The sequence below is a fragment of the Equus asinus genome, chromosome 1, assembly GCF_041296235.1.
Source record: "Equus asinus isolate D_3611 breed Donkey chromosome 1, EquAss-T2T_v2, whole genome shotgun sequence".
NCBI lineage: Eukaryota > Metazoa > Chordata > Mammalia > Perissodactyla > Equidae > Equus > Equus asinus.
Window position 1 is genome coordinate 183,477,938 of NC_091790.1, and position 488,415 is coordinate 183,966,352.

The 488,415-nt window shown below is 41.1% G+C and overlaps 6 protein-coding genes, 2 long non-coding RNA genes, 1 other non-coding gene and 1 pseudogene across 32 annotated transcripts; 8 read left to right on the forward strand and 2 right to left on the reverse strand.

Annotated features, from left to right (window-relative positions):
* Positions 1 to 1,028: 1,028 nt before the first annotated feature.
* Positions 1,029 to 88,832, reverse strand: TNPO3 (transportin 3). Of its 5 annotated transcripts, none has more exons than XM_014854328.3 (25): positions 88,694 to 88,832; positions 75,999 to 76,159; positions 73,766 to 73,874; positions 55,647 to 55,847; positions 54,599 to 54,672; positions 53,182 to 53,338; positions 45,340 to 45,483; positions 38,920 to 39,095; positions 38,255 to 38,393; positions 36,795 to 36,941; positions 33,621 to 33,728; positions 31,819 to 31,910; positions 29,723 to 29,862; positions 27,073 to 27,264; positions 24,774 to 24,865; positions 23,851 to 23,927; positions 22,321 to 22,381; positions 21,092 to 21,232; positions 18,401 to 18,517; positions 17,402 to 17,496; positions 15,868 to 16,024; positions 14,290 to 14,457; positions 10,920 to 11,032; positions 3,848 to 3,939; positions 1,029 to 2,191 (listed from the first exon to the last, which is right to left on the reverse strand). In XM_014854328.3, the coding sequence occupies exons 4-24, from the start codon at positions 55,767 to 55,769 to the stop codon at positions 3,879 to 3,881; spliced, it is 2,574 nt and encodes an 857-aa protein (XP_014709814.1). In that variant the 5' UTR covers positions 55,770 to 55,847; positions 73,766 to 73,874; positions 75,999 to 76,159; positions 88,694 to 88,832; the 3' UTR covers positions 1,029 to 2,191; positions 3,848 to 3,878. The 5 variants fall into 5 exon arrangements, with proteins under 5 accessions (XP_014709814.1, XP_070369238.1, XP_070369242.1 ...); XM_070513137.1 differs by lacking the exon at positions 73,766 to 73,874 and adding an exon at positions 74,778 to 75,096; XM_070513141.1 differs by lacking the exon at positions 73,766 to 73,874.
* A 396-nt stretch (positions 88,833 to 89,228) lies between these two features.
* LOC139045654 (uncharacterized) lies at positions 89,229 to 91,920 on the forward strand. The gene is made up of 2 exons (XR_011504451.1): positions 89,229 to 89,469; positions 90,629 to 91,920. It is a non-coding gene; the product is annotated as an uncharacterized lncRNA (long non-coding RNA).
* A 22,055-nt stretch (positions 91,921 to 113,975) lies between these two features.
* Positions 113,976 to 114,066, forward strand: TRNAY-AUA (transfer RNA tyrosine (anticodon AUA)). Its single transcript is given in 2 exon segments — positions 113,976 to 114,012; positions 114,031 to 114,066. It is a non-coding gene; the product is annotated as a tRNA-Tyr (tRNA).
* Positions 114,067 to 148,117: 34,051 nt separating this feature from the next.
* Positions 148,118 to 165,262, forward strand: TSPAN33 (tetraspanin 33). Of its 2 annotated transcripts, none has more exons than XM_014854335.3 (8): positions 148,118 to 148,500; positions 158,610 to 158,667; positions 159,323 to 159,450; positions 159,777 to 159,851; positions 160,909 to 161,004; positions 162,382 to 162,510; positions 162,903 to 163,064; positions 163,276 to 165,262. In XM_014854335.3, the coding sequence occupies exons 1-8, from the start codon at positions 148,399 to 148,401 to the stop codon at positions 163,375 to 163,377; spliced, it is 852 nt and encodes a 283-aa protein (XP_014709821.1). In that variant the 5' UTR covers positions 148,118 to 148,398; the 3' UTR covers positions 163,378 to 165,262. The 2 variants fall into 2 exon arrangements, with proteins under 2 accessions (XP_014709821.1, XP_014709822.1); XM_014854336.3 differs by having other exon boundaries at positions 148,261 to 148,500; positions 159,326 to 159,450.
* Positions 165,263 to 178,566: 13,304 nt separating this feature from the next.
* SMO (smoothened, frizzled class receptor) lies at positions 178,567 to 196,171 on the forward strand. 2 transcript variants are annotated; one of them, XM_070513183.1, is made up of 13 exons: positions 178,875 to 179,013; positions 187,039 to 187,155; positions 187,813 to 188,018; positions 188,762 to 188,971; positions 189,232 to 189,404; positions 189,747 to 189,966; positions 190,064 to 190,187; positions 191,490 to 191,582; positions 192,031 to 192,139; positions 192,967 to 193,152; positions 193,606 to 193,754; positions 194,235 to 194,369; positions 194,612 to 196,171. In XM_070513183.1, exons 3-13 carry the CDS (start codon positions 187,872 to 187,874, stop codon positions 195,043 to 195,045), a joined length of 1,980 nt encoding a protein of 659 aa, XP_070369284.1. In that variant the 5' UTR covers positions 178,875 to 179,013; positions 187,039 to 187,155; positions 187,813 to 187,871; the 3' UTR covers positions 195,046 to 196,171. The 2 variants fall into 2 exon arrangements, with proteins under 2 accessions (XP_014709823.2, XP_070369284.1); XM_014854337.3 differs by lacking the exon at positions 187,039 to 187,155 and having other exon boundaries at positions 178,567 to 179,013.
* A 6,987-nt stretch (positions 196,172 to 203,158) lies between these two features.
* AHCYL2 (adenosylhomocysteinase like 2) lies at positions 203,159 to 374,635 on the forward strand. Of its 16 annotated transcripts, none has more exons than XM_014854338.3 (18): positions 203,159 to 203,585; positions 327,723 to 327,834; positions 337,132 to 337,275; positions 338,453 to 338,553; positions 345,212 to 345,314; positions 346,974 to 347,068; positions 349,918 to 350,024; positions 351,140 to 351,256; positions 354,589 to 354,652; positions 355,015 to 355,103; positions 357,747 to 357,817; positions 360,052 to 360,146; positions 360,866 to 361,018; positions 367,063 to 367,161; positions 368,848 to 368,916; positions 369,040 to 369,118; positions 370,811 to 370,931; positions 371,581 to 374,635. In XM_014854338.3, the coding sequence occupies exons 1-18, from the start codon at positions 203,220 to 203,222 to the stop codon at positions 371,585 to 371,587; spliced, it is 1,992 nt and encodes a 663-aa protein (XP_014709824.2). In that variant the 5' UTR covers positions 203,159 to 203,219; the 3' UTR covers positions 371,588 to 374,635. The 16 variants fall into 16 exon arrangements, 15 of the variants coding, with proteins under 15 accessions (XP_014709824.2, XP_014709825.2, XP_014709826.2 ...); XM_014854339.3 differs by having other exon boundaries at positions 327,726 to 327,834; XM_070513259.1 differs by lacking the exons at positions 203,159 to 203,585; positions 360,866 to 361,018 and adding exons at positions 316,932 to 317,338; positions 320,574 to 320,627 and having other exon boundaries at positions 327,726 to 327,834.
* Positions 257,111 to 327,467, reverse strand: LOC139045664 (uncharacterized). 2 transcript variants are annotated; one of them, XR_011504487.1, is made up of 4 exons: positions 327,331 to 327,467; positions 307,054 to 307,227; positions 304,805 to 304,847; positions 257,111 to 257,458 (listed from the first exon to the last, which is right to left on the reverse strand). It is a non-coding gene; the product is annotated as an uncharacterized lncRNA (long non-coding RNA). The 2 variants fall into 2 exon arrangements; XR_011504483.1 differs by lacking the exon at positions 304,805 to 304,847 and having other exon boundaries at positions 257,117 to 257,458.
* On the forward strand, positions 363,100 to 365,570 carry LOC106839559 (ATP synthase subunit g, mitochondrial pseudogene; annotated as a pseudogene).
* A 3,710-nt stretch (positions 374,636 to 378,345) lies between the features above and the next one.
* STRIP2 (striatin interacting protein 2) lies at positions 378,346 to 422,005 on the forward strand. Of its 2 annotated transcripts, XM_070513279.1 has the most exons (22): positions 378,346 to 378,532; positions 383,811 to 383,880; positions 387,176 to 387,250; positions 387,643 to 387,721; positions 388,255 to 388,389; positions 389,993 to 390,113; positions 390,907 to 390,975; positions 391,175 to 391,281; positions 391,963 to 392,090; positions 392,976 to 393,179; positions 394,434 to 394,669; positions 394,930 to 394,995; positions 395,713 to 395,776; positions 396,819 to 396,890; positions 399,702 to 399,776; positions 400,415 to 400,512; positions 400,962 to 401,088; positions 404,330 to 404,430; positions 407,541 to 407,607; positions 416,123 to 416,227; positions 417,090 to 417,294; positions 419,583 to 422,005. In XM_070513279.1, exons 1-22 carry the CDS (start codon positions 378,453 to 378,455, stop codon positions 419,831 to 419,833), a joined length of 2,535 nt encoding a protein of 844 aa, XP_070369380.1. In that variant the 5' UTR covers positions 378,346 to 378,452; the 3' UTR covers positions 419,834 to 422,005. The 2 variants fall into 2 exon arrangements, with proteins under 2 accessions (XP_070369380.1, XP_014709836.3); XM_014854350.3 differs by lacking the exon at positions 387,643 to 387,721.
* A 3,716-nt stretch (positions 422,006 to 425,721) lies between these two features.
* On the forward strand, positions 425,722 to 441,049 carry SMKR1 (small lysine rich protein 1). Its single transcript, XM_044774967.2, has 4 exons — positions 425,722 to 425,803; positions 432,295 to 432,768; positions 433,147 to 433,199; positions 440,366 to 441,049. The coding sequence occupies exons 1-4, from the start codon at positions 425,722 to 425,724 to the stop codon at positions 440,561 to 440,563; spliced, it is 807 nt and encodes a 268-aa protein (XP_044630902.1). The 3' UTR covers positions 440,564 to 441,049.
* Positions 441,050 to 488,415: the final 47,366 nt, after the last annotated feature.

Consider the following 488,415-nt stretch of genomic DNA (forward strand, 5'->3'; position numbering starts at 1 on the left):
TGCATTCCACATGCTATTTTCAGGAGCTGGAAAGAGTTGTAGGAAGCCTTCCACCTGTCAATCTCAGACACAACTTTCTGTGAGAAAAGCCAGATTCCTTCAGCAGAGCCAAGTCAACTAGGTGTTGAAAGGACCTCAGGTTGGACTAGGCTTCAAAATTTTATTGTTTAACTGGAAAATGAGAGGGACAGCTGGGGTAATGTGCTGATCCCCAGAATTTGATAATCTCACTCCAAATGCTGTTTCACATCCAAGTTTTTTTCTCCCCTTCTAATAATGCCCCTTTATGGAGTAAAACTGAGTACCACTGATGTCATGCAGGAAGCTTTGTTTCACTGACTGCAAATACTAGATGCAGCTCTGTAGCCAAGGTTAATTAGCTCAAAGCCCAATTACTATAACATACTGTCTGACCCCATTTATATAAAACTTAAGAAAATGCAAACTAATCTACAGCGACAGCAGATCTGCTGTTGCTTGGGCATAGTGGAGGATGGGAAGAGGCACGAGGAATCTTTTGGGAGTAAAGGATATGTTCACTATCTTGCATGTGTTAATAGTTTCATGGGTGAATTCTATGTCAAAGCTACTCGTATTACCTTAAATATGTGCAGCTTATTGTATGTCAATTATATTTCAATATAGGCTTTTCTTTTTAAAAGACCAAATACTCAGTAGGTTAGGAAACAATCAATCTACTTGAGTGGCCACTGTGGAAAGAATATGCCACATTTGTTTAACACGCCCAAGTGACCAATTCTCTTTCCCATTGAGGCTACATGAAAGGATAAAATGTAGCATGAACAGTTTTAGGGTGAATTAGAAGAACAAGAAGTTTAAGGGTGAACTAGAAGAATGAGCCACTGCCCTGAAATATGAAGGGTCTGTGACATTAAGGGCAGGGGCCTGCCTTTTAAACTCCGTACCTAGACGTCTATTAGATAACAACTAAGACAGCTAACATGGGTGGTCTAGCTGTACTATTTCAGAGCTGTGAGGCAGTGAAAGGAAGTAAAAACAAACACTGATTACATTTTTAAAATTTATTGGTTTTTTTCTTTTCTTTTTTTGTTGCTGTGGATTTGTTCTTGAGATGGCTACAACACCAGACAGAACAGTGCCCTCATAACTAACGCCTGGGCAGGGTTGCAACTCCTTTAAAACAGTAAGATCTGCTTTGGTCTTCCCTCTCCCGCCTCACTCCCCATGGAGTCAAATAATTTCCACATTTCTTAGTAAAATACAGTTAGCCCTGTAAACACTTTCTTCTATATTCCCACTGCCTTTTTTTCTCTCTCATGTCTGTGGGTGAAAAATTAATTAAAAAAGAAAAAAAAATCTTAAAAAAACCTAAAACTTAGAATATACATTTATATCCCACTCACCCCAATTTTGGCTCTTCTCTCCAAGGCTGATGACAACCCAACATGGATTGGAAGTAGATTTAGAGACAGACTAGGGTCAGGGGTGGGATATACATGAATTTTGGCCCTGGCAGGTCCTATTATCACTGATGTGATCATGATAGAAAACAGAGCAGGCTCCTTGCTTACTCCTCCTTGTCTGAACAACTCTAAAGGTGGGAAGAAATAGTTGAGTGGGAGAAATTTCTAATCACTTTCATTAAAAGAGGAGGGAGAAAGGGAAGGGAGGTGGGAGAGAAAAACAGAGGACAAAACAACAGAAAACCTTGAGAGATGATCTCGACCCTTTTCTTTAGCTATTTAACTCATGTGAATTCCCATTTTCCCTAAGTAAATGTTTTTCATTTCACAGAAAGTTTCTTTTACTTTTGTGTGCACATGCATGTTAGCATGTGTGTGTAGGTACATGTATGTATGCGTGTGTGTCGTTTGCTACCAGGCGAACGTTTCAGTTCTGGTTTCAGTTTAGTTTTCCTTTTTTATTTCCTTAAAATTATTTTTCCTTTTCAAAACAAGTTCACCAGGAAACCAGCTCCCCTCCCACCACGCCGGACAGGCCACAGCCATCTTTTTTTTAAACCGCGCTGATTTTCCCTCACACCCCAAACAGGAACTCCTCAGGATGGCCTCGGAAGGCTGGAGTCTCTCCCTGTCTGGCGGGACGCCCTGGTGGCGGTGAAGGCCCCTCTGCCACAATGGAGTTTTCTGATTGTGGGACACAGTCTGGTTTTTGTTTTCTTCCTGTCTTCTAATTTAAAAAGACATTCCTGACAAAAAGAGAAAAGAGAGTCAATAAGTGTGGTCCAGGAGATAGTGAGCATTTTATGAAGTCAACCTCAAGACAGAAGTTTCTATACTTGCACAGGTAGCTCATTCTGGCCTCTGCCACAAGAACTCAGTACAAAAAGGAAGAAGTTGGGTTTTTTATTTGTGATTTCAAGGGAGCTACTGCGTTAATGAAATAATGTCTGCAGTTCTTTTCCAATTCTGAGTGTGCTGTGGGAACCAGGGACGAAACATCAATGGAGAGCCAGCAGGCAGAGGCCACCCACTCCAAACCAACCCGAAAATTTTCACCTCAGTCTGGTTCAGTATTAGAGTTGGAGGTAAGACTTTATTTTGAAGGAAGGCTTTGCCTGCTAACAAAAGTTTAAAAACCACTGATTTAGACTCTATGGAAAGGGTTACTACATGAAAGCATTAAGAAGAAGGGTTAAAAGTGAGGACTGGCACTAGAATGTCTATACTTGAATTGTGGCTCTATCAATTACTGACTGTAACATCTAGCAAATTGTTTAACATCTTGGAATCTCAATTTCCTCATTTGTAAAATAATATTATTTATACTATTAGTATAATTATAATAGTAACTAATAATAATATAATTAACTCAGAATAATAATAGTAACTGACCCAGAGAACTGTATGAGGATTATCTTAGTTAATACATATAAAGCACTTAGAACAGTACCTGACACACAGTAAGGGCTCCACAAATGTTAGCTGTGAACACCCAGAGTTGTCCACAAGCCTGTGTGTGTCAATGTGTATTACAGATACTGCAAAACCTAAGGATCCCAAATATTATCACTACTCACTAAAGAACTAAAGTTTAGAAATAATTTCTGGTGTGGAGAGGCCCTGCTGAACAGCACCTTCACCTACTAATGCGTTTAATCACAGAAACATCAGCGAGAACACTGCACATTCATTGAGAACTGCCTCCTGGGAGAATAAATTCTGCTTACGACGTCAAAAGATGGGCTTAGAGGAGAACTGTCTTTCTTCTTTCAGTCAAAAAACTGGCACCCACATCCCAATCCTTTCTTGCCCCAACAAAGCTTCTGCTTCAGCATCAGGAGACAGGAAGCACATGGAGAAAACTGATAATCAGGAGCTAGACAAAGATGCTAGCTCCTTTTTCTGTATCTCCTGCCTCAGTCAAAACCTGGCATTTCAGTGTTCAAATTGTAAAAGTGCTAAGAATAAGCATCTTTGTTCATTAAATCTGAAAGGCTGGTTTTAGGAGAATGGTGCTATGTATCATGGTCAACTTTAGGTCAGCCTCATTTTCATCATACTAATAGCCAGGTTAAAAAAGACTTGTTTGTTACCATACACACTTACCATCCTAGAAGCGTCTGTAAAGGGAAATGGGGAGGAATTTTTTTTTGAGATAGTCTGCAATAGCAACTTTCTTATGGGGGTAAAAATGGCATCCAAAGGAAGCTGATGATTTTCTGGCTACCTTGGCCCAAGAAAATCGGGGCCTTGCATTTCCGAGCTGTTCAACAGCATTAAACTATTAAGTCCTTCCCTGACTCTAGCTGTAGTACTAGTTTCATGATGGACATTAAAACCTATACCCAGCCCCAGGTACTCACAACAGCCAGGGGAAAAGCTGGGAACTACGTAACACTCACCTGGGTGACAGGCACAGTGCAGGAGTGTGAGCTATCGAAACAACCTGGTGAAGTCTCGCAAGGCCCAGCAAACTTGTTTACATTCCTCAGCACTAGAAAAGACAAGACAGGTTGGACCCTGACTGATAAGAAAGATGCATAATACACTGAGAAGCAGCTGCAACATAGAGGCGCACCCAGAACCGTCCCAGCTCTGCTGGGAGCTCTCTCCATCATCTCTTGACTCTGCTCTGATCTTTCTATAACTCAAGGGTAAATATTAACTATTTACATGAGAATAATTATAAGTTGTGTGGTCCTTAAAGAGTGGGCTCTGGAGAAAAACTACCTAGGTTTGAATCTTGGCTTGTCTGTGTCTTTGGGCAAGTTAACAATCTGTCTCAATGTCCTAATCTATTAACCTACCTCATAAAGTTTTGAGGATTAAATCAGTTCATATACGTAAAGTGCTTCAGATAACAGAGCAGTAAACAAAACAATATTCAACAAATGTAGGCTGCTACAACAATAACAACACTTGGTTGAAGTCCTTGACATAACTACAAGAAAGCCAGAACCCCCAAGTAAAAAAGCAAGCACATTCACCAAAGGCTGACAGTTTTAACTCTACAAGCTAAGCTAACTAGGTGCCCTGGTTTCCTCATTCTCTTCCAAAGGCAAATTCTGTTTACAAAGCCCAGTTCAGCAACTAAGTCTGTATCAGTTATCGATTTTCTAGGTGAACAGGCCTGCTCAAGGTTTCCTCCTGTGGAAGGAGGGAGAGGAGAGAGGAAAGGGTTAAGGCATGTAGAAAGGGAGGAGGAGGAAGCAGGACTTGGTCCTCAGGCAAGCACTGAGATGCCTAGGTCGTATGAATAACCCAATATTCATCTGATCCTATTTTTTCAAAAGGTCTCCTTTGTCCAAAACTGCCACCAAGAAACTAGTTGATGCCAGCTTCATTCTTTTGTGTCAGTCTTCATAACTGTTTTTGGTAACTGAACATGAGGCTAAGCCAAAAACAGTGGAAAAGGAACTACTTCCTAATATGCTCACTCTTCCATGGTCTTCTCTTTGCCTCAGAAAAACTCAAGGACCACAGCCTACAGCTTAGGATTCAATGTTAGAAGAAAGCGCTCTCTCCTTGTAACAGTTAAACACAAGAGGAGGAAACTGCTAATAGTGATCCAACAGAAAAGAAGGTGAAATGAGAGCTATTTCCTTAAGTGCCCACATCTGGATTTCCCCACCTATTATAAGGTCTGAAACATCATTAAGAACTTTGATTTAGACTCCAGGACTTGATTCAACAGGATATTCTAGCAACTTCCTTCTAGTCTCTCTCCATCCTTAAAATATAATAAAAATGAGGAAAGTTGTCTGGTTTTATTGGAATTCTGCCATTTGCTCTTTGTGAATTCAAAATACTTTAATGAAAGCACTACATTTCTCAGTCTATTTCCAAATCAATACTGACTGATAAGGAGGCAGCCCGGGTGATTGAGCCCCTATCACTCATGTTCCCAATGTCACGAAGGAGTAAGACACTAATCCAAGAGAAGCCTCTGTGTGGTATGTTATAAGCAACTAAGACAATAAGAAACAGTTAAACTTAGGATAGTGCTGAAGACTCAAAATTCTTTTGCTATCCTAATGCCTTACATGTTTTATTTATTTATTTTGAGGAAGATAGCCCTGAGCTAACATCTGCTGCCAATCCTCCTCTTTTTGCTGAGAAAGACTGGCCCTTAGCTAACATCCATGCCCATCTTCCTCTACTTTATAGGTGGAACGCCTACCACAGCATGGCTTTTGCCAAGCGGTGCCATGTCTGACCCGGGATTCAAACTGGTGAATCTCGGGCCACCGAGAAGCGGAACGTGCAAACTTAACCGCTGCGCCACCGGGCTGGCCCCCTCCTTACATGTTTTAAATTCTACCCTTCTACCAGAGATCTTGGTTTAATCTGGAAGAGAAATGATAACTCCATCCTTAGCCTCTTTTGAGACCCATGAGAAAACGTACTGAAACCAAAATGCAAGTACAGGAGAACTGTGGTGTGATGGTGAAACGAGGCACAGGCCACAGTGTCTCCAGTCAGCTCAGCTTCTGCTCTCAATCTTGTCAGCAAGTGCTTTGCTGTCAAGAGCTTCAGCCAAATGTTTAATGTAAGTGTCCACAGTGATTAAGCCCAAAGAAATGGATTTTAAAAAAACCTCCTTAAAAGCTATAACTATTTTCTGTTTTCTGTCTCAGTCGCTCTGGCATTTAATATTTCCTGGTTTTTCATGTTATTTATTTATTTATTTTAAACTGCCACTATTTTGCTAGGTTCTATTTTCTGGCTTCAGTCTCACAATCCCAATCCTTTCACCACACTTCTGAAAACTTTTATGGTCACTATCCCTCAAGACCTGTAATCCTAGGAGTGTGCTGAGAAATATGACCATTTTCATCTGGATGTTCTGGTAGATAATGGAGAGTAACCAAGCTCCAACTAATGACTTGAGCAAGAAGACACCCCCATAATAGCCTCTAATTCTGGTGTCAATGCCTCCTATATCGTTCAATATCTTCTGACCTTGAGATCCTTATGCAAGTGATAAGGGTCACAAAATAAACACCAGGATAGAGAAATGGGAAACGAGGGTAGAATTTCTTCTAATCCTAATTAGTAGTGTTTAGAAAGCAAGAATGGTATTTTAGAATGAAAAATCCCAGGTTTCTTCAAGCTGACCAACTAAAATACTAGGGAATTAATTAATTACCAGTACCATTTGAAAAACAGGCTTGGACTTGCTGAAGTGAAACAGAACCAGTTCAACCTCCCTGTTATGATGGCAAACAAAGCAGCATGTTGAGGCAGGAGTTATAGGACCTTAAAACCAAAAGGGAGACTGAGTCATGCACGGAACAGAAAGTTCACGGGCAACATGCATACTAAAGAAAGAGAATTACTAAGAGGAGGTGAGCAATCTCAAGCCCTTTCTCTAGCACCTCAACATTACCTCTTACTTCTGTTCACGTCCCTCCATTATGTCACAGCCTGCTATACAGGAGGAGCTGCAGAACTTGTCTAGCAATGAGAGATCAAGTAGGTCAGGGTGGTAGTGTACTATATTTTCCCATATCACAGGGAAAGATCACAGATATTTCTGTTCACAGCACTACATTATTTGGATTCCTTTTCCTTGACCCAAGATTTTCCTTAAATTAGGGAAAGTCCATGACTTTTAGTTCAGATTTACTCTATTCTACCTGTCATATATCAGCCTGGATGAGGGAATATGGGCTTGTTGGAGACTTATTCCAGAATGTGTGGGTGGTTGCCTTAGAGCTGGCAGGAGACACGCTCCAGCTAGTTTTGCAAGTACATAATGACATTCTGACAGGTTCTTTTCCAACGAGAAAGTTAACATTTACTGATCACCTACTACGTGCCAGATCTTTAGATTTCCACATGGTATCTCATAATAACCCTGAGATAGGTATTATTAACCCTATTTTACAGATGAATAAGCTGAAGTTCAAAGTAACAGTCAGTGAGAGGCAAGATTCAAACCAACATCCTTGACTCTAAGCCCAGTCCTTTGAGGGTTCTCCCTAGCTGCCCATTTTCTCTAAGGAAATTACAGCCAATATGATCCTGCGCTACTACTGACCAACCACTAGATGGAAGAGAGCAAAACAGAAGCAGAGAGAAGTAACTGTTACAATTCTTTCCCCTGAGAGAGCTTGTAGGCGGAACACTACTTCTACTGGGAAGATTCATAGCAAAAAGAAATAATTTTGTAAGGTCATCCCAGTCAATATATGCCTACCTGGTAGAAGGGAAATCCCCTCTTCCAGCAAAACGTGTTACAAAGCCAGTCATATGCTATTCTTCAGTCATGCATGTCACTGATCTACAGCCAAAAGTCAATTACTTCTGGGGCATGAAGTTAAAGCCACTTAGTAAGCTACAAAAGAACAGCACTCAAAGGTATGGGAATTTAACATTAACAAAATTATTACAGATACTCCAAGAGATGAGAAAGTAAATCATTTTGGAAGGTGACATTAAGAAATCAATTTTCAGAGAAGAAGATTAGCTCTTTTACCATTGCCTAAAATTTAATTTCTCTCCCTTTTAAAAACTAGGTCCGGTTTTAATTATAAAAGTATACCACATGCTCATGAAAAAAACGCAAATAGTACAGAAGGTTATGAAATGAAAAGTTAAAGTCTCCCTCTCCTCCCATCCTGGTCCTAGTTGTATACCTTTCTAGAAATTTACTATGCATAAAGTAGCCTGTATATATACAACATATATAATGAAACAGCTTTTAAAAGTGCAAGTTGGTTCTTTTACAATAGCATCAAAAAGAATAAAATATTTAAATTACAAAACATTGCTAAAAGAAATTAAAGACACCAACAAATGGAAAGACATCTCATGCTGATGGGGTGGAAGACTTCATACTAAGATGTCAGTACTATCCACAGTGACCCACAGAGTCAGTGCAATCCTGATCAAAAGTCCCAAAGACATTTTTTGTGGAAAAAGAAAAATCTATCCTAAAATTCATATAGAATCTCAAGGGACCTCAAATAGCCAAAATAACCTTGAAAAAGAACAAAGTTGGAGGTCTCACCACTTCCCAACTTCAAAACTTATTACAAAACCATAGTAATCAAAACAATATGGTACTGACATAAAGACTGACACACAGCCCAACGGAATAGAGAGCTCAGAAACAAATCTCTTGTATACATATGGTCAAATGATTTTCAGTAAGGGTGTCAAGACCATTCAACAGGGAAAAGGACAGTGCTGGGAAAATTGGATATCCACATGCAAAAGAATGAATTTAGACCCTTAACATACACCATATACAAAAATAACTCAAAATGGATCAAAGACCTAAACGTAAAACCTAAAACTATAACACTCTTAGAAGAAACCAGGAGAAAAGCTTCACGATATTAGAATCGGTAATGATTTCTTGGATATGACACCAAAAGCACAGGCAACAAAAGTACAAACAGATATGGAGAAATTAGAATCCTATGTTGGTGGGAAGGTAAAATGGTACAGTTGCTATGGAAAACAGTATGGAGGTTCCTCAAAAAATTAAACATAGAATTGCCAGCAATGCTACTTCCGGGTATATATCCAAAAGAACTGAAAGCAGGGTCTTGAAGAGATATTTGTACACTCATGTTCACAGCAGCATGAGTCACAATAGCCAGGAAGTGGAAGCAACCCAAATGTCCATCAACAAATGAGTAGATAAATAAAAGATGGTATATATATATGATGGAATTCAGCCTTAAAAAGGAAGACAATTCTGATACATGCTACAACATGGATGAACCTTAAGGACATTATGCTAAGCAAGTCACAAAAGAACAAATATAGTAGGATTTCACTTATGTGAGGTATCCAGAGTAGTCAAACTCATAGAAAGTAGAATGATAGTGGCCAGGATCTAGAGGGTAGGGGAATGGGGAGTTGTTTAATACTATAGTTTCAGTTTTGCAAGATGAAAAAGGATCTGGAGATTGCGTGACAATGTTAACGCACTTAGCACTACTGAATAGTACACCTAAAAATGGTGAAGACAATAATTTTGTGTGTTATTTATCACAATTAAAAATAAAAGAGAGCCAGCCCTGATGGCCTAGTGGTTAAAGTTCAGCATGCTCTGCTTTGGCAGGCTGGGTTCAATTCCCAGGCACGGAACCACACCACTCGTCTGTCAGTAGCCATGCTGTGGCGATGGCTCACATACAAGAAATAGAAGGATTTACAACTACAACTATGAACTGGGGCTTTGGGGAGGGGGAAAAAGAGAAAGATTGGCAACAGATGTTAGCTCAGGGAGAATCTTTCCCAGCAAAAAATAAAAAATAAAAAAAATTTAAGTGCAAGTTGGGTTATAAGATACTGTTATTTTTACTTTTATAATATCTTATATATTTTTCTATACCATCACATGCACCTTTTTCCTTCTTCTTTTTTAGTGGATATTTACTAGTATAGACATAATTATTTAACTATTCTCTACTGATGGACAATTATAATATTTCCAGTTTTTTCACTATTACCAACCTTGCTGCAACACTCATAAATCGTTCGACAACTGCATGAATATAATAAGCCATTGCCTAAAATTTAGTCAAAATTCTAAAGACTCTAGATGTAAAAAGGAATATCAGGGAAAGGTAACATCCAGTTACAAAATCCAATTTAAGCTGCTGTTGTTAATACTATCAAGGACCATAAAAGTCTTATAACCTTTGATCCAGTGACTGCATTTTAAGGAAAATAGTCAAGAGAAGGGAAAGGCTGGACTTTTAATATTATCTGTAATACTGAAAAAAATGAATATAATCTAAATGTCTGCTAACAGAGGCACTATAAGAAAATCAAGCAACATTTTTATAGCTATAAAATAGTAATTAGGAAGAGTATTTAGCTATATTTAAAATGTCTCTTATGTTCACAGTAAAAAAACCACTCATGTACACTTAACATTCTAACTAAGCTGTAAGCAACTGGCTCAATGGACCTAATGCATCCCAGAGAGGTTTTTGATTTGGGCTGCATGAAATTAGAATGAGTATCTTTATGCATAGCAAAAATTTTTCAATTCACTGTAGTCTATATTACTCTATAACATTTTACAACCAATGTTTCACCTATTCAGGCACCTGCATTCTTGACCTCTGAATATGGATGGGAACTGAGGACTTCAAAAAGATAAAGACAGATCTCCTGAAGGGTAGTGGGTTGCTCAGTGCACTTCTCTTGTGGAAGAAATAATACTTCCACTTACCCATTAAGATCTTATACTAGTTAATACTATGTACAATAAAACTGACGCACACATATATAGCATAGCAACATGTTCCCCCAGATTGGTTTCCAATGCCAATTTGTACAACTCAAGGCTAAACAGACGCTACACTGCAAATTTACAAAGGCACACAAGAAACGTACTCCTGGGTAGATCTGTAACTAAGATGACATAAGAAACAAAGCTATATTTTTTCTATACACCCCAGTTGCTATTCACACTCCTTTAAAAAAAACCCCAGCATCACTCACCTAGTGACTTGTTTGTGGAAGTCTGTAAGTTGTTTGTGTGTCACTGTGACGGCTCCCACGGTTGTCTCCTTTGGCAAACCTTTCAAAGAATTCTCTAACCAGCGACAAAAAGTCTGTACAGAGAAGAAGAGAGTAAGAGTTTTAGACAGGGCTTACTCAAATGGGACTCTACAGGTAATAACAAAACCCACAAGGTTTTCCATAGTAGCATTAGCTTTCCCAAACTTGGAAGCAAGTAAAGGAATGAACAAAAGTACTATCTTTAGGCCTTCTAACCTTCTGGGGATTGGAATAGTCTACAAAGGCATGCCGAGACTTCCCCTCAAAGGGGCAGCAGTCATCATTTCAGACAGAGCCCTTCTACCATGAAAGTGATGTCTCTTCTGGATGAGGATATTGTTCTGCTCCTGTCATTAAACTTATGTAATATTTTAAAAATTAAACAGCTGCCAGAAAACTCTTGAGTGGAAAGATTGAAGGCAATCCAAAGCAAAGGTTCAGGTACCAGAAAGAGCAGGGACAAAAAGTATAGCAAGTAAACATGTCAAAAAGTATATATGTAATACGAATCCAGAATCTTAAGGATTTTAAGGTCATCTCTCTCAGCAGAAGTCACATCCAGTCAGTTCCTTTGTGATAGCTGCCTGTTGTTTAGGTTAGAAAATTCTTTTGCTGCTTACTCTTGTTGCTATTTAAGAGAATTTGTTTACATCTGAGCATAGTCTCTTTATACCTTTCATACACACAAAACCTGTTTGCCCCCACCCCCTCTTACTTCCTCTTCCTCTTCAAACTAAAAATCAAAATTCCAGAGACTTCCTCTGAGTTCTCTTCAATTGAATTGTTCTTTGAGTCAGCTCTAATTTTTCTTCATGCCTTTCTTAAATAGGATATTTTTCAGCTGTAAAACAACTTTTTCATACCTAAATTTTTTACATTATGTATTTTCCCATTATGTTAATTTATGATCATAATAGACCAGAGCAAAAGTAAATATTCCACTATAATTGCTTAAAAATGTTAATTCTGCAAATGTTACCCCCAAAGAATACAGCACTCCACTCAACACAAAAACCAGCAGGGGCAAAAGATTCAGAAAGCACCCTTAATTGACAAAGTTTTGGCATCCAAAAATGGCCCATGAGTTAACTATAGTATCCCCCAAAACAAAAACAATAAGAAACTAAACTAAAAGGCAGAAACTAATTACCTAGCACATAGTGATCCTTACCTTCCAGTAAAGGTATCTATGAAATTTGGTTGAAAACACTGAATAAATTTGCTACAGATAGGTATCCAACAAAGGGAGGAAACAGAGGAAAGGGTTTTAATTGTTTTACTCAAGTAAAGAGACAAAGCTGCTATGCCATCTTCTGTTGAAGGATTTGTGTGTTGAACTTTGAAAACACTATGATTAAGGAAGTGCTCAAGAGGGGCCGGCCCCATGGCCAAGTGGTTAAGTTCGCGTGTTCTGCTTCGGCGGCCCAGGGTTTCGCCAGTTCAAGTCCTGGGCGCGAACATGGCACCGCTCATCAAGCCATGCTGAGGCGGCATCCCACATGCCACAACTACAATGATCCACAACTGAAAATACACAACTATGTACTGGGGGGCTTTGGGAGAAAAAGGAAAAATAAAAAAAAAATCTTAAAAAAAAAAAAGAAAGTGCTCAAGAATGTGAATTTTCTTTGGACTTATATTCTCACATACAATCTCAATTGGTTTATAGGATATAGACAACCCAAATTTAGGTAAGAGTTCCTTTACAAAAACTCAGTTGTAAGTTGATGTTTATAGAAAACAATCACTTTAAATTACTTGGCAGTGGATATATAGTAAACTCCTAAGAGCACATGGCTACCTGGTTTCTGTTCCTATCCAAACTTGCAGTTTTCATTTTCTTCCTCTGTTAGCACTTAACCGTATGTTGACAAATCAAGAATGCTTTTGTAAAGTTAAATTTACCTAATAAGTCTTTTATTATCTGGGAGCCAAGTGCATTTGTACAAAAGGGAAAGAGTACAGAAATTTTACTTCTCGTTTCAAGAACTTTTGGAATAAACTTGTTGGTCCCCAGGGGCTCAGAGTACTTTCTTTAGGAAAACACAAAAATACTACACTATTAGATTGAAATGGAACACATGTACTGAACAACCAGCAATGGGAACTAGGCACTATTCATTCCTGAAGCACGTGAGCTTATATGGACGAAATATAGAGCTATCTGATGAAACTGTAAGTTACACAGGAGCCTCACAGAGCTTGATAAGTAAGAATTAAAGTTCATGTGGCTGTTTCTGAAGTATAAGCCTAAAGAAAATGTTAGAAATCTATCAAGCATCTGCCCTACATGTGATCATTTTTCATCTGTCTGAGCCAAAGATCCAGTAAAGCATATGCCCACTAAGACAATATACATTAATCACTGAATTTTTGAGATAAACTCAAATCCAAAACTAGGCAGAACTTTTAGCTCAGTAATATTACAGTCTAATGGTAACAGTGTACTCTCACTTGTGAAACTACTGAAATTGAGGCTAAGAACTGCCATCAATGATATAAAGCAGGAGGCAACAGGAAAATGTACATGGACTTAAAAGTTATAAGATACTTATGTGTCTGGATTTCTTTGTGGTTCTAGAAGATAGCTCACTTTAACTAGGTCCAACTGTGCACTTTTCTGAACTGCTTTTATATTAATATTAAAAATTATAAATCCTGTTTTTAAAACAATTTACAGGCTATATTATACCTTACCACTTTGCTCCAAAGTTTCATGCAGAACACGTAACCTGATTTATGATCATGTGGCCCAGTACTGAATTACTTGGACACTATGGATAGACTAAAACAATTTCCATGCTCAAGTGATAAAGGACCTGGATCAAGAACTACAATAGGATGCAAATAAACCCAAACGGGAAACAAATCCAAGTATATCTTATGGGCTAGTTTTATACTTATATGCCTCCCAAAGCTCTGGCTAGATTTATTATCAAGGTACCAAACAGTACTATCTAAGGAGCTTGAAGTGCATGAACACTTCTTGAATAACCTCTAACTATATAACTGATATATGGGCATAAGTGAACAAATTTCTCACTGACCAGCCACACAGCTGAATTCAGTATTTAGTATTCACTTCTGGTAATAAATAAACCCTACTACAGTGACACAAACATGCTTTCAAGCACCCAATAATAAACTACTGGTTTTTAATAGGCCCCTTCATCTAACACTCAAACTTATTAGCAATATGCCTAAATTAGGTTCCAAGAACACAAAAAAAGGCTGGTTTCCAAGTCCTAGTCGGCCTCAAGACCCAAAGTTTAGGACCATGAGAATGGGTTCCTTAAGAAAATAATCTTACCGGTCTGTCAACCTGCATAATCTCCCAGAGCACTTCGGCCACATCTGGTAGGGTATAAGGGGGGAGACAGAAGCAGCATGTGTGGAGCAGCTGGCTTACGAGTTGCTGTCCAAGCTGGTTCATCACCTGTCCAATCAGTTCTTTCCGTAATTCAAAGTCTTCTTCGTGCTATAAAAAACAAGAGCAAGAGATAAGTTCTTAATTTCAACTTTCCAAAGACCAAGTACTCTTTCCTCTTTAGTCTAGCAATTTCTTTTTCCCAGGGAAGAAGTATATCTAACAGCTGGATTCACAAAGTGCACTAAATATTTTGTTGTTAGGAAGAAAATACTGAGTTAGCATCAAGAAAATGGGCATGGGTTTCAGCTGAGATTAACCTTAATCCTTAGATTCTTCATGAATAGAGGACAGAAGAGAACAATGGTTTGGAGCTGGCACTGTGGCCGAATGGTTAAGTTTGTGCACTCAGGTTCGGTGGCCCAGGGTTTCTCTAGTTCAGATCCTGGGCGCAGACATGGCACTGCTCATCAGGCCACGCTGAGGCGGCGTCCCACATGGAACAACCAGAGGCACTTACAACTAGAATATACAACTATATAGCGGGGGGCTTTGGGGAGAAGAAGGAAAAAAAAAAGAAGAAGATTGGCAACAGATGTTAGCTCAGGGCCAATCTCAAAAAAAAAGAGAAACAATGGTTAAAGAATAAGGGTATCAATTTTCTTAACCTTTTTTTGTTTCTGTGAAAAATAATTTAAAATGTCCCTATTTCCTTTTTTAAAACCAACTGAAAAAAGAATTGAAGACTTCTATCAGATATCTAATCTTTTCATCAAAAGATTAAAAGATTTCTTATAGTTTTTGAATACACATAATTTCTAATATCTTGAAACAATAACTTTTTTTAATCTGCTTTTCACTTCTAGTTATTTTTTTTCTCTTTTACCACCAAACTTCCTAAATAATTAGCATATTCACATACTTGCTTACTTCTTCACTGCTCTCCCTTACCTTTACATCTAGCCAAATCTACCTTTGAAAATTTTGTGAACCACTTCACTACTCCAGCCAAACATGTCTCTTAACTGTCTACTAACATGGTTAGTGTTATGCCTGTCTTTCTCTGATCATGATTTATACCCAATTTAGACTATCCTCCCCTCTCCAATCCATCCAAACTCTACCTATATCTATGGCTTTATTGAGGTCCCTCCTCTTTCAGAAAGTTATCCCAACCTATTTCTTTCCAAAGAGCTTTCTCTCTTATAGCAATCATTACTTTTATCACTCATCTGACAATCAAATACTGACTTCTTGTTGTTATTTAACAACTCTCTATACCTGTTTATCTCTTCAACTAGACACCAAATGGAAGAGACAATTTTAGACTGTTTCACACAGCTTACAGCACTTAGGTTGATCTTAAATCTAACAGTTGATATTTTGGTCAGAGAATGATCCTCTATGGTATATGCCTATCAATAAAGATAAAATAAGGAGACACTGGTTTTCCCCTAAAGAATGAGGGAGATGAGAAGACAATGAGCTGCAAAGCAGAAAAGTTACAACGTTTATACTTACATCATTGGCTACCCCTGTGTGGATGAGGTCTCGTAGGAACCTCATAACACTACAATTGGCATCCCGGTGGTCCAGGGTAGTAGAGGCAATAGCCCACTGTAAGATAGGAATGACCACTTGGCTCCTCAACAAGGTAACAGGGCTACGCTGAATAAACCTAGTGTGGAAAGACAGACTGGGTGTAAACGACAGAATTAGGCTATAAAAGCAGCCACGGTAACAGTTAAAACTATGGAGACAGTAAAAAGGCCAGTGATTGGTAGGGGTTAGGTGGGGACAGAGGGATGCATAGATGGAGCACAGGGGATTTTTAGGGCAGTAAAACTATTCTGTATGATACTATAGTGCTGGATTTATGTTATTATACATTTGTCTAAACTCACAAAAGGTACACCACCAAGAGTGAATCCTAATATAAACTATGGACTCCAGGTGATAATGATGTGTCAATGTAGGTTCTTCAATTCTAACAAATGGACCACTCTGGCAGGGGACGTTGATAGTGAGGGAGGCTGTGGAAAGGGGTGTGTGTGTGGGGGGGTGGGGGGCAGGGGGTATATGCAAACTCTCTACACTTTCCACTCAATTTTCTATAAGGTTTCTCAGATCCTTTAATGTACATGGAGAATCTTCTCGAAAAAGATACAATATTTTTCCTAGTTTATTTCACCAAGTAACCATGTGTGCAAAGAGCATCTCTAGGGATTAATTTTTCAAGTAACACACCCTGGGAAAACAGGTTGACAGCTCACCGAATCATTCTCTCACATCAAGTCAAATAAAAGGTTTTCTCTAACTTGTCTAAAAACTAACAAAAAAAGTGTTCAATATTCAATCTGAGATGAAATAATCATGTCAATACCACTTTACATTTGTAAATGATAAAATATATATATTACTTATATAATTATATAACCTAATAATGGTTTACTTTTTAAAAATGCTTTTATGTTCACTAACTGATTTGGTTCTGATTTCTTAGCTGGGACTAAGAAGGAATTCAAAAGGTAGGCAATAATGTCAGTGTTACTGGTCAAGGGAATTTAAGCAATAAGTGGGGTGGCAGGCTAGGGCCAGAGCTGGAAAGTACAGTACAGATAACTTCTAAGGAACCTTAAAATCCTAAGAATTTTTTATTCTGAGATATGATTATATCTAAAGGATGCTAAGCTTCTCAAGGAAAAAGCTGAAGTGAAGCATGACATCATAGAAGCATAAAAAGTTGAAACTACAAGGGATTCTAGAGATTATCTAGTCAAATGTTTTTACCAAGCTTGTTTATTGTCTTGTGCATGTTCCCTCCTTCATGATAGGAACTCAGCTACTTTCACCTGCTCCCTTCCAACTCCTCTTCCTTACTTATGCGGATATTCTGGTTCACAATTTAACTTTTAACTTTGGGTTATGAATCATTAATCTACCTACTCCACTTACCTCATTTTATAGAGAATGAAACAGTAAAGTGTTAGGTGACAAGACTAAGCAGCGATGGGGATGAGCAATAAAAGAAAGGGTTGCTCTTCAGAGGACTGACCTGGTGGCTAGCCTGAACAGGTCATCCACGGTGTCAGGGTGATTCTGAAGCCCATTCTGCTGTTCTAGGAGCTGAAACGTAGGGATGCACAGTGCCTAAAACAGAAATGATTTTAAAATAAATGCTTGTCTACAAATGCCACAGCATTCAGACTTGCTAAATATCACAACATACACAATGGGAACAGATGGGAAGCACAGATGGGAAAAGAGAAAGACTGTGATTCAGAAGCAGATCAAGAAGAGGAAGACAGAAATCATTCTCAGTTGACAGTTTGAAGTATGAAGTCCACATTACAAAAAGTGTTGAGGGTATAGCTTTTAGTTGATGAAACTGGATAGACGTCATCTCAAAGTTTTAGAAGTTTCTGAAAGTAAAGACTGTGTTTATGTACTAGATATGGTACAATCCACTAAGGGAGTAGATGAAATTTTGATAATAATAATAATGAAATGTCAATTTTAAAGGAAAAGACATCTTGGGAAAAGGAGCATCATAATTTAACTCCCTAATATATTTTCCCCTCTGTGACCAGGAGGGGGAAAAAGGTAGTATATCAGGAGCTTTTCCAATATCTACTATTTACCTTAAGACCATGCCTGCTAAGTATATTAGTTTATTGGCTGTTCCAGGCAAGAAATTAAAAACAGAACCATTCTTAAGCTTAGAGATGCTTTATTTGAAATCCATTTGCCCACCTCCCCACTCCCCCAAAAAACTATCATCTCTGGAAACCATACATTAGGCAGTAATATCTATAATGACCATTACATTTGTGTGGTCAGTCTCTCTCTCATTCTCCCAAGCAGACCTGTCTAGAGAACAACCAGGAAGTTTCTATCTCCATTTTTAGGAAATCAACATGTGCGGGGGTGGGGGAAAGGAGGGAGGATCACGACACATAAGGAAGCTACAGATTTAAAGACATAGTGAAGAACATGCTGCCAGGCTTTAGACCCTACAAGCCTGATGCATCTATACTCCCCAAAGAAAACACACCTGGAGCATGTCTAGTAGTCCCTGCCGACAGCCCTCTTCCATGCCATACTCATCCACAAGGATACTGCCAAGGTACAGGAAACAGGAATGCTGATGTATATGGTACACGTTCACCATCTGCAAAGGGAAAAATCAGTTAGCTCAATTCTTCTCTTTTTTTAAACATTTTATTTTTTTATTTTTCCTCTTCTCCCCAAAGCCCCCCAGGACATAATTGTAAATTTTTTAGTTGTGGGTCCTTCTAGTTGTGGCATATGGGACATCGCCTCAGCATGGCTTGATGAGCGGTGCTAGATCCACGCCCAGGATCTGAACTGGTGAAACCCCAGGCCACCGAAGCAGAGTGCATGAGCCCAATCACTTGGCCAAGGGGCTGGCCCCTAGTTCAGTTCTTTAACCTCAAAAAGTATCAACTTAGGAAGCTGTCTAGAGGAAGAAATTCAGAGATACACTGGTTTCTTCTCTTTAAGACAACATAGTAAAGCTTTTGGGCAACATTTTTTGAAATATAGGGCTCAATTCCCCTATAATTTTCAAGTACTCTATTTAGATTTCTTTCAAGTTTTTGACCTTTTATCTTCCAAAAACAATGTCCTAAGAGAGTTGTATAATACTCCAAGTTGGAAGCCATTAAAGAGCTATTATCATCCAAGGCTTGTGTAATATTTGCAAACCCTAGCACAGTATACTTAAAATTCTCCAACACCTAAAGGTTGCTCTTATTTGTATTAAAGATAACTTTTTTTTAATAGCATATATGGCCATAGCAGGGACAAAAATATCAAATGTCCTCATCTCAGAGAAGATTGCAAAAGTAATTGTTTAAATTTTGAGTTGATCCTAAACCCCACTAATCTTTTAAGTAAAAAAAACAGTATTTCTGATCAAGATATCTGAATCACAAAAGACTAAAAATTTTAACATAATACATATATTTAAATTAAACCATTTGCTCAGGATTTTGACTATAATGTCCTCCAAAAATTAAGAGGCGTCTATTTAAAATGCCATCACAACACACATGTATTGATCTTATCACATAAATTCAACTCTATGAGCTTGATGGGGGCTGAAAGATAGAGTGACTCTTATCAGCCTACACCATGGACTGAATATGAAATGGGAGCTACAAATCTGTTCAGTGGTGTATACTCAAAACTATATGTTCTACTTAATGAATGATTAATTCAGGGACTGGTAAACTTTTTCTTAAAGGGCCAGAGAGTAAAAATTTTAGGTTTTGCTGACCATACAATATTATTCAACTTTGCCACAGCAGCACAAAAATGGCCAACAGATAATACTTAAATGAATAAGCATGGCTAGCTCTCAGTGAAATTTATTTATCAAAACAGGTGGCAGGCCTATTGGCTATAGTTTGCTGACTTTTGATTTATGAGATTTTTAAAAGTAATTTTCATTTTAGTCACATGTACTGACTTTAGAACACACTTCCTAAAGTGTGCCACCCTACTCTATTAGGTTAGTCATATACTTAATTAGCAGGAATTAAAAAAATAGTATCAAAGTCATGAGGGTATCCTCTAACAGCAAAGGGGCATTAAATTAAGTTATAAGGGACCTAGAACATATTGCACTGAAGGGGACACTTGACCAGAGGTAGACACAGCCTAAATGCAGACATAAACTGTTGTACTCAGGGGATAGTAAAAGTAGAAAATCACTAAAAATTAAAATTCTGTTAAAAGATTTACCTACGCAACTTTAATCAAATCTACGACTTAAGGAGGCAAGGTCACGCAAGTGCCAACAGACATTGCATTAGCATGACCCTGCCTGAGGGTGAGTGTTTCCTTAAGAGTGAGGTGCCCAGGGTACAGAATTTAAGTGGGTGCAGAATCACTGTGAGGACAGTATTTCCCTCTTTAAAATCTGCACCGTACGTAGGTGCCCTGCCCAGGTGGAGAAGGGCCACTTTAGGCTGGGTAGGTGTGGTCTAGCCTGAAGTCCTACAGTACTTTTCCTCATAGTATGGGTGCAAAACGTAAGAAGGCACTTGCTCAAAGTCCTGCAAATGCAGGATCTGCATTTTCCCTCACCTCCCTCAGTTTTGGGCCAATGGCACCTCACTTGCCTTAATCTAGTTCTGGCCCTGCTGTAGGGTTAACATCAACACAAATTACTTGGTGAACTAAGTCACTAGTCATAGGCGTCTCATACAGAGTAGCTCTAGATGTGAATATGATCTTAGAAAACCTAATATAGTGAGTCACACCCTCATAATTATATATCAATCTCAGTGATTAAAAGAGTCAAATTTATTTCATGACAAATAAGAGACTTACGAGAAGGACTAACTATGGTCAAGATAGAAAAAAATCCCTTTGGGCCAAGAAATAGCCAAGGTTGACTTGCCACATTTTTTAAAAGGAAATTAATATAAAAGTGTTTAACATTGGGTATATAAGAGCTGAGCATTAAAGTCATTCTCTTTTCCTAATGTCACACTGCAATGTGTTGCTATTACACTATCACTATCCAGAACAGATTACAGGCTGTCTCCCTTATATACAACATACCCACTACAGAGACTACTTATCTCTTTCAAATATTTTTTAGTTTGTATTTAATGAATACAAAAGCATTTCATTTCATCAGCAGAGTTTTTGTTCTAAAGGCTCCATTTCAAATTCTGTACACTTTACATTTTCCCTCTCAGGGAGAACTTACCTGTGTGACTAGTGGTTGCAGCAAGGCTGCAGATCCTTTGCCTACACAGCGAACAGCAAAGCGGAGGCACCTGCAACAACGCTCTACAATCCGATTATCAGCCCGGTGCTTATTTAGAGTTTCAGATAAAACTGGCCATATCTGAGTCAAAAATGAAAGAACACAAAAAAGAAAATAATGAACAACTAAGAACTGAAAAAATGTTCCAAGCTGGTAACATCTGATTTGACTTTTACATAATTTGGAAAAAGCTTTCTTTACAGGAACACACATGGCCTGATTCTGGCCAGTGGGTGTGTGTATATGCGCAGAGACTCAATACACTGTCCATCACTAAAACACAACCACTTCTTAAGAGCACAGTGACTCTGTAGAACAGCAAGAGGAGCACGTCTAACTTTACTAAAAGACAAAAGACACATTTTCTTAAACTTTGGACTTCCTAATTTAAGATGCAAAGAGCTAGTATGAGTTATAGAGGAAGAGATGCTTAAAGACTGTTCCAAGAAGCTGGAAGACCTTGAACAAAAGGACTAGAGTTAAGGAGATGACATTATTTGATACCTTTGAACACATAAGGATATTTGGTGTTCCTGCTGAAGTCTGAAAAGTACTTTTCAAAACATACCTTTTGATCCTCGCCTTACCCTCAGTGAAAAAAAGTATGAGGGAAGTATGTTATCAGTGGGGAAACTTAACTCATGCGGCTTAATTGGCTTTGTCAAAAAAAATTTTGCTAGGGACCAGCCTGGTGGTGCAGCAGTTAGGTTCACACGTTCCGCTTCAGCGGCCTGGAGTTCGCTCGTTCGGATCCCAGGTGCAGACCTATGCACCACTTATCAAGCCATGCTGTGGCAGGCGTCCCACATATAAAATAGAGGAAGACGGGTACAGATGTTAGCTCAGGGCCAATGTTCCTCAAAAAAAAAAAATTTTTGCTAGTATTGATCAAGCTCCCTACCAACTCTAGGATTCACACAGTTATCTCTCTCTCTACTTCCTTGGCCTTTCAGTGCATTTCCCCACAGCCTATTTTTTTTTAATCAAATCTAAAATCAAAAATATTTATTTGGATGGTTCTGTTCCTCTTTTCACTGATATTTAAACCATATCAACAAACTGAATCTTCCTATGAACCGAGAAGACAGTACCTTCTCACATTAGTTACCCATAACCTTGTAAGGAAAAAGGAAGAAAGCCCTGTTCCACAGGCATCCATTAGCACTTACTTCCTGTATGACTTTTTGGCACGGATGAGTCTGTCCATTTTCCACAATGGGATTGGTGTGTCTAGAGAAAGACAATGGCCCAAAGTAGTGAAAGAAGAGCAATTTCACCAAGGACCCAGAGCACTGATCCCTGTTAGGTGACTTAGTATCATTCTCACCAAATAAAAATAACATTACTATCTGATTTTCTTTAAGACTCAATATCTTTTCATCCTACACTATTCAAACAAACACAAGTACATAGTTTAAATCATCCTATCATTTTCTGCCACCTTTAAGCCACTTTCAATAGAACATGTAAACTTGATTCCAACTCTGGGTACAGGGGCTGTGGGTGTGCGGCACTACAACTATCTTTTTTATATTTTTTCCTTTATAAACCTGAATATGTAGTCTCTTCCAAATTAATAAAAAATATACACAGGTTGCCTGAATCCACTACAAGAAACCAAGTACTGCTCCATTCCCAGCATTAAAAGGCACAGGCTTTAGGAACTCTAATCTACCAAAGATGCTTCTCATGGTTCTAGTCTGAATCCAACGATATACAATATGGGCCCACCTACAATATGTCAAATCCAACTATTTGTCTAGTTCTAGAATCCACTAATTTGAAGAAATGCAGAAAAAAGAAAAAAAACCTGTATGATTAACTACAAACCTCTTCAAAGGGAAGAAATTCTTTAATTTTAAAAAGCTCAACAGCAACTTAATAAAAATCTAATTTTCTTTAAATCAAGGCATTTCCAACTATTGCAGATTTTCTTTCACTTATTATGAAATAAAGGTTATTATTAACAGATTCTCAGAGAGGCATGTAACAGGGCTCTCCTAATTATACAAAGAAAGCATTGCACCAATGAGAAAAAGGTACCTGTTAACAAGAACTAATAAGCTAAAACAATGCCTCAGTTTTAACTTATTCCACCACAAGCTTTTATGCAACTATTACTCTGAGATTACGGTTATACCTATGGGTCTCATAAATTACAACTGCTTTTTTAATTAGGCTCTTCTTGACTTCAAAGGAGGATTAATTTCACCTGGTCACTGAAGAGGTTTTCATGTTTTTTTGCACCCAAACAGTATACAGCAATGGTTCTGAAAGTACGGTCCTTGGAATAGAAAGCAGCAGCATCAGCATCACCTGGGAACTTATTAAAAATGCAAATTCTTGGGTCCTACCCAAGATCCAATCAATCAGACACTTTGGGGATGGGATCCAGCAATCTGTGTTTTGATAAACCCCACACGTGACTCTGATGCATGTTAAACTTTGAGAATCACTGATCTAGAAACCAGAAGAATTAATAACATTTTAAAGGGTCTTTTGATAAAGGTCTACCAAGAAGAAATTCTTAGAATTTGCTTTGCCCCAAAATTTCAGGTAGCAAGTTTAATTAGTCTCCTGACAGAGGAAATTACAGGAAGTACTTGGAAGTCTGAGAAGAAACACTTGCTTACTTCAATACATAAGGGTCTCATGTGAGATTTTAACCCAAGGCAGGCATATGGAGTTTCCTTTCTTACCTAAATATTACTGCAAGGCGATCTAAGAACACAGTGGGATCTGAGGACAGGCCATTGCTGGGCTCCTGAGACAACAGCTGAAGGGACAGAGACATTAATGTCCAGTTGTTACATATACACCCCTACAGCAAACACTGCGACACACATCCTTTATACATCAACCTCTGTCTCAATCTCAACTTATTTCCTTATAATATATTCCTGAAAGTTATTCAAATGGTGCACACTTTTAACTTCTTGTTGTCAAATTACTTTCCTCCATCTTACTGTATCTTGGCCAAGACAGCATATTACTACATTTTACTACATGATCATTGTAGAGTAGAAAATAGCATCATTTAATTCTTTTCCTTTTACTTCTACTATGATTAAGATATTATATATTATAATATAGGTTATATAATAACATTATAATGTATTTTATATTTATATTTCACTTCATATTATAAAGCTTTAAAATTATTATAGCTTTATAATATATTTTAAGATAAGGCAAGGTGCCTCTTCCTTCCTAAAATTTCTTAGATACGTCCACAAGCATATCATTAGAGATGAACTTTGGAATCATTTTGCCAAGTTCTCCTAAAAATCCCACTGATGTGTTCACTGTTATTCCACTATAAATGTAGTATGTGAAGATCTAACATCTTTACAATATTCAAGGAAATACGGTAAGTTACAGTTTTGGTTGCTGACTTGAACAGTGTTTATCCCAGTATATCTTCGAAACAGTTTTACTGATAGAATGAAAATCGATTGATTTTGGAATACGTATTCGTGTATATAGCTAATTTGATAGACTTACTAATTTTAATAACTTTTCAGCTCATTCTCCTGGCTTTTCTAAGATCACCTGTAAATAAATAATTTTGTCTTTTCCTTTCTAAGATGTAAACATCTTGTATTTGTTTCACTGGACTCACCTTTTTCAATGCCATAACCTGAACAGAACATAGTTCACTAAGACATTCAGTAATTTTATCCAAAGGTAATCTGGCTAGAACAAGTGCTGTCCCTGAAAGACAAAGAAAGATACAAATGAAGAAAATAAAAGCTGAAGTGAGGTAATTCAGCTACTAGAAAAGGCTGACTGGTACCATTTTTTTAAAAAAGATCAGCACTGTTTTTTAAATTACAATATGTTTTGCTATTTATGGTTGATTTTTCTTTATTTGGCTTACAAGACAATACTGGCTTTCACAATGACATTTACAACTGAAGTTAATATTAGATTATTTCTCCTCAGCAGCCTACAGGTTTAACGATATTTAAATACACCTCCCGTTCCAATTCTTCAAAGACTTTTAAAATCTCTTTCACAAAGCCAATGCCAAAGCTGTTTTCATGTACTGTAGTAGAATGGTTTTCAGCCTTCCCAGAGATTCTGATTGAGTGAGTCAAGGAGAAGCTTTATTTTTGATAAGTATTGTAGGCAATTCTTATCATCAGAGAAGTCCGAGGAATATGGAGAAAATTTTTTTGGAAGAAAGGGCCGACATTAGATATTTAATTCTAGTTCTACCATAACAGAATCTGTGAGCTAGGTAAGGCATCCTCTCTGGGTATCAGTTTCTTTATCTGTAAAATGAGTGCTTTGAACAGAAAGGAAATAGTTGAGTTTGCCTTTCTTTTTTAAAAAGTTGTGAAAACCTCCGTACTCCCTGCCCCGACCCAATAAAATCTTCACTTGGAACTCCAATAAAATAGGTTTTGTTTTTGTTTTTTTTAAAAGAGATAGTTAGGTTAAAGTGGGGACAGAAGGCCCAGAACCTTCCTATTCAGTCTCCATCTTGTCACAATCCCCCACTAACTACTGAAGCATCTCCCTCAAAGCCAAAGGATTACATATTAGACTAGGTCCCCTGTAGATCAAAAATCCCTTGACTATGATTTTTCTCATCTCCTGAAATTTCATTCAACAGAAATCAATCCATAAATTTCCAAATTTGAATAAAAAACAATGATTTTTTCTGACAGTCTACAAGTCACAGATGAGTTAGAGTTTTATTTAAAACAAGGGGGAAAATCTAACTTAAATATGATTTTTTCTTTTAGTTCATTCCTACAGAAAAGAATGGTACTAAAAAAAGTTTTCAGTCTAGAAGATACCGCTGTTAACTGGGATGCCACATTCTATTACAGGATAGAAGTAACTTCAGCAAAAAGGTTAAATTTCACTAGAAAATGACAAGATGGCAGCAGTAACCACTAGCAGTAGTTAAGAAGAATATTTGACTCTGATTTAATGCCTATTGTCTACGCCTACGAAGGGAAAGAACAAAAATTCATGCAACAAAAAGAAAATCTGCCTTTGACAATGCAGTTACGCTGGCTGGTAAGGAACCTGGTGGTAGAAGTGAGAAAGAACATAGTTAGTTCACACATCAGGGTCATCCAATCTTGCCAAGGCTAACTACTGGGCACTCACAGAGGCTTAAAATATGCTGCACAGGTCATATTATCCAGTCTTTTATTTGACATACCCTAATCGCCTCTAAATTACCAGCTGTGAAGATTTTACTACCTCACAGGACACCCCAATCTGTTTTTATGAAGTTTGGTTAGAAAGCATTTTCTTTCTAGGAGCCAGTAAATTGTAAAGAGTCGATTATTCATAAAATAAATCTGCTCCCTCTTTTATAAGATAATCTTTCAAATATTTAAAAATAGCCATCATATTTAAAGTCTCATCTAAGTCTTTTTTCCTAGCCATAATATCTCTAAGTTCTTCTATTACTCCGAGATTCCTCACCACTCTGGCTGGCTGCCTTTGGATAGGCAATCACTCAGTGTAGGCTGATCAGCAATAGTTAAAGACCACTAAGAGACCAAGACTCTTGGCTTCTACTTATAGGACTGATCCAGGCACACTACCTTTACATTTCAACTTATTTCTTTGGTATGGGAATGCTTATTTGGTCTCCTTTTTTATTCTTCTCTTAACACAGAAAAGAATTATGTTTAGTTTGAATGTGTTGTCTCCACCCAAAATCTAGGTCTGCGCTACATACCATAAGCAGTTTGAATTAGTTATACAGCCTTAAAATATTCTAAGAAAAGAATGCATGTACACATAAGCAACACCCTATCCCCTGAGTGGAAAAGCCACCTTTCCCGTCACTAAGCAAACTGAAACTGGAAAACCAGGACATGACTGATGTAAGATAAGCCCCAGAAGCAGCTTAGAGGAGACTGTTGCTGGTTAACATCTTAAGTAAATACCTTTTAGCAAGCCCACAGCAGCTTCTGGAGACAACATGAAGGAATCAAGGGAACGGGCAATCTCCAGGAGTCCATTAAAGTGCTGAGCCATGTGGTCTCGGCAGACAGAGCAAATATTGTGAATGGCTTTGGCTGCAGCAGAAGCCAGAGGCTTTTCACACAGGCCTTTCATCAAATAGCCCAACACAGGGTCTAAGGAGAAACACCATATAGTAGAGATTACACATAAGAAACTCAAGGAAAACTTCTAGTTTGTTTTTGCTTTTTTTTTTTAAAGCAAAAGAATCATATGAAATGTGTTCAAACCCCAATATATAAAACATATAAAAGTGGGGTTGACCTCACTGTCATAGTGTCAGGGAGCCCTGAGTCCTATCTATCCATCTTCCATTTCTTCCCTCATGGCAGTCAACTGATGCTTGCTGCTAGGGTTTCACAGAGTAGTTTGAAAACGGCTGTGAATATGACCATCCAAGTATCAACAATAAGGTAATGTAAGAAAAATGAAAAGCTCAGAGAGTTACCATTATACTCAGAGATGAATCACCTAGTAAAAACAGCCTACATTAATCAGGACAATGACAGCTAGCTAAAGCTGACACTTTTATACTTGCTTCTTTATAGTTACAAAAGATCTTAAAAACATGCAGGTGGATCTTTAGCATTTCTAGAAGAATTATGTTTTACTTTTTAGCAAATTTAAGTGTTCCAAGAAAACTGATCATAAAGGTGAATTTCTTTTCTTTTTTTTTTTTTTTTTTGAGGAAGATTAGCCCTCAGCTAACTACTGCCAGTCCTCCTCGTTTTGCTGAGGAAGCCTGGCCCTGAGCTAACATCTGTGCCCATCTTCCTCTACTTTATATGTGGGATGCCTATCACAGCCAAGCGGTGCCATGTCCACACCCGCGATCTGAAGCAGCGAACCCCGGGCCGCCGAGAAGCGGAACGTGCAAACTTAACCGCCGCGCCACCGGGCCGGCCCCAAAGGTGAAATTCTATAAAGCAAATTTAACTTATCTTTTACCTTGCTTTATAAAACTGAGAATGTTTTTCTACGAAAAAAGTCTTCAGAAAAATCATACATGGCTAAAGAGTACTTTATGAGTACTTCCGAGCAACCTCATACCAAACCATAAAGGAAAGAATAATGTCTTAAAGCCCTTTTAAAAGTTATCTCCATTTCTAGTCTAATGACTAATACAATGCACCAACCCAGCACGAGCCCCCCTGCCCCACTCCACAAAAAAAGCATTTAGCCTAGGAATCAGAAGAACGAGAATCCAGAACCTAGTCTCAGCAACTCTACTACTGTAGACTTCAGTGATTCTGAAACTGAGTACTGGGGGTTTTGACTATTCTAGATTAAGTATGAACATGTAGCAATTTGTCTTACTGCTGAGGCACAAATTTGAATGAGATACTCCAAGGTGGTACTGAATGATAGGTTTTAAACAAATAAACAAACACACTTTGTTTCTTTGTAAAAAAAAAAAAAAAAAAAAAAAAATCGTTCAGAAAAGCCAAATGTTGAGGTGGATAATAGATGTGAAGAAATCTAAGAGTTAGAAAACAGGTATTTTGGAAAAAATTTTAAATGGGTATGATGAACTTGAAAAGTGGCTCAGCTATGATGTGAGTATGTCTAACATGTGCACTGTACACAGAAATAAGAAAAAGGGAACACATCACTTTTTAAGCAAGAGTTTCAGTCAATAAAAAAGATGTGTAAATTAAAAAATTAAAATCAAGTTGAAAGATGGTAATAAAGATAAACACAGGAAACATATCAAACTTGAAACAATACTTTTCACAAGTTTGGGGATTCTCAAAATTCTCAGAATATATCATTCTTGAATATCAGGGGGGCTTAATATATATTACCCTGGACAAATTATTTAGTCTCTTTGGATTTCCTTTTCCTTCTCTGCAAAATGAGGGGGTTAGGGGCTGGCCTGGTGGCATAGTGGTTAAGTTCACACGCTCCACTTCAGCAGCCTGGGGTTGGGTCAAGCCACACTGCAGTGGCATCCCACATAAAATAGAGAAAGACTGGCACAGATGTTGGCTCAGTGACAATCTTTCTCAAGCAAAAAAAAAAGGGGGTTAGAAGAAACTATTCATAACTTTACTTTCAATTCTAAAGTTACTTTATATGATCTTTAGTTATTTTTTCAAATCAATAAGGGCAGCCAGAGGTTCTATAACTCAACACTCTTCATTTTAATTTGTACTTCGTTTCAAATGATAATTCTTAGTTTTTAAATGCAGCACGTATTTAACACTGAAAAACCCTCTCCTTTGCTTTAGCCTATCAGTAGCTTCCAGGTTAGAACTACAGGAGAGTCCGATTAGCTCAGGCATATGCCAAACACTATCAAAGACAGAAATGTTCATGCTGAAGCACAGTACTGGTAGCAAACTGCTTCCCTTTCCAGATATGTAATCTTTCAAAGGTCCTTTCTCCAAAGTCTGATCACATTATAAATGCTCTATCAACTAAGCAATAACTTATAATATAGTATTTACTCAGTGTCTAGAAACATCCTACCTATCAATAAAAGAGAAAGCAGGAAAATAAGCAAAAGCAAGAAAGAGAAAGAAGAAAATCAGAAAAATCAGAAGCAGCAGCAGAGGGAGAGTTCACACATACCAAGGAACTGAGGATTTCGATCAACCACCTCGCTCATCTCTCCAACCAATTCAATACTGGTGTATCGCACAGCTGTATGCACAGTCTCTGGGAGACGGACAACTCCTTCTAGGACTTCCACAAGTGTTGGATTGTTCTCCCTGAGTACAGAAGGCAAGCACTCACAGTTACAGATTTCAGAGGTTAGGTTCTGGCCAAATAACAGGCTGCAATGACAGAAATCATTGCTAAGGGGCTTCTTTCTAAATAAATAACCATTTGGATAAAAGTGCTTAACACCTGGGTGAAAGTTCTTTAAATCCTCAAAAAAGGGGAAAAGACAGAAATGAAAGATATTGTTTTCAGAAACATACTGCTCCTTAATCTTTTGAACACCAGTGAAGTGTCTAAAGACACATCCTGCTATCAAAATAAGGCTCTTCAAATTGGAGAGGCAGGCATTTACTTTGGATGAATGTCTTCTTTTAAAGACTCTTATCTTATTTATTCCTATATCTGCAGCACCTAGAACAGTGCCTGGCACATAGTGGGCACTCAATAAATATTGCCAAATGGTCAAATGAATGAATAATTCTCATTGATTACTTTCTATCAGTTGTTATTCTCCAAAAGATTTCTTATAGCTGGATACTGGAAACTCTAAGGACAGGTGAGAATGGGTGGGCCAGCTGACTAAATAAAGGAACAAGAACACAAGCTGCAGGAACAGGTAACGGTGCTCTGACTTGGAACCAAAATTAAAGGGAAAATTAAAGTTAACCAAATACTTTCCACAGCTCCATGAATTTATTTTTTCCCTTTCTTTCTCTTTTTTCACTCCCCAAGAATACTAGCTGAAGTTCTTTAAGCAGAGTGGAGGACGTCCCCAAAATAGCAGAACACAATCCAGAAATGAAAGATGTTTAAAAGTAAATAATATCCTGGATTAGAGCAAGAGTGCTCCCTGCTGATAAACGAGTCTATGAAGCCCTTTATATACACTAAAAAATGTAATCATGCAGTTGGCTTGAAATGTAGATAAACAAAAAAACAAAACAAAATCTTCTCTTATCTATGCCTTATGATTCCTAGGGGCCCTAAGCTAATCACTGAGACTCTCTACCCATCCTTTTTCACACCAGCACATATCGGTTACAATATTAGTGATTTTAATAATCTTCAGACTGTCACTGAATGTTCCAAAACATACCAAAACGGGTTTAAGAGCAAACAGTATGGTGTATAATTCAGAACCAGAACTTCTTAATAAAGAAAAACAAACCTACTCTATTTCCTTGAATATTTACTTGATTAGAAACAAGAAAAGATTTCAATGACTAGGCCCTGAAAGGCAGCTAAGAAAGAAGCTCTGTACTTATATAAATACATGCCTTAACAATCTCTCCAATCAAGGCCTGGATAGAGAGCTCAACTGCAAGTATCCAATCATGATACAAGAAAACGTGATAGATATTAACATCAATTTATAAACTTACAGCACAAAGTAAATTCTGTTTTTAGGGATTCATGTCAAAATAATAAATAGAATTTCTCTGCTAAGCAATTGCAAACCAAATTCTAGTAATTAAACAATTTCCAATGGCAATAACAAAAATAAAAACTGCCCTTTAGATTTTGCTGCTCTTTTAAGTGGAACAGTGCCCATGCCTTGTTCCTCTGAAACTCACAAATGATTCTATGAGACAGAAAAAAAAAACAATATAATTAAATATTTGTAAGGACAACTTACCCGAGATCACAAAAGCAGGTGAGAGCCAAATTAGTGCCTAATCACCTGCTTTTAATCAAGTGCCAACAATGTACCAGTCTAACAATTTTTTGATTATACCAACTTTCACAAAGGAGCCTCGTTTGGAAAAATAAATCAGCATTCTTTTCCTAGCATCAAGAACAAAATAATTTTAACTCTAGGAAACACGGTTAAAACATACATATCAGCAATGCATGCCACTCTGGACTAGACTCTAGAAGTCGGAAGACTAGAGAGTATTATAGAAGTTCTGTGAGTTTCCAACATACACCATATGAGAAAAATTGTGTAATTTTCCTTCCTTTGATATTTAGAGTTCCCAGCAAAAGACTTATTAGACACTCACGGATCAACACTCTTTGCTATAGCAGCCATGATAAAGAGAACCGCTTCTGTCACCTCCCAGGGTGGGTTGCCTTCTTTCAGAGTAGAATATAACTAGAGAAGAAGAGGTGGATTATGGATCCATTAAAAGAAAAACAGAATAGAATTCCAAAACAAACAAAAAATCCTGTTAGTTAAAATAAATCCAGCTCCTTGTTTCGAAATCTAGTTAACTATCTCTCAGAGCCAAGGGAGAATATTATTTTCGTTTTTCACATCTTCACTAACTATAACTACTAATTTAATTTTTGAAATAAACCCATTTAGGTCCCCAAGAGTATATTATGATTATTGTCTGCCCCCACAAAATGAGTATTATGGAAAAAACAAAACATATTACATGAGTGTCTTTTCCTGGTCCTGATAATAGCTGATAAATACATAAACGCACTTAAAATTGAAATACAACATAAATCCTCTATATATGCATTAGCTTTACATTTCTATCGTTTGAACTACTTGTCTGCATCAACACTAGTAGTAGAGACTACATTCCTAAAAAGTAGCTGTTTAGAAGAACCTATCATAATACCATGTGCAAGGCAAGGAAAAAAATAGGAGACCAAGCAGAATACTCAGAGAAGTCCAGAAATTCCCCAGGGTATAACTATCTGTGCTATGACCAGGTGTTAGTCCAAGTAAGATTTCTGTAATCAAAAAACAGATGCTGCCAGGTAAGACAAAATTAAACAATTCTGTTTGTTGCAGGACTTCACAGAGCCTTTAACATACTACTTAAGTCATTTCCCAATTTTACTTGATGACAGAACTTTCATTTTTGCCAAAGAACATCTCATGGGACTGGTGTTCCACAGAGCACATTTTAGACAAAACTGATAATTTATGTAAATTTGTGAACTGAGGTCTGGAGAAGAACAAGTAACTTGCTCAAAGCCACAGAGCCAGTGAGAGAAGAGTTGAAATCTGAGCACGGGTCATCTGCCTGTGACCTGAGGATCTTCCTGACTGAATGTGCTTTCGAAGAATCCCCAACCCTTTGTAATTAGGTCAATAAACACACTTTGCTTAATAGAAAGAAAAAGAGTTAGAATTTTATTAATACTTTCTAGATCAGATTATGCCCCAAAATACACAAAATGACTGGGTTACCAAAAAAAAAAAGGTTAGTTTAGTATTGCTGACAAAGCATCAAAACTGGTATTTCAGATCTCAGAGCATGATCCAGCAAAATGAAAACCACCTGTAATTATGCTAATGTTAAGCGATGTGGAATGGTGATGATTGCAACCTTATGAGGTAAAATGTTACTGACTGTCAGGAAAACCACAGGACTGAATCTTCTACTCTAGTATAGTCACCTCTGGGATGAAACTGCACAGGAATCTAACCATCAGTGTGGACAAGGAAATGCCAAATAACTAAGAGTTGCCAGGAGTTGGAACATAATTATTAAAGAAGAAAAACTTGCCTATTTTTCTTGGCTAGGTCCAAATTCCCTACAAGTATCTTGGGGGCTTTAAGGTTTATCTACGATCTTTCACTCCAACTGGACAAGCAGAACAGCTCTCATTAGTAAGAGTATTAGAGTAAACCATAACTGAACCATCCACAGACTGCAATGGGCTTGTAAGATACTACATAAACATAGCTACTATATGCCAGGCAGTGTGCTAGGCACCTGAATATCTAGTGTCCCACTTAGCCATTGAGACTGAAGAAAAAGATGGAACATTTATAGAAGACACAGAAGTGAACACAATTAAATGATCCATAAAACTGTGAAGAATCGCCAAATGGGCTTACCTGAGCAAAACACTCCATAGACCCAATCAAGAAAATCAAGTCTTTCACCAGGTCTGATACCCTCATCCGAAACTCCCCAAAGTCATCAGTCTCCTCAGGAACCCCCTCCTGAAATTTCAAATCAGACAACAGTTGTCTTAAACTCACTAAGGATTTCACTGACCTTATAAAATCAAGAACAAAGAAGAAAAAGTCATTAAGCAGTCCAGTCCCAACGAATAACAGATAAATTGTCTAAATCACAAGGATATTTTATTTTACTATGGTCTCCCAAACTTTCAGGTATGTCAAGTGTCAATATAATCTATCCTCCACCTTTACTATGAGAAATAATAATTCTTCTTTTTTTGCATTTCCAAGCAACACCTTGCTCTATTGTTAGAAAAATTTGGAGTGGTGGGAGTGGGAAGTGACCTGGAAGAGGTGGTAATTTAAGAGTTTACAAGTCTCTCTAGATAAGGTCTAGCTTTTTAGCACTGAATAAGCCTCTGAAGCTTTATGGTTCAAGATCTACCCAAATCAATCATTATCACAATAACTAGATGTAGAACAGAACTTCAGACTTTAAAAAGAATTTTATATAGGTAGACAGATACATAATAAAATAGGTACAGTAGAATATTAATGATAGAATTTAGGGAGTAGGTATATAAATATTCACTATAAAATTATTTCACCTTTGCTGTATATTTGAAATTTTTCCTTAAAAAATAGAGAGATTGGGGCCGGCCCGGTGGCACAGCGGTTAAGTGCGCATGTTCTGCTTCAGTGGCCCAGGGCTCGCTAGTTCAGATCTGGGGTGCCTTTATGGCACTGCTTGGCAAGCCATGCTGTGGTAAGCGTCCCACATATAAAGTAGAGGAAGACGGACACGGATGTTAGCCCAGGGCCAGTCTTCCTCAGCAAAAAGAGGAGGATTGGCAGCATATGTTAGCTCAGGGCCAATCTTCCTCAACAACAGCAACAAAAAAAACAGAGAGATCATTTATATTTCATGCTTCTTATATTTTTCTTATTCCAAAACACTCCTATGAGAAAACAAAGGCTGACCAATTGTGAGATGGTTAAGGGCATGTATAAGAATCTTGGACCAAGAATATCTGGAAAAAGCCCTTAGTACTATTCAGAGTTGATTTAGTTCATTCTCCTTGCTTCAAGATGAAGAAATTAAAGTCAAGGAATAAGGAGGAAATGATGGCTGTCCCATATGAGACAATGAGTTATAAAGCACTATACAAATTACAAAGTACTATACACCTACAAGCGTAAGGAATTACCTGCAAGGGACATGGTGCCATGCAACTAGCAAAGGGAAGAAGGGGATCAAGCAAGCAGAGCCATTTAAACCAGAGCGGCCCTGCTTTTATTTACATATCAGGCTTTCAAGTAAGATGTAGCTGTAGATAGGATTCCTCATTGAAAAAAAAAAAAACGTATTGGAAACCACTAGACTAGATCATCACTAAGGTTCTGTGGAAAGACAAAATACCATGACTCAAACAACAATACTGACATTAAAATGAAGAGAACAGACAGTTTTCATGTCAGATTTAACTGTAAGCAGTGGGAAAAAACTCACTTCCAGGTCCTACGTTAAAGGACAAGGATTTAACCCACCAACCAACCAAAAGGATGAAATAAATGCTATAAAATTTGAAGAGACTAAACAACGGAGATTAAAGAGTTTTCCAATGGACTATTTTATAATATTTCTAGTATACTTTCTTCTAAGCAAACAGATTATTTCTATATTTTCTTTTAAATTATAATATCAGTACAAATAATATAAAGAAAAATGTGCATGTATGTGGGAGGGGAGGGGGGATCATATTAGTCTCCAAATCCTCACACAAATATTTTACTCTTGTGTTAGTTTTAATCCAACCACATATTTTACACTATTAAAAATACAGGGTAGGGGCCAGCTCATGGCCAAGTGATTGGGTTTGCACACTCTGCTTCAGCGGCCCAGGGTTCACGGGTTTGGATTCTGGGCATGGACCTACGCAGTGCTCATCAAGCCATGCTGAGGCAGCATCCCCCATAGATGAACTAGAGTGACATACAAATAGGATATACAACTACAGACTGGGGCTTTGGGGGTGGAGGGGAGGAATATTGGCAACAGATGTTAGCACAGGGCCAATCTTCCTCATCAAAAAAAAAAAAAAAGAAAGAAAGAAAGAAAGAAAAAAAGTTACAGGGCATATTGGGGCCAGCCCTGTGGCTGTGTGGTTAAATTCCACATGCTCCACTTTGGCAGCCCACGGTTTGCAGGTTCAGATCCTAGGTACGGACCTATTCGAATCATCAGCCATGCTGTGGAGGGATCCCACATACAAAGTAGGAGAAGACTGGCACAGATTAACATCAGGGCAGATCTTCCTCAAGCCAAAAAAAAAAGAGGGCGAGGATTGGCAACAGAGGTAATGGATGTTAGCTCAGGGCAAATCCTCCTCACACAAGTATACAAAACTTAGCGATTAAGTTTGGCATGCTCCACTTCGGTGGCCCAGGTTCGGTTCCCAGGCACGGAACCATACCACTCCTCTGTCAGTAGCCAAGCTCGGTGGCGGCTCACATAGAAGAACCAGAAAAACACACAACTATACGCAACTATGTACTGAGGAGGGGTCGCGGGTGAGGGGAAAGAAAAAAGGAGGAAGACTGGCAACAGATGTTAGCTTAGGGGGAATCTTCAGCTGTCCAAAAAAAAAAATAGAGGGTATAAAATTTTACATTCTGACATTTTTCATTTAGCATACCAACCATCATTATTTCAATAGTTACTTTTAAGTGCTGCACAATGATCCATTAAGTTGCTACATCACAATTCATGTAACTCTTCTTCTATTGCTGTACACGGATTTACCATTTTTTACTTTTATAGATAATGCTTGGTACATAAAATAGCTATTCTTTTCTTCTGCAGAATTATTTGAGGTAAATTCCCAGGAGAAGAATAACTGGCTCGGCAGGACTGACTTCTTTCTATACAGGCCTAATACTCTTCAGTATTATTGGTATTGACTTCTTCAGTTAAGCTATAGAGTAACAAAAAACCTACAGATTCCATTAGTTTTATTCTCTGTCTTTTTGAGTTCCCTTTCAAATTAGCATTGAAAAGAGGAGGAAATTAAGATTTGAAGAAGTAGAGACGGGAACTTAACTTACATGGTCTGGTTCCAGCTGGCAGTGTCGAGCCAAGGCATGAAGCAGCCTTTGAATGTAGGCTTTGAAGATGCCATGAATAACTTCATCATTAGTTTTGTATAGATGCTCTCCTAGTCGGTACCAAAAGTTAAAGGAAATTTCTACTACCTGTTAAATTAAAAGAGAGAAAGAGAAAAGATGGTTTATTTGAATCAGAAAAGAAATGGAATAAGAAGACAGGTTTATTATTGCTAGGGCATATAGGAAAGAAGATAAACTTTTAAATACTAGGAGTAGAGCCAGTTAAGCAGCCACATTTTCTCTAGCAGATTTATTATTATCCTCCCAAATTACCTTCCCATATTAGGCCCAAAACTCCATTTAAAATGACTGGCTTTACCTTCCTGTTTAGCCCTGGGATACCTTCTCCAACAGTATATTAGATTCTGAATTCAGAAAAATAGATACAGACATGGAAGTCTCTTTTGAAGTGTTTTCTCCCCAAATTCTGAAATAATTTCATTTTATGTTTTAGATTAGAAAAGCTCTTACCAGAAAAACCATCTACAAAAACCTGAACATACCAATCTCTTGCCACTTTCATTCACCTGCTCTCTTGAGTGGGACAGTCTGGGACTTTATCCATAGCTTATTTTACATATGGCACTGTTTACAGGAGTGATAATTATTATGTAGTGCTACACTTCCTCCCCAAAAAATTCTGAGTTTCATCCAAATCTAGATATCCTCATGAGATTATGTCAAACAAATAAATATTATCTTTTGTGTGATAACAGAAAAAGGGCTGAGAGTCACAGGACTACTGTGCCCCTCCCAAAGAGGGGCCCTACCATTCTTTTCCCATCAAGGATCCAAAATAGGACTATTTAAAACAATACGCAACTTGAGAATTCTCTCTCACTTCTTCGACTATTAAGAGGAGGTAAAGCTTCTTGAATAAATGGAGAGACTGTTTTTCTAAATCTAGCAAACTTAAAAGAGGTAGGGTGTCGTAGAGATTTTGGAATGAAGGACACTCTTTAAGTTCTTTCAATCTCTTTCTCATTCCCATCCATAATTCGGAGAACAATTTTGGACATTAAGACTTGTGGAGGTACAGTTAAGATTTGGTCTTTCCTTTTTCTTTCTTTCTTTCTTTTTTTTTTTAGCTATAAAGCTCTAAAGAATAACTGGAGCTAGAGAGGGGACTCAGTAGAAAGGTAATAGGCTTCCTTTCTAACTGGTTCCTTGAGATGCCAACACCAGTCAGTCCAGCTAACCAGGTAAGAAAATAGAACAGGATTCAAAGAAGTCCAAATATAATTAAAACAAAGAATCCAATATAGAAGAAAGCCCAATATCACATTAATTAAAAATAAGATTATAATTTCCCACAAATAAAAAGCTGGACAGGAGACAATATAGACAATATGCAACATAAAACTTTAAGAATAATTGCTTTACCACAGTATAAACACTACCTCATATTGAGGATGTCCTGCACAGATAAGAAGCAGTTCCAGAGTTCGTAGGTCTCCAAGACCTTGGCCTGGAGTACAAACAATTTTTTCAAGAAAAGTTTCACATAGTTCAGTGAAAATACGGCAGTAATTCAGAACTCTGTAGATGAAAGACGAATGAGAGCATCAAGTCAGAAATCTGGATATTATATGTACATACTCACAGACACAATTAATCAAATAGAAGGATCCTCAGCCTAAGAGACATATAGTGATTATCTGCTATGCTGTACCACGATCTCCATAACAACCACCTTTTCTTACATCATATACTTTCATACATATAAGCAAACGACTCATAAGTCAGTTCCAATTCTCAATTACTAAAACATCTGAATAAAATTTCCATCAAACCACACTTGATACTTCAAAGTTCATCCCTATTTCTTAGAGCCTTACCCTTCATAAGTACAAAAAATTGCTACTTTCTATGATTACAACTTCTCCTTCTACATCCAATTCGCCACTCTCGGTTCAGATGAGAATAACAGAGCATCTTTAGGGTGCAGTGTATATATTTACAGAGTCACAAAGAATCACAAAGGATAAATAAATAATGAAAAGTGACTTAGAAGAACACCAGACTGCATGTGAACCCAGAACTACTGCCTTAAATAATTACTCACTTGTCTAAATCTTCACGTGCCACAGCCATATGATAGGCAGTCTCCAATGTTAGGACTCCTTGAAAAAGTTGCATGGCTAATGGCAAATTAGTCTCCACATTCTCAATGGCATAGAGAGCTGAGCACACACAGTCTGAAGCAGCTTCGTGTAGGTTGGATGAGGTCTTATCCTGTTGCTAGGAGATAACAGGAATAGGAAAACTTTAAGAAGTATGATTAGGCTGTAATACAAGTAACAGGAAAACAATTATAGCCTGTTTCCTAACATGTACTTTAAATGCCTAACAACCTAACAGTCATGGCCTTTGATGAGACAACATCCATCAACCTTCACAGTCCTATTTCTATTTCCCTATATGCCAAGCAAAACAGCCTTTCTGTACCTCAATTACTGTCACATGACTCCTAAAATCCATTGTTTTTTTCCATCAAGTCCTTCCAAATGCAATGCCATGTGTTTCCTGCCCTACTTTAATCTGTGGAAATCTTTTCCATCTTTTTTCTGACATTCAAGTACCATCTAAAATGAAAGGGTCCAACAAGTATCAAGGATCCATACATAACACATCACCATGATATTTCAGAATACCAAGGTTAAACAGAGATTCTTAAGGCTTCTGGGGAAAAGAGGAGAAGGTAACATAGAAAGGAGCAAAAATCAGACAGTTATCCCGCTTCTCATTAGGAACGATGCCTGCCAGTATACAAGAGAGCAAGGTCTTGGAAATTCTGAAGAGAAGGAATATTAAACCTAAAAGTGGGGGCCAGTCCCATGGCTGAGTGGTTAATTTCATGTGCTCCACTTTGGTGGCCCCACTGTTTCACTGGTTCAGATCCTGGGCACGGACCTAGCATGGCTCATCAAGCCATGCGAAGGCAATGTCCTGCATAGCACAACCAGAAGGACCTACAACTAGAATATACAACTATGTACTAGGGCTTTGGGGAGAAGAAAAAAAAAGGAAGATTGCCAACAGATGTTAGCTCAGGTGCCAATCTTTAAAAAAAAAGAAAAAACCTAAAACTCTATACTTAGTTAAATGATCAATCAAGAGTGAAAGTAAAATAAAAATATTTCTCAGGCACGCAAAAACTCAAAGTTTACTTCCCACATATCCTTCTGGGGAAGGTATTTGAGGAGGTTCAAAAAAGAGTTAATCCAATCCAGAAGCACAGTAAAGAGAAGTCCCAGGATGACAGCTGGGGAGCAGATCTAAAGAGCAATTGATACAAATTAGAGCACATCAGAAAGTTCAAAAAGGGATGCCTCCAGGGTTTCCATTTTGAAGAGTACAGTTGAGAATTTAGTGAAGGCAACTTAGTCTTCTGTGAATAATAAAAAAACAAGGATATTTAGAATCTCCAGGGTCGGGGAGGGAGGAAGCTATATTAAGCAGGGTTGGGAGAGCACAGATACAAATTATTCATTAGGTTATTCTTAGACTGAGTGGTGGATTCAAAAATATTCATTGTATTACTATGTTTTAAAAGTTAAATAAATGTTCAAATTTATTCTTTTGTATATATCAAGTACTATATTTTTAAAAGAATTACAGGAAAAAAGTTATATAAGAAAGTTGTAGTCAAAATATAAAGCAAACTAAAATACGTCATGATTTTGAACTACAGAATGAATATAAGAACAAGAATACACTTGACTCTAGAAACACTAGACTCTAGAAACACTCTTCTTTTAAGTGGCAGAGGGGTCCTGACACTGGATCAGTAGAGAAGATAACATAATCCTGGCACACTACTTAGCTTGTTCCTTATCCCCATCTCTATCCCCAGAAGTCACTACTGTTTTAAGTTTAAAGTGTATTCTAGACTGTTCTCCATTTATATGTAAGCATATTTATAAATTTTTTAAACAAAAGTGGGATTTGAATTTATTTATACTGACTACTCTTCACACAATCTGGTGAGATGAGAATAAAAATTACCATTATTGAGGTAGGGCATCGAGAGACATGGAGACCCAGACAATGACTAGCAAAACAATTATTAACATCCCAACTTTCCTGAGTCTCAGCTTCCGATACAAGAATGACAGAAGAAATACACTGACAACAATGAAATGTCAAAAGTGTTTCCTTAGAGAATGTGCTTTCCTTTTCTTTCTTTAATTCACAGAGATATCAATCTAGTATCATGCTTCTATCTTCTAAAAAATAGTGTACCAGCACACAACTACTGTGCTTAAGATATTGCTATGTTTCTTGTTCTAAAAACTAGCCCCTCTATTCCAAGCACTCACTTACTCCTATCCACCAAAACAGAGGAATGTATTACCAGGCATTACTACTTTCAAAGTTTAAGGAAGAAATGAACAAGTACATAGAAGGACATTAACTCTTTATTCTTTCAATCCCCAAAACCCAAAATCCATCCTAGACATACCCTGATGTTTAAGTAAACTATTTAAGGTACAAAGATAATATTCTGATCTATAATTGCCTCAAAGGCCCAATGACCATTATTAGAAACCACAACTTTATACCTTTTAAAACAAGGAAGAAGAAGGGATTGCTGGGAAGATGTCAGCGTATTCACCTCCTCCCACAGACACAACAAATTTACAACTACCCCAGGAACAATTACCACTGAGAGAGAACTGAAAACTGGATTAAAAAGAACCCCCAAAAGAAGGGACAGTGCTGACTGAGGTGGAAGAGGCAGAAATTCCTTTCTGGAGAGGAAAAACCCACACTCTAGCCATGGTGCCTTATGGCTGGGAGCAATCTCAAGGTACGAAGCATTCCCTAGAGGAGTGGAAGATCTGAGCAGGAGAGCTTTGCTACAATAACCAGCTTCTGTACTCAGCACAACTGAGACAAGTGTCATAATATCTGGCTTTGCTGGCTCTTAACAACAACAGGGAATACCCCCAAAAAAGCTATTGAACATAACGGAAAGAAAAGCCTGCTCTTACAGGGCCCACAGGCAAATTCACTCATGTCAGAAAGCAACATAAAATCACCAGAAAAAAAGGTGTGCAGTCCTTTGGTGAAAAGAGACTCACTTGAAAGGCTCTGGGGGCATCTCAGGAAGAGGCGAGACCTCCCCAGGCTGGGACTACCTCCCCAGGAACTGAAGACATTGGTGTCAGCCATTATTGTGACCTAGTATAGGCATGCTGACACAGACACTGGCAGATGCTATTGGAGTTCTTCCCCTAGCCTGTTTAGCACAAGGGTCTGCCCCACCCGCTAGAGCACTAGAGTTAACCCAGCTCAGCCAAGGCAGGGAGCCTGCCTTAGGGACCGGCCCCAACCAACAGCAAGCCCATGGGCAATTTGTGGGCCTGCATAGGCAGGATACCGCTGCAGCAGGGACAAGTGGGTCCACCTTTGCAGGGCAGGGTGTGCCCAAGGGGCAGGCCTGTGTTGGTGGAGTGTGCAGGGCCTCTGGAGCAGAGTGAGTGGATCTGCTTCAGTGGGTTGGGGTGTGTGCAGGGGGTAGGACTGCACTAACAGGGTGTGTGGGCCTGAAGGCAGTGGGGCTTGTCAGCTGCAGCAGACTTGTGCTTCTCAAAATAGCAATACAGAGGATCAGCCCCACCTTCCAATGCCTGAAAGAACTGTGTGCTGCCATACCTGGGGCTGGCCCCACCCAGCTACACTACTGAGAGAGCTGACAACAGCCTTGCAGGCTGGAGGCCTATAGCAATTATAAGCCCCTGAGCCTAGCAACCAGTCATGCTGGGGAACTAATCACTTAACAGAAAAACTGCAGAAGGAATATGCTATTAGATCTTCCAGCCATCTGTGCTGGGGTTCCCCATGCCCAATAAAGTGACTGAAACGACCATCGTAGCTGTACACAGCTGAGCATTACAACTAGCTGGCCAGTGGGACAGCCTAGACTTTCCATGCACCTGCAGCAAGAGCAACCCTGCCACAACAGAAGGACACACATAGCCCACACAGGGGACACTCCTAGAACACTTGGAACTGGTGACAAGAGGGAAGCACACTGCTGGGCCTCAGAAGGCATCTCTCACATAAGGCCATGTCTCCAAAATTAGGAGACGTAGCTGATCTATCTAATACAGCGATATAGGCAGAGAGAAAGAGGCAAAATAAGGAGACAAAGGCATATGTTCCAAATAAGGGAACAGGACGAATCCTCAGAACAGGAACTAAACAAAACAGAGATAAACAATCTACCTGATAAAGAGTACAGACTAAGAGTCATGTGGATGCTCATTGATCTTGGGAGAAGAATGGATGAATTCAGTGAGAACTTCAACAAAGAACTGGAAAATATAAAAAAGAACCAATCAGAAATGAAGACTACAATAATGGAAATGAAAAATTCACCAGGGAGAGGGCCAACCCGGTGATGCAGCAGTTAAGTTCACACGTTCCGTTTCAGTGGCCCGGAGTTCGCCAGTTTGGATCCTGAGTACGGATCTATGTACTGCTTGGCAAGCCATGCTGTGACAGGCATCTCACATATAAAGCAGAGGAAGATGGGAATGGATGTTAGCTCAGGGCCAGTCTTCCTTAGCAAAAAGAGGAGGATTAGCAGCAGATGTTAGCTCAGAGCTAATCTTCCTCAAATAAAAGAAAGATATCAAGTACCAAATAGAAATTCTAGAAATAAAAAAAAATTATATATAAAAAAAAATTCACTAGAGGGAATCAATAGCAGAGAAGACGATACAGAAGAATGTATCAGCAAGCTGGATGAAAGACTAGAGGAAATCACCCAAGCTGAACAGATAAAAGAAAAAAGAATTAAAAAGAATGAGGACAGTCTAAGGGACCTCCAGGACAATATCAAGCACACTAACATCGTTTTATAGGTGTCCCAGAAGGAGAAGAGAGAGACAAAGGGGCACAGAATCTATTTGAAGAAGTAATAGCTAAAAACTTTCCTAACCTAAGGAAGGAAACAGACTTCCACCTACAGGAAGCACAGAGAGCACCAAACAAGATAAACCCAAAGAGGCCTGCACCAAGACACATTATAATTAAAGTGTCAAGAATTAAAGATAAAGAGAGAATACTAAAAGCTCCAAGAGAAAGCCAACAAGTTACATACAAAGGAAATCCCATGAGGCTATCAGCTGACTTCTCAGCAGAAACCTTACAGGCTAAAAGGGAGTGGCATGACATATTTAAAGTGCTAAAAGGAAAAAACCTACAGCCAAGAATACTCTACCCAGCAAGGCTATCATTCAGAATGCAAGGAGAGATAAAGAGTTTTCCAGAAAAGCAAAAACTAAAAGAGTTTATCACCAATAAACCAGCCTTACAAGAAATGCTACAGGGACTTAAAGTGGAAAAAGAGATCACAAGGGGACGGCCCTGTGGCCCAGTGGTTAAGGTCATGTGCTCTCCTTCGGCAGCCCAGGGTTTTGCTAGTTCAGATCCTAGGCAAGGCCATGCTGAGGCAGCATCCCACATAGCACAACTAGAAGGACCTACGACTAGAATATACAACTATGTATGGGGCAACAGGAGGGTGCTTTGAAGAAGAAGAAAGAAAGGTAAAAAAAGGATTGGCAACAGATGTTAGCTGAGGTGTTAATCTTTAAAAACAAAAAAAAGAAAGAAAAGACCACAAATAAGAACAAGAAAATTACTGGAAAAAAATCAATAAAATCACTGATAAAAGCAAATACACAGTAAAGGTAGCAGATCAACCACCTACGAAGGTCAAAAGACAAAAGTACTAAAATAATCTATTTCCAGGCTAAGAGGGTAACAGATACACATGCACAAAAAAAAGGTTAAATGTGATATCAAAAACATAAAATGTGGGAGGAGGGTAGTAAAAGAGTAGAGCTTTTTAGCAAGAGGTCAAACTTAAAGAGACAATCACTTAACATAGACTGCTATCTACACAGGTTATTACATATGAACCTCATGGTAATCTCAAATCAGAAACCTATAATAAACACACAAAAAATTAAGAGAAAGGAACCCAAACATAATACTAAAGAAAGCCATCAAACCAAAGGGAAGAGAGCAAGAGAAGAAAAAAGGAACAGAGAAGAACTACTAAAACACCCAGAAAAAAAGTAAGAAAATGGCAATAACTACATACTTATCAAGACCTACTTTAAATATCAGTGGACTAAATGCTCCAATCAAGACAAGAAGTGGCTTATTGGATAAACAAGGAAAAAAGAGACCAATGGTTTTTTGTTACTTGGATTTTAATAGGTAAATCATTGATTTACATACAAGACTGTTTTCCTCTTAAACCTAACTAATACATTCTATTCTGGGTATTAAAACTAATGCCTTAATTTGGTACTTGGCAACAAGGAAGGGACACTGCTGTGTTCTTACTATACACCTTCCAATCACTGTGCAGAAATCTGAAAACACTACTATGTCCCAGAAGGATAGTTACTCTAAGTGACTATATGGCAGAAATACTTTGATAAACAAAACCATTACTTACCAAAACCTCAAAAAGGAGTGCTAGTAGCTTATTATTAGCCATGAAGTTACTGTCCAAAACACCTAAGTTAAACCAACTTCCCAAACAGCGAAAGACCTTCATAAGCATTTTCTCATCCGTTCCTGCTTTTTCTACACAGGTCATCTGAAAAGAAAGAAAAAAAGTTAAAACAAATAATGCCAATCTTTATATTTAAACCATATTACAATCACCTTACAGGTGTAATCATGAGAAGGATGACAATAATAACAGCTAACAGTTAAAAGTGCTTTGTAAGTGACAGACACTGTTCTCAACACTCTTAATTCATTTAGTCCCCGCTAAAACTCCATAGGTAGGTACTATTATTACCTCCACGTTCGCAATTGGGAAGGTGATGTACAGAGAGGTTACAGACTTGCCCAAAGATAGATATATTTCACAAATAACTAGGTTTCTTAGATCCCAGTTCCGCATTAATGTAAACTTACCAATAGAATTGTTCTTAAAGTAATTCTCATCTACACCCTTGATTTTATAGGACAGAAATAAGCTAGTCATACTACTGTATATTGTCCCATAAAAAGGCGATATTTCAACTTCAGCATTAAAATACTCTAGAAAATAATGCCATTCCACAAAAAGTGACACTACCATAAATATGACAGTTTATAAAAGAGGTAAAATGAAAAGTCAGACTAAAACTCACCATTGTTTCCCTTTGCAAACTGTTTTTCTGATGTATATTTTTTCCAAAGTAAAGTGTAATGCAACTCTTTCTGGATAAAGAACGTTTAAAAATAACTTTTGCAGGCAACGGGTTAGAAACATAATTGCCATGGGGTTTGGAAGGCATGGGGGTTATGGAATCCATAATGATCTAAATGCTGACATTTGTACTTCCAGTAGCCATGCTTCCCCTATGTTTGCATACTTATTAATTAGTTTTAATTGCACTGAACTGAATTGAAATGAAGTAAGAAAAAAAGAAAGAAATCCAAGTAAGTTCATGGCAAACCACCCCCACCCTATACTTGAATCTTTGAAACTCTCAATGTTAACTCACCACACAATTGCTTGGCCTTTTTGCCTCCTGAATGACATTTCAATTTAATAAGGCATGATGTTTACAAATGGAAGGATTTGACTGTACATTCTAATTACTGAGTCAAACTCAATAACAGAATTTTGGAAAAACCTTACATCTAAAAGTAGTTTCTCTGAAGAGAACAAATTCTGTTAATTAAATCAAATATACAATAAAGCTTCAAAACTAAGAGTTATCTTTAGTCCCTCTTTGAGAACTATATAATTTAAAACACTATCTCTTAAAGTAAGGCCTCAAAAGCTGAAAGATAAATGCCAGAAGACCTGGCCAGTAAAAATACAGCAGAGGTAAATAAAGAATTGCTCTTGGATTAACAAAATGGAGAAAAATATTAGAGGATAGGCTCAGTTCAGCTATAGAGCAAGATGAATAATACTAAAAACTTCAAAAAGTTCAATGCAATATTTAAGAATGGGTCCATTTGAATAGCCCACAAAAGTATCATACTGACAAGAAGATGAGATTGAATAGAAACATTAAAGAGAATGTAAGGGAAATAAATGAAAACGGTTTTAAGAGGCCTTTGGCATTGCTACTACAGCCAAATATCTATTTTTCTTGACAATTCTGGACTAATTTCGTTCTCTGGGTTCTATAACGTGACAAGCTACATGACAAGATTATAGACATTTTTAAGTACCAAAGGGATATATTTTTCAGATTTCATCACAAGTCAGACTGTCACTTGTTGTCAATTATAATGAAGTGCTAAGTCAAGCAAGTGCCTTGGAAGCCCAAGTGGCTGCTACACCAGACCAATGTGGCAGTAATGATGACTGTAAGAACTGTAGTGTTGGCTGGATTCTTTTGAGTTCATTTGAGTGCTGTTACAAAAAGCAAATGACAAGCTCAGCTCCGTTAACTCTTAGCTCAAGTCACAGTCTGAGAACCAGAGAGCTTCCGTAACATCTCTAAAAGTAGCTCTTATTTTTTGTACCTACAGGGCTAGGGTGCTGAAACTTATATATAAAATTTAATTGTGTGGCTTGCTGAATTACAAGTAACAGTTGAATTTACAGTCTCAGTAAGTTTCTCATGTGAAAGTCAGGAAATTGAGTGGTAAAGAATGGGATTCTGAAACTTGGAATGGAGACATCAGGTTGGACCTTAATGAAACTGATAACCTTTTTTTTTAAATGGAAGACATACACTTTATTTTCTTTTTTTTGTAAAGATTGGCACCTGAGCTAACAACTGTTGCCAATCTTCTTTTTTTTTCCTTGCTTTATCTCCCCAGATCCCCCCAGCACACAGTTGTATACCTTAGTTGCAGATCCTTCTAGTTGTGGCATGTGGGACGCTGCCTCAATGTGGCCTGATGAGCAGTGCCATGTCCATGCCCAGGATCTGAACCGGCGAAACCCTGGGCCGGCGCAGCAGAGCGCGTGAACTTAACTGCTCAGCCACGGGGCTGGCCTCGAAACTGATAATCTTGAACCCCTAAGCCACTCTTACCAGTGGAAGTAGCCTGCCTTCCAGTATCTGAGAAGACTAGCCTTCCTCAGCTTGAAAGCCTTGTAATAACCTCATCTGAGACAAAAGCCTTGAAAGGGGAGGCTCACTCTCTTCAAGACCCCCCTTAACCATCTTCTGTGCCACCCATAACTAGGGTCAAATCTCAGCATGTTCCAGGGGCATGGGTACATACAGGAGGAAATACTTTATACACCAAGAGAATCACAAAACTTTGCCAATAGGTATCTGAAGAAACCTGGGAAACATATGTGAGAGCTGATTGACTCTAAGGGTGTCAGACCCAAGCAGGCTGAATATAACACTAAATTGAGCCAAACTCATTGATATGAATGTACTTCCTAGAGATTCTGGATTTAATGAGTATATGGAGTCTCTGGGAAGGGGGAATATCACTGGCAGGAATATCATGATGCAAATATCTAGGATTTTGGAGCAAATCTATGCTGTCTGCTGAAGGTCGCTAGTCTCCTTTTGAGAAGCAGCTTCTGGCTTGCTACTGGGCTTTGGTAGACACTGAACATCTAACCATGGCACACCAGGTGATCACATGGCCTGGGTTTCCCATCACAAACTGAGTATTGCCTGAACTACCTAGCCATAAAGTTGGGCAAGCGTAGCAGCAACTTGTGATCAAATGGAAATGGTACATAAGAGACTGACTTCAGGAAGATCTGCAAGGTACAAGAAAGTTGCATGCACAGACGGCTCAGATTCCTTTGACACCAACTCTTCTTGCATTGATTCATCCCCCTCAATCCATGCCCACGGCCTCCTGGAGTATTCCTTATGACCAGATAACTGAAGAAGAAAAAACTCAAGCCTGGATTACAGATGGATGGGCGCAATATGCTGGTACCACCCGCAGGTAGACAGCTACAGCATTACAGGCCCACTCAGGGGCTGTAGTGAAGGACAGTGGTTTAAAGAAAATCCTCTTAGTGGGCAGAACTTCAAGCAGTATATTTGGTTGTCCGCTACATCTGGAGTGACAGATGACCAGAAATATGGATCTACACTTATTCATGGAAATTTGTCAACAGTTTGGATGAATGATTAGAGATTTGGAAGACTGGTGACAAGGAAGTCTGAGGGAGAGGTATATGAATGGGCACAGACTACGGATATATTTCTGTCCTATGAGAATACTCACAAAAGGGCATCCACTATAGAGGAACTTCTCAACGACAGATGGACAAAATGACAAACTCTAGGATGTCAGCCTCCTTCCCCAGCTACTCAGTGCTGGCTCAATGGGCTCATAAACAAAGTGGACATAGTAGCAGGGATGGAGGCTACACATGAAATCAACATGGGTCTCCACTTACTGAGGCTTAAGTGGTTAACACTACTGATAAATGTCTACTCCGACAACAGCAGAGACCAAAAATGAGTCCCCAGTACAGCACATTCCCTTTGGGGACAAGGTTGATTGATTACATCGGACTTCCATCATGGAGGAAGCAGAGATTTGTGTTTACAGGAATAGACTCATATTCTGGATATAGATTTGCCTTCCCTACTTGTAATGCTTCTGCCAGCACAATCATTCACAGACTAACAGAATCCCGTTATCTAACTACCATGACATCATATCTAATCAAGGAACTTATATCAGAGTAAAGGAGGTACATTAATGGGCAACTTTGGTCTCTGTTGTTATGGAGATCTTGGTCCCCAGGGAAGGAATGCTTCTATCAGGAAACATAAAAGTGATTCCAGTGAATTGGAAGATAAGACCACCATTTAGACAACTGGGCTTCTTATGCCACTGAGCCAACAGGAAAAAAAGGGGTTAATCTACAGGCTGGAGTAATTGATCCCAATTACCAGAAAAATTGTGTTGCTTCTATACAATGGAAGCAAGGAGTTCTTGGTCTGGAAACCAGGGAATTCTCTAGGGAGCCTCTTAGTACTTCCATGCACAATAGTAAAAGTTAAGGGAAAACTACAGAAGCAACAACCAAAGACAGGAGGATGATTTAGAGCTCAAGCCTCTAAACAGCTTTCTTGGGCTTCCTGTAAAGCAGACTTCCAGCAAGTACAAGAAGAGAGATTTTCAGCACGTGTGAGAAAACAGATTTTCGGCAGCACGCAGCACCACACATGGCTATGGCCCCTCCAACAGGGTCTGGATCTCAGCCCTGGGAGAAGGATGAACTCTTCCTTCCTTCCTTGGAAACTCTATCACAGCCTTGGGGTTAAGGACTGCTCCTTGTATCTGTTTTATTTCCATATTCTTTAGAGCATTCTTTACTCATTATTAGGCAATCCCTCATAACTGTAACCTCCTGTTATAGTTAATCATTCTTCATATTAAACGTTCCCACAAATTACTAGGTGGTTTGTCTCTCCTGATTGGACCCAGACTAATACTAAAAGGAACCAAGAATTCTAGATCTGGGGCAAGAAGGTAATAAGATGAGTGTTAGTCATCTTTTTGTGTTAGGAAGCAAAGAAGTGCTCCAGTGGCCAAAGTTATAACATTTTAAGCATCAAAAGAATGATTTTAGTGGAGAGCCTAAATCAGTGAAAATCCATGTATCCATAATACTCCATAAACAGAAAGCCAGAACCCCAGCAACATTTGAGGCAGCTTTAAAACAAATCCTTATTGTGAAAACAGGAAATTAAAAAAGAATTAAGAGGGGCTGGCCCCGTGGCCGAGTGGTTAAGTTCACGCGCTCCGCTGCAGGCGGCCCAGTGTTTCGTTGGTTTGAATCCTGGGCGTGGAGATGGCACTGCTCATTAAACCACGCTGAGGCAGCGTCCCACATGCCACAGCTAGAAGGACCCACAACGAAGAATATACAACTATGTACCGGGAGGCTTTGGGGAGAAAAAGGAAAAAAAATAAAATCTTTAAAAAAAAAAAAAAGAATTAAGATTTATCCTGCCTTTCTAATAGGAACTCAGAAGAATGCAAACTAATATATATGTAGAAGGAATGAGAGAATTAGTAAAACATTATTTTGCAAACCACAATGAAATTATTAAGGCAAGGATTATCAACTAGAATTTAAAACCATTAGGCAAAAGGTTCGTATGGAATTGGACATCTGTAAAATAATAAACTACCATCATATAAATCACATTATATTACAAAGGGGAAAAAAAACTTTATAAACAGAAGAACGAGACTGTCATCATCCTAATCCAGTCAATCCTGGCATCACTAATAGAAGGTCAACCAAAAAGTATTTATCTTCTGATAAAATGCAGCATAAAGTACCTATGATGTATTGGAGTCGAAAAAGTATAACCTTTTAGTACTGATTCATCAAGGCTTTCAGTCTTTCTTAACTAGGGTTCTGGGAAAGAATTAATTCCTGCAGAAAATGATTTGAGTGACTACTTTGTCGATTATCCTATGGATGGTATATAGCTAGACCATTATCAATGCATAGGAGAGAATTCATTACATACAATGGATGTCTTAGGACATTAAGGTTTAATTCTCTTGAGGAATCTCTACTGAGAAAGGCTGCTTTGGATATAACCTCCAATTAGAGGAATTATAGAGAACAGAAAAACAAGCTAAATGAAATAAAAACAAGGCAACCGGAAATTCCAGAAGGTTAAGATATTCTATAAAACAAGTGGCCCAATCTCCTCAACAAATCCAGTGTCATTTTGAAAAATGAAGAGGAAGAGCGACTGTGATTAAGAGTCATAAGAACCTGATACAAGACATGGTTCTAGACTGGATATTAATTTGGAAAAACGCTGCAAAGCACAGTCTGGGACCAACTTGGGAAATGGGGATATGCTCTGGTTATTTATTAGATGATATAAAAATTTACTGAAATGGAAAGATAAAACTGGATAACTGAAAAAGGAAGCTGCAGAAGGGAAGGCAGAGTAAAATCTCAGCTGGATTTAGAAAATCTGTACATATGTTAATAGAGGATATGTACTAAAGGGTTATTTAACAGCATAATCTCCAGATGGTTTGACTATAACTGCTTGTCTATATTTTCTAATTTTCTATACTACCTCTTTAAAATAAACAGTTAATTGAAAAACATTTAACTTAACAGAATAATTTCCCAATGAATTTCTAATACCAAACTGAACACAATTTGAAGCAAAATTTTGTTTTTTCAAATAAAAGTTCTATGATCCTGAAGTATTGAAAAAAAACCCTGAAAAATAATCTACTATAACCACATTATTGAGAAAACTGAGCTGGATTATAAAGACATAAAAATGAGATGTGGGCTAGATAATCAATTTAATATCACAAGTTCAGGAACCAGCAAATATTTTCTGTGAAGGGTCAGACAGTAAATAGTTCAAGCTTTGCAGACCATAAAGTTCCTGTGAAAACTACTCAATTCTGCTGTTAGCCCAAAATTATGGACATGGACAATACGTAGCTGAATGGGCATGACTGTGTTCCAATAACATTTACAAACATAGGTGACCAGCCCAGAGACCATAAATTTACCCTCCTAATCTAGAGCATTAAAATTTCCACTTAACTGAAAAGACGTAATCACATTTAACTCTTTTTTAAAAGATAGTGGAGTATTAGCCAATCTCTAATTGTGATATTGCTCAAAGATCAAGTAAAGTCCTATACACCTCCCCATCAAAATTTCAATCCATTCTTAAGCAAGGATACTCTCTTTAAGTAAATTTACACACACTTCCCTTAGCATGGTCCTTCATCAAAAGCTGACAGCTTGTATCATGAAGTAGTAGAAGAGCAAGGGATATGTAATCAGAAGGCCCAAGTTCAAATTCTGAATTAGCAGTTGTGTAATTCTAAAGCCTTTTTGGGGGGGGAGGAGGGGGTGAGGAAGATTGGTCCTGAGCTAACATCTGTTGCCAGTCTGCTTCCCTTTTTCTTTTTTTTTTCCTCCCCACAGCCCCAGCACATAGTTGTATACCCTAGTTGTAAGTCCTTCTAGTTCTTCTATGTGAGATGCCACCAAAGCATAGCTTGATGAGCAGTGTGTAGGTCAGCGCCCAGGATCCAAACTGATGAACCCCAGGCCACTGAAGTGGAGCATGTGAACTTAACCATTATGCCACCAGGCCAGCCCCCTAAAGCTTGTTTCTTATTCATAAAATGGAAATAACATCAACCTCACATTTACTTAGAAGTTCAAAAAGTATGGTTTCTGAATGTATTTTTGAATTGTGAAGTGTTATATAAATGCCATACTTGTCAAATTTTGCAAAGAAGCTATTTCACAATAGTGCAATTGAATTACAAAATAACCACTATGGCTTTTTGCCCCTAGGCAGCAGCTTAGTATTTCAAATTTACTCACCAATAAAGATACCACTGTACTAGAGTAGAAGGCCAAATCTTCTATAATTTCTGTGCGACGGTTAGCTCCAATCCGTAAGGAACGACTATGTACTTCTTCAGGTAACACTGTAAGGATCTCCAGCAGAAAAGGCAGAGAAGTTACATCATTGCTATATCTGAAAAAGAAAATGTGAGAAATAGATGTTATCTAGAGTCAGAAAATACACAATCACATAAGAAAAACACAACAGCCATCAGAATAACCAATGATAACAAAAGTAGCATTCTTACTACAGTTAAAGGGGAGAAAAAAACAGATGTAATTTTTTGGAAATCAAAATTTCAACCTGCATAATCTTTGATCCAGCAATTCCACTTCCAAGAATTTATCTCTCAGAAAAATCTCACATATACATGCAAAGTATACAAAGGTGCACTGCAGTACTTTTTTATAATAGCAAAAATACTGGGAAAACATAAAGGTGCTCTGTAATTAGTATAAAAAAGGCTAAAGACAGTTGTACAATAGAACATGCACAGCCATTACAGTAAGTGAGATATCTATGTTATAACATGAATAGATGCCCACAGCATACTAAATGACAAAATGAGTGAATACATAGGTATATGTATATTAAAACATACATGCACTTATTTATTTTAAAATGCTTAAAGGAAAGTCTGGAAGGCTATTTAGCCAAGCATTAACAGTGGTGACTTATGAAATATAGGAAAAAGGAGAGAGGAAGGTGTTCTCTTTTTACTTGAATAGCTTCCATACTGTTAGAATTTTTTCAAGGAGCAAGTCTCAATATTCTTAATAAAAATTTTCTTAAAACAAGAAATAAACTATTCACATAAAGGCTTTAATGACACACTATAGTTGCAGGTAAAAAGGACATCCACTTTCTTCAAAATAAGTTTCTCAGCAAATGCTAAAATGCAAGCAAATATCAAGATTATTTGCCAAGACCATGAGGAAATACTTTATTCAAAGTAGCAGTCTCCATATATCTAAAAATAATATTGTCCCTTTGATAGACATGAAAACAAACCCCAACTAGTAAGAACGTATATTCATAATGACTTTCAATTTAATATAACATTAAACATTTTGACAACATTTTTACAGAACTGTGGATACGTCAGTTGGTGGGAGTGATCCACAAAGCAATAAAGGACTTTGCTGCAGTTAATTCAAGGAATGTGTAAGTGTGTGTGTAAATTATGAGGATCTTTTATGTAGTCCCACATGACATATTTCTGTAGTATTTAAATTTTAAATGATTTTCTTCTAATCGAACAAAATTTAATAATAAATAATTCTATGTTAAGGGTTTGGGGAAATGGTCCAAATGTTTAGCTATTGCTAACAAATTTCTCTGTAAGTTAATAGTAATTCCAAATGCTAGCATACAGTCAATACAAGTACTTACTTTTCCACCAATGTTTGTACACATCCCTTCCAGGAAGGCATCTGTAGGGCAAGGTCTGCTATTGCTAAAGCCAGCTGAATAAGAAGAGATTAAATAAATGAATAGAACAGATGAACAGAGTTACCATAATATTAAATGGAAAAAAAAGAAACTAAAGTTCTTCCAAACAACATGACAACTAAGACTGACAACCCCCTCCTCCCCCCACCCCCACAACTATATATATCATGTAAACTCTTCTGGGCTAGCTATAAATTGCTAGGATTTAAAAGTTTAACTTTTAAAAATGAAGAAAAAAACAAAACCAAAAAGTAGTCAGAACAGACTATAGATTTTCCTCAGACTACATCAATACTTACTTTTATTTGGCAATACCATAGAACTTCATGGATAAATTATACTTTGCAATAAGGCCAAAGCTACTGACAAAGTCAGCCCTTTGACTCACTCCTCAAGTAATGGATTGCCATTTCCCTTCTCTTTCCATTTTTCATCTTGAAGCCTTACGCAAAAGCCTCCTTCCTCTTCAAGGGCACTTCTATGCCAGGCAGAGAACATGTGTAAGAATACATTCACTGAAGCTTCCAGTTTCCTTCCCTTTCTAACTTACCTCCCTGTCTAAGGGGGAGATGTCAGATACTCTAGTTCGCCGTTTCATTCATGAGACTTTTACTAGCCAATCGGTCTAGAAAGGATTTTTTAAAAATGCAACTATGTAGACCTCTGACCCAAGACAATGTAGTTTTTTTTTTTATCATCTGCAATTTTAATGTGAGGGGGGCGGGGCAGGGCGGCAACTGCCTATCTGTGTAAACCTACACTCACCTACCTCCCCCACTTCTGGTATTTAGGTTAGTTTGAAATCAAATGAACTTTAAGACTAAGACAAAAGATTTAAATTTTCACTTTCTAGCCACTTAGAAGAATATAGCAATGAGTCTGTAATAAAGTTAACATTACTTCCTGCGGCCAAGCAATGTCAATCAAAATTAACTTCATAAATCCAAATGGTCTTACAAATTTCCCTAAAGCGAAGCACAGGATTTACCTGCGTTACAATGACAGGTGACAAGTCTTTCAAGTTCTGGATATGGGTTAGTAATGAGTCCCGTAAAGAGGCATGAGAGTCTGTGGGGAGCTCATAAAATGAGGTCTGAATCTTCATTTTCATGGTCTGTGCAGCAAAATAGCATGATTCCACATCCTGTCGGATCTGTAACAATTGATCTGAAATCTCCCACGCATGGACCTGAAAGTAGATCAGACAAAAATGTCTTAGAGACGACTTTTCTACATAATTTCAATGCCATACAACCTCAATACATATATAACCATATTTGGGCTGATATATAATAAAACAAAAATATGAGAAGCTAAAACACCCATTAATTCAGCCAATACTTCAACTATATATTTATAGGCCCTGTTCAACAAAAGTATTACCTAAAATCTCCTGATTCATTCTAGGAAGGCATTGAGAGTTATCAACTGCATCAATAGATCTAATCTTGCTGACTAGAATCATTAACAGCGTAGGGGGTAGAGTAAGAAGAAAAGTATTCCAGAAATTTCTACTAAAACTAAAATGTCACTGTGTAACTCCAAACCCCTATCTACAGGTGGATGTTTCCTCTCTTTTCCACTTAAAATAAGCTTTGTTCACTCTGAGAATTGAGTCTGGAAGCTATTTTAATATATCCTATAAATAGGAGACTATATTTCATATTGGTCTCAATAGGCCTACATTTCAATCTGCAGTTCCTGAATAAAACAGCAGGAAAACAATCTTCACATGATTCAATTATTTTCTGATGTATTTATATTTGGCAAAGTGCTATACATGTTACTAAAATAATTTTCACAGGAAAATATATTTATATATGGAAATAATATACAGAACAAAAGCATAGAATTTGGTCTCTAACAGCTAATCAGAGTTATAAAAGGGAGTAGTCCTATTACGAAAGATAACTCTGGGAACAAAATTGTGCAGTACACAGTAGGTAACTAATTAACTGACAAATTCTAATCCAATTCTACTCAAAACTGCCTGTTCACCAGAGAAGGCTAAAATGGGCTGGCAATAATGAACTGAAAAAACTTTTCAATCTCAATTCAGGAACAGAGCCAACTGTGAAGAGAGATCACACAGACTTACTTAGTCAATTTCTTATGAAGATAGAACACTTTGCAAGTTATACATAATAATTCTTCAATATCTTTCCAAAGATAAACAAGAAATCAAGGAAAAGAAAGAGGTAGAATAAATGGTCTGTACAAGTTCCCAAAGTAAACTGAAAATAGAGACCTTAAAATTCACAATGATAGGCTTATTGACATAAAACTTAGCTTTAAATCAAATAATAAATTGGTGGAAAATAAGCATGAAAAACTAGGTTCCCTGCAGATAAAACATATTTTATTAATTTCTTGTACCTTTCACTCCTGGCATATCACAAAACATCTTCCAGGCCACAAAGTTTTTAGCCATTCATTATCTAACCAATAATCTAAATACGTCTATGATTTAATAGGCCATCAAAATTTATTTTGCTCAGTGCCAGCCCCATGCCCAAGTGGTTAAATGCTTTTACTCTGCTTTGGCGGCCTGGAGTTCCCAGGTTCAGATCCTGGGCACAAACGTACACACTGCTCATCGAGCCATACTGAGGTAGCATCCCACATACCAATAAATAGAGGAAGATTGGCACAGATATTATATTAGCTCAGGGGCAATCTTCCTCAAGCAAAAAGAGGAAGACTAGCAACAGATGCTAGCGCAAGACAAATCTTCCTCACAAAAAGAAGAAAAAATATACTTTGCACAAACTGATATTTTTAAAAATAATAGCAGAAAGATTCTATGAAGCCTCAAAATCTGCAGAAAAGCCCTTATAAAAACAGAGGAAGTCAAAACAATAAAAACGATTTCTTTTTGGGGAACTGGTAAACATGGGGCAGGGATGCAAAGGAGATTTATTTTTCAAGGACCTTTAATAATGTCTGAATATTTTTTTAACATGTCCTTTGAAACTGCCTTTAAAAATAAAGACGAAGTGACGTCAGCATCATGGTGGTGTGAGCTCTCCAGGTAATCTCCCCCCTCCACCATACAACGAAAAAGCCATTCATACTCCAACACAGGACATACAAACACAACACGAAAGACATCTGAGACACCCAAGGAGCCATACAATGGAGGGTGGAGACAAGGGAGCCCCCCTCAGAGGAGGTGGAATGGGATAAGAGAAAACTTCACTCCCTGCCCAAAAGACTGGGAGCCGGGACACAGGCAGCGTCTGAGAGGGAATGAACAGGGGGAAGGCACGTTCCTTAACAGGAACATCAAAGATCCCCACCTCGCAGCCTAGGGGAAAGCCCCTACCAAGGTGGAAGCTAATGTGGGGGTGACCTCATCAAGTCAACACCCCAGGAGAGCAGATAGTGAGGGCAAAGCGAGAAAACCCTGAGAGAATGTAGAAGAAAGCACCCCTCCCCGCAACCTGCCCAGGGCTAGCTCCAGTGCCTGGGATCTTGGCGAACACAGAGGGCTCAGAATGCAAAGCTAGTGACATCCACCCAGTGGCAATGGGCATAACTGTAACCAAATAATACCACAATGCCCAAAAACAGAGGCATTCCTTCTAACAGGATCAAAAAATACATTACATCTCCAGCCCAGAAAGAAAATGACAAGGACTCAGAAATCAGTCCTGAGGACACAGAAATATGTAATCTAAATGATAGAGAATTCAAAACAGCTGTCATCAAAAATCTCAATGAGTTAAAAGAGAACATAGAGAAATAATTCAGCAAGTTCAGGAGCTACTTCACAACCGATTGAAACTATAAAGAAGAATCAATCAGAAATAATGGAGATGAAAGACACATGGAAGAGATAAAACAAAATATGGAATCCCTGAATGCTCGAGCAGACAACACAGAAGAGCGAATCAGCATAATCAAGGACAGACATCCTGAAATGCTCTAGATAGAGGAGAAAGAACTAAGACTAAAAAGAAATGAAGAAAGTCTCTGAGAAATGTCCAACTCAGGAAATGCAACTTAAGAATTTTAGGGATTCCACAGGGAGAAGAGAAGGAGAATGGAGCAGAAAGCTTGTTCAAAGAAACAATAGCAGAGAATTTCCCAAACACAGGGAAAGGGATGGAAATCCATGTGGAAAAGGCTACTAGATCTCCTAAATATGTCAATGTAAAAACACCTACTGCAAGGCATATAGTAGTGAAATGGCAAAAGTGAATGACAAAGAAAAAATACTGAGGGCAGCAAAGCAGAAGAAAATAGCCTAGAAAGGAACCCCTATCAGGCTTTCAGTGGATTTTTCTTCAGAAACCTTACAGGCTAGGAGAGACTGGAATGATATATTCAAATATCTGAAGGACAAAAACTTTCAGCCAAGAATATTCTATGAAGCAAAAATATCCTTCAGATATGATGGAAAAATAAAAACTTTCCCAGATAAACAAAAGCTACGGGGGGCTGGCCCCGTGGCCGAGTGGTTAAGTTCGCGCGCTCCGCTGCAGGCGGCCCAGTGTTTCGTTGGTTCGAATCCTGGGCGCGGACATGGCACTGCTCATCAAACCACACTGAGGCAGCGTCCCACATGCCACAACTAGGAGGACCCACAATGAAGAATATACAACTATGTACTGGGGGGCTTTGGGGAGAAAAAGGAAAAAAATAAAAAAAATAAATAAAAAATAAATAAAAAAACAAAAGCTACGGGAGTTCATAGCAATGAGAGCCCCCCTACAAGAAATCCTCAAGAAGGTCCTCATACCTGGGGTGGGGGGGGGTGGAGGGAGAAAAGGTTTAGAAAGCATAGAGTAAGAAGATAAATAGATAGACAAAAATCAGAAAATTGTAGCTATACATCAGAACAGGTTAGCAAATACTCAAGAAAAGTATTAAAGATAAAGGTAAAGGGAAGGAAAACACCAAAAACAGATAATCTTGTCATTTTAACCACAAACTCACAACACATGATGGAATAAGATGTGAGAAAAACAACTTAGGAGGGGAGGAGGAAAAGGAGTGAAGTGGTTTAGTCTAAGGAATAAGAGGCCATCAGAAAATGGACTATCTTATACATGAGATTCTGAATATAAACCTCATGATAACCACTAAACAAAAACGCAGGACAGACAAATAATAAATAAGGAGAAAACAAAGAAACAACATAAAAAACTACATAACTCAACTGGTAGACCAAAATACACAGGACGAGAAACAAACGAAATGCAGGACAACTGGAAAACAAGCGATAAAATGGCAGCATCAAGCCCTCATATATTGATAATCATCCTAAACATAAACGGATTGAATTCTCCAATAAAAATACACAAAGTGGCGGGATGGATTAAAGAGCGAGACCCAACAATATGCTGCCTCCAGGAAACATATCTCAGCTCCAATGACAAACACAGGCTCAGAGTGAAGGGACACAAGAACAATACTCCAAGCTAATGCAAACAAAATAAAGCAGGTGTCACAACACTTCTATCAGACAAAGTAGACTTCAAGATAAGACAGATAAAGAGAGACAAAGGGGGCAGTATATAATGATCAAAGGGACACTCCACCAAGAAGACATAATACTTATAAATATCTATCCACCCAACACAGGAGCACAAAAGCACATAAAGCAACTATTAACAAACCTAAAAGGAGATCTTAATAGCAACACCGTAATAGTAGGGGACCTCAACACTCCACTCACATGAATGGATAGATCATCCAGACAGAAAATCAACAAGGAAACAGAATTAAATGAAAAGCTAGACCAGCTGCACATAAGAGACATATAGACAACACCATATCCAAAAACAGCAGAACATACATTCTTCTCAAGCGCACAAAGAACATTCTCAAGGACAGACCATATGTTGGGAAACAAGGCAAGCCTCAATAAATTTAAGATTGAAATAATAACAAGCATCATTTCCAATCACAATGCTATGAAGCCAGAAATTAAGTACAGAAAAAACACTGAGAAAGAGACAAAGATGTGGAGACTAAACAACATGCTATTGAACAAGAAATAGATCAATGAAGAAATTAAAGGAGTAATCAAAAAATATCTGGAGACAAATGAAAATGAAAACATACCATACCAACTCATATAGGATGCAGCAAAAGCCGTATTAAGAGGGAAATTCATCGCAATACAGGCTCACCTTAACAAACAAGAAAAATCCCAAATAAGTACTCTCAAACGACACCTAATTGAATTAGAAAAAGGAAGAACAAACAAAGCCCAAAGTCAGCAGAAGGAGAGAAATAATAAACATCAGAGCAGAAATAAATGCTATTGGAACAAAAAAGGCTGTAGAAAGGATCAATGAAATGAAGAGCTGGTTCATTGAGAAGATAAACAAAACTGACAAACCCCTAGCCAGGCTTACAAAGAAAAGACAGAAAGCTCAGATAAGTAAAATTAGAAATGAAAGAGGAGAAATAACAATGGATACCAGTGAAGTACAACAGATTATAAGAGAATACTACGAAAAGCTATATGACAACAAAAATTCTTAGACTTTTACAACCTCCCAAAGCTGAATCAAGAAGAAATAGATAATCTGAACAGACCAATCACAAGGAAAGAGATTGAAACTGTAATCAAAAGCATCCCAAATAATAAAAGCCCAGGACCAGATGGCTTCCCTGAAGAATTCTACCAAACTTTCAGAGAGGATTTAATACCTATCCTTCTCAAGCTATTCCAAAAAATTAGGGAAGATGGAATGCTTCCTAATACATTCTACAAGGCCAACATCACTCTGATACCAAAGCCTGACAGGGACAACACAAAAAAGGAAAACTGCATGAACATAGATGCAAAAATCCTCAACAAAATATTGGCAACGCAAATACAGCAATACATCAAAAAGATCATACATCACGATCAAGTGGGATTTATACCAGGGACACAGAGATGACTCAACAGCCGCAAACCAATCGATGTAATACACGACATTAACAAAATGAGGAATAAAAACCAAATGATCATCTCAATAGACGCAGAGAAAGCATTTGACAAGATCCAACAGCCACTTATGATAAAAACTCTTAACAAAATGGGGACAGAAGGAAATTATCTCAACACAATAAAGGCCATATAAGACAAACCCACAGCTAATATCATACTCAATGAGGAAAAACTCAATGCCATCCCTCTGAGAACAGAAACAAGACAAGAATGCCCACTATCAGCACTCTTATTCAACAGAGTACTGTTTGGGAGGTTTGGGCCAGAGCAATTAGGCAAGAGAAAGAAATAAAAGGAATTCAAATAGGAAGCAAAGAAGTGAAACTGTCACTGTTTGCAGACAACATAATCTTATATATAGAAAACCCCAAAGAATCCACGGGAAAACTATTAGAAACAATTAACAGGGGCTGGCCTGTGGCCAAGTGGTTAAGTTCACAGGTTCTGCTTCAGAAGCCCAGGGTTTCGCTGGTTCGGATTCTGGGCACAGACATGGCACTGTTCATCAGGCCACACTGAGGCAGCGTTCCACATAGCACAATCAGAGGTACTCCACATAGCACAACCAGAGGCACTCCACATAGCACAACCAGAGGCACTCATAACTAGAATATCCAACTATGTACTGGGGGGCTTTGAGGAGACAAAGAATTAAAAAAAAGGAAAATTGACAAGAGATGTTGGCTCAGGTGTCAACCTTTTAAAAAAAAAGAAATAATTAACAACTACAGTAAAGTTGCAGGGTACAAAATCAACTTACAAAAATCAGTTGCATTTCTATACTCTAATAACAAACTTATGGAAAGAGAACTCAAGAATACAATTCCATTTACAACAGCAACAAAAAGAGTAAAGTATTTAGGAGTAAATTTAACCAAGGAGGTGAAGGACTTATACAATGAAAACTATTAAGACATCATTGAAACAAATAGATGATGACATAAAGAGATGGAAAGAGATTCCATGAACATGGATTGAATAACATAAGAATAAACATAGTTAAAACGTCCATATTACCCAAAGCAATCTACAGATTCAATGCAATCCCAAACAAAATCCCAATGACATTCTTCACAGAAATAGAGCAAAGAATCTAAAATTTATATGGAACAACGAAAGACTTCAAACAGCACAGCAATCCTGAGAAAAAAGAACCAAGCTGGAGGCATCACAATCCCTGACTTCAAAATATACTACAAAGCTATAGTAATCAAAACAACATGGTACTGGCACAGAAACAAACATACAGATCAGTGCAACAGAACTGAAAGCCCAGAAATAAAACCACACATCTACAGACAGCTAATCTTCAACAAAGGAGCCAAGAACATAAAATGGAGAAAACATAGTCTCTTCGATACATGGTGTTGGGAAAACTGGACAGCCAAAAGAATGAAAGTAGACCATTATCTCACACCATACACAAAAATAAACTCAAAATGGATCAAAGATTTGAAGATAAGTCCTGAAACCATAAAACTCCTGGAAGTTAACAAAGATAGTGGACTCTTTGAAATCGAACTTAAAAGGATCTTTTTGAATACCATGTCTTCTCAGACAAGGGAAACAAAAGAAAAAATGAACAAATGGGACTTCATCAGACTAAAGAGCTTCTGCAAGGCAAAACAAACTTGGAGCAAAACAAAGACAACCCATCAACTGGGAGAAAACATTTGCAAATCATGTATCAGACAAGGGGTTAATCTCCATAATATATAAAGAACTCACACAACTGAACAACAAAGAAACAAACAGCCCAATCAAAAAATGGGCAGAGGATATGAACAGACATTTTTCCACAGAAGATATACAGATGGCCAATAAACACATGAAAAGATGTTCAACATCACAAATCATCACAGAAATGCAAATCAAAATTACATTAAGATACCACCTTATGCCTGTTAAATGGCTATAATCACTAAGACTAGAAATAACAAATTTTGGGGAGGGTGTGAAGAAAAGGGAATCCTCATCCACTGCTGGTGGGAAGGCAAACTGGTGCAGCCACTACGGACAACAGTATGGAGATTCTTCACAAAACTAAAAGTCGAAATACCATATGACTCAGCCATTCCACTACTGGGTATCCAGCCAAACAACTTGAAATCAACAACTCAAAGTAACATATATATGTACCCCTATGTTCACTGTAGCACTATTCTCAATAGCCACGACATGGAAACAATCCAAATGCCCATCGACCAACGATTGGATAAAGAAGATGTGGTGTGTGTATATATATATATATATATATATATACACACATACACAATGGACTACTACTCAGCCATAAAAAAGACACAATCACCCACTGGGAACAACATGGTTGGACCTGGAGGGAATTATGCTAAGTGAAATAAGCCAGACTGAGAAAGACAAACACCAGATGATTTCACTCATATGTGGAAAATGAACAAACACATAGACAAAGAAACCACTTCAGTGGTTACCAGGGGAAGGGGGCTGTGGAGTGGGCAGAGAGGGTAAAGGGGAGCATTTATGTGGTGACAGACAAGAAATAATGTACAACTGAAATTTCACAATGATGTAAACTATTATGAACTCAATAAAAAATTTGTTGAAAAAATAAAGATGGATTTGTATTCTTAATATGGAAAGCTCTCTAAGATAGACAATGAAAAAACAAAGGTGCAGATCTTGTAACAACCTTTTTGTAACAATTTAAATTACAAGCATACCTCATCTTATTGCGCTTTGCTTTACTGCACTCTGCAGATACTGAATTTTTCACAAGATCCTCACCAAGAAAAAGATTAAGATGGGGCCGGCCCTGTGGCCGAGTGGCGAAGTTCACACACTCTGCTTCAAGAGCCCAGGGTTTCGCTGGTTCAGATCCTGGGTGCAGACATGGCACAGCTCATCAAGCCATGCTGAGGCAGCATCCCACATGCCACAACTAGAAGGACTCACAACTAAAAATACACAACCAGGGCCGGCCCGGCCCAGTGGAACAGCGGTTAAGTGTGCACATTCCGCTTCCGTGGCCTGGGGTTCACCAGTTCAGATCCCAGGTGCGGACATGGCACTGCTTGGCAAGCCATGCTGTGGCAGGCATCCCACATATAAAGTAGAGGAAGATGGGCACAGATGTTAGCTCAGGGCCAGTCTTCCTTAGCAAAAAGAGGAGGATTGGCAGTAGTTAGCTCAGGGCTAATCTTCCTCAAAATATAAAAAAATTTAAAAGGAATTTTTAAAAAAAAAAAAGAAAAAATACACAACTATGTACTGGGGGCTTTGGGGAGAAAAAGGAAAAATAAAATCTTAAAACAAAAAAAGATTATGACTTGCTGAAGGCTCAGATGATGGTTAGCAATAAACTATTTTTTAATTAAGACACGTACATTATTTTTTAGACATAAGACTATTGCACACTTAACAGACTACAGTATAGTGTAAACATAACTTTTATATGCACTGAGAAACCAAAATAATTTGTGTGACTCACTTAATTGCAATATTCCCTTTATTGTGGTGGTCTGGAACCAAATCTGCAATATCTCCAAGGTATCCCTGTACACATACTTTTTTAGAAAGTGTAGTGAAGCTTTTTAACACAGAAGAGTTAGTTTTATACTCCATATGCTCCTTAAACAACCTCAAGCTACTGTGCTCATAACATTTATCAGGTGTTTCAACTTTGCATTTATCACACTAGCTGGCATTACACCAATTTTCCAGCCAAAACCAAAGACAAAAGATGAATTAAATACAAAAAAGAACTTCTCTGAAGACACCAAAACTACCAAGATTGTTAGAACATGAGGCCACAGATTCCACAGACAGGGACTGGAAGAGCAGAGAGTTCAACCCATTATTTGGCTCCACTTTTTCCCTCAAGGTACTTGTGTATTTGAATGTGGAAGACAAGAGGCTTAAGAAGCTTAAGAGTTTTGGGCAGTCTCACTAGACTGGGGAGATGAAAACTGGAATTCAGAGCCTGCCAAGGAAGAGGGGGCCTAGTAAATACTCTAGTAACAGGAAATATACCTCAAAAAGACTTCTCCAGGACAGAACAGATGTTAGGCCACAAAACAAGTCTTAATAAACGTAGAAAGACTGAAATCATAGAACATATCTTTTCCAATCACAGTGAAATGAAACTAGAAATACCAGAAGAAAAACTGGAAAATTCATATGGAAAAAAACCTGGAAAATATGTGTAAATTAAATAACATACTCTTAACTGTACACCAACAAGTCAGATAATCTATGTGTCCAGAAATGGACACACTCTTAGAAACATACAATGTACCAAGACTGAATCAAGAATAAATAGAAAATCTGAACAGACAATATTACTATAACTACAGTCATGCAACATTTAACAGCAGGAATACATTCTGAGAAATGCATCGTTAAGTGATTTCGTCATTATGCAAACATCACAGAGTGTACTTACACAAACCGAGACAGTATAGCCTACTACACACCCAGGCTATATGGTACTAATCTTATGGGAAGACCATCATATATGCGATCTGTCATTGACAAAAACATAGTTATGCAGCACATAACTGTAGTAAAGATTGAATGAGTAATCAAAAACCTCCCAACAAAGAAAAGCTCAGCATCAGATGGCTTTACTGGTGAATTCTATCAAACATTTAAAGAAGAATTAACACCAATCCTTCTCAAACTTCCAAAAACTTGAAGAGGCAGAGGGAACATTCCTAATTCATTCTATGAAGCCAGCATTCCTCTGACACCAAAGCCAGACAAAGATACTATGAGAAAAGAAAACTAAAGACCAATAGCCCTTATAGATACTGATACCAAAAAAACCTTAACAAAATAACAGCAAGCTGAATTCAACAGTACAGTAAAGGATTATACACCATAACCAAGAGGGATTTATTCATGGAATGCAAGAGTGGTTCAATATATAAAAACCGAACAATATAATACAGTATATTAACAGAATGAAGAACAAAAACACATAAACAATTGATGCCCAAAAAGCATCTGACAAAATTTAACACCCTTTCATGATAAAGACACTCAACAAACCAGGAAAAGAAGGAAACTATCCCAACGTAATAAAGACCATACATGAAAAACCCATAACAAACATCTTACTCAATGATCAAAGACTGAAAGCTTTTCAAAACTCTAAGATCAGGAACAAGACAAGGATGCCCACTTTTGCCACTTCTATTCAACATAGTTGAACAGTTCTAGCCAGAGCAAGTGGGCAAAACAAATAAAAGGCATCCAAATTGGACAGGAAGAGGTGAAATGATGTCTGCTCCCATATGACAATCTTATATATGGAAAACTCTAAAGATTCCAAAAAAACCTGTTAGAACTAATAAAGGAATTCAACAAAGTTGCAAAATACAAAATCAACATCCAATAATCAGTTGTTTTCATACACTAACAAAGAACATCCTCAAAAGGAAATTAAGAGAACAACTGCATTTACAATAGCATGAAAAATAACAAAATACTCATGAATAAAGCAAGGAGGCAAAAAGACTTGTACATTGAAAACTACAAAACACTGTTGAAAGAAATTAAAGACACCAATAAATGGAAAGACATTCTGTGTTCAAGGATTTGAAGACTTACTATTGTTTCAGTACTAACCAAAGTGATCTACAGATTCAATGCAATCCCTATCAAAATCCCAATGATGGGGCCAGCCCCAGTGTCCTAGTGGTTAAGTTCAGCATGCTCAGCTTTGGCAGTCTGGGTTTGGCTCCCAGGTGCAGACCTATAGTGCTCTGTTAGCAGCCATGCTGTGCTGGTGGCCCACATACTAAAAAATAGAGAAAGATTGGCATGGATGTTAGCTCAGGTGTGGACCTACACCATTGGTCAGCCATGCCGTAGCAGTGACCCACATACAAAATAGAGGAACACTGGGGGCTGGCCCGGTGGCACAGCAGTTAAGTTCACACGTTCCACTTTGGCAGCCCAGGGTTCGCTGGTTCGGATCCCATATGCGGACATACGCACTGCTTACCAAGCCATGCTGTGGCAGGCATCCCACATACAAAATAGAGGAAGATGGGCACAAATGTAAGCTCAGGGCCAGTCTTCCTCAGCAAAATGAGGAGAATTAGCTTAGGGCTAATCTTCCTCAAAAAGGAAAAAAAAAAAAAAGAGGAAGACGGATACAAATGTTAGCTCAGCGCTAAACTTCCACAGCAAAAAAACCCCCACAAAACAAAACACAAAAACCCACTCATACAACTCAAAAACAACAAAAACCAAACAACTGAATTAAAAAATTGGCAAAGGAATTGAATAGACATTTCTCCCAAAAGATATACAAATGGCTAATAAGCACATGAAAAGATGTTCAACATCACTAATCATAGTGAAATGCAAATCAAAACCACAATAAGATACTACCTCACTCTTTAGGATAGCCACTATCAAGAAAAAAAAAAACAAGTGTTGGTGATGATGTGGAGAAACTGGAACTATGTGCATTGTGGGTGGGAATGTAAAATGGTGCAGGCACTATGGAAAACAGTAGGGCAGTTCCTCAAAGAATGAAAAATAAAATTACCATGTGATCCAGCAACTCCACTTCTGGGTATATACCCAAAACAACTGAAAGCAGGGGCTCAGATATTTACACACCAATGATAATAGCAGCATATTTCACAACAGCCAAAAGTTGAAAGCAACTCAAATGTTCATTGATAGATAAATGAATAAACAAAATGTGGCATATACATACAGTGGAATAATATGCAGCCTTAAAAAGGAAGTACTATTACACGCTACAACATGAATGAACCTCGAAGACATTATGGTAAGTGAAATAAGCCAGATGCGAAAGGATACATAGCGTATGATTCCACTTACATGAGGTATCTAGAATAGCCAAATTCACAGTGACAAAGTTAGAATTTTGGTCACCAGGGGTTGAAGGATGGGGATAATGGGGAGAGTTACAATTTAACAGGTACAAAGTTTCAGTTGGAGAAGATGAAAAAATTCTGGAGACAATTGTGGTGAAGGCTGTACAGCAATGTGAATGTACTTAATGTCACTGAATTGTACACTTAAAAATAGTTAAAATAGTAAATTTTATGTTACATATATTTTACCACAAAAAGAAAGAGAAACAGTTTAGAATCTGCTCAATCCCTTCTCAGATTAAAGGGATCTAGTCCCACCAGAAAGACCTGCCAGGGAGCCGGCCCTGTGGCAGAGTGGTTAAGTGTGCATACTCCACTTCAGTGGCCCAGGGTTTCACTGATTCAGATTCTGGGCATGGACATGCCACCACTTGTCAGGCCACATTGAGGTGGCGTCCCACATGCCACAACTAGAAGGACCCACAACTAAAAGGTACAACTATGTACTGGGGGAACTTGGAGAGAAAAAGCAGGAAAAAAAAACCCAGACTGGCAACAATTGTTAGCTCAGGTGCCAATCTTTAAATAAATAAGTAAATAAATAAATAAACAAATAAACAAATAAATAAAAGACCTGCCAGAAGGACAGTCAGAAATAGAAGGGAAGAGAAACATGGGAAATACAGAACAAGCAGAAAACAGGAGATAAAATGGCAGTATTAAGCCCCATATAGCAATAGTTACTCTAAATGTAAATGCATTGAATTCTCCAATCAAAAGACAGAGAGTCAGGGCTGGCCCCATGGCCTAGTGGTTAAATTCCCATGCTCCGCTTTGGCAGCCCAGTGTTTCACCAGTTCAGACCCTGGGCACACACCTAGCACCACTCATCAAGCCATGTTGAGGTAGTGTTCCACAAAGCAGAACCAGAAGGACCAACAACTAGAATATAAAACTAGGTACTAGGGGGATTTGGGGAGAAGAATAAAAAAAAGACACAGAGTGGCGGGATGGATTAAAAAATAAGACCCAATAATTTGCTGCCTCCAGGAAACATCTCTCAGTTCTAAAGACAAACACAGGCTCAGAGTGAAGGGATAGAAGACAATACTCCAAGCAAACGGCAAGCAAAAGAAAGCAGGTGTTGCCATACTGCTATCAAAGCAGACTTCAAGATAAAAAAGACAAAGAAGGGCAGTATATAATGATAAAAGGGACACTGCAACAAGAGGACATAACACTTATGAATATATATGCACTTAAACACAAGAACACCCAAGTATATAAAGCAACTAGTAACAGACCTAAAGGGAGAAATTAACAGCAACACAATAATAGTAGGGGACCTCAACATCCCACTTTTATCAATGGATATCTCATCCAGATAGGAAGTCAACAAGGAAATACAGGACTTAAATGAAAAACTAGAACAGATGGACTTATTAACAGATATATAGTGAACATTCCATCTAAAAACAGCACATTCTTCTCAAGTGCACATGGAACATTCTCAAAGATTAAAAACTCTCAATGAAATCAGTATAGAAGGAAAGCACTTCAACATAATAAAGCCCACATATGACAAACCCACAGCCAACATCATATTCAGTGGTCAAAAACTGAGTCATCCCCCCGAGAACAGGAATAAGACAAGGGTGCCCACTCTCACCACTCCTATTCAACATAGTACTGAAGGTTTTGGCCAGACCAATTATGCAAGAAAAAGAAATAAAAGGAATCCAAACTGGAAAGGAAGAAGTGACTCTTTCACTGTTAGAGGACAACATGATCCTATATACAGAAAACCCTAAAGAATCCACCAGAAAACTACTGGAAATAATCAACAACTACAGCAAAGTTGCAGGGTAAAAAAAAAAATCAACGTACAAAAATTAGTTTCATTTCTACACAATAACAACGAGCTAGCAGAAAGAGAACTCAAGAATACAATCCCATTTACAATCGCAACAAAAAGACTAAAGTATCTAGGAATAAATTTAACGAAGGAAGTGGAAGACTTACACAATAAAAACCAGAAGACATTATTGAAAGAAATTGAAGATGACATAAAGAAATGGAATGACATTCCATGCTCGTGGATTGGAAGAATAAACATAGTTAAAACGCCCATATTACCTAAAGCAATCTATGGATTCAACGCAATCCCAATCAGAATCCCAATGACATTCCTCACAGAAGTAGAACAAAGAATCCTAAAATTTATAAGGAACAACAAAAGCCCTCGAATAGCAAAGCAATCTTGAGAAAAAAGAACCAAGCTGCAGGCATCACAATCACTGACTTCAAAATATACTACAAAGCCATAGTAATCAAAACAACATGGTACTGGCACAAAGACAGACACACCGATCAGTGCAACAGAACTGAGAGCCCAGAAATAAAACCACACATCTTTGGACAGCTAATCTTCGACACAGGAGCCAAGAACATACCATGGAGAAAGGAAAGTCTCTTTAATAAATGGTGTTGCAAAAACTGGACAGCCACATGCAAAAGAATGAAAATAGACCATTATCTTACACCATACACAAAAATTAACTCAAAATGGATTAAAGACTTGAATGTAAGACCTGAAACCATAAAACTCTCAGAAAAAAATACAGGCAATACACTCTTTGACATTGGTCTTAGCATCTTTTTGAATACATGTCTACTCTGGCATGGGAAACAAAAGAAAAAATAAACAAATGGGACTACACCAGACCAGAAAGCTTCTGTTAGGCAAACGAAACAATGAACAAAATGAAAACAACGACCCACCAACTGGGAGAAGATACTTGCAAATCATATATCTGACAAGGGGTTGATTTCTAAAATATATAGAGAACTCATACAATTCAACAACAAAAAAACAAACAACCTGATCAGAAAATGGGCAGAGGATATGAAGAGACATTTTTCCAAAGAAGATATACAGATGGCCAACAGGCACATGAAAACATGTTCAACATCATTAATCATCAGGGAAATACAAATCAAAACTACACTAAGATACCACTTTACACCTGTTAGAATGGCTATAATTACCCAGACAAAAAACAACAAATGTTGGAGAGGATGTGGAGGAAAGGGAACCCACATACACTGCTGGTGGGAATGCAAACTGGTGCAGCCACTATGGAAAACAGCATGGAGATATCTCAAAAGATTAAAAATCAAAATACCATATGACCTAGCTATTCCACTATTGGGTATTTATCCAAAGAACTTGAAATCAACAATTCAAAGACAAATCTAAATAGTTGGGCATATTAAAAACAAAGACAAAATGGGCCTAGATTTGTTTCTTAATGTCACTATCATAAAACAAACAAAAAAAAGTACCCTGGGGAACTAAAGAGACATAACAACTAAAAGCAACGCATTATCCTTGACTGGATCCTGGATTAGGGAAAATAAAATTTTTTAAAAACTAGAAAGCTGTAAGTGACACAATTGTGAAATTTGAATATGGACTGTATGTTAGATAAAACCACAATATCAATCTTAAATTTCTTGAGAGTGATAATGGTTTTAGTTTAGTTTAGAAAAATGTCCTTGTTCTTACAAGCTATATGTCAAAATGTTTAGTGAAACAGCATTATAAGGTCTGTAATTAACTTCCAAAAGGTTAAAAAAAATACACACCCAGAGAAAAGAGAGAGACAGAAAGAAAGCAAATGAGAACTGTCAAATTGAGAAGAGTATATCACTTATGAGTTTTCACCATGCAATTCTTTCAAGTTATGAATTTTTCAAAATAAACAATTTGGGGAAAATCAAATAGCTGATTAATATACTGAAGGAATTAGAAGACAAACTGGAGAATTTCCATTAAGAAATGGAATCTAGGGCCAGACTGGTGGCATAGTGGTTAAGTCTGCACACTACGCTTCAGCAGTCCAGGGTTTGTGGGTTTGGATTCTGGGAGCGGACCTACACACTGCTCGTCAAGTTATGCTGTGACAGCACCCCACATACAAAATAGAGGAAGATTAGCACAGGTGTTAGCTCAGGGACAATATTCCTCAAGCAAAAAGAGGAAGATTGGCAACAGATATTAGCTCAGGGCCAATCTTACTTACCCAAAAAAAAAAAAAAGAAAGAAAGAAAAGAAATGGACTTTATAAAAAAAAGAATCAAATGGAAATTCTAGAATTGAAGAGTACGGTAACCGAAATTAAGAACCAAATGGAAGAGTTAAATAAAAATAGCAAAGCAGACAACTGAAGAAAAGAGTACTACACTAGAAAATAGGCCTATAGAAAATAAGACTGAAGCACAAAGTCAAAAAAGGATAGAAGGTAAAGAATGAGAAGAATGCAAGTGACACATGGGACACAGTGAAAAAGTCTAACATCCATATAACTGAAATCCCAGAAGGAAAAGAAAAAATGAGGCTGAAGCACTATTTAAAGATAATGGCCAAGAAATTTCCAAACTAATAGAAGATACCAAGTCATAGATTTAAGAAGGTCTACAAACCCCAAAGACAGAAAAACCAGACCTAGGCACATCATAACAACACTGCCAAAAAACCAAAGACAAAAAGGAAAATCTTAAAGGCCAGAGACAAAAAGATGCATTATCTTTAAATGAACAACAACTAGACTGACAGATGACTTGTCAACGTAAACAATGGGAACCAAGGGGCTGGCCCAGTTGCACAGCCTGGGGTTTGACAGCTCAGATCCTGGGTACGGACCTATGTGTTGATTGGCAAGCCATGCTGTGGCAGGCATCCTACATATAAAGTAGAGGAAGATGGGCACAGATGTTAGCTGAGGGCCAGTCTTCCTCAGCAAAAAGAAGAGGATTGGCAGCAGATGTTAGCTCAGGGCTAATCTTCCTCAAAAAAAACAAAAAAACAAAAAAACAATGGGAACCAAGTATTTTCAAAGTACTAAAAGAAAATAACTGCCAATTGGTTATTTTATACCCAGCAAAAAATCCTCCCAAAATACAATAAAATTAAGACATTTTAAGACTAAAAAGAGTTCATTACCAAGAGACCCAAAAATAAAAAAATAAAGAATAGCAAATAAACCATAAATTAACTTTTCTTAAATGTATCAGAAAGCTGAGGTTGTAAGGTAACCAAGTAGACTGAAATCTAAAGACAGACCTCTCCAAGGAGACAGGAGGCAAGCATTGGCTCATCTGTAGCAGAACAAAGGTGGAAGAGATGCAGAGCACCAGACAACCAGGTAATAAAAATTCAGCTAAAATTATTAACAAATTGATAAAGGCTGAGTGAGTGTGAGCTAGCAAAACCCCTGGGACTCACAGACACAAGGGGATTTCATAGCCACTTACAGGCTTTTCTCCACAGATCTCCACGACACTCAGGAGAAAGACTGGAGGTAAGGCAGGAGAGCAGAGAAAACCTCCTTTCTTGGTGCAGTCCTGGGAGCAGCAGCCTCATCTGCAGAAAAGGCATAAAAAGCTCTGACTGGACACTTCTCCCCTACTCAAGAAAAGCCTAAGCCATGTGGGAGGGGCAGCAAATCACGTCACCACCAAGACATCAGCTAAGACTCATTGCTGTTGCAATAAGGGTAAAAGAAAAAACCTCTACTCCTAGCAGACAGGGTATAAAACAGTCTTGAGCCCATCATACTCGATGAATACTATCAGAGGTCTACTATCACTGAAGAAAGGGCGAAAAAATTTATCCTGCACAAGGCCCACCAGACGCAAGGCAGAGCACAAATGCCACGGGAGAGGACAGGATCACTGAGAAAGCCCCACCAGGGAGAATAACAGACAGTGGAACTGTTAAAGATTACAGAAGACGAGGGCAACAGAGAACATTCCTGTCCCCTATTCCCACAAACAAACAAACAAATACTAAACACATCGTACTCAAAACTCCTGAAAGCCAGAGATAAAGAAAAAACACTGGAGGCAGAAATCATTTTACCTTACTCCCAAGGTATCCTTGACTCTGTCACAGCTCAGTTGTAGAACTTTATGTTGTAATTACTTGGGCCTTTGTTAATCTTTCCTAATAGACTATAAGCTCTTAAAAAGTAAAGCACAACCTTATTAATTACCTCTGCATCTCTCAAAATCCTTTGGCCATAAGAGGCACTTAAAGTATATATTAAATTGTTAAATATGAAGCAAAATAACAAGATACCATCATCTCATAAATCTATAACATCTCTTTGTTTTCCCAAACATGAAGACCATTCCCTTAGCAGGTAGCTGAGATACCTACTAAATTGGAAATCAGCTACAAGACCAGAATCCAAAATGTTTAGAGAGAGAAAGGGCAACAGAACACAAGCAAATCAGGTCTTTACAGATAAAGAAAACAAAATACCTGAGAGGATGAGACATTTTTCATTCCAAGTCCTTATTTGCAGAACTTCAGCTGCCTTGCCCAGATGGAGCCTTGATTTTGTTTTGTTTTAAATATATATTTTGTTTTAGAAATGGGAAGAAGCTCAAAATTTTCTTAGCTAAAATCTGAAGATTTAAAAATTTCACTCAGGGGCTGGCCCCGTGGCCGAGTGGTTAAGTTCGCGTGCTCCGCTTCGGCGGCCCAGGGTTTCGTCGGTTCAGATCCTGGGCGCGGACATGGCACCGATCAGCAGGCCATGTTGAGGCAGTGTCCCACATGCCACAACCAGGACCTACAACTAAAAAAGTATATACAACAATGTACTGGGGGGGATTTGGGGAAAAAGTAGGGAAAAAAAAAAGATTGGCAACAGTTGTTAGCTCAGGCACCAATCTTTAAAAAAAAAAAGATTCAGTGAAAGGAACCTTAAAGTCTCCCCAAAATAGAAGTCTTTCCTGGAACAAACTTACTTTAAAATATTACCAGTATTTCTGAAATAGGAAAAAAAGGAGAACAGCACTTAGGCCCTGGCAACTAAACCAAATACAAAGCTTGCATGTTCTAATGCTCATTATGTTATTATTTAGTTTTTTATTTTTTAACTAAACTAAAATATAGATGGCAATTATATGAATTTCCTAGGATAATTCCATGAGAAATTGGTCTTAGAAAAATTCCCCAATTGCTCCTTGCACAAATGTATCAAATAGAACCAAAGTGAAAGAAGAGCTCTCTTCTCATTTCAAGCATCATTATTTATCTTGATGCTGCCTCACCCACTGGTCAAATGTGCCTCTCTTTTCAAGTATTTGTCTTTTGTAATAAGAACAAAATACAAGAGTGACCTCTAAAGAAACCTGACAAACTGGAATACCACAAAGCTACTAAGCAAACTGTCAACGAAAAATTACCCAGAACGATACTACCAGTACTATATATTAAGGGGTCATAATTTATCACTTTATTTTGAATGCCAGAGTGTTTAAGAATTGTTGGCATCCAAAACAATCTTACTTTGGTCACTGAATCATAAAGGAAATGCAACCAAATCCTGACACCCTAGACACTATAGCACATTGCTCACTGTTCTTCCCCTCTGCTAAGCTGCAGAAAAAAGGAGAGAAGGAAGGAAGGTAGGAAGGAAAGAAGGAAGGAAGGAAGGAAAAGGGATTCTTTACAAGGAAAGAATAAAGCACTTACACTTCATAGGACTTTCTAGCCACAGATGCCAGGTGCTACCCACTGAAATCCAGGCTTGGACTAAGCTCCACATTTCTGAAAGGACCATCTCAACCGAAGCCTGGGGCTCAGAGTCAGCAGGAGGAAGCTGCAGCTCCCACTAGCAGCACATTTCAAAGAGGCTGCAACAAGAGAACATTATCCATTTAAGCATCTAATTCCAATCTTCCATTCACAAAGCAGTAGCAGAACAGGCCTTTATATCAGTCTTTTCAAAAGATATTTCCATGACTATGTGATGAATATAAAGCAGGCTATGGCCCAGCAATCTTTTCACTAGCATGCTCTAAGTCTTTCATTATACTGCACAGCAGATCCTAAAGTACTTGCCCCCTTTTTGCTTTAATGGTGCATTATTGCTCCAAGACTCACTTCTACACCAACAGTTCTAAAACTGCCGAATCAACCGAAATCACTGAGCAGGCCCTCAACAATGCAGGCATACACCCAGATAGGAGCCTAAGGATTCATTAGCTGCCAAGAATTAGCAGCGGATTAAGGCTGCTAGTTAATCCTACACAAAAATTCCCCAAATTAAGCAGAATTACTTAAAAGACATCACTGAGGACGGAAGAGCTCTGGCAAATAGGAAATGAGGTTCTGGAAATACAAATATTTCAATGAGATTTGAAAAGTAACATAAAAGTGTCAGCTTGCTGTACTTTTTTAAGCATTTCAATTAGTGAATAATACACTTATTAAATAAAGACTTTCAAAGATTTATAGTGTACTGGAGGGAGGGGGAGACCAGGTCAGAGCACAGAGTAAGAAGAACTAAAAAACATAATCAAACAAACGCAACATTTTTGACACCTGCCCTGTAACAACGTTGTATAGAGCTAGGAAATCAGAATTTCCCAAATCAAGAAAAAATTATTTTCATGAGACAGGTAAAGAAAGAAAAACGTTTAATTTATCTGAAACAGAGAAAGCAATTATCACCCAACTATCTTAAGTTTTTGATCTAATCCTTTACGATAACTTTACAAATTTAAGACAAACTGCTAGATCTGTCACAAGTTACTTTCTGATGGTTTGAAAGGGAGAGAAAATGGTGTGAGGGGATATTAAGAAAACTATAAGCTATGGGGCTTAAAAGATAACCATCACTACCTAAAAATGATATTTTCAAAACTCCTTGTTTTGCAAGATGGCCTGAAACACAGAAACTATGATGAAATGAAACTTAGCTAATACCTTCACCGCAGCAGTGATGAGTAAACAACTCCCACCACCAAAAGCAGAGAGCACACAAAAAATAATTATAAAGCCCTTTGCTAGCTCCCAGACGCATAGAATACTCTTGTATGCATAATCTTTTTAAAAGCAAACAAGCTCATTTATAGAGACAAGTTCAGCCAACTTACATTTCACAGCTATTTTCAAAATAAGTGAATAGATAATTAAAAGGGAGACATTATTTCCCTTACGGGAGGGAAGAGATTTCTGGCTAAAAATAATTCTTTAAATATCAGAAGCTATTCAAATTCCAGAAGAAATACTCAAACACTCTTCAAGACAACTTTGCAAGTGCCCACGTGCACTGTTCTATCTTGATCTCAACAAAAGAGATCAGTAAGACCAAGTGACAGCAATGCACACTGTGGTCTTCTCAGTTTCTGATGAAATCCCAGTATTTCTCGGACAAGTGTTTTCAAACAATCCTATGTCGGAATGACCTCTGTCAAATTAATTTTGGCTCAAATCTGTAGCTGTCAGTCATGCATAATGTGGTACTGAAAAATCTTGCCAAAACTTTTTCATGACAAGTGCAAAGAATCCCTATCCCATTTACAAACCCTCAGTCACCTATGCATATGATTAACCTCAAGAATGGCCCTGAAAAAAGGCCCAAATACACTTGGATCTAGAAAACCAACTTGGGTTGGGAGTGACTGAAGCATGCATTCCTTGGTAATCACTCCACAGTGGGCCTTACTAATTATACTGAGCAGCCTTGCTTTAAAAGTAGAAAATGCCAAGCTTGAAACCATTTCATTTGAAGCAAAAGAAGCAGCCCGTGTAAGAGCTTCCTGAAAGCGAAAAATATAGAAAATGTATTTCCTTTAACTACTGGTCTCTATTCCTGTCTATCTGAGCAAATTTCATAATAATTCATATAAAGGAGAATGATGAGATTATCAGATTTATTAAGCATATGTTAATGAGATGCTGAAGTTCCAAGTTTTCATGTTATAGAAATCGGAGATGTCTAGCTTAAAGCATTGTAAAAAACGTATAACAGTGTTAGAAAACTCTGAATGCTTACATAAGAACATGTATATTTTCATGTCTAGTTGCAAGTATATTCTTCTGCTTTGGGGCTATCTGTTTAAATGGTATTAAACTTGGCTGAGACAGAAAATACAAACAAGGAAACAATGAATACAGGGAAAAACAAAAGAACTGTGCTATGGGCTTAAGAAAAAAATAAGTAAAAACCATAAATGTAAACTCTGTTAACAGAAAATTTCTTACCTGCCCCCCCAAATATGTTTCATATTTTCATTTTGGGAACTCTACCAAAAAGAGGAAAATTAAGTCAGTACTTTTAAGGAGTTCTACCTGCCCAACACTACAAAATTATCCCCTTTAGCAATACTGTGAACTTCTAATAAAGAGAAATAACGTTTCTCTCTCGGGCTTCACCTATACAGCAATAAAACACTCTGGTAATATTTCAGTACCAGGGTACAAGCTAGAGAAATACAGCAGAGGGAATCTGAGCAATCTCAACTTACTATGAATTAGTTTTTAAGTTCAACAGAGCTTAAAATTCTATAAAACCTGGAAAACAGTATGGCAGTTCCTCAAAAAAAAAACAAACATAGAATTACCATATGTTCCAGCAATTCTCCTTCTGGATATATACTCAAAAAAATTGAAATTAGGGACTCCAACAAATATTTGTACACCCGTGCTCATAACGGCATTATTCACAATAGCCAAAAGGTAGAAGCAACACAAATGTTCACCGAGAGATGAATGGACAAACAAAATATGGTACATAATTATTCAGCCTTAAAAAGCGATGAAATTCTGACACATGATACACCATGGATGAACCCTGAGGACATTATGCTAAGTAAATAAGCTAGTCACACAAGGACAAACAACTGTATGATTTCACTTATTTGAGGTAGTCAAATTCATAGAAACAGAACACAGAATGGTGTTTGCTTAGGGATGGGGGGGATAAATGGGGAATTAACCATGTTTAATGGGAACAGAATTCCAGTTTTACAAGATTTAAAAAGTTCTGGAGAGAGATGGTAGTGACAGTTGCAAAACAATGTGAATGTACTAAAAGCCACTGAACTGTACACTTACAAACGGTTAAAATTTTCCTTTTAAAAAAAGGAACGAAATTTTGACACATGCTACAACATGGATGAACCTTGAAGAAATTATGCTAACTGAAATAAGCCAGACACAAAAGGACAAATATTGTATGATTCCACTTATATAAGGTACCTGGAATAGTCAAATTCATAGAGACAACATGTAGAATGGTGGTTGCCAAGGGCTGGAGAAAGGAGGGAATAGAAAGTTATTATTTAATAACTACAGAGTTTTAGTCTAGGAAGATGAAAAAGTTCTAAAGATGGGTGGTGGTGATGGTTGCACAACAACATGAGTGTACTTAATGCCACTAAACTATACACCAAAAAATGGTTAAAATAGTTCCATTTTATGTTACAAATATTTTACCACAATAAATAAAATCTATTTTCCATTTCTGTCATAAACATCAGTGCAATCAACATGAAAGAATGCTGAAGAAATATCTGGAAGGCTTTGAAAGAAAACTATGTTATAATTAGAAGATGCAGCAGTGTCCTGATAATTTTATATCCTGAATCAAACCATCAACTCTGGTCCAAGGCCTGGGAAGACAAGAAATAAACTAATCCAAATCCAGATGAATGCCACCATGTAACAGACTACCATGCCAACAGAAATACCATCAAACTCTCATTCATAGGCTCCAATACACCAATAACACAAAATGTCCCTATCTGCACTATCCAAGACTTGGAATGTGTCAGTACAAATAAGGAAGTGATTTTAACTTTTATTTAATTTTAATTTAAATAGCCACAGTAGTCATCTGGCTATTGACTACCATATGAGATGACACAGCCAGATTAGCAAACTCTTTTGGGAGAGAGTTTTTGGTTTTTATCATTTACTTATATACTCCCAGTTTCCAGCAATGCAAGGCATACAGGATTCCTATGTTCACTGAACTAATCAATCCACAGAAGTTGTATAGGAACATTTTCTATTTTGTAGAAGGCTTTCTTTTCAAAAGTATATTATGTTTTAAGGATCACTTAACTGGAGGATGAGAGCATAAGCATTAAAAAATGCGTAGATTTTCAGATACATCAAATCAATGACTGCAATTGCTAGAGAAAAACCAAAGACCCTAGGTTTCAGAACTAGGCTAAAGAATCAAGGAATTCCAAAGAGGAAAATTACTAGGAAAGAAGTTTGAAGCCAGTACTCCACGATCCATGACCTTCCTGATATGATATTTAGAAGAAAAATTCCCAAGGATATGTGATAAACCAAAAATGACAATGCCAACTTAGTCAATCAACGTATGACTTGATTTCACTTGGTTTGTGCTTTTTATGCTTTTCATCAATTCTTTTCAGTGTTCAGATAGAACTATAAAACTTTTAAAGTAACCTCTAACCCACACATTGTCTCTGTAAAAGCAGTCTCCTCCTTATAACCCCAATTACAAAATAGAACAAATGAGTAGCATAATTCATTAGCCCTAGAAAGAGATGGTCTTTCCTTCCATTGCTTTCTAGATTTTCTACTAATTTTGGTTACTGGAGGTGGACAAAAGAAACCACCAAGTGTTCAGAACAGTCCACTGTTACATAGGCTTCCTTTAAGATCTGTTTCAAAATAATTTTATTTTTTTTAAAATACTTTGAAGATATGAGTGATATCTGCCTATTACATAAAACAAAACCATGGCTGTAGGCTATTTCCAAGAATTTTGGCAGGAAAAAAGTTTAGAACAATGAACATAGATTCGTCAGAAAAATGGCTGTTTTATACAAATATTAAAGAGAAAAAAGGCTAACTCATGGCATCAGCTAAATCATACCCAAATTACACCTTTACACCAAATCTATAGTCACCAGGGTCATTATAACTACACTAAATGACTCTAAGATTAGTAAAGCATGGGGCATAAGAGAGTAAGGATAATAGTTTTTCAAAATGTATATTCTTCAAGGTGGTTTTGAAACAAATCAAGCAAATTCTGTTCCTTACCAACTTCAAATTGAAAATTAAAACCCGATGCTTGTTATTACATCAAAATACTTCTGGTTAAATGTATCACTTAGTGACTACTTGGAGAAAGACTTCTTGAGTCAAGAAATTCCTCCCCCTTTCTGTACCCAAGTATTTCAAAGCATAAAAAGAGGTCAATATAAACTCATAATAAAAGTTGTTTAAAAAAAAAGGATGGAAAGATCAAAAACAGAGCATCATAGGAGGTTGAAGAATGCCTATTTTCAATTACCCATGGATATGGCAGAGAGAAGCAGCGAAAAATGAAATTCATAGAAAAAGACAAATCTGAGTTACCCAACTATCCCTTTGGAGGTGCCTACAAGCTACTGATTCAAAAAACATTTTTAAGAACCTATGTTTTGGGGCTGGCCCCATGGCCTAGTGGATAAGTTCGGTGCACTCTGCTTTGGCAGCCTGGGTATGGATCCCAGATACAGACCTATACCACTCCCCAGCCATTCTGTGGCAGCGACCCACACATAAAACAGAAGAAGACTGGCACAGATGTTACCTCAGGGCCAATCTTCCTCAGCAAAAAAAAAAACAACAAAAAACAAAACAAAAAACCACATCAGGCATCTTGATTCCTTCTTAATAACCATGGTTTATTCCTTCAACTATGGGTATCAGATTATATAAACAAATAAAAGGATACGACAGCCTAGCGGGGGAGTCAAACAAATTTTCAAAAAGATGAAAAAAATGATAAATGGAATTAAATAAAGTGCTCTAGGTTTGTAGTGCTGGCAGAAGTGACTTTCAGTTGAAGAGAATCATTTATGACTCTAACTTTGAAAAGATGGGTTAGTTTCTTCACTTGAAAACAGGACTGGGAAAGAGTAATAGCAAAAGCAGAGAGATAAGAAAGAATCAAAGAAATCACAAAACTGGACAAAGGTAGCATCTTCTTCCCCCAAAAAACCATTTGCTTACTATGGGAGATACTACAGCTGTTTGAATGCTGATGGAAAGGACCGAGTAAAGAGGTAGTCTGAGTAAGTGAGACAGAGGATAACCAAAAGATCAAGGTTCCTGAGAATTCAGGAAATGAGATGCAGAGCACCTAGAGCTGACAGAAGCAGGTGGATACATCCATACTGAAGTTTTACCAAATAACACATGAAGGGTTGATGGTATATTTAAGAAAGTGACTAGAAGGGGCCAGCCCCGTGGCCTAGTGGTTAAGTTCAGCATGCTCTACTTGGCCAGCCTGAGTTCGGTTCCTCAGTGCAGACCTACACCACTCCTCAGCAGCCATGCTATGGTGGCAAACCACATGCACAACAGAGGAAGACCGGCACAGAAGTTAGCTCAGGGCTAATCTTCCTCAAGCAAAAAGAGGAAGATTGGCAAGAGATGTTGGCTCAGGGTGACTCTTCCTCAGCAAAAAAAAAAAAAAAAAAAGCGACTAGAATGAGAGATCTTGGAATCCAAATTGGGTAAACAGGAAAATAAAGATAAGACCTAATAAAGAAAAAGTAGGGGCCAGTCAGTGGAAGGTTTTGATAAAACTGAAGATCTAATGCAGGGACTTCTGTTTAACATGATTGAACTAATTGAACACATCTGTTTGCCCTCAGGTCTCCTCCAAAAATCCACTAAAATCAGAGTAAAGATATTTAAAAAAGGGGGGAGGACCCACAAGGACAAAGAGAACGGAAACATGAGTGATATTAACAAACCTGTGGAAACTAGATAGCTAACAGATGAGTTTTAACTGTCAGCAGGTCTAAGAAAGCTAAAATTTGCCTGGGGGCAGGGAGGGAGGATGGGATGAGAATGGAGAAGCCAAGGGGCAAACTGATTCATGTTGCAAAATCCTAATTAAGGCTCAAGAATTAGCAGTACACACCTGAAGGCAGATGCACAGGTGGAAAAGAAAACAAAGGGTTGGGTTCAAAATCTGTATAAGCAGTTAGACTCCTAGATTTTCTCCCTGACTGTGAGTGGCCAGGCTACTATCCTCCCACCCTCAAAGAAGACTCATGGTTTACTTTGGAAAGACCGAAGTAGAGGGACTCTGCACTCTTGAACAACAGACTCACCTAAGGACAGGAATATCCTAAGGAAAATAGGAGATTAAATTAAAGCCTACATACTTAGTGATGAGATCCATCCCCCAGCTCATTCTCCTTCCTGCTACCTGCAGGCTCATTTATAACCACCAGGCAGAAAACTAGAGGAATTCTCTCCAGGTAAAAGTGCTCCAAAAAGGCCAACAGAAAGACAATGAGAGAGAAGGGGTGAAGATTCCCTTCTCAATTATCCATCAAATGAGGGAGTAATCCAAGAAAAGATCATGGGATCCAGGATTCAGCACATCCAAAACAAGAGGTGAAGGGAATTCCCTAGCATAGTGTTAAATAGAGACCTCAGGACAACAGCTGCAACAGATATGCAGAACAACCAGGCCAGACTGGAGCAGGCAGCTCTTGGGAGAAGTTTCCTTCCACCAAAAAAGGGAACAGATTACCAGTTTGAATATACTAAGAAGATATTTACACTTACTGACAGAGTTTGGGGATATATATAAAATAAAGTAAATGTGAAAAATAGAAAAAGGTAAGGATTACCACCAAAAGAAAAATTTTTGACAAAAAAGGAAATATTACCAGGATATACATATGCTAGATGGAGAGAGCCTAAATCCTCATCTTTCATAGGAGAAAGTCTATACGTAACCACTTTTTTTTATCCTAGGCCTTGTAAAACTATTTCCATTTTACAACTTTTTTTAAAAGTATGGTTTAGGGGCTGGCCCCATGGCCGAGTGGTTAAGTTCGCGCGCTCTGCTGCAGGCGGCCCAGTGTTTCGTTGGTTCGAATCCTGGGCACGGACATGGCACTGCTCATCAGACCACGCTGAGGCAGCGTCCCACATGCCACAACTAGAAGAACCCACAACGAAGAATATACAACTATGTACGGGGGGCTTTGGGGAGAAAAAGGAAATAATAAAATCTTTAAAAAAAAAAAAAAAAATTTCTAAAAAAAAAAAGTATGGTTTAAAATTCTTTTAATTTTAAAAATAAAACTTTTTAATTTTGATAAAAATTAAAATTAGAGCCAGCCCTGATGGCCTAGCAGTTACAGTTTGGTGTGTTCGGCTTCAGCAGCCTGGGTTCAGTTCCCAGGCATGGAACCACACCACTCGTCTGTCAGCAGCCATGCTCTGGTGGCGGCTCACATAGAAAGAACTAGAAGGACTTAGAACCAGAATATACAACTATGTACTGGGTCTTTGGGGAGGGGGAAAAAAAAAGAGAGAAAGATTGGCAACAGATGTTAGCCCAGGTGCCAATCCTTAGGGGGAAAAAAAGGAAGACTGGCAACAGTTGTTAGCCCAGGTGCCAATCTTTAAAAAAAAAAAAAACACAGCTAGAGGCATCACAATCCCTGACTTCAAAACATACTACAAAGCTACAGTAATCAAAACACCATGGTACTGGCACAAAAACAGGTACACAGATCAATGGAACAGAATTGAAAGCCCAGAAATAAAACCACACATCTATGGACAGCTAATCTTTGACAAAGGAGCTGAGGGCATACAATGGAGAAAAGAAAGTCTTTTCAACAAATGGTGCTAGGAAAACTGGAAAGCCACATGTAAAAGAACGAAAATTGACCATTCTTTTTCACCATTCACCAAAATAAACTCAAACTGGATCAAAGACCTAAAGCTGAGACCTGAAACCATAAGGCTTTTAGAAGAAAATATAGGCAGTACACTCTTTGACATCAGTATTAAAAGGATCTTTTCGGACACCATGTCTTCTCAGACAAGGGAAACAATAGAAAGAATAAACAAATGGGACTTCATCAGACTAAAGAGCTTCTTCAAGGCAAGGGAAAACAGGATTGAAACAAAAAAACAACCCACTAACTGGGAAAAAATATTTGCAAGTAATACATCCGACAAAGGCTTAATATCCATAATATGTAAAGAACTCACACACTCAACAACAAAAAATTAAACAACCTGATCAAAAAATGAGCAGGAGACATGAACAGACATTTCTCCAAAGAAGATATATGGATGCCCAATGGGGACATGAAAAGATGTTCATCATCGCTGATCATCAGGGAAATGCAAATCAAAACTACACTAAGATATCACCTTACACCCATTAGAATGACAAAAATAACTAAAACAAATAGTAACAAATGTTGGAGAAATTGTGGAGAAAAAGGAACCCTCATACACTGCTGGTGGGAATGCAAACTGGTGCAGCCACTATGGAAAACAGTATGGAGATTCCTCAAAAAATTAAAAATAGAACTACCATACAATCCAGCTATCCCACTACTGGGTATCTATCCAAAGAGCTTCAAGTCAGCAATTCCACAAGTCCCATGCACCCCAATGTTCATTGTAGCATTATTTACAATAGCCAAGACGTGGAAGCAACCTAAGTGCCCATCAACAGATGAATGGATAAAGAAGATGTGGTATATATACAATGGAATACTCCAGAGCAAAATCATCCCATTTGCAACAACATGGATGGACCTTGAGGGAATTATGTTAAGTGAAATAAGCCAGATAGAGAAGGACAATCTCTGTATGACTCCACTCATATGAGGAATTTAAACATGTGGACAAAGAGAACAGACTAGTGGCTACCAGGGGAAGGGGGGGGGGGGTGGGCACAAAGGGTGAAGGGTTGCACCTACAACACAACTGACAGACAATAATGTACAAGTGAAATTTCACAAGATTGTAACCTATCATTAACTCAATAAAAAATTTTTAAAAAATAAAATAAAAAAAATAAGACTTCAAAAAAATAAAAACAATTATATGAGGTTACTTGAGATTGAGCCAAGCAAACTGGAAGAAGAGTGGGATATGATCAGAACAGAATGTCTCAGTTAGTGATAGGGGGAGGGGGGGCCCTGGTGACTTTTTAATAATGACAAGATCCAGGGTACGAATGTGTGAACAGGTGGCCAAGCTAGTGATTGGGTGGGGTGGTGACTTTTTAGTAATGTCAAGATCCAAAATGTGACTGTGCGACCAAGTGATTGAGAAAAAGAAGTAAAGGAATTAAGAGGCCAAAGTGCTGGGTAAATTATCAATCCAGATGCTGAAGTTGCCTAAAAATGATGATGTGTGATTGCGCTGGATATTTTCCAGGTCCACTTGTCCACCCTTCTTTACCATGTTTTCTACCTCAGAGTGCTGACCTGTATGGACTACATCAACGGGTTCCCGTGTCCCCTACCTTCTGGTTGGGTTGTTCAATGGGGAATCCCAGGAGGAGGTTAGGAGAATAAGGTCAGGATATTTATTACTCCAGCTCCCTCCCTGCAAAGTCACCTCATGCTGACTGTATCCCTTCAACTGAAAACTACCACTCAGGGGCCAGCCCCAGAGTGGTTAAGTTCGCACTCCACTTCAGTGGCCCAGGGTTTCGCTGGTTCGAATCCTGGGCGCCGACAGGGCACTGCTCATCAAGCCATGCTGAGGCGGCATGCCATATGCCACAACTAGAAGGAATCACAACTAAAAATACAGAACTATGTACCGGGAAGCTTTAGGGAGAAAAAGGAAAAAATGAAATCTTTTAAAAACTACCACTCATCTCAAAGCAGCCAACTCCATACTTTTCTTGAGAGTTCAAGTAACTACTCCCCCTCCCATCCCTTCCAGCTTAAGGGTGTTAACATTTTGGTTACAGGTTCCTACACTATCTTTTGTGGTACCACATTATACCCACATCTTTATAAATAGTACCAATATCAAATAAACCCTCCACAAATTACCCTATTTCAAGTGTACCATCTGTTCCTGTTGGGACCCTGACTGTAAATAGTGATGAAGATGATGATCTAAGACTGTAACAGAGACTAATGAAAAGTAAGAAAAGTGACTACCATTTAAATAACAATTACTAACATATTTTGAGGTCTAAGTTCCAAGAACTTTGTTAAGCTTTTCATAAGTATTAATTCATTTAATCATCACAAATATCCTATGTAGCAAGCAGAGATTTTTGTCTGGTTCATTTTCATATGCCAACTCCTAACAGTTGCTGGTACATGGTAAGCACTCAAATACTGATTTAAAATACACACAACAATAAGCAGGTTTAGTAGGGAAGAGCTGATTTTCGGTTTGGGGTGGCATTTCTCCTAGTTATACTTTGAAAACTATACAAAGATCAGGGACTTGTGACTCCCAGATGACAAAAACTAGACACTAAATAAGACCATACATGAGTAATTTTCTTCTGTAGCTTACAGTGAGACTTACTCCTTTATCTTGCCGTAAGGACCTGGGTTCCCAATTTTTTTTAAGTGTAATATTCAAAGTTGCAAATTTTTAAATATTTACTATGCACTTGCAGCGTGGGGGCTGATTTAAAAGGACAGAGCACCTTTAAGGACCAGTTATGAGTTTAAAAAAAGAAATGAAAGGAGGGAGGCAAATAAAAAACACGCTTGCAAGTATAAAATGCAAAAACGAAAAAAGGTAAAGTCAGCAAGATCACCAAGTATACATACTTACACAGAATTAAACACAGCAAAGGTAAGTATGAAAATTAGAGAAGGAAGCCTAAGACACGTGAATCAAAGAATGGAGAAATACGATAGGTATGCTAGGTCGCAATTAAACCCCTCACTGGCTGCTCACAGTTATATGGAATAATCAAGGCAGCTATGATACCCATCTTAAAAAGAACCGAAAAGACAAGGTTAGAGAACCAACATGCAGCAAAATGAGAACTGCAAAGATTTTCTGAATCCAGAATTGATATTTTTTCTTTACATTATGTTGCACTCCAAAACGCGGGGAAAATTCACGTGTTTAAGAATCTAGAAACCTGCGAAGTTTCGAGAATAATGTACTCAAACTAGAGTGCAAATCACCAAGGAACAGTGAAGCGTAAAGCTACAACCTGGAAGGAATTGCCACATGCAACATTTGGACACCGAGAGGAGACAGATAAAGCATCCTTAAGTGGAAGATGGAGAAAGCCTGGGACTGGATATGACTGAAGGAAGACAAAACAGAATAGCAGGGCCTAAGAAGCAAATAGCAACGGGGAAACTTACAGAAGATCACCAGGTCGATGCCACAAGCGAGAAGTATCGGACCTACAAATCAGATTCCACGGGGTGGGGAAAGGGCCAGTTCGCGACCGACCAGCTGCGAGTAGTTTCCGAAAAGCGGCATAGATGTAGCTTCGCAGCCCCACCCCGCGGTAGCAGCTCCTCCCCAAGGAGGACCTCGCGAGGCCAACCGCCCGGCTCAGGCTCCAGCTCGAGCCTCCGTCCCACGCGCCCTTGCCCCGCGGCGCAGAACGGCCTCTCTGGGCCCCTCACCGAACGCTGCAGCTCCCCAAGCCAAAACGAGGCGCGCTCCTTTCCGCTGGGATCTGGGTCGTGGTAAAGCGCCTGCACTGCCTGGTACACGAGCTGGAGTGTCGGCTTTGCCCCTTCCATGGTGGTGGCGGTGGTGGTGGCAGCGACGGCTCTGGCTCTTCTCCCGAGGTTTCTCCGGTTGCCCCCGCCTTCGCGCTTCCTCACTGTGTTGGCCACGGCCGCTCCCTGACTGGCGCCATCTCCTCTTTGGCCGTTACCACGGCAGAGGGGTTCCCTGTGGAAGTTGCCCCCTCGGAAACACAGGTGAGATCGTGTTCAAGTTCCTGGCCTTTTTTCCGATTCTCCCACTAGACTCGAGACTTCTGAATCCAGACGCCGGTAGTCCCCTTTTCACCTGCTGACCTGCCCTCAGAAATCTGTCCCGGCACGACAGAAACCATGCAGTGTACCTAAGCCGCGTTTACCCGGACCGGAAGCGGCAGCACCAAGACCTCTGGCATACTTCCGCCTGGTGCAGTGCAAACGGCCTCTTTCCCGGCACGCCTCCTGTTGTCTCCCCGCCCCCTTCCGGAAGTGTCCTTGCAGGGCCTGGAGCCGGCAAGGAGGAGTCGGATGTGGTTCTCTCAGTTTCTTGCGTCCGAGTGGAGCTTTAGGACCGATGTGGATCCCATACCGGAGCGGCACTCCTCTGCTTGGCAATGGATCCTAGGTCTCTCCGCCCGTTTCCGATTTTTCCATCCCTCTCCAGGGAATCCTTTCTGACCCGCGTGTACGAGGTGCGTCAATTGAACCATCCTTGGAGTGTCCACTGTACTGGAAATCCAAAGGTGACTTAAGATAGGGTTTCTGTGCTGACTCCAAAGGAGGAGGCAGACACGTGATCAAATATTGTACCAACCTGAAATACGTGCCACATTGTAGTAAATCCAGAATGCCTAGAATGCCTGTTTAGCCTCCCCTTTTCCACTAGATTGTTACACCCAAAGGGTATTTCATTCTATTGCTCGGGACACTCTGAACTCCAGAGTATTTGCACACATCTTTAGCGTCAGTCTCACATTGAATTGTATTTTTATGTATGCATTTCTTTCCCAATCAAAAATCAGTGGTCTAACAATTCTCAATTAACAAAAGAAAACAGAAATCCTGGAATCTGTACTAAGGAGAGGTTTGGGACAAAAGGTAGCAGTATGTTAAAGGATTTCCCAACAATGCTGCTACTTCTTTGCAATAATAACTGCTACTATTTAGTGAATACTTACAATGTCCAAAGCACTGTTGTTACAAGATCTCATTTAATCCTTTTAACAACTATACCAACTGAATCCTCACTTGAAGGAATAAGAAGTAGGTAATGTAATTTGCCCAAGGTTACACAGTTCTTAAATAAAAGTCAGGATTTGAATCCAATTCAGTTTCTCTCCAAAGCCTGTTAAATTGCAGAGTCCCTATCATCCTGTAGTATGTTAGTTTCTGAAATGTTGTCAAGGGATTTTTAACTGCCAACATCACAATGAAACATGTTATTGTACATAGATGATATAAATTCAGACAAAAGAAAATTATTTTGGTTACCTAATTCACCCATTCATTAAAAGAAAATTTAGTAAGACCACCTTGGTCTCTGCCCTCATGGGGTTTACTGTCTAATTGCAAAGAAAGACAAGCAATTCAATACAGTTAAAAATTTCTATGAATATCCACAAGCAGAAGAATGATTTTAGACATACATTGCACCATATACAAAAAGATAAAGAGGATCATAGAACCTAAATGTAAGAGCTAAAACTAAAAATCTTGGAAGAAGACAGGAGTATATCTTTATGACCTTGCGTTAGGCAATGATTTCTTAGACATCGCACCAAAAACACAATCAGTACAAGGAAAAAATAGATAAATTGGACTTCATCAAAACTAATACCTTTTTTTTTTTAGGAAAATTAGCCCTGAGCTAACTGCTGCCCATCCTCCTCTTTTTGCTGAGGAAGACTGGCCCTGAGCTAACATCGGTGCCCATCTTCCTCTACTTTATACGTGGGACGCCTACCACAGCATGGTGTGCCAAGCGGTGCTATGTCCACACCCGGGATCCAAACCAGTGAACCCCGGGCCGCCGAGAAAAGGAACGTGCAAACTTAACCACTGCGCCACCGGGCTGGCCCCAAAACTAATAACTTTTGTTATTAGTTTAAGAAAGTGAAATGACAACCCGCAAAGGGAGAGAAAATATTTGCAAATCTTATATCTGATAAGAGATTAGTATGCAGAAATTATAAAGAACTCTTACACTTCAACTATGAAAAGACAATTCAGTTTTTAAAATGGGCAAAGGATTTGAATAAATATTTCCCCAAAGAAGACATGCAAATACATATCAAAAGATGCTCAGCATCATTAGGCATCCAGGAAATGCAAATCAAAACCATAATGAGATACCACTTCACACCCACTAGAATGGCTAAAATAAAAAAGATAGACTATAAGTATTGGTGAGGACGTGGAAAAATTGGAGCCCTCACACACTGCTGGTAAGATCGTAAATTGGTGCAGCCACTTTGCAAAACAGTCTGGCAATTCCTCAGAAGGTTCAACACAGAGTTACTATGTGACTCAACAGTACCACTCCCAGGTATATACCCATAAGAAATGAAAACATCAGTCCATACAAACACCTATATGTTATGTTCATAGCAGCTTTATTCATAATAGCCAAAAAGTGGAAACAACCCTATGTCCATCAACTGATGAATGAATAAACAAAATGTGCTATATTTTTACAATGGAATATTAAATGTTAAGGGAATTAAGTACTGATACATGCTACAATGTGGATGAAGCTTGAAAACATTATGCTAGGTGAAAGCAGCCAGACAAAAAAGGCCACCTATTGTATGATTCCACTTACATGAAATGTCCAGAATAGGCAAGTCTCTGGAGACAGAAAGTGAGTTAGCGGTTGCCCGGGTGAGAGGAAGTGGAGAGAGATGAAATGTTCTGGAATTAGATAGGGGTGATGGTTGCACAACTTTGAGAATATACTAAAAACCATTTAATGTATGCTTTAGAAGGATGAATTGTATGGTATGTGAATTATATTTCAATAAAACCTCCCTTTTGGTCAACAGCTTTCCCCCCCAAAAAACACCCCACATCATACCTTACTCATCTTTGTATCCTTAAGCCATTGTGTAGTATATAGTTGGTACATAGTAAATGTTTCAACAGACTGCTCTCTTAGCTCTTTAGTCTTAGAAAAATCATTCTAGCTGCAACACGAAATGGCTTGGGCAGGGTGGGATGGCAAGAATAGAAATAAGAAACTGTTGTAATAATCCTAGTGAGGAGTGATGGTGGCCTAGAGTGAGATGTTCACAGTGAGGATGGAGATCGAGATATTTAAGATGAATTTAGAAAGAAAAATTTTGACGCGGTGATTGTTTGAGCTGTAGGGTATGAGGAGATGGAGAACCCCGGCTTCTGAATAGGGAAGCTTTTACGGCAGTGGGGAGGGGTGCAAGGGTGAAGATGAGTTTAATCTTAGACATGTTGAGTACTGAGGCACTTACGAGCCCCCTAAGGCCAGCGGACTGTTGCCTGTGTGAGACTGAAGCCAGGGACTGGGTTGAAGCTATAGATTTGACAGTCATCAGTGTTTATATAGGTGGTGGGTGAAGAAGAGGAGGTGGTTGAAATGATCCAGGGAGAAGAGGGACCAAGGCAGGGCTCTCCAGAGAAACTTTTCAAGGACTGGCAAAGTAGAGGCTAGGAAGGAGTAGCCGAGGGGAAGGTGGAGAACCAGGAAAATGTACTGTGGAGGGATCGTCTTGAAGCAGCATCAGATGCTCCAGAGAGATCAAGTACTGCTAGAACAATACATTTGAAATAAAATATTAGAAATGTATGAAATATTTGAAATACCAGAACCTCTATAACTTTTATCCTGAGGCACGATCGCTGCACTAGTAATACTGAACTCTGCTGCAAAGTTTGATGTGCCCAACACCACTCCCAGCAAAGAGGGCCCCCACTCCTTCCTCCTACAAGCAAATGAAATATGTTTTCTTTAAGCAAGAAGGTGATTTTCTTTTTTTTTTTTTTTCCAGATTTTATTTTTTTCCTTTTTCTCCCCAAAGCCCCCCGGTACATAGTTGTATATTCTTAGTTGTGGGTCCTTCTAGTTGTGGCATGTGGGATGCCACCTCAGCATGGCTCGATGAGTGGTGCCATGTCTGCGCCGAGGATTCGAACCGATGGAACACTGGGCCTCCTGCAGCAGAGCAGAAGAACTTAACCACTTGGCCACGGGGTCGGCTCCGGAAGGTAATTTTCTGAGGGATAGAAGGAAAGAGAGGGTGAGTGTTTCTTTTACTCACTAATGGTGAGCTTACCCAAAGGTTGACTACCATACTTCAATAAACAAGGTCCTCTCCAGTTCCATATGGGGGCTGCCATTGGGACCTCTATAAAACCTTAAATCTGCCATGGGATGGTGCTTGTGACTTGTAGCAAACTTCAGGTTACACTAAGCATAGATCATGGCCCCACAGTGTCCTCCTTAATTCTCTTCTGTCATCCCCTGACTCCCGCTCGTCCATCTTCCAAACCCCAGGGTGAGGCGAGACACTGCGCTTTGGGGAGAAGTTTCAAAGGCAGCATGGCAGAGGCCAATGGTCTTCTCCTCATGCCTATTCTTTTCTTGTTTGGGTTAGTCCTAGAATTCCTTAAAGGAATGCTCTTTTTTTCCGAACTAATTCAAATTGAGTTTCTGTCACCTGGCATCAAAAGAATTTTGATGAATAATCTGCTGTCTTAGTTCAGGCTGCCATAACAAAACACCATAGACTGGGTGACTTAAATGACAGAAATTTATTTTCTCACAATCTTGAAGTCTGGAAGTTCAGGATCAGGGCACCACCATGGTCAGGTTCTGGTAAGAGCTCTCTTCCTGGCTTGCAGATGACCACATTCTCACTGTGTGCTTATGTGGTAGAGAGAAAGAAAAGTCAGAAGGATCTTTCTCTCTTCCTCTTCTTATAGGGCCACAGTCCTATTGAATAGAGCATGACCCTTATGACCTCATTTTTTTTTTTTTTTTTTGAGGAAGATTAGCCCTGAGCTAACATCTGCTGCCAATCCTCCTCTTTTTGCTGAGGAAGACTGGCCCTGAGCTAACATCGGTGCCCATCTTCCTCTACTTTATATGTGGGACACCTTCCACAGCGTGGCTTGCCAAGTGGTGCCGTGTCCACACCCGGGATCTGAACCGGCGAACCCAGGACCGCCCAAGCAGAATGTGCGCACTTAACTGCTGCGCTACCAGGCCGGCCCCTATGACCTCATTTAACCTTAATTGCCTCCAAAAGACCCTATCTCCAGACACAGTCACATGGTAGGCAGGATATAGGGCTTCAACATATGAATTGGAGGGCATGCAATTCAGTCCATTGCATCTGCCATTACCTCCACTGGCCTTGGAGAGCTAGGAGAAGGCCCTCATCTTCACCCAAAAGAATCAGATAACATCAGACGTCTTTGGCACACAGATGATGGTAAAAGCTCGGACACAGCTGTGCAGACTGCCCCAGGGGCAGAGATGTGCTGTGCTTCACCAGAAGACAATACCCTTGGATTGACTATCACAGCTCCACTGCCACACTGCCAGGAACAAGCAGCCACAATTTTCTCAGGTAGTAAAAGGACACTTGTAGGGTAAAAAGGTGTATGCATAGAAATGTCCATCCCAGGATCATTTGCCCTAGTGAAAAAATGAAAATATCCTCAATTTCCATCAATAAGGAACTGAACTTTAGGGTGTATGCAAACATCAGATACTAGGCAGCCATTGAAAATTGTCAGAACTATTGTTAATTTTTGTTACATATGATAGTGGTCTTTTGGTCATATAGCAAAACGTCCTTATGTATTTAGAGATATATGCTGAAGTATTTAGGAGTGACGTAGTATAATAAAGAATATATCAGGGCTGGCCCCGTGGCCGAGTGGTTAAGTTCGGCGCTCCTCTGCAGGCGGCCCAGTGTTTCATTGGTTCGAATCCTGGGCGCGGACATGGCACTGCTCATCAAACCACACTGAGGCATCGTCCCACATGCCACAACTAGAAGGACCCACAACGAAGAATATACAACTATGTACTGGGGGGCTTTGGGGAGAAAAAGGAAAAAAATAAAATCTTTAAAAAAAAAAAAAAGAATATATCTGGTCTTTGTCCCAGTTCCTGGCACGGTGCTTCAAAAACTCTTAGAATTTCCTAAGTGATAGGAAATTTTCTGTTGTTGTGACTCCTGGTAGGCCACTGATAGCTTCAGGATTGGTGTTGATCACCAGAAAGACCAATCACGTGATTAGAGGGTTGTAACTTTGGGCCATAATGACCTCCTAGGAGGGGAGGGGAGCTGGAGATTGAGTTCAGTCACTTGACCACTGATTTAATCAGTCATGCCTAGGAATGAAACCCAGATCAAAGGTCTGGACATTGAAGCTCAGTGGAGCTTCCTGGTTGATGAACACATTGATGTGCCAGGAGGGTGACGCACCCGGTCTCCACTGAGAGAGGTCATGGGAGCTCTGCCTTCCTCCCCGACCTTGCCCTCTGTCTAGCCTTTATGATAAAACTTTAACCATAAGTACAGCACTTAACTGAGTTCTCTGAGTTGTTCTAATAAATCATCGAATCTGTAGGGGTTGTGGGAAACCCTGAATTTGTAGCCTGTTGGTCAAGAGTGCAGGTGGCCTGCGGACCCCTGAGGTAGGGTTGACATCTGAAGTGAGGGCAGTCTGGTGGGAGACTGAACCTCAAGCCTGTGGAGTCTGATACTAACTCCAGGTAGTTAGTGTCAGAATTGAATTGCACTTCACCCAGTTGGTGTAGAAACGGAACAGTGAGATGTTCATGAAGTCTATGATTTAGTTTAACAGACATGAGCCTCCTCTTCAAAAAACAGATGAAGCACATATGGCGAAAGGTTAACAGTTGTTAAATGTGGGGGATAAGTAAATGTGTTCACTATATCATTCTCTCTACTTTTCTATGTTTGAAATTTTCCAAATTAAAAAATAGTCAAAACTAGGAAAAAAAGATCATGTCAATTTTTATTTATTGACATGAAAATATGTCAGAAAATATTATTGGAAAGAGAAACAGGTGAGAATACCCACTGATGTGAAATTATATCTATGTCTGTAACAGGCAAAGAGAGGTGTCTGGAAGGATACTCAACAAAGTGTTGACAATGGTTATCTCTGTTGATGGGATTTTGAGTGGTTTGTACTTTCTTTTTTGTGTGTCTCTTCATAGTGTTACTCCACAAAACTGGGGTTCTCTTGCCTGATGTGCATTAAAAAAGCCAATTATTATGGCATTAGCTTTTGGGATAAGAAATCAGCTTTATTTTGCAAGATCGATCTGCAAGGAGACAGGGACATATGCTCTCAGATGTGTCGCCCCGATCCAGGGTTGAGGTGCAATTTATAGGCTGAAGGGCAGGGCAGTCTGAAGTGTGGAGATAGATGACTGAAGGTAAGGAGGAGTGAGGTAATTGATAATATGCATAAGCCTCGTCAAGCTTCATGCCTCTTCACAGGATGCATGTTCACAAAATGGTGGTATTACCGTGATCTGAGGGTGGAGTTTTTAGCTCCTTGATGTCAAAAAGGTCACTTATCAAGCATTTGCACAGGCCCAGTTGATGGGTTGGTGGTTTCAACCAACCTGAACTGAACAAGGGGTCTCAGTTCCTGAAAAACCACTCTTAATTACTCTGTTGATAAGATGGGGTCAATTGAACTGGTCCTGGAGGGCCCATGGTTACAATAGCACTTATCACTTGATATAGTCCGTATTTTTTTATTTTTTGGCTAGTCTCCCCATTAACATGCAGCCTCTATGCAGACAGAGACTTTGTGTGGTCTCTATCCTATCCCCAGTGCTTTGAATGGTGCCTGGCATATTGTAGATGCACAAAAATATTTGCTAAATGCATTAATAAAGCTTATATGATTTGAGTTTTTTCTTTATAGTGATTATTTACATTTTTAACAAATATATTTTATAAAAAACAACACAGTTGCTTTTTTCCAGTGAACACTATTCCCATGAAGTCATAACTGTCAGGGGCCAGTGTTGACTGAATCTTGGTAGCTGTTTGCCAAGAAAATGCTGCACAGCACAGACCTCTCCTGGCCCAAATTCTCCTGTGTCAATGCAAATAATCCATAACCAACCTGTAAATGAAAATTTGGGTGAGTTTATTCTGAGCCAAAATGTGAGGACCATAGCCCAGGGCCTTCCTTCTGCAAGGAAGGAAGGGCACCAAAGAAGTGGGGTGTACAGAGTGGTTATATACCCTCAAACAGCATGTTTCACATATGATTGAAATGTCCCTTTTACAATAATCACAAGACTGCTCTGTTGGCACGGCAATTGATGGACACAGCAGGGTGGCAGGTCTGCTGTCTCGAGCTGGGTGGTCACGGGTGAGAGCTGGGTGGTCGCAGTTGAATGCAGCAATCAGTTCCTAGCCTAGGGAAAGATATTTATCCTTAAGGAAATGCCAATGTGGGGGAAGTTGCACCTTCATCTTAAGGCCCTTTGTTCTTGTCTTTGGGACATAGCAAATGCTTAAAGCAGATACACAATGCATGCTCAAGGGCCATGTCAGTCTCTTATGGAAAAACAAAGTCAGGCTGAATCAGGGTTATACTAAATGGCTTCCTCATATACTCCGATATATCCTATTGCTTGCCATTTATTTGTCACCTGGCTACTCAACCCTTGGGGTACATATTCTAGACTAAATTCCTCCAGCTGCACAACCTGAGACAGCCATAAACCAAGCACTGAACAAGTCTCCTTTCCCTCAATTAAGCCCACATTCAGGGCTCGTGTGCTGAGGACAGCATCTGCCTTTGTCTGGTTCTCAGCTCAGAACTGCCTTCAATGTGGGCCAGCTTTTCACCCGATTTCACTTGCAAAGCAAATTCACACTGGTGGGAGGGGCTAGAAGAGGAGGATGGTGAATAGAGATCATGAATTTCTATGGGATAATGAAAGCACAAATTAACTGTCCACAGTCCAAAGGAGCCTTGTTTAAAGATGTTCTGAGGGACAGCAATAACACTGGAGCGGGAGAGCACTGAGTAGGTCTGAATTTTTCTGAACATTAACAAAATGAGATTTATATCAGAAAAGGAATATGGTACAGAGAATCTAGGAGCAATGGAAGAGAAAAAACATACACAGTTCAGTAAATGTCCACCAAGCTACCCCTGCATCCTTCTCCTTTATCCCTCACGAAGTCTTCCCTCCCCTGTTGAGCTCCTTTCTTTGGAAACCTGATATAGAAGAGGGGGAAAAGTAGCTTTCTCCCAACAAGATTAATTTGTGTGTGTGTGTGCGTGTGTGAGGAAGACTAGCCCTGAGACAACATCTGTTGCCAATCTTCCTCTTTTTTTTTTTCCTCCCCAAAGCCCCAGTACATAGTTGTATACCCTAGTTGTAGGTCATTCTAGTTCTCCTATGTGGGATGCCACCACAGCATGGCTTGATGAGCGGTGAGTAGGTCTGCATCCAGGATCTGAACCAGGGGACCCTGGGCCGCCAAAGCGGAGCACATGAACTTAACCATTCAGTCACGGGGCTGCCCTCCCAACAAGATTAATTTTTATGTCATTTTATATCCACAGTTTACTGACACTTAGCCCAGTTTTACTTCTTCAGGATATTAAGCGATGCATTGGGGCTGGTGTGATATGGGCCAGACTGTTGTCAAACCAGGCTGATGGGAGGATGCACTTCCCTCGCAAATGCAAAAGGCTCCACGTGGCTGTAGGGAGAAAAAATAACTCTTTTCTTGTATGACATGGTGGAAAGAGGACTCTCCAAAAAATCAGACCCCCTGGTGCCTGGCCCAGCACCACTTTTTTCTAGCTATGTGACTCTAGCCAGGTAACTACATTCCTAAGCTGGATTCCTCTGCCAAAAGGGGTCATGATGCCTACCCATCCAACACACAAGGAGGACCAAGCAAGATCATGTGAAAGTGCCTGGGATTGGTTCAGTGTAAACAAGTGTAAAGTAGTTAAATACAGTTTTACAAATATATGGAATCAAACAGTCACTTCTGGTCTTATTGATATTCTTAGAAAACACAGGTTTTTACCCCAAACCAACAGGCTTTTCAAATACTGGAGGAGCACTGTATTTAATGAGCTACTCAGGCGGTCAACAAGCCCAAGGCTTGGCCACCCCACCAGCCATACACTCTAACCACAGTCACACCTGTCACGCTGCCTGCATCTCCCTACTTCCCTGGGTCAAAGTGCTCCCCAGCTGGTTCTTACTTTCTGAAGAATTTAGATATTTAGATCCACTTATGACTCTCACCTTCCCTGCCAGTCTGCGTAGGAGGCACTGAGCACGTACCTGCTCTAGTTCCAAGCTGCTGGCTCTAGACTCCAAGGCCTCTTTCCGTGAACAAACCCAAAGCCCTCATCATTGTCCTCCAGTCTTCTAGATCTCTCTATGGCGTCGGACATTCATACTTCCCTCTTCCCCCAGTGCCCATATATTTCACCTTCTAGGACTCCGACTTCTGTGGTTCTTCCCTCTCTGATTGTCACTTTTTTCTCAGTGGGGCCTGCAAACCCAGTTGCACATTAAAATCACCTGGGGGATCTTTAAACAATACCAATGCCTGAGTACCTCCCTAGACCAGTTAAATCAGAAACCCTGGGGCTGGGCCTGGAGGGCCAGTCTAGGTCCTTTAAAGTTTCCAGGTGATTTTAATGCACAGGTAGGTTGCTAGCCATGCCTTCATTTAGTGCAGAGGGGTTGCTCAGTGGGAGAGAAACTGGCATTTGGGGCGGGACAGATCTTCCTTGTGCGGGTCTAACCCAAGCACTGCAGAATGTCACTAGCACATCCCAGTCATGCTGATGACCAAAAATGCAACAAACATCTCCAAATGCCCCCACTTGGGAATCTCACTGACCTGACCCCTTCTCTTCCTTTTGTGCACCCCCCGAAAAGTGAAAGCCCCTCCTTTCCTGCCCCACTTTTCACTTCTCAGGTGGCCAATTGTTCTAGTTTGCTCAGGACCAAGGAGTTTCCCGGGAGTAGAGATTTTCAGTGCTAAAACTAGGAAAGTCCCAGGCAAACCAAGATGCTTAGTCATCCTAGATCTTCTTCTATTGCCTCCCATAAGGGATACCCATTGTTTTTTCTGCCTCCCCCACCTCTTTTCTGGGAACTGGCCCTTCCCAACCCCAACATTCCTCCATTCAAGAGTTATACTGGGAACGACCTTGAGGAGATTGCTGACACAACCTGGGCCACCTGAGCTCCTCCCCCAGAATTTGCAACTGGAACTGGATGCTAGTCTCAATTTGGTTAGTGCTCCAAAAGAGATTTAAATTTGGGAATTATTGGTGGCCATTTTCTACCACGAAGACTACTGTGAGGTGTAGGGGAGGATGGGCAGTACAGAAAGCCTGTCTGTAGCAACAGAGGAAACACAGGCCCAGAAAGAGCAGAAGTGAGATAGAATCTTCCCGGCTTCCCCCTAGTGCTCAAGTGATTCTCAAACTTGGGCCTGCGGCAGCATCCATCACCTAAAGGGTTCCTTAGAACACACACGCTGGACTCCACCCCACCCCCACCCCCAAAGGCTCTGAATCAGTAGGTCTGGGTGTGGCCCAAGGATTGCTTTCTTAAGGAGTTCCCAGGTGGTGTTGATGCTGCAAGTTAAGGACTACTGTGAGGACGGTGCCCTGGGCCAGAGTTCCAGGACCTTGGAGGGACCAGCAGGCCCAGCCCTGCCTTAGGTTACATGACTTTATATCTTTCTAGTAAATAAGTTCCCATTTTTTTCTTTTTTTTAGGTTTTTTGGGGCTTTTTTGAGGAAGATTAGCCCTGAGCTACCATCCATTGCCCATCCACCTCTTTTTGCTCAAGAAGATTAGCCCAGAGCTAACATCCGTGCCCATCTTCCTCTACTTTATATGTGGGATGCCTGCCACAGCATGGCTTGATAAGCAGTGCATATGTCCACAGTGGGGATCTGAACCGGCAAACCCCAGGCCGCCAAAGCAGAGCTCGCAAACTTAATTGCTGCGCCACCAGGCCAGCCCCACATTTTTTTTTTTCCTAAACTGCTTTATAGAGATATAATTCACATACCATATAGTTCACCCATTTAAATGTACAATTCAATGATTTTTAGTAGATTCACAGATAAAGATACGTACAACCTGCACCACAGTTAATTTTAGAACATTTTCATCACCTCAAAAGAAATCTCATACCCTTCAGCAATCACTCCTCTCCCACACCCTCCTCCCCCACCCCAGCCCTAAGCAACCACGGATCTACTTTCTCTACATATAGGTTTCCTTGTTGTGCTCATTTCATATGAATGGAATTATAAAATATGTAGCCCTTTGTGACTGGCTTCTTTCACTCAGCATAATGTTTTCCAGATTCATCCACATCGTAGCATGGATCAGTACTTCATTCCTATTCAGGTCTGTTGCCTATTTTTATTGGATTTTTTTTTTATTGAGTTGTAACAGTTCTTTATGTATTCTAGATACAAGTCCTTTATTAAATATATGATTTGCAAATATTTTCCCCCATTCTGTAGGTTGTCTTTTCACTTTCTTAATGGTGTCTGCTGAATGTGTCCCCTCAAAATTCATATGTTGAAACCCTGATGTCCAATGTGATGATAATAGGATGTGGGACCATTAGGAGGTGCTTGGATTGTAAGAGTGGAGACCTCGTGAATGGGATTATGCTCTTATAGAAGAGATCCCACAGAGCTCCCTAGTTCCTTCTGCCATGTGAGGATACGCTGAGAAGTGTGCAACTCAGAAGAAGGCCCTCACCCGACCATGCTAGCACCCTGATCTCAGACTTCTAGCCTCCAGAACTGTAATAAACAAATTTCTGTCATTTATAAGTTTCCCAGTGTGTGGTATTTTGTTATAGCACCTGGAATGGATTAAGACAACGTCCTTTGAAGCAGAAAAATTTTAAATTTTGATAAAATCCAATTTACCTATTTGTTGTTGCTCGTGCTTTTGGTGTCATATCAAGGAGTCTTTTGCCAAACCCAAGGTCATGAAGATTTACCACTATGTTTTCTTCTAAGAGGTTTATAGTTTTATATCTTACGTCCATTTTGAGTTCATTTTTGTGTATGGTGTGAGAACTTCATTCTTTTGCATGTGGATATCCAGTTTTTCCAGCACCATTTGTTGAAAAGACTAATTTTTCCCCATTAAATGTTCTTGGCACTAGTGTTGAAAATCAGTTGACCATAGCTGTATGGGTTTATTTCTGGACTCTCAGTTCTATTCCATGGATCTATATGTCTATCCTTGTGCCAGTGTCACTCTTTCTTGAATGACATTGCTTTATTATAAGTTTGGAAATTGGGAAGTGTGAGTCCTCTTACTTCTTTCTTCTTTTTTAAGATTATTTTGGTTTTTCTGAGTCCCTTACAATTCAATATAAATTTTAGAATCAGCTTGTTAATTGCTACAAAGAAGTCTTCTGGGACTCTGATAGAGATTACACTGAATCAGTAGATCAGCTTGGGGACTATTGCCATCTTAGCAAAGTCTTCCAATCCATGAACATGGGCTGTTCTTCCAGTTATTTAACTCTTTAATTTCTTTCAACAAGTGTTCGGAAGTTTTCAGAGTATAACTTTTGCACTTTTGTTAAGTTTATTCCTAAGTATTTTATTCTCTCTGATGCAATTGTAAATGGAATTGTTTTCTTAATTTCATTTTTGGATTGTTCATTGAAAGTATATAGAAATACCATTGATTTTGTATATTGATTTTGTTTCCTGCAACCTTGCCAAACTCATTTATTAGGTCTAACAGTTTTTTAGTATATTCTTTAGGATTTTCTGTATACAAGATCTTGTCGTCTGCAAATAGAGATAGTTTTACTTATCCCTTTCCAAGTGGGATGCTTTTATATTTCTTTTTCTGGCTTCTATGCCAATGTAAATGAATGAATGGTAAGGATCTAGGAGAGCCCATTTCCCACCCAGATGAAAGAAGGAAAATATGCAGCACTGGATATATGTATTGTTTAGAAAAAAACAAAAGAGTTTAGTGATAGTACATAAACATTTTATATGGTCCCTTCAAATTTTGTGCTACAATTTAATTCTTCTAGGGAAACTTAGTATTAATGCAGGTACTGAATTTACATTCCTAATCCTTATGAAAGCCTCCTTTTATTCCACTTGTCTTGAAATAGTGATTTTCAGATTTTCCGCCAAAGATGCCCTAAGGGCAGAGAAGAGGAAAAATTTGAGGAGTAGTCCTACACAGCCTATAACAACTTGAAATAATTTTGAAGTGCTATGTTTTATCTTAAAAATTCATGCAAATTTTATCTTCTACTCCAAGATAGAGTTATGTTCATTTTAATATTAAGATAATGATTTTTGTTTTCAAGATAAGAAAGGAAGCCTTTACTACGTGATCCAGCAATTCCATTTCTGGGTTATATCCAAAAGAAGTGAAAGCAGGAACCTGAAAAGTTATTTGTACACCCATGTTCATAGCAGCATTATTCACGATAGTCAAGCAATGGAAGCAACCCAAGAGCCCATTGACAGATGAATGGATAAACAAAATGAGATATATACATACAATGGAATATTATTCAGCCTTAAAGAGGAATGAAATTCTGACACATGCTATAATATGGATGAACCTTGAGAACATTAAGCTAAGTGAATTAAACCAGTCACAAAAGATACATACTGTATGATTCCACTTATATGAGGTATCTTGGGTAATTAAATTCATAAAAACAGAAAGTAGAATGGTGGTTGCTAGGAGCTGGGCAGAATGGGGAGTTATTGTTTAATGGGTATAGAGTTTCAGTTTTGCAAGATGAAAAAGTTCTGGAGATTGGTTGCACAACAATGTGAATATACTGAACAGTGCTGTCTTCTACACTTAAAAATGGTTGAGATGGTAAATTTTGTCATGCATTTTTTACCACAATAAACGAACAATTTGGAAATTTAAAAAAATTTTAAAGAAGGTCTTATGATTTGATCACAAGGAGCAATTACCATCATCCCTCGATATCCCTGGGGGATTGGTTCCGGGACCTCCCACGGATACCAAAATCCATGGATGCTCAAGTCCCTTAAAGGGTCCTCTGTGTCCATGGATATCGCATCCTTGCATATGGAGGGCCAACTGTAGTATCTAGATTCAGCTAGAGCTAAATACACTGCCTTGGTTTAACTTATGGAGATGTTTATATAGTCACCTTTTAATTATCCTGTTAGGGACTTCTTTGCTCAGAGAATCATCCTAGTCCCCTGGCCAATAATAAACAGGAACTGAGACAGAAGGATAGACTATGTGACTCTCGGTGTGTTTCTGTCATGCCATGTGGGCCCTGGGTAATAACCTATAGTGTTCCAGGATTTAGGATGCATTCTAATATGTCACTCAGGGGCCAGCCCGGTGGCACAGCAGTTAAGTTCTCACATTCTGCTTCAGCAGCCGGGGGTTCACCAGTTCGGATCCCAGGTGCTGCGAACCTACACACCACTTGTAAAGCCGTGCTGTGGCAGGCGTCCCACATATAAAGTGGAGGAAGATGACCACAGATGTTCACTCAGGGCCAGTCTTCCTCAAAAAAGAGGAGGATTGGCGGCAGATGTTAGCTCACGGCTAATCTTCCTCAAAACAAAAACTCCTCTAATACGTCACTCAACATAAGTTAAGGATTAGGCTTTACGAGGTAAAAGGAAATCTTACAAGGCTGAGTCAGCAAGCAAAGAGAAAGCAGGAGTCCTGCATGCTTCTATTACCCCACAGAGAGGTGTGCTGGGGTCAGGGTGCTCTCCTGGATCCACAAAATAAGTCTGTGTTCTGCTGAAGGGACATTGCCCCTCTCTGTTCTGCCTGGTTCTCTCAGTGCTGTTAAACATAGCGTTACCATTTGACCCAATAATTCCACTCCTAGGTCTATACCGAAGAGAAATGAAAACGTGTGCACACAAGTTGTACACAAATGTTTACAGCAGCATATTCATAGTAGCCAATATGTGACAACAACCCAAATACCCACCATCTGGTGAATGGATAAACAAAATGTAGTATATCCATACAGTGGAGTATTATTCATCCATAAAAAGGAATAAAGTACTGTTATATGCTACAGCATGGATGAACCTTGACAACATTATGTTAAGTGAAAGAAGCCAGACACACACACACACACAAACACATATTGCATGATTCCATTTTTATATGAAATCTTCTGAATTGGCAAATGTATAGAGACAGAAAGTAGATTATTGGTTGCCTAGGGCTGGGGTTGAGAATTGGGGGGAAACTGAAGGTGACTGCTAAAGAATACAGGGTTTCTTTGTAGGATGCCAGAAATGTTCTCAAATTGATTGTGGCGATGGTTGCACAACTCTGTGAACATAGCAGAAACCATTGACTTATTGCTTTAAATGGGTGAGTTTTATGGTATGTGAATTATATCTCACTAAAGCTGTTACAAAAAATAGTATATTCCTTTTTATTGATGAGTAGTATTCCATTATATGAATATACTGCTGGAAAATATACTTTTTTTGTCCATTCACCTGTTGATGGACATTTGGGTCGTTTACAGTTTTTGGCTATTAAAAATAAAGCTCTAGGGGGCTGGCCCTGTGGCCGAGTGGTTAAGTTTGCATGCTCCGCTGCAAGCGACCCAGTGTTTTGTTGGTTCGAATCCTGGGCGGGGACATGGCACTGCTCATCAAACCATGCTGAGGCAGCATCCCACATGCCACAACTAGAAGGGCCCACAACAAAGAATATACAACTATGTACCGGGGGGCTTTGGGGAGAAAAAGGAAAAAAATTTTAAAAATCTAAAATAAATAAATAAATAAATAAATAAATAAAGCTGTAGGGGCTGGCCCGGTGGTGCAGCAATTAAGCTTGCACATTTCACTTCAGCAGCCCAGGGTTCGCCGGTTCAGATCCCAGGTGCAGAGCCACGTCCTGCTTGTTAAGCCATGCTTTGGCTGGCGTCCCACATATAAGGTAGAGGAAAATGGGCAACGATGTTAGCTCAGGGCCAGTCTTCCTCAGCAAAAAGTGGAGGATTGGCAGCAGATGTTAGCTCAGGGCTAGTCTTCCTCAAAAACAAAACAAAACAAAACATAAATAAATAAAACTCTATGAACATTCATATACAAGTCTTTGTATGGACATATGCTTTCTTTTCTCCTAGGTAAATATGCAGGAGTGGAATGGCTGGATTATATGGTAGATGTGTTTAACTTTTTAAGAAGCTACAAAACTGTTTTCTAAAGTAGTTGTACCATTTTACTTTCCCACCAACAATTTATGGGAGTTCCAGTTCCTCCACATCCTTGTCAATTCTTGGTATGATCAGTCTTTTTAATCAGACATCCTAATAGATATGTAGCAATATCTCACTGTGATTTTAATTTTCATTTCCTTAATGACTAATGATGTTTAGCATCTTTTCATGTGCTTATTTGCCATCTTTTCATTTGCTTATTTGTATATCTTCTTTGAAATATCCGTTCAAATTTTTTGTCCACTGTTTGAAAAATTGAATTGTCTTATCATTGAGTTTTCAAAGTTCCTTATAAATTCTAGACACGAGTCCTTTATCAGATATGTGTTTTGCAAATATTTTCTCCCAGTCTGTGGCTTGTCTTTTCATTCTTCTCACAGTGTCTTTTCAAGAACAGAAGGTTTTAATTTTCGTGAAGTCCAATTTGTCAAATTTTTCTTTTATTGATTGTGCTTTTGGTGTCATATCTATGAAATCTTTGTCTAATCAAAGTTTACAAAGATTTTTCTCCTATGTTTTCTTGTAGTAGTTTTATAGTTTTCAATTTTACATTTAGGTCTGTGTTCTATTTTGACTTGATTTTTGTATATGGTATGAGGTATGGATTGAAGTTCATTTTTTTGCATACAGATATCCAGTTGTTCAGCCTCATTCATTAAAAGAGCTATCCTTTCTCCATTGAATCGTCTATGGATCTTTTTCAAAAATCAATTTTTGTTATATATATATGCATATATATCTGGACTTCCTATTCAGTTTCATTGCCTATCTTTGAGGTCAATAGCACGTTATCTTGGTTCCTTTTGTTTTATAAGAAGTCTTGAAATCCAGTAATGTTGGCCCTCCAACTTTGTTATTCTCTTTCAAAATTGTTTTGGCTATTCTAGGTCTTTTTCATTTTCGTATGAATTTTAGTCAGCTTGTCAATTTCTACAATTTTTTTTCTGTAGAGCAGAGACAGAAATATAGCATATTAATGAAAAACCCAGGGCTCCGATGTTAGTCTGCCTAGGTTCAAGACCCAGCTTTACCTCTTCATTGCTGTTTGACTTTGGGCAAGTTACCTAATTTCTCTGCAACTCCATTTCTCATTCATAAAGCTAAGATAATAATATTAACAATCTCATGGGGTTGTGATGGGGCTTAAGTGAAATAATATGTATGATGCTGAGAGACTGAAAATACAGACAGACGATGGCCAGACCATATATGACAACAGAACTCTGACCACAGCCTCTGCAGCAAACAGTCCACGAAGCCAAACCACAACCTCTGCAGCAATTGGCCCAGAACAGTCAGGACTTGACCAAATCAGTGAGTGCCAACTTACCTACTTTTTGCCCTGGCTGCCAACTCAGGATCAAGCAGAAAAGCCAAATATGCTCCCCAAACCAATCACATAGGATGCCCCATTTCTAGTAAGCTTCCCGCCCCCCCAACCCCCCCCCCCCCCCCCCCCCCGCCCCAGAGCAAAGCTCTGAATAAATGGCTTCACTTCTCACCTGGGTGATGTTCATTTATTTCCACAATGTTTAACACTATGTTCTCAGTTTAATGGGTGCCTAATAAATTTTATACAGAGCAGCAGAATTGTTTTGTCAAGTGAAATTTTACACAGAATCCCAGTATATAAAACAGACCAAAGTGGCTTTTAATAGTTTATTTTATTTGTCAGTCAGTACTAACAGAGGGATTGATACCGAACTTCTTAATCTCAAATTTGTGCGCCAGATGCACAGGAAGCCAAACACTGAGACATCGGTGCTTGGAGATGGAGAAAGATTTATTATAAGTGGCCAAAACGAGTAGGCGGGAGCCTGGGCTCGATCAAATCCACCTCCCCCCAGAACAGAAAGCTGGGGAGTTTCATAGAGCTAAGGGGCTTGGCAGGAGGAGCTTTGGGGAAACAAAGGGGTCCCTCCGATAAGCCCCTAGGCAATCTGACTGCGGGGTGTCAACGCTGCTGAGGGCCGGTCTTTAGGTGATCGCAACCTCACCAAAGGCATTCTCTTTCTTCTGCAAAACAAGCTCACAAATCCTCTAGACCCCTGAGTCACCCCTCAAATTAAACAGCAAAAACAGCAAATTGGTTTAATATCTACAGTGCCCCTCAGCTTCAGGACTTTTGTGGTGACCTCAATAATATTAAATGGGGATGATGAATGACAACTGCAGACTCAGTGTTAAAAAAAATCCCCATTCTTGGGGGCTGGCCTGGTGGTGCAGCGGTTAAGCGCGCACCTGCACTTCGGCAGCCTGGGGTTCGCGGGTTCAGATCCCGGCTGCAGACATGGCAACACTTGGCAAGCCATGCTCTGGTAGGCATCCCACATAGAAAGGAGAGGAAGATGGGCACGGATGTTAGCTCAGGGCCAGTCTTCCTCAGCAAAAAAAGAGGATTGGCAGCACATGTTAGCTCAGGGCTAATCTTCCTCAAAAATAAATTTTTAAAATCCTGATTCACACCACAAAAAGCTACAAATACTAACAGCTTGGTTTTTTTTTCTTTTAAGCGGGTCTCTTTACAATAAAGTATTTGTCAAACCCCCCAAAGCACCTCTTCAAAACTCTAGGGCTCTCAGAAAAATGGAGTAAGAACTAAGGGTATGAGGTCAGAGTTTGTAGTCTTAATTTAAGTCATAGGATGCTGGCTGCCAACCAGCTGCGTAACCCAGGGCAAGTCACTTGAACTTGTCTGAGTGTTGTTTCTTCCTCTGCAAATTGAGGAGGCTGAGCTCAACAAGAACTTCTCAAAATACGTGTGCACCACCACATGTGCATAGTGGAGGGGGCGGCCATGTGTGTGCCTGTTTAGAAATGCAGGTTTCTGGTCCAGCCAGTGGTGCTAACTCACTAAGTCTGGGGTAGGACACTATCTGCATTTTTAACAAGCACCCAACTGATTTTCACGCTGGTCATCCCTGTGTATAATTTGAGAAACACACGAGTAAATGATCTTTTAGGCTCCTTGTGCCTCTGGAGCGTGATTCAGGTGGAGCTGGTGAAGAGAAGTCACAGGGCTGGAGCAGGGGGGAGAGGAAAAGTGAAGGGGAAAATCGCTCAACAGTTAGGAAAATGTTGATGGGGAGTGTTTTAAAAATCCTATTGCATCAATAGTCTCGTTCTGAAAGCCCTCACGACTCCGGTCCAGAGAGACTTGGATTCCTGGCATTGGTCTCCGAGCCCCAGCAAAGGCAATGCACATTTTATTCCCCACTAGCCCACAAAAAATAGCGCTCCCGAACTTCCCAGCCCCCAGATTAGAATACGCCCGAGACGAAATGCAACGTGCAAAATGCCTCGCTGCCTTCCTGCTCCACAGTTCCTCCATGGCTCTCTTGGGGTAGGAGAGGACAAAGGAGGGTTTGGCCAGTCTGGGGTGTAGTCCTCAAAACCGGGTTACACCCAAGCCGCCCCTCCAGCACTCAGGGCAGAATCCTTTCAATTCGGCAGTGAGACCCCAGCTCAGTGTGGCTATACCGCCCTCTTTCGGCGGAGAACGGGACTACACCTGGCGAGAAGAACAAACGCTAGGGGCAGAAACAGCCCGCAAAGACCTACAGTTCTACCGGATCCAAGGGTAGATAAGAGAAGGAGGAAAATAAAGACGCCACCAGAGGGACACTCTTCATTGCCTCTTTCTACTTTACCATTTCTTTCTGCCTCCCAAAGCCAGTCCTCCCACTTATCCTTGCCTTCTATTAATAACTTGTAATGCCTTGCAGTTTACAAAGTGTTTTTCACAAACATCATCTCATGTGATCCTTTCTCACTCTTTCACATCACCTCTCTTCTCTTCCAGAATGAGAAGGGAAAACTGAAAAATAACGACCTATGTAAATGCTTTTCTTGTATTTTGCACAAGGGTGGACCTGACCACACCCTTGTTCTTGGGTTTCGGGATCTTGAAGCTGAGGTCATGACCTTGACCCCTGTAGGATCCCATTAACTTTGTTCTGCTCTGTGGTCACAAATAGAGCCTTGAACATGCCAAGGCTTGGTCACAAGAAGAAAAAGCAAAGCATACGACCAAAGAAGCACAAGCCGAGATAAACAATTATTTTTTGGTTTCATCAACTCAAAAAATTAACCAAATTAAAATAAAAATAGAAAGATGTGCAAATCATAAATGTACAGTTCAGCTAATTTTCACAAAGTGAGCACACCCATGTAACCAGCATCCAGATCAATAAACAGAACATTACCAGCACTCCTTAATGCTGCCCACGTGCCCTCTTCTAGTCACAACTCATCCTCAAGATAACCAATATTCTTTTTTTTTTAAAGATTTTATTTTTTCCTTTTTCTCCCCAAAGCCCCCCGGTACATAGTTGTATATTCTTCGTTGTGGGTCCTTCTAGTTGTGGCATGTGGGACGCTGCCTCAGCGTGGTTTGATGAGCAGTGCCGTGTCCACGCCCAGGATTCGAACCAACGAAACTCTGGGCCGCTTGTAGCGGAGTGCGCGAACTTAACCACTCGGCCACGGGGCCAGCCCCAACCAATATTCTTTTTTCTTTTTTTTTAGGAAGATTAGCCCTGAGCTAACTGCTGCCAATCCTCCTCTTTTTGCTGAGGAAGACTGGCCCTGAGCTAACGTCCCTGCCCATCTTCCCCTACTTTATACGTGGAACACCTACCACAGCATGGCATGCCAAGTGGTGCCATGTCCACACCTGGGATCCGAACTGGCGAACCCCGGGCCACCGAAGCAGAACGTGTGCACTTAATCACTGTGCCACTGCGCCGGCCCCTGCTTTTGAATTTCGTATAAAAGGAATCAAACAATATGTACTCATGTCTATGACTTGCTGAATATTGTGAAATTAATCTGTGTTGTCACATATGGTTCATTCTCATTGCTGTAGTATACCATTGTAGAAATACACCACAGTTTGTCCTTTTTACTGATGGTAGACATTTGGGGTTATTATAAGAATGCTTCTATGAACATTCTTGTGCATAGCTTTTGGGAAATATATGTACGCATTTCAGTTGGCTTCATACTGGATCTTGGGATTGCTTTATTTGATACTGCCAAACAGATTTCCAGTGTTGTACTAGTTTACATTCCTGGCAGCAATGTATGCGAGTTTCCCTTGTAGATTCACATTCTCGACAACGCTGTACATTGTTTTTCATTGTAGTCATCCTGGTGGGTGGGTAATGGTGTTACCTGGTAGTTTTAATTTACATTCCCTGATGGCTCATGAAGTTGAGCACCCTTCAAAGAGCTTATCAGCCATTTGGTTTGGATATCTTCTTTCATCAAGTGCCTATTCAAGGCTTTAAGGCAAACAATTTAAAGCCTACATTTACCCACCAGAATGATAAGAGCATTGTTCAGTATTCACTTTAATCCCAAATAAACACCTTCTATTTATGGGTTATGTTGAGGGATAGTCCTTATACTCGTGTTGTATTTACATGATGCCATTTGGTTAATATAACGAGTATTCTGAAAAGGAGAAGGCGGAAGTTGTGTTTGTTCTATGGAGAAGATGGCAGTCTTGGGGAGATAGTGACATGTTCAAAATAAGTAGCAGAACCCACACCCTCCATCAAGGGTTTTGCTGTGTCTTGGCCAAATGCTCATTTCCAAACCCATTTAATCTCCTCACCTTTTATAACAAATATTTTGTATCACCCCCCCTTTACTACAATGAAATTATAGATAATTTCAAAAGATAATCAATAAGTTGCCCCTATAGTATAAAGGAGAAATAAAAGAATAGTGATTTATAATAAATAATTACTATATTCACAAATAAAATAATCTAATAATAGTATTATTAGAAATAATATAATAAATGCTTGAGCACAATTATACTAGAACATGTAATGAAATAATAGATGCTTGCCCCTAAAAGCAGGCTTACTATAAGCAAATTCAAACAGCCATGAACAAAGACAAATCCCAGGGGTTGTACTGACAACTCTAACCCCACACGCTGCTGTCCCTGACATGACTTTCCAAGTTGGTGAACAACTTTAGGTAAAATTCTGAACAAAACAAAGTGTAGTCATCCCTTAACTTACACAGTAGTTGTATTCCTGAGAAAGTCATTGTATTTTTTTTTTTTAAGGAAGATTAGGCCTGAGCTAACATCTGCTGCCAATTCTTCTCTTTTTTTGCTGAGGAAGACTGGCCCTGAGCTAACATCCGTGTCCATCTTCCTCTACTTTATATGTGGGACACCTACCACAACATGGCTTGCCAAGCGGTGCCATGTCTACACCCGGGATCCGAACTGGTGAACCCCAGGCTGCCAAAGTGGAACATGCAAACTTAACCACTGCGCCACCGGGCCAGCCCCGTCACTGTATTTTTAAACTGTGTAAAACATACTCTGTGCTTACATACAAAAAGGAGTTAGGTTTTAGGCTCAGATAATTATGGACAGTTTGTCACCTACATGACTATCTGAGGACACATTCAAAAAGCAGACAGGATGCAGGACAATTCTTCATTTTGTAGGATTGTCACATTTATTGCAGGACAGAGTAGCAGGCCTGGCCCCTGCCCTCTAAATGGCAATAGCGTCCCCCAATCATTGTGACAACCCAAAACTCCTTGGGGCAGTCCTTCTCCTACTGAGAACACTATAGTACATGCTCTGTACAGCAAAGTCCTGCCTGAAATAGGGGATGCGACCAAAACGCTGGGCTTCAGACTGGGAAAGACCTGAGTTCAGCACTCAACCTAACTTGCTCTGTGAGACCCCAAGCAAGTCACTTAACGTGTCTGAGCCTCAGTGTCTCCAGCTGCGAGGCTGGCCTCCGCATCCCGTAGCAGCAGCGGCAGCAGCGGCAGTTACTATATCTCCTGCACCTGTGGCAGGCTGTATAGCGAGAGCCTCCCGCCTCCTGCTCAGCGGCTCAGCCCTCCAGTCTACCCAGCTCCTGCCCTCCTCATGTTGGCAGCACTTTGCAAGGTTGACTAGTTGCCCCTGCACATAGTGCTTTTGATCTTCCCAGTCCCTGTTGATAATCTGAAAGCAGTTGATGGCATGGAAGACGTCAGCATCAATTGTCAGAAGAGAAGTATCAACTACTCAGCTGTAAAACAGAACAAAATCATCCCATTTGCAATAACATGGATGGACCTTGAGGGAATTATGTTAAGTGAAATAAGCCAGATAGAGAAGGATAATCTGTGTATGACTCATATGAGGAATTTAAAAATGTGGACTAAGAACAGTTTAGTGGATACCAGGGGAAAGGTGGGGTGGTGGGGGGGCCCAAAGGGTGAAGTGGTGCACCTACAACACGAATGACAAACATTAATGTACAACTGAAATTTCACAAGATTGTAACCTATCATTAACTCAATAAAAAAAAATAAAAACAAAAAAACAAAAAAAAAAGAAGAGAAGTATCAAAATACATGTCTGTTGCCTCAGTAGAAAATACTCCTTAAAGCCTTAGCTATGGAAAAAATACGCTAATTGACACATTCCCAAGTCTGAATGAGTTACCGCAGCATGACCCAAACCTTGGAAAATATAGCACCCTCTCATTGGGATTCCAACTGCAGGCCTTGCTAACACATGCCTTGTTTAAATTGGTGATAATTGCTTGAAAAATAGAAATCAAATTAGTGAGTGATATCCTAGTGGATTCAAAAGTATTGATAGAGCTTAAATCAAAGGCAGAGGCGTGCAGAATATGAACATAACATGAATGTGCATGAACTACACTAAAATAAAGGTTTTTTTAAGTTAATAACCTGACCTTATGCAAATACAAAAGTAACATGCAAAGATTTTATTCAACTCATTAATTAATGAAGGAACCAATAAGATGTTAAAAGAAGTTCAAATGAGAACTTGACACACTGGATAATGTATTTTTACGGTTCTATGAACAGAAACTATTTGCATGCACCCTTTGATAGCTCAGCTGGTAGAGCGAAGGACTATATAGTCTGGTCTCTGTAGGAATCCTTAGGTCGCTGGTTCGATTCCGGCTCGAAGGAGTTGCACACGTTCCCCTTTGGAGCCCGCCGGGTGGCGCAGCAGTTAAGTTCGCACGTTCCTCTTCAGCAGCCCAGGTTTCGCCAGTTTGGATCCCGGGTGTGGACATGTCACCGCTTGGCAGGCCGTGTTGTGGTAGGCGTCCCACATATAAAAAGTAGAGGAAGATGGGCACTGATGTTAGCTCATGGCCAGTCTTCCTCAGCAGAAAAAGAGGAGGATTGGCAGCAGATGTTAACTCAGGGCTAATCTTCCTCAAAAAAAGGACAGGGGCCGCCCTGTGGCCAAGTGGTTAAGTTCGCATGCTCTGCTGTGGCGGCCCAGGGTTTCACTGGTTCGGATCCTGGGCCAGGACATGGCACTGCTCATCAAGCCATGCTGAGGTGATGTCCCACATGCCACAACTAGAAGGACCCACAACTAAAAATGTACAGCTATGTACCAGGGGGCTTTGGGGAGACAAAGGAAAAATAAAATCTTAAAAAAAAAAAAAAAAACCCACACAAGAGAAAAAGAAACCATTTGCATTACTATGGGCAAGAGGCATTTGTATTGCTATCAATTTTCTACAATTCAACTTCTACCCCTACAGGTTGTAAAACAAGCTGATATTCATTTCCTATCGCTGCTGTAACAAATTACCACAAATTTGGTGACTTAAAACAATACGCATTTATTATCTTACAGTTCATTTGGAGTGTCTTACAGTTGGAGGTTGGAATTCCAAAATGGGTTTCACTTTGGCTAAAATCGATGTGTCATCGGCAGGGTTGTGTTTCTTCTGGAGGCTCCAGGGGAGAATCATTTCTTTGCTTTTTCTACTTTCCAGTGCTCACTCTCATTCCTTGGCTCATGGTCCCCTTCCTCCATCTTCAAAGCCAGTCGTGGTTGGTGAAGTCTTTTTTACTCTGCATCACCCTGGGTTCTCTGATTTCATTGTTACATCTTCTCTGACTCTGACTCTCCTGTCTCCCTCTTTCACTTATAAGCACTCTTGTGATTATATTAGGCCCACCTGGATAATCCAGGATAATTGCCCCATCTCAAGATCCATCAACGCTGCAAACTCCTGTAAAATCAGATATCCCCCAGAGAGTCCGAGAGACTGCCCCCTGCAACCCACTGAAAGCACACCCAGTGATCTCCTTTGCCCTTTTCCCAGTCTCAGACAATTTTTCCTGATGATGCCAAGGCTCATAACAAGGGTGACTGTGCAAAACACAAGATCAGACAGCCCTGGGACCGCAGTCCCTGAGCAGGGAAGCAGCTGCCCCTTTAATCAGGCCATGGTCGCTGTCACTGCCCAACCAACTTGGCTTGTTTCCTTTGGCCTCTGCTGGCATTTGAATTTTCCAATCCTGGTTACTGATTGATCAAATTCTCTCTCCTCCGCCCTGAATGGGCACAGAGTAGAAACATTTAGTCCATAAACTGGGAAAAAGCTAGGAGACAAAGAGGGAAAACACGTATACAGATAGGGCACAGACAAAGCCAAACCTTAGCTACTTTATGATTTGGTGTCTGCCTGATAGTGTCCTGGGGCTGGGCAGGAAGTGGCGGCAATAGAGCGTAGGGGGGAGATGTCTCCCCACACTGCCCTCCTCCTCCCACCTATTTGGCTCTCATGGAATAAGGGGGAGCCAAGAGTTCCCCTGTCACAAGTCCAAGACAGCATCATGCTATTAACTAAATGGCCACAGTGAAACGGGAAGTAGCTGGCCACTTGATCAATCCAACAATTTTCAAACTACTGCTGCTCAAAGCCTTGTTTAACACCGAGTTTTTGCATTTCTTAGTTACTCATCTCATCTCTCCTAAGTAAACTCTCTTAAGTAAGTGGCAATTAACCACATATTGAGGAGGTGCCTGACAAAGGAGCAAAGGTCACTTCAGTCAAAGCCAAAGTAACTCATTCCGTCCCTGAGCAAACACTGACTGAGCCTCTGCTGAGCGCAAGGCACCTAGTCAGGCTCTGCTGGAAATACGGATAAGTCCTGCCTTCAAGGAGCTTCCAGGCCAGGGGGTAGAGAGGGAAGGGTGAAGTTACATGTTCAAAGCAAAGAGAGGGAAGAAGAGAATTCAGAGTGATGGGACAGCAGCAGAGAAAGCACAAAGATGTGGACACAGAGGATGTGTCCTTGGCTGGGAACTTTAGATAGAAGTTCAGTCTATTAGCTCAAGTTCAGGATGAATGGAACGACGCCATGGGAGATGAAACTGAAGAAGGGGAGGAGGACCAGATTAATACGTATGTGCCTTCAGTCTGGAGTTGAGTCTTTCATTCACTAGGTATACATTTAGCACTTTCTATGCACTCTGTACCAAGTCCAGCACTGCTAACACAAATAAAAATGAATAAAGAAATTGCCCTACCTTCAATAAGCCACAATCTAGGGAGAGGAAAGAGCTATGCAAATAAATACTTTCAACAGAGTGAGATATGTGCAAAACGAGGTGTGCTTACATGCTGAGCAAAGGACCCACGAACTCTGCAGGAATGGGGAAGGCAAGGAAGGCCGCTCAGAAGGCTTTGCAGAGGAGCCATATAATTAGTAACGTATTTCCTGAGTAACAAGTAGAAGGTAAGAAGAATTATGGAATCACAACTCATAGTCTACTCCATGGGTCTATGCTTATAGACACTCTAAAGGCACAAATCTCATCACATCCAGACTGATTGGGTCCTTTATTGTTTGGCTCCCATCGCATTAAGACAATCTAAGGCCAGATTTAAAGAGTGCACAAATTCACTTTTCTACTCCATTCACTTGCCTCCTGCATTACATGCCTTGGACTGGTTTGTCTCTGCCCTGCAGCTCTGCAATTTAGGCCAGGATTTGGTTTCTCCCAGCTTTTGACCTTGGGCTCACTGTCTGGCTGCAGCTCTTTTAAGTTCCTGATTCTACGAAAGGCCTTAGGGTCTTATCAACCACTTCTACCAGTTACTCAGTAACTAACTCGCAAACTCTGAGATTCCCAGTCAGGCGAGAAGGAAGAGTTTACAGGCACTCCGCATTCGCTCTGCTTGGCTAACTTGGCATTGTAAAGAAAGTTTATCTTTTCAGAGGTGAATTCCAGCTTTTAAAGCCAGGGGAGCCAACAGTTCTGAGCCTCTAAGCGCCACTGCCAACCTCCCCCATGGCTGGCCAAGTCCACAGCTTCCCAACTACACCAAAAACATTGCAGTTTCACGGCGTCCTGGTGCGGCTGCATAAGTTTTTGGCCCTCCAGACCTCATGTTTTTTGGGCAAGGAGAATCATAGAGTGATTTCTGTTTTCCTGCCCTACTGGGAAACTCTGAAATGATTTGTGCCCCTCATGTAGCCAGAAGGACCCTGCACAGCATCCACTCTGCTGGATTCCTCATGGGACTATATGGAATAAAGAAGACCCTGGCAGGCATTGGCCAAGGGCCGCTTCAGCTAAAGAAGGGGTTAGTGAGCCTCTCTTTCATGAACTCTGCTCCCTTGCTCTGGATTTGACTGTGTGCAAATTTCCAGGAAGCATTGAACATAATGATTCTATCAATCAGCTTGCATGCTGAAGGAGTTGGCCTTACAGAAATGGTAGCCCTGAGGATGTGACAGAAAGGTAGGCTGGCTAACTGCCTATACCTGCTCACCAGCCTGGCCAAGCCCAGAACCTGGCTGGGGGCTGTCCACAGAATGCAGGCCCATGGGGACGACTATAACTATATGTACATGACTATTTATGCTGTGGATGAGACTTGCTGCATGTTCCTCCCCAAATAACCTGCCAGTGCCAATCGTTTTTATTTTATTTTTTTTTTAATATTTATTTATTTATTTATGTTGAGGAAGGTTAGCCCTGAGCTAACTGCTGCCAATCCTCCTCTTTTTGCTGAGGAAGACTGGCCCTGAGCTAACATCCATGCCCATCTTCCTCTACCTTATATGTGGGGCGCCTACCACAGCATGGTGTGCCAAGCAATGCCATGTCTGCACCTGGAATCCAAACTGGCGAACCCCAGGCAGCCAAAGCGGAACATGCACACTTAACCGCTGTGCCACTGGGCTGGCCCTCCAAACGTTTTTATACATTCCTCTTTTCCTTCATGACTCACTACTTATCTGCAGAAATTTTTCCGTGGTTGGAGCCATAAAAGTATTGAGCCACCATATCAACCAGGGCCAGTCCACTGGGCCCAGATGCCAACACACCCAGACTTCTGCTCTTGGTGAATGTCAGAGCCAGACATGCTCTACTGGGGGTGAGAGGTGTAAAAGGGGTTAGTCCCACATGAGACCCCATGACAGTTGGCCATGGGACTTGTGAAACCTCTGACATTTTTATCACCACTTGTCATGATGATCCTGGCATTTACCTATTTCAAGATGCCAACGTAGTGCCCTGAGACCTCAGGTGGCAGTCACTCCTCAGCTACCTGCTGCTTGTCAGCACGACTCACAGGCCTCACGGTCAGGTGCACGCCCACCTCCCCACTCCTAGTCCCTCCCTACTTCCAGATCCCTCCTTTCATCTGACTCACTCCACCACTAGCCAAACGCAGGAACAGTAAATAACCGCGCATGGGACAGTGGCTGTGCGCATGGGACAGTGGCTGTCCGTGGCATCACCCTTCTGCTGACTGTTGCTCATATTCATATAAAATGTCCAGCACAAGGGAGAGCACTGAGCAGGCTCTTTATAAACGGTATCTATTTTCATTACCGTTATGCTATGTGACGATGCCCGAATATACAGTTTTTAAATTCTAGGACCATCTTTCTTCTAATCATCAGTGGAACATTCCTACTTTGTCTTGCCATGACTTCAAAGTCCACATGATTAAAACTGAACGTATTCCCTCCAAATCAGGTTTTTCCTTCCATCCTCTCTATTTCTGTTACCATACTCTCAGTATTTTAGATTAGAAACCTGACAGTCCTCCCTCCAAATCCTCCCTCACAATCATCTCTCTTATTTTATCAGTTACTTGATACTTTAGATTCTTTTCAAATGCTTCCCTAACCCAGCAGTTCTCAACCCTGGCTATACATTAGAATTACCAGGGCAACAATCTTAAAATACAAACCTGGGTCATGGCCGGGGCCACCCCCTCAGACAGTTGTGCAGATTATTCAGTGCACAAGGGTAAGCGGGTGGTTGATCCAGTTCGTGTTCTGCTTGCTGAGCTGTTGGCCCTGGCGTGGAGCTGCCTTTCATGGGATGAAGCGGAGCCTTTTGAACTCACACAAAGGCATTGCACGGACCAAGAAAGCCCTGCCATCCCTCTGAAATTCTGATTCAGCAGACCCAGGGATTTATATTTTAAATAGTTTCAGTGAAATATTAAAACTTTACTCTTATATAGCTCCATTCCCTTCTCTCTTTTTCATGCTGTTATTGTTAGACATATTACTTCTATGTATGTTATAAATGCAACAATACATTGTTATAGTTATGACTGTTAAAGAAGCTTAGAGGAAGAGAGCAGGTATATATTTGCAGAGTTTTTGTTTTTAAAGATTTTATTTTTCCTTTTTCTCCCAAAGCCCACCAGTACATAGTTGTATTTTTAGTTGTGGGTCCTTCTAGTTGTGGCATGTGGGGCGCTGCCTCAGCATGGCTTGATGAGCGGTGCCATGTCCATGCCCAGGATTCGAACAAGCAAATCCCCGGGCCTCCGCAGTGGAGTGTACAAATCCAACCATTCGGCCACAGGGCTGGCCCCATAGAGTTTTATATTAACCTTCTGATTTACACCTCCCATTTCTTTTCACTTCTTCCTATGGATTTGAGGTACCATCTGGTGTCATTTCCTCATTCCAATACAGGTTTGCTCCCACTTACCTTCTCTGTGCTGTTATTGTCAAATATATCACATTTTTACATGTTATAGACCCAACAATACAATTCTATACATATTATTTTATGCCACTACGTTTTTTTAAACAAGATATTACTCAATACCATAACATTCACCCTTTGATAACTATTGATGACTAGTGCATGTTGGCCATTTGTGTATCTTCTGTAAAGAAATGTCTATTCAGAGCCTTTGCCCATTTTTAAATTGGGTTATCATCTTCTTATTGTCGTGTTATAGTTCTTTAAACATTCTAGGTACAAGTCCTCTATCAGATATATGATTTGCAAGTATTTTCTCCCATTTGGTGGATTATCTTTTCAATTGATTCTTTTCTGATGGTGTCCTTTAAAGCACAAAAGGTTTTGTTGTTTTTTTTTAAGATTGGCACCTGAGCTAACATCTGTTGCCAATCATTTTTCTTTTTTTCTTCTTCTTCTCCCCAAAGCCCCCCAGTACATAGTTGTATATTCTAGTTGCAGGTCTCTCTGGTTGTGCCATGTGGGACGCCCCCTCAGCATGGCCTGATGAGTGGTGCCATGTCTGCGCCCAGGATCCAAACTGGCGAAATCCCTGGCCACTGAAGCAAAGCACGCGAACTTAACCACTCGGCCGTGGGGCTGGCCCCACCCAAAAGTTTTTAATTAAAAAAACTCTTACTTTTTCTTTTCTTTTTTTAAAAGAAAAGCTGTTATTTTTTCTTAAAAGAGTTTTATAGTTCTAGCTCTTGAATTTAGGTCTTTGATCCATTTTGTGTTAATTTTTGTATGTGATGTAAGGTTGAGGTTCAACTTCATTCTTTTTTTTTTTTCCTTGAGAAAGATTAGCCTTGAGCTAACATCTGTTGTCAATCTTCCTCTTTTTTTGGCCCTGAGCTAACATCTATGCCAATCTTCCTCCACTTTATATGTGGGTCGCTGCCATAGCATGGCTGGCAAATGATATAGGTCTGTGCCTGAGACGAACCCATGAACCTGGGCTGTCGATGCGGAGCATGCTGAACTTAACCACTATGCCATGGGGTGGCCGCACAAACTTCATTCGTTTGCATGTGGATATACTGTTGTCTCAGCACCATTTGTTGAAAAGACTATTCTTTCCCCATTGAATGGTCTTGGCACTTGTATTCATTTTCTAGGGCTGCTGTAACAAATTACCAGCACAAACTGAGTGGCTTAAAATAACAGAAATTTTTCTTTCACAGTTCAGGAGGCCAGAAGGCCAACATCATGGTATCAGCAGGGTTGATTCTTTCTGGAGGCTCTGAGGAAGAAACTGTCCCATGCTTCTCTCCTAGCTTCTGGCAGCTGCTGGCAACCTTTGGCATTCCTTGGTTTGTAGATGCATCACTCCAGTCTCTGCCTCCATTGTCACATTGCATTCTCCCTGTGTATCTCTGTTTCTGTGTATCTTTTCCTCTTCTTATCAGGACACTAGCTGTTGGATTTAGGACCCATCCTAATTCAGTATGACCTCATTTTAACTTTAATTACATCTTCAAAGGACTTATTTCCAAATAAGGCCATACTCTGAGAGTCTGGGTGGACATGAATTTTGGGGGTGTCATAAATCCAGTACAGTCTACCCTCTGGTCCCCAAAATTCATATCCATCCCATGTGCAAAATATAATTCACCCCATCCCAAGATGCCCAAAAGCCTTAACCCATTCCAGCATCAATTCTAATTCCCATATTTCATCTAAATATCAACTCAAAAAGTCCCCAAACTTACCATCTAAATTATCTAAGCAAATATGGGTGAGACTCTGGGTATGGTCCATCCTGGGGCAAGGTTCCTCTCAGTCCACAAACCTGTTAAGCATAGAAAATAAGTTATCTGCTTCCAAAAGACAATGGTGGGGCAGGCATAGGATAGACATTTCCATTCTGAAGGGAAGAAAAATGGGAGGCTGTAAGGGTTACAGATCTAAAGCAAGTCTGCAACCTAGCAGGGCAGATCCCATTAGGTTTCAAAACCTAATCCTCTGTGGCTTGATGCTCTGCCCTCTGGGTCCCCTAGGATGACCTCGCCCTCTCTGGCTTCTGCCTCCATAGCTCTCCCTTTAGAGTCTTTCCTCCTCCATTTCTTCCCATCTCTGTCCCTTTCAGTCAAAGCTGGCAGTGTTTCTCCTGGTAGAAAATTCTCAACAACGTTGTTGGTCTTCTGTGATGTCAAGGAGATCCACACCTTTAGACACACCAGTTCTCCAGAGTCTTCCTGGAAAACCCATCTGTATTCCTGGCTTCTAGTGAGATGGTTGATGGGATCCATAAGTCACATGCCTAATCTCTTTAACAAATGGTTCTCCAGAGACCATTAGTGTTCTCTCCAGAGCACATATTCTCATCTTCTGCAATACAGACAGGCTGAGAGTTTTCCAAATCATTAAGCTCTGGTTTCTTTTTGTTTAACAGTTCCTTTTTTCAATTGATCTCTTTCCTCTTTCATTTTACTATATGCAACAAGGAGAAACCAGGTCAGGCCTTGGATGTCTAGATTAGCGCTTTTCATCAAATTTGGGAAGTTTTCAACATTTGTTTCTCTGAATATTTTTTTCTATCTCTTTCTCTCTCTTTCTGGTACTACCATTACGCTTATGTTGGTGCACTTAATGGTGTCACACATTTCTCTGAGCCTCTGTTCATTTTTATTCATTCTTTTTTCTCTTTGTTCTTATGATTGCATAATCTCTATTGTTCTGTCTTCAAGTTCACTGATTCTTACTCTGAGGGATGAAATCTACTGGTGAGCCCCTCTAGTGAATTTTTCATTTTGGTTATTATACTTTTTGACTCCAGAATTTCCATTTGACTCTTACAGTTTCTATCTCTTTACGATATTCTTTATTTGATGAGACACTGTCATCATAAATCCCTTAAATCTTTGGGCCTGGTTTCCTTTAATTCTTATGCTTTGGAGTCTTTGCTAAGTGCACCATCTGGGCCCCTCAACGTAGGTTCTAGTGCCTGTTTTTTTTCCTGTGTATGGGTCACACTTTCCTCTTTCTTTTCATATCTCATAATTTTTTATTGAAAAGTAGACATTTTAGATAATAGAGTGTAGCAACTATGGATGCTGATTTACCACCTAGGGGGTTGTGGCTATCGTTGTTTGTTTCATCATTTGTTTATTTGCTTAATGACTTGACTGAACAAATTTTGCAAAGTCTCTCTCCCCTGTGGCGTGCAGCCTTTAATGTCCCTGCCCAGATATTTTCCTCTTGTTTTTATCTTTTAGCCTGGCTACCTAAGGGCTGCCCTGGGTTGGCATGAGCTGTTTATTGGTCAAAGGTTGTATTTAAGGCCCCTTAGCCAGTTACATTTTTACCCTTTATCGTTGGATGTGTGTTTGGCTTGGAGGCTGCCGTCACAGTTCAGGGAGTTTACTTTTTTGCCCCAGGTTTGTCCAGGGCCTCGTAGATTGGAAATTCTTCTCTGGTCACTCCTGATAGGGTGCAGCCCTGAGCATGCCCACAGTCGTCCGGAGTACCGGGGATGGGTGTGATTTTACTTTTAAGCCTGGTTTCCTAGAAGTTGCCCCTGGTCAGAGTAGCTTATTGTTCAGTCACTGTTGGTCAGAGGTGGGGTTTAAGCCCCTTGAGTCCTGAGGGGCCCTGTGTTAATGGACCTGCATGTGGCTTGGGGAGTGTTTTCAAGTCTGACACATGCCCTGCTCTGATTGCCCCTGAGTGGGTGCAGCCAGGCACGTGTGCACAGCCTTCCAGATCTCTAGAGTTAAGTGTGCTTCCACATCGGCTTTCTCTTTCCCTGGTTCTCTATTAACTTTATAGCTGCTCTGCCATTTTGCTTGTATCATGGAGCTACCAGCCTCTTAGGTGCTCTATATCCAGATCTCTGTTGTTTCCCACAAGATTTTTAGGCAGAGTTCTCCAGGCTCTGTTCCAATAAAGTCAGTGTCTCAAGCAGAGCTCTACAACTCTTTGTCCTTATGGGTTGCCTTTCCTCCTGGGCAGAGGCCCTGTGCCACCGCATCAGAGCTGGGGGTGGGGCCCCACTTTTTGTGGAGTGACTCCATGCTCTGTGGGTAGGCAGGGGGCAGGAGATGGAGGCCACTGATCTTCTTGGTTTGTTCGTTCTCATGTAGAACCCCATTCTTCAAACTGGCTTGGGGGAGAGGTAGAGTGATGGAGCCTCAGTATTCTCAGCCCGCCATTCTTACAATAGAATTTCTGCAACAGAGGACTAGGGCAGTGAGAAGACCCAACAGTCTGCCTCTCCCAGGCGCAACTGTAGCTACAGACTGGGAGCTGGGAGGAATCTTCTTGTTGAGAATAGAGCTCTCAGCTAAAGCTTCCATAACAAGGAGCTGGGGGAGAAGGGCTAAGGGAATAACGAGTCATGGCTCAAATGCCACAGACTCTCTGCTTTCTTCCTGAGATTTAGGTTTTCTTGTATAATGCTTCTCCATTTGCTCTTTGCCCTTAGAACAATTTCCAGGGTTTTAAATGATTGCGTTGTGTTTTTATTTTTATTTATTTTTATTTTTTTGAGGAAGATTAGCTCTCAGCTAACATCCGCTGCCAATCCTCCTCTTGTCTTTTTTTGCTGAGGAAGATTGGCCCTGAGTTAACATCCACACCTATCTTCCTCTATTTTATATGTGAGACGCCTGCCCCAGCATGGTTTGATAAGCGGTACATAGGTCCACGCCTGGGATCCAAACCCATGAACTCTGGGCCACCGAAGCAGAGCACACGAACTTAACCGCTGCGCCACCAGGCTGGCCCCTTGTGTTGTGTTTTGTTTTATACTTTTTTTTTTTTTAAAGATTTTATTTTTTTTCCTTTTTCTCCCCAAAGCCCCCCTGGTGCATAGTTGTATATTCTTAGCTGTGGGTCCTTCTAGTTGTGGCATGTGGGACGCCGCCTCAGCGTGGTGTGATGAGCAGTGCCATGTCCGCGCCCAGGATTCGAACCAATGAAACACTGGGCCGCCTGCAGCGGAGCGCACGAACCTAACCACTCGGCCACGGGGCCAGCCCCTTGTTTTATACTTTTTATCAGTTAAGTTGTTTCGCTGGGGAGAGGGTCCACCTCACTCCTTACTCTGCCATTCTGGAAGTCTCACCCTCTAAGTACTGTATTTAGAACAGTGCCCATCATGATAAGGGCTCAACAAATGATAAGTGTGTTACGTCTTGTTTCTCTCCATTTATCCTTCCAGATTCAGTGTTGTCCACCTCCTCAGTGAAGCCTTCTTTAGGTGACAGCCAGCCTGCCTCTGAAGCCGGTACCATGTATTATGTGCTGCTTTGCCCACTTACTTACCTTCTATGCATGGGTGCTGCCTCCTTGGCTGGGCCATGAGATGCTCTTCTGCTTTTTTATATTCCCAACACATATGACGCTCTGTAGATATCTGTTAAGTGATATGAAACACAGAGCAGTATTACTAATAAAGGAATAGTTTGTTCCTGACAACAATGTAAATAATCCCATTGACACTTCCACTCAATAGGTTTTTTTTTTTTTAATAACAGTTTTATCATAATTCACGTACCATACAATTCACCCATTTAAAGTATCCAAGTCTAACAGGAACAAGACAAGAGTGCTCACTCTCATCACTCTTATTCAATATGGTACTAAAGGTTTTGGCCAGAGCAATTAGGCAAGAAAAAGAAATAAAAGGAATCCAAATAGGCACTGAAGAAGTGAAACTCTCAGTGTTTGCAGATGACATGATTTTATATATCAAAAACCCTAAAGAATCTATCAGAAAACTATTAGAAATAATCAACAACTACAGCAAAATTGCAGGGTACAAAGTCAGCTTACAAAAATCAGTATCAGGGCTGGCCCCGTGGCCGAGTGGCTAAGTTCGCGTGCTCCACTGCAGGCGGCCCAGTGTTTTGTTCATTCGAATCCTGGGCGCGGACATGGCACTGCTCATCAAACCACACTGAGGCGGCATCCCACATGCCACAACTAGAAGGACCCACAACAAAGAATGTACAACTATGTACCGGGGGGCTTTGGGGCGAAAAAGAAAAAAAATAAAATCTTTAAAAAAAAAATTAGTAGCATTTCTGTACTCTAATAATGGACTAAGAACACAATCCCATTTACAATCCCAACAAAAAGAATAAAATATCTAGGAATAAATTTAACCAAGGAAGTGAAAGACCTATACAAAGATACCTATAAGACATTACTGAAAGAAATTGATAATGACATAAAGAAATAGAAAGACATTCCATGCACATCGATTGGAAGAATAAACATAGTTAAAATGTCCATACTACCTAAAGCAATCTACAGATTCAACACAATCCCAATCAGAATCCCAATGACATTCTTCACAGAAATAGAACAAAGAAACTTAAAATTCATATGGGGCAACCAAAGACCCTAAATAGCCAAAGCAATCCTGAGAAAGAAGAACAAAGCTGGTGGCCTCACAATCCCTGACTTCAAAATATATTACAAAGCTATAGTAATCAAAACAGCATGGTACTGGTGCAAAAACAGGCACACGGATCAATGGAACAGAATTGAAAGCCCAGAAATAAAACCACACAGCTATGGACAGCTAATCTTCAATAAAGGAGCCAGGAACATACAATGGAGAAAGGGAAAGCCTCTTCAGTAAATGGTGCTGGGAAAACTGGACAGCCACATGCAAAAGAATGCAAGTAGACCATTATCTTTCCCCATGCACAAAAATAGACTCAAAATGGACCAAAGACTTGAAGGTAAGACCTGAAACCATAAAACTTCTGGAAGAAAATATAGGCAGTACATTCTTTTGACATCAGACTTAAAAGGATCTTTTCAAATACCATGTCTACTCAGACAAGGGAAACAAAAGAAAAAACAAATAAGTGGGACTTCATCAGACTAAAGAGCTTCTGGAAGGCAAAGGAAACCAAGATCAAAATGAAAAAACAGCCCACCAACTGAGAGAAAATATTTGCAAATCATATATCCGATAAGGGGTTAATCCCCATAATATATAAAGAACTCACACAAATAAACTACAAAAAAACAAACAACACAATCAAAAAGTGGGCAGAGGATACGAACAGACATTTTTCCAAAGAAGATATACAGATGGCCAATAGGCACGTGAAAAGATGCTCAACATCATTAATCATCAGGGAAATGCAAATCAAAACTACACTTAGATATCATCTTACGTCCATTAGAATGGCTATAATCACCAAGACAAAAAACAAAAAATATTGGAGAGGTTGTGGAGAAAAGGGAACCCTCATCCACTGCTGGTGAGAAGGCAAACTGGTGCAGCCACAGTGGAAAACAGCATGGAGATTTCTCAAAAAATTAAAAATAGAAATACCAATGACCTAGCTATCCCACTACTGGGTATTTACCCAAAGAACTTAAAGTCAACAATTCAAAGAGACTTGTGCACCCTTATGTTCATTGGTGTTTATTTCACTTATTGAATAATATTTCACTGTATGAATATACCACACTTTGCTTATCCATTCATCAGTTGATGGACACTTGAGTTGTTTCCACTTTTTGGCTATTATGAATAATGCTGCTCTGAACATCCATGTACAAGTGTTTGTGTGGGCATGTTTTCATTTCTCTTGGGGATATACCTAGGAGTAGAATTACTGGGTCATATGGTAAGTCTATGTTCAAACTTTTGAGGAAGTGCCAGATTGTTTTCCAAAGCAACTATACCATCATACATTCTCACCAGCAGTATATGAAAGTTCCAATTTCTATATATCCTCACCAACACTTGTTATTATTTGTCTTTTTGATATAGCTATCCTAGTGAGTATTAAGTGGTATCTCATTGTGATTTTGGTTTGTATTTCCGTGATGGCTAGTGATGTTGAGCATCTTTTCATGGCTTATTGGCTATTTGTATGTCTTCCTTGGAGAAATATCTATTCAACTCTTTTGCCCATTTTTAAATTGAGTTATTTGTCTTTTTTTTTTTTTGATTGGCACTTGAGCTAACATCTGTTGCCAATCTTCTTTTATTTTTTTCCTTCTTCTTCTTCTCCCCAAGCCCCTCCCAGTACATAGTTGTGTATTCTAGTTCTAGGTCCTTTTGGTTGTGCTATGTGGGACGCCACCTCAACACGGCCTGATGAGCGGTACTAGGTCTGTGCCCAGGATCCAAACCAGCAAAACCCTGGGCCACCAAAGTGGAGCACGCGAGCTGACCAGTCAGCCGTGGGGCCAGCCCAAGTTATTTGTCGTTTTATTACTTAATTGTAAGAGTACTTTAGATATTCTAGATACAAGTCCCTTACCACGTATATGATTTGCAAAAATATTCTCTCCCATTCTGTGGGTTATCTTTTCGCTTTCTTGATGTCTTTTGAAGCACAAAAGTTTTTAATTTTGATGATGTCCAACTTAGCTATTTTTTCTTTCCGTTGCTTGTTGCTATTGTTTATCCTTAAAAGTTATAGACATGAAAATTGTGCAGAGAAAGAAAGATGCCTATGATGAATGTGCCAATTTGTTGACATATGACATCTACCCGATTCAAGTGAATTTTAGCAGAAAGGGAATTTATTGGTCATGAACTCTGAGAAAGTTTGAACAACTAAACCATAGGAAGGTCAAGGTCATGGATCAGGCTTAGAAAGAGCTGGATCCAGAATCTCTAATAACACCAGGACTCTCTTTGCAGCTCTCCTATCACTTATTTTAGTTACATGGCCAGAAACACCATCCCTGGCAGCTCCCGGGGATTGTACATCTTACAATTTTGACACCGGGGAGGGGTTGCTAACTTGGTCCATGTGTCCACACTCCTAATAGGAGCAAATCTACTGCTTGCTCCTAGCCCCTCACAGCACATGCCAACCCCCCTCCCAAGCCACACCCCTTATATGAAAAGTTATTTTCTAGAAAGATGTGTAAGACTTAACAGTGGTCACCGGGGATGAGGGTGGAGGGAGAGACTGTTACTTTTTACTTTACACTTTTTATCACGTGTATTGAATTACTTTTATTTTTTAAAATTTAAAACAAAACAAACCTTTAATGTTTAGAAGTATATAGGAGAAAAGATGGGAAAGGAATCATCCAAATGCTAGCAGGCGACGGATGCATTAAGAGGATGCAGTCATATATGATGTTCTTTTTTCAACTTTTTCCCAAATCTTTTTGTAATGTAATTATATAATTTTATTCCACAGATAATCTTTTAAAAAACAGAACCATAGAAAAGCCGAAGAAACTCTTCAGAGATGCTTTTGTAAAGGAAAAACTAACTAACTAAATAAAAACATAATCACCTCCTGAATTAATCATTTTGGGAAAAATCTTGATTTTCCTATCTCAGTTTTGCATAAAGCAGAGCTGACCCAGAATCCCTCTGCCCTTTTGGTGCTAGCCATCGTAACTTTGCTGGCAAGTGTGTGAGTCAGAGAACTGAGCCAGAACCTCTTCTGTAGCCCACCTGAGCCCAAGTCTGGTTCTGGAGTAATAACCTAGGAAACAGTGGTGAGGTTTTTAGAAGCCTAGAGATGATGATAAAGCTCCTTTACTGTAAGCGAAGTGGGGTTAGGAACAAAGTCCGCTTGGCTGCTCCAGATTTGTTGCTGGACAAGCTCCACCTGGATCCGCCCAGCTGCAAGAATTTGCTCAGCCACAGACACAGCTGCAGGGAAGACCTTGGAACGCACTTTGCTGGGTTGTAGATTTGTTTCGGCCTCAGCCCTAGCCTTCCTCCTTCTCCTTTCTTTTCAGGACTATCTCCTTTTATATGGTCCCCAGTCTTTACGAGGTTAATCATTGCCCTTTACATTGGGCTTCTCCTCTCCTGAGGGCTTGCCATGGCTTTTACTGTGTTGTCCAGCAAATCAACATCAGGGAGCAGAAAGGACAAGATAACTGGACAGAAGATGACTGAAGTGACCACATTTCTAACCAGCAAGCTTAGACTAGGACCCAGCAGAGCTAGGCAGGATGAATCAGGGACTGCAAGAGAACTGGCTCTTTCCCTTCTCTCCAGCTCCAAGACTCAGCCCCCGGCTGTGGGGGTGGGAAAGAGACAGTGGATGGGGTAGTATTGGTTTTCCAATGGGACTCTTGTTATTTTGGAATTCCAAACTTAAGAGAGACTTTAACTTTCCTTATACTATCTGTTTATTCATGTCATTACTTTAGCATGGCCATCATATTTTATACATCAGTGCAAATTCTTTCTTAGTTTGCATGTTAACACCAGTACAGGCCAGCAAAACCAGAGCATCCAATCAATCACTTTAGTATATCCTAGAGCTATCTGACCCCTCTCCTCAAAGAATCAAGCTGACTTTCAGTTTGGGGGAACTGGGTTGGTTCCTGTTCACAGGGACATTCTCAACCTTGTCGTTGGGAGTGGGGTGGAATGAGGTGAGTGGCAGAGAGTACTGGCCTGGGACCAAAATTCAGAGTGGGAAAATTACTGGAATAGAAAGTTGCTCCTTTGTAATGTAGATCTGGAAGCTCCTGAGACTCAGCTGGCCTCCTGGTATTAATTCAAGTTTGGTTTTACTTAATGGAATTGTGGTCCCTTTCTCTCATCCTGTTTAAGCTCAGGCCATGATGTCCTAGGGCTGGGGGTTGGGCTGCAGGAGACTCTATAAGAGATGTAGGAACGGTGTGTGGAGGGGCGGGACGGGGCAGGCAAATCTAAGGAGTTCTCAGAGGGTGCCAAGATTTCACATCCCAGCATCAGGCTGTACAGCCCATAGAGAGCCAGGGGCATCTGAGGCTAGGCCAGGATTTAAGGAGGAAAAGAGAGATCCAAGAATCAACAAAATACCATTGTGAAATGCAGGGAGGCTCGCAAATGCAATGTGGCAGATTTTTTTCTGCGTGTTAAAATTGCAGGTCTGATTATGAATAAGAAGGCACTGTTGGCTCAGGGGAAGGCCCGATTGGCCAGGCTGCCCTCCAATAGCTCTGACCTCACCAGTACTCAGCCTCCTCTCAGTGTGCGGAGGAACCAAAATGGCCCTTCCTTAAGGACAAAAATATCTCCCATCTTAGGTCTGATGCTGGACCCTGAAACACATTTGTTCCTTTGATGTGAGTGTTTCTGCCAAACTGGATCCAATTTCCCTGTTAAAATGCAAATACATACTCAGAGCAGTGGCAGCTTTAGCAGCTATCAGCACTTTAGCATGAATTACCTTAGGAGCAAAGAAAAATTTCCTAAAGAAGACAAGATACATAATGGGATGGTGAGGGGTTCTGTTGTTGAGTGGTGGTGGTAGTTGGTTGTCTTGATTTTTCTTTTTTTAATTCAGGGCTTGGGGAGAGTGCAGGTTGAGGCGGGGGAGGGGACAGGTTTGGCTCAGAACCAAAGCAGGCCTGAGTAAGGTACGACGCAGTCTATCATAGTCCTTGCTCTCAAAGGATACATAATTCAGGCACTAGTGAGGCAAGATAAACCACTGACATCCTAGTTTCTCAAAGTAGTCATTGGAAATGGAAGGAAGAGCTAGGACATACTGCAGATTGTAGTACTATGGAAGGGGCTCCTGGGGTTGGGGAATCTTTTCACCTCTCCACTGGGCAGAAAGCTCTTGCTGGAGGAAAGGGTTGTAAAGAGAAGGTTGAACTCAGCAAGAAAAATGTCTTGGGGCCAGTCTCTGCATTGCTAAGTAGGACCTACTACCCTGGCTGCCAAGCCCTACATAGGCCACGTCTCCAGGGAAATACCAGGGTTCCACTTCCCTTCCGTTCCAAGAAGCAATCTGACATCTGCTTGTGCTTTATCCCACAGGCCACAGGGTTTCCTGATCTATCAAGAGGCCCGCACTTTGTGAGTGGTCAGGCACTTACCCTTCATTTAACCACCTAAGCACCACCGACCAACCGCCACCGTCAGAGGTGGTCCTTGGAATCTCTGGGGAATTAGCCATGCTCAGCTCTATGTCCCACTGTGTTATGGCTCCTGGCACCCTGGACAGGGGCTCTCCTCTGCATACCCCAAATAGCAGCTGGGCTTGTTAAACTGTGCCAACTTGCTTATAAATCAATTCCTTCAGGCTGTATAAAGTCATAAAACCTCAGAGCTTTAAAGGCCTTCAGAAAATATCAAGGCCAACCTCTCTAGGAAGCCTCAATGCCACCATTTTACAAAGGAAGACACGAAGCACAGAGAGGTTAGGGGCTTGTCCAAATCACACAGCTCCTTAGTGGCAAGTTTGGAACTAGAACCCAAGTTTCAGCTCCCACTTAATGTTCTTTCCTCTAGAATCTAGCCTCTGCCCCCTTATTATTTTTGGCATAAGAGAGAAGGATTATATTTGTGGCTCTAGGAAAGCTTTGCTTTTGGATTGAATTCTGATTTTCTCCTCTCAAAGCTCATTGAAAGCCACATAAAAAATTTCTCTGCTGGATTTGAGGTTTTAAAAAAATGAATCTGAGGGGAAAAAATGGCAAATCTGGTATCCTAATGAGATAATGAATGCACAAGTACTTTGAAAGAGGTACAGCACTTCAGTACTTTTCAAATATAAAGTATTATTATGCTCTTGAAAGAAATGCATAGGCCTTACCAGTGTGGGGGTGGGGATGGAAGCCTGCTAGAGATGGTGAATCACAGACTGTGGGAAAGAGGGTTTTCTCTAGAAAGCTGACTCATTTCTCGGTTATCCCAAGATCAGAGAGCCAAACTTCTTGGGGTTATTTCCCTCCTTAGCAAGGGGCTGGCGGTGGGTCCTTTCTGGGGTCTAGCACTGCAGGAAGAGCTGCCCACAGTATAGGGGTGAGTCATCTGCCTCAGAACTACCCAGGCCAACTGTGGTTACCGGAGTTAACTGTGGTTGGCTATTGGCATAACCAGCCTTTGGGATCCACCTTTAAAAGAGCCCCTCCATACTTCTCTCTGCTGGAGATGCTAAAAGGAGGTCATCAGGCAATCTCCAGAGGTAAAGAAGTCAATGGCTGAGTATAAAAACAGGCATCCTAGATATGGTTACATCATGGTGCTCTGGCATATGGGATGAATTCCTGAGAAAAGATGAACCTTATTAAGGAACACAGCACACAACTGGGTTTAATGGTGTGCCAGTCAGTACTTGTCCTAGTACATTTGGCTGCTATAACAAAATACCATAGACTGGGTAGCTTACAAACCTCACAAATTTATTTCTCATAAGGAAAGTCCAAGATGAAGGCGCCCAGCAGATTTGATGTCTGTTGAGAATCTGCTTTCTGGTTCCTAGCTGGCTGTCTTCTTGCTGTGTCCTCACATGGCAGAAGAGACGAGGGAGCTCTCTGGGGTCTAATCCTATTCATGAGGGCTTCACTCACATGACCTAATTACTTCTCAAAGGCCTCACCTAATACCATCACATTGGGCATCAGGTTTCAACATATGAATTTGGGGGGACACAAATAATCGGTCTATAGGAATACTTTTTCAGTTGTAAGGTGACTGAAAATCCATTTCAATCTGAATTAGGCAAAACAAACGAATTTGTTGACTCACATGACTGAAAAGTCTAAGAATAGGGCTGATTTGGGGATCTTAGGTCTCAAACAATGTCATCAGGACTTAGTTTCACTCCATCTCTCAGCTCTGTCTACCCTCAGTGTTTACTTCGATCCAAGTGGTGGCCCTCAGTGGCAGCAGGTCATCTGTAATGCTAGGGGTCCCAGCAAAAGAAAGAGGGAATCTTTTTCAGTAAGGTTCCTTTTCCCCACCATACTCCAGGACTCATTCTGATTGAGCCAACTTGGATCACATATCCATCCCAGTGTTCTGTTGGCCAGAACAGAGGCACATGCTCCAACTCTGGGGCCCAAGAGAAAACTCTCCCTTATAAACTTAGCCTGAGAGGGAAGGTAGGGTAGTTTCCCAAAGGAAATCTAGAATGCTGGGACAAGCTCGGGGAATGGATGCTGGGTTTGGAAAAATAACGAACAGGGAATCAGTTTTACTCCTTTAAGCATTTGAAACAGTTTCTCCCTCAAATCAGAGTGACTGAATTTCATACTCATGAGATTCTGTCTGAGTTCTATCATCTTTGATTTCTGGCTGGCTTGAAGGGAGGGTATACAGAATAAATGTTTTGTAAATGTGTGACTTTCACAGTATGAAGTGTTGATATTGGACTGGGTATCCCTCCCAAGAATATTTGCATTTTAATAAGCTATTCAACACCTTAATCTAAAATGAGATTAGATTATGATCGGATTAGAGAATGATGGGAATTTCAGGCAAGATGGTAAAGGTGAGAGGTAGAGAAAGAGAAGCTTTTATAGAGCCCCTCAAATGACACAAAAATGGACAGTGCTCTACCCCCATGTGAGTGTAAGGCTGCTCCTGGTAGGAAATGTTCCCAACTCCCTTGTTTGCAGTCCACAGCCCCAGTCCCGGTTCCACAGAGTCACTATACTTCTCCTGAGGTCACCACTGGGTTGACCACTTCCCTCACTGACAAGTTCCTAGTCTACAAAGGTCAACCTTCCTCTGGACGTGTTGCTTATATTCCCCTGATCCCCACCCTCTCTATCTACAGCTGCTGTTCTGACCTCTCATGCTCGCTCCAGTTCCAGATATCCTACAGACAGAACATCTCCAACGCATCTGGGGCCCCAGATTCCAAGCCTTATTTGTTTCCCACCCACACAACCTGAACTCTGCTGCCTATATTCTGAAACCCTCCTCAGTCAGCCCCAACTTATTTCTTGCTCCTCCTCAATACAATCTGTTCTGGTTTTCAAGGTCCTGCTGTTCCTCTGGCTCTTCCTCCCTGCAGAAGGCACTCACAGACTCTCCTCTTCACCTTTGCGCATGATGCTCCTCCCTGCTGCCTCGCTAATTTCTGTATCGTCTATCTCCTCCACCCACTGTGATCTAGGGGGATTACATTGCTGGTGGAAGTTGAGTACAACTGGAATTTTTCACTGGATTCTGACAAACTTCAGTGCTTTTGACTTCTTGAGTGAGTACGCAAGAACCTGAAACTCCCCCACTCATTTCCTGGTTTGTAGTATTTCTGCTTAAAAAAGAACTCCAAAATTTCCCAGGGCCTTTTGCCAATTCACATGTTCGTCGGGATCATCTTGTTACCATTCAAACAACGTATTAGATTTTTAGATTCCCCGGTAACATGTTCCTGTCCTGTAGACAACCCCCAATTTAAAGCAATGAGTCCAATTTTAATCTGTAGAAAATACAATAATTACACTAAAAAGTGTCTAAAAAGTCTGGAAATAAAGGGAAAATTATATTTATTTGTGAAATAAACTTTTTTCCACAATAACAAATGTATCCATTGCTTCAAATTTAGAGATATTTCACTGAAGAGAGGTCTCGGGATTTAAAAAAAAAACAAAGCAGGGGCCAGCCCCGTGGCTGAGTGGTTAAGTTCACACGCTCTGCGGTGGCCCAGGGTTTCACTGGTTTGGATCCTGGGTGCGGACATGGCACTGCTCATCAAGCCATGCTAAGGTGGCATCCCACATGGCACAACTAGAAGGACCCACAACTGAAAAAAAAAAAAAGTGCAACTATGTACCAGGGGAATTTGGGGAGAAAAAGGAAAAATAAAACAACAACAAAAAAACCTAAACAAATAAAACCCCCATACATATTATCTGAAAAGCTAAATAACACATGATTTGAAAATCATTTTATCCTGGGGTTGGCCCAGTGCTACAGTGGTTAAGTGCGCATGTTCCACTCTGGCAGCCCTGGGGTTCGCTGGTTCAGATCTCGGCTGCGGACATGGCACCACTTGGCATGCTGTGGTAGGTATCCCACATATAAAGTAGAGGAAGATGGGCACAGATGTTAGCTCAGGGCCAGTCTTCCTCAGCAAAAAGAGGAGGATTGGCAGGAGTTAGCTCAGGGCTATTCTTCCTCAAAAAATAAAAAAAAAAGAATAAAAAATTTATTTTTATCCTGTTTCCTAACTTTGCAGACACTCTGTACTTAGAACAGTGACTGGCACTTAGTAAGCACTGTTACAAATATTATTTTCTTCTGACTGGTTAAGTCCCATTACCTTCACAGGGAAGGTCCTCTCCTCATGCTTAACTGTTGTCTAGTTCAACATCCTTACTTGGGAAACTCTTAAAGTAGCATGTCTCGAAAGAGCTTGATCTGCCTACACTACTCCTTGCTGTTCCTGGTGAAGTGATATGCATAGAAAGAATATTATAGACACGGCCAAAAAGAGTAAGTAAGCAAGTGATACTGGAAACCACTGATTTTATAAATAACCGGGAAAGTTAATTATAGAAGATGCATCAAGACCCTAAATTAATGCTGACCACTTTTTTTTTCAATAATTTATTTTTTGCCTGGGTAATACATTCACAGGGTTCATAGTCAAAAGATGCAAAAGGATGTGCAGTGAAAACTCTCCCTTCCACCCCTGCCCTCCAGCCACGTGTTTCTTCTGGGCTGGGGGATGGTGTTGACCCGTTGCTTGTGTCACTTTCCAGAGACAGTCTGTGTGTATTCAAGTCCACAGTGCTTCATTCCAAATCCCTGGGGACAAATGTGTTTCAGAATCTAGAACTTTTCAGATTTTAGGCTGTAATAATGTCTGTATACCACGTATTCCATAATACCCCAGGCTATGTCCAGGTCGACCAGTCAACCCAATTTACCCCAGACTGTCCCAGTTTTAGCCTTGTAAATCTCATATCCCAGGAATCCCCTCAGTCCCAGGCAAACGAGGCCAATCTAACCACTTTTTAATTTAACCAAATTTTTATGAATGGCTTCTTTGCTTTTGCTGCTTCTTAATGTCAGTTCAAGATAGTTTTAAGGTCACTGCATTCTTCCTTTTCCTTTGGTTTTCAGACTTGACCTCTCTTTCAAACCACTAGGCAAAACATACTCTGACAAACATATCAAATTCCGCATCAAAGTGGACCCTTACAGGGGGCCCAGCCAGTGGCACAGCAGTTAAGTTCGCACGTTCCGCTTTGGCGGCCCGGGATTTGCCGGTTCGGATCCCGGGTGCAGACATGGCACTGCTTGACAAGCCATGCTGTGGTAGGCGTCCCATATACGAAGTAGAGGAAGATGGGCACAGATGTGAGCTCAGGGCCAGTATTCCTCGCAAAAAAAAAAAAAAGAGGAGGATTGACAGCAGATGTTAGCTCAGGGTTAATCTTCCTCAAAAAAAAAAAGTGGACACTTACAGATAAGTTTGGCACTCACTAAGCATTAACCTCAAATTAACCAGTAAAATGAGCAGGATTATCAGGGGACAGTTCAAAAGGCAATTACAGAATTCTTTCTTTTGTTCTTTAAAAATTCCAGATATTCTCCATAATGTTGTATAGGTCTCTGGAAAACATTAAATATCAGACGTTTTATGTAAAATATGTTTTTTGCATGCGCATGCATGTGCCCAGAGAAAATTCTGGAAAGCAGCGGGCTTACAGATGATTTTTACTTTCTCCTTTTTTATTATGTATATTTTTTATAATGAATGTGTTCTAATTATATAGCAGTTTGAGGTTCTTTTTTTCTTTTTAAAGCGGTGCTGGTATGATGTTTCCAGATAGTTCAAGAATTATCTTGATTCTTTTCAAATTTATTTTCTGTCTTCATTGATAAGGCAGAGCTCAATTTCTGTTTTGAATCTGAATAGTTTAGCTAAGCTCCAGCTAGGTTATGTGTTCCTTAATTTACACATAAGCCCGTGTTATTTGTACCCCAGCACTTACCACAATGCCTGACACATAATGGCGGCCCACAGCACGTTTGCTATACTGTATTTGAACACTCCTACAAGCATAATTTCCTTCAGGATACTAGTATCCAAATTCTGTTCATGGATTAAATAGTTTAAAGCTATTGTCATCCGTTTTCATTCATGGTGAGTGCCCACAAAAAGTACCACAGAGAACAGTATCCTACTACAAATACATCACCTTGAGAAGGTGAGTCACAGCTCTTCTTTAATTAAGGTGACATAAAATCTAAGACTAATAGTGGTCAAAATTGCCAGTGGTAATGTCTACCCTAGCAATTGCTGTCACAAATACGTGGGTTTTATAATAGAAAGAATATAGTCTGTGAAACCCAATTTTTATTCAACCCTTCTTTCAAAAAGGGACAAATTCCATCTGTTTTTTGTAATGAAGTTGTATCTTTAAAGAACTGATCATACCTGAAATGTAAAATTCAATTATACTTCAATATTTTTATTTATTTTTCCATGTCATTCTGATAAGAATTTGCAACAGACTCCCCTTGTCTGAAGAACTCATAATGGCCTTCCCCTGGCAAGGGACTGCAGGTCCTCCTAAGGACCCATACCCACTACTTCTCATTGCCCCTAGACCTAGATAAGGTAAGTGACAGCACAACCCACAGGATGAAGTACAGAGTATAACCTGTGAAGAGATGAGATACCTCCTGAAGAATTGCATTATTTTACCAATTTACATCAACTAATTCCCAGACAGGAACAAGTTCACAGACCCAGAGCCCCTTGCAATGAATTTACCAATTTATGTCAACCTGGGGAATATGAGTAGGAATGAATCCTAAGAGTATGAGGTGAGGGTGAAAGAAATATAAAGTTAGACTAGGCCAAATTTATCAATATGGGCTCACTAAGTAGAGATGCTGATTTAATATGTTAGCTCAAGTTGCTGGAAATGGCTCTTGTAGTTTGCTTACTTAACTGAAATCTGGACCCAAAGGTGGCCTAGACTGAATGGATTTTTTTTAGTGCACGATAGAGCAGGGTTTCTCAACCTTGGCAGCATTAACGTTTGGGGCTGAGTAATTCTTTGTTGAGGGAAGCTGCCCTGTGCATCGCAGGATGTTGTAGCAGCACAGCCGAGACTAAGGTGAGGTGAGGGAGGCAACGAGTTTTGTGCCCTGGGAGCCTCACTCAGCTCATCCTAGTCCTGGCCCTGTTTAGCAGAATCCCTGGCCCCTAACCACTAAATACCAGGAGCAGCCTCCTAGTTGCGACAACCAAAAATGTCTCCAGACATTGCCAAATGTCTCGTGGGGGCAAAATCGCCCCAGTTGAGAACCACTGCTATAGAGGAAAGTTTCCAAAGGCTTAGGGGTATTGGAACGCTAAAGTAGATTTATCATGTAAGATGTGCTCACCCACCCTTTACTGTGTCCCCCAGGACAGTGAGAAAGATATTTGTAAGGAGAGCTCCAGCTTCCTTAAAGAACTCTGTGGTGGCTATTCTCTGCAGGCCAGGAATGACAGTGAGAACTGCTATCACTAAACTGGGTTCCCTGAATTCAGGGAGGATGATGGGATCCCAGGGTGGCAAGGACCAAGGGGTGGTACTTAATTGGCAAAGATAATGTGCTGTGGTTATTGCCATGGACAGCAGAACCAAAGTAATAATCCGAATTGAGAATAGAGAATCTCAGCCCTTCAACCAATTCCAAGACTGGAACAAGTTCAGAGACCCAGAGCCCCTTTCATGAAGGGGAATCCAGGTCCCCTTGAAGAAGGAAGCTGCTACACAGTCAAAAATTTATACTGTAAATCGTCTTCTAATTAATTATGGAAGCCTTCTCTGATAGGAACTGCAGCCATTTTCTTGGATGGCTATGCCTTGGGAAAGGGGAAATAATCATTTTAGGGAAAACTGGACATTGGCTCTGAACTGATACTAATTCCTAAACACCCAAAATGCCAGTGTGGTCCACTAGTCAGAATAGGGGTTTATGGTTGTCAGGTGATAGTGGAGTTCTGCTCTTGGTTTATCTCACAGGGGGCCGAGCGGGTTCCCACAATCACCCTCTGGTTAATTTTCCCAATTCTGTAATGTAAAATTAGCACAGGCAGGAATCCCCATGTTGGTTTCTTAATACATAGAGTGAGGGCTATTATGGTAGGAAAGGCCAAGTGGAGACCTTTAGAACTGCCTCTACCTGCCAATATAGGAAACTCAAAGCAATCCCACATTCCTGAGATTATGCCACTATCAAAGACTTGAGCAATGCACCAGTGATGATTCCTAACACATCCCCATTCAACTTATTTGTTTGGCCTATGAAGACAACAGAATCTTGGAAAGTGAAAGCAATTTGATGTAAACTTAATCATGTGGTGACTTTCGTTGTAGCTGCTGTTCCAGCTGTGGTTTCTTTGCTGGAGCAAGTCAACGTATCCTCTGGCACTTGGTAGACAGCTGTTGACCTGGCAAATGCTTTGTCCTCTATACTGTTAGTAAAGGCCGTGAGAAGCAATGTGCTGCCAGCCAGTGGGACCAGTATACACCTTCAGTGTCCTACCTCAGGGCTATATCAATCCTCCAGCACTACGTCATGATCTACTCTTCAGGGAGCTTGATCAACTTTTCATTCCACAGAACATTGTGCTGGTCCATCACCTTGATGATATCATATTGATTGGACCCAGTGAGCAGGAAGTAGCAACTCTGTAGACACATTGGCAATACACATGTGCCAGAGGGTTGGAAATACATCCCACAAAAATTCAGGAGCCTCCCACCTTAGTAAAATTTCTAGGGGTCCAGTAGTTAGGGGCATTTGAGATAACACTTTCAAGATAATGAACAGGTTGTTCCACCTTGGCCCTCCTACCTCTAAGAAAAAGACATAATGCCTAGTGGACCTAGTGGACTCCATTTGGGAGTGCTACTCTGGCCTATTTATTGAGTGACCTAGAAAGCTGCCAGTTTTGAGTGGGGCTCAGGACAAGAGAAGGCTCTGCAATAGGTCCAGGCTGCCACGCAAGCTGCTCTGCTACTTGTCATAAGACCTAGCAAATATGATGGTGTTTGATGTGTCTGTGGCAGATAGAAATTCTGCATGAAGCCTTTGGCAGACCCCTCTAGGTACATCACAGCATAGACACTTAGGATTTTGGATCAAAGCTGTGCTGTCCTCTGCACATAACTCTCTCCTTTTAAGAAATAGCTCTGACTTGCCACTGGGCCTTAGTAAAGGTTGAATGCTTGATCATGGTCCACCTGATCTGTCCTGAGCTGTCCATTTATTGCATCCTATAGTTTTCTATTGTATGAACAAGGATTATTTGATTGAAAGAAAGAGAAACTACCTTAAACTAGCTTAAAGGGAAATCAATCAAAAAAACAAAGTAACTGCTAGGACCCAAGGGCAAGTAGACAACAGGGCCTGAGGAGGGGTAATCCAGCAAGTGGTGAGACTCCTCTCTCCAACCATCTCTCTTGTCTGGGTGGCTGGTTCATTCACCCACTGAAGATCAATTCTTTGTGCTGTCTGGTCTGTCCCTCAGCTACTGAGTTTATCTGTTAGAGGTTTAGCCATGCAAAGAGAGAGTAATTCTGTTTTGAGAGGGAAGGAATTGATTGACCCGGCTTAGAGGTCAGGACATATCTGGGTGGTGTGGCTGGTGGATGGGCAGGATCACATCACACAACTTGGACACCAGCTCTATGGATGAGTTGGAGCACTTAAGGGTAACTGGGGACAGGGTAGATGGTCCAAAACTTCCATTAGAGTTACGTACGTGATTCCCTAGCTAGACCAAGGGCTCCTCGAGGGCAGTGATAGTGGCTCATTCATCTTCAAATGCCTTTGCCAAGAAATAGATATTTATTGAATGAACTTATAACCAATTCTGTTGACCTTAATTCACACATTAGGCTCACACAAATATCCAGGTTAATACACACAGACGTATTCTGATAGACACCATAACATACAATAAACACTTTGTGGCAGACATTGTTCTGGCCTTCTACCCAAATCGTTCTCCTCTTCTTTCCTGAAAATAGAGCTCCATTTTTTTTCCTCTCAGAGAAGTAGTACATTTAGTTAATACTACTTTACTACTCTCCCAGACCCTTTACAGCTAAGGTGGCAATGTGACCCCGTTCTGGCCAATGAGATATTAGCAAAAGTTGCTGGTAGAGCATCTGTGAACACTTTGTGAAAGGGACAAATGTGTCTGGTTTGCACCTTAATTTGAATATAATCAAGGAGAGTCCAACGTCCTTCTGGAAGGAGGACAAGCTGTCAAGCTTCAATAAGAGTTCACAATTTCCTATGTGGTTTTCAGTAAATGTTCTGCTTTCTTTATTGTTTATTTTAACTAAATTTGCTAACACTGCCAAACATATTCCCATTTCATCCAGGTAGTTGTACTCAGTATCATATTTCAATTGTCTAACAAATTTGAAATGAACACAATCCAATATAATTCTGATCTAATATTTCCTTCATTTAGGCTTTCTTGAGTTATTAATTCTTTTTAAGCTCAGAATAATCTTATTCAATTTTGTCTTTCTTATTGTACTGAAAGTTTTTCTTATATGAAAAAATATAGGTAGACACAATTTTTAAAACCCCAAATCTTGAATTCAAGTATGATCAGAGGTCATTTATTACATAACAACAGATATTTGAACAATATTAGACCCACTAAACTATTCCTGAACCTATCTTTTGGAAGTTCGTTTCTCAAAGCATCCTCAGCTTACTCCTGACTCCTCATCTTTGCTTACAATATTTCCCCATCTAGTTTAGCCAAGCCCTACATCCGCTATGAAGCCTTCTTCAATTGGTCCAACTCATTCAGCTAACTGTCTTCTCAAAATTTTTATTCTACTCACCACCATTACCAATCAATTTTCTAAATCTTCCCAAAGGAGATTTTAGTATGTTAGTCTCCAGTGAAAAATCCTTCAATAGCACCATGTTTTCAACAATGAATACATTCCGAGCATCCTGCAAGTTACACTCTGCTGGGTGCCAGGGATACACGGATGAATAAAATACAGCCACTGTCCTACAGGCGTTTTATTCACAGGCGTGATGGGCTATTCACACCTGGGGCTCACTAGAATTCTCAAGTGATCTACAGAGTGAACTGGAAAAAACTTCAAGGCCATCCGTGATCTGTCTCCAATTTATTTTGCTGACTTTAACCCTCATTATTTCCTTTCCTTTGATTCAAATAAACTGGGCTCTTTGCCACTCCCCAAACACATGTACCTTTCTGTCTCTCTTACATTTTCTCACTTTTGTCTCTGTTCCTGAAATGACCTCCTCACTTCTCTACCCATGTCAATTCTGATATATCCTTAAGGACACAGATTTCAATGCCACCTTCTTCATGAAACGTTATGATTGCTTGTGAAGTTCCAATTAAGTAAAGTTTCTCAAAAAGAACTTCATAGGCCAGCCCCATGGCCGAGTGGTTAAGTTCATGTGCTCCTCTTCGGTGGCCCGGGGTTTCGCCAGTTCAGATCCTGGGCGCAGACATGGCACTGCTCATCAGGTCATGCTGAGGTGGTATCCCACATAGCACAACCAGAGGCATTCACAACTAGAATATACAACTATGTACTGGGGGGCTTTGGGAAGAAGAAGGAGAAGAAGAAGAAGAAAAAGGTGCCAATCTTAAAAAAAAAAAAAGGGGGCCGGCCTGGTGGCACAGCAGTTAAGTGTGCACATTCTGCTTCAGCGGCCCAGGGTTCGCTGGTTGGGATCCCAGGTGCGGACATAGCACTGCTTGGCACGCCATGCTGTGGTAGGCATCCCACATATAAAGTAGAGGAAGATGGGTAAGGATGTTAGCTCAGGGCCAGTCTTCCTCAGCAAAAGGAGGAGGATTGGCAGCAGATGTTAGCTCAGGGATAATTTTCCTAAAAAAAAAGAACCCCACATAACATCAAATGCAATGACTCGTTCTTGGTTAAATCCTGGTTTGAACAAACCAGCTCAAAGAGATTATCCGGGGTAATTTAGGGAAATTAAGTATGAACGAATACAAAAGGATATTATTATTGTTAAATTTATCAGGAAGTATAATGTTCTTGTAGTTATGTAAAAAAAGTCATTATTTTTATATATGAAAACTGAATTAATTGGAGTGGCTGTAGCTTAAAAATGAATGAGCATGGCAAAATGTGAAAATTTGATAATGGGAATACAGATGTTTTTAGGTTATTCTTTCTACTTTTCGGTGTATTTGAAAATGCTTCTAATCAAAAATGAAAACAACAACCCCAAACAGTTTTTGCTTAAAAAAATAAAGCATGTTCACTAAGGAAAATTTGGAAAAGAAGAAAAGTAACACAAATAAAATGCAAATATTACCCTACCATGCAGAGATAATCATTATTTATATTATGATGCATTTCCTTCTATACACTTACATATATAATTCTTTCTATTTTACAAAACTGTGATTACTCTGGACATATAGTTTTGTATTGATCTCAGATTTTAAAATAGCATATACAAAAGGTAGAAAGACGAGCACATAAATAAAAGAGAATGATGTATTTGGCAGGTATGTTATATATCAATAAAAAGTTAAAATACAAAAAAAAAAATTTTAAACACTAAACAGAGGTTTGCAGACAAACTTTCTAATTCTCCTAGACTCACATACCAGCAGTTGATTCTTTTACAATCCTAGATGCCACACATGAGCTTTTCAATCGTGCATTTCAAACCATCCCAGAATCACTTACTTGCCTCCTTGCAGTTCCTAGCATTGGTAGTTCTCACGGTGCGCTCTCCAGGCTACCACGTATGTTTCTGAAGAAATTTTTAAAGAGGCTAATTGAGATCGCAGTTCTCAGGCACTCCCGCTGGGCTAGCACTTCTGCTAAACCATCCTGCCTCTGGTCTCCTGCCCTGCTCTACCTGAAACTCCTCCTTCCGAAAGCTCCAATCCACACCTTCTCTCCTCCTTGTCACTGTCCCTTTCTTCGCACACCTTCTTGCCAAAGTTAGCTCCAGCCACATGACTTTTTTTTTTGCTTTACAGAACATTCAAATGTTTTAATTATTTTCGTAATCCCATATAATGATATTAAATATAATTTTTAAGTTAGAAATTGCTGCACACCCTGCTACATTAATGCAACTGATCTTACTTTTACATTTTCTTCGGTTTGTTTCTGTTGATATTTACACATATTTCATACTGTGAATATGCTGTGTAGAATTTTTCACTCACATTGTTAAAATTTTATATGTGATTACATAATCTTAGTGATTTCTATTTTAAAGGGCCACATCATATATTCCAAAGGATTAAAATGCCTTCCAAGGACCTAAAATAAATCAAAACCATTTCCTGGTTATTGGATACTTTATATACTTTATTCTACAATCTGCTTGTTGTTTTTTTTTTAAGATTGGCACCTGAGCTAACAACTGTTGCCAATCTCCTTTTTTTTCTTTCCTGCTTTTTCTCCACAGATCCCCTCAGTACATAGTTGCGTATTTTTAGTTGCAGGTCCTTGTAGTTGTGGCATGTGGGACGCCGCCTCAACATGGCCTCACGAGTGGTGATGTCCACACCCAGCATCCAAACCAGCGAAACCCTGGGCCGCCACAGTGGAGCACGAACTTAACCACTCGGCCATGGGGCCGGCCCCCACAATCTGCTTTTTGAACTTTCTATGTCGTGGAACTTTTCTCAAGTTAGTACCTAAATTTTCTACATTATTTTAAATGGTTACATAGCAGTCCATACTAAGGATATATCTTTTTTTAATTTAATGCTTTGCATAGTTAATACACTCCATGCTTCAAAAATTAGAAAAAATAAAATGACACACTGTGAAAAGTCTCTCTCCTCTTTTCTTAATTCTCACCCCCGCTCCAGGATGTAACCTCCTTTCTTAGTATCTTTTGTGTCTTTCCAGAGTTTATTTAGGTAGGTGCAAGCAAATACAAATGTCATTTTTTATTTTTGTCTCTCTTTTTTTTTAACCAGAATGCGATATATTATGTACACTGTTCCTCACTTTGCTTTTTTCACTTAATAATTTATCTTGGAGATTGTTCCAACTCAGTACATGGAGGGTTTCCTCATTTTTTTGTCCTACAGCTGCATGACTTCCTACTGTTTGGGCACCATCCTTGACTTCCACGTGATGGACACTGCGGTCATCCCATTGATTCCTGATCCCATGTCTACTCCCAAACCTTGTCCCATCCATTATCCACCTCAATCCCTTTTTACTGGCTTGTTATACCTACAAACATGTCAGGTCTCTTGTACGCTAAAAGAGAACTTTCCCTTCATTCTAAGGTCCCTCAAAGCTCCCATGACCTTCAAACTTCTAGATAGAGGTGTCCACAGTCTTCAGCCAGAGCTTCCATTTCACCCTCCATTCCCCCCTTGACTCCTTGCCTTCCTCTTCCTGTCTGTACTAAACTGATCTCTGGATGGTCATCTAATAGAAGCATTTAACAGCTTGGGCTTTTTCTCAGTCCTCACTCCTCTGACATCTGAAAATGGGTACCCACCCTTTGCTTACCCATTCATTCCTCAACATCTTGTAAAATGGCTTCTGCCCACCCACCCCCTTCATAGTAAAACTGATCTCCAAATGCTCAACTAACCTGTTAATGGCCAGTCTCCCAGTAACCTGGTCTTGGGTCACTGCCTCAATCCCCACCCCTGGTGCTCCTGTCACCCTACCCCTCCACCCCCAAGCTAGCCCTAGTGAGTCTATCTTCCCAGTGGCTTCACTCCTAACCTTTCCTATCAATTCTATTCCTTACCTCTAAATCAGATCCTGGTTTCTAATTATCTAGATCATTAACAGTGGTCTCCTAACAAACCTTCCTCTCTGCAGCCTCTTTCCCAGTCTAACTGAAAAAAAGCAGGTTTTACATCATTCCCTTCTTCAAAACTCTTATTTCCAAATCAGTTGAGCACTAACTCCGCAATTTGATATGCAAGTCCTTCCACGATTTTAACTCAGTTCGACTTGTATTGGTATCAATCAATCTTCCACTGCTATACTAAGAATACCTTAGTATTCCGGGCAAACCAGTCTGATTATTTCTCACTAAACACACAGTGTGCTTTTGCATCTCCAGGCTTTGGATCACCCTTTTTGTCCACTGGATCACCCTTCCCCTCCATCTCTGCTATTCCAAATCTCATCCTCTCCTAACTTGACCTGCCACGACATCTTCACTTAGCCTCCACCAAATGTGTGGTAGTTATTTGTGCACTTATATCTCCCTACTGGATTCCAAATTCCGTTAAAACAAAATACTGCAATTAGTGAGCCCTTCTACGGGCCAACCTCTGCTAAGTGATTTGCATGCATTATCTCATTTAATCCTCTCATCAGTGTTGTCAGGCCAGGACTCTCTCCATTTAACATAAAGAAACTGAGGCTCAGGGAGATTAAGTAGCTTGCCCAGGTCATGCAGCTGATGAGGGTGCAATCAGGTTCCTCCCTGATGCTCATTGTCTTAGTCCATTCAGGCTGCCATAACAAGAATACCATAAACTGGGTGGCTTATAAACAACAGAAATTTATTTCACACAGCTCTGGAGGCTGGGAAGTCCAAGACCAAGGCACCCACAGATTCGGCGTCTGGTGAGAGCCCACTTTCTGCTTCATAGACAGCAGTCTTTCTGCTGTGTCCTCACATGGAAGAAGGGGCTAGGGAGCTCTCTGGGGTCTCTTTTAGAAGGACGCTAATCCCACTCATGAGGGCCCCATTCTCATGACCTAAGCACCTCCCCAAAGCCCCATCTCATAATACCACCCCCTTGGGGGATTTCAAAATATGAGTTCTATTTAAGGGAGGATACAGACATTCAGTCTACAGTATTTGTGTTTGTGTTACTTCTGGAAGCCTGCCTAGTGTCCACCACTTGTGCTGCACCATACCTGTGTAGGTATGTGGGATTGACATGTTAAAAACAGTGTCTGTGTGTAGACAAACACTCTAAGGAAATAGGGAGTGGAGACTGAAACAGTAACGAATTAGATTGGTAGGACTGTTGGTGATAAATCCAAATTTCCACTGTTGACTTACAGAGCTTTTGATATAAGCATTTACAATATATAGTTACTAAACAGGATTGCAACTATTCTCTAATTGTTATGTGTAGGTTAGTTGTGTCTCCCCGATTTTATTGTCATCCCCCCCGGGAATTACCTCTGTTCTCTTGTATTCCCACAGCTTTCGGTGTCTTTCTCAACGCACGGTGGGTGTACGTACTTGTTGATTTTGATGTGTGTTTGCATACGTACACAGCAACTGGGTAGAGGACGCGTGTGTGTGATGCAGCGTGCATTCCTTCTCATTCTTTTTCCCTTGAGCAGCTGCAGGCTGGATGCTTTTCTTCTCGGGGGAGGAGACAGAACCGCTGACCCTTTACCAAGTTGTCCCTCACGGAACAGGTGTCTCCCCCGCCTCCCGCAGGAGAGGATGGCTGGACACTGAGTGACATCAGTGATCGGCCAATGAGAAGTCAGGCTTCGGCAGCCGCGCCAATGGGCGGCCGGGGGCGGGCTCGGTTTCCTGGGCGCCGGGCGGGCCGGGCTGGTCCTTCGGCCGCCGCGGAGTCTCCGCGCTCAAGCTGCCCGCGGCGGCTCCGGCGACTCCCGGCGGCTCCGGTGGCGGCGCCGTTTTCCTGCCCGCGCTTCTCCCGGACGCGCGGCTCGGGCGCCTCCCGCTGAGGCGCGGCTCCCCCGCCGCTCGGGCTCCGGCGGCGGCGCGGCTCATGACCCCGGGCGCGGAGCGCGCAGGTGGGCCGGCAGCCGCGGGGAGATAGGCCCCCGGAGGCGGCTGCGGCGGCGGGACCATGGCCCGGAGACCCGCGGCGCCGGCCGCTCACGGGGAGGAATTCTCCTTCGTCAGCCCGCTGGTGAAATACCTGCTCTTCTTCTTCAACATGCTCTTCTGGGTGAGTCTTGGGGGTCGTGGGGGCACCTGGGCTGCAGGGCACCCCCCAAGGGTGGAGTGGGCTGCCCGCGGCTGAGGAAGGGGCGTCCCGGGATGCTGGGTTCAAGGCGAGCGTGGTGAGCGGCACTGTCTAGTTTTCTGGGCTGACGGCACTTTGGAGTAATTTATCCTGGGGAGGGACACCACAGTGGGGGCACTGGGGCGGAGGGTATGCAAGGGATTCAGTAAAGACTTATGGGTATTCTCTGGGCATCAGATGAGGGTCTGTGTCAGGCCAAAAGGGTGGGTTTGAGCGGGCGGAGTGGGTTTTCCTGTTGACCCAAAGCAGACCCACTGGAACATTCATGACTGGGGGACTTTCAGGCCTGGAGGCTGGGAGGCCCTGCTGGCAAAAAAAAAAAAAAAAAAAAGAGGAAGGGGGAAAACCCAGACCTTCCCTCCCCCTTACATCAGAGAGGATGAGTTAAAGGGCTTCATCTCTTCCTTTTGCAGCCTCTGGTGCCCCCTTCCCCTCGATGGCTGAGAAGGAACAGGAATGACCTCCAGGTGTGGATGTCTTTCCTGCCACTATCCTGAACTTTGTCCCACCTTTCTCCTGACCAGACTCCATCTCCTGGTGCCTGGCAGTCTTCAGCTTCTTTAAATAGGACCATATTTTGGCCTGGCAAGCCAGGGGTCTTTTAAGAATCTTCTGCTTCAGGGTAGAGAAATGGAAAAAAGATTAGGACTTCAGCTACCTGGGTTCTCATCTCCACTCTGCTACTAATTGTTGACTTGACTAACCTGGGCAATATGTTCACCTCTGTAGGCCTTAGTTTCCCCCTCCATAAAATCAAACCCAGTATGATCAGGGATAGCAGAAATACCAGATCATGAAATGCCAGCTCAATCTTATTTTGTGTCTAGAGAGTCCTGGGCCTCTCTGGATTTGAGAACTTAGGGAGGTCTCTCCTTCGTCTCCCCATTTCTCTTCCAGCTCCAAGCACACCAGAGCTGCTGCTCTTGGAGCCCATTATCCTTGTCCACCTCTGCCTGAGACCTAAAGTTCAGACTTGCAGGAGAGAGGAGTCACGAGTCTAAAATACGTTTTCTAGGAGAGGGAGCAGACCAGGCATCTAACTCAGTTGCTGGAAAGGTTTCACAGGGGCCATGGTGTGAAAAACAGACACCAAGTACATAAGTGCCAGCCTGTTGGAACAAGTGAGAGAAATCCCAGAGGATGGTGATGACAGCTCACTCTCAGCCATTATCCTGGGAAAAATGAAGTTTGAGCTCCTAACAAATTCTCAGTGTTAGAACTGGAAAAAAAATTTAGAAGACATCTTGTTCAACACTCGCTTTTTATATATGAGAAAGCTAAAGCACAGAGATGTTAACTGTTCTATCTAAGATCCAACAGCTGGTTCGTAGGCTTCATCTGGTGATTTTTCTAATGAACCACAGTGCCTCTAGGGGAAGTCCTTGCCCCAGATGGTTGCTACTGTAGCTGGGATGTTAGCAGTATTAGTAGTTAACCAGTCAACCCAAGTTCTCATGGTCTAGGTTCTGCTCCAGCTGGAGGTTAGGGAAGGACAAGGGCTAGGGGATGTCCTAAGGGGAACTCCCCACCTAAAGTCAAGCCCCAGTGAACCCTCCTGCATGCTCACTGAGTGCGCCAGGCCTGGAGGATGACGTGCCATCCTCAGAGCCAGCACTAGCATCCCAGTGACCTTAGGGCCTCCTTCTGACTTCTTCTATCAGCCAAGACTCTGCATCTCCTTTGGAGCCTTTGGCACCACACCCTTATGTGTGCTCCCCAGCGTTAACAGCTGGGTGCATCTGTTACACTTGTGTTCTTGGTTGTTTTCTTGGACTTCCCGACTCCACCTCACCCCCCTTTCACCAGAAAAATGACTTTGGGAGGGTGCAGCCAGGGAGAGAGTTTGGCTCCATAGACCCATTTACTTTGGTAAAAATGCCTCATTCAAGGTCAGAGGACTTGGCTAACCAGCTGGCACCACCCCAAATTAGAGAAGAACCCCTCGGCTCTACTTTAGACTTAGAAAAAGTCAGAGTCTCTAGAAATAGCACACTGAAGGACAAGAGGCCCAGTTTCTTTCTGGCACCAACTTACTGTGTGACCCTAAGCTAATATATTTGTCTCTCTGTCCTTACTCTTTCTCCTATAAAGGAGAAAATTTTCTGCCTCTGTGAACTATTTAAAAATGAATGCATCACTTTGGGGACTGTTTTCTTTCTTCAAGACCTGGGGCTGGATCTAAGGATGCATCTTTCTGTGTCCTGGTATCCCTGGGACATTGACCTTCCCAGGGGACAGTACTTTGTGGGTGTTACTTAGTGTCACTTCTTCCCCAGGCCCAGAGCCGCAGAGTTACATTTCACACAAATGCAGCTGGAGATGAAGGGCTGCTTCCCCAGATCAGAGGTCATCTTTCTTTCCATCCTGCCTTCAGGGACTGGTTACTGTGGTTTCTTTTTTGCAGGCTTCTTAATCCAATTGTCCTCTTCTGCCCTGGAGGCACCCATGGTTGGGACTGTCAATCCACTCCTTTTCCAGGCAGAGTGCATGTTCTGGCCAGCTACTGGGGAGCTGTGTATGGGCTGTGCTTGTGTCTGTGCCTGGAACACACTGCGAAAGTAGCCAGCACTGTCTGCGCTCATGCTCAGTGATGGCAGTGGCTACCTCTGCTGCTGCTCTAGGAGCCTTGACCCTTGGGGCATTTAGAGTCTGACTCAGAAAGTTGCTGGCTCCTTTGGAACCAGGACCACTTCCTCCTGTTCATGTTTCAAATCTCATTTCCCCTTTGTCTGGTAGTTCTGATTTTATCCCCAGAACCATATTGCTGGCTTACTGATCATTGGGATCACATGGCCTGGACTAGTTGCCCCAAGATCCCAAAAGTTGTATTTCATTCTTTCAGTTAAGAAATAGCTAAGGGGCCGGCCTGGTGGTGCAGCGGTTAAGTTCACACGTTCCGCTTCGGTGGCCCGGGGTTTGCCGGTTTGGATCCCGGGTACGGACATGGCACTGCTTGGCAAGCCATGCTGTGGCAAGCATCCCACATATAAAGTAGAGGAAGATGGGTGTGGGTGTTAGCTCAAGGCCAGTCTTTTTCCTCATCAAAAAGAGGAGGATTGGCAGCAGATGTTAGCTCAGGGCTAATCTTCCTCAAAAAAAAAAAAAAAAGAAATAGCTGACTTTCCTCACCTCCCTGTATTGGACAGCTCTGTGAAGAGGGAAGATAGTAGGGTAGTACATGCTTTATCAGCCCTGGGCATACGTTGGTAAGAACATTATCAGTGCTGCCCACAGCATCCACCTCTTTCCTTGCTGGTCCTTTTCCCACTCAGGGCATCAGTTGGGGTGGCTTTTGAGTCAGACAGAGCCCAGAAGCTCAGACCTCCAGTCCCTGTGTCTCACCCAGGCTTCCTTGGTGGCTGTGCCTCAGGGCTTCTGGCACCTTGTACATTCTTTGACTGTCACACCTCTTACCTGTGCTGTAATTGTGTATCTAATTATGTCTTGTCCTCTAAACTTCAGGCTCTGAGGGTAGAAAGTACCTTATTCACTTCTGGATTCTCATGCCCAGCTGCATTTGGCAGAGTGGGCACTTATTGACTGTTTATTAAATGGCAAATAAGAGAGCAGACCCTACAGGGTAGAGACGTGATGGCCCTCCTCCCTGTCTCATGGACTCTAGTCTGTCAAGATGCAGCACGACTTTAAGTCCTCAAGCATTCTTGGTGTGTGGGGGTATCCAACTGTCTTCTCCTCTGCGGTGGATCCTGTGGTCTGGCACCCCTCCCTCAAGCCAGGTCAGAAAAAATGGCAGCCATCCACTCCAGCATCTCGCTCAGGGCCATGCATAATTACTAGCTACAGCATCTATATTTTTTCACTTCCACTACAGCTCACGTGGACGCCCATCCAAGTCTTCCCTGGGACGATCCAGGCCTCTGGGGTCATCTTCTTTAAGAACTTCATTTTCCCATCTAGGACCACTGTATTGGAGTCCCCAGGGCACTCAGAATCACCCCAGACCACCTGCAGCACCATCTGTTGTAACCTGGCTCAGAAACCATGAGAAAGTGACCAGGCATGAAGCCTGGCAAAAACTCCTCCTGAGTGGCAAAGGCCCTTTCTGCCCCCTCCCCCCACTTCTACATACACTAGGAGGCAGAGCCCATCTCCTCCTCCTTCTCCCCTTCTTTCTCTGTAGCCTAGACAGTCCACAATAAGTGAAGTAGTCACATTCTTTTTCTAAAAATAAGGAAAAACCCCAGAACTCCAAAAATGAAGACAAGAACTACACCCTCTGCTATCAAGTCACTTGCATGCCTTCTTAACTCCCCTAATAGCTCTGTTTGCCTTGTATCAAGTAGAATATCATAAACTTCAAGCAGCCTTTAAAAAGAACAAAAGGAAACCTGTAGTACCTCTCAGAGTCTTGGTAGCAGGCTAGGTGTCAGGCTGGTTACTCCTGAGTGTTTATACTACTGTGAGCCCTTGTGGACTTCCCTTCCTTATTTATAACCTTGGAAACCAAAGCCAGCGATGGCCTAAGGAAGAAGCTAAAGGGTTGGCCCCAGACATCAGAGATGAAAGAGCCCTGTGGACTCGTCCACTCCAACAGAACAATACCCTGTCTTTCTCACAAACATCAAATCATAGCTCTCTTTTTCCAATTTTCAGAGGGGAAAAAAAGAAGTCAAGATAATGGAGAGAATTTTCTCCATTTTCCATTTTCTCCCATGAATATTAGTACCTGTGGCTGCTTATCTGCCAGCAAGTGCTAGCAGAAGGCAAAGACAGAGGACAAGTAGCAGCCAAATATTATGGAAAACTAGGAATCTATTTAGGGTAGTGCCTGTATTATTTTATGAGATGCAGAGACATATGTCTAACAGCTATATCATCTGTCGTAAATTTTTCCATATTTCTTTGATAGAGATTAATATGTTGCACTTCCTTGCATGACACACTGAGAAGGACACATCATTATCTGTGTAATATTCCTGTCAAAAATGTGTCATCTGGGGGCCAGCCCGGTGGCACAGCGGTTAAGTGTGCATGTTCCGCTTTCGTGGCCTGGGGTTCACTGGTTCAGATCCCGGGTGCAGACACGGCACCACTTGTCAAGCCATGCTGTGGTAGGCGTCCCACATTTAAAGTAGAGGGAGAGGGGCATGGATGTTAGCTCAGGGCCAGTCTTCCTCAGCAAAAAGAGGAGGATTGGCAGTAGTTAGCTCAAGGCTAATCTTCCTCAAAAAAAAAAAAAAAGAAAATCTGATATTAAAAAATGCAGATTTACAACATTAACAAATTGAGGGTGGCTGTTTTTTAAATAGATCTCAGTTTTTAGAACAGTTTTAGTTTTACAGAAAAATTGAAAAGATAGTACAGAGAGTTCCTGTGCGATATACAGGAACTCTTATTACAGAATCTCTTATTATTAACATCCTACATGAGTATAATACATTTGTTACAATTAATGGCATTATCATTAAGGTCTGTACTTTATATGGATTTCCTTAGTTTTTACTTATTGCCCTTTTTCTGTTCCAGGATGCCATCCAGGATACCAAATTTCATTTAGTTGTCCTGTCTCCTTAGGTTCCTGTTGGCTGTGCCAGTTTCTCAGAATTTCCTTGGTTTTGGTGACTTTGACAGTTTTGAGGAGTACTAGTCAGATATTTTGTAGAGTGGCCCTCTATTGGAACTTGCCTGATGTTTTTCTCATGGTTATACTGGGGTTATGGGTTTTGGGGAGGAAGGCCACAGAGGTGAAGTGCCATTTTCATTACATCATCTTATATACCTATGGTGCATCTCTGTTGATGTTGACCTTGATCACCTGGCTGAGGTCGTGTTTGTCAGGTTTCTCCACTGTCAAGTTAGTCTTTTCCCCCTCTTGCATACTGTACTCCTTGGAAGGAAGTTCCATGCGCAGCCTACCCTTAGGAATGGAGTTATGCTCCACCTCCTTGACAGCGCAGTGGCCACATACATTATTTGGAATTCTTCTGTATGGGAGATTTGTCGTTTCTCCCCTATTTGCTTATTTATTAAGTCACTTTTATCAGTATGAACTCATGGATATTTATTTTATATTTGAGGTAATCATTCCATACTTCTTTATTTTGATGTCCCTTTGGCATACCCACATCAATGCAGGGTTTTGTTTTTGCTTTTTGTTTGGTTTTGAGCATTTCCTTACTTTCGGGGACTACAATACGCTCTAGGCTTATCTTGTGTATTTTCTACCCGGGTCCTAGAATCAGCCATTTTTCCCAAGGAGCCCAGGGGATGGCTATTTTCTTTATAAGATGATTACTCACCTTACATAAGGAAAAAGGTATTGGTCCGCGCAAATTATTTTATATAAATTGGTCCACAACTCTTCAGGAACATGCCTTTTGCTGGACTCAGTTATTTTTAAAACTGTGTCTAGCTTTTAAAATTTTCCAGCGAGGCTTCATTCTAGCCAGAATATGAAAAGCCATTCTAAGAAGAGAAGTGTCTTTATCTCCATCCTCATCATGAAAGGAGGTCATTGGTGATATTGTGGGGTGTTACAAGGATTTTGTGGCAAAGACTGATGTAGTGGAAAGAGTACCAGACTGAGACTGGAAATTGAGTTTAGAACAGACGTTGCCACTGCACCCGTGTACGCTTGGTCAAGTGTCACTTTGCTCTTTCAGCCTCATCTATAAAAAGAGGTGAGTGGCCGAGCTCATTTCTAAGGTTCTATCCAGCTCTAAAATGCTATGCTATTAACAGCAGCACTAACTTTGGAATGGCAGTAGCTTTGAAGAAATCAGGGTGGGAGATGTTGGCAGGAATAGAAGTGTGAAAGGGCAAGCTGTGACTCTAGGAGAAGGAGGCAGATCAATGACAGAAATGCAGAATTTTGGAGTTAGCTAATGAGCTCCAGGTAAGGAGTATCGTTAAGGATCATATTAAATATTAATGATAATATAAAGTCTTAATCTTGACTTTAACGTAGCCTGCACCTGCTGCTTTAGGTCCTTGGCTGAGTATGCTTTAGGCTTGTGGTTCTCAAACTTGGCTGTACCGTGGAATCACCTGAAACACATACTGTTGCCTGGGTTCCAATGCCAGAAATTCTGATATACTTGGTTTGGGGTGCAGCCTAAGCTTCAGGAGTTTTTAAGTTCTCCTCCGTTCATTCTAATGGCAGCCAGGTTGTGAAGCACTGCTTTAGGTTATAGATGCTCCTGTCTCTCTCCATATAGTGCACAGATTTCCTTAAGGGCAGGGCCACATCTTACTCATCTTTGCAGTCCTCAGAGTATCTTGTACGTAAGCAGCTGATGAATTGGATTTTGGTAGTATACTAGTTTCCTATTACTGCTGTAACACATTACCACAAACCTAATGGCGTCATACAACACAAGTTAATTTTCTTACACTTCTGGAGGTCGGAAATCCAAAATGGGTCTCACTGGGCTAGAAACCAAGATGTTCCTCCTGGAGGCTCTAGGGGACAATCTCTTTCCTTGCCTTCTCCACCTTTTAGAAGCTGCCCACATTCCTTGGCTCATAGCACCACATCACTCCAACCTCTGCCTCCATTGTCATATCTCCTTCTGTGACTCTGACCCTCTTGCCCTTCTCTTATAAGGTCCCTTGTGATTATATTGGGTCCACCGGGATAATCTCCCCGTTTCAAGATCCTTAACTTAATCACATTTGCAAAGCCCCTCTGGACATGTAAGGTAACATAGTCACAGGTTCTGGGAACTAGGACAGGACATCTTTGGGGGTGCACTATTCTACCTACCACAAATCGAGACAGAGCAACTACTGTAATTACAGGCCCACACATGGAATTCAGTTACTCTGATACGTGGCATCTCTTTACTTTCCCTTTCTTGTTTTAGCTGTGTTAGGATTCAATCAGAGACCATCTTTGTGGAGAGTTATACACCCTAGTGAAAATTTAACATGTGAAAAAACAGTGAGAAGCCTGAGAGCAACAGAAATAAAGAGCAGATACATATTTTTAAATGATTCAGTAAAGTGATATTCAGAAGTGTAATTGGCTGTGGTGAGTTTTAAAGGGCAGGCAGAGATGCTCAGTCACTCTGGCAAAGGGCTGTGCCTCTGCGCCTGGAGGATGACTGGGATCTCGGTCGTGTGGTTTCCTTGCCTCCCACCCATTCCCCCTTGTTCCCTGAGCCTGGCTGTGCTATGGGACAAGAAGCCAGCTGGCACCTCCAACCCCACACACAGCTCTGCGAGCAGCTCCCTCTCTCCTGGACGAAGAGTGTGAAGGCGGCAGATAACACTCCTGGCCCTGAGTCAGAGGCAGTGTCAGATGACGGGGGGTGGGCAAGGAGAGGGGCCTGGGCATATCAGCAGAGAAGGGTCCTGAAAGACATGGTTTTAGATAAGGCTTTCCCATTTACTGCTGAATGTACCAGATGGCAGAGGACCTTAATAAAGGAGGCCCCCAAGGAAAAAAATGTCTTTCTACTGAGAGACTAGTCTGACCCTACTACCTGCTATGGGGGCCCAATTCCCTTCTCCCACCAAAGCCCCAAGATGGCTTCAGCTGGTCTCTGTCTTGCAGGACAGTGGAGTCTAGCCAGCCATCTCCTTCCCCGCTGAGTTGGTCAAGTCCCTGCTGCTGAGAACTCCCTCCAGAGCCAGAGCTTGGCCCCAGCTATTGCCATGGCGACAGCCAGCTGCTGCTTAGCACCAGCCTGGGGACTGGGCGCAAAGAAATGGTCAAGGGATGTTCACTTTGGGCCTCCCTGCGTGCCTGGAGGCTGGGGGGGCTGGGGCAGAGAAGGCCCCTTTGGGGACCCCTCGTCTCTAATGGGTTTGTTCTCTCAGAGAGAAGCCAGGAAGTTTGAAAAGTCTAAATTCCTCTATTCCTCCATACTGGAGTCGGGGTTTATAAAGATAGAAGTTCCTTTGTCAAGGCATTTCTGCTGTTTTGCACACACCCATTCACATGTGCTTTCTTTCACATTGATATGCACTTTCATTCTTGCATTTGGCACTATATTGACCTCGAAGAGAGTTAGAGACCTGGGAGTGTGCATCTACTCAGGCCTGCTTCAGCTTTAAGACCTGCCCTTTGATGTAGCTGGATTAGAACTCAGAACTTCACAGCTTCTATGTGACCCTGGCCAATTAACTATTAGTGAGAATAGATAATGCTTATTGTCAGACATTGTGTTAAATGCTTTCCATGCATTCTTCTTTTTTTTAAAGATTTTATTTTTCCTTTTTCTCCCCAAAGCACCCAGTACATAGTTGTGTATATTTTAGTTGTAGGTGCTTCTAGTTGTCATAGATGGGACGCTGCCTCAGCATAGCCTTTTGAGCAGTGCCATGTCTGCACCCGGGATTTGAACCGGTGAAACCCTGGGCCACCGAAGTGGAGCACGGGAACTTAACTACTCAGCCATGGGGCCAGCCCCTGTCCATGCATTCTTTTATTTAGTTTTCACAGTAATCTTATTAGATGTAGCTGTTTTTTTGTTTTTTTTTTGTTTTGAGGAAGATTAGCCCTGAGCTAACATCTGCTGCCAATCCTCCTCTTTTTGCTGAGGAAGACTGGCCCTCAGCTAACATCCGTGCTCATCTTCATCTATCTTATATGTGGGACGCCTGCCACAGCATGGCTTGCCAAGTGGTGCCACATCCACACCTGGGATCTCAACTGGCAACCCCAGGCCACCGAAGCGGAATGTGTGAACTTAACTGCTGTGCCACCGGGCTGGCCCCAGATGTAGTTGTTTCTAATTCCCATCTTCAGATACAGAAACTGAGGCATGGGCCCAGGTTTGAGTCGCTGCAAAGCCCATATTCTTAACCACTGTTCTCTATTAACCTTGTAGTGCCTTAATTTCCTTATCTGTAAAATGGGAATAATAGCTGCCTCACAAGATAACTGCGTTGTGAGGACCACACTGACAGATACCATCAGCAGTGTCACTGCCGAGGAGAAGGATGCTTATCTCTGGGTCCTGGGAAAGTCGTCCTCCTCCTGCTCTCCTTTAAGGTTACTCACGGCCATCAGGGCTCCCTGGTTTCCAAAATCTCAGGGTGTGGTTTGTTCCCTGTTTCTACAGGTGATTTCCATGGTGATGGTGGCCGTGGGAGTCTACGCTCGGCTGATGAAGCATGCAGGTGAGCTATAGGTCCCCATCCGTCTCTCCACGACTCTTGCATGCCCCTTCTTCCTCTGCGTCCTTCAGCCTTGGCCGTCTAGCACTCTTTCCCACATAAACTATGTGGCTAAAGGGGGCAGCCAAATCTTAGTGGCCTACTCCAAGGCATCAGGCCACCCATGCCACTTCACCTGGATTTCCCTGAGCTCCCACAAATCTGCCAAGATATGCCTGCATTTTAGGCTTAGGAAGTGTCTAGGAAAGAAGGTCGGCCTCTGGATGCAGAGTAATCAGAGGATTTAGCCCCTCCTTTGCTTTGGAGTAACTCAACTTCCACTGCACAGAGTCTCCAGGAAACAGAATCTGCAAAGCTGGCCAGCCTAATGCCATTCTAATTCTTTTCTGGAGCGAAAGTGGTCCCTCCTCTCTTAAGCCCAGGAAGAAAGGCTCTTACTTTGTCAGTTCCTCAAATTAAATGCTACAAACCCTTCTGGGCCCTTTTTGTTCTCCCCGTGGGAAGGCAGTACTGCCTCCCCATAACCTTCACCCAACCACACTGGAGATTCCCCCACTGGAGGAGGAGAACATTTGATGGGGCACTCCCCAAACCCATCTCTGGGTAGCCCCCTCAGTTGGCACCAGGCTCAGACTGAGAGATAGCCCTCTCCCCCCAGAAGCAGCCTTAGCCTACCTGGCAGTGGACCCTGCCATCGTGCTGATCGTGGTGGGCGTCCTCATGTTCCTGCTCACCTTCTGCGGCTGTATTGGATCCCTCCGAGAGAACATCTGCCTCCTGCAGACGGTGAGTGGTCAGGGGCCCCACCAGAAAGACTCTGGCCCCTCCATGTGCCTCTCAGCTTCCTGATGCCATTCCTACAACCTTTTGGTTTCCTGTCCCACCCTACCTCCAAGGCCTGTGCTGTCCACTCCTCACTGTGGAGCTCAGCCCAGGTGACCCAGCACAGGGTGACCACCCCCAAGACAGTGTCCCAGAGGCATTGGCCTTTACCATGTGAGGGGCATCTAGGAGAAGTGCCCTGTGGACCCCCACTACTCTCCATAGCCCTGGGAGGGGCCACTGCCCAGCGTGGTAACAGACTGTCTGCTTTTCCTGCCTGCTCCCCACAGTTCTCGCTCTGCCTCACCATTGTGTTCCTGCTGCAGCTGGCTGCTGGGATCCTGGGCTTCATCTTCTCAGATAAGGTAGCATTGGGAGCCAAGGGGCCTCCTCAGGTGTGAACCAGAGGGAGGAAGGGAGATTCCTGCCCATGCTTAGCCCGATTAATTAACCATAGTGCTTCCCCTGAGAAGCATCAGCCTTTGGAAGGTTCTCCTTAGGGATGAATGAATGGCCTCTAAAGTCCCCATATTTAAAGAGGATTTCAAGATTGTAAGGTGTTTTCCTCTGACAGTCTGAGATGCCAAATGAGAAGTAAATTCTGTGAACACAAAGTTAAAATAATCTGCAAACTTTAATGGGGCAAATGGTTGGGTAAAAATTATCCAGTGGACCACAGACAACCTGAAGAGCCTTTTACTTCTTTTAAAAATTGTTTATTGGGATAAACAGAAGGAAGGAAGGGGGAAAGTAAACAAGATTTTAAGCAGTGCTTACCATATCTGGAAGTGGTCTGCCGTTCAGTGACAGTCCTTTTAATTAAAAACCAGAATTCTTTTCCCAAAGGGCAACTGATGGCTGGGGGCAGATTATGGGACTATGGGTAGGAAACTCTGAGAAAAGTAGAGGATCAGGAAGGAAGAAAGCATGGTAGAAACTATGAAGTTGAGAGCCCCTGAGTCCATTCAGAATGTTCTAATCCTCCTGGTTTAGTAAATTCCTAAAATGATACAGATCTGTTTTGATTCTAAAGAGATGCAATTCTCTTATGTCCACTAGAGGTCAGTGCCTCAGCTCAGTAAGCCCTTTTCCACTAAAAAAAACAAAAAGAGTTTCTCTGCTTTTCATCAATCAACAAGTATTTTGTGGTAATAGTATTCAGAGGTAGATAAACACAGGGTTATCTTGAAATCTGGCTCTGAGAAGTGCAACAGCAGGTCCAGCATTTATCTTGCCCACAGTACCTGAGGGCACAAGAATGCTGGGCTTCAGAACTGGCCATCTTCCTTCGCTGGGACTTGGTTCTGATTTCAAGGCTGATTTAAATAAAGAAGGCTGACTACTATCTACTGTTATTTCTGCAAGGAGGAGCCACTTAGGGGTTAGTCCTGTGCTCTGATCCCCTACTCATGTCTCTGACAGGCACGGGGGAAAGTGAGTGAGATCATCAGTAATGCCATTGTGCACTACCGAGATGACTTGGACCTGCAGAACCTCATTGATTTTGGGCAGAAGAAGGTATGGACTAAGGCGGGGGAGGGCGGGCAGCTACTAGTCTGAGAGGCCGTGTGCAAAAGTTACAGCCATCCTAAGAGATGCCTCCCCCTCCAGTCCTGTGGGCTTCTTCATTACTTGCCAGGATTCTGGGAAGGAGGTTGGCAAAAAAACATACATAGCAGAGTGCTTTAAAAGTACTTTTAAGGGCACAGAACAATATATATAGTAATCTACCATTTGTGCAAAAAAAGAGGGAGGAAAGAATATTCATATTTCCAAGGAATCTGGAAAGATATGTAAGAAACCATTGTAAGTGGTTACTTATAGAGAGATGAGGAACCAGGCAGATTTTTAAATATTACCTATTCAAAATTTGAATTTTTAAAATGGTGGTAAAATATACATAACATAAAATTTACCATTTTAACCATTTTTAAGTGTGCAGATCTGTGGCACGAAGTATTCACATTGTTATGCAACCATCATCACTATCCATCTCCAGAACTTTTTCATCTTCCCAAACCGAAACTCTCTACTCATTAAACACTAACTCCCCATTTCCGCCTCCCCCTAGTTCCTGGAAACCTCATTCTACTTTCCATCTCTATGAATTTTAATACTCTAGGGACCTCATATAAGTGGAATCATGCAATATTTGTCCTTTTGTGACAGGCTTATTTCAGTTAGCGTGTCTTCAAGCTTCATCTGTGTTGTAGAATGTGTCCAAATTTCCTTCCTTTTTAAGGCTGAATAATTTTCCATTGTATGTCTATACCACATTTTGTTAATCCATTCATCTTTTGATGCGCACTTGGGTCACTTCCACCTTTTGGCTATTGTGAATAATGTGGCTATAAATCAAAAGTTAAATTTTAAATAAAAGTACTTTTGAGACCAGTGCTGAGTTCCTCTTCCCTGGGTGCAACAGCCACTTGACTTGGATTCTCTTTGCTTTCATGGAGTAGTTATGGGCCCACAATACTGAAGTATCTCCTCTGTGTTTTCTCTGTATTAAGACAAATGTTTTCAGTGCTGCTTCTTTAATTATTACAGCCACTATTTTAGAACACCTCCTTTTGCCAGGCTTTATGCTATGCAGGACTGGAAAACCAGCAACTGCCCTCAAGGAGCTCATAGTTGAATGTGTAAAACAAAATATATATGCAACTATGGTAAGTTATAATAAAATATATAAAGTAATAGAAATTAAGAAGAGAAAACTTCTTCAGGTGAAGGCCACTGAGAAACTTGAGCTCAAGTTTCAAGGTTGTGTTTAAAAACAACCTGAACTTACAAGTGGAAGCTTGCCATAGACTTTTGGCTGTTCCTAGAATTCCCCTGGTCACCTCGGTGTGAGGGGTGGGTGATTCTTAACCTCTGTGGTGGGCTTTGTTGCAGTTCAGCTGCTGTGGAGGGATTTCCTACAAGGACTGGTCCCTGAACATGTACTTCAACTGTTCAGAAGACAACCCCAGCCGTGAGCGCTGCTCTGTGCCTTACTCCTGTTGCTTGCCTACCCCCAACCAGGTGAGCACACATCCCACCTCATTTCCGATCTGAGTTGTTTTCTGATTAGGGCAGCCGCTATTGGGATTGCCCATCCCCTAGCTCAACCAGTCAATTTTGTAGGACAGCTGTCAGATGATTTTCTTCACCCCAATCTGATGGCCCTGTTAACCTTTCACTCCTGTAGCCCACATGGGGATTCAGAAGGGGCAGGTGTCTAAAGCAAGGAGCACGGGACTCAGATCTCTCAGAGGAAGGCAGGCCTGCAATGAGAAACTTCCAACCTAGCATCCTGTACATATATGCTCTAACAGTTTAGGAGTTTAGGAAGGGTGGGAAGCCCATCAGCTAGGGCCCCAAAGAAAAAGTTATTGGAATGGGAATCTTACTGGGCTTCTCAACTCTCTCCCCAGGCAGTGATCAACACCATGTGTGGCCAAGGTATGCAGGCCCTTGAATACTTGGAAGCTAGTAAAGTCATCTACACCAATGGCTGTATTGACAAATTGGTCAACTGGATACACAGCAACCTCTTCTTAGTCGGTGGTGTGGCACTGGGCCTAGCCATCCCCCAGGTAACTTACTCTTTAAGACCTGTCGGTCCCACAATTCTACAAAGACTTTTTTGTTTGGGGGAGGGCACCTGGGGATGAGCTAGGGTGTCAGGTACTTAAATTATTGAGGGGCAGGGCATGGGATGGTGCCGACTTCACTGGGAAGACTGAGTCAGGGAAAACAAGGGTATCACTCATTACTGAGGGCCCCATTTCTTCTCGCCTCTCCTAGCTGGTGGGAATCCTGCTCTCCCAGATCCTAGTGAATCAGATCCGCGATCAGATCAAGCTACAGCTCTACAATCAGCAGCACCAGGCTGACCCATGGTACTGAGATTCATCCTGCACCTCCTCACTATGGTGACAGGCAAGCCTCATCAACCAGAAGCAATGGGCATAGCACCAAGTGGATTCCAGCCCCCCAGCTGGAAGAATGCACCTCCTCTCCCCATCCTAGCCCTCAGCATCACTAGTTATTTTATATTGTTTCTAATCCTACTCATTTGGGTTTATGTTTTTTTTAAGTTTTGTCTTAGCAGAGATGTTTGGGAAACAGCTGTTGCAGAGTCCTGGGGGTACTAGGTGCTGCTTTTCACCAAGGCACTACAACCAACAGCTCTACTAGGGCTGCTCCTAAGCATGACGGACTACTCAGATTCCGGCTGTTGCCAGCAAGACCTGGCTGGAGTCCAGTTGGCATGATACCAGCTCCAGAAGGGAAGGGAGTGGAGCAGGCAGTGAGCTTGGGGGTCGGCTGGGGACAGTTGTATGTGTTGGGTAGGAGTAGAAGGCACTATGTTTACTAAATGTCTGCCCTGCCATCTTCCCAGGTAGTCAGAGTGAGCTACATCCTGCCTCTCCCTCATTTCCATGGAAACATGGCAGCAAGGGCAAGAGGTACAAGAGCAGCCAAATTCATCCCTCCCCACCTCCTTTGAAAAGTGTTTGGAACCATGGTCTCTATATTCTGCAGCCAGCAGAGGTGGGACTGAGTGATACATGCCCTTGAATTCCTCCCCTGTCTGGCCCTCCCTCTCCAGCAAGTGGGGTTTCTTTAACCTTGGCAGTGTGCAGAGGAGGTAAGGTAACAGGCGCCTATTCCTCTGGACCGGAGCTCAGTATTTCCACAGTGTAAGAAGCAGGGATCTTGTGGGGCTGGGGAGCCAGAAATGGCAATAAGAGTTTGTTCACCTGGGCAAAGCTGGACTCCATGTATTTTTTCCATTCTGGCAATTAGAAAGGGAGGGGTAGAAGGGCCTAGCTGGTCGGCCCTCTCTCCAGGAGGGGACCGTGGACTCCCCTAAAGGCCACTGTACCTCCCGGGCCCCTTGATTCGCCCTATCAGATGCACTTACTTACCCTCCTCCCACAACCCCGCCGTCTCCGGTCTAAATTAGGTCGAAAGATTCTCAGTTGTGATCTGGGAATGCGTAATTTTATCCCCAAACCTGACCTTAATTTTTTTCTGAACTAAAGTGAATTACAGTTAATTTGCCACCCAGAACTTTTAGGATGGGTTAGGGAAGGACGTGTCTGGAAATCAGAGTCTAGCACTGTCTCCGGAGCTGGGGGGAGGGGGGAGGCGGGGAGTGCTTGTTAGGGGAACAAGAAGGAAGAACGTCATCTCTTCACCCCCACTTTGGCCCCTCTAGCCCCCTCCTCCATCTTTATCTGAAAGAGCTGGGTACCGGGCCCATCTTGCTTTGCGGAGGCCCCAGAAAAAATCTCGAGACAAGCGCGAGGCTTCCTCGCGCCAAGAGGAGCGTGCGAGGGCGTCAAGCCGGGAGGCCGGGCGGGCGCTGCGCTGGGCGGGGCCGGGGCGGGGTCGCGCGGCGCCGTGGGTGGTCCCCGCCCCCGCGGCTGCCAGCCGGCGCCTCCGCCCCTCGCCCGGGAGGAGCTGGGGGACGGGTTGCGAGGGGACGGGGGCGGGGCTGCGTGTCCCGCTTCCCGGTGAGCGTCCCGCGAAGGCTCCTGGCCGATCGCTGCTGTCGGGGGGCTCAGAGTAGAGGCTTGGCCTGGCCAGAGGAGGACGAGAGAATCCCTTCCGCGCCGCGCTGGAGCGTCGTGAGTGCTCCCCGCCCCCAGCCTCTCCTACGCGAGCCTTCTGCTCCTGGGAGGGCGCCTTTCCAGCAGCCGCCTGGGGCCCCAGCCAATGTTTAGTTCCAGCTAGTAACAGAACGGAAAGAAAAAATAAAATCATCACAAATAAAGAATTAAAAGAGCCTTTTATTCTGGGAGAGGAGAGTAAAAACAGCGCGCTTTCTTAGTGCCAGAGATGTGCATTTTATACTTTTCCTTCTTTTGGTGACGCGGACCCAGAAGTCCGTGTTTTGGGTTAGGAGCTGGGGTGCTGCACCTTCCCGGTTCACTGGGTTTGACGAGCTCACCTGGCAGGGGCCTGGTTCAGGGCCTCTTTGAGGAAGAGACCAGGAACGATGTTGCGCAGAAGCAGGTTCGAATCTAGATTTCTTAAACTCCAAACTACATTTTAACTTAAGTCTCTACTGGCTCTTGGTACCTAGCCTTCTGGGCTTGGACAAAAAGGTGGAAATTTCTGCCCAAGCCCCAGGCCTTAAAATGGGCTGAGCAAAATCTCAGACGCCTACAGTGCAGTTCGCTGTTCCTGGCTGGATTGTTCGTCAGCCTGGTTCTCCGTCTCTCTCTAGCTTTCTTTTTGGCCTGATGCTGGGACAGAAACTGCACCAATTTTTAAAAAGCTTTCTCATTGTTATTTCATGTTTCAATTTAATTTGCTCCCCGACTTTCCGTTCCTAATAATCTTAGTCTCAAGCATGTGGAGTTAACATCATTATCTCAGAACAGCTATCAAATCTAGGCCTCAAAGGTGAGTGAATGGAAGAAGATTCTTGGGGTGGCAGAAATCAGGCTGAGCAGGCAGAGATGGAGAGAAAAGGCCTGCAGGGAGGTGAAAATCTGGGCAGGGTGACATGACAAGAGAGGAACCACTCAAACCCTGCAATTTAAACAAGGACCTGAATCCAGGAGTGCAAATTTTGCAGAATGTTCAATGAAATTCTGATTCCCTGTGTATTTGTGTTCTATTGCAGCTCTAAAAAAATTGCCACAAATTTAGTGGCTTAAAACAACACAAATTTGTTATCTTACAGTTCTGGAAGTCAGAATTCCGAAATGGGCTAAAATCAAGGTGTGAGAAGAGCTCGGTCCCTTCTGAGGGTTCCAGAGGATCCATTTTCCAACTGCTAGAGGCCACTTGCATTCCTTGGTGCCTGGCCTCTTTTTCCATTTTCAAAGCACATCCCTCCAACCTCTGCTTCTATGGTCACAGCTCCTTTTTCTCTGACTCCTATGTCATTGCTGTAGGACACTTGTGATTATAATAGGACCACCCACGTTATCCAGAATAATCTTCCCATTTAAGATTCTTAATTTACCATGTCAGGTAATATATACAGAGGTTCCAGAGATTAGGACATGGACATGGACATTTTGGAGCGGCCATTATTGAGCCTACCATATCCTCTTCCCACTCTCATGCATGACTTAAAGTAGGGGAGGTGTGGGAATGAGCTTTGTTAGATACTGGCAAGAGTTTGGGGTAGATGTTGTCTGGCCTTCATTCTAATAATTATCTAACATTTATTGAGTGCTTACTGTGTGCCAGGCACATATATACTACAAAGTTTAGTGTGAGGGTCCTTTGCTATTATCTGACTTGTCTTCATCCTAAAGACTAGGGTTAACAGGATCAGGGACCAGTTTCAAAAAGGGGACACAGGGGGCCAGCCCTGTGGCCAAGTGGTTAAGTTCACGCTCTGCTTTGGTGGGTCCAGGGTTTCGCTGGCTCGGATCCTGGGCGCAGACATGGTACTGTTCATCAGGCCATGCTGAGATAGCGTCCCACATAGCACAACCAGAGACACTCACAACTGGAATATACAACTGTGTACTGGGGGGCTTTAGAGAGAGGAAGAAGGGGAAAAAAAAGAAGATTGGCAACAGTTGTTCGCTAAGGTGCCCATCTTTAAAAAAAAGGGGGGAGGGACACAGAAAGGGCACAGTGTCTTCCACCAGAAGAGTTCTCCTGGTCCATTACAATAAAAAGGTCAAGAACATTTTGTAAATACCCTCCCTCCTCAAAAAAAATAAGTTAGGAGTAATTAGATATTCCAAATTGCCATAGATAAAACACTTAGAGGAGGGAATAAAGCGAGGGGTAACCATGCTCCAGAACTCAGGTTGGAAGTTAAGCCTCTGGAGTCTTCTCATTCTCATGCCAGGAACCTGGTAAACCAATCAGATGAGTGGAATAGCACAGAGATTCCGGAAATATTTTCAATCATCAATACTCACTGACTAATAAAGAAGAAGCACCATACTGATGAGAGGAAGAGGTAATCACTAATAAAAGTTGTGAGGACAAATGGATTACAGTATGGAAAAGGAGTAACAGATTCATATCTTACATTGTATACTACAGTGTATTCCAGAGGGCAAAATAATTAAATATTTTAAAGCAAAACAACAAAAAAATGAAAATCATAATATCATATTTGTCCTAGTTGTAGGGAGATAGAATGGACAGCTTTTCAGTGCGTCTGTCCAGCTCACAATGATTTTTCCCTCTTTGGAAACTGGGCCCCTACCGTCAAGCCATAGAAGTGAGTCTTGAGGAGCTATATTTGAGACATGTTCTCGAAGACATAGCTCAGTAGATAGGTTTGGGCACTGTGTTAGTGTCCTAGGGCTGCTGTAACAAAGTACCACAAACTGGGAGGCTTAAAATGACAGAAACTTATTGTCTCACAGTTCCGGAGGCGAGAAGTCCAAAAGCAAGGTGTCGGTAGGGCCGTGCTCCTTCTGGCTTCTCTAGGGGAGGTTTCTTCCTTGCCTCTTCCAGTTTCTGGTAGCCCCAGGCATTCCTTGGTTTATGGCAGCTTAGCTGGAACCTCTGCCTCCATCTTCACATCCATCTTCCCTCTGTGTCTGTGTCCCAATTTCTTCTTCTTATAAAGACATCAGTCATATTGGAATAAGGGCCCACCCTACTCCAGTATGGCCTCATCTTAACTAATTACTTCTACAACGACCCTATTTCCAAATAAGGTCACGTTCTGAGGTACTGAAGGTCAGGGTTTCAACATATCTTTTTTGAGGGGGACACAAGTCAACCTATAACAGGCCCCTAGCCCAAAGTGCCAGAGTTCCTTCCCTGGGACATTGGAATTGAGAATGAGATTCTAGTCACAGCCTGGGCTGACTGGTCTGGTGAAAAAAGAAAAGGCAAAGGGAAACTGAGGCTCAGGCTTCTTAGACCTTATGGGCTAAGTAGCAGAGAAAGTCTACTTACAGAGAGAAAGGAATGAAACAGATTGGGGGGTGGGGATAGGGTGGCAGAGACAAAAGGGCAAAGGAAGGAGGAAGGATACTCTTGGTGACAGCTTTCACTATGGTCCTACAACCTTTCTGCAGCTCCTGGGCTGTCCTGTGTTGGATTCCCTGAGACACTCTGTATGCTTATGGAAAAATTTGCTTTGTTTGCTTAAGGAAGCTCAACTTCGTTTCTGTTGCTTACAAGCAGAGCTAAAAGAAAAGCTATACTCAGAATAAGATACTGTATTAGTTTTCCATTGCTGCTGTAACAGCTTGCCACAAACTTCGTGCTTAAAACAACACAAATTTATTATCGTACAGTTCTGTAAATCAGAAGTCTGATATGGGTCTCACTGGGCTAAAATCAAGGTGTTGACAGGCCTGCATTCCCTTCTGGAGGTTCCAAGGAAAAATCTCTTTGCTTGTCTTGTCCAGCTTCTTGAAATTCCCTTCTTCCATCTTCAAAGCCAGCAAGAGCAGATCAGATCCTTCTCACACCACCATCCCTCTGGTTCTCTGCAGCCACGAAAGGTTTGCTGCTTTGAAGGAGTCCTGTGATTAGATCGAGCCCACCTCCATAATCCAGGCGACTCTCAAGGTCCTTAACCTTAATCATATCCATCTGCAAAGTCTGTTTTGCCATATGAGGTATATTCACAGGTTCTCGGGATTGGGATGTGGACATGCTTAGGACCTGTTATTTTGCCTACCACAGATGCACAGTAGAATAAATAGATCATGACCATTTGTAATAAGATAGATGGCTGAGAGTTTAATGATCTTTCTTTGTACTGTTTCTTTTTCTTATGAAATTGCTTCATTTTATTTGAACAACTCTGTCTGAAGCCTTGACCTCCTGAAAATCTTTTTGAGGAACACAGGGTCAATTCTGTCAGATTCAAGGAACTTTATTTAGCTGCCTTCTCGTAGCTGAAGGTTTGACTATCCCAGAAAGACGCTAAATGAGGATGTATTCCCAAAAGGCCTGATTGGAGCTGGGAAGGAATGAACAGAATAAGATCAAATGCCCGGTTCCCACTAGAGAATTGCATGTATTAAAATGTTATTTCTGGAAAAGGGCAATTGAAATTCCTCTGAATGGAGAGTTTGAGGTGGTTACCTTGATAAAAGTGTTGCTTCTGGCAGGAGACTGTAAAGGCCAATTTATGTATAGACACAACAAATGAAATGTACACATACAGGAAGGCAGGTAAACTTGACATTCACTCAACAAAGATAATGTACCAGGTGCCATTCTAGCACTGGGCATACAGTGGAGAACACAAGTTCCTGCCTTCCTAAGTCTCCTGGAGGAGACAAATTTATACAAAATATGTTATATCTTATACATTACATATATTATAATGTCAGGTAGAGGAAATATAGGCTATGAAGAGAAAGAAGGTAAGTTATGAGAGGAGTGACGGAAGAGGTTGCTGTCTTGGATAAGGCAGTTTAAAAATGCCTCAAAAGAAAAACCCCCACATTTTACAACAAACAAACACATAGATACAGAGAGCAGATTACCAGAGGGGAAGGAGGATGGAGAAAAGGGGAAAGAGGTAAAGAGCGACATGTGTACAGTGATGGATGGAAACTGGACTTTTGGTGGTGAACACAGTGTGGTCTATAGAGAAGTTAAAATACAAGGATGTACACCTGAAATTTATATAATGTTATAAACCAGTGTTACCTCAATAAAAAAATTTATTTTGAAATAATTATAGACTCACAGGAGGTTGCAAAGAAATGTACGGGGAAGCCCCATGCACTTTTCCTTAATTCCCCCAATGTTAACATTTTATGCAATTATAGTACAATATCAAAACCAAGGAATTGACATTATTATTGCAACCCATAGAGCTCATTCAGCTTTCACCAGTTAGACATGCTCTCATTTGAGTATGTGTGCATCGTTCTATGTAATTTTATCATAGTGTAGCCTTGCGTAATCATCACTACAATCAAGGTACTGAACTGTGTATATAAATTATATTCAGTGAAGCTATTACAAAAAAATACTTAACCGTGCCATCATCACAAGACACGTTAGTGTTACCTCTTTATAGCCACACCCATCCCTCCCCACCATCACTAACCCCTGGCAACCACTAATCTGTTCTCCAACTCTATAATCATGTTATTTCATGAATGTTACATAAATGGAATCATGCAGTAGGTATCCTTTTGAAATTGGCTTTTTTCACTCAGCATAATTCCCTTGAGATCCGTTCAAGTTATTACATGTATCAATAGTTCGTTCCTATTTATTTCTGAGTAGTATTCCATGGTATGGATGTACCACCGTTTGTTTAACTGTTCATCCGTTAAAAGACATTTGGTTAGTTTCCATTTTTGAGCTATTACAAATAAAACTGCTATGAACATTCGTGTACAAGTTCCTGTGTGAAAATAAGTCTTCATTTCTCTTGGCTAAGTGCCCAGGAGTGTGATTGCTGGGTTCTAGGATAAGTGTATGTATGGTTTTTTCAGAACCTGACAAACTGTTTTCCAGAGGGTCTCTCATTTTACATTCCTCAGCAGTGGATGAGAGATCCAGTTTCTCCACAGCCTTGCCTACATTTGGTGCTAATCACTGTTTTTCATTTTAGCCATTTTGATCAGTGTGTTGTAATAGCTCATTGTGGTTTCATTTGCATTTCTCTAATGACTAATGATGTTGAATATCTTCTCATGTATTTGCTACCAATATATGCTCTTTGGTGAAGTGTCGCTGTGTGTCCTTTGCCCTAATTTTCTAATTGGATTGTTTGTTTTTTTAATGCTGAGTTTTGAGAGTTCTTTATATGTATATTCCAGATAGTAGACCTTTGTCAAATATGTGATTTGCAAACACTTTCTCCCAGTCTTTAATCTGTCTTTTCATTCTCTTAACAGTGTCTTCTACAGAGCAAAGTTTTTAATTCTGATGAGGTCCAATTTATCCATTTTTCCTCTTATGGGTCATTCTTTCTGTGTCAAGTCTAAGAACTCTGCCGAGTCATAGGTCCTGAAAATTTTCTCCTATGTTCTTTCCTAGAAGTTTTACAGTTTTACATTTACATTTAAGTCCAAGTCCCTGATTCCTTTTGAGTTAATTTTTGTATAAGATATGAAGTTTAGGTTCTGTTTCACATTTTTGTCTATGGATGTCTAATTGCTAGAGCACCATTTATTGAAAAGCTTATCCCTCCTCCATTGAATTTCTTTGCTACTTTGTCAAAAATTAATTGGGTGTATTTGTGGGCTTAGTTCTGAGATCTCTATTCTGTTTCACTGATCAGTGTGTCTAGATTTCCGCTGGTAGCACACTGTCTTGACTACTGTAGCTGTGCAGTAAGTCTTAATATCAGGAAATGATTCCTCCTACTTTATTCTTCTTTTCCAAAAATTGTTTTGGCTAATCTATGGCGTTTTACTTTCCATATCAATTTTAGAATGAGCTTGTCCATGTCTACAATGAATCTTGCTGAGATTTTGGTAGAAATTGTGTTAAAACTAGAGGTTTAGGGAATCAATTTAGGGGAAATTGACATCTTTGCTATGTTGAATCTTCCACAGTGTGTCTCTCCAAGGATTTAGCTTGTCTTTTATTTCTTTCATCAGCATTTTATACCCTTCATCGTACAGATTCTGTACATATTTTTTTAGGTTTATGCTTAAGAATTTCATTTTCTGGAGCAATTTATAAGGCATGCCTTCTTGAGCTGGGATATGAGAGTGAACATGAGGCGGGAGCTTGCTTGGTGTAAGGACCAGCAAGAAGAACAGCATGTCTGAGATGGAGTGAGCTAGAAAAAGAGGAGTGGCAAATGAGATCCAGGAAGTTGCCAGGGGTCGACAGAGCCTTGGTGAAGTCATGATGAGATCTTGGAATTTTACTCTAAGTGTGATCAGATGCCATCAGAGAGTTTTGAGCACAGGAACGATATGATCTGACTTACATTTTAGAAGGATCACCCTAGCACCTGGCTGGAGAATAGGCTGTCACAGGGCGATACGTGGAGCTTTGTCAGGAAGCTCTTGGAGCGGCCCAGGTGGTAGCTCAGACCAGGCTGGCAGCTGTGGAGGTGATGAGGAATAGTTGGAGTCTAGACATATTTTGAAGGTGTAGCTGACAGGATTTGCTGATGGATTGGGTGTGGGATGTTAGAGAAAGAGAGGAGTCAAGGATGATTCCAAGATTCTTGGCCAGTGCAGCTGGGTAAACAATGGTGCCATTTACTAAGAAGAGGAAAACTATGTTCTTTAGTATAAAAACAGAATTGTCACTACCCAGAAAAGACCTAAAACCTGATCTCACAGTGTGCAGTCACATACTGCACACACTGGAATGTGGTAAGATTATTCTTTCCCAAAGCAGCCACATTTCTACAATTTTGCCTACTAGTTGGACTTCCAGGAGCTACTGAAATAGCACCATAGGAAAGATGTTGGAGAAGCAAGAAGGGAAGTGAAGCTAACAGTTATTAAGCACTTAAGGATGAAGATTTCTCATGTTACTTCTTATTAATCCTCATTAGATTCCTTATAGCTAAGTAATAATATGCTTACTATATTCTTTTTTCTTTTTTTTTAATTGCAGGAAAGTATACGTAATATAATAGTTATCATTTTAACTATTTGTAAGTTTACAATTCAGTGGTGTTAAGTATATTTACAGTGTTGTGTAACCATCACCACTATCTAGACTCAAAACTTTTTTATCATCTCCAACAAAAACTCTGTGCCCATTAAACAATAACTCCTCTTTCCTCCCTCCTCCCAGCCCCTCGTAAACTAAATTCTATATTCTGTCTCCATGAATTTGCCTATTCTAGGTAGCTCATATGAGTAGAATCATTCAATATTTTTCCTTTTGTATCTGGCTTATTTCACTAAACACAATGTTTTCAAGGTTCATCCATGTTGTACCATGTATCAAAATTTCATTCATTCTTTTATGGCTGAATAATATTCCATTGTGTATATGTACTGCATTTTGTTTATCCATTCCTCTGTTGATGGACACTTGGGTTATTTCTACCTCTTGGCTATATTGAATAAGTGCTGCTATGAATATTGGTATCTGTTTGACTTCCTGCTGTCAGTTCTTTTAGACATATACTAGGAGTGGAATTGCTGGGTCATATGGCAGTTCTATGTTTAGCTTTTTGAGAAACCATCAAACTTTTCCACATCAGTTGCACCATTTTACATTCCTACCAGCAATGCACAAGGGTTCCAATTTCTCCATGTCCTTACCAACACTTGTTATTTTTAGTGGTCTTTTTTTTTTAATTTGAAGATTTGGCTTTATTAAGTGATTCATGAATTGGGCAGCATCCTATATAGCAAGTAGAGAGATACTTCCTTGTGGTCTTTTTTTATATACCCATCCTAGCAGTTGTGAAGTGGTATCCCATTGTGGTTTTGATTTGCATTTCCCTAATGACTAATGATGTTGAGCATCTTTTCATGTGCTTATTGTCCGTTTGTATGTCTTCTTTGGAGAAATGTCTGCTCAAATCTTTGCTCCTTTTTAAATTGGGTTGTTTTGTTGTTGTTGTTGTTGAAATTTAGGAGTTCTTTATATATTCTGGATATTAATTCCTTATCAGATATATGATGTAAAAATATTTTCTCCCATTTTATAGGTTGTCTTTTTGCTTTATTGATAGTATTGTTTAATGGACAAAGTTCTTAATTTTGATGAAATCCAATTAATCTCTGTTTTCTTTTATTGCCTGTGCTTTTGGTGTCATATCCCCACAATCGTTACCAAATCTGATGTCATGCAGATTTTCTCCAGTGTTTTCTGCTGAGAGTTTTATAGTTTTGGCTCTTAAATTTAGGTCTTTGATCCATTTTAAGTTAATTTTTTTATATTGTATAAGGTAAGAGTGCAGCTTCACTCTTCTGCATATAAATATCCAGTTTTCCCGTCACTGTTGAATAGACTGTCCTTTCCAGATTGAATGGTCTTGGCACCCTTGTAGAAAATCAATTGGCCATATATGTGAGGGTTTATTTTTAGGTTCTCTATTCTCTTCTATTGGCCTATGTGTCTGTCCTTATGCCAGTACCATAGTGATTTAATTATTGCAGCTTAGTAGTAAGTTTTGAAATTGAGAAGTGTAAGTCCTCCAATTTTATTAACCTTTTTCAAGATTGTTTTAGCTATTCAGGGCCCCTTGTAATTCTATATGTATGTGAGGATCAACTTTCCCGTTTCTGTGAAAAAGGCGGTTGGAATTTTCATAGAGATTGCCGTGAATCTGCAGATCACTTTGGGTAGTACTGACATCTTAACTATGTGAAATCTTCCTATCCATGAACACAGAATGTCCTTCCATTTGTTTAGGTCTTCTTTAATTTCTTCAAGCAACATTTTGTAGTTTTCACTGTACAAGTCTTTCACCTTCTTGGTTAGATTTATTCCTAAGTATTTAAATCTTTTAGATGCTTTACAAATGGAATTGCCGTCTTAATTTCCTTTTCAGATTGTTCACTGCTAGTGTATGGAAACACAGCTGATAATATCTCATTTTTGCAAAGGAAGAAATAGGGGCTTAGAATAAATTGCCCAAAGGTCCTGACTAGTAAGGCCCAACTCAGGTCTCTAACTCCAGGTCCATTGTGCTACCTCTCTGAGGAGGCGGCTTATCCAGCCCCTTTCCCATTTTGCCCTTTCTCTCTGACTTGATGCTCTTAGTTGCAAAATAGGAAACATTGGAAAAAGAAAAAACTGAAACACCACAACAGTTATGCTCCAAATTCTGCCTGGTGTGACAACTGAACCATAAGAAGGCAATCAAGGTCTCACGTATACCCATGGATATTCCATAGTTACTTTCATGTCCACTCTTTCTAAGTGGAGGGCCCAGAGGCAAATAACAAAGAGTCAACATTGAATGTGTGACCTCAAAATGCCAAAATATTTGATGAGAATGAGTCAGAAATCAGGAGGCTACTTGTAGCAAATCAAGTACTGTAATGCATTGTCAACACAGGATAGTTTCTCATGGCCCTGATGAAAGGACTGTGTTAAGACGTGTAGATGGGGTTAAGACTCTTGAGGAACTGGGTGAGGGGAAGCTCAGGCTCAGGAGAGGAGCACTTCTCAGCCTGCCACCAGGTTGGAGACCGGGAATGTGTCAAGTCACTCTGAGGAGTCTCAAACAGACACTGGCAGTCTTGGTATGCCTGCAGGAGGAGATGGATGAGCTTTCTCCAGGACTCTGAATGCTGTTCAGGAACCACCAGGAAATTCTCTTCCCCGGTCCCCACTAACACTTTCCTTCCTCTCTCAAACCTGCTGTTTGACAGGATTCCTGAATCTCCACTTCCTTTTGTTTCTGGGAAACAGCACAGGCACTTTAAACGTGGAGCCATGGCTATTGTTGCAGCTTCCACTAATGAGAACCTGAACCAGTGGCTGTGTACAGTGCTACGAGAATTTTCTCAGTCTGCCTTCCTGCTGCCCTTTGCCCAGGCCAGCATGATTCCCAGAAAGGAATGCTAAAACCTGGTAAATAGAAGCACATGCACACACACACACACTAGAATATCTTCTCCTTCCTCAAGAGAAGAACATTCTGGCCAGAAGACAACACCTTAGGATCCTCTGAATTCACCCTCTTCTATCTTCAGTGTAAAGATACAGCTATATTACAGCGATGTGATTCTTCCTCATACCTCCCAAGAAATCCTACACAAGGCATGGTAGAGCTTTCCCACTTAAAGAATTACTAACATTTTTAGGCAGAGAGGTAAGGGGCTGCCTGAGCACATATGTAGGTTCCTCATTAAGCCATGGAATACTAAGAAAATCCCACAGGGCTTCAAAACTGCTACAGTAACAACCAGATAGAAAATACGTGGAAAAAATTCACAAAACAAAACATCAGTGTGGTATCAGACAGCTTTCTCTGTGGCTCAGACTTTGGACATGTTACAACAGCCATTTCATTTACATCACAGAAAAAAATAACTGCAGTAGGTCATAATGTTTTAAATTATTTTTCCAGTGGGAATATTATGCCCTGATGACATGGTCTATTCCCAGTTCTTCCATAAATCACCAGCAAACTCCCTCAAAACGATCGCTTGCCTCCTGCCTCTTGCCCTTTATACCATTCTCACTTTGCCTGATTAATGTTCTTAGCATTATCACTCCTCTGATCAAAAATTTGTACTGTTTCCTTATTACCAATAGAATTAAACCTTAATTCCTCTGTATGTCATTCGAGGTGTCTTACCAATCATTTTCCCTGTTTATCCCCTTCTATGTCTTGATTGCCAAGCCAGTCGTACCGTGAGCTATAGTCACAGTTTCCTCTACTTGTAATGCCAGCTCTGCTCCTCTCTACTTTTCTGACTCCTCCTACTCACACTTCATGGCTGGATTCAACCCCACCTCCTCCAGTTCTCTCCACACCGCTCTCTCCCTGCTAAATTCCTATAGCACACTCACTGTACCAGTCATTTCGGCAGCTTATTTACTGAGTGAGTAATATGCATGTCCAACCGCACTAGATGCTTTGTGCATACACAGAATAGGATAAGTTCTCTGCCCCGGAGGAGGAGACTTTTCTGCTTTGTCATGATGTATTACTGTTTCTTGAGGGCAATCCTTGTCTCCAGAGTAAAATGCAAGTCCCCAAGTTCTTCAAGGATGTGATGCTTATCACAGTGCTATGGACATCCTAGGATTTCAGAAACACTGCTGAATTGAATTAACCCCCCCCCCCCCCGACACCCTTCCACGCCAGCCCCGCCCCCCCACCATGTACTAACTGAGGAAGGTAGCTGAAGTGCAAGAAGCTAATTTGCTCTTAAATGGCCAAACCTAGAACTAGTCCATTTCAGCTAGGCTGGAGGAGTAAGGATAGTGGGTAAGAAAGTAAACCCCCCCCCGAATGTGCTGCCTTATCAGCAACTCTGAACAGTTGCTCAGTGCAAGTCCGCTCCCCTGACTGGACCCCTGTCTATAGGCGCAAGCTGCTACACAGTGAAATCAAGTGGGGTGACTGAAAGCATGGCAAGCAAAGGAGTGAGGAAAGGCAAAATGAGCAGAGAAGGAGAACAGCAGAAACTTCCTAGGCCAGCATATGAGCAGCAAAGGCAATCAAAGATGGACTGGCTTCCTTTGGACATAACCAAAGACAAGCCGGGTCCAGTGGTTGGAAACCACAGTTCAGACTTCACACATTTGTAGCAATAAAGGCTTGATATTGGCACGTTTGGTTTCCAGACACCTGCTGCCACAGGTACCAGCAGCAGGGACAGCTGCCGTGAGCGACTCAGTTCATCTCTTTCACAGGTCCCGAGCTGGAAGGATTTGGAGAAGCGGGAACCCCAAACCCTGGTTCACCTCCATGGGGCCCTGGGACAAGTTGAAAGATCTAACCAAAAGCAGAAAAGACTGGCGGGTTTGGGATCCGAGCTGAGATGTAGTAGATGCTTCCGCTGACTTCAGCACCCCCTCTCTCTCCCACCGTAAACCAGAAGAGTCCACTGCATGCACACGACCGAGTCGAACGATCCTCAGGCCAATCAAGGTGCCCACAGAGTTTCATTGTAGCTACGGGCCACGATTTCCACCCATCTCTTGTCCCCGGACGGCGAGCGGGGTCACAGAACCCCCTGACCGCGGCCCTCCGGGCGCCAGGACGCTGAAGCTCGCGCTCCTCCTCTCTCGCATCCCCTCCCCTCCTCTTCCCTCCCTCGGCCAGTCCCTCCCCCAGCCGTGGCGGAGGGGGGGCCGGGCTTGGCTCGGCGAGGCCCGTGCATTCCAGAGAGCCGAACGAGCTAGAGCAACAAAGGAGCTCGGTAGTCGGCGGGGAGAAGTCGGGGGGCTGCGGCGCGCTGGGGCGAAGGTGGCTTCTGGGCCGCGGGCTGGCGCGCGGGCGGAGCCAGAGACAGTCCCGCACCCTGGCCTGCGCCTGGCCTCCATCCCGGGGCCGGGAGGTGGTTTTCATGGTGGGAGAGAGAATGGGGCTGGAGATTGGGGGCCCAGGAGGCTCCCAGGGCTGAAGACTACTTGGATCGCCAGGCGAGGGGGTAGGGAGTTGTGCATCCCGGCCAGGCCCTCTGCCGCGCAACATGGGCTCCGGGTTCCAAAGTTTGCGAAGTTGGGCGCCGAGGGCCCAGGACGCGCGGAGCGTCCGGGGGGGCCCGGCACCGGACTCGCGGGGCGCACAGGTCGCCTGAGCCGCCTCCGCGGCCCCAAGGGTTGCGCGCGGGGCCGAGGGGCTCGGGGGAGCGGGCGGGGGCGCCGGGGCTTCTGCTGAGTTGGCGGGTTTGGCCATGGCCGCTGCCCGCCTCGCACGGGGGCCGGAGCTCCAGCTCCTGGGGCTGCTGCTGTTGCTGCTGGGGGGCCCGGGCCGGGGGGCGGCCTTGAGCGGGAACGCGACGGGGCCTGGGCCGCGCAGCGCGGGCGGGAGCGCGAGAAGGAGCGCGGCCGTGACCGGCCCTCCGCCGTTGCTGAGCCACTGCGGCCGGGCCGCCCCCTGCGAGCCGCTGCGCTACAACGTGTGCCTGGGCTCGGCGCTACCCTACGCGGCCACCTCCACGCTGCTGGCCGGGGACTCGGACTCCCAGGAGGAAGCGCACGGCAAGCTCGTGCTCTGGTCAGGTAAGCGCTCGGGAGCCGGAGCCGGGGGGCTGCAGTCCTGGGATGTGGGGACTCTCGGAAAGAACAGGCTCAGGCCTGAGCTTTGGAGAAGGCGGGAACTGCACCCGGGAGAGTTAGAGAAAAAGAGTCTGAAACATTGGGGCAGGCTGTGTGCAAGATGGGACCCTCGGTGATGAGGGGCGAAGGGCGAGGAAATTGAGGAAGCCAGTCACAAAGGACCTGAGCAGAGTGGGTGAGCAAAGGATGAGGGGGAATGAGCGTCCCGAGAGAAAGGGGCTCCGGGCCACAGAAAAGGACATTTTTTTAAGAAGAGGAGCTGCTCCACCTAAGTGCCACTCTGGAACCGGAGACCTCCGGGATTCAAGGAGGTGATTATACCTCGGAGAAGAGACCGGGAAATCGAGTTGGAGAGCAAAAAGGGAAAGATGGGGGTAGAAGATTTAGACATTAAGGAGAGGGTGGGGGGAAAGAATTGAGTGAAATTTATGGAAAAAAAGAAACCTGGTGATGAGTAATTAAAGGTAACCAGAAAGTTCCAGAAGTCTTGTTTTGGGAGACAGGAAGTCCAGAGAACTGTGATCTTGTCTTGCTTTTACGTGAGATTTCACAGTTTCCTCATCTGAAAAATGGAGACTCTGATCCTTGTCTGAGGTTGTGAAGAAATGAGACTATTCCAATGATAACTTATGTGTTCTTTGGAAGTTTAGATCCTCAGCCTTAGGGCTGTGGAAGGACCCTTAAGTGTGGGATGTTGAGAGCCTGTGGATACTCCCAAGGTGGTTCGAAGTCCCAGAGCTCTCTCCTCAAAGTGGCATCATGGCTGGGCCTTAAAACTGCAGACTGAACCCAAACAGGGCCTTCCTTAGCAGTGTGGAGTGGATTCCCTCTCCACCTGTCACTCTCTTGGGCTGGAGGCCTGACGGGGCTGGGGAAGGGAACTGGCCTTGTCATCCCTTCTAGCCAGTTTGATTCCAAAACTGTCCTTGAAAAATAAAATGAAATCAAAAGCCAGGAGCAGATTGGCTGCTTCTGTTGACAGGCCTCCAGTGCCCCACATCCCAGTTCTGCCCAGGGGGCTGGTGAGGATCTGATGGGGGGAGTGTATGTAGGCTGTCTGTCATCGTCAACTTGGCCACTAGAGTTCTCAGAGCCGTTGCCGGATGTAGGACAAAGCCAGCGATACTGTTCCTGGCTTGGTGCAGCTGCCAGAGGAAAGAATTTGGAGGATGGTACCCATGGTGGAGCTACATCCTTTGTGGGTATCAGGTTCTAAAGTCAGCACATAGGCAGAAACCATGTGTAATCAGCGGTAGCTTTGAAAAATCCATAAATTACCATAACATAAGGTCTATCTGACTTTGCATGTGTGCTCTTTTTATGGTAATATGTTTGTATAAATGTGTAACATTTAGTAATGTACAGAATATAAGGAGGTACACATAGAAAATATAATTTTAGTCTCTAAAGTTACATAAATGCAAAAGAGCAGCGGACAAAAAGAATAAAAAAAGGAACACAAAAGACAGGTATAAATAAGATTTCTTTGAGTACTACCTGAAGCAAGGCTTCAGTTTGCACTTAGGAGCCAGCTATATGGAAAATCCAAATCTCTCAGCGCTAGAATCTCACCCACTTCTCCCCACAGAGTTGCTCATGCTATGCGAGGATAGTCTCTCTCTCTCTGTCTCTCTGTCTCTCTCTCTCTTTCTCTATTTATTTATTTATTTATTTATTTATTGGGGGCCCATGGTTGAATCCTCGTAAGTGAAATGCCTGTGTGGTGCTGCCCTTCTGTAGTTGCCATCAAATCAAGGAGGAAGGGTACGAACCTCTTTCCAGCCTGTACTCCTGGGAGCAGCTGCTGAGCATGCAGAAGTCGTTTTGGCAGGAGAGTTTAGGAGTTAGAACCATCTGCTGGCTGTGCAAGTTCAAACCTCACTAGCTGTGCCTCTGGTGGGGCAGGGTCCTGCAGAGGCGCCAGCGCTGAGCCCAGGTCCTTAGTTCACCCTGAGCTTTTCTCTGCCACCGCTCGTCATCCCTCAGCTCAATCCCATTCCCGTGTGTGTTCAGATTGTTCTCTCTCTGCTGTGGGTCTTTCTCCCAGATGTTCTATGAGGTAGGGCCGAAAGCAGGTGTTGGTGGGAGCTGGGTCAGTGGGTGGGTAGGGTAGAGTGAATGGAAGCCAAGTGTGAGACTCACAGACGGGCCTTCAGCTGGGAGCCTCTGGCTAGTGATTTGTCCTGTCCTGAGTTAAATGGTCTTGATTTGCCATTAGACATGGTCGGTGTCACCTGGCTCTTGGAGATGTTTTTTGTTTTTTGGTTTTTTTTGGTGAAAAAAATCAGCCCTAAGCTAACATCTGTGCCAGTCTTCCTCTATTTTTTTGTATATGGGACTCCACCACAGCATGTCTTGATGAGTGGTGTGTAGGTACGCTCGGGGATCCAGCCTGCGAACTTCAGGCTGCCAAAGTGGAGCAGGCGAACTTTAACCACTACTCCAGGGGCCGGCCTCTCTTGGAGATGTGTTTGTGGGTAAAGGGTGAAGGTGATCTAGGTTGTCTTCATCCGTAAACTTTTGAAGGTACAGACTTGCTCTTCACTTTTCTTTAAAGCTCCAGAGTTCTGAGTACACAGCCATCCACTCACTCATTCAGTTAGGTATTGGGTGCTTGCTACGTGTCATCCTGGATCAGGTTCTGGGGCATATAAAGATGAAGAATACAGGGGCTGGTTCGTGGCCAAGTGGTTAGGTTCACACGCTCTGCTTTAGTGGCCAGGGGTTCGCTGGTTTGGATCCTGGGCATGGACCTATGCACTGCTCATCAAGCCATGCTGGGGTGGCATCCCACATAGAAGAACTAGAATGACCTGCAACTAGAATATACAACTATGTACTGAGGCTTTGGGGATAAAAAAAAAATGAAGAATATAGACATGACCCCTGCCATCAGTGATAAGACAGACAATTAAACAGGCTTTAGCAATACTTGTGAAGGGTATAGTGAGATGGTAGTGTGCTGAAGGAACACAAAGGACTTTAGTGAACCGAGGAAGACCCCCAGAGGAACTGACGTTTAATCCATGACCTGAGAAATAAGTTGGAAGTACCTGGGCCAAGGAAGGGTTGGGTGGGAAGGGATAGGAAGAGGAAATAGCATGCACAAAGGTGTAGAGGTGAGAAGGCTTGGTACTTTTTTTTAAAGAGGTATAAGAATTTCAACAGAGCTGGATCAAAGTGTGTGAGGAATAGAATTATAAGAGATAAGACCTACAGAATTAGAAAATAAAGGGAGGGGCTGGCCCGGTGGCCGAGTGGTTAAGTTCGCGCACTTTACTTCAGTGGCCCAGGGTTTCACCGGTTCGAATCCTGGGCGCGGACATGGCACCACTCATCAGGCTATGCTGAGGCGGCATCCCACGTACCACAACTGGAAGGACCCACACCTAAAATATATACAACTATGTACTGGGGGGCTTTGGGGAGAAAAAGGAAAAATTAAAAAATCTTAAAAAAAAAAGAAAAGAGGGATTCATTCCCCATATTAATAAGTTTGCATGTTATCCAGAAGATAATAAGGAGCCATTGAAGGCTTTTAAGTAAGGGACAGCTGTATTCATATTTGCATTTTAGAAAGATCTCTTTGGTTGCTGGGTGAAGAAGCCATGGGAGGAGGAAAAGACTAGAGCCTGGTTGCTTGTTTCGGGGATGGGTGAGGTGGTCCAGGTGAGACGTAATGGCGGTCAGGATGGGGTAGCAGGCTGGAGGAAGTGGACAGATCCCAGAGTTTCAGAGCTAGAACCAATAGGATGTGCTGTTGAGTTGGATGGAGGGCAGGAGCCAGCAGGAAGACCTAGGTTTCAGTTTGGATGGAAGGTGGTACCGTTCCCTTTCACTAGGGTAAAGAATGTTAGAGGAGGAGTAGATTTAGGAAGACAGCATGGGTCAGTTTTGGCCAGTGAATGAGTGGTGCTCATTCGACATCTATGTGGAGATTCCTAGTGGATCTTGAAATAGGCGTTGCTTAAGAGAGGTGGCAACTATGTGCTTCCTTTGCCCAGATTGCTGAGGCTTTGGAAGGATACCATTGAGTAAGGAAGTTTATAGCTCAGCTTGGGCCAATTTCTAGGTTTTTATAGAACTCAGGTCTCTCCTGTATCTTTCAACTCTCTGGACTTGGGCTTCTTCAGGCACTCAGCATCTTTCCCCATTATAGCTTGAAATGTCTCCTCTCTGGCATTCCAAGCTGACCAGACAAACATAGTGTCCAGGCCGTGGTCCACCTTCGGCCAAATCTGGTTGGTAAATGGGGCAAGAAGGCCTGCGGCTGGCGAAGGAAATAGGTCCCTGAGAGCCAGCACGTAGCCTCTTTGACCACTGCTGTACTCTGTGTATGCACAGGGGCATGTGGCCCTGTCACCCAGCCGGGGGCAGCCCGTAGAAGAGCCGGAGGAGCTGGGAGGAATTTCTCGTTTGCTTCTCAGGCATCAAGTTGAGAGATGAGAGGAAGGATGTTGTAGGTGACAGAGGCTTGTTTGTAGGGGCAGATCAGGAAGAATTTCCTTGGAGCTGTTTTCAAACCTGGCTGATGATCAGAATCAGTTAAAAATATATATATTTGGGGAAAGTATAAAAATACAGAAAAACACCCACAGGTCCAAGTTTTCATTTCTGCTTCAGATTTTTAACCCCAGAAGCTCCCCTTTGTCTGTTCCAATCACATCCCCCCTCCTCTTCTAGAAGTAACTACTACTCTGATGTTTTTGATAATCATTTCTCTTTTCCTCTATAGTTTTATTGTCTAGTTTTGGAATCCCTAAACAGTGTATTTCAGTTTTGCATGTCTTTGAACTTTATACAAATCGAATTGTGCTGTGTATTCTTTTATGTCTTGCCTTTTTTTTTTTTTTTTTTTTGAGGAAGATTAGCCCTGAGCTAACATCTGCCGCCAATCCTCCTCTTTTTGCTGAGGAAGACTGGCCCTGAGCTAACGTCCGTGCCCATCTTCCTCTACTTTATATGTGGGACACCTGCCACAGCATGGCTTCCCAAGCAGTGCCATGTCCGCACCCAGGATCCGAACCAGCAAACCCCAGGCCGCTGAAGTAGAACGTGTGAACTTAACCGCTGTGCCACCGGGCCAGCCCCTGTCTTGCCTCTTTTGCTCTACATCATTTTGTAAGATTCATCCATGTTATTGCAGTTCACTTTTTTCATTGCTGAATAGTATTCCATTGTATGAATATATCACAATTTATTTATCCATTTTGTTGTTGTTAAACATTTAAGTTGTCTCCAGTTGTTGGCCACTGTGAATAACACTGCTGTGAGAATTCTTTTATGTATATCCTGGTGCATCTGGGTCAAGTTTCTCTAGGCACGTACTTAGAGGAGTGGAATTGCCAGATCATGGGGCTACGTTCAGCATGCATACCTTCAGCTTTACTAGATAATACCAAACAGTTATTCAAAGTGATTGTGCCGATTTATATTCCCATTAGCGCTGTAGAAGAGTCACTATTGTTCCATATGATTCCTGACACTTGGTATTGTCAGCCTTTAAAATTTTTGCCAGGGGGTCAGCCCTGTGGCGTAGTGGTTAAGCTTGGCCTGCTCCACTTCGGCAGCCTGGGTTTGCAGGTTTGGATCCCAGGTGTGGACCTATACCGCTTGTCAGCCATGTTGTGGTGGCAACCCACCTATAAAATAGAGGAAGACTGGCACAGATGTTAGCTCAGGGCTAATCTTCCTCAAAAAAAAAGAAAGATGTATTGGAGATAGTTCCATTTCAGTGCAAATCGTTCAACCTTGAATAGTGTCCTTTTATATTGATGTATGATATTTTATTTAGCTGGTCTCCTATTGATGGATATGCATTCAGGCTGTTTCTACTCTTTTGCTATTACAAACAATGCTGCAATGAATAATCTTATATTATCTTTGTGAACATGTGAAGTGGAATTGGTAGTATAAAATTTTGATAGATAATGCCAGATAGCCTCCACAAGTGCTTCCTAACTTTTCTCCCTACCAACAATATATAAAAGTGCCACTTTCCCCCACACTCTCACAATATAGCATTTTCAAATGTTTTGATCTTTATCACTCTAAAGGGTAAAAAATTATATCTCAGTTTAGTTTTTTTTTCACATTTATTTTATTAAGAGTGAGATTGAACATCTCTTTATGTGTTTAAAGGCCGTTTGTATTTTCTATGATCTGTTCTGTTTGTCTTTTGCCCATTTTTCTATAGGATTATGAATTCCTTCTTGATGTGGAAGAGCTTTATGCATATAAGGAAATTAGCTTTTTACTTGTGATATATATCGGAAACATATTTTCTCAGTGTGTTTCTTTTCTTATGATTTTGTTTTTTACCCTGCTGAATTTATTTTTCTGAGGTCTTTTCTTTAAATCTTTTATCTCATAGCTTTTGGGTTTTGTATCATACATCAAAAGGTCTTCTCCGCTCCAAGGTTTAAAAAACCATTTCCCATCTTTTCACCTGTACTTTAATGTTTAAAAATACTGTAGTTATTTTTGATTTGTCTGGAATTTGTTTTTATGTAAGAAAAATGGGGTAAGAATCCAACTTATTTTTTCCCTAGATGGTTCCTCAATTGTCATTGAAGATTTATTTAAGAATATATCTTTTCCGTGGAGAGTTTATTTTTAAAGTATGAAACAATACTTAAAATGATTAAAAAAAAGAAAAACAACAAATTGCATAGTTTTAAAAGCTGATAATTAACACAAAAAAAATTCGCAAAATCCAGAAAATAGTACAATATTTTTATTAATTAACTGCCTGCTGCTCCTCTAGATTACATTTCCCTCTAGGGAGCTTCCCTCCCATTTTAAATATATTGTTTAATAAACATCCAATAAAATTCACTGTTTCTTTGTTGTACAGTTCTGTGAGTTTAGACAGATGCATGGGGTAGTGTAACCAGCCACTACACTCAAGATAGACAACAACCGTGGGCTGCCCAGTGGCGCAGCAGTTAAGTTTGCACATTCAGTTTTGGCAACCTGGGGTTCGCCGGTTCAGATCCCGGTTGCGGACATGGCACTGCTTATTGAGCCATGCTGTTGTGGGCATCCCACATATAAAGTAGAGGAAGATGGGCACGGATGTTAGCTCGGGGCCAGTCTTCCTCAGCAAAAAGTGGAGGATTGGCGGCAGATGTTAGCTCAGGGCTAATCTTCCTCAAAAAAAAAAAAGACAACAATCCTATCACAGCCCCTAAGTACTCCCGGCGCTGCCTCTGTGTAGGCAAACCCTCCTACTCTAACCCCTGCTGTGTTCTCCACCCACACCCCCCTAGTCAGCCTCCCTGGGAGTGGGTCCTCTATGTAGACTGCTAAGGGTTCCCCAGGTGATTCTGAGTTGAGTCAGGTCTGGGAGCCAGTGCTTCAGGATATTGCTGCTTAAGTGACAGGAACTTGCTCTGTACCCCTGCAGTAGGCTCTGTCGCAGTGACAGCTATGAGTGGTCAGGGGCCTCAGATAAGTAACAATAACAGCTAATATTTCCTGAGTGCTTCCTAGGACAGGTTCTGTGCTAAGCACATTTAATGCGCTATCTTACTCTTCACAACCCTTCCATGAGGTAGATCTGTTATCCCCATTTCACAGATGAGGAAACCTAGGCTAGAGATAGAGATGAAGTAATTTGCCCAAGATCACACAACCAGGAACTGGTAGAGCCCAGATCTGGACCCAGGCAGGCTAATTGCAGTGTCCGTGCTCCTTACCCCCCTATTTATTGCCTGCCCCTACAAAGAGTGATTACCTGCCCCCACTACCTCCAGCCTGGCAGTGTAGAGTCACCCTGTTTGCTCTCATGTCCTCAGAAGCTTCTCCTGTTCTTCTTGTTTGAGAAATGGGTGTTCCTGAAGCGGGGATGATTCAGAAGGGGCGCAGGGGCGGCAGGGGAGAGGCCTGGGCTGGGACGGGGTGCCGGGACACCTCCGCCTGTTTCTGTCTTGCTGACAACACCTTTCCTCCCTCTGCACTGGACAGAGCCTCCTCTGTTTCTCTCCATCTGATTTCCTGTTTCCTCCTCTGGCTTTGGAGTACCTGGTTCCCCTGACTACCTCTCCTTAAGCTCCCACCTGTTCTCTATCTCACCTCAGCTTGGTAAGAGAAACAGGGGTCGCGGGGTCTGAGCAAGGGGAAACATCCTTTGGTTCTAGTGCATGGGTCCTGTGAGGGGTGGGTCCCACTGCACTCCTTGCCCCTGAAAAGGTAAAAGGTAAATTGACCTGGAGTTCTCAGCCAGAGGCACTAACACTCCCTAGCAGGGCATTTGGAAATGGGGGCTCTTTTTTAAAAACTTGAGTTGAATTATAAATACATACAGAAAAGTGCACAGATTGTAAGCTTGATTTTCACAAGGTGAATACATCCGTGTAACTATTACCAGATGAAGAAAAACATTACCAGCATCCCTGAAGTTCCTCTTTAGGCCCTCTTCCAGTCACCACCCCTTAGTAGTGGGTAGGGGACATTTTTTGGTTGTCACAATGATTTAGGGGTTCTATTGGCATTTAGTGGACAGGGTCCAAGGATGCTCGATGTCCTGCAATACACGGGACAGTCCTACAGCATGGAGACTTGTCCTGTCCAAATGCCCTGTTGAGAAACACTGTGCCTGACAGCTCTGAGCAGTAATGACCTGTGTGTGGCAAAGAGAGATGCCTTAGGCCTGGGGAACAGGGGGCGCAGCTGTGTCTGCAGGTCAGAGTGAGGAGGAGTCTTCACTGCAATGTGTCGACACTGTCGCCATTCCCCCAGGCCTCCGGAATGCCCCCCGCTGCTGGGCGGTGATCCAGCCCCTGCTGTGTGCCGTGTACATGCCCAAGTGTGAGAACGACCGGGTGGAACTGCCCAGCCGCACCCTCTGCCAGGCCACCCGTGGCCCCTGTGCCATCGTGGAGAGGGAGCGAGGCTGGCCCGACTTCCTGCGTTGCACCCCCGACCACTTCCCTGAGGGCTGCCCGGTGAGTGCTCTGTGGGGCAAGGTCCGGGCTCTCTGCGCTGGGCAGGACCAGACATAGATCAGGGCCCAGCAGGAGGCAGGGAAGTCCAGAGCCTTCTCTTCTGCGAGACCCCGAGTCTGCAGCCATGGGGTCAGCAGGCCACAAACTCAAACTGAAGCTCAATCTCTGGGCCAGTCTCTCAAGGAGTATCTGTTTATTTAGAAAAGATAACTCATGTTCAACAAATATTGTTTAGCACCCTCTTTGTTGGATGTTGGAAGTTACGGGAGTCATGGATGACAGGAACCCATCCCCGGGAAGTTTATCGTGTGTTTAGGGAGTCAAATAGCTAGAGACATTAAGACGGGGATGTGATCTAGTTCTGGGAAGGGGAGCTCATAAATGGTAATAATAATAATGGTAATAATGATAGTAATAATGCTAATTATTATTATTTACTACCTGCCAAATACTATTACAAGCATTTTACATCCAGTTATTCATTTAACCCTTAAACCACACCATGAAGTAGGTACTGCTATCTCACAGATGGGGAAACTGAGGTAACAGAGAGGTCAAATCATTTGCCCCAGGCTGCATAGCCGCTGAGTGGCCAGGCTGGGATTCAAATCCTGGAAGGTCGTCTGCAGCTCCTGTGCTCTCAGCCACTCTGCCCTGCTATCCCTGCGCCCCTTATTAAACCACAGGTCGCCCTGACCAGCCTGCTCCCTTTTGCACTGTCTTCTTCCCTCCCCCCATGCCAGAATGAGGTGCAGAACATCAAGTTCAACAGTTCGGGCCAGTGTGAGGCTCCCTTGGTTCGGACCGACAACCCCAAGAGCTGGTACGAGGACGTGGAGGGCTGCGGGATCCAGTGCCAGAACCCGCTCTTCACTGAGGCTGAGCACCAGGACATGCACAGCTACATCGCGGCCTTCGGGGCCGTCACGGGCCTCTGCACACTCTTCACCTTGGTCAGCTGAGGGCAGGCCCATGGGTGGAGGGGTCAGGGGAGAGGGGGGACCCAGGACACTCAGCCCATAGAGTAGGAAGGGACTCGGACTGTCAGTGAGAAAGCCTGGGCTCTGGGAGCAGAGACGGAGATGGGGAGAGGAAGACTTGGTGGGGGTCCCCAGGAAGGGTTGTGATAAGAGGGGTCTGGGGTTCAGATGGGGCGTCTGCAGCAGCAGAATAACCCTAATCTCATAGAATGGGCCCCACATCTCTCTTCTAGGCCACATTTGTAGCCGACTGGCGGAATTCAAATCGCTACCCTGCTGTTATTCTCTTCTACGTCAATGCGTGTTTCTTTGTGGGCAGCATTGGCTGGCTGGCCCAGTTCATGGATGGTGCCCGCCGGGAGATCGTCTGCCGTGCAGATGGCACCATGAGGCTTGGGGAGCCCACGTAGGTGTCTTGGGGACCCAGAGGTGAGGGTGAGGGGAGGAAGGCTGAAATGTGTGTTTACACAAAAGGGACAGGCTGAGCTTGAAACTGAGCCTTCAGTGTAGGATTCAGCTCTGCCTTGTTACACCCAAGGTCTCCAGGGTTAGGACCTTGATTGTTTGCATCTGTTCAAAGGGGCGTCTTCTATATCCTCTTCAAAGCTGACCTGAGTCCTGTCTCCAAGCCCTTTCTCCTAGGGAACCTCCAGACCCTAGAAGCCAAGGGTCTGGGGACAGGGTGGAGAGACCTGATTGAGGGAGCACAGAATGACCTCCCCAAGTGACACCTCACCTGTCTGCGCAGCTCCAATGAGACCCTGTCCTGCGTCATCATCTTTGTCATTGTGTACTACGCCCTGATGGCTGGCGTCGTCTGGTTTGTGGTCCTCACCTATGCCTGGCACACCTCCTTCAAAGCCCTGGGCACCACCTACCAACCTCTCTCGGGCAAGACCTCCTACTTCCACCTCCTCACGTGGTCACTCCCCTTTGTCCTCACTGTGGCAATCCTCGCCGTGGCCCAGGTATAGTTATTGGTAGGGGGCTGAGGACCTGAGTGGAGTGGGCTTAGGTGAGGGGACCAGTGACCAACTCTGTCCCTCCCACCCCTTCCTGCTGCAGGTGGATGGGGACTCTGTGAGTGGCATCTGTTTTGTGGGCTATAAGAACTACCGATACCGTGCTGGCTTCGTGCTGGCACCAATTGGCCTGGTGCTCATTGTGGGAGGTTACTTCCTCATCCGAGGTGAGTGAGGACCAGGCTAGGACCGGTCAGGCAACAAAATGTGCTGAGCACCTGCTCTGTGTAAGTAGGGGCTAGGGGCTGCCAGCTCTGCTGCCTTTGCAGTGGGACCTCAGCTGGCTCACACAGGCCTTCGTGCAAAGTGGAAGGTGCCCTTCTAGGCAGACACAGCACCATGGGCACTTGGTGTGGGATAGCTCCTTTGTGCTGGCCAGGAAAATGCACCCCTTTCTCCAGAGTCTCGTGCCAGGGCTCCTGGCTTGTTGAGTGGAGCTTGGGCTGAGTTCCAGCCTCTGCTCAGCCCTTGGCCAGATGCACTGTTCTGGTGAACACCCTGAGTAATCTACCCCGTCCAGATGGACCAGCTGAGGGCCTTCAGTCGTGTGTATGCACCCTGAATTTATATATGCTCTCAGTCTTTTGGAGCTTGGGTTCTCATCTCCTTCCTGCCCACAACACACGCACGCAGTTTTCACAACACGCACAGATTCTGTTTCCTAATTTCCCTGTCTCAATATGCCACCTCCACAATAAGTCTCTCTCTCTTCTTAGCTCATTCTTGTTGAGATTTCTTTGTAGGTGTCAGTTTCCTCCCCCGGCACTGTCAGCCTTCTGTTCAGCCCACCTCTTTTTCCTCTTTGCCCCAGAGGCAGTGTCTGGGCCTCTGATTTATGTTTTGTATCTGTGCTGTCCTGAACGGTAGCCACCAGCCACATGTGTTGAAACTAGTCCAGATTAAGATGTGTCGTAAGTGTAAAACACACACTGCCTTCCAGGCTTAGCACAAAAAAAGGGAACTATCTCATTAATAATTTGTTATATGGATCACATGTTGAAATGATAATAAATAATGATATGCTGCTTATAAAATATATTGAAATTAGTTTCACTTGTGTGCTTTTGCTTTTTTAATGTGGCTACTAGAAAACTTGAGATAATGGATGTGGCTCACAGTATTTCTGTTGGGCAGCGCTGTTCTCAAATCTGTTTTTTTGCCTTTCCCAGCTTTGCCAGCACAGCTTTGACCTGGCTGCCTTACTTAGGGGCAGCCAGGCCAAGACCAAGGTGCTTCTCTTCTCTACTGTCTGTCGGCACCCTGCCCTGGTCTTCCAGTCCACAGCACATCTGCCACCAACTGCACTCCATTTCTCCAGGGTCTCCAGTTCCCCAAGTTTTAAATCAGCACCGATAGTTCATGTCTCAGACCTGAGACTCTAGGGCCGTGGGACCCTCCCCTGCCACACACCCATCCCTCCCAGGAGAGTGGCCTGCCCCCACTTATGTCTGAGTCTCTCTTCTGTTCAGGAGTCATGACTCTCTTCTCCATCAAGAGCAACCACCCTGGGCTGCTGAGTGAGAAGGCTGCCAGCAAGATCAACGAGACCATGCTGCGGCTCGGTGAGTGGCCGTGGGGCCTTTGGCCTGAGGTACTGGCCAGTCCAACACTGCACCCTCCTGGAAAGGGTCTTAGAGGATGCAGTAAGTCATGAGACAAGTTACCAGCCATGGGGACAAGACAAGGCTGCGTGTGTGTGTGTGTGGTGGTGGTGGTGATAGTCATGGTAATAGCAGCTCAAAAGAAGGGGGCATTCTCAGATGGAAGAATTCAAATTCATGCCAAGAATGCTTCCTCATGCCCACTTCCCTCCCACTGGGGCCCTTCCACACTTGCCTCAAATGCCTTCCAAACCTTTCCTAATTTTGGAGAATACAGTTCTTGAACTGAGCCCAGCACGAATTCACCCCAGACTCAGCTGTCTTTCCAGCCCAAGTGGGGCAAACACCTCCCTCCCTACTACTGCTACCACACTGGGTAATGCCCTGTCCCATTCCTGTCACTCCACAGGCATTTTTGGCTTCCTGGCCTTTGGCTTTGTGCTCATCACCTTCAGCTGCCACTTCTACGATTTCTTCAACCAGGCTGAGTGGGAACGCAGCTTCCGGGACTACGTGTTGTGAGTGGGGGGCTGGGGATGGCGGTGGCGGGAGCGGGAGCCAGGACTGCAGAGACGGCCCTCCTCTGCTCTCCAGCAGAGGTCTGCCAAGTCCCTGCCTCACACGGCAGGTGAACCTGCCGGTCTTGCTCTGGGTGCCTAAGACATCAGTTGCTCTATAATTTGCAGATATGGCAAACAGCCCTCAAGTCCCTGCTCACCTCCGCCCTTCCCTCTCACCCTGGTGGCTGTCTGGCTGGTGCGTTTGTAACTGTTAAGAAGCCAACGCGTCTTTTGGCTTTTCTGACCAACTGTGTTGGCCACACAAGTTGCTCCCTGCTTCTCCTGCGCTCTTTTGCAGAGCTTCTTATAAATCCCCGCACAGGAGTATTTGCCCCCCTACAACAGGTTAACAACCTGTTGGTGCTTGTTGGCCTTGCCTGTGCTTTTTTGTGTCACGATGAGGATGTATCTGAGACAGTAAGGCACCTCAGCTGCTGAAAGAAGGGCAGCACCTACGACAGCAGGAATAGCAGTTAAAATGCTCCTTAAAATGGACACCAGGCCACATCCTGACTGCTTCAGACTCTTTCTTAAAGGCTCCAGCTTCCAGTGTGGGAAGCTTTAACCACACCAATGCCCGAGTCCCTTCCCTAGGGATTTGACTTAATTATCTAGGGTGCAGCCTAGACATCAGTAGTTATTAAAAGATCCCTGGTGACTCTAATGAGCACCCAGGGTTGCGAATCAGTGCTGTGGGGCTTAGCTCTTTCAAAAGTCTTTGGATTATCTGGGTACCTACCCAGAAGACCCAGAAAGCCTCACCTGTCTCCTACCCCTCACCATAGGTGCCAGGCCAACGTGACCATCGGGCTGCCCACCAAGAAGCCCATCCCTGACTGTGAGATCAAGAATCGCCCTAGCCTCCTGGTGGAGAAGATCAACTTGTTTGCCATGTTTGGAACCGGCATTGCCATGAGCACCTGGGTCTGGACGAAGGCCACGCTGCTCATCTGGAGGCGCACTTGGTGCAGGTGGGGTCGGCAGCCAGCCTATCCAGACTCTGCTGCCTTGCTCTTCTCCGCCACTGCATCCTGACTTTAGTCTTTGTCTGGTCTCACATCTCCCAGCACAGCCTTGAGCAGGTGTGATTTCTAAGGGCCTGCACTAAGCCGCCTAAAGCTGCCTTTTCCATGGCTCACCACTGCCCCCTGGTGACACCTCCTGTCATTGGGAGGACTGGCCAAGTGGTGAGCCAGCCACCAGCATCTTCTAAGAGTGGAGTGATTTGAGAACTGGGCACACAGAAGCCCTGCATTCTAGGCCCCCTTCTTTGCAGAGAAGGCCTCTACTCCTCAGAGTCCTTGAGGGACTTGAGGTCCTCTGGAGGCTCCTTCCTGGACGGAATGGATTCACTGGTCTTTCACAAGATTTGATGAGAAGCAGCTGCTCCTCCACTCCCCCTCCCCCACCCTTTCTGCTCTCAGGTTGACCGGTCAGAGCGATGACGAGCCCAAACGGATCAAGAAGAGCAAGATGATTGCCAAGGCCTTCTCCAAGCGGCGTGAGCTGCTGCAGAACCCGGGCCAGGAGCTCTCCTTCAGCATGCACACTGTCTCCCACGACGGGCCTGTGGGTGAGCTTCGGCCCCTTTCCTCCACCAGAGCCGCTTAACACCCACTTAGCCCCTGGGCCCCATTCCCTCCCAGGCTGGTGTGGACCTGTGGACTGTTTGGAAGGCTGCGAGGAATAAGGCGCCGCCTCCTCTCGCTCACACACTTGTTCTTCTCCAGTCCCCTCTGTTTCTGTCCCTGGGTCTGCTTGCTGCTGCTTTGGTTCCCAAGGTTCATCTCCCTGTCCTCCTTCTCCTGTCTTCGGAGTTGTTCTCCCTGGGCTAGAGGAAGTCAGGTTCCAGGGACTGGATTTCTGGCTCTAGTGGGGCCCCTCTCTTCAGACTGGGAACGGGTAGAGGTCACTGTGATTACCAGGCAGGCTTTCTATGCTAAGTCAAGTGCCATCAGCTGGGGGGAAGGTGAATGGTGCTGATAAGGGAGGAGTGGTCACCACAAGGGACCAGGCAGTCACAGTTCCTTATCCTTTCTTTCCATTCCCACAGCGGGTTTGGCCTTTGACCTCAATGAGCCCTCAGCCGATGTGTCCTCTGCTTGGGCCCAGCATGTCACCAAGATGGTGGCTCGGAGAGGAGCCATACTGCCCCAGGATGTGTCTGTCACCCCTGTGGCAACTCCAGGTATGGGGTTCAGGCTTCTGTAGGAAGGTGTGGGGCATAGAGGCTGGAGGTTCCTGGGACTGGAGTTGCCAGAAGGGAATGAGGAAGGAAGGGCCCTGGAGGATCTGAAGTATGGAGTTGAGGCACTGGAGGTCTAGAGTTCTGGGTCCCAGAGCTCAAAGAGTAGGGGTCCGAGGAGAGAAGGGGTGATGTAGACAGAGCCAGGGTCCCAGATTCATTCATGTTCTCTCTCCCACTGTCAGTGCCCCCAGAGGAAAAAGCCAATCTGTGGCTGGTGGAGGCTGAGATCTCCCCAGAGCTTGAGAAGCGCCTGGGCCGGAAGAAGAAGCGGAGGAAGAGGAAGAAGGAGGTGTGTCCACTGGTGCCACCCCCTGAGCTTCACCACCCTACCCCTGCCCCTGCCTCCAGTGCCGTTCCTCGACTGCCTCAGCTGCCCCGACAGAAGTGCCTGGTGGCCACAGGCGCCTGGGGAGCTGGGGAATCGTGCCGACAAGGAGCCTGGACCCTGGTCTCCAACCCCTTCTGCCCAGAGCCCAGCCCCCTGCAGGATCTGTTTCTGCCCAGCGCCCCAGCCCCCACGGCCTGGGCTCAGGGCCGACGGCAGGGGCTGGGGCCCATTCACTCTCGCACCAACCTGATGGAGGCAGAGCTCATGGATGCAGACTCAGACTTCTGAGCCTGGAGAGCAGGATCTGGGACAAGAAAGAGGAGCAAATACTGTCCGAGGCTCTTCACCCTCCCTGAGTGTGCTTCCCCAGGCACTTGTCTTCCAGAGAACCTGAGGGTCCAGTACCCTCCCAGGAGAGTTCTGTATGTCTGGCTCACAGCAGCAGGACTGTGGGAAAGAGCCCTGACATCTCCACGGGTAGGCTTCACCCAGGGATGGGCCCTGGAACTCAGGGTCCTTATTTCTGCCCCACCAGCTGGAGTCTGGCTGGCAGCATCAGTCTCCAGTGGGGTCATGGGCTATGCGGAGCTTGTGGTGGGGCAGTAATGGTAGAGGCAGGGTTGACAGCACCCAGAGTGGGCTGTGGTGGCCAGGGAGGCAGCCAACCCCATGTCTGGCATATGAGAGCCAGCTGCCCATTTCTGTGCCAGTGGGTGCCCTTTCCTGGCATTCTCAGACCAAAAGTGTTCATTGTGCCATTAGCCTTTTGTCTAAGTGGAGATAAGGCTCCCTTCTCCCTCTTCCAGGTGGTTGTGGGGCTGGGAGTGCCTACTCCCATAGGGGCTGTAACCTCTCTTCACAGGTGTCCAGCTGGCCCCACCCCAGGCCAGTAACCCTTCCTGTGTTCTCCTGCACCCTCCTTCCCCTTTCCCATTTCAGTTCAACCAGGCCAACCTCCTCCTGTTTCCTGTTTGTTGATTAGGACTCAGAACTGCTGCATTCTCCACCCTCCCATTCCCCACCCCTTTGCTGCTGGGCTCCATCTCCAGGTGAGAGATTGGTTCAGCTATCGGAGCCTGGTGTGGTGTAGAAGCAGTGAGTGAGGGGGAGCCTCTGGGCCTCCAAGAGACACATGTTAATTCTGCCTCATATACATCCAGTGGGGGATGGATCCTCTAACTTGAGGGGCTACCCTGGGAAGCTGCTGGAGCTTCAGCCAGTCAGGAAAGCTTCCTTCAACTTCCACAACTGGTGGGCAAGGAGATTCCCACCTCTCATAACACCCAACCATGTCCCCAAGGCCCCAATTTTAAGAACCAGACAGCAGGAAGCCTTAGGAGCTGGCTGGGTTCCAGATGGGGGGATAGGGATGGGGAGATGAAATATAAACAGTAAATAAAGGTTTTTGTATAAACTCTTGGTGTGGTTCTTTTCCATAGGCCCTGGGCTCAACCTAACTGTTTACCTGATCCTGGTCTCATTTCTGTCCCATTTCCTCCTCAGGCTATTCGGAAAGGCCAAGAGCTTGGTTCTAATGAGGTCATGACAGACAGATGTCAGCTTAATGTGCTGGGTGTCCTTCTTGGCCAACTGGTTCTATATGGACAAAAACTCTTCTGTGGCCACAGGTGCTTCACTGTGCACTGCTCATAAGATGAATGAGCAAGAACTTGCAGCTTGCCCCTGGAGTGACAATTGGAAGCAAGTGTCCTCCTGCTAGTGTAGATGAGCTTGGCTCCTTGTGGCAATCCTGGGCCTCACCTCTAGGAGCCTGCTGCCTTCTGCAAGGGATGCTAGTGGGACCAGGTGCATTCTGATCCACAGCTTCCTGCCCTGGCCAGTCAAGGAATTCAGACTTCCCTGAGGGAAGCTTGTTAGCCCGACTTCCTCAAAAAAAATGTCACTAGAGGACTGGGAACTGGTTGCGAGGACTAGGATCCTGTGGAAAGGAGATCTGTGGAGGAAAGGGGGTGGTACCCACAGAGTCGGAGGATATTGTGGAGTATTGACCAGGCTTGTTTGGGGAGTAGGTTCCATTATGGGGACATAAGCATTTTGCCCAGAGCCAGATTCCAGGGGGAGGCGAAAGGGAACTGGTCTGATCATACTGGTCTGATCGTATTCCAGGTACTTTACACGTGTATTATAATATTAATAGCCAACTGTTATTGAATGCTTGCTGGCTCTCTTCCAAGCACTTCACGTGCATAATTCATTGAATCTCACAATAGACCTATGAGGCACTGTTAACACCTCCAAGATACAAGGCACAGAAAGGTTCTATAGTTTGCCCAAGGCCACGCAGTAAGTGGTAATGCTAAGATTCCATCAGGGCTTCTGGCTCAGAGTTGGACTAGAGGAGCTAGTTTTTTCTAGAAACAAGCTTAGTGAAGCAAAATGACTTGCCCACAACCTCATAGCTAGTCAGTGATGGACACTGGGCCCAGCGTCTTCCTGACTCCAAAGTCCCTTTCCACTCTTGGTTCTGACCTTTGATTTCCTCCTACCCAGGTGTCCCAGATTGTCTTCCTCCTGGCTGCCCCGTAGCTCCTTTTGCTTGCTTCCCTCGCTCATTCTTGCCATCACTGCTTCTCTCAGCAGCAGTATCGCTGTTTTAACCTTTATCAACAATAGTATTCAAAATAATAAAATTATCAGTGTTGTCTAATGACCTTTTCTAAAATAAGGGAAAATGTTAAAGGTTTTCTTTCTTCTTTTCATATCCATGGACATTCCCTCCATCTCTTCTTCCTTTAGTGGGAATACTTGATATAAAGGATGGGGAATGGGATGTAGGGGGAGTTCAATCCGGGCTTTTAAAAAGCTGAGAAGTGTTGTCTTTCTGTCTGGCTGTAGAGGCTGACAGACTCTGTGACCACTAGAGGGCACTGTGACCCACCTTTTGTGAATGTAGCCATCAGGTGGCAGCTGAAGGTCCAGGGCCACGGACATGCCCACAACCAAGAAAGCCTGCAGTATTTTTATAGGAGCACCAGATCTCATGACTGAGCCGTAGTGGCCACTTTCCTACCAAAGCTCCTGAGTTAGATCCCGGGAAGAAACACCTCAGGGTCCAAGAGGAGCTTGGTTTGGGACTCTCTGTGGCCTGGCTGCTGCTCCGAGAATAGAGCTCTCCGTGTGTTCATCATTTTGGCAGTCTGCCCTCAGCTGCTCCACTGGGCCTCCTTTACCGCTCTCAAACTCAGCCGTCCATCTTTCCAGGTTGGGAGGCCTGCCCCTGGTGGTTCCAACTTCTTTTAAGCAGTCTGTCGATTGCCCGAATCCTTTCTCTGCCGACTTGAGTTTTGTCTTTATTTTTTAAAACTAAGAAACTAAAAAGATATAGAAAAACACAAAGAACAACCTAATAAACACCCATATTCCCCATCCTCAGAAATAACAGTTATCATTTTATCATATTTGCTTTCAGCCTATTTTTTAAAAAATAGATTTAGCTAAGGGCCGGCCCGGTGGCATAGTGGTTAAGTTCGCACGTTCCGCTTCGGCGGCCCGGGGTTCACCAGTTCGGATCCTGGGCGTGGACATGGCACCGCTTGGCAAAAGCCATGCTGTGGTAGGCATCCCACATATAAAGTAGAGGAAGATGGGCATGGATGTTAGCTCAGGGCCAGTCTTCCTCAGCAAAAAGAGGAGGATTGGCAGTAGTTAGCTCAGGGCTAATCTTCCTCAAAAAAAAAAAAAAGATTTAGCTAATGTCCCAGTTGACCAACACCCCTGTCCCATTTTTCCTCCCACTTTCCTCTTCCTTGACAGAAAACTGTTTGAGTTTAGTGGGTTTTCTTCTAGTCCATTATTATACTTTTATATATGAAGCTATGCATCCATAAACTATGTATTCTTTTGTCTGCTTTTAAAGTTTTTAGTTTCATCTAAGTTATACATGATACAATTTGAAAAGTCAAAAAGTTCCATAGGTCTTGTTGATTCAAACAGCTGTCTCGATACCCTACTCTCACCATATACCCCATCATTTCTTGTTCCTGGGAGCCAATCCCTTTATTTTAGATGACCCTTATGATATTTACTTCCATATGTCTGAGTAACACAATAATGCTATCTCTTGAGTATTCATTTCAGTTGTTATCATTTGATTTCCCAATACAGAAGAGTAAGTTTTAGCTCTTTTTCATTCTTTGCCTACAAGGAGGAAAAAAAGAGGTGGAGTGGGGAGGAGCCAAGAGTAACAATTTTGAAAGCTGGAAAGCAAACCATGGGTGGTAATTTAGCACCTGAAAAAGCTCAAGTCTTGGCCGTCAGTAGGGAAACTTATACTGCAGCACCCCTAAAAGGCTCTGGATTAAAGGCAGCAGGTACTTCAGAAGACAGAAATGAAAGCAAGAGGATGGGTCCCTGATCCCCTACCTAACTCTCCATGGGCAGGTGACTGTCCTTCCCAATCTTGGGTGTCGGTTTATTCTTCGGAGAAGGCAGACAGAGGGTCTGCAGTATTTGAAGGCACTATCGTCTAGCTTCCAGAACTGGTTAAGAAGTTCAATGTCTTTCTGACTCTTGAGCTTTTGTAAAAATGTTGTTCCTTGACCCATTCCAGACATTTGAAGGATTGTCTCTTTGTCCCCAGAATTTTGAAATTTTACAATGATGTATATTAATGTAGGTCCATTTTCATCCATTGGGCTGGACTCATTCTGGAAATTCTCATCTTTCAGTTTGGGGGAATTTTTGAACTATTTCTTTGATTAATCCCCTCTCCCCACTTTTTTTTTTTTTTTTTTTGAGGAGATTAGCCCTGAGCTAACTGCTGCCAATCCTCCTCTTTTTGCTGAGGAAGACTGGCCCTGAGCTAACATCCATGCCTATCTTCCTCTACTTTATACGTGGGACACCTACCACAGCATGGCTTTTGCCAAGTGGTGTCATGCCCACACCTGGGATCCGAACCGGTGAACCCTGGGCCACCAAGAAGTGGAACATGCGAACTTAAATGCTGTGCCACCAGGCTGGCCCCATCTCCCCATGTTTTGGTTACCTTTTTCTGGCACTCCTATTATTCAGATGCCGGACTTCCTGGGTTGGCCCTCTAATTAATTTTCTTTTCTGTTTTCTTCTTTTTCTTTTTTTTTGAGGAAGATTAGTCCTGAGCTAACATTTGCTGCCAATCCTCCTCTTTTTTCTGAGGAAGATTGGTGCTGAGCTAACATCTGTGCCCATCTTCCTCTACTTTATATGTAGGATGCCTGCCACAGTGTGGTTTGATAAGTGGTGGGTATACCCGTACCTAGGATCCGAACTAGCAAACCCTGGGCCACCAAAGCAGAGCACGCGAACTTAAGAGCTGTACCACTGGGCCAGCTCCATCTATTTTTCTTTTAATTAAAAAGAAAACTTACTAAAGATATAAAAAACAATTCCTAAAAGACTGACTTTTCCAGAAAACTGCAGTTACACAGTGCGTTGCATCTATCATGTTAAAACGTGCATTAGACACAAATATAAACCATGAAACAAGCCACCATTCTTCAACAATCTGAGCAAAGATAAAATGCATTTTTCCTATTTTAAATTTCTTTCTCTTTTTGAGTTTTAAAAATTTTCTACTAGCATGCTTTCATTTTAAAGGTCTCATTTTGTTTTCTGAATGTTCACTTCTTGAAACAGCATGTTCTTTCACAAATATAATATATTAAGTCTCTGAGGACATTAATGATTTTTTTTTGGTCTCAATTTCATCTTGATGCATAGCCTCTGCTTCCTCCAAGTTATTTGTTTTTTTCTGCTTGCTTATGTTAGTCTCTGTCTTTCATATTAAATGTTTTCTTCATATATCTGGTGACTTGTCTATATGCTCCTACTTAAGAATGTGGCACTAAACGGTTCTCCAGAAACTCTGTGATCATGAGAGTAGTCTTCACCAAGGGTGATCTTGCTGGTCTATTTCCTTGGGGAACTCAATGTTAGTATCTTCAAGTTCTCTCTCTCGGGTTAGGCAGAGACCCCAGAAGTTCTTCCAGTCTCCTACATGGAAGACACATTCCTGTCTGCCAGGGTCCGGAAGCTGAATGAGCTGAAAACCTCTAAATTATTTCATAAACTAAATATTTCATAATCTAAGTAGTTCATAAACTTGTGCTTAATCATCTTGTTTCCAGTATGGTATTTCCATCTTCAACTGTGCCTGGTGTTCCTCAGTAAAAAAGATGGCAGAAGCCGCAGGTGCGTAGGATGGAGTTGAGAATGGGTGAGGAGAGTGCCTTGGTGTTTGGCCCAAACCAGGGCATAGTGCCTGGATAACTAAAGAATGAATATCAGCTTCTTTCCAGTGCTCCAACTCCTTAAGTTTTGTAACCACAGCCCACTGAAGAATTAATTCATCCCCTCAGTCATCAATTCTAGTGGCAGCCCAGGTAGGCAGCTGCTGCCTATGAGCTCCGACACATGCCAGGTGGCTGTACAGCAGCTCCCTTGTGCATTAGGGGGAAGAAAGAAATCAGTTATAGAGCTGCTAATCTCTGCTCCGACAGCTGGAGGATGAAGCTCTGGGCTGGTTCTTTATAACAGGAAGGAAATTCTGAAAGCCAGTGTGTGAAGAGAAAACTTAAGAAACCCTTGTGTCTGGCAGACTTGCCAGCTTTGTGGAAATGGCAGTGCTCAGATGCTTTACAACACACACTGTTAGGCACAAATTTGATGACCAGGATACAAGACTCCACGCAGGGCAGGACAACTCCACAAATGAACAGATTTCCAAGGTAGCAGTGGCACAAGGAAGGAGGACACCAAGGCAGGTGAATTCTCTCTCTCCTTGCCGGAGAAAAAACAGTTACTCCAAAGACTAGATGTCCAGTGGCCTTCCAGGGTTGTCAGGGCTATCTCTTACTCTCTGAACAACCATAAACTGTTAAGATCCCCTTTGCCTCAGTTTCTCTGAGAATAGAGAAGAAATAACCTACCTAATAATCTGTCCCCTAGAGTGGACTGCATTTTAATGTATTTTTCGCATAAAATCTTATGGAACGTGCAATTTGGTCTCCTGTTTTTAGCTTGCTATTTTTATCATAAGCATTTATTTCCCTTTATCATTAAAAAAAGTTCTTGGCAAAATTAATTTTTTTTTTAAAGATTTTTTATTTTTTCCATTTTCTCCCCAAAGCCCCCCAGTACATAGTTGTATATTCTTCGTTGTGGGTTCTTCTAGTTGTGGCATGTGGGACGCTGCCTCAGCGTGGTCTGATGAGCAGTGCCATGTCCGCGCCCAGGATTCGAACCAATGAAGCACTGGGCCGCCTGTAGCGGAACGCGCGAACTTAACCACTCGGCCACGGGGCCAGCCCCTGGCAAAATTAATTTTAAAGGCTGTACCCATTCTCCTACTGTTGGACATTAGTTTCAAATGCCTTTTTGTCATGAAAAATAAAACTGCCATACGTGTCTTCGGACTTACACTTTCTAAAATAAATGTAAAAATTGAAAGTAATACAGAAAAGTACAAAGTAAGTTAAAAAATCACCCCAAATCCCATCACTTAAGGAAATCACTATTCATATTTTAGTTAATATTCCTTTCTGCTGATATATTTATCTGAATTTCATATTATTTCTCTACTAGAATTAATAGGTCAAAAGATTTGGCCTCGCTTAAGGCAACGTGTAATTCCTTAGCCTTGAAATTTAGACCTAGCGATACCTACTTCTTTTTTAGATTTATTTTAATCTTTCAAACCCAGAATATGCCGGAAATCGCCACAGCAGGCAAGGCCGTATTTTATTCCTTCTAAAACCAAAGCCATTAAAGTTGAGAAAGGTGTTACGCTCCCGACTCCACAGAAGCAAAAAAAAATAAGCCACTTTAAGCCCGAGGCCGGCGCTCTCCTCACGTGACGCAGGCGCTTTTCCTTTAAACGCCGGCTCACATGATCGCAGAAGCGCACACATGGAGGAAATTCACGCTGTCAGCGTGGAGAGTCATTCCTCCCAGACCTTCCTAACCCTAGGGTTTCTGGCGTCCCCTCTCCGGAAGTCACAATTCCTCTGGAGACTTGTCTTCCTCATCCCCTTCGTCGTGTCACCCATTCTCTCTCCTTTCCTTTCCGTTAGTCGCGGGCCCTAGAGCCCCTTCTCTTCTCCCCTAGGACTACATTTCCCAGGAGGCATCGCGGGTCCCGCCCCCGGCAGCGCGCAGTGTAGGTCGGGGGCTGAGGTCCCAGTGTCTCCTCGCCGCGTGCGGCGCGGAGCAAGCGCACTACAGGTTCCGTGGCGCCTCGCGCGCGAGCCGGGCCGGACAGGGTAGGGTTGGGGCGGGGCGGAGTGGGGCCGGGAGAGGCCGGGGCTGGCTGGCGGGCGGGCAGGCGGAGGAAGGGGGTGGGAGCGGAGGCGATGGAGGGGAGGAGTGGGGGAATGGGGGAGGGAAGGGGAAGGGAGGCGGGAGGCGGGGCCGAGCAGGAGCTGGAGCCGGAGCCGGAGCCGGCGGTTGCAGTGGAGGCGGTGATGTCGGTGCAGGTCGTGTCAGCAGCGGCTGCCGCGAAGGTGCCTGAGGTGGAGCTGAAGGACCTGAGCTCCTCCGAGGCGCAGCCGCAGCTGGCACTGAGCACGGCGGCCGTGAGCGCCATGGCCCCCGCGGCGGGCGGCGGGGACCCTGAGGCTCCAGCTCCCGCTGGCGAGCGGCCCCCGGCCCCTGGCCCGGGCTCGGGGCCCGCCGCCGCCGCTCTCAGCCCTGCCGCCGGGAAAGTGCCTCAGGCGTCGGCCATGAAGCGCAGCGACCCTCATCACCAGCACCAGCGGCACCGCGACGGCGGCGAGGCCCTGGTCAGCCCCGACGGCACCGTCACCGAGGCGCCGCGCACAGTCAAGAAGGTACTGGGGCCAGGCTGCCTCTCGCGGAGAGGGAGGGAGGGGGACGGCAGATCCTCTCGGCTCGGCGGCACCACCCTCCACGCCCTCCCTTCCGATCGTGGGAGCAGAGAGACCCGTTCTCCCCTCACACCCGGTCTCCGAGAGATGCCCCCACCCGGCCCCAGTGCTGGGGAGCGCAGTGTCCGGGTGGCCCTCCAGTACTTCGCTGTGGATAGCGTGGAGGGAGCGCTCTCCCCTACTACTTGGAATAGGCAGGAGGAGGAGAGGCACCTAATACTACTCCCTACGCCCCCGACATACTCTCGTGTGTTGTTTTTCAGACTATCCGGGGAGAACACCCCGATGGCTTAGAAAAACCTTACTGCTTGTGAGAGTTCCCCCAGCAAAAAGCGGGGACAGATCTTTTCTATTTGGAGAACGAGTAAGCAGTAGTTCCCTCGCATTGGAATTCTCAGTTGTCTGGTTTCTGTGCAGATGATGACTTTCTGCCTTTCTGTGGCCACTCGCTTCCACCGAGCAGTACTGATGCTGTGCTCATCATTCCACGTACTGCAGTATCCTGGCATCTTCTCTGAATGTAGAAGGGTGATGGAGAGATTCTCTTTACTCTTTTCTCTGGGGTTTGTCCTCTCTGCTCAATAGTTGGTCACCAGGATTGTTAGACTGTGTATGAAGAGAATGATTGTTCTATTGGTTCCTTTACTATGATCTCAAAGTGTTAGGAAAAAATGCTTCTACTTTTAGGAAAGGCGAGCCTAGTGGGGCTTTCTGTCTCAGCTGTCACCTTCTTTCAGACATAGTTTTGAAGAGGCAGTAACCTCAGAACACCAAGGAGTAAGAGTGCCTGGATGTGTGATACTCTCATGTTACTCTTACAGTGGCTCTCCCTGGGGTGTCTCTCTTCTCATAAAGCTGAATCAGCACAGAAAAAACAGGCAAATACTGGAAAAGACTGAGATGTGGGTCGTATAAAAAGAGATGATGGCTCTAATTTCCAAGGCACAACATGTTCCGAACACAGTGATTTATGTTTATTGTTGCGAATGATTTTTAATTGCGTTCTCAGAACAGCAATAAAGTGGTGTAAAGTCTATATGGGTTTTGCTGTAGAACTCGGCTGGATTGGAACCAGCCTAACTTTTGCTTGTAATAGTCTCATGATTAAGGTCTGAAACAGATAACCCTTTCATTCTAATTACCCAAATATAGGTGATAAACAAACGATGTCAGAGGCAAGACTGAAAGAATTTTCTTAATGATGCAAAAGAACAGTGTTCTTGTCATTTGCAATATGAAACTCCTTTGGGAGGAATTATAGGAGGAAAGAGAGGCAGGACAGGCATCAGTGCTGGTAGTACCTGGATATGAGTCTGGAAATCTGAAACATATTTCTGACTAGTTGAGTTGCTTTATAACTTTGGCCAGATCTTTTCCCTGTGACTAAGGGTCTTTTTGTATAAAATCTGTAATTTGATTAGATTTCTTGAGGGCAAGAATGTTTAACAAATTACTTTTAGAACATGAGATTTACAGTCAGGCAGACCTGGATTTGAATCCTAGTACCCTCACTAACTAGCTTTTGGGTAATTTCCAAATTCTCTGACTCTAAGTTTCCTCTTCTATAAAATGAGGATGGCAATACCATTGAGGATTAGAAATATTTGTAGAGAGCTTTAGCATTGAACTTGGCACATATAAGTAAGAGCTTAAAAAAGGATAGCTATTATTATTAAGAATTGATTTTATTTTATTTCTCCTCCCATCATAGCTTAAGTGGATGCCACGATGACCTTCTCTGAAAGGTACATACAATTCAATAAATTCTATATAAAGAAGTTAGAAAACCACAGGCCAGTGTATCAATCTGTTTTTCTTAATTCTACATGTACTTCTTGATTATTTTCCTTGTTGTTGAACCACCTCCTTCCTGTTTTTCCTGCATCAAAATGTAAGTTCTATGATTCTAGATTTACTCAGCAGCCTCAAGGCTATGGAAGACAGGGCTAAGCTTGCCTTACAATGTTAATTGCAACCGAAAAAACAACTTCTCTGCTGAAAGTTAAGCAAGTGAAGCTCTGGGCAAGGATGCAGCTGTATGACACAACTAAAGGCATTGCCAAGCTACTTTCTGGGGACAGAGTCTTTTACTTTCTTGATATTAAATTGGCTAAATTATAATAAGTGCGTGAGACTGCCCTTTTTCCCCAAGTTGAAAGTCACCTCACCAAGGGACTGCAATGTGATATTTTTGTTTGTTGAGCCTTTCTTGATTCTTAGATTGTTTATTTAAATAATCATTCTGACCTTGACTCCCTTTTGCTTTTTTTCCAGTGTGTGTGGGGGGGGGGGTACTAGGGATTTGAAATACCTGCCTTTGGCTGTGTAATTGTTGACTGTTGCTTTTGTTTTGTAACTGTCACACACAAGCTTTTTTATCTTAAGTCACATTTCCATTGATGGTTTCCCTTAATGCATTTATGTATCTGTCATCAGCTTCCTTAGTTTTCTTACTTTGCTCAGCCACAGAAGGGAAATAAACTTTTTATGAAAGTCGGAATTCCCAAGTACAGTAGTTAGTAAGAATGAACATATGGTGTGCAGGTTATTCAGTCACATCTTATCTTTGTAACTTGTGGTGCTCTGGGGACTAGATCTTGTCATCATGGCTATGATATATTTGTATATAGCATCTTTCTTCATAAGCTCACATCAAGTGAACCCAACAAACCAAAAATCTCTGTAAGAAGTGATTTGTGAAATGAGAAGATAAGTTCCACAGTGAATGCAGGAGTAATAGTTGAGAGGATTTCTTCCCTGAATTCTTGAAAATACAGGTTAATAGGAATGTCATAGCACAGCAGGGAAAACAAGGCAGGAGAGGATTTATTTCAGAGAAGTTAAAACTTTCTGAAAATAAGGCTGCGAGCCCAAGAACCGCAACTACTTTGTGCTTACGTCAGTATCAATAATGACTATGTTCAAGCAGATTCTTTATTTTTTCTTGGCACACGTATTAACCTTGCACTGGCTTTGTTGCTGTCAGCGGAGAATGAGTTGAGCCATGTTAGTGCTTTCTTGCCCTGAATTCCTAAGCTCTTGATTTGTTTAATTATAGATTACTCAAATGGAACCTTTTGGGTATAGGCATGGGAATGTGGGAGCAGTATGACTCGTTTTTGCCAGTTAGCAAAGTACAGCCCTGTACTATGTTCAGAAAGGCAATTGGCAGATTGACCCTAATAACAGTTACCATTAATTGGCCTTTTATATGCCAGGAATTGTTTTAGGCATTTTTCTAATCCTGACAACACCACACCAGTATAGGTGGCATTATCTCCATGTTATAGATAAGGAAATGAGGTCCAGAGAGGTAAAGTGCCTTGGCCAAGGTTATACATCTAGAAAGTCGCAGAAGTAGGACTTAAACCTCTGTCTTAAACCTTTGCCTGTTTCCATAGACCATATTCTTTTCATTATGCCACACCAATTCTTTCTAACTTCTTAGTTGCTGGATTCTGGCTTTCTCCCAGAAGTCTTTCAGAATATTCAGTGAACTCTAAGGTATGTCTGTCTGGAGTAACGCGTTGGTCATCCCCAAACCAAAGTAAGGAGGGTCTGAGTCAGGGCTTTAAGAGGAGGATGGAAAAAAATTGTACAAATGTAGAACCTCAAAGAATTGTAAAATTCTTTGTAAAATTGTAAAAAGGAGGAGAAGAATATCTTATATACAGTTGGACATTGCTTAACGACAAGGATATGTTCTGAGAAATGTGTTGTTAGGCGATTTCATGGTTGTGTGAACATCGTAAAGTGTACTTACACAAGCCTAGATGGTATAGCCTACTACACATCTAGACTATATGATACTAATCTTACAGAACCATGGTTGTATATGCAGTCCATCATTGACCAAAATGTTGTTATGTGGTGCATGACTGTATAGAAAAGCATTTCAAGATCTATGATGCTTTTTCACATTAGTAATTTACTGATAATCTGAGAAATTTATTCTTATTTTCAAAGTTATAAATAAATCTGGAGTGCCTGAGGAATATGCTCCTCCTTCCTGTCCAACTAACAAGTTTTCCCTGTTTTTTAAGTCCCACTATCTCTATGAATCAATTAGAGAATTAAACTTTTTGAAAATTAGAGGGGGCAGCATACTGTTATGCATTCCTGCTGTGTACCAGGCATTGTATTAGAGCCTTATATATACTATTTTATTTAGTCCTTTTAAGAACTCTCAGGGATAGGTAGTGTTATCCTTGTTTTATTGAGGAAGCTGAGGGTTGAAGAGATTAAGGAATTTGTCTCAAGGTTATACATTTAGCAATGTGATGGAGCTAACAGAACTCAAATGTGTTGGACTCCAAAGCTCAAACTCTTGTTTCTTTTCAGTTGAAGTATTTCTCTGTTCAAAGCTCAGATTGAACCTTTTAAATCTTAGTTAATCTGTTTATTTTTTGTGGATGTTTTTATCTCACTAACAGGTAGTTTCTTTTTATTTATTGAACTTATTTAATGTCTAACCATACATTTACCAAATATTTATGAATTTTCTGAGAAAGCAGCCCTTATTTTATGTTAGCATAATTTGTTTTGTTTTATTTTGTTTTCAAAGGTTTAACTTTATTTATTTCTTTTGAGGAAGATTAGCCCTGAGCTAACATCTGCCAATCCTCCTCTTTTTGCTGAGGAAGACTGGCCCTGAGCTAACATCTGTGCCCATCTTCCTCTACTTTACTTTACTTTACTTCCTCTACTGGCCCCTATATTAGCATAATTTGTGAATTCTGTTCTCCTTGGACCTGGGAGAGATTGAACATTAAGTGTTTTTTTAGGGGGTTGCTCAGTGCTGAAGTTGCAATTCTGTATTTTACGTCTTAAGGAAGACTACTTGGGTCCTTAGTGTCCAGTTAATTCAAGAAATGGATAGTTCATGAAAAAGGGAGAGTGAGTTTATTATATCATTTCCTTGAAAGTGATCCTCTCCCCTACAATGAAAGAAAAACAAAGGAGAGATTTTTGGAATCTTTATTCAGACTGTTGTCAAGTTGAGTTTATTAAAAATACGTAGTTTCTTTCATGGTAGTTCTTGCTTAAATACTTCAGAGAGGTACAACTGAGGTGAATGGGAGAATAGTCCTGGTAGTTGCCCTGGCCCTCTGCTGTGCCATCACGTTCAGGTGATAGGCACAATTAGAGGAGCTGAAATTCCATTTACCCAATAAGAGTTTAGTAAATTTGATCAGGTTTCTGTAGAATTTGTAGGAGCTTTTTTCTTTCTTCTTTTTTTTTTCCCTTCTTCTCCCCAAAGCCCCCCAATATATAGTTGTATATTCTAGTTGTAAGTCCTTCTGGTTGTGCTATGTGGGACACCGCCTCAGCATGGCCTGATGAGCCGTGCCATGTCTGCGCCCAGGATCCGAACTGGCGAAACCCCATGCTGCCGAAGCAAGCCTGCAGACTTAACCATTCGGCCGTGGGGCTGGCCCACTGTAGGAGCTTTTTATAGTCTAAATGACCTATGGCCTGAGATTCAGTGAAAGCTGAGCAGAGGAGAAAGCGGTGGATTGAAATTTCTTCTGTAACAGTTCTAAGTCTAAAACTATTTTTGATTAAATGACTTAAGACATATCATGTATATGATTTTCAGTCTCCCTCTTCTACAACTATATTCTACAACAATTCAATTAGCCATTTTCCCCCTTGGACGCTGCATTAATAGCTTGTAATTTCCTATTCTTTTTTTCAAGGGTCTAGCCGTAGAAATGTGTCTGTTTGGGGCACCTGGTTCTTCTTAGCTCAGTACTTATGTTAAGGAAGGGTACACAGGTTTTAGAGCTACTGGTGGAGTTTCTGACTATATATCAGGCTTTTCCTTAAAGCCCTTCTGAATACTGCAAAGCTGACATTGAAAGTTAACCTGAGACTAAAACTGGCTTCATCTTCCCTGCAAACTTATCTTCTGCAATGCTCTATTGTGAACCCTTTTGATCACTCTAAAAGATCTGATACTGTTGACTACCTTTTCTTGGAAACTCTTCTCTTGACTTCAGTTATAACTCTTCAGTTATGGCTACCGTTTACTGAATACCTACTGTCTGCTAGGCATCTCTCTCTCTCTCATCTCATTTAATCATAACTTTATCAGATGAAAATTATCTTTTTTCACAGATGAGAAAATATAAGCTCAAAGAGGATAATTAATTTGCTTGTGGCTTTGCCAACCTGTGATGCCTTTGGGATTAGTGAGATGAAACACTGCCAATAGCAACAGTGGGAGGCCTTGCCACACTGCCAACCCCCTACTTTTCTGACCAAAATCCCATGTGAAATCTGCTTAAGCTACTGCATGTAGGCTGCTGCTAAGGCCGCTCTGTGCACCCTTTTGGAGGGGAAGACTAAACCACCATACCTCATATCGCTGTTTACCTCGGTCTCTATGTGATGTCCAGTCATCCATTATCTTCCTAATACTCATTCTTTTACTACTCTCTTCATCTTCTCAGCTGATCCAATCCCCCAAAATCTTTTCACCGTGTTCTCTACAACTTGTCCCTCCCTTATCAGCACATCCTTATGCTGCGTCAGCCTCAGGCAGCAAGATCAAGTAACAGAGGCAACATTGGGGGTGCTGTTAGTGTGGCCCCTGTATCCAGAACATAATGGTGCAACCCAAGCTGCAGCATCTCCTGCTTGGCATTTGTAATCATGACATCTGCCAGGCCTCTTCTGTGTATGATTTTGGGTGGTGTTTTTTAGCTGTGTAGCCCTGAAGCAGGTTCTCTGCTCTGAAAGCTACCTCATATCCTTTCTGTAAATTCTTTTTCTGTTAATTCAGCCAGAGTTGACTTCTGCTGTTTGTGGAACTCTGAGTGATGTACTGGTTGAACCCAACCATCTGCCTTCTTAGTTGCTTGCATTGTTGGAGCAGAGAGTTGCTAGAGAAAATCAGAAAACCAGGCAGATTGATGTCACTATAAATTCATAACCATAGCCTCGTATGTGTAATCATCATTGCCTAGCAATGTTATACATTTCTCTAGTAAGTTCACTTTACCACTCACTGCAAATGACTATTTCATACCATCTCTATTTATTTCTAATCTCACATATATGTATATTTTTTAAGATTGACACCTGAGCTAACCTATGTTGCCAGTCTTTTTCTTTTCCTCCTTCTCCCCAAAGCTCCCCAGTACCTAGTTGTATTTTCTAGTTGCAAGTCCTTCTAGCTGTGCTGTGTGGGACGCTGCCTCAGCATGGCCTGATGAGCCGTGGGAGGCCCATGCCCAGGATCTGAACCGGTGAAACCCTGGGCTGCCGAAGTGGAATGTGCAAACTTAGCCACTTGGCCACAGGGCTGGCCCCACATGTGTTCTTTTTAAACCAGTGATATGCTTTATAGTCTATTATAAAAACAGAAACCACCAAAAGGTAATTCCCTCCTTTTTGTACCCCCCAAGTTTTGTATAAACTTACTTGCATCTGGGGCTCATCTTTTTCTCCTTCCCACCTGTTATGTTAGAAGAAGTATCCTTCATTCTATCAAGACCAGTCCCTCCACAGCTGCTCTAATCACATTCTCCTGTCTTCTTTTTTTTTTTTTTTTTAAAGATTTTATTTTTCTCCCCAAAGCCCCCCGGTACATAGTTGTATATTTCGTTGTGGGTCCTTCTAGTTGTGGCATGTGGGATGCTGCCTCAGCGTGGTCTGATGAGAAGTGCCATGTCCGCGCCCAGGATTCGAACCAACGAAACACTGGGCCGCCTGCAGCGGAGCGCGCGAACTTAACCACTCGGCCACGGGGCCAGCCCCTCTCCTGTCTTCTTAAAGTACTTCCTTTGGTTACTTCCTCTTTCTACTACAGCCTTTCCTACTATTCCAACTTGCTCTAATCTCTCCCATTTGGAAAACTCTGCCTTCTGACCCCTGTATCTTTCTGCTATGATCCTGTCTTTCTACTACTCCCTTTCACAGCTAAGCTTCTTAAAGGAGTTTTCAGTACGTGCTATATACACATTTTTTTCTTTCCCTCAACTCTTTAACCCACTCCTACTCCAATGCTCTGACCCAGACAAAGCTCTCTTGTTAAAGTTGCTAATGTGCATCGGATTGGGAAACATTGCTATCTTTTTTCCCCCCCAGCCCTCACCATATCAGACCTCTTGGCAGCATTTGACACCAACTTTTTTTTCTTTTGGCACCAACTTTTTACCAAAACACTCCCTTCTCTTGGCTTCCATGACACTGCTCTTTACCAGTTTTCCTCTTATTTCTCTGGCTGCCACTCCTCAGTCTTCTTTGTTGGCTCTTTCTACTTGATCTGGGGCCCTCTGCTCTTTCCATTGTGTTTTCTCCCTAAGTCATTGCTATGCCTTTGAATATCATCTATATACCAGCAACTCCTCAAATTATTTCTTTAGCCAGGATCCCTCTTCTAAATGCCAATCTTGGGCGTGTACAACTGCCTGCTTATAGTTGAACTTCAAAACTAAGATATCCAAAATGGCATTTTTTATCTCCCTGTCCAATCCCCAAAATATGTTCTCCTTGTTTTCTTCATATCAGTAAAATGCGTTTATAGTATTTTTCTTTAAAAAAATTGTTTTTAATTACAAAAGTAATACTTGAATATATTCTTGTGAAATAATTCAATCTAATAAAGCAGAGTCCTTCCTTGGCCTTTAGCTGGTCTCATTCCCCTCCCTAGAGGTGACCTTTGCTATCAATTTATCTTTTTGACCTTTTTCTCTGACTTTACATTTATATTGATACATAGAGAAATTTATAGATTTATAATAACTTGTACATAAATAAAAACACTATAAATACATTGTTTTACAGGTTGCTTTTTTCACTTAACAGCATGTCTTGGAGCTTTTTACATATCACTACGCATATCTCTATCTCATTCTTTTTAACTGCTGAATTGATTTCCAAAGTCTATACCATTATTATTTATTAAACCATTCTTCTCTTGATGTACACTTAATTTTTTTCTTTATAGAGTACTGTAGTAACTATCTGCATGCATTCTCTTTGTGTACATGTATAAGTGTTTCTCTAGGATAGATACCTAAAAGTAGAATTTTGGAGTTGAAAGATATCCACGTTTTGAACTTGATATATAATGTCATGTTGCCTTCAAAAATGTAGTACCATTTTACACATCAGCGAACTATATACAAGACAACCCTTTCACAAAACCTTCACCAATAGTGGATATTTTTATTTTTATTTTTATTTATTTATTTATTTATTTATTTGAGGAAGATTGGCCCTGAGCTAACGTCTGTGCCGGTCTTCCTCTATTTTGTACGTGGGATGCTGCCACAGCATAGCTTGATGAGCAGTGTGTAGGTCCGTGCCTGGGATCTGAACCCATACACCCTGGGCCACTGAAGTGGAGTGTGCAAACTTAACCACTACACCACTAGGCTGACCCTGGTGTTTTTATTAGCATTTTTCCCACTTATAATGAGGCTGAGAATATTTTCATGCATATATTGGCAATTTATTTTCTTTTTCTTGTAATTGCCAGTTCCTTAACAAATATTTATTGAGTGACTACAATGTGCCCAGTGCTGGGGATATAGCAGTGAACAACATAAAGGTCCTTGCCCTCCTATTGACTTGTCTTTTTCGTGTCAGCTTGTAGGAATTCTTTGTATGTTCTGGATATTAATTTTTTGTGTATATGTTGCAAATATTTTTTCCTACTCTATTTCTTGTTGACTTATAACTTTATGATTTTAAAAGTTTTTATGTAGTCAGATTGGCCAGTTTTTTCCTTTATGGCTTAAACATTTTGTGTCTTAGAATGGCCTTTCCAACCCCAGGTTTATAAACAAATTCTTTTATATTTTCTTCAACTGTTTTTTTTTCTTTTGAGAAGATTAGCCCTGAGCTAACTGCTGCCAGTCCTCCTCTTTTTGCTGAGGAAGACTGGCCCTGAGCTAACATCCATGCCCATCTTCCTCTACTTTATCTGTGGGGCGCCTGCCACAGCATGGTGTGCCAAGTGGTGCCATGTCCGTAGCAGGGATCCGAACCAGCGAAACCTGGGCCGCCGAAGCAGAACATGCACACCTAACCACTGTGCCACCGGGCTGGCCCCTCTTCAACTGTTTTAATGGTTGTGTTTATTCTGTTTTGGTCTTCAATCCATCTGGGATTTATTTTTGTTTGTAGTGTAAGATAGGGGCTATTTGTAATGTAAGAGAACTGTTTGTCCCCAAATAAAATTTAACGTTTTACTTTTTCGGGTTTGTACTCTCTTTCTTTCTCTTTAACTTGTCCTCCTTAACTGTTTTTCTTTCTTAAGTTTTAGCTAGACATGTAGAAGTCACTTTTGATTGAAGACTGTTATCTATTTTTTTTTTTAAAGATTTTTTTTTTCCTTTTTCTCCCCAAAGCACCCCGCTACATAGTTGTATATTCTTCGTTGTGGGTCCTTTTAGTTGTGGCATGTGGGATGCTGCCTCAGCGTGGCTTGATGAGCAGTGCCATGTCTGTGCCCAGGATTTGAACCAACGAAACACTGGGCCACCTGCAGCGGAGTGCGCGAACTTAACTGCTCAGCCATGGGGCCAGCCCCGACTGTTATCTAAGTCAAGAATGACACTAAAATTTGCCATTTTGGTAGTACCAACTTAGTGCTTATAATGAGTTATTCATAGAAGCACTGCTATTTTAGCAAATTCTACTTATTGTTTGTAAGTAAACATAGTTATTATTGTTTAGTGGGTATAGATTATTTTTTGATAGAAATTGGAGGGGCCAGTCTGGTGGCATAGCGGTTAAGTTTGTGTGCTCTGCTTCAGCAGCCTGGGGTTCGCTGGTTCAGATCCTGGGTGCAGACCTATGTACTGCTTATCAAGCCATGCTTTGGCAGGCATCCCACATATAAAATAGAGGAAGATGGGTATAGATGTTAGCTCAGCGCCAGTCTTCCTCAGCAAAAAGAGGAGTATTGATGGCAGATGTTAGCTCAGGGCTAATCTTCCTCACAAAATAAATCAATCAATAAAATTTTTTTTAAAAACATAAAAATCATTAAAAAAAAAGACATTGGAGCCTTAGCGATATCTCAAATATATATCCTGTGCAACAGTGGTCTGCAGAGGAACTTACCTTCTGCAGTTAAATTCTAAGTTGGAAAAATGTAGTACTGTGTGGTCCTTTTCCAAAATGAAATCTGATTTTTTTTTAAGACGTTGCCAAGAATTGAGTATGTGTGATGAGACAGTAGTCAGAGAAATTTTTGCCCTGATTAGATAGTTGTGTGTATCTGCCTTTCAAAGTTGACATTGCCTGCTCCAAGTTAAAGAAGGACTTCTTTTCCTGGCAGGTAGATAAAGTGTCTTCTTCAACAAAGCTTTGTTGGATAGAGCTTGACTGAGTTTAGTCTTGAGTCACTTTGCTTTGGGAGACAGAAATGGAACAGGAATTTTTTACTACATTCATGTCTATTGTTTCTACGAGGGATAGATGCTAATGCTAGTTCCTTTTTAGGGTCTCTGCTGGGCTGTATTATAGAAATAGAGAAGAACTTTACTACTTTTGGATACTTGTCTAATAATCTCTCCTGACACATTGTGAGCTTCTTTTGTGCAAAAACCATTTATGTGTTGTGTGCTAAACACTGATAAGAGATAGAGTTATTACAGCAGCAGAGTATCATTCTTGCCCTCAAGGAGAGAGTACGGAATGTAGATATGGAAATAAGTAAATACAGTATAGTTTGATATGAGCAATACTGGAAGCAGGAATTGTTGCAGTTTGAAGAGATCAGCATTGAAATCGAGGTGTATCACATTAGGGAAACTAGTTGGTTGTCCACCCAGGAGGCTTCACAATGTAGTAGAACCTTTGTGAGGTTTCCATGTTCCAGCTTTGCAAATCCAGAAATTCACATTTTTAGTACACCTAGAGATCATTCATCTTTTAGGACTGGCTCGTTCAAGCCAAACTCACAAGAGACTCATATTTAAAACAAAATGATAAATTCTAATTTACAGTCAGGTGTATAACACTCAAGCTGATCTGATACACATGTCAGTAAGAGGATGCTTCGGAAAATCTATCATGGGAAATCTAATTATAGGTAGAGGCAGTAGTTTGGAATCTTTTAGATCCTTGCCACTCAAGCTGGTCCATGACCAGAAGCATTGGCAACACCAGGGAGCTTGTTAGAAATGCACAATCTCAGGTAACTCTGGTTCTCTACTAATGTATACCCACCAGAACCTCAGTTTCTTACTCATTGTTGAATAATGTTGACTTAGCAGTTGGTCTTATTTCATGTTTCTCTTCTATGAAACCTCAGAGTAGAGAAGTAAGAAATTCATTTTAGGGTTTTGTGGAAGGGTAGACATCTATAATAAAACTTATAAAACTTGTAATCAAATACTTGATAGACATAGAGACATAGAAACGCAGACAGGCACAGAGATGTAAAGACAGACACACAGTGATCCCTCACATACAGCAGAACCCCTCACGATCCCTCTATCCAGACCCTTCCCACACACAGAGACGTCCCACACAGACTCACACAAAAACGTAGAGACCCCACAGAGAGAGAGACACACATACACTAACACCCAATGGGTAATACTTAAAACTCAAGATTTTCATAGGACTTGAGTAGTGTTCTCCATAGTTATTTTGAGGAGAAGGGACAAGGATACTCTTTAAGGTACTTTTTACTGAGTCAGAAAATAGAGCAAAAACAGATGGGCTGTCATTGGGTCTGCAGAACTTTGATTGCTATAAAGCCAGTTTTATTTGAATTCTTCTCTCTCGAACTGCTTGTTCCTGGGCATCATTTTCAGTTTGATGTACTCATCATGCTTGGATGGAAAGTCATTGTCCTCTTTCTTTCAGGAGCTTGCATCCTAGATTGCTGGTTAAGCAAAGTTCCATGCTCGGTTCTCCTTGGCACTAATTAAGACACTCCCTCAGTGCTATCTGAGTCACATAAATCTGCCCAGGATCGGAAGATCCAGAAACACTGTACCTATGTGGAGTACTTGTACTGAGTCCCCATTGGGTGTGTGGGACTGAAGAATATAGGATTGCGAGGGAAAATTATGTTAAAATTAGAGAGAGAGCGAGCCAGGCTGATGATCTAGTGGTTAAGGTTTGGTGCTCTCACTGCTTCAGTGGCCCGGGTTTGTATCCTGGTTGTGGAACCACACCCCCTGTCTGTCATTTGCCATGCTGTGGCGGCAGCTCATGTGGAAGAACTAGAAGGACTTACAACTAGGATATACAGACATGCACTGGGGCTTTGGGGAGGAGAAAATAAAGGGAAAGATTGGCAGCAGATGCTAGCTCAGGGCGTATCTTTAAAAAAAAAAACTAGAAAGAGATGTAATTTTGCGTTTTTTAGCTGTTGGCATTTGTAGTCTAAGTTTTCGTAGAGACTTGTGGTGAAACTTAAGAATGATTTGGGAATAATTTAGTTATAAAAGATTTTTAAACTACGCTGATGTGGGTGGGGGATGGCACATTGATTGTGTTGGTTGATAGATCACTGGTATCCACATAGCCAGGATTTCTAGTATCTTCAGCATCATTTTATGAAACAGATCTTGTTAGGGAAAAGAAGACTCAACCGTACAGCAGGTTTGTGCCAAAATACTTGAAAGGTTCTATCACACTGAGGGGGTTAGACCCCAGAGAGACATTAGTAGAATAGTTTTACAAATGTTGGTTCCAAAAAGAGATAAATATTTTTCTCTTGCTGCCTGGTACATCTGTGTTCATTTGACCAAAAGCCTGTTTAAAAATTATTTTTTCCAAGCATGTTGAAGAGTACTGAGAAAATTGTACTCACTGCTCAAACTAACAAATGTTAGTATTTTGCTGAATTTTCTGTAGATATTTTTTAAAGATAAAAAGCATTGTAGATAAAATTAAGACCCCTTTGTACCCCTTCTGTGTTCATTCCTTTTCTTCCCTTCTCTTCCTCCCATCACAGAGGTAACTGCTATCCAAACTTGGCTGTTTATAATTCCCCTTCATATTTTAATACTTTAGCTATATATTGTTTATCAATATGAATTGTATATTGATAAACAATATATAGCATTGTTTTGTATGTTTAAAAACGTAACATAAATGGTATTATAGAGTAGATGTTATTCTGCAGCCTACTTTTTTCACTCAACTTTATTTTGAGGTTTTTTTTTAAAGATTGGCACCTGAGCTAACATCATTTGCCAATCTTTTTTTTTTTCTTTCTCCCCAAATACCCCCGGTACATAATTGTGTATTTTTAGTTGTGGGTCCTTCTAGTTGTGGCATGTGGGACGCTGCCCCAGCGTGGCTTGATGAGCAGTGCCATATCAGTGCCCAGGATTCGAACCAGTGAAACCCTGGGCCGCTGAAGCGGAGCGCGCAAACTTTACCACTTGGCCACGGGGCAGCCTCTATTTTAAGTTTTAACCGCTCTGTGATAACGTGCAGATTTTCTAGTTGATTCATTTTAAGTACTATGGAGTATTTCATTGTATGAATATACCACAGTATACCCATTCTCCTACTAAATTTCTTTTCTTTTCTTTTAGTCTGGAGTGAACACCCTTAATCATGTTTCCTTATGCACGTGTATGATAGTTTCTCTAGGTTATATTCCTATAAGCAAAATTGCTTAAGATATATCAACTTTACCAGATATTCCCAAATTGCTTTGTAAATTGGTTTTATTAATTTCTGTTTTCTGAATCCTTACTAATATGTGCTGTTGTCAGATATTGAACTTTTGTCAGTCTAGTAGTTGTGCATTGATATCTTTGTTGTTTTAATTTGCATTTCCTTGGATATTAGTGAGATTGAGCATCTTTTAATATGTTTATTTTTAATTTTTTTGTTATTTTTCCTTCTTCTTCCCAAAGCCTCCCAGTTCGTAGTTGTATATTTTAGTTGTGGGCCCTTCTAGTTGTGGCATGTGGGATGCCACCTCAGCATCACGCTTAAGAGTGCGTGAACTTAACCACTTAGCCACAGCGCTGGCCCCTTTTAATATGTTTGTAGTACATTTGGATTTCCTTTTTTGTAAGGTGTCATCTGTGTTTATGTTCTTTCCCATTTTCCTGTTGGAATTTCATTGGCTTTTCTTATTGATTTGTAAAAGTTCTTGGGATATACTCATTTTAATCTATTATCACATATATGTCTTGCAAGTATCTTCTGGCCTGTGGCTTTCTTTCTTTTTTTTTTTTTTACTTAAATTATGACTTTTATACAGAGGTTATATTTTTTATTTTAAAATTGATCGGGACCGGCGCCGTGGCCAAGTGGTTAAGTTTGTGTACTCGGCTTTGGCGGCCCAGGGTTTCACTGGTTTGGATCCTGGGCATGGACATGGCTCCGTTCGTCAGGCCACACTGAGGCGGCATCCCACATGCCACAACTAGAAGGACCCACAACTAAAATATACAACTATGTACTGGGGGGATTTCAGGAGAAAAAGCAAAAAGAAAGATTGGCAACAGTTGTTAGCTCAGGTGCCAAGCTTTACAAAGAGCCCAAGTTAAAATAAATGAATAAATAAAATTGATCAAGTTTTTTCTGTATATAGTTTGTCCGTTTTGAGTCTTGTTTTACAAACTTTTCCCTGTCTTGAGGTCATGTACTCTTCTATATAGTCTTCTAACGTGTTTAATTTTGTTTTTTCACAATTCGGTCTTTAATATATTTGGAATTTATTTTTGTTTATGGTGTGAGATGATGATCTAGTTTTATTTTATTTTTCCCTATGGATAAACCACTTGTCTCAGTCCTATTTGTTGACTAAGCCTATCCTTTCTCCATTGATATTCAATGCCACTTTCTGTCATATACTCTGTATCCATTGTGTTTCTGGGTTCTCTGTTTTGTTTCATTGATCTCTTTGTCAATCTCTTTACCGATACCACACTTCTAAGTGCTAGAATTTTATGATAACTCTTGAATTTGCTTGGGTAAATTCCTCCTAATGTATTCTTTCTTTATTTTTAACAGCTTTATTGAAGTAAAATTTACATAGGATAAAATTCACCCATTGTAAATTACAGCTCAATGACTGTTAATAAATATATTTGTAGTTTATTCACTGTGGTAAAAGATATATATAATGTAAAATTTACCACTTTAACCTTTATTTATTTATTTATTATAATAGCTATCCTAGTGGGTATGAAGTATGTAGAGTTTTAAAAACACCAGTCCAGTTTTAGAACAGTTCTATTTCCACAAAAAGTCCCTTTTTTCCATTTGCAATCAATCCCTGCTCCCACTCTTCACCCCAAGTAATCACTGATTTTCTTTCTTTTTTTTGTTTGCTGAGGAAGATTCACCCTGAGCTAACATCTGTTCCCAATCTTCCTCTTCTTTTTTGCTTGAGGAAGATTTGCTCTGAGCTAACATCTGTACCAGACTTCCTCTCTTTTTGTATGTGGGTTGCTGCCACAGCACGTCTGCTGATGAGTGGTGTAGATCCGTGCCCGGGAACTGAATCTGGGCTGTTGAAGTGGAGCGTGTTGAACTTAACTACTAGGCCATGGGGCTGGCCCCAGATTTGCTTGCTTTCTTTATAGATTTGTCTTTTCTGGAGATTTTATATAGGTGAATCATACTATATATAATCTTTTGTGTCCAACTTTTTCACTTAGCATAATGTTTTGAGTTTCATTCATATATCAGTAGTTTTTCTTTTTTATTGTTGAATGGAATTCCATTCTATGGATATACCATATTTTATTTATCAGTTTACTAGATGATGGACATCTTGATTTTTTCCAGCTTTTGGCTATTTTGAATAATGCTGCTATGAACAATCATGTTGATAAGTCTTTGTGTGGATATATGTTTTAGTTTCTCTTGGGTAGATATCTAGGAGTGGACTTGATGGGTCATGTGTTAGGTTTATGTTTAATTTTTTAAGAAAATGGCAGACTTTCCCAAAGTGTTTGTATGATGTTACAGTCCCGCCAACAATGTATGTGTTTCACTTTCTCTACATCCTTGCTAACACTTGGCATTATCAGTCTTTTTGTTTATAGCCATTTTGGTGGTTGCATAGTGCTATCTTATTATGATTTTAGTTTATATTTCCCGTGACTAGTGCTGTTGAGCATCTTTTCATGTGCTTATTAGCCATTTGTATATGTACTTTGGTGAAATGTCTATTCAGATCATTTGCCCATTTTTAAATTGCGTTGTTTTCTTATTACTAAGTTGTAGGAATTCTTTCTGTATTCTGAATACAAGTCTTTTTTTGGATGTGTGATTTCCAAATGTTTTCTTCTAGTCTGTGGCTTGTCTTTTTATTTTCCTAATGATATATTTTGAAGAGCTAATGTTTTTAATTTTGATAAAGTCCAATTTATTACTTTTTTAATAGATTGTACTTTTGGTGTTATGTCTAAAGAATCTTTAACTCAAGTTCACAAAAATGTTCTATGTTTTCTTCTAGCAGTTTTATAGTTTTAGATTTTACGTTGAGGTCTATGATCTGTTCTGAGTTGACTTTTGTTTATAGGGTAAGAGAATGGGCCTAATCTTTTGCCCTTCATATAGATATCTAATTGTCCCAGGACTATTTGTTGAAAAGACTGTTATTTTCTTATTGAATTGCCTTGACACCATTGTTGAAAATTAGTTGTCTATAGATGGTGTGGGTCTGTTTCTAGACTCTGTAGTCTGTTCTGATCTGCTTGTTTATCTTGATGCCAATACTATACTCTCTTGATTACTTTAGCTTTATAATAAGCATTGGACTTGGGTAGTGTAACTGCTCCAATTTTGTTCTTCTTTTTTAAAATTATTTTGACTATCTTAAGTCCTTTAAATTTCCATATACATTTTAGGATAAGCTTGTCATTTTCTACAAAAGAGCTTGCCAGGACTTTGATAGGGATTGTGTTGAATCTGTAAGTCATTTTGGGAGAATTTCCATCTTACTGATATTGAGACTTCCAATCCATGAACATGGAACATCTCTCCATTTTTTCAGATGTTCTCTAATTGCTCTTAGCAGTGTTTTGTACTTTATCGTGTACATGCTTAGCACTTTTTTTGTTAAATTTATTTTCAAGTGTTTTGTTTTTTTGATACTGTTATGAATGGAATTGTTTTCTTAATTTTTAAAAAAATTTTTAATTTTTTTTTTTTGAAGAAGATTAGCTCTGAGCTAACTGCTGCCAATCCTCTTCTTTTCGCTGAGGAAGACTGACCCTGAGCTAACATCTATGCCCATCCTCCTCTACTTTATATGTGGAATGCCTACCACAGCATGGTGTGCCAAGTGGTGCCACGTCCGCACCTGGGATCCGAACCGGTGAACCCTGGGCCACTGAAGCAGAACGTGTACACTTAACTGCTGCATCACCAGGCTGGCCCCTGTTTTCTTAATTTTATCTTTAGGTTGTTTATTGCTAGTATATAGAAATACAAGTGATTTTTTTTACTGTGGTAAAATATGCATAACATAATATTTATCATTTTAACCATTTTAACATGTTCAGGTCATAGGTATTAAGTACATTCATGGTGTTGTGTAACTGTTGCCATTGTCTATACTCGCAGTTTTTTCATCATCCCCAACAAAAACTCTGTACTCATGAAACAATGACTCCCCTTTCTCTCCTTCTCCCAGCCCCTGGAAACCTCTATTCTACTTTCTGTTTCTGTGATTTTGCCTTTAGATACCTCATATAAGTGGAATCATACAATATTTGTCCTTTTGTATCTGGGTTATTTCACTTAGTATAATGTTTTTAAGGTCCATCCATTTTGTAGCACATATCACAATTTCATTCCTTTTAAGGGTTGAATAATATTCCATTGTATCTATATACCACATTTTGTTTCTCCTTTCCAGTGTTGGACATTTGGTTTGTTTCTACCTTTGGCTGTTAGTAATAACGCTGCTATGAACACAGGTGTATAAATATTTGTGTGAGTTCTCTGTTTTCAATTCTTTTTGATATATACCTGTTAGTGGAATTGATATTTGTATATCGATCTTGTATCTTGCAACTTTGTTAAACTTATTACTCTAGTAGTTTTTTGGAGATTCTTTCTATTTCTCTACATAGAGGTTCATGTCATCTACAAATGACAATTTTACTTCTTATTTTCCAATGTGTATGCCTTTAATTTCTTTTTCTTGCCATATTGAACTGTCTAGAACCTTTAGTACAATGTTGAATAGAAACGGTGAGAACTGACATCTTCTCCTTGTTCCCAATCTTAAAGGAAAAGTATTCAGTCTTTCACCATTAAGTGTGATAATTAGCTGATAGTTGGTAGGGCAAATTTCTCCTAATACATTCTTTAATGTCTTAATTTTAACTGATTGAGAGACTGGATAAATTGGCCTGTATTAGTGGTATCACCTGCTTGACATTATCTTAGCTATAAAATTGACAGTCCTTTTATCTCTTGTACAATCAGGCAACCTTGATACCCTTTAAGTTTCTACTTTGAGTTATTGTTTTAATCAGTAATCTAAATTGGCAGCTCATAGGCTGCCTGTCCATGTTTAAGTCTGTGGTATCTAGATTGTGACCAAAAAAAGTGAAGCCTTTATATTCCCTGATGCTGTTTTAAAGTTCATTATAGTTTTCCTTCTATGGGGAGAGATTCTGTGATATTTTCTCTTTAATGTAAAATATATGTGTTTGTGTGTAAACTAAACTACATGTCCAAATAATAAGTGTACTTTATTTTGTAGTCCAATCCTGTTGTTTCAGCTGTTCTCATAAGATCCACAGGCAGCACTCTTCTTCTCGTGGATGGAGACACTGAGGTTTGCATACCTTGATTGATAAGTTTATGTGTGATATTTCAATTAAGTGCCTTATCCCTTAGAGTAAACTCTTCAAGGGCTGAGACCACATCTTTCTCCTTCACTGTATTGTCAGCATCTGGCAGATAGTAAAGGTTTTGAATGAAAGAATGATGAAATCAGTCTGTTTTGTGATACTTGCGTAAAGAGGAGTGATTAGTGTAAATTAGCTTGGCTTTAGGGTGAATTTTCATTCTCTAGTCCTCAAAGCATTTCAGAGTACGGATTGTTGTCTATTTAGCTTAAATAGAAAATTTTTCCAGTTTCCTCTTAGTAATTAAGCTAGATATTACTAAGTTTGTTGTTATTCTCTTACATATGTACATTTTAAAAAGTTTGAAACCTATCCTTTTTCCTTTACAGTTTGGTAGATTTCAAAGTAAATCTGTGCTATGGTTCTGGCAATTATTCAAACTATTTTCACATCATTTCTTAGAGATTTTAGGCCTAGCCAGATGTGACTCATTTTGGGTAATTTTGTAGGAACCTGCTTCAATAATTAGCTATAAACCTTTGGGATACCCAATTGTCAGAAAGGAATAGTTATGAATATCATTTAGGAAATTGATATATTTTTAGTAAAATGGCATTGTTCACTCCTAAATCTTTTCCTTTCAAGTTGGGTCAGCATTTATTAGTTGTAATTGATTTATAAATACATTCTGATTTTAACAGCTCACTTGGGTTGCTTGAAATGAAAAATTAATATTTGGGATTTGAGTCTTCTTCTCCATTTCTCTCTGGTTTGTTGACTAGGACCTTGCTACAACATGGAGAACTGTTAGAACTTGAACATCAGGAGGTGAGCTGAAGTTTTTGGCTCCCAGCCTTATCCTTTGTCCTTGTGCGTCACTGATGCTTCAGTGAGCTCATTAGCCCATAATTTTTTCATCTGTATTTCTCATGCTGCTTGATAATGTAGAAGAAGGAAAATTCTTTTTCCTGCTACTCTCCTGGGATGGCTGGCTGGGGCCCTATAAATTGGACTGATAAAAGACAGATTAACAAGAGAAAAGCATACAGATTTATTTAAGGTAAGTTTACTTGACATAGGAGCCTTCATAAGGAAATGAAGACCTGAAGAAGTGGTTAAACCTGAGTGTTTTTACATTAGGTTTGATGAGATGTGGAAAGTCATGGGAAAATGTGATAGAACAAAAGGATATGAGCTAAGGGCAGTAAACTGGGGGTAACTTCACGAGGCCTGTTCGTTTGGATTCTTCTCGGCATCCCTCCATCTTTGGAGATAAGGATGCTCCTTTCCTCCCTCTATAGTTACGTAAGGGCCTTTTGACCTGCTTCAGAGGACAAGGGGAGGTCAGAGAGTCCTTCCTACACCTACCATTTTTCATATCCCTTCAGCTTAAAGTAGTCAATTTGCTAAGGTGCCATATTTGAGGGTAATGTGTTCTGAATGCCATTATTCCCTCTGTCTAAAACTTTTCCCAAAAAGTTTCACAGTCCAGAAACTCGGTTGGTAGATTGTCCCATAACCCACTGAACCAATCTTTCAGTCTTGAGAATAGGTCAGTCCAGTTAAATAGTGGTATCTCATTTTAGGAGGCAGTGGAATAGGTGGGAGTAGGGCACACACCTAAGTTAAGCCTTTATATGGTGTGAGCAATCAGGCATTTAATGATGGGCATTTCTATAAAAACAAAAGAAAAACAAACGTTAATGATTAGAAGAAGCTTTAGGGGCTGGCCCGGTGGCGCAGCAGTTAAGTGTGCACGTTCCGCTTCAGTGGCCTGGGGTTTGCTGGCTTGGATCCCAGGTATGGACATGGCACCGCTTGGCAAGCCATGCTGTGGTAGGCGCCCCACATATAAAGTAGAGGAAGATGGGCATGGATGTTAGCTCAGGGCCAGTCTTCCTCAGCAAAAAGAGGAGGATTGGCAGCAGTTAGCTCAGGCTTAATTTTCCTCAAAAAGAAAAAAAAAAAGAACAAGCTTTAAACTCAATTTTTGAGTCCAGAGCGTAGTCAGTCGAGATTTCTAGATGTTAGTCTCGAAGCATCTTTAGATGATGGAGTGAGGACAAGCATCCAGCGATCTAATGAATTTCCTGGTTTGCGGTTTGAATGTCTCTGATGATGCAGTCGGTTGTTCCAGTAAACTTTATGAGTGATCCACACAGCAGCAGGCACAAAGCTTGTCCATATATGATCCATTGTGGTGATTTCTTTGAATGTTATATCAAGTTGTCCACCTTTGGCTTGCAGGGCTTTGGAAAAAGGGCAGATTTAGTTCTTAGTGGTGCGAAGTCAAGAGGGTGGGAGAGAAATTGAGACTTTTAGTTTGGAGAGTTGTAGATAGATATTTGAGGAAACTAGAAGAATTGAGAACCCACAGGAGTGCACTATATAGTATTCCATTCAACTGTGAAAATTTGTCTGTACAGCCACCCTCCTTGTTCATCAAAGAGAACTGAAGTGAGGTTATTTTTGTTTACGAAATGTCTGGTCTCATTAGATTTGGCCTGATTATTTACATAAGTGCAACAAGAATGATAATTGACCACACAGGCCTTTTTTAAGTTTTCTAGAAGTTCTCATAAGGAATCTCAGATGAGATTTTTAAAAACCCCTGGAGGTTAGGAAGCCAAACTAAGAACTCAGCACCAGATTTCACTTGCAGCACCTGTAGAGTTGGGTGAATTCCTTTCTTTTTGAGGTCCCCAAGATATCTTAAGGTTCCTAGGGGTGGTGAGTAAGTGACCTTACTCACCAGTGAGGCTGGGAACTCTAAGCTAAGTATCAGGCTGGTTTTTCCAAGAGGGCTTTGTAAGCATTGGCTCCATAAATCAATCTTAGTTCCTTAATCCTGTCTAATCATATCTGATTTTATGCACTGTTCTTAAGTATGATATTCCAGTCAAAGCCTTAGTAATATAACCAGTGTTTCCAGTTATATTCTGTTACAAGGCGAACAGATTCTTATTGAACTTATTAAAATAACTGTATTGTCATGAAAATAAGAACACTTCATAAGAGTTTCCAAATTCTGGAGAGATCAGGCAGGGAGAAAAGGTAGATGTTCCATTTGTGTTTACCAAGATATAATCTATTAAACTGCAGTAAATTATATATAGCTTAAGAGAAAAGAGAAAGGAGTGCTTTATATGTGGAATATAGAACATTAAAGAACCAGCAAAGTTTCAAACACGAAGGCCATAAAAAATTATAGTCTTTCTTCGTTGGTTCATTCAGTCCCATTTAATTAATTCCTGTTCTGCCTGATCTTTGGTTAGCAGTTTCAGATGTTTTCAGAGAGGAATCAGAGTAAAACAGAAACTGTCTGTGGATGACAAAAGACATAAAATGATTGAGGCTGCAGATGTGATGAAAATTCATTTGATAAGGAAACTGGGTTATTTCAGGGCACACAACATTTTAACATAATTGGACAATGAGAGTATTAACAAATTTCTGTGAGCCTCATACAATTTCTGGAATACCTACATTAGTAACATTTACCCATAAAAATGTAACCTATGGAAGCTTAAGTATCCCATTTTATCTGATAGTGTTTTCCATGCAATTTAATATATCAAATAAACTGAATTATTATTATTATTTTAACATTTCTCTTTATGAGGTAAAATAACAAATCCTTTGATATTTTCTAGGGCCCTGCTGGGAAATCTCAAGTTACTTTGAGGTTAAAAAGACTTCATTTAGAATTTGAGTTCAAGAAGTTTGTAAAAAATGGCAAAAGGTTTGAACATTTAATAGGGTCAGAGGTCACTATGAAACAATACTTATTCATCTAATGAAAGTGACAGTAAAAGATTTTAAAGGCAAATATAAGAAGTAACATAGCTTTGAAATAAAAACCTTAGCTCCTTCAATACTGGGAAGACTCAGTTTTATTTATTTATTAAAAAAATTTTTTTTTATTTTGAGGAAGATTAGCCCTGAGCCAACTGCTGCCAATCCTCCTCTTTTTGCTGAGGAAGACTGGCCCTAAGCTAACATCCGTGCCCATCTTCGTCCACTTTATATGTGGGACGCCTACCACAGCATGGCCTACCGTGCAGTGCCATGTCCACACCCATGATCTAAACTGGGGAATCCCGGGCTGCCGAAGCAGAACGTGCGCATTTAACTGCTGCACCACCAGGCCGGCCCCTCAGTTTTATTTTTTAAGTAATCAAAGACGTGATAAAGGCAACATGAAGTGCAGGAAATTATTATTATTATTATTTTTGTTTTTGAGGAAGATTAGGCCTGAGCTAACATCTGCTGCCAATCTTGCTCTTTTTGCTGAGGAATACTGGCCCTGAGCTAACGTCCGTTTCCATCTTCCTTTACTGTATATGTGGGACACCTACCACAGCGTGGCTTGCCAAGCAGTGCCATGTCTGCACCTGGGATCCAAACTGGTGAACCCCGGGCCGCCGAAGTGCAACGTACAAACTTAACTACTGCGCCACTGGGCCGGCCCAGGAAACTATTTTGATAAGATACAAAATATTTGTTTCTTAGGCAGATTAATTAAAAGGCAAAGAAAAACATTTTTACAATTTCTTGATAAGACCAGGTCAGTAATCCCTGAAAACTTTGTCATTCTAGTTTTGTGTCAGTATAGTTTTGATAAAGCTCATCATTTTTTTTTAACTTATAAATAAATCCATTCAATCTTAGCAGTTTGAGCACACTTAAAATTTGTTTTCTACAGACCTTGTACAATATTTTTTTACATCTGCTTAGTTTTTTAATTCATCTTTCTTATTTGGACAACCAGTCATTCTACTTTAGGACAGAATTACTCTCTTTTCCCCTGACAAAAATGCATCCTTCATACCTCACACTTTCCTTATTAAAAACACATCTTACTTGCATACAGTTGTTTTTTTCACTCTTATTATTCCTAGTAGCTTCATTTACATATATTTATTATAATTTTTAACCATTAGTAGCGTTTCTTTTACTGAGAAAATTAGGAAGTAGATAATGGTGAATTGCCTGTGACATACCAGTGTCCTGTAACAGATTAGCAAATTTTATGAATATGCCATCTCACATTTTTTATAGGTGTATACTCTTTCCTTATAGTATAATATTTCAATGGGTAAAGGTAAAGGGCATGTTTACTAGTGGACCCAATATCTTTTGTGTTTCTGTAAAAATTAAGAAGCCAAAAATAGGTCAACTTAAATTCAGTGATTAATGTTTCAGTATTTCATCTTATTTGGAGCTGGATCTAGATATTCAAAGGATATTCATTGTTTAATTTAACTTAGTATAGCTTTAAGGTTTCAAGTTACCAAAAAGATTTTGGAAACTATTTTTAAGTAACAGAAAACATATTTGTTGGGGAAAAGTTCACTTATAAACTTTTATCCCACTTACATCTATTTAATTTACTTGTTTTTAATAATTATGCTTACTTATTTTAAGAATAACTTTAAAATTATGAATTTTTATTTATTTATTTTTGGTGAGGATGATTGACCCTGCTCTAACATCTGTTGCCATTCTTCCTCTTTTTGCTTGAGGAAGATTGTTCCTGAGCTAACATCTGTGCCAGTCTTCCTGTATTGTTTATGTGGGATGCTGCCACAGCATGGCTTGACCAGTGGTGCTAGGTCTGTGCTTGGGATCTGAACCGGTGAACCCCAGGCCGCCAAAGTGGGGTGTGGGAACTTAACCACTACACCACCAGGCTGGCCCCAAATTATGAATTTTTTAAACAAAATTTCATGAGACAGAAAGCAAGCTAGCCATCATCATGTTATTTTTTTCTTGTTGACAAATAGGGCAATTATCAAAAAAACAAATCACAGAAGCAAGGAACCTAAAAAATTAAATATATGGCTTTGTTTTTTTTTTTTACTGCCTTGTTTGACATACAGTAAGAAATTCATTTTTATTGTACATTGTGTTCTTAGGCTGGATTTATAGTTTTATAATCCTAAACATCTAGTAGAGATAACATAAGCTTGTTGGCTAGTAAATCTAGGCAGAAAAAATTGTCTATCTGCATTGTATTTAATGCTGACAACTCTAAAGATATACCTGTTTTCATTAAACCAAAAATTTTAAAGTCTTTTTTACCAAAGATTATCCCAGATCACAAGAACTTCAAAAGAGCATTCGAATTTGTTTCTGTGTCTCTGAGAGTTTAGGAATACTTATTTTTATATAAGCATTCATTTGTCCCCTAGGCCAATTTGAATAAAACTCCTTTAAAGGATTTTATAAATTAATTTGGTAATGCCATGTGAAGGTAGGAAACGATTACAGATATATAACATACATACACACATACATGAACATGCAAAAACATACAGACATTTGTAAACAGAGATATTATAACTTTCATTTTACATCTTAGTCATGAGTTAGGTATAAATACATAAGCACACAATTCACTAATTTATGTAAGAGTTGATTCTCATCTTTATTATTATTTTTTAATCCAAATGTGTTTCTGGCGGATGGAACAAGTTAAGGTTACCTGCTCAATGATTGCTAAAGCTCTTTTTTTTTAACCAATATTTGTGGAGAAGACTTAAGATTTGCATTTGTCCTTGATAAATACCCTTATGGAGGCTCTGGACTAAATTTTGGGTGTAGGACTCTGGGGAAACAGGTCAAGTAGCAGTTTGTTTCCATAAAGCCTCTTTCATTTTTTTTCGTTTGAGTTGGGAAGGAAGAGTTATCTCCTTGGAAGTTTGCATTTCAGAGAGTTGGCTCTCAGGTCCTAGAGAAGATAGGGTAGAAAATTTACATCTCAAAGACACAGAGAAAGGATGTAAGTTTTCTCAAAGAAGGGATTCAGAAGCATATTTGCTTATTATCAGAAATCTAGGGTAATTTTTATTTGTTTCTTTCTCTCTCTTTTTTTTTTTTTGAAGTACAAAACAGTTCAATGAATTCTTTGCAGTGGGAGTCCAAAATATTGCAAGGAGCTTAGTCTGGGAAGGCCTGTACATTTTCTGAGCCTTTGCCAAAACTCTTTTCTGGCTATCAGTGTTAACATAAATCTTGAGCCTGCTCTAAGTCTGATCTTGCCTCCTAATCTTGTTAAGGGAATTTTTTTTTCCTTCGGACCAGCCCAGGCATTTTCCTGTATATTTTCTTTTTCTTTTTTTTCACTCTTATCTTCCTATAGGTACCAATAGGACATTTTATGCTGTCTAAAAATCCTTTTAGAAATAAAAGTCCAAATTTTTAAAAGTATACCTATTTCAATGTCACTCCAGGCCAGTAAACCTTTTTATGGCTTAAATATGGATGCAAAAAGTGTCCCCAAAGAGGTTGCAAAAGATACAGACCCCTCCAAAATCCAGAATTACTTCCAAAGATAGGCTGAGAAAGTAGACTTGCTGTTTTTGCAGGTAGTGTAAAGAACCTCCTATGACAAAGTATACAAAAGACAGAGATACAGGAAAACAATGACTATTTCTGGGATGCTAAGGATCAATAACCCAAGGGTATCCAAAACCAAATTCATAAGAGTCACAATCCAAAGAACTGATTATTAGAAATGTTTTTCTCCTGCTCATCTGAATTTGGAAAAAAGGGACAAGGAGAAGTTCACCTTTCTCTCTTGAGCAGACACTGCAGACAGAAATCTGGGAGGCTGACTTTGGTAAGAATTCTTACCTTTCACTGGCTTTTGCCAGTTGTCCCAGGATTTTTAACTGTAGCCTCTGGGGTGAGTGGGGTCTCCTGGCTGTCCTTTCATCTTTGCCAAAATTGTAAGGGAGGAAAAATTATTTTTCCTTCTACCTTCCTTGGGTCTCTGCTTGGGACCCTGTAAATTGACCTGACAAATGACAGATTAACAAGAGAAAAGCATAATAAGGCATTTAATATGTTTTACATGAGGTGAGAGCCTTCATAAGGAAATGAAAACTCAAAGAAATGGTTAAACCTGAATATTTTTATACTGATTTTGATGAAAGGTGAAAAGTTGTTTCAAAATGTGATAGTGATGCAGGGTCGGTGAGCCGAGGAGTCAAAAGAAAGGTTTCTGGGCTCTCAAGGTCTGGCAGTGGTGCTCTTTTATTTAGAGAACAGTACGGAATAGCACGGGGACAGGACCCATGGGCAGTAAAGAGCTGCTGCCTGGGGACAGGAGCCATGGGCAGTGAAGAGCTGCAGGCATGGGGACAGGACCCATGGGCAGTCAGAGCTCCTGCTGCTGCCCTGAGTTGAGGGTTAGGGCTAAATTTGTAAGGCATGGGTACATGACTTATTTTTACTGGAAAAAGAAAAGATGATGTAAAAAAGTCATTAAATGATTTCAGTGCAGATGGGGTCTGGTTATTGTGCGGTCATATAACTTTAGATACGAATCTGGCCATATAGATCGGCATGTAGGTGAGGATGCCCTGGGCTTCTCTCCCTGGGGCAGCCTTAATTCATACCATAAAAATCCACCGGGTCATATAGTTTGGCATGTAGGCCAGGTCACCTTGGGCTTCTCTAGCTGGGGCAGCCTTAATCCGCATCAATAGGACAAAAGGGTTTGAGCTAAGGGTAGTAAACTGGGGGAAACTTAGCAAGGCCTTAGATATTCAGTGTGCCAAGGTGCCATATTTGGGGGTAGTATGTTCTGAATCCCATTAATAATGATGATAACTCACATAGGTTGATAATGATGATATCCAAAAATAATTATTTCCTGTTTGAGTACACCCATTAATCTGCACAACCAATCCTAAATTCTTTTCCTGTCAAACTGTCTTCTGAGTTATTATAATGGCTTACAAATTTTATTGTCTTTAGGATCCTTTGCATATCCCAGAAGTCATTGAGTGAGACTTTTTTCTCCTTCTCTTCTTCTGTTTGGTTAGCTGACCTTTTTTTCATTAGGTATTGCTGTTGGTGGATCTTTCACAATTTAATGCTAGCACATAATAGGTACTTAATAAATGTTTGTGTTTATAGACCTGAACCCCAGTCATGGACCATTGGTTTATAGCGTACTTCTCTTCCCTTTGCAACTCAATAACCTCTGTCCTTTAAATGAATATAATCCCTGATGCAGTCACACACAGAGAAACTTTAGTATTCTTTTCAGCTGTTATATGAATCTTGGTTAGATTCTTTGTCCTGTGGCACTGATAATTAAGCCTTTGGGAAGAGCCCATGGGTTTCCAGGCTCTCTGGCTAGACAGTGACAACAAGAACAGTGTGTAGTACATAGTGACATGATGATACTTGGCAATTCTAAAACAATACTGGTTTTATTCAAGAACATCGTGTTAAATTAGTTAAGACTCCTTTGGCTTAAAACCTACTTTGTAGATTTTACAATTTGATCTACTCTTTTTCTCCAGAATTGTTCTTTAAATATGTAGCAGAGATTATGGTAGATATGTATCTCCACTTGAAGACTGAGAGACTCAGCAGGAGGGCTGTTGGCTTAAAGGGAGCAAAGGTGATGGGTATGTTGGGACTCACAATTAGACTCCTGAAGCTTCTGTCCCAATCTTGGAAGAAAAGGAAGGGCACCCTAGGAATTTTGGATCCTTGCCAAGATGTAGCAGAGTATCAAAGAATACTCTCTTTAGAGCACTTATAAATATGAATTAGTTTTTACAATAGCACTGTGGTAAGCAATTGTAGTTTACTAATGGAAAGGCCGAATAAAATGAAATTCAATTAATGTTTGTTAAATGCCATTAAGCACTGTACTTAGTACTTGTTCAAGGCTCCAGAGCAGACAGCTGTAAATGCAAAAAACAAATGCTGCATTTTGCCAAAATAGCATCTGAGTTTCTATATCTGTAAATATAAATAATTCCAGAGTTATAAGATTATAATAAGGAAATACAGTCATGCACCACATGATGACGCATCACTCAACAACGGACCACAATTACAATGGTGGTCCCATAAGAGTAGTACTGTATAGCCCAGGTGTGTAGTAGGCTATACCATCTAGGTTTGTATAAGTACTGTAGGGGAGGAAGAAATTTTCCTCTACCCTTCTAGGTTCTTCTGGCTGGTCTAAGAATTATATTGACATGACACAGATTAACAGGAGAAAAACAAAAGTTTATCAACATGTATACATGGGAGAAACCCAGGAAAACCAAGTAATTGGCCAAAATGGCCAAAGCCCTCAGCGTAAATACCATCCTCAGCCAAAGCCAAAAGAAGATGTTGGGGGTAGGGAGAGTCAGGGATTTCAAAGGGAAGGAAGGCAATTTACAGGTAGGTGCAAAGGAGAAAATGTTTAGAAAACAAATATTTGTTTAGCCACGCAGAAACAGAAGAGCTCAGAGGGGAGCCCAACAAACAGGCTTTTCTAGGTTCCTCCCTGTCAGCCACCTAGTTTATATTATGCTAAGGTGATAGCTCACTTCCTGAAGCAGGTTTTTTGTTTTTTTTTTTTACAGGTTTTATATTTTATTTTTCCTTTTTCTCCCAAAGCCCCCCGGTACATAGTTGTGTATTTTTAATTGTGGGTCCTTCTAGTTGTGGCATGTGGGACGCCACCTCAGCATGGCTTGATCAGCAGTGCCATTTCCATGCCCAGGATTCAAACTGGTGAATCAGAGCCAAAGCAGAGTGCAAGAACTTAACCACTTGGCCCTGGGGCTGGCCTCCTGAAGCAGGTTTTTAAATCTGAATTCTTTTAGGCAGTTAAGGGGGAGGTAACAAGAAAAACTTTCTAAGTCTTTTGTGTCTTAAAAATAATCAACCTAAAATAATCCTCATTTCTGGGCTGGCCCCGTGGCAGAGTGGTTAAGTTTGTGCGCTCCGCTGCAGGCAGCCCAGTGTTTTGTTGGTTTGAATCCTGGGTGCGGACATGGCACTGCTCATCAAACCACGCTGAGGCAGCGTCCCACATGCCACAACTAGAAGGACCCACAACGAAGAATATACAACTATGTACCGAGGGACTTTGGGGAGAAAAAGGAAAAATAAAAAAATCTTAAAAAAAAAAATAAATAAAATAATCCTCATTTCAAAGAGATATATTGTGGGGTGGCAGATTTTGTTCCCCTTCAGTATACTCCATGATGTTCACACAACAATGAAATCTCTTAACAATGCATTTCTCAGAACATACCCCCTCATTAAGCGATGCATAACTGTATTCTTGAGCAGAGATTAGAATGCAAGTGTTTCAAAATATACTTATCTAGGTTTTTATGTTTCATGAATTTTCAGAGGGGTAAAAAGTCAGAATTAGAAAAATAAGAAACAAACTTAGTTTATAGTTGTATCTTCTCTGCTTAAATATTATGATTTAGTCAAATCAAACACAAGGTAAAAAACTGAACTTGAGCTCTTGTTCTATAATACTTCAACCAAATGCTTATTTGACAAAAATCACAATATGAGCACTTGGTTAAAGTATTATAGAGTAAGAACTCAAGTTCAGCTCTTTGTCTTGTGTTTGAAATGTTAGGATAACATCTAAATGAAGAGGTCTTATAGATAGTTAGAACTGGAGTCAGAGTGGAAATGGGAGGAAGGAGTCAAGAAATCTTTTGGAAGTTATCATGAAGGTCCTAATCATAATGGTAGCTATACTTAGAAGGATTAAAGAGAGGACAAAGAAGGCTAATGAGAGAAGCTTGGGTACCAACCATCATTAATGGACAGGATGAAGAATAGTATTGGCAAAATTACATTATTATTCTACAGTATTATAATTTTGCCTTTGTATCGTCCTTTCTATGTTTTAATCCAGTTAAATCCATCATTTTATTTGATAGTGAAATAGTTTGAAGTAAACTGACTTCTTAATATAACATTAATTTCAGGGAAGCTATTACTGTTTTTTTCCCTCAAAACTATGAGGAAAAAAACCTAGCTACTTTACATTGAATTATTTTGTGCTTGATTGGTACGTTGTTAATGTTTTTCAAAGAAATAGCAATTTTGTTGAAATTAGAGCCCAAGTCTCTTAATTTTCTATTTGGGTCTCTTTGTTGCACCAAACTACTATAAAGCCATCAGTGTTCATTAAGCCCTGGGTCACTTTTCATTTAACCTGGCCAAAACAATTTTATCTGCAAGCTTTACTTAAAAGAAAATACAATTTTGTAAATAGACTTGAAAGCAGCATTAAAGCTACCCTTCTGTTTTTCTGAGGCTAGGTCATACATCGGCTGAAGAGGGGAAGAGGAAAAGGATTCAGAGTAAAATAGTGAAAATTTAAAATAGTGTTTTGTGGAGTGTGAGTTAATCAGAAATGCAGCAGAGTTCCCTAATTAATCAGTAAATATGGTAGAATTAAATTTTCTAGTAGCCACATTTTAAAAAGTAAAAAGAAACAGGTAAAATTTTACCAACATATTGTATTTAACCCAGTAAATCCAAGATGTTATCATTTCAACATGTAATCAGTGTGAAAATTAAGATACGTTACTTCTTTTTCCGTACTAAATTTTCGAAATCTGGTGTGGTTTATGTATTGGTAGCACATTTGAATTTGGACTAGCCACGTTTCAAGTGTGGCTAGTGGCTATCTGTTGAAGAGTGTTGTTCAAAAGTAATTACAGATAAATACATTATGAGCTGCATAGATACTATCATCTGTTATTTACATGAATATGTTATTTTTTCTAGCAGTTCTTAGGGATAAAGCAGTTCATTTGATAGACGTGGTTTGCTGAACTCAAAGGAAGTTGATATGAGTAAGAAATAAGGTGAGATCCAGTTAGAAGGAAATACGTTTGAAAGAAGGCAGTGCCAAGACTAAATTTAATGTCATCATCCTGTGTAGACACATCCACCTTGCTGAGTGAAAGCTGCTTTCTTGTTACCCTTGAACTATTTTCGATTTCCTGATTACTTGAAAGAAATACTAATTGGAAGTCAGTGTGTTATAATCAGAATATGGGGGCTAGAAGAAACTTCAGAAGGTAATATAGGTTGTTAGTGTGGTAAATAAATTAAAAATTTTAGGGTGTTGGCCCTGTGGCCGAGTGGTTAAGTTCACCTGCTCCCCTTTGGCTGCTTAGGGTTTCGCTGGTTTGGATCCTGGGCACGGGCATGGCACCGCTCATCAGGCCTTGCTGAGGTAGCATCCCACGTAGCACAGCCACAGGCACTCACAACTAGAGTATACAGCTATGTACTGGGGGGTTTTGGGGAGAAGAAGAAGAAGAAAAAAAAGAAGATTGGCAACAGATGTTAGCTCAGGAGTCAATCTTTAAAAACACCCAAAATTTTAATAGATTATGCATGTAATGGTATAAAATTCAAAAAGATATAAAAAGATTATATAGCAAAAATAAACCTCTTATCTTCTAGTCACTTGATTGTCCTCCTTAGAGGCAACCAAAATATTTAATTTCTTTCTTTCTTTCTTTTGAGGAAGATTAACCCTGAGCTAACTACTGCCAATGCTCCTCTTTTTGCTGAGGAAGACTGGCCCTGAACTAACATCTATGCCCATCTTCCTCTATTTTATACGTGGGACACCTACCACAGCATAACTTTTGCCAAGCAGTGCCATGTCTGCACTAAGGATCCAAACCAGCAAACCGTGGGCTGCCGAGAAGTGGAACGTGTGCACTTAACCACTGTGCCACTGGGCCGGCCCCCCTTTTTTGTTTTTTGAGAATGCTTGGCCCTGAGCTAACGTCTGTTGCCATTCTTCCTCTTTTTGCTTAAGGAAGATTGTCACTGAGCTAACATCTGTGCCAATCTTCCTATACTTTGTATGTGGGATGCTGCCACAGCATGGCTTGATGAGTGGTGTCTGGGTCTGCGCCTGGGATCCAAACCCACAAACTCCGGGCCACTCAAGCAGAGTGTGCAAACCTAACCATTATGCCACCAGGCTGGCCCCAGAATATTTAATTTCTTTTTTCTTTTTTGGATTGGCACCTGAGCTAACATCTGTTGCCAGTCTTTTTTTTGTTTTTTCCTTTTCTTTTCCCCAAAGCCCCCCTAAGTACCTAGTTGTATATTCTGGTTGTAGGTACTTCCTGTTGTGCTATGTGGGATGCTGCCTCAGCAGGCTTGATGAGCAGTGCTAGGTCTGTGCCCAGGATCTGAACTGATGAAACCCTGGGCCACATGGAGTACGTGAACTTAACCACTCGGCCACAGGGCCAGCCCCTATTTAATTTCTTAATTTATCCTTCATGTGTCATCTGTACATATACAAGTGTATGTATCCTTTAAAAAATACACAAAAGGAGGCCTGCCCTGTGGCGCAGTGGTTAAGTGCACACGTTCTGCTTCAGTAGGCTGGGGTTCGCCAGTTCAGATCCCAGGTGCAGACATGGCATCGCTTGGCAAGCCATGCTGTGGTAGGTGTCCCACATATAAAGTAGAGGAAGATGGAAGTGGATGTTAGCTCAGGGCCAGTCTTCCTTAACAAAAAGAGGAAGATTGGTGGCAGATGTTAGCTCAGGGCTGATCTTCTTCAAAAAAAATACATACAAAAGTTAGTATACTATAGACACCATTCTGAATCTTGCTTTTTTCCCCACTTTCCAATATATCTTGGAGCCACTTTGTTGTTTTTAAAGTCTATATAATATTCCATTGTATGGATGTACCGTAATTTATATAATCATTTGGGTAGTCATGGTTATTTAAGTTGTGTTCAGTATTTTGCCCTGACAAACAAAGCTGTGATGAATATCTTTGTATATATGTTTTGGACACGTATGTGAATATCTGAAGAATAAATTCTAAAAAGTGGAATTTCTGGTTCAAAAGGTATGTATATATTTTTATTTTATGGTTATCGCCAAACACAATAGAGGTTGTCCCAGTTAACACTCCCAACTGGTAATGTGTGAATAAACCTTTCCTTAAACAGGACTGATTCACCAAACTGACTCTTAGGAGAAAACAAAATTTATGGATAAAAAGTTTTTATTGTGCTGTTGTAATTGAAGAGGCGTAGGTAACTCCCTTTTATCTTGAGATGATCCTCTTGAGCCACCTCACAGGTGCCCCTAGTGTTCCAGAATATAGACTGAAAACACTGATTGTAATCCAGCTCCCCTTATTTTATGTATGAAGCAAAGAGTTCTGAGAAATGGAGCTTTTCCTCAAAGGCTTCCCAAAACGTTGAATGAAAATAGACTATAGAATCCTCAGAGAAAAATAGGAATGGCTCTGAAATGGATACAAAAGGAATTTTGTAGTGTTCTCTGTGACCAGTAAACCTCAATTAATGACTTTTTGAGAATTAAACCTTCTTAAAATAAGATTTGCTGAGCTAGCCCTGGTGGCCTAATAGTTAAAATTCGATGCTCTAACTGCTTCCCGGGTTCATTTCCTAGTCGTGGAACCACATCACCTGTCTGTCGCTTGCCATGCTTTGGTGGCGGCTCACATAGCAGAACTAGGAATTACAACTAGGATATACAGCCATGCAGCGGGGTGGTGGGGTTGGGGTGGGGGGAGGAAGATTGGCAACAGATGTTAGCTCGGGGTGACTCTTTCCCTGCCACAAAAAAAAAGTTTCATTTAAAAAAGTAATAAATAAATAATGAAATAACAATTGCTGTTTGATTTTTTCATAAGCTTCATGATTAGTCGAGGCCTTGGCAGCCTAAGGCATCGTTAGAGTAGAATAGGGAACTTGATGGACAGGGAAAAGCAAGGGAGGAAGTCTTGGCTTCATTTTTCTGAAATGGTGACAGCTGATATGAAAAGCAAAAAGGGCAAAGACTATCTGAAAAGGATGAGGTTGTATAGGAGAAAAAGGATTTAGAGTGCCTAGTCCAGTGCCTGGTAAGTAGAGGCTGCTCGGTTACACTAAGTTCCTTGTTGGTGGAAGTGTAGACTGGTCTAACCATTTCGGAGGGTAGTACTTAATCAGACTATAGTATTAGCTATACCCCATGATTCAGCAGTTCTTTTCCTAGCTATACATCTGAAAGAAATGCTTACATGGATCCATAAGTGGTCATTTGTGCTTATGGAAAACAGTCTTGTTGTCCATACTCTTTCCCCAATGATGGATAAATTCTGATAGATTTATACCACAGAGTATTATCTAGCAGTTTGAAGCAATGAACTAGATGTGCACATGGTAACATGGTGGATCTTAAAAACAGTGGTACTGAATAAAAACAGAAACAGACTGAAATATCTAACACAACAGTATTTATATAAATTAAAAAATGTATGTAAGTAAAACACATTACACAGTTTGTGAGAAAACATGTAAACATGTTAAATACATTACAATGATTGCCTAAATTGAGGGTGATGGGAGTGGGGATAAAAGAGAATAAAATAAATATGTAAACGTGACACTTCATTTCTGCAGTAAGGTGATCTTTGAAGCATCTGTTGGCTGACTAGGAGGTTATCTACAGAGTCACTACCCTTATGTCTCCCAGTTTTGCTACCTTTGGGTTTGGTCTTTATTTCCTTTCTTTACTTTTTCTGTTACTATGTGTTCTGTTTTGTTGTTGTTTTAATACAGAATATACTAGTTTCATTGTTTATGTCTGGTTTAGGTACTCCTTGTATAGTCAGTACTATATGTTGTCATTCTTAGAAGATAATAGTGATGAGTCGTAAGAGAGACTTTTTGTTGTCCTTTTAGATAATGGCCTTTTTAAATTTAAAGCAAGGGAAAAAATATTTGGCATAAAGCAGTCACTCCTTCGATCCATTCCTTATCCTTTACAAAATTTGTTATTTATCTTGCTTTTCTTGCAAGAATCTCTGGTTAGGGCAGATGAAAATACTGACTCCTGGAGTTCCCTGAGGCAGCAGTAGGGTCTTGGGCAGAATAGAGTGTAGAAACAAACAGCCCCTACCTTTCTGCAATTTTTGTTGCTAGAACTACTTTCCTTTTGTAGGTCGTGAACTTTTGGGTAGCCTGAGATTTGAGTTAGCGTCAATTGAGGTTTTTGGTTCTTAACTGTACCACCCAGGCTGGTGCTCCAGATTAACAACTGGAGAAAGGAGCTGTGAAGGAATTAAAGTAACCTTGGCAACCATTGTGATGCAAATGAGCCTCCTTGGGAAGGAAGTTGAGAGCGTGGGCATTTGTTAAGGCATTCCTTTACAGCTTTTGCAACTGGAGCTGACTAGCATTTTGCTTTTAAAATCGTGATATAGCTGCTCCTTGGACACAGTCGAGTCCTATGCCACTCCAGCCTTCCTTTAGTTTTCTGAGAAGCTAACAGCATGTTTTAATATGTCTGTAAAACAAAATGAATCTCTGATGTGCTTATCCTCTTTATACACACGAAGACTTCTTTTTCCTTTACTAACATTACCTTTTTCTCACTGCCTTCTGGCACTAACATTGCTGCAGCTCTGCACCAAATCTATGATGCATGAAGGAAGCCACTTATGTTTCCAGAGAAACAGTATGGTGTGTGCCTAGTATACCCTGTTGGCCAAGATTTGGCTTATGGTAGAACTGATAGTGCCAAGTCTACTCTTTAAGCAGCACTAAAGAGACAAATCCTTGGTTTCAATCTTAATTTTTTGTTTTAGCCTTTAAGCTTTAAAAAATAAAATTTTCTATATGTTTAAGACTTTTAATGTAGTCTTACTCTTTGTGGATTTAGCGATTGAATGACTAGAGGGGAGTAATAAAAGTGAAACCAAAATATTACCAAATGGGTTGAGTTTGCTGCGTTAAGTACTGTACTTGTTTACTACCTCCCTAATGAGTCCAGTGGTTTTAACAAAGAGCTTGCGAGTGAAAAGCTTTGGGTTCTTATTCAAGATTAACCATTGTCATGCTGTTGGTGCTAAGCAAATAGCTTCCATCAGCCTCAGTTTTCTCTTTGTAAAGGAAGAGTGAAAACAATGACTCTTTCTGTTGTGGGGAAATATTTACCATAGGAACCAAATATAACTAGTGGTATGGCCAAGAATATCATCTGGTGTAAGACAGAAATTCTAAATTTTAGGATAATATGCCTCAGTTATCCCAGGTTGCCTGCTGCAGTTAAGGCTTTTAAATGTTTTTATTTTTGTTTTTAAGTTTCCTTCTTCCATCCTTACCCTTTTGTTGAATTGTGGTTCAGATCACATCAGATACTCCTGTATAACAACTGTCTTTGTTGGCTTAGCTGTCAACAGGTGAGTTGATGTGGCATTTCAAATATTCAAGCATGTGTTATTTGCAAAACTTGGAACTCTGTGCATAGGGAATGGATATAAAATATTTAAAAGCGTAACTCCTGCCCTTGAGTATAAGAGTCATTCAAATACTTGGAAACAGTTCTGATGTTACTTTTTCTACCTCAGATCTTCTCTGAGGAAATCATTCCTGGTTCTCTTAGTTGTTCTGGATTTATTATCTGTGCTCATTGTCACTTACAAGAAGTCATATTCCAAATTCTCATATTCTGTAATTCTCAGGGAATTGCCTGATCCCAAGTGATTTTCTTCTTTGTTCAGGTCACTGTACCATTATTTTATTAACTGAATTTGTGTAAGCTTTTAAGCTGACACTTCACACTGAAGGCTCATCTCGGGCTTATAGTCAACTAAACTCAACTAATCATCAACTAATATTAAAATTGATTTCTTACTAGTATTCTAGTTGATTTCTTACTAGAAGCCAAGCTTGACATCAACTAGGCAGGAATGTCTAATCCTCCACCAGGGAGGTACAGTGAATATTTTGAATAATAATAGAATCTATTTACATGTATTGAATTTTATTTTTTTTGCTTTCTGGGATTACCCTGGAGCTGCTGATGGCCGTGTTCCCAGTAATTTAAAGTAACCTGAGGGAATGAAGCTAGTAGTGTGCAGAAAAATGAGAGACCAGAAAATGTCCTGGCAGCTTTAGTTTTTGCACTCCTTATGCTGCCCTGATTCCTGAAACTTTTTCGTGTCTCTGAGTTGATAGGAGAGTGCCATGATTGGATTCGCATTTTAGATTACTTTGGATGCAGTATGGAGAATGGGGAGAAAGCCTCAGGGTAGAAGCAGGAAGAACAGTTAATACCTTATGCAGAAAAAATGATTACTAATCTCTTTCAGATATGGAAATACAAACTAGAGACCTGGCAGTGGGATTGGAAAAATCTAGATGGACTTTTTAGAGTTTCTCCAGAGGTTGAATTAATTCCTGGTTATTGTGGGGAGGAGTGAAAGAGAGGGAAGAGAGTAATGGCCAGTTGGGACATTTAGGTGGATGGTGGTGCCATTCACCAACATAGGAGGTAAAACAGGTGGTGGGAGAAGATATCTTAATTTTAGGCGTGCTGAGTTTGAGGTGTCTGTGGAATGTCTAAATGGAAATGGCTAGTAGACAAATTGGATATACTGGTTTGGAGCTCAGAGGATGTAAAGAGGGTTATTAAAATGATTCAGGGAGTGTAAGGGTAAGAAATCATGGATAAGAAGGAAAAGGAATAAAGGAAGTGGCTAAGAGATTGAAAGTAAAAGGATCAGTGAGCTAAAGTCAATGTAAGAGCATAGTAGGAGTACTTAAACAAGTAAGCTAAAAAGAGAAGTCAGAGAGCAGGATACCCCAAATTAGCCATTTTGGAGATGGAACAATTTCTATGATGATAAGATCTGGGGTGTGGTTGCCTTGGTAGTGGTTAGCTGAGGTGGAATGGAGGAGAACATCATTAGAGATAAGATGAAAGAAATTGAAGGCCAAGGTCTTCACTGGTCACACATATGCCTTGTTGAAATCACCAAGTGTTGTAGAACTTCTAGTTGCCTACTCAATGCATTTATGATATTTATTATATACTGAAAAGTTATATACATGATTTATTAATTCTAATCAACTGTAACCTTCAGAATGTATGTACTATATTTTATTTATAAAGAAATACATAGGGGCCGGCCCTGTGGCCGAGAGGTTAAGTTCGTGCGCTCTGCTTCGGCGGCCCAGGGTTTTGCCAGTTCAGATCCTGGGCGCGGACATGGCACCGCTCATCAAGCCATGCTGAAGCAGCATCCCACATGCCACAACTAGAAGGATCCACAACTAAAAATACCCAACTATGTACGGGGGTGCTTTGGGGAGAAAGAGGAAAAAATAAAATCTTGAAAGAAAGAAAGAAAGAAAGAAAGAAAAATACATAGATAAGCCTTACAAGCTTGGTTTGGTAGCTCCACAAAGATTAGGGACCCAGACTCCTGTCATTTTGCTCCGTCATTCTTAGTTTGTTGCTTCCGTCCTTAGGGACGCTTTCATGGTTCGAGATGACTGCTGGAGATCAAGGCATTATTTGTGTATTACAACCAGCAAGAAGGAGGAAGAACAAAAGACAAAAAAGGGCTTTCCCAGAAGCCCCACCCAACATCGTCCACTTACCTTTCATCTGATAAACTCAGGTTAATGGTAGAATTTAGGATGACTAGAATCTGAGAGAGAGGAGTTTAATAGATGGCAGTAACATGATTGGAAGAGATGACGTAGTTGAATGGCATGACCTTAAAGGAGCTACTTTTTATAAGAGAGTGAAGAAATAGTTTTCTGGCGGAAAGTATGGCAAGTGCAGAGGTTCTGAGGGGGGAGTATGCTAGTATATTTTAAGGAATAGCAAGGAGGCGAGTGTGGCAGGAGTAGAGTATGAGAGGGGGAGTTGTAGAGATGAGGCCAGTAGGTAACAGGGATACAGATCATCATATATGGTCTTAATAGGCCATATTAAGGATTTTAGGCTTTGGCTTTTACTCTAAATGAGATAGGAAACTGTTGGAAGGTTGAGCAGAGTGACATGCTCTGACCTAAGTTTTAACAAGATCATTCTGGCTGCAAGGTTGAGAATAGACCAAAGGAGGTTGGGGTGGTAGCTGAGAGACCACTTGGGGGTTATTGCAATAACTAGATGAAATGCGATGATAGTTTGGACCAGATGATAGCAGTGAAATTGGAGAAGTGGTTAGATTCTGCATATATTTTGAAAGTGGAGCAAATAGGATATGCTAATGAGTTTGATGAGTGTTTGAAAGAAAGAGAGAAGTTAAGGATGACTTCAAAGGCTTTAGCCAGAACAACTGTAAGGATGAGACCAATAGGAAAAAGTTGTCCAAAATGAGGATAATTGTATTGGCACAGTGACCTAATGTAAGTGTAGTCAATATCTTCCTGTTTCAATGTATTATTGTTTCTTGTCTCTGTATCCTTTTCTTCCTTCTCAGTGCACATTTAACTGGCTTTCAGTACATTTGTTCATTATTTTGCTCAACAAACAAGTGTCTGTCGAGAGCAGTTACAAAATGTCCCAGCCTTTATCAGTCAGGCTTCTTGGTTGCAAATTGACTAAAGCGAAAAAGGAAAGGGATGGGGAGGCAGGGAGGAAGGAGGATACTATAAGGATAATAGGAGTAACTCACAGAATCACAGGAAATGCTGAAGAATCAGACCTTTGAAGAGCCCTGGACTCAAGTGTTATCTCACAGAGGTCTAGGTAGCATGATGGACATAATATTTTTATCAGGGTAACCCTATCTGGATAAATGACTCATATCATTGAGTATCTAATAAGGATACTGAGCTAGATGCTGGAATGGAAATGGTGGGGAGGAGGCATCCAAAGCTGAATAAAATATAGTACATACTATAATAGAGTAGAATTAATAAATTATGTAATAATTTATTTAAATTAGGATGTAATAAATACTATAAATGCTATAAAAGGTAGGAAACAAAGATGATTTTGTATTAACAGGGATAGCATAGTTTTACTTTTAGATGTAAATAAAAGTTTTAAAGGAAAGATAAGCAAGAGAATGTGGAAGAGAAATTTTTTTGTAATTTTTAAAGTATGAGAAAGGAGAGAGTGAGAGTGTGTGTAAGCCATCCAGTTTATTGAGTTCACTTGAGCCTTATTAGATTTGAATGTTAGAGTGGATAATATATTGGAAGTGGGGTTGAGGCTAGTGTTGAAGGCAAAGAAAACAGTCAGGCTGTTGTAGTTCAGGAAATAGAGAAAGAGGAGATCTAATAAAAGATGATAGAGTTGATGGAATTTGGTGACATTTCTGTGTTGGGGTGGGTGCTGTTTGTGATATGAGAGAAGGATGAGTTTCTAGTTCTTATTAGATGAATGCTAGTACCACCTGTTTATTTCAGTCCCTATGATGTGGGAGAAAAAGCACTGAAAATGTCAAATTATCTGTTTTAAGAAAAAATTGATGAAGGGAAATACCTAGAGAGAGAAGAAAGTGAGAAATAATTTCTTTTGAAGACTTTTTAGAAAAACTTGGTATTTTGATCTACTCCCCTTTTACTCTTAGTTCTAATTTAAACTAATAATTTCGTAGTCTGAATTTAGCAATTATAGGATGAGTTTTAAATCCCTATGCTGTCTTGAGGATCTTTTTTTTATCAGCTAGACCCTAAAGAAGTTCAACTTGGCAGAATAGTGTGATATAACCAGGTAGAAAGATCTAGGTATGAAAATGCTGCAGTTTTGAAGGAGACATTAGGGAGTTTTGGAGGGTTTGTGCTTTTTTGGAGACAGCATTAATGCTGGGCTTGAATCTTTCCTTTGTTTAAACACACAAACAAAAAAGATCTTGAAGATTTCTTGATGGCTGAATTCCTCTTTCGGTAGAATGTTCTAGCTTTTTGAAAATAAATAGACCTCTTGACTTTTTAAAAGTAGCTTTATTGAGATATAATTTCATACTATAAAGTTCACTCATTTAAGATATACAATTCAGTGGGTTTTTTTGTGTATTTACAGAGTTGTGTGACCATCAACATAATGTAATTTTAGAACATTTTCAGCATCCCAGGAAGAAACCTTGTAGTAGTCATTCCCTACTCCTTACACCCCACCCCAAGACAACCACTAATCTATTTTCTGTCTCTATAGATTTGTCTGTTCTGGACATTTCATATAAATGGGATCACACAATATGTGTAGACCTCTTGACTTTTAAAGTTTTTCCCTTCCTAAATGATTTTTGTGTGTTCTCTATTTTCAGAGGTCACGTTAAATTTTATAGTGTTTATAACTCTATCTTGCCTGATAAATTTGCTTGATTCTTATTTTGTATTTATATCCTATCATTTAATACAATGCTTTGTACATAGTATATATCAAATAAATAATTTGTATTGTTACATGGATCTATGGACTATTGAAAGATATTCTTTGTTGATATTGTCCCAGTGTCTGAATTTCATCTACTGTTTCTTATTTGCATTTTCTCCCCTAAACTACTTACTTTCTAGCTAAATAGTGTTTATATTTACACTACTGATGTAAAGTTTGTTTTGTTTTGTTTTTATTTTTTTCCTTTTGCTCCCCAAAGCTCCCCGGTACATAGTGGTATATTCTTAGTTGTGGGTCTTTCTAGTTGTGGCATGTGGGACGCTGCCCCAGCGTGGTTTGATGAGCAGTGCCATGTCTGCGCCCAGGATTCGAACCGACAAAACACTGGGCCGCCTGCAGCGGAGTGCGCGAACTTAACCCCTCGGCCACAGGGACAGCCCCTGATGTAAAGTTTTTTTACTGAGACCCTCTTTATTCCTGCAGATTTATGTAATTAGACAGTAGTTGGTAGGAGAGGGGTCAAAAGTTTACTGAAAAGAAAATGAAGACCATCAGGAGACTGTTAGGTATATCTTAATACTTCATTTCTCAGTTCCTTTAGACCCTTCCTCATTGTATAATCTGGGTCACGCTTACTGAAGGATTCTGCCTTCCTAACATAATGTCAGTTTTGTTTGGAACTGCCTTGGTATACCTACTTGATTAGTGTCCTCTTCCATTAGTTACCAAAGAGATTCAGATAGGATGGTAAAGTATATGCATTCCTTTAGTTAGAGTCAATCTTCTTAGTGCAGATAACCTTGGATCTGAGTACTTTGTCCTGTCTGTGATAAAAGGCAGAAAATTTTTAATTTTTTTCCTCTCTTTGAGTTCCTCTTCCTGTGGCCTTTCGGGTTTTTTTCCTGTCATATGTGTTACATTTGACAAAAGGCAAAAAGGGCACTCAAGATTCCTAGTCAAATGCCAGATAAAATATAATAAATGTTATTTTAAATTTTATAGCTGTGCTTTTAAAAAGAAAGTAAGGAAAATCCTCAGAGGCAAAAAATGAAGAGAGAATTAAAAACCAAAGTGGTGAGTACATAAACTAAAGCTGTGGCTGCCCTGGGTAACTAAGAGGCTTCTGTTTTAACAGCCATAACAGGAACAGGAGACAATCCTGTCTCCCTCTAGAAAGCTAAGTTCCTCAAAAGGTTGCCACATCATTGAATAGATGGTCTAGAAAAACATCTGTCCAGTGACACAGCTGTCAAGGAAGTTTGCCACACTCTGTGAGCTCTAGATGAAACAGTTTTTTCTGAGAATTTATTACCATGTACTTGCTCTCTTGTAACTTTGTTTTAGAATGTTTTTCTTTCTCTGCAGTTCAGGAAACCTAAAACCAAGTAATTAACATATAAAGTGTTCCTGAATCAGTGACACTCCTTTGGCATCAGGCTGAAGTAAACGCAAAACTTCTTTATAGGAATATTCTCAATCTAGGCTACATAGAATTCCTACAGCTAAAGGTGCCCTAAAGATGTTTTTTGAAAAATAGAACTTTAAAAAATATAATCATTAAAATTTAGAACTCAGTGGACAACATCAATGGTAGAATGGATAAATTGTGGTATATTCATGAAATACTGTAAACAATGGAAATGAATAAATTGCTGCTATGCACAAGATCATGGCTGAATAAAGATAATGATGAGTGAAGGAAGCCAGACACAAAAAGAGTACCTACTATATGATTTCATTTATATAAAGCTGAAAACCCTAACATATGATCTTAGAAGTCATGATAGTAATCTTTCTAGAAGAGGGAAGGGATAGTGATGGGGCGGGGGGAGGGTTTCTAGGGTGCTGGTAACATTGGATTTCTTGACTTGGGTGATAGTTACATAACTGTCTCATTTTGTGATAATTCATTGAGCTTATAATTTATATACTTGCTCAATATAATGGAAAGCAGGAAAGGAAAATGGGATAAATATTATAGAAAAGATAGGATAAATAAAAAGCACAGTAAAAGACGGTAGAAATAAATCTGAATGTATCTGTAACCATACTAAAATAAATGAATTACACTTACCAGTGTAAAGACAGATTGTTGTAACACGTTTCCAAGACAGTCAACGTTAGTTCCTTTCCTCTACATGTACGCCATCTCCCACCTGGAGATCGAGTTTATTTCTCTACTTATTTTGAATCTCAGCTGGCTTTGGTGACTTGTTTGACCAATAGATAATGCCAGAAGTGACATTTTGGAACTTTCAAGGCTAGGTCATAAGAAGTTTTGTAGCTTCTATCTAGCCTCTGTGAACATCTTTTTTGGAATGCTCTCCCATGGAACATTCAATCTGGCGACCTAGTTGCTATGCTATGAGAAGCCCAAGCCAGATGGAGAGGCGCAGCTGAGCTTCCAGCCAACAGCCACCATCAACTGCCAGCCATGTGAGTGAGTGAAGGAGTCGTCTTGGACATTCCAGCCCTAGCAGACATCATGTGGAGAAAAACCCAGGCACCAGGCATATGGACCCAGTCTAGCCATCTTCAGCCATTAGAGCTACCCTACCTGAGGCCCCAGATGTCATAGAGCAGACACAGACCACCCCTGCTCATCCTGCCTGAATTCTTGACCCTCAGAATTATAAACATAATAAAATGGCTGTAGTTTTATGCCATTAAGCTTTGGGGTAGTTTGTAGTGACAGATAATTGAAACAGAATTAGGTACCTGGAAGTGAGACACTGCTATAACCTAAAATTTGGACTGGCTTTGGGACTTGGTGGTGGGTGGGAGCTGGAGGGACCTTGAGAAGAGTATTAGTAAAGTGAGAAACACAGTGAGAAAAGTATTACTGGAGGCTGGATAAAAGAGAACCTTTGTTAAATAGTGGTATAAGGCTTGTTAGCACTGTCATGTGTGGTAACACGGAAGATAGAAAATGTATCTGATGAATTTGGTTTTCTGATGAATTTGATTTATCTAAAGAAATTTCTAGGCAAAATGTTGAAAAGTGTTACCTGGCTTCTTCTAACTGCCTATGATAAGGTACAACTAGAGAAATGAATGAGCTAAAAAATGAACTATTACATTTTTAAGCAGAACTTGGAGGGGAATATTTCTAACGCAGGATCTATTGTGTTAGAAAATAAAACATTTTCTCATCCCCACTTGCTCCAGATGGCTAATGACTTTTAAAGAAATGGCTTCAGAGCAAAGATAAGATTCATGATGCTGCCAATAAAACATGGCCTCAAAGTAAAGATCTCAAGGGTGCAACTCTAAATCCCTTTGTTAAGACTTCAGTAAGATTTAAGGCAGTGCCTCAAGAACCTTTCAACTAGATAAAAAGATGTCTAGGGGCTGGCCCTGTGGCTGAGTGGTTAAGTTCATGCACTCAGCTTTGGTGGCCTGGGATTTTGCTGGTTTGGATCCTGGGCGTGGATGTGGCACTGCTTGTTGGGCTACACTGGGGCGGTGTCCCACATGCCACAACTAGAAAGACCCACAACTAAAATATACACCTATATACTGGGAGGATTTGGGGAGAAAAAGCAGAAAAAAAAAAGTTGTCTAAGATCTTAACGGAATACCTTAGACCCACTCTTTTAAACTATAGGGCTTTTAAGGATCTTGAGGGTGTTTTCTTATAGTAGCCTCACACAGAACTTAAAGTGAGTGTTGCTCTGTCTACTGGAGTGAATCTCTTATAAGATTCATAGGAAATCTAAAGGTTTTAAAAAAATTTTAAGAATAGAGGCAGCTTCAGCTTGGATTAAAAGAAACAGAGACAGTAAAAAATGAAAGTAGGCCTTTGGACTTCCAGCCATCTACAGGCAGGAAGCATGCTGAGAAGGCAATTCCATTGCAAATATTAACCATCTCTTAATGTAAAAAGAAGTTTGACTCAGAGTGGAGCCAAGAGTTATGGAGAATCACTCTCAGGGAGTAGGACTGGGCTGTAATCGAGGAACTGGTGATTTGTGTCTGCTTAAATTTCAGAATTGCTATGGACCAATAACTGCTATGTGTCTCCTGTTCCTTTTCTGTTTCCTTATATTTTGAATGAGAGTTTCTATTGTGGTGATCCTGAGTCAGTCTCACTATTGTATGTTTGTATGTTGGGTGTGTGGGAGCAGATAATTTGTCTCTTTATTCAGATCAAGAGGAACTAAACTCCAGTAGCTGTACCTGAGGAACTACATCTGAGGAGCCTCAATCACACCTGGACCTGAATTAGATATCAAGATTCTGGACATCAAGCTGATGCCATAATGAGATGAGACTTTTGAAGGTCTTAGGAGAGGGTGAGTGTATTTTGCATGTGGGAGGGACTTGTTGGGGCCAGAGGGCGGTATGTGGTAGCTTGTCTCCAAAGTGGCCATCATCAGTTTCTTCCCTTTTTGCTGTTGAGAGGTGGAGTCTATTTCTCTTCTCCCCTTGAATCTGTGCTGGGCTTAGTGACTTGTTTGACTAGTTGAATGTGACTTTTGGGGACTTCTGGGGCTAGATCATAAAGAAGCCTTATAGCTTCGGCCTAAGCTTCTTGAAATTCTCTCTCTTGGAGTACTTGTTCTTAGAACCCAGCCACCATGCTGTGAGAAGCCAAAGCCAGATGGAGAGGATACATGTAGGCACTGGTTGATAGCCCTAGTGAGGTACCAGCAAACAGCCAGCATCAACTAACTGTCAGCTATGTGAGTGAGTGAAGGAACCATGTTGGACAGTTCAACCCTAGCAAACACCACCTGGAGATATCCCAGCCATCTTCATCTATTCAAGTCATCCTATTTGAGGTCTGAGACATTGTGGATCAGAGACATGCTGTCTCTGCTGTGCCCTGCTAGAATTTCTGGCCCCCAGAATCATGAGAATAATAAAAATGGTTGTTGTTTACCACTAAGTTTTGAGGTATTTTTTTATGTAGTAATAGATAACTGGAACATTGTCAGATTGAATAGAAAATAATCTAGCTCTATGCAGCTTATAAAGAGACATACCTAATAAAACTTAAGGAATCAGAGAGATTCAAAGTAAAGGTATGAAAAAACTCTCTATAAGAAATTTAGTATAGCAGAGTAATAGTAGGCAAAATTAACTTGAAGGCATAGTTCATTATTAGAGTTAAACATCATCACAAAAAATTATAAAAGGAATAATTGATCAGGACACTATAATAATTCCAAATCAGTATGTATCCAATAGTGTGGCCTCAAAATATACAGATAGAATACAGGAAGAAAATACATAGATACAGTTAAAGGAAAAAGTTGGTAAATCTACAAAGCAGGAAATTTTAATATCTCTTTCTCAGTAATTGATGGTCAAACCCAAAACATTTGGGAGGATTTGTGCAGACAACCAACAACCTTGATTTGGTGGGCCTACACAGAGCCCTGTACCTAGTCGGTGAGAACGTACTTTCTTTTTAAGCAGTTTTTAAAAAACTGAACGCATGCTGAATTCATACAGCCAGTCTCAAAAAAACCAATGAATGAGTATTATACAGACTATGTTCTCTTCAAAAGATGATCAAAATAATTCATATATTTGAAAATTTAAAAGCGCACTTCTAAGTAACTCATAGGTCAAAGAAATAATAATAGAAATTAGAAATAAAGCTAATTTACTAAAACTGACTCAAGAAGGAATAAAAATATACCTATAATCATTAAATATTGACCTGAATAGACCTATAGTGATTAAGTATATTGAATTAGTAAAAATCTACCCAGTAGGAAGGAGGCACAGATGGAATTTTTAAAAGTTTTATAAAGATGTAATTGACATATGATAAACTGTTCTTTTAAAGTATACAGTTTGAAAAGTTTTGACATAGGTATGGTACTATGAAACTGTCATCACAATTAGAGTGTAGAACATATTCATTACCTCTAAAGTCTTCTGCCTCTTTCTACCACCTAACCTCTTCCCTAGGCCATCACTGATCCGTGTTATGTTACAGTAGATGAGTTTGCATTTTCTAGAATTTTATATAGATGGAACCATGTAGTATATACTCTTTTTGGGGGGGGCGGGGTTATGCTTCTTTCAGTTAGCATTGTTGATTTGAGATTCATCCACGTAGTTGAGTGGTCAAAGGTTCATTTCTTTTCGTTGCTTAGTAGTATTTGTTTGTGCAGCTAGACCACAGTTTGTTTTTCACCTGTTGACAGGCTTTGGTTTATTTCCAGTTTGGGGCTATTATAAATAATGCTGCTGTGAACATGTGTGTACAAGTATTTGTAGACATACACTTTTATTCCTCTTTGTTAAATATCTCAGAGTGTAATAGTTGGATCATATAAGTGTATGTTTAACTTTTAAGAAATTGCCAAGCTATTTTCCAAAATGATTTTGCCATTTTACATTCCCACCAGCAGTATAGGAGATTTTGAGTTCCTCTACATCCTTGTCACCATCTGGTATGGGCAGTCTTTATTTTTAGTCATTCTAATAATTGTGTAGTAGTATATAGCTTTTGTTGAGTTTTGCCTTATTAATGCATTTGACAATCGCTGTCTTTCAGTTGACTTGTTTGGACCATTTATATTAAAGTGGTTATTGATATGGTTAGGTTTAAATCTTGCTATTTGTTTTCTGTTTGTGCTATCTGTTCTGGTTCTACTTTTTCTATCTTTCTGTCTTATTTTGGATTAATCATTTTTTATCATTCTCTTTTATTCCTTTGTTGGCTTATTTGTTTTGTTTTGTTTTGATGGTTGCTTTAGGATTTGTAGTATACATCTTCATTTGTAGTATACAGTTTGCCTTTAAATGATGTTATACCTCTTCACCTATAGTATAAAAAGTTCATGATAAACTAAAAAAAAAAAGTTTACAATAGTTCTTAGACAATAGAAGGAATACTCTTCTTTCTTGCCTCTCAGCCTTTGTGCTATTTTTGTCATACATTTTCTCCTTTTATTATGAACCCCACACCATCTTGTTATTATTTTTGTATCAAGAGTAAACTCTCCTAGAGACTTAAATAATACAGAAAAAAAATCTTAAATAAGTACCCATATAGTTATTCTTTCTGTGGCTCTTTGTTCCTTTGTATAGATTCACATTTTCATCTGGTATTATCCTTCTGCTCAAAGGACTTATTTTAACATTTCTTCTAGTGTGGGCCTGCTGGTAATGAATTCTTCTGTGTATCTGAAAATGTCTTTATTTTACCTTTGTTTTTGAAAGATATGTTTTTGCTGAGTATGGAATTCTGGGTTGACATTTTTCCTTTTTCATTACTTTAAAGCTGTTCCTTCACTGTTAACTTGCTTGCATTGTTTCTGATGAGAAATCTGCTGTCATCCTTATCTTTGCTCCTCTATACATTACGTGTCATTTTTTTCTGGCTGCTTTTAAGATTGTGTTTTTATCAGTGATTTGAACAATTTTATTATTATGTTATTGATGTAGTTTTCCTTGCATTCTTGTTTTGGGGATTCATTGAACATCTTGATCTTGGGCTTATGGGTTTATTGTTTTTATCAAATTTGAAAAAATGTGGCCATTATTTTTTCTACTATTTTTCTGTCCCTCTTATGTCTCCTTCAAGGGACTCAAATTACATATATATGTTAGGCCCCTTAAAATGTTTCCACAACTCACTGATGGTCTTTTATTCCCCCTTTTTTCCTCTGTGGTTCATTTTGGATAGTTTCTTTTGTTGTATCTTCAAGTTTGTTCCATCTCTTATTTAGTTTTGTCTAGTTTGCTGTTAATTCTATCCAGTGTGTTTTTCGTCTCAGACGTTGTGCTTTTTATCTCTAGAAGTTTGATTTAGTCCTTTTTATATCTCCCATATTTCTACTTAGTTTTTGAATATAGAATACAGGTATAGTAACTGTTTTAATGCCCTTGTCTGCTAATTCTAACATTTGTGCCAATTCTGTGTTGGTTTCAGCTCATTGATTTTTCCCTTTATAGGTCGTATTTTCCTACTACTTTGCGTGTCTGGTCAATTTGCTTGGATTCCAAACATTGTGAATTTTACCTTGTTGGGTACAGGATCTTTTTCTTTTTCTTTTTTTATTTTTGTATCACAGTTAAGTTATTGATACGATTTGACCTTTTCTGGTCTTGCCTTTAAGATTTGTTAGGTGGGGCCAGAGCAGTTTTCCACCTGGGGTAATTGTTCCCTAAGACCCTTCTGGCTACTCCACCCTCTCCTCTGTAAATTATGGGGTTTTCCATTGTGGTTGGTAGGAACAGGCATTATTCCTGTTCTATTTGACTGCCAGTTAGTGTTCTCTCTAATCCTTATGTGTAATCACTGATGAGTACTGTGCTGAATACCTGAAGGGTGTCTACCGCGTATCTCCAAAGTGTTCTCTCTGTGCAGCCCTCTCCTCTCCAGCACACTCTCCTGCAAACTCTGTCTGCCTTCATCTCTTCTAACTCTCAGCTCCATCTCCTCAACTAAGACAATCTGCTGAACTCTACCTGGGTTCCTCGTCCCTGACCTGTGCCCTGGTAATGGTCTCAAGGCAGTAAGCTGAGGCATTCACAGGGCTCACCTCACTTGTTTTCCTGTCTCTCAGGGATCACTGTCCTTCATTCATTGCCTGATGAGCAGTGTCTTTAAAACCATTGTTTCATATGTTTTGTTTGGTTTTTTGTTTGTTTCAGGCAGGTAGGTAAATCATGCACCTTTTCCTCCATATTGTCTGGAAATGGAAGCCCCCTTATTTTCTATTCTTTTTTTTGTGCTTAAAATGTTTCATAATAAATACATAAACCAAACAGGTATATTTGTCAAGGTAAGGTAGAATTAGAAATTAGAATTTTCCAGACTTGAGTTAAACTTGACCTTCTTCAAGAGACTAAAGTTTTATATTTTAAGTGTTTTTTAGGTAATTCCTTTTGCTTTTTTTCTAGTAGGGTTCAGTGATTATCTTTAAAACAAAGAAATTTGTTATGTTCTATGACTGTGTGAATAGAATAATACTTATACTACAGGCTCAGAAACCTGAACTCACTATCACTATCTTGTTTCATATTAGGTTCCAAATATCATCAGGTGGTCATTTTTTACTTTAAAACCAGTCTACTAATCTGGTTTGATTTGATCTTGTGACCTTGGGGAAGAAACCTCCCAGGAATAGAATAAAGAAACATTTTACATCCTGAGGCTTTAAAAAACAAAATAAAGATCCAAATATTAAAACTATTTTAATATTTTTAAATCCTTCTACAATGGAGTCATTTAAAAAAAAAAAAGGATCACTGTCCTCTAGCCTAATGAATTATTTAATTTGAATACTATTGTATTATAAATGATTTATTTCCAAGATTTCCTAGGGTAGGGAGACTGTGTTCTAGCTGAATAGTTTAAGGGAAGTGAGAAGGACATGAATTCTCTTGGTGGAAGTAATAAAGGAAAGACAGATAGGGAGATGGGGTTGATTTTGAGTAGGGAGTGATTTTGAAGTTAAGATGAGAGAGTTCAGCAGTCTTCTCAGAGAGGAAGTAGGATCACCTGACAAGAATGAGGAATAGGAAAATTCAACCTCTAGGTGGGTTAGAAAAAGCTTGAAATCACTGTTGGGGGGCTATCCTGAGGCAGTGTGACCTCTCCAAGGATGAGGAATGAGGATGAGGAATCCTCTTGGAGGATTCTAGATTGTCACTTTCACTCTTGCTTTATCTTTTCTCTCTATGCTCAATATGTAATTGTTAATTAATTGGAAAGGAGCAGGAATGAAATTTTTTGAAAAGAAACTTTTTTCAAAGCAGGAAAGTATATCAAGAAATAGAAAAAGTCAAATGATTAGTTTCTGGAGCTTTATTTTTAGCAAATTGGAATAGTACAGGTTTTTTCTATCAGTTTACGGAGTTATAGCTCTTAGAAGGTGGGCCATTTTCACATTTCTTCCACATTATTTTTATAAATGTGAAATTCAGTTAAAATGTTTTGGAGTGTAAAAGAATAGAAGATGTGATACAGAAGGGTCCAGTGCTACTCAGGAGTTAGGGAGGATGGGGCAGCCAACTCTAGATGTTTGCATTTATATGTGTGTAAGTATGTATTTATAGCTAGAATTGGCTATGTTTAGTGCTGCATTCTTTTCTTTCTCTCCCATCTGTGGTCTCCTTGTCATTCCTTCAAGAGCTCACCCAAGTTTGTTGAACTGATTTAAACTTCAAGTTTTTGTTAGAAGTACTGGGCAAAGATCAGTTCTTAGAGATTCCTAAAGAAGAATCCACAAGGCAAAGAAATGAACAGTTCTCTGTGTCCTGAGATGACCAGCTTTCCCCAGCCTGACCAGGAAGGATTGTTTTGCCAAAGTCTTCCAGTGGTGTCAGGGAACTGGGATTAAGGACTTCCAGCACTGGCAAGTCTTAATGAAAAAGAAAAATATCATAAAAGAAAGAACTTAGGTCCTTGGACTTAATGCCAACCTCCCTCCAAAGGGAAGTGTTCTTCCTGACCTTGTAGAATGCATGTGATTTTTCATATTTTTTATAATTGTGAGCAGTAATCCTCTCTGTTTAAACCAGGACACCCTCCACCCTCCAAATAAATTTTGGGTATATCAAACCAACTAGTTTTAGAGCACAGTGTCCTTTGTAGGGTAAAAATGAAAGAATTGAGGCTATGCAACATAAAAGATAGTGGTAATGTGAGGTGGTATAGTGACAGACATAATCAGACAGAATTGTGTGTATTCTAGTTCTCAACCTTCTTAGTCTGAGAACCCCTTTACACTCTTAAAATTTGAGGATCCCAAAGAGCTTTTGTGTATGTGGGTTATATCTATCAATATTTACTGTATTAGGAATTAAAACTGAGAATTTAAATTTATTTTATTTAAAATAACAATAATAACATTATGTGTTACTATTTATTTAAAACTGAGAAATTTTAAAAATATTTGTTTTATTTGAAAATAATAAGCCCATTACGTGGTAATATAAATGACATTTTCATGAAAAATAATGGTATTTTCCAAACAATAAAACATTTAGTGGGAAGAAAGGCATTGTTTTATGTTTTTGAAAATCTCTTTGATATCTAGCTTTATTAAAAACAGCTTGAAATTTCGTATCTGCTTTTTCATTCAGTCTGGTGCGTCGCCACACGTCATATATCGTCTGGAACACTTCACTGTACACTTATGATATAATGAGACTGAAAAAGGAAAAATATCTTAGTATTATCACAAAAATACTTTTGATCTCAAGCAACTCCTGAGAGTATCTTGTTACCTCCAGGGGTTTCTGGACTACGATTCCCAAACTATTTATGTGTAGGGAAAAAGAAACACAAGAGTTATCACCGTTGGGTAAAGCAAGATTTCCCACGTGTTTAATCAGTACTGGCTGTATAACCTGGTAATTAAGCAGTATGACATCCAGACTCCAGAATTGAAGTGGGTGATATTATAGCCGAAACTCCAAGCACTGGACTGGGAGTCAATCCCAGTTCATGTGTTTTTTAAAAGTAGTTGTTGTTCACTGTTTTTGTAGGCTATTGTGAACCAGTGGGAGAACAAAATTGAGCCAGATCCCTGGGGAAGGACTGAAGAATTTTACAGATAAAAATGACCTTTAAAAATGATCTAGTCATAGAATTTTAGACTTTCAGATTTGAAAAGTACCTGAGAGGTCATCTAGTCCCATCCGTAAGCTTTATAATAGTTATGACTAGTACTTGTGATGCATAGGCTAAGTGCTTTACATACAGTCTCACTTGTGCTCTCTCATCATTTTGATCTTTACTGTTTCTTTTTATTGTTTTTAGTGGTAGAAAATGTCAAACATGTACCACAATTGTTAATTCATGGCCAAATGTTTCATGTATACACGTACCCACTCCACCATTCCTCTGGATTATTGTATGCAAATTCTCAACATTTTATAATTTTATCTATAAACATATCTATGTATATCTCTAAAAGATAAGGGCTTTAAATAAATAACCACAATTTCATTATCACATTTAAAAAATTAACAATAATAGCATCAAGAACCCAGTGAGTGTTTATATACCCCTAATTGTGTCATTCATACATTTTTTTTCAGTGTGTTTGAATTGAGATGCAAATAAATTTTGTACAGTGCAGTAGGTTGATTTGTTTCTTAAGACTCTGGATGTCTTTCTGTCTCTCTCTTATTTTCTTTCATAATTTTTTGTTGTAGAAACTGAGTCATTTGTCTTGTCTGACAAGTCTGAATTTTGCTGATTGTGTCTCTATGGTGTCTTTTAACATGTTCTTTTGTCCTCTACATTTCCTGTAAATTGGTACTTAGATTTAGAAGTTTGCTCAGTTTTCTTCTTGAATGGTAAGTACTTCTGTCAGGAGGTGCATGTCTGTTTCTCTTTTTGTGATGTCAGTAGCTATTAATAATATTGGTTTAGATCAATTAAATCATTAAGAGCTGCAAAATGGTGATGTTTCAGTCTATCATTCTTTATTTATCAGATGGAATACTTCTATAAACAGAAACTTCCCCTTATCTACTATTTGATTACCCAGTGGCATAGTTCATATAGAAAAGTCAGCATGAATGCTTGATTTTTTCCTTTTATTTTCCAATTTTCAAAATAGTGAATTGGTTAACTGGCATTCTCCAAGAGTGACTGGTTAGGGTTTTTGTTTTTTGTTTTGTTTTTGGTGTCATTATTAACTCCTAGGTTTAAACATTTTGTAATATGTTTAGTTCATTGCTATTATTATCACACAGTATTCCTTTTCTAGTAATTTTACATATTTTCTTCTAATAGACTAAGCTTGAAGATGTGGACATGTCTTAGTCATCTTTGTGTCCCTGATGACTGGTGCATGGCTTTCAATAAATGTTTGTTGAATGAATGAGTGTTCTGAGCAACATTTAAAAATATGAGTTCATTTTAGAGGCATGACAGAGGAACAGTGTCAAGTTTGGCTTCCCTGCTTGATCTGAAAAAAGGTGATATAACAGTGAAAAATATTCTAGGTGAATGTGAAATAAATAGGTGTTTTTTAAAAAGTGAGTGTTATTTAATTGTTATTTGTTAGCAGATATGGAGTTGTTTACTCCATTGTTTCTGGTGAATCTTTTCACAGTATTTTTATTCAAAGGAATAGATCAGGATCTTTGATTTTACTTCTCTTGCTATAAATAAATAATGTTTAAAAGCATCCCCCCCCCCCGTTTTTTTCTCCCTTAAGAGAAATGGCAAAGAACATTCATGTCATCATACACATGTTCCCCATGAGTTTATCCAGTTATTTTACAAAACCTAAAAAATTTTTGCAGGAAACTAAAGAAAATTAACTTTACTCATAATATGATAGGCACTGTTCTGAGTACTTTTACATGGATTATGTATATATCATTTATTCTTACCACAGCCTTATTAAGTAGATAGGATTATTATCATCTTCCATATTTTATTTTATTTTTTTATTTACTTTTTGGTGAGGAAGATTAGCCCTGAGCTAACATCTGTGTCCGTCTTCCTCTGTTTTGTATATGGGATGCTGCCACAGCATGGCTTGATGACTGGCACATAGGTCTGCACCTGGGATCTGAACCTGCAAATCCCAGGCCGCTGGAGCAGAATGTGCGAACTTAACCACTACGCCATTGGGCCAGCCCCCCTCCATATTTTATAGATGAAGTAGTTGAGGCACAGCGATTAGGTAACTTGCCCAAGGTCACACAACTAGTGAGTGTTAGAGCCAAGATTCAAATCATGGATTCTTTCTCCAGAGTCTGTGCTGTTAAATTACCTTTAGTAACTTTACTACAGACTCTTTGCAGGATGAGATGGCGTTCATAAAAAGATTTTATGGTCAAGAAATAAAATTACTCATTTATTATTGTATAATGATAAGTAATCATGGCTAAGGCAGTTTTTTTGTTTTCTTTGTGGTTTTTTTTGTTTTTTGTTTTTGTTTTGTTTTTTGCTGAGGAAGATTAGCCCTGAGCTAACATCTGTTGCCAACCTTCTTCGTTTTCTGGGTTTTTTTTGCTTGAGGAAGATTAACCTTGAGCTAACATCTGTGCCAGTCTTCCTCTACTTTATATGGAGGTTGCCGCCACAGCGTGGCTGATGAGTGGTGTAGGTCCACACCCAGGATCCAAACCTGTGAACCTAGGCTGCTGAAGCAGAATGTACCAAACTTAACCACTACGCCACAGGGCCAGCCCCCAGTTGTTTTTTTATAGTGAAACTTTATCCCCAGAAAAATGAATCCTATTTTTTTTTCCCTAGGTCATCATTTCATAGGTAATATTAAGGCAAATAAGTATGAACTATTAAAGAGTAAGTTCTTATGATCCTCTGTCTTATTGTAAAAAAATTAGAATTCATAGAATTTATAAATCTTAAACATTTTTAGAAGGAATGGTGCTTGTAACATAATTTGTTTGCCATCACTTTTCCTTTGATTATGTGATTATAACTTGTTTTTTGTGGTTACTAACATGTTCATGGCATTCTCATATGTGAGCCCTAAAGAGGCAGTTGTCCTAGTTTCCTCATCTCTCCTTGCTTCCTTCATTATTATGAATTTATGTGTGACAAAGAGAAAATAACTCACAAGGACTATAATAATCAGTGAGTGTCACAGCTGAGGCTGTAGCATATATACAGTAGAGTCTTCTGGTTGTGCAATATTCCTTGCAGACTGGCTATATGTCACTCCTTCCTCTCCTGTTCAGTAAAATTGGATGTCATATGAGAATGAAAGTGATGTTAATAGGGAAAGCTTTGAATCTAATTTAATTTATTTGTTAACAGATACTCGAGTTATTACTAGGGATAAATTCTTGGGGAGATAGTTTTACAACTTGAGTTCTAGATTGAGGAACATTACTACTTTTCAAACATCTTGCTTAACCACTTTTCATCAAATTGATACAGCAAACATATCTAGTAGCATTATTTTCTTTCTATCTTTGAAACTTTACTTTTGGTAAGCTCAGTTTTAATGGTTGAGGAAAAGGAATTTTTAAAAAAGAAAACCAAGAAATAACAATGCTAAATTTATTATAATAAGTAATATCTTGCTGATTTCCCAAGACTGAGAGGTAAAAAATACTCTTGCAGCACATGAAAGTTAGATGCAAATATATGTATGCCCCTTCAACTAATATCAGTGTCTGCATATGGCCTTGAAAATGTTCTAGTAGAAGCTGTGGATTGATTATAACCATGGAATAAAACTTGTCTGGGGGCACTCAACACACACACACACAACTTTTTTCAAACAGGAAAACATTAAAGCAGTAACAACAGATGTAAGTTCTTATAGGTCAGGGGCTTAACATGTTGAAGTCATTCAAATATTTATAGCAATTATCTCTTAACAGTCTATTGAAACACAGTATAATCTCAGGAAAGAGGTGGCTTAGTATGGATTTATATATGGTATTGAGAATAAGTCTCAGATGTGATTTATTCTAAACTAGGAAATTCATTTTAGAGACTGTTAATTCACTTTTAGGAAATTATTTCACAGTGAACATGATTATTGATTGATTGTGAAAAGTGCTTTATCCCATTTGGCTTGTTTGGTACTAGGGGAGAAAGATTGTTTAGATTAGTGTTCATACTATTTCTCTTTATATGGATCTAACTAGTTATTTTGTAAGAAAAGTAACGTTAATTCAGCTCTTCTTTGTTGGGAGACGGAATGGTAAATTCCAGCTGGCATTCAAATATATGTTTAGTTGGTAGAACAGTTACTTTGTGTGCCCGTAATAACTGTTATTTATTTGGATACATTTGCCTTTTCCTATTTTTATCTTAATTGGTTTGACTACATCTCTAAAAGCTACTAGTTAGACTACAGCTAATAAAGCTCACGTCTGAGGAAAGTGCCAGGAAAGTGTTAATACTCTACTTTCCCTACTAATCTCCGTCCTTCAGTTTTTAGGGATCACTGAAATCAGATGAGTTAGACGCTCTCAAGAGGCTAGTGGTCTGTTTAGTACTGTTCCAGAGAAGGAAATTAATATTTGAGTGCCTTTTATGTATCAGGAATTTAACATGTGCTAACTCATTTAATTCTTAGAATTCTGTGAGGTCGGTGGTATACTAATTTTACAGATAAAGAAATCGAGGCCAATTATCAATTTATCCTAAGTCATACACCTTAAGTGGCAAAACTGTCATTTGAACCCATCTCAGTCTCCAAATATCACTCTTTCTACTACAGCACATAAAGCTATATCCAGTACACCACTACATCACCTGAACATGTTAGTAAATGTTTCAGTAAGTTGGGGCAGATAATGGAATTAGTAGACATACGAAGGAGATTGCAAAGATATGTAAGCGTAGGAAATCACAGGATTATCAGATAACATAGGTTAGAATTTTAGATCCACCACCTAACATGTGTATCTTGGACAAGTGATATATGCCTTTGATGCAGTTTCCCAGTGTGTAAAATGAGGATGGTATCTGTTCTGCCTTCCCACTGGGGTGTTGAGAGAGAGAATGAACGAGAGAGAGAGTTTGTATGTTTGTGTGTGTGTAAGCTTTGAAAATTATAAAACTTTACAAATGTAAAGTGTTATGGATTATGGAGAATCATGTAGCTTGGTATCATTCTTTTAACTAAGGAACAATTAGTTGATGTTGGCAGTAGGCCATTGGAACTCAAAGAAATAGCATCTGTCGATCACAGTCATTTCTTGGAAGGAAGAATTAAAAAATGGCACAGCAGTTATTCTCCTTGACCTCTTTCTCTGAAAGAGAATTTGATTAGGCAAGCTGGTTTCATAATAGAGCAGAGCTTCTCTCTTCTCTCCAGGGAATTAAAGCTGAGCAGCCAGACTTGTTCTGTGAAGCTAGAGCAATCTGGTTTTAAAGGATTTAACTAAATTTATTGTGATTAAGGTTCTATGAGGATGTGCACTGCAGAGCAGCAGCTTTAAAAATGTTATATATGAGTCAGTCTTTCCTGAGATTGAGAGCAAAAACTGCAACTAATTTAAGTTCAGAGAGTAGTAGTCCTCAACAATTCCATAGTATTTTAAAGAGAAGCCTACATTGTGAAAGCAGAAAAATAAGTAATAGGGGGACCAATTGTAGGGATTGAGTCCCTGTTTAGGCATTATTTGGTATTTCTCCAAACCTTTGTTAGTGAGCTGACTCAGGGACATTTTCCATTATATAGAGAAAGAAAATTAAAGCGCAACACTCAACACATGGTAGGTACAAAATAAGTAAGTGTATGAATGTTTAGGAAAAGCAATTAGAATTATGCCTAATTATTTTCTTAAGGTGAAGGCAGCAAATGGCCAGAGAAACGACTTGAAATGAGTTTCTGTAACTACAAGCATCCCTGGAGGGGTTACCACACTCCCTGCTGGAACTCAAATTGCCTCTAACTAAGAAGATCTTGCTTAATCCTTTATTCCAACAAATACTGGTGTTGCTGGGGGTTTGTGTGTATATATGCAGAGATAAAGCCACTGGTTTAAGTAATTTGGCCAAAGTCAGGATAAAAGATTAGTTAGTCTTTCTAAAGGTTGTCTACATTCATACTGTTGCCTTTATTTGCTAAATTGATTTTGGATAAATATATAGCTGATTTTAGACCCTGGAATCCTAGGTACCTTAAGCCAGCCTCTTAGCTCTGCTGCTCTACTCTTGCCCCTCCCGGTGTGTGTTACTTCAAGAAACTGATGGAGACTTCAAAGTGTGGTTATGAGAGTCTCATTTTGGGGAATCGTTTAGGGTTACTCAAAACAGATATTTAGTTGAAAGCATAAAAATCAAGGAAATAATAGGAAGAGGAGAGGAGAGGCTACCTAAAGGGAGTCAATGAAGAACCACTGTATCCCTTAATATACCATCAGCCACAGACTTTCTTTCCAATTAGGTACTTTTTCAAAAGAGCAGAAACATCCAGGGAAGAAAGATAAAATTATTTTGGGGGGCCATGTTGGCTTTGATTGGATTTAAATATTTTGGCTTCTTAGGGTGGTCCATGCAATTGATAAGGAGTAAATGCCTGTATTAATATGGAAAGATTAGGATGCTTACACCTATATTTCACATGACCTGAAAGGTAAAATAAAAATTTCAGGACCTTCTCATACTAGGTGGTTTAGAACAATACTCAAAAGAAATGGTTTCTGAAAATAGCCTTGTAAAAGAGGTGAATGTATAGTTTGATATTAAACTAAACTTGCTAAATTAGAGTCCTTATGCTTGCCTGAAGAGTCAGAGTTTTTAGAGGCTTTAGTTTGTGTTCTTCTTTCTAAGATTTAGTATAAGATATGTCAACTTTTCTGGAGTAGGTATCCCACTTGTCAAGACTGTGTGTGTGTGTGTGTGTGTGTGTATGTGTGTGTGGTATCCCTAGCACAACGTGTGACTATAAGTAGGGTGGTTGGAGAGGTGAGACATCACTGTTCATTTATTTCAATTAGAAATTGTCTGTACTGCCTATATCTCCTGGGTAGTGATGGTGGCAGGGCTTGCCTGTGAGCCCTTTGCATTTAGTATGCTTTACTTCAAAATAAGCAACATCTTAAAACCTGGCTGGATTGTGCATACTACTGAAATTAGAGGTACTGACAAAAGTGTAGGATAGACCAATCCCAAAGTGAAGCTCCTGTTGGGAGCTTTGGAAAGCTAGTGAACAGCTCCAAAGCACTAAGTGCTTGGGTAGCAGAAGTGTCAGGAGTTGAGATAGGAAGTTTAGAATGCTTTTGCCTGAGGCCTGATAGAAATAGCCTTCTTCCTCCTGTGTACTGCTAGAAATTGCCTTGTAGCTCTAGACTAGTAGCCCAGAAATTAGAATCATGATTCTGTTCCTATCATTTGCAGTATATAAAAGAAATTTTTTTTTTTTTTTTTTTTTGGTGAAGGAAGATTAGCCCTGAGCTAACATCTGTGCCAGTCTTCCTCCACTTTGTATGTGTGATGCCTCTACAGTATGGCTGATGAGTGGTGTGAGTCTGTGCCCGGGATCTGAACCTGTGAACCCTGGGCCTCTGAAGTGGAGGACACTACTCTAACCACTGGGCCACAGGGCCAGCCCCTGAGAAACTTTTTTTTTTTTTAAAGATTTTATTTTTCCTTTTTCTCCCCAAAGCCCCCCAGTACATAGTTGTGTATTTTCAGTTGTGTGTCCTAGTTGTGGCATGTGGGATGCCATCTCAGCATGGCCTGATGAGCAGTGCCATGTCCACGCCCAGGATCCAAACCAGCGAAACCCTGGGCCGCTGAAGCGGAGTGCATGAACTTAACCACTTGGCGATGGGGCTGACCCCCAAGAAACTTTTTTCTTGTTTATGACATGAGAAAAATCTTTGAAAAGGATATTATATATTTTTTAAAGATTTTATTTTTTCCTTTTTCTCCCCAAAGCCCCCCGGTACATAGTTGTATATTCTTCATTGTGGGTCCTTCTAGTTGTGGCATGTGGGACGCTGCCTCAGCGTGGTTTGATGAGTAGTGCCATGTCCGTGCCCAGGATTCGAACCAACGAAACACTGGGCCGCCTGCAGCAGAGCACACGAACTTAACCACTCGGCCACAGGGCCAGCCCCCGAAAAGGATGTTTTTTTGCGAGTGAAGGTAAATAGTGTTTGATAAGGTGATTTGGAGCTCTTATCAAAATCGTTACCCACAGAATAGTCAGTTATTCCCAGTTTAAATAATCAAGTAGCTAGAGAGTAGTAGAGAAGGCGTGAGGTTTGATTTTGGAGGAAAGATGGCTAACCTCATTGAGAGTAAATGATCAAAAAATAGTCGTTTTCTATTGGTAAGTGAAGAGAAACCTTGATTTATTCTAGCTGATAAAGTAGGTTTATATTCTATAGGGAATGGAATGTTCAACAACGAGCATTTCTATTTCTGATCCCTTAGTGAAGTCTGATTTAGGAAGTATGAGGTAGCCTGGTTTTACTGTTGAACTAGGAGAAAAATCACTTTGTCCCATCTAGTTAACTAAACATTTCAAGATAAGGATGGAAGATAGTTTAAATTTCCACTGCAACTCAGTCAAGTTTTGCTCCTCTAGTTTGGTAGTTTGGTTAGAAACTGTCTCCACCTACTGGCCACAATTCACTTGACATTTTATGAGGACACTTGCTTTTTCTGTTTTGTTTTGTTTTCCTGAAACATGGAAATATGACAGCTATGGAAGGTACTTAGGTAGGCTTGTAGAGACTAAATACTATACCTTTATGTAGCTTTTCCTAAAAATCCTGGAGGAGTTTTTGAGAGTTCTTACTTAGGGTTGCTTGGGGAATAATTGAAGAGAAGCAGGGAAGGGCTTACAAGAGCTAAACCAAAGATTAACTCTTTTAAGTGGCTCATTTGCAGTAGTATGATTGATATCTGCATTTTACCAATGGAATTAAACCTAATTTACTTATTAAACTGTTTAATCTTTGTTAATTCTGATTGAATAAGGTCATCATTTTTCAAATTGTTTTGTTCAAGCTCTTTTGCCCATTTGGAAACAATTGTCACTGTCATCACTGAGTTATACAATAAAATAAGCCCCTTTTTTTGGTCAGGGCTCAGCAAACTTTTTTCGTAAAGTGTCAGATAGTAAGTATTTTAGGCTTTGCAGTCCACACAGTCTTGTTGCAACTACTCAGCTCTATTGCTGTAGCACAAAGTAGCCATAGACAATATGTAAACCAATAAGCGTGGTTGTGTTCCAATAAAACTTTATTTATGGAAACTGAAGTTTGAATTTTATGTAATTTCCATGTTCCATGATGTATTGTTGTTCTTAAGGTTTTTGTTAATGATTTAAAAATGTAGTAACCATTCTTAGTTCGTGAGCTATACAAAAATAGTGTGCCAAATTTGGTCTGTGTGCCATAGTTCACTGACCCCTGCTTTCTATTCAGAAACGTTTAAAAAATCCACTTAGAAGCTCTCATATCTCATGGAAGTGATAGTCCAGAAGAGAACTTCCCAACTTTTAGGAGTACTTTCGTGCTCTTATGACTTGTCTGGAGGGTGTTGTACCTGTTCCCCATTATCGCCAACCACATAGTGTAGAAGTATAAAACTTTGTGTGTATAGAAGATAATTTTTTACCCACACATATGGGTAAAAACAGATCTGATCTCTTCTGGTTTTATTATGTTTCTACAGTTTAGAGAATTTAAGTCTGAAACCCCAGAATGATTTTTCTAAAGGATGTTTTAGTACATAATTATATATATATATTGGAGAGGATTTTTAATGTGAGTTTAAAAGCCAGAAACATTCAGATAATGGAATTATTCTAAAGAGATTTCAAAAAATAAACCGTTATCATGATGAAGAATAATTTGCTGTGATGAGGGGCATGTGGTATTGGTGCTGGGGCACGTAGGCCACATGATTTGAGGGAGACTGGTGTGTATCATTACAGTTTTGCCATGCTTTATGGTCATGTAATGGTTCTAAGTCTGTTACGTTTTGGGAGATAAGTATTTTAAAGCATTGAATTACAAATGCTGGTAGTGGCAAATAGTTGATCATTTCAGTTAGTCACCTGTAAATACCTTCAACCTCCTTGGCTCTTATCCTCTACCAGTCCCCAAATTCCTGGGTTATGCCTATAGTCTGCCTTCTCTGTTTCTGTCTCTGCTTATGTGACTGAGTACTGTGAAGTTATAGAATTGCTGCCTTTCTAAATTCATGTCTCTAAACTTCAGTATCGTTTTTTAACAGGCAAGAGCTAACAGATTGGGATAAAAAGGTCAAGTTTCCAGAGGTGTTGAGGTCAAAAGAGTAGATATAATGGGAAAAATAGACTGAGAGACTGGCAAAAAGATTAGCAGTTGTCATCAGAGTTAAGATACCATAGTTAATTGATTTTAGAAGTATTTTATTTTCCATTTTAATATCTCTGAGGTTGAAATGTCAGTTTAATTGGTAACACTTTTATCTTATTGGTATGTGAAATAATGGCAAGTCTTCCAATTGGTGGCATCTTAGATTTGGTGAAATTTGGTATCTAAATTTTAGATTCCAAAGTGTAGCAGTTATGGGTACTGACAAGGTTAGCAGGGTGTGGCCATTGGAGAGGATAAAAAGGAATTGAGGTGACGCATCTGATTAGATATGTCATACCCTTGGACTTTGAAGACCCACACTCATGAGCTAGTTGTGAGCTTTCAGCAAGTGAGATGAAGCAACTAGAGGTAGCAGGTGACAATAGAGAGGAAGATAAGAACAGCTTCACCTTTAGGTCATCCTTCAGGTCTCAAATGTCACTTTCTCAAGAGACCTTCCCTTGTGTCTCCTCCCTCAAGTCTAAATTAAGTTCTCCTCTTATACTGCCTCATAATACCATATACTTTTTCTTTTATGATTCTTTATTGCTTTCTAATTATAGATTTTATTATGTGATTATATCACGTCTCTCTTCCACCAGATTGTAAACTCATTGACTGTAGTATTACGTAAAGTGCTAGCACATTTTAGGTACTAGTTTGTATTTCTGAATAAATGAATTGAAATAGAGAAAATGAGGCTGTCTGTAATTAGGTTAAGCATATATTCTGGAATAGTGTTCTGGAAATCACAGTGACAGTACAAAGGATATTTTACTAAATTTGACTCTTTGGTAGTGGTTTATTTGTTGCATTTTTGACCTTTATTTGTTTTCCTGGAGCCCCAGTTTCCTCCTATGTTAGATTAAGATGCTAGTATCAGGGGCTGGCCCTATTGCCAACTGGTTAAGTTCGCCTGCTCCCTGGTGGCCCAGGGTTTTACCAGTTCGGATCCTGGATGCAGACCTAGCACTGTTCATCAAGCCATGCTGAGGTGGTGTCCTGCATAGCAGAACTAGCAGGACCTACAACTAGAATATACAACTATGTACTGGGGTGCTTTGGGGAGAAGAAGAAGAAAAAAAGAAGATTGGCAACAGATGTTAACTCAGGGCCAATCTTAAAAAAAAAAAAAGATGTTAGTATCTGATGCGGGCTCCGTGAGCCAAAGAGTTGAAAGAAGGATTTCTTGGACTCTCAAAGTCTGGTAGTAGTGCTCCTTTATTCAGAGAATAGCATGGGGACAGGACCCATGGGCAGTGAAGAGCTGCAATGTGTTGAGGATTAGGGCTAATTTGTAAACCATGGGTATGTGACTTATTTTTACTAGGCAAAGGAAAGATGATGTAAAAAGTCATTAAATGGTATGAGTGCAGGTGGGGTCTGGTTATCAGATGGTCGTATAACTTTAGGTATGAATCGGGTCATACAGATTGGCATGTAGGCTAGGACGCCTTAGGCTTCTCTCCCTAGGGCAGACTGGATCCACATCAGTATCTATCTGACAGGGTTATGGTAACCATTAAATGACATAAAACATGGAAAGCACATAATACAGCACCTTGTACATAGTTGATGCTTAGTAAGTGATAGGCTGAAAATAGCTGTCTTGATTTTTTTTCCTCCTGAAAATTTTCAAATTTAAAGCCCTTACATCTCACCTGGACTATTGCAGTTAACACCTGACTGATTTTCTTACCTCTGTTCTCCGTCCTTCCGTTTTCTTTTCTACACTTATATTGAGAGATTCTTCTAAAACACTCTTCTTTTTTTTTTTTTTTATATTTCTTTAACCTCTTCTCATTGCTTACATGATTAAGTCCAAACTCGTTTGCTTGGGATTCAAGGCACTTCAGGGTCTAGTACCTTGGTTCTTTTCTAATTCCCTACTTTGATCTCCTGTTATTTCTCCCTTCTCTGCCCTTTATGCTCTGGCAACATCACGGCGCTATTTGTTTCCCAAGCATTTCACACTATTCAACATTCTTTGCCTTTGTTCTGGAATATCTCTCTGACTGGAATGTCCTCCTCCTCCTGGGTCTGATGGATTCCTATTCATTCTTAAAGTTACCACCTTTCCTGACCTTTGTAGTTTGTATAATCTTCCATTATTGCATTATTACACTGTATTATAAATATATATTTACATGTCTTTATTTCAAACAAGATTGTGAGCTTCTTGAAGGCAAAAGCAGTATATTGATCTTTGTCCACAACACCTGTATCTAGTGGGTGCTTAGTAAAAGTTTATTGAAGTAAAGGAACTATGGAGAGTATACAGTCTATTTTGTTTTAACTAAAACAGTTACTAGAAGAAGGATGTAGGTTCAAGTGAAGATTTAACAGGGAAAGAGCTTAGGTAGAACCCAAGAGAGAGAAAAACCTCAGTTACGAAAATTATCAATAAGCAATTTCTAGTACTAATGTCAGCCAGAATATGAGCAATATTCATTTGTCTGGGAAATTAGCTTTAGGGCACAATTCTACTCTTGTTTGGGAGGCTGAAGAGGAGATACAAGAGATCAGACAGGAAAAAAAAAAAGAAACCCCAGAGGGCAAGGAGAGGCTTGACAGTAATGGCAGATAACAAACTTGGTTTGGGTTGAAATGTGATCTGGCAGTCAAAGGAAAGGCACTGCTATTCTAGGCAGCGAATAAAGAATTGTGCCACAGCATGGGGAGTTGGCAAGAGCCCACTGGGAGTATTACATTTAGCACAGTGTCAGCATGATAGAAACAGAAGATGGTGAGCTCTGAGAGCAACTGTAGCGCTGAAAAGGATAAATAGATGAATTTATGAAGATCAGCTAAAGATTTTAAGCATGCAGGATTGACTGAATTCTAGTAACTACAAGATCCAGGAGAGAAAGAGACACTCCCAGATATCTGAAGGGTGTTAACATTAGAGCAAGGGAGGAATTATTTAGATTGGTTGAAGGAACTTTGTAAGAAGGTGAAACTAAGGGTAGGAGAATTCATATCTCTAAAAGGAATGCCCTGATGTAGTTTTTGGGTGATTGTGTCCCCTTCATCTCTCAGACCTTTTTATAGTGTGAAACTATAAGGCCAAAATGTCAGATTTAAGAAACTCTTTCCCTTGAAAAATTGCTGAGGATTGTTTTGGTCTGATGAATAAGGAGAGTTTTTGTCCTAGAAGGTATGTTTTGGAGGATTGGTTTAGTATTTATTAGCCACACACAGTATGTTGAGGACTGTATACAACAAGGCAACATAATTCTAGAGGTTGTAATGTAAAACCACTGGTCATTATAGGCTTTTGGCATTCTGAATTTATCTCAATAATTTAGAAACTTTGGTGGATTTCATAACGTTGTGCCTTTGGACCAGAATGATGGTAGAAATAAGCTAAATGTGAACTTAAAAAAAATATGAAAGAAATTCTACTTAAACGAATGTTGCCTGTCACAAGATGGCATAACATCTATCCTTGGGTTGAGATTTTCCTTGGTGATGGGGATGAAGAAACCTTGGTCTGATAACATATTTGTTCTTCAGGACATTTTATTTATTTATTTTTTGTTTTTATTAAAGATTGGTGCCTGAGCTAACAACTGTTGCCAATCTTTTTTTTTTTTCCTGCTTTTTCTCCCCCAATCCCCCCAATACATAGTTGTATATTTTAGTTGTGGGTCCTTCTAGTTGCGGCATGTGGGATGCCGCCTCAGCGTGGCCTGATGAGGGGTGCCATGTCCGTGCCCAGTATCTGAACCAGCGAAACCCTGGGCCACTGAAGTGGAGCATGCAAACTTAACCACTCGGCCACGGGGCCAGCCCCCCTTCACGACATTTTAAATGCCTGAGAGTGTTGCTACTGCCTTCATTGCTGGCCAGATCTCTGAGTTATTTCACAGTTCAAGATAGGACAAAGAAAAGTATGGTGCTTAACTTAGAGACAGCTCTGTTTCCTGAGGCAAATGTATTTGAGTGTTCAAGTGAAATAGCTGAAAGAGCCCACAGTATACTGAGATGAAAAACAAAAAGAAAAACTGACATCTCTTTCCTCATATCTGGGCTCCATAGCTTCCAACTACTTGTCTAGAGAAGCATCCATGATGCAGCTTTAAACATAATGTTGGGTATGAAGAATGTAGAGGCAGGTCTCTTATAAACAAGGAGTTGATTCTTTCCTCAGTTAACTAAATTATCTTATGCTCCTTATGTCAATGTGGATTTTCCAAGAGGCAGATGTCCAGGCAGGCTTAGAAGTGCAAGATTTATTGAGGGAAGCACCTGTGAACTACAAAGGGAAAGAACTTAGGAGTAGGCAGGGAGAGCTTTCAGAATGTGTTGCAGGTCTAAAACCTATAAAGGGAGACAGGGAAAGAAAGATGGATAGGAAAAAACCTCAGACCACAGCACAATACAGAAGATCTCAGCCAGGCAGATGTGCAGTCCCCAAGCAAAAGTTGCCTGGTAGGGTAATCCTATATAGGGCAGAATTACACTCCAGCTATTACACTCCTAGAAACCCATCCAAGAAAAATGAAAGCATATGTACATATAAAGACTTGAACGTAAGGCTTTTTCGGTACCTTTTCAGATGATCGTGTGGTTTTTCTTTTTTAGTTTATTAATAAGGTAAATTACATCAATTGATTTTCATATGCCAAAACAACCTTTCATTGTGAGATAAACCCCACTTGGTTGTGATGCATTATTCTTTTTATATAGTGTTGGAATTTATTTTCTAAAAATTTGTTAAGAATTTTTGTATCTGTGTTAGTGAGAAACATTTATCTATAGTTTTCTTCTCTCACTATGCCTTTGTAGAGTTTATGTAGAATTTGTATTATTTCTTCTTTATTATTTGGTGGAATTTATCAGTTAAGCCATCTGGGCCTATTTTTGTTTGTGTGTATGGGACGGTTTTTAACCACAAATTCAATTTCTCTAATAGATATAGGGCTATTCAGGTTTATTTGTTTCTTCTTGAGTGACCTTTGTGTCTTTCAAAGAATTTATTGAATTTATTAGAAAAAGTTGTTCATAATACTTTCTTATTCTCCTTGTAGTATCTATAGAATTGTAATGATGTCACCTCTCCCATTCCTGATATTGTTCATTTGGATCTTCTCTCTTTTTTCCTCATCAGTCTGAAGGTTTATTTATTTTATGCATCTTCTCAAAGTACCAGCTTTTGGTTTCATTGATCTTCTCTATTACTTTTCTAGTTTCTATTTTATTGATTTCTGCTCTGATATTTATTATTCCTTTCTTCTATTTACTTTGGGTTTTATTAGCTCTTTCTTTTCTAGTTTCTTAAGGTAGAAGCTGAGGTTTCTTACTTGAGGCCTTTCTTTTTTTGTAATAGAAATGTTTAGTGTTATGAATTTTTTTTTTTTTTTGAGGAAGATTAGCCCTGAACTAACTGCTGCCACTCCTCCTCTTTTCGCTGAGGAAGACTGGCCCTAAACTAACATCTGTGCCCATCTTCCTCTACTTTATACATGGGACACTTACCACAGCACAGCGTGCCAAGCGGTGCCGTGTCCACACCCGGGATCCAAACCAGCGAACCCTAGGCTGCCAAAGTGGAACATGCGCACTTAACTGCTGCACCACCAGGCCGGCCCCGTGTTATGAATTTCTAAGAGCTGCTTTAACTGCATCCTACAAATTTTGATATGTTGTGGTTTCAGTCTGTTTAAAATATGTCTTAAGGGGCTGGCCCTATGGCTGAGTGGTTAAGTTTGTGTGCTTCGCTTCAGAGGCCCAGGGTCTTGCTGGTTCGGATCCTGAGCACGAACCTAGCACTGTTCATTAAGCCATGCTGAGGTGGCGTCCCACGTAGCAGAACTACAATATACAACTCTGTACTGTGGGGCTTTGGGGAGAAGAAGAAGAAAGAAAAAAGAAAATTGGCAACAGATGTTAGCTCAGGGCCAAATTTAATTTAAAAAAAATATGTATATATGTTTTAATTTTTTGTTCTTTTCTTTTACTCATGGGTTATTTAGAAGTGTTATATTTAATTTCCAATTGTTTGGGGGATTTTTCAGACTTTTTTTTTTTTTGCTGAGAAATGTTTACCCTGAGCTAACATCTGTGCCAGTCTTCCTCTATTTTGTATGTAGATTGCCACCACAGCATGGCCACCAATGAGTGGTGTAGGTCTGTGCCCAGGAACCAAACCTGGGCCGCCGAAGCAGAGTGTGCCAAACTTAACCACTAGACCCATGGAGTTGGCCCCTCAGACGTCTTTTTGCTACTATTTTCTAGTTTAACTTTACTGTGGTCAGAGAATATACTTTTGTGACTTGGATTGTTTTAAGATTTATTTAGACTTGTTTTATGGCCCCAAACGTTATATTTTGTTAAATGTTCTACGTACACTCGAAAAAAATGTATTTTTTGCTCTTGTTGGGTTGAGTGATAAATGTCAGTTAGGTCAAGTTGGTTGATAGTGTTGTTCAAGTCTTCTATAATCCTTTCTGATCTTCTATTGATTAATAAGAGAGGGGTATTGAAATCTCTGGCTAGAATTGTGGATTTGTCTATTTCTCTTGGCAGTTCTATCAGTGTTTGTTTCATGTATTTTGAAGCTTAGTTATCAGATACAGAACCACTTAGGATTATATCCTCGATGAATTGACCCCTTTATGATTAAGAAATGATATCCTTTATTCATGGTAATATTCTTTGCTGTGAAATATCTTTACTTGATATTAATATAGCTATTTCAACTTTTTGGAAAGAAGCCATGTTTTAATTTCTAAAAATGCACACTTTTTAAAAAAGCAGCAAAATAGTATTTTGAAACAATCATTTGGTTAAATTTCCTGAGGGAGGGATGTTCTAGTTTCTGTATATGATGAAAACAAGTTAAAATATATAGACTGATAAAAGGAATTTACAACTCTGGGATTCTTCCTCCCAAGAATAATTGCTTAAGGATGGGAGGGGGACACTGTGAGGGGTGCCTTTATCACTTAAGTTTGCTGTTTTCAGGAATTATGTACCACAAGGTTTTGAGGCTGAGAGGCATCCAGTTATACACTAGGTTTAAATGTTGATAAATCATAAAAAAAGACATAATTTTTTTTTTTTTGAGGAAGATTAGCCCTGAGCTAACAACTGCCAGACCTCCTCTTTTTGCTGAGGAAGAGTGGCCCTGAGCTAACATCCATGCCCATCTTCCTCTGTTTTATACGTGGGACACCTACCACAGCATGGTGTGCCAAGCAGTGCCACGTCCACACCCAGGATCCGAACTGGTGAACCCCGGGCCACTGAGAAGCGGAACGTGTGAACTTAACCCCTGTGTCACTGGGCTGGCCCCAAGACATAATTTATATAGGGGGAAATGCATTCAGTTTCTTTCCCAGAGTAAAGTATGCATAAAACCTGCTTAAATGAGACATAATTTTTAATGACTCAAGCCTTTAATCCTCAGAAATGAACTAAGTATGATAAATAAGGTGGAAGCTGGTAAATACTGTCTCATCACATCATCAGATTTGAAATCACCTGAGGATATGTATGAAAGGTAGTCATTTCAGCTTTTTTTGGTTAGTATTAGCATAGTATATTTTTTCCATTGTTTTTCTTTTAGTATATTTGTATTTTTAAATTTATTTTAAGTATATTTCTTGTAGGCAGCACATAGGTGTGTTTTGCTTTTATCCAGACAATCTCTGCCTTTTAATTGGAGTGTTTAGACCATTGACATTTGGTGTGATTATTCATATGGGTGGGTGTAAATCTGCCATCTTGCTATTTTTCTGTTTTCCCCATCTATCCTTTGTTCTCCTTTTCTTCTTTCTTTTGTATTAATTGAATATATTTTAATCATTCACGTTTTTTTCCGAACAGGCTTATTAGCTATAACTCTTCTTTCCTTTTTTTTAGTGGTTGTTTTAGGGTTTATAGCGTACATCTTTAACTTAATCAGAGACTATGTTCATATGATATTATGGCACTTCACACATAGTATTTCAATCTTGTAATACTATACTTCCACTTCTCCCCTCCTATCCTTTGTATTGTTATCATACATTTTGTTTCTGCACATATTGTAACCTCCACAGTACCATTTAATTTATTTATTTGCTTTAATAGGCTATAAACTTTTTTCTTATAAGCATCTTTATTACCTGTATTGGTTTTTATTGAAATATATTTGACGTATGATATTATATAAGTTTAAGGTGTACAACATGTTGATTTGGTACATTTGTATATTGTGATATGATTGCCATTGTAGTGTTAGCTAGGACCTCTATCACATCAAATAATTATCATTTCTTTTTTGTGATGGGAATAATGAAGATCTAGTCTCATAGCAAGTGTGATGTTTATAATAAAATATTGTTGTCTATAATCACTATACTATACATTTAATCTCTAGGTCTTATTTATCTACTAGGTGCAAGCTTGTACCTTTAAACAACCTCTCTCGTATTCCCCTACCCCTCTGCCCTGGTAACTACCATTTACTCTGTTTTTACGAGTTTGGCTTTTTGAGATTTCAAATATAAGTGCTACCATACAGTATTTGTCTTTGGCTTATCTCACTTAGCATAATGTCCTCAAGGTTTATCCACATTGTCACAAATTGGAAGACTTCCTTCTTTCTCATGGTGGAATAGTATTCCATTGTATATATATACACCATGTCTTCATTATCCATTCATCTATTGATGGGCACTTGGGTTGTTTCCATATCTTGGCTATTGTGAATAATGCTGCAATAAACATGGAATGCATATATCTCTTTGATATCATGTTTTCATTTCCTTTGGGTATATACCCAGACATGGAATTGCTGGATCACATGGTAACTCTTTTTTAATTTTTTGAGGAACCTTCATCTTGTTTTCCATAGTGACCAAACCAACTTACATTTCCACCAAATGTGTACAAGACTTTATTGAAAGAAATTGAAGAAGACACAAACAAATGGAAAGACTGTGTTCATAGGTCAGAAGAATTAATATTGTTGAAATAGCCATACTACCCAAAGCTACCTGTAGATTCAGTGCAATCTCTATCAAAATTCCAATAGCATTTTTCACAGAGTAGAAAAAACAATCCTAAAATTTGTTTGGAAACACGAAAGACCCTGAATAGCCAAGAAATCATGAGAAAGAAGAGCAAGGCCAGAGGCATCACATTTCTTGATTTCAAATTATATTACAAAGCTATAGTAATTAAAACTATATGATACTGGCATGAAAATAAGACATATAGACCAATGGAACAGAATAGAGAGCCCAGAATTAAGCCCTTGCATATACAGTCAACCAATAATTTGACAAGGGAGCCAAGAACACCCAATGGGGAAAGGATAGTTTCTTCAACAAATGATGTTGGGAAAACTGGATAAACACATACAGAAAAATGAAATTGGACCCTTATTATACACTACTCACAAAAATTAACTCAAAATGGATCAAAGACTTAAAACATAAGACCTGATACCATAAAACTCCTAGAATAAAACATAGGGAAGAAGCTCCTCAACATTGGTCTTGTCAATGATTTTTTTGCATATGACACCAAAAGCACAAACAATAAAAGCAAAAATAGACAAGTGGGACTACATCAAACTTAAAAGCTTCTGCACAGCAAAAGAAACAATCAACAAAGTGAAAAGGTAACCTACAGAATGGGAGAAAATATTTGCAAACCATATGTTGGATAGTGGGTTAATATCCAAAATATATAAAGAACTCATATAATTCAATAACAAAACAACCAAACAATCTGAATTAAAAATAGGCAAAGGGGGCCTGGCCCAGTGGTGTAGTGGTTAAGTTCACATGTTCCACTTTGGTGTCCCAAGGTTCACTGGTTCAGATCCTGGTGTAGACCTACACACCACTCATCAAGCCATGCTGTGGTGGCATCCCACATACAAAATAGAGGCAGATTGGCACAGATGTTAACTCAGTGACAATCTTCCTCAAGCAAAAAGAGGAAGTTTGGCAACAGACGTTAGCTCAGGGCCAATCTTCCTCACTAAAAAAAAAATAATTAAAATAAAATAAAAATTGGAGGAACTAAATAGGTATTTTTCCAAAGAAGACTTCCAAATGGCCAACAGGTACATGAGAAAGTACTTAACATCACTAATCATCAAGGAAGTGCAAATCAAAACCACAATGAGATATTACCTCATACCTGTTAGAATGACTATCATCAAAAAGAGAAGAAGAGCTAACCAGTATTGGCAAAGATGTGCACACTATAAAGGTTTAAAGAGATCTATTAAATAATTAGAAAAAATATCTTATATTTACTCACGTAGTTACCATTTTTGTTGCTCTTCATTTTTGTTTAGATCCATCTTTCCATTTTCCTTGTGCCTGAAGGACTTCCTTTAGCATTTCTTGTACTGCTGCATACCTATTTTTCTTCTGTTTTGTCATATTCCCCATCAGTATTTCAACTTTGAATGTTTATGCTCATATTTTGCTTAGATAATTCACTTTTCGCCTTATCTTACCATTTTTTATACATGGAAACAGTCTTTGATTTTTCTTTTTTCTTCCCCAAACCCCTAGTGCATGGTCGTATATCTAGTTGTAAGTCCTAGTTCTTCTACATGAGCTGCTGCCACAGCATGGCTACTCAGAGACAAGTGGTGTGCCTCCACGCCCAGGAGCTAAACCCAGGCTGCTGAAGCAGAACGCACCAAACTTTAACCACTAGGCCACCAGGGCTGGCTCGAGAAAGTCTTTGATTTGAAGGTGGACTTTTTAAAATGAGATATCTGCCTGCTATACCCTTTGGAAAACCTAGGCCAGAGGATTGGGTTCCAGTGATGACCAAAGTTTCATTGTCAGCCCAGTGAGAGAATATCTTGCAGGAGTTGGTCCTAGACCTGCTATTAATGTTTTTCTATTACTTTCTTAGATAGTAGCACATAATTATGATAATCATGTATATAGATATGATATTAAACTGTGGCAGGAATGAAGTCAGTCTTGATTTGTTGAAAGGAGAATGGGATCTTTGGAATCTGTAGATCTGGGTTAAAATTCTAAGTTTTAGCCTTTGCTAGGCTGAGTAGCCTTTGGAAAGTTCTCTAATCTGTTTGTCCTCAGTTTCTCCATTTGTAAAATGGATGGGATGACACTCACCTCGTATGTTTTTTTGTGAAAAACAAATAAGATGTGTAAAGTATAAACGTCTTTACCTACTTTTATTGTTGTTCTATTTCATGTTAGAAGATAGGGACAGAATTTGTTATAATGTTAGTAAATTGGAGAAGGAGCAAAGCAAACAGGGAAATTCAGTAAGAATAGTTCTAAATAAATACAAATAACAATGTAGGGTCAATGAGGTATAAACATTTTTTACTTGGCTGTTCAGAGTCTTGGGGATAGGAAAGCAGTTCTTAAACAGGACTCTGAACAGCCAAGCGAAAAATGTTTATACAAAAAAGAATGCCATAAACAGGGCTGGCCCGATGGTGCAGCGGTTAAGTTCGCACGTTCTGCTTTGGCAGCCCAGGGTTTGCTGATTCGGATTCTGGGTGCAGACATGGCACCGCGCCGCACGCCATGCTGTGGTAGATGTCCCACATATAAAGTAGAGGAAGATGGGCATGGATGTTAGCTCAGGCCCAGTCTTCCTCAGCGAAAAGAGGAGGATTGGCAGATATTAGCTCAGGGCTGATCTTCCTCAAAAAAACAACAAAAAAAGACTGCCATAAACAATGTTGAAAATTAAGTTACAGACTGGGAGGGAGTGTTTGTAATATATATGATAAATATGGATATCCATATTATTACAGTATTTCTACAAACTAGTAAGAAATAGACAAACAATCTAATAGAAAGATGGGCAAAAGATATAAACTAGATTTAGACAGATGAGAAGTTACAAATGGCTACTAAAAATTTGAAAAGATACCCATATTCACTAGTAATCAGAGAAATGTGAATTAAAATGAGATACCATTTCCACCCATGATACTGGAAAAATTAAAAAGATTAATAATATTCAGTCTTGGCAAGGGTATTAGAAATGGCCACATTCATACACAGTTGATAGAAGAATAAATTTATATATCTTCTTTGGAGGACACTTTGGTAGTAGCTATTAAAATAGAAAATGCTTATGCTTTTTTGATGCACCAATTCCATTTTTTAGTGTTTACCCTAGAAAAATATTCACATAATCCATAAAGGCCCTAGTACAAGAATTTTTTACCGCAGCATTGTTTGTAATAGTGAAAATTTGGAAATAATAGAGTAACAGAGAATGATTAAATGAATGGTAGTATACTCATACAATGGAATATTATCCGGTGTTTAAAAAGAATGATGTAGATTTATGTATTTGGACATGGAAAGGTCTCCAGGATACTCTGATAAGTTAAAAAAAAAAAAAAGGAAGTCAGCAAACTGCTTTTTGTAATATGATGATGTATAACCATATTTATATTTTAAAAAAAACAACTGTGAATGTGTCTGTTTGTAAATTCATAGGTAAAAGTCTGAAAGGATGAACTTTAATACTAGCAGTCACTGCTGGGAAAGAATGAAAGGTGAATTTCACTTTTAATTCTTTGTATTTGTGCACTGTTTGAATTTTTAATAAACATATGAATGTTTATAAACATGTATATAAACATATAATGATTAGCTTCTACATTTTAAGCATACATAAATAAAACCAGAACTATAACAGTACGAAAGAAGCCGTCAGTGATTATTTTCTAAATAGGACATAAAACCCAGAATTCATTAGAGCAATATATTTGACTACGTAAAAATTAACCTCCAAATAGGGAAAAAACTGGAGCAAGGGAAACTTTCACTTCCAGCAGTTCTGAAACGATGGAATTTTCTGTCAGAATTCTATATTTTAGAATTCTAAGACATAGTTATAAAAAGATGTATAATATTTTTAAAATATTTTTTAATCTCTACATGGATGAAAGGGTGAAGAGATGAACATTTTTATATATGCATATGAGACTATAAATTGGTACAACTTTTCTGGAGGCACTCTGCCATAGAGAACAGTTACTCCTTTTGATTTAGAATTCTACTTCTAGGAATTTAGTTTAAAGAAAAAAATCACAGACATGTAAAAATTTAGATTGTTGCATTGCTATTTGTAATATTATAAATTTAGAAACAAGTTTATTTTGACAATAGGAGATCTTTAATAAACTAGGATACATTTATTCAGTGGAATACTAGCCACTTAATAAAATGCAGAAGTACAAAATTTATGCAACACGTGTTATATGTTGAGTGCTCATTATGTATTAGATTTGTTCTATCTATTATCTATTATTTAATCCTTAGAATAAGCCTGTGAGTTAAGCACTTTCAAGTTCCATTTTATATATTAGGAGACTCAGGCATTGAGAGAGGTTAAATGACTTGTTGAAAATCACACAGTAAGTGGGAGAGCTGGGACCCAGTTATATCTGTCTGACTTCAAAATCCATGTTCTCAATTACAATATTTAATGATTTTATAGACATTAAATATATAATAATATACATTACATGAAAAAAGGTTATAACATGATCTCATTTTTTGCCTAGAAAAATTTACCAGAAGGATGTATTCTAAAATGTCAATAATGATAATAGTTGAATGTTGGGATTGTGGTTGATTTTTGTCTCTTTTTTTGTTATTTTTTCCAACAATGAACATGAGTAACTTTTATAATTAAAATTTTAAAAGATATTCATTTCATAGCAGAGGGGTGGGGTGGTTTAAAAAAACAATCATTCCCTCTTCCCCTCAGTTTCTGAAGAGAGATATTTCGGAGTTTGGGTGTATCCACTCTTGATGTTGCCTGTAATTTCCTCTTGGCACTAGTTTATAAAAACCAGAAGGTTGAAAGGGCAGTGTTATTCTGAGATCTGAAGATGTGAACAGATGAAAGATCTTTAAATGATAATATTGTAACCATTATTCAGTTTGTTCCCTATATCTGGGACCATGGCCACTAGTAACAGGATTCAGAAACTGGAAACACAGTACTCAAAATTTTACACAGTTAGCAATTCCCCAGCCCCATTCTTTTAGCTTTTCACTAGAAAATCCTTCACCTCTCCTTTCTCCCAATTCTTTTTACCTGGGTGAAAAGAATTTGCACCAGTCATAAACAAATAGCTCTCTTTTGTGCCTGACGTTTTGTGCATTTCTGTTGCCATGTAAACCAAATAAAACTAGAAGAGTAAATTAGCTGCTGCCTGCAGCCTCCCTCCCTAGAGGAGGGAAAGGGTGATGAAGGTAATTGGAGAGGACGAGAAGAAAGGGTAGAAATTGAGGGAAGAGAGTATTGTGTTTACATTCCTAGTCTTGATTCTCGCTCTGTTTCTTTAAGTATGAGATTAGAATGTTACCTATAGCTGTTTGTGTTAGTCGTTAGTCATTTCCCAGCAGCTGAGAGATATAGCTGACTAATAACTTCTTCTCTGTTTGCATGTTGGAAACTGTTGCTATTTGGGGGTAGAATTAATAGATTCCATCTTTCAGGACTAGAAAACCTAGAAAGATGAAAGGTTGTAGGGCAGAGCATAGGGTTTGTGATTTGGGGTTATAAAGGGTTACATTTTGGGGGGTTGGCATAAAAAAGTAGTTCCAAGGTGTCTAATCAAATGGGCACTGGAGCCACTATGAAAGACTATATATAATAGCTGGTCAGTAACTTCCAAGCATTTACAGTTAGAACTGGAGGGACAATAACAGCTGAAGCCTAAAACACATAGCACAGAAACTAGGTAAGTACTTGGAATCAGGTAATAAGGTGTTTATTTAAATTGTAAATATTGATTAGGGGCTAGGGGAGGTAAACATAGGGTGATATATGATTGTGGGAAGAGAAAGTGAGTGTGGCTATTACTCATCTATTCCATATCTGGAGAAAAATCATCTCTTCTCCAATCTGAGGAGACTTTGAAATCAATCAGCATCATATCCTCCATCCTCAGACCCTATTGTGCCATCCACTGCTAAATTAAGCATTCTCATCCAGATGGTCCTGTTTGTCCTTAAGTTAGGAAAGAGTGGAGTTATTTAAAGTACTATTATAATGACCTTAAGTTACTGGGCAGTAGGGTTGATAATGAACTTACAAGTAAGTAGCCAAAACCTTTTTTTTCATGGCCTTGTCTTCATTTCTTATTATTTCTTTATGTACGTATAAGTAATATATATATATTTATTTATTTATTCTTATCCCCCCTTTCTTACACAAAAGGGTCACATAATATGAACCTCTGTATGAGTATTAAGAAGCTTCCTCTTTTTACAGGTATATAATATTCCATTCTTTGAATGCAATCACAACCCTGTTGGTGGACATCTGGCAGGTTTTAAATAGTAAGCTGAAATTTTAGTACCTTTAAATGCCTTTTATTTGCATCTCACTTTGAGGCCAGGCTACAGAAGTTAACACATAGAAACCAGTAGAATATAAGTGAAAAGTTACAAATCCAGCTGTAGTTGTAATCTGGGCTATGGGAAGATGTCTGCATAATTTCATAGTTATGCTACCTTCCTGCAACTTCCCTCTACTTTGTTTTTCTTTCCTCACTATCTGTTTCTCTTGTGCCGTTTGGTTTTTTTTTTTTGTCTTTTAATTTTCTTTTCTCAGTTGCTTTCTAGACCTATCTAATAGACCAGCCTCCCTAACTGCTAGTTAGACATTTGTTAGGAAATTTTTAGACTTGCAGATGACTTTTGCATTTTACAGTCACCAAAGGATAGCAGTTTTTAGTCCAGGTGAGGATGAGATTCTTGCTGTCTTCTTTGCTGAAAGCTCTTTAAGTCTTATTACTCAGATAATGATCTTCTACCATCATTGTTCCCCTGTTACCAAGGTACACTTAGTAACAAATTTGCATTCTATTGGTGATAATCCGTACACACTCACCAACTACTTTGAGGCTGGCACCTTACATTGCTAGAGGCTCAGCAGGAGAGACAAGCAGGACTGGGAAATGCTCTTTAAATCCTTGAGTGGTAAATAAGCCTAGGCTCTTTGGAGGGAAACATAAAAGGGTGATCGATTGATATTATTTTGGCTGTCCTGCAACAAGGAAAGAGTGGAATAAAGAAAGGAAGGAGAAGATACAAAGAAGTTTTGGCTAGGAAAAAAAGCACTACATTGAGAATCAGGGTGCATGGGTTTTGATCTATCTTCTATTATTAATTTGGTCTGTGATTTCACTTCCCTGGGCCTAAGTTTCCTTAGGAAACATTACCTATGAAATGAGTGGTTTGGAGTTAAAAAGATATATATCTCTGAAATTTTAAGGCAAGAATAGAAAAAAATGTAAAGCAAAGATGTCTTCAAGATGCCATATTGATTTCAAATAGTATAAAGCCAGCCCTGGTGGTCTGGTGGTTAAGAGTCTTCGTGCTCTCACCGCTGTGGCCCGGGTTTCTTTCCCGTCAGGGAACCATACTGTCTGTTGGCTGTCCTGTGGCGGCTGCATGTTGCTGTGATGCTGAAAGCTATGCCAACAGTATTTTAAATACTAGCAGGGTCACCCATGGTGGACAGTTTTCAGCAGAGTCTCCAGACTAAGACTAGGGAGAAGGACCTGGCCACCCACTTCTGAAAAAAATTGGCCACAAAAACCCTCTGTGGAGCATTGTCTGATACAGCGCTGGAAGGTGAGAGGATGGCGCAAAAAGACCAGGCACTCCATGGTAGTAACAACAAAGTATGACATGGAGAGCTTGTCTACTACTGTGTAATACCTATTACAGTTAGTATTGTTGTATAATGAATTACTGGCAGAATTCAGAGCTTTAAAATAAACAATTTTAGTTTGCTCACAATTTTGTGGTCAGAATTATGGCAATGGCTCAGCTAGACAGTTTTTACTTGGAGTCTCTCTTTTTTGGCCCTGCCAGTTCATAACTTTTAGTCAATCAAGTAGTAAATTTAAGTAGATATTTATGCTGTATATTTAGTTGTTTCCAGTGGGAGGATAATTCAGTGCATTTAGTACTTTATACTGTTGAACTATAAGTCGCTTTTACAAGTTACCCTTATAGATAGAATTAACTAAAAGCATAGCATATAATTCTTTGGTACCACTTACCAGAGAGAGAAAGGAAGAAAAGAGATACAGGAGGAGGAGATGTGGGCAGTGGCAGCAGTTGGGGGAGGATGATGGGGCCGATGAGGATGGAAATGGAGGACTGAGTACCTATAAGTTATTGAGAGCAGTACAAGTGACTACTGTCCTCAAAGCGCTCTTGTGGAATTCTATGAATTTATACGGTGGGAATGACATACTCATGATTATCATATAAAATGTATTATGGGTAAGATAGTGGAAATAAGAAATATAAAATATGCTTATAATCTTGAGAATTTACTGTGAATTGGGAAGATTTAAGTACTTAAAGGGAAGAATATCAGTGTAAAAGAGCCTGGGCAGCAAGCCAGTTAAATGATACAGGCAATAATTACAACAGAAGTTCAGAAGAAAGGATTATCTCCAAGGATATAAAGGTAAAGCTTTAGATAGAAAGCAGTATGCATTTTGGCATTAGAAGAAAAGTAGGGAAGCAGAATGGAAAGTAAATAGAGTATATAGAAAGGAGACTGAAAAGGCATTTTAGACTGAGGAAATTGTGTAAGTGCAGGGAGAGCCTTATAAAATTCCTTGTCATTGTTAGTGCCATCATTCACCCTATCAGCAGGTAGCAGAGTAGCAGAAACCTCAGAGTCATTTTAGGCTCCTCCTCCCTGATAAGTTAACTCAAAAATAATATCAAGAAGAAACAACATTTTTGGAAGGAGAGGAAGAGTAATAATGACTGAAATTTTGAACTTAAGTTATTAGACTAATAATAGATTTAAAATGTTTTAAAAAAATAGTAGTGAGATAGGGGCCTGCCTGGTGGCACAGCAGTTAAGTTCGCACGTTCCACTTCAGCAGCTGTGGGTTCACCAGTTCAGATCCCAGGTGCGGACCTACACACCGTTTGTCAAACCATGCTGTGGCAGGTGTCCTACATGTAAAGTGGAGGAAGATGGGCATGGATGTTAGCTCAGGGCCAGTCTTCCTCAGCAAAAAGAGGAGGATTGGCAGCAGATGTTTGCTCAGGGCTCATCTTCCTCAAAAAAACAAAAACAAAAACAAAAACAAAGATTAAAAAATACTAAAGAAAAGAGAAGGAGGTAGTTTGAAAGAAGCGATGAGGAGAGAGACCTCTTCCTTTAAAATAGGAAGGATGAAGGAAAAGGTAGGTGAATATACCAAGAAATTTTCATTAAAAGATGAAGAAACTTTCAGTAATCTGTCTTCTAAGTAGAAGGCTCATTGGCTAACTGAGGCTAGGACTCCTCAGAGGTGGAAGTATATATAGAATTAGCAAAAAAAGCTTTGGGACTCAGCAGGAAATTCTTCAAGACCTACTGGAAAATTATGGTATTCCATTTGGAAAAATGACTTTAGAGCTAATAGCAGCTTAAGAGGCTGCTCAAGAATGAGTTTTTCAGAGAGCAGACATTTTGAATTTCCTCCTTCAGATCCTGGAGGCTTTGTGGGGATATGGAAATATTTAAAGGATTAAATTGTTGAGCAAAATTGATATTGAAAAGTACTTTAAATTTATTGTTTTTCTCCTTCTGCATGGTTGAGAGTGCTGGAGGTTAATGTAGCTATGTACCCTGTGGGACCTAACAAGAGTTAGTTAATTATAATCAACTGTTGGGAAACAGACTGTTCTGAACAAAGCATTATTCACTCACTACCCATTTTGGGGGTTCATGGATAAGCATATAAAATTCTGTTTCACTGTTCCAAAATGATTGATGTACATTTTGTTTGTTTGTTTTGTTTTTTTGGTAAGGAAGATTGGTCCTGAGCTAACATCTGTTGCCAATCTTCCTCTATTTCGTATGTGGGGGACTGCCACAGCTTGGCTTGATAAGCAGTGTGTAGGTCCACACCCAGGATCCAAACCCACCAACCTTGGGCTGCCAAAGCAGAGCACACAAACTTAACCACTACACTACTAGACTAGCCCTTGATCTACATTTTTTAAAGAGCATTTATTATATATATTTAAAATATATAAATGTATAAATCCTCCCTTTCTCTCTATTCACCCCTGGTCCCACAGGTAATCATTGTTTTGACAGCTTCTTGTACTCTATTCCAGAAAAATTTGTTGTGTGTTTAATATTAAACATTATTATGTATATATTAACATATATATCGATAGTGTATTTAAACTATATATCTTGAAACCATTTCACTTACATCCTTGTTCAATCAGTTATGTGAAATCATTTCTCTTTTCCTCTGACCTCTGGTCCCCATTTCCTTTGCATAGGGAGTATACTATGGGAATACAAATTTCAAACACCTGTTTGGTTTTTCTAACCAAATAAAATTCTCTGTTTCATTGTATTCACGTTGGATTAAAATAGTGAAGGATTTTAATTTTTATTTGAAGTTTTTTGTTTTAAAAAGAGTGGGGAGAATAAGTGAAAATATTAATCACATTTGTCGGTATTCAGTATTCCTCTCAATAGTGTTCTGTTAGCCTCTCTCTCCCTTGTTTGGCATATTTCTACAGTTTCTCCCCACTAGAGGGCACTAGGATATTGTTTGTTTTTAGTGGCTGTTAATAGTGAATTTAGAATTAAAACTTTCATATTTTTCTTATTTATCCTGCATTGTAATATGAATAAAATCTACATCCTGAGATCGCTCTATGTTTGGCATATATGGACAATTATAGTACCTTCTGTGCTAACAATTTTGACTTTGAATACTATTTTGTGCTAAATGCTTAAAGAAGAAAAGGTGGGGGCCGATTCCGTGGCGGAGTGGTTAAGTTCACGCACTGCGCTCTGGCGGCCCAGGGTTTCACCGGTTCAGATCCTGGGTGCGGAGATGGCACCACTCATCAGGCCACGCTGAGGTGGCGTCCCGCATGCCACAACTAGAAGGACCCACTACTAAAATATACAACTATGTACTGGAGGGATTCTGAAAAATTCTGAAAGAAACAAAAATTCTGGAAGAAAAAATTTGAGAGAGTTCTCTAAAATTAACTTCTTTTCAGAAGACACAGTTAAGTAAATAAAAAGGCACGCCACAGAATGGGAGAAAATATTCACAGTACATATACCAGACAAAAGTCTAGCATCTAGAATATTTCAAGAACTCTTACAATTCAATAAGATACACAATCCAGTTTTTTAAATGGACAAATGATTTGAACAGACATGCCTCAATAGATACTATATGAATGCCAATAAGCACATAAGTTGTTCAACATCATGAGTCATTAGGGAAATGCACATTAAAACCACAATGAGATACTGCACACCCACTAGATACTTTTAAAATTTAAAAGACTGACAATACCTATTATCGATGTGGATATGGATCGGTTGAAATGGTCATACATTACTGGTAGATGACAGTTTTCCAGTTTGTTGTAAATTTAAGATATACTTACCAAATGACCCAGCAATTCTACCCCTACCTATGTTTTTACCCAAGAAAATGAAATCCTATGTTCACGCAAAGACTTGTACACTGTTGTTCTTGGCAGTTTAATTCATAGTGGCCCCAAACTGGAGAAAACATCAAATATCCATCAATAAGTAAATTTATGGTACATCCATATAAAGGAATACTACTTAGTAATAAAAAAGAGTGAACTACACATGGAACAATATGGATGAATCTAAAAAATGTGGATGAAAGAAGCTAGACACAAAAGAGTGTATAGTCTATTATTTCATTTATATGACATTCTATAAAAGGCAAATCTATCTATAGTGATAGAAGGTAGATCAGTGGTTGCGTAGGGCCATTGTGGTGGTGGTGGGGCGTCAATGCAGGAGAAATAGACAAGTGAGTTAACCAAAAAATTGCAAATTATGAAGGAAAGAAGGCATAGGCAGCATGTACAAAGGTCCTAAGATGGAAAAGAAGATTGATTTCTAGTGGAGTATTATGAACAAGAGGGTAAATGGAGGAGATGGAGTTGGAGAGATAAGTAAGGGCCAAATCATGTGGAAAGAGTCAGTTCTTTAAGAACTTGAGGGGGCCGGCCCCATGGCCGAGTGGTTAAGTTCGCACGCTCCGCTGCGTCAGCACAGGGTTTCGCCAGTTCGAATCCTGATTGTGGACATGGTACTGCTCGTCAGGCCATGCTGAGACGGCTTCCCACATGCCACAACTAGAAGGACCCACAACTAGAACGACCCACAACTAAGAATATACAACTATGTACTGGGGGGCTTTGGGGAGAAAAAAGGAAAAATTAAAATCTTTAAAAAAAAAAAAGAACTTGAGAGGGAATGGACTTTAGAGCACAGGGTGAGACCTTTACTTCAGTGAAATGGGGGAAGAAGGAGAAGCTGGGCAAATGAGTATACCTAGTAGTTGGAATGTGAGAGAGTTTGTATCAGATATTTTCCTGTTTTCTTATATTTACTCTCTTTTTTCTATATAAGGTAAGGCTGTCACTTGAAAGTGAGGGTAGAAGAAGTTTGAGGGGACAAACATGAAGTATTCTTCCTGAGAGGAGACAAAGGAAGTATGTACTACTTAAGAAACTTCATAAGGTGACGGAGGCACTATTGGTGCTCATTTGAGGTTTGGGAAGATGAATTTAAAGTGAAACCAGTCAGCCTGGTCATGTGGTTTTTCTCTTGCAAAATTTAGATGCTTGGGCCCAAACATGGAATAGATGGATTGGTAGGGGTCATCAGGATTGAGATTTTGCATGGTAAAAATGATGAAGGCAAAAACAGCAGGTTACACATTCTTCTCAAGTGCACATAGAACATTCTCAAGGATTGACCATATTTTGGGAACCAAAGCAAACATCAATAAATACAAGAGAGTTGAAATAATATCAAGCATCTTTTCTGATCATAACGCTATTAAACTAGAAATCAACTACAAGAAAAAAGCAGAGAAAGGTGCAAAAATGTGGAGACTAAACAACACGCTTCTCAACAAACAATGGATCATTGAAGAAATTAAAGAAGAAATCAATTATTATCTGGAGACAAATGAAAATGAGAACACGACATACCAAATCATTTGGGATGCAGCAAAAGCAGTCCTAAGAGGGAAATTCATCGCAATACAGGCTCACCTCACTAAACAAGAAAAAGCTCACGTAAGCAACCTCAAACGACACCTAACGGAACTAGAAAAAGAAGAACAAACAAAGCCCAGAGTCAGTAGAAGGAGGGAAATAATAAAAATAAGAGCAGAAATAAACGATATTGAAACAAAAAAGACAATAGAAAGGATCAATGAAACAAAGAGTTGGTTCTTCGAAAGAATTAACAAAATTGACAAACCCCTAGCCAGACTCACCAAGAAAAGAAGAGAGAAAGCGCAAATTAATAAAATCAGGAATGACAGAGGAGAAATCACAACAGATACCAATGAAATACAAGAGATCATAAGAGAATACTATGAAAAACTATATGCCAACAAATTGAACAACTTGGAAGAAATGGACAAATTCCTAGACTCCTACAATCTCCCCAAACTGAATCAGGAAGAAATGGAGAATCTGAATAGACCAATCACAAGTAAGGAAATAGAAACGGTAATCAAAAACCTCCCCAAAAACAAGAGTCCAGGACCAGACGGCTTCTCGGGAGAATTCTACCAAACATTCAAAGAAGACTTAATACCTATTCTCCTCAAACTGTTCCAGAAAATTGAGAAAGATGGAGAACTCCCTAACACATTCTATGAAGCCAACATCACTCTGATCCCCAAACCTGACAAGGACAACACAAAGAAGGAGAACTACAGGCCGATATCACTGATGAACATAGATGCAAAAATCCTCAACAAAATTTTGGCAAACCGATTACAGCAATACATCAAAAAGATTATACACCATGATCAAGTGGGATTTATACCAGGGACACAGGGATGGTTCAACATCCGCAAGTCAATCAACGTGATACACTACATCAACAAAATGAAAAACAAAAACCACATGATCATCTCAATAGACGCAGAGAAAGCATTCGACAAGATCCAACACCCATTTATGATAAAAACCCTCAGTAAAATGGGTATAGAAGGAAAGTACCTCAACATAATAAAGGCCATATATGATAGACCCACAGCCAACATCATACTCAATGGACAAAAGCTGAAAGCCATCCCTCTGAGGACAGGAACAAGACAAGGGTGCCCACTTTCACCACTCCTATTCAACATAGTACTGGAGGTGCTGGCCAGAGCAATTCGGCAGGAAAAAAAAAATAAAAGGAATCCAAATAGGTAACGAAGAAGTAAAACTCGCGTTGTTTGCAGACGACATGATCTTATACATAGAAAACCCCAAAGAATCCACAGAAAAACTATTAGAAATAATCAACAACTACAGCAAAGTAGCAGGGTATAAAATTAACGTGCATAAATCAGTAGCATTTCTATACACTAACAATAAACTAACAGAAAAAGAACTCAAGAACTCTATCCCATTCACAATCGCAATGAAAAGAATAAAATACCTTGGGATAAACTTAACCAAAGAAGTGAAGGATCTATACAATGAAAACTACAAGACTTTCTTGAAAGAAATAGGCGATGACATAAAGAGATGGAAAAACATTCCTTGCACATGGATTGGAAGAATAAACATAGTTAAAATGTCCATACTACCTAAAGCAATATACAGATTCAATGCTATCCCAATCAGAATCCCAAGAACATTCTTCACAGAAATTGAACAAACAATCCTAAAATTCATATGGGGGAACAAAAGACCACGAATTGCTAAAGCAATCCTGAGCAAGAAAAACAAAGCCGGCGGAATCACAATCCCCGATTTCAAAACATACTACAAAGCTACAGTGATCAAAACAGCATGGTACTGGTACAAAAACAGGTCCACAGATCAATGGAACAGAATTGAAAGCCCAGAGATAAAACCACACATCTATGGACAGCTAATCTTCGACAAAGGAGCAGAGGGCCTACAATGGAGAAAAGAAAGTCTCTTCAACAAATGGTGCTGGGAAAACTGGACAGCCACATGCAAAAGATTGAAAATCGACCATTCTTTTTCACCACACACCAAAATAAACTCAAAATGGATCAAAGACCTAAAGATTAGGCCTGAGACAATAAGTCTTTTGGAAGAGAATATAGGCAGTACACTCTTTGACATCAGTTTCAAAAGAATCTTTTCGGACACTATAACTCCTCAGTTGAGGGAAACAATAGAAAGAATAAACAAATGGGACTTCATCAGACTAAAGAGCTTCTTCAAGGCAAGGGAAAACAGAATTGAAACAAAAAAACAGCTCACTAATTGGGAAAAAATATTTACAAGCCACTTATCCGACAAAGGGTTAATCTCCATAATATACAAAGAACTCACACTGCTTAACAACAAAAAAACAAACAACCCGATCAAAAAATGGGCAGAGGACATGAACAGACATTTCTCAAAAGAAGATATGAATATGGCCAATAGACACATGAAAAGATGTTCATCATCGCTAATCATCAGGGAAATGCAAATCAAAACTACACTAAGATATCACCTTACCCCCGTTAGATTGGCAAAAACATCCAAAACCAAGAACGACAAATGTTGGAGAGGTTGTGGAGAAAGAGGAACCCTCATACACTGTTGGTGGGAATGCAAACTGGTACAGCCACTATGGAAAACAGTATGGAGATTTCTCAAAAAGTTAAAAATAGAAATATCCTATGACCCAGCCATCCCATTACTGGGTATCTATCCTAAGAACCTGATATCAGATATCTCAAGAGTCCGTTGCACCCCTATGTTCATCGCAGCATTATTTACAATAGCCAAGACGTGGAACCAGCCTACATGCCCAGAAACTGATGATTGGATAAAGAAGATGTGGTATATATACACAATGGAATACTACTCAGCCATAAAAAAAGACGAAATTGGCCCATTCACAACAATGTGGATGGACCTCGAGGGCATTATGTTAAGCGAAATAAGTCAGTCAGAGAAAGACGAACTCTATATGACTCCACTCATAGGTGGAAATTAGTATATTGAGAAGGAGATCTGATCGGTGGTTACCAGGGAAAAGGGGGGGTGGGGGGAGGGTACGGAGGGGGAAGTGGTGTACCCACAACATGACTAACAAAAATGTACAACTGAAATTTCACAAGCTTGTAATCCATCATAACATTAATAAAAAAAAATAAAATAAAAAAATAAAAGGACTAATACTCCATAAAAAAAAATGATGAAGGGAGAGAGGGAGTGAAATTATTTATGAGAGTCATGTTCAAGATGGACAATTTTTTTTATGAGTTGGGCTACATCTGCAAATGAAGTGGTAGGATAGGAGGAAGTAGTCTTAGGATGACTTTGAGGTTTCTGAAATGGACATCCACTTACTGGGATAGGGAATTCAAGAGGAAGAGGATCCGATTCAGGGGTAATATAATGAGTTCACTTTTGGACACGCTGTATTTGAGGAACCCATGGGATGTCTAAGTGGGATGGCCAGTGGGTATTTGGATATACAGATCTGAGAGATCTGGGCTATAAATAGAAATTTAAGAGTGATCAACACATAGGTGCTAACTGAAACATGGTGATGGAAGAGATTATGAGAGGGAATTTGTAGAATAAGAGAAGGGGAGGGTATGTGGTTTCCTTTTTTCAGAACCAGAATGGTTGTGGTGGTTATTGGTGTTTGTTTTGTTGCCTTCAGTATTCTGTCTCCTTTTCCAAATGTGTCCTAGCAAATACAACATGGAATGGTGGTAAGAGCAGAGTTTAAGTCCTGGCTTTGCCACTTCCTGCTGTATGCCTTGAGCAGGAAAATTTCTGAGTCTCAATTTTTTTATCTGTTAAAAACATCTGTATCAAGAGAATGAAAAGGCAAGCCACAGACTGGGAGAAAATATTTACAAAAGACACATCTGATAAAGGACTATTGTTCAAAATATACAAAGAACTCTTAAAACTACGTAATAAGAAAACAAACAGCTCGATTAAGAAATGGGCAAAAGAGGGGCCAGCCCAGTGGTGCAGTGGTTAATTTCGCATTTTCCACTTCAGGCGGCCCAGGGTTCACTGGTTCAGATCCCAGATGTGGACATGGCACCACTTGGCAAGCCATGGTGTGGTGGGTGTCCCACATATAAAGTAGAGGAAGACGGGCATGGATGTTAGCTCAGGGCCAGTCTTCCTCAGCAAAAAAAAGAGGAGGATTGGCAGCAGATGTTAGCTCAGGGCTAATCTTCCTCCAAAAAAAAAAAAAAATTGGGCAAAAGACTTTGACAGACACCTCACCAAAGAAAATATACAGGTGGCAAATGAACATATAAAAAGATGTCCCACATCATATGTCATCGGGAAATGCAAATTAAAACAACAATGAGATACCACTACATACCTATTAGAGCACAGGACTTTTATTAGGACCTATTAGAGTGGCCAAAATCCAGAACACTGACAGCACCAAATGCTGGTGAGGATATGGAGCAACAGGAATTCTCATTCCATGTTGGTGGGAATGCAAAATGGTACAGCCACTTTGGAGTACAATTTGGCAGTTTATTACAAAACTAAACATACTCAACCATGCAATCCAACAATTGCACTCCTTAGTATTTACCCAAATGAGTTGAAAACATATCCACACATGGATGTTTATAGCAGCTTTATTCATAATTGCCAAGACTTGGAAGCAATCAAGATGTCCTTCACTAAGGGAATGGATAAATAAACTATGGTACATCTAGACAATGGAATATTATTCAGCACCAAGAAGAAATGAGCTATCAAGCCTTGAAAAGACACAGAAGAATCTTGAATGCGTATTACTAAGTGAAAGAAACCAATCTGAAAAGGCTACATACTGTATGAGTCCAATTATATGACATTTTCTAAAAGGCAGAACTATGGAGACAGTAAAAGATCAGTGTTTGCCAGGGGTAGGAGGGTGGAAGAGATGAATAGGCAGAGCACAGGACTTTTAGGGCAGTGAAACTATCCTATGTAATAGTGTAATGGTGGTGGACACATCATTACACATTTGTCAAATCCATAAAATGCACAACCCCGAGAATGAACCCTAATGTAAACTGTGGACTTTGGGTGATAATAATACGTCAATGTAGGTTCATGCATTGTAACAAATGTACTACTCTGCTGCAGGATGTTGATAGTGGGGAAGCTGTGTGTCTTGTGGGGCAGGGGATATATGAGAGCTCTCCATACCTTCTACGCAATTTTGTTGTGAACCTGAAAGTGTTCTAAAAAATAAAGTCTATTAAAAAGAAAATCAAACAGCTGTAATAAGAAACTGCTTGGAGACAGGTCAAATAGTACAAGACTACTGGTCTAAACTTGAAATCGCTGAGCTAATACTCACTCTAGGCTTCATGGGTCTTTGTTTTCAGTTGTTGTTTGCTGCTGCTTAATGGGAAGATTTTGCTTCCCTTCCTCACCTTCACTACCTCTGTCAAGTTTTTCTTTAAAATTATTGCGAGTGAACAATTACAGTCCTTGGAAAGATATAATTACAGTCTAATGAATGTATAGATATAAATGTCTGGATTTTTATATTGCTGGGGGAGAGATGATGAGGGAAAACATTCAACCCAATTATTTATTAATAAATAATTAAAAGAAATTTATTTCACTAATCTAACAAATATTTGAATCTCCTTTCAGTTGTATTTCTTACCTTGTTTACTTTTACACCCAAGTACCATTTCATACTTGAAAACTTTTCAAATAGATACATTAATCTACTTTGAGTACCAGGGCCTCCTTCCTCTTTGGGTTCCAAAACAATTTCTGAAACAATGGGAAAGGGGTCTTGGGTTATACCCATTATACAGAAAAGCCTGTAAAACTAAGCTGAAGTAATTGGCTAGCTTTTGGCTGGTGGATACTCTCCCTTCATTTCTTATTGCATGCAGATTTGGTGAGGAGGGGATGGCAAAGTCATTTTTTTCCACAAAGAATAATACTTCTGGACATTTATCCTATAGATGTTCTCACACATTTGGAAAATATCATATATAGAAGAATATTCATTATAGCATTATATCATGGTAATAGACAAATAGCAAAAAGAAGGAAATAATCTAAATGTCCATTGGTAGGGGATTGGTTAAATAACTATTGGTATATCTTAAAATAGAATAATGTGCAGAAGTTAAAAAGAGTGAGACAGGTCTATACATAATGATATGGAACAATCTTAAAGACAGTGTTGAGAGGGGGAAGGTATAGAACCATATGTATGATGTGCTACCATTGGTGTAGAAAAAGAAACAAAGAAACCCATATGCGCTCGTGTGTGTGTGTGTGTGTGTGTGTGTGTGAGTGTTTATGCTTTTATGCAAATGATATCTCTAGAAGAATGCACAAGAGAATTTTTCTTTAGAATAATCAAGTGTTGAAGGAGTAGAAAGAGAAACTTAGTTTTCACAATATACTCTTTGTAGCTGTTGAACTTTGTCCTGTGAACCTTTGTTACCTAGTTAAAACAAATGAAGAAATAAAAGAATAAAATCCAGATTTAAAAAACCTATTTTACAGGATTGGCTGAGGATGAAATGAGTCATGTATAAGTCTCCGGCAGTGCTGCCTAGCACATAGTAAGTATATTGTAAATGATAGCCTTTGCTCTTGCCCTTTTCCCTCCAGTTCTGTAATTACTGTTTGGAGGGTTCCCAGGATTTATTTTCTTCACATAGACCAAGGTGAATTTGGATTGTCAATCCAAATGGATCTATGAACCCTTTGAAATTGTGTACCAAATTTTGTGTAAGTATGTGCAGATGCCAGACTCTAGATTCTAGTCTGTGACTTTCATCAGATTTTCTAAGGAAATCTGGCCATGGCCCTAACGAGGTAAGACACATTGTTCTAAGCTGCTTTACTATTTTTTTTTTTTTTGAGAAAGATTAGCCCTGAGCTAACATCTGCTGCCAATCTTCCTCTTTTTTTTTTTGCTGAGGAAGACTGACCCTGAGCTAACATCCATGCCCATCTTCCTCTACTTTATATGTGGGATACCCACCACAGCATGGCTTGCCAAGCAGTGCCATGTCTGCACCCAGGATTCAAACCGGTGAACCCCTGGCCGCTGAAGCGGAACGTGTGTGCTTAACTGCTACGCCACCAGGCTGGCCCCTGCTTTGCTATTTTATGTTTCCTTCCACTAGAAAATACTCTGCTATCAGTTAGTTCTCTTGCTGGTCTTTTTCCCTCATAACTATCTTTTCTGGATCCATGTGTTTTCTAATTATGTCATATTTTGAAAAGTAACTTAAACTCTCTGGATCTCAGTTTCTTAACTGTAAAATGAAGTGATTGATCTGGATAAAGTCAGAGCTTCCCTTTGTCTTGAAAATGTTATGGTTCTATCTAGATATACTATGTATGGGCTTTAAAAATTAGAACTATTGTCATAAACCAAGAAGAACCCTTATGCTAAGAATAACCCTTAGACAGAGACCAAAATCTGAAACAAGGGTTTTGTGTATACGTGTGTGAGAACCCATGTAGGCTCAATCCCAAACTGAATAGCTATGATTTATTTTCCTACCAGAAGTAAAGCTCCCTTACTAATGAGATAGGGCTGTGTAAGATGCTCTAGTGGCCCTGTGAGGCAGAGGTGATGTCTCTGTATAACTTCTCCCTTCTCAATGACTTCTCTGCTTTGTTTATGGAAAGGGGAGAAAAGTAGATACAACTCTCTGAGTTGTAGTTCTATACTAATAAGAATTTCCTTGAACAGTATTGATCATTATCTGCTACCAACTTTCATAAATTAGAATTATAACCTACTAGTTTGACCTCAACCTGCACACTTTACCTCAGTTGTTCATTTAGTTATTCATACTGTTGCACAACCCAATTCCTCAGAATCTTGTATCCCACATCTTTATGGTGGTCAGCTATGTTTACTTTTGTCTATTGCTTCAAAAGGCTTAAAGAGAGAATGGTATTCTTGACCTACAAGGTAGATCGGGGTTAATAAGAGTTCATTCAACAAGCATATGAGGATAAGGGCATTTCAGATAAAGAGGGCAAAGGCACCTGGATTCCAGTCTTAGCTCTGTCTGTTATTTGTGATCTTGAGTCAGTTACTTAACTTAGCCATACTTCAGTTTTCTTAGTTGTGAAATGTGATAAAAGCACCTACCTCATAGGTTATTATAAGGATGAAATGAGATAATACATGCCAAAATACATAGTATTTGGAATATAGAAAGTATTCAATAAACGTAGTCCCTTTTTTCTTATTATTGATGTTAAAGGCATGGAGATGTGAGGCACCATGACAACTCTGGAGACTTAAAGAGTTAGGTATAACTTTAAGACCCAAATCTAATATTTTTTCCATAGTGTAGCCTTCCCAGATCCCACAGGTGTTGAGCTGTGGTCCTGCAGCCACTTCTTATTGTAAACTCTCTTTGATACCGAACTGTTAGGACTTCCGTGGTGGAAGCTGCAATTTTAAATTCAATGAGTATATATTGAGTATCTGTATGTATCAGGCATTATGCTAGATGAACAATACAGATAAGATCCCTGCCCTCTTGAAGCTTAAATTCTAGAATGGAAAAGCAAAAAATAAATAATTTCAGATAGTGATAGTTAATTGAAGGGAATAAAATAAGGTAATGGGTTCAGAGTGATGGGGGCAGGGCCAGATAGGATGATCAGGGAAGGTCTTTAAGAGGTAACATTTGAGCTGAGACCTGAGGGATGAATTCCATGGATCATGTGTAACACTTTTTATACCTCAACTTCACCCCCTTACAATCTTGATTTTGTTCATAGTCATTTATTTCAGGTTGCTTTAGAATGGTGATTGCTGAATTTAGTTTGTATACACATTCTGTATTTGTGTTGGGCTCTAGCTCTTCTGCTTTCCCTCCCTCTCTCCACGAGAGTGAGCTCTTGAGCTGACTTGTTTGAATCCAGCAAGACTTTTCTTCTTTATCTGTCCATGTTTTAATTTGATACACAAGGTTTTATAAACCGAGTACTACCATCCCTAGTCTTTCCTCTTGGGTAAAGGTGCTGTTCATTTCCTCATTACTTTCTCTCAGTAATAAGTTTGAAGCAGTCTTCATTGTAAGCATTAGGGACATATTAGTCACCGTATTAGGTGATCTGGGAATTCTAAACAGTAGTCAATTCAAAAATTTCTCAAATATTATTGACAAAAGGAAAAACTTTCACTGAAGAGAATCTAGCCCTCCCAAAGCTAGGTGGCACCTGGAAAAATGTCGTGCTCTCTTTTTGCCATGTGCTTGGTGGCATAATGATGACCTTCAAATTACTATTCTTTTGAGAGCTAACCTATTCTGTTATCCTACAGTCAGAATATCCTTCATGATTTTGGTGACTGCTTTAAGGAAATGGCCCTCTGTTGCACTTGGTTAGTCAGAGATGTAGGATTCCATTTTCTTGAATTGAAGGCCCTCACTGGAGGAGTAGGTCAGAGTGCACATTTCTATAAAGAGACTACGTTCCCTGGATTCCACAGTGAGGTGTAGAACAAGTAGATAAGGAGTTGAATAGAGTTGTCAGTTATCAGAATTAAGAGCCATTTCTCTCCCAAGATTACTTTGTTGCATAAATCCCACAGTAATGATGTCTTTCCGAATGCCCATGCCTTCTATTGTTTTCTTGACAATAAAGAAAAAAGAAAAGAAAAGCTGTTCAGAATCAGGTCTCAACCATTGGATCTCTTGGCTTTCAGATTGCACTGGCTGCATTGTTTCTCTGTAGGTTTGGGCTTCCCACCTAGAAGGGTCTCATAGTTTTTGTTTGTTTCTCTCCTTGTTTGGTATCTATCTGAATCACAATTAAAGGAGATTCTTCTTATGTTTAGAAGAACAGTTGGCCGCTTTACTAATTATTTCATCATTTATAACTCCTAGGTAGACTCTACCTCTAATCCTAAAGGTTTATCTTTCTGTTCTATTCAGTTTATTCTGTTCTTTCTGTCTATTCTATGGTTTTTCTGGAAAGAGTTCAGGATAACTGACATTTAAGAGGTGATTTGGGATCATTTCATCTTTGTATTGAGTCAGTCTTCATGTTATATTACATATTTTAAAGAGCTCATTATGTTTCTGTTGAAAATATTTAATTCCTTTTTCTTTTTTTTTTAAAGATTGGCACCTGGGCTAACAACTGTTGCCAATCTTTTTTTTTTTTTTCTGCTTTATCTCCCCAAACCCCCCGTACACAGGTGTATATCTTAGTTGCAGGTCCTTCTAGTTGTGGGATGTGGGACGTCACCTCAACGTGGCCTGACAAACAGTGCCATGTCCGCGCCCAGGATCTGAACCCTGGGCTGCCACAGCGGAGCTCGAGAACTTAACCACTCGGCCATGGAGCTGGCCCCTAATTCCTTTTTCTTAAACTATAAATAATTAGTCTTGGGGCCAGCCCTGTGGTGTAGTGGTTCACACTTTCCACTTTGTTAGCCCAGGGTTCCGTGGTTCAGATCCTGGGCGTGGACTGACACACCACTCATCAAGTCATGCTGTGGTGGCATCCCACGCAGGAGAACTAGAAGGACTTACAATTAGGACATACAACTATGTACTGGGGCTTTGGGGAGAAAAAATAAAGAGGAAGATTGGCAACAGATGTTAGCTCAGGGCCAATCTTCCTCTCACACACACACACACACACACACACACACACAAAATTAGTCTCAAAATGATGCACCATAATTCTATTCAAAAATATTCTGTTGCATAAGACAAAATAAGATAAATTATTATCAACTTTAATTCTGAGGGAAATATAGATTTCATTATATTTTCATTTTTTATTGACAAATTTTCTCCAGTTCTTTGACAGTAGATTCTTTATTATTTATTTATTTATTTAGGAAGATTAGCCCTGAGCTCACATCTGCTGCCAATCCTCCTTTTTTTTTTTTTTTTTTTTTTTTTTTTTTGCTGAGGAAGACTGGCCTGAGCTAACATCCGTGCCCATCTTTCTCTACTTTATATGTGGGATGCCTACCACAGCATGGCTTGCCAAGTGTGCCATGTCCGCATCCGGAATCTCAATCGGCAAACCCCTGGCCGCCAAAGCGGAATGTGTGCACTTAACCACTGAGCAACAGGGCCAGCCCCTGGCAGTAGATTCTTATACGAGTCAGAGAACTCTTTGATATGTTAGTTACATCTTTTTCAGCATCTTTAGATATAGATGATGTGACTGTTGGTTGAAAAAAATGTCTTCTGATCTTCTTAAAAGCAAATAATTCATCCTTAAATGTAAAAAATGTAAATAAATTTTTATTTTAGAATATTAAGTGATTGGAAAATAGAGAATTGGAGAGATAGTGAGCTTAGAAAGCCAAGGAGTTTCACTCTGAAGTTAAGTACAGAGAGCAGTTGCTGAAAGAGGAAGGTGAAGATTTATTTATTTTTGGCTTGGGAGAAACCTGAACATATTCTCTGCTGATGGGAAGAAGTCAGTAGAGGGTGAAAGGTTGAAGAGACACAAGTGAGAGGGGATGATTGGTAGAGAGCAGTCTCTGAGAAGGTGAGAGAACATTTATTTGATCCAGCACACTGGTTGGAGACGGTGTATTAGTCAGCCCTGGTGGTCTAATGGTTAAGAGTTGGAGCTCTCACCACCACGGCCAGGGTTCATTTTCTGTCAGGAACCATACCATCCGTCTGTGGGTTGTCATACTACGGCAGCTCTGTGTTACTGTGATGCTGAAAGCTATGCCACCTATTTTTCAAATACCAGTAGAGTCACCCTTGGTGGACAAATTTCACTGGGGCTTTCAGACTAAGATAGACTAGGAAGAAGGACCTGGCCACCCACTTCTGAAAAAATTGGCCGTGAAAACTGAATGAATAGCTGCAGAGTACTGTCTGATACAGCACTGGAAGATGAGAAGATGGCACAAAAAAGATCGGGCAGGGTTCAGCTCTGCTGTGTACAGGGTCGCAGGAGTCAGAATCAACTCGATGGCACTAACGAATTAGTCTACTCAGGCTGCCCAAACAAAATACCACAGACTAAGTGGCTTAAACAACACAAATTTATTTTCTCACAGTTCTGGTGGCTAGTTCTCAAGATCAAGGCGCTATAAGGGTTAGTTTCTGGTGATGCCTCTCTTTCTGATTTATAGATGGTTTATAGATGATTGCCTTCTGCCTGTATCCTCACGTGGTCTTTCCTCTGTGTGCTGCAGAGAGTGCTCTCTGGTACCTCTTCCTCTTCTTATAAGGACAGTAATCCCATTGAGATTAGGACCCCACCCTTAGTGAGCTCATTTAACCTTAATTACTTCCCTAAAGGCCCTATTTCCAAATACAGTTGCATTCAGAGTTAGGGCTTCAACATATAAATTTTAGGGACCACAATTTAGTCCATAACAGATGGGAAGAGAGAATCCTCTTCCATTAAAACAGGAGGGAGACAAGATAGATGTGGGTAAAGTTGTAGGCTTTGGTGTCAAGAAGTTGAAAATTTTCTTTCCATCTAATGCTTTTATTTCCTCTGTGAAACAGAAGTATAAGTAATGTACGGAGAATGAGGGTTAGGTGTTATAGTTGGACATTTGAGAAGAGTAGAGAACTTTTGACGGCTGGTATAGAGGTGGGAAAAAGGGGGTGAGGAGGGGAACATGGCAGAATTACTAGGTTGTATTGACCTATCTGTGTGCCTGGGTGGTTTCAGCAGCAGAGTCGCCCAAGCATAGCCATGCCTATTTGGTAGTGGTAGTCTTGCATGTCTGAGTATGACCTCTTATGAGTCTTCATTGTGTGAAACCTTCTTTTGCAACCAGGTATAGACTTGTGTTAACACTACATGTCAGTATTGCTTTAAGAAGATTGAATTCTCTTCTACTTTCTCTGTCGCTGCTAGACTTGGCAGAATAATTTGACTGGAGCATTTTTATCTTGTAGAGAGCTGCACTTAGAAGTAAAATTGAGGTGATTTATAGTCCTCAGGAAGTATTTACAACATCTGCAGGCAAGAATTAACTCATAATCTTCAAAAATCAGAGCAAATTTGCCCAGGAATCATCTGGAGCAAGTGAACACAACAGCTCAGTCGATCCCCTTATTCTAGGATTCTGTATTTGCAAATTTGCCTACTTGCTGAAATTTATTTGTAACCCCAAAAATCAATACTTGTGTTTTCAGTGGTCATTCATGGACATGCACAAAGTGGCAAAAAATTTGAAACACCTCACGTATGTTCCCAGCTAAAGTCAAACAAAACAGTGCTCTGCCTTCTTGTTTAAGCTCTCATACTCTCATCCAAGTGTCCTATTTGCAGTCTTAATGTTATGTTTTTTGCATTTTTATGCTTTTTCTTGGTGATTTCACTATTTAGAACGTCCCCCAAATGTAGTGCTGAAGTGCTGACTGGTGTTCCTAAGCACAAAAAAAAAGCTGGATGTGTTTTATAGAGAAAGTATGTGTGTTAGATAAGCTTCATTCAGCTGTGAGTTATAGTGCCGTTGGCTGTGAGATCAATATTATTGAATCAACAATATATATTAAATAAGGTGTCTTTAACAGAAACACACATAAAACAATGTTATCTGTTGATCACTTGACAAAAATGTTGTGATCAGAGGCTCACAGGAGCCTAACCCTCTAGTTTCCCATAGGAACATTTCTTCTGGATTGGCTAATTCAGTATTTTTGGTGACTTTACAGAGCATAACTACTACGAATAGTGAGAATTTACTGTATTTTATATATTTTTCCCAAAGACTTTAAAGTATCTTACAGACATCAGCTCATTCATTAACACAACTTCCAAAAATCGGCTGCTAGACGTTAGGTTATTTGTTATGTGGAGGAGGTAGGGGGCAATCCACTTAATAGGTTTTCTTTAATGTTCAGATTCTAGGATAATTTTTGCTTCTTATTAGGAATCTTTTAAATATATAATATCCTGCCGTTGGATGTAAAAAATATCTGCTTCCTAATCATGGTTATGGTTGATTGATTTCCATTGGAACTCATTAGAATATTTCCTATTTGACTTTCATGGAGAAAGGTGAAAAGACAAAGGATTTTGGAAAGCAATTAGAACTCTTTGATACAAAAGTGCCAGGTAGGGAAAAATAATCATAACGGTTATTATCACAAACACAAAAGTAGTAATGATGTAAGTAGCTGAATGCGTGAAATTTGAATGTGCTATGTTGAAAATGGCTTCTCATACGTATATATATATATAAATAATATGAGCTTTTCTCTCCTTCAACTCTGCATCCAGATCTTTGTCTAGATCCTGCTAGTTCTCCCTTTATTTCTCAAATTTGTCCTTTCTTTTTCATTCATTTAGTTGTAATCTAGAAATCTAGACTTTAACCATCTCAAGGTTGACCTTAAAGTTGCTACTATTTCCTTCAGCCACATTCTTCTTTGAATGCATCTTTCCTAAGCGTATTTTTGTCATATCATTCTGTAGAGAAGAACTGCCCTACTTAGAAACTTTCAGTGACTGCTAGTTGTCTATTTTTAAATTACTATAAACCATTTCTCTTCACTCTTTTTAATTCTCCTACCGCCCTTCCTCCCCTCCCCACTTAATTGATGTTATGTCATAATTCATTGTTGGGAGGCCTCTTAGATGTTAATTCCCTCATCTTATTACCACCATCTATAAAGCTGCCTATATCTATTCCTTCTTTTTCCTTTCTATATCAAAGAAAGAAGTATTCCTAATCCTAACAAAACAATTTCTCCACTTGTGCCCTGGATCCCCGTCTCGCTTACCTTCTCAGACTTTTCTTCTTGATTTGCTCCTAAGGTTGTCCGACTTGGCAAAAACAACAACAACACAGAACGCAGTTAAATTTGAAGTCAGATAACAGTGAATAATTTTTAGTATAAGCATGTTCCATGCAGTATTTGGGACATACTTATTCTGAAAAATTATTTGTTTATCTGAAACTCTGGGCATCCTGGATTTTTTCTGGCAACTGCATTTACCTCTCTCTCTTTCTCTGTTTACTCCTCTAAACACACACACACACACACACACACACATTTTCATCCTCCCTTCTGTTGGATCATTTCTTTCAGAGTTCAGTCAAGCTGTAGTAACCATCTAGTTAAACAAAAGCACACATGAGCCAGCCCCAGTGGCCTAGTGGTTAAGTTTGGTGCACTCTGCTTTGGTGGCCTGGGTTCGGTTTCCGGGCTTGGACCTATAGCACTCATCTGTCAGTGGCTGTGCTGTGGTGGTGGCTCACATATGTAAAAAAAGAGGAAGATTGGCAGCAGATGTTAGTGCAGGGTGAACCTTCCTCAGAAAAAAAAAAGCACACATATACAAATAGTCAAAACTTCCTTTGACTTGTAATGTCTCTTTAGTTATTTCCATATCTTTCTGCTCTGCTTCACAGCCCAGTTTTTCAAAAGACTTGTCTGTTCAAACTGTCTATCCTACTTTTAACCACCTAGTCATCCTTCAGTTTTCCCTAATCCTGCTTTCACCCCTATCACTCCCAAGTTACCAAAAACCTCCATGTTGCCAAATCCTAATAATTATTTTCAACTGCCATCTTATTAAACTTCTCAGGAGTGTTTGAAATATCTGACCACTCTTTCCTTCTTGCAATAATCTCTTTTCTTGATTTCAGTGACACTGTTCTCTTTGGATTTTCCTCTTTCTTTTCTGGTGGTTGCTTTTCAAATTTCACTTGCTAGCTTTTCTTCTTCTCCTACCTTGTATAATGGATCAGGGCTCAGACTTGAATCCTGTTTGTTTGTTTGCTTGCTTTTTTCCCCTCTCTTGGCAGTTTTATCTATTCTCATGGTTTTATATATCTGTGTATGCATGGGATTTAAATTATAGAAATGGATGAAATCAGTAACTCCTAATTTTATGTTTTCAGCCTAGACTTTCCTCTGAGCTCCAGACTCTGTATTCAGTTGCTATTTCAATTCCGCTTGCATATCTCTTAGACATCTCAAACTTAACAGGACCAAAACTGAAGTCTTGATATTCTTCCCACATCTATTTTTCCCCTGTTCTCCATTTTAATCAGTGGCATCCCTATTTAACAGTTGCTTGAGCCAGAAACCTGATAGTCATTCTTGACATCTTCCTCACCCTTCACGTTCAATCTATTACCAAGTCCTGTTGAACCAACCACCAGCAAACGTCTTTTTTTTTTCTCCTGCTTGTTCTCCCCAAAATCCCCCCAGTACATAGTTGTATATTTTAGTTGTGGGTCCCTCTAGTTGTGGCATCTGGGACGCCGCCTCAGCATGGCCTGATGAGCGGTGCTAGGTCCACGCCCAGGATCCGAACCAACGAAACCCTGGGCCACCAAAGTGGAACGTGGGAACTCAACCACTCGGCCATGGGGCCAGGCCTCAACATATGTCTTAAATCCTTTCACTACCATTATCCTAATCCAGGCTACTATCACCTCTCATATTTTAATAAGCTAAGTAGTCTTCTCATTTCCATTCATGTTCATTCAGTTTTTTCTCCTTACAGCAGTCACGGTGATCTTCTAAAAACATAAATCTCTAGTAGTTTCCCATTATTCTTAGAATAAAATTAAAACTTTTCTGTGGCCTGCAAACCATATGTGATCAGTCCCTGCCTACCTCTTCAGTCACATCTCTTACCACTCTCTCGTTGACAGTGCTCCAATCATACAGAACAAGGATTTGGTAAAAATGAAATCTTATTCCCAAACACTTTGTAAAATGTTAGTCATTTTATTGTGCAGAGTTTTAAAATTTATGGAAACATTTCCAACCTAACCTGAGCATGCATGAGTAGTTAGCTGAAAATGATTGAGATATTTAAGACCAAACACCTAATCTCCCCACATCTTAAAATTTCAAAGCCTTCTTCTGTTAATTTTCTATAGCTTAAATAACACAAATGTATTAATTTACAGTTCTAGAGGTCAGAAGTCTAAAATGGGTCTCAGTAGACTAAAATCAAGATGTCAACAGGGCTGCATTTCTTTGGGGCTCTAGAGGAGAGTCTGTTTCCTTACCTTCTAGATATATTTCTGTTTCCAGCTTCTAGAGGCAGCCGGCATTCCTTGGCTTGTCGCCGGTTCCTCCATCCTCAAAGCCAGCAGTGTAGCATCTTCACATCTCTCTCAAGTTGTTACTCTTCTGCCTCCTTCTTCCAATTATAAGGAACCTTTTGATTACATTATGCCCACCTGGATAATTTAGGATTATCTCAAGGTCAACCAATTAGCAATCTTAATTCCATCTGCAGCCTTACTTATGCTATGTATTCACAGGCTCTGGAGATTAGGACATGAACATGTCTGGGGGCCATTATTCTGTCTGCTACGCATTTCTTTTCTCTTATTACTAGAGCAATACATCCTCATTTTAGAAAAATTAGAAAATAAACCAGCAATTCAGGAGCTGTTTTGGCACTGTTAATTTCTTAATGGAAATGGAGAAACTTATTTCGTCTTACTTCATGTTGATTAAGAGGAGATGGTCTCTCAACATGGGTGGACCTTGAGGGTATTAAGCTAAGTAAAATAAGTCAGAGGGAGAAAGGCAAATACCATATGATCTCACTCCTAAATAGAAGATAAAAACAACAAACAAACATAGAGACAGAGATTGGATTGGATTGGTGGTTACCCGAGGGGAAGAAGGGAGGGAGGAGGGCAAAAGGGATGATTAGGCTCATGTGTATGGTGATTGATGGTAATTAGTCTTTGGGTGGTAAATATGATGTAATCTACACAGAAATAGAAACATAATGATGTACATTTGAAATTTATATAATGTTATAAACCAGTGTTACCTCAATTAAAAAAAAAGAGAGGGTCTCTGAACACTTAAGGCATTTAAGCACTACAGAAGTCTATCATAATTCACAAACAAGAAAAGTATTACCTTCCAAATGAAATCAATGGGGAAAAGGAGTGCTGTAAGACTTTGGCTAAGTAACTTCTCTAGGTCTTGATTTCTGTATCCTTAAAATAAGAAAATTGAATTAGCTGATCTTTAAAATTATCTGTATTAATATATAAAGTTGGTATTTCCAGTCTACCAAAAATTAATCAAAAGAGATGAATAGATAACATCATCACAAGAAAAAAATTGTAACTTTGTAAGGTGATGGATGTTAACTAAACTTATTGTGGCAATCATCTCACAATAAATACATATACCAAATCATTATATTGTACACCTTAAACTAATACATTGTTATATGTCAATTATATTTCAATAAAACTGAGGAGAAAACTGAAAAAAATTAAGAAAAAGAGATGAATAGGTAATACACGTTTGTTTTTTTAGTCTAGTCAATGCACAGCTTTATTGCAGGATTCAATCAACTACCATTGTGAGGGTCATGAAAGACAAGGAAGGGCTGAGGAGCTATCATAAACTGGAGGAGACTAAGGAGACATGACAACTAAATGCAGTGTGGGATCCTAGATTTGATCCTGGAACTAAAAAAGGACATTAGTGGAAAAACCTATGAAATCCAAGTAATGTAGTTTAGTTAATAGTAGTGTACCAGTGTTAATTTCTTAGTTTTGATGATTAATCTGGTTTCACAAGATGTTAACATTAGAGGAAGTTGAGTGAAGTGTATATGGGAACTGTCTGTATTATTTTTGCAAATTGTCTTTAAGTCTAAAATGATTTCAAAATAAAAGTATTTTTAAAAGACAACGGTAAGAGTGGAAAAGCAAGCCACAGAGTGGGAGAAGATGTTTGCAAGATTTATAACCACAAAGAACTCATAACCAGAATATCTAAGTAACTCATACAGATCAATAAGGGAAAGATTGACACCCCAACAGAAAAATGAGTAAAAGACTTGAAAGTCCATTTCATATAAGAGGATATCAAATGGCCAGTAAGCATATAAAAATGTGCTTGGCACTACATAAGGGTTCTAGTTTGTCCAAGTTAGAACCCTTGTGCGTTGCTGATGGGGATGTAAAACGCAGCTGTTGTAGAAAACAGTATGATGGTTCCTCAAAAAATTAAAAAGAATTACCATATGATTCAGTAATTCCACTTCTGGGTATATGCCCAAAAGAATTGAAAGTAGAGCCTCGGAGAGATATTTGTACACTCATGCTCATAGCAGCACTATTCACAATAGTCAAAGGTAGAAACAACCCAAATGTCCATGAATGGATGGATGGATAAACAAAAGGGGGTATATACATACAATGGAATATTACTTAACCTTAAAAAGGAATGAAATTCTGATACATGCTACAACATGGATGGACTTCAGAAACATTCTACTGAGTGAAATAAACCAGACACAAAAGGACAAATATTGTATGATTCCACTTATGTGAAGTACCTGGAATAGTCAAATTCACAGAGACAGAAAGTAGAATAGTGATTACCGGGGGTAGGGAGGGGGAAATGGAGGGTTATTGTTCAATAGGTATAGAGTTTAAATTTGGGATAATGAAAAAGTTCTAGAGATGGATGGTGGTAATGGTTGCACAGCAATGTGAATGTACTCAATGCCAGTGAACTATACATTTTAAAATGGTTAAAAAGGCAAATCTTATGTATATCTTGCTACACACACAAAAAAATGTTACAGGCCATTATCCCTGATGAACATAGATGCAAAAATCCTCAACAAAATGTTAGCAAACTGAATTCAACAATACATTAAAAAGATCATACACTGTGATCAAGTGGGATTTATTCCAGGGATACAAGGATAGTTCACCATTCACAAATCCATCAATGTGGTACATCACATTAATAAAATGAAGGATAAAATCATGTGGGCATCTCAGTGGACGCAGAAAAAGCATTTGACAAAATTTAACGTCCATTCATGATAAAAACTGAACAAAGTGAGTATAGAGGAAATGTGCCTCAATACAATAAAATCCATTTTTAAAAAGTGTGCTCAGTTGTGGTCGTGATGGTAGTGGTGGTGGTGAGATGCAGATTAAAATCACAATGTGACACCCTTACCCAGAATGCCTAACATGTAAAAAGACCAAAAATACTAAGCACTGGAAAGGATATGAAGCAACTGGGACAGTGTTATCTTGCTCCTCGGAGTATAAATTAGTGTAAATACTTTGGAAAATTGTTTGACATTGTCAACCTAGCTGAACATCTACATACCTTATAACCCAGCAGTTTAACTGCTAGATATATATCCAACAGAAATATTTTCATATGGGTACCATATGACATATATAAGAACATTCATAGCAACGTTATTTTTTATGGCCCCCAAACTGAAAACAACCTTCAACAGGAGAATGGATTCAATAAATTATGGATATTCCTGCAATGGGATACTTTCCAGCAATGAAAATAAATGAACTTCTGCTAAACGCAACAAACTTAAATAACTTTTAGAAACATATTGAGCAGAAAAAGAACACTGAAAGAGTACATCTTTTATGCTATTTATAGCAGGTTCAAAAATAGGCAAAACTGATCAGTGGAGATAGGAATCAAGATAAGGATTATCTTTAGGGAGGAGTGAGGTTAATGACTGAACGGGGACTAGGGTGCTAGTAATAGGGTTTTATTTCCTTGTCTAGGTAGTGGATAGGTGTGTTGACTTGAAATTTTATTGAACTGTAACTTTTTGATTTGTGTACTTTTTTTATAGTAGGTTGTGCTTCAATAAAAAATTATTTTTAAGAAAAGAATACAGTGAGAAGCCCACATTCTACATTTATTTAATAGCATTGTGCTTCATTATTTTACCCTATACCCTTCCCACAGCACCCCCCCCCCAACTCTATGATAAAATTGAGGGCCCTGAATCAAATTCTCTGCTCTTACTCTGACTGTTTTCAAGTTTAAGCTTGACCTCTCTTTGAGGACAGTTTTAGCTAGAGGCGCTAACTGCAGCAAGCTGAACTCTGACCTAAGTGGGGCTCTATTAGCTGTGTCAGAGATATTGAGGATTTAAGTCCACATTCCACTCCCAGATTCTAGAGGACTTACCAGAGAGTGCAAAATGTGGCTCGGTGCCTGCTTTTAGTGTACTTTAGTCTCCGTATTGCTTAACTGTTTACCTGAGAATTGGATTAGTCTGTGGCAAGGAGGTACATTTAGCTGTACTAGGCATAATTTTGTTATAGTGATGTTTCTATTTATAGTTTTTTCAGTTCTTACTCACACCTGATTCCCTTTTCCTCCCTTTTACCTTTCAGGTGCCTGTCCTATATTTTACTCATTTTTGGCTTTACTCTGAGCTAGCTGTTCTTTGATTAAGTCATTTTTTCGTTCAGCACATATTCTTTGGTTGTTTACTACATGCTAGGCATTTGTAACACAGGAATAAGACACATAATCTCTGCCCTCAAATTGCTTGCAGTTCCAGTGTGGAAACAGACAAATGATATAGTATCAACATTGATATGTGCTATGATAGAGATGGGTATGGAGGATTACTCAGTAGCTTGTAGAATTGATTCTTAACCTAGACCAGGAGCTGGAAATGTGTACTAAAGGAAATTACAGCTAAGCTAAATTTTGAAAGATGTGTTTGTGTGTGTGTGTTCAAAATGGGGATGTGGGGAAATTCAGAGAGCTGAGGCTCAGGAGGTACGCAGAGGCTAAGTCATGAAGGGTCTTGTGTGTCATGCTAAGGAGTTTGGATTTTATTTTGAAGACAGTGGGGAGCTATTGAGGCATTATGAGCAAGAAAATGATGTGATCAGATTTTAAAGTGATAAAAGCTAATGATAATCAAGTATAAGTTAAATTTAACAGACTGAAGTAGGCTATTAGAGGGATGGAATTATCTAGGCCCTTGTCAAAGCATAATCCCAGCAGTATTGGCATCCTCTGAGAGCTGTTAAAATGTAGAATCTTGTGACCTGTTCCAGACTTACTAAATCAGAATCAGCATTTTAGTAAGATCTCAAAATAATTTGCATGCACATTCAAGTTAAGAAGCACTGATTTAGGTGTATATGATGATGGTCAGGCCTTAGACAGCTGGTATGAAGAAGGGACAGAATGCAAGAGATCGAGTACATCTTCTTTTTATTTGGAATCCTCTTCTCAATCCTCCTCCTCACCAAGGTACCCCTTACTCATCCTTGACTTTTCAGCTTACATAGAGCTTCTCTAATGCCACATGACTGGTGCTCTTGCCACATACTCCCATAGTAGCCTGTACTTACATTATCATTTTTCACACTTTTGTTGTAATTATTTAATTGCCTGTCTCTTTGCCTAGACCCTAAGCACCATGAGGACAGGGACTGCCTTTCTATGCTGCCTGGCACAACAAGATAGGCACCCAGTAAATATTTGTGGTTTGATTGAATGAATGAATTCACCATTCAAGAAGAGAAGATGAATTTGAGTGTGTTGGGGGATGTACATGTTATATGTAATATCAATAATAGTAAATTTTAAATAGCACTGTTCTAAGTATGTATATTAATTTATTTGATCCTCTCTGCAATCCTACAAGATAGATACTCTTAATATCCCCATTTGACAGATGAGAAAACTGAGGCACAGGGAGGATAAGTAATTTGCCTAAGGTTACATAGTTAGTAAGTGGTGAGTCAAGATTTAAACCAGACAGTCTGGTACTACTATGCTGTGTCTAGTTTTGGACAAAATAGCTTCCTGGCACTATGCTAAGTGCTTTATATGTATTTATATGTATTATTTAATCTTTATAACATCAACGTGAAGAAGTTATTATTCTGTATTTTGCATGAGGAAGTAAAGGCTCAAAAAGTTACATAGCTTACCTAGAGTTACACAGCTAGTAAGTGATGGAGCTAGCCTTCAAACCCAAGCCTATCCAACTCTAAAGCCTATACTATCCTGTACCGGTAATGATGATATCTCCATGTTGAGTTTGAAATACCTGTGGGATATGAGTCTTAAGATCACTGAGGAACTGAAAGTTAGGATGCCTAATATTAAGGTTGCCGGGTAGGGGGAGGGTTTAACAATTCCAGTTGCTCTGGTAGCATTGGCATTTCAAGATTGAAGGGGAAGGGAAATTTAAGGCCTAGCAATTCCAGCCATCCACATAATCGACCAGATGGAACTTTGAACTCAGGTGATTAGGAACCTTGGCCTCTACAATAAGCTGTAACTTAGGTGACTAAGGAGTAGTTATTGCTTTTTCTTATAACCTCAGAGAATCCAGGTGGATTAGAAAATACTGAATGTCAGAACTAGAAGGAACCAGTTCTAACCTTCCACAGTCCACTCTTACCTACCTCCCCCTCATTTTATAATAAGGAAACTGAAGAAGAGAGTAATTAGGTGACTTGCCAAAGTCTAGTAAAACCAAGTGACAAACCAAGAATATAGAGGACAGGGTGACATTCTTGTGTTTTTTTGCCCTGTGCCTTATGACTCACCAGGTTATAGATTGATCACCTCCTGTTAAAACTGTTTTGCCATTGTAGTTACTTCTTCACCACTGCCTGGTTCTTTTTGACTTTGACCCCTGGAAATATTAACTTCTTCCTTTCTGCTCTAGCTCCTAGCACTTACTCACGCTGGCAGGTCATCCAGCTTGCCCTCGTTAATGGTGATACTACCATTAAGTCCCCACTGGTAGGGACACGACTGGCACATAGAGCTTCGAGTTGTTCTTCTTCTTGGAGTGAAAAATGAGATTCTTTTGAGCTTTTTACACACTTGGTCAATTCTTGTGAAGCTTAAAGGCTGTAGGAGTGGGTGCAGTTTGTGTAACTTTCTTCAGAAGTTGCAAACTCCTCACTGAAATGTTAAGAGTGACTATTATAGATAATTGTTTGCAGTGGTCTCACTCCTGCCCTTGCCATAGGTATATCTTCTAAGGCACATTATGGTAAAATGAAATTAGATTGAAAACAACACCTATACCTTATTGCTTATACAGTCCCATTCAGTTAATAGACCAAATGTAATAACTGCTGTTTTATTTTTGTTTCAGAGTCATTATAGAAAGATGTAGTGAGATTGCAGTTTTCAAATGAAGTCCATTTTGGTTAAAACCTACATTAAAAAAACCAAAAAAATGATAACACAAGTAAAATGACATTTAGTTTTGCCTGCCAAAATGGTGTATTTTACATGTGTTTATTCTTTTATTCCCATTACTGTCTTCTTTTGAAGTCATTTTCTTCCATGTTTTGACACCACCATGAGGCAAATCATCTTCCATTTATTTAATAAGTGATTGCGTAGAAAACATCAACAGGAGCACCAATAATCTAGTGATTTGCTGATCATTGAAATATTTTAAGAGTTGGGCTCCATTCTAGCAGTAAAATAGTCTTTTGGCCTTGATTTATTCCTAAAAGCTTCATTATGATACAGATCATAATGGGTTATAATTGATGCAGATCAAGCAATGGAAAGTGGATTATATATTCCTGCTGACGTAATATTATAATTAAGGATTAAAACCCTACTAAGAACTCACCACAAATAAGTCATAGTTGTGGTCAGTAATAGATCTAAGCCTCTGTATATATAAAATAATGTTCCAAATCCTATAAAATGGACATAAATGTATTGAACACATTGACTATGCAAGTTACCTCTGGAGTACTATAAGGTATACATACAGCATAGAAAATTTGACAATTTCTTAAGCCTTTACTGTATGCTATGCACTGTAGGCAAATAGAAGCTGGCTCAACCCCTGAAGAGCCTGGAATCTAACATCTGTACACAGTAGCTATAATTTGTGGAGGGGTGAAAATAGTGATGTGACCAAAGAACAATAGTAGAGGAAAGGGACATTCCTGTTTTTAGGTTAGATTCCATGGCAGAATTATCATTTGAGCTGAACCTTGAAGAATTTGAATAAATGAAGATGATGAAAGTGAAGGCAGAACAAATGCATTTCAACGTGAGAAGATGGCATGAGCAAAAGCCTTGAGGTAGAAGAGGACACAGCATAATGACATAAGTAAGAGCTACCATTTATGAAGTATTTAGTGTATGCACACTTTTTAAATCCTTGCATCAATCCTGTGAGATGGCTATTATTATTTCCACTGTACAGATTAGAAAATGGGAGGGATAGAGAGGTTAATAACTAAGTGGCAGAGCCAGGATTGTAACCCAGGTCTGTTTTATTCCAAAACCACTACTCTTTGCTGCTGTGCTGTGTGGTCTTCACATTCAGGAAATAGGCAGTAATACTGCTTACCTGGGGACAGAGTATATATAAGGATATGTAGCAGAAGATCCTCCTGGAAAGGGTTTATAGAGGATTTTTAGGAGGCAGTGAAAATGGACAGCGAGGGATAGATGAGAGGCTTGGTAGAGGAGGGCTCAAAAATAATTGGCAACTGGTTGTTCTGGGGACGAGGGAAAAGGGGGAAGTCAAAGATGACTGAAGTTTTCTGTCGTTGAGGGAACAGAGGTAGAAAAGTGAGAAGAAACTGTGGTTTGGAGGGTAGGGAGAAAGGAAAGGTGAAGAAATCATTTTGATTTTAGATACGTTGCCTTTAAACCACAGATGAAAGATACCATTGGAAATTTAGGCAGCAGATATAACTTCTCATTTTATTAGGAAGTTTGGATTAAAAGACCAGAGGACAATAACTGGAGCTTGTTAAGAGCTAAGGCTTTATCAAAATTGGCACCCTGACCTCAGAGGGCCTTATCACCCCTGCATTTCATCAACTTTCTGTGTCTTGTCATCACTCAAAATTGCTTCCCTCCATAGCTCCTCTGTGACCACAGCTTCCTTTATTTCTACCTCTGCTGTTCTCTCTTCTTATTGCATCTGATCTCCACCTGCCCTGTGATCTCTAATCCTTTGATACCTCCACATTCACCTGGTCCAACAGTCCCCTTCTGTTTTCACTTGTCTTTCTCTCTAGTCTAGACTTCCAGGTCAGTCATTTGAATTCTGCCCTCTTGGGCATCTTACAATACCTCTTCCCCTAGACATTACCTCCCTCTCCTCCATTCCACATCCAAAGGACCATTCTCTTAACCAGTGAAGGCAAGGCCCTAAAGGGCAATGAATCTATAATCCTAATTATAATACTATGACTATCAGCTCCAAAGAAATTATCCTCTGCAATGGGAATTAACACTGTTAAGAGTCCTTTGAAGGGGACCAAAGCAGGCATATCTTGTTGGGCTTCTTTTGTTTCTGAAATCTACAGTACTCTAATTGGGTAATATGCTCTAGGAATGAACTAAGCAGGTAAAATAGGTTAGGTCACCTCTTTTTCTAGTTTTGTCTTATTTCCACACTTATTAAGTGTGCAGAGAGGAAGGAGTTGGTATGGGGACATAGAGAGGAAACAGCTTCTGAGGTCCCTTAAGGTGACAGTGTATAGAGCTACTGTGTTGGCATCCTGTTTCTTCCTGAAACTGGACCTATTGAGTAAAAACCAGCATTGGATAGGGACTTTGAGGCAGCACTAGTCTTGATTGAGAAAACCCTGGCTTCCTCTAAACCTACACTGTGGTAGCTCCTGACTAGCCTCAGGGAAGCAGCTAATTTACAGTTGGCACCTATATTATTTCTGCTGCTTGAAGGCTCTTAGACTTTCATGTACACACAGGGAGCCAGTAGAGGGAGTTGTGGTCCCAGAACTTTCTTCAGATTTTCTAAGGAGTTCTGATTTTGCAAGAGATCTTCCCTGGCTCCATCCAAATCTCCCATGCAATAAAAATTTAACTTGAGATATGCCTTAGTTTGGTGCCAGACCCCTAGTGTGAACAGATGGGGAGTTTCTGCATAGTTGTTTAAACTTGAAAGCCATAAGGAACTTTTGATTTCAAGGAAACGCCTGTTTACTGTACTGATCCAAATCAAGCAACTCTTGAGAAATGGGAGTGCCTTCTTGACCTCCATCCTTATTGATCTTGGTATCAGCACTTCCAGTGACGCATCCTCTGAGGGGCAGGAGAAAAATTAACAAGTGCCTTACACACAGGAAAAGAGAGGAAGCATGACTATTGCTGCTGAAAGTCCCCACTGGGGAAGTGGGGGTAGAGTGTTTGGTTAGTGTTAAAGAGAGTGCCTGGGTGCAGGACCTTGCATCAGCTCTGATTTTGAATCAGAAGCAGAGGTTTGAAGCTGGCCAGTAAGGGACTTGTCAGGCAGTCGACTAATGATGTTGATTTGAATAGGAAACCTCTGTAAAAGGGGATGCAGCTTCTGCTAGGCATTGTGAACTTCTGAATCACTAGGTTTGGTTCTGCTTTTGGGCACTCAAAAAACCCTGGCATTTCCAAACCAGGTTTCCCTTTTGCTTCAGGACATATATTACAGAAGCCTGCGCTATGGAGAAGTGGGACAGTAATGAGGGCACCTCAGCTTTTCACGTGCCTGAGTGGATGGTGAGTTCTTTGGTCTCTTTGCTTTTCCTTCTGTTTCTTGATAATGAGGCAACCATTTCTGACAGGTGACAGGGATCACCTGTGAAAAGTCCCTGCCAAGATCTGTGGCTGGGAAAACAGTTATTACTCTAATTTCTGATGAGTTCTTATGTCCTGGGTCACCCCTGTTTCTTAATTACGAGTGAAGCTGGGGAAGGTCTGAGAGCTGCCTGGCCAGAGGCAGCTTATTGCCTGGTTGTCTGGGCTGGAGCTTCCCTATTGCTGCTGGTGTACTGCCTACATTGTGTTATCCTGTGAGTGCTTTGCAATCTATTTGCAAGCCGATGCTTAGTTTATTTCTCATGGGTGTAAAGAAAAAGAATAGTGAAAAACCCCCCACAATTTATAGAAATGGTGCTCTTTCAAGTCTCTAAAAAGTGTTTCTCCCCTACCTGCCCTTTTTTTTACTCCCAGTCAAAACTTTCCCCGACTGTTCTTTAGATGTATGTGTCTAAACAGCAGGAACTATAGCTCTTTTGGCACCGTTCTTCAAAATACCATATTTACCTGATAAATACTTTTAATATAATGGTAATAAGGATTTATTTATTGATAAGAACTAGCACATAAAACCTAATTCATCTTATGATTTAAAAACAGCAACCATCCTTCTGTTCCTAACTGTGGTTTCTTCTAGATTTAGCCTGATTTCTTACAGTCTATACTGGTTTGTGTTTTTTGTTTACAGTCATCCCCCCTTATGCATGGGAGACACATCCCAAGAGCACCAGTGGATGAGGGAAACTGCGGATAGTACTGAACCCTATATGTACTATGTTTCTTCCTTTACATGCATACATATCTATGATAAAATTTAATTTATAAATTAGGGGCAGTAAGAGATCAACAACAATAGCTAACAATAAAATAGAAAAATTGTAACAATATACTGTAATAAAAGTTACCATAGATCTTAGCAATCTCAGCATAGGATTTTTTTCTTTCCTTATTAAGTTGAGAACTTTCATCTTTTTCACTTAAAGGAAGCACTTTACGGCTTCTCTTTGGCATGTCAGAATTGCCAGCATTACTACTCGTGTACTTTGGGGCCATTGTTAAGTAAAATAAGGATTACTTCAACACAAGCACTGTGATACTAACACAATCGATCTGATAACCAAGATGGCTACTAAGTGACTAATGGGCCAGTATCTTATATAGTGTGAGTATCCTGGAGGGAGGGAGTGGGATGGTGCGAGATTTCATCATGCTTCTCAGATTGGCGCACAATTTAAAACATGAATTGTTTATTTCTGGAATTTTTCACTTAATATTTGGACTGCAGTTGACCGCGGGTAACTGAAATCGTGGAAAGTGAAACTGCAGATAAGAGGGGACTAATGTATGTGTATATTTCTCTATGGAAAACTGGTTAGACTATATACAACGCATTCCAAGTTCTTTTCATGTTTATGGAATTATGGATTTAAAGAAATAACCATCAATAATGAGATTGATCCTATAGTAGTCCTAACAAACTGAGGAGCCTACATTTCAACTCTTATCACAACTGTTGTTTATTATTTTCGTTGAGGTTATTGCTGTTGTTGTTCTTAATGTTGTTTCAGAACTTTTTGATGAGTTTGAAAACATTTGATGGAAAAAAATCCTACCCATCCACAGGTTTATTTCAGAAAATGTAATGTTATAGAATTAACGGAAAGGATTCATATAATAATTCTAGTTGGGTTTTTAAATCTCCAACCACTCACTAATATCAAGAAGTAGGATCAAAAATTTCGGTTTTCTCAGGGGAGGGACCACATTAAGATATTAAACTTTGGTACTTCTATAAAGGAATATTGCAGAAGAATTCCACCGAATATTAGTGTGGTCAACTCAGAATCAATAAGAGTTTATAGTAACGCTTATTCTCATAAGTAGTAGTCCTCACTGTCTTACTTGCTGAGCACATCCTCTCAAGAGGAACTCCTACTGAGCTCTTACCTCCTTACCTTCTTTTTATTTGTGTGAACAAGAAAACTGTCCTAGGGGCTGGCCCAGTGGCATAGTGGTTAAGTTCATGCGCTCCGCTTCGGCGGCCCTGGGTTAGAGGGTTCAGATCCCGGGTATGGACCTACATGCTGCTCATCAAGCCATGCTGTGGTGGCATCCCACATACAAAATAGAGGAAGATTGGCATAGATGTTAGCTCAGTAACAAGTTTCTTCACCAAAAAACCCCAACAACGACAACAAAAACAAAACTAAGCAGAAACAAAACAAAAACACAAAAACTGTCCTAAAGGAGTTAGTGTGATGTTGCTTAAGGGATATGACCTAGGACTTCCCAGCTTTTAGAAAACATTCTTTATTAAAGCACAGCTTTGCTTTGTTTTCAATATGGCATTTCTCTTATTTGGTGATTTCTTGGCCCTTCTTTCTCAAAAACCAGGAAAATACCTTATATCAGTAGATTTTATTTTTTATTTTTCCTTCTTCTCCCCAAAGTCCCCCAGTACATAGGTGTATATTTTAGTTGTGGGTCCTTCTAGTTGTGGCATGTGGAACGCCACCTTATCATTGCTTGATGAGTGGTGCTAGATCCACACCCAGGATCCAAACCGGTGAATCCCTGGGGTGCCAAAGTGGAGCACATGAAATTAACAACTTGGTCACAGAGCCGGCCCCAGTATATTTTTTAACAGCAGCGAGAACTGTAGGGAAGGCCTTTTCATCTGCTGTCTTTTCCTTGCCAAAGACTAACTCTTGATCCTTTCTTTCAGGTACCACATAAGTCATTGATTTCTGACCTGGTCTGGAAGTGCTTCATTAGGTTGCCATTGATATCCACTTAGCCAGCAAAGAGAGCCACTGAGCACCCTCTAGTGTATTGCCTATAGATTTCCAGATCTTCCCTGTGAAATGTTAGTGCATTTTAATTCCCAAGAGCAAACTCTACAGCCAGCTCCCATGTTGGGCCAAAATTTCAATTTAAGAAAGCTTTAGCAAATATCTGACTTATGTTCCAGTTTACATATTAATATAATGAAACTTCCACTGAGACTGTCCTTGCCTCCAGAGGAAATATGAGAAGGCTCTCAGATCTTCTTTCAGGAGGAAAATTTAGCAGGGAAGGTACATTCTAACACTTCCCATTTTGTTAATGATCAGCAAAAAGGGACTTGCATACCCCTCAGAGACTAGGACTCAGACCACAGACAGCAGCTGACAGTACTCACATCTCTGATTCCAAGCAGGGAAATAAACCGGATGAAGTCTGAAGATCCCCAATCTCGAGGATTGACAAGGTAGACCTCCAAGTTAATATTCAATCAGTCACTGGAAAACTTCTGCTGGAGCCTCTGCTCCACAGCTATTTTCATTTGAAGTATTTTCTTAGCCTTGTTTAGGCAGTCTTATTGCTAAAAGGTTGGGGAACACATCCTTTTAAAGATTTTCCTTATTAATAGGTTTTTACTTCCCCTGAGAAATCTTGAGTCCTTACTTGTAGGTGAAATACCTCCTCTTATGTGCGTGGAGATCAGCAGTAACCTTTTTTTAAGTTCCTATATTTTAATATTTCCTCCTCCCACCCAAGCTCTGTGCAGTACTTGGTAATTTTCCACAGGAAATCTGATTGATTTTCTTGAGTACTTAGCCAGCTGGTTACCCGATTTTCTTTTGGCTAGAAGTAATCCTTTTTATAGGTGAAGAATTTGTTCAAGCGGCTCATTTGACTCAGAAGGGAGAGATGTCTCTAAGAATGCTTGAACCATATCTACTTGGAAGTGAGACAGAAACCTTTAAGGTATCTGATAAATGGTGGTAGAGATAGCGTGACTATAACTCTGGGTCAGGATTGACACTTAAAGCAGAAACCCATTTGAGAAACTGATGAAGACGATGGGCCCTTTCCCCAGGAAAATAGACTCATACACAAAATTTTTGCATTCTGTTTTAAGGAGGTCTAGATGTCCATGGACGCTAGATGAAGAACTTTTGACCTTCTAAAAAGAAGTGTTAGTATTTTATACTTGTGTATTGTTATATAGTCTTTAAAACCTTTTCACATACATTATTTTCTCAGCACACATTTGAGATAGGCAAAGTAGATATTATTGTCCCCATTTTATAAATGAGGATTACAGATTGTTATGTGATGGAAATGTTAAGAAATAGACATAGGGTCCAGCCCTGGGGTCGAGTGGTTAAGTTCGTGTGCTCCCCTTTGGTGGCCCAGGGTTTTGCTGGTTTGGATCCTGGGCACGGACCTAGCACTGCTCATCAAGTCATGCTGAGGCGGTGTCCCACATAGCAGAACCAGAAGAACCTACAACTAGAATATACAACTATGTACTGGGAGGCTTTGGGGAGGAGAAGAAGAAAAAAAAAGAAATAGACATACAGAGAGAGAGTACCTCCAATCATCATCCTTTGTTGTACTACTTTATGTACTTGAAAAGGATTTAATTGGTTTCTTTTGGCCTGATCTTCTTTAGGGTAAATAGATCTTCTGTCCTCTCCATGAGTCCAATTTTTCTTAATGTATTAGCCATCTAGTCTTAAGAGCCTTAAGTTGTGGAAATCAGAGTTAAACCCAGTTCTCTTTATACTTTGGTTGAGTATAAGAAAGGATCACCTCATCTATTCTCTGACCTTTCAAATAACCTTTTCTTTTCTGCCTGTGAATATACCTCCATGGTTGTAGTCACAGATAGTATAAAATGTTTGGCTAAGGAAAGAGTGGAGAGAATTAGGGCTGCTTTATTCATACTTGAAGAAAGTGTTACATAAGTGGTTCTCAAAGTGTGGTCCCCAGACCACCAGCGTCAGCATCACCTGGGAACTTGTTAGAAATGCAAAATCTTGGGCCCCACCCAGGTTTACTAAATCAGAAACTCTGGGGGTGGGGCCCAGCAATGTGTGATAAGCTCTCCCGATGATTCTGATGCACGTAAAGTTTGATAACTCTTTTATTAGATAAATTTGTTAACTGTTAGGGCTTTTCCTATCAATAATAGTATCCTAAAATGTCTTCTGATTTTATTTGGTACAGACCTGCAGCTCCTTCTGGCTGAGGTCCAGTGACTTAAGCCATTGGACCAAGAAGTTCCTTATCACCTGAGTGAGAAAGACCAGCTGAGAGTGTACAAGGGTGAACATCCTTGGTTAGGAACAGCAGAAGTTTAGAGATTCATCACGCAAGCAGAAAAAGATTAGTCTGTCTCATTTCATGAAATTATGAAGTAAGAGATTAGGATTGTCATGGGTTATAGTGAACATCAATATTTGAGTCCTTTTCAATTTTTGGTAGTGGTATTGGAAAAAGTTGCCAATTAAAGGGCTGTTAGATTTCTAATTCTTATATAATTAGCCATTTCAGAATTGTGGTTTGATCAGGGGCCCAACATCATCTAGGGTGATGTCATTTCTGAGACCCAACCTGGTAACAAAGTAAATTTAGAGAGTAATTTTAAGTTAAATAAATTAAAGATAAATTAAGAAGAATGAGGTGGGACTAGTGTACCTAAAATTAGGACAGAGGAGTTTTTGGTCTTCTGATTAATATCATAGGTGTGGTATAGTGGAAAGAGCTTCGGCTCTGACATAAACACAGGCTGGAATTCTAGTGCTGTCACTTATTTGCTGTGAGACCTCAGGCACATTATTTGTCCTTTCAGAGCTGCACTTTCCTCATTTGTCAAATGGGGATAATAATGCCTACTTTTTAAGATTCTTATACTGGTTAATAGAAGCAACGTATACACAGGGCTGTGCATTATAGGCGCTTAATAAATATTAATTCTCCTCCCCTTATTGTGTTCTTCTAGAGACCTTTTCTCTCCAAATAAAGATTATCCTAAAAAAGAATCTAGCATTTTATGTTCTTTCTTGTGCTCAGCAAGCAGTCTCTTTTTTTAGGAAGAATTTGAATCACATTCCCAGCCCTATCTCTGTAACATATAGTTGAATGTAGCTTTCCTACTCACTGGGTCCCTTTCAGGAATCAATAAATAAATAATTTTATTCTTTGCTCTTTCATTTGACTCATTATTTGATATGTAACAAGGTCCTTGCAATTCTCGGGACTCGTGAGGAACTAGGAAACTCCCCTTTGTAGTCACACTTTCTGCAAAACACAGGTTTTGAAAAACTTTTTTGAAAAAAGCACAGTCACTCAATACCTAGTCAGCAACAATCTTGAGATAGAACTAGAAACGAATATCAAACCTGTATAAAAGATGCACAATTAAGAGTAAAGCAACAGACTAAGTTGATTTCCTTGGTGACAGAGCTGAACCAGTGTCCCCAGTCTGACTAACCCAAGGACACAGAGTGTAGGGTAGGGACTGCCTAAGCACTTGGCACCATTATTTTTTTCTTTTTTTCAGTCTTAATAAATTCCCTCACTGTTGTTGTGGCTCTGTAGTTAATTTTTTTCTAATGAGACTAGGTTAACTAAAATCATCTGACAAGGAAAAGGAGGAGGTAAGGTTAAAAAGGAACCTAATTAGCAAGTTAATTATAGCAGGCCAAAAAGTGCACTGGTTATATAAATAAGCTATTGTTATGCGCATGCAAGTTGGGCCTTGTCAAGGGACTTGTTAAGGTTTAGAGGTCAGAGGATCCATGTAATTAGGTGTTTAGGAAAAAAAATAATAAAAGCAAAGCAGCCACCAGAATTAGGAATGGCTGATGAGCCACTAACAGAAATGCCTTATTAAACTGGGCTCTGTTGCTGGAGGGGTTGTTGGAGCTGCTTCAGGGATTCCAGGGAAGGGTAGCCTCCCTACCAAAAAAAAAAAAGCCAGCTGAAACCAGAGCCAACAGAATTGCTGATGAGGAAAGTTTAAAGGCCTTGCCACAAGGGTCCCTGGACCGGAGAGGTGGCAGTAGGGCTGGTAATGTCACTATGCTGAGCAGCAAGAAGAAATACATTGTCAATGACAACTCTGGGATTAAAGCCCAGGTGAGGCTAAGCTCTTATTTACTAGTCTTGCTGCCCCTGTAGCCATTATTGTAAAAGGCCAGCTGCTTTTTCCCTCCTTTCCTGCTTTCATCCCTCCTTCTGGCATAAGGTGAGCTGCTCCTCTCCGAGCAGTCTCTTTCCCTCCCTTGCCTTGCTGCCTGTTGAGTTAGGCAGTTCTCTCTGAAATGGAAAAGGACGGTTACCTTAAAGGACTCTTTGATTTCAGCCAAAGTAGGAATGTTAGGGATAGAATCTACCAGAGTCCCACAGCTGGGGCGCAGGGCGGGGTATGGGTTGGGTAGGTTACTACATAACGAGGTGAACTGTTGAGTGAAGAATGTAATGGCATTTAACGGTTGCAAGGGAGGTGGGTACGAGGGATGACCTGATTAAACCGTGTGTTCTGCTTGTCAGTAAAAGGTGAACATTTATTTCTTGGAAAAATTGTATAACGTTCTATATAAGTGGTTTGTCTCTTTCTAATATTCTTCTGTCTTAAAGAAACTTGAGTTCAGCATCTAACAAGTAAACAAGATTTAGAATCCTATGTCTTTGAGTGGAGAAAGTCTACACAGCCTGGTCTTCTTTAGGAGCCAAAAGATAGCCTAAACTTAACCTAGATGGGAAGAATTACTGTAAATGGAGAAGACTTTATAGAGAAGAGAGCGCAGCCTAGGGAAACTGGTTTGAGATGATGATACATTTAGATAGCTACATGGTTTAGTGTTAGTGGGGTAAATGGGTGTGTACCCACCCATCCCGATCCTACAATCTAGAGAAGTAGAGTGACTGGCCCCCTCTAGTGGTGTGTGTGGTGGTGGTGGTGGGGTGTTGCATATCTAAGGTAGGGTTTATCGTTACTCTTTTTTAAAAGGAGGCAGTGCTGAATTAGTGACTCATTGTGGTCTTTGGAAAGGCGGTTACTACTGTTTTTCCTACATGGTCCTCTAAAAAAGAATAAAGAAATATCACTGTCTTGAACAAGTTTGGTGAAATGGAAGCCAGAGTTTTGAGCCTGACTGCTGTACCCCTCCCCATCTTCTCACTTACTTTCTCTTTCCCAACTTTTTGTGCCCGTAAGAATTCTTTTAACTTTAGACTTGGCTTATGCTTACCATATTTACTTAATATTCAACCAAGGACAGACAGTGAAGATAGAATAGGCTACTTTAGATTCATGGCTTCAGCACATGATTGCCTACCATGTGTCAAGCATTTGTGCCTAAGGATATAAGAGTGAATAAAGATACACAACTCCTGCCTTTATGGAGCCTGTAGCTTACCCAGGATTCAGGTAGATAGTTATGTTCAGTGTAATAAGTGCTGTGATAGGAGAAGTAAGGTGGATGGTGGAAGTTCATGTACATCCAATGGGAATGCATAGAAAGGGCACTTTATCTTTTTGGAATAAATTGCTACTTTAGCAAAATAATTTTGTGAAGAACTTTTAATCCAATGAATTTTCCTATTGCTGAAAACAATTTGTAAACTCTGTAAACAACTACACAGGCTTTATTTGTTGTTATAGCTATGGAAATGCTATGAATTCCCCTAAAATGTATGCTAAGCTAATTCAATTTGGCACCGGTCTCCTTATCTCAATACTCAAATGACTCAGTAGTTATCTCTAACTGCAGGAAATGTAGCTGTCAATTGCTGCTTTCATTCTAGTATGTTGTCTGCCTTCTGCCCATCAAGGCACTATCTTTTTATCATAAAAGGTAGAATCAGTTGTCAAATCTTTGATCTTTCCTGCCTCTATGCCATGTTGGATCCAGAATAATCTAAGCAATTATGCAAACTTTCAATTAGGGAAAAAGAAAAAAAAGTTATTTGTGTGTGTTTTTTTTTTTTTTGAGGAAGATTAGCCCTGAGCTAACATCTGCTGCCAATCTTCCTCTTTTTGCTGAGAAAGATTGGCCCTGAGCTAACATCCGTGCCCATCTTCCTCTACCTTATATGTGGGACGCCTACCACAGCAAGCCGTGCCATGTCCACACACAGGATCCGAACTGGCGAACCCCGGGCCGCCGAAGCGGAATGTGCTCACTTAACCTCTGAGCCACCGGGCTGGCCCCAGTTATTTGTTGAATAAATGATATGGGCTTTGATTCGTAAAATGTTATAAAGTATCAGCTGGAACCTCCAACATTAGGTGAAAGAGAGAAAATTCTAAGAAAGTCATTATCATATATTGTCCAAAATGCAACCTCCAGTGTATTGAGGTTTATACATACTCAGTCCAGTCATTCACTCCTTCTAGATCTGTTATATTATAGTTAATAAATGATCAATCTTGTGGTTTTTAGGTATTTTATAATACCAACCTTAAAAATAATAATGTTTACTATACTTTTTAGTACTGAAAAGCTAATTAATATATTTTAGAAAGGCTTTTAAAAGCTAGAGTGACTACCTGCAAGAGTTATAAGAACACTGAACTGTAGGGGTGGGAGTTGGGGGGTAGATTTATTGAATTTTCTGCTGTGTTTCACAGTTTACCTACATTGTTTCATTTAACTCTCTAAAACTTGTGAGGTAAGTACTTTTATCTTTGTTGTGTTTATGAGAAAATGAGGCGCACAAAATCATCTTCACCAATATCACATAGCTAATGAGTGGCATAGTCAGGATTTGAATGCAGTTCCAGAAAGTTCTGTCCTAATGGAAAGCCTATTTTTTTCCCCATTATACCATGCCATTTCCTGAGAATCTTAAAACCTCAAGGCAAGTCACTTTACCTTTCTGTACCTTGTAGTTTTCTCATCTAGATATGTGAAGATTGAAATAGATAGTCTCAAAGATTCTTTCCAGCCTTAATTTTCAGTTAAACTGCTATAGAAAGCATTTCTGAATATGATTCAACTTTCTAAATTTATTTTATTTTAGCCAGAATTTATTTTAACCAGAACGTCCCATTCTCTCTCTCTTTTTTTTTTTGGTTACAATTTTATTATAAAAGGCATATAGTCAGACAGTAGATCAAAGATTCAAATTTGATAGAAATATAATAGGTACAAAGTGAAAAATCAGGGGCTGACCTGGTGGCGCAGTGGTTAAGTGCGCACGTTCCGCTTCGGCAGCCTGGGGTTTCCCGGTTCAGATCCTGTGTGCGGACATGGCACCGCTTGGCACGCCGTGCTGTGGTAAGCGTCCCACATATAAAGTAGAGGAAGATGGGCACGGATGTTAGCTCAGGGCCAGTCTTCCTCAGCAAAAAGAGGATTGATTGGCAGCAGTTAGCTCAGGGCTAATCTTCCTTAAAAAAAAAGAGTGAAAAATCATTCTCTCCAAGAGTCTTAACATTCCAGATATGGGTAGGCACAGTCAGATCAACTGTGACAGAAGGTAAGACCCTTTAATGCAAGCCTTGAATTGCTGTCTCAGAAATGGAGGTTCTTTTCCTTTATATAACAGGTATTCTTTTTCTTAGCAGATCCAATTTGCTGACCAGAAGCAAGAGTTCAACAAACGTCCCACCAAAATTGGACGTCGCTCTCTGTCTCGTTCCATTTCTCAGTCATCTACTGACAGCTATAGCTCAGGTGAGTATTAAACTGCTATGGAGGCTAATTAAGTGTGACCAATGGAACCTGCTGTCTATCCAAGGCCAATTAAGCATGAACAAACCTGTGCTTTGGAATAAACACTTTGACTCTCAGTTGAAATTTAGACCAAAATTCTGGATGAAATCTTTGGATTCCTCTTGGAGATTCGGAGTGGAGCTTAATAGAAGCCTCCTCTTCCAATAAAGGCAGAAGAAAGTGATTAAGGAAACAGTTCTGAGTTATTCAGAGGGCGGAAGTATGTAGCTCACTGATGATCTTCACTGAACAGCATGTGTAAAGACTTGTTTTTTTCATTCTTTGGAAATAAAAGAGGGGTTCCCCATCCCTTCATCTGGTACTTGCAAATTAACAGGGAAACCTTAATTGCCCCAAGAAACAATGAAAACATTGTAGCTAGTTCAAGTTTTAAGTCCTTTTCCTTCTCTTCTAAATTGTGACATTGTATTGCTTGTTACTCTTTCCTTCTTTTGCAATGACATTCCTTCAAATATATGGGCCCTGGGGCTGAGTTATCATTTAATGTCAGATGAGCTATTACTGTGTGGAACCCCTTGAAGGCATTGACCATTTGTGCAACAGTGCCCAGTATGTGTCTGATCTAATATGGAGCTATTTTATTTTGCTCTTATGTTGGAATGTGGTAGGAAGCTGAGTGTTTGCTCCAGTTATCTCTTCACATTATAAATAGTAATATTCATTAGAAAATTTTCATTGTGACCTGAAATTTTATTTGTTCCTCACACAAATAGGGAAGTAGTATTTGTTATATAAAGTTGAAGAAAGCTTGTTTCGAAAGCTGTAACTTTTAAATTGGGTAAATTGTTACTTTTTACATTTCTCTTTTTATTCCCCCCTCCCCCCACAATAACTGAAGGATGTAAATAAAGCACATGACATAAACCCCTTTGCATTTTTGTCTAAAGCTACCAAATTTTGTACCTATCTTGTTCTGCTGAAAAAAACCAGTGTTGAAAATTCGTGAACCGGTTAATATAACTCTGGAAACCATAATAATAACTATGGCAAATTTTAACTCAAGCTCAATCTCCTCCCTACATGTTAGATCCACATTTCCAACCGTGTTCCTGCAGAAAAAACAATGCCTGCCTTCCCATCAAACCCCCATATGCAGGGAGGGTACTTACAAAATATCTCTTTACCTAGAAGAGTGTGTTTGATGCCCTTTGTTTCTAAGTGAACGCATAGTGGCCTGGTGTTGCTCATTTGTGAGTGATATTGACTGGTGTTACCTGGAAAACTTGGACCTTTTTGGTTGAACTATATGAAATTGCCTTTTAATTTTTATTTATTTATTTTTTTGAGGAAGATCAGCCCTGAGCTAACATCTGCTGCCAATCCTCCTCTTTTTGCTGAATAAGACTGGCCCTGAGCTAACATCCGTGCCCATCTTCCTCTACTTTATATGTAGGACGCCTACCACAGCATGCCTTGCCAAGCGGTGCTACGTCTGCACCTGGGATCTGAACCAGCAAACCCCTGGCCGCCGAAGTGGAACATGTGCACTTAACTGCTGTGCCACCGGGCCGGCCCTGTAATTGCCATTTTTATAGTCAAAAATGATCAACCTTATATATCCATTTAAGGATGTTAATTTCAGGAGCATGAAGTCAAAATATCCTGTACATGGAAAATAACTTGAAGATCAGTTATTCAGCTTTTCACTGGTTGCTGGAATTGCTTTGATTGCATCCCTGACAAATGGCCATTAGGCCTCTTTGGGAGCATTTTAGATGATAGGGTGACTCTGCTTTATCTAGTTATTTAGCTCCTGATAAGCTCTTATACATTCCCTGAAATTTAAAGATTTTACTGGAATAAAAATCACCCTTTTTGGTTGCCTGATTTTTGGAGCATCCCACGTCCTGGTTACCTCATCTGGATATATTCCAGATTAAGTGTCCTTTTAAAAATATTATGCATATGAATATAATATTCCAGATATGGTCTGAACTAATCTATAGGAAGTACTATCTCCATAAACTCAGTGCTTTTAAAATGAAACCTAAGATTATTTTTGCTTCTTTTGTAACTATGTCACTCACCCTGTTACCTCATTTTGTTTTGTTCTGTTTTTTTCAAATGAACAATTGTCAAACCCTTTTAAATAAAGTGTGAATGGAGATGCCTGCTGCCTTGAGTCTTGGACTGAGAGTTAGGAGAGACCTAGTTTCTAGGCTTTGATCCATGTGTGATTTGTTGTGTGATCCTGGAAAACTCTGGCAACCCTTGATGTTCATAACAGAGGCAATGGGAAGTTATATGAGGTGATACAGAAAAAACTCCATACCCCTCAAATAAAAAGCCAGGAATAACAGAACTGACTCACAGCTTTCTAAATATGGGAAGATATGCAGATGCATGTCAATAAGAACTTGAAACCCTTTTCAGCATATATTATAATCTAATTGACTGTAGAAATTAACATTGGAGAGCCCCGAAGACGGAACCTTGGACCTCTTCCCTTCTCTGTTTCTCTCTCCCCAGGTGAACTCATTCGGTTTCATAGTTTAAAATACCATGTAGTATTGGCATTTGATTTTAAACTTTAAATCTCTCCACTACACTCTAGATCCATATATTAACTGCCTGCTCAGTCCTTTCACTTGGATGTTTTATAGGCATCTCAAACCTCCCATGTCTTAAAAACTGAGCTCCTGAGTTCCAACCTTGCCCCTCTTCAGTCTGTTCTCAACACTACAGCTAGATTCATTCTTTTAAAATAAGTCAGGTTATATCACTTCTCAGCTCAAAACCCTCCAGTGGCTTCTCACTCTCACTCTGGGTAAAGGCTAGAGTAGAAAGTTCTCACAGTGGCTTACAAGGCCCTATTCCATCCAGCCTCCCATTTTATTTCTAATCACATCTCTGCTTTCCCAAACCTCACTCTTCCCCCAGCTGTTTCACTCCAGTCATATTAGCCTCCTTACTGTTACTTTGAAACATGTCAGGCACTCTCCTGCTTTATGGCCTTTGCACTTGCTCTTCCCTCTGCCTGGAATGCTCTAAGCTACCCTGGCTGTGTATCTTACCTCCTTCAGTTCTTAACCAAAGATCACCATCTCATTGCGGCCTACCCTGGTTACTTTTAAAATTGTACAAATACCCCAGCCAACAATCCATATCAAATTTTCCTCCTTTATTTTTCTTCTTGGCACTTATTATCATGTAACATATATTTTACAAATTTGTTGTTGTCTTTCTTCTCATAATTGAATATGAGATCCATGAGAGCAGAGGTTTTGTCTGTTTTGTACTGCTCTATTCCCAGCACTTAGAACTGTGTTTGACACATAAGCAGTGCTCAATAAATAAATATTGGTGAAAGGTGTCCAGAGACATTATTATACTTTACCCCCTTGGTCAGGTCTCTGATACACTCTATGTATGTACACAGCTAGAACAACATTTATGACATTTCAAAAAAAGATACCTTCCAGTTCAAAGTGCATGTTTTGCTGAAGATATGTAGAGGCTTACTTAGGCTGTGGCCTGCTCCCTTCCTAATGATCCTAATACTAAGTTTTGCCATGCTTTCATTTAGGAACCTCTACCAGATTTTCTCAAGTGGGGTTCCTCATCTGAGTCACAGAATGTAGAAAATGATTTGAGAGACTGATTTCTCAGTTCTTCGAAGGATAGTTCATAACTAGTACCCTTCTAGATGCATAGGAGAGAAGTTTATTCATATATTCAGTGGGTGCGTCAAGGCATTAGGGTTTAATTATAGTGAAACCCAGGTTGAAAAAGTCTGCATTAATCTCTGAAATTATTTTATAAAAAACAAAACAAAAACAAAACAGCTCTTTCCCTAAGCACAAACCTCATGAAAACAAATTAATAGAAGAGACTTTTCTTCAAAGTTAGATCATTCTTAGTGATATATTTCTGAAAAGCTTTCTTTGCAGTGAGTTAATTGGTTAGGGATAAGAAAGGAGAACTGAAGTATCTTAGTTCATAATTGGTTCTTATAAAGTTTGAAATATTTTCAGATTTTTGCAAATAACAGAGTTTTGTTTGTTTGTATTTTGGTTGCTAAGATAGCTTCTCACAGATTTCTAGAGCGTCATTCATCAGTAAAATCTGCTGAACATTGACACATAGGGCCCTATTGTTATTTACATTACCAAAAGAATAGATGGAGCCCAAGAGGAATTGCCTGACTTAAAATAGTCTAGTAGGACTAATTCAACCAGGAGTCTGACTGCTGCTTCTCCTAGCAAGAACCCACAATATCACTGCTGCTAGGAGGTAAGGATCAATCCAGCCTGAGCCACAGAACGTAGGTGTGCATGTTCTGTGGGATAGATTGTGGATTACTGATTCATCGTTATGTTTTATTCTGGGATATCATGAAACAAGAGAACATCCCATGGAGAAATTATATTGTACTTTATATTACTTTTCTACCTAGAAGCTGAACCCTTTTTAGGTATTATTTCATTTATTCATAAGATTTTCTGGTGGTAGTTAGAGGAAAGGGAGAGCATGGGAGAGAGAGGATCAGTTAGACTCTATTTTATAGTCAAATAAATTGAAAATTAGTCACTTAACCAATTAGAGGTAAAGCTGCAACTAGGTCTCAGGCCTGTGTGTCAATTGGTTATTGCCTTGGTTATCGCCTTGGTTATCAAGTGCTCATTTTTGATTAAATTATGACTCTGGGCTTTAGAGTGTGCCAACAATTACAAAAACTTTAGAAACTATTCAAGCATGTGTATACATATGTGTTGAGTTTCTCTAAATTTTCCTAGGAAAAATCTTTAATGCTATGTCAACTATTTTCTTGAATATACTACTTTAAATGTAGTGGCAGAAATGAGTATGGATTAATAAATAAATGTCACGCTGGTTCAGGAATAATCTTTCCACTGGCTTTGCAGAAATAACACTCTCTTGGTCTGGCCATTTTGCATTCACATTAATCTAGACAGCTCATACTTTTGATTCTCACATGATAACAGGTCTGTATAAAGGACTCTTTGAAAGCAAATCCATTTGGCTCAAAGAAAAACATTGGTTGAACTAACTATAACCAGTTGACTACTGTAAAAAAAGTAAAATACCATTTTTTCCATTTAGACTAGAGAAGTGGTATAAATAATTTCTTTTCTTTGAGTTGAAAGAGAACAATTCAAGCCAAAACTTGGAGTGTTCTCTTGAGGAGAAATTTTGGGGTTTTTTTTGTTGTCATCTGTTTTTTTCCCTGACTCATCCTTAGAAGCTGAAGAGGCACAGGGGAGGAGAGCTATTCTGAGTCAAGTTAGGACTCCAGTCTCAGCCTTTTTAATCACTGCCAGCCAACCACCTGCTGCTTGGGTAGATTAGTAGATGACAGAGGTAGGACAAAAAGAAACTGCTACATAATATTGTATACATGTCATTTCTTTCCTGTTCAAAATCCTAAAGCTGAGTAAGAATCCTTAAGGATGTTGTACTTGATGTTGAATTAAAAATATGTGCAAGAGCCGCTATTAATATCAGGTCTCAGTTACTGAGCGCTCCATTACTTTACACCAAGCATGGCACTAAGCACTTTGCTTACATTGTCTTATTTAATCTTCTCAACAACTTTACTCTGACAAGTCATGTCTGCCTGTTATACACTCTGCTTCATAGCACATGTTACAACCATCTGGAAAGAAAAACTCTAAATAATTAATTTTATAATTAGTTATTTCATGTCTGACTCACCTGCTAGACTGAAAAGTCCATGAAGATAAGGACAATCCATATCTGTCTTGTGTCCCCAGCACTTACACTGTGCCTGGTATGTAGTAGATGCGCAATAAAAATTTATTGACTGAACAACTGAATGTGTGAATGAGTGAATAAACAACCCTATTAAACAGGTTCTGGTATCACCTCTACTTTATATACCCAGAAACAGAGACTGAGATTTCAACCAAAGTCTGTCTGACTCTACAACACATAACTACTATGTTTAAATGGCCATTAGGGAGCATAAAAATCATCATGGCTCTGGAAAAGGATTTGAAATTTCAGGATATTCTGAATGTAAGCACTTTCTTTAAAAGGAATTATCCTATAAATTTGGATCAGGACTAGGGATGGCTATTATCTTTCTTTTCTCAAGTGGTAGAAGCATGATTCCCCTAAACCTCCAACTTCTGAGCTATTTCTGAGTATTGGTTAGTGAAACAGATGACTGCCCAGGAAGCTGTTTCTGGCCTCTTGCCAAAGGTGCTTTGAGCTCTCGCTGACCCTAGGAGGGCAAACCACAAACTTTTTGTGCGGATTAGCTCCTTTCAAGAACAAAAGTCCCTTTGGGGATTTATTAATTCCCCCACTTCCCCTGGTGCCCATGTTCATTCTTGTTGTCTCGTGTTAGGACTTTGCTCTAGGGCAGTTTTCCAGCTCCAAGAGAGATACTCAGGCCCCTGCTGCCCAAACATTTTGTAGTGCCATGCCTGATTAACTGGACAAGGTCAGACTTGCCTTTTACAGCCCTCCCAGAGGTAGACCCTGTGCTAAGAAATCCCAGAAATGTCTTAATTCCCTGGATATAAGTAGATCAGAGCACTGTAGACCCTAGAAGCTTTGAGTTTTTGCAGCTTTCTTCCCTCAAAAGTGATGGAAATACTTATTATCTCATTGAGAGATATATAATGCCTTAAAGACAGTGCTTTATGTCTCCCAACCTTCTTCCCCCCAAAACCTTGAGGACTACTTAGGAGGAAACTATGCTCAGAAACTTAAATGTAAATCAAGGAAGGAAATTAATTCAAATCATCCAGCAAATGATTAGCAACTACAAAATATATGAAAACTAAAAAGAACTCAGCTAAACATGGGAATAGCAGCAGCAGCTGCATATTAGCCACAATGAAAAGTCTTAGACCTTCCACCCTCTAGTGTATATCGCTAAATGGATTAGTCATCAGAGCATTTTATTATACCAGAACAGAATTTATCCACTTCTTTGGGAATCTGAAATGCCTAATGCAGGACCCATTGAGGCCAGCAAGAAGGCAGAGCACACTGAATACTTCATTGTCATGTCTAATTGGGTCTGCAGGCATAGTTCAGCCTCATCAGAGCCAGTCTTAAAAAAGAAAGCTCTGTTATGTCAGACAGACACTTGTTATGTGGTTCTTAATTACTCTCCCATGGGTTCCTTGTTTTCTGGGCCCTATCTGTTCGGTTATTACACTAGAACACAAATTACATCAGACATTTAAGCAGCAGACAGAGATGGGTAGCTAGAATCCCAGAAACCCGTAGGTTAATGACCATGCTCTTGCATTAAGAACTTTAACCTATACTACCATGGTATAACCTCTCTTTTTTTGCATATTCAATGACCTCTGAATGTTCTGAAGATGAAGTTAGCCCAAGTTAATGCTGTCTTGAGGGAATGTCTTTGTCAACCTCTCTGAGCTTTCTTTTTCTGACCTGTGGATAGCACCTTTTTTTTTTAAATTGGCACCTAAGCTAACAAGCGTTGCCAATCTTTTCTTTTCTTTTTTTTAATTGCTTTTTCTCCCCGAATCCCCTCAGTACATGGTTGCATATTTTAGTTGTGGGTCCTTCTAGTTGTGGCATGTGGGACACCACCTCAGCATGGCCTGGATCCAAACTGGTGAAACCCTGGACCTCCAAAGTGGAGCGCGTGAACTCAACCACTTGGCCATGGGCCTGGCCCTGGATAGCACTTTCTATAAGAGATGATTGAGACAGCTCCACAGTTCCATTTAGGTGCTTTCCAGATGTAAATTTGTATGGTGCTGGATGACTAGAGAAGCCTCAGTTCACTCCATGATTTGGAGTTTTAGAGGAAGCCGTTTTTTCTGCTGAGGATTTTTTTTTTTTAAGATTTTATTTTGCCTTTTTCTCCCAAAGCCCCCAGTATATAGTTGTGTATTTTTAGTTGTGGCGTGTGGGACACCTCCTCAGCATGGCTTGACAAGCAGTGCCAGGTCCACACCCAGGATTCGAACTGGCGAAACCCTGGGCCGCCAAAGCAGATTGCAAGAACTTAACCACTCAGCCACGGGGCCGGCCCCCTGAGGATTTTTTTAATTGAGGTCATAATAGTTTATAACATTGTGAAATTTCAGTTGTACGTTATTATTTGTCAGTCACCACATATGGGCTCCTTTGCCCCTTATGTCCAGCCCCCAACTCCTTCCCCTCTGGTAGCCACTCATCTGTTCTCTTTGTGTATGTATTTGTTTTATCTTCCGCATATGAGTAAAATCATGCAGTGTTTGTCTTTCTTTGTCCGGCTTCTTTCACTTAACATAATACCCTCAAGGTCCATCCATGTTGTTACAAATGGGACAGTTTTGGGTTTTTTGTCTTTAATAACATTTCCAGGTTCTTTTTTTTTTTCTTTTTTCCTTCTTTTCCCCAAAGGCCCCCAGTACGTAGTTGTATATTCTAGTTGTAGGTCCTTCTGGTTGTGCTATGTTGGATGCCGCCTCAACATGGCCTGATGAGCAGTGCCATGTTCCCCCTTCCCAGGATCTGAACCAGTGAAACCCCGGGCCGCCGAAGCAGAGCGTGTGAACTTAACCACACAGCCATGGGCTGCCCCTGATTTTGTCTTTTTTTAATGGCTGAGTAGTATTCCATTATTATATGCCATATCTTCTTTATCCATTCATCAATCGATGGGCATTTTGGTTGCTTCCATGTCTTGGCTATTGTGAATGATGCTGCAATGAACATAGAGGTGCATAAGTCTCTTTGAATTATTGATTTCAAGTTCTTTGGATAAATACCCAGTAGTGAAATAGCTGGGTCTTATGGTATTTCTATTTTTAATTTTTTGAGAAGTCTCCATACTGTTTTCCACAGTGGCTGCACCAGTTTGCATTCCCACCAGCAGTGTATGAGGGTTCCCTTTTCTCCACACCCTCTCCAACATTTGTTGTTTTTTGTCTTGGTAATTATACCATTCTAACAGGTATAAGGTGATATCTCATTGTAGTTTTGATTTGCATTTCCCTGATGATTAGTGATGTTGAACATGTTTTCATGTGCCTGTTGCCCATCTGTATATCTTCTTTGGAAAAATGTCTCTTCATATCCTCTGCCCATTTTTTGATCGGGTTGTTTGTTTTTTTCTTGTTGAGTTGTATGAATTCTTTATATATTTTGGAGATTAACTCCCTGTCAGATACATGGTTTGCAAATATTTTCTCCTAGTTGATGGGTTGTCTTTTTGTTTTGTTCATGATTTCCTTTGCCTTGCAGAAGACCTGAGGGTTTTTTATTCTGTTGTTCTAGCTGCTTCATATACAGATAGCTCTGATGATGAGACATCTCCTAGGGACAAGCAGCAAAAGAACTCTAAAGGAAGTGGTGACTTCTGTGTCAAGAACATCAAACAGGCAGAGTTTGGACGAAGAGAAATTGAAATTGCTGAACAAGGTAAAGCAAACAAACACTTTTTCCTTCTCAAGCTGCCTGTGACTTTTTGTCCATGTTAATCCCTTTTTTGTGTCCTGGGGTCTAGTAGCTTGTGAAATTTCAGTGTGTTTTTTTTTTTTTTCCTTGCTGAGGAATATCTGCCCTGAGCTAACATCCGTTGCCAGTCTTCCTCTTCCTCTATTTTGTATGTGGGTTGCCACCACAGCATGACTGCCGACAAGTGGTATATAGGTCTGCACCCAGGACCTAAACCCAGGCCACTGAAGCAGAGCATGCAGAGCTTATCCACTGGGCCACGGGGCTGGCCCCATCAGTGTGATTTTGAAGAATACTTATAACTAAAGATATCTAAGCTCAGGAAACACTGGGGTTGGGGAGAAAACTCTAGTGGGTCTAGAAGCAACCCCTATACAAGGAAAAGGGAGTGAGACTAGATAAGGAGGACTGGAATATAGGGAGTTAGAATACTGGAGCATTTGCCTCTGAAAGTCCCTTATAAAAGACAAATCAGGGGCCGGCCCCGTGGCTGAGTGGTTAAGTTCACGCACTCCGCGTCGGCGGCCCAGGGTTTCACTGGTTCGGATCCTGGGTGCAGACATGGCACTGTTCATTAGGCCATGCTGAGGCGGCATCCCACATGCCACAACTAGAAGGACTCACAACTGAAATATGCAGCTATGTACTGGGGGGATTTGGAGAGAAAAAGCAGAAAAAAAAAAAAAAAGATTGGCAACAGTTGTTAGCTCAGGTGCCAATCTAAAAAAAGACAGGCCAGCCCAGTGGCGCAGCAGTTAAGTTCGCACATTCTGCTTCTCGGCGGCCCGGGGTTCGCTGGTTCGGATCCTGGGTGCAGACATGGCACCACTTGGCAAGCTATGCTGTAGTAGATGTCCCACATATAAAGTAGAAGAAGATGAGCACAGATATTAGCTCAGGGCCAGGCCAGTCTTCCTCAGCAAAAAGAGGAGGATTGGCAGATGTTAGCTCAGGGCTAATCTTCCTCAAAAAAAAAAAAAGACAAATCAGGTTTAATGTCTTGATTCCTTGAGAAACCTAATCTAACAGAAAACTGGACCAGGGAAAGGATCTTACCTTAAGGGGGTAAGTTTTTCTGTTTATTCTTTATCTCTCATTCCCTCCTTTCTAATATTGCTGTGTATGTATTGGACCTTTTCAGAAATGCCGGCACTGATGGCTTTGAGGAAGAGAGCTCAAGGAGAAAAACCTTTGGCTGGAGCCAAAATTGTGGGTTGCACACACATCACTGCTCAGACTGCTGTGAGTCCTTTTCTTTTCTCCACATAACAATAGTTAATAATAGCCACAAGCTATGGAGTGCTTGCAACATACCAAGCACTAGGTTAAGAGCTTAGCAAGTATTAATTCATTAATGCTTATAATGGTCATGTAAAGCAGGTATTCCTGTTTCCATTTTATAGATGAGGAAGCTGAGGCTCAGCGAGTTTAAGTAATTTGTCTAAAGTTATACAGCTAGTAAATCACAGAATCAAGATTTGAACTTCAGTGTATCTGACTCCCAAGCTTATGTTTTCTCCACTATACTACACTGCTTCCCCTTATCTTCCCTTCCAGTGTCATTTCTATGAGGCAACTCTGTGTTAGGCTGCTTTCAGCTGCAAATAAGAGAAAACCTGATTCAACCTGGCTTATACATAAAGGAATTTATTACGTGATAGAGCTAGAAGTGCAGAGGTAAGGTGGACTTCAGGTGCAGGATCTCAGGGCTCCAGTTTCATCTGTCTGTGATTCCCTTAGAGCGGCCCCCTCACTGTGCTTACTTCATCTTCAGGCTGATGGCAAGATGGTTACAGCTCTTCAAGCCATCACAAACTGACATGAAGAGGAAGAAGGACCATTTCTTCCTCTCTCCCAAGAGCAAGGAAACCTTCCCTGAAGTCTTCCAGGATACTCTGTCATGTGTCATTGAGCAGAACTGGAAGACATGCCCATGCCCCACCAGTCCTGGGAATGGCACTGGGATTCCCATGATTGGTTTAGTCCAGTGACTCACCCCAGCAGATTCAATGTCCCCTTTTTATTAAAAAAATAGATATTTTGCAATGCCCCTGTATTATCTTGAAATGAAATTCAGATATAACATATCTACAGGCATATAATTTTTTTAAAAAATCAACATAAAATCTTAACTGAAATATGAAGAAAGAATGAAGGGAAAGTAATTTATAATAAAATACTGTGCATTTCAATATGTAAGTGCTTGGGTAGAAGTATAGTAGAATAGTCAGCTATCTGTACTTACTCATAGCATTATTTGAACAGGAGTGCTACAAGTGTATATAGATAAAAATATGTTACTGTTTCCAGAGCATCAGAGCAGTATTGCCAAATTATATGATTTTCTGAAATTGTCAACAAGTTTTTGTAAATTTCTGAAGAACACCAACAACAAAACGTATGCGTTTTCTCTTGATTTTCATAGTTGTTGCATTCTTGGAATAACTGTTTTGTATTAAAATTACAAAAATGCTTTTTGTTAATATGTCAAGTGGAATAACATTTGAAACTCAGACAATTATAAATAGGTTTCTCACTCATGTGAACTTTTCATTGGAACATTTGAAAATTATACCAGATGTGGCATGGTTTTTCTGTTGTAAGAGACTGTCCTGCTCTTTCAAAATGTCAAAATCCCTGGCCCTGCCCGCTAAATACCAGTAGCTCTCCCTTCCCAGTTATTGTCACAACCAGAAATACCCCACAGTTTTCTAAAGTTCCTCTGTTGAGAACCACTGATTTAGACTCATCATCAAAGATGGAGTAGATACTGAGTTGCCAACCACAGTGAGACCACTACAGGAAATTGGTGTGGTGAGAGATGGTCTGGAATCTTTTATAAGATTTATAAAATCCAGGTCATTTATATGGCCAGATCAACTTTCAAAAGATTGTCTCCTGAAGCACAACATTTATGTGGCCACATTTCCTTATTAAGAACAGCAGAGATTCCTCAAGACACAGACAGCTACTGTTAGCATCTTCACTATGGGACTTTTCTGGGTTATGTGTTCTCTGGGGAAAAGACTACCTTGACAGCCCAAAATTAATATAATAATTTGAAAAGCTGTCTCTTTTTGGAGCTACAGACTAATGAATCAAGACAGAATCACTCTTGGAACCCTTTTTGGGCTTCCCCAGTCAGGGACATGAGAATTCAGTATGGTGGCTTAAAATAGTAAGTGCTTCTGTACTGTCTCATGTTGCTAAATTATATCTAGTTTCTTTTTTACCCCCTAGCTCACTGAACATTACCACTCTTCAAAGTTCCTTTCTATTTTTTCCTGAATGTAGTAATCAAAATTAGTTTACCAATTTTATTTTTTTATTTACTTATGTATTTATTTTTTAATTGTTAAAATTTTTTTTGAGGAAGATCAGCCCTGACTTAACATCTGCTGCCAATCCTCCCTCTACTTTATATGTGGGACGCGTACCAGAGCATGGCTTGCCAAGGGGTACCATGTCTGTACCTGGGATCGGAACCGGAGAACCTTGGGCCGCTGAAGCAGAACGTGCACACTTAACCACTGCGCCACGAGGCCAGCCCCAGTTTACCAATTTTAATATTACGTTATTGTTCCTTCCCCACATTTTTTTCTTTTTCTTTTTTTTCTTTGCTTTTTCTCCCCAAATCCCCCCATACATAGTTGTATGTTTTAGTTGTGGGTCCTTCTCGTTGTGGCACGTGGGATGCCGCCTCAACGTGGCCTGATAAGTGGTGCCATGTCCGTACCTAGGATCCGAGCTGGCGAAACCCTGAGCCAACGAAGCGGATTGAGCGAACTTAACCACTCAGCCACAGGGCCAGCCCCTTCTTTTTCCTTTAAAAAAAAATTACAAAGGAATTTTGCTTGTTTTATTTTTAATCTCTGTTATTTTTATGATAACAAAAGTAGTTCATGTTCATTTTACAAAATTCAAACATTACTACAATCTATAATATAGAAAGACAAAGTCTCCTGTAACTCCATGCTCCAGAAATAACTATTATAGTTAACAGTTTTCTGCCCATGTATCTAATACACTTGGATCTATTGATATTTTTAGGTGAGTTTCCATAGTTACTTTTTTTTTTTTGCTGAGGAAGATTCACCCTGAGCTAGCATCCGCTGCCAATCTTCCTCTTTTTGTACATGAGCCACCACCACAGCATGGTTATTGACAGACAAGTGGTGTAGGTCCACGCTAGGGAACTGAACCCGGCTGCTGAAGCACCAAACTTAACCACTAAGCTACCAGGGCTGGCCTCATGGTTATTTTTAACCAGATTCCCTAGCTACTCTTTCTAAACGGTAATGATTTAAAGTTGGGTTAAACCAGCTTCTAAGCTCAGTCCTCCTCTCATTCCTACCTGCCATCACTCCTGCTTGAGCCCTAATAGTCAGCAGTCTTGACTTAGTTCTTGGAACAGTTCTTATATTCTTGGTCTCAATTACTTTTCTAGTTAATTTATATTGCTTTGTAGGTAAGTCTCAGTATCATTCTTTGGTTTGACAAATTCAGGAATCCTAGCTGTAGGAATTCAGAAATTGTTTAAGGTGAAAAATAAAACAAAAAAATGAGATCAGGTACTGAAAGGTAGCATCAACTAGAAATTAAGACATATGAATAGTTCTGCTATCAACTTGCTACATGGCCTGGGACAAATTACATGAAGGGGTTAGCCTACATTAGTAGAGTTGTTTGCAAATATTTTTTTTAAATTAGAGCATATTTTTAATTAGAGTTTTTATTTAGTAAATAAATATTAGAAAATGCAAATTTTAAAGAATGAAAATTGTCAGTACTCAGAGTTTATCACTGCCAAGAGGTTTTAATGCAAGCTTTTAAACCAAGGCTTTATCCTTGTTGATACAGCTCTTAATCAGTGCAGTAAGGTGGTACACTACCTTTTTTAAAAGAATCCTATCTCCATCATATATGTTGAAGTAAAAGTAAGTCAGGGTCAAATCAGTGGATTACATTTTTTTAAATATTTTTTTAAATATTTTTCATAGATTTGTAGAAAAATTGCAAGTACAGTACACATAACATTTTTCCGGAACCATTTGAGAGTAAATTGCCAACCTGGTGCTCCTTCTACCCACAAATATTTTAGTGCATGTTTTTTTACAAATAAGGACATTCTTCTATACAACCAGTACAAACATTCACAATTAGGAAATTAGCATTGATTCGTTATTACCATCTAATCCTCAGACCCCATTTGAGTTTGACTGGTTGTCCCAGTAATATTTTTTATAGCAAAAGGATCCAGTCCACAGTTACATGTCCCATTTAATTGTCATCTCTCTTTAGTCTCCTTTAGTGCAGCACAGTTCATCAGTCTTTCTTTAACTTTCATGATCTTGACACTTTACAAGATTATAGACAAATTATTCTGTTGAATGTCCTCAATTTGGGCTTTTCTGTTGCTTCCTCATTATTAGATTCACGCTATGCATCTTTAGTCGGAACTGATGCTGCATTTTTTTAATTTAAGCTTATTAGGTATCACATGATTTTGACTTGTCCCATGACTGATGTTCATTTTGATCCCTTGATTGAGGTGGTGTCTGCTAGACTTTTCCATTGTACAAATTATTTTCATCCTTTTAATTAATAAGTATTTTGTGAGGTAGTGATATGAAACTGTAAATATCCCATTCTTCATTCAACTTGTGATTTATTCACTCATTTGTTTATTTTTATTTGTATTGAGTCATTGTTTTCTATTTTGTTTAATGAGTTATAATCCATTACTATCATTCTTTATTATCATGCTCAAATTGTTCCAATTTTGGCCATGCGCAGCCCCTTTAGTCTGGCTTATATGGCTTGTCATTTGACGTAGCCCTCTCATTCTTTGAGCACTTCCTTGCTTCTGGTACAAGATAATCTAAGCTCATCTTGTACATTCCCTGTTCTAGCCCTGTAATTAGCCGTTTCTCCAAGGACCCCTGGTTCCTTTTAGTGGATCTGTACAATAGTGTGCTCTTTGCTATTGAGATGCCATTGTTCCTGAATCCTCTTTCATTAATTTTGGAAAATAATTGCCCATTAACTCTTCATATATTTCTCTTGCCCTATTCTCTCTTCTTCTAGGACTCCAATTACATTTATGTTAGACTATTTGATGATATCCCATAAATCTTGGATGCTTTGTTCTGATTTCCCCCCACTCTTTTTTCTTTCTGTATTTCAGTTTAGTAATTTCTATTGATCTGTCTTCAAGTTCATTGATTCTATCCTAAGATATGCCCAATCTGATGAAAAGCCTCAAAGAATTCTTAATCTCTGCTACCTTTTATTTTTTATTTCTGACATTTCAGCTTGTTTTTATAATTTCCATCTTTCTGATGAAATTCTCTTTCGGTTCATAGATGTTGTCCCTCTTTTTCGCTAGACCCTTAACATAAACATATTAACTGTAGTTAAAGTTCCTGTCTGATTAAACATCTATCTCATCTCAGAGTCTGATTCTCTTAAATACTGTATTTCTTGACAGTGGGTTGGGTTTTTTTTCACTTTTTTGTGTGTCTTGAAATTTTATATTGAATGATAGTATATTAGTTTCCATTATTATCACAAATTGGACTGAATTTTAATTCTGTTGTTCTGTACCATAGGCTTCAAATTCCTCCAGCAGTGGACTACTGTTACCTTGTGATTTGAGGTTACCTGAGTGATCCCCTCTGTTTTGGCTTCACCCTCATCTTTCAGCTGCTTCTGCACATGCTTGCCACAGGAGGGCTCTCTCTTCAAGTGCATTCCCTCCCTGCAGCACTAGATGGCTGCCGCTTGTTTCCTGGAGCTAGGCTCATGGTTAGGGCAAGTGTGGTTCTTGAATCTCCTGGTCCAGCCTCAGTCTTAGGCAGGCCTTTGTGAAGGTAGCGCTTTTTTAGTGTTCCCGTCTCTCCACTCAGTAGTAGCCAAATTTTGCCTTGTATCTGTGAAAGGTCTTGAGCAGGCGATATTGTTCTGCCCCTCCTGGAGAGGTAGCAGATCTTTATTTTATTATCAGTGCGGGGTCCTGGGCCCAAGAGGGTTTCGTGCTGTTCCCCCAGGAGCAAAGAATTTTTGCTTCTACCCTCCCCCAGAAGCAGTGGATCTTTGCCTGGTCCCTGGTGGCAGGCATAACTCCTGCTCCACTTCTTACAGCTTAAGATTTTTGCTTCCTATGGGAGAAGATTGTGGGGAAGTGCCCACATTTCATGCTTATCTTTGAGTACAGCCAGTCAGCTCCTTGCCCTCAGTCTTTCTTGTGAGCACTGGGTGGAAACGCCTGGAAAAGTGTATGCATGTGCATATGAAACCTCCTTGTGCCTGGAACTACTAGAAATTCCAAACTGACACTCTTTCCCACACTCAGCCTTTACTACTTCATTACAATTTTAGCTAATTTTTTCTTACCCTTATGTGTGGCAGCCACCTCTTCCTTCCATGCTCTGCCAAAGGTGATACAGTGTTCCCTCTCTCCTTCAAGGGATTTGCCACTTTTGGAGTTCAGTTCACTTGGTTGTTTTATGACTTCAGCTCTTTGATGAGTGCAAGAAAAGTAATGGTTTTGTAGATTATTTGGATTTTTCTTGTTGTTAGGGTAGGAGCTTCTTTTGCAACTTTCTACATCCTGAGAAGAAGCAGGACTATAAATTAGTGGTTTTTAAAAAACGTTTTGGCTCCGAAATCCTTGGTTTAATTGAATCTTACATAGAGTTCAGCTGGAACCTTCCCCATGCCTACCCCCAATACTTGCCCTCTTCTCAAAATACTGAAGCGTTTCTGTAGAGCACAATTTGAAAATCATTGGCCTCAGTTATTCCTGATGTACTTTCTCATTGTCAAATATATAAATTTAATCTCCTTGACCAATTGTTTGGCCCAAGCGTGCTCATCTCCTGCTTTCTCTTTAATATAGGTGCTTATGGAAACTCTGGGTGCTCTGGGGGCACAGTGCCGATGGGCTGCCTGCAACATCTATTCCACTCTCAATGAAGTGGCTGCTGCTCTAGCAGAAAGTGGTAAGATCTTTTGCTTGTTCTCTAGTAAGTCTCTGAAAAGTTCCATTGTTTCAAGACAGTCATGCACCACATGACCATGTTTTGGTCAACGACGAACTGCATATACAACGGTGGTCTCATAAGATTAGTACCATATGGCCTAGATGTGTAGTAGGCTATACCATCTAGGTTTGTGTAAGTATGCTCTCTGATGTTTGCACAATGACGAAATCACCTAATGACACATTTCTATGAACATTTCTAGAACGTATCCCTGTTGTTAAGCAACAAATGATTGTTTAAATCTTTAAGGACGATTGACATTAACAAAGCTGTCTTAGAAGAAATGGATCCCTAGTCTTGATGAGATTGCTCTCTTTCTGGGCTTCTGTTGTTAAATACGATCTAGATAACTTTGTTGTTTTACAGTCACAAATATCTTCTTATGTCTAACATTCTATTATTAGTCAGTGCATTGCCTTGACTTGCTAATATTAGAGCACCAGTCAACACCAGTCACTATCTCTAAGGTAATTTGGATTAGAAAAGAAAATGCTTCAGGCATAGTTTTGAGGTCCTGCTGGTTTTTCAGCAGTTTGCCCTGATTTAATGTTTGGTGTTTCTGCTTCGGCAGTTAACAGGAATTGACCTGGCAGATTAATATTTGATCACACTGACACTTGAAGGACAAAAGAAATAGAGAAATTTGGACTTTGTCAGTTTCTTGCTTTCACTCTCTGGCAACACAGCACAGATCATGGTACCAAACTCTTGCTTCAGGGCTCTTGAGAAATGCTGGGAAAACCCCATAGTGCATGTACAGCTCTCCTCCTGCTAGCACTTTCAGCATTTCATTGGTTCTTTCATTTACATTTATTCATTTATAAAATTTTTATTAATGTATAAAATATGTATAAAAAAGTACACAAGTACTAAATATATAGCTCAATGAATTGTACAGATACATTCATTTCTTTTTTCTCCAAAAAATGCTTATTGACCTACTCTAAGAGATACAGGGACAAATAAGACAATGTCTTTGTCCTCAGAATCTTATACCGTAGTTGAGGAGAAGACACATATATAAATAATGATAATACAGGGACATAAATGATAAATGCTATGATAGATCATAAGTCCACATTCAGTACAGAAACAAGGGACTTATTACAGCTCAAATTCCAAGAGAGATCACTTCCAGTTGAGTTGATCACACTTCATTAGGCACATGGCACTTAACTGGGACATGAAGTGTGACAATATTTTAATAGTTGGAGAAGAGTGTAAGAGTTTTCCTGATGAAGAGGATGGGATGACTAAAGTATAGAAACAAGAAAGATCAAAGTATAGTTGGGAAATGGTGAGAATTCCAGTTGGACTAGATCAAGAAGTACGTATTTCTGGTTTCTTCTTTTTTTCCGTTTAGTCATATTTTTAGCATCTATCATACTTTTGTCCCTTTTCCTTATTCTCTTTGGTCTAACAAGAGCAAAATGACCACCAAAGACAAGGGAGTGGATGAAGGGGCTGAAGACAGTACCAAGCAGTGAAGAAAGTCAATCCAAGGAGTACAGCACAACAAGAGAGTTTGGAGTTGGGGAAAACCAGCATCTTCTTGCCAGAATTTAGGGTCAGCCCTTTTTTCAGGTTTTAATGGTTTCTCTTTGTTCCTTTTCTCAGGTTTTCCTGTCTTTGCCTGGAAAGGAGAATCAGAAGATGACTTTTGGTGGTGCATTGATAGATGTGTGAATGTGGAAGGCTGGCAGCCAAACATGGTGGGCTTGATTTCTGCTAACACAATTCTATAGGGGTTTGGAAGGGAAAGAGGAAGAGGCTGTGGCCTGGGAGAGGGTTTCCCAACAGGAAGGAAGGAAAATGCCTACTTTTCTATCTGATGTACCTAGGCTTCCAGCAGAACTAGATGCTTATGCTTAGGGTGCTACAAGAATACTGAATCTCGTTATAGCCTCAAAGTGCTGTAATTGTTGGTGCTGATCTTAGAAGCATTCATATTCATCAGCAACACTCAGGTTCACACATGTCTGGTTGAAAAGTAAGATTAATGAGTTACCCTCCCCTACCACTGCTCACCACCCCCAGCAACAACAACAACAACACACACATGTACACACAGCTGCTGTGGTACTTAGTGTTCTCTCTAGAATCATATGCTAAATTTATCGTTAACCTGAAGAGATTCCAAGTTCAAATTTCTTCTCTTTATTCATTCCCCATCTTAAGAAAGATGACTAGGTTTTGGGTTTTTTGTTTTGCTTCATTTGTATTTTTCTTTCATTTTTTAGAAGATCAAGTTCTCGAAGGCTGATAGCATATTAGATTCACAGGGAGAAACAAAAAGCTGCACAAAATATGAGGCACTCCTACTTTGCAGACATTTCTGCATATGAGTAAGAGGAGAAATTAGGGAATCAAATGAAAAAAGAATCCTTGAAACTTTAGTCCAACTATTGCTTGCTGCTAAAGACTGTCAAGTAGGCCTCACCTGGTACACAGCAGAGAGAAGCAGCCTATCTTTCTGGATTCTGTGAGCCAGGTCACACTGTACCAAGTGCTGGTTTGAGGAAGCTGGGTTAAAGGCTTCATATCCTGAAAGGGAGGGAGGAGTCAGCTGTAAGATGAGTCAGCTCTTTCTAACAGTTTAACAGTGACAGAAGGGAGTATGACTGACAGGCGCTAAAGAAGATATGCCAGGGGCTTTCTACTGGAAATAAAACGTTAATTTTATAGTCATAAATACAGGGAGGACATTGGATTGTACCCAGAGAGCTTTTATAAACTGTAGAGCCAGCACAAACTGCTGGAAAGGTTGATGAAGAAAGTAAGACAAGGATAAAAACAGTTGTTGCTCCAGAAAACAGGACCCATATCTCTTTGGATCCTGTCAAGATCTAGTAATTTTACTTGCTTTCCAACCTCAGGAAGATTCCTTGGAACAAGAATTTTCTACAATAGAATTACCTGGTGAGAATTATGGGCTACATTCATTAATAAATATTAGGGATAGCAACTACCTGCCTGTGTTAGATACCTTTGTTAAAAGAGAAACGTGGACAAAAATACAACTGCTCAGTCTTGTGTGTCTGATCTTTTGTGTGCTAGGGATCAGAGGCTGCAAGGGGAAACTCCATGAGGGTTTTCATACATGCAGAAAGAGAGAGAAACTCAGAGGAGCCTTTCCATTTCTTAGGGCATCTGTGCTGAGGGTTTCTACTGGGAGAAAATGGAGCACTAACTTGTAGTATGGAGTGAGTGTAAGAGTTTTAATGAGAGTCCGACCTTGGATCTCTGCTCTCAAATAAGGTTTAGTTGAGTCAGAGAAAATAGATCAACACCAAGAGGAGAAGCAAAAAAGGGATCAAGTGGTAGACGTGAGGTTGGGGATTTTGTGTACCCAGGAGTCCAGGATGGCATGTTTGGCACTTGTAGTAGAGTTGATAATTGATGGGACTGCAAAATGGGTGCATGCCAGTAGAGGGCAACTCAGTTCTGTGGGACTTTCCAGGAGGATGGGTCTAATTTGAAAAGTCCTGGGGCCAGCCAGGTGGCACAGCTGTTAAGTGTGCACGTTCCGCTTCGACGGCCTCGGGTTCACCGGTTCAGATCCCGGGTGCGGACATGGCACAGCATGCTGTGGTAGGTGTCCCACATATAAAGCAGAGGAAGATGGGCATGGATGTTAGCTCAGGGCCAGTCTTCCTCAACGAAAAGAGGAGGATTGGCATCAGTTAGCTCAGGGCTAATCTTCCTCAAAAAAAAAAAAAATTGAAAAGTCCTGCCAAGCATTTCTCATAGCTAGGTGAAGGGCTGAAGTGCCACAGCCTGGTGCCTAATAGTATTCTAAGCAGGTCTTTCTTTAGCTTATTTATAATTCAGAAACTTTCCTCTGCTGATGAAAGCTTCAGTGGGCACAGCATTGTGTTTATCTTTAATCCCAACCTGAAATAGTGATGAGCTGTTCAGAGAAAAGCTTGCACACCTACATGCTGCACAGTTCCCTAGTTATTTTTAATTTGATTTATAGAGAGTGTGAGGTTGTACTAGGCAAAACCATACAGTGCTGCCTGATATTTTGGGTAAGAGAGTGCCTGTACTTTGGGAAAAGTAAAGGATTAACTAATAGAGTTTTATAAACCATTGTTCTGGGAGAGAGAGACTAATTATCTGGATTCATTTAAAGTAAGCTTTGACTGATTATATTTAAAGTCTTGAATTTAACCAATAGAAATATGCTAATAGCAAGTTTAGGCTTTCTGATTATCTACAGTACATTCAAGAACTAGTGGTTTAGATAACCACTTAAGCTGTTAGTCCATAAGAAAATCCTCATGGCATTGCTGTGTATTTTGATCTAGTAGGTGTGTCATGTGGGAAACTCATTTGGCTGTGAGAATTACAATTGCCCTTTTATCCCTCATTGTCTTTTATTAATTAATATTGACTATTTGGGCATTATACTGCCTTTAAGTTACTTTTCATAACCATATAGGAAATTTGAAATATCTGTAGATTGACCATTAGAAATTGTGATACAAGACCCAGAGAAACACTGGAAGCCTTGAGCCTTTAGCAAAATGAATGACATTATTGATGCTTACTATTGCAGATCTTGGATGATGGAGGGGATCTTACTCACTGGATTTATAAGAAGTATCCCAACATGTTTAAGAAAATCAAGGGCATAGTAGAGGAAAGTGTTACTGGAGTCCATAGGTAAGATTTGACATACCTGATTTTATGGACATATATATATATTCTATATATATATATATAGACATATATATTCTATATTCACATACCTATGGAATACATTATGTTAAAAATTAGAACCTGCTGTGAGGTGATGAGATCTGAGCCTGCACATTTGTTTTTTTAATTAACAACACAAATAACAAATCTAAAATAGTGGGAGAGGGATGGGTAGGAGAAGGAGTGTGGTCCTCATGTTTCCTAGTCATTGTAATGCAATGACTGCTTGTCCTTTTTGGACGAATTCATTTACTCAACAGATATTTATTTATTGAACTTCTGGAATGAGCAAGGAACTGTTCTAGGAACTGTGCCAGTGATCTAGCAGTGGGCAAAACAGACAAAAACCTGGGCCCTCATAGAGCTTACATTCTTAACATGGAGAGCAAGGATTTAGGGTTCTGTTTCCAAATAAGCAATAATTCCATGAGTAAAATTGGAATCATTTCTATTTACTGTTATTCACCCAGAAAGAACTGAAAGTATGAAATAAAAGTTTTAGGGAGGTAATTCTAAATAAGCCACCATCATGGCTTCAATATATTGTGATCTTTTTGAATATACAAAACTATGGGTTATACCATACTTCAGATTCTTAGTAAGGGATGAATTTTGAGTAAAAGACCCAGTTCTAATTTTTAGTTGACTCAATTTAAATAAACTCCTGTATATAGATATACATATTTACAGATATGTGTATGAGACTATAAAATTGAGACTATTTGAAAGTTAAAATCATTGCATTAGAGTAGTAGGATTAAAATAGTACTTAAAGTTACTCTTTTTATAATTAAACAGGAGAATAAAATTAATAAGCAATTTAAAATTTTACATTTTAGTCCTTAAAATTTAGAGGTAAGTCAGAGCTTTTCCCCACATGCCTTTTGACTAAGACCTTTATTTCTAAGCTGTATGCAGGCTCTAGAAAGATATTCTTTATTTCTCTATAGACAACTAATAGGATGAAACTAGTAGTGTCTCATGCCTACCCAATCAAAATATTTCTGGAATGTGATATGAAACTGATAGTAGATTGCAATATCTCATTGTTTTATGTTCTTGATTTCCTTCATCCTCAGGCTGTACCAGCTATCCAAAGCTGGGAAGCTGTGTGTTCCAGCCATGAATGTCAATGACTCAGTCACCAAACAGAAATTTGACAACCTCTATTGTTGCCGTGAATCAATTCTTGATGGGTAATATTTTGTTATCTTTAGGATGAACTTGAGTTGTTGAATTAAGGTTCTGAGTTTTTTGGTTTTGGTTATTTCTGGAAATGATTCATATAGCCCCTCTGGATTTATCAGCATATCATACTCAATATTTTATGACCCAGAGCTACCATTGCTATCACTATTACAAGCAAATCTATTTTACTTAAAAAGTCAGACTAGCCTATGTCTGCTGGTGGCAGAATTTTTACTTTGTGACCCTATCAGGCCTGTGAGTCAGTAACTAAAGTCATTATAAACAAGTACATATCTTTGATGGTTTGGGAAAAGATCCCTAGTGTTCTCATTCTAGGTCATGTTACCAGTTCTCAAACTCCAACTGTCATGTAATTCTATGGCCATCTGGAAAGTTTTGGTGAGCAAAAAGTCAATTTCATGAGGCATTTTTAGTTGTTCAAATCTGTAAGAATTGCAAAGCTGACAAAAGCTACTTAGATATTTACCAAATACTATGTTCTTCCGGTAACCAGTTTCTGTTTCTACACTTGTGTTCCAACATTCCTTTATTTTTGCTGGGAAAACTCAATAATTCCCTATGTGAAACCATTAAGTTGTTTTAGAATATTGCCAAACTAAATGGTTTACACCATGTATAGATCAATGGAAAAGCGAAGAAAGGGCCTGTGGGCCACATTACTAACAAGTCTAGATCCCAGGCAGTTTGTGACACAATAGGCATTGGAGCCAGAACTTTGGTTTGACTATTGGCTCTATCATTTATTAACTATAAGGCCTCAGACTAGTTATTTAACTTCTCTGTGTCTATTTCCTCATCTGTAAAATGGTGAGAATAAGACCTACCTCATAGAGTTATTGTGAGAATTAAATGAGATAAGGTATGAATCCTCATGTTCAGTGTTCCCTTACTGTTCTTTCTAGAACCCTGTACAATAGATTCTAGGATTGAGTTAGATCGTAGAGGAAACTTTTTGCTTTGAAATCTTTTTTGCAGGAGAATGTTCAATGCAAATTTGAACAATTTTTAATTATTACTCCTATAGAGTCAATAGTATTATCAAATAGATTGGACATTTGAGTGAATTCTCAATCCATCAGTCTGTTACTACACTGTCCCTAGTTCTGTCCATATATAAGTATTATTGTGATGAATAGCCTTGTGTCTGATAAAATCAATAATAATCTGGGTATATATTCATTAAAATATTTACTCATCTACAACCGTCTTTTAGATTTTTTGCGTCCCAAATCTATGAGCCTAAAATCTGCCTGTACTAGGTTCAGTAAAAGATGCATAAAGCTACCTATAGCAGTTCATAAAAATGGACAGAGTTCCTCCTAAGCAGCATATACCCTATGGGTAAGAAAGATTCTTTAATGTCGGAAGTATACAAAAGTGAGAGTAAGATGGAAGCAGTGGAACAGGAGTTAAGGTTAATGAAGAAACAGGAAAACATCGGCTATCCGCCAGAAACCTTCTGAGTAGTAAAAGCTCATTGGCACCTTTAGATGGTGAAAAACTTTCCAACTGTATCATGGGCAGTTGTTCCTCTCAGAGGAATTGAGAGCAGGAGAAGTTAAGGAAGAGGCAAAGTATGTTCCAGGAAAGTCTGCAATGGAAAGGAGAGGACATTCAGGCCAATAGAAAGTCCACATGAGAAAGGTATTAGTGATTAAGCTTCTATAGTTCTGAGCTGGTTACACAATACGCCATAAGCTGTGAGGGAATGGCCCGGCTGACTCCTGGAGGATACTTCTGCAATTGGACTGCAATGCCAAAAAGCAGTGCAAGTGCAGCCTTCTGGAGACTGAGGTTCCACTTGGTAGGAAGAATAAGGATATCCCAGGTATGATTTTCAGATCATAAAATAGATCATATTGTAGGAACTGTTCTAGAGGGTCCTGTGGCTAGAAGAATCAGAGAGAAGTCAGAGACTGGGCATGAATTTTATTTACCACCAGGCAGCTTATTCCCATCCCCCCCAAAAAGTCCTTCCTTGACTGAGGTCTTTTTGTCCTTTATCCTCAAACCCTGAGGCAGATCTGGGTCTCTAAGATCACAAGGAAATCATTACCTGACAAATCCATCCAGGTCTGTCAGCCTATCATTTGTAGAGAGTAGCAGTGTTGATGAAGTTTCCTTTCCACCACACAATCATTTGTAGTCACACAGAGAGAGTCATCTTCCCTTGGGAAGAGAGGCAGAAAGGCTTGAGGGTAGTCAAAGCAAAGAAGGCTCAGAAATATGTTTACTGATTTTTCTTGTTGTCCTAGCCATTCCAGGACCGTTCTTCTAAGCCGTGACTTTTGAGTATGGTGGTAACCCAGCCAGACTTACTCTCGTCACTCAATAAGAAATTGCCTCTGCATTTAATTGATATTTATTGACTTTCATTGGGTTCATGGAGTTATACCTGTTGTCAAATCATTAAAAAGACAGGATTCCTACTTTGCCTTTGGGGCATTTATAAGCTCTTTTCAACAGGAGAGGTTAACGGATAGTGAGTAGAAAGATCCACAAATATTTTTAGGAACTATCTATCTCAGAATAGGCTGGTTTTAGTTGAAAACTTTCTTCTGCATAGCCAGGGATTCCTAGAGAAGGGAGACGGACTGAACCTATAGAGAAACTAGAAACTGCTCCTACAAGTTCTTCCAAGAGACCCTGAAAATAGTAAGGACCGTTATTCTAGCTTCGTAGAAAATCAAAGACAAAGAAGTAGAACATGTCTGAAAAGGAATCAGCCCCAGAAAACTCACTATCTCATGTAGTCAGTGTTGGCATGTTTCAAAGCTCTTCTCCACCTTGTTGCCCATTACCCTCCCTTTTGAATTAATGTGAGACCCATTGGCCATTCTGATACTGTTAAATGTAGTATTCATTTATCAGTGTTATATTTTATGTTTCTAATTCAGTAAGCTAGAATATTTTCATTAAGCCAGAGTTTTGTCACCTCCTAAACAAAAATTACATTATTTTCATTTTCTTCTTTGTATCTTTTATTTCCAAATATTATATAATAAATATATATATTGCTTTTATATTTAAAAGTTACTTTGTGGTCTATAACTGCTTCTCTTCTGCATCATTCCAAAGACAAGGGAAAAAAAGAAAAAAAAAACAAACCTCAATATAGGTGAAATTGGTTGAATAGCATGTAGTTGAGAAAATATGTATTTTATTGAAGTTTACTTTCTAGTCGTTAAATAGTTTCTCTAGGATAGAAACCAGGCTTTCTTTCAAAATGGGAAAACAAACATGAAAACAAAGGGGCTCAATCTAATCTCAAGGGAGAAACAAGAGAAGATTTTTCTGACTTAGTATTTTTTCCTCCTAGACTTAAAAGGACAACAGACATGATGTTTGGTGGAAAGCAGGTGGTAGTCTGTGGCTATGGAGAGGTAAGGTTTAACCAGCTTTAAAGCTTAAAGAAAGTACAGTCTTTCTTTTTCCCTTTGCATTTTTGCAATTTTTTCTTAAGTTGATTTTCTGACTGTTCCAGTGCACTATTTGTGATATTCTTTTAGCTTGTGTTTTGATTATAAATCGTGAGTGTGGGTGTTCTTATTCACATGCATGTGCTAAGCAGGGACTGGGAGTTTGTTTATGAACTGCATTCATTTATTTGTTTTTCTTATTTTTCCCCAAGAAATTCAGTGAAATTCTTTTTGAGGGCAGAAAGAGGGGTACACTTTACCAGAAGCTTTGAGAAACTGTTTTCTCATTGACTTTCCTTTTTGTGTATACTTTCTCCCCTCTTCAGGTGGGGAAGGGGTGCTGTGCTGCCTTAAAAGCCATGGGCTCCATTGTGTATGTAACTGAGATTGACCCCATCTGTGCTCTTCAAGCCTGGTAAGCATGCAAAAGGAGACTTGCTTTTTCCTCTACACTGCCATCTAACTGTGATCTTGTAGCTGCCTCCTAAGAATGGCCTGATGAATGCCACATTTTATCTTAGAGGGGCTCAGATCCTGAGAGAGACTGCCATTAACTGTAAGTGCTAGTGTTTCAAAGATCAAGAAGCTTTTCTCTGAGAGAGCAGAGACTATCAGAGAAACTAAAATTTAGAATTCCTGTGGAAATAGTAACAAAGGATGCCTTGAACCAGAGAACAAACAGCCCCTTACCTTTTCTCTCTGTAATGCTTCTCCCTTTGAAAACAGTGATTAAAAAAGAAATAGACTGGCATCAGACCCTTTCTGATGTGGTGCACTGATAAAAGCACTTCTAGATATTCCTTCCCAAAATGTGTGACCTAAATCTAATCAAGAGGAAACATCAGACAAATCTAAATTAAGAGTAAAATCTGCTGAGTGAAGGGTATATAGGAGTTGTTTGTACTATTCTTATAATTCTTAAGTTTGAAATGATTCCAACATTAAAAGTTAAAAAAAAAAGAATAGTTCCTTTCCCATCTATAAAATGTCGGTAAACTTTCCTATGTCAAAGAGTTGTGAAAGTTCAGTAAAATAATTATATAATTATTATGTTTGATTGTATATTATGTAATATATAATTATTGAATATATAATTATGTAATATATAAAGTGTAGAGCTTCTGTCACATAATAAATGTTCACTAAATGGTAGCTGTTATTAAAATCGTCTCTTGCCATCCTCAGCAAGATGGAAATACCACTGTTTCTGAAAACTACTGCAGAGTCCCAGTGTCTGTAGCCTGGATAATCCACTCAGTCTTTACTGTTAACCCTCCAGAGGAAGTAGCCAGGATAGAATGAAGCATGGCATCAAGATTTTACCCTAACCATTTCCCCCCTATGCTATCGCTCCTCACGCATCCTAGCCATAAACCCAGATTTCCCCAGCAGAATTGTTGGTGTTCTCTGAGTCAGGGCTCCAGCACACAAAGGGATTATCACCATTCTGGTACTTTCAGGGTCTCTTAGAGAAACCTGAACATGTTTTAATACTGATTGAGGTACTGATTCAAATTATCTTATAGACGTGAACTGATCACTTACTATATATTTGGTACTGTGCTGTGTGCTAAGGATGAATAAGATGAACAGATAAATGAGACAAGCTCCCTGCTTTTAGAAGCACATAGACAAATAACCACTGTGGAGTATAATAAGTCCTCTGATGGAGATAAACAGCACATGCTTCTGTAGGAACACAAAGGAGAAATATCCAAGCAAGAGGGCAGAGTATAAAGAGGTGTCAGCAAAGCTGGGTCTTGAAACTTGTGTAAGTGATTTCTTAGTTTCCAGTAAATTCCAGGTACAGGGAACAACATGTGCATAGTCACTGAGGAAGGAGACAGCACAGCAAATTTAAGAAGCTGGGGTATTTTAATGTAGCTGGCTGATAGGATAAATTTGGGAGAGTGGTAATATCTGAGGTATTTTGCCAATGTAATCATGTATCAATATAAGTATTTGGGTCTTATCCTGAGATCAGGCAATCTCACTGAAGTATTTTAAGCAAAGAAATGACATGATGCAAATTGCATTTAGGGAAATCACTCTGCAAAATGAATTAGAGAGATGTAAACCTCAAAGCAATGAGATTGGGCCAGGGGCTACTGTAGTAATCTAGGCAAGAAATAATAAGATCTGAACATAAGCAATGGCAGCATGTATGGAGAGGAGGGAAGAGATTCAAGAGATTTTAAGAAATTAAGGAAAAAGAATCAACCAGATATGGTGACAACTTCAATTAAGGAGAAGTAGTAGGCTAGGACATTCTGGTTTATTTGGCTCATACAGTTGAGTGAACAGTAGTGCTATTGATCCAGATAGAAAATATAGAAGAAGAAATAGAGTTGGAGGGTGCAGAGAAGATATTATTTCAAAACGTAGTAAGTTTGGGATCCTTGTGGTACATCCAGGAGGAGCTATCCAGTGGATAATTTGATCCATGGCTCTGAAGTTTTGGAGAGATCTAAACTGAAGACATATGTGCAAATCAGCCACCTATAAGGAGTCGTTTACAGCCAAGAGAAGGGTACGGATAAGTGCTGAAAGAATAGAGAAAAGAGTACGCTACAGAGTACTAACATTTAAAGTTGACTGAGATCAAGAAGAAGTAATCAGAAAAGTAGGAAAACCAGGAGAAAACAATATCAAGGACTTTAAGAAGGCAAATAATGTTTAATGTAGCAGTGGAAATCAAGTAATATAAGAGTCTACGAAAAAATTTTTATTTTTTTTTTACATTCAAGAGATCATTGATCTTGGGGAGAGCAGTTTCTGTGATGAAATGGCACTTTCTAAAAACTTGGTTGAGGAATTTCATGGTTAACTCTGGTTCATTACTATCAGGAAGAATTAGGTTCCAGTGATGCAAAAGAACCTTTTATTTCTGTATGAAGTAAGGAAATGGTGTGAATTTTTCTCTGCTAGGAATAGTCCGGTTATATCAAGAAGTGACAACGTAGGTACTAAAGTACCTTGGTAATAGCTTTTGACGTTCTGTGGCAAAAGGCTCCCTAGCTGTCTGTTTAGGTTAATTGATCATGCTTTATTTCTACAGTATGGATGGATTTCGATTGGTGAAATTAAATGAAGTCATCCGACAAGTGGATATTGTTATTACCTGTACAGGTACGATTATCACATATAAAATGGGGTGGCACTTGGAGATGCTTACATGGAACAAGTGAAAAATGACTGGAAATGTTCTGAACAAAACCAAACTCTAAAAGCCAGAGATAGTAGTCCGCAAAACCAGTCAGTCTTTCACATTCTTCCTGCCTCCTTAGAGCTCTGATCAAAAGTATACCATTAGGTCATCCCCAGGGGAAAATTTCTCTCCATCCCTTTTAACTCTTCTACATTTCCATACATCCTCAGCTGCCAAGGAGATGGCTAAAGATGAGTTTTATTTGGGAAGTCAGATCTTAAACTTGTACATTTGATTTTTTATTTTACCTCCAAAAGTGATGTATATTTCTCTCTAGTCCCTATAATTAAAGCAAGGCTAGAGCAAAATTCTTCATAGTTAGAGAAAGTGGGAATGGTGAGAGGTAGATTTTGAGTTTTAGAGAGGAATATGCAGATATGATTAATTTCCTTGGACTGAGATACTTATTTTGTCTTTATGGTATAACCATAAACCATTGGAATATTGGTTTTCTTTTATAGTTCTATTTTAAAGGAAGAAAATCAGAATATTTGAGAGTAAAAATATATTTGTAGCTTTAGGGAAAGCTGGGGGCAGAGAAGAGAGACCATAAGAAACTGTTCTTGCTTCATATTTTTTAAAGAGCTATTTTTTCAGCCATTTTAAGTGTACAATTCAGTGTTTTCTAGCAGATTCCCAGGATCATACACCCATCACCACAATCCAATTTGTTTTATCAAGATATAATTCCCATACCATAAAATTCAGTCTTTTAAAGTATAAAGTTCAGTGGTTTTAGTAAAGTTGTGCAACGTCCCATTATCTAATTTTAGAACATTTTCATCATCCAAAAAGAAACCCCATACGATTAGCAGTCACTCCTCATTCTACTCTCCACCTTTCCCAAGCCCTAGGCAACTGATAGTTTCTCTGTCTTTAGATTTGCCTGTTCTAGACATTTCATGTAAACGGAATCATACTTGTGGTCATTTGCGACTGGCTTGTTTTACTTACCATAATGTTTTCAAGGTTCATTCATGTTATAGCATGTATCAATATTTCATTCCTCTTTATTGCTGAATAATATTCCATTTTAAGGTTATAGCACATTTTATTTATCCATTCATCAGGTGATGGACACTTGGGTTGTTTTCACTTCTTGGCTAGTATGAATAATGCTGCTGTGAACATTGTGTACAAGTTTTTCTGTAAACATGTTTTCACTTCTCTTGGGCATATACCTAGAAGTGGAATTGCTGGATCATATGGTAACTCTACTTTTAACTTTTTTTTTGAGGAGGATTAGCCCTGAGCTAACCACTGCCAATCCTCTTCTTTTTGCTGAGGAAGACTGGCTCTGAGCTAACATCCATGCCCATCTTCCTCTACTTTGTATGTGGGAGGCCTACCACAGCATGGCTTGTCAAGCGGTGCCACGTCTGCACCCAGGATCAGAACCTGCGAATCCCGGGCTGCCGAAGCAGAACGTGTGCACTTAACCACTGCACCACCGGGCCACCCCATACTTTTAACATTTTGAGGAATTGCCAAACTTTTCCAAAGTGACTGCGCCATTTTACAATCCCACCAACAATGCATGAGAATTACAATTTCTCAGCATCCTTGGTAACACTTACTATGGTCTGTCTTTTTGATTATATCTGTTCTAGTGGGTGTGAAGTAGTATCTCATTGTGGTTTTGATTTGCATTTCCCTAATGACTAATGATGCTGAGTGTCTTTTCATGTGCATGTTGGCACATCTTCTTTTATATATCTTCTTTTGAGAAATGTCTATTCGTATCCTTTACTCATTTTTAAATTGGGTTATTTGTCTTTTTATTGTTGAGTTGTAAGAGTTCTTTATAAATTTTGCATACAAGTCCCTCATCAGATATATGACTTGCAAATATTTTGTCTCATTTTGTGGGCTGTCTTTTCACTTTCTTGGTGATATCATTTGTAACACAAAAGTTTTTAATTTTCATGTAGTCTGGTTTATTTTTTCTTTTGTTGCTTGTGCTTTAGGTATTATATCTAAGAAATCATTGCCTAACCCAAGGTCACAAAGATTTATTCCTATGTTCTGCTAAGATTTTTATAGTTTTAGCTCTTACATTTAGGTGTCTGATCCATTTCAAGTTAAATTTACATATGGTGTGAGGTAGGGGTCCAATTTCATTCCTTTTCATGTGGATATCTCTTCTGTTTTTAAGGTAACAAGAATGTGGTAACCAGAGAGCACTTGGACCGCATGAAGAATAGCTGCATCGTTTGTAATATGGGACATTCCAACACGGAGATTGATGTGGTAAGATCAAGTGACTCATAATGGGGGCTTTTTTCCCTCTCCTTCACAAGAAACATAAACTGGAAGAGGAAAGAGCAGGGTTAGCAGCCATCTTAAACATGACTATTCCGGCAGAGCTGTCCACAGTCTGTTCACTTACTAGCCTTGTGGGCTGTGCTTGTGGATTCTGTAAAGCTTCTTCATCTAAACTTAATTGTTTCAAATGGTTGTTTTCTTCTGCGCAAGCTTGATATCTACTTATACTGTAAGCCATTTTATCTTTCTGTTTAGGATTAAGAGCTGGGTATGCTCAAAGCTACAAAAAGCACACAACAAATGTGAGTCAGTATGGTAGTCAGTATTTTGGGGATGTTTAATTTTACCATAAAGGTGAGAGAAGTAGGTTGGTCCAAGGAAACAAGTCAAAGGAGAGAAATCTATGGGCTATGTTGAGAACATTGCTTAAGATTGACTGTGACTGTCAAATACGGTGGTTTCTGTTTTCTCTCTCTCTTTCACTGGGCTAGGTCTCCCCTTAACATATTTTCTAAACTATAGTAATTGGGTGTGTAGGTGTCACAATTATTTCAATAGCATGTGTTCCTCAAACCTGGAAAATCTGTCACTTTGCTTCCTAATTTGATTATATTCACCCTAAAATTTTCCAATCCAGCGTAACACTTGGTCCTACTAAGTTGCCCAAGTAATAGTTAATAGAAGTGTTATTTATTTCTTTTCAGACTTATCAAAGTATCTCTCAGTGTGACTTTCTGGTTTTAAAATTTTATGGCATTTTTCTGGCACAACTGTATTTCTGTCTGGGTAAATGGCTCAAGCAAAGCATGCTTTCATCTCCACTGAGGGCTGCTCTGATTGAGCTTCAGCATTGCCAGGTAAGGATCGGTTGATATACTGAGAACCTATTGGATAATATCTATTTTAAATGGTTTCTCTTTTTAACTCTATGCTCTATTCTTCTGTTATTAAAAATAGCTGGAAAAACAACCTACCAAAGCCTATTTCTACCCTTGAGGTTTCTGAGTGGCATGACTCCATTATTCTGTCTTACCATGTTTTGCTTATAATGAATAATTTAGTTGGTTCTATTTTTTTTTTGGTTAAGTTACACTTATTTGCCATACTGCCCCTTTACTAAATGATCAAAGATACTAATATTTCTTAAACTGTCTAGAACATGATTGTCCTTTTATGGATTAATCTGCTTATAGAGCCCCCACATGGGAAAAGCTTAAAGGGAAGTAGTCATGCTTTGAGCCCTAAAGAGAAATCTTCTCAGTAAGGGAAAGGGGAAGGAATTTTCCATCCTAAACCCTCAAGAAACTCTAAAATAAAAATAATTCCAAATGCAATCATGTAATTTTCACATTTTTACTTTATCTCATTTCACCCTCTTGACCACCCCACAAGGCATTACTCTTATTCCTGATTTTCATTTGGGAAACTAAGAAGTCAAGTACATTGTTCAGTCATATCCATTGATTCAAAAATAAAATTGGAGCACAGAATCCAGGTTTTTTGATTTCTAGTTCAGTTTTTGTTTTGTTTGCCTGTATGTTGTACTATTATCTCCTCATACTTTCTAGATTAACTTCAAATTGTGATGGTAATCTCTCCTCCAAAGGCAGCCCAGACATAAGTAATCTCTCAGGATAAAAGCCAGGAGAGTCTTTACCTTCAATCATAAGTATTTATTGTGTGATTGTTATATGCCAGGTGCAGTTCTGGATGCTTGGCGTCACTGCACAAAACAGGCAAAAATTCCTGCCCTCATGGAGCTTACATTTTAATGAAAAGAAAGACAATAAGCATAATAATAGTAAAATTTACTTCTTTTGTTAGAAGGTGAAAGCACTTTAGCAAAAAGAAGCAGCAGAGCATGGTAAGGGGAATCAAGAGTTCTGGGTTGTAATTTTAAGTAGAGAGATCAAGGTATAAGCTTCATGAAGAAGGTAATGTTTGAGCAGACCTAAAGGAATTAGCCATGTGGATTTTTAGGTAAAGAGCATTTCAAGATGAGAGAACAGCTGGAGCAAATGCTCAAAGGTGGGGATGTGCCTAGTCCGTTTGAGGATCAACAATGAGGGCCGCGTGGTTGGAGCAGAATGAGCATGGGACAGGGAGGAGTGGAAGATGAGGTCAGAGAGGTAATGGGCCAGATCTTATGTGGCCTCATAGGCCATTGTAAGAACTCCTGATTATGTTCTGAGAAAAATAGGGAGCCTGTGTAGGATTTATAACAATCTAACTTCTGTTTTAAAAGGATAACTTTTATTTTAAAAGGATCACCCTGGCTGCTGTGTTGAGACTAGACCTAGTTTTGCAGGTATTGCTAGATACCCCCAGTATCTGCTGCTGGTACTAGCCAAGAGGCCGTCTCTCAAACGTCTTTGTGTTCTTCTTAGTAGAAGGTATATGACTACACTAAATGGTCCATAAAGGGAGACGCTTAGAAGGGCTTTGGAAAAGTTAAATTACTCAGCCTTTGATGATAGTGTCACAGGGCATGTAAAATGAAATTTAAGGAAATAGCAAACTCAACTAATTATTGAAACCAGAATGTTCATTCACTATTTAGCCTAATTGTATTGAATACTTGCTCTGCTCTGTACTGAGTACTAATTGGCTGAAGAAACAGCAGTGAACAATATGCCTGCTCTCCTGAGCTTATATTCGAGTGTGGGAGACAAACAATAAACAAATAGTTATTGTCAGTTAGTGCCTAGTATTGAAGAAAAACAGCAAGGTGAGGACTTGAGGATGTTATTTTAGTTAGGGTGATCAGGGAAGGTGTCTTTGAAGGAGATAACATTTGAACAAAAACCTGAATGAATTGAAGGAGCAAGCCATCTGAGCATTCTATTCAGAGAGAATGGTAAAAGGTAAAAGATCCTGAGGTAGAAACGTGCATAATGTGTTTGAGAAACAGAAAAGATGCCATTGTGGCAAGAACAGGATGGGCAAGGGCATGAGGATGAGGCAGCTCGAAGAGGTAGTGGGTTATATAGAGTTTTGTAAGTGATGATAAGGACTTTAGATTTTATTGTCGATACAGGCAAGCCATTGGAAGGTTTTGAGCATGTGGCTGACAAAATCTGACATATGTTTTAAAAGATTGCTCTAGCTGTTGTATAAAGAAGACACTTTTGGAGCTTGAGTAGTCATAAGGACAACAGGAGGCTCTTTCAGTATTTCCAGTGATAGAAAGTGGTAGGTTGGATTAGATGGGTAAGCAATGGAGGTGATAAGAAGTGCTATACTGTATTGTGAAGGTTGTAACCAATGGGATTTGCTCAATGGATTGGATGCAGAGTGTGAGAAAGAGAGGAGAATCACTGTAAGTCCACTCAGTGGAACTGCAAAGGAGAATGATTCCATAAGTTTTTAGCCAGATATTTTAAGTAATCAAAAATTTGGTGGGGTTTTTTGGTAGGAATTTATAGTTTTACCTGACCCTGAGATGTTGACTGCTGCATTTTTAGGAAGGAATAGCTCATCAAAAGAGTTGGTCATTTAGAAAGCTGCATTTTTTTCTGAGAACTATTAATGCTGTGAATACTTAGGGAAGCTGTGATAGGGATTGTGCTCTTAGCTGCCCTTTGGCCATGTCTTTTTCTCACATATTTCCTTTCTCTTGAAAACAGACCTACTTACCCATATGCATCAGATAGACAGCCTGAATGATTGTAAGCTTCACAATTCAAGTGGTTAAACCATTATGTACACATGCTTTAAAAGTTTTTGCCAGCCAAAGAATTACAACCTGAGACTTGCTATTGACAGTATTTTGCGGGACTGGAACCACAGTTCTTTTCCCTGAAAAAAACTTATGTGCACTGTTCAAAATCAAATAATACCTATTTGTGCAAGTATAATAACTGGCTAATTTACAGTGGGATGTACACCTATTTTGGGAAGGTAACCTGCATAGGGAACCTTTTTCCTGGTAGATTGCTTAGTGCTTGTAAATCCACAGAAAAGACAACTGGATGTCTTTAAGAGAAATCCCTGTAAAACTATGCTGGCCATAGGAAACCCTTCTCTTGAGGAGTCTAACTGCCAAAGAGACTTTCTGGGGGGAAGGGGAGTGGGGTGAGGAAGACTGGCCCTGAGCTAACACCTGTTGCCAATCTTCCTCTTTTTGCTTGAAGGAAGAGTGGTCCTGAGCTACCATATGTGCCCTTCTTCCTCTATTCTGCATGTGGGTTGCCACCACAGCATGGCTGATGAGTAGGTGTAAGTCTGTGCCCGGGATCCAAACCCACGTTGCTGAAGTGGAGTGTGTCGAACTCAACCACTACACCACTGGGCTGGCACCTCAAATAGACTTTAATAGGTTATTTGGGCTGCCTGGACAGTGCTAGAGATAATTTAATTGAATTTCTCTTCAAACCTATTTTAAACTGACCCTCAGGTCTTTTGCTTGCATCGTAGCCATTCCAGTGCCCTGGTAAACTGCCTCTCCTAAGCACTGATCATTTTATGATGTTCATAAGAAGTGTCCTTTCCTTGATTCCACCAAATCTTTTTTCCCATGGAATACTTCCTAAGACAGGAGTCTCTTGTTATCGTGGTGTTCGCTCTTGACTCCCAATCACCAAGAATCCTTGTCCTCTGGAAGGTTAGGCTTGTGAGACACCCAGAACTTCAAATACTTTAAAGTCCCATCATCTCAATAAAAAAAATGCCAGTGTCACCAAGGAGTATCTCTCGACTCTATGTGGTTATTGCCCTCTGTGGTGACATTTCTAAAGTCTTAGGGATTTACCTTCTATATGCTTAACTTCCCAAAATGGTCTGTTTGCTTAAATTCTTTTTAATTCTATTTACAGTAATTATTTATAAAATTTGTTTTTAAAATTTGAATCTTAAAGTGATACTTGCTTAGTTAAAAATTTTAATCAATATAAATGTATTTAAAGTAAGAAGTAAAAAATTTATAAGTCTGCTGTTCAAGGTGACAGACTTTCCATCCTAGAACCGTGACCCAGTTTGTAACCTTTTGGAGAAGGCTACAGCACTGGTAAAATGCTGCTATGACTTACTGATGCCGCCGTTTGGCCACATTTTGTCACTATGCCAACGGGAGCGGTTCCTCCAATTCCTGCTGAGATCCCTACAGCTATTCAGAGCTTGAAAAAAATAGTCAGTAGTGCTCAAACTGGTAGCTTTAAAGAGCTCACAGTTAAGGAAGGTCTGCTGAATGTTTTGATGGCTACTGAGGTGTGGTTGTGGTTTTGTGTTGGTGAGATCATAGGGAAATGAGGCATCATTGGCTGTAATGTTTGAAGACCGATCTTTAACATCTGTTTTTATTGGGTTTATTATTTGAGTGTTCTTGGACCATGTGTGATCATACTGGTATTTGAATAAAATAAGATGATGTGTCAAAAAAATTTACAAAATTGAGGTTATTGTATATTGTTCTGCAACTTGATTTTTTTCACTTAACAATAATGATTGGTTTCCACGTTAACACATATAGATCTTTTTTTTAGAGTTGCATAATATTCCATTGTGTGTAATTATCCTAATTTATTTAGCTATTCCCTTATTGATTTACATTTTTTTGCTGTTACAAATAATGCTGGATTGAACATGCTTGGGCACTTATATTTCTGAGCTTGAGCAAGTGTTTCTATAGGATAGAGCCCTAAAAGTAAAAATGATTGGTCAAAAATTAGGTACATATAAAATTTTGTTAGCTACTTCTAAAATGCCCTCTAGAAAGGTTGAACCAATTTATGAAACTTGACATCTTAAAAAATTTTGTATTTCCTGTATACCTAATAAAGAAATGGTCCAGACCAATGATACAGTGTGGAATATATGGAAATATAATTATGTCTATCTTTCCCATTAGATTGGTAATGAAAAGAAGATACAGTCCTTGTCCATAAAAAGCTCACAGTCTAGTAGAGCAGTCCACAGTCTTATGTATAGTAGTGTTCTTTACTACAATGTCTGGAATATAGTATGTACTTAGTAAATGATTATTGTGTAACTAAAATGTTTCTCTTGATTTGTCTGAAATCTACTATTTGGCAGAACTTCTCAGTTTTACTAACTTGAGCCAATGGGTGGTCTTAGAAGGCAGACTCCCTTTCTATTTTAGGCATTGCCTGTTGGAAGAAGGAAGTTACTGCCTTAAGTCTAAACCCTGTGACTGTTATGTGATTGCTGCTGTTAATAAACTTAACATTTCTTCTCTTGTTCTCGGAATATACAATATACAGAAATGGAAGGAGGGTGAGCCACTGGGAGCTTTACTCTACCGTTAAGCATTCCTCTAAAGACTACCTCACATTTGCACTTAGGTCACAAAGCTTCTGTAACTTTAGGGTGAACCACCATCATTGAGAAGGTGGAACCTGGGACAATGGGACATGAGGGCAGAACCTTGGGCCCCAGCATGCTATGTTTAGGACATTCAGCCTTCTCTAACTAATCTCACTCAGCTCTGCTCCTCCTTTTCTCTGTGTCTTCAGCACTTATGTATTCAGTTTGCACTGTATTAATTTGCACTTATTTGCATGTTGCTTTGTAAGTATTTTAAAGGCTTTTTTTCCCATCACATATGTATTGTTTTGTGTCCCCAACTAAAGTATGAGCTTTTTGAAGGCAGAAACCATGCCTTTGGTTTCTTTTGTATTTCCCATAGCACCTTTTACTGTGCTCAGCAGAGAGTGGGCGTACAGTATATGTTGTGGAATGACAACCTGAGTGATCCCTCCCTGGCTGGGCCTAAGATTAAATTCCCTGAAATGGAACAGTCCTAAACAACCCAGGACAGGTATTCTTATCTGGCATGTTGATTGCTCCTTTCAACTTGCTGTTTGAAATGGCTCCCTTCAACATCTTTCCATCCACAAAGTGGGACTTGGCATGGCTGATGATGTGCTTGCTGTATGTATTCCAGGCGAGTCTACGGACACCAGAACTGACCTGGGAGCGAGTGAGATCCCAGGTTGACCATGTAATATGGCCTGATGGCAAGAGGATAGTATTGCTGGCAGAGGTAAGACCTGAGGCTGGTAAGAGAGATTTACCCCTGACAGGAGAGACCGGAATACCCAAGTCCCTTCCGCCTCATGTCCTCTTATACTTTCAACTCCTCTGGAGCACAAGTTTAAATACTTTTCCAATGGATTTTACATCTAACTGTGAAAGGTTTTTTCATTCAGCAATTAAGAAACTATTTTGGTTCCCCACTTTTCACCAATTATCCTGTCTCTCCATGTCATTCTACAGCTTGAGTCAGATAATGACTATTACTGTGGAAGGAATTAATGGATAGAACCAATGCCATTTTGAGTGATGCTTACAAAGAGATAATGTCATTTGTGGGATGGCTTAATCAGTAAGCACAAAGTAGATATTCCTGACTGTAACTAAGACTATCTTAGGCAAGCTCTAGGAAGGGCATGTCTTTGCTGATAGGTTTCCTGTTTTTGAGTGTCCATTCCCCTGAATTGAGCCAGACATGTAGTAGGTACCTCGCTGTATATTGATTGTGTGGTTGCTATTTCCCCATCCTGGCGTCTTCTAGCTCAGAATTAACTCTTGACTTTCATTCCACTTAGCCTTCCAAGTCAATGTTTGGCCACTTTCCCTTTCTTGAAAGCTTCTCTTCCCTAGCCCTAGATTCCTCACAGCTATAATGATGCCCCCTGTTCTTACCTTGACACTTTCTCTTCTTCAAGAAAAGATACCAAAATAAAAAGGACAATAATAATACTTTTCTGGCGTTTTGATTTTCAGGCAGCTTTCTTTCCTTTTTTTTTTTTTAATTAAGGAAATATGAAAAGTAAAAGATGTACTGTTCATCTAGGGGCCCTTAAATTTATGTTTGAGTATCTTACTGTTCTCTTCACCTTTCCTCACCTTATCTCACCTTCTCAAGTACTTTAGGGCATCTGTAAAGGGAGTGAATTATTTCTTCACAAGAAAGTAGTGTGTACGAGGAGGGGATGGACACGTTGCTAAATATTCATTAATTGTTTTGATGTCAGCCAGCTATCTGGTGACTTATTTCTAGTTGCCTTGGGAGGTCCCATTTAGTAACACTGGTGAAAAAAGCAAGCACCACAGACCACAGTTGTTTTTGGCTACTATGGTTGAGCAAAAAAGGTAGTCAAGCTTCCTAGAAAACAAAGTAGGAAAGGATGGCATTGGAGATAGTTTCTAGTTCTTGTACTTTCTGAAGCACCCACTAGAAATAAAAGGCTATCCCTGAATTCAGAAGAACCAAATTGAGGAGGAAGCACAGAAGTCATCACAGCTTCCTAAGTCCAAAAATGTCTCCCCTCACAATCTGGAGAGATTGTCCTTGGATTTGACTAGATCCTTGTTTAGGACAGTCTTTCAAAGAAATGCTGATACCTCAGAAGGAAGGTATTCTGCAGTAGAAAGTATAAAATTGAGGAGAAATATATCCTTCCTTGGCATAAGCCTCAGTATCACATTACCGTCTCTGTTCCTTTTTACATAATCCCAGAGATCTTTTATATTATTACCTTAATCAAATTTTTCAAGAATATATTTTCACTTAAATGTCAATCAATTAATTCCTATTAATTGAACACCTGCTTTTCCATCAATGTTAGTTGGAAAGTGTTTGGAAAATGGCAGTTGGGCTCTTCCCTCATTTCTCAAAGGCCAGTCTTTGTCCTAACCCATTTGTGTCTTAACTCTTCCTCTCTAGGGCCGTCTGCTGAACCTAAGCTGCTCCACAGTGCCTACATTTGTGCTCTCAATCACTGCTACTACTCAGGTAAGCCCTCCAGAATGGGAAAGCAGTGGGCTCGAGAGGGTCATTAGACCATCAGGGTTTCACCTGATAATGGGGTAGACTGCTGTGAATGGCATGTCAGCATCCATCTCTCTGCTTTTCTAGGCTCTTGCCTTGATAGAGCTTTACAATGCTCCTGAGGGTCGCTATAAGCAGGATGTCTACCTGTTGCCCAAGAAAATGGGTAAGCATGCATTCTTCCATGACCATCCTTACCAAAGTAGTTCAGAGTTAGAGGCTAAATGAAGTTTAGGGGCATTATATTTCTTATGGAAAGAAAAAGATGTCTTTATCTTGTAAAGTAGCGGCTAAGATTCCTAGGTTCCATTCCCAGTTGATTTATCAAGTTTTCCACATGGGTTGCTTTTGTGAAGTCATGACATTTTGCTGTGATTTAGTTTACCTGCCTGTGAATTTTAAGGATTTTCTCTCTTAAAGTATATTGTATGCAAGAATCTCAAAGGAGAAAAAAGTCTTCTCCCAACAGACAGGAATCATTTCCTACCTTGTGACATCTAACTCTAGGCTGCTAAATAGCCCCTACCAAACTTTTCTCAGACGAGGCAAGACTGCATCTTCTAACTCTGACCCCATTGTTTCAGGCCAAAGAAAGACTCTGACTAGCTTCTTTTGAAAGTTTAGTTATATGGGTGTTTTGCATAAGAGAAACATTTTGTTGTTAGTGCCATGGAGTAGATTCTGACTCCTAGTGACCCTGTGTACAGCAGAGCAGAACGCTTTTCTCTCTTTTTGCACCATCCTCTCATCTTCCAGTGCTATATCAGATAATGTTCTGCTGCTATTCATAGCGTTTTCATGGCCAGTTTTTTCAAGTGGGTGGCCAGGGCCTTCTTTCTAGTCTGTCTTAGTCTGGAAACCCCACTGAAACCTGTCTACCATGGGTGACCCTGCTGGTATTTGAAATACCAGCATCATGGCTTCCAGCATCCTAGCAACACACAGCTGCCACAGTACAACAACCGACAGTTGAGTGGTGTGGGTCCCTGCCTGAGAAATGAAACCAGGCCATGGTGATGAGAGCGCCGAATCTGAACCACCACACCACCAGGGCTGGCTGATAAGAGAAACATTAAACTATCTTAAATTTTTAAAGAACCTGCCTCCAGCACCTGAACTGATATAGGGCATTTGTAAACTCCTGAGGCAAAGATCAGGGAATAAATCACCTTCTGATTTTGTTTTGCTTTAGCACTAGATGCATAGCAACTATTAGAAATTGACTTATTTTCCCTTTAATATATCCTTTGGAAGGATGTAAAAGAAATAGAACAGTGCATATTCTGACTGGATGTATAATGAAGTTAGGGAAAGCAAACAAATACATAGGAAATAACATAAAATTCTGAATAAGTAGTATATATTCAGGTAAGAGAATGTAAACAGAAACCCGTAAGAACTGAGGTACTAAAAGCCAAACAAATGGTGTAATATGCTTGTTAGTCATTTCTTTCAGATTTCCCAAGGTGTTAGTTTTTCTGAGTGACCCCAAGCATAGAGGCCAAGGCAGAACCAATGCTGGAACTTCCCATCTTTTAGTCCTCCTGCTGTCCCATCCTTTCGTTTAGACTCTAAGGCTTATTGCTTCTTTCATTTCTCCCTCACCTTTCTAAAGAGAAGGAAAGGTTCAAGGCTGAAACGGCTTATGAGGAAGAAATGTTATGGCTTTGAAAAGCACTGGGCTTGAGGCTCAAGCAACCATTCCTCAGAATTGAGGACCAATAGGCAAAAGTTGAGCATTTTTCATTTACCTCCAAGAATTGGACGGCGTCTTCTGACTTTTTAAGGCCTAGCCTGGAAAGAATAGCCAGGCAAGAGGCATGAATGCTTATAGCAGGACTTCTGTGGTCTGTTCCAGATGAGTATGTGGCGAGCCTACACCTGCCCACCTTTGATGCCCACCTGACAGAGCTGACAGATGAACAGGCCAAGTATCTGGGACTCAACAAGAATGGGCCCTTCAAGCCTAATTACTACAGGTGCTTTGGGCTCCTCAGAAAATAGGGAAGGCTGGGTAGTGAAGAGCTTCCTGCACTGGAATTGGTCTTTGCATCCATCACCATATTTACATGAACTCAGAAAAATAAACCCTCTCCCCCTCACTACCACACCCAAAGGACTCCTTGAGACCTTCTCCAGATATTAAGTAGTGTTCCCTTCCTGAATTTGCCTTTCCCCATTTCACCCTCTTTTTTTTTTTTAAAGATTTTATTTTTTTCCTTTTTCTCCCCAAAGCCCCCCGGTACATAGTTGTATATTCTTCATTGTGGGTCTTTCTAGTTTTGGCACGTGGGACGCTGCCTCAGCGTGGTTTGATGAGCAGTACCATGTCCACGCCCAGGATTCAAACCAATGAAACACTGGGCTGCCTGCAGTGGAGCGCACGAACTTAACCACTCAGCCACGGGGCCAGCCCCTCCATTTCACCCTCTTGATAATGATTATTACCCCTTTATGAAGAAATACTGGCCTTTTTCACTGATGTGAAAAAGCATCACAACTATCTACCCTCACCGTACACTCCAGTAAAGTCCCTGCCTGCCTGTTACACCTTTAGGCAGGCCCTTCGTGTCCCAGCATCCCCACAAGCTGATAACATCACAGTCTCGTCTTTCTTTTTCCCTCCAGGTATTAAGTTCCTGTAACTCAAGCCAGAAGAAGTTTTAAGGAATAGAACTCTCAAGTCTTTTCTCCACTCCTATACGGGAAAGAACCCAGCAAGCTGCTTCTCTAATCAGCTGCCTGCCGTGCTCACTCTATATGTTAGGTTATTTATTTATTAAAATCTAGAATCCTGTGCCTGTCACCTTGGCCCAGAGTGTGGTTACTGCTCTGAGGGCTGTGAGAGCCACAGAGGACAGGCTGAAGAAGGAAAGAAATGGGGTAACAATTCCCAGTGCATCTTTTGCACATTCCCCATTGACTCTGAATCCTCAGCAATGGTCATTTTTCTCTTGTCCAAGCTCAGGAGTTAGTTCAGGGATTCCAGATTCCTTGTTCCTTGGGGTTTTCTGGAATAAATTTTCAGCATCTGCTGCCTTTCTCAGCTTTGGCCCTTCCACAGGTGAGGCCTTTTGGAAGTTACTAAATTTACATGGCCTGGGTTCCCAGCCTTGACCATCACTATCACTGCCTTCTTTATAAAATGGCTAGGAAGGAAGGAGTGTTTTGATTTTGGCAAGCTACACCAAGAACTTGGCTGTGCTTGTGCTTACTGGGAGTCTCTTTCTTTACCCAGGATTCCTTTCTTCTCCTTAAATATTTATGTCTATTTTAACACTTTCTGGTTCCAAGAGGAATTGTGCCTCTGTTGTTTCCTAAGCAGCTCTGGTGTTTGTCAGGCATTTGTTTTGCTGTCTTTCTAACCCAACTAACTTCTACTCAGGAAGTGGGGGCCAACCCCACTTTGGCCCGTAGTTTTACTTCTTTGTCATTTAACTGGATAGTTCCCCAGGAAGGTCCCTCCAGATTGGAACTGCCTCAGAAAAGGAGGACTTATTGTGAAACATTGCTTCCTGAAACTTCCTCTTATTGCCTACAACTACTTCTGAAACTGAGCAGGGAAAGATATACTTTCCAAAGGATTTGGGGCAGTAGGGCTTCGGAAATGGGACAGATCTTTCAGGTCCACAGCTTGACACTCTAAAGAAGAGGAATGTATTTATCTGTCTCCTGGGAAGGGGCTTTGCAGCTTAACTGGCTAAGCTGTACAGAGATGACAGTGTAAACTGTGTCCAGATGATCAAAGCTAGTTTAACTAGTTTGAACCTCATTAGACATTCATTCCTTAGGCCATTGCCATTAATGAAACTCAGATCTAATGTCTCTGCAATTTAGTCTTTGGGCTTTCCTCTCTGCTGGTATATGTTTTTATGTTCTGGCCTCTTCCATCTTAGGATTCTATATTTCACACGTAGTTTCTTAACTCTAACATTATAAGAAGTTAGTAATGTGAGCAGCCTGAAATTTTATGTCCCACCTGAGAGTTGGATTCATTTGGAGACTGACCTGTTAGTCTTAAGGGTTCCATTGTGACCAGATTGAGTCTGAGAGTTAGAGTCTGGAATGGCCCTAGGAATCTTGGATGAAATGAGTCCCTTTTCTCCCTGCCAACCCTCTTTAACACTCTCAAGTTTGTTTGTTTTCCCATTTTTTTCGTATGCTGGTCTGCCTCAAAGTGTCAAGACCAAGGTGACTCAAGGTAACCACCAGACCACCCAGGATCACTGTAATCTTCCCACTCTGATTCTCCTCCCCTCCAGCCACCTTCTTCAACTTGCCCTGGTCTTCACATATACTCTCAGAGCTAGTCTGGAAGTGACCTCCCTTTTGGAGGTAGTGAGATGGACCTTGGGCAAATGGTTATTTGCCTCATTCAATACAGTATATAGGCTCAGCCCATAGAGTTTGGTTACTCAGAGGCCATATGTTATGTCTTAGCAAATACTGGAAAAGTGCCATATACATGGCTATATGCTTTCATGAAGAAGATCATAAATGCTGAAAATTCTGCTAGGCCACTCAGTTCTTTCTTTTGCCTAACCAGTTCTAATTTTTTTATTAACTAATTGGATTCCTTTAGGAAAAGATTCAGATTTTTGTACCTCATTTTATATCCAGAGCAGAGTCTACTAGGCAGATCTCTAGACTCTAGCCTATTACATTCTTAGGCCAAAAATCATAACCTGCTGCTTCTCAGAAAAGCCTGGCTCTCTATGGAGCTTACTATGTGCTTATCCTGACAGTGCACATTCTGCCTTGCTATAGTGAAGAGACCTATTCCAAATAAAAAAGGAGCCACATTGGGCTTCTAGATTAGATTGCCAGTGTTGCTACCCATGGTGAGGTATTTGCCTCTGAGTTTCAGATGATCTCTCTTCCTTTCTCTCTGGGGGCCCTGTGTCATCAACCATTAAGAACAAGGAGGCCCAGGTCTCCTGAGTATTTGGGTTCTACCTTAGTGTTGGAATTTGGTCATTATTCCCTCTATCCTTGGAATCACAACAAATGTGTCTTCTTTCCTTAAGCTCTCACCTTAGATGCATCCTATGTGTCTAGAAGCATGAGGAAGAATACTGATTATCTCTTTGTATGTGGCCCTGGCCTGTGAGGATACTTACCATTTTCTCTACAATGAATTTGTGCTAGTTTTCAAGGTCTTTTTGCCTTCTTAATGGAAATACTCAGTTTTCTTTTTCTCAGTAAAAAAAAAAAAAAGAGATCTGGTCTGCCTTCCTTCTGCCCTCCTACCCTCCCCTATGAGCACGGCTCCCCAGGGCCACATACTCCTGCAAAGCTTTTTTGCTGCTTGGCTTTTCTCTGAACAGATCTGAAATTGCTGCTCCTGTGGTTTTTCAAAATTAACTAACTGTGTCATGGTTTTAAAAAAGAAATCAAAATGCATTGTTGCATTAAGCTTTTTTAATAAAGGAAAATTATGGAAAGAAAATAGGCAACACCAGCAAATTATATGTGGACAAGTTCTAAACTATATATATACATACACATATATATATATATAAATAAATCTAGTTCTCATTGTCATCTTATTGAAAGGAAATAAAACCTCTAAGGATCACCATTTCTGAGAGGTTCTTGGAAATCTTTATGTCTAAGTGATTGGTTAGATCAGCAATAATGACTATGTAATCTCAAAAGATAAATAAAATATTCTTAAAATGGATTCTTGTCTTGACATTATTCCTTGCTTCTGTTAACTAGGAATCCAGAGATGAGAGAGGTTTCTGGGCAACAGGCCGAAGAGCCTGCTGCAGGGCAAGGATGTGAAAAGCTGAAGTAGTTGCTAATAGGCATGTTTGAGTGGCTTTAGCCTTGAGATCCTTATTCCATGGTGGGCCATTCCACTAATAAATGTCCCCCCCTCCCCCACCCACCAGTTATGTGGGTAAAGAATCTGCTTTCTCAGAACCACCACCCTGGGGAGTTGAGAAGTATAGGTTTAAGGCAGAGAAACTAAAGCCTGTTTTTAGGTCCCCCAAGCCCTCTGTGTGCTGCCCTTAACTGGAGAGCACAGGAAGCTATGTTTTGCTATCAAAGGACCCAAAACCCAGGGCCTAACTACATCCAACCAAAGAGAAGAAAGAAATGAATTGCAGAGATTTGTCAGGTTTTGCCTGACTAAATCGGTAACCAGAGGACGTGTTCAACTGCCTGTTCCTTCTCAACTACTACGAGAATAACCATTTTTTAGTAGCTTTCTGATAGCCGCTTTCTTTAGTTGACGACCTGAACTAGTTCTACATCTGTAGGCAAGATGCAACAAAGAAGTGAGACAATTCCTTGTCTCAGTGTAGGGCCCTACAGCCTCCATGGCCTCATTACACACACATGTGCCCTGGGTGCAGAGAGAGGGGTATTCTACCCTGTTTCTACTACATTATTCTGGCTGCCCAATATCCTTGAAAACTAGGTATTTTAAGGCTTCCTGCATCTTATTGTTAAGCTGTCTCCATACCAGTTACTATCTACTTAATCATCTATCTGACTGTGGTTTAAGTAGAGTACTTATGGGGGAAAAGGGATGTTCGGTCCTTGTAACTATACCTATTTATACCTCCAGTCCTCTACCAGCAGCTTCAGAATACCTGAGTTTTGGGACAAGGGAAAGTGGTGGTGTAGGTAGTGTAGGCTCAGCACTGGAGCCATCTCTGCAAAATGGAAAAACTTGTAGACCAGCCCTGACTAATTAGCTCCCAGGTATATTTATGGGTGCCTCTGTAGTCAATAGTATTGATGACTGTCACTTCTTGTTTACAAATAAGCTCAAAGAAATTGTGTGCCAACTCCAGGGCCTGTAGTTTGAAAGTTTTCAGTTAATCTGTGGTTTATTGTTACATCTTCCAGGAGTTGTTTCCAAGTATCTTCTTCCTTATGACAAGCTCTGAAAGTTGAAGCCTATACTGAGCAGATAGATGTCTGATCTCTACTGTCTCCCATTCTGCTGGGATTGAGATCTCTCCTCATGTTGATTCTTTGCAATCTCCATAACACCAATTTTTCAAACTGCTTCTCTGAAAGTGAAGCCAGATGGAGCTCTAGGCTCAGCAATTGGCTTTACATCGAGGCCAGAGAGGACTTGAGAGCTGTCCTCAAGCCTACTCCCAGTTGAAGATCGCTCTGCTCTCTTTGCCCTAGGGATAGGCTGGAAAAGGAACAAAACTGGCCACTCCTGTCTGCCACCACTGTTGGGGAGCCTGATGATTGCCTAGGCTTACAAAAGAAAATATGAATTTCTGGGCCAGTCAATTCTAGGGCTCTGCCTGCTTAGGAGGAGAGGTATTGGGAAGAGGGGAGGTAGAATAATTAATTCTTTTATTAAGAAACCCCAATAGGCTGTGCTGTGGCAGGTTTACCACACTGAAGCAGTGATGAGCTAGGCGTGGGTTGTGAATTTTAAAGTAGAGTATGAATCTTTAAGAGTTTAACAAATTATACCCTGAAAAAAGTTCCAAAATCAAATAGTTTAGGCCTTGAGCCAGGAACTTTCTTGGAAATTCATATCAATTCAATTCTCTTAAAATAGTGGCTCTCAACTCCAGAAGATTTTGCCCCCCCAGGGGACATTTTGCAATATCTGGAGACATTTTTGGTTGTCACAACTAGGGCGAGAGTACTACTGGCATCTGGTGAGGAGAGGCCATGAATTCTACTAAACATCCTACAACACGCAAGACAACCCCCTACAACAAATTATTTTTCAGTCAATAGTACAGAAACTCTGTTTTAAATATATATACATAAGGGTGTACAAAAATGAACAAAACTTGGCCCTGCTTTCAAGGAGCATATTTCCAGGTTGGGTGGTGGGAATGGGAATGGGAGAGAAAAGGGAAAATGGTGGGTGGGTACAATAAGGAGATGTTGGGAATCAGGGAGAGAAAGGAACTCAGAAAGCTTCAAGGAGTGCCCTCTCCCTCTCTCTCTCTCAACTCCGTCTTGATCTGTCACCTACAGACTAGCAGAGGAAAGTGTGAGGGAGAGAGATGGTTAAGAAAGGGACAGAGGTGTTCCTAAGATTTAGAAAGGGGTAGTAATTCCTTTGGGCCTCCAACTTTGGGGATATAGTAGAAAATATAAGAATTTTGGATCCAGGCAGACTTGACATGATGCCAACACACCTTGTGGTTATGGGTTGGGTTGTGGTTGTGGGTTAGGTTGTGGTTGTGGGAGTAGGTTAAGGAGGATCAAAAGGAAGGCTTTCTGGAGGAGGACGTGATGACTAAATATAATCTTTAAGGAAGAACAGAGGTTAGCCAAGAGAAGAACAAAGTTCTCTCCAGAGAGAACTGCATATGCAGACACTGAGAAAAATAGGTGATACCTCTGGAACTGGAAGGAGTAATGAATCTCTCTGTGCGTCCTGGTTTCCTCTGCAGTAATATTGGATTAGTGAAAACAACCTGTCAGAGAGAGGTATGGTAGGATATCTGGAAAGTGTCTAGTGCAATGCCCGGAACAAAGTAGCAGTTCAACATTATTCCCCCGCTCCTACCCATTTGGTCCCTCACTCCCCTCAGGCTGCTTGTTTGGGGCTTCTATTACCAACCCAGACTGCCTAAATATTTACTGTACACTGTTTTTGAGATAAATTCCGGAGCGGGCAGACCACACAGGCTCGTTTGCCCCAGGTAACGCTGAGCCCTTAGGAAGGATCTTTAGAGGAATGAAGGAAGGGACTGTGGAGCAGGTGGGTTGGGGACTTGCCCTCCATTCAACATTTACTCTCTAGCTCCCACCATGAGGAAGGTGCCCCCCTCCAGCAGAGAAAGGCAGATGACTAGGAGCAGCCCTGAAGGGCACCAGCAGTCTCAGAGAAATAAAAACGCCCCACCCCACCTCTCAACCCCCAGTCTCCCAGCCAAGCCCTCATTCCGCGAGGGATGAATTCTCTTCAGAAATCACAGCTTTCAGAGACAGCGAGTCCCTCGTTTCCTGCGGTGTGCCTGGCCCCCCGGTGGTGCCATCCCTTCGCTGCAGGAGTGGGGATGGAGGTCTGTGGTAAAGGGGAAACGGAGACTGCAGTGGAGCAGGAGGCCGAGAGAGAGGTCCCCGAAAAGGTCGCTGTTTAGGAGGGGGTGAGGGCTGAGGCACACCGAGTGAGAAGCAAATCGATAACCCGCCTGAGCTCAAAGCCCAGAATTCGGGAGGTGGAGCGGATAGCCAACCCAAGAGGATACTGCTACCAGCAACGCCGCAGTACTTAGGGGAAAAAAAAAGGAAAGAAAGAAAGAAAAAAAAATCCCTTGAATGAGCCCCACCTCCTCCTAGTCCCGCTCGGAGCGGTCGAACCGCCAATCGCGCCGTGGGGCGGGGCTGCGGGCAGCGGTCGCAGCCAATAGCTGTGGAGGGGGCGGGGCCCGGCTCCCGGCGCGCCGCGGCTGGGTCGCCCGGGACAGAGAGCGCGGAGCGGCTGAGGGCAACCGCTGAGCCGGGCTGCATGGAGGACCCCGCGGCGCCCGGGGCCGGGAGCCCGCCCGCCAATGGCAACGGCAACGGCAAAGGGAAGCAGGCGGCGCCTAAGGGCCGGGAAGCGTTCAGAAGTCAGCGGCGCGAGTCGGAGGTGAGGAGCCCGGAGAGCTTTGGGGGGTGCCGGGAGACGCCCGCGGGCGGGAAGCGGCGGCTGAGGTGATTCGGCCGCGTCCCCCGCCCGGAGCCCCCGGCGCTTCCCGGGCCGCCCCCCGGAGCCGGCCCCTGCGGGGTCCGCCGCAGCCTGGACCTGGGCTCTGCAGCCGGTGCCGCGTCTCCGCCCATCTCCTGCCGCGGGCGGGGGCTGTCTAGCCCTTTGGCCTCCGCTCTAGGGGCGCGAAGGGAGCGCGAGATCGAGCGTCCCAGATACTTTTCAGATGTTTGCCTCTTAATCGCTGCAGCCCGTTCTAGTGGGGACTCGCGTCTCCGATTTTCAGAGGAGGAAACAGGCGCGGGGAGGTTGAGGCACCGGCCTGAGAGGTAGGAGGCCGGAGCCCGGCCGCGGGGACGAGGCCCGGCGTGGGGGCAGCGCCCGCCCGCGCCCCCCGCGGCCCGCGGGGCATCCGGACGTGCCGCGTGACTCCTGCCCGGCCGGCGCGCCGGTGAGTCGGCCGGTCGTTTCGGGAGCGCCTTCCGCGGCCATCAGGACCCCTACCTGTGCGGGTTCATAGACGGGGTTCGGGCTGGGGCGGTGCAGGCGGGAGTGGATGCGGCTGTGCCAGGATGCAGCCCCGCGGGCGGGAGTGTGAAGGTTCGGGTCGCCGCCTCTTCTTTTGAAAAGAAGTCCTAACAAGGAAGGTGAAGGGGGTGAATTATCACTCCCCCACCCCCGCATCCAGCCCGTTTCCACCAACCAGCCAAAAGTAGATGTGGCTCTGAGCGCGATCAGAACAGACCACAAAATGTCCGGTCTGGAAGGGTCTGTGGAGATCATCTGGTTTTAGCCCTTTCTTTGACAGAAGTAAGAGACGGAGGTAGCTCACCCGATATCATGCCGCTGGCATGGTGGCCGGGAGCACAAAGCTTTGAGGTCTCTCAGACCGGGTTTTGAGTCATAGGCCTACCTACCATTTGCGCTCTGTGACTTTTGGCAAATTGCCAAACCTCTCTGAGCTCCAGTTTTTTCGTCTGTAAAATGAGGTTAACACTACCTGCCTCAGAAGGTTGGGACAAGGTCAGTGTAAAATGTTTAATTCAGTGCAGGCACAGTGCGTGTAATTGGTCAATACCCGGTGGCTGTTAGTTCTGTATCATCATCATCATCAAGGGGCAGAGCTGGTACTAGAAGGCAGGTCTTAGGCTCCCAGTGCACAGTTTACCGTTTGAATACTATTTCACAGTTTCCAAAGGGATCTCGTGTATGCTTGCCATTTTGATACAAACGAGTAGGAATCCATCCCGTTTTTTAAAAGAGGAGAAGTGGAGGAGGTGAAAAGACTGGCCCAAAGTCGCACCACCTTTCAGAGGCAGAGCTCAGCACTCCTGTCATGCTAGCTGAGGGTTCTATTCACCGCCTCACGTCCCTCCCTGCCTCAGTGTGAATCTGGCCTTTTAGGGCACCCTATGCCTTCTTCCCCCATAGGGACGTTGTTCTTGCTCAAATGTTGTTTTTGGGGGCCAGGGGAATGACTGCTTCGTTAATATAACAATTATTGGGTCCTTTCTCTATGCCCGGCACTGTTTTAGGTGCTAGGGGTATAGCAGTGAACAAGACAAGGTCTTTACCTTGTGGAGGTAACATTCTAGTTAGGGTGGAGAGACAGCGTATATGCGAGTAAATAAAATAATTTCAGAATGATATGTTCTGTAGGGGAATTAAAACTCCAGAAGTAGGAGGCCTTTTCCCTACCTATCAAGTCTTCCTTCAGGAAAAAGCTCTGATTGTACTTTACTTTTGACAGTGAGTTCAGTATCCGGAGGCTCAGAGCTTTCCACCAGCACTGCAGTTTACCTCCTGATTGTCTGCAGCTGCATTTCCTGCTTGGAAATAAATGAACAACTGCAGCGATCCTCTCCATCTGGGCCCATCACCTGCCTAAAGGCTGGCTGGAGAGATTAGCTTCCCTCCACCTTCCTGCAGCAGGAGAGCTGCTTTTACCTGTCAGCACCTCCCCTACCACCATAGCACCCAGGTGCCAGACTCAGATGACTACCTGCTTTTCCTTCCCTCCCTCCCTTTTGCTTTCCTGTGGATGACAGTCCTCAGGGGAGATGATTTTCTTTCCTCTCTACGGCTTCTAAAGAATTACTGGAAGAGAATTACTGTTGGCACAAGTCAAGAGAGCCTCCTCGTACATCACTGTGTTTATAGGGGTTCTGTTGAACTACCCTCTCCCAATGGTTTAGCGTAGTAACTTTCCAGCCTAAAAAGGAAATGAGAGAATAATTGTTTGCTTAATAAAAAGATTCTTACCCTAATGAAAGGATTCACCTCCAGCCTCTTTCAGCCAGATCCCCTGGTTTAATTGGTTCCCAAAGTCCTTGACAAAATTTTAATTGGTTTGTAGCAAAATGAGGAAAATTCTGGGCATTGAAGTGAGTTTTTCATAAAATGTAGTTCAATACATTAAATTTAAAGGATGTATGCGATTTAAAACAGTGTTTTTCAAACTGTAGAGGGTAACCTGTGAGTTGAGATCAACTCTTTTTTTAAGAAATAGTATAGAAAATATCAGTGCATCGTATATAATAATGGTGAATATTATTTTGTTAAACTTTTTTTCCAGTTTGTGTGTGTGTGTGTGTTGGGACAGGATGTAAACTTTAGATATACTTTGATTTACAGTCAAAAAAGTTTGAAAAACACTGCTTTTAATGACTTTTTTAATTTCCTTTTTTCTTTTTTTTTGAGCAAGATTAGCCCTGAGCTAACATCTGCTGCCAATCCTCCTCTTTTTGCTGAGGAAGACTGGCCCTGAGCTAACATCCGTGCCCATCTTCCTCTACTTTATCTGTGGGATGCCCACCACAGCATGGCTTGCCACGTGGTGCCATGTCCACACCCGGGATCTGAACAGGCGAACCCCAGGCGGCTGAAGTGGAACATGCAAACTTAACTGCTGTGCCGCTGGGTCAGCCCTGAAATATATTTTTTTAAAAAAGGTTTTTTAAATCTACTTATCAGAGTAAAACACTAATAACCTTATGTCATTCCCCACCCTCCACCTTTTCTTTTTTCTTACCAGTCTCTGTAATCCAGAAGTTTGAAAATCTTTGCTATAGTGGATTTAAACATGATTTGCCTTGGTAGTATAAATTGATAAAGTGGTTTTGGAAAACAACTTGTCATATACAAGGAACTATGTAAATATTAATAAGATTTGATGCATTAATTCTGTTAATAAGAATCTATCCTTAGAAATGATCCTAAATATTAAAAACTTTTTAAGTGTATTACAGCTTCATGCATACAGTAAAGAAAAATTAAAAACAACGTAAATGTTCAACAGTAGAGAACTGGTTAAGTAAACCAATAGAAATTTGTCCACTTAGTTGTTTAAAGTGATATCGTAATAATATAAGAAAATGCCTTTATAATCTAATATTAAAATTGTAAGTTGAGGGCCTGGCCTGGTGGCACAGTGGTTAAGTGTGCATGGTCTGCTTCGGCAGCCCAGGGTTCGCAGGTTTGGATCCCTGATGCGGACATGGCACCGCTTGGCAAGCCATGCTGTGGCAGGCATCCCACAGATAAAGTAGAAGGAGGGGGACACAGATGTTAGCTCAGGGCCAGTCTTCCTCAGTAAAAAGAGGAGGATTGGTGGCTGATGTTAGGTGAGGGCTAATCTTCCTCAAAAAAAAAAAATTGTAAGTAAAATTCTGAGTAACCACCTACATAGTGCTACCAAATGCTGGGTGGTGTGCTAGGTGCTTTTCTTATATTAACTCATTTAGTCCTTACAATGACTGTATGAATTATCCTTATTTTACAGGTTAGATAACTGAGCATGTCAACAGTTCGTTAACACCAATTCATTTTGGTTCTGACACTACCTGTAGTTAGCACAAACCCCACAAGTTAAGGACTCAGTCCCACAAGACTGCCCCCTCTTCAACACCAGCCACAAGTGGGGTCCTCAAGCTACTTGCACTTCTGCCTGGCCACTTCAAATTTGGGGGTTACCATGATCCCCACCTCAGGTTCGATAATTCGCTTAGAACAACTCACAGAACTTAGAAAAGTGCTATACTTATGGTTATAATTTTATTATAAAGGATACAACTCAGGAACAACCAGATGAAGAGAGGCATAGGACAAGCTGTGGGGGTGGGGTGGTACAGAGCTTCCATACCCTCTCTGGTTTATCACTCTCCGAGCACGTTGGTGTGCCCAAACCTCATTTTTCAGAGTTTTTATATGAAGTTTCATTACCTAGGCATGGTTGATTACACCATTGGCCACATTATTGAACTCAATCTCCAACCGCCTCCCTTCCTTGAGTGTGGGGCCAGCCTCCACTTTGAAACTCTAAAGGCTCACACTGTCACCCCATTAGCATAAACTCAAGTATAGTTGAGAGGGACTTATTATGAATAACAGACCCCTGTCACTTAGGAAATTCCAAAGGTTTTAGAAGCTCTGTGCTAGGAAGAAGAGGTATGGGGTGGAGGCAAAGACCAAATATGTTTTTTATACCATACCAAGGCACAGAAAGGTTAAATAACTTGCTCAAGATCACATAATATGTGACAGAGCTGAGATTCAAATTTTTAAAAATAAATATATATTAATATATACTGGTAGAAAATACCCTAAAATGCTTGAAGAGGTTAGGGAGTGGGGTTATACTAAAAATATTATTTAATGGGATTATGAATTTATACATACAATATCATAGGAAATCTAGACTTTAATACAACTTAGAGTAGAAATGATACCTTATTTGACAGTCCTAAAGTTGTGAAACATCATAGCTGAAGGACCTCTTTTTATAGATGAGGAACTAGGATCCACAGAATGAGATTTTCCCAAAATCATACAGTGGGTTAATGACAGAGCTGAAGTTAGAATCCAGTTCACCTCTTTTATTTTTGTCCATCTCATTTTACTAGAGATTAACTAGATGCTTTTCTGGTCTGTGTTTATATAGATCAGATATGGGCATAGATTGTAGCTTTTATGTCTGTTCACCATCCTGGCCCTTTACCCAGAGTTTCTGATTCTATATAGGAATATTCAGTCCTGCCCTGCCCTGAGCCTCAAATTTTGGCTTGGAGGAGGGTACTTCTTGGATGAAAGGCCCAGATGGGACTCTCCTAGCTGCCTGCCTAGTCTAACCTTGGCCTCCAAGAGAGGAAGAGATGAAATGACAGTATAATTTTTTTTTTGTCAACCTTTTTCCCAAGTTACCACAAAGATTTCTCCATTACAGGGCTCTGTGGACTGTCCCACTCTGGAATTTGAGTATGGAGATTCAGATGGGCATGCAGCAGAGTTATCAGGTATGAATGAGGTAGATGCATCTTTGGAGAGTGGAAGGATGGCCAGGAGGAGAGGGAAGGCAGCTTGTCTGTTCTCCACATTCCTTCTTTTCTCCACTCTCCAGTGGTAAATATCTCTTTGTTTGCTTTGACATTTCTTTCTGTGAACCATCCCTCAGCTGTGGTCTTCTCCATTCTGTCTTTCTGTCACTCTTTTCTGCTTACCCTTCTTTATTCTCTTTTGGTGCACTCTCAAATCTGTTTTCTGTTAACCTTCTCCCCATTTCTCCTCTCTTTCTCTTTTCGTTATTTACCCATATTTTTGCATGCCACCTTCTTTCTGCCACCCTCTCCCTCTCAATCCCATTCCACCTCTCTCTCCTTTTTTCTTCTACCTCCGTCTTGCCCCCTCCCCCTAAAAACCTGCCCCTTATTAAAATCTCAACAATGTCTGGAGAAAACTTATAGACAACTAGCCAGCTGAGCAAGGCTGGACATATCACCTATATCCATCATAGTGGAACTCTGCTTGGATGTTTCTGAGCTGGAGTTAAGTGATCCCATTCTTCTTTCAGTGCTGGGCTGCTTCTCTCTGTCTGGATTTTTAGTTTAGTCTAAACGTGATCTCACATTAAGGGCCTCCATGTTACATGTGCTATGAATACCAGTTATTAATAAACAAACTTTGGGTGGAGATGGTGTGAAAGTTAAATATCCCGTCACATGGAATTGATACTTTGAGATAGGCTTTTTCAGAGAAAAGAGACAAACATTTTTGAAGAAATTCTTGTGAATAAGCACAGGGAATAATTTTTGTGATGAGTGACAGAAATAGAGAGCTGAGTTTAATAACCCACAAAGGATTAGAATCCAGAATATGAATACATATATAGAAAGAGAGAGAAAAGATGAACAATCCAAAAGAGAAGTGATCAAAGAATACAAATAGGAATTCATAGAATAGAAAACCTTCTGGTCAATAATATATGAAAGATGTTCAACTACATTAGTAAGTGGGGAAAAGCAAATTAAAATAATGAAGTATTATTTCTCATTCATCAGATTGCAAAACTTAAAAGACGGGTTGATGAAGGTGCAGAGAAATGAGTACTTTTATACACTGCTTGGCATGAGGAAGCAGAGTATAAAATTGGAAAGCAGTTTGGTCATATGTAGCAAAGTTGAAGATGCACACTTATTATGACCCAGCGATTCTAGGTGTACACTTTAAAGAAACACTTGAGCACAAGAAAACATGTACAAAGATGTTTATTGTGGCCATCATGAAAAATTGAAAACAACTTAGTAAGAGAATGGATAAACTGTAGTGTATCACTATAATAGGCTATGTATAGTTGGGTACTGTGGAGCCATTAAGATAATTGATTTATATCAATATGCTTCAGTATCAATAAATATTAAAAACATGTTGATGGGGAGAAAAGAAGTGACAAAATAATATATACATGTATCCAAAAAATGGCTTAAACACACAAGTCTAAAAGTTGTTTCTAGGGGCTGGCCCTGTGGCCTAGTAGTTAAGTTCAGCACACTCTGCTTCAGGGGCCCAGGTTCATGGGTTCAGATGCCAGGCGTGGACCTATACCACTTGTCAATCATGCTGTGGCGGTGACCCACATATAAAAATAGAGGAAGATTGGCATAGATTTTAGCTTAGGGATATCTTCCTCAAGCAAAAAGAGGAGGATTGGCAAAGGATGCTAGCTCAGGGCCAACCTTCCTCACCAAATAAATAAATATATAAATAAATAAAGTTGTTTCTGGCAAGTCTAGTTGCATACTTGATTGCAAACAGTATCAGTTAGGTGAATGGATTTTTTTCTTATGGATATGTTAATGACACTGTTTTTCATGTAAAAAACTATTGAAAGACATAAAAAGCTTCCTAAGAAAAATAATTCATGCAATGTGATACTGCTTGGATAAAAAATTTGAAAACAGAATATCATGTGTTGTTTACAGGCACATACATGTGTAGAAAAAAGTAAAAATAGGCATGTGAAGCATACACACCAATTTCATTATAGTGATTACCTCTACAGAGGGAAATAAGATAGACCAGGGAGGAAGAGGGGACTTTAGATGTCTGAAGCAAATATAAGAAGTGTTAACATTTGTTTCATCTGAGTAGAAGATACACAGGTGTCTTATATGTATTCTTTATTTATCTGTATATGAAAATTCATGATCTAAAATTTAAAACAAACAAAGTTCAATACCTAAGAGCCTTGCTCCCTTTTCTTACTGGATTTGTACTCTACTCTTAAAAAATATATATCCACACCAACCACTAATGAATGAAAAATTTAAGATGCAGAGATAAGATTTGCTTCTGGTCATTCCAGGATTCTGAAACTCAGGACTCAAAAGCCCTGGCTCCCAGATGAGGTGTTTCTCAACCATTAGACAGTTGGCTGGAACATAAGTGACTTTCTTTTGCTTTGTGAATTATTTGTGACCTAGTTAAATTTCTAGCAAGGGTCTTAGGTAGGAAACAGAGTTTTGAGAAAATCTGTTCTATCACCTGTTGACTTCAATTCTTCATTCTCTGTAAGGTGAGGGTACTGGGATAGTGTTCTGGAGTGTGTGTGTATGCATGTGTATGTGTGTAAAAGGGTATTTTTATTTCTCATAAGCTCTCTGCGTTTTGTGTTGAGAGGCTACTGTCAGCAAAGTTAGAATTTCCTGGGCCACAGGCAGCCCTTTGGCAACATGGCTGCTTCTACATGGTTTGATGCTGCCTCTGCCTCAGTGGCCATGGGCAGGAACCGAAACTTCTATACCCTTTGAGGAAACTCAGCAGGGAAAGAATGAACTGGCTCCAACCCCAAAGAGCCGTCTAACACATACTCCAGCCCTCACCCTGACTCCTTGAATAGCACAAGAATCTTGCCTCTGAATTTCAGGAGTTGTGCTGCCCTCTTATTCCCTAGAGACAGGATAGTCTCAGTATGGGTTGACAAGCAGAAGGGGTTGCAACCCTAAGAAACAAGAGTAATAACATTAAACCCTCTCTGCTCCAACCCTCCTCCTGGCCCTCACCAAATGTTGAAGGCTGCCTTCTCTGCTGTAGCAGCCAGCTGGCAGGCAGAGGACAGGTTTGATGGTTTAATCACCCAGGGACACAAGCGGCTATTTTTAACTGCTCTGAAAGGGAGGAAGCTGGCTCTGGATTGGCTTGGACGTAGGAACGTGTTGGAAGCTTTAGCTCTTTCATGCCACCCTCTCCATCCCAGCCCCCTTCTGTAAGGGTCTGCTCAATGTTTATGACTCTGTCCTATCTTTTCTGCAACAGAATTGTATAGCTACACTGAAAACCTGGAATTCACCACTAACAGGAGGTGCTTTGAAGAAGATTTCAAGACCCAAGGTGATCCCAGATCCTTATTCATAAACACCTACTGTTTCCCTCCATGATACCCCAGCCTGACCTGGAAAGAGCCTAAAACAAAGTATGATCCTTCTTCATCCTCTCCATAACCGTATAACTTCTTAATCCTTTCTTGCATATGGGACACAGAGTTTCCTATATCTCAAGTGGAGAAGCTATGGAGTTTCCTATATCTCAAGCAAGAGAAGCCTGAGCTGGGTCCCTTTCCCTGCTATAAAGGGCCAAGAGAACAGCGGGGTGGGGAGGTGGGGCTGGGCAGGTGTTCTGCTGCCTGGTAGAACCCTGTGCCTAACCTTGTCCTTGACCTTAATGTTCAACCCCTGCCTTCAACTCTGCCTCACTCCCAATAGCATCTAATAATAATTTCATAGGCCAACACTGTGATCCTCTCAGACCTCCGTTTCCTTACTTGGTCAGTGGCAATTCAATTTTCAGCTCAACGAGTGTGTGGTAAGTACCTGCTTTCCACCAGAGATGCAGGAAGCAGGGGTGAAGGTGAATTTGCAATATCTTCAAAGATATTATAGTCTAGTAGCAGAGGGGAGATGTGTACATCACAGACCTAGTTGAGGCCAAGAGGAAAATGGTAAGTGTAATAAGAGAAGTAAAAAGTATCTTGTGGAGACAGAGCTTCTGGCCAGAGCATTAATGGAAAGAGGTAACTTTGTATTGGACCTGTAATGATGAGTAGGAATTGGATATGTAGGGGGACGGGGAACTCCTTGAGAAAAGGCAGAGAGATTGGACAGTACAGTCTGTGTATGGAGGATGGAGGAGATGTAGAGGAAGATGAGGCTGCAGAGTGGGTTTGGGCCAAAATATTTTGGGTCCTTTACTTTTTCTGTCCCTTATTCTTTCTCAGCTAAATAAGGAAAGCTTTTCAAGAGAAGAATTTGTTGGGGGCTGAGATGAGAGGAGGATATGCTTTTCCAGGAAGGGGAGGCAGCAGCTGACACTAGATCTGTATGGCCTTCTGTCCCCAGTGCAGGGCAAGGAATGGCTGGAGTTGGAAGAAGATGCCCAGAAGGCCTATGTGATGGGACTCCTGGACCGGCTGGAGGTGGTCAGTAGGGAGCGGCGACTGAAGGTGGCCCGGGCTGTTCTCTACCTGGCCCAAGGTAAGTGACCACCTTTGCCAATTTGAGAGGAGTGGAAACTGGGCAGAGAAATGGTGTTATCAAGACTAGGGTGAGGCAAGCCATGCTGGGAAAGCAAGGTCCCTGCCTCTCAAGGACAGATCTTGTTGTGTGCTAGGAGTAACCTCGTACTTATGAGGAAGATGAGGAGATGCTGGAGGGTACTGTTTTGGATCACTTGAAATCGGTCTTTGTCTTACCAGGTATGCAAGGATTTCTTATAGGGTTCTTTTTTTCTTAACCTGGGCTGTAATCATATGTGGAGACTGGCAAGAGGGTCAGTGCGCCAGAGCTGACGATGTACCACCAGCTGAGCATGAAGGCTTCTTCCATCAGCTGTGGCCTGGCCCTGACACTGAGGGGAAGTAGGGGGGTGCCACAGGTTCATACATGGACCCTCTGCATTGTTTCTCATTGGTATTTAGAAGGTTCAAGCCAACAGAACAGCAGGAGTGGATGCTGTGAGTAATTTGGAGATGCTCAGAACTCAATGAGATTAATTGAGGAAAGCTTCCCAGACGAGACCTATTAGCCAAGTGTTGGAAAGAGAAATGAAATTCCTAGCTAGAATAGTAAAAATAAGCCCTGAGATCATAACTAAGAGGACTGTTGGTAGAACCAACCAGTTGGGAGCTAAAAAACTGTAAAAGAGGGGCTGGCCCCGTGGCTGAGTAGTTAAGTTCGCGCGCTCCGCTGCAGGCAGCCCAGTGTTTCGTTGGTTTGAATCCTGGGCACGGACATGGCGCTGCTCATCAAACCACGCTGAGGCAGCATCCCACATGCCACACCTAGAAGGACCCACAGCAAGGAATATACAACTATGTACCGGGGGGCTTTGGGGAGAAAAAGGAAAAAAAACTAAAAAATCTTTAAAAAAAAAAAAAAAGCTGTAAAAGGAAATCATAAATGGAGAGGGAAGAGAGGGGACATTAGGCAAAGGTAAGACTATAGCAAACAAGGCAGTGCCCAACCAACCATATCTCTTGGGCTGGCACACTGACCAACTTCCAACTACCTATACCTTCATCTTTTGTCTGAGGGCTTTCTCTGCAGCCCACATAGGGCAGCCAGGAAGTGCTAGGGAATTAATGTGCTCCCCTGATCCAGCAGCACTCATCAACAATGACAGGAGTTAGTGGATGAGTAGTCCAACTACCTCAACCTTATTGGGTGGCATGATTCTGAGTTGTGTTTAATACTGTTTCCCAGAGCTTCCCACAACCTGGGGTTGAACTCTTGGCTGCCTTTTCTTCCCTGTCTCATTTTCTTACTTCTTTACTGATGGTTCCTGGGATCAATTCCCAAATAAACTACTTGCACTTGCATCTTTTATCTCCTAGATCTGCTTCTCAGGGAACTCAAACTTAAGACAAGCCAGTGATGAGCACATTGGACTTAACCCTGGAGACTGCCTCTCTTCTCCCTCGCCTCATTCTAGGAAGCTCTGGGAGGCCCTTGCCCTACCTTTGTCTGCATAGTTGTTGGGCAGGGCGTTGGAAGATAGTTTTAAGATCATGGGACAGGGTGGAAGAAACTGGGATACTCCCCTCCCCCTCAACCCCTATGGCACTGTCTGGTCCTTTAGGCACTTTTGGGGAATGTGATTCAGAGGTCGATGTGCTACACTGGTCCAGGTACAACTGCTTCCTGCTGTATCAGATGGGGACCTTCTCGGCCTTCCTGGAGCTACTTCACATGGAAATCGAGTGAGAAGCCTTAGGGGAGGGCTGGTCTAGACAACCCCCTTCCTTGAAGGGTGCCTCGTGTCCTTTGCTGGTTCCCTCACTAGAGATCTCTGTGGGAGCTGTGTCTATTCACACCTCAGTCCAAAGCTCACTGACACTTCCCCTCCATTCAGCCATTCTCTCTGATATTCTGTCCTCTTCCCTGAGGTTGTTCTCACCTGCAGCTTCTGTCCACTTACAGCTTCAATCCTGGGCTTCAGGGGCCTATCCTGCGTGGTTTCCTTTTTTATCCAAACACCTCAGCTCAGTCTAACTCTGGAATCTATGAAGGCAACTGTTCTACCTGAAAACATGACCCAAGAGGGACAGGACCAATTCCTGTCGCTGTGCCCGATTCTTTCCATCATGGGTTATAGCTCTAGAAGTGGCCTTATCTGCTGCTACCACTATAGTGACCCCTCATTTTGTCTCGTGCCTTTCACCCAGGAGTTTTCAATAGGTTGAATTCTGTTTATTACTCATCATGTGTCACTTGGCATCTCTTTTGTGTCTAGCACAGTGTTAGGCACAGTGGGGATTACAAGAGGAGTTTATATCACAGAGTTTATATCACTCTGCACTTGCCTGTCTTCATCACAGATAAGAGTTTGCTGAGGTGACAGGAATTCTATGGGCTCCTTTACCTTAGACCACTTTCTCTATAGCTACCTAGCCAGAGAATGGCAGATACTCATGTTTATGTGTATGATAAGTGGAAACACAGCGAGTAAAGCAGGCTTATGGGTTCCCCTTCTCTCCCTCCTCCCTGTGGCAGCAACAGCCAGGCCTGTAGCAGTGCTCTTCGGAAACCAGCCATCTCCATTGCTGATAGCACAGAGCTCCGGTGAGTGAGGCTGGCCAAGGGATTGGAAGAGGGGATGGTTAGCAGTGGGTCACCCTTTGCCCAAATCCCAAGATGCACCCAGACCACTAGAAGTTGCTAATTCCGCTGGGTTGGGCTCCCACAGAGACCATCCCTGAGGTCTCTGACTACAGGCAGGGAGCTGCCTTGGGAATCTCTTGTGATCCTTCTATAACCCCAGGGTGCTGCTGAGTGTCATGTATCTCATGGTGGAAAATATTCGCCTGGAGCGAGAGACAGACTCCTGCGGGTGGAGGACAGCCCGGGATACCTTCCGCACTGAATTGAGTAAGAAGTGGCACTTGAGGAAGGGTAGGAATGGGATACTGATGGTGGAGGGGAAGTATAGCATCTACCTAGGAGAGACAGACAGCCTTTCTTTTTTTAGAATTAATATCTTTTCTTTTAGGATAGAGATTCTGCGTGGCAGGCATGAGGGCCTGGCTTGATTGCCCTGTGTCTATGAGCTAGGACCAGTCATACGTCTTCTCTATGCCTTGGTTTCCTTGGTTATAAATGAGGATAGCCATCCCTCTCTCATTCCATCACAAATTCCACATGAAAAAATGAGTTGAATCACCTTGAAAATATAAGTTGGTGTTGTCATCAGACAGGGATAAGATACGAAGGCCTATGTGATTTTAAAAATATATTCATTTATGTGGGGAAGTGAATTGTGATCCACAAAATGTGTTGAGTCCTTCAGCCAGAAAGCAATTTTATTATTTGTGGCTTGTCATCCAGCCCCAAGCTTTGGGAGCTAAGTCATTTTACCTACGTGGCCTCCCTTCCTACCCTTGAGGGGCTTGCCTCTGGGGGCTCTCTAAGCCTCCTTCTAAGAACTAAGTACTCAAATTCTTCAGGGGAGGTGAGTGCCTTTCTCACTGTGTCTGGAATCAGGGTTACAGGGGCGGGGTTTCAGCCACCTCATCCTTACTTTCTCACTTGCCTTTCTCCACACCCCCCCAGGCTTTTCCATGCATAATGAGGAGCCTTTTGCCCTTCTTCTTTTCTCCATGGTTACCAAGTTCTGCAGTGGCCTGGCTCCCCACTTCCCCATAAAAAAGGTTTTGCTTCTGCTCTGGAAGGTGGTCATGGTGAGTGGCTGATTCTCCCCGCTCTTATCTCATCAGATCAGAAGTGCCCTCTGCCACCTCAGTTTCTTCTAATTTCAGGAGGCTTGAGCTAGGCAAAAGAATAGGGCAGCTATTAGCCAATGGAGGGGCAACAAGGCTGCCCTAGAGAAATCAGGTGTTCTGTATCAGCACGGGTTACCTGTTTCTGTTGAACTGGCAGGAGATGCCACTCTATGAGTCGGGGTGTCATTGCACCTTACCCTGATAGAGCTGACATTTCATAGAAAGAGCAATGGCTGAGAGTCTGGCCTCTGCTGACACTGAGGAACCTTGGACAACTCTCTGTGCCTCAGCTTCTCTACCTGTAAGATGTGGGGTTCAGTGCCTGCCCTCCATCCAGATAAATAGACTTGCTTTAAGAAAACAAAGTCCTTGTGAGTCTGTGGTTGCAGTTGTTACTGATCGTTCAATCTGAACCTTCATCTCTGGCTCCCACCCCACAGGACTGGCTGCCCTCCAGGGCAGACCTCATAGGAGGAACTACCTCTTGACTGCAGAGGAAATTGAGTGACTCTGGGGGTTTGTAGCATGTGGATGTGCTCCTTAAATAGGGGACATGGTTTCCTGTTTTTTCAGTGGAGGCTCCCAAGAGTCCCTTTCCTAATTTCTGGTGATGTTTCCAGCCCTGAATCAGTAAATAATGCTTTATCCAGACTCCTGAACCCCTCAGACTGAGGATAGTAAACACATTTGCCCCTTCCTGTTTTATTACTTCCTAATTAAGAATGGGGTCCGAGGGGGCTGGAAGTTAGGGCTCTTCCTCTCTATCCATGTTTCCCTGACCTTACTCTCTCGGACTTCCCTCCTTTCCTCTTTCTTTTTTTCCCTTTTCTTGTTTACCCTTAGTTTACACTCGGTGGATTTGAGCATCTTCAGGCTCTGAAAGTACAGAAGCGGGCAGAATTGGGCCTACCTCCACTGGCTGAGGACAGTATCCAGGTTGTAAAGAGCATGCGTGCTGCCTCTCCACCTTCTTACACTCTTGACCTGGGGGAGTCTCAGCTGGCACCACCACCCTCTAAGCTGCGAGGCCGCCGCGGTTCTCGAAGGGTATGGACTAAAGCAGACAGTGGTGCTGTGACACTGGCCAGAAATCAAGATTCTAAGCTACTCTGGATGTGGTAGGAAAGGGCAGTAAAATGACCCAGCTCATCCTTCCCCTGGTTGGCCCTGTGACCAAACTGAAACCTTAGAGTCTACTCTTTGGCCTCTGTCCCCGAGCCCTAACAGCCCCTGACAGGGCTATCGTGATGTAACATTGTGATATCACATCATAGATCTATATCTTGCTACAGGGTCATTGGCTTAGACCTCAGTGCCTAGAGTTCCCTAGCATCCTGAACAACATTTAGGGTATAATCCTGGGGATAGGGACCCAGGGCACCTGAACAGGGCTCCCAACAAATCCATGTGCCCACAGTGAGGCACTTATCATTTTCTTGGCAGCAAGAAGGTTTACTCTGAGCCAGTCACACTTTTGTTTAGCCCTGGAACCAGAGGCTTACATTTACAAGGTAACTGTTTAGGGTTCTGGGTATAGTCTGCATCCCTGAAAAGGTCAGAATGACAAGTTACACTGAGCTGACCATACTCCTACAAACTTACTTGCCTGATCTGCCTGAGTTCACCAACTACAGGTGACAGGACCAAATAGTCACACTTAGTAATCTAGTCTACATAATCTGCAATGTGATTTTTTTAACCTTTATTTTTGTTTTATAAAGTAATGCTTACTCATTGTAGAAAATTTGGAACAAATATAAAAATATGAAGAAGGGAAAAAAAAAATCACCCACAAGCTTAACAACCAGAGGCAGTCATGGTTAACTTTTTGGCCTATTTCTGTCCAATCTTTTTTTCTTTCTGTGACAAGATTTAAAATTCTAAACTTGCTTCCTTCTGCCTAGCAGCAAGCTTCTGTCTTCCTCTTCCTCAGTCAGCCAGCTGGTTTATGCTCACAGAAGGCAAACTAATTGAATGTTCACCTAAGCAGAGCATAATTAGGAAGGAAAGTGCTGGCAAAAAAAAGGCATCAGTGTTTTCTCAAAGTTCAGTAACTGACTTTGGGATTATCTACGCTCTGTTCCCTGATCATTGGCGTCTTTGCCTGAGAGCTACTTGTCCTGGAATTCGGCCTGGTGGGGATACTAGGATTGTAGTGGGGAATGAGATAGTCTCACAGGAGCTGCATGGTTGTTGTATGTTTCTTAAGTCTTGCAGCCTGTGGGTAGAGGGTGGCTTCAAACAGGGATGTTCAGGGTGAGATCTCTGTACACCTCTCTGCACCCCCCCACCTCCCCACAGCAACTCCTCACTAAGCAGGACAGCCTGGACATCTACAATGAAAGAGATCTCTTTAAGACTGAGGAACCAGCCACAGAGGAGGAAGAGGAGTCTACTGGCGATGGAGAACGAACTTTGGATGGAGAGTTAGACCTGCTAGAGCAGGACCCTTTGGTGCCACCTCCACCCTCACAGACACTCCTCTCTGCTGAGCGAGTGGCCTTTCCCAAGGGCCTGCCCTGGGCCCCAAAGGTCAGGTAGGTTTGATAATACTGGGGACGCTGAGCTTTGGAGGTATAATTGCTGAAGGCCCAGGGTGGAGTGTTGATGTATTCAAGTCCCAACAAGCTGGGCTTGAAGTCAGAATACCTGGGTTTGAAGTTCCGTCTGTTGGCTGCTGTCTTCGCCCAATGCTTCTAATCCTCCAGTTGGAGGGGTAGGAGCCCAGAAAGATTTTGTCTCTCAAGGTTTGCTTTTCTTTCCTTTTCTGGGATTTGTCTCTCCGCCATCCTCTCAGACAGAAGGACATTGAACACTTCTTAGAGATGAGCAGGAACAAGTTCATTGGATTCACTCTGGGACAGTAAGTGACTGAATGGTCAGAATTGGCTATAAAGGGGTTCTTAGGAGGCCAGAGTAGTGGGTGGCTTGGAAGGAGAGATATTGCATGGTAGTCATGATGCAACCTAGAGCCATTCGGCCATGCGCAACTCCCAGTGACTACTTTGGGTTCTTGCCATGGAATTTTTTCCTTCCAGTTTCCTAGAAGAACTCTTATGTTCTTAGCCAGGTGTACGACCTTGAGCAATAAGTCATTTCCCTCTTGGGGTTCAATTTTCTCATGAGAGTTTTGGATTTGATAGTCTCTGGGGGCCCATCCTGCTTTAATGGGGTAGAATTCTGTGAAGAAGCAACATAGTCAGAACAGATCCAATCTTCTCCTATTTCCCCAGCCTCATGAATCCTTCCCTCTGGCCTCTATAAAAGCTGAGATGGCATTGTTACTGGTGTTTTACTGTCAAAAGTGTCATTGGGCTACATGCCCTTTTAAGTAGGAACCTACCACTCCCAGACAAAGTGAGTCCCCAAAAGACTATACAAAAATTCTAATTTTCAGGAATACTTCTCTGTACCATTGTTCTTTTTGTGTCCTGAAGCAGTAATGGAGGACCCAGAAGCTTGCATAAAAAGATCTGGGATACCACATGTTGAAAGTGGCATGGTCCATGTAACTCTAGGGGATATCATTTGTTCTCTATACTTTTGACACTTATGATCTGGTGTGTCTTGCATTTCACAGGGACACAGATACCTTGGTTGGATTACCCAGGCCGATCCATGAGAGTGTGAAGACCCTAAAGCAGGTGACCAGGGTGGGCTCTCAGTCTTCAGGGATAGGGAACCCTCAAGGCAATTTAGATTACTAGGATCCTGGGTATTGGCTAGGCCTCTTTTACCAGACACATTCTGAATTATTGTTCTATATCTCCCCTGCAGGCATTTTGGCCAAAGAAGAAAAAATGAGATCTCTCCCTACTTACCCAGTTTCCTACATTCAGATAGATGAAAAAGTTCTCCTTTTTTCCTCTCATTGCTTTTCTCTCCTGCCACTCCTCCCTCTCTCTTCCCACTCCTCACTTCCTTTCACTTCTCTCTCCCTATAGGGCCACTAACTTCCAAAGACCCGAGACTGAATAGCAGTCTGCTCTGTATCCAAAGTGTGTGTGAGCACAAAGAATAAAAGTAGTCATCTCTTGCCCAGATCTTTTTTTTTTTTAGGAAGATTGGCCTTGAGCTAACATCTGTTGCCAGTGCTCCTCTTTTTGCCTGAAGAAGATTGTCCCCGAGCTAACATCTATGCCAATCTTCCTCTATTTTGTATGTGGGATGCCAGCACAGCATGGCTGGATGAGTGTTGTGTGGGTCCACACCCAGGATACAAATCCACAAACTCCAGGCCACTGAAGCAGAGCGTGCAAACTTTACCACTATGCCACCAGGCCAGGCTTCTCACACAGATCTTAAACCCTCCCCAACCCTGTCATCATCACTCTATGCACACATAGCACACACACATGCAGCAAAACTCTCAGGGCAGTGGTCCAGAGGCAAAGGCCTGATTTTGGCTTCCCCTTACACTTTGATTGAAGGTAAATGCTTAGGTTTTTGCTGCTTTTCAACAAATATGGAAACATGGAATAAAAAGAAACACTGTACATGAAACACTTTGCTAAGTGTTAATGATGCAAAAGGGAATAAGTCTCCTGCCTTCAAAGAGTTCATGGTCTGTTTAGGGTGACAGACCCATAAACAGGACATTTCCTTGTTATTGGGGAAGTTAATCAAGAGGCTGGTACACATGTGATTGAGGCCCTCAGCCCCTTGTTGATGTCTTATTTTTCCTAGCACAAGTACGTCTCCATCGCAGATGTTCAGATCAAAAATGAGGAGGAGCTGGAGAAGTGCCCCATGTCTTTGGTGAGCCAAGGGGGTCCTGCACAGGAGGAGGGCAGGAGGAAATCTGTCTTCAGTGTTGTCACAGAGCATGCGTGCGTGCCTTTGGGCTCTTACTGTGTACCAGGCAAGGCAAGGTCCCTAATTTCATGATACATTAAAGGTAGAGAAAAAAGATAATGAACAAATAATTAAGAAAACAAGAAGACTATCAGAGAATGGGAGATACAATGAAGAAAATTTTAAAAGGATGATATATTAGGAGCGTCTATCATGTAGTAGACTACTTAGCTTGGGTTGGGCAGTCAAGATAGGTAGACCTCTGAGAAGGTGACAGTTAAGCTAAGATGTGAGGTACAAGAAGGAGCTGCCCATAGGAAGATCAGGGAAAAGAGCATTCCAAACAGAGAATGGCCTTAACAAGGTGAGAGCAGACTCAGAGTATTAGGGATAGTGAACAAAGATCTGTGGCTGGAGCACAGGGGCAAGGGGGTAGGGTTGCATGAGATGGAGTCAGGGAGGAGACCTGGGGCCACTTTACACAGGACCTGTAAGCAAAGATAGGAAGAGTGAAGTTGTTTCACGGTACACAGGTAAGTGTTGGAGATTTTAAGCAGGGGAGTGACCATGATCTGATTTATCTTTTTAGAAACCACTGGCTGCTGTGTAAAGGCTAGACCAGGAAAGAGTAGAAGCAGGGAAGTCAGTTAGGAAACTCTTAAAATAATCAATGTGAGAGCTGCTGGTGACATGGACTGCAGTAGTAATTGTGGAGATAGTGAAAAGTAGATGAATTTAGATTATATTTTGGAGGTGTAGCTGACAAGACTTGCCGTTCAATTGGATGTGGATAGAGAGGCAAAGAAGGGAATTAAAAATAAGTACCATTTGCCAAGATGGGGAGTTCTGTTTTATCAAGAGTTCTGTTTTGGTCATACTCAGTTTTAGATGTTCATTGGACACCCATGCAGAACAGCCAAGCAATTAGATATGTGGGTCTAGAGTTTTGGAGAGAGGACAAGCCTAGAGAAATAAATTTGGGAGCTGTTGACTTATGGACAGTGTTAAAAGCCATAGAACTGGCTGAGGTAACCCAGGGAGAGAGTAGAGATAGAGAAGAGGATAGAACCCAGGACAAAGCCCTGGGGCACACGAATATGTTGAGGGTGGGATGAGTTAGGAAAGGAGCGAGAAAAGAAGAGTAAGAAAAACTCTCAGTAACGTAGGAGGAAATCCAGGAGATTGTGATATGTAAAAGCTAAGAAAAGAAATTCTTTCAAGAAGGGAGTGATCAGCTATGTCAAATGCTGCTGATAAATGGAGCACGATGATATTGGAGGTGCCCATTGGATTTGGCAACATGAAAATAACTAGTGACCTTGCTAAGAACAACCTTAAATGAAGTAGTGGGGCTAGAAGCCTAGTTGGAATGTGTTGAAAAAGGAAAGTAAGGAAAGGAGGTAGACAGTCAACATAGACACCATGGAAGTTTTATTGTGAAAAGGATAGAAATGGGATGGTAGCTGAAGGAGGATGTAAGGTCAAGGGAAAGTGTTTTATCTAGGAGATATCAGAGAATGTTTATGTCCTAAAAGATGATCCAGAGGAGAGAAGATAATTACAGAACTGATGCATTTGATAAAGTAGAAGAGTGTGAGATCCCATGCACGAATGAAGGGTTGGCCTTGATAAGAGCACAGGCCGTTCATCCTTCATGTCAAGAAGGAAGGTAGAGACTCTGCTAGAATTGGTGTTGAGAAGATGAGGCTATGCCTTATCTGATTGTTTCTGTTTTCTCCAAGAAGTGTGAGGCTGGGTCAGCAGCTGTTGAGGTGATTGGTTTAAGGAGAGAGGAGAAGGTATGAAATAGGCCTTCTGGAGAGCAAAAAGGCAAACATGCAGGATTGCCAGGGTTTATTAGATGCCCATTTAAGACTTGTGTCCATTTAAGCAGCAGGTGAGTTGTGAGGGATGGAAGGGACCTGGTTACTCTTCCTTGCCTTAGGGTCTCATGGCAGTGACCCTTGCCCTAGAACAGAGGGACCTTGGGAGAGGAAGGACTGCATTGGCCAAAGATGACTGTGGCCTGAGCAGGCTCTTGAGCACCGGAGGCCCATGTCTCCCCACTCTGATAAAAGACTTAGATAGAGTCATCAAAATGAGAAAGAGAGTTGTACATGAGGAGTCTGGTCAGAAAGGAGGAAGGGATGTTGTAGGTGTTCATAGAGAAGGAAGGAAAATAGTTTTCACCTAAAACCTTCCTTTCTAATACTCCTTCCTGTCTCAGGCCATAGATTATCCAACTCCCTTATTAATTCTCTCTATTGAGTTACCTACCTCTCTTTCCTGGCTTCAGAGCATTCCAGAGTTCTCAGATGGCCTCAGATTGACACCATGGGAAGTGCCTTTGTGTGAGGCATCTGTTCCAGTGTCTGAGGCATACTTGCAGCCTGATTTACACCCCTCTGTGTTCGTGGTCTGAGCCAACCTCTACATGGGAGTTCTGACTCCTGATTCAGCATGTGACATGGCAAGAAGATTTCTGGATTGATTCCAGATAATAGGAAAACTAAAGTCATAGGTTGTCAGGGCTGGAAGAGCCCTCAAAGGTCATCCAGACCAGCCCACTGATCCTATAGAAGAGGAAACTAGGACCCAGAGAGGGAAAATAACTCACCCAAGGTCATACAATGAGTCATTAGCACAGCTAGGATAGGAACCTAGATCTGACTACCAGCTCCCTGCTCTTTTCACTGCCACCCTAGACAACCAAGAAAACGTAGCCTTTGGTCAACTGGAAAATGGCCTGGGCAAACTGTGTGTTTCCTGCCATAGGGGGAAGAGATGGTACCAGAGACACCATGTGAAATCCTCTACCAGGGCATGCTGTATAGCCTCCCCCAATACATGGTAAGAAGACAGCCGAGCCAGAGCTGCCCTTCTCTGCTGCAAGGAACAGACAGCTGAGAGCCATTTCAAGCTGAGCTTTCTATCATTTGAGCTTGATTTCTGAGCTTTAGCCCCTAAGGCAAGGCATTCTCTAACACATTAGAATTCTGAGCTTTCCTCAGGGCTCCTCTGAGAGGAAGGAGGACTTGGCTGTACTCCCAAGTCCTTCTTTGGGAAGGGTGGAGAATAAGGTGGGGTACATGTAGGATGTATTGGGGACCCTCCTCCTACGTAAAACCCTAGTCACTCTGAGGTCTGCTGTGGTCCTAAATAGCCTCAGGCTGAGAATGGTGAGGATGCTGATGATTAGGGTTAGAGGAAGGAAAAGGGTGGGGGAAGTGAGATCTTGCTTATACCTCCCACCTTATTTCTAGGCATTGTCCCTCTTGCTTTGCTCCTTCCATCTTCCTCCTTGGAAGGAGCAGTCTTGAGACAGGACAGTCTATAAGCTCCTTCTGACTCCTTAGCCTCACAGGTCATTGAGGTAAGAACTTAGAGGAAGGCTTTAAAACACTTCTCATAGGGCTGTTGAAGTATGGGAGAATAGCCTTGTTGAATGGGGTGGACAGGGATGGATTTCCTCATTTTCTACTTCCTAGATTGCTCTGCTTAAGATTCTGCTGGCTGCAGCCCCCACCTCCAAGGCTAAGACAGACTCTATCAATATCCTGGCAGATGTCCTGCCTGAGGAGATGCCGTGAGTGCTGAATGTTAGCTGTCTTGTCTGCAGGGTCTCTCTAGTGCCCACCCCACCTTGTTAACACTTACGGGGATTGTCTCCAAAGAGATCGCCCCTCCCCCTCTAGTAGCCCCTTTCCACTGCAGTGCTCTCTGCTATGCTCTTTTTAGCTCTGAATTCAGGGTCTGGAGGGCAACATTAGTACCAGTGACTGGCTGCACAGGTATGTGGGTTGACATTGCCAAGGGATGAGCTTGCCAAAGGAGAGGGAGAAACAAAGAGATCAGAGGAGCTTTTCTCCAGACGGGCTCGTAAGTGGGAACTCCGGAGGTTTTCCTAACACAGAAGTTCAAATTTCCCAAGTTCTGGCTCTCTTGTGTATACTGTATCTGACCCAAATACTTGGGTCCTTGTAAGCCTCTCTCGAAGGCCACCCTCTGTACTGACTCCTCCTCTCCCCATTGTAGTATCACTGTACTTCAGAGCATGAAGCTGGGCATCGATGTGAACAGGCACAAGGAGATCATCGTAAAGAGTATCTCTGCCCTGCTCCTGCTCCTCCTCAAACACTTCAAACTAAACCATATCTACCAGGTGAGCTGCTAGTGTGCTTCTCCACAGATCTCAGGTGTTCTCCAGGCCCTGTCTCCCAAAGGAAGGATACAAGGGCCTTTGTAGTCCAGCTGAGCATCTTTTAGCCCTTTCTTTGTCTCACTCAGGGAATCCAGATACCTATTGCTCACGGGTGAGGTATGCAGTGGGATGTGGGGAACTGTCCTAGAAAGGTACAGAAGTCTTGTCCTTTTAACACTGTTCGAGGGTTCTGGGTAGGAATCCCTAGCTTCTTGGGAATATGCCTAACCTGATTTGAAGCAATGGAAGACAGGATTCAAGCGTTCCATAAAAAAGGGAGAAAAAACTGTTGAGCATACTTTTCTATATGTGAGGCACTTTTCTAACATTTGAGATATAATTCTGAGTAAGGCACGATTCTGGCTCTTAAGGGCTTTGAAGTCTTGTAAAGGATGTGGATATATAAATAGCCAATTATGGAGTGATAAGTGCTGTGATAAAGGTAAGCATTGACTGCTGTGGAAACACCTAATCCAACCTGAGGTGGAGAAGAGGTGCCTTCTAACCTGAGTCCTAAAGAAACAGATGTTAGCCAGGAGATGGGAGTTATCAGGGAAGAAAGACAGGAAGCATTTCAAGCAGAAAGGCTAATTTGTGAAAGTCCCGAGGGGAGAGAGCAAAGTACCTTTGGAAACAAATTAAATGTTGCTGGAGTTCTGCCTGAGGTCAGGGGAGATGGAGAGGTCTGGTGATACATGAAGCTGAAGAGGACAGCAGGGGGCAGATCATAATACATATGATAGCACACAATTATTGGGTACTTATAATGTGCCTGGCACTCTGTTAAGTTCATGTGGGATCTCATTTAATTCTCTCAACCCTACAAGGTAGGTCTTATTTTATCCCTGTTGTGTAGCTGAGGAAACTGAGGCTAAGAAAGGTTAAGAACCTGCTTCCCAGCCCAGAAGCCTTCTGGAGACCATGTATAAATTTAAGTCTGTTTGTAGGTGACAATGGATTGGAGGAGGGGGTGTTCCTTCCTAGGAAACTCCAATGATAAACAACTGATCCTATTAATAAAGTTGCACGTGTTCACTACTAAAAAAAAAAAGAAAAAAAGTATTTTAAACCATTAGTCCAGGCTCTGAAACCAGACTGACATAGCTGGAATCTCAGCTCTAACACTTACTAGCCACGTAACTTTGGACAAATTGTTGAATCTTTCTAACTCATCTTCCTGTTTTGTAAATTGGGAATAATAATAATGAATGGGGTTGTTGAGAAGATTAAAGAAGTTTACAGATTTAGAAAAGTGCCCCATATATATAGAGATACTGGCTGTCACTCTGCCAGTTACTGGATACCACCAATCTATTAATTCGTATGCCAGGTAAACTAGTTTCTGTGCCACACTCTTTGGGATGAGAACAAAATCCAAATGCTTCATCATGGTCTACAAGAGAGGTCGGCAGACTTTTTCTGTAAAGGGCCAAGCAGTAAACATTGCAGGCTTTGAGGGCCATGTGGCCTCTACTACTCACCTCTGCCCTTGTGTCCTGGAAGCAGCCACAGGTGACATGGAAATGAATGAGTGTGGCTAGGTGCCAATAAAACTTTATTTATAGAAAAAAAAAAAAGAACCTGCTTCCCAGGAAGGCATTGTTTGCCATGCTAAGCAGTTTGGTCTTGGTGCTGCGGGCATTTCCAAGATACAGGGGAAGATGGGGGCGCAGTGAATAGATGGTCTCTGTGGTGAGACCATGGGGAGGAGAGTGAGGCTTCTCATTCCTGCCCAGAGGCTGTGCCCCATTTTCCTCCTAAGAAGTCAGAACCGAGCTTGCTGGTAGAAGAGCAGGTCCTCAATGCAGGGAGGCCCCTGCAAGGTCTGTGCCCATGGCAGGTTTGACTATACAGCCAGGGTGTTTTTTCACAGTAGTTCATGCAAAGACATCTTTGGGTGTGTTAGGGTGTCCTGGGCTCTCATAGTTCTGCCACTGTTTGCTGAGCAGCAGCAGGGCTGGGAGGAGTAGGGGTGGGTGAGAGATAGTATTCCTAGTAGAAAGAACAGAGAGCTGTGGATGTGTGTTTCTGTTTGCTTCTCTTGGTAGGCAGTATGTGGATCAACAGCCAGAAAGGTGGGTGGCTTGATGAGCCTTGCTAGTGTGTGTCAGTGTCAGTGAATCCTGAGAAGGATACAGACACATTTCAAACTGAAAAACATTTTCCATCATCTGATAGTGGATATGTATCAGCTCCTCCTTCTGAGGCTTTGGAAAATACTCTAGGTCAGCTGCCAGGGAGAAAATATTTGAGCAGAAGAGGAAAATGGGCAGCACAAGCTGACTGCCCACCCCTAACCACACACCCAGGGGCAGAGTGCAGCTTAGCTCACTGCCATGGCTACTTCCTGGTGATCAGGAAGAGCTAATGGATTTAAAACACCACAATTTTCTGGTTTTTCAACCCAGTTTCTGTACTGCCCCAGGAGTCTAGGTTCTGAATCTAGAGACAAACTGTGTCTGAGTCTCCTCAGTGTATCATGGGCAAAATTCAGGTGATGCAACTCCATGATACTTCATCACTAGGTCTTTCTGGACACAAACCCCATCCAGATTGAAGAGAGCAAAATGGAACCCCTATGTTCTGTTATTTAGCCCATCAAAGAGATCTTGGACTTGTTCTCAGTGCAGTGTCTGTTGACTGAAGGGCTACTGTTGATTCATTCATTAAAATACTGATATTCTAAGTATGAGGGATAATACAGTGAACCAGACAGACTCATGCTGGAGCCCACATTTCAGTGTTTGATTTGGTTACTGTGTGGCCGTGTCCATCCTGACTGAGTGATGCCAGCAGTTGGCAGGAGTAAGCTGCACCTGTTCCTCTATATCAATCTCAGTTGAAACAGTATGAGCCAGAGATTTGGTATGGAAGACAGCTCCCTCAGGGAGCCTTCCTTTCCTGTTGAGCTTAGGAACAAATCTCACAGCAGTTTTTTCTATTTATCTGGAACGGGATTTTCTTTGTGGTTTGTTTATGTTTTGTGCTTTTGGTCAGGCACCTGCAACATACACACACTGCAGATTGTCCCCCTCCGTGTAGGATGGGCTGATGAAGATTATTCTCCCCAGACTGATAACACAAGTGGACAGTGGATAGTCTTAGGAATGGAATTAATTTGTACTTGCCGCCCTTTTTTTCACACATACGTTCTGTTCTGCCCCAAATAAACAGCCCTTTCTGCTTTGATCTTTTAATTTAGTTTGAATATGTATCACAACATTTGGTATTTGCCAACTGCATTCCATTGATCCTGAAGTTCTTCAATCAAAATATCTTGTCCTACATCACTGCCAAAAACAGGTATGGACTCTGGACAGGCTTATTTCAAAGAGCTGGGATGGTTGAGAAAGTTACATCATCTCTGAGCCTGTCAGTTCTCCTGGTGTCCCTAGTCCCTGCTATCTTAGAGTGGTTGCTGTTAAATTTAATTTCCTTGAAGTGGTAGCTGATGGAGTATATGGTTTTTGCCTCTTCACAGAGGTGTTTGTATTTTAATAGTTTTGAAAACTGACAAATGTCATGACTCAAAGAAATGAAACTGCAACAATGACATTTTCTTCCTATGACAGAAGCATCCAGAAGATGTTTTTTATGAAACAGCCTGCTTGTCCAGCCCTAATCTTAGTATGTCATAAATTGGATCAATTAATTATACTACTTTGTAAACTGTCAAGTGTTTAAAGAATTTGTAAGTGAAGGTAAATAATAGACCCTTACTTAGATAGATCAATTGGTAGTTTAAAAAAATAGTGCTTTCACATCCATTATTTCATTTAATCTCCTCAGCGGTATAAAGACGTATTACAATAGTTTTATTCTCATTTTACCAATTAGGAAAGATTCAGAGAGGTTAATCGACTTGCTCAAGATTGACATACTAGCGAGACTCATTAAGTAAGCAGCAGAGGCAGGATCAAAACATGAATTGCTTTCTGATCACCACTACTGTGAATACAAATTGATTTCCACTCCTCCAGCCAACTGGGGATTTGAAAGGTTGGAGTAGATCCTTGTTCTTTAGTTTGGTTCTTCCATGACAACTAGAACCATGCTAATCAGAGTTTACCAGAAGTGCTTTACCAAAGGCAAAGTTCCTAAAGTAGAAGAAGGCTAATCTGATCCTTGGGGTGACTGGAGAGGGGCTAGGAGATGTTGCCTCAGCAGTCTGTCAGTACTGCCTGAAATTCTACCATGGAGAGGCAGCCTACTCACATGTAGTTTAAAACGCACGTGGAACCTAAAGTCATGAGACCTGGATTCTGACCTGGATCTGCCATTTCCTAGCTATGTAATCTCAAGTGAGACACTTTGTTTCTCAACAGTACCTCCTCTGATTATATCATAGAGCTTTTGTAAACATCAGTTAAGATAAACATATATGAGAATGCTTTAAATACTTTTCTGGTTTGTGGAAAGCAGTGGAGAATGGCTTTTTTTCCTAACTACAGAGAGACTTTTGCCCTTTAAAAATGGCACTTAGACATGCTAGTTGGGTTACCAAGGAAAATGAAAATATAGATCAGGCTGGTAAGGGCTCCAGCTTCATGAAGGTACCTGTGTTCATCAGTCAGCCCTCTTTGTTATAAGTAACCGAAACCAGCTGCATCCGAGACCCTCTGCATCCATGGGCCTGAGGGGTGGGGGTGGGGGGGGGCATACAATCCAATAGGTGTCCATTGGGTTCAATTTGGAGTTGGAAGAGTGCCAGACCACCATTTGCTAAGGTTGGCCTGGATGAGATGATCCTCTTGTACACCACCTGTAAGCTTTACTGTTGCATGATCCCTGAGGACTTGGAGCACCCACAGCTCGGTTTGGCTTGGTTTCCTCATGGCTCTTACAGTTTAAATATTCTAGAAAATTATTTTATGCCCCCTTAGGCTAGATTTAAGTTCACTGAGATTGGAACGATTCCATCTTTGATTTCCATCCCCCGTTTCCTAGTCAACAGCATCTACTTTGCCATGGGGCTTTGTCAGTGGGAAGTAGGTAAATAAGTGGATAAGCCAGCCAAGAATGTTTATCCTAATGGGGCAGTGCAGAATTGGCAACCCTGGGAGAATCTAGCAGTCAATTAAAATGATAAGCAACATTATAGGTAGATCCACTGCCCTCTCCTCTCCTACCCTGGTTCCTCTAGGTTATCTTTGTGGGTTTCTTGGATAGAGGTAAGCATTTCTGGCCAAATAAATTGTTAACCTTTTGCTTGGATAGAAGTTTTGACTTTCAAAATGTAGAGACAGATCCAAGGAATCCCATACTCCTCTTTATAGCCCCTGTTTTGCCAACATCCTCTATCCGCTTCCAACTGTTCTAGTTCAGATAGATTGGTGTTTAAAACCTCATGGAGTGTCGGAAACAGAAGGAGCATTAGAGATTAGCTAGTCTAAATTCTGCATTGTACCAGTGAAGAGGGCAGAAGGGGAAAGAGAGAGAGTTGTCATTTTGAGTAACTGTGTCCCTGTCATCATGTGGTGCCTTGTTTCCCCTATTGACTCATGCCTGCTTCCCTGGGCTCACCGCAGAGCCTCCAGCTCCCTTGTAGTCCTCCACTGTCAGTTTTGGGTGCAGACACTATTACCATTCTTTTTTTTTTTTTGGAGGAAGATTAGCCCTGAGCTAACATCCGCTGCCAATCCTCTTTTTGCTGAGGAAGACTGGCCCTGAGCTAACATCCCTGCCCATCTTCCTCTACTTTATATGTGGGATGCCTACCACAGTATGGTTTGCCAAGTGGTGCCATGTCTGCACCCGGGATCCAAACTGGTGAACTCCAGGCCGCTGAAGCGGAACGTGCACACTTAACTGCTGTGCCACCAGGCCGGCCCCAACTATTACCATTCTTGAGCTACTAGACAACCCCTACTGTAGAAAGCTGCCTCTTTTTCAAGTTTCCTTTAGGAGTGCCTTCTATGATCATTCCCCAGAGCTCCTGGCTTTCAGAAACATCTGGGAAGAGACACAGGAGAGGTCTTTTTTTTCATCCTCACATCTACAGATTGTTATTAAGTGGGATAAGTTTGGGCAACATCTCTGGGAACATAGTTATATTCATGCATACACACAAGCATTCAGTTAAATGCAGAAACAAAAACGTACACAAGTTTACATATTCCTTTGAAGAAGGGAGGAGAAAGTGGCTAAATAGAGGCTCTTTCTGCTCTCTTTTGCATCTGTCAGATAGGGGCCAGCCTGAAAGAACTCTCTTGGTTCCTCTCATGACTATGAGGAGAGGAGATTAGAGCTAGAGTTGCCTGGCAGCAGAACCCTCAGTTTCAGCTGAGATCACTAAAGCAATTTGGGAAATAGATGGGGTCTGCTGGAGAGAAATAACTCCTGCCCTTTCAGATAGAGCCGTTTCTTGCCATTGCCATTTACCTTAAGCCTGTCCTTATCTCTGCATCTTGCAGCATCTCAGTCCTGGATTACCCTTGCTGTACCATCCAGGATTTGCCGGAGCTTACTACAGAGAGTCTGGTAAGCAGATGGGGATTTGGTAGTCTTTGAAATTGCCAGGTGGCAGAGGCTGGCATTTGCTCTTCTATTTCTTCTCCAGCCCCATAATGCCCTAGTCTGGGAGTCTTAGATCACTAAAGGCATATTGGCCAGAGCACAGAGGCAGTAGAGATTTAGAGCTGCTGACCCACTTAAGAAAGATTTGGAAAAGCTGAGCATAGCATTTTGCAGAGAAGAGAAAGGGGTCAGTGAAAAACACTCAGGAGGAGAAGGAATTTAGAAAGATAATGGGACTGAAATTAAACGTGAACATCTGTGCTAAATGGCAGGAGAATCTCCTAGTCTATCCCAAACAATCATCTGTCTTCTTTCTTCTGTGCTACAGGCTATTCACTTTCCATTTTCTTATAAATTATAAAACCCAGGAGTGTGTGCTTCAGAAAATACCTTGCCTAAGTCTCCTTGAGGCAAAAGTCAATATAGCCACAGAAAGATGACCCAGAAAGTTCCTCTTCTTGGAAACAGCTCTAGGCAAATCAGAAAGGTCCCTCAGAGTTATTCTGAATTCCATAAAACTGACTAATCAATAGCATGTTGGAGATCAAGTGTCTACTTCATCATGTATTCCCAAAGCTCCTTAGATGTACCTCAGTCCATAGTCTCACTGTGTTGCATTGTAATCATTTATCTGTATCTGTTTCTCATTTGACTAAAAACTCCTTGAATGAAGGAAGAAATGGTATCATGTTCATTTTTATATCCTCAGAGTCTAGCACTATGTTTGGTATGTGGAAGGAATTCAATAAATGCTGAATGATCAGATCATGGCACTTATGTGTGCCACCACTCTTTGTTCCCCAACATTAGTACCTGCAAAATGTTGTGTCAGGAAAGTATATTATGCAAAAATAGAATAATACTTTCTGTGGTACAAGTTTTATAGAACCATAGAATCCTTGGCTGGAGGGGACCCGAGACCCATTTGGCCCAACCCCCTATTTCAAAGATGAGAAACCTGAGGGCCCAGTGGCTGAAGTGACTTGTTATGGTCCACTCCCCATAGATGACACACCCTGAATTAGAGTAAGACCCATGTCCTGAGACACTAAGTCCTAGCACCCTTTTTAGCACCAGGGCAGAGTTTTCTGTCTTATTTAGATGTCGTCTCAGCAACCAAGGAAGCTGGGGGCTTCCTATCTCTACAGAGAGAGGTAATAAGTTGTCCAACCCTGTTTATGTACATGATGTTATTCAACGCTTAAAACAACTGTGTGAGGTTGGTAATACTGTTTTATAGACAGAGAAGTTAAATAATTGCCAAAACCTTACTTTTGAAAGTAGCAGAGCCAGGATGGAGACATGCGTCCCTGCCATTCAGAGTTGGAATGAGCAAGGGACTTTCTCACAGAAACAGTGGTACACAGCATTAAAATTCTACTATTAGTAGGGTATTTCAAAACATGAAGTCAGCTTTTATGGCTTGAATCTATTTCTTGATACAATGTGTTCTCTTTTCTCAATCTCATATGTAGGAATTGATGAGAACTACACTTTCATATCTTTTCAAATTGACCTTTTGGAATATCAGCATAAAATTATTGAAATAATTGTTATGCTTCTGAGAAGACTTCATTATCATCCAAGATTGGGGGAAAGCGTGTATCTATTCTTAATAAAAAACAAATTCGTGGGGGGTATTCCTGTCCTTTCTCTGAAGCAATAGTGGCACCTGGTGGTTTCATTTGGTAAATGCAGATTTTTTTTCCTTGAACTTAAAATATACCTACTTCCCTGAGCCCAATCATGGGCTTAAGTAACTAGCAAGTTTAGTCCACATAGGTCCTCAATATAATGGTTTGTTTATCTAAACTGATGGCTTCTGTACTCACAAAAGACTAATGTTTGTATAAGTAAAATTTATCTCTTTTTCAGGCTCAGTGAATTAATTGTAAACACAGAAAATGTACTGGTTTTTTAAGTGTATAGGGTTTTCTTCAAATAACATTTCAAGTTTTCCTCCTGATTATAAAATTGATATATAGTATTGCAGGAAATTGGAGAAATATAGAAAAATATGGGGAGGAAAATAAAAATACCATAATTATACTACCTACATATAACTGCTATTAATATTTTGCTGCAGTTACCATATATATGTATATGTTCATTCATATATATATACACACACACACAAATACATATCATTTAAGAAAATAAGGACTTTATATATGTTTCAGTTCACATAGTAAAATTTAAATGTTCACAATATGATTTTAAACATTCTTGAGAACATAACTTTTAATAGTTACACATAATATTCCACAATTTAATTTTTTAAAACAGTTGTTTTCAGGGCTGGCCCAGTGGCGTAGTGGTTAAGTTCACACACTCCACTTTGGTGGCCTGGAGTTTGCAGGTTCAGATCCCAGACACGGACCTAACACCACTTGTCAAGCCATGCTGTGGCGGCATCCCACATAAGATAGAGGAAGATTGGCACAGATGTTAGCCCAGCAACAATCTTCCTCAAGTAAAAGAAGACAAGAAAGAGGAAGATTGGCAACAGATATTAGCTCAGGGCCAAACTTCCTCACAAAAAAACAAAAAAAATTATTGTTTTCTACTATTGTTGGGCATTTATTTCAGTTTTCTCTGTATAACTCCAACATGAACATCCTTGCACATGAATCTTTGACCTCATCTCTGATAATTCCCTTAAGATAGATTCCTAGAAGTGGAATTACTTGGCTGAGGTGGTATTGATTCATGTTTTCTCGGTTTTCTGAATCTGAACTGAATTCAATTTCATTTGGAACTCCAGCTGTACATATAATGGACATGAAATAAAGATAAAGTTAACAATACATTAACTTCTAAAGTCTTCCCATTTTGTTAAAATGTTTAACTCTACAATAGGCCATCCTTACCTGTGTACTGAACGGTTTCCCCACCCACCTGTGGTGTAGGAGGGCTTACAACTTCTGGATCTCCAAATGTCTATATTCAAATTCAACCCACTAAACTAGGAAAAAATTAAAATTAAATTCTAAACGTAAGGGAAGGATTGTGAATGTATGATTGTGTGGAAGTTAGGTATGGTCTTTGGAAGGAGGTTGCTAGAGAAGGCAGTAGGTATGGCCTCAGCAAGTATTGTAGAATGCTCAGCATCTGGGTGGTTGTTTAGAGCAGTGGTGTGAAAAGTAGGGTGTGCAAGGTGATGCTTTGGAAGATGAAGTATACTACATCTTTTATATGTACTAATATCCTTTTTACTTTCTATATATGTTAGAACACACCTAACGTTATTTAACAATCCATTTATAATTTATAAGTAAACATGCATGTATTTGGGAATATACACAAAAATTATTTATTGAGAGATATATGCAATAAAAAAAGTTTAGAAACCACTGCTTTAGAGTATGGTGAAATGAGAGTAAGGTTGTAGGTCTGTTGTCATTGTGGGCCTGTTGGCTCTAAAGAGAAATCATACATTCTCCTTTCCTCTCCTATTTACAAAGGTTTGGGCCAAAAAAAGTGGAAAATTCTGTGTAAATCTATTGTCATTCCTGCAAAGCCAACTGCAAAGCAAGTTCAAAATGCTTGTTTTTTTCTACAGAATGTGATTTAATAACAGCAGCATCACATACAAAGGAGGTATATTTTGAACAACGTGGATGCTCAAGTAGTTGTGAAGATTAAAGATGGAGGAATGAGAAAAAGTAATATTTGTGGAATCATTAAGTACCAGAGCTAGAAGTTTCTTAGTCAGTGTCTTGCTCAGACACACCCTTTACTGATGAGGAAACAGATGAAGTGGTGAAGTGTTGTCCAAAGCCTTATAGCTAGGTAGAATGAAAGTAGTGGGCCAGAATTTACTTGACGTAGCCATTTGCAAAGAAATCTTTGGCATTTCCTTTTATATCTAGGCAAGTGAAACTATTAAGTTAATTTTAAAAAGCTAGTTCCTTGCAAAATTCCTCAAACTTGGGTTTGATTTATATTCAGAAAGACCTATAAAAATATGTTCTGTTACTTAAATTTATATACCTGATGCTTTCATCTATTTTTGTTAAATTTAGTTTTTATGACTTCTTAATCCAGACATCTCAGAAGATTTTTGTTATTATTATTTTGGTTTTATTTTCTTTTTGGGATATAATCATTATGTTCAAGTATTAAGGTCTCTAGCATTCCTTTCAGGCATTATTTAACAATGATTTGTAACCTCTTAAATAAATATAATCTTTGTTCTGACAATTATCATCACTATTTAAAAACCAATAATGCTTTTAGCATTATTAGCATTATTGTTTCTCTATCCTAGATATAATGTGAACACATTATAAGGTATATGTTCAGGGCCTGCCCGGTGGTGCAGTGGTTAAGTTCGCACACTCCACTTTGATGGCCCAGGATTCGCCAGTTTGGATCCCAGGTGCGGACCTACGTACCACTTATCAAGCCATGCTGTGGCAGGCATCCCACATATAAAATAGAGGAAGATGGGCATGGATGTTAGCTCAGGGCCAATCTTCCTCAGCAAAAGAAGAGGAGGATTGGCGGTAGATGTTAGCTCAGGGCTAATCTTCCCCCGAAAAAAGGTATATATTCATTTTCCATGGGTATTTATACAGAGGAAGGATCATGGATAAATATTTTTTAGCATTTTATCAATTTTCCTGTTAGTCACCATTTCTGTGATGAATGCTAAAGGAGATTAGAATCTCTGGGGTGATTTTTCAAATCACATGCCCAGGTCTCTCCCCAGGGCACAAGTAGTTTGCTAAAGCTCCCCAAATGATTTTGAGATTTTCCTTTCTCCTTCCTTACCCCTTCATTCCACTTGAGAATCATAACTGTCTTTTATGATATCTAAACCTAGGTCTTTAACTGTCAGAAATCCATATGATAAAGGAATTATTCTATAATGATGTGGAAAAAGAAAATCTAAGCTGAAAGTATGACTTCATTTTTGGTTATGTGAACCATAATAAAGAAATGAATCAAAAGAATCATTTACTGAGAAATGGCTATGTGAATTTTCAACCAGTAACTACTAAAACCTAGCAAATGTTTTTGCATATAATTCCAAATTTTTCCAGAGCTGACATGGCATGGAAAACCTTAAGCCTAGAGCAAAGAAATAGACTAGTTTGTAGTATTGAAAACAGAGACAGACCTGGCTTTGCCACTTCAGCTCAAAGTGATCTGGAGCAGATTTTCTGTAAGCTGTAAAAGTTTCATCTGTAAAAGGAAGAGAGGTTGGACCATTAGATAAGCGTCAACTTCAAGGAAAGTAAAGGACTGTAAAGTTCATTATAAAATAACCAAGTTAATATTAATAATTTTGATTTCTCAGCAAAGAGCTGGTTTTCAATCTGAAAATAATAATCATCACTTAGGGACTTTAATAGGCTATTGAGAACGTTTGAGATAGATTTAACACTTAGCAAGGCTCTTTAAAGGTTCACTCTGATCATAGGCTGACTGAAGTCAGATGCTCCCCTTTAAAGCAGGAAACCTCACTATTTTTTTTTGTTATTTTTCCTGGAAACTGTTATCTTCTGCTTGTTTGAGGTAAGAATTATAATAGGACATAAGAAAGAACTTCTCTTCCGTTAGCTCTTCAAGAAGCTGAGAAAGCAGGGGATCAAACCAATTTTTCTGTCAGGAATCACCTTCTCTGCCTAGGATTCCAGAAGTGCAATGAGAAGATGAACAGTGTGTTAAGATAGAGTATTAGAAGTCAGTGAGTACTGGAGATCTAGGTTCAAGCTCTGGTTGGGGCACTTATCATGTGACCTTGGGCAAGCCTCTTCCCCTCTCTGGCCACAGGTTTTGCTTCTGTGGATGACAGAATTACACTAGAACAGCAAGTCCCCTCTAGTGCTCAGCTTCTAACCCATCAGATTTCCTCATACAAAGGAAGAAGCACTCTGTTCTTTCCGCAGTCATCTGAGTTAATTATCCACATAATTGGCGTAAGCCTGGATATTTATTTGGCTTGGCTTACCCAGCTGGGCTATGGATGGATCTTTGAGAACAGAACCCTTATAGTGCATTAGAGATGCTCTGAAAGGGTAGGATGTGTTCCCTTAATTGAATCTTTAGACCCAAGGTATATGCAAACAAGTATTTATTTGTGAGAGTGGAACATGGGCAAATGTTTTCTTTTTTAACGTTAGCTTAGAAAGTGAGTAAAGGTCTTCCTTTAGATAGTGTAAAGTACCAGGAACAAGAGAATGTGGCCAAGTGCTGCTGTTCGCAAAATACATCTCTCCACAGAAGTTTATATCTTACTTAATATGCTGAGTCTTGCCAAAAAAAAAAAGGAGAGAAAGAAGTTGACCTGCTTTAAAATGAACATAAGCAAAAAGAAGAAAATGCTCCAGTTTGGCAAATCTGAAAAGGCACCTATGGAGCTAAAGGCCTGCTGGGAAAATGATTATGTATCTGTTGTGTTGGAAGAAGGCAGAAAGCTTGAGCAGGGCTCCACGTAGAGCCTGCTGCTGCGAGCAAAGGAGACAACAAGCCTGGGCTCAGCTATCCTGAGAGAGCCAGTGACCAGCACATGTGCTTTCAGTGCCCCCTCTAGGCAGCATCTGGTGGTGCAAGAAGTAGGGCTAGTTCTAGTTATCTGGGAAGTGTTATCAGAAAGAAAGGAGAGCAAGGCCCTGGGCAGGTAAGACTGTCTTCAGGAGGGAACTGGGGTGTCGTTCCTAGGACTCTTTTAAGACTGAACTCTGAGGAAAAAGGAGCCAACATCAGCTTACTCTCACTCAAAACTTCACTTTTGAACCACCTGGAAAATGTTGCAGTAAATCACAGAATTATTGAATGGTCAGAGCTAATTGGATCTTAGAGATTATCGAGTTCAACCTCTTATAGGAAACTGGGAAATGACTTGCCTAAGATCATACAGCCAGGGCTAAAGCCATAATCCAGGTGTCCTGATGCCTACTCCATTGTTTCTTCAACAAGGCCGTGCCTAGACTCACATATTATTAAAGAGGTGCTAGAGAATACAAGGCTTTTTAAGCTGCTGTCATATTAGAAATCAAGATAAAAGAAGCTCACATGAAAATATTTGTACCTCTGCCATGTGTTTTTTGTTTCCCTTACTTCTTTTTAAAAAAATAAACATTTAAGTCTGTCTCTTCTTATAGCCACACAAGATGTAACGTCTATAGGGCCTGCACTGTTTTAGGCAAGCCAAACTAGCTGATGCACTAGTGGAAACTCCCATGGAAGTTTTCCTTAGAAGGAAACAAATGGTCCTCCTAGGACTAGTTCTAAACACAATATTGAACATTTACTACAAGAAGGAAAACATTATTTTTAAATATATTTCTAAAAAGTTTCCCTGAAACTTTTTTTTTAAGATTTTATTTTTCCTTTTTCTCCCCAAAGCCCTCTGGTACATAGTTGCATATTTTTAGTTGTGAGTCCTCCTAGTTGTGGCATGGGGGATACTGCCTCAGCATGGCCGTGTCCACGCCCAGGATCTGAACCGGCAAAACCCTGGGCCGCCAAAGTGGAGCGTGCTAACTTAACCACTTGGCTATGGGGCCGGCCCCTCCCTGAGACTTTTTGACCCTTAGTCTTATTTATTACTTAGAAGAGCCTGATACTTTCAAAAATCTTGGATGTTCATTCCACATTAGATGTATGCCTGTCTTGCTTGCTTCAAATTACTTTGAGAGAGGAGGGATTAATTTTCCGTTCATCAGACAGCAGCTCACTTCTACACGTCTCCTACTCCTACATTCTCCTATCACATTGTAGACATGAAGAATTTCCAAGATGTTAGTTTGGCCACCATGTGTGCTCATTGACTTATGTAGCTTCTGATACCAGTATGTATTTACAGCCTGCCAAATCCATAAAGACTCTTATTTTTGTCCCTAAAAGATGTTTCTATGAATAGATACCTGTTTCTAATCTGACCTCCATCTGTTATCTCTAGTCGGGTGTGCACAAGCTATCAAGAAACATACAAGAGAAACATCTGGTTAGAATTAACTATCTGCCATTTTTCCTTCCATGCTGGAGACTTAAGCACTTTACTGCAATATGGTCTGATAAAGGAGGGTGGGGGTTGATTAAAAAAATTCAACCATAATGAATGTCAGATCCATCCAATATAGTTTGAAATCACCAGAAAAACTCCTAGCAGCTACCAACATAGCTTATATAAGTGCAAAGTATGGGGGGTAAAATTCTGTCATCTCTTTTCTGATCCTAAAGCAGAAAGCTGTACAAGAAACCTTGCTTGAATGAAGTTCCTATGTTCATGTACCATCTTTCTAGTTAGTACTTGCTCTAGGTACAGAGTGTTCCAGGATTGGCAGCTGTGTTTTCAGATGAGGGATATTGCATGCTTGGAGGCCTCAATGTGTTGAGAATAAGATGGTGAAGGGGTAGCATTTCATATAGAAGGCCTCACCTAAACAGACCAACAGTGACTTCCAGCCTTCTGTGGGGATAAAAGCCTTGTAGGTGTTAAGATAATGATGGGCATGCCTTATTACAGGAAGCTGGAGACAACAATCAGTTCTGTTGGAGGAACCTCTTTTCCTGCATCAACCTTCTGAGGCTGCTCAATAAACTGACCAAATGGAAGCATTCCAGAACCATGGTAAGTGGGACTTCAGATCAGGGGGGTATCCATATGATTGAATTATTTTAATCTTTAGTAAATTTTTATGGACTTTCTGCTTTACGAGCTCTATAGATAGACACTGAATAATGTATAAGATTTAGCACCTCCTAATTCTGGGTACTTATTCTATGTGAGATAATTATTCACCAGTTCATTTCTTTTCAGGGAGCTGAATATGGACCCTCCCTCAGGGCAGCTCTGGTAGAGAAGTTAGCATTGTTATTTGGATTATAGTCACACATCCCAAATGATACAAGTCTAAGATTATTCATTACAGCATTGTTTGTAATCATAAAAGATTGGAAACAATCTAAATGCTCTGCTCATTAATACTGGACTAACTGGTTAAATAATTTATGGTGCGTCCTTAGAATATTATACAACCATTAAAAAGAATGAGGCAGTTCTATACTGCTAGGGAATAGTTTTCAAGATATATTGTTAAATGAAAAGCAAGGTATGGAACTATTTGACAGGATATGTAGTTGGCTATCATTTTTGTTAATAAAAGTAACATATGTATACATAGAATTATCTCCAGAACATACACAAGAAACTGGTAATAGTGGAAATGGCATGTGTGGCTGACAAAACTTTTTGCACTTTATCATGAACTTTGAATATGAGAAACTTTATATTGAGAAATATAAATGGAGTCGTTCCTCTATGTTTTTGAAGACTAAATCTAAGTAGAGCCTGGCCCATAGATTCCCAAAAGCTCCCCAGGGTATTCTGAAGACATCCAGGTTTGGCTTATTTTGTCTGTGAGTTAGAAGTTCCAAGAAACTTTAGATCTTTGTCTGCCTTTCTTCACTCCCACCCCTCTTTAAATGGGCAGATGCTGGTGGTGTTTAAGTCTGCTCCAATCTTAAAGCGGGCCCTCAAGGTGAAGCAGGCCATGCTGCAACTTTATGTCCTGAAACTGCTAAAAATACAGACCAAGTACCTGGGGCGCCAGTGGAGGAAAAGCAACATGAAAACCATGTCAGCCATTTACCAGAAAGTACGTCACCGCATGAATGATGACTGGGCTTACGGGAATGGTGAGTACTCTGAGAGCTCTTGACCTCCAGGAGATGCCCGGGGTTTAAACAAAACTAAATAAACATTTATCTATACTCTTTTGGTATGAATTGTTACATATTTTGGATGAGAAAATATGTGATTATAGTCAGGTGCTGATATGACAAACCTTAAACCTTAAGGCACTGCCCCAAATTCCAGCATGTACCCTGTCCTATGTAAACTATGAAAATCCATTTTATAAAACAAGTAAATTGAGGGACAATTACCCCCTTTCCAAGATACTCCCTTAAGCGGCATGTTTCTCCAGATGTTTTTAAAATTAAAATAAGCTTTTATTATTACAGAGCAGTTAGAAAATATAAGCAAACATTTTACTATATTACTATGTTTATACCATATTTGTATCACCCAAAGATTGCCGGTTAACATCTTATTGTATATTCTTTCAGATCTTTTTCTATATATATATACATATACACACATTTTATTAAAGTGAAAGCAAATTGTACATGCTATTTCATAATCTTCTCTTTTCAGTTAACATTATCTCCACCTTTCCATATCAGTTTGTTTTCATTTTATCTAAAAATCAAGTCCATATTCCAATCCCCTAGTTGCCCAAAATGTTATTTAAAGCTATTTTTTTTTTTAAGATTTTATTTTTTTCCTTTTTCTCCCCAAAGCCCCCCGGTACATGGTTGTATATTCTTTGTTATGGGTCCTTCTAGTTGTGGCATGTGGGACGCTGCCTCAGCGTGGTTTGATGAGCAGTGCTATGTCCGCGCCCAGGATTCGAACCAACGAAACACTGGGCCGCCTGCAGCGGAGCGCGCGAACTTAACCACTCGGCCACGGGGCCAGCCCCTTAAAGCTATTTTTTCCAAGTCATAATCCAACCCAAGACCACACATTCAATCTGGTTGTTATATTCTTTTATTCATTTTCAATCTAGTGGTCTTTTTTTATTTTTCCCCTTAACTGACTAATTGAAGGACTAGACCAGTGGTCCTGCAAAATATCTGTCTTCTGGATTTGTCTGCTTGCTTCTTTACAGTGTCATTTACCTTATTCCTCTATCTCTAGTATTACCTGAAAACTGAAAGTTAGATCTAAAGGTTTGGTGAATTCAGTTTGAACCTTTTTAGCTATAGTACATTCTAAGTAATGTTGGGAACTGCATATTGCCTCATATCAGGAGACATTATATTTGGTTGCCCTATCAAGACCTTGTAGATTGACCTGAGAGTTTGGAAGAATTTAGTTTGGAGAGCTTTTTCATTATATCGACACTTTTTGTAGTGAGATTTGACTATTATTTGCCTAATTGTATTTAAGAGTTTTTCGTAAAATGACTAATGACTTTGTCTTTGCTGGGATTTGTAACCTGCCTGGATTTTAGAGGATGCTGCAGTAAAGAACTCAGAGAACTAAGGGAAGTATATGATTGGCAGATAACAAGCCAACATACAACTTCTACTATAAGACATAAAGCACGATTAACTATTTAAATTCTTATAGATTTTTAAAACATGAAAATGTTTTATCCTGAAAATGGCACATCTGCTGTTGCCTCCATCATGAGCCCAAACCCAAACTGTACTTCCTTATGATAAACCATTGAGTGTGGGACATAAGTGATCTGGGAAATATCTGTCTCTAGCCCTGAAATAAGTGCCAAAGTGGGATAAGTAGAAGCAAAGCAAATTATTCGTTTTCTGTTTTTATCTCTGTGGAAGTCTTCACCTCATAATCTCAACATAAGCTGACATATTAATTTACCATGTGCTGGGGGAGGTTCAGGAATCAGGAAAGTCTTCAATAATTGGTCTATTCTGATTCTCCTTGTTGTACCCCTTCCTGCCTCTTCCCATTCCTTGAGAGCTGGTGATTCTATTCAAATGGGAAACTCCCATCCCCTAGGAAAGCTCAATAAAGGCAATTGAGTTGCCATTTTGGAAAATATAATACATGTAACTAGTAAGAAAGTGAAATAATGAAAAGGAAGTACAATAAAAGAAGTCCTCCCTCAGGGCTACTTTTCCTTCTCAGTGGTAATCACCATTACCATTTTCTAGACTGCCCTTCCAAAGATATTCCTTGCATATATAAGCATATGTATGTGGGCATGTGCGTATTCTTTAAACCAGAGTGGCAGCATGTTATATACTTACTTTGTACATTGCTCTTTACAAAAAAGGAAATTCTGAGCACTTCCATTGTTGGTATCCCATAGACTATGCTCTGTGGTAAGAGGAGCAGTGTCCTGAATTGTAAACATCTTTTTTTTCCTCTCTTCCCAACACAGACATTGATGCCAGGCCATGGGACTTCCAAGCAGAAGAATGCACCTTGAGAGCCAACATTGAGGCTTTTAACAGCCGCCGGTATGACAGACCCCAGGACTCTGAATTTTCACCTGTGGATAACTGTTTGCAGAGTGTGCTGGGGCAGAGGTTGGATCTGCCTGAGGATTTTCACTATTCCTATGAGCTCTGGCTGGAGAGAGAGGTGTTTTCACAGCCCATCTGTTGGGAGGAGCTGCTCCAGAATCACTGACTGAGCTCTTGTCCACAAAGCATCTGATAGATAGTGGTTGGCTCCAGTAAATGGTGCTCTGCCTACTCTCCCCATTCAAACTTTGTTTCTAGCTCTAGGACTGTGCTTGTCCAGGGGAGAGCTGGCCTAACCCAAGGACATCCAGTATAGTTCAGGGACATTCTTGGGGCTCTTGGGCCTGGAGATGGTACAAGGCTAGGATCCTGAGTCAGAACAAATTGATCAACTTGCTGTGGGGTCAGTTGGGTGCCCAGCTGGCCTTGGAAATCTCCTACTGGATCAGTCCTGGACAGGCTTTTTTGTGGAACCACTCCCTGCCTAGAACCAGGCTAGCCTTTGCTTGCCCCAAGAATGAGAATAAGTTTATTATGGGATTTGACCCATGGCATTAATCATAGGTGATGGGAGGTGCAGGTGATAAAATAGGGAGAACATTTTCTCTTGCTCACCCTGGATTCCTAGGACTTACCAGAGGTTTGGCAAAACCAACTTTGAAATTGTCTATATTTAAAATTTAAAATTTTGACACTCACCTTTTCCTAAATTCATTAACTCTAAGATGATTTTAGAGCACCTGCACCTTCTTTGTGAAAGATGATGATTTATTATTACCTAAATACTGCATGTTATAGAAAGGTATGTTGTGTAAAGTGTTTTTTCTTTATTCCCTAAGAGATCTACGTTCAATGTGAAAATTATTCCTTGTGTACTCTGTATAGGGCGTGGAGTGCTCAATATGAAACAGTCAGGCCTCCTCTAAGGATCTTTCATGTTTTGCTGAAACTATTTCAGTCTTAAAATGACTGAGTACACTGCAGAAAATTATCCTTTTCATACAATTCATTTTTTAAATGACAAGTTAACTACAGGAGGTTTTATTTATTGAGGTGGTGTGTCCATTTGTGCTCATGATCGATTTATTTTTTAATTGAATAGAACAGCAAGAGCATCACAGCTTACCATTTTTCTTCTTTTATATTGATTGATTTTTTTTTCCCTTTTTACTGCTGGTGGTTTCAAAGTGTCATGTGGAGATTTAACCTAAAAGTACTGCACATTTCTTTGAAAATATAAGAGTTGATGTACCAACCTTTTTAAGCTTTTCTACAGCAGAATCACATACTTCCCGATAGAAGGTTTTTAGAAAAGTTTCTGATTCAATCAGGATCGTTTTATTTGTCTTCTGTCCCCACTATTATATCATCCCTATTTTCAAGCTTTTTTACTTTAAATGCCTCCCACAACGTTGACACTACTGAATCTTTTTTATGATAGCACCAGGCCACTTTAGTTGTGCCAGGAGGTCTAGTCCAAAATGGCTTATTTATTCTGTCCTTTGTCAACCACAGTCTCATTTGGAAGTCATGATAGAGTTACTAATGATATCCAAAGGCACTGTAACAAAACTCTAATTAAAGCTTGGATTTCACCTCTTTGTGCTTTTAGGGTAGCAGGCTTTCTGTTTTTATAGAAATGTCATGAAGGATTAAGTATGTAATGGATGAAACTTCTCAGAATAATTTGTAAATTTTACCTGAGTAGGACAGCAGTCCTCGTTACAATCAGAATAATTTACTGAGCATATCATCTATGAACCCTATTAATCTATGATTTTAATGTGATTTGAGTGAAAAGACAATTTTCAAGGAAAGAGCAATCATCAACCCATTTCTTTTAAAGCCACACAGTATTTAGTTTGTGTCAAGAATAAGTTGCCTTTTAAAAAATATGCACATGAATGCTTTCTGAGGCATTGAAGTATGCTAAGCTTTAATATTTCATACTTTTTTACAAATCTTCTCTAAAGGAAGATTGATTCTCAGTACATCTGGAGAAACTGAGGCATCAAGAATAAGTAAGTAGTTTCAAATCACATCATTTTTTCACTGACTTGCTGGGACTAGCATTCAGGTATTGCCAGCCAGCCCCATATGTTAAGGTAACTGGTTTAAATCTCTCAATTTGAGAACCATGTGTGTGGTTAGGAATAAATTCAGATTAACCAGCCTCCAATGGTGATTACTGTTACTACATAGAAGAACATTATTTGAGTGTTTATATTATAGAGGATTTTTATTTGTAAATATTTCAGTAAAGTTTATGTTGATGGTTGATAACATTGTTTATCTACTGAAGCACTTTAATAAAACAAAATTGAACTGGAGTTAGAAATTTGGTCTTTAAATTCTTCAATACAAGAGAATCTTAAAGACATATTAGATATAGAGAGGAAGGATATAATTAAAGAGAATGAATATATAAAATCTCATATTAGTATTCCCTGGGGGTAGACTAACACAAACAGCTGCAAAATCTCAGTTGACTTATGACAAATCTATCTTTCTTGTTGATGGGCCTGGGGATCAGCTGCAGCTCTCCTCTGCTCAAGTTAACTTGCTAGATTTAGCTCTGCTGCACACGTCGTCTTAATCTGGCACTAGGCTGATGGAATAGTCCCTACCTGGGACATACTGTTCTCATCATGAAGGGCAGGAGCAAGAGACTAAACCATACGATGCAGCACATTTAAAGCTCCCGCTTGGATGTGACTTAAGTCAAATGGCGAAAAGCCATTCACAGGGACAAGCCTAACACTGGGCCAGAGAAAGCATGTTCTACCCACAGGGAGGCAGGTGCAACCAGGCATACGGATAGATAGTCACAGCAGCTTCCCAGTGAGCTCTTGAGGTTGGTGGTGGGACTGACTTAGAGATTCTTGAGAATTTCAACAGCTTTCCAGAGCATCTGAAACCACCCATTTCAGTGTTTTATGCTGATATTTTCAGTTGTGGCTTTCTTGGCCTTCCTTGTCCATAGTCCCCCCAGCTCTTCCACCTAACAATAATCATTGTTATATAAAGATAATCCTATAAATGAGTATCTCGATGGTTTCTGTTTCTCCCCCAAGTAGTTGTGGTGAGTTTGAATTCTTTCCTCTAGACCTTATTGAGATGACCCATATATACAATAAAACTAGCTGAGATTAAGATGCAGCTGTGGTTCTGGAACAAAAGTGACACTGGTTCATACAACAATCAAACTCATGACCTTGATCTCATTGACGCTATAATCGATGAGCTAAGTAACCACCTTAATATCCAGGCTAGGTCTGGTATGAACTTTGCAACTTTTTTGGCACTCCAGGAAGCTGGGTACTAAGTGTGTATTGAGGGTACTTTGCAGAGGCTAAGAAAGGCCTGCCCTTATCACAGAAATAATGGGTACAGCCAATTAGCATCTGCTCTACCTATAATTCTAGGCCAGACTTTTCTGTAAAAGTGTGATAAGAGAATGCTTTCTGTAATAAAAGAATGTTTTACAAAATATAGAATTTAGCTATAAATCTTTGTGAAATACCCAGTAGGTTCTATAGCCGCTAGTAGTATTCTTACATGTGTTTAATACTAATAACATGTTTTAATACGTCTTATATGATCCTTTCAACATAAGAAACATCAAAAATACATTTTAGAGTAAATATGCCTACAGCATGTTTTTATTATCTATACATTAAATATAACCTTTGTCTATTATCTATACATTAAATACAACCACTGGGCCTCCTCCTGCTTTCTCATTTTCTGTAAAGCAAAAGAATATAGTGATAGTGAAGAGAATAATTTACCTCCCTTATAATCTCACCACTCAACACTGAGCTATTTATATGGTGGCAGTTTAACAATATAAGGGAATTGTAATCTCTAAAATAGGATAGAACAAAGGAAGAGATCAAAGCTCTGTTTATATTAGCAAAGCATTGTACCGACATGCAAATACTTTTGGAAATGTTGGCATGGGTAATTGGTGATTTTTGGAAAACACGTGAGTTATTTTACTTATCTTTCCACTGGTGAATTTTTAGTAGCCTCTGGTATCCCTTCAGAATTCCTGATCTGGAATGTTTATAGAAGGTAAGTTCTGAGTACCTTATACCTTCAAACACCCTTTCCAGGTGAATGAATTTTCTAAATGTTTGGCTGTTCTAATATCCTTAAAATGTTAAACCTCAATATTTGGAAGCAAATTTTTCTATGGAAATACATTCTTGAGTTGAAAGGGATCTGAGATCATCTAAGCCAATCTCCATCCAATGCAAGAATTCCTTTAATAGCACTCTGATGCTTATCTAGCCTCTAATATTTTTACTGACAAGAACCTCACTACTTCATAGTGAAATGTCTACAACAGAATTAGTTAAGTACTTCAATACAATCACCTTATGGTATTCTTTGGGTCAGAAGAACCATGAATACATTTATGGAATCCAAAAACCTATCTTTAGCTGTTAGTTGCACTTTTTCCCCCACTGTGTACTTCCTATGGCTGCTGTAACAAGTTACCATAGGTTGGGTGGCTTAAAACAAGAGAAATTTATTCTCTCACAGCTCTGAGGGCCAGAAGTCTGTCAGCAGGACTGCACCCCCTCCTGAGGTTCTAGGGGAGAATCCATTCCTTGACTCTTCCAGCTTCTGAGGGCTCCAGGCATTCCTTGGCCTGTGGCACATCACTCCATTTTCTGTCTTCGTGGTCACCTTGCTTCCTTCTCTTCTCTCTCAAAAGTCCCTCTGCCCCTCTCTTAAGGATACATCTTATTGAAGTTAGGGCTCATCAGGATAATCCAGAATAAGCTCCTCCTCTCAAGATCAATAACTTAATTACACTCAATTACAACATAATATTCACAGGTTCTGAAGATAAGGACATATCTTTCTGGGGGCCGCCATCCAACCCACTGACACTCGTCAAACACCTAACAAATAGCAAAACTGATTCATTTACTCTTCCTCTCTATCATTAGAGGTGTAAGGCGAGACTCAGGGGAAGTTACTTTTATTTGAAAAATGCTTATAGCTATTAATGTAGTCAAAGGAGATTCAAGTAAAGAAAGAACTTCAGGCATGGGTAGAGGATAGGACATAAGGAAGCTGGTGTACAATTGAAGACTACGTTTAGGTATTTATTGGTATTTTTGTTAAGAAGATACATGTAAAAATTTCAAATAATTTTTCAGAGTACACAATAGAAAATGTAGCCTCCCAGCACAGATTCCTACCTTGTTTCCCAGAAGTAATTACTATCAATATTTTTGGTTTTTATCCTTTCAGAAAATTCCCATGGTAACACCCATCTCCTCCCCACCAACATTTTTTTACATATGTGGGAGCACAATATATTCAGTTCTATACTTTTATCATTTATCCTGGAGACCTGTCTTTCCATATTAATATTCTCATATGACTATAAATTTAATATAGTTAATAATTAAATCATTCTTCCCTAGCACTGCTTTAAAATATTTTCAGCTAGGAAGGAAGGATATAGATGGGAAGGATAGTGTGTGTGTATGCGTGTGCACATGTGCATGCACACATGCATGCATGCGTATGTGTATGTATGTTGTGGTGGGAATGAGGTTAAGGGAGATTCATTCAGTTCCCATAGCAATAGGCCAAAGCAATCTGAAACATAATTTCCCAACAGCAGTTCTTCTGACTATTCAGATTCCCAGATCCTGTAAATGTAATGAGATTGTGCCTGAGTGGGCTGTGGGGAGGTGTTCAGGCTGTTTGTTCCTTTAGTAATTAGCCAGATTTAAATTTTAAAAAACAGGATTTTAAATTTTTACTTTTATGTTATAGAAAAGAAAATAACCAAAATCTTTCTAAGGAACTGCAAGAGTACAAAAATCATCCCACCTCTCTGCTCAGACACCTTTGGTGACAGTGACTTCCTTACTAAATAAGAGCACCATCTGTCCCCTTGCCTCCAAGTGGAAACATTACTTTGAACATTCTGTAACTTTTTGTTCAAATGCTTAATGGAGCTGGCAGAACAAAGATCTTCCATGAGGACACCTATGAGAGTATATCTTCACCTCAAGATACAAGATGTATTACCCAGAAAGGCCATACAACATAATGGTTCAGATTGAGGGTGCTGGACCCAACTTGGTGAGTTCTTATATCCTTGGTGAGTTATTATATCAGCTGTGTGATAAGCGACAAGTTATTTCATCTCTCCTTCATTTCATCATGCCTCAGATTCCTCCTCAGTAAACTTGGGATAATAACACCTACCTTTTAGAGTTGTAAGAATTAAATGAGTCAATATGCATATAGTGCTTAGAATAATGCTTGCTAAACATGAGTGTTCAATAATCGCTGGTTATTACTTCCCACTTCAATCCCCTACCTATTAAGGAATCTTCTAGCAAGAATAATAAATAGCATTGTAATTTTCTAGCTCAGAGATTGGCAAACTACAGCCAAAATCTGACCCACCAACAGTTTTTATACAGCCTATGAGCTAAGAAGGGTTTTTACTTTCTTAAATGGTTGGGAAAAAAATCCATAGAAGAAAAATATTTTATGGCACATGAAAATTCTATGAAATTCAAATTTCAGTTTCCATAATAGTTTTATTGCAACACAGCCAGGCTCATTCTTTTGTCTGACTATAAATGCTTTCATTCTACGTCAGCAGAGTTGAGTGGTTGCAAGAGGACATAAGGCCTGCAAAGCAAGAGTTTCACTCTCTGAGTTTGCCAACCCCTGCTTTGGATAATTTCTTCTCCTGAGTCTGCCCTAGCTGGTCTTACTGCACCCCAAGGTTCTCTCTGTGAGGACCCCAGTGGCTGACCAGAAGAAATTACCTACAATGAACATTTCATTTTTTCTGTAACTTCCTCTTCAGTATTAGGGCTGTAATGGGTACAGTGAAAGCAGTGCTATACTGTTGAACTTAATGTGATAAAAAGAAAAAGGAAAGAAGGCAAGCACCCACCACCAGAGTAGGGAGGAAATAGGAATTTTTAAATATAACTTCTAAGAATGATAGTGATAGAATATTCTAAGTTTGAATATTCTAAGAATGTATGCTTCCATTCTGGTAATATTATACTTTTTTTAAAGAACAGCACAGTTAGTGTTACTATTTATAAAGAAGGCATAAGGATGTGCACTCATAAACATAAAATTAACTAATGCTGTTCCAATGTGAGTTTGAATAGTTACCTAAATTTAACATCATCTTCCAGTTTACACAGGAAGGTTTGTTCAGTTCTTGTAGAATAAACAAATCTATCTTACATCCTAAACATTAAGTGATTCTTAGGTGGGCAGGTATTTAAGAAAAATGCATATGTTGTCAATGACATTTTCTTTTGATTCTAACAGTAACGTGAGCTCTGAGTTACAACGAAGTCTGCTTTTCAGCCCCACACCTCGGCAGCCCTCCTCCCCTCCCTGCAGGTCAATGCTAAGGCTGCCTCCAGTGCGAAGGCTGAAGATCCACTTGGTCAATGGAAAATGGTGGTGCAAATGAAGTTGTTCTGATTGTCACTAGAGCATTCATTTTATGTCCCACCTGTCCACTGACAAAGCATACTTTCTTGTGCTTTATATCTTTCTTTTTCAGCTTTCTTGAGGTATAATTGACAAGTAAAATAATAATATATTTAAAGTGTACAATGTGATGATTTGACATACGTTTACACTATGAAAGGATTCCCACAAGTGAGTTAACGCATCTCTCACCTCACATTCCCCCCACTTTTTTTGGTGAGAACATTTTAAGTTCCACTCTCAGCAAATTTCAATTACACAATACAGTATTATCAACTATAGTCACCATGTTATACATTAGATCCTCACACCTTATTCATCTTATAACCAAAAATTGTAGCCTTTTACCCCAACTCTCCCCACCCCATTTCCCCCACCCCCCAACTTTCTATCTTTTAAAGTAAGGCTTACCGGAAATACTTTGAATTCACAAAGCACTTTCACATTCATTCTATCATTATCACCATTATAGTAAACCACAGCAAAAAAGCGAAGCTCAGAGAGTTGCCCAAAATTGCATAACTAGTAAGTAGTGAGGCTGAGCCTTGAACCCATATCTTCTGGTCTCAAGTCCAGGACACCTTCCTGAATGATTTTAGTGTTGAACACCACAGGCTGGACAGACAGACAGAGCTCGCTTTGACTCTGCTTGTGTGAACTTGGGTGAGTTACTCTCTCTGACCTCATGTGCAAATTGGAGAACATAACAGCTCACACTGGTTATAGTGATATGATAATGCCATGATGTGTGCAAGTGCTCAGCAAGGTGGCTGAAATTAGCCCTCCTTCAACGTTAACTATTATTTGCAGTAAGAAATGATGAAGGTCTAGTCTAAAATGATGAGGATGTCAAGGGAAGGCTTGATACAAGAGAATTTCGAGTGGATGCTCAGACCTTGGACTTATTATTCAAGATGGAGAGAAATGAGGCAGAGATGACAAAGGGCATTAGACTAGACCAGCATTGCCACGGACAGTGGAAACTTAGAGGCTGACATGAAAGTGAGATGGGTTAAGTCCAGGGAATAATGGGACCTGAGGACTGGAGCTCAGATGGAGCCCATTCTTTCACAACAGAGACTGTGTCATCCCAAGAGAGGTAGTCACCGACATTAGATGAGCCATCCTGTGAGGAAACACAGGGAGAATGGCAGAGGGCTGAGGACTGAACTTTGAGATCAGCCAACACTTGGAGTACAGCAAGAGGCAGATAGGCATGAGATGACTAAGTGAGGTCAGGATGAGCAAGGAGTATAGTGCACGTCTCCAAAACAAGTGGGGAGACTTAAGAGAAGGAGGGGAGAGGAGCAACCTTAAGTCAGGCTCAGAGGTCAATGAACGAAGAAGTTGCTGGGCTTGGCAGAATGAAGGGGATAATACTTCCCGCTGAATCATGAAAATTATTCCATTAATGTCTCTCATTACTGCCATGTCGTACAAAGATGAGCCTAAAAGAGGTTGCTCACTGTAGAGAAGAGGAAACAAGTAAACATATCTAACTATGGTCCAGATAAGTGCAATGCCAGAGGCCTAGGCTGACTTTAATGGGCACAAAGCATTCATAGTGATTAATGAGCTCACAGAGATGGTACAGTTTGTGCTGGGCCTTGAAGGTTGAATAGGCTTTTGACGGGCAAGGAGGAAAAGGCATTCCAGATAAAGGACTGTGTAAAGCAAAGGCTAGAAGGTATGAGATGCAACAAGTCCCAGAGACTGAGGACTTTGGCAAAAAGAAGGTGTGTAGGGCCAGTGAGAGTAAATAAAGCTAGAAATGCAGATTGAGGCAAGATTTTGAAAGGCCATAAATACCATACCAAGTTCTTTACCTTGTTGGAAATAGTCATTGAAAGTTTTTTAAAATGAGTGAGACATGATTAAATCTATGCTTTAGAAAGAGAACCAGGATGGAATGCAGAAGCCTGAGAGATAGCAGGGCCGGTACAGACCTGAACATGGGTGGTGTCTGGGGAACAGGAGAATGAGAGGGCGCAAAGGGTGCCTGGACCCAATTCCAATGCCTCTGTGTGTCTGTGTGTGTGTGTGTCTGTGTGTGTGCACATGCACGCGCGCGCGTGCTTCTCCCTATCAACAAGCAGTTCTTGGAAACCACTAGGGCGTCTGAGAATTCAACTCAATTCTGGCACTATTTACCCAGAGATAGAATCAGACTCCACAGGTAAAGGGCTCAGTCCCACAGAACGCCCTCCACTTCAGATGCCAGTCACAAGCCCAGGTTGTTACCTGTATGTCTGACCCAAAGGCTATGAATCAGAGGTTCCCACACCCACTCCCTGGGTTTGATTAAGTCACTAGAATGGCCCACAGAATTCAGGAAAACCCTTTTATTCACTAGATTACCAATGTATTACAAAGGATACGAATTGAAAGCCAGATAAGAGATACATAGGGCGAGGTCTTGAACAAAGTAATTTTTGTTTGTTTGATGTTTGTGGAGCTTGGGGCCCTGCACAGTGGTACGAGGAAGTGTTCTGGTTCCTCAACATGGAAGGTTTCTGAAAAAGGGCCGAGGAGCTGTCCTTGTGGGTTTTTATGGAGGTTTCATTACGTAGTTATGATTGACTAAGTCATTGGCCACTGACAATTGATTCAACCCCAAGACTCCCTTCTCCTCCCTGGAAACCAGGGGGTGGGACTGAAAGTTCTAATCTTCTGATCACAGGGCTATTTCTCCTGGCAACCAGCCCCCTAACTAGGGTGGGGTCCAAAAGTCACCTTCATTAATATAACAAAAGTCACCTTTATGGCTCTCCTCATTTAGGAAATTGAAATTCCCAGGGGTTGGGAGCTGTGACACAGGAATTGTGGACAAAGACCAAATATATATGAGAAATATATTTTGGTCATCTGAATGACCAAATATATACTTCTTATAAATCACAATATCACGGAGGGGAAAAGGGCAGTTCTTTAGAGAGAGATGGCTTGACAAGGAGTCAAGGAGGGCACATCAGCAGGTTTGAGCCTGGGTGACTGGACACAGGTGATACCATCCACAGACATAACTCAGGAGGCAGCTCAGGTAGGTGTGGGTGAGAGAAAGCTCTGGATCTGAGGAGAGAGGGAGGCATCAAAGGTGACTAGTTTATAGTTGAGTACCTAGATGGCTGCTGATGCCATTATCCAAAACGAAAAGAGATGCACACTGGCTATGAGAAATGTTCGACTTTAGATATGGTAAGGCTGAGGCTCCTAAGAGCTGACATTTTAAAATCAACTTTATGGAGGTATAATTAATGTATAATAAACCATTCATTTGAAGCATATAATGAATTTTGACAAATGCATACACTTGTGCAGGGCCACCTTCATGGGCATGTGACCAGTGGTCACACAGGATGCTACTCTCAGAAGGGCCCTGTGCTTGGAGTTTAATGCTATGAGTTCTCAGTCTTGAAATTCTTAATAATTTTATGTTTGAATTTGTGTTCTGTGAATGAAATCCAGTGGGACAATGGATGATGTCGGGGGGAGGGGCTTGGAGCCTGAGCTCCTGCTGAGTTTCATCTCCCGTCACTCCCAAAACGCCAGCACACGGAGAGAGCAACACATGACATCTCAGCCATCAGGATGCAGGTGCTAAGCATCCCCCAGCACAGATGTTTCGCTTCCTCGGAGGTCACTCATGTGGGGTGGCAGCCTGTGGGAAGGGAAGATACCTGAGAAAAGACGTGTCCTTGTTCCCCAAAACAACATTAACTAGCAAATAAAAACAGCATCATAGATAGGTTGATAGAGACCACAGAAAAAGGCAAAAGTTTGATAACTTAGTACCTTTAGTGGCATTTTTTTCTTATTTCCCCATATTTTCATTTTGCATTGAGCCATGCAAATTATGTAGCCAGTACTGTACTGGTGTAACTACCACCACAATCAAGATGCAGAATTTTTCCATCACACCCAAAGTTTCCTCTTAACCCTTTGCAGAGTCACCCCCCAATCACAGGTCTGCTTTTGAGACAGCTGAATTGGAGGTTCAGGGCTCTGGACCGCCAATGTGGAATTCAAGAAAAGCAGGGCTAGAACCGATTTGGGAGTGACCTGGATAGGGGTTAACCTGAGAGAGTGGTGATGACTGGAAGAAGTGTAAGCAGGAAGTGCGGGCTGCCCCCATCCAGAAATTAAGAGAGGGGCCAGCAGAGGAGAAAGCCCAGGCAGAGGGCAGGAGAATTTGCCACATCAAGCGCATATGGACTCATGAAAAAATTACCAGACAAATGAAAAGTAGCTGGAACTTGGGTTTGCTTTGCTGATGAAGGATTAGGGAAAGCATATATATGAGAACCTGGTACGTAAATACTCCCCTTTGGAAGCCAGGTTATCAATCAAAAGAAGGCAAACAAAAAGCACCTTTTCCTTGCTCCGGGAGGCTTTCAGGACCCCATCCCTGCTTCCCCATTTCAGTCTCCTCCTCCTGCCTTGGGCCTGCAATGTCCTGTCCCCTGATCTGGGCATAGTTGACTATCATCCAAATGTCAGTTTAAAGCTCATCAGAGATACCTTCCCCACTCACCAACCTAAAAAGGCACCCAGCCCTCACATCAGTTTAATACACCCAATGTAAGACACCTGTCACACCTATCATTTTTAATGTCTGCCATGTCACCCGTTTTGACACCCCCCCCAAAAACAAAACAAAACAAAAAGAACGATGACTTTGTCTTAATCAGAGCTGAATTCCCAAGGCCTAGAACTGAGTGTCAGGCACATGATACATGATCGATAACCGCTGTATAAAAAGGAATAAGAGGGCCTGGCCGGGTGGCATAATAGTTAAGTCCACCCGCTCCCCTTAGGTGGCCTGGTTGGCAGCCCAGATCCCAGGCGTGGACCTATACACGGCTTATCAAGCCATACTGTGGCGGAGTCCCACATACAGAATAGAGGAAGACTGGCACAGAAGTTAGCTCAGGGCCAATCTTCCTCACCAAAAATAATTAAAAATAAAAAAAGTTATGAGTCTTAAAAAGGAGTGAGAGTCCTGCTCCCACACCGTGTTCTTCCCCTGCAGGGAGGAGGCGGTCAGGACGAACCCGCAAGGCTGGAAGCGGAACTGCACCCACTCTGTCTTTTCTCGCCTAATCCCACGCGGGATATAAGAACTTCTTTCCAGGCCCTTTTACAAAACATTCTGTAAAGTTTGTACCGTTACAGGCTCTTTTACAAACATTTCCCCCCACGTTATTCTCACTTCAACCCTCAAAGGCTTTATCTCATTTTCAAAAAAAGGTCATGAGGTCTTCTATGACTTCTCCAAGGCCAGCCAGCGAGCGGTCGAGTGCACACCGGGGTCGGCCCGCTCCACGGCCGGCTCCACCCCCGCCGAGCACAGCCCGCCGCCGGCCCTCGCCGGGTCCCGCGCCCGGACGCCCCAACTCGGACGCCCCAGCGCGGAGCGGGGCTCTGCGCTCGCAGCCGGCGGCGCCGGCCTCGGGGAAGCGGCCCAGCCAGCGGCGCGGCCAGCAGGGGGCGAGAAGGACGTTCGCAGGGAGGCAGTGCCGGTGCCAGGGCGTGTGCTGCGGCGGCCCGGCTCGGCTCAACGTCTGGACGCCAGGCGCGGTGTCCCGGCAACGGGTAAACAGTGCGTGGCCCTGCCCGGCGCGCGCCGCCCGGCGTTTGTGCGCGCGGCCCGCCGGCGCCCGCGAGCGCGGAGTACCCCCGGCCCCGCGGAGTCATCGCCGGGCGGCGCGCAGCCCGCCGCCTGGGGTGCAGCGGCTGCCGGAGCCCCGCGTGGCGGCAGCTTGGTGGCTGGCTGCCCCCTGATCCCGCCGGGCTCCGCTGAGCGTCTCGGCCTCCTGGCGCGGCGGCGCGGGAGCCGGTCCTGAGAAGCGTGGCGAGATCCCGGGCCCGCGGCGGTTCGCGGGCGAGGCGCGGGGAGGAAGCCCGGGGCGCGGCGGGAATGGGCGCCGTCCCCGGGTGATGCGAAGAACTGGATCTATCTCCTTGTTTCAGGATTGGGAACCCATGCCACGCTCACCTGCTCAACTGAGAAAGGAGTTACCATGGTAATACGCGTCTTGTTTAAGTAGAAGAGGTTCCGGGGCTCTAGTCGAGTTAGTTTCATGCCGTCCTGCCTCGTAGAGGCTCGCTTTACTAGGATTTGGTACCCACGCCTTCATCTCCTCTCGTGGTGGTTGGTGTCCAGCTCAGTGATCCGGACGCTTGGGGTAAAGATGAGGGCCGAGGGGGTTTCCCAGGTGTCCTGCGCACTCCGGCGGGACAGCCGCAGCAGAATCAGGCTAAGCCCTGTTTGTGAGATAGCTGTTTATTCCGTTGGTTCTGTGAGCCACTTTCACACCCAGAAGATGGTTTCTATGTGGGAAATAAAGAGGCTGGTATATTGATGTGGACTCCAGGGCGCCAGTACCTGCTATGCCGACAGCGACTGGCCCAGGCACTTGGCTACTGCCGCCCGCCCTGGGTCCCGTGCGGGATTCTTTGCGGATTAAGGAGGTAGAAAGTGAGCCCTGAGGCAACCCGCACGGCCCGCCCTGGAGAGTGAGTCTCTCTTCCAACCCCAGTTTGAGGAAAGGCTTTGGAGGAGAGCTTGGGTTCAGGGAGTTCTTGCCTTTTATGCCCAGGAAAGCTCGCAACATCCTTACAGCCATCTCACCTCCAAGTCGCCTGCCAGGTCGCTCTCTGAATCTCATAGCTCCATTCCCAACTTCCGCCCCCCCCCCCCCCGAGTTTCTCCACCAGAGAGCGTCTTCAAACTGCGTTCAAAAGCTAGCTCTTTTAACCACTACCCTCTCTGCGCTTCCCAATGGCACGTTCATTCTCCTGGCCTCCAACTCACAAGCCTTGCTGTTGTTCCTCAGCCCTCCTCCAGTCTCTGGCAACCTGCTTTCGCCGCCGCTGCCCGGGTCCTGCCCTCCTTTCCACCCGCCTGGCTTCTGGCAGTAGCCCACTACCTCGCTGCCCAGGGGCTGTCCATCTCCTTTGTCCTCCTTCCCTGACAGTTTGATCGTCCAGAATGCCTGTGACCTTGTAACCCCCACCCCAGGTCCTCAGGGACTTTTACTGTGTCAGTACTGCTCTGCTTGAACTTGGGGCTCAGAGTCCTTGGTAAAAGGGCCTCAACCTCTTAAGCTTTATCTACAGTATTCTCTGCTTTTTTTTTTTTAAATTGAAGCGTGGTTGATATACCAAATCCTGTTCTCTGCTTAAAAAAAAAAACCCAAAAACATCCCACCCTCGACCCACATTCTTCTGGAAGCCTCCGGCACCTGCCTCATCTCGAGCTGTCGATCTACTTTTCTTCAAGATCGACCCAGCTCAGAAGTACTTCCTGCTGCCCTATTGCTCCCCAAGCGCCCATAGCCCTCTGCCCTTCGCCAAGCTTTGCCTTAGTTCTCACCCCCACTTGACTGCAGTGTAGAAAAGTGTTTGGTAAATCTCTGTGTTCCTTCCGGTTCATTGCCTGTAAAAGCACTAAATGAATCTCTCTTGATATAAAGTGAGAGTCCTGCCGGGGTTACTTCACCTGGTTGATATCGCCATTTCTTTCAGAGCTCAGGGAACTGAAGCAGAATGGCTTAATAAAGCCGTTTAAGTTACTGGCTTCCCACTGCTCCTTGTGTAAAAGGTCAAACACCTTAGCTTCCAAGGCCTGCAGGCCAGAGTTGCACCCTGCCTGTTTTCCAACCTCAGCTCCTCTCACTAACCGCCTTGGTTGCCTGTGGGCTGGCCACATTGACCTTTTTTTTGATCCCTTCAACTGTGCATGTTTTCACCAGCCTCAGAGCCTTTGCACATGCTGTTTGCTCTGCATGGGAATTCCCTGCCCCTCAGCCCACAGACCACTTTCAGGAACCCTCTTCCTTCCCATCCCAGACCAGTCTCTCCCTGCCCTTCCTATGTCCTCATAATGCCACATGCCCTGGGTTCTTCCTTCGCAGCATAGTTGGTGAGTATATGTGTTTGTGATTAGGTAACTAGTATCTTTCTCCCTCACTAGACTGTAAGTCTCATGAGGACAGGAGCCCAGATTTGCTTTGCTCTCCATCTAACACAGGGCTTGGTGCACAGTAGGTATTTTTAAAATATTTGTTGAATGAATGAAGGAGACATCTTAAAATTCAGAAAAGCAGAAATCTATACTTGCTTTCTAAATCCTGGGTCTGCGTTGTATCTGAGTTGCAATTTATTCACTCAGCAAATATTTATTCATCCCTACTGTGTGCCGGACATTGGTCTAGGTCCTGGGATTTCAGCGGTGAGCTCATAGACAAAACCTCTGGTGAGGGAAACATACAATAAAGACATAAACAAAAAAAATATTGTTAAATAGTGAAGAGTGTTTAGGGTAGGAGGTAGAGAGTGATGCTGCTGGGAGGGTTGTCAGGAGACCATCTATATCTCCTCCACCTTTTGCCTGGGACAGTCCCTGTTTCTGTTTGTTGAAGTGTCTTGGTTTGGGCAATAAATGATATGGTCAGCCTAGTCATAGATAGAATATAGACATGGTGTCTGGGAGGTTTTCTAAAGAGGTGATACTTGGGCAGTGATCAGCACAAAGAGAAGAAATACATTGTGTCCCCTGTGAAGGTCTGCAGGAAGAGGAGGCAGCAGGAGGAGCTTGGCAAGTTCGGGGACTGGAAGGCAGGCCTGCGTGGCTGGAGCCAGGGGGTCCTCACTAAGGCCTTTGGCGGGTGTTAAGTCAGGTGCTGCGTGTTCTGAGACCAGGAACAGCCAAGAGCTACAGAGTGGCCTAGAACCAGCCAACTGGCTCCGAAACTGAAAATTTCCACCCTCTTACAATAATTTCTTAATAGATTTATTGAGTTACAATTGATGTATAACAAATTGCACATATTTAAATATACAATTGGATAACTTTGGTATACGTATGCACCCCTTAAGCCATCACCACATTTTAGATAATAAACATGTTGATCACCCCCAAAAGTTTCCTTGTGCTCCTCTGTACTCATTCCTTTTCTCTTGCCCCTCCCTGCGCCTCGGCATTCCTCTCCCACACAACCACTGAGCTGTTCTCTGTCTCTGTAGGTTGGTTTGTAATTGCTAGGATTTTATATCTATGGGGTCATACAGTATGTATTTTTTTTTTTTGGTCTGGATTCTTCCACTTTTTAGTTCTTTTGAAATTCACCTATGTTGTAGCATGTATCAATAGTTAGTCTTTTTTCATTGCTGAGTAGTATTCCATTGTGTGGTTAGACCATTTGCCCACTGTTGGTTTATCCATTCACCCACTCACAGACTTTTGGGTTGTTTCCAGTTTTTAGCTATTAAAAGTTAAAGCTACTATGAACATTTGTGTGTAAGTCTTTGAACAGACAGGTGCTTTCATTTCTCTTGGTAAATGCCTAAGAGTGGAATGGCTGGATCATATATGGTAGGTGTGTGTTTAATCACTTAAAAAAACTGCCAAACTGTTTTCCGAAGTGGCTCTGTCATCTTAGATTTCTACCAGCAGTGTGTGAGACTTCTATTTCCTCCACATCCTCACCAGCACTTGCTGTGGTCGGTCTTTTTAACTTGAGCCATTCTAAGAAGTATGTGGCCATATCTCATTGTGGTTTTAACTGCGTTTTCCTAATGACTTGATGTTGAGTATCTTTTCATGTGCTTCTTGGCCATCTGTAGATCTTCTCTGGGGAACTGTCTAAATCTTTTGACCATTTTTTATTGGGTTGTTTTCTTACTGTGTTTCAAGAGTTCCTTATTCTGGATATAAAGCCTTTATCAGATAAATGATTTACAAGTATTTTCTCTCAATTTGTGGCTTGGCTTTTCATTCTCTTAACAATATCTTTTTAAGAGCACAAGTTTTTTATTTTTATTATTTTTAAATTTTATTTATTTGTTTATTTATTTTTTGAGAAAGATTAGTCCTCAGCTAACTACTGCCAATCCTCCTCTGTTTGCTGAGGAAGACTGGCCCTGAGCTAACATCTGTGCCCATCTTCCTCTACTTTATATGTGGGACGCCTACCACAGCATGGCTTTTACCAAGCAGTGCCATGTCTGCACCCGGGATCCAAACTGGTGAACCCCGGGCTGCCGAGAAGCGGAACGTGTGAACTTAACCGCTGCACCCCCGGGCCAGCCCCCAAGTTTTTTATTTTGATGGTGAATTTATCAATTTTTTTCTTTCATGGGTTGTGCTTTTGGTGTCATATCCAAGCAATCTTTGCCTACCCCAGGGTCACAAAGTTTTCCTCCTATATTTTCTTCTAGAAGTTTTATCATTTTTGGGTTTATATTTAGGTCTATTTTGAGTTAATTTTTGTATGTGATGCAAGTGTGGATTGAGTTTTCTTTTTTAGCAAATGGATATTCATTATTCCAGCACCATTTGTTATAAAAATTATCCTTGCTCCACTGAATTGCTTTGGCACTTTTGTTGAAAATCAGATGTTCATATATGTGTGTATCTATTTCTGGGCTCTTTATTCTGTTCCATTGATCTATTTGTCTATCTTGACACCAATGCCACGATGTCTGGATACTGTAACTTTGTAATAATTCTTGAAATAAAGTAGTATTAGTCCTTCAACTTTGTTCTTCTTTTTCAAAGTCCTTTGCATTTCATATGAATTTTAGGATCTTCTACAAAAAGATGAGAACTTTGAATAAAAATGTCAAACCTCTATCCTATGTCCTTTGAATTTCCATATGAATTTTAGAATCAGTTTGCCAATTTCTACAAAAAGATGAGAACTTTGAATAAAAATGTCAAACTTTTGTGTGAATTTTAGTTCTCAAACCATTTTAGAGATTAAAACCCACAATTTTTTTTGAGGTTATGGCAGGTAAGTCAAGTGTGGTTGACATGCAAAAAAGTATAAAATTGGAAAGAAAGCCAAGACCCAAATCTTTAAGAGCTTCTGGCAGGGCACACCCCCAGCCCGGGGGCTGTTTCATCAGGAGATGTCCTTATCACATGGGCCTTCCTATTGTTTCTTTTCATTTGGATTTCCTCACAGAAGCCAGACCACTTCTCCTCTTCATTTCTGGGTTTTGTATCTAGGAATTTACTCCGTTTCACTTAACAAAAATGCATGTTAATGTTTTTAACGCATTGACTCTTTCTCTTTGTTTAGCTCGGGACATTTTTAAAGTGAGATGCTATGAACAGGACGTCTACTTTATACAAATATTTAGCCTTTGCAGGCGTCCCTGATAAGTTATACATTCCTGTCCCTTTCCTAGAAGAGACACTTTCTAAATAATACGCTTCCGTTGGTTATTTTCCCTGTGGGTGGATCCGAGGACAGAGAGAAGTCAACTCAGGTTGTGCAGCTCTAGCAAAGATTCGGAGCCTTTTTAGTCCCTGCTGAGGATAACATCAGTTCCTTTCCCCCCCACCCCCCCAGGGCAGTGGCATGGCGGCACAGCTGTGGCAGGAGCACAGGCGATGAGCCTGGTGGATGCTGGTTTGCACTGTGACCTTGCTCTGCCCCTGCTTTTCCATTTTTAAGACGGGAAAAAATACCTACTGACGCGGGGTGGGTGAGCCGAGGAGTCGAAAGAAAGATTTCTTGGACTCTCAAGATCTGGCAGTAGTGCTCTTTTATTTAGAGAATAGTGTAGCATGGGGACAGGACCCATGGGCAGTCAGGCTGCTGCGTGGGGACAGGGCCCACGGGCAGTCAGAGATGCTGCTGGCATGGGGAGCTGCTGCTGCCGCTGCTGGCATGGGGACAGGACCCATGGGCAGGCAGAGCTGGTGCGTGGGGACAGGACCCACGGGCAGTCAGAGCTCCTGCTGCTGCCCCGAGTTGAGGGTTAGGGCTAATTTTATAAGGCATGGGTATGTGAATCATCTCTTTACAAGACAAAGGAAAGAACATGAAAAAAAGTTAAAATGGTATCAGTGCAGGTGGGGTCTGGTCATTGGGTGATCCCATGATTTTTAGACAAGAATCAAATCAGATTAAGTAAAGGTTAGAAAGGTTAGAAGCCACCACCCTAAATCAGTTACATGAGATTGCCAGACAGCAATCAACTTAAGTTCTTGCCTTCCCCATTAAGAGTTTCTAGGGACAAGGTCGTCTCCCTTCTTCTTCCTGGTACAGAGAGGGAGGCACCTTTTACAGATAGAGATTTACCTTACAAATGTAAATGTGTCCCAACAAGGGCAAGTTCCATTCCCCAGAGCCTCCTTCCCTGTCCCAGTTTATCGAAAGCAATCAGCCCAAAACAATCCCAATGCCAAAGAGACATATCTTGGGGTGGCCAATTTCAGGTCCCTACAAGGTCATCCCCCCTTCCTTCACAAATGCAAATATCTCTCAAAGAGCAAGCAAATTCCAAACCTAGGAGCTTGCTTCTCATCTGCAGTTTTTTAAAATTAACCAGCCTGAAATCCTCATCATAAACCATTTTAAAATTAACCAGCCTAAAAATCCTCATCACCTACCTTCCTTGAAATACAGCTCTGAGGATTAGCGGTGATAGAGTGATGGCAACAATCCTTTATCGAGTGCTTACTTCATGTCAGACACTGTGCTAAGCGCCTCACATCCGTGTCTCAGTCCTCATGACTATGAGGCGCAGACCACCACATAACAAGGGTCAAAATATATATTTGCATCCTGTTTGTCTAAAAGGTTTTGAACTGAAGTTTTATTATGAAAGTTTCCATACATACACAAAAATAGAATAGTAAAATGAATCCCCATATATCCATTTCTCGGATTCAGAAATTATCAGGATTTTGCCACATTTGCTTCATCTGTCCTTTTTTGGGGGTGGGGAGGGGGAAGCTACAGTATTTTAAAGCAAATCTCAGACCTTCTTTCACTTCATTCCTAGAGATTTTAGTGTGCATCTCTGAAAAGTGTAAACATTTTCTTCCGTTACCCAAGGCCATTATCAGACCTAACAGAATGAATAGTTCCTTGATATTATCACATTTCCCCAATTGCCTAAACAATGTCTTTACAGCTTGTTTGTTCCAATTAGAATAGAGACAAGGTCCACACATTGCATGAGGTTTGGGTCTCTTTTAATCTGGGGTGCTCGATACACGTGTGTTCAGTTAAATTGCATGTGACTTCTCCTACTCTGTGCAAAAGTTTTTTTGGTGACAGTTCTTTCCTTTTAGGAAATTTTTTTTCTTAAGTTCAGTAGGAAATGTTGAAAATTATGTCAAAGCTATAAAAGCTAATTTTCGCCCCGTGTATATACTTGTCTTTCAAAGCCAGGTAAAGAGAAGAGAGGAACAGGCCGGGGCAAGTCTCACGGGAAGAAGCAGAAGAAACCTGAGGTGGACATCCTGAGCCCAGCCGCCATGCTCAACCTGTACTACATTGCCCACAACGTCGCCGACTGCCTCCAGCTGCGCGGCTTCCGGTGGCCCGGCGCTCCCAAGGCAAAGAAGGGGAAAGCCAAGACTTAAAGGATGGCATTGCACAGCGTAGCTCTGTTACAAAGAACATAACATGGGGAAGAGAAATCGGGCTATTACAACCACTGCAAGCAAAATAGACTTTCCTGCAGATCACTTGAGATGCAAGCTAAGTGTGCTTTTCTAAGTGTGATAGTTAAGGATAAAGAAATGCACGTTACTTCCTCCGCTAAATCCAGGTATGGTTCGCCACTTTGGTTTTTCAGAAGTCAAGGGGAAAAAAGTCTGAGTAATTCCTACGCGGCGTGGTGGAATTGAGAGGACTCTAAAAACTGATTGTAATTTGGGGTCAGAATTAAACCTTGCTCTCCAGAGGCAGTTCTAGCTTGCATGAGTTGTTTTCTTTTGCCAAAGGGGCTTTGTTATTTAGAGAAGACATGGCAAAAAGCACAGGATTTGCTTATGAACATCTCCCTCGGGAACTGTTTTCTTTCCCCGTCTTTTTCAAGAAAAATAATAAATATCTTGTTTCTGTAATTTTCTTCTCAGCAGTCTGACTCTTGTCTGATTTGAATTCGCCGCAGATACCAGTGGTGACTGAGATTGTCGCTGTGCTCTGGCCTTGCTGGGGCGTGTAAACAAGTGAGGCCAAGAGCTGACAGCAGTCAGTGGTTGGGGTGCAGGGGGAAGGGAGCAAGTGAGCACTCACCCCTCTTCTATTTCACCTGACTCTTCTCCCTCTTCTCGATGTTCTCTACACATCTTCTTCCCACCTTCTGCAGGCTCCCTTTTAAACTTGGCTGACCCTGAGTTATGGAATTGGCGCTAGGAATTTACCAAGGGCATTCTGCTGATATTCCAGGATCTCCCTCACCTGTGAGGAGGCACCTAAGAGAGAAAACTGCAGTTCTTTCTCCTCGCCCAAAAGGCCCAAACACCCCAAATGTGACACTTGGAGGGAAAGACATTTTTCAGTGTAAACACCATCTCTGAATCACTTGGCATCCCGTCCCTGCTCCTGCTCTGGCTCCAGACACGTGTGGTCATCACTGCCCCCCAACACACACACTGACACCTGCCCTGTTGTCTCCATTCACAGCTGTGAGCCCGAAGATGACTTCTGTAGGCAGCACCTGTCTGAGGATGCTCTGGTTTGTCTGACTGACTTATAATGAAGCCGCAGGTTGCCTTGTGCGGATCTCAAAGATTCATGGAGCTTGCTAAGGGAGGCTGCAACCCAGGACTCAGGAATTCATACATAGCAGAGAAAGAAGGAAGTTACGTGAAACTCTGTACTAGAGAAGTGGGGGGACCGGCCCAGTGGTGCAGCAGTTAAGTCCGCACGTTCCGCTTCGGCGGCCTAGGGTCTGCCAGTTCGGATCCCGGCTTGGCATGCCATGCTGTGGTAGGCATCCCACATATAAAGTAGAGCAAGATGGGCATGGATGTTAGCTCAGGGCCAGTCTTCCTCAGCAAAAAGAGGAGGATTGGTGGCAGATGTTAGCTCAGGGCTAATCTTCCTCAAAAAAAAAAAGAGAAGTGGGGTGCTCGTAACGCAGGTGAATTTGTTGGGGATGACATTCGTCTGGCTGGACCGTCTGTGCAGAGTCGGTGTGAGCCCTTGGCTGGTTGCCAGAGGAGCTCTCGCTCCCTTGGGTGAAGGTTGGTGCTCCTCCTAACCTGAAGGGGAGCCTTTCTGTTCTCTGTCTGCAGGCTTTGGAAACGGGGAGCACCTGCCCACTCTGCTCAAGGCTGCTGGGCTGGATCCAAGCGCTTTCTGTTTGGGAACACACTATCTAGTTCAGTCCTTCTCAAACTTGAACGTGTATCATGGTCACCTGGAGGACTTGTCAAAGCACAGATTGCTGGACCCCATCCTTAGGAAGGGTGGGGTTCGAGACTCTGCATTTCTGCTAAGCTTCCAGGTTAAGCTGCTGCCGCTGGACCACACACTTGGAGAAGCAGTGCTCCGCTTGATGCTGCCTAAGCAGGTGCCAAAAGTGTGGTTGAGTCTTTGATATTGTAGGATGTCTGAGGCCCTTCTCTGCACCGCTTGGGTTCAGGAGCTCGTATTTCAGCAGTCGTGTTCATTGGGACTTTGGGGAGGTGGCCCTCGCAGAGCATCCTTCTGATCTCATTCACAGCTCCGATAACATCATTTATGGGACTATGGAGACATGACAGTCAGCAGACATCTCCAGGAAAAGGAGAGCATCTGGAAGGGGAAATGCTTTCTTCTTCTGAGATGGTTAAGTGATGAGCAGAGAGGATTGTAAGCACTGGAATAGAGGAACTGCTAGTCCAATTCGATGAGGCATGGTGTACTCAGTTTTGCACCCAGTTTTTAACAGAGTAACTGAAGGCTGTTTTAGCCACATGCTCATTACAACCCTGGGGTTCTGAGAGAAGCCATTAGGAATCCCGAATTAAATAGCTACGGTGGTGTTATAGTATATGACACAAACTATCACATACAAGCTACATAAAAGTTGACGCATTTTACTTTGAGAGAAATTAAGTTTTTTTGGTGAAACACCACATGAGGCCAACAGATGTGCAATCCCGTTATGGAGCTACAGTCTTGAGGGAGATCGGGGGTGAGTGTCACTGGATACAGCTATGAGAATATATGCCATATAATACCAGCACGTGTCCAACATGCAGCTGGTGCAGACTGAAGACCTGAATGTTTTATTGATTTAATTGCAATTAATTTAAATTTAAATGACCACATGTAGCTGGTGGCCATTGTGTTGGACAGCACAGAATTACCTATGACAGGATTTGACCCAGTTGGGGAAGGAGAGGGGCAGGCAGATGTTGCCAGGGGAGTGATGTTGGAGTTGAGAGTGAAGAGGAGCAGGCAGGTTACTAAGAAGCTAATGAAGACCTACTGATTTGTATTCTTGCTGTTGTTTTCTTTTTCAAGAGGGCCTCCAAGCTTTAGGACCCCCAAAACCTGGATCTGCCCCAGGAAAGCATTAACTGGGACTCAACTAGGCAGGGGGCAGAGCGTGTGCAAAGGCAGGAGGGAGCATGGCAGGTCACAGGAACTGAACAAGAGCACAGAGGGCGGGTGGGAGGCATGAGATGAGAACCTTGGGGGTCCTAGTGGACCCCTTGGAGCCAGAGTCCAAGTCAGTGCCAAGGAGCTCGGCAGCAGTGTGAATTCCCACTCCTGTGCCCCTTGCAGAGAGACCACCTATTCTGCAAGCTGCGACACTTTATCCTTCCTCCAGGCTCTATATCTTTTCTCTCCTCCTGAGTTCTGCTTGCTCAGGTTTTCTATGACTCCAGCTCTCCTTCGTGGTCTCTTCCTGTGCTTCCTTGGAGTGTCAGCTTCCTAAGTGCCTTGTCCTCTGGGTCTTCACAGCAGAGAGACGCTGACAGACCCACCTCGTCTTACAATGGACCGGGCTCTGTTGTCGCAGCCAGTGGATGAGCTGTCAGGGACTCCCGCTGGTCCCCTCCCCTGGGCCTGAGGGTGGAACAAGTATCACTGGTCGGGTGTAACTACACATGGACATAGGATGACTCTTGGTGGGGGTGTCGTGTGCGGTTGACAGGAATGCTTTCTTTCCCTCCAGCTGTAATTCATCTCTTTATAGACAGGATCCTGGAAAGAATTTGCTGACACTTTTTTCCTCACTTCCTCACCTTTCTGTCACACATTTCTCCTCTCTTACTCTTTTTTTTTTTTACACCTACTTTGTATTATTTTAAATTTCAAGCCTACAGAAAGGTTGAAAGAAAAATATAATGAACACCCAGAGCCTTTACCTAGACCAGGGTTCTTTTTTTTTTAAAAAGATTGGCACCGGAGCTAACAACTGTTGCCAATCTTCTTTTTTTTTTTCCCTGCTTTTTCTCCCTAAATCCCCCCAGCACATAGTTGTGTATATATATATGTTTTAGTGGTGGGTCCTTCTAGTTGTGGCATGTGGCATGCCACCTCAGCATGGCCTGATGAGCGGTGCCATGTCTGCGCCCAGGATCCGAACCAGCGAAACCCTGAGCCGCCAAAGCACAGCACACGAACTTAAACACTCGGCCACTGGGCTGGCTCAGACCAGGGTTCTTAACCTTGGCACTATTAACATTTGAGGCTGGATAATTCATCATTGTGGGAGGCTGTCCTGTCTATTGTGGGATGTGGAGCAGCATTCCTGACCTCTACTGACTAGACACTGGTACCACCCCCTTCACAGTTGTTGTTGGTGCCCTCAAGTGGATTCCGACTCCTAGCGACCCTGTCTGCAGCAGAGTGGGAACCCTGCCCAGTCTTTTTGCCCCATCCTGTCACCTTCCAGCCCTGTATCAGACAATGCTCCACTGTGATTCACAGGGTTTTCATGGCCAATTTTTTTGAAAGTGGGTAGCCAGGTCCTTCTTCCTAGTCTGTCTAGTCTGGAAACTCCACTGAAACCCGTCCACCATCTGTGACCCTGCTGGTATCTGAAATACTGGTGGCATAGCTTTCAGCATCACAGCAGCATGCAGCTGCCACAGTATACAACTGACAGACGGGTGATGTGGTTCCCTGACAGGGAAATGAACCGGGCTGCGGCAGTGAGAGCCCTTCAACTGAGACAACCAAAAATGTCTCCAGACATCACCAAATGTCCCTCGGGAGGCAAAATTGCCCCCAGTTGAGAACCAGTGACCTAGATTCATGAACTAATGTTTTGTCACATTTGCACATGCACACACTCTCTGTGTGTATATATATCCATATGTAATCCATGTATATATTATATACACATATAATACAAACACATACAGGTATATATACATATAAACATATATGTATGTGCACATACATATTTCTTATATATACACAATCGTAGGGAGTCAGCAAATGTGGCAAAATGTTAAATATATACATATACACACATATACACACACACATATGTGTACACACATATATACACACACACATATACACACACACATGTGTACACACATATACATATCTATATACACATGCATATATATACACACACATATGTTTTTCTGAACCATTTCAAAGTAAGTTGCAGACATACTTACCCTTTGCCTCCAAATACTTTAGCTGCTGAGAACAAGGACATTCTCGTATATAACCACAATAAGATTATCGTGGTCAAGAAATTTACATCAATACCATATTTTTATAGCCTGTATTCATTTTTCCTCATTGTTCCAATAATGTTCTTTATGGAGTCTTTGATCAGTGCTGGCCCTGTCATGATGATGTAGCTCTCATGTCTCTATAATCTTCACTAATCTGAAACAATTCCTTCTCTTTTTTTGGTCTTTTATGATGACATTTTTGAAAGTCCAGACCCAGTTGTTTTGTGGAATGTTCTCTCTCTCTTCAACCCACTATGTTCAGACTTCTGCCTCCACTGCTCCAGTGAAATTGCCTGATAACTGTCATTGTTCCATCAACTCTAAAAGTCCACAGATTGCAAACCATACCGTCATTTTATGTGACACTAAGAAAGAGGGGGGAACCCACCATCAATTAACAATGAAATGCTAGCAGTTGTATGACACATTGTGTCCAAATGTGGAAAAAAAGTGTCTTTGAATGGATGGATTTTGCTAATTGCTGAAGCCAATGCCCTGTTTGCATCCAGTCCCTTTTCCATACTCTCTGCTCTCTTGGCTTCTTTGACACCATCTCTTCCAGGTCTCCTCCTATCTCTGTGCTTCTCTGTTTTTGCTTCTCCTCTTCATGTCCACGGGGTGTCCATTTACGTATTGGCGTCCACAGGGTTCTCCCCAAGCTGCCCTGGCTGGCTGGGTTCTGTACCACTTCCCTCCTCCTTCCCACTCCGTTGCCCTCTCTCCCCTCATTGCACCCAGGTTGGCCACCTGGCTGTAAAACATGAGCTAAGAGAATCAGACCTTCTCCCTGGGAGACGAGAGGCAGCCGTGGAAAATTCAGGGAGATGTGCTGCAGGCACTGGGGGATTTGGGACTGGGGCTCAGAGGGGAGATATTGGCCAGGGGTGTAGGTTTAGACTATTTGATGCAAGCCCATGGTTGGAACTAAGAGCTGGTTGGGATAGTATAGTTAGATGAGAAAGGAGCACCGAGTTAGGAAACTTGGGAACAACCTCCTTCCATGTAAGGGCAGAAGGAAGCCAAGGAACCTCGCAGATGGAGGAGGAAAACAAGAAGGGTGAGGAAACCTGGAAGAAAAGGGAGGTCTGTGGGCTGCATGCGGCAGAGATGTCAGGGCATGAGGGAATGAGGACAGGGACCATGATCTGCTGGATGAGGGTGTCTTCCTTGTCTCAGGCCCCTCTATAAAATAGGAGATGAGAGTGAACATAGAAGGGAGGAATGAGGGGCTTCAGCTGGCACATAGACCAAAACCTCCTGGTGTCAGAATCCGGTGGCGCCCCGCCCAGCAGGCTGCAGCCATGCCTCCCATCTCCTCCTGGTGGAGGGAGGATGCAGCATGTGTCCCTGAGCTTCTGTGACCGCCAGCGATGGCCCCCGCTTGAGGCAGGGTCACTGCAGCGGGCACATGCTTGCGGAGGCTGGGCAGACGTCTGGCAGAGCCCCCTGCTGCTGGGTTTGGGGCTCCATCCTGTTTTGTCCTGCCGATCAGAGCCAACTTGGGACTGATTTTCTCCTCACCACATACAATATTGTGCGTGGATATCTCTTACCACACACAAATGCGGTGTTGGCCGCTGCCTTTTAAAAATACAGATAAGATCACATTTGAGGAATTCTGCCTCAAACATTCCCATGATGACCAGTTACTCTCGGGATAAGACCAAACTTCCCACCACGGCCCATAAGCACTGCGTGGTCGGGCCCTGCCTACCTCCTGCCTCCCAGCACTTCCTGGCCCTGTTCTCGGCCCTCCCCAGCTCAAGCTCCCTTCTGCCTCAGGGATTTTGCTCATGTGGTTCCCTCTGCAGGGAACACTGTTCTGCTTTTCGCCTAACTCCTCATCATTCTTTGGATCCCAGTTTTACATCCTCCAGGAGAAGTCTCCCAGGACCCGGACATGGCGAGGTCATTCTGCCGTACACACTCTTCCGGCTCGGTACTTCTCCCTACTTTTACAATTAAATGGTTAATTGTGCAACTCATTGGTTAACGCTGGAACGCAGCTCTCTGATAGCAAGGCTGGCCAGCTCTTTTTTTTTTTTTTTTTTGAGGAAGATCAGCTCTGAGCTAACATCTGCTGCCAATCCTCCTCTTTTTGCTGAGGAAGACTGGCCCTGAGCTAACATCCGTGCCCATCTTCCTCTACTTTATACACGGGACGCCTGCCACAGCATGGCTTGCCAAGCGGTGCCCTGTCCGCACCTGGGATCGAACCGGCGAATCCCGGGCCACCGAAGCCGAACATGCGCGCTTAACCGCTGCGCCACCGGGCCAGACCTGGTCAGCTTGTTGAGGGCTTTCCTATTCCCAACTCTATTGTCCCCACCTTGTCGTGTGGATGTTTGTGGAAGGATTTTTCCTAACAAGCTAGTTATGATACAGTAACAACCCCAAAATCTCAGGGGCTTAAAACAGCAAAGGTTTATTTCTTATTAAGGCCACAGTTCATGGAGGGCTGACTCGAAGGTCTATTTCTCCTTTGGGCTCCACTGAGGGTGGGCTGGGGGCCAGGGACCCGGGTTTACAGAGCAGCCAGCATTTGAGGTGTTGCAGGTTGCAGGGCAGCGGGAAGGAAAGAAAGAGGTGTAAATGGCACACGGACTCAAAGCTCCCACCTGGAAGTGATGCAGGTCACTTCTCTCATTTCATTGGCCAAAGCAAGTCACAAGGCCACCCCTAACTTTAAGGGAGTGGGGAACCGCCACACCACAACACGTCCTGAAGGAGAACCAGAAGTCTTTGCCGGACAGCACTGGTAACCATCTGAGGCACGCGTTACTTTTGTAATAAATAAAAAAGACTCAGAAAACAATAAAAAAGGAAACACAAGGCTGAGAAACAAGTGATATCTGGAGTTGGGTTAGAGAAGAAATGTGTCCCACGATGCTGCCTCTGTGTGCTCCTGTTTGTCTCCCGGGCTGCCCACATGGTGTCCACAGCCATTAGGAGACCTGCGCAAAGCGGAGCTTTAAAGTCTCAGACACCTCTTACTTTTGACCACATTTTCTTCTGCACCTCCAACTTCTAGAGAGACCATTCAAATAAGATGACTTTTTTTTTTTTGAGGAAGATTAGCCCTGCGCTAACTGCTGCCACTCCTCCTCTTTTTGCTGAGGAAGACTGGCCCTGAGCTAATATCCATGCCCATCTTCCTCTACTTTATATGTGGGACGCCTACCCCAGCATGGCTTGCCAAGTGGTGCCACGTCTGCACCCAGGATCCGAACCGAACCGGTGAACCCCGGACTACCGAAGCAGAATGTGCGCACTTAACCGCTGAGCCACTGGGCCAGGCCCTAAGATGACTGTTCTTAAATATTTTATTTGGATTAATGTTTAAATTTATCAAAATGAAATTCATAATCCAGCAATTACAGTAGTATTTGTATTGAGAATGTGTGCTTCTGAATTTCCTGTGTAAAAAGGAAAGTGTAAGATTTTGTCAGTTGCAAAAAATCTTCTGAGCTCAACCTTCCCATTTGTTCAAAAACAGAACAACAACAAAAGAATCCCATGAAGTGTCCAGCAGCTGCTCTGTGCTGTCTTTTTCCCGGCCTCCAGGGACATGGAGTCTCAGCAAGGACCCATCACAAACCCCCTCACAAGCTGCACCCGCTGCCCAGGGTGGGCTCCGGCCCTCGGAGCAGCGTTCGCCCGCGGTTCGTCTCCTGGTGGATCTCGCCTCGCACTCCCCGTCTCCCTCCGTGGCTGAAGAAGCGTCTGTCCACTCTGCCACACCACAGCCTTTCACACTCCTGGAGACACTACTTTGTGGAGAGGACACCTGTTTTCCTCCAGGCCGAACACTCCAGTCCCTTCGACCACCTTTCACTTGGTCACCCTCTTCTGGGTGCCACCAGTCTGTCATTGCCCATATAGCTAAAATGGGGCACCTACATTTCACAGCCCAGGGAGGCTCTGGCCTCCTGAAACTGGACATTAGACCATCCTCCCAGTACAGGCTGACATGAGGCTTTTGGAAAAGAGTCGTTCTTCATTTAAATAGCTCAAGGCATAGTGTAGCCGCTGTGGAAAACAGTTTGGCGGTTCCTCAAAAGGTTAAACATAGAGTTATCATATGATCCAGCAGTTCCACTTCTAGGTGTATACCCAGGAGAATTGAAAGCAAGGAGCCAAACAGATACTTCTACTCCAATCACCAATGTCCACAGCAGCATTATGCACAATAGCCAAGAAGTGGAAGCAACCTAAGTGTCCATCAACAGGTGAATAGATAAACAAAATGTGGTCTATATATACAACGGAATATTATTCAGACACGAAAAGGAATGAACTACTGACACATGCTACAACATGAATGAACCTTGAAAGCATTATGCTGTGAAATAAGCCAGACACAAAAAAGACAGATATTGTATGATTCACTTACATGAGTCATCTAGAAAAGAGAAATTCACAGAGAGATAATGTCACATAGTGGTTACGAGAGGTGGAGGGGAGGACAGAACTGGAAGCTATTGTTTAATGGGTACAGATTTTCTGTTTGGCATGAGGAAAACGTTCTAAATGGATAGTGGTGATGGTTGTACAAAATTGTGAATGTGTTTAACGCCACTAAACTGTACACTTGGGAATGGTTAAAATGATAACCTTTATGTTCCATATATTTTAAACAATAAAAAAAATACAAAATCAATCAAGGCTTTTCCGTCTTTGTTTGAGATCTCTGGTAGAGGTGGGAGGGGAAGGACAGCGTATGGGGGGGGGTGGCGCAGACCTCCCACAAAGGCTTCCTCTCTCCAGTTGGGCAGTGGTGGGTGAGGCAGGTACGAAGGAAGGGGACTTTCTCCAGAGACAGGATCGCCCTCCAGGGCTCCTCCCTCAGCCGGCTCCCTCCCTCTGCACACAGCTTTAGTTCTCATCTTTTCCTGGAGATGCAGAGAAACTGGTGGCGCTCTCCCTGCCCTCCCGAACAGCTCACCCTCTGGGCCTCTGGGCCACACTGTGTGCCACCAGACCATCACCCCTTTACCTCCTCCCACTTCCTACAGAAAACACTCCACCACTTCACCCCCGCCCTCGCTTGTCTTTCCTGGTTCGGAGTCTCACTTCCTACCCACTCATTTGCACCTTGGATCTGTTACTCTGTGAACAGCCTTCCCCAGTTATTTCAACCTTGTGTTTTCTCTCCCAGACTAGGATATAACATGCATTAACGAGAAATGAGGCAGAGAAGCTGTGAGAGAGGGCTCAGGCCCGTGGCAGTCTCAGCACGAGGAGAGCGTTCAGGCCGGGCAGACTGAGGCCTGCCAGTTCATCAGCTTCGGGCCGCTGCCCCCACTGGCGTCCCTCGGACTGTGTCTTCTTGGGCTTCCTGGTCCCTGGCTTCCTGGGCACCAATCACAGTCGTACTGACCATAGTCATATTTGCCACAAATAGGCCACCAAGAGAGCTATAAACAGCAGTGTCCACCCATCTGGGTCCACTCTTCGGCTATGGGAGTTGAATCGCCCAGTGCCACTTGGTCCCTTCTGTCACCTTGTGTCCTTCAGCCTTGACCTCTTCGGCAGTCTGCTGCCAAGTGTGTGCAGCCCGTGGGCTTCCGTTCCATAAGATTGCTAAGCTCCATCCACACTGCTGAAGTTAGCCTCCCAGAACCCACCGGGCGACAGCGGCAGCCTGCGGCAGCAGTACAGCCTGGCTCGGTGTGCGCCTGCGCACACACACGGGCAGCTGGAGTTACTATGGGAGCAGCGGTAGCGGGAAGAATCTCTGCCCAGCTTTGCTTTCTTTGACAAATCAGCTTAAGTTCCCCTTCTGGTTTCAGCCTCTGGTCAAAATGAAGCAGCCTGTCGACTGCTCCTTCCCCCAGATGGCTAGTGTGGCTTACCATGGAGTCCAGTCGGAGCCACCGGGCGTGGTGGAAGTTCCTCTGTCCTCTCTGCTGCTCCAGATCCTGCCTTTTACCCAGATCTCTCCATTCACTGGCCCTACCGTGGTCTCCCACTGCCTCCCTAGAGCCCACAATTTCACCCCAGCCCTTTGTGGGCTCCCTGGATGGACAAGGAATGTCAAGATACCTTATGCAGCCCCACTGTGGGACTTGCCACCATCACTACTGGGGTCAGTCCAGCCCAGAATGGTCTTTAGCTGCTATCATGTACGGAGGGCTTTTTTTGGGCAAAACCTGCCTGTTCTGGAGTGAATGTTTTTGTGTCCCATCCCCCCGACCCCCAGTTCATATGTTGAAGCCCTAGCCCCCAGTGTGACGGTATTTGGAGATGGGGCCTTTGAGAAATAATTAGGGCTAGACGAGGTCATGAAGGGGAGCTCCTGGTCCAATAGGATTGGTATCCTTACAAGAAGAGACACCAGTGAACTCATGCTGTCTCTGCCTGTGCACGAAGAGAGGTCTCATGAGCACACGGCAAGAAGGGGGTGCCTACAAGCCCAGAGAAGAGGCCTCAGAAAGACTCTTACCTGACTGGCACCTTGACCTTGGACTTTCCAGCCTCCAGAACTGGGGGAAATAATTTCCCGCTGTGTAAGCCCCCCATTCTGTCATGGCAGCCCAAGCAGGCTAACATATTGCCCAACCTCCAAATCCAGAAGACATTTAGGACCCACCTTTTAAAAACCATATTAGCATTATTATAACAGCATTAAATTAGTTATCAAAGAAGAGAATTATAACCTGGATTCTCCCAAACTGATATAGCAACTCACTTTTTTTTTTCATATTTTAGAATTCATCTGAAAATATTGATGGAATGCTTCATATGTGTTAGGTACTGGCTATGGATTGGGGCCCTCAAGATGAATCAGACTTGACCCCTGGTCTTTTTGCATATTTTTTCCAGTCTTTCCACATCCATGGAAAATATAGTCGATTTACTGTTTATATATTTATTAGTGTAATAGCATAAACATATTTTATATTCTGTTGTTCACTTAACATTATAAACACTTTTTTTAAAAGCATCATCATAGTCTTGGGTGAAGGGTAATTTTCAGTGGCTGAACTGAATATGTTTGTGGAATTATAAACATTTTAACCTGTGGTTTCATGGTCTTCACAGCTGTCTGTTGAGAGGTATGTGGTGCTCCATTTAGTTGATGTGCTATAATTTACCTGAAGATCTGCGTGGGACGTTTGTATTGCTTCTAGTTTGTGCTATTACATATAATGCTGAATGAATGCCTTTTTTTGGTGTATAGATTTGTTTTGAACAATTTTCCTAGAATAACTTCTGAAGAGTATAATTACTGGGTCAAAAAGTAAAATCCTGGGGCCGGCCCCATGGCCGAGTGGTTAAGTTCGAGCGCTCCACTTCGGTGGCCCAGGGTTTGCCGGTTCGAATCCTAGGTGCAGACATGGCACCACTCATCAGGCCGTGCTGAGGCAGCGTCCCACATGCCACAACTAGAAGGACCCACAACTAAAAAAAGTACGCAACTATGTACCGGGGGGCTTTGGGGAGAAAAAGGAAAAATAAAATCTTTAAAAGAAAAAAAGTAAAATCCTTTGGGGCTGGCCCAGTGGCACAGCGGTTAAGTGCACATGTTCTGCTTCGGCGGCCCGGGGTTCGCTGGTTTGGATCCCGGGTGGGGACCGGCACTGCTTAGCAAGCCATGCTGTGGCAGGCATCCCACATATAAAGTAGAGGAAGATGGGCATGGATGTTAGCTCAGGGCCGGTCTTCCTCAGCAAAAAGAGGAGGATTGGCAGCAGATATTAGCTCAGTGCTAATCTTCCTCAAAAGAAAAAAAAGGTAAAATCCTTTCATGAGGCCTCTTGCTTTTTTAGGGCCATGTTATTTTCCAGAGGACCAGGAACTGATCTGTGGGGCCACTGACCGTGACTCGATTCTTGCACTTGCAGCTGAGCCAAGTTTGCTTCTCCATGGGGAGGTCGTGGCAAAGCAGAAACTCAAGAAAGATAGAATTCAGGGAATGACCAGTTAAAACACGGTCCCCATGCTGCCATCTGCTGCTCCAGTTTGCACAGATGTACAAAACCCATCCAATTGGACTTGCACTTAGAGTGTCTTTCTAAAATGTAGGTTTACTCAACATGGAGGTCAAGCACACAGGTTGTGGAGCAAGATGCTTGTAATCAAGTCCCGGCTCCACTGGGCAGTTAGGTGTATGACTTCGGGTCAAGTTGCCTAATATCTGTGGCTCTGTTTTCATTTGTAGGATGAAAGATTAAAAACAGAACTTCCCTCATAGGATATTGTGAGAACTAAATGAGATAATACCTGTCACATGTTTAGCCCAGCACCCAGCATGTGGTAGGCACACATGTCAGTTATATCAACAGGACTAATTAAAGAACGTGTTATTGACACAGCCTGCTATTCAGACTGTGGGGTTGGTTTCTCCCTGCCTTCAAGCTTGTTCCCACACACAAATCCTCTGAAATTAACTATTTAAAATTCTCAGCTTAAGCTTGATTCTGCATATCAGAAGGGAAATCTTAAAGTCAAATCAATTAACAAGTAGGACTACGCAGAAAGTTATGAAGAAGTGTGTATGTCCTTGAACCCAGAGTTTACATTTTTCAAACATGCAGCTTTGAAAGGAAGAATAAATGCACAGACCTTGGGTGTGAAATAGCGGGGAGCACCTCGTCAGTGGCACTTCCCCACCGCTAGTGGGTTGCTGGGTCCAACTGAAGGAGCAGAGCAAAGCGCAGCTCAGGAAATGACTACAGCCGTGTGGCAGGAGTGACAAATTTGTTTTCAAGACTGAAGGTAGGAATATGCATTTAAAACTAATCTACTCACTTAAGAGTGACAGTTAATAGAGCAACCGAATCTTAAAAAAAAAAAATACACCTTTTCTTCAAAACAAAATTCAGAGAACAAATAAAGTGAAACTCTCATGGTTTCTAGGTCCCACTGACCAAAGACTTTTCATCATTCTGTTGTTGTTAAGGTCCGTGAGCTCTGCTGAGGCTGTCTCTGTGGACGCTGGTTTTGTTTCTCCCAAGACAAAGATAAGCGCCACAAGACCCACTCCTGTTTAAATCTACTCCTGTTCTCATGGTAACTGACGGTCCTTCAGCCCCAAAATACACGGAAGGCACCAGGGCAGCGCGAAGATGTTACTACGACAACTGGAATTTACAGTATACGTTTTTAAAGGAGTGTGGGAGGGTTTCATTTCACTTCACTTTCTTCAAGAAAGCCTGGGTGGGATGAGTCAGACGTTTCAGAAAGAAGGGGTGCCCTGGGGCCCAGGATCAGGCCTCACACGGTCACAGTGCCGGCTGGGAGACGGGTGAGAAGGGAGTGTTGGCTACAGAGTTCTGTGAAATCACCTCAGCGAGATGTTGCACTCTCACCAGAAATTATACAAAGATGTCTTTGCGTCGGGGCAGGCAGTCTTAAGAAGTGAGCACTAGAGGGGATGAACTCCAGATTTTTAGCTTCATGGAATTTGTAGATAAAAGATGACCAGGAAAAACCAGCTTGCTTTAAACGAGTGTCCATTCTTAAATAAATACATACGTAAATGGCCCATTCTCCACCGTTTGGAATGTACAGGAACTTGAAAAGAATATGACATTTCCATCTTCCTCTGAGGATGTGAATTTCTCTCTCATTCTGGTCCTAACAGAGCTGACAACAGTGTCTCTGTCGTGTGTTTGCTGAACATCTTTAACTGCAGTATTGGGGCTACAGCAGGTCTGCGGACCCAGCCGAGGGTGCCAGCCCCCTGTGCGTGGCGCCAGAAGGAGTTTCTCACCTTCTGGGGCTGGTGTCTGCGTCCCGGGCCCATGTAGCCCACTTCCAGGCCTTGTGATGACGGCCCGCCCAGCCTAGCCTTCCCGGTCAAGGGCATCGGTTCCTGCCTGCCTGCCTGGAGTGATTCGACATTGCCCCAGAGTCTCCCTGCAGTTACCTGAAATCCTCCTTAAGACAGTCACTTCTCTTGGTCTTGCTATCTCTCCACAATGTACCGTGAGCCGCCCGGCGCTGGCCACATGAAGGTCTAGGTGGAGCCAGGAAATTCACATTTTTTAGCCGGTGGCTCCAGAGGGCTCTCTGAGGCAGGAGGCCTGCAGCTCACAGAGCAAGAAGCCTAAGTAGAGAAGCTTTTGTACTCAGATTTGTTTAATTCTCCCAAGGATACTCTCAGGCTCAGAGGGGTGAAGTAACTTACCCAAGGTCACACAGTAGCAACCAGTGAGGTGAAATTTAAGCTAGGTCTATGTGCCAGATGCCAAAGCCGGAGCTGTGGTCCACCCTGACTGACCTCTAGGAGAGGGTGAGAGCGGAAGTTTTCACCCGTTGACGAATGGGGTTGTAGACTGACCCCGGTGCCTCCTACTTCCACATCACTGGCCCCCATGCTCTACCTCATTGGGTAGGGTTCATGGGGAGGTTACAGCCTCTGCAAAGACTTGTTGATGCTCTGGTACATTCTGATATTCTGCTTTTCATTTTCTATATTTTCTGATCTTGGGGCCTTGCAGACCCGGGGAGGGACTGCCCCTCCCAAGGCTGGCTAATTTCTAGAGAGAGCAAACAACTGGCCTGTGAGCATAACTTTGACGTGCAAACCAACCAGTCCTCCCCATCCACCTCCCTTATCAGGTTCCTGCAGTCTGGGACACTATTTCCCTTCCCTAAGTCACCCCAGGGCCGAGTACCAGACGCCTGGGGACCAGCCCTATAGCCAGAGCCCACTGAGGCTATCCATCTATCCTATCCTAAGCCTGCTCAGCTGGCTTACCCTGCCTCTCTCGGTCCCTCCCACAAAAACCACAATAAAGGTCCAGCCCTGGCTTTCCCCTGCCTCCTGACAACTGGTGTCTCCCTGGGAGACCCTGTATGCATGTGGTGTGCCCCCTCCCCTTGGGGACTATGAGTAACAAAACAGTATCAGTGGCACTCGTCACCTGATCAGTTGGCCTCACCAGACCTGAATAAATCCAAAATCCTGGGTTCATTTTAAAACACAGGGAAGAGGGTAGAGGAGGGACCCGGACGGCAGCTCTCACTGCAGCCTCCCCTCTTCCACCTGCAGGAAGACCCCTCCTGGGCTTCTCCACTCGCCCCACTGCTCTCCTGCCTGCCGCTGGCCTTAGGGCTCCTCTCCTCCTCTCTAGTTCCTGCCTCTTTCGCTCTCTCCCCTAAAGCCCAGAGGCCAGGCCCAGGACCAGATCAACGACATCATTTCCTCTCTTCCTTTTCTCTCTCACATCAGGGCCTGCTTGAATCTACCGAGGCTCTGGAGAGACCACATTTGCCTCCAGAAATTTTTCCAGCCACAGGATGTGAAAACTCCTTCATGGGAAGTTGAATCTCCTGACGTTGTATGTCTGGCAGGCGTGGCAGCGATGACTCAGCTGGGGACGAGGCCCCGGAACACGATGGGGCCCCATTGCTCCTCCGTCACCCAGCACCTTCTGAGTTCTCCAGGCCCTCGTGGGATGAGCAGGCAGTCGTTCAGCCTGGGGCCACCCGGGCACCAGCAGGCCCCTGTCCCCTCTCTTTCTCTCCCCTGTACAATTAATTTATGTGTCTTGAATCATCAGCTCAGTTTTCTGTATTTTATGGTCTAGCCCTTCTTAGCTAACCATTTACTCTTTGGAATGTTGGTAACAGTAGCGATATGATGGCATAGGTGATGGCAACACTGACCAAGATGACAAAGCATGTGACATGGGCTGGTGTTTCAATCATGGAGTCACGGCACAGATGAACTCGGCTGGAGCAGGAGAGGCAGCAGTGTTGAGGAAAAGGTTGGATGGAAGAGGAGGCTGGAGGAGAGCCTGTGGGCCTGACTGTGGGGGCGTGGAGAGCCAGGCTGAGGGCTCAGTCTTGATTCTGCAGGGTGTGGCTCCCTCCCAAAGGTCTCAGAAGAGTGTGGCCAGGTGCATGTTTGAGGATTTTCACGACGGAGGCCATGTGCACAGGGACAGGAGGAAATGGGAGGAGTCACTGAGAGAGCCCAAGTGGAGGTGGGCATCTGAAGCGGGGCCAGGAGAGCGGAATGAGAGGGACATCGCGGACATCGCAGAGGGAAGAGTGGATCCCTGTCATGTAAGGGTGGTGCTTTTGCAGACCTTCTGGAATCCCCACTTTTAAGGGCATCACTCACCTGGCTGGAGGGCTGCAGGCTGTCTGGCCTCACAGGGTGTGCTGTGGTTTAGTCCTGCTCAGGCTTTGCAGCACCTTCTCCTGTACTCCTGACAACAACCCTACGTGGTGGGTGGTGACCTCATTCCAAATGGCTGGAGGTCACAGACTTTGGAGTTGCTGCAAATAGTCACACCCTTGACTATGTAACTTGTGAATGTCCGAAGGCCTCCTGTTTATCAGGAGTTAGTGATTGTTTGAGACACAAACAGGAGGGTTTGCTGTTGGCTGATTTTGAGCCCAGCTAATTAGGAGGGCAGAGGCTCGACCCTAATTGCTCTGAGGACCATCCAAGTGACAATATTTACATAAACAGTTTTAAGAAGGAGCCTCTCTTCTGTGCAAGCCTGATGGGCTGTTCATTCCCAGACATCACGCTCTACATGATGGAACATGGGGCAGCTGGCAAAGTGCCCCCCAAATAAAGTTAGAGTTACTTTTCTGGGGTGAAAATTAAGAATCAATGTGTGATAGAAGACATTGTCCAACTAGAGTAGGCAAATAACACAAGGCATTTGTAGCAAGAATGGCTGAAATGTTGGGAACACCCGCAAGGCAGCTGAGGTGGCTGGACCAGGACGTCAGGCAGGTGTGGGACAAGCTCTGGCCCAGAAAAGGGAACCGGCGAGTCTCCTCCCTTTTCTGGCTGGGTGTCTGTGCTCCTTGGGACAGCTGCTGCTTGTCCAGGCGTGAAAGCTTCCCGGCCACTTCCCGCACGCCTACCCCCAACCCAGCCTGACCAACAGGCCCCCCACTTCAGGCAGAGTCGGCCTTTGAATAGACAAATTCCTTCCCACACCGTTGATTCTCTTCCAGCCTCTCCCTGCCTGGATTCTCTCATCCATCTTGTTTGTCCCTCCTCCCTCAATTCTTCATAATTGCTCATTTTCCTTTAGACTTTTCCATTTAAAAGCATTTTTACATTCATTTTCACTTGATCCTACAAAAACCATGTAAGGAAGGCAGATCAGTGGGAGTAGTTTCCTTTTCCAGGTAAGGGAACATAGCCCATAGTGTCGGGGACTTGCCCAAGGTCACACACGGCAGGACCCATATTTGATCCTAGGTCTTGTGACCCCTTTTCAGCGCCCTTGGCTCCAACATCCATGAGTAAAATTAATGGCATTTTGCCTATTTTAAAGTATCTTCATGCTTATGCCTTTGCCACCCCTGGAATGCCTGCCGCCCCAACCCCCCAATCCGCCTACCGCTCACTCCTGCAACCTCCCAACCTGTTGGAATTCTACTTACCCTTCAAAGCCTCATTTGAATAGCACCTCCTCAGTAGCGGCTTCTCTCCTTCCTCAGGGAAAAGCAATGGTGTCTTTGTTCAAAGTCCAGGGCATGTGCCCCAGCTCCATGTGTGCCTAGGACATGAGTGTGGACCCAGCCGCAGAGGAGCCTGGGAGAGCCAGTACCTAGACTCTCAGCTTCTGCAGTGGGAGGCGGGTTCTGCCTACTGCTGAGACCCATAAGACGAGGAATGTCCCCAACCCAGAGAAAAGGTGTTCAGGAGCCGGGTAGCTGAGAGGAATGACAGATGCCCCCCAGAGCCCACGTCTCTGGCTCCTTGGCAGCGACACAAACAGTTCTCCCCATCCTTATACTTCAAAGATGGAAATGCTGTCACCGACACGAGGACCTTATCCCTTGTACAATCAAGAGAATGTGCCTCCCCCACAGAGAGAGGAACCACCCAGAGTCTTATCAGGGCCTCCTTCCACTTCTGGTCCAGGACTTGCGGGTGGAGCCCACCCTCCTCTAGATCCCATCTTAGATCCTCTAACCCAGGGGTCGCGCCCTCTTCCACTCCAAGGTCTCTTGGTAAAACGGCTTTTTTGTAACATCCCCTTTACTATCCAGAAAATGAAATTCAGAGGTAAAATATCTTAACTATATAATAATTTTAAAGATGTGTGTGTGTGCGTGTATATATATATATATAAAATAAAAAATATTTAGGGGCTGGCCTGGTGGTGCAGTGGTTAAGTTTACATGCTCTGCTTTGACAGCCTGGAGTTCACAGGTTCAGATCCCAGGTGTGGACCTACGCATCCCTTGTCAAGCCATGCTGTGGCAGTCGTCCCACATGTAAAGTAGAGGATGATGGGAACGGATGTTAGCTCAGGGCCAGTCTTCCTCAGCAAAAAGAGGAAGGTTGGTGGCAGATGTTAGCTCAAGGCTAATCTTCCTCAAAAAAAAAGAAATATATATATATTTATTTAAATAAGTAAATGCTCAGGCACAATTCTATGTGTCATAATAAAGGAGTTGGATTCTTGCAGCTATATGAATGCATTCAATCTGTCACCAAACAGCTGGCTTCCACCTTCTGTCCCCCACTTGATAAATGCCAACAGTATACTCAAATGTGGAATTATGTCACCTCTAAGACCCACACAGGTGCACCAAGTTTTGTGCCTCTGAGAGACAGTGCTGCAGAGGACCACTGCCACTGAGCTATTAAAGGATGCTGCTGTTTCCCTCCCTAACATACCTCGAGATGCCTTTGTGCCTCTTTCTTTAGTCAGGTCTGTCCCAGCAGTATTGGCATCACTTGGGAGCGTGTAGGAAATACAGATCCTCAGGCCCTGCCTCACACCCACTGAATTCAAATCTACTTTTGAATAAGATCCCCAGTTATATGTATGTAAATTAAAGACCGAGAAGCACTGGGCACTCCTGGGGGATATAGTGAGGGAGAGCCCAAGCCAATTGCACATAATAAATCTTCCTCAATATTCCCATCTTGAGGTTCTCTTTACTGGGACTACCCCAGACCAAGGAGGTATTATTACTTCAGGATCTAACCAGGAAAACAGAAGCCATTTAAAGTACTTTTGATAGTGAGAATTTAATGCAGGGAATTGATTACACATGTGACAGAAGCCTTGGGAAGCCAAACAAGCTGGAGATTAGCAACAACAGGAAGCCACTACTGCACCTATGCTGAAGGGGACAAAGAGAGGAGGCAGGGTAACTGGAACCCAAGATTACCCAGTGGAAGCTGATGCCATGGAGGAAACTCATTTGCTGCCAGAGACATCATGTGAGGCAGAGAAGGAGGAGGAGAAATACTCCGACTTCTCCCTGCCTCCTGTCTTCCAGTCTCCCGACAGTGTCTCCTATTGGCTTAACTCAGGCGCTGGCCCCACGGAGTAGTGGTTAAGTTTGCATGCTCCACTTTGGCAGCCTGGGTTCACAGGTTCAGATCCCTGGTGCGGACCTTCCTACACACCGTCCATCAAGCCATGCTGTGGTGGTGTCCCACATACAAACAGAGGGAGATTGGCACAGATGTTAGCTCAGGGACAATCTTCCTTACCAAAAAAAAAAGGAGATAACCCTTGGGGCCGGCCCGGTGGCACAGCGGTTAAGTTTGCTCGTTCCGCTTCTCAGTGGCCTGGGGTTTGCTGGTTCAGTTCCCCGGTGCGGACATGGCACTGCTTGGCACGCCATGCTGTGGTAGGCGTCCCACATATAAAAAGTAGAGGAAGATGGGCATGGATATTAGCTCAGGGCCAGGCTTCCTTAGCAAAAAGAGGAGGACTGGCAGCAGTTAGCTCAGGGCTAATCTTCCTCAAAAAAAAAAAAAAAAAAAAGGAGATAACCCATTGGCTTAACCCAGCCAGAAAGCAGCTGACACAGGAGACTTGGAAACACAGCCTTCAGGGAACAGCCCTTCTATATGGATAGAGCCGAGCAGAAGCAGAGCCAGAAAGGCATTTGATGACAAACAGGCCCAGAATTGGCACATAAGCCAAGAGCCCTTTGTCTAAGGAAGAATAATTACTTGTTGAAAGAGAGAGATTTTTCTTCAGAATCCCAGAGCTTGCCGTATGATTGCCGCAGGCTCCATGAAGGATCCCAGGTAACACTTCAAGAAGTGTTCGATCCCTCGGGTCATATGGGTCCAGTGACAGAGTTGCTCTCCCTGCAGCTACCACCACTGTGACCCTAACCTCTGCACGGTGTCATGGCAGCATCCCCGCCAGTCTCTGTGAACCACACGAGACTCCTCAGCCGGTGTGGTGCCAGACCCTGCAGCAACCTTCTGGGTGCAGTCACTCAGCTGTAGAATGCAGAAACCATCAAAGCCACAGGGACCCCCCAAGGCCCCAGAAAGCCCATCACTGACCTTCAGGATCAGACACCTTCCCTTGGGGGCCCAGGGCTCTCACCTTCACAACCCCACTCTGGCCCCATTTGGAAGTTTCATCCTCTTTACAGCAGACTCTCCTTCCTTTGGTATCTCCTTCTCCTTTTTCCTCTTGCAATTGAATCAGAAAAGCAAAATGGAGAAAAACAGTCTTTTCTCCTCATCCGTCCCCTTGCAACTAGGAAATTTCCCTTAGGTGGCCAGGAATCTTGGACCCTCCCGCCACCCAGCGTGGGCAGCAGCTGTTCGGGTTTTACAACCCGCCATGCATCTTTGGCAGACCTGCCTAACTTTTTTTCTACTTATAAAAATAATAAGGCACATTGCGAAAGTATAGAAAAGTAAAAGCAGAAAAAAACCCACCTATAATCCTGCCACCCAGAGGCAGCCCCTATTAACATTTTGATTTATTTCCTTCCTGGATTTTAAATGCATTTTTCTGTAGCTGAGATCATACTCTCTACATAATTTCATGCTCTAATTTTTTTTGCTTGTTCCAATATTTTCCCATATCATTAAAAATTGGTTGAAAACATTAAAATTTTTTCCATATTAGTTTTTTTTAATTAAAAAAGTAATACACAGTCACTGTAAAGAATTAAAATAATTCAGAAGTCTATAAAGGAAAGAGTAAAAATTTCCCTTCACTCCTCTTTCCCCCCCATGCCTCAGAGGTAAGCCACTTTTAACAGTTTAGTTTTTATCCTTGCAGACTTTTCTCTCTACTTATATAAAACAGCTTTTTAATAAATGGTTCTACAACTAGCTTTTTGATGTCATAATATCTCTTGGAGACATTTCCTTGCCGGTACGTAGGGATCCACTGCACTTTAAGAAATCTGGAAAATAGTGCGTCTATAGATGTACCGTCGCTTTTTTTTGCCATTCCCGTTAATGGACATTTGCAATGTTTCTAATCACTTGTACAATTGTCTTTGTGTACATGGGTGAGCATTCCTCTTGGATGGTATCCTAGAAGTGGGATTGTGGGACAAATGGTATGCGCATCTTAACATTGTGATAGATGTTGCAAAACTGCCTTCCTTTTAGAAGGTTTTATCCATTGTAGCCTCACCAATAGCGTGCATGGCTGTGAAAACTTACCATGGTTGTGTGACAGTGTGTTGTCTGGTAACCTAGTGGTTGACGCTTGGTTATAGGACCCAACAGTCTTGGGTTCAAATCCCAGCTCTGCCACTAACTAGCTATGTGGTCTCTGGTGAGTGGCTTGATGTCTCTACGTCCTAGTTTTCTCATCTATAAAATGAAATGATAATGACAATAGTCCTCTTCTGTTGGGTTATTTCGAGCATTTAAAAAAAAATGAAATAATGGAAATGAAGCGCTTAGCCTAGTACCTGGTTTAGAGTAAGGTGTACAATAAATAATAACTCATTATTACTGTAATTTATTTAACCATTCCTCTATTGTGGGACATTTAAATTGCTGCAATTCTTTTTTTTTTTTTTGAGGAAAATTAGCCCTGGGCTAACATCCGTGCCCATCTTCCTTTACTTTATATGTGGGATGCCAACCACAGCATGGCTTTGTCAAGCGGTGCCATGTCCGTACCTGGGATCCAAACCGAGGAACCCCGGGCCGCCGAAGCGCAACGTGTGAACTTAACCGATGCGCCACTGGGCTGGCTCCAAAATTGCTGAAATTATTTTAACAGGCTTTCTGCAAAGGGCTTTATCAGTTTTTCCCTTTAACTGGGCAGTTTTTAAAGTTTAAATGTTTATCTAATATTTGAACAACTTAACAGTTACTAACACCCATGACCTCTGTCATCTCGATACAATATTTCTTATAACCAAGGACACCCCTTCCGCCATACACCTACACATATACATAGTTATTATGGTAATGTGTACCACCTACATTTGTATACCAACGGCTTTAGGCACAATTACACAGCTGTTTTGGGGCAAACATGGAGAAGGGTATGACAAAGTTACTTCATAGAGCATCCCCAAGGCCACACAGAATTTGAGACAGCAATATTCATCTGAATGGATGCTATATTGTTTCTTTGCATTTTCAGGAAGTGACTCTGTAGTCCACGGCCTAATGGTGATTTCTGTTGCCTTCAGATCTCCCTGATGATTTTCCAAAAGGACGGTCTCCTGGCTCCACCTTGGAAGAGCGGAGAAAATGCCAGCATCTCCAATTATGCAAGTGAGGGCACACGGGTGGCTTTCTGCATGGCAGAGGTTGTTCATGAAGAGTGCAGGATTCTGCCCAGGGAGAGCGAGCCTGGAAACAGAAAGTCAGCTTTGGCATTAGGCTGGCCCATAACAAGGAGTAAATCATTTGCCAACATCACACGTGTGAAAAATAACTGAGTTTACAAGCACCCAGATAGCCTGGCCTCTGCCTTCTGGACACGCCTGACCTCAGGCATTTGGGTTATAGGGAACCTACACACAGATGGTTGGCAGCTGAACCAGGGCTTCTGGAGTTTACAGGAGGACAGAGAAAGCCCCGTGAGGTGGAAACATGCAATGAGGAGCCAGGCCAGGGGCTCTACCTAAACATAAAGCTCAAAACAGAAAAAGGCCCCACCTCTCCTTGTCACTCTGTTCAGACTTAGGCCTCCTGGCCCGCTGCTCTGTGGCTCTTCCAGGCCTCACTAAGACGCCCATGAATTCTGTGGCCAACTGAGCAGGTTGCTGCAAGCTCCTCGCCAGGTGTTTCTTTCCTTAGTGAGACCACAAAAAGATTTCCCTCAAATCTTTGTCACTCTATATACAGTATGATAGAACATACTTACAGCTTGTGGCCCCAGAATCCAGCATGGTTCCTGGCATGGAGAGATGCCAAAAATGCGTTTTCCAAACCTTAAAGATGCTCAAAAATACCTTCTTTGAAACTGTGTCATGTCATCACATTCATAGGAAACAACCATATTTTTCTAGCAGGCTCGAGTAAACTGGAGGGGATCTGAGGACATCTGCATGGGGGTTGATGGAAAAAGGAATTATGTTTTCTTTCTATCAAAGAATTATAAAAAATATATATAAAGTAATTAGAGAACGTATTAAATAGTGAATTTGTATAAAATTTTCCAAATAAAATATTTTCAAATTTTTAACAAGAAACTTGAGCTTGCTTCCACTAACATAACTTAAACTTTTTTTTATTTTATTTAACTTAATATACCCACAATGTTATGATTTCAATATGTCCTCAATATAAAAATTATTAACAAGATACTTCACATTCTTGTTTTCTTACTAAGTCTTCGAAATCTGGGGTGTATTTTCACCCACAGCATGCCTGCATTTGGCACAGTTCGAGCGCTCAGTGGCCACATGTGGCCAGCGGCTGCCTGATTGCACAGCGCTGCTCTGCAGCAAGGATGGTCAATCTAGCCCGAACATAATTCTTTTAAATATTCTTGTTTTATATGTTTTCAATGGTGATAAATAATTGCCAATGAAGATTTTAAAATAATGATCTATCAAGCTCTTAGTAATCACCATCAATGAGAAATTTTGCCCAAGTAGGAGATAAAAAACTTAAAAGCATTTTTACCGCCCTTCAAACTTTTATAGCAGTTGAAATTATCTTTCAAGAGTTTAACGGCTTTTACGGAAATTTCTTATGATAAGGCAAAGGATTTCAAACCCATCAAACTTTTTCGTATCAATCATTTCAAGATAACGCTGATGATCTGGTCAGCAGAACACGGCACTGTCATTAGAGCAATCACACAGCTGGCTTGGCTGCCACCCAAAGGGCACACGGGCCGCAAAATGACAGGTTCCAGACAGGACTTTGGGACCCAGCCCAGCGCTGCCCCTCCAGCAGCAGCCACCTCCCTGCTCTCCATCCCCTGAGCCAGATGCCAGGATCCCAGGACACTTGCTACCTAAACCCCGGAAGCTCCTAGGCCCTTTCCCCACCCCGTGCACAGCCAATTTGCGGCAGCTCCTGGTGTAACCGTCCACGTGGTGAAGCATTTCAGCATGGGCCTTCCAGTGACGGACGTCACTCATTTTTCTCGCTCCCTCTTATACCACCCCCTCCCCACCCCCACCCTGCTAGGGCCACGATCTGAGAAGCCCAGATGCTGCTGCTCACAGCTGGAAGTGACTGCCCAGAGGGCTTGCCACCCCAGACCCCCCCGTTGTCCCCGTGGACTGAGGTTATCAGTGACACTGAGCACCCCGGTGTCTGCCACACGCTGTCAGGAGATTCTGGTGTATAGACACCGCACCGCATCCATTGCCTGCTTCTCGCTTGCTAATGAGATCCTGCTACTTTGTCCCTCAGTGGTCTTGGGCATCTTATCTAACCAATATAGACTTTAGCTTTCTCTCTCTCTTTTTTTTTTTTTCTGAGGAAGATTATCCCTGAGCTAACTACTGCCAATCTTCCTCGTTTCGCTGAGGAAGACTGGCCCTGAGCTATCATCCATGCCCATCTTCCTCCACCCTATCCGTGGGACGCCTACCACACCATAGCTTTTGCCAAGGGGTGCCACGTCCGCACTCTGGATCCGAACCAGCGAACCCCGGGCCGCCGAGAAGCGGAACATTAACTGCTGTGCCACGGGGCTGGCCCCTCTCTCTCTCTTTTTAAACAGCTTTATTAAGATAGTTTTCATGTACCATAAAATTCACCCATTTAGAGTGTACAGTTCAGTGGTTTTTAGCATGTATCTTCAGTTTCTTGTCTGTAAAACAGGATAATTGTATATAACCTCCTAAGACTGTTGTGAGAAAGAAATGAGATAATGAATATAAAGCTCTTGGTTCACTGCCTGGCACGTGGTAAACTCTCAATAAGTGGTCATTGTTATTTTGAAGATGATGACAAGGATGACGGATGGAGAGGCAGCAGCCCGGGATTCCTGCCGTGAGGGACTCAGCAGCCGCTCCAGCCTGGGCGTTTGTTGCTCAGCTCCGTGGAATCTGGGCAGCCCCAGCTCTTCCCGCTCCTCCCCCCCTGGACACGAAGCCAGCAGCCTTCCCATTAGGTGCCCGCAGCCACCTCGGTGTTGGAAGGGACGTGACAGCTGCTCAACAGCTGCACAGGCTGCAGCACGATTTAAAGCCGGAAGTGGAGTGAAATGCCACTTCTTACACAAAAGGGATGGGAAGAGAAATTCAAGTTGGCAGCAAGAAAAGTCACTTCCTTGACTTAAATTTGATCAACTCTTACCTCCTCTCCTCTGGCTAGGGCTTTTTTTTTTCCCTCAGAAAGTTTTACTCTCAAGATTATTAGAATAAAAATAATGTTTATTATTAACCATTTAGTATAATCCCCTTTCCAGAGGTTGTCGGTGCTAAAATTTTGAACTAAATATTTTTAGACTATACATATATATATATCATAAATACATATATATTTATTAAATATAAAAATGGTGAAGTGAGATAATACTGCTTTGCAATTTGCTTTTTTCACATAATATATCTTGACTACCATTCTGTGTCAGTGAACAAACTGAGTTTTTCTCTTTTTTGAGGAAGATTAGCCCTGAGCTAAAGTCTGCTGCCAATCCTCCTTTTTTTGCTGAGGAGGACTGGCCCTGAGCTAACATCCACGCCCATATTCCTCAACTTTATATGTGTGATGCCTGCCACAGCATGGCTTGCCAAGCGGTGCCATGTCCACACCCAGGATCTGAACTGGCGAACCCCAGGCCGCTGAAGCAGAACATGCAAGCTTAACCACTGCACTACCAGACTGGCCCCCAAACTGAGTTTTTAACAACTGCATAGTATTCTTTGGCATGGATGTACTATTATTTGTTTATCAAATTCCCAGTAGATAGGCATTTATGTTGTTTCATACATTTTTATTTATTAATTTACTTATTAATTGAGGTCATGAGAGTTTACTACATTGCGAAATTTCAGTTGTAGTTTATTATTTGTCAGTCATCATATAAATGTGCCCCTTCACCCCTTGTGCCCACCCCCACCCGCCTTCCCCCGGTAACCACTAAACAGTTCTCTTTGTCCATGTGTTTCATACTTTTTAAAAAATAATTATTGCTGCAATGTCCGCTGTGGTGTGCCACCTGTAACCCCGTTAGGAGGCAGTTGCTCACTCCCTCAGCTGCTGGAGTTCGCTTGCTGATGGCTCACAGCTCTGTCCCTATCCAGCCTTGTCGTCAGCCAAGTGGGCTGTCTGGCATCCGGTGGCCGACCAGTCAACGTGTGTGTGGAGAGGACAGTACAAAGGCCTGGCCCCCTTGCCTCAATGGCGTAACTCCAAAGGGCCATTCCTGTTCCAGAACTTTCCTTGGGACTGGATGAAGACTCTTGTTGCTGCTGCATCGAAGTTGAACCTCTCCCTCTGCTCAGTCCTGTTTCCCTCACTCCTCCCAGGGGCTGTTCTCAAGAGCATGTGCCAGGAGGCCTCCTGCACACATATCTCTGCTCAGAGTCTGCTTTTTGGGGAAGCTGACCTCATAGGATTGCACATGTAAAAGGATTATTTTAAAAAATCCTTTTTTCTGAACAGTTGTTACTGGAACTCCTCTTAGGAAAGGACATATCTTTCGAGGGAAAAACCTTGCTGAGTGTCCTGGGCCTTTAGCGTGAGCCGGGGGAACGGGGTTAGCAGGCAGACGAGGGGAAGCGCTTCTGCACGAAGCAGAGGGAGGGATCACTGGCTTTGCTCCTGAACAGGGAGGAGACCAGTGAAGAAGAGAGAAGAGTGACAGGGACAAGCTAAAGACATGGAGAAGAGCCAGAGGGGTGGTGAGAAGCCGGGACTGGTGAGGAAGGGCAGGACTTCTAGAAAGGCGATGGCACTGTATGGCTTCCATGTAAACCTCTCTCATCTCCCCTGGAAGTCATCAGCAGACTCACCAGGCTAACAGAAGCTCCGTGGGAGTGGTTTGGTGGAAGTCAAAGAAGGAGCCAAATTTCACCTCTGAGACCCCTTGGGTCACTGATAGTACATATTTTAAGGACACAGGCACCCAGGACATGAGGAGGCCACGTGAGAGGAGTCCCAGGCTCCCAGATGGCTTGGGACTCAACTGAAATGCAGGTGGCAGAGACTCCTGTGGCCATGGTCGTCTGATCCGAGCAGATGTGACTTCAGTCACACGAGGAGTGTGTTGGTGCAGGCATGCAGGTCCCAGGGGAACCCAGAACAGCAAAAGTACTACTCTCTGCCTCCTCTGTCCCTTTTGGAACCCAGGACACGAAGGCCCAGATGCTCAAAGTGGCACAGAGCATGATGACAGCTGGAGGGGGAACTGTTACCAGGGAAAGCGGGCAAAAGAGCGCCCTGCTCTGGGCTTCCTTTAACAATTGTATTTAGAGAGAGCAGCTTCCACTCATTTCACTCAAATTACTCCTTTACCTTGTTCAAGTCTTATAGTCACAAGCGGCGTTTTCCCACGGCCTCAGGTTTGACCTGACTGCAATCCTGGAGCGTAGCAGCTTTGTGTGATACTTTTTACCTTCCAGTCTTCAGAGGCAGGATAACAGAGTGGGCGAGAGCTTGGGTCCTGAAGTTAGGTGGGGCTGGGTTTCAGATGGACTCTACCTTACCTTCTAAGGCTTCTGAGCCTCGGTCTCCCATACCTGTAAAAAGGGCTCTTGCTAGGACCTCCCTTATCAGGTTGTTGTAAAGATTAAAGGAGATAATGTACATACAGCATGCGTGGAGGTGGCAAGCACTCACATAATAATGGTTATTATTATTATTTATCCTTTTTGTCTGCATACATTCCATGGCTTTAATATTCCCTGTTGTTGGCTATTTAGATGGTTTCTAGTTTTTGTCTATTGTAAATAATACTCTCCCACTTTCTTAGGTGGAAATTGTCATATAGGATAATTCAATGCTATATAGACTGTGTGCTCTTTAGCTAATAGCTAATGATAATAACCTCATAATGTGGTTATGAGAATTAAATGGGTGAAGACATAGAAAGTGCTTAGAACAGTGGCTACCACACGGCATGCTTTGTGAAAGTGTGTGGTAGTGTTATTATCGCGTTTATTCTTCACACCTTCCCCTGGACTCCTGAGCCTTCCCTCCCCTCCCCCGCTCTCCCAACTGCATTTTAATGAAACGGCGCTGATGCTCTCTTTGCCCTCTGTCAAGAACTTGTCATTTCCTCCAACTCCTGCAGGGAGAGAATCAGATTTGCATCATCTAAAAATTCAGCTAATTCAGAACCCGAAATCAATGAAGGGAACCTCCCGCGGAGAATGTGAGACGCCTCAGAGCTGCCTCTTCAGCTGCAGCCGCCGCTCGTTCGCAGCCGCTCACTGACGTGGGCTTCACGGGTGGGAAACCGAGCGACGGCCCCTCTCCCAGAGCTGCCGGGGGCTGGGGAAGGTCAATTGCGAAGCTGCACTCCGGCAGTCGCTCGCTGCTCCGGGACGAGCGCCAAGCTGGCAGCGGGCAAAATTGAGAGCCTCTAAAGAAAGACCACAATCCCCTCCCAAAGCGGATTCCTTCCATTTCATTTAGCGTTTACCTTATCCCCCAAGACCGCCCAACGGGGCAGAGAGCCACCAGCTTTGAAGGCAGACTCAGTGAGACCTCCCTGAGCTCACACTGGCTCCGAGAAGTGCTAGCTGGGGAATTTGAACAAGTTACTTAATTTCTTGAGCCTCTGTTTCCTCTTCCGAAAAATGGGGACAATACCTTCCATATAAGGTTGTGTTTTTAAAATTCTGGTAAAATACACGTAACAAAATTTACCATCTTACCCATTTTTAAGTGTACAGTTCAAAGGCATTAAACACACAGGGTTGTTTTTGAGGATTAAATGAAATAACCTGTGTAAAGCCTCTAGCACATAAACTCGCGCACAGCGCATGCTCAATGAATGTAAGTTCTCTTCTCTCATAACTTCTCCCACTTCACACGGCCCGCAGCATGGTGAGGCTGAGTCGGAACGCCTCGGGCGGCTTGGTTGTAAGTTCAAACCCCATCCCATCCCTTATCACAGCCCCCAGCCTGCCCTCTGTGGCTGCTGCTTATCGCTGAGCTGAGGTGGTTCTGTGCGGACGCCGTGTCTAGTGAGGGAGTCAGGGCAGCTGGCCGTCCCTCTCGGAGAGGGCTTCTTTCCTGAGAGGTCTGCTTCCTGTACCTGAAGACCATCGTCGGGAGAAGGGAGCAGCTTCCCCGGGTCTTTCTAAAGATTTGACGTAGACCCGCGGCTGACAATTACTGGGAACCAGATTTCAGCTTAATAGAATGAGGTCATCCCCGTCACTGTCTGTGAAACTAGGGCATGGGAGGTCACTCATTGGGGTTTTTGGTGGTTTTTGTTTCCTATGTCGTTTTTTGGTTTTGTCAAAGCAATATGGTGAATGGTTTTTAAAATTACATTATACAAAAAGGCTTGTGACAGTAGACAATGATCTCCTTCCCCACTTCCTTGTCACCCAGCCAGGCTCCTCTTGGAGGCAACCACTGTCAACCCTTTCAGCTATTTCTTTTGGTATTTATCTCTACATTTCCAAATAATATGCTTATTCTTATATTTCTTAATTTTCAAATTTGAGATATTATCCATTGACTTTCTGTTATGGTAAATGAGGATTTGACATGTTTTGGCAAACCTCTATCCTCTTATCACAAGTTTTAGTTAAATCAATATTCAGTGCGTACTTTATTATGATTATGAATCATTCAAGTCTTTGCCATGTCCTACAAAGCCCTTTAGGATCTTGCCCCTGGCTCCCTTTTCCTCCTGCTATTTCCCTCTCAATCACTGCTCTCCAGCAGCAGTGGCCTCCCTGGTTCCTCAAACATGTGGCCATGCTGAGTGTACTCCTACCTCAGGGCCTTTGCACGTGCTCTTCCCAGTATCAGAATTCTCTCCTCCCTCATGTCTGCCTGACCTGCTTCCTTATTTCATTCAGGAGTCTGCTCAAATATCACCTGATCAGAGAAGTCTTTCCAGACTATCCCATCTAAAAAAATATCCCCTCATCCATTTTCCCAGCCTTACTTTTCTTCAAAGACTTATCACACACACACCCTGATATTACATTATATACTTATTGATTTAAATACTGATTATATATTTATTGAGAGAAGGGATGTTGTTTACCGATATGTCCCCTAGGGCCTAGCAACAAACCTGGCACAAAGAGGGCTATCAATAAACATCTGAAGTGAACCTATGCTGAGCCTATTGATTTACTGTGCTTTAATTTCATTGTTTGTATGATTCCCTCCCCTTCCCCACAAAGTTAATATTTACCTTGGTTTTTCATTTACTTGGTTTTCTATTTAGCACAACCTCCTATAGCCTTTCAATCCAATTTTTTCAAACAAACGTATCAGATAATCTGCTGTGTTTAGAATTTCCCTCTGTCTTAGTCTGTTTGGGCTGCTATAACAGAATACCATTGACTGAGTGGTTTATAAGCAACAGAAATTTATTTCTTACAGTTCTGGAGGCTGGAAAATCCAAGATCAAGGTGCCAGCAGATTCGGTGTCTGGTGAGAGCTCACTTCCTCATTCATAGACAGCCATCTTTTCTCTGTGTCCTCACACGGTGGAAGGCGCGAGGGAGCTCTCTGGGGTTCCTGTTATAAAGGCACTAATCCCATTCATGAGGCTCCACCTATTATTATTTTTATGACCTAATCACCTCCCAAAGGCCTGCCTTCTAATACCATCACATCGGGGTTGGGTTTCAACATATGAATTTTGGGAGGACACAATTATTCAGTCCATAGCACCCTCTGAGTGCAGAAGCAATGCAGAAATAGAGATGGGATATCAACATTGTTAGATGAAGGGGATGGGAGAACAGGGCTTAGACCTGTAGCCATACGCTTTCTGCTGGGTCCCTCTCCCCACATCAGACCTGCCACTTAGAATTGCAGGCTGCCCCTCCGCAGGCACAGGGCATGCTCTGAGCTGACCACATGCGGGCCGGGGTCTATCACCCAGAGGAGAAGCCTCTCCAGACGAAAGGCATGCCTCACGTGTTGAGGGCCTTCTCCAGCATCAATCAGTAAGTGCCACCACCTTCCCTGAGGAAAGCGAGGGAGTGGGTTCCTGGGCGGAGGGAAGGGCCAAAGTCACTCTTGCCAACAGTTTGGGAAGAAGGTAAGTTCCTATTGTAGCCCAGATAAGAGAGAGGGAAGCACTAGAGGATGCCTCCTCTTCTGTTAGTTCCTTTTTACTACACACACACACACACACACACACACACACACACCACCACCACCACCACCTCCACACCCCGGAATTTACCCCCTGGAACTCTGCCCACCAGCTGCAGTCTGGGGAGTGCACCCCTCTAGTCCTACTGTCCTGGGATTTTCCCTCATCGTCACCCTGTGGACTTCCTCACCCCTCTCCTATGTTGGATCCCCTGTTTCCTAGGTTGAGTTGTACTGGAGCACAGGGTGCATGGTACAAAAGTTTTCAATACCTGGTGGACGGAAGACGTCTTCACCACCCCATCTTGATTAATAGTTTGGTTGGGTAACTAATCCAGGTTGGAAATCGTCTTTCCTCCCAATTTTGAAGGCTTTGCTCCAGTGTGTTTTAGCTCTCGTTACTACTCTTAGAAGTTTGATGTCACTCTAATTCCTTGATCTTTTCGTGATCTGCTCTTTCTCTCTGAAAATTTTTAGGAGCTGCGTTAGTTTTCTATTGCCGTTATAACAAATCACCACTAAACTCAGCGGCTTAAATCAACACGAATCTATTCCCTTACAGTTCTGTAGACTGTAGATCTGACGGGGATCTCACGGGGCTAAGATCTGAGCGTTGAAAGGATGCGTTCCTTTTTGGAGACTGAGGGAATGGTTCCTATCTTTTTCCAGCTCCTAGAATCTGCCTGCTTTCCTTGGCTCATGGCCCCTTCCTCCATCATCAAAGCCAGCAGCCTTGGGCCTTGTTCTTCCCATGCTACCATCTCTCTGGTTCTTCCTTTTCTGTCTCCCTCTTCCACTTTTAAGGACCCTCGTGATTACATTGGGCCCATTTGGATAATCCCAGATAATCTCCCTTTTTCAAAGTCAGCTGATTAGCAGCCTAACTCCATCTGCAATCTTAATTGCCCTTTGCCTATCACCTGAATATTCACAGGCTCTGGGGAGTGGGGTGTGGACATTTTAGGGGGACTGTTATTCTGCCTACCACCGGATCTTCCTTTTATTTCCGGTGTTCTAAAATTTCATGAAAATATGCCTAAAGAGGCGATTTTTTTTTTTTTCTTTTTCATCTGTTCATTGTGCTGGGCAATTGGTGGGCCTTTCATTCTAGAAACTCATATCCTCCAGTACAGGAGGTTTTCTTGTATTTTTTCATTGAAAGTTTGCTCCCTCTATTTTCTCTTTGGCTTTTTGTTTTTTTTCTGCCTGCAACTCTTATTAGTCAGAGATTGAACCTCCTGGTCTGCCTCACTAATTTTTTATTTTCTTCCATATCATCTATTTCTTTCTCTTTTTATTGTATCTTTAATGGAAGATTTCCATAATTTTATCTTCTATTGAGTTTTAAATTTCTGCTGGTAAAATTTAAAAGTTTCCAAAAGCTCTCTCTTGTTTTATGATCATACTTTATCACAGCATCCTATTCTTATTTCATAGATGCAAACTTCTCTTATCTATAAAGATGAGTGGCATACCTAATATGATTGACACCCATAGATATCATGTGACAATTATTTTTAGTAATAATTACAAAAATAAATGAGTAATAAGACAGAAAAGAAATGCAAACAGTGAAAATTTTCAGTTATTGAACTTTGTATAAACAATCATGCCAGTAAAAAAAAGTAAATAACATATTAGAATATAAAAAGTAATGGATTAATTAATTAATTAATTAATGCATTTAACTGCACACAAAAGATAAAATTTATGCAACTTCTAAAACTTATCACTGATAGAATATTCTATTTTCCTGTTTTGTCCTTTAGTTTTAAAGCAAACAATAACTTTTATTTTTGAGGTCATAATAATTTATAACATTTTGAAATTTCAGTTGCACATTATTATTTGTCAGTCACCACATATATGTGCCCCTTTACCCCTTATGCCCACCCCACAACCCCTTTTCCCTCTGGTAACCATTAATCTGTTCTCTTTATACATGTGTTAGTTTATCTTCCACATATGAGTGAAATCATGCAGTGTTTGTCTTTGTCTGGCTTATTTCGCTTAACATAATACCCTCCTGGTCCATCCATGTTGTTGCAAATGGGGTGATTTTGTCCTTTTTTTTAATGGCTGAGTATTATTCCATTGTATATATATACCATACCTTCTTTATCCAATCATCAGTCATGGGCACTTGGGTTGCTTCCACGCCTTGACTATTGTGAATAATGCTGCAGTACATAAGTCTCTTTGAATTGTTGATTTCAAGTTCTTTGGATAAATATCCAGTCTTGGGATAGCTGGGTCATACGATATTTCTATTTTTAATTTTTTGAGAAATCTCCATACTGTTTTCCATAGTGGCTGTTTTGATTACTATAGCTTTTTAAACAAACAATAACATTTAAAAAATACTTCAGTTTTAAAGATATTACTTAAATTTGTTAAAATATTTTATGTATAAACTAAAACTTGCATTTCCCAAACAAAAATATTATATGTTCTTTTTAAAATTTAAAACATAAATAAAAACTCCATGTGGTCACCAAGGATGACGGAATTGAAGTAACTCACGTTTGGCATCTTCATCTTTGCAATCACTAGGCTCTCATTGTCTAGTTTGAATCTACTGTTTAAACAAAGGAATATGCAGCACCCCAGGGCTGGAGACAAAAACTGCACCTGAAATGAACTGGAATTGCTGTGAAAATTACAAACTTATTCTGGACTGCAGATATATTGAGTTCACATATGTAGGGGGCCAATGGTACAATTACAAGTTCTCTGAAGTAACTTGCATGTTGAATAAAATATGCTAATTTGAAGTTTTTGTGTGCATCAGTATAACTGAACAGTAGAGGTGTCTGCCTCAGATGATGAGAGAGTGAGGCAGCCCAGAATCACCTTCCTCACACAAAGAGCTAGAAAACGGAACCAAACACAGCACAGATAGACAAAGGCAGCACAGGACTATGATCTCCGAGAAAAAGGAAACAAACAAAAAAATCACCTCCCTACCGTCACCAGGCTGTCTGCAGGGAGATAATTCTCAGACTGCAGCATAAAGAGAGCAGCTCCAGGAAAGAGGCTGGCAATCTTGCTGAGCTGAGAAGACAGAAATTGATGTTTGGGGAGGCCAAGGCAACTAGAATTTGCAGGGCATACTGAGGGAAGGAGCTACACAAAGAAGAGGTCTACACATCTCATTGGGGTCTAGTTGAGTTTTGGCTGAATATGAATTTGCATGCATAGGGTGAAACTCCATAAAGCCAGATAGAACAGCTTATGAAAAGAGAACAAGTGCTATTCTAGAGATTTCTTCATCAAGGGGCTCCATCAATTCATCGGTTTCTTTTTTTCCTTCTCTGTCTGAAAGAATTAACATTATTCCAGTGGGATGAATCTTTTCCAGCCTCCCATGAAGCAGATGGGCAGTCGATGTACTGAGCTAGCAAGCTGGTGAGATGTGCGCCTTGGCCAACTCCGTCACCTGCTACATTTTCTCACACCCATTTTTGTTCATGGTCTCTGCAGATGTGGTCCTTGGGGAAATGAGGAAGCTCAACAACAAACTGGAAAATGGAGGCAGGAATAATGGCTATTTCTCCCATGTAGAAGCAGAGCAGTGTGGCTTGGAGTCTGGCACATCTGGTTGGCACTCGGATAGTTACATACTGGATGGGAAAGTGACTGACTCCCCCCGAGACTCGACTTCCAAGGTTTAAATCAGATACCAGAGGAAAGCTTCTAGCACAGCTAGAAGGTTGTGTGGGTATGTAATCAGCACCTCACTAGACATCACTAACGAATCTCCCTGCTCTCCGTCCTCTCTCCTCACCTCTTTGCCTCCTCAGTGTTTTCCATCCTTCATGAGCCAGCTGAGGTTTGACCCATAGTTGAGAAGACCTTCTGGGCCCTTTCCACTTCTTCCCACTGAAATATCATCCCCCGTCCTGGCGTGTGTGCATATGGCACTCAACACTTCCCTGTATTTTAATTGTCTGTTTAATTCCCTGTATTCCCTGCGAAACTATGAAGGCCTTAAAAGCCAGGACTCTGTCTTTCAAACACTCAATAAATATTTGAAAGATTGAAGGTGATCATAGATGTGAAAATACCTGTTTTACAATTTGGGATATCATTAAAAAAAAAAAAGGGGGCAAAGCTGGTGGTGTAGTGGTTAAATTCTCTGCTTTGGCGGCCCAAGTTCATGGGTTTGGATCCCAGGCACAGACCTACACATTGCTCATCAAGCCATGCTGTGGTGGCATCCCACATGCAAAGTAGAGGGAGATTGGCATAGGTGTTAGCTCAGGGCCAATCTTCCTCACCCAAGAAACAAACAAAAAATAAAAAACCCTCAAAAACCAAACTGTGTTTTTAATTCTTGGGGAGTAGTGGGGTTTTAAAAACAGAAGTTTTGTTGTTTGTTTTTGTAATTTTTTATTTTGATATAATTTCAAACACAGAAAAGTTGCAATAGTGAAAGGAACTCCTTATACCCTTTACCCAGATATCTGAGGCAGCTCAAGTTGCTGTAACAGAATATCATACATGGACTGGGTGGCTTAAACAACAACCTATTTCTCACAGTTCTGGAGGGTGGAAGTCTGAGATGAGGATGTCCGTGTGGCAGGTTCTTTGGTGAAGGTCTTCCAGGTCATGTCCTCGTGCGGCATTCCTTGGTGGGAGAATGCAAAGAGAAAAGTTTCGAGTCTCCTCCCCTTTTAATAAGGGTGTTAACCCCATTAGGAGGACCCCACCCTCATGAACTCATCTAACCCTAATCAACTCCCAAAGGCCCCACCTCCAAATATTGAGAAGTAGGGCTTATATGTATATTGAAATATGTGAATTTTAGGGGGCACAAACGTTCAACCCATAGCACCAGATTCACCAGTTGTTGCATTTTATTGAATTTGCTTTGTCCCTTTCTCTCTCTATATTTATATAGACACGCTTTTTTCTGAACCATTTGTGAACTGCAGGCACTGTGCTCCTTTCCCATAAATAGCCAGGAACTGGGCTCGCCTGCAGCCCGTCACCATGTGGTGTATTCACCAGGTGTACTGCACAGGCGTATTTCCTAAGAACAAGGCCACTTTCTTAGAGTACCATTGTTTGTTTTTTTAAGACAGTGAAAAAGCAACCAAAAAAAGAGAAAGAACGAAGGAGACTGTGTCAATCTTTCTCTGTGAAAATTCAGCAAAGGCCCAGGTATCACTCAAAGGTCCCAGATGCGTGGAGGATAAAGCATCTGAAAGGATGTAGCTGAGGGTGAGTACAGACAAGGATGTGCCTCAGGTGCCCAAAGAGGAGGGCAGGGGGAAAAAAGGCAGCACTTCTGGAAGCTCCTTGCTGAGGATGTGAAGAAAACTTCGGCAGAGGGCCTTTGCCAGAAGCTGCTTAGCAGGACGCTGATGGCCCCGGGTCAGCAGAGGCAGCCTAGTTTCTGAAGCACATTTCTGGCCAAGAGGGTTGGGATCCTGAAGGGCTTTGAAAGGAAGTGCTTCTTTCAAGAAATCAAGTTAGGGGCCGGCCCAGTGGTGCAGTGGTTAAGTTCGCACATACCGCTTTGGTGGCCTGGGTTTTGCTGTTTCGGATCCTGGGTGCGGACACGGCGCCGCTTGTCAAGCCATGCTGTGGCAGGCGTCCCACATATAAAGTAGAGGAAGATGGGCACGGATGTTAGCTCAGGGCCAGTCTTCCTCAGCAAAAAGAGGAGGGTTGGCAGATGTTAGCTCAGGGCTAATCCTCCTAAAAAAAGTAAATAAATAAAAATAATAATATTTAAAAAAAAAAAGAAATCAAGTTAACAAAGAGATGAGTCCTCTGGCCTCCAGAGGTATTAGAGGTCAGCTCTGCTCCTTGTAGTCTCTGGGAAAAGACAGTCAGCTAGTAGCTCCTGCTGCCCAATAAATAAGAGACATGTAAGGCCTTTGACCTTCTAGAAAAGTGCTTGAGTGTGCACATTGAGAAGGAGTGGAACAGCAGAATCTGTAAAACTCTCAAAAAACTGCATGGATAAACAAAATGTGTTATATGCACCCAAGAGAATATTTTCAGCCAAAAAGAAAGGAAATTCTGACATATGCTACCACATGGATGGACCTGGAGGACATTATGCTAAGTGAAATGAGCCAGACACAAAAGGACAAATACTGCATGATTCCTCTTATTCACAGAGACAGAAAGTAGAAGGGTGGTTGCCAGGGTCTGGGGGGAGGGATAAATGGGGAGTTATTGTTTAAAGGGTACAATGTCAGCTTTGCAAGATGAAAAGAGGCCTGGAGCTAGATGATGGTGATGGTAGCACAGGATGTCAATGTAATTTATGCCACCAAACTGTACACTTAAAAATGGTTAAGATATAAATTTTACATTATGTGTACCTTGTGAATGTTGGTCCATGTCAATGTACTATCTACTAAAATAAAGCACAAAGAAACAAAATAGTCTTGTCTTCTATATGAGTTCTTTTCTGACTACTCTGGGCAGGAGGAAGACCTTTTTCCTCTGGCCTCCTTTCACTGGGTTTGGTATTTTGTGATCTTCCTGGTGGTGCTGATTACCTTTTCCTGTGCAAACGTCTGGCTCCCTCCCCAGGCCATATCACCTAAAGGCGAAGGGCTGTATCTCCTGGAGTGTCTGCAATGGGTTCTTGCAGGTGTTCTGTTCAATGTTGGATGACTCACCAGTTAAACAAGAAGTGGGTACTAGAAAGGCAAAATCAAAGGAGAGTTGAATGAAGTTGAAGGTAAAGGAAGAACGTGGAGCATCTTATTTAGTAAACTAAAATGTTAAGTTATTTCAAGAACTTGAAGGTGGGGAGTCATGTTAGTTGAGTCTCCTTGGATAGCAGGTCTAGGAAAAAACCTAAAATTAGCATAAGTGAAGAAGAAGAAAAAGAAAGAGGAGGAGGGGGGAGAGGGAGGGGGAGGGAAAAGAAAAAGAGAGGAGAAGGAGGAAACGATGAAGTTGTTCTTGACGCAGGTAACCTCTTGGCTTCAGGCAAGGACGCCTGCACGTCATTCTCCATCTCTCGGCTCTGCTTTCCCTGGAGCGGCTGATTCCCAGGTGGCTCTCTCCCTGGGTAGCAGAGAAGGCTGCTCCGGCTGCTCTAGGCTTACTTGATTTTTTTTTTAAGATTGGCACCTGAGCTAACATCTGTTGACAATCTTTTTTTCTTCTCCTCCTCCTCCCCCTCCTTCTCCTCTTCCTTCTCCTCCACCTTCTTCTTCTCTTCTTCTCCCCAAAGCCCCCCAGGTCATAGTTGTATATTCTAGTTGCAGGTCCTTCTACTTGTGCTATGTGGGACGCCACCTCAGCATGGCTTGATGAGCGGTGCTAGGTCCGAGCCCAGGATCCAAACCAAAGCAGAGTGCAGGAACTTAACTGGGAACTTAACCACTCCACTACGGGGTCAGCCCCTGGGCTCACTTGATTCTTATATGTCATAATGCCAAAGAAAAGAGAGCACTTCCTTTCTGCTCTCTTTAGCAAAAAGCCCAAGGATGCTTTCCTTTCACCTGGCTTGTGATCTCTTTTTAAATTAATCAGTGTAGTCAGGGATGGATGACTCTGTGCCCTGTCTTGGAATTACGAGGATAGGGGTGAGGTTCACCCCACCTGAACCAAAAGACCAAGGGTCGGGGAACAGTGGTACCTCCAAAGAAGGTATACAGGGCAGACCGAAAAAGTGTATGTGCACTCTGGGAGTGAAAAGTGACATAATTAAAGCTCTATAAAGCTGTAGTGGATCTAGGTATGAATTCATGATATCAAAAAGAGAGACAACTAGATACTGTGGGCCCCCAATAGAAGCCCACGCCACCACCACCTATGAAGTAATCTCGCCCCCAAAATATTTTTGAACTAAAATCTAATCAAGCCTGTAGATCTAATTACCAATTTACAGGAAATGCAGAGGATACACATGGGGATGCAATCAGCAGAATCTACATTGTGGGAAACTCTAGAAGACCATTTACCCAGTCTCTTCAACCAAAACTTGCAAGGGAAAATAAGATGAGTGAACTTATAGATGAAAAGAAATTAAAGATTTAAAAAGAAATTTAACCCCTCATGATATATGGACTTTCTTCGAGTCAAGATTTAAAGAAACAATGAGAAAAAAATTTTAAAGAGACAATCAGAGGAAAACGAACACTGATGGGATGTATGATGATATTAAGAAATCATTGTTACTTTCTTAGGGTAGGATAAAGCTATTGCAGTTATGTCCCTATATAGATGCATCTGAAAATACTTATAGAGAAATGATAGGAAGTTTGGGATTTTCTTTGAAATAACCCTGAGTTGGGAAAATGTGGATGAAACCAGATTGGCCATAAATGAAGAGTTGAAGCTGGCTGATGGGAGGATCATTATGCAGGTAGCATATTCCATTTATGGATAAAGATTTTATTTTTTTGTGATAAGTAACCATAAAATAAAATCTTATTTAAAAATGATAACATGTAATGTAATTACATATATTTGATTTTATGTACTCTGCATTAAACCAGACAAACAAGTAACCATGATGTGTTAACAAAGTTCCTGAGAAAAAGGTACCTTCATCTGTTCCTGGTGGGGGTGTAAACTGGAACAACCTCTAAAGGAATTTGTCAGTATCTGGCCAATGAAACTTTTGACTTGGCAATGCCACTTCTAGAAATGTATCCTACAATTATACTCTCTCACTGGTAAAATGCCATTCATACAAAATTAATCTTTGTGGCTTTTTGTGTGTGTGTGTGTAAAGTTAGCCCTGAGTTAACATCTGCCACTAATCCTCCTCTTTTTGCTGAGGAAGATTGGCCCTGAGCTAATATCTGTGCCCATCTTCCTCTATTTTATACGTGGGACTGCCACACCATGGCTTGTAGGTGTGTAGGTGTGTAGGTCCATGCCTGGGATCCAAACCTGGGCCACCAAAGTGGAGTGCGCAAACTTAACTGCGACGCCACTGGGTCAGGTCCTGTAGCAATATTTATAATAGCAAAAGAAAAACAAACTAAATGTCCATCACCAGGATAATTCAATGATGATACATATATATAATAGAACACTATGCAGCTATATAGAAGAATGAGGACTCTCTTGTATTATTATGGAAAGATCTTTAAGATATATTGTTAAGTTGAAAAAAAGCAAGGTGCAAAAGAGTGTATAGACATACTATCATTGTAAAACAGTGAAAAATAGATTTTCATGGTGGCTTATATATACATCAAAAATATCTGGGAGAAAAATAAGAAACTAATAGAGATAGTACTTCTTGGGGCAGATGGAAACTAAATAGATGGGGCAATGGAAGTGAAAAGAGACTTTTCATTGTATATCTTTACATACATTTTAATGTCTGAACCACAAGTATGTATTACACATTCAAAAACTTAAATAATTTTTAAAAATTAAGTGGCTGATGCTTCCCTTCAAAGATACTAACCAAAGTTGAATTCCACATCTCATATCCCAGTACGTTTAAACTATGAAATGTGTGCTCCTACTGTTGTTGGAATCTAGAATTATTTGTATATAAAATGCTTTTTAGATAAACAAGTCTCTAATAAAGCATTTTAACCTTTGCTGGAATAATTTTGAAAGATTATACTCAAAGCTCGGTGCTTTAAACAGTTGGGACAAAGTGGTCCAGTGGAGAACCATCTTGAGGTCTGCTCGGTGTGACCTCAGCATCCCTTCATCCATAATAGTCTATAGAACTAAAATAAAAAAGAAATAAACAAGTGGCTAACAGTTTACGTTGCCATTTTGAATGTTTGTTTTTAAAAAGAAAAATGGATAATTTTGAAATTAAAGAAAATTAAAATAATACTAAAGGATTTTAGGGGGCCGGCCCCATGCCCGAGTGGTTAAGTTCCACTGCGGCGGCCCACGGTTTTGCCAGTTCGAGTCCTGGGCGTGGACATGGAACTGCTCATCAAGCCGTGCTGAGGTGGCATCCCACATGCCACAACTAGAAGGACCCACAACTAAAAATATACAACTATGTACCAGGGGGCTTTGGGGAGAAAAAGGAAAAATTTTTTAAAATTTTTAAAAAAAGAATTTCACTATTTATATATGTTTATAATGAATGCCCCTAACCTTTTCTTTTCTCCCTCCAGAAGTTGTTTATGAACTAAAAAATCTGTGAAGTCTAATGGCACAGAATAGAGAGGCCAAAACCAGAAACAAACTCACATCTATCCCATGCCTTGTTTTATGTGGTGGCAATGCAGAACACGAGGGAAAAAACAGTCGTTAATAAATGATGCTCGTCCAGTGGACAACCTCACATTTAAAAAAAAAAGCAGTCTGACCTTTACTTTACACCATAACACACACATATATTCCATTTAGGTGGTAGATCTAAATATGAAAACAAAATAATATAGTTTTGAGAAGTTAATACAGGAAACTATCGTCATGATCTTAGGGTGGGCAAAGATCTCTTAAACAGGAGACAGAAAACACTAACCACTAAGAAAAAGGTTGATTTTGTTTACAAAATTCACCATGAAGAGAGTGAAATGATAATCACAGAATGGGAGAAGATATTATATTAATATTTTATAACATTACATATAACCCACAAAAGTCTCACATCCAGAATATATAAACAACTCCTACAAATCAAAAAAAAAGGCAAAACTCAATAGAAAACTGGGCAAAGGCTTCAACAGACATTTCATAAAGTAAATTATACAAATGATCAATAAGGATGTGAAAAGGTGCTTAACCTCTTTAGTCAACAAGGAAATGCAAATTGAAACCACCAAGAGATACCACACCCACCCACAAGAATGGTGACAACTAGAGAGACTGAAAATACCAAGTGTTGGCAAAGAATGTCGACCAACTACCACTTTCACACACCACTGGTGGAAGTGTAAAAACAGCCTTCGCAGAACACTGGGAATATTTACTAAAACTGAACATAACACATAATCGATAATCCAGCACTTCCACTCCTGGATATCTACTCAATAGAACTGCTTATGTATATGTGCATCCAGAGACATGCACAAGAAGATACAAGCATTATTAATAATAACACCAAACTGGAGGCCGGCCCCATGGCCAAGTGGTTAAGTCTGCACGCTCCACTTTGGCGGCCTGGGGTTTCTCCGGTTTGGATCCTGGCACTGCTCATCAGGCCATGCTGAGGCGGCGTCCCACACAGCACAACCAGAGGCACTCACAGCTAGAATATACAACCATGTACTGGGGGGCTTGGGGAGAAGAAGAAGAAAACAAAAATAATAATAATAATAACAATAATAATACCAAACTGGAAACATCTCAAATGTCCAGAAAAGTAGAATAAATTATGGTATATTTGTAAACTGTAGGAAGGACCTACAGCTACATATGATATGGTGAATCTCATAAGCTATGTTGAACGAAAGAAGCAGGACACAAAAGAATTCATACCATAAATTTCCAATTATATAAACTGCAAAAACAAGCAAAACTAGGGACCAACCCAGTGACATAGAGGTTAAGTTTGCACACCCCACTTTGGCAGCCCAGGGTTCATGGGTTCAGATCCCAGGTGTGGACCTACACACCACTCATCAAGCCATGCTGTGGTGGCATCCCACATACAAAATAGAAGCAGATTGGCAACAGATGTTAGCTCAGGGACAATCTTCCTCACCAAAAAAACCCCTCAAAAAACAAAGCAAAACAATTCTATGGTGTTAGAAGTCAGGCTGATGGTTGGCTTTGGGGAGGACTGGGTGGTAATAACTGAGAGGGGAATGAGGCGGGATTCTGGGGTGCTGGTGATGTCCTAGTTCTCCATTGGGGTACTTCACACACAGGTGAGGTGACTCTGAAATTTCATTGAGCTCTACACTTTTGATTTTTGCACTTTTATGTTATATGTCATTTAAAAAGTTTATTAAAAACATATTTTTAAGATTTTATTTTTCCTTTTTCTCCCCAAAGCCCCCCGGGTACATAGTTGTATGTTCTAAGTTGTGAGTCCTTCTAGTTGTGGCATGTGGGACGCCGCCTCAGTGTGGCTTGATGAGTGGTGCCATGTCCACGCCCAGGATCCGAACCAGGAAACCCCGGGCCATTGCAGCGGAGCACACGAACTTAACTACTCCACCATGGGGCTGGCCCCCAATTGGAAACATGTTTTTAAAAAACCAGTGAGGTGACCGTGTATAATAATCACAGTGACTGACAAAATTTTGTCCAGTAGTTTCTGAGTCTTTTTTTCCTACTGTGGAAATTTCAAATGTAAACAAGAGGACAGCTGGAATATTACAGTAGCTTTCCTTTAATTAAGTCTGGTATCATTTGTTTCTGCAAATCTTTCTTCTAAAATCTTGTATTCATTATGAAAATAATGTAATTGTACAAACAAAATCTTGGAAAATAGAAACAAATAAAACACCTAACCTACCTCATTAATTTAAACATAAATTACTTTATAATTTTAATATATGTTCTTCTAATCTTTCTTCTTTCACAAACATTAGGTAGTCTTAAATTTAATGAGATATTTTTTCTCATTCAGAGTTTTAGTCACCTTCTCTATAATTTAAAAATATATTTAAATTTAATATTTACCCAGTATTTAAGGTCAACTCTAAAATACTTAACACTGTAAATATATGTCAAGTAAAAATACAAAGTAAACTTCACTTTGCTGTTCAAAAAACAGCATAATATATCTTGAATTTCAAGTACCTCAAAGCAGTTTATACTCTTGATAGTCTTATTTGCATAAAAGGGGCAACGTTTTATTTTCTCTACTCTTTATGTATGAAAAACATGGCACGTTGTTGATTAATTATGGGGCCACAACTATATCACAAGTTGTCCTACCAAGCTTCTTGCATTACAGTGGCCCTGGTCACCAAAATATCAAATATCCAGCTTAAAGAACTCTACCTCATTTAACTAAAAAGTACTTAATGCTCCTCCATTCCCTGCTCTCCAAATGCATCAGTGATTGGCTATTTAGATAATATAAATATACTAGAGTCTGGCTAAAATGTTGTCTTTAGTTCATGCTTGAAAACACCTTATAGTTGTGATGATTCTTTTTTCCTATTTTCCTCTTTTATGGAAGCAATACATGGTAACGAACATACCTTGATGTACTGGGTTGGGTACCCCTGGAAGCAATCTGTAGCTAAGGATTTGAGTGCAAGTTTTCTATTTGGGAGGTGATCCTGGGAAGCCCTGTGGAAATGGGGAAGTGAGACAGAAGAGAAGAAAGGCAACAGAGGGTGTGTGACAGAGCAGGGTCCTGTCAGGGGCATTGAGGATGGATCCCACCGAAGAACTCTGGGAGACAGTGTAGAACATGCCTCATGTGGTCCCAACCAAGAAGTGAGAAAGCTGGGTTAGTTATTCTCCAGCTCCCATCCGTTAGCTGATGAGGGCCTTTCCTGGGCGTCTAACTCCCCAGGATTTCTGGTCTATCCTTAACTGGATTGGGGCCAAGAGAGCCAATATTTACACATTATTATTAATCTTGAGTACTTCTCAATCATTACAGCTTCAACCATTGCTTCTGTTCCTTTCTCTCTTTCTTCTCCTTCTGGTATTCCCATTAAGTGTTACTACACCTTTTGTAATTGTCCCACAGTTTTGGGGTATTCTGTCCTGTTTTTTTCATTATTTTTTCTCTTTGCATTTCAGTTTTGGAAGTTTTTATTGACGTATCTTCAAGCTCACTGATTCTTTCCTTAGCTGTGTTCAGTCTACTAACTAGTCCACCAAAGCCATTTGTTTTTGTTATAGTGTTTTTGATTTCTAGCATTTCTTTCTGATTCTTTCTTAGAATTTCCATCTCCCCGCTTACATTACCCAGCTGTTCTTCCATGTTGTCTACTTTTTCCGTTACAGTCCCTAGCATATTAATGATAGTTGTTTTAAATTCCTGGTCTGATGATTCCGGCATCCCTGCCATATCTGAGTCTGGTTCTGATGCTTGTAGGGGGTTGTAGGGGGAGGGGAAGCATCCTAAAGCCCTATGACTAGGTCTCAGTCCTTTAATGAGCCTGCACCCCTGGGCTGTGGCCTTACAAGTGCTTCTTAATCTTCCCCACTCCTCTTTAGGCAAGATGCTAGAGGGGGCTGGAGTTGGGTATTTTCCTTCCCCTGGGTCAGTTATGTTCTGGTGAAATAGATTCTACTGAGGACAGGCCTTGTTAGGAGAAAAGAATGTTCTGGGCATATTTCAAAATGGCTCTCTCCCCCTCCCCACCGCTTAGAAGAGTAAGGGAATTTTTCTGTTTTCGCTGTGAGAACCTGGTAGAGGTAAAACGCACAAAAGTGTGGGAGCCCACCTAGTACTGGGCCCCCTGGCGTTTTTAACTCTCAAACTTGTCCACACTGAGCCGCCAGCAATTTGTCAGTTACAATTTGTCAATTTGTCAGTTTAGATTCTCCTACCCCATCTTCACCAGCAATTGGTATTGTTAGTTTTTTGGATTTCAGCCGTTCTAATGGGTATGTAGTAGTATCTCATTGTTTTGGGGTTTTTTTTATTTTTTGAGGAAGATTTGCCATGAGCTAACATCTGCTGCCAATCCTCCTCTTTTTGCTGAGGAAGACTGGCCCTGAGCTAACATCCATGCCCATCTTCCTCCACTTTATATGTGGGACGCCTACCACAGCATGGCTTGCCAAGCGATGCCATGTCCGCACCTGGGATCTGAACCAGCGAACCCCGGGCTGCCGGAGCAGAATGTGCGCGCTTAACTCCTGGGCCACGGGGCCGGCCCCTGGAGTTGTTTTTGTTTAGCAATTTTAAGCAATTGTTTTCATTAGGTAATATATCCAAATGGTTCAAGATTCGAAAGGTTCAATGATGAACACTGAAAAGACTCTCCCAATGCCGACTGCCAGCCACCCATTTTGCCTCTCGACAGGCCACTAATGCCATAAATCTGTATTCCTTTAGAGATACAGACATATAGTTAAGTTTTGTGTGTGTTCCTTTAAAGATATAGAAGTATATTTTGCATATGTAAGCAAATATGTTTATTTACATATTTTTTCCCTTTTAAAAATACAAATGATAGCATTTCATATAGAGTTCTACCTCTTGCTTTTTTCACATATATATATATATATATCCAAGTGCTTTTTCCTTGTTTGTTATAGCTGCGTAGAGTTTAGCAGTATTTCTGATTTCCCTTTTCCCTAGTCTCCAACATCCAATCAACTGCCAAGTTATATTAATTGCATGTTATTTTTCCGCAGTCTCTCCATTTCCAGTCCCCAGTCGTTCATAGACTTTCACCTTTCTGCCTGGATTAACGACAGCCTCTCACTGTTTGCCCTGACCTTAGCCCTTCCTTTACTTCATGCTATTCTGTTCAATTCATCTTCTTAAGTACCACTCTGACTATGTCGTTTCCCAGCTTAACAGTCATCACTATTTTCTCATTGCCTGCAGAATCTGACTCTG

Bases quoted from the DNA above. Each gene is read 5' to 3' on its own strand.
- TNPO3 (XM_014854326.3), bottom strand. From the start codon at position 88,813: ATGGAAGGGGCAAAGCCGACACTCCAGCTCGTGTACCAGGCAGTGCAG. The intron at 38,394-38,919 runs GTGAGTAATTAT...TTTCATCTACAG, and splicing joins GCACGTGAAGATTTAGACAA to AGTTCTGAATTACTGCCGTA. The intron at 3,940-10,919 runs GTGAGTGATGCT...TGTCTTTTCTAG, and splicing joins TTCCACAAACAAGTCACTAG to TGCTGAGGAATGTAAACAAG.
- TSPAN33 (XM_014854335.3), top strand. From the start codon at position 148,399: ATGGCCCGGAGACCCGCGGCGCCGGCCGCTCACGGGGAGGAATTCTCC. The intron at 159,852-160,908 runs GTAGCATTGGGA...TGTCTCTGACAG, and splicing joins GCTTCATCTTCTCAGATAAG to GCACGGGGGAAAGTGAGTGA. The intron at 161,005-162,381 runs GTATGGACTAAG...GCTTTGTTGCAG, and splicing joins TTGATTTTGGGCAGAAGAAG to TTCAGCTGCTGTGGAGGGAT.
- SMO (XM_014854337.3), top strand. From the start codon at position 178,686: ATGGCCGCTGCCCGCCTCGCACGGGGGCCGGAGCTCCAGCTCCTGGGG. The intron at 188,019-188,761 runs GTGAGTGCTCTG...CCCCCATGCCAG, and splicing joins ACTTCCCTGAGGGCTGCCCG to AATGAGGTGCAGAACATCAA. The intron at 191,583-192,030 runs GTGAGTGGCCGT...GTCACTCCACAG, and splicing joins CGAGACCATGCTGCGGCTCG to GCATTTTTGGCTTCCTGGCC.
- AHCYL2 (XM_014854338.3), top strand. From the start codon at position 203,220: ATGTCGGTGCAGGTCGTGTCAGCAGCGGCTGCCGCGAAGGTGCCTGAG. The intron at 347,069-349,917 runs GTGGGCTTGATT...TTACTATTGCAG, and splicing joins AAGGCTGGCAGCCAAACATG to ATCTTGGATGATGGAGGGGA. The intron at 369,119-370,810 runs GTAAGCATGCAT...GGTCTGTTCCAG, and splicing joins CCTGTTGCCCAAGAAAATGG to ATGAGTATGTGGCGAGCCTA.
- STRIP2 (XM_070513279.1), top strand. From the start codon at position 378,453: ATGGCAACGGCAACGGCAAAGGGAAGCAGGCGGCGCCTAAGGGCCGGG. The intron at 394,996-395,712 runs GTAAGTGACTGA...TGCATTTCACAG, and splicing joins ATTGGATTCACTCTGGGACA to GGACACAGATACCTTGGTTG. The intron at 417,295-419,582 runs GTGAGTACTCTG...TTCCCAACACAG, and splicing joins TGACTGGGCTTACGGGAATG to ACATTGATGCCAGGCCATGG.
- SMKR1 (XM_044774967.2), top strand. From the start codon at position 425,722: ATGTATTACCCAGAAAGGCCATACAACATAATGGTTCAGATTGAGGGT. The intron at 425,804-432,294 runs GTGAGTTATTAT...GCGGGATATAAG, and splicing joins GGTGAGTTCTTATATCCTTG to AACTTCTTTCCAGGCCCTTT. The intron at 432,769-433,146 runs GTAAACAGTGCG...TCCTTGTTTCAG, and splicing joins GCGCGGTGTCCCGGCAACGG to GATTGGGAACCCATGCCACG.